The sequence below is a fragment of the Serinus canaria genome, chromosome 2, assembly GCF_022539315.1.
Source record: "Serinus canaria isolate serCan28SL12 chromosome 2, serCan2020, whole genome shotgun sequence".
Taxonomy (NCBI): domain Eukaryota; kingdom Metazoa; phylum Chordata; class Aves; order Passeriformes; family Fringillidae; genus Serinus; species Serinus canaria.
The window spans coordinates 60767560-61344275 of record NC_066315.1 but is presented as its reverse complement, the minus strand read 5'-3'; the positions used below and the strand labels follow the sequence as shown (position 1 = coordinate 61344275).

At 39.4% G+C, this 576716-nt stretch overlaps 3 protein-coding genes and 2 long non-coding RNA genes across 8 annotated transcripts; 3 read left to right on the top strand and 2 right to left on the bottom strand.

Annotated features, from left to right (window-relative positions):
* Window positions 1–59981: 59981 nt before the first annotated feature.
* On the bottom strand, window positions 59982–115835 carry MBOAT1 (membrane bound O-acyltransferase domain containing 1). Of its 2 annotated transcripts, XM_009093928.4 has the most exons (13): window positions 115671–115835; window positions 92887–93032; window positions 92295–92372; window positions 88899–88994; window positions 78839–78894; window positions 76590–76644; window positions 73719–73902; window positions 71886–72078; window positions 69134–69237; window positions 66313–66377; window positions 64838–64970; window positions 63564–63715; window positions 59982–61817 (listed from the first exon to the last, which is right to left on the bottom strand). In XM_009093928.4, the coding sequence occupies exons 1-13, from the start codon at window positions 115758–115760 to the stop codon at window positions 61685–61687; spliced, it is 1485 nt and encodes a 494-aa protein (XP_009092176.3). In that variant the 5' UTR covers window positions 115761–115835; the 3' UTR covers window positions 59982–61684. The 2 variants fall into 2 exon arrangements, with proteins under 2 accessions (XP_009092176.3, XP_050827245.1); XM_050971288.1 differs by lacking the exons at window positions 92887–93032; window positions 115671–115835 and adding an exon at window positions 94919–94936.
* A 368-nt stretch (window positions 115836–116203) lies between these two features.
* Window positions 116204–139561, bottom strand: LOC108962573 (uncharacterized). The gene is made up of 3 exons (XR_007776888.1): window positions 139416–139561; window positions 123267–123697; window positions 116204–117345 (listed from the first exon to the last, which is right to left on the bottom strand). It is a non-coding gene; the product is annotated as an uncharacterized LOC108962573 (long non-coding RNA).
* Window positions 139562–146481: 6920 nt separating this feature from the next.
* E2F3 (E2F transcription factor 3) lies at window positions 146482–188582 on the top strand. 2 transcript variants are annotated; one of them, XM_050970960.1, is made up of 7 exons: window positions 146482–147195; window positions 177084–177195; window positions 179606–179825; window positions 180369–180529; window positions 182985–183097; window positions 185421–185556; window positions 186270–188582. In XM_050970960.1, exons 1-7 carry the CDS (start codon window positions 146509–146511, stop codon window positions 186533–186535), a joined length of 1695 nt encoding a protein of 564 aa, XP_050826917.1. In that variant the 5' UTR covers window positions 146482–146508; the 3' UTR covers window positions 186536–188582. The 2 variants fall into 2 exon arrangements, with proteins under 2 accessions (XP_050826917.1, XP_050826916.1); XM_050970959.1 differs by having other exon boundaries at window positions 185418–185556.
* A 4271-nt stretch (window positions 188583–192853) lies between these two features.
* CDKAL1 (CDK5 regulatory subunit associated protein 1 like 1) lies at window positions 192854–570861 on the top strand. Of its 2 annotated transcripts, none has more exons than XM_009093895.4 (16): window positions 192854–192935; window positions 194634–194672; window positions 196284–196450; window positions 199306–199418; window positions 259705–259789; window positions 312411–312507; window positions 320322–320370; window positions 334356–334476; window positions 364183–364286; window positions 426181–426347; window positions 440890–441035; window positions 465716–465896; window positions 482715–482777; window positions 543091–543174; window positions 547614–547778; window positions 570165–570861. In XM_009093895.4, exons 3-16 carry the CDS (start codon window positions 196284–196286, stop codon window positions 570369–570371), a joined length of 1749 nt encoding a protein of 582 aa, XP_009092143.2. In that variant the 5' UTR covers window positions 192854–192935; window positions 194634–194672; the 3' UTR covers window positions 570372–570861. The 2 variants fall into 2 exon arrangements, with proteins under 2 accessions (XP_009092143.2, XP_030097547.1); XM_030241687.2 differs by having other exon boundaries at window positions 192882–192924.
* Window positions 394098–396180, top strand: LOC127059334 (uncharacterized). Its single transcript, XR_007777031.1, has 2 exons — window positions 394098–394244; window positions 394799–396180. It is a non-coding gene; the product is annotated as an uncharacterized LOC127059334 (long non-coding RNA).
* Window positions 570862–576716: the final 5855 nt, after the last annotated feature.

Here is a 576716-nt window from a genome sequence, read left to right as displayed (position 1 = left end):
TAGAAATTGTTATAAGCAAAATGAATGCCTAAGAAAATTAATGAGCATATTTAGTATTTAGTAATAAACTCTGTTTTCTCTGCCTGGGACAATGAAGGGAACACTGGGCATGACCTCATGAGTTATACCATTACAAAGACTTTAAAAATCATAAGCATTTCAGAGCTACATGTTGGAATATTTTTGTCTTAAATCCAGGCATTAATGCTTTCAAACCAGCCAACCCCATCACCTGAAATGCAAATCTTCATTGGTGCGGTTCTTTGTTTAGACAATGGCAGAGGTATGGCCTTTGCTAGAGTGATGTTTAGCATGCACTGGAGAAAGGTGTTAAGAAAAATCATGGTATTAAAAAATAAAAAGAATCATGGTATTAAAAAATAAAAAGAAAAATACCACCTGCTTGTTTAGTTTGAGATTTCATTTTTGTAGAAACTGTACCCATTTTGACCCTCATGAGTCAGTGACAGCACATACAGGCAAGGAGCAGGGGATGAATCCTGTGCTGGGTCCTGTCCTCTGTTCTCTTGCGGTCCTGACAGTGAGGGCAGCTCCTGGATCAACAAATAACCACTGAACTGTGACAGATTTTCTGAATTCAGTGATTAGAGAGTCTTCGAAGTCAAAAGGAGATCACAGCTTGGGTGAAAATGCTGGTGGAGGTCAGCTGTATTAAAAGTGATTATGTGTTAGTCCCTCACAGCTCTTGCTCAAAAACCAGGTAGTCAGCTTGAGGGATATTTTGACCTTTTCCACTTTCCATCTCTCTGTTTCTGGTAAAACAAACAGGATGACCTCTGCAGCACACACTTCTCAAGCAGGTATTAGACTGACACATATACTGAAAGCATGAGACCTCTCCTTTCATCTTTTCTGAAATGGTCAGGTTTGAGATTGTTACTGGAGAAAACCTTCCCTAGAGTGAACCTGAACTCGTCATCACTACTATATCTGATATTTAGAAAACACTCATTCAAACAGGGCAGACTAATAGGTACTTTGAGCTGCCTTTCAGCTGTCAATGAGTTTCACTACAGACATTTGGGTCCTGAAACAGGTACAGCACCTGCAAGATGGTTTTTGTTGCTTTGGTTTTATTTTTTACAAACAGGAAAGACAAGAAAATCAAATAAAACACTGCATTCATGAAAACAGTCCGTCACTGTTTCACCATAAATCAGCTCTTGCTGATTAGATCTTTAATGCAATGGATCAATGTCTCAGCTGACACAAAGGAACTTCACTGCCTTGCCTCACACAAGCTCAGGTTCTGGTGCAATGTCTTTGCCAACATCACAAGCACTCGCTGGATGTTTCCAGTGCACTCAGCAGCTAGCACCTGCTGGGCCACGCAGCAAAACAAACCCACTGGCACTCACTTCATTTCCGGAAAAATCAAGGCAGTAGGAAAGGAAACAAAAAAGCCATGTAGCCTGTATATAAATAAATAATATTAAGCCTTACTTTGTCTGTAATTAAAGAAAGGAATTCTCTACAAAGAATCCACACACAAATGACTTGATCATTCAGTATGCTTTCCTAGTTTACTCTGATCCTGTGCGTTGTCCCGTCCTTCCAACAAACAGCTCCATTGCCCACCAGGCTGGTGGCAGCAGGTGCACAAGCAGTTGCTCAGTCCCATATCGATGCTTTTGTCCCCTGGAAGGTGCCAACCCCATCCCAGGCTGGCATGGAGATAAAAGGCATAAGAGACTTCATGCACCAGGGTTTTCTGGGCTGAAATATGCAGGAGAACTCATATCCATGCGTGAAGATTGATGATGCACTTTGGACCCATCTTCACTTTTTCCACCTCCTCTTCCCTAGCTGTCATGTGGGAAAATGAACTGGAGAGCAGAGGGCAATTGCCCTTGAGCCTTAACAAATGCAAAACATAGAAAGAGTTGAAACTTGTGTCCCTTCCTTCTGCCTATACAGTTTAAACCCCTGCAACGAAGGGGCAGGGGTGGCATTCAGGTATTGGAACACAGGTAGAAGTCTGTTCTTCCTTCCTGGAAGATAAACAAAGTGAGAAGTAGCAACATATCACTGCCAATTTATGGCACTTGAAAGAAAAATCTAATCTGTGATTTACTTATTTAAGTGCAATTTCAGTTCACCTACAATGTCATGACCTTCTTGATGATAGTTATATATGGCATATGGCATAGATAGAACAAACCTCTTGCATATGTAGAAACGGGTTAAAAAATGAATGTTCTGTCCACCCTACTTTACTACTGCTGTGATTTAGTAAAAGACTAGTTGCTGTCAGATCCAGTAATTTGAGTCTCATCTTACAACGAAGTATATATGCTGATGAAAAGCTGCTTTAGCAGCGGAGAGACTGCTAATTGTTTGATTATACAGGTCTTCACATTAATGAAGCACTATTCCATGGATTTGGAGCATGGCGTGCAACCAAATTACCACCCCAGCACTCAAGCTGTGAAATCTGATTATTCATTAGCCAGTCAGTGAGTGGTACAAACATCTTTTCTTTTTTCAAACCGTCAAAGGAGAGCGACTGCTTTTTTTTTTTCCCCACTCTTCCCTCTAAGAATATATGGGCTTGGACTTTTGTCAATGATAGTAGCTTACTTAAGAATTTAAGGATAAACATGTTATGTAAAGGGGGCCTCATTTTTCTCCTGACTGTGCCATTCTCGCATAATTTATCCCTTATGTTTACTTAGTCCTGGCCTCCCCAGAGCCTGTCACTAACTGACAATTGTGGTGGATTTAATGAATTGAGAGTAGACTACACCCTCCTTAATTGACAGGAGCTACTAAAAGATAAGGAATCAAAGTGGGGAAAGCTCACAGTGTATCTGTCTCTACCAGGCAGACCTGACTGAAGATGGATGGCAGTAAAAGTAATTTTCAAACTTATTTTATCATCATTGTTTTATAAACTTGGATTTTTTTTTTAATGGGAAATTTCTCTCTCACATAAACAATGAGATGGAGAAAAAAATAATTGGATGGTATTAGCAAAAAGCGCTTCTCCGGCACTGACTGGGAAGGAACGGGAAGGGACAGGAGGCGGAAGGAAGAGCCGGCGGATAGGAAGGACAGGAAGGCCGGGAAGGAAGGACAGGACGACGGCGGGAAGTGAGGACGGCGCCGGAACCGGCCGTCAGGACAGGAAGGACGGAAGGCCGGAAGGAAGGAATGGCAACGGAAGGAAGGAGGACGGAACCGGGAGGAAGGGGCGGCGGAAGTAGGCCGGACGGAGGACGTACGCACAGGCCGGACTGGCCTGTCCTTCCTTCTTCCGTCCTTCCTTCCTTCATGTACCTTCTTCCTCATTCCTTCCTTCCTGCCTTCCTTCCTTCCTTCCTTCCTTCCTTCCTCTCCCTGCCCACAGCTAACCTAGCCTAACAGAGATTCCAGGTACAGCCAGCCTGTTTTGTACAGTGAATGCAGCTGGGTTCAGTTACAAAATGAGCGGTGTGGAAATCCTTCCTCACATGGTGGAGAAGTACTGACATCTCTAGCAAATGGGATTATCTGTAATGAGATTACATACAAAGAGATTAAGATGTGAACTGACACTCCTAGGAGATACAAAAGAGGCTCCTGAGACAACAGAGAAATGAGGTGTCAGAAGCAGAAGGTGGAATTGCTTCCTTGAGAAGGTTTTTCATGATAATGATAATGATCTTACCCGTATAATAGCGCCTTTCATCCAGAAAGATCCCCAAAGAGCTGTACAAATGCCGTACACTAGTTCTTTTCAGACCATCATGGAAATGCTTCCACCTCTGGTCGGAGTACAGCAGCTGTTTAACCACACTCAAGCTCACCTCACACAGCAGTGCTGGCCAGGAACTATTAAGATAAAGGCAGATCTCAGGGAAAATTCTGGACACCAAAATATAGCTGTATAAATCTCAAGTCTGAGTCATTTCACAAAACTATAGTTTGGATTTGAGTTTTCGTTTCTTTGCTTTTTTCCCCCTAGCTTTTCACTATTCATGCTCACATGTTTAAATAAGAATATTGAATTAGTTTTTAAAATGTTCATTAAAAATGCATCTGTTTTTTTCTCAAAAAATGTGCTGGAAAAATAAAAGACCAAAGCAAATAGGAAAGAACAAAGATGTTGAAATTTTGGTTGAAGCTCCAACCCTGTTTTAGGTTGCATCTGACTGTGCAGTGCATTGACTGGCCGTTGCCAGGCAGACGATAGACAGATGAGACCCGTGCATGCCTGCTGGTGGACACAGCTTTAAAAACAAGACATCTCAAATTTGAATGACAAGGCTGTGATGGCAGCCACCCAAACAAGTGCAAACTGAGGAGAGAACTCTTCCAAAAGTAACCTTTGAATCTGGGGTGCTTCAGTTTTCTTCTCACAGAATACTGTGGTGCCTACTGAGCCTTTTAACTTTTCTCTGTAAAGCTGCCTGGCAACAACTTCACATGAAAAGCCTCAGAACACAGGCAGTAGGTGTTGTCCAGAAGAAAAAAGTGATTAAAAAAACCCTTCTGTGCCTGCTCATAGCTCATCAGAAGAAATATCTGTGCTTCAGGCATGGCTTGAAGACATGAGTGCAGCATAGGCATTCCTCAGATAAAGCGCCTCTCTCTCTCTGAGTGCTAAATTACCATCCTTGTTCTTAGTAGATTTTATTAGTCTTCTTGTCATTCTTATAAATGGAGTTTAACAGGAAAACAAAATGTATTTAGACAATATGGTCTATATGGCTTTGCAGCTAAACAAGTCTCACTGACAGATTCTCTCAACTCTCTGGCAAAAGAGGATAATGAGAGGTTTTGCTTGCTCCTCCGCTCCCATGTTTGCTCTGCCAAGCAACCACCAGCATCAATGCCCAAAGGAAAACTTGCTCTCAGAGAAGGGGCTTAGTACTAACCCTGGGTATTACTTTCCTCTTTCCAGCCTTCAAGCCAAGAAGCCTTAAGTCAAGATTACTCCTTCATTGGTTGCCAGGTACCAGGGGAATTGCTAACTGCTCACTACAGACCTGTCTCTTCCCTGTGAAGGAGCTCTGGGTCCCAGCCCCTACCAACACCTGACAGCCCTGCCATGACTCCACAGCTCTGAAAAAACCCCTCTGTGGCCCAGTGTCCCTGTCTGCAGCATGGATAATGATGCTACTTATCCTGGTAGGGGTGGCTTTTATTTCTCTGTCAGTCACAGTGCACAAAAGAAAAATACGCATCTTTGTAGCATCCCTCAGGCATCACAGACTGTTAAAACCAATACAAATTACAACTATTTCACCCACTGCTGCTGCCACTGGTAAGCTACCACTAACCTCCTGAGAGCACTGTGTGAACAGGAGATCTCCTTTGCCCCTCCACATTTGAACCATATCCTCTCACCCTGGATGAAAAACCACAATTTGTTGATGCTAAAAATGCTGTCCTCATAAATTAAATCGTTCTGTCTTTTTAAACTTTTTTTTAAACTGAATTCTTTTTCAGGTACTAAGGTTAGTTTTCAAGAGACACTTGCCAGTACAAGCATGTAATTTTAGGCTTTAGGGTCTTTTTCCTCTACCTTTATAAGATTATATTGGCAAAACCCCTATGCTTGACTCAGTTGTCCTGAAATAAAGCTGCTTTGACTGATGTGGCTTGGTTCACATGAATGGCACATCCGGACTCCTGACATTGTTTTTTGCGACAGCCTCTAGCTACCCAAGGAAAGTTTTGCTCACCTAACCATCCTGACAAGGTCCACCCTAGCATCTGTAAAGGGCTAAAAAGTCTGTCCCTAAACTCCCCCATGGGACTTCTCCATTTGGGACTTCTCCAGGTGGAATCAGGTGGGGAAACCAGCCTCTTGCCTGGTTCAGTCTGGTGAGCATCCAAGGCGGGATACACAGCACAGCCTCTCACCCAGCTCAGGTGCACCATCGGCTGTCCCGCCCTGGCTCAGCACTGCTCCCACCCTGACCCAGCAAGGAGATATTCCTGTCAAAACCCATCATCCTGTCCCAGAGTGGACAGCAATCCATTACTCACTGAAGAGGGTCCTGCTTATCAATCTTGCTCTGCAGCATTCAATAATTTTGATCTCTGTCTGGGCTACCAACAAGCACTTCCAGTCCAAAGCAAGAAATGCAGCAGCTTTCATCACCCGCACAGAAGCTTTCATTTTAAAAATAATGCCTTTCAATGTCAGCTTGGCCAACAGCTGCTTCTAGAAGATTAGAGCTTTTCTCTGCCTTCTCTGGCAACCCAGATGGATTTGTTTGCCTAGTTTACATTGCACTGCATTGTTCAGCTATCTGTAAGCGTGATCAGTGCTGGCTTCCAATATTTCAAAGCCTGTGGCATCATCATCATCTAATACCAATTATGGGGGAAAAAAGCCTCTTCCAAGTAGCAGCTGTTGAGTTTGGGAGGGGTGATGGGGTACTCTTTGTTCTCTCACACTTAATCAGCAGGATGAGAGGTATTGGAGCTCACATGACACAGCACTTTTAGGACAAGAGACTACATCTGGTCTATTCCCAGGATTTTCCAGGGTACCTATCCCAACAGGATCTGCAGTGGCACTTCTACATCAGGATGATCATGGCTTCCAGGATCGTACAATATAGCAAAGCTAACTCTTCCTGACTGGCTTCATGTGCTTTTCATGTCAGGTTCACACCGTACTACACCACGTCCTGCTCAAAGGAAATGAACTGATGCACAATTGTTTGAGAAGGGAAAAATTACTTTGGAGGTTTCAGCAACCTTTTCATGCTTCTGTTTATCCCTCCAAGCTCTCTTACATGAGTAGCATGTGCTTAGATGTCTTCTGCCACACATGCAAGGAGGACAAACAAGCACAGACTGCCAGGTCCCCCCAGAATTTCTGTTTTTCTGCCTCCAGCTCAGCAGCTAAGTCAATATATTAAGAACCACCATCAGCAGTCTGGTTTTTTGGAGCTGCTGAGTGCCCACAAGTCCCAGAGATATCACGTACAGATGCTCCCTGCTCAGCTTCTTTCCCAAAAGTTTTCACAGCTTTATTATCTTGCTTCTTCCCCAGTCTGCATTAGCTTGTGGGCATTGACATGTGTACTTCACTGCAGAGAACACAGTCCAGTCACTCTGCAGACACAGACCAGGGCAGATCAAAATGCCTGCAACAATATGGATTTTCCTTGCCTTCAACTTATGTCACAGCAAAGATCTTCATGAGACATTTGGCAGAGATGTTGCTCAGTCAAGAAAACATTTCATAACTTGGGGACAATAAACAGCCCTATTACATATGCTGCTACTTCTTTGTTTTGTTTACAAGACATTTAACACAACAATATCTGCTTCTCTGCAATTCTTCATTTTTCTCATTATTTCCAGATATTAGAATCAATTCATTTCCACCTGCAAATCAACTGTTTTCATGCATATCCATGCAAGACACAATATATTTTGAATAGGCAAAGGCAAATTGTGAGGAAAACATTCAAGAATTGGAGAGACAGACCCAAAATAAGTGCAGCTCAAAAAATGAGACTGAAATTTTGGATAGGAATCAATGTTCAATCTGGGGTGTCATTTGCACCACCAGATGTCATGAAACTTGCTATTCCACATTCCTTATTCTGGAAAGTGCTACATCTGGCTCAGGAACACATCAAAAGCTATGTCTACACGGCGTTTTGCAGACAGACTCAAGCTTGATTTGACCCCACTCCAAACCAGCCAGGAAACATGTGGCTACACCAGTACAGTGTCAAACCTCAGAGAATCTGCCCAGATGAGAAAAAGTGTGTATGAAAACAGTCAGAGCTCAGAGCAAGTGTCAGCCTCTCAGGCTCAAATTTTCAGGAAACCTCCATGGGTTTTTTTATTTAACCTTCTCCATGTATATGGCTGGTAGCTACAGTAAAGAAATTTTCTTCTCATAAATCCATAATTTTCTCTAAAATTCTTTTCTACAATAACAAGAGGTGTTTTCATGGAAAGCTGTGAGAGCTTGACCAGCAGGCACCTGCTTCATGGGAGCTCGCTCAGCAAGACCCACAGATGAGAGCAATCCAGGACATACAACCTCAGCTCAAAAGAGTGGGAAAAATTAAGGCCTTTGAAACTCTTTGTCTGGTACTCTCAATTATTTGCTGAAGTCTTTCAGATGCTTTGGAAGCAGATGCTTTTTTTCAGGTGTTCAGGTAGTGTTTCAGGTTGGCTTCTGAAAAATTATCAACAAGTTACACATAAGAAGTTGGACTGTGGTGAACCAGAACAAATTTGGTGTGGCTGATCTATTCCTTATCATAGCTAAATTACTATTAGTTTTTAAAAAAATATGCTAAAACTCAGTCTCACTAGTTTAGTGAAAGACCAAAAAGTTATGATTTATGCAAGCTCAGTTACCACATAATATCATGCAGACTGCATCTATTTATCACCTATTTCATGTGTTTGCAAGCAGTTTGAGTTTTCCTTTTCCTCCCAGATACTGCATTTGGACAGAAGTCAAAAGTTTATTTAAAACATGAGAGAATCACTGTAGAAGCAGAGAAGTAAAGTGGTGCCATGTCCTCAGTTTTGTCATGCAGTGAAGCAGCTTCCAGGCCTAGAGCAGATGGGAAACCTTAGTTCAGGCTGTTTCATGGAGTCTGCTCAGGCTGCTGATGGGCTCCACCGCCCTGAGATCCTCCTGATTTCTGATGATCCTCCTGCAATACTCCCTTCATGGGAGAGATGAACTTCCTCCACTTCCATGAGTTTTCCAAATGCATTCCAGGCACTTTGTAAGTTGCTATGGAAGAAACTGTGACCCTGACCCAAAACCACTTTTTGTATGAATGCAAACCGTGGAACACCAACCAGATGGATGATGGTTGAAGGACTGCAGTGGATTCATTCTGGCTTTCCACAACAATGAAGCACAGCCCTTTTGGTCTCCATGTAGGGAAGTCAACAGTCTGATCTCCCCACCTGCGTTTAGGAGGGGACTTTTGCCTCACGAAATGAGCTTGGTGTGTGGGTTTGTTTATGCAGACTTGAGCATAACTTTTTTCCTCGGGTGAGAGCTCTTTGCCCAGACTCAGACAGTACAAATGCATGTGATTTACAATGAATTCAGTGGGAAGTCAGCATCTGGATCTGCAGAATTTCAAATTATTGCTTAATACTGAGAATGACGTGCCTCAGCTTTTGAAGTGTTTTGTGTGAGATACGCAAAGGAAATTTTCAGACTACTGAGTTATCATTGCTGAACTACAGCAGCTACTCTCTGTCCTAACATTTCACTGTAACGAGGTCATATTTAAGTTACCAGCAAGGAGGGTCTTGCAAGATCTCCTTAAATAAAAGAAAATCAAAAACAGCTCCAAATTTTGTCACTCCAGTGATGGATTTTGCAAGTTATCCATTCCTCCTCCAGCCCAACCAGCCCGAGACACTGGATAATATAACTTGCACTTTTCTCTGCCTCAAACTTGCTACCAGCCATCATTACACTTCTGGCAATATTTTATTGATCAAGCCTCTTGGAAATGTGACATTCCCAGATAAAATTTCAGTGTGACAGAGGTAGCACAAAGACTCTAGTCATGCCAAGACAGAGCAGTTTCGTTTCTTAGTTGTGGAGTCACCATTAACGTACTCCTGCCACCTCTCACAATTTTAAGGGTCCTAAAAAAACAATGGCAATGTGTTGCCATAGAGAAGGACTGTCCAGAGTTCTCTGGGTGACACTAAACAGTCCATGTCTTTATTACACTGGTGGGAGACTTCTCCTAAGGCAAATGAACAGTAATTGCTACCAGTACCAGCAAAATCTCAGCAAGCACTGAAGATTAAAAGAGACACAGGAGACATTTGAAGACGCAGATGGTACAGAAGGGGAATTTGACCATCCTTTACAGTAATTTTCTGGCATTTGTCTCCAAGATAGGGGGAGAAGGCATGCCAGCAGCTCAAAACTGTTGACTCAGGCCCAAGTGAGTGGCACAAAGGGAGATGCAATGCTTCCTGGCCCCGGGACCAGCAATAAAGTACTGAGCTTGGATTTACTGAACTTAAAGCATCTTAAAAGTGGTAGAGATTCCATGTTCTTTCAGGAACTCCCCTGGACAACCAGAAACTCTCTCATGCAGTGAAAGATCTCTTGAGGTAGGATGTCTAGGAAGAGGAAAGGGGCTTTTTACTTCTGCCTATGAGGAAAAAAATGGAAAGACCATTTGAAAGTCTCCTTTACTTGTCTCAGGCAAGTAAGGAGTGAGATCCTCTTGAACAGCTCTTAGCAGAAGACAGCAGGAGTCACACGATAACATATTACAGGTCCATCTGCTCCCCAGATAGTTATGTCAGTAGGTATTTATGGATCTAATTTCTCTCTTCAGCTCTTTTTCATCAGGATAAATGTTATGAACTTTAAGAGGTATGAAGTCGAGAGAATGGGGGCAAAATAAATATAGACGAATTTCAAGGTAAAAAAGTACACTCCATCCTCAATTCACTCTGCTTAAGTACTTCATGAAAATATGAACAGCTGGTGATTTTGCATATTGCATCATCTACACCATGGTAGGGAGGTAGAGAGATGTGGATAATAACAAGAGGCTTTGGGACTTAACTGAGAATTAACGTGACTTTGTGAATATAAGTCAGCTATCTTACTATAAGGGTAGATTTTTTACTAAAGTTTTCACTTTTTTTTATTTGACTTTTTGTCACAGTGCTGGTTATTATAATTTCGTTTTAAAGAGAAAGGCAAGTCATCTCTCCAACAGAAACAAGAACAATGCCTCTTAGTGGAGTTCCATGAATCCACTTCGATGTCACTTGAAAGACTCCCGAGGAGTCAAGCTGCTTGGCTTCTGTGAGACAGCCCAGGAGTCTCTCTCTGTCCAGCTCACGCAGCTAAGTTAAGCTCTTATTAAACTCAGTTGTTATTTTTCTAACAGATTCTTAATTACTGTTTTTTGAAGCAACAATCATCCCACGCTTCGCATTCGCTTTGTTTCTCCACCTCTTCGTGCGGTGCAAGCATGTGGGCAAAGCGTGGGAGGCTCCAAGAGCCCAAGCAATTGAAAATTGATGTGGGGCTTTAAAATAAAGGAATGATCCTTATTATAAGAGGGGAAAAACAAAGTAGCACACTGAGATAAACAAAGACGCACAGACAATGCAAGGAAAATAATATTAGCAGATGTTGAGCCAGCCGTTAATGATCTGTTTTATATTTAAATCTATCGCTTGAATGTTGGAGCCAGAACACCAAGGAGCGAGAAAGAAGCCTGGCAGCAGCCATGCACTTCACTTTTATTGCTCTGACTCCAGTCATTGATGTTGACTTTTTAAGTTATCGGAATGAATTTTTCGCATGCAAACGGAGTGCTGATGGAAAAGCAGTGCTGATGGCACAGGGAGAGAGAAGGGCTCTCCTCACAGACCAGTCGCAGCAAACCCCTGAGCACTGCAGCTCTTCTGAGGAACAGTGATCAGAGCTTGTAGGACCTGGACCAGACCCTTTGTGCAAGAACCATGCAAGAGGTCAAAGACATCAAGGAGCAGCTCCCTGGCTCTGTTTTGGCTTGGCAGGCAGACTGGCAGAGAGCACATCCCTGCTTTTGAGACCTGTACACCTCATGCTGGGTGGCAGGCATAAGAGCTGCCTTTTATACTAATTCCTCCCCACAAACCATACCTCAGTTTTCAGCAACAGATTACACCTGACATGTTTATTGCAAAGCAACATGATGGATAAAAACTGAAGGCAGAAAACCTCCCTCATGTATTGTTCTTTCAGGGTCAAACATTCAATTGCAAACCTGCAAGCAGCCACAAAAGAACTAAATGCCATACTATATCTCAAGATCAAACCTCAGCTAAATTAGACAGCACCAGAGAGGGCTGGATCTCATTTCACCCTGCTCTAACACAGATCCTCTCCTCCTGCACCCTTGTGAGGAGGAAACCAAGTGCTTGAGTCTGCACAGGGCTACAGTGCCCTTTGCTCAAGCTCTCCCCCAATGCAAGGGGACCTGAGAACCTGTCACATCCTGCAATATTGCACCAGATGTTTGGACTAGACACATCCAGTGGAGGCAGTCATCCTGGCTGCTCTTCCAGGACTGAGCTTGGTTTATTCCAGAGTTTCTTTCTTTGAGTTTCCTCTAGTCTTGCATGAGATGCCTTCTTTGTCCTCACTCACCTGCTTCTGGAGCAGCTCCTAACTACTGGACACATCCTCCTCTTCTTTATATTGATAATTTCATTTGCATTCCCTGACAAACACAGCACTTCTACCTTTCAGGGTATTCCTGCCTATGTTCAGTACTTTGGTAAAACCTCATAAATCAGCGCTCCTGAGGAGCAGACACTATCCAGACAATCTGTTAGTAACACAGCTGTCTGCTTGCTGTCAGCCTGACATAGACATGGAACTGAAAAAAATCAACCTAAATGGAAAGGGTGTTGCTCCGGCATTTTTCCCTGCACTTCTCAGTATCCAAAGGAAGAGTTCTGGTCTGCTCACAACTTTTGACCTAGCTGCACACTACCTGGATCAGACTGCTGCTGTCAACTATCTTCTGTGCCTTCAGGGGCAGAGATGTCCTCCCTAAATCATTTTAGGATCATTTAGATACTGATTCTCCATGAAATTATTGGATCTGTCAGGCTGTTTGGCTCTGTCATAAAAATGTCATTACAGACTATTATGTATACTAATATTTCACTCCATTATACCACCTAACTGAGAGTAGTGATACAGTTGCTTTTAGGTTATTTAAAAACAAAAACCTGATCAAATTCATTCTTGCCCTACTGATTTTGGATCAACACGTGTTTCAGTTAAGTCAATTTTACCCAAGACATGGTCTGGATGCAGAAGGATTTGGTGCAAGTTCCACATGTCCTACTCCACTGCCTGTCCAGATGAACCACCTTGGGCTTATGTGCAGTCCTGAACCAAACAAATTGGATTCAGCGTGAAGGCAGGCACTTTATAGTTGCTCACCTTGATACTACAGGTACTTTTAGCCATCTCATTGAAATCTTGTCTCTGAAAAGTACCAAGGTTGTCTTAAAAAACCATTAAAATCAGCCATTACATAGTTCCCATCCCCATTTAACTATGTATTGATGCCAGTAACAACCCTGATGTTGTTGGTCCAGAGTCTTCTTCAAGTTAAAAGTAATTTCAGTCACCTGGATGGAATAAGGATTCTCTTTCCATGCTGACCTTCTCCCACTTTACTGAAGGTCCCCCACTTTTTGGAAACAGGAAAAGCCTTAGCCAGCTTTAAAAACTCTTCTAGTTTGAATTACATAGAACTGCTAATTTTAAAGTATATAAGTTCTAATGGTTTTTAACATCCAGCAACACCACTTCTGACCTTACATGTGTACTCCAGCAGCACAGACAAAACAGACTCACAGCTCTTTGATTTCCCCTTTTCCATAGCCTACTAGATGCCTATGTTTGAAATTTATCCCAGTGAACAGTCATGTAAAGTCAAAGGAAACAGAAAACAGAACTGTGATTTGATCCTTGAAGTCTCCACACTTCAACAACACATTGCATTGCAATTCACTGTTGTGGATGCTCGTTCTTGGTCATGAACAATTGGGACATTACTACATCCATTATATATTAATAACAGAAGCATGTATCCTATTTTTCTTCCCTTTCTTTCCTCTCCTACCCTTTTTATGATAATTAACAAGGCAATAAACATGTAAAACTTAAAAACCACAGAAGTGGAAAACTGATAAAGGCCTCTGAAATGATACCAAGGAACAAAAAAGAATCAGTGAACCAGAAGAACATATAAAGTTATTGCCATTGAGCATTGCAGAGAGCAGAAAAATTGAAAGAATAATAAATAACGAGGTCAATTAAGTTTTCCAGCAAGAACTGGATCCAAGGTGAGCTCAGCTAACTTAAAAAACCTGCCATAGATACAAAGAGTGGTTTGGGTTTGAAGATAATCTAGTTGCAACCTCTTTGCCATGGGCAGGGGTGCCATCCACTAGACCTGGTTGTTTGAAGCTTCATCCAGTCTAGCCTTGAACACTTCCAGGGATGGGGCATCCACAACTTTGGGCAACCTGTTCCAGCATCTCAAAACCATCACAATAAAGAATTGTTCCCTAAAATCTTATCTAAACCCACCCTCTGTCAGTTTGAAGCCATTTCCCCTTGTTCTGCCACTGCATGCCCTTGTGAAAAGCTGCTCTCCCACTCTCCTGCAGGCCCTCCTTCCCTGCTGGAAGGTGCTGTAATGTCTTCCAGGAGCCTCCTCCTCTTCTCCAGGTAGAACAGCCCCAGCTCTCCCAGCCTGCCTTTGTGGGAGGTCCTCAGACCTCTTCTGGTCATCGCTGTGGTCCTCCTCTCTGGCTCCAGCAGGTCCATGTTCCTCTTATGCTGAGACCCCAGAGTGGGGTCTCAAGAGAGCAGAGTAGAGGGAGGGAATTGTCTCCCTCATCTTGCTGACCACACAGAATGAATTTGGCTTTCTGAGCTGCAGGTGTTTATTACTAGGTCATATCCAGCTTTTCATCCACAAATATGCCCAATTCCTCCTCCACAGGGCTGCTCTCTATCTGTTCATCCCTCAGCCTGTATTTGTGCTTGGGATTTCCCTAATCCAGATGTAGGACCTTGAACTTTGCTTTTTTGAACATCATGGAGCTCACACAGGCCCAGCTCTCAAGCCTGTCCCTCTGGATGGCATCACTTATTTCTGACTTGTCAACTAACCACACAACCTGTGTTAGCATGTAAGCAAAAAGAGAGGTTCCTTATGCTGGAATAACAGATGCCATTGAGGTTTTGGGAGAGGGGAAAGAGACACATTTTTTCAGGCACTCAGACATCCAAGAGTGTTAGCAGCTGTACCCAGCATGGAGAGGCAGCCTGTGCTCCCTCAGCAGCAAATGTTCCACCCAGCCTGGCTCACAAAGACCAGGTCCTTCCCCAGCCCACGTGCTTTGAACACTGCTCTGCAATTAGCAAAGCACAACGTGAAGTGGTGGAACAGCAGCATTACCCAGAGAGTGAGGGGGGAAATTCAGTCTATGCTATGAAAATGGAGACAGCCAAGGGAGTAGTGAGCTCTTGAGGAATTCTGCTGTGATGAGCATTAGCTTCATCTGTCTGATTAGCTACTGCCCTGCTACCTCATGCCCAGGTGTACATGTATTTGCACACACAGACATGTGGGTACACACAAGCCTCTGCATCCTGCCAGCTGAAAGTAGGAGCTTCTATACAAAGTGCATACACAGAGGTCTTAAGTTCAGTTTAATGAACCATCATGACTAAATTTGGCAACATTTCCTGTCTTGCTTCTTTTCTCTACCTCAGACTGTTTTGATCTATTTGTGAGAAATTTAGTTTTGGCAAGTGGAAGTCCTTTTTCACTGCCAGTGGTTAATCTGCTCTGTGACACATTCATCCAACCAGAGAAAATCCAATATTGACATTTGTACCTTGGGGGGAAAAGAGGTTAAACACTGGATGTAAAATAAACTGCTGGACTGTGCCAAGCCACTGTGTAATATCTATATCATGTATAGGCAAGTTTCTTGCCATTGGAATGCAGATGTAGCTCGATCACATCTGGATTGCACTATTATTCCATATAATTGGTCAAATGGATGCTGTTGGACAACATCTGGGAGTGTCTCTGATTGCTCAACTCAGTTGCTCCAGCCTTTTGGTACTCCACTGAGAACAGATGGTTCACATACTGCTAAACCTCTTTCTTGTTTCCACCTGCTAAATAGGATTAAAAGGCAGCTTAAAGTACAGTAAACACTCTCACAATATTAATTTTGTCTATAAGAAATTACTGTCTTGGCCACAAGAAGGTTTTGCAGTTCCTGGTAAGAAGGAGATGGTCTGTATGTTCACACGTGGGAAGGACTGACCCCAAGAGCCCCACTAAAACATTTTGTCAGTGTTAATCATTTTCACTACTGCTGTGTCTAAGAGTCAGCCAGAAAAAAAATCTTATTGTGCAAGGCAGGGTGCAAACACAGTGTGGTGAGACCCTGGCTTCAAAGAGTTCATAGCCCAAAGAAGTCCTCATTGCCCTCTTCCCACCTATTTTTGATTTGATTTCTAGAGTTGGGTTTAGAAGTCCTAAAATCTGCAACCTTTGCATACCTTGTGCAATGCCTTTATCTGAGAACAGCCTCACTGACTTCAGGAGACCTGTTTCTAAGATGTATGTGCTTTTGGTTTAGACACACATCTATATTCGGATGTGTATGTATAGTCTGCATTTCAGATTTTAACAGGCATAAATATTGGTCTAGAGAACATTTCCCAGAGGAAGATCAAAGCGTACAGTATTAAATTCTCCCTCTCCAAAACTAACTGTGTTTGATCTTGTGTTTGTAATGTAGGGTGCAGTGCTGCCAAAAATAAACAGGATTTCTCAAAGGTCATATGTTTTTCAAGAAAGGCAGCAAGATAATATTGCAATAATGATCAGAATTGGCCGAGATTTAAATCATGATTAAGTATTGCAAAGCATTTCTCTTAACTTTAAAACTTCAGAATGACCAACCTACTCTTTTTACACTTTGTCATTAAAAAGAATATGGTGGAAAGGCTGAAAGTAACCTGCCATTCAGATTTAACCAAGTTTAGACAGAAATCTGAGAGCCAAACAGGGATGGAAACAAATCACTGCTGCTGATTATTCTGACTCCTGATAAATAGAAACCAAGAGCTTTCATAATCAATTAACTTCTGAAATGCCTTATTTCCCTTATATCTAGAACTTCAACCCATTAATAGTGAGCCAAACCAAAGCAATGATGGCATCACACAGACTGCAAAGATCCATTGCTTGCCTAAAAAGTTCTTTGCATTTACTGAGCCCAGTGCTACTCACCCTGAACTTTGCATAAGACAAATTGAACAGAGCAATAAGTGGCATCCTGGCAACTAAGTTTTCCTGATGTAGTCATTTTGGTTGCAGAAATAACAGAGGAAAACAAGGTGAACAACAGAGACTGCTAAACTCAGATGTGCAACTAACAATTGGAAAAAAACCTTTTACATCTGTAAATTTGAATTCCACAACAAAGAGGATACCAGCCACACAGAGCTGTAGTAATGCAATATTCAGTGGGGTTTTGTCCAACCAACAATATAGGCATATGTTTAATGAGGAACATTGTGGCTAACAAAGCTGAGAGAAATCACTCAGAAGTAAGACCCAGAATCAGTGAGAGGAAGACCACTGTGCTTTATTTACCTAGACAACAAAAATTGTTTTGAGGAAGCATCATACAAGAAGCTGATTCATTAAAGGGTAACTACCATCTACTCAAAAGCATGATGTTTTCGTTCTCAATCGAAAAGCATTCTACTTGGTTACAAAAAAAAAAAAAAAGAAAAATTAAAAAAAAAATTTAAGACCGTTACAAAACCTTCACAATAGAAAGGTGTTTCAAGCTGATGATCAGCTTGCTGTAGCTCAAATAAAGACATCTGTAGCAACAGAAATGGAAAGGACCATGATTTGATCTGCAACACGTACAATGGTGTTAAGAATAATAATTAAAGAAAGAGTTCATATATGAAACCAGGTGAAATAAAGTGTATATAGGCAAAAATAGAGAGAAGCAGTGGATGAGTCTGGTACTGAGGACAAAATCACAAGTCCAGAACAAAGCAGTAAAAACATCACACTGGTTAAACATGGATGAGACTGGTAGGGTACTAAGATCCTGTCATGGCACTTAAAAACGATGAAAAGTTGTGTGCTTTGCTAGACATGGGATGTGAATCAGCAGGAGTGCTGTGCAGCAAGGATCACAGACCTAAGGTCTTGTCTTTGTGGATGTTTAGTAACCACACACATTTCTGAGGAACTACACAAGCAGCGGAACAGAGAGCACATCCCCAAAGCTGCCCCTTTGTTAGGTATAAAATTAAATCAGGCAGTCAAAATCACAGTGTAGGCTCAGTCACTACACCCTTACCTATTGGTAAGGCTACAGCTGAAGGAAAAATCCCCCTAAATCACCCTGGCACAAGTCAGCAATGTATCAGAGCTCTCTCCTCTTCACTTTATAGTCTCCTCATCACTTTATTGTCTCTGAAAGAGATATTTTTGTTTTCTTTTTATCTTGTTTTCTCTTGCTCATATTCACAGTCATGTACAGCTTTGTCAGGGAGGAATGTAAATACTTACACATATGTGTATGTTTAGCTTCGCTTCTACCAGAGATCAAGGATGTGGTTTCATCAGAAAGTTGTCCCAGTGCCATAGAGGGCCAAATAGCAAGGAAATGATATCTGATCCATCCTGTATTACCCTTTAATCTGGAGTGCATTCCATAGACAGAGAAGGTGCATTAACAACATTATCCGGGTGAATCTGTGCTCTTAGGTACCCAGCAGCTACTAAAACTTCAGTCTTTAGAAGAAAAAGGTTTAATATATAGATTATTAATATATTATAATAATAATATTATTATTATCCCAGAGCTCCTATTAAATCAGATGCTGACATGGTTTCCATCTACCTTTAAGGTTCCCCTTCATGTGCAGGGAGCATTTATTATCAGCATCAGCTTCGTAATCTTGGGATGGAGGCTCATCTGGCTCTGGTGTCTTCTTCATCTTCATTAACTCTAATTTCATTATCACCTGTCCTGGAATGACCCTGGGATCACTCACTACTTCTTTCTTTCTCCTCTGGGAAATGAATTTCTGGTTTTGTTCTCAGCTACTGAACTGCTTTTGTGAGCCCTGCAGCAAATAATTAATATTAGCAGTATCCCCTTCATCTCTCACCAATCTGGGTGCCCCACCCCATCCTAAAAGCACTGCTGGCTCCTTGACTCATCTCTCTCTTTCTGATATACATGCTTTATAAAGCCACTAGAATATTCTGCTTGGCTCAGTACTCTCATTTCATCCGTCGTGTGAGCTTTTCTCACTTTTTTTTTTAAATCCATTTATTAACCTTCCTATTCCTCACCTTCCCTTCTTGCATTTGATGTTCAGCAGCTCTCAGAAGTCTTTTGCATGACATAAGAGCCAATTTTTCCAGTTAATTACTCAACCCCCTTCTCATGCCTCTTCCCTCCCCCCCAAACAAAAGTGTTATGAAGGTGGGCTTGGGATGACAGGGCATTACTGGATCAGCCCGAAGAAGAAAAAGCCCGAGTTAAAAGTCTTTTCACAAAAGAGAGGTCTTGACTGAAAGTCTCAGAGGGCCCCCCTAACTGGAGGAAAAAGTTCTGTAAAAAGCAGGCACACCAGCTCCTCTCCCTGGCAGCAGCAGAGGACATTGTTATCTGATAAGGCAGCAGGGCAATAACATTTTATTTCTGTCCAGCACCTAATGAAAGGGGCTATTTGGCACAAAACAGAAACATAAAATCGGGGAAGAATGACAGAAACATATAGTGGGGGAGGAATGACAATCACCAGGAGAGGAGAGAGAGAAGGAAAGAACCTTTTCTTCAGCTCTGCCTCTTTGATGCACATCTGAGATAATAAATGGGGATTTTTATTATCTAGTTGCATTTTAATAGATTTTCACTCATAACTGCATTGGAGAGGCTGCTAACTTAAATTCATGTACGGCTTCACACTGCCCCTTCCCTGCTAGCAGCCGTAGGAGAACAAAGTCTCCGCCGTGGACTGCTGCTCCTGAGGAGCACACAGGCTCCCCTGAACAGAAACAAAGAGGAAGAGCAGGATCCTTTGCACAAACAAGGGGAAAATGGAGCAATTGTGCTGCACAACATGAGGCAGGAGTGGAAGTTCGGTGGCTGGCAGCAACCCGCAGCCACAGATCTTTGGAGAAATAAATCCTGGCACCAAGAATTTGGGAGAGTCCAATAGAAACGTGGAAGCGAAGGCAGAAAACTCTTTCCTCCCGGTTGTGTACATGTGTCCACACATCCAGCATATGTTAAGCCTTTAAATGAACATTTGGCCGTGAAACAGTAGCTATGGCAATAGGCAGGCACGGATCTATGTACTGTACGTACATATCTCGCAGAAAAGATCTCTCTTTCTGAACCGGACTGGCAGCTGCTTGAAATTTTCCCCTTCCCTTTCCCTAAGGTCTCAGGTGTGGGATTCATGAGCCAGTGTCTCAGCTAGAACAGGTGTCTATCGCTGTGTAAATAGCAATTAGGCCCAAATTTCAGACTTTTTTCAAATCCCTATCTGAGGAAAAGCCCAGGAATAAATAGTTGCTGTAACGGCCAGGGGTATTGTGTAGCATTATAGCCTCCAGCTGGGCTATTACATACTATAGACGGGTGAAGAATACAAGCACCTGACAGATGTGTTCTGTTAGCTTCATTAGAAAAGAAACAAAGAAACTCCTCAATTAATAGCAGTGGAGCCAAAGGGAAGGGGGGTGCGGGAGGGAGGAATCATAGCCTGTTATTTAAACAGAGTCAGGGAGCCTTTCACTGATGGCTTAATATGATTCATTAATAAAAACAGCTTTTTGAATGCCCAGTTTAAGTCAAAAGAAATCACTAGCGTGGGTTTTTTTGTTGATGGTGGGTATTTTTTCCCTGCAAAAGAAGGGCAAAATGACAAACTAGAGTTTCTGAATTCATTTTGTGTGAGACTGCTCCTTCTCAAAGCTGCCTTTCCCTGGGGTATTTATCCCTCAGGGTGGTGGCACAGTCATCATGAGTTGGCGGGGTCATAGCGAGACTTTGGATGAGAGAGATTTGTAGGGAATAATATGGAAACATTCCATGTAATATGGAAACATTCTGTGTCTCAACTAAGAAGGTTTAAGGATTTTAAGGTGTCAAAATGGAGCTCCTCATTGTGATGGGAGTCAGATGCATCTGGAAAGCCACACTTTTCTATTATGACAAGTTTTTCCTGTTTTGAGGGCCTGAATGAACAGCAAAGACATATAGAAATTAGTTCTCTGCACCACTTCTTTAAAAATTATAGACTCCAAGGCTCTATTTAATGCAGTTTTAGTTGTAACAAACTTATGTAAAAACTTTAGTGTACGGCAACTCCTTTTTATGCCCAGGTGCAGGACAGAGTAGAGATTTTGAAGGTAGCTACAGAAGTCAATTTCTTCCTCCTAGATGTAAGATGAAGCCACCACCACCTTTTTATATCTAACAAAACTCAAAGGTAACATAATTCTTACGCTGCAGTGCTTACTGCTCTCACTGGTGGTGGCTGCAAGCACTGTCTTCCTGGAACACACTGGAGAGAGAGAGGGAGGTCTTTCATACACCTGCAGTTTCGGGGGGCTCCCAACATGAAGCCATCTGTGCTGGAGGATTTTAAAAATTAAGGAATTGCCGCAGCACCTCTATGGGGCAGTGTAGAATAAACGGGAGGGAAAGGATAATTTGGCATCTGAGAGTACAGAAGGAGCCCTGTGATGGAGGTGGCCACTGTTTGCATCTTGACCTGCCAAATGAATGCAGGTCAAGAGAAGAGCTTGCAGGATTTACCAGGCTCCATCTGGGCAAGGGGATGGTAGTGGTGTGGCTCTCATGGAGCAGTGTGGATCCATGTGGTCCAGTTGTGGTGATGACAAAGCTGGTATGCTGAGTTAGAGGGTTGGTTTGATTAAATTTTTTACAGAAAGATTGAGGAGACCAACAACACCTATCCTCTCACCTTGTATTTCCCTGCAAGTGGTTTCCCATAGTGCATTAAATGATGTTTTGTCAAAGCCTGCCTCAAAATATACCAAATGATGGGTCTTTCATCACTTCCCAAGGGACAGTCATCCATGGCCAAATTGATCTAGCTGTCAAGAAGGATCCTTTTATATATTCAGCCTAATTTTTCCTATTCTTAATTTCATCCCATTACTCTTAGTTAAACCCACTCCTATTGTCCTAAATAATTCACCTCCCTCAGGAATTAACCCCCTCCATGTATTTGTAGGTTATTCTTTTGTCCCACTGTAGTCTTCACTTACTGAAGCTATCTATATTTAATTCTTTTAATCTCTCTTCATAAATTAGTCCCTCCAGCCAGTGAGGGGAAGGGCATATTTGAGACGTAGTTCAGTGGTGAGCTAGGATTCTCTGCTACAGTCGGGATATCTAGAGCATGGAAAATGCCTAGGGGAAGCCTAAACATTCATATTACTTTTTTTTCTTTCTTTTCCCCAAGTATTTGAATGACTGTAGACGAAGTGATATTTCTGAAGGAGGAAAATATTGCTAAAGATCTCTGTTTAATTCTCCCTTTTCTGTGCCACTGTTGTAAATGTCTGCTTTGTCCTCAGTTAATAACCTCCATCATCAGCTGGCCAGCTCTTGCTTACAAGCTTTGCCTTCCTTTACACCCTAGCCTATTTTTTTTTAAAGTGCATAAAAAGCAGGAAATCAGACAGTGTAAAAACAGGTTAAACTCTGTATGATAATAAACAAGTGCACTGCTGCTTCGGCATGCTGCAGGTTTTGCCATCAGGCTTGAAGAAGCTGTTTACTTGTGATAGTTGGTATACTTGTGAAAAAGTCATTGCTTTTCTAATGTACATAAATTCCTGATGAAAGAGATAGCAGCACTATCTTCTCACTCCACAGACAGAATCAGACAAGAGCAGTACTCTTGCCCTTCGCACCCAAAATTAATGGCTTGAAGGACTCAGACTTATGAGTTAGATATAAATTAATGACTGGTTTATTTGAATTGTTAGTTTCCTTCCTAAGGGTAGTTTGTATGATAGCAAAGTCTGCCTTTAGGAAAAACCTGTATAATTCTGTATGAGTTACATTTATTTCCTGAAAATCACTCTCTGTTTCAATCAAGCTCCACATCTGAAGAAAGTGAAGTGACTTTTACACCAGGAGATGAGGATAGCGTAGTCTTTGAACCGTGGTTTGGGGCTTTTTGGAAAAAGAGTGGTTGTTGTTATTACTTGTACTTTGTCACTTTTCCTGTGTAACCTGAACTCTCCTTTTCCAGCAAGTTGAATTTTATGTTAAAACATACATCCTGACACTATCTAAAGGTAACCATCAGTATTTGTTAAAGGGGCTATAAGATTATCTGACTTTTGTGTTGAAAAGGGATTTTCAGTTGCTTTAAATACATCCAAAGATTTGGAATGACTGGGCCTGTGCATTGAAATAATTTAAATATCTAAAAGAGAAATGCCGAATCCAGCACATGAACCAGTGCCCATAATTGGCTCTGATACTTCAGCAATTTATTTTTTTTTTCTACAGCTGACTTAATACCAAAAAATGAATTCAGTGCTTGCCAAAATGCCTATTGCAAAAAAAGTCAAACAATTCATATTTGGGTCATACAAACCTGAGAAACATTAGAGACCAATAAACGAGGTCTTTTGGAGGATATGAAAATAAACAGACCCCTATGTTAATGTGAAACAATTCAGTCTTTAAGCCTCTGGCTATTATTTTTTCTTTTTGCATTGTGGCAACACATAGGATCGCTTCGGGTTATAAATGCTGTACAAGCACAAAACCCAAAAAATCCTTAACTTTAGAGTTTTTACACTAAGGAAAGTAATTGGATCATGAGAGAGCTGGGGATGTGTGCACACATGTACAGGGAAAAGGGACATCAACCACATGCACAAAGTGCCCTGTGAGTGCCTTTTTTCCCTCAAGGATTCCTTCTCTTCCCCCACAAAGCCCATTTGTCTGCTCAGTGACCAGAGCAACATGGGTTAATGTGGCTGGCAGTAGCTGTTTCTAGAATCAGGAGATGTCCATGAAGAAGACTTCATCCAAAACTGTGAGACCTTCAGATCCTTCCCTCTGGAGTGTCAAGGTTGAGATCCTGACATGGTACCTCCACACATCAAACAGCTTTGTTCCAAAAGAAGAGAAAAGTGCATATTTGCTTCTCTTGCAATGTTTATGGGTCAACTTGAGTGCAAAATGTGAATATACACAAGCTGGAAACTCTATTTTAATATCTGGGTTTGTTATATTTTCTTCTTTCATCATCCTGCATTGCAAATTATTCTAGTTCTATTTCTCTGGTGTATTAAACTAGTGCATTGCTAAGTCTCAGCTCTCCATTCAGGTTCTGGCATCAAAGCCTTAGGCCAATTTTATTTCATTTGTATTTGCTGTCAGAGTAATGTCTTTATTCTAAAATGCCCTTCTCATATCAACTTCTCAGGTGGCTTGACAAAAGTAGAAAGTGTGAGGAAGGAAAAAACCCTCCCCCACGCTGCAGTCTGCTGCATTGCTTTTATGTTTTCACCCTCTCTGAGGGGGAAAATGTACAACACACATAGAGAAAATGGAGTTCAGGACGCCATTTAACAATGAAGGGGATATTTTTCTAATCCTAGCTACACACTTGACCTGTTCTATATTATTATATTTATATTTATATTTATATTTATATTTATATTTATATTTATATTTATATTTATGTCTGCATGTATGTGCGTGCATGTATTTAAAAAGCCCACACACAGAGTTTTAAAAAACAGTCAAGCTGCTGTTGCTCTGGGCTAATTTATTTTCAACTGCAAGTGGCACATTTACTCAATTACAAACAAAATTTTAGTAAAGCAGAGTGAAAATCTATCACATCCAATTATGATGACAATGCAGTTCCATGCAGCTGAGGGTTAGGCTGGGACCAGACGTGTTTTTCTTGAGGCCATCAAGGATTGTGCTGGAGCTTTTTTAATGCGTGGGTAGAAAAGTGATTTAAGCTGAATGACAGAAAGCCCAAATCATTTTGTCATATTAAAGACTGTCAAGGACCCACCTCAGGATGGAAGCGTTTTGTGTCAGATATAAAGACAGAATTAGGCAAGGTAAGGATGGCTATGAGCAGGATATTTTAAATGTCACAGGACAAGGGGAAGCATGAAAAAAGTTTATCTGCTGGTTTTGCACATTAGGCAGTTGCAGCACTTTAAAACTTTCATTCTGTTTAATATTCCCCGTTGTGTCCAGCAAAGGGCACATTGCATTTTAATAGGTTTTAGCTGTGAAAAACCAATGTGTCCTACCTATAAAATCACACACACCTAAATATACCAGACATTTTAAATTCCCTCGCATACACACACATCTGCCTGCAGCAATCCATGCGTTGGTGACACTGAGGACACCGAAATTTCTGGGTCATGTACTTTTGCAAAGATCTCAGTAAGCAGTGCCACCTCGCATCCCCTTCATGCTCTTTATTCAGAAATAAAGATTCTCACCCCTTTAAAAATAATAAAGATTTGGGTGGCACAAAGTACAGGCACTGCCCAAGCACAAACACATGTATACATGTTTTGAAGGCTACTCCCCATTAAGTGCTTTGGTTTTGGATAGTTTAATCTGTGTCCTTAATGGTTTAAGGCAGAACAATGGGTTTCTCAATTTAGGAGTGGGCATGTTAAAAGCAGGGATCGGATGAGACCTCTGTACCAAAGCAATGAGTTCCACCAGGGTATTTCAAATAAATCTAATCTACAGAAATCATGACTACAGTTTGGATCCCAAAAAATGTTGTGCCTTAGGAATGGAGTATTTCAGAAAGCAGTCAAACAGTTCCAGTAATTCAGCATCAGCAGTCAGGAAACAGAAACCTCAGTTCACTGCACTGCTAAGTGAATGCAGCTGATTGCCCCCTTGCAAGTGGTGACGATTCAAATTCCTCAAAAATTGTAACAGCTTCCAGTCATGTTTTACTTTGACAGCTCTGGGACGAACTTTTTCATTCATTCACTCTTTTCTCTGAAGCTTTATGTCAAAATTAAGGATGAGTAAATCCTGCTTCTTTCCCAGCTTTCTTTTGCTTTACCCCACAGTTCTGTTTTATTCTTTACTGGAAAAGCAAATGGAGGTAAAAGAAGAAATAAAACCAACAGAAAACAAAACATTAAAAGAGTTCTCAGTAAAAAAAAATGGAAAGATTCTATAGAAAAAGAGGACTTTTTTCATCCCATTTTAGCTGGGGAGGAGCAGAAACCTCTCTGCAGTCTACGAAGATACTGCTGCCTGAATATATTCATATTTTAGATACTATAGTGACAGATGCAAAAGAAGTGAGGGTTTTTTTACAGGAATCAGATGACAAAAATTATGGGATTGAATAAAATTTTCTTTCCTTGGGTATGCAGTTACAGAAATGTAGCATGCATTTATAATACTATCTCTTTACATATTATTCACACAATAATGTGTTTTGATTTGCTGCAAATTACAGAAGACTTTAAATACTAATTTTAAGAAACTTACCTTCACTGTCTCTATCACATACACAGATACACACATATTTTCTACACAGTAGCTCCTCTTTCTAGTGATCCTTATAGGAATATTTGCTCAGAACTCTGAATCCTGAGAGGATGCATTGAAGGGTCTCCTGTAGTTACTTTTAGCAGGGTCATACAGGGGTTGATAGCGACATTTTTATGTTTCTTCTCTGGCCTTTATGCTTCTCTGTGTGCTGTATTTAAGGCAATAAACCTAAAGTGAAATATAGAAACCACAAATTCATTTATGTCCATAGGAAAAAATACCCTATGGACATTTTTTCACACATACAATATAAGAGTCAGAAGCCATGACATTAAATTAATTCAGTATCACTATTTTCCTCATGTCAGGTCAAAGTTTGAGAAATGGTATCTGGATAATGGGATTTTATTTTTGTTATTTTTTGTTGTGACACACTCAGCCTGAAGTCAGTTTAACACAGAGGAAACTCCTCATCTCCCAGGCAAATACATACAAATTAAACATTCCCAGATCTGAGGTTATGAATGAAATCCAAGGTGTTTGGAAGTTAAATCAAATGTCCATATAAATCAAATGTCTACTGTAGAACTGTCTCTGCTAATGTTTACATTTTAGTCAAGACTACTTTTGACGTTTCTGTAAATAGCAAACAGCCACAGGAGCTATTTTCTCACCTACTTCAGGAGAAGGAAGAGTTTTGGAAGAAGCAAGTATTCATAATTTGGACACAGAATTTCACAAAGTTAGGGTTTTGGACAGGCAAAGCAACAACCAAGGGTTTTGGTTCTCCACAATGCCCAGACAAGATCTAAACGCTCCTGAGAAGCAGCTCATCCTCAGATGTGCACTGGTTGTGCACATCTGAATGCTCCTGTTAGAACCCAAAATAAAGACCTGCTCTGGGACTCAGTGGAGAAAAAGATACCAGAGGGAATTGTGAGTGATGGAGAAAGGAAACTGCTGTGAGGAAAGTGCCTAGAAAAGGGAAGGGGGTTGAAGAGACACTAGGCCACCATCGTGGGTTGAGGGAGAAAGGTGGAGCTGGTGCTGAAGGAAACACCTGGAAGTTCCCCAGCTAGGAGCTGGCTTGAGGCTAATGTGGTCCAGAAAATGACAGGAGTGGAAACAGAAGCAAGAGGTATAATTGATCTCAGGGGAGGGCTTAGGACAACCACAGCCCACCATGGAGCTTGTGCTAACACCATGGTCACCAGGATTCTGTTCTCTTGGAAAGCATGTGCCCTTCCACAATGGAGCCCTCCCCAGGGATGCAGCACAACCAGCGTGATCCTGTGCAGCTCCACCAAACAGCCTGGCCAGCACCACTCCTACAGGGGTCTCACAGCATGCAGCAGCCACTCGGGTTAAGAGAGGCAAAAGGCTCAGATGATGCTGGCTCTGCTTAGCCTGATCCTCCTATCAGGAAAAGGAGAGGCAGAACAAACACTGGTGAGTTTATCAGAAACAAGAGATGGTTTATTGAGAAAGCGTTCAACAATTACTTCTTTGAAAGAATTTGGAACATCGCCCCTTCAACAGTGCCGCTCACCATCCGCTCCAAAATTAGATTGGCAAATCCCTCCTGGCATTTTCCTACCAGGAAGACTTTCTACTCCATCCATTAACCCTGAGTCCCACGTACTCCATGCAAACTGACGACTGATCGTCAGTGGTATTGGCAGACCCACTCATCAGAGCTATTTGCACAACAGGAAACAGCCTCTCTCAGTTCATCATTATGTAATTCAGGGCCATGTTATTAGAGATATGAGGAAAATTTTGATAGGAAGAGAGATTGAAAAGAACAGGACTTCTAGTTTAGACAAGTAACAAAAATGGACTTTTTCATGTGACAGTAAAAAAAAAAATCTACTTTTGAGTTATCTGCTGTTTCTCATAATGAAAAACAAGAGATTATAAAATGAAAGGCATTCAACTGAAAACTGATAAAAGGGTTTATTTATTTCTATACTAAATGCAAGTAACTTCAGGATCTAAATGTCAACTGATACGACTGAAGGCAAAAAAAGAATTCAGTAGGATTAGAAATTTATCTGGATATTAAGAATATATATCATTACAAAAATAAACTTCCCAAGCTATGATTTTTTTTCTCCTGCAGTTAGTAAATATAACAAACAGCTTTTTTGAAAATTTTGAGGTATTTTGAGGTAGTCACCTGGAAGATTTAAAGGGACTCATGGAAAATCATTGAAAAATGAAATTGTACTGCACTTGCTGTCTCGTAATTCTACCTTACTGGCAATCTGAATCAAATAATTAGCTGATAAACAAAACAGGCTGGAAAACATATTTGTTGACATATACTGTAATATTCAAACTTCACTCTCACCGTTCATTAGCAGAATAACCACTTGGTGAAATAAAAAAAATCAAATCTACATACTTTAGAGTTTTCCATCATGCAAAGGTATTTCATTATTTTAAAATATATTTACCCCACTACATTCAGTATTAGGATTATGCACGCTTCTGACTTCAGGGCTACCTTATATTAGGATGTCCCAGCAGAATTTAACTTGTCTTTCTAATAAAATGCTTGGCTGGTGGGTCCTGCAGTTTTGCCTTTGTAAATATGTGCCAAATTCATCTTCCAGCCTTGAGCTGACTCCCCCCTAAACTCACGAGGTGAGCTCCTGCATGTCTAACTGATTTAAATTCAAAGTGAACAGCGTGTATCCTCTGCAATCTGCATCTTTCTTGCAGCTCATGCTTCCAAAACACAACAACTTCGGAGACGCAGTTTGAAAATGGAGGAAGCGATTGCAAAATAAATACTGCAGCTCATTTTACATGCCCAAGCCTGTGAAATACCTTCACTAATCTACCTCACACTTTCCATCTAACAGTTCTACCAGATTTGTCAAAAAGCAGATATGCAAATTTTAGGTAGAAGAGAGTTTCCTTCGGGAAGTTGAACATAAGGGGTAAATAAGGCTTGATTGTAAAAAGACATTAATTCAACTGCAACAGCTTCATAATTCAGAGTATTAGATTAATGCTTTATGAGCACATTATCTTCAAGTTAATGTAAATGCTGTAGCAAACTGAAATTCAGAGATAGAGACTGTTCACAGGTTTGGCTTGGACCCCATCCACAGAGGCTTTATTAATCAGCACAGAAAGTTTAGTCTAACCTTTGCCAGTCAGTTCAAGGTAGAGAAGCTTCCTGAAGGATGACATAAATGCCTTCCCTCCTCACAGACATCTAGCAGCTCCCTCTGCTCTAGCCATAGGGCTGGGTCAGACCTTCCCATGTCACCTCATCATTCCTGATGTGCTAGACCACTCAAGCCATGACCGAGGCATCGCCGCTGTGGGTGCAAGAGCAGGCCAAGCTGAAAAGGAGTCAGCATCTGTCACATGGGAAAAATCAAAGCCAAAGCTCTGTATCCCTGGTAAAGCCCTCAAAGCCTTGCAGGACACGCACACACACCACAGCACAACAGCAGAGACACTCTCAGGCTTTGCCCTCTGTTCCATCTATGACAGTCAGAGCTGACCACACTCCCATCCTGCATCCTTTTACTTTTCTTTAGTCCACCACACACAAGGAGAACAGCTGAATCAGGAGCAAGGAGAGAATTGCTTTTTAGCAGCATTACAAATGTTAACCTAAAGAAACCAGCAAGCAAAAACCCGGCAAGTCAGTAATAGTGATGAAGCCGCAGCACTTTATCATAATCCCATCTAGTGAGACAGGGAATTTTTGTCAATATGCTTCATGCTCAGAAAATGTACTGCTCAGCACTTTGACACTATACTAGCCAAACACATTTTATTTTATTTTATTTTTATTTTATTTTATTTTATTTTATTTTGGAAATGTTCTTTTATTTAAAAAGAACCATATGTTGGATCCAGACCAGTGTCCTCCCATAGAAACTTCCTGACTCATTCAGACAAGGACACATGGTGGTGCCCACATGAATACAGTGCACTGGGAGAAAGTACCAAGAATATGGGCAGAAGTCCTTGAGACAATTTTCAAGGACATTTACTTGACAGAATACTAAGAATCTTTTTAAAAGATTTTTCCACTGAAAGCCCTACAGATCTGGCAGATAAACATGTCTAGAGGTGAACAGTGGAGCCAAGTACGAGGCCTCCACAAGCAACCAGTATGAGCAGTCCCAAAGACAAATCCTTCTGTAGTAAGGAGTTATGAAATAACTTACCGACTTCAAAAATGTCTTCTGAAGCTGGACAGTGGGTGTGTGAGCTATGCCATGGAGTGCTAGGGTTTATGCCACTGGGCAGAGTGCAGCTCTCCTTCCTCTTCAGACATCCTCAGGGTCACACACCTCTGTGAGCACCTCTCAAGCCTCTGGTCTACTCTAGATTTCTTGCATTTGCCCTTCTGTCTCCAAGGTCATCTTTCCATATCTCTCACAGCTTCTCACAAACAACTTCCAGCCTTTCACTTTGCAGATTCTTTCATCTTGCTTATCCAGCTTTTTTAAAAATTTCTTTATTATTTGATGAACTGAAAAGTTTTTTAAGATAGACTAATTTCCTTCTATTGGCTGAAGAGCAATTTACACAGGGCATCTGTTTTTTAAGTTCCACAGAGTTGCAAGACACAGTACTTCCCTTTTTTTTTTTTTTTTTTTCGGATACTCCACTAGCTTCTCTGCTTTATTCCAATTATTTCCATGGATGTCCTTCACCTTTTTTCACTAATTATAATTGGGTTTGACCTATCAACCTACCTGACTTTATCAAGTTACTCCAAAGTTCCTCGCAGTCTTCAGGAGCTCTGAAACCTAAGGGGTTTTGTATTATCTCAAATATTCTTAGCTGATTAATGAAAACTTTAAGTAACAACTCACAAGAGAAGAGCACTAAGCAGCACATTCCCATGGAAGAAGATCCTACAAGGGTCAAAAGGCTACAAAACCTGGAGCCAGCCTCAAGTCAAGTTTAGCACTGGCAGAGGCAGGCTTACCACCCACTCTCAGTTTTATTCCAATAACATATAGGGAAGGGATGTGGTTCTATCAGTTACCAGTAACTCTAATGACATTATTTTGCTCTTAACCCTTACTGAACTTGAGAAGTTCTTTCACCCTCCAATGGTTCAAATGAAGGGAAAGGTTTTATTGTGCAGCTGTGCAGGGAGACACCAGGACGGCGTGGTTTGGACCAAAGGCTGTGAAAAGCTGAGAGTGTGGGATTTACTCTACCATGAAGCATCAGCAACTCTCGAGCAATCACCATCAGCCCTGAGAAACCACTCAGTCCCTCCTGAGAAGGCTGTGGGACTGCAAGGGTGAAGCCCTGGGGACGGAGCTGCTGCTGCTGGCCCACACTGGCAGCCCCCAGTGGGCTAACAGCATGCCACAGGAATACTTGTGTGAGACAGCCATAGCCTTTAGAATTGGATAAGAAAGAATAGAAGGGAAGTGGTGTAAAATGTCACATCCAGACAAGAGAACAAAAAAAAGGGGTTTTTTTTCCCCCTTACAGCAGGGAAAAAAGTACTCACAGGAGGTTCTTATCCTTTCCTCTATCATTTTTTTTTTTATCCTTCTCAGGTTTCCTTCATGCAGGGAAATAATTCTCTCTGTGTTGACACCTATGCAACCACAGACATGTCAGCTGACTGGGTGGAAAAGAAAAAAATATTTACCCCCAGAATTCTGAGATCTGCTGCATTGCCATTACTGCCGTGATTTATTGGGGCCTGTTACACATTTTACCTTACACTTCTCAGTCACCCAAATGATTTTCTCCCAACAAACGAAAAACGCCGGCGAGCTGCTCAAGTTTGAGGGAAAGAAAGCAAAGGGGAAATGAGAAAAGAGGTCTGTCTGACCATTCATTGTGTTTCCCCTGCAACATCTCCTTCAAAAACGGGAGTAATAAATACAATGAGGAGCAGCCCACTGCTGATGGATGCTGAGGGATGCTGGAGAGCGGCGGGGGGTACCTCGGGCATAGGAAGCACCTCCACATCCGTTCCTCGGCCCCAGGTCCGCAGTCCCGGCTCTTCCCCGGAGCCCCCGCCGGTGAGGGAGCGCAGCCGGAGGGGGCGGGGGGCGATGGCTGCAGAAATGCAGCCTCAGCAGGGAGACCAGGCTGTCAGCCTCCAGAGCACTTCCCTGCGAGGGAGCAGATAAGAGGGAAAAGGTGAATGGGAACACTTGTCACAGCAGATGGCGGCTTTGATTTGCAGAAGAAAGCGGGAGGGGGGGCGGAAAATCGGGGAGGGGCGGCCGTGCCTGCCCGCCCGGTCCCCGCCGCTCCCCCCGAGCCCCCGACCGGCCCGGGATGCCGCACCCACCCCCGGGATGCTGCACCCACCCCCGGGATGCCGCAACCACCCCCGGGATGCTGCGCCCACCCCCGGGATGTCTCAGCCACCCCCGGGATGCCGCACCCACCCCCGGGATGCCGCCCTGCCCCGAGCCCCCGGGACTTGCGGACCCTCCCCGCAGACCTCGTAAGACGAAGTGAGGGGTTCGGCCTTATACATTTTATCAACGCTATGCTAATTAGCTGGAAAGCCGCACATTGATTTTCTTGAAAGGATTCAAGGATCAAATAGCCATGAATAGAGCTGCAAAACCTAATCTACTAATGGATTTACTTAAGAGAAATATAAAGCTCAAATAAAAATATTATTATTTGGGAGCTACTTAACTAGCATGTATCTTTAAAATACTTTCACGGAATTTCTCTATTCCACTGAGGTGGAAAAAATACAGTCATATATTTTTAAATGTGTTTGGCCATAAGTCGAAAGAATGTCTGTCTCGGCTCTTTCTGTTCAGCTCTTCGCTCTCTCTTCGTCGTCTCTTATCTCTCTTCTACGGTCTCTTCTCTTCTCGGCGCTTCGCTGCTCTTCGAGATTTCGTCCTCTTGCTCTTCTCTTCTCTTCTCGTCGCGTTCTATCTCTCTTCTCGGCTCTCTCTTATCTGCTTCTCTTGAGACTCTTCTCTTCTCTTCTCGTCTCTTCTCTTCTCTCTCCTCTCCCTCTCCCTCTCCCTCAAGTCCCAAGTTCCCAGGGCTGGACTTCACAGAGGGTGCCAGGAGGCTGCACATCCATGCCAGGGGATTGAGGAACATGTGTCTCCCACTAGCACAGGCAGCACAGGGATGCTCCTCTCTCCCAGCAGCACATCTCCACCTGATGTAAGCCATCACCAAGCCCAAGATCCCTAGCCACAGGCAAGTTTCCCACTGTGGCATGTGCTGTATAAGCAGAACACAAGAAAAATGGTCTAAAATACAAAGAAATGAGGCTTAATGGGAGAAAGAAGATGTCAGACAAATGCAGACAGGAAGGAAATATGAAGGAATAACAGGAAAATAATAGTCAGCTGGGCAGGCAGTCACTCCAGCACACCCACAAGCAGTTGTTCAGTCTTTTACAGATACCATTAGGAAGGACAGTTTGAAGGCGGGTTGGACAGCAATAATAAGGCAAGTTTGGATTTGGCTGCAGGGGATGCATCTTGAGCTCAAAATGCAGCAGGAAAGGAAACAGAGAGACACTTGTTTTAAGCTTTAACAATACAACAGGGAAGAAAACACAGAGGCCCTTGTTTGAAAATTTAACAAATGGGTAATAGACACCAGAAAATTGCCTGACTGGAGGTGGAAGCAGATATTTCGTGAGTGCACAGGAGATGATGGTGAATCAGTGATGTTCTATCTGGGGAATCAGGCCTGGAAAACTAAGATATGTAACTGATTTCAATGCAGCATGGGAAAACAAGTAGGTGGGAAAGATCCCTCAAGACTGACTGGCATGGTCCACAAAATGAGGCATAGAAGGCTTGGGAAATCTGGATAGGTGGGTGGCCTGGTATACAGCATGCTCCCAGAGTTTCAGAAGGTCACAGAGCTTGAAAAGAAAACTTTAAAATCAAGGCTACCAAATTCATTATGCAGAAAATTACACTGACAAATCACATCAGTATTCTCCTAGGCATAAATGCAAACTAGCAAGCCTGAACCAAGGTGCAGTTTGTGCAACATAGTTGAAGCTGGACAAAACCAAACTGGTATTAAGTGAGCAGAAATCTCAAGTGTGAGTCTCCCCTGACATTGCATTATAAAAAGGAGTATACAAGCTGCCTTCTGGATCTCTCTGCAAGCCATTTTCTCTCAGTGTCTCAAGATGTGCACAGTTCACTAGTAAAAAAGATCATTATTTTAACTGTCAGCAACAGCCTCAGCTTGTGCTGCCATTCTGTCTCACACACCAGTAACAATCAAAGCCATCCAATTTGAAATTAGCTGCCAGTCCTCAGGATGTTGGGTGTGTCAGAACAAAATCAAGCAGGGCATCCCACACTGGGCTGGATATTCAGTGCTTCCTGAACACAAAGGACTATTGTCTCCATTTCAGTTAAGAAAATGAACAAATCTAACTTTACACCAAACCTTTCCCAACCAGGTGATATAATAAGATGGGTTTCTCTATTTCTGTTCATGACATACAATCATTTTCCAAAAACTGGAGTTTGCTCCCCCTGTTTGTCTGAGCTTCCACGTGTTCATTGTTTCATTGATGAAACTCCTTTTAGTGACGAGTGGCTTCCATCAGATTGCACAGCTGTCAAAACTCTGAGGTGCAGGGATTTTATTTATTCACTCTGGCAGCACAATTGCTCTCTGTCCCTCAAGAAGCAATACTGGCTGCACCATCACCCAGCTCCAGGACAATGCACTGGTCCAGGATGCCTCAGCAGGGAGAAGTCATTTTAAAAGAGTTACACCAGCCTAAAATCTAAGCAAGGCAGGGCAGACTGGATGCACTGGGTTCCTGATGATACAGTTGTCACCTTGGAATAAAATCCATCTGTTTGGCATCCCTTCCATACATCAGTCTCTCACAATACAGTGTACTTGAGTTCTCAGTACAATTCTTGGACAACAGTAAAGCTCCAACCTCAACTTCCCTCTTTGAGACACTATTTTCCTCCCAAAAACTCCTTTGGAAATGTGGCAGTCTTCCTCGCTCCTATAACTTTGGCTTAAAGTGAATCCTGGGTGTGATAGCCCCAGCAGGCCTCAAATAGGTTTTGTTCACTGCAGCAAGGAGACTACCACCTTTAAGACAAGGCAGACTCTAGACAGAGTATTCCCAAACAGGAAACTGCACAGTACTTATAGTCTGCACCCACTTAGTTTATGGTCAAGAGGATCTGCCATGTGTATTAAAAAAATACATGCATTTTGGTGTTATTAGAGGGTTATTTCATTGTTGTTTTTTTTTTTTTTCCAGATGGCTTGTGGTGCTCACAAAGGGACCATCACAGTGCTGGAAAACAATGCCAGGAAAATGCTCATGTTGTTCAGTAACTGTGACTCCTATTTCATGGGACTTCAGGTTTTGCAGACATTTGGCTTTCTCAGGCTCAATCTAAATCCAGGTTTTGGAAGACAAGAGCTGACTGCACATGAAATCAAAACGATAATGGTGGCAGGAAATAATTGGGGGAGATGGCAAAAGTGGTGCTCGCCATCTGGATGGAGGGAAGCCTTGCCCTTTGTTGCCCGGCTGGAGAAGGCCTCCTGGATTTCCAGATGCTTTTGAATGTTCCAGTGGCAGCAGGAGCTACGAGTGTTTATTTCCCCTTCTCCTATCTGCTTGGTGAGGAGATTTCAACCTCTTGTCCTGTTGGACTGTGTCGCCATTGTCTGTGCTTTTCTCATCTCCAGACTGGATCACTGCCATGTGGTCTGCTCAGCTCTACGTCTGAGGACCACTCAGAAACTTCAGCTAATTGCAGTATGCAGCTGCCTGCTTACATATCCACATTTCAGACACAAACCATAGAGCGCAGATGGCACACAGGCTGCGCCAATTTTCAGTTCATTTCCAGGTGCAATTCGGGCCTTGGTTTCTAAATCTCCTTGTGATTTGAACCTGCTCGTCCCACAGAAACTACATCTGGCCACAAACACTAGGTCCACCATGGAGATAAGTTGGTGCCTTTGAACTGGAAGTCCTTGGAACATTTGGAAATGGCTTTGGGTTTTTTTCTCAGCAGAAGAAGGCCCACACTCTTGAATTTGCTTTCTTGTGTGGCAGACCTTCAGGGCACATTGCAAAACTTGTCTCTTTTGTTAAGCTTTAGTTTAAAATATTGGGGTGGGCTGGGAAAGGGAGGTTTTGATGAGGACACTTTTACTTTCATTGTTGTCATGGCAGTATAATTCAGTAGAGAATATGAGGTTTGATTTGTTTTTATTTTAACTGCAGCTAACGAAATCTAAGATTGTGCAGAGCATAAATGAAATCAAATAAATAATTGCAATTCTTTCAGGCCAGGGCTGTTTACGGGAGATCCAGGAAAGACAAGAATGCTGTATTTCCAGAAAGGACTAAGTAGGTATGACCAAACAAAAGGGAACTAAACAGGCTACCTCCCTTAGTTCAAGCCATGGGCTGCCACTGATAAGTTCTTGCAAGGGGATTCTTGAGGTCTCATGTGTCCTTCAGCTCATATTGAGAGCTCACAGCAATATGGACTGTCATTGGTCTGGAGAGGAAAGGACAGAAACACTGAGAAGAAAACGAATGAAAGAAAATAGACAAGGAAAGGGAAAGAAAGAAAAGAGAGATGAGAGGGAGGGAGAGCAGGAAAGAGAGAGAGGAGGAAGGAGAGGGAGAGAAAGAAAGAAAAGAGGACGAGGAGAGAGAAAAGTGAGAGAAAGAGAAAGATAAAGAAAGAAAAGGAGAGGAGAGTGAGAGGAGAAGAGAAAGAAAACGAAAGAAAGAGAAAGAAGAGGGAAGGGAAAGGGAAGGGAAGGGAAGGGATAGGGAAAAAGGGAAGGGAAGAAGCGGAAGGGAAGGGACGGGGAGGGAAGGAAGGAGGGAAAAGGGAAGGGAAGGGAAGGGAAGGGACTGGAAGGGAAGGGACGGGAGGGCAGGAAGGGAAAAAGGGAAGGGAAGGGAAGGAAGGGAAGGGAGGGAAAGGGAAGGGAAGGGAAGGGAAGGGAAAGGGAAGGGCAGGGAAAAGGAAGGGCACGGAGGGAAGGAAGGGAGGGAATGGCAGGGAAGGGAGGGAAGGGGAAGGGAAGGGAGGGACGGGACGGGAAGGAAGGGGACAGGGAAGGGACAGGTCTTGAAGGGAAGGGCTAAGGGAAGGGAAGGGAAGGGAAAGGAAGGAGGGCAGGAAAAGGAAGGGAAGGGACGGGTGAAGCGGAAGGGAAGGGAAGGAAGGGAAGGAGGGAAGGGAAGGAAGGAAGGGACGGGAAGGGAAGGAAGGGGAAGGATCGGGAAGGGCCGGGAAGGGAAGGGAAGGGAAGGGAAGGGAAGGGAAGGGAAGGGAAGGATAACAAGCACCAACAAAGACCAGGGTGCAAAAACAGAACACATCAAAAGACATGCCAGAATCTCCTTTGTCAAAGAGCTATTTTCTCCTTTTCTTCAGATTTTAGTCCCCCCTTTGTGTAACCATCTCTGCCCTTTTTCTCAGGCTCTTTTCGGCTGGGTTCGAACATTGCAGTTTAGAACTAAGCAGTGACACTAAATAATTCTTACAGAGCAGAAATGAAAACTCCTAGAAAGAAGAGAGGCAGACTGCTGAAAGTCATACGCAGATGATAGAGCTGATTCTGTTGAAAGGCACTCATACATACATGTACACTGACACACGCAGGTAAATAGCTCACGATTTCTCAAAGCATTTCTTTGTGTAACTCCACAGTCTGGACATACCTCTAATCATTTTATGGACACTTGTGTCCTTTTTAGCTAGACATCTGTGTATATTTTTATTTTAATAAACCAGCTGTAATTCATGGTTGCTTTTGGGTGTGCAATGACAGTTGTAGTGTTTCGATTTCTGCAGCCATGTGAGCTGCAGAGCTTCTTGCTTAGAGCTTCCAGGACAAAACCATGGACAAAACACACTGCAGAAGTCACTCCAAGACCCAGGAAAGGAGAGAAACCCAGGGCCCCAAAGCATGTAACCAGGAAAGAGCAGGGTATGTCAGCTCTTTGGAGCTGTGCTTTCTTTACCTTAGAAAAGCTTTGTTGAGGGAGTCTCCGGTGGTGTAAAGAGGACTGGGAGCTGCCTCAAACAGGCAGCAGAAGGTTTGGTGTGTTTTCCTGTGATGAGGATTGGCATAGTTCTTGGAGAAACAGGTTTATACCATCTGCTTCTCCCTCTGGTTCAGGGGAGAGGCAAAGGATAAGAATGCCATGCACCACTCTTGGCAGTGTGACCTACAGGAGACCAATTTAAACTTCTGCCAGTAAAGCATTCATCCTGCTGGATCATCATGTCTTCTGTCATCATGTACAGGGCTATGTCTGTAATCACTCCCACAGAACAGGGTAAAGGTATCTGGGGGTTCACATTTGTATCTGGGGGTTCACATTTTGTGTTCCAGGCCTTTTCAGTTTTTGTGAGAGTTGAGAAACACTTTTTTTTTTTTTGGGCAGGGGTTGGTTGGGACTTGTTCTTTGATTTTCATGTTACCTCTCTTTAAATGAGGAAAATTTTTCAGTTGCACTAACTCCATTGCCAAATGTCACAAGTTAGTCACCAATAATCTCAACATCTTCAACAGGTTCTTCCTTAAAGCTAGCTTCAAAGCTGGTTTTCTCTTTGAACTCCAAGAAGAGAAGTCTGGGGTTTTTTAACTCTGTTTTCATATGTGCAGCTCTCCATCCTAGGGAACCAGTGTGATGTTCTCTAGCTCAAATTCACTCAATCATGAGTTCATGTCTTCCAAGTCCAGAACTCAATGGGATGAAAGGAAGAAAAAAGAAACTGCAAGCTGGATTTGTTACATGAAGAGCAGGAAACCAGCTTGACAATCAGAGCACATCTTGCCCATACAGGATTCTGTGAAAAATTCCACAGAGGTACCCACCAGCAGGACAAAGGCGGGAGGTTTTTCCTCCACTGAGGGATTGGCAACTGCACAAAACTGAGGACTGCAGCTGAGAAACAACACTTACCTGACAAAGTCATTTTGGGTGCTACCTGAATCACCCTCTTTAGCAAAGCAGAATTGGAGAGGCACTGCAGAAGGGAAGGCTGTTTTTGAAAATCCAGAAGTCCCACTGTGTGCCAAGAGACACTGTCAGGAGAGCAGGTTAGGGCAGGAGGCTTTCCTGGGGGGCAGAGGACACTGCTTGAGATGCAGGTAGCCTGGTGCAGCTAGACTTGCCAAAGCCATACTCCTGCACCAAAACCCTGACTGCCATCCCTGAGCCAGAGCAAGAATGGACTTCCCCCCCTGGAAATATTATAGCTTTGGCAGGAGAGGACCTTGTCTGGAGGTTGGTATGAGTCAATCGTGAGGGTCTTTTGTGTGTGTGCACGTCCATGTGTGTGTGCATTTACAGAGCGTGCTGTCAGGGACTGATTTTCAATGATGCAAGTCTCCTCGAACTGATAACACTCTAAATAACAGGTGAGTGACTCCTGGCAAGAAGGAGATTGTCTGACCTCATTGTTTGCCTTTTTTCCCCTCTCTTTGTTCTTCACAAATAAAGGTTTTTTAATAAACTGAAAGGTCCTCCGCTCCTGCCTGATGATAAAATGAAAGGAACCAGTGAGGTATGGTACAACGTGGCAGCAAAAAAAGAGAAGCTCATCAGAAAATAACAAAGGTGCAAGTTAAAGATAAGGCAGCTGTCAGAGATTAATCCTGCTGGCCTGATTGTTTTCTTTAATACCAAGGCCTGCAATAGCAAGCGATAAGTTTGCTGAGTAATTTGGTTTTTGGTGAGGAAATAAAATTCAGGTAGGCCTCATAATTGATTTCCTTTTCTTTAGTTTTCTAAACATTAAACAAAACAAAACAAAAAAACCCAACCTCTGCTTTGACTACACTTTCCTTTTTTCAAATTTGCTCCAAGACTGTGAGCTTTCCCCCAACCCAGGTGTGCAGGAAGACAAATGCAGGGAGGGCAAAGCACCCTTTCCTTCTCCAGCACTCTCCTGGGAATATTTTTGTTTCATCCTAGGGACTAACTGCATCTCTTGGACATGACAAATTCTACCCATTTTTAACTTCATTTTACTGTCTGAAAGAGGGCAAAATGTGAGGGGGTGGGAAAAGGAAATTCTTAAAGAAAGTAGGTGCTGCCTGTCACAAGTGGGTTACCTGGTACCTGGACATGGCACTGGTCACCATCTGCAGAGGGCGAAGGACAGTGTGGTACTCCTGGGGCTGGGGAAGAATCATTGCTGCCAAGCTGTGGAGGTTATCCCAGGGGGTCCTCTCTGGGGCTCAGCACAGCAGCACATGGGGCTGGCCCTGGACGTGGAAGGAGGAAGAGCAACCAGCAGGAGGGGTTATGTACCAAGTTGTGCTGGTGAAAATCCACTCCTCACCCAACCCTTCCTCCCTTAGGGGTGCACACAGCCAGAGATGTCAGGAGGCCAGGCACCCCACATGCAGCAGTCCTGGGAGGAAGCAAGAGAGAAGAGAAATTGAGGGAGGGAAATCTCTCCAAATCAGGAGGTTTGTCACAATGAGGCAGAGCCATTCTCAAGTGAGAAAATGACCCTGAGGGAGAGACAGCAGGAATGTGAGTGTGCATGTGGCTCTCTGTGTGTGCATGTGTGTGTGTGTGTGTGTGTGTCTTGGTGCATGTGTGTGTGAACAGGAGACAGTAGAGCCTTAGTTATTGTGACAAAATAAACAGCCCCCGGGATGCTCATCCAGCAGCTAATTTCTCATCTTATCTATTATGTGAATGAGATGGGAAAACAGTTTCCTGTTTTTCACAGATATCACTAACATGAAAGATACAGAATAAATTCCCTTGAAGGCCATGCAGCCAGATCCAGCCACAGACTCATTTGTTCCAATGAAATGAATAAATGCAGTTAGGGACTGCCCATTGATGGGAAAAAAAAGTCTGTAAAGCTTTCTGTAGAAGCAAACGTGCTGCCGCCACCTCCAAAACAAGCGGAGAGCTTGGCGCACACTTTTTCCTCGTCCATTGACAGCACACAAGCAGATGCAGGCTTTTGCAACTCACAAGCACACACAGTTAAACCTTACCATTTCCCTTGTTGGAAACAGGTATTTCTAGAGTTATAATGCAGCACCAGTGCTACTGGAAAAGGGAACTCACAATGAAGGACTTCTCTGCCCCTAGGGAGCTTTAAAGGGTCTTACACCAGGTGTAAGAGCAAGAAGTGGTGGGTGTGCTGAGCCACCAGCTCTCAGCACACCAAGTGTAGGGTGAGGATTTGGAAAGAGTCCCATGCTAGGGTCAAATATAGGGACCAGAACCGCTGGTAAAGCCAGGCTGTCATGAAAGAAGGCCATACATCTCTTTTAAAGCATAAACTCACAGAAAAACCCATGGGAACAACAAACAAACAAATTTCTGTGTGTGTCCACAGGCAGTCAGTGGCTGCAACTACAGCTACAGAGGCCTCTGACAGAATGGAAAGTGTCAAGTTAGCACTTTCCAGGCCAGTTCTGCCCATTTTGTGTTGATTTTCATCTCTTTACTTTTCCCAGCAGAGGGAGCACCGGACCAAAGTGCTGAGAGGCAGCCACCCATAGAAGGCCACTTCAAAAGTTTCCTTTGTCTTGCTTCTCCTTCCTCAAAGGCACAAGTGGGAGTAGGGGGCAATGGGAGGATCCAGCCTCCTTGCAGACTGGGCAGCTTCTCAAAGACCAGTCCCACCCCAGCCCCTGGCTGGAGGGAGAGCAGGGTTGGGCAGGAAGAATGGCTTTTGACCAGAGCAGGGTAGGATATGCACAGCTGCATTGCACCACGCACAGCTGCACTGCACCATGCACAGGTACCCCTCTGATCTCCACTCCCCGTGTCCTACATGCTTCCCTCCTTCTTAAATCTTAACTCTTGTCCCTTCTGCTCTTTTATTCCTGCCCTAGAGGCAGCAGGAGCTTTCTGCCCTCCCTCAGCCTCTTACCTTATGAACATCTCCTGATCCACTGCAGCTGGGGGAAAAGGGATATGTACCTGTCCACTGCAGTGAGACTGGGTTTGACCCACAGCCCAGGGGAGTACCAAGTGTGTCAGGCATCCCTGCCTGCTGCCTTTCCATTGCTAGCAGAGGATGAATCCAGATGATGAATCCAGATGATGCCCAGCATCAGAGACCAGATGAACAAGAGATGGGTAAATAGCTCACAGAAAGAGGAAAGTGGGAGAAAGAGAAGTGGGAAGTGGTGGAAGCAAAACCTGAAGAAGGTTAAAAGAAATGAGAAGAGACAAGTCTGTACTTTAGTACAGTAAAAAGAGATGCTCCAGTTACACTGCAGCAAGGCATTAGAGTAGGAGAAATGAAAATAAATTCAGCCTACAGTCCTAATGAAGTAAATTCCAGAGTGGGCTGAGACCTTAACTGATACAAATGAGGATCATTATCTTCACTCTGCCATCCTGCTCAGCACAGGGCAAGGAGTGCAGAGCCAGGAGGGGACAACCAGGGATGAGATGAAGCACAGCCCTGCCACCCTGCTGCTGTCTTGTGATGAGGAGCCTTGTGCAGGGGGCCAGCAGCAGCCCTCTCTGTGAACTGTGCAGGCCATCTGCAAGCCTCAGCCACCCTGTGGTTTAACCCCAGCTCTTGGTCCAGTCAGGAGCAGGGCTCCTGGATGCCAGGCTGGCAGTCTGGCAGGAGGAGTGCTGGGTCTCTGGAGGGATGGGCTGTGAGCAGCTTTGTGTTGTTCCCATGTGTGTCCTGACAGGACATTGGCAATATCAGCCACCTGTGGGAGTGGCTTTTTTGGTTTCAGCTGTCTTACTCTGCCTGGCAATGCCCACTCAGTGCTGGGGTCACTCCTGGCGCCCTGGGGACGGGGTTGAGCACTGTGAGATAAGAAACAGCAGGTACAAAACAAAGTGCTTTTCACTTGCCCTTGATTAGTGTTTGTCCCCAGGGTGAGTGAGGGGAGCACGGTTTTGATGCTTCCTGCTGCTACACAGAAAAAAAAAAAAAAAAAAAAAAAAAAAAAAAACACCACTAAAAATGCATGTAGTGGTGCAAAGCAGAGCAGCACATCTGCTCAGCAAAGCAGGTCTCTGGGAACAAACCTTCCCCCCATCCTGTTAGTGGGATGCAGACTCCTGGGTGCAGCCAGAGAGGTTTCAGCGCCTGCTGCGGCAGCGTGTGGCCCAGCCAGGCTCACCTGGGAGCCCACCTTTCCCACCAGCCATCCATCTCCTCCTGACAGCAGCACGTGGCCACTCTCCCACAGACCCGTGATTTATGTGGTGTGGAACTCACCACCATCAGAAATTAAAATGACCCCAAGATTTGCCACGTCCAACATTAAACCTAGAGCCTTGCTGCCCTATCTCCTAACCTTGTCTTCTTCTGATCTCTCCTTCAGGTCTTTCCTCTCCGAAGGAGCAATGAAAGTTACACAGAAATACAGCAGAATCTTTTTCTTGGTACTCTCCATCACCATATTTACATGTTAATATTTCATATAATATTTAATACTGACATCATAAATCCCTCTTGGCTTGGCTCGGTCAGGTATGACATATAAGTGACTTAGTTTCTTACCCCTAATGAAAAGAGCTGGAGTCCAGATAGGTCTGAGAAAATAAAGATACATTAAGATAAATTCACTGTAGCATTAAATCAAACTCTTAACAGGATGTTTCATTTAACATTTCTCTAAGAGCCAGGCAAAAGCCTCTCATCCAGACTCAATGGAAACATTTACCTTGTATAAATGTTTCTGCTGCAGGTGCAGGGTAGTGGCAACAGAATTTAAGAGTGAAATTCTAATGCAAAACTGAAGCCTTTGCCCAGTTTAATCTCTTTAGCAATGATCTTGATAAAAGTCTCATTAAAAAGATACTGGAATGAAATAAAAATGAGTTAGGTTCTTTCAATCCAGAACACGTTGGCATTTTGAGGTCAGATTTTTGAGTTTTGAAATGAGATTTGAGAATCTAATGTCAAAATGTTTTTAGGTGGTTTATTTTGGGGGTTGTACTATTTGTATTGCTTATCAGGATAGCTCTGCTAACTGACATCAAGGAACACCATAAAATTGTAATAATTAGCTTCCAAATTAAATAAATGACCAAGTGATCTACTTCTGAAACGCTACAAGGCAAATTTCCAAAAGTGAAATTTCAGAGAAAATATTTAAACAAACATATTTCTGGTTCAAACAGGGTAGAAATAACAGACCCAGTGAACTGAAAACTCAGTCTCAGCCATCTGTGGTGGAGGCTTGCATCTGAGCACTGCTCCCAAGCAGGCAGGCAGCGTGCTTGCTTCTCTAGGAGGATACAGGCTAGGACGCATTGGGGTGAGAGGTCCTCTGCCTGACTTCTCCCAGCTTGGCCTCTGGGGCTATAGGAGAGGAGGGAAGGGGGTGCAGGAAGATGGATAAGAGCTCTAGCAATCCACTAGTTAAAACAATCCTGTTTCAGTGTGCAGGACAGCAGCATGCACAGTGTGACTTTTTGCATGCTGGAAGACCAATCCAGATGCTCATTTTCACCACCATGTCACAGCAAATGAGTCATCTTCAATCTAAGCCAGACCTGGGGACAGAGGTTGGACCACAATTCACATAAGATTTTGTTTATCTGTATTTTTCTGAGGCTAGACCACGGAGGGTTGGAGCTGGGTGGCAGCTTTGGTTTTTTTACACATCGCCACTTTTGTGTAGGTGCAATGTGGTTTCCTCAGCTGCTTCACAATTGGATTAGCAACATTTAGACAAGCACAGTAAAACATAATCTCCAGCTACAACATCAGGCAAACTCATTTTGCCCTGAAAAACCTCTTTTCTTTGTTATGCTCCAGGGAGAAGCCATTCACAATCTTGTGGTGGAGGTGTATGATCCAAAGGGTTATGATAGAGGTGCCAAACCCTACATAAGCCAAGTACAGCTTGTGTCAGGTCCACAAGTGTCATGGGTGAGGTGGTATCCCTTCCTTTTCCAAAGCAGTGGCAGCTGATTTCCCTTTCAGCACACACACCTGCTCAGCACATGCTCCAGGGTAGGTTGTATCCAAATCATCCAAAACTACAGCTTTGAGAAGACCCTATTAGAGATACATCTTAGCCTCATCTAGGCAAGAGCTGTGTTATTCACCTCTTCCATCCCGCACTGGTTTCACCCAGTCTGGCTGCTGCGCCAGGAGCAGGCAAGAGGACGGCTGTGGCTTCCCTGGAGCTCTTTCCTAAGGAACTCCTTCCATCCCACAAGCCATCCCAAAATGAGTCTTGTCTGGCAGGTGCCCCTGGAGCAGCTTCAAAGGTGCCATGCCCTCAATTCCCCTCTCCTTCAGGGGAGCAGCTGGATCTATCCTGCCTGAAGGTCTCACTCTTGATACTGAATTTCACTGCTGAGGAATTTTTGGTGAACCAGGTGCCCAGACCAAAAAGGTCACAGGAACAAAGATACAGACATCCCAAATACGGTCCTCATCTCCTTGGATGCAATTTTGTTCATTTAAATACAATTTTCTTTTGTTTTAAAATCTGGAACAAAGATGATTTCAACACAAGGATACCTATATGTAGGTATACCTAACAGCACCAAAAAGAGAAGGAAAGATTGGCTTTGGGAATGACTGGCTAAAACCAGAAGGACCCAGCATTTCTATTTTATTTATTACAATCTGCATGATTTTAGGGGGGACATGGCAATTAACAAACATAAGAAGACCAGAACTCTGCCCTGAGGAGCTGGTTTAGCTTAAATTAGGCAGACCAAGCACAAACAAGTCTGGATAACAAGAACATCTAGAATTTAAATAGTAAATATTAAGGAAAAAAATCAACTAGTGCCTGAGGCCATAAGTCACCCTTTAATTGACAGCAGTTCAAAGGAAAGTTTCCCAGGGGTGAGCCATTTCATAACCACCTGCTGTGGGATTCTCCTCTATCTCCTCAAAGCACATGGCTCCAGCAACTCCTGGCCATAGGCTCGGAGCTCAGGGCTCACCTGAGCCATCTCTGCTGACATCTGACCTCTCCTCTCAGGTCTGACCATGCAGGATGTGGCTCCCCAAAAGATCTTGCCAAATGGGAGAGAAGGCTTGTGGAAAAATGCACCCAGCTGCAAAATACTGAAGAAGGGGTCAGGGTGGAAAAGCCTGAGCTGCTCATGTCTCAGGACCTGGACAAGGACACTGGAAATCTGGATTTCATCCCAGCCTTGACCTTGGACAAGTTCCCCTGTCTCCATTTGCCTGCTCCCACTCCCAAATGTCATCTGCCTTCATGGCACTGCTTATAAAACTCTTTGGGGCAGCAACTGGCTCTTGCTACACTCTTGTGCAACACTGCTCAAAACAGGGTCCCAGTCCTCCCTCAAGTCTGCTGGCATGGATCTAATGAAAAAAAATTAAAGTGAGGTAAAAAAAGGTGTAAACACTTCGAAATCTGGTAAAATATTCATAGATAGGCAACCGAAAGGAGTTCAAATGAACCTCAACTAAAGATCTAATTTCCAGTGTTGCTACTAATTATTACAAATTAAAAAAAACCCAAACCTGGCTTTGAATGACCAATGAATAATGGCCAGGACACATTTTTCACCCAGCAACAATGGAGAATTTCACATTGAATACATTTTAGTTGGAAAAAAAAAAGGACATTTTTCAGGATTTTCCCTCCTTTTGGCAAAAATTTGCCATCATTTTAACAAAATTAGCACTGAAGTTACTGCTGAGTGGTTTTGCTCTCTGAAAAAGAAAGACTGCTTTCAGTAAATGAAATATTTCAAGAGTTACCCTGCTAACAAATTTCACTAAAGGCTACTATGGCCTATTTCACAAGAAATTTTAAAAAAGTCTGTTCTGGTCCCTTCACAATGAAAATAACTTAAGAAGTTCAAAATTTGACGAAGCTGTTTTCCTGAATTGAGGCCTGCTCTATTTTTCACGCAGTGTTGACAAGAGCAAGATGAGAAAGAAATGCAGTTTCCATCATCTATTCAATCTCTGGCCCCTCCAACTATTAGCAAAAGCGCCTCTTTCACTGGTGTTTTCTTGTTAAATAGAAACTCTTCCCATAGAAACACAACTCAAAACCATCAGATCATTTCACAATTGACAGATGGTAACAGCCATCCATGCAGCCCTCAGCTGGTTTTAGCCAGAGAAGTGGAGGCAAGAACTGCTGTATCATGATCAAATCCTGCACACCTCATCCATCTTTTAGGATTTCCTCTCTGAAATAAAGGCACAAAAAAGCTGCAGTCATACAACTCACTGGTAAAGCCATCTTACACCCATTGCCTCATTGCTTTGCTCCTCCTTGAAATTAATTTTTAACTAGAAATTAATATATTTTTTTTTTAATAGGGATGTAGGATTCTTTCTTTCTTTCTTCTTTCCCTTAACTGAATTACCCAGCACACAGAAAAAGGTGAGCAGCAAGGTGAGAACAGTCAAAGGCTCAGTATGGTTTTGAAATCCAGATAAAGCTGTCCCTCACCACAGGAAAGATTCATCAGCATTGTTCTGTTGTTTTGTAAAAAGATTTCTTCCAGAGCAGGCAAGCCAGAAAAAAACCAAGGGGCATAGGGATGAACAAGGCTATGTGGGAACCCACCATTCATTGTCTGTGTGCAGTGTTACAGTTTCAGCCTGGCAAGCTATTACAGTCAGTAATAGTCCCGGAACAGCTCTTTGGAAGCAATTTGTGGCCTTGGTCGTACCTGAGACAGGTAACTTCAGCTAACACCATCTCTGCCAGGCTCAAAGCTGAGTCCAAGCATGCCAGGGGATGAATCAAATGGAAATCCTGCATGCAAGGTGTGAGGTGCTTCCAGAGGGGAGCAGGGCATGTGGGAAGGTGCCCCAGCTGCTGTGCTGGCTTCGTGTGCAGAGGGTTTTCCTTTCCTTCCTGGCACTCCCTGCCCGGCTGCTGCCACACTCACTGAATTCACAGGAGATGGAAAAGCAGTGCCCTACGGAGAGGTCAGCTGGCCATGAGCCCTCAGTGTCGTCCCTCACAGATGTTTGGCCTCCTCAGGAAAAGGAGAAAATTCCTTCCATACACTGATGTTTCTGAGCTTCTACTACAGCAACTCTCATGGAGCTGTGAGATTCAAAGAGGATTTGTTTGCAACACTAAGATAGATCATTATCTGGACAATTTTTTCTTGTGAGGTGTATTTTTTTCCCTGCATTACTGAAATGCCTGCACTGTATTCCTGCTCTTGCCTTAATCTTTGGGGCACGAACACGAAGTAAGCAAGGAAAAGCCTGTCATGATGTGGAAATAAAGGGCAAGAAGTGATAGGAAAAGGGAGAACAATTTTAAATTAAATTGAGAGAGATTTAGGTTAGATATCAGGAAAAAAATTATTTGCTCAGAGCATGGTGAGGTAGAGGAACAGGTGGATGCCCCATCCCTCAAAGTGCTCAAGGCCAGGCTGAATGGGGCTCCAATCAACCGGGTCTGGTGGAAGGTGTCCCTGTCCACAGCAGAGGGGTTGGAACGAGCTGATTTTTAAGGTCCCTTCCAACCCCACAAATTCTGTGATTCTTTGAAATAAAATATGAAAAACAACACATGCAAAAGGAAGGAAAAACCAAACAAAACACAACCCGAGGTTTTACAAAAGCCTGTGTAAATTGTCTTTGGGGCTGAAGGAGAAAGAAATGCCTTTGCCTCAGGTGAAGGAAAACTAAATCCATTTATGTGCAAGCTGCAGGATTCAAAATACACCAGCATTAGCGGCCGGCAATACTGAGAATACCTTCCCATCCCTAACCTGCTAGTGAGCTGAGGCTCTGACCGCTTTTAGGCACAGAAAGGAAACCTTCAGGATTTATTTTAAACACAGCGAAGAGCTGGACACTTCCATGTTTCCCTCCTGGAAAAAAGAAAAGAAAAAAAAAAAAAAGGAAAAAAAGAAAAAGAGGCAGAAAAGAAATGAGGAAGGATCCCAGGCTCTGCCCTCGTTTTCCTTCGGTTTCGCAGCCGCCCCCGTGCCGACAGCGCTGGGCTGGAATTCTTGGGGAGCGCTGCCCCCTGCCGGGCACTGCGGGCACTGCGGGCCCGCCCCGCCCCGCCCGCGGCCCGGCCCGGCCTGGGGCCCTGCCCGGAATGGGCACCCACAGCCCCTCTGGGCAGCTCTGCCCCTGCACCGCCGCTCTCGCAGGCAAGAATTTCTGCGTAACAGCTCATCTAGACCTGCTTCGCTCCTTTAAAGCCATTGTCCCATGTCCTGTCACTGCATGCTTTTGTAAAAAGTCCTCTTCCCAGCCTTGAAAGTCGCTCTCCAGCTTTCAAAATGGAGTCCGGAAGGGCCAACTTTCCATCGCTTCAGTCCTGTTCCCTTCCCCACAGTATCACGCCTGAACACCTAGCAGCACTTGGGTTTACTGACTTAATTTAATTACGGTCCGCTTCCTCAGAGCGACCCATGGATGGACACGTGGTCATTTCCCCAATTTCTACTGCGCTGCTGAGCCATTTTTTAGCCTAAATAGGTACAGAGAGCTTTGGTGCACCTGCCCTAGGGCAGCAGGCTGGGAGCCGTGGTAGCCCTGAAGCACAGCCCGCTGCTCGGGGCAGGCTGTGGGTGATGCCCTCCAGCACTGCCTGACGAGGTGGGCACAATCCTGCCACCAGCTGTGACAGCCCAGTCAGGCACGGAAGGCCTGGGCTAGGAGCACTAAAGCAAGAGCTCTGAAAAAAACCCGGTTTTCCTCTGAGTGTTTGTGTGTGTGTGTGTGTGTGTGTGTGTGTGTGCAATTTCCATAATAATTGTGTCTGTTGTCTGCAGACATGAATTCATTACAGCAGGAGGTAAGAGAACAGCCAGCCTCAATATACATTTCAAATTCTTTACTACAGCCTTGATTTATAAGGCTCAACCTGAAACACTGACTAGCTCGTTGCCTCTCAGTGAACTGAATTTAGCATGATAGCTGAGAGGACTGAAAAACAAATGAACAAATTTTGTTCTTGAAGCACTCCATCTCCTTATTTTTCATTTTTGAGAGTTGCTAGCTGTGTCCTGGGTATCCCCCTGCTTCCCCCACTCCACCCCCCTCCTTCCTTCTGTGCATGCTCCATCGGCACTTGCATTAATCCGGGCCCGAAAGTACTAAATTGATTCACAGGAACGAAGGCACCCAGGGGCAGAATATTCCAGGAACAAATGAATTAATCATCTCAGAGCCTCTGTGCTAACCCACATAAAAGCCCACTGCCCAGACTGGTGGTGCTGAGGGGCTCAGCCTGGCCCCTCAGCCGACCACACAGCACCCACAGCGAGCATCCCAACCACTGGACACACACGTGGAGGCTGCCAGGCACGAGCCCACGTGAGACAGCGCTCTTTGAAGATCTCCAGCATGGAGGAATTGGTCTAACAGGGAATCCTGCAGAAAGAGAGAGGTCTGCAGTCATTATGAATGGACCTTCACGGCAACAACAACAGGAAACAGAAAATAATGTTTTGCAATTAGGGCCCGCAGCTGCCGCAGCGCCAGCGCGCCGGCTATACACAGGTGCAGCTATTACAGCAATGAATAGCACACACTAAAGGTGCCATCCACACAGGCAATAATACCGGGGCTGAAAAGGTATTTCCATTTGCAGCCTGATGTCGGGAAGGAAAAAAGCACAATAAGTAGGCTGTCTCTCAGCCACCCAGGCCTCAGCCTTATCTGGAGCACCAGCTGGGCAGGTGGGCGCTGGCAGAGAGCTCCTTTCACCATCTGACTGGGGAAACCAGGTAATGTCTGAGTCGAGACCATGAGGCTTCAGCCAGTTGAAAAACTGGCAGGGTTTTTGCTTTCTTTGTTTTGAATAGAAAGGTTTTAGAAGTTTCTGCCCTTCCTATTATTTAAAACACTTTGAGAGTAGGGGAAAGGCATGAGTCTCTTTTCTAGTCCCTTTCACACAACACTCTGGCAGTGCCACTCCGTCGACTTCAGTGGTAGGGTCTCTTACTCGTGGGAACAAGAGACAACCAGACACAGAAAGAATGCTGTGGGACCCATTCCTTAATATTTTGCCCTTTCACCCCACCCCTGTCCCTCTGTCAGCCCCATGCAGCAGCAAGTGGGCTTGGAAAACCTGACTCCAGCCTCAGTTATGCTGCTTCTGTGACCTCCTGCCGGTGCAAATTGGCCTCATCTTGTTTGGCTCCATCATGATCTGTTGCAGCTCTCAACCACTCTCCAGTGGCATAGATCTGTGATCCCAGGGGCACAGGATAGTTGTTTCTTTACAGTCTGCTTTGACCCCTTAAATCTTAGAGATGGCTCTTAGAAAGGGAATCACAGACTTACCAACCCCTTGCAAGCAAACCAAACATTTTCCAGACTGTTTTACCACACACACTCCCTTTCTTTCATCAGAAAGGGGAGCTGTTTCAAAGACACTTTGCAAAGAGCTAAGAGAAGAGCAGAATAGGGTTATCCAGTGCAATCAGGCATCCTGCCCCAGGGTGAGGTTTTATTTTTCTGATCTGTAGGCCACTAAACATTTTTTTCATTGGTGGTGAAGATGTCTAAATCACAAAAGTAAGCATCAGGTTTGCCTTTTTCTCATGGAGGTCTTGGTCACAGGCATCCACAAGTCACAGATCCTGTTGCAACTCACACAGCTGTCGCAGGTACAAGGGTATCCTCATCCCCCCTCCCCACCTCTGCCAACTCTGAGCCTGTGCCAAAGTCTGTGTTGCCTCAGAGCCACATAGTTTAAAACTAATGTGAGAAAACAAGTCCACCATGAACTGCACCCTTTCAACTTGCACAGACACAAACCTAAGCTTTTATTAATTTTAATTTTTTTAACTTTCCGGAGGAAAATCAAATCACTTGTCACCTCAGCCTCCCTGCTACCCACCAGCTTCAGCTGGGCTTTTTTGGAATGAGCCAGTTGAGCATGGAGACCTGGGTGTGAGGCTCAGGACTGCCCTGCTGGGATTGCCTGACCCAGCACAGCATGGGACAGGGCTGTGACATCTGAGACATAGCTCTGTCCTCTGACCCAGGATTGAAGCTGAGGAGGGGTCTGGATGTTTTCCGACTGATAGTGCCAGGAACCCGCTGGATGCAGGCAGGGGAAACAGCTACCCCCGGCAGCAAGGCAAAAGCATCCTCCAGATTCCTGAACAGGTCCCAGTTCACCAAGGTAAGCAGAACCAAGTTCTTTTTATAGGCCTTAAAATTGAGGAAGGCAGGAAAATTAATTTGAAAACTTTGCAGGAAGCTGGCATAATGAAAACAAAAGTGGATTGATGCACTGGCTGGCATACCCTCACTCTGGGAAAGAGCTCAGGCAGCCACTTCCAGAAAAGCTGGAGCCTGCTGGAAGAGAGCACAAAACAGGAAACACTGCTCAAAGGAAGCTCACAGACAAAGTGGCAATGTGGAAGAAATTATAATCATTAATACAGCGCCTGAAGTGTGCAGGGGAGCCACAAAAGATTGAGAAAAAAGACCCAGAGATTTGATTTTCCACTGCCCTTCATCAGCAGCAGTCATTTTATACCAGCACAAAGCGGGAGTGCAATCTTCACAGCACAGAACAAGTGCACTTTCTGTTGCCTTCCTCTTTATTTTCCTGCTGCAAAGCTCCCAGGGAAAGGGGCAATCAACACCATTTGTCCCTGACCACTGGGGCTTGGAGCCTAAGCTAGGACAGAGACCATGAACAACAGACAAAGGGAGAGGGAAATCACTGAGAAGAGCTACCGCATTTATCTCTGGCTAGGATGGAAGAGGCAATGAGAATAAACTGGGGCCAACACCCACTGACAAGCTGCAGAAAAAGCAGAGTTACAGAAAAGAAAAACTTGTTCCTTCTCTTAATTTGATTGTGCTTCAGGGTTTTTCCATAATCAGTCTCTTCTAATATCAAAAGCAAACCAGATTAGAGCTTTAGATAATGACATTTTAAGCCTATAGTTCAGATTCAGTCACTTCTGTATATCCATCATAGCAAGTCAGCAGCAGTAAATTAATAAGGATTGAAAGACAGGCATACAAAGCAGGTATGTGATGTCACCAAGGCCCACCAGCTGCTTTTGGCCTTCGCACCAGCTTTCAGCAGTCCAACAGTCCACTCTCACATTTGGGGTTTGTCCTGTGAAGTGCCACCACACTTCAGGTGCTGTGGTTTCTCCAGAGTGAAGAGGGTTAAGATTTCTGTTCTTGGTTCCTGCTCTCTGAAAAGCTGTGGCTTGAATTAAGAGGTGTCTAGCTCTGGTTTACTGTAGATGGGAATATGTTTCTGCCAGGTCTGTCTTCAGGTCCTCAATGCAGATGAGCAGCAAATCAAACTGCTTGTGAGATTTTCACTACTAGTACATTGAGAAATTTAAACATATCTGGGTGGCATGTAGGTTTACAACAATGGGCAAAGGGGCATGTTAGGTATAACTTCCCCTGAGTAAATTAAAAACACATGTATTCACCAATTATATATTTGCTTCATCAAGTCCAGAGCAAAGGATATTTGCCTGACTTGTATCTCTGTGAAAGGGGAAGTATGTTCGGTCTCTCTACACTCTGGCTTTATAAGGCTTCATAAAGACATTCAGATGTATGTTAGTTTGTATATATGTTCTATGATAATGTTTTGACTAAGCTTCTAACAGAGGGGGAAAAAAATAAAGGGGTAATGTTCAAAGGAATAGGCCATTTTCCCCTAGACCAAAAGCAAGCAAACAAAACCAGAACAAACTTTGTGGCTAGATCCTTTATTTTGTTGTTTTTAAAACAGAGAAGGAATATTTCTTTATCTGGATATCCAGAATATTCTTCCAGCTCAGAAATATTTATCTCCTGACTTGCACTTTCTTGCAGCAGTCTCTGAATTCCTTTGAGCCATTAAAGGATTTTGTCCTCAAGTCATTCCCATTAGGGGAATATTCAATTTAGAAGCTTGCCTCCTGCTCAAGGTTTGCATGTGAAATTCACAGTTAACATCCCTCCTCACTGTGTTTCAGGTCAGTGCCCTAGCCACTGAAGAGAGAGAGATATTTAACAATTAAATAGTCCTCTAGGCTACATCTGTATGAGGTAGTCCAGGAGTGCCTCCCAGCCCAGAGCTCTACGTGCCCTGAGTGTTTTCACTCCGTGTTGGAATGGTATCCCCCTGCCTCTCCTTACACTCCCCATCCCATAGGAAGGAAAATTCTCTCCAAGCGTCAGGAAGGACACACAGTGCCCTCCCATCCTCAGGGCAGGCGATGAGGGTCTCTGGCCACAGAGCCAGCCCCACAGCTGAGCACTGCTGAAGAGCTGGGCACGAGCCTGGTGTCTAAATACCTTGTGTAAATCTGTCCATAGCTTCAGGCAGCCAAGAAGTGGAGCAACCTGAAAGGCAATAGGATGTAAGGATGTATTTTTGCCTGTTCAAAGACGACACAGTTCTGCTTGTAGAAAGCGAGATATTTTTCTATTCTCAGGCTTTTGATATTAAGAATTAGCTATCCACTTTCCAGAAAACAGGGAATTAGTCTTTCCAGACTACGTGTTTAACAGAGAAGAAATGAATCTTCATGAGCTCAAGACATATTCCCTCTTCTTCTCTTAGCCCCTCACCCCCTGCCTCATATCTCTTCTATGCAGTTTTTCAAATAGTTTAATAATATTCACAGGGACATTAGATTAATTGGATTTTAATTCCAAATGACTGTGAAAGCAGAGAAGTGAGTCACCAGTCCATGCTAATGAGAAGATCTATTAAGGACCCTTCTCTGATAGACACATAGAGTAGGGTTATAAATATTTCATATTCAATTAATTGAATTTTGCCCCCTGTTATATGATGCTGCCCTGGAATGTTAATCAACTGGGACCAGAGAGAGAGAGGGAGAGATGAAGAAAGAAGGGGGAAAAAAAATCTAAAAGAGAGTCTTTAAACAACATCAGAGCCATTCCCATCCTCAAATCCTCCCAGTTCGCACAGTGCCCTGCACATCAGAGCCGAGGCTTTCATACAGACTGCATCTGGTTACACACAGTGGATAAATTAATGTTAATTAATCAGACAGTCATTTTATGGAGAACTGTGCGCAAAAGGTTATTCGAGCCCTGCTGCAAATAGATTTATAGGTATAATTGCCATGTTGAATGACCCTCTGTACATGGGCTCATTAAACTGGCCATCAGTCAAGAAGTCTAATTGAGGAAGGCCCATATCGTGCTGCTGGGACCACGCGCTGGCTGCAAACAAACCCGCTCCGCAGAAGCCAGCTCTCTGAAAGCCACCAGTAATGCCATTTCTCATCCTCTGGGCACTCCTGCCACTGCCACTCCTGCCAGCTGAAACTCTGGGCAGGAAGGAGAGAGGAGAGCTCCCATGCACATCATTGTGGCTTTACATCATTTGCAGAACACACTGGGGGACTGGGCGCAGCGTGGAAATGGTCTTATTGACAGCTGCGCTTTCCAAATGCCTCTCTGGCCTTGGCAGCTGGGAACAGCTTGGATGCACAGGCTTCAAAGGCGCCAAGATCAGAAGGCAAATATAAAGACACTAAAGATTCTTGATGACATTTCATATTTCAAGAGCATGTCTTGATTTCATTGGAGTGGGAGGAACATGGGAGAGTCTAGGCCAGGAGCCGAAATGTCCAGGTACAGACACATATGCTGAAAGCAGAGCAGCTCATGGGGCTGCAGTCCTTCCCTCAGTGCCACCCAGGTCCTTCAGCTATGCTGTGGGAGACAGTCGTTCCCATGGGGGCTGTGTCCTGCCCTGTGGGTCCTGGGTCCAACATGGAGCCCTCCAAAACAGCAGACAAACCTTGCCACCATTCCTGGCAGCAGACACACGAAGCCATAGGCTGGCACTGTGAAAACTTGCCTTTTGCTCCTTCTTGTGGCATGAGCTGCCTACTCACAGTCAATTGTCACAACTCTCTGTGCCTCCAGTCCCCACCTATGCAATTATTTGTTAGAGTTATTTCACACACCCCAGGGCCCCTGCACCCTGATTTACATGCTGAGGGCTGCAGTTGCAAGAATTCTCTCTCACGCATGCTTTAAACCACACACGTGTTCCCAGAGTGGAGACAAGGAGGAAGTACATGGCACCCCCCACTATCCCAAAGTGTCCCAGGCAGCCACTCACCAGGCCAGCCAGGGAGGCCTCTGGGTGTCAGAAATGGACATTTTTTTTGTCTAAGCTGGTTCCCAAGACATCGCCAATGGAAAATGCACCCTCTGCTCCACTCTGGAAGGTGTCATTTAAGGGTACTTGGGGGAAAAAACCCCAAAACGCATCAGAGTAACAGACAGGTAAATCAATTGGAATGTGTTCACATTATCTCTTTCAATACTCATGTTACTCACTTCTTTTAAGGTTGTGCTTAGTAGTGTATCATCCTGATCAGATCTAAAATGGCCACAAAAAAACATCTTTCTCAAACACAAATTAAAAATTAAACCAGAAAAACTAAAGTGCACTAATACAGAAGCCATCAAGGCAAGAATAAGTCTGAACAAACAGGAAACCCATTTGTCTCAGAGCAGTGGCAATGTCACTGTCCGAAGATGTTTCTGATGAAGAGGGGTTCCCATCCCAGGACAAGGCAAGGGTTACATTGCATGTCTGGGCTGTGGCAGCATTTCTCTTCATCCTGTCCCACCATAACTGGTTTGGCCTCAATGTGTTCCACACTCTTTTCCAGGTATTGGTAGACACAGTATTTACCTGTACAGCATCTGACAGAAGGATCAAGAAAACTGACTGAGAGCATGGCATGCTCCTGGATCAGCTGCCTGCCATTGATGCCAGGGCTTCAGAGGCCAGCTGCACAGCCCCTCATCCGGGTGCACAGGGAGCCATGCAGCAGCAGAACAGCCTCCAGGCAAGCCTGGGGTCTCACTTTCAGAGCTGTTCTATGGACGGACAGTAAATTGGGTCCTAAGAGCACTGTCAGGGCACCTCTCAGAACTGATACTCCCTCATCCTGTGCGCCCCTTCTAAAGACCGTATTTGAGTTAGGAGAATGAAAGTATGCCACAAGTTCTTAAGGCATACAAACATTGTTTCTTTTATGACCAAAGCAGCATTTCCTCTTGTAATAATAGGGGTTTCCCCCCTAAGGTCTCCCGTTCTCCTGCGCAGCACACCTGTGCTACCACAGACTTTTGTGCTACAAACCCACCAGCTGCCTGGCACTTTGGGCGTCTGCGCTGCTGCCAAACCTTTCGCCTTTGCAGTGGCCCCCGCTCGGCACGGGAGGAGAATCTTCTCTCGAGTGCTCGCCCACAGAGGGCACCACTCGTAAACGTATGTGAGTAAACGCGCTGCCACTTCACGTCTCAGCAGCACAAACCCAAACCCTTCATGCATATCATTACTGTCATCTCCGGGAAGAAAGGGAGCAGCAGGCTGATGGCGCACAAAAGGAGGCGAGTTTAAAGCGCACACTGAGCATTCGCGCTCATGCTGAGATGTCAGGCAAGGCTTCCCATTCTGTATCGCTGCGGAACGCCTCCAGCCCCCGAGAGCTGAACTGCATCAGCTCAGTGACATCAGAAAGGAGAACGGTACCTCAAAGGATAGCTGATATTTCCATATGCAGCCATGCACGTCACTTAGTCTTGGGCAAGGATGAGGAGACACACATGCTCTTCCTCTGGCCACAGCAGGTGGACTATGGGGATTCTACCCTTATACATTAAAGACAAGTTTTTATTTATTCTGCAGCCAGTAGATAATTTTTCTGAAGTCCTCAGTCCAGGGACAAGAAAACAAAGGGTTTAAACATGAGTCACTAACCTCACTGATAGGAATTTTGCCCCTAAACTTCCTTGGCTGTTGGGATTTCAACTTGTATTTCCACAAAATCCAGATCAGGGCCTGCTTTTACATGTGTAGAGAAGTATATTTGCAGCTTTATGCAAACACCTACCAACAGAGTGAAAATGTACAGCTTTCTCACCCACCTACTTCATTTTAAGTGATACAAAAATCCCAGCTATGTGCAATGTATGCATACAAAACAGAGCAGCCAAACAGGGAGAAAAAAATATCTGCCCACCTTGTATCCCACTTTTGTGCTGCCTCTATTGCTTGGCAAGCTCCAAGTGGACATGCAGCAATGTACTGAGGATGGGGGACAGCTTACAGGACAGTAAAAATGTACACTGTGCGTTCAGTTCACTGAAAAAATTGCTGAGCACTTGCCTCTTTAAATATGAGACCCATAGTTAAGTTGAAATGAAGTTTCACTCTTTATTCAGTTTTCTCTTCCAAGTGCATCTCAAATTCTAGTTTAGAAAAATCAAAATATGGTGAAAAACAACAGCTAGAATATGCCTTCAATCCAAGGGGGTAATGGTGGTGGTGTCTTTTTGGTATTGTCATATTTAAAGTCAACCTTTTTCCATTCAGTACAATCTACCTTTCTCATTTCTGTGTGATAGTCCTGTATTTCTTTCTTACAAGCCATCAAGATTGTTGCTTTCTTCAGAATCTCTCTAGCTGCTCTTGAGTTTTTTGCAGCACTAAGAACCCAGAGAGGGATTAGGAACTAATAACATGTTGCTAATCACCACCATGTATTTTGATCACTGAAATACACTCTCAAATTACACAAGAATTAGAATTACCAGAATTCAAGTTCCTGACATCATCTTTTTCTAACCTGAATCTCTACTTTGGCTCTTTGAATTACATACTCCTGTGCAAAGTAGATGCACATTACTAGCATGAGTCTCCTCTAAAGAGTAGCATCTGTTTGCAGTCTTTCTATAAAACAAAATATCATCCCCCTGAGAAGAAGAAAAAGAGAGGAAGGTTCAACACAACAGATTGATCAAGGTAACCTCAAAGCTAACAGCCTTTTTTTTCAGAGGAATTTTTACAGCCATTTACATCCACTCTGTGTTAGCTTTGCAGGACTGCCACATTTGACTAGGTATGCTGCCTAGTCCATAGTAACATAGTACAGCAAAGATTTTACTTAATTTTCTTCTTTTCCAACCAGCTTTAAGACTAATTCAACCACCAAGTTTCCCTGCAAATGCCATGTTTCAAAAAGCCAGTTTCAGTTTTGGCTCATGACACATATCACGTTAAATCTGTATGACTGGTTCTCTTTGATTCCCAGGGCACCTGTTTTCAGGGAGAGTTTCAGGCTGAGAAGGCAACATGACAGGAGAGTAACAGTTTTCTCACTAGCCCAGACTAATTCACCACATAATAGGAGCTGAAACTACACATAAGTCAATGGCTTTACATATAAGCAAGTTTCACTTGGGGGAACACTAGAAGAGAAACCCCTCTGATCATATCTGGCCTCTCTTGAATGTACACAGCTCAGGAAGAACTGCAGAACAGGGCATGAGCAGTGCAGGCAGATATCAGGGCACAGACCCCCAAACACCTTTGAGAGCACTCTTTTTCCAAAGCAGGTGCTAAGGCCAACCTGCTGGGAACATTTACCTTCCTCACTTTTGCCAAAGCCCAGAGTTGGTGTGAATTTTGCTGGCTCTGGCAGAGCTCACACTGCTTCTTTTGTTTCTGGGAGGCAATTGCAGATTGGCTTCAGCCCACAGGATTCCAGGAGCAGCAACACCCAACTCCCCATCCCATTCTGGGGATGTGCCCTGGTTCCCTCCCACAGGATACAGGAATGGCAGAATCAGACCTCAAGGGCAACATTAGATGCCCAAGATGTAACTGAGGCTGGTGCCACAAAGAGAACACACACACCATGACAAAAAAAGACCAGCCAAGTTAAGGGCAAAGCTGCCATGAAAACAGACAGGGGTCACCTTATCTCCATTTCAACAGGAGCAGGATGGAAAGCTCAGCTGCTGTAAAATCCAGCAGACCTGAACATCTTCCCTCACAAGTGTGATTTCACCCACCCACTCACCCATTTTTCACATTAGATGTTAGTGATCAATAATGCCAGGCAGTGACACAAAGCAAATTGTTTATTCAGATCAATCTTTTAATCCCATCTTGCCCTTTAAAATAAATTAGCAAATAAAATCTTCCATGAACTATGCTCTAAATCATAATATGGTCACAGGACAAAAAATTCCCATCAATGAAAAAAAAATCACTTTTTTTGGAATTTTGTTGGTTTCACTGATTTGTTTCTTCTCAGAACACGAAGATTCTGCAAAACTTTAATCTGACTCAAAAATCAGAATGCAGTAAACAGCAGATTCTTTCCTCAATCACACATTAGTTAAATGTCAAAAAAGTAATACCAATACTTTAACAAGGGAACTGCTTCTACAAAATCCTGATAAAAAAATTCCTGGAAAACATTTTAAAAAATGCTTCAGTTGGTTTTGATGTGTGGTACCAGGCTGTTTTACTGGGTTAAGTGGATTTAAGAAAAAAAATAATAAAAAACCCTGACACAGCATTTTGCAGCAGGTTATCTTGGTGCACAACAAGCACTTAGGAATCAAGCCTCAAAACATCCCTGGCAGTCAAGGACTTTACAAGCAGAGGAACTTGCATCAACAGTTAAGTCAGATGTCAAGATCACACAAGGACTCGGTCTCAACTCTTGTGGTGATCACAATATTTTGTAGAGAATGATTTATTATGACAGTGATAATTGCTGTTCAGGTTTCCTATTAGTGTTATCTGCTGGAATGTAACCCCTCCTTAAGATGGGATGTTTTTGAGTAGAACAGTCAGATCCACTACAAAGCTTTTTCAGATTTAACCCATAACTGCAGGTTTTAAAACACTAACCCTGTATGGCTCCTCACGCATTTTGATACCAAAAAGGAAGTGTTGCATCACTAAGACTACAAAGTAAGGCTGATGTAGCAATGAGCACCGGCTGTGTCATTAGAGAAGCACAGCCCTACAGACCACAGGCTGTATATCCCTTCTTTTACTCTAGATTTCAGTTCCCCCTTCTGCCTTTTGTTTTTCTTTTACTTGGCTTGAAATTTTGGCTTAGCCAGTTATCACTGTTCCCAGATACCAAATCCCAAGGGACTTGTTTTGCCTTCATCACCAGCAGGTGTCACATTGAAGGATGTGAAGTACCTTTGCTGCCCAGCTCAGGCTGCAGTCCCTGCTCCGGGGTTTGCTGGGGAAAGCCCCACTCCCACTTCCCCCTGCTGGGGCACAAGTCAGTGCCAGCACCTTGAGCAACCCCATGCCTGTAGTTTTCTACTTGCACCATCTCTCTCCACAGCCAAAAGAGATGAAAAGTTTCCCCTGACAGCTGCCCACAGCGCCAGGCTATCAGGCACCCGGTCTAACTCTTTACTAGCTGCTTTCTGTACCTCTCTCTAACCACATGATTATTTGTTGATTAATAGTTGTGTATTTCTGTAAAAGAGAAAAAAATGCCTCTCTGTGAAAAAGTTTAAATATATAAAAACACTTCATAAAAATATTTATTATAAAAATGAAATGCCCCAGGAGCCTGTAAACGTTGCCTGTAAAATCTCCATTAACTGGAATAATTTGAATTACAGTCATTCAGGCTCTTCTCTGCCCTCTCCAGTGAGATTTTAAGATAGCCAAGAGAAATGCCACTTGTCTTGTACCTTGATCCTCCTGCAACCCGTTTTTCTTCTTATTTTTTTGTTTACAATACAACACTTTGATTTCCCATTGCTGGCAGTTTTCTTTGGAGGCATCATTTGTCTTTGTTTTTAATAGAGTTCGGCATGGCCTGATTCTGAGCCCTTCTTGCAGAGTGGGTTTGAGGTCTGACTGGTAACAGGAGCAACACCAGGATGCTTAGAATGTGCATGTGAAAATACACAGACCTGGGAACAAAAGCAGAAAGAATATTATATTTTTGTTGGGAATAACATGAATTCTGCAACCCCAATATGCAGAATTTACTGCTAAGGGATGAATGCAGAATGTATGAACCTGACCTAGAAAGCACAAAAATATACCCTTGAATTTCACACAGTCTCAGAATATGGTGTCTGCTGGCATGGATGAAAATGCTGCTGTGGATGATAATGGGGCAAGGTAACCATCAGCAAACCCTAGAATCCAAAGTCTGACAGCTCAGATAAACCCGTCTAATTCAACCCCAGACTTATTCAGCCCATCTCTCTTCTAACATTAGAATTTACAAGGCCAAGTTGTGAAGAAATATCATTCGTGGTTCAAAAAGAATTTTAAAAAGTGACAGAAATAAACTCAACCAAAGTGCTGAGAGCTGAAATAAATCAAAACACTCAGCTTTTAACTGGAGAAGGTCAGGTAATGGCGTTTACAGAACGCTTGCATTTTTGAAGGTAACTGCTCAGAGATATGTGCATTTGGTATGTTTCTAAACATCAAATATTTTTATTTCAAATTATTCAGTATACACAAGTTTGAAGAGAAATAAAAAATACTTAAACCAAATAGATGAGGTTCTGGCAACTTGGGGAAGATGATGATTGGGACCAGTATGGTCCAGCTGTTAAACATAGCAATGCACATTTCTGTGGTCTCATCTATGCTTCTTACCATAGTTCTTAATATCCTTGTAAGACACTTAAAAACAGTGCCTGTGGTGTGAAGTGCTCCAAAATTCATGCCCTAGTCCAAAACCAGAACATTTCCTAGCTTACGAGTCTCTAAATTCAAATGTTAACTATGTTCAAAGTTAACCAGGGCAAAAGTCAGCAGGGCAAAATTATTAAGAAATGAAGCTAAGAAAGATCTGGAAAATTCTTACTCCATCATAAGTTTTCTGTGTTGAAATCAAATGTTTCAAGAAACAGGAATAGAAAATGTTAAAATTCAGCCTCCTGCAACAAGACAGCAGCTATCTTGACTACCAGTTTTGTGTCTTTTATGTTGGTGGAGGGAATTGACTTTCTTCTGAACCAAAAGCTGTTACTCTATATTGACAGTAAAATGAAAGAAGAGTAAAGCCATGTAGTCCTGTTTCCCTTTTCTAATTATTTTCTCAATTTTTCTATTTCAACTTGGTTTTATTAGAGCACATTCAATGTGTTCTGCAACACCAGTTGCACCTTCTTATTTTAAGGAATCTTATTTTTAAGGAATCTCAAGTACTCCCTTTGTAAGAAGAGAAGCACACTTTCATAATGAAAAGCACATTGATTTCAAGGAGCAATGTTCTGCCAGGAGCCCTCCATATCTCCTGCTGATGCATCACACCTCCCCTTATACGCATTCAGCAGCTGGAAGCCTGGTCTTTGCTCAGCATCTCCTTGCTACTGCCAGCTCACATTATTCTTAACTTCTTCATCCTTGGCTACTGCTAATGGTTGAGGCCCAGCTGTTTTGGAAAGGGAAACCCAGTATATGAAATGTCATGTAAGGACACAGAATGAGAAGAGCAACCAAAGTGCTGTGCCTTGGCATTGTTATTATCTCATTACGTTACAAGAGTGCAAAAGTCAGCACTTATACTTTAGCAAGTATCCTGTCTGGGCTCCTTTCAAATTTGATGAAATGCTAACTGCCTTTCAGCGTGGTTTGGGTTATTTAACGAAAGTCTATGGCATCCTGGAGAGTAATGTCAAGGGAAGAGGACTTACTTGTAAAACTTGATGGTGGGCTCCACAGCCAGCATGACGAATGGTGCGACAGTGTAGCTCACAGCCAGCTGAGTGACCGCCCAGGTAACTACATCGTAGGCTATCTTAAGAGGCACTGACGAGAGGAAGTAATGTCTGAAGTTGTTCCTTATCTGCAGGTAAGCAGAAAATTATATAAACATTTCTTAGGCAAAGCCACACAGACACACAGCAGTGCATGACTCTGTTTACCATCAGCATTAGTATCACAGGAAGGTTTATTCACCAGTCACAAAGCACTGGGAGCAAGAATACAGATGTGTGGCATTTTCAAGATCTCACAGTCAACCAGTGGCAAACAGAGAAGTGGCCCCCAGTTTGCTCTGTCATAACCACAGGTGCAGACTCTCTCATTCTGGATGTCTGGTACAATATTTTTTGGGAGGGAAGCTGTTCCTCCCTCCTGACTTTCATTTCTTACTGGTTATCAACAGTAAATCAAAGTTACTTAAAATGAGCAAGTGCTTATACCTACAAGTGTGTGCCGTTCCCTAGAGATTTTAAGTTAGTTTCACATCTGTGAAATCCTCATAAATGAGAGGCAAAGCAACCTGCCCTAGGGATAGTGGTTAATACTGGTCACTAGTTTAATTCTCCTTTCAGATTAACCTGGTTCTTTATCCATAGTCATCTCCAAAAGACAACAGTTGTGCTTCCCAGCCCTGCACAAGTGTCTGGTTCAGCCTGAAAGATCAGCAGTGATAAATTTAACAATAGTGAGACATGAACCCTGTTCTGCCTTTGGTGACTCTACACAAAATAAGGCCCATAAACACAGAGACCATTTTACTGCATCAATTGTATCCACACAAATTGTTCAAGTTTGGGCTAATGCTCAACCCAAAGCAGCTTCTTGTGCAAGACTGGGCCCAGAGTTAATTACAAGCCAGCATACAGGCAACATGACCCAGCACAAGTCTGGAATCCCACATGACTTTGAATCCCAAGCTAATTTAACTGCATGGACATAGCTGGTGGCACCTCTAACTATACCTCCTCAAGCAACATTTCCTTTGACAGCCAGGGACAGCAGTGCATCATGTCCAGAATTGGTGCTGGTTATAACTGCTGGGTACTTTGCAATTAGCATCAATACACAAGAGTTTCAGTGAGCATCAAGCCTGCAAAGGCATGAAAGAGGGCTCACAGCAGAGACAAGCTGCTTGACCATGTGAGGGTGCAGCTGACAGCTGGATAGTGTCTAGCCTTAGAAGAGAACAATGAAAGGTACATACTGCTCTGGCTGCGAGTGTGATAAGGATTCCAGTGAGAAACGTAAAATAATATCCAGGATAGATACCATGCCACAGGGCCGACAGGATAAATGTTAAAGCCGTAGGGTACCAGGGAGCTCTGTCATAGCAGACACTGCAAAAATGAAAACAAAACAGAAGAGGTTGAACCGTGGCCACTGTGCTTGAAATCTTTCTGTTTCTAAGGTCTTACTCTGTGTTTTCTTAGCTGTCTTATCTTTGTTTAGTCACAGGCTAGGGCATGAGACACTCTCCCTTCATTTAAGTGGAGGTTTAGATGGAATGAGGAAGTATGCTTGTATGCAAATGAGTTCCCAAAGAGTGCCTATACAAATATTTCTGGTGCTCAAAGCATTTAAATCAATAATGGAATAAAGGGCAGGCAAGACTTTGTTCACCTTTACATCTCTATCTGGAATCATACATTAGCCTTCCAAACTCTGATGACAGATCAAGAACAAGTTGAAAGACAAAGAGATGTGACCCCACCCTTCACTCTAGTGAAGAGAGGTATTTTTAGGCACAGTTATCTGGCAGATGCTGGGAACAACAGGGAGTGCCGTAAACTATTGCAAAACAGGGGATTCCAGCTAACTTTAGCAGCAAAAATCTTACTCCCGAGATGAAAGGATAACAGTTCAAGAAAACAACACCCAGTCTATTTGGCTATCTGAATTTTAAATCAAATGCTGTGCTCCACAGAAATAAGTCAAGATAATGCATTTCTTACCAGGAACCATCTTAATAATGAAAAATAGTGGATATTGACTTTTAAGATGTATTGACTTTTAAGATTTAGTTACAATAACTACAATAAATCTGTGCCTGCATTTCTGACACTACATAGACTTTATGCTGAACTTTAATCACATCAGAAAGTGAAATGAGTAATGAGACACAGTCCAATCTAAAAAATTTGGACTTATGCTAGTATTTATAATATGTGCCTTAACAGTCACAGGTTAAAATTAGATCATCTCAGTGCTATAAGTATCTTCCCCATATCCTAAACAAGGACTGCCTGGCAAGCATCTTAGGGTAACTCCAAACCGGACTATGCTGGGGCTCTGAAGATTTTGACCTTATTTCTCACTGAATTTCTGGATCCCAGTAACACAGCAAGACTCACCTCAGTGTGGGAAACCTAACATAGCAAAGAAAAACAGTACAGGAAAGTTAATAGAGGGAAACAACAAAATGCTATTGCTTTCTATTATGGAAGTTTTGAACAGTTTGTTTATAACTTTGCTGCTCATATATAAAATAGGAGCATTTTACACTTGCAGCAATAAAACTTTACAGCACCAAATACCCTTGTATTGCACCAGCTATTACAGACACAGGAAACAAAGGAAGAATAAGAGGGTTTATATTTATGAGAGCTACCAAGCAGCGTTTTTCCAGGCCATGGAGAGCTTTTGGATCTCACAAACATGTAACTGTTTCATTACTCTTACCGTTTCAGCCAGGCAGCTGTCTGAATGTTCCAGTTTTCAATGTACATTTTAAAACTTGTTGCAGTCTGAGAAAGAAGTTCACATGAAATGTCAGTAATGAAGCCTGTAAAATACTACTTGCAATTTAAATTAGTGAGGAGGTACATGGAAAATATTAATTCTAGCAGCTAACTTTTATGATGACTGTGTCACAATCCATCATTAGACTAATATGACTTGGGAGGGACATTAACTAGGCTGATGGCTCACTGCTAACACTTGGAACTTGCTCTAAAATCTCACTTTGTCTCATATAATTAAATATAGTGTTTGGTTCCTTTTCAAATAATGGGCATTCTGAGAAGCTTTCTTGTTTTATATGCTTGGCCTTCCTTTCAGTTCATAAAAAGCTTTATTTCTGGAAGAGATATCTTTATGTAATCTGGACTTCCCTACGGTGGTACTAAACCAAAATGTTATTTAAAAAAAACCCCAAACATTTATTATTATTTTTATTATTATTATTACTATTTAGAGAAGGAAGGGGGAAGACTGAAAAACATGGGCAAAAAAATTCGGACTAAATTTAGAAGCCAATTCTCAGCCCACCTAAGCTTGAGAAACCAGAGTGGACTCCAGTATCCTGAGAGAGCCACCCATACCTCCTCCTCTGAGCTCCCCCAGCTTTGGGGGACTGCTGGACTCTGTTGTTCAGCATCAGTTCCCCTTCTGCTGATCAACTTCACCTCCCAACTCCACCTTGGTCCCTCGCCTGCTGGCAGAAGCCTCCAAGTACACCCTGGCCAAGTGGGGACGTGATTCAGTGACACCACAATATTATGCCATATCAGCTGAAGGCATGGGATGGAAAAAATGACTGAAAAAATGGATTAAGGGCAAAGGCTTCCAAGGGGAATGAGCAAATATCTTTCCACTTCCACACAGAATCCTTAAAGCTAGCATTTCATCCTCTGCATTTAAAGAGTTAAAACGATTAACAATTCCCAATGCAGCACTGCCACATTTTAATTGCATTACTGCACCATGAGAAGCCAAGAAAAACACAGTTTCTCTTCCAACTAATATTGTCACTCTCTTTTGGCCTCCTTTAAGTTCCCCTGTTACATTACCAAGAGAGGAAGTAGTTGCTGGCTGTCAAAACAAGCACGCTGCCAAGGCTTTCAAGTCCCCCACGTGGGCTTAGCCCCTGTCATGTTTTAAGGCCCACACAAGCCCTTCCACGTGCTTATCTTTTCTACAGATCAGATAGTCACATTTAGCACTCAAGTCCCCAGCTCTGAGGTAATTTTACACGTGCAGGTGGCTATACCTGCTGAATATATAGACTGTATCTGTATACCCTGTGCAATCATATTTCAACTGCCAGCATTGCTGTTGGCACATAAAGTCATGGTTCAGGGCTTAGCCAAAGCCATGGTCTCTGTAGCCTTTCTTTTTCTCATTGCAAACATGAAAAGGTCAGGCAACACCCTATTTTATGCTCTTGGAAACAATTTCTAATCTCTGTCACCCATATGACCCATAAAATAAGTAAGTTTTGAGAGGCCATCAGTTCAGTGGGTAGAGAAGAGCAAAGGCTCCTTCATTTGGCTTGACTGAAGAGTACTGGCTGCATTTTACTTTCCTCCTTCAAACAGAAGCTGCCTCAGCCCATCAAAGAATCATCTCCTGCCCCAAAAATGAATCAGATATAGATTCAAGATCTCAGAGTGGTATCTAGGGTGTTCCTGTCATCTAGAAGTGTAAAGCATTTCTGGGCTGTGTATCCTGTACTCATCAAGGACTACACTGAGGATTAATCATGGTTAAAAAAGAAAAAGAGAAAGAATGTTGAAAAACAGGGCATGTGAAATGAGACTTCCAATTTTGGCATCTTCAAGGAAGAATTACAGGAGTTATTTCATTTTTGAGAAGAGCTATTACAGCACATTCACTTAGTCACAGATTGTTCAGCAATAAAACAATCAACTTATTTTTAGCTGTGATTACTTTTAAAATCACAACTGGAGAATTACAGAGGGAGGCTTCTCCTATTTCTAAAATAGAAGCCTTTAGAAAGCAGTCACAGACACATAAATATTTCCAGATCTCACTGGCACTCACAAAATATTCTTCTCGGCAAACAAATTATGTGGGCCATCTTTTGCATTAGAGATACAAACATGAATAGTTTTCAAAAGGCTAATAGATCTTAAAAGTATGCAGCAGTCACAGGGAAGGAGTGAGAGATGTTTTGAGAACAGTGTGGCTCCCAGCATGGTGTTCTAGACCAGCACCCACCTAAGCTCCATGTGCCCCTCTCAGCTCCCACTCAGGTTTCTTGGTTTGTACCTGTTATTTCTCCTACCCTTACTTTTCTCCACATACCAGAGGCAGTTCAGCCCTTGCACGTGTCTGTGCCACTTGTGGCAGCCTCTTTCACTACCACCACTCATCTCAACTGGGCTACAAAAGTGAAAGATTGTTAGAAGCAAATAAACAGAACACATCACAGATGGTGAAGAATCATAGCTGCGAACAATTTACTGACCCACTGAGCTCAGCCTCAATCTACAGTAATTGACTGCTCATTTATTAAATATCTGATATCATTATTTTTAGCCCTCACAAAACTATTTAGAAATACAACCTGTTTAGAATACAGAGCAAGAGGAGGCCTGTGAGACAGATGCATTGTATCTGTCCAACAGATAAAATACAAAACCTCTTCGTGCTAAAGAGGAGCAGCCTGGTAGCATAGATTTCCTTTCAGTAAAGCCCTTACCCATTACCATGCTCATTTCTGTATAATTATGCCAATGCAGCCACTCCTGTATCTCACCTCAATGTTCCAGATATTCAAATTGGACAACAGGTCCCAGCGGAAAGTGCCTCTCTCATCAACTCCACTGAATCCATAACCAGCTGCATTGTTGACCGCATCTGCTGCAATGTCAAAGCAAAACAGGTCAAAATCAGACTGCTGGAAAGACATGTTTTCTTACAAGTCAGTATGGCACGAAACAAACATTCAAGACAGCTTTGTAGGATTTAGCAACCTCTATTTCTAGGAGAAGCTTCTTCTTTGCAAAAGGGCATTACTATAAGGCTACACAAGGGGAAAGAGTAGTTACTCCTTCTGCAGAAGAAATAATAAAATAACAATGAATATAAATTACTTTTCCTATTATTTGGCCTTTATTATTCATCTGAGACAGATATTACCATAAAATGAATGAACAATTTTCTCAAAAGGGCACCTGGATGTCACAGCATTTTCCAGAATTCAAAAAAACCTTAATATCTTAAAGGCATGCTTATTATTTCTATTAAGAGTTCCAACATGGCTATGTTAATTAAGACTGTCATTCAGAATTCTGCAGACAAAGCCTTTTGCTAATCCTGCTGCTGAGTGCCTCACTAAAGTGCCTCAACATCTCTATGAACCAAATATTGAGTAACTTCAGTTACACATGTAGCTACCTTACAGCAAGTAAAAGCCTGGATAACAGTAGGCATTACACACTGATGCACTCTTGTCAACCACCTCCCTTCTCAGAGTGCCTGGGAGTCACCTCATCAGTGGGTCTCAAGATTCTGATTTCAATGTGCCCCTGCTAGAAATAGCTACTTGGAGTACTAAGAAAACAGAAGGGAGAATTCATTATTGTCTCCAGATCACTAGTTGCAGCCAACACTGAGGATCATTGGAAGAGAGAGGGAAGCACAAATACAGGTTAGGCTTTTCCTTCCAGGTCATTTACAAAATACAAGCCTGGTTATTCTTTAAAAAGGTCGGCATTTCTTCCCCAGGATTTTACTTTGTAAATGCTGTCAGTATAGGCACAAGCTCATGGAGAAGCCCTAGTGCACAAAACTACGGAGGGAACCTAATTATAAGCAACAAGACTAACAATAAATAAATAAACAAGCAACCTTCTCCAACCTGATACTTACTTTTTTTGTTTTCCGCTTTTCTAAATGAGATCGATTTTACTGATGGAAAGAAAGCTCTCCATGTTTTTTATCTTCTCAGGAGATCCTGCCCAATCTCAGAGACTGGAGCTGCACATAACCATTGCCCCAGAGCAGTGGACTCCTGGATTTGCTCCTCCTTACTCCAAGGGTAGCAGGGACTAAATAATTAGTGTTTCTTGGCCAAAACCAAGAAACCAGGAATCATGGGATGAGCAATAATTACATAGCATCCCCCTTGGCCTTTTGCTTCCCAGGCTACTGTCTGTAGAGCATGGTGTGAAGCACAGAAAAGTCACAACTGTGCACCCTCAAGCTGCTCAGGAGCACGAATCTCCTCAAGCTCCGCAGAGCTTCGTTTCCCTGCAGACTGGAACAGCTTGGGCTGTGCACGGCTTTCACAGCTCCTTGCTTGGAGGCACTCGGACCCAAAGAGGTTTCAGTGACAGCTGAGAGTTAGGTTTGCAGCCAGGTTCCCAGAACTATCCCAGCGAGAAGCGGAATTTTCTTTCCATGGGTCTGGGCGGTGCAGCTCCCACACTACAGCGACAGCGTGGCTGTCCTGGCCTGAGGACAGGAAGCATTTACCAGCCCGTTTCAGCAGGGCTTTTGTAATGCCCTGGGCCATGCCACCGGGAGCAAAACTGGGAAAGGATATGAAAAGGATAAAGTGCCTGCTGTTCTGCTGCCTGGATTTGGGATGTGAATAGATGAGGCCTCACCCTCCACTATGCAATGCATACTTTTCTGCTAACTGCCTTATTTGTAAGACATTTCTAGGGCCTCTGCAGCCTGCTCTTGTCACAAATACAAATTCAGTTTATCTCTTTAATAATGGCCTTCCAGTTAACTATAGTGCCAGAAAAAATGGAGGCAACAATTTAATACTGGATCCCACAAAAGTAAGTTTGTGAGCAAGCCATTCTTTATCTCAAAGCCTTTCCCATCCCACACAAGCCAGTCCTGGCTGCCTTCCCTGAATCTGACAGCTTTATTCCCAGCAGTTTAATCACAGCCTTGCAATGAATCTCCCTGGCTATTTCAATCCCATCTCAGTGACACCCTGCTCAGTCTCAAGATATGTGCATTCCTTGCTGGACTTCCAGGATCTCCCTACACACAATGTCTTCTAATACCAGCAAAAAAATCCAGAAGATTTTCAGCCCGGCCTAAAGGATTTGACTCCTCACACATAGATGGTGAAACATGACTTGTAAAAGATGAAGGTAAAATGTAAAAAGATTTTTTTGACCACCAGTCTGACTGGCTCCTAAAAGAATTTTTTTCCCTCTTCAGTGAGCTCTCTTACTTCTCTCCCTTTTCCTTGCAGACATTTTGGTCATTCCCAACACTTCCTTTGCTCCCCACAGTTCTCCCATCTTTTCTATGGACTGCTCAAAGACAGGGTGTGTACAGGACCCCACAGTGCTTTAGAGGCAAGGCCTAGCATCAGCCCCCCAACAAGCACAGGGTCCACTGCCTAAAGGAACACATCTCCCACATGAACTACAGGTCTAAGGACAATTTTATTTCCCCCCTCATCCCAGGTTTCAGACCTCCTTCCCCCATTTAGGAACTTATTTGCTACACATAAAAATACATAATGTAGCCAGACTTACCCAACGTCCATGCAAAATAATACTTTGGTTTTGCTGCCTGTGTTACAACATACAGGTAACCAAGTCTTGACAGGAAGGGAGTTTTATCAAGAAATTCGTTATCAATAATGTATGCCATAGGAAAGTTCTTGGTAAGTGTCAAGAATAAAATGAGAGATACTAGTGTGATACACAGCTTGTACATCACTGCTCCCTAAAAAGCACAAACAATGAAACATTTATTAGAAACATTTTCTTTAGGGGAAGAACAAGGCAGTGCTCCTGACACACAGAAACAATGGGCTTCAAGAACCATTAAAGTTACCAGTGACAAAGTTGATACTAATTAATTTAGAAGACGTGACCAAGAGAAGGCCAGAGTCACAGCTCTGGTTTAATTTGGTTTACTGAACTACCAGTAGATAGGTAGGACAATCACAAGTCAAAATCAGTGATGAACTTCATGACAGACTCTACATCAGTGTGCGGAGATTCTAAATTGGGAAAGGAAACAAACCAAGCCCTACAGCGGAACGCAGAAATCTTCTCTAAATGTACTGTGCCCTCCTGGAACTAAAGACTGGGTTCCTCCTGGAAGCCAAAAGCACTGATATTCTGTGCAACAGTAGGTCTGACTACCTAGCTACCACCCAGAAGTCTTGCTAAAAATCATTTGTCCAAACAGAGTTGTGTTGTTACAGCTCACTTGTACCCACAATTCAGGGTATGTGCTCTGCCACAGGTTTTGTATTCCAGCTCCCTAGCTTCCTACACACCATTATTGACAATCATTGCAGTACTTCAAAGCTTGTTTGCAAATACACACCATGGGTAAACCCTTCTTGATCCAGGTATAATTAAAAAGTAATCTGGCACTTGGATACCATTTGAAAATTGACTCATGTTCTCAAAAGGCTAATAAAAAATGAAATATACTATTAAAACAACCATGTATTTTTTATCCTTTTGATTTTTGATCTATTTTTATATATTCTCCAAATTCTGGAACAAAGTAATGTGAAATTGGTTTTTATGCAGATTTTAATACTCTCTCCTGAGTATCCTCTATCCTATATTGCATTCTCCACAATAAAGGCCTTATTTAACCTCCGTTAGACTAATGCAAAACAGAAGTAACAACACTAGGGTCAGTAGAAAGACAACTGTGTGCAACAGGAATCATTATACAAAAGCACATGCTCAACTTCAGAGGATACATTCTGCACACAGTCACAAAACCTACACTTTCTGTGCCACCTTAAGAGAGAACATCGGAACCTCAAGCTACACTATCGTGCTTTACAAAAAGGCTATTTTCTAAGAATATTTTAAGTAATATTAACAAAACTATCAAACCAGATCAGTGTTAAAACTATGTGAAAAAAATCTTGAGTCATGTTAAAGTGTGTAAAGTGTACTCTTGCAAAGCACCTGGACAGGCTACAGTTTCTGATTAGCAGTGATTCATGTACTTCTAACATCTCCTGCACTGTGGGGGAGATGTGACTTTTTTTGTTTGTTTTTTTTTTTGACATTTCCTCTTCTGTCTGGAGCTGAACTGCAACTTGTCACAGTCAGAACCTGCATCCCATTCCCCTTGCTGCACAAAGGACACCCATTAACAGCTGACCCTTTTTGCATGCCAAAACCATTTAGCAAATTCACTAGCCCCTTCACCCCTGACCTTGTGATAAAAACAGCAGCCACTGACAGAAAAAAAAACAACTCACTGTAACCTTTACTAGCAAGATAACCCAAAACTGGTTTTTCTTCTTAGCTTTTAATTATGAGAATCATGTACAAAGTTGTACTTTCCTGCCCCCTGCAATCAATCTTTGTCATTTTAAAACTTACAGTTGGAGAAGGATCAGGAAGTCTGTCATAACCCTTCTGCTTCCAGTTCACTTCTAAGAGTTTCATGTGCACATGCCTCCCTTCAATGAAGGCGATATAGTCCTTGTAATTGCTGCAAGGCCCTGCTATGATGCTCATAAAATTGAGGAGATAACTTAAATACTCCAGTAAAGAAGGCCTTGACCTGTGAAAAATCAGCCACACACAACAGAACAAATTAAATTTAAAAAAAACAACAAAACAAGGTAAAACATATCAAAGGCTTTCACCGATGTTTTTTGTTGCACTGTCTGCCTCAGTCCTCACCCCTCTCCTACCCATTTCCACCCAGCTGAAAGCTCTCTAGATCTGTTCTGGGGAAGATAAAACACAGCCTGTCATAATCTGGTGATGTCTGGTAGATGGCAGTCAGAGCAAAGGTAACATCAAAGTGCTTAAACTGCAGGTGAACTAATGCTAGTGATTTGAAAAGTTGTAATCTTAGAAACTTTCTAGCTAAAAACAGTAATAAATTTGTCCATTTCGGACAGGTCAGCAGTACCAGGAGTGTGAAGCTGGTTATTGGTTTTGGACATCTGTCCAGCATGTCAGGGACCATACTGCCTTGTTATACACACCACAGGGCAGGGAGTCTCTAAAACCGGGCTCTCAGTCCTGGGAGGAGCTCTCACCCTCCCTTCAGTTCAGCCTTTTGAAAAATGGGAAGTGTCACATGAGACATACAGGAAGAGAATGAATAAGCACTCTCTCCTACTGTTCAAATAAAGGAAGTAATTGCTTGTATTGCATCATGAACAGGAAAAGGAACTAAGGGGGGAAAAATAACCAAATTAATTGAAAGATGGCTAAAGATGAAAGTCATATTATTTTTTTTCCATTTTGCAAGTGCATACCCCACCAGTTCCTTCTGGGGCTGTACATTTGATGTAAAATTAAGAAGATCCACTGCCTTTGCTACAGATCATTACAATGGGGAAAAAAAGATGCAAAGGCCTCTCAGCAGTAGTGTAATTTGTAAATTGTTGGGCTTGGGGTTTTTATGTGGCAGAAGATGCCAACACCCAAACTGTGGGCTGTGTTCTGCACTGCATTAGAGTGAGTGCTTTCCATAAATGTCCTAATTGTTACCATTCAAGTAAACATGGAGGCCTCAGATGAGAGCACAAACTTGGGCACAGTGCTTGAGGGCTCTCCTGCCCAAGACACAGATGGACACGCATAACCAAAACACACTTAAAATTCTTTAAGACTAAAACAAATTTCTAGCAGAAAAACTAAGCAACAGTTAAACATTTTCTGTTGCCTACTTCTATTCTGAAGTGGAATTAGTTTGAATAAACAGTTAGATTAGCAAGGATTTTCTGCATTCACCCTACTGGTTATTGTAGATGTTAGTGCCTGAATGGTATGTTCTCTGGTGAAAGCATTTCACAGAAGGTTGAAGCAAACAATTTGGGGTAAGAGTCATCTTTCTGTCCTGCAAAAACAGGTCCATGATGTGGGCTTCCTAGCTCTACAGTAAGATTAAAAATAAAGTCATTAGTTTCAACTTGGGTTCTGCACATGGTTGGGTGGGGAGACATGAGCAATGCACAAAGGAATGTACAGAGGATGAGTGAGAAACAAAAACAGACCAAGAACAGGAGGCAAGACAAAAGGCTGTATCACCAAAGGGGATTTAAAACTCTTCAGTTATAACTTGTCTGCCACTGACACTTAAGCTATTGGCATCTTCTTTTCTATTATGAACTCATCTACTGTACAAGAAAAAAAACCAAGCCTGTTTAGTGAGAATTTGACTAGCATTAAGGGCTAGGTGCAGTTAAAAATTATGCTGTGAGCTTTAAAAATACACACTATGGGGTCACAGCTACCTACAAGAGTTTTGCTTTTCAAGAAATGACTCCCTTACTTTCTGAAGTACATAGGCAGGTTTTCTGATGGCTGAATTGTCTACCTTGGAAATTAAGGAAATAATTTCCTTGACCATAACAAACATATCATGGAGAAAAATAGATATGGGTCTAAGAGTAATTCTGTAACACTAATTCTTCATTTAAAAAAACAAACAAAACCACAAAAAAGCCCAACAACAACAAAACACTCTCAAATTCAACTCCGTGTTGCATTTGTATTGAGAGAAAAACTAGGAAAAAAAGGTGCTCAAAGAAGTGCTCTCTCCATATGAAAAATTAGAAGTTACATAACACAGAGACCTAGGAGTATCAATATTATGGAAGGAGACCAAAAAAAATAAAATCCAGCATTCAAAAATTATGGCAAAGGAAAACAGCACTTGAACTGTCAGACTGAAACTAAAATGGATTTTTACTGTGCAGTGGATTGTTGACAGGGGAGGGGTAATTACTTGGAAAAATAGCACATCACAGATCAGATGAAGATAACAGCCAATAAGTCTGTATAGGATAGTCTTAGCCTGAATTTAAAAGAGTTAATACAGCAAATATACTCCACATGCCACAGAACAAGTATATTTAAGTATATTTATGAGACATTGCCAAGTACTTCAGTGCTTTACTGACCAGCATAGGTGATAAAGGCAGAGGTCCTGAACTGAAGAAAAAAAAAGAACATAAGGGAGAAGGTATGTTTGTTGTAAGGAGGGTAATGACAGCAGCATTAGAAAAACAAAACTTCTCAAGCAAATAGAAAAAGCATGTAGGACTTTTAGTATCTCATGGACTGGAAAGTAGCAGGAAACATTTCCATGGCTGAGCCACTATGTTGTCCCTGACACTGTAATGAAAAAAAAAAAAACAAACCCGAATAAAAGAACAAATAAAAACAACCTAAACAGTCAACTTCTTTGGCAGAACTTAGACACAAATCACCAGATAATTACATCCTTACTTTACAGCAAGCCGATTTTGCTCAGCAGTGAGTTCCTCAGCTTGTCGCCCTATTCCTGGAAAGAAAAGACACATTAGATCTTTCCAAAAGACAAACAGTAAAAACTATTCCCAAAGCCTTATGCTTGCACTCCACAAATAAATTTCTAAGGCCATAATTTCAAAGTTTTTTTGTCACAGGTGGTTTAATACATCTCAATCCCTCACTTCTATGTCAAGTTCTACTATACCTCTTCACCCAGTTCCTCACTTCATTCCCCCTTTCTCACCCTGGCTACACTGTCAGGAAGAGCAGCCATAGCATTCCCACACACACAATGGAAGTGGCAATGCCACCAACCGGCTGCGACCCCCAACAGCCTCCACAAACTGTCCTGGGCTAGAAAAACCTCTGTTGCCAGAAGCTGCTGGCTCATTTCAGCACAAGCCTCCCGCTGGCTCCTTGGTGAGAAATGGAGCATTTCACAGCAGGAGGAGTGGGCAGGGGAAGGCAAACAGGCACTCAGGGAACAGAAGCTCCACTGGTGTGAACGAGCAGCCGAGCTGCCTGCTGCTGGAGGAAGCCTAAACATCCACATCAGCAACAATCTGGAATTGTACAAGGTCCAGACTGGAAGGGTGACCTCCTGTTGAGTGCACAAGACCTTTGGGGCCAGAGGTAACGCACAGACTGAATGTCCCAGGAAAACGGTGGAAAAATCTTGTGTCACAACCAGTGGTAAACAAATACTGCTTGTAGCACACACCTCAAAACCTTCAGCCTAGAACTTTAGCTGCACATAATGCAGGGAATCCCACTGGCTTCAGCAGAACTACAGGGGATGAGTCAAAGCACTTGGTGTGGGGCATGTGCTCAGCTCTATGTGCACAGCCCCAGAAGATCAGGGGCTTGGCACCAATTGACACTACTGTTCTAAACATACTGGCCATAATTACCAATACAGACACAGCACCCACATCCTAAAACGACTGCTGATAAGCTGCTCATTTACATTCTCTCTCCACTGTTTCAGTTTGTAAATACTGGGAGGGCCTGAATTTCAGAGAAACAATTAGCACTTAATTACTTAAAGGACTGGGTATTTTGTTTGTCTGTTTCCATTTATGGACAGCTGTGTTAAATTTTTACAAATACAAATTTGCCACTGATGCTTGAACTGCAAGCTGCCTTCATTTGATCAACTGCTCCATATATGGCTGTTTGCAATGTAATGAGCCTTTTCCACCATCATTAATCTGTAGGAATTCTGGTCTGTTTAGAACATTTCTGCCTCTGCTGTTGTCTTTTTCCTTTCTGTCTGGTCGTTCACCTTCAACATCCTAGGTGTGTACCTTGATTGCACATTGCTGTGGAGCTGCAGCAATACCTCAGCTGACTCAACTTACAGAAGCAGATAAGCCTCAGCCAACAACATGGTCAATTAGCCAAGCTTCAGCTGTATCTATTATACCCAGATAAAAACATTAGATTCACTTGTGCAAACCTGGCTTGCAAACAATGTCAGACCCCCGTGTGCCATCACCTAAATCCTTGCTCACAACAACTCTATAGCAAGGCACTTATTCAGTCCTCCACAGCTTGTAAGGCAGTGGGCCTAAGACCATCAGAAATTTGCACTGCAACATCAGTAGGCACAAGCAATATTGCTACTGATGACAAGTGACATTTTTAGCCTTTGCACTGTAGTAGACACAGGCGTTTTACTGGGCAATAATAGTGCTCTTTGTCACAGCACAGCACAAGACTGAAGACAATGTTATTTTGCTTGCAACTGTGCTTCTCTCTGCACTGGGGAAAAGCTACTGAATTTTATCTCTCACAACTCATGGAGTGTATTGCCACTGTATTTATCAGTGCTAGCATATTTTTTGCCAAATTAACATTAATGACTGAGTGTATGTATCATCAGCTCTTGACTTCTGAGAATCGGTAACACTTTCAGAGAACTTAATTGAGATGCACTGTAGCATCTAAACAGGAGATACTGGTACTAGCTAATATTCAAACTGGGCCCCAAGGAACTAGAATACCCAAAGGGGAAAACAGTTGTCTCTGATATTGCCAAGACAGTTTGAGCCTAAAAACTTATCAAACCTTTAAGTTTCTCATTTTCCTTCCTAAAGCATTTTTCTTCTTCACTTGGAACAACTCACTGAACTGCATTCATTCACTCTATAAATCAACCATAGAATTCACTGGTATGTAAAGCCGGTCTTCAGGACATGGGAAGAAGAGATTCCTTTTCTTACCATCATGTAGCTGGCATGCAAGTGTTGTGATCTTCTGTGTAATTATCATCAGCGGACTATAACAAAGACAGAAACAACAGTTACATGTCTTGTAATACAAATTATTCCCAATTTTCTCACTGAATGTCTTTATGCCTTTAAAAGGCATAACTGTATTAGCAACAAGTGGAAAACATCCAATTAAAGCTGAAGGAGGCACTCAGGCATAAGACAATTGCCTGGGTTCAAAACAACCCCACAGTAACTTGCGCTGGAATTTTTAATTGCTAAGTGCACACAAAGCCTTATTTTATATCTCCCTATCGTGCAGCAGTGCAAATTGTACTTCAGAAGAAATCACACCACCAGGAAACACCAGCTTCTGCAGCCCACTGAGTTTCTTTTCAGGCAAAGACCAAATTGAAGCCCCATACAATGCAACACTAGAATACAGCAGTGCTGCTGTAACCCAACTCTGGCTCTTCTTACTGTTTGTTACTCTCCTATTGTCTGTCTCCTCCATGCCCTAAAAAATGTTGACTCTGCAGATACAGATGCTTATTTCCCCACATGAATAGCTCTATCAATTAGGACTGTGTGCAAATACCAGAATAGCTGTCAGCACAGCAGTTTCCCACTTGGTTATTGACCATGCCTCTGCGTTGTGAACAGCCTGTAGAAGATACACCATCCAACTGGGAGGGTATGGGCATGTGGGATCTGGAGCCCCTGGAAAAAAGAGCTGGTTGTACCTGAGCCAGGCTTGCAGCCACCCAGCAGCTCTGGTGCCAACTAAACATGCCACATAGAAATAGCCACTACTCCCAGTAGGGTCACTCATACTTCCCACAGCCAGCTTTACAGAGCTTCTTGGCACTGGAGGCAAATGTGAGCTGCTGCAGCTAAGGAATGGGGAAAAAGACTAAACTCAGCTTGGTGACATCAGGAGATGGTTCCCACAAGGATAAAGGACACAGCCAGGAGCATTTAGAGGAAGGTAAGAGGAAAGATGGGAGGAAAACCATGGGGACAGCTGACCAGTTCCTCCATCAACAGTGGCACCCTAAACACAAAACCTGGCGCTGGACATCTGCAGTCTGGAAGGACCCATAGCAGGCAAAGCAAGGGATGAGCACCCTCTCACACTGCTTCTCCCTATCTCTCTGCCATGGGAGACAGCAGCACAAGTGCCCAGATCTCTCACAACAACAGCCACAAGATGGGAATGGGTGATGAGGATACACCACTATTTTAAAAGCATTAGTTGTGATGAATGTATGTAAAACCAGACCCACAAAAGAGATCTGTCTTCACTGAGGATTAATACAATGGCCTGTTTCTCCATTTGAGAATAAATTAACAACATGAACCAGATGGAGGCTTCTGTTTGAACACAAATGATGTCTTCAACCTGGAAATGAAAACTTGAGTTTGTACACATTTATTTAACTATTTACACAGTTTGAGCAGTATATGGAACTTTTTTAAGAGACACAGATGATTGTGCTAAACATTACAGCTGTTCATTTTAACTATTGTAATATATTTTCTGGAACACAATTAAAGAAAAAAGTTGAGGGTGGGGTTTTTTTGTTTTTTTGGGTTTTTTTTACTTCCTCCACTGCATTTGTCTCACAGATTTCTCAAGGTAAAGAAAAAAAAGTGGAATTTACATTCAGTGATGTCTGTCTAAGACAACAGTCAAATACTTATTTCTACAGAGATTTTCAAGAGATTCTGGACCATCCTTAACTAAATCAACCTACTGGTTACAATCAAATGTAAACCCAATGGCTAAGATAAACTGTTTACAACCTGATTATCCCACTAATATAAATCAAACAGATTCTCAAGAAAATTCATGGGCTGAGCATGGTAAACACACAAATACTGGCAAAAGACATTCTTTCATTTTAAGTGGTCTTTTTTTTAACACTTAATATGGTTGATCTTTTCCAAGAGTCCACAAGTAATTCTGTGTAGGTAAATTGCATTTTCTACCCAAAACCAGAACATGCAATATCAGCCAATTACTTAATCAGAAACTGCTTTTATCATTTCAGAAGTACCACTTGAACTGCCAATTAAAAAAAGTTTACACAAAAAATTCAGAATAGGCTTAAATATACACAAAACTTGAATACAATTGTAACAGAGGGGTTGGTACAGCAGCTTTTCTTGGGTCACCTAGATCATTGATAGTACCCAAGGAATGGACAAATTCAACAATGACTTTTCACCTTCCAGTAATATTGTCAAACAGTCATTCTAAACTTTATTCCAATTAAGCTTTCAAGAAAAGTGATTTATAAGCTGTTTTTACCATTATCTTCAACATCCTGTTTCTCAAAGTAGATTTTCCCAGACAAAATTTAGCTTTGCTTTCAAAGATACATAAATCCTAATCCTTTAAGCATATGAAAAGGCAGATTTTATTTTTGATCCTTAAGAGAGACAGAGGCTGTCACTGAATCGAGCAGTTTTACTGAAATGAACACAAATTTTTATTTTGAAAGTGTTTGACCTTTTTAGCTTTATGGGGGAACATTAACACTTGTTTCAATGTGCTTCAATTTGTTGCATATGTTTCTTATGGCAAGGACTTCACGCCAATATTGAAGTGGGTAACTTTAAACCTCAGGCTCTGAGCCAAAACCGTTTGACTTCAAGTGTCTAAATTTAGACACTTGTCTTAGACAAGGCCCCCATGGTAAACCAGAGAGAACCAAAATGCAAACAATCCGAGGGCAGCAGGAGTAAAGCCTGCACTGAAGTCATACTACACATAAACACAGAGGAGAGAGCCTCTCCTCATCTATATTAGGAAGTCATTGCCTCATTGATGGCGCATTGTAAGCCAACAGAACAAGTCAGCCTTTCCTGCACTTTCATCAGAAAAGATGGACAGTGTTTCTCCCTGAAATCTCCCAGCTCCAGAGGAGACAAGGGATGACAAAAGTGACATGTCTGTCAGGGCGAGTGGGAAGGAGGTATCATTAGATACCTCCTGTTCTCCCTCCTGACATCATCATATTACGTGTCATACGTATTTTCCAGAGTGGCTGGAAAGATGCCCAGCAGAAAAGGACCTGGGGGGGTGCTGGTCAACAGCCAGCTGAACAAGAGCCAGTGAGTGCCCAGGTGGCCAAGAAGGCCAATGGCATCCTGGTCTGCATCAGGAATAGCATGGCCAGCAGGACCAGGGCAGTGATTGTCCCTCTGTACTCGGCACCGGTGAGACTGCAGCTGCAATCCTGTGTTCAGTTCAATTCAGAGGACACTGAGAGGCTGCAGCATGTCCAGAGAAGGGCAATGGAGCTGTGGAAGGGTCTGGAGCACAAGCCCAATGATGAGTGACTGAGGGAGCTGGGATTGTTTAGTCTGGAGAAAAGAGGCTGAGGAGGGACCTTATCATTCTTTACACCTGCCTGAGGGTGCAGCCAGGTGGGAGCTGGTCTCTTCTCTTGAGCTACACCAGGTGAGGTTTAGGTTGGACATCCAAGGAAATTTTTTTACAGAAATAGTGATTAGACATTGGAATGCACTGCCCAGGGAGGTGGTGGAATCACTGTCCCTGGAGGTGTTTAAGGAAGGACTGGATGTGGCACTCAGTGCCATGGTCTAGTTGACATGGTAATGTTTGGTCATAAGCTGGATTTGACAATCTCAGAGGACTTTTCCATAATTAATGATTCTGTGATCTCTTTTCTACCCTACTCAGGAATGTGGAAAACTACTGTAGAGTGGCAATGGGATGACACACACTAAATCTTTCACGAGATAGTGTCAGGTATCAGCCAACACTTCACACAGAGGGTAAGCAATGTTTCAGGTGAACAAGGAGCATCTTCCTCCCTCCTCTCCTCCTGCCCACCATTCCCCTCTGACTTGATCTCAGGGGGACCGTGTCTATGCTGCAGAGCACAACAAAATGATGACATTACTGGAACCCTCTCTTAAGGGCAGGGAAGGGGAAGGGAAGAACCATAAATTCCTAAACATGTGAGTTTTGATTATTAAAACTTTGAAATACCAGAGTATTGAATTGCCATTTCTATTCAGCCTCTCAGGCAAGCTGTAACTTTAAACAGCAATAAAACATAGAGTAAGTTAACAAATAACTACAGCACCATATTGCATATAGTCAACTGTTTCCAACATGGTACTATTTTAACCCTTAGACTCTACTGGAAAAAATCAATAGTGCTAAAAATAAGAAGGGAAGTTAACAAAATTATAAAACTCCCAATCCCTTTTCTTACTCCCAAACTTTGTGATGCACAGGATTTTGGAGGGGAGCAATTAGGTTGAATTCAAAAAGGAAATCTACCGACTGCACTTGCACGTACAGATGAAGCACAAGGACTTATCCCTAGGAAGGAAGCATTTGAAATAAAACACATTTAGAAGCCTAAACAGCTTGCAATCCATCACATTTGAACACCTACAGCTTGCTTTGCAGCCACATGCTGAGTGGTGATTCCACACCCTCTCCACCTGTCCTATTAAGCACTGCAGTTACAAACTACCACAGAAACACAGAATCTGATTTATGTGTGGTGTGATTTCCCCTCCCTTCCCATGTTTTATGTATTGGCTATGAGTTTAATCTCGGGTTGTAGCTGTGCAGTACCTCCTACACACAAACCATAGTGGCCAACTTTTCATTAAAAAAAAAAAAAATCAAGAAAGTGACCCAGGAACAATTTTATTTTTCAAGGCATCTAACATAAGGTAAAGACAGCTTTGGGGTTTTTGTTTACCTCACATTAGATGCCTTGAAAAATAACACAAGACTAAGATGCAACCATTTACAGAGAATGCTCAATAGAGGGGTTTACTCCTCTAAATAAACCTTCCAAATGAAAACATATCAGTGAATATAATTTTTAAATTCAGCTTGCCCCAAGGCAATAAATTTGCCAGAAGCACAGGCCAGTGGAAGTACAGATGTTTTGTTTGTAGACTGCTGTGGGGTTTCTCCCCGCATCACAGGCTGGCCTCTGCACGGAGCAAGTTTCGCTGCTTACGAGAGAAAACGTTTTCCAAGCACAGTCTGCTTGACCTTAGGTAATCCCGTGGAGAAGTCTGGCACACGCTTGCTAGAAATAGTTTCCACTGGCCTGATTTCACTAAGAGAGGAGGTGGAGTCAAAAGGCTCATAGCAGACAAGACTCCAAAACAGTGAACATGTATTTCAGGGTTACCTCTGCAGCGCTGAAGCCGTGACAAGAAGTTCACACAGTCACACCCTGCTGTGACAGTAACCATCGCTGACAAGGGGATGGCCAAGCTGGCAGTGAGCTCGTACTTTTGCTTTCAACAGTAAAAGGAAGAAGTACTGAAATACATCAGAGGGAAAACACTTCACTAAACAGACTTGCCACCTCCAAAGCAACTTAAACAATTTCCTTCATGTTGCCTTTGTGTGTGTCTGTGTGTGAAAACTCCCAAGCAGTATTTCCTAAGCCTTCATGGTAGAAGCATTTCACTTAAAAGAGTGTTTACTTCTGGAAAAGTGTCCAGGGATGCACTAGATGTGTGGAGCTCTCTAGTAGTGATTGCCTGCTTGAATTCTGCCTAGTTCCCACACAGCAGTTCTTGCAGAGCTCCTGTGAATCCAATGGTAACTGATCTCAGGGCTGTTTCTCATGGACAAGCACCCAGCCAGGCAGCAAAGCAGCAAGCAGGCATGGAAAACAGACTGACCCCCCCTTACTCACCCTGCACCTGCACTGCTGCACTGCCTCTGGGGACCAGCTGCACACCAAGGTTGCCCAGCACTGCAGGAACAGACACTGCAGCAATGTACTGCATGGCATACATTTAGAAGACAAGAAAATAAAAATAACCAACTGAACTTGCAGGACCAGACAACATTTCTGCTCTGTGTTTTCACATGGTAACATCTATCTTTGCTTTCATCAGCAAATGTATTTCCCTTGTGAAAAACAGCTGCTGTACTTTTATTCTTTCCTTTTGTGGTTGAAACTAGAAGCCACTCAGAGAGGAAAAAGCCAGCAACAAAGCACTAACTACCCAGCAAAAATTCACTGCCTGAAGTGACACTTGTTACTGAATCATCTGCTTCTATATGTGGCTTTTTGAGAGGGCTCTCTCAGTGATCATCCCTTTCTAGGGGGTTTGCTGAGGATTCTGCCTCTGCTCTGCATTTGGGATAGGGTGAACACAAAGGTGGTGTCTGGGAAGTGATGTCCACCAAAGCACTTGTGTAAGAGCTACAGATTTGACACGTGGGGAGGAAAACTGCTCAAGTCTCCCAGATACTCCAGCTATGGTCTCTCTAAGACCAATCTCTAGGACAAGATTGAAAACTGTGCCACTGTGTGTGGTGATCTTCAAAAACTGAGTTTCTCTTCTGTAAAGAATGGCAGCAATAATCACAGAATCATTAAGACTAGAAATGACCTTTAGGAACACTGAGTCCAACTGTTAAACCATGTCCCCAAGTGCCATAACTGCATCTTTTTTGAACACTTCCAGGGATGGTGACTCCACCACTTCCCTGAGCAGCCTGTTCCAATGCTTGGAAACACTTTCCATGAAGAAACTCTTCCTAAAATCCAATCCAAACCTCTCCTGGCATAACCTGAGGCCATTTCCTCTTGTCCTGTCTCTTGCTATATGGGAAAAGCGACTTACCCCAGCCTTGCTACAAGCTCTCTTCAAGCAGTTGAAAAGAGTGATAAGGTCCCTCCTGTTCTCCAGGCTAAACAACCCCAGATCTCTCAGCCACTACTCATATCTGAAAGAAACTCCCATATGCACAACCATTCTCCCACATTTCACTGCAATATTAGGAAATTTTGCTTAGACACTGCAAGAATTCAAAGAAAAAAAAACTATATGATATTGTTACAGTTTTTATAAAGTTGTATAGGCAGGCAACTTACCAGCATAATCCTCTTAGCATAAAGAAGAAGAAATAAGAGAGAAAGAGTTAGGATTTAGTTTTTCCAGGTACAATGTACAAATGTCATGGCAAACCAAGCAGAATAAAACATGCATGTGTCTCTCAAAAATTTGATTTGAATTAAGGGGGAAGCACAGGAATCAGTTACTGTACAATTAGTGTTCAAAAACAAATAGGATTTTTGAGGAAGTAGTAAAGAGAAAATTCCTAAATTACATCATCACTTATTTGAGAAATTATATAACTGAAAGAAATTTGATAAAATGCATACACTTTTTAAAAAGTAATTAAAATTGAAGTGCAGCAAGCTGGAAATTCTTTTCCTTAAAACCTGGCAGTATTAAATAAAAAAATAAAAAAAAAAACCCACAAGTTTTTCTTTAAGTACTATGCAATACATGAAAAACTTAAATCAAGAAATAGCTGCAAGCAGCTTGAATACAGTTTTGACAGTGGGATTCAGTGACCTTCCCTTTGCAGGAGTTAAGAATTAAGAAGTCACCAGCAGGTAAGGAGGCCCTTATTTCTCATTCTGTAACCTGGAAGTCATATGCCACAGCTTGGGCTTTCATTTTCCAGTTTGTTTAAGATATGACTCAAAAGTTACCTTGCTCTCTCCATCTACCCCTGCATTTTACAAGCTCTGTTCTCAAAATGGGAGGGCTCCAAACAAATAGCACAACCAACTATTAGTAAAAACACCCCAAAAATGTATTTGCAAGCACACTTCAAAAGGGTTATGCATGCAAGTTGTTCAGTGCACCAGGCAGGCCAAGAGAGGACATGAGGGATGCTGGCTTTCAGCACTGCCACTGGGAAACACTCAGTGATCTTCTGGCTCGTCACTTCAGGGACACTTCAGAACTGACTTTGGAAAGCTGATGGCAATAGAACTGGTTATGTGCCAATTTGATGTGGATTAAAACTTCCTCCTTGCAACCAGATATCACCAGACTCATGGGGTACTGAAACCTCAAATGCAAGCCAGCAGCTGACGGGGTTTTTTTTGCATCTTAAAGATTCCCCCAAGTCCAGTGTCTTGCCTTCTCAACTTATATCTCCAGCCACATTCACCCAAAACTGTGGGAGGCCAGAGGGAGATGGGCACAGCTCCATAGTTCTGTCTCACTCATTTCTGAAACCCTGAGGGAGAACTTAAATGCCATCCTCCCAGCCACACCCTGTCCTAATGATTCCCTATTGCCACATGCAACAGATGGGGAACAATCCAATATGGGAGAACGAGCAAGAGGAGGCTCAGTTGCTGCTCATACATGGTAAAACTGTGTCCAGGGAGTATATTTTGTCTCTCTGGGTCATCACATCTGTTCAGGTGTGTGCAAAAATCTTCAATGGACACACATTTACAGCTGAAGGAAACAAGTTTTAGGACAGATTTATGAGGGTGATGTGGGTTTCAACAATCTGGATTGCAAGTTTTTATTAATGCCACTATAGTATTTGTATTTGTTCTTAGCTTTTAAAATATACCATGAAGGTGCAGTTCATATCCATAGTACATTTTCCACTTGTTTACTACTTGACAGTTTTATTTTTGACTGAAGTTTAGGAATTGGTGTGTACCTTGAAGCATCAAGTCAAAATCAAATAACAGAGTAAGTTCAAGCATTATTTTTTCACTACCATTATTATCCTCAAGCTCATCATTAAAGAGGAGTAGTTACTTTTTCATCAAGGGAGCAGAGAACACTACATAATCCATAACAAACAACCACCATTCCTATTCTTTCACCCCCAGTCTCAGCTGGATCTTTATTAAATGTATTCAGAGAGAGAGAGCTGATATGCCTGACAGGGCATTTCTGAACACAGTATTCAGAAAATGATGATCTCTCACATTTCTCTCTCTGCCTGTTTCTTACACACACTGAGCAATAGCGTTCCAATCCCATTTATAGCCTTCTTGGTATGTCATGCTCTTTGAGGACATGCTTTTGTGTATCAAAAGAACTGCAGAAAAAACTACAGAACAAATTTCTTTAAAAATATAGGTTCCCATTACTGTAGCCTCCTTAATAAAAAAACCTCAGGATTTTGAGAGAAACTTCCCCTCCACCACCAGAAGTTTAATTAAATGCTGAAACCCACCACCTCAAAGAGAGAGACACATGCACAAAGACAGCAAAAACTTTCATTCTCCTACTCTGTGCCTGTAAGATGAAAGAGACTTGGAAGAGTCGGGTAAATCTTACTGTGCAAGTTTACAGAAATTTTTCATGGCATGTCACTAATTACTGTGCCTTCAGACATTCAATTAAACAAGTGGAATACAGATTAGCACGCTGGTTTCAAATCACACAAAAGCACACCTTCCTCCCACTAACAAAGCGCATAGGGTTGGTTAGCTGTCTCTATCTTTGCAAAGCACCCTCCACTGCTTCTCTGAGTGAAATCAGAGACTACAGTGTGCATGAAAACCATTTCACACATAGCACAGCATACAAAAAGTTGTGCTATTTAAGCAGCAGCCACAAGCTGGCCCCATGAGAGAACCAGTGCTGACAACCTGAGCTGATCTCTTGTTTCTCTGCCTGGGTTACTCACCCAGCTCCACCAGCATCTCACCCCTGCCCAAATCCTGCCCTCACATCCTGGAGAGCCTGGGCTCGGAAACACCTTCCCAGCTGGGGCTTCAAGGTAAATCAGAATGGGGGAAAGGAGACACAGAGCTGACAGCTGTGCCTAGGAAGCTGGAAGGAGAGCAGCCACCCTCCCTCTCAGGGCAGAGCACCAGAGAGCAGAGCACCAGCCAGGTAAATCACTCCTACAGCTCCAGGGAGAGACTGCCCAGCTTGTCCTCCCAGGCTGCTCTGCAGGGAAACCTAGCTAGCTAACTAAGCTCTACCTTCCCAAAAAAAGAGTAGAAACAATGAATCAGTGCAAAAACCATACAGTGCTTATTCCTTTAAAAAAAAAAACAAAACCAAAACCAACCAAACAAACAAAAATCAAACCAAAACAAACCAAACCACAACAAAACCCCAAAGATCCCAACAAAAGCCTCAGAAAAAGCTTAAGGGAAACAAAATTGCAGGTGCTCCAGAGATAACATAAAAATTATTCTTACAGCTTATTGAAATCAACTAACACTGATTGGCAAGGGAACCAGTTTGCAGACTCACTCACCCGGAAAAGTCTGTAGTGAGAATACCATAATGAAATATGTATATCCGGCTGATGTGGCACAAGGTGAGGTATCCCATAGCTACAACAAAGGAGTACCTAAAAACATAACACACAGAACACACAGTTACCAACACAAGTACCAGCAAGAACTAGAATCACTCAAATTGGGTTGGGCTTGTTTCAGTTTTTTCAGATCAGATTGTTAAAAAGTCTGGAGCTATGCTACAAGACCTGGAAGAAATTCTTCAAGGGGGCTGATGGTTTTGTGTACCCAGCTGAAACCTTACAGAGGTGTCTCCTCTTTCTGGGGGTAGGGAAAGATGGAAGAAGAAAAAGGATCAGTTCAAGTTGCAAAATTGAATTTTCAAAGCTCCCATCTTCACATATTATTTTGAAATTTCTGTCCAACTTAAGTATTTGAAACCAGACGATACTCAGTGGATAACTGAAGTTATCCACTGCATTTTTGTCTGTAAATGTTCTTTACTTACAACTCTTCCTCAGATCTAGCAAAGACTAAAATATTTCAAGCATAAGGTATTCTCTCTCTCGTGATTTTATGTAAAGGCAGAGGTTGGGACATAGCCCAACATTTTCAGCACTCCATGCTGAAGCACACCATCTTCCAGAAAATTCATAGAATCAGATCGATTGGAAAGGACCCAGAAGATCACTTCAGAAACATTCTTTAGGTAGGATGTGACAAATTCATTCTGTGTTTCGAGATGATTGCAAACTTCTGTTGGGCAGGGCACTAGCACGGTTCTATCTCAGCAGCTGAACAGTCTGAAGACTGGAAATATTGCAGTGTCTGCATGGGCTGATGCAGCCTTTCACACAAGTAACTCCTGCCTGTTTTTACATGAGCAAGGAAGAGGATTCTGGGGAGGAAAGAAGTGGATGGATGTTTGGAGACAGACTGACACTTGAAGCAAATTACACCATGCAATGGAGAGCTGGGACACCAGAATGAAAGGCTGGCACCACATGGACAGGCCAGGACCAAGTCTGCTGGTGTCCTCCATAGCTGAGGTTATTAATCTGTGATATCCATGCAGGGCAGAGGAGGCAAAGACCAACAGAGCACAGAAGGAGATGGCACATCCTGCGTGCCTGGTAGGGCTGAGCCTCGGGGGCTGGTCAGCACACAGTGCCAAGGAGGGTCCTCCCCAGAGCCACGAGGGCACCCACCACAGGGGAGAACTAAAGGTGAAATCAGACAAGAGGATCAGGCAGCAGACAACTGAAAAAGAGCCAGGCCTTTGTCAAATTATGGCTGGTTTTAAAAGAAATGAGTTTTTCCTCCCTGGGGGCTAATAAGCTGCAGTGTGAGCGACAGTGATGGATCACAAGGCAACCTGCAGGTCATGTGGCCCACAGCAAACAGCTGGATGAAAGGCAGACCGAAGGGACATGACAGATTCTTCAGGAGATTCAGAATAGAATTTATCGTATTTTATCTGGGTCAGGCATCCAGTCCTGCCTCAGCAAGGTCCTTGGGTTCCCCTCTCATCAAGGGAGAATGGCAAGCATCCATCCAAAGGCAAGTCAGACATGTAACAGCAAGAGACAGGATGAAGGATCTGAAATAAGCCCCCGTGCTGAGGTGTAAAGCACTTAGATTGAAACAGGGGCAAGCAGGGAGAGATACACTGAGCTCTGCTGCAGCTGGGAGCATTTCTGATGCTGGATTAATTTGTCCATTTATAGGCCTTGAAGGCTAGCAGCTTCACCAGAGAGCAAACTAGCAAAAAATAACCAGGGAAAAGAGAATGGAGGTTAAATTATGCAGTTGATTTAATTTGTTCTCTTCCACTGCGTTTTTCTGGGGGAACACAGAGCCAAGTCTTGAAGCCCCACTCTGAGGGATCTGTTTTCCTGTAGGAACAGGTCGAGACCTTAAAGTGGCCTTGTTCAAGCTCACTCTCAGCTGGTTTGAATACATTGTTACCTTGCCAAAATTAACAATGTGGATGCACTTGGAGTCACTCTGCTATGGCTACTAGAATACAGTAGAAAAACCCTAACCCAATCCTCCCTCAGCACTCCTGAGGTTTTTGAGCATCCATGTTGGATGGACATTTCACATTGACTCAAACCAAGACATGACAGTCTTGCAGCAGTGGGCAACATTAAATGAACTGGCTTGATTTGTGTTTCAGCATAAAGCTATTTTGTTATTAGCCACTGTGGCTAATTGGCTGAAGGGGAAGAGTGAGGGGGTTTCCCGTTGAAGCTGTGTCCTTTTCCTTATCCCCACCCCAACTTGCCTGGGAAGATGTAAATAACTAGTGGGTGATTCCTTTGTGGACTTGGTTCTTCTGATCTACAGCCGCTGTCTCCTGCATTTGCCTCAAGTGACAGGCAGGGACCATGACCAGGAAACCATAATACAAATTGGTAACACCTTTTTAGTTCGGTCTCTGGATGGCATTTCTTTAACAAACATTGTCCAATTACCCTTCTTTCTTATGACATTATTAATTATCTCTAGACTTTTGGGCTTTGCACTCTGTGAGAGGGTAGAAAAAATACCTCATGAATACCCTGTCTTGCTGGTGCAAAATGCTAGTAACTGCTGTAGACAGGATTGGTTTTTACAGCTCACATTTCTAAATAACATTTAAAAAATCATAAGTGGGGTTCCCATTGGGATATTAGAGAGGGGTCTCTTCAGGAAAAAAAGGAAGGTGAGAGGATTATCTGACCATCAGATTCTCAGACAGCCCTGGCCTTGAAGGCAAGTGAAGAAAGGGGTTTCCATTCCCCAGCCCAGATTTATGTGGACTCTGAGCCTTCAGCAGCAGCTACAGAGACAGCCAGGCAGGGCAGAGACAGAAAACACCTGTCACACACCCAAACCATAGGCTTCTGCTTTAAGCAATAACAGTTCTGATATTTTCTACTTTTTCACAAAGCCCAGTACCAAAAGCAAGACCTCATTTTGTGGATCACTAAGCTAAGCTGCCTCAGTGACCTTATTTGAACAACCTAACTCAAGAATAAGTGGAAAATACCTAAAGGCCAAACAGCAATAGGGAAAACACATTAAAAAGGATTATAAAATGCAATCTGGAAGAATACAAGACCAAGGAGAACATGACTTCATTATGTTTAAAAAAATCAAAGGTTTGTCCATAAATTATTATGCCTGCAAAAGTCAAATTCTGAGGCCAGCAATTTCATAGGAAAATGCAATACATCAACCCAAAAAACCCACAAATTGAGATTACAGCTGCTTCTGTAACTCCATGAACAAATCTCCTGCAAGTAACTGGGAAAGAAAAGAAGGGAAGGAAAGAAGAAAAGGTGGTTCTAAAAACTCCTCATGGTTCTCACTCAAAGCAGAGAAGTTATCAGAGGGGCAGCTGCTGCCCTGCAGCCACATCAGCTCACCTGTGGATGTTGGGAATACTCGCCATATTCATAATGCCATAGTTCATCATCACCAGGACAAAAAGATGAATGGAATACCTTGAAGACATCAAAGTGAGTATTTAGATAATTTATATTTTACCTGGAAGTGCTGGCAGTTCAGAGCAAGAGAATATTTTTCCATGCAAACGACATCAATGTGATGTCATATCAGGGTACCAGTAAACATGGATTACCACAGGACATCTTTATAGCCTGACTATCCAACACAGACTGATACTTATTTAAAAGATATTATCCATATGTTTAACTGAAAGAGCAGGCTGGCTCAAAGTGCACATTGAAGCTGGATACATCTTTTCCAGGAGAGGTATCTTCTCAAAAGACTTAACTTCCAGAACAAACATCACAAATTAAATTAAATACTTCACTTTAAAAATACTTTTATGAGTCACTTTACTTTGAGGGTTTGGAATGGTTATGTTGGTTAGGATATTTTTTTAAAGTAGCATTAAGAGCCTTCAGATTAAAATGATGTAATCCAAAAGAGCTGGTAGAAAGTTTAAAATTATTTTTTACCCAAGTCTTGTCTAAATGGTGACCAAATACTCACCACCCAAAGCAGAAGACAGCAAAGTATATTCCAAAGAGGGTGGCAAATGCGTGGCGAACAGCGGAGCTGGCATGGCTGGGACTCAAGTAAATACGAAACCAAAATGCAGCCAAAAGTGCAAACAGTTGACAGGCTACAAAATTGATCTGTAAAAGACAAGCAAAACAAAAAACTGGTTTGATTCTTGGAGGAGCAGGAGGAGGAGGGGGAGGATTCCCTCTGTTCTCAGGACAATTAAGAGCAGAGGTAAGAGAAGGGGAGGAAATCAGGGGCTAGGAATCTTTCCCTTCTCAGCATTCTCGCTTGTGAACTCATGTGGTAACCTTTCTCAGCCAGTGACAGAAGGGATCAAACAGGCACACAGCCTGAAGCAGGAGCAGATGAGGAAGGTCAGGCTCCAGCTACCCCAGGGTAGGGCTGGGATCTGGTGGTTCTCCCTCTCCTCTAAGGAAGGCTCTGCTCTTCTGCCAGGCTGGCCCAGGTGCAGGGCACATCATTCCCCTTCTCTGTGCTCCTGGCGAGAGGCAGGGGCCAGGAAGCAGTCTGGGTCTCTGAAATATTACCCCAGTACCTGACTCTGCCCCATCCCAACACAAAATCAATAATCCTGATGTGACACTGCTCACTAGCAGTGAGAACAGGGCAGCTGCCCAAGCTGAATTCCTCCACTCCACAGCATCTTCCACACAAACCTTCAGCTTCCCATTATTTGTGGTTTGAGTGCAAAGAAAACAACTTTGCTCTACCATCAAGCAGACACCTAAAGGAATATGCTTCTCAAATGTTCTTTGGCTCCTGCATGTGAACATCAGTCTGGCCTCTCTGCAAGGAGGTATTGATGGCAGTGGGAGCACAAGACATGCAGAGGGCAAACAGTGCAGGAATAGAGGCTGCTCTTGTCAGACACAAGGACAAGCAAAAGCTTCAGTGTCCTCCACAGCAAAACTGACATCACACTGCCTTCTTCAAGTCACCTTCTCTTCGAGAGCCTCAGCAAAAATCCCAGAAGTCAGAGGAAAGACAGACCAAAGAGTCAAAACAGAGCCAGGAGCTGTCTCTAACTGAGCAAATACACCACTGGGATACAACATCCTTAAGTCCAGCCTGGACCCTGGACAGCTGGAGGTAAATTCATTCATTCAGTCACATTGTCGCAGTCCTGGTTTTTTGTTTTTTTCTTTTTAATCTTTTGGATTTTTTTAAAATCACCCTGAGCTCTCCAGCAGCAAGTCATCCCAGACCAAGCAAAACTAAGCAGGCTGCAACATTTAAGCAATCACTTGGATTAGAGGATTATCCGAAGCTATCAGTCCAGGACAGGATAATACATCTCGCTCGGAAATGCTCTGACGTGCTGGCTGTCCAGGGCTGGTTGGATTCTGCCAGGCTTCTTGTAAAACACATTTACAATGTGTTTAACAAGATACTATAGCCCCAAAGTGCTTTTATTCTGGTGGACTATGTCCAACATGGTGTTGGCTGTTCATGAAAATGCTTCCATTAAAGGTTTGTTGGCTTCATTGGTGCAGTTGCTTTATTTCAGTGATGCAGGCAGTCATGCAATAGAATAATGCAATAATTTAAATATTTAGGTATGCTGAATTCTAGTTGTTTGGAGCAGAGACAATATCAATTTATTTCTTGCTCATGCAAGCAACCAGCATTTATAATAAACAGTATCACAGAATAATAACCAAAGCAAATAATTCTCATTTTTAGTGCAAGACCTATAGAACAAAAAGAACAAAAGAACAAATTTGCACCGGTCTCACAAAACCCAGATGCTGTAGTAGAAATCCTGAACTTGTCTGTCACCATAGAGTTACATTCAACATGCTAACACCTTGCTCCCAGCCTTCCACAGAAAGAGGTGCAGCAGAAACCGCTGAAGCCCCTGCAGGGCTGCTCTGATTGCATCCTTTCCAAGCAAGTGGAAGAGCCTTCAGTTTAAAAAGATGTAATCCAAAAGAGCTGATGGGAAGTTTAAAATTACTTTTACCCAAGTCTTGTCTAAATGGTGACTAAATACTACCACCCAAAGCAGAAGACAGCAAAGAGGGTAGAAACTGTCATGATTCTCCTTCAAAGGGAGAAGACTGATGGGTGCCAACTCATCAGTGACAATCAGTGACCCTTAATCCCCCCCATCCTGCTCCAGCTTAGGGCCACACTGGCACATCCAGTGCAGCTCCACTCTGTGGCATGCAGAACTTCTCTGATCTGGTGTAAAGAAGGAAAGTGCAAAGGCTCACAGCAACTGATGTGGTTGATTGTTTGAAAGACAATACCCCCCTCTGTGCAGCACCACTCACGGAAACTTTACACCAGGAAAAGCCATCCCGATAAGCAGGCATTTGTTTTTTTGCTTTCACCCGGCTCCTGCAAGCCCAGTTTGAGATGTTAAGGATGCTGGGATCTCAGAGGTTCACACACACAGCATAAGGAAAGTGCAAGATCCCAGAGCAGACACACTTGTAGCATTATTTAAACAGCTAAGGCAGGGAATGACCGTGGCAGCAGCAGCAAAAAAGTGGCAGAGACTTCATCACAAGCTAACATCCAGCAAAGGACAGCTCAGCAGCCTCATGTACATGTGAGGCTCATGCTTGCCCTGGCCTTTGAGCATGTGTTATCTCCACTGTCACACCTTCATTTTGTTTGCAAATGAACCAAGACAATTAACCAAGAGTCTGTTCTGTTTTTGCAAGGGTCAGTGCAAAGCCTCGTAGCAGGTCAAAAGGTCGCCCTTATGTTTCAATGAGTTTTTGGTTTCTAAGGGTTGTTCCTGCACAGCAGCCAAACATCACAGACCCAATGCACTCAGCAAGCAATAATCTGGCAATAGACCAGCCTTGCTCTGTTCTACACTGTGGAGACTCTCAGTTCAGTCAAAGAGAATTCTCCCAAGCTTCAGGCCTGGGAAACTTAGAGAGGAAGAATGAAAACAATTATTATCTCTCTTTGTGTTCAGGTTACTTATAGATATGTACCTTCAGAGTGTGCTATTCACCGTTCACCAATGCTACACAAGGGAATAGAGGGATGCAACAGCTTTTCATATAATCTCCTCTATTTATTTATTTCTATGTACCATTTTAAACACATGCAGTGTTCACATGCATGCACACAAAGGCTGACAGGTCAGCTGACAGTGACTTTACTGCATTCCATTTGACATTAGTTTTATTATTCGTTCTGCATACTTAAGGCATCCAAGTAAACAGATCCCTAAGAATTTATCAAATATTGTGCTGCATCACAAGTGAACTAAGTCACAATTTCCTTCCTTTCTCTTTCCAAAGAGAAAAGGATTCATACTACTCCCTTTTGGTTATTTCCACTGTTGCTAAAAACACTTTATAAACAGAAAATTCAGGGCTTCTGAACACTGATGAATGGTGTCCAGGCAAAAACAACACGGAAATAAAAATTATATGCCAATTAACCTTTTACAGCATTGCAAGTCATTTGACACGTGTTTTTAGCCAGCCACATCTCTTCGGTGTTGCCACCAAAATTTTGCACATCTGGTTTCAACATTACTAGCAGAAAGGAAACACCTTTGCTTTTTACAGTCACTTTCTTCCATGCTCTAGAGAGTAAGATGTAATAAAATTAGGAACCAGAGCACATGATACGCTGCCAAAAGAAGACAGTATCTTCCTTTCATTTTCCATGATTAAACACTGGAAGACAGAAAGGCAGCCTCATCACAGTATTCTGCAATGACATCTGGAAGACTTGTGTCTGAGTCACAGCCAGCTGGAGACAGCCTTGCAATACAGAAACAAGATATCCCACTTTTGGAGAGAGAGAAAATCTGGAACAGCTCCAGCACAACCGAGTCAATTGTTATTGTTGTCTGCTTAATTAATCCTTTAATTCTTTATTAGTCTCAACTTTAAAAGGCTTGATGGATCTGGAGCAGGTATGAACAATGAACGAAAAAAATAAACTGTAGTTCCTCCCTGTATTCTTTCAAATTCTGTAGTAGCAACAACTCAGCAGTGATGTTTAGATAGCAAATCTGAGTTTTACACAAAGTTAGCAATCAGGTCAAACCAACCCACCAAGCACCCATGATGTTGATGCAAGAACAGCCAAACATGGTGGTTTCAAGATCCCCCTATTGGATTATGCTGTGATCCAATCCCTCAAAGTACATAAAAGGTCAGTTCCATCTGTCTTGAGCCTTTGTATCTTCTCCCATTTTTAACAGGATGAAACTTGGCAAACATTGGACTGGTACTGTGTGAAGGGGAAGCACTAACTCCAAGGGATTTGGAACCACCTTTTCAGTCATCTCCATCAACAGGCAGGGCCTTGCACATAGCAAAGTCATCTCCTCAACTTCCCAACCATTCTCAGAGGAAACCCATACCATTTTTTGCTCAGTATTTTATTTGATCCAATTAACCATTTGCAAGTGGGCACTTCTAAGGGCAAATGCCAGTTGGCAAATCACAAAATAAAAGTTCCAAATATTAGGAGTTAAATAAGTACATCTAAAAATTTCACCTTTTGCAGAACAGGAGCCTGATGTCAATAACACTGAATAGGAGCAATTATCACTTTTAGTGCTGGGAGCAAACACTGAAAAATTACTGAAAAAAAATCCCACAAAAATCTTAACAGGAGAAAAGAGAAAGTGCCTTTCCTAGCTAGAAATTCTTGAGATGGGAAACAGAAAATATGAGAGGAGACAAAACCTGACTATACACCTTTAAACCAAATCATTACAAAGAGTCTTGGTCACTGATTCTTGTAGTTGAAGGTAGGCTACTGATAACCCACCTCAAGAAATTTCAGTTCTGCTCACCCCATAAGCCTTGCATCTGCAAATCTCCCTGTTTAGAAAAGTGGCAATACACAGTTGAGAGTTACTAGACCACAGTCTAAGAAGAGATAGTTAAGTACAAACACATAGCCTCTCATTTTAGTGCTTTTAACCTTTTCCTTACAGTTAAGCATCAGAAGGAAATATCCTGCATTCTGTTTTGACCACAAAAATACTTTCCTTTTCCTCTACTACATTTTTCCTCCCTTAGGCTTGCAGAAAATTTGATCTCACTTTCCAATAATCTAGGAGAAAGTAACAAATTGACCACACAGTTCTCTCCAAACTCCAAATGCCAATTAAGTCCATTACCCAAACCAGACCATCCCCTCTAAGCAAAACTCTTATTAATGCTGTTTCTCTGACAATCCCTACAAGCAGTCACCCTGCTAACTTGCCCCTCGCTGGATGACAGGGTGCTGATGTGTCCTCAAGAGCACAATCTGTGGATAAAAACCAGGCATGTTGCACAGTCTCAGAGAGAGGTACAAGTGTTTGAGCACATCGGGGCTGTCAGAATATTCCCAGCCAGCATCCAGGTCCACATCTACTTCAACACGTAGTAGATGATGCAGTCAGGTTATAGATATGGCAGAAGATATCTCTAATTTATTCCAGGCCTTGGATTTACCAGCAAAATGAGAGAATAAAGGTTTAAATCTGCATTTCATTTGCTGAACAAAATTATGCGAGCAAAGGCCTCTCATAGCAGTTCAGTATGAAGTTACATCTCATGGTCAAATACTCTGTTGCCATGTACTAATGAGCTGCTGAGCACTATTTCAGGAGATTGCTACAAGGTTTTAAATTAGTCTTTTTCCTCTATTCAGTCTTACCACAGACTACCAAACAATAGTCAGTATTTGGAAAAGCATAAAGAACCTTGCTAACAGAAACTTCTGCCAGCAATAGCAACTCAAGTCAAACCACTGTCTGTGGAGCACAACAGTGCTTGGGTAGTATTTTGGAAAGGGAATGCCATAATACAGCATTCCATTCTGCCAGAGATCAGCCCCATCTTCCAGGGTGATGCCTTTCTTCCAAAGAATAAAGCAAGAACTACAGAAATGCAGTAATTTGTTTTCCATGTTTAAAAGATTATTTTGCACATATAACCAAAGACACCTGGCAAACAACATGTTTAAGTTCACTTTGCAAGAGACATTTCTACTTTGATGTTGAAAAACAGACCTGCTGTTATTAGAGCATTTCATAACATCAAAAGTGTGATATTTAGAAGGGGCGTGTTAAGAATGAGAGATGGAATGGTCTTTAATCAGCTCTCAAAGATATCTGATACTTGCTGAAATTTCTCAAAATATTTTGATCTTCCAGACTATTTTTATGAACTATAAGGACAAATATCCTCTGCAGAGATCATTCAGCTCTACACAGGGAGGGGACAAGCACCTCCAAAAAGGAGGGCAATACCATAGAGACCATGTCAAGTTTCCCACTGCTAGAATTCTGACCTAGACTTCCATGAAGGAAAAGAATTTGTGTAGCATGGTCCATGCAGCTCCCCTTATTGCCCACAGTGGTATTGCTTCTCACAGAACTCAGTGCACTGAGAGCCAGCACAAAGAGGCCTTTATTTGTGAAGGAAGCAGAACTGACTGTCACTTGCAGGATGCTGTATAGCCAGGCACTGCAGACTGCAATCAGCATGGATCAAAGAGGAGAAAAATTAATTTACAGTGGGGAAATACTGATTCCACTGCTGACATGTCACATCTCCAGTACTATCCAGAAACAACTTATTTCTCTGGCTTTGTGTTGTAGGAGTCCTGTGGAAGATTTGGGGGGAGGGGGGGGGCAGAAGCAAAGGCTTGAAAATAGAATTTCTGTCATGGGAGAGACAGAGAGAGAAAAGTGCATATTCATGACTAACTTAAGATTATGGTCCTCTTCAGAAGCAGCACTAAGTTGTCATAGCCTTGGCAGTTTTTGTGCAGTTCCATGCAAAAAATGGACTTGGTGAAGTAGAATATACAAAACTGACAGTATTTTGGCTTGTTGTGCTGTTTTCCTGGGTGAATTCTGTTTCCCTACTTACAGGGTCAAATATCCTTCCATGATTTAGACTGTAAACTTGAAACAGATGTTCTTTTTGGATTACCTCTATGAAACCACTAGCAGAATAATCACTAGCAGGACACAAAATATGGTTATAGATTAAACCCTGAGTCATCAAAAATTTTAAAAGAAAACCATTTAAGTCAAAAGTAAGCTTGAGAAGTCAAATCTACATCATAATGCTAAGTCACACTCCCATACACTTTACCTTTGATAAATTTAATATGTGGACCTGACCCAAAACCAGCTTTAGCTCCCTGTCAACAGCTCTCACATTGAGCTGTAATGACTCTCTATGCTGAACAGATGTTTAAGCAATGATCATTCCTGTGCAGCAATGTTCTGCCACTACCTGTACCTCATTAATTACTGCTCTCTCAGCAAGGGATGCCAAATGATGAAATTCCCTTGTATCTAAGATAGTCACTACTAATTCCTACCTGTAATAGGAACAGCAGGAAAATCAAACAATCTGGAGCCTTAAGTCATTCTGGTGGTTCTTTTAAACCAGAATGCCTCTAGGTTATTAGAAGATCTGTCTTGCTTTTTCAGACTGCTCAGCAGTGAGGCAGCACACTAATTACAGTACCTGTAGGTCCAAAACTACTTTAAAAGAATAATTTTACATACTTCTGTGCAGGTGGAGTATTTCACAGTATTATGTGTCAGACATGTCTAAAAGCAGAACTACAGCTAGGAGGTAAGAGTATAGAGGGTATTTTAATAAGAAAAGGAAAAGAGGACTGAAGTGTTGTTATCCAAACAAGAAGTCTGGCACACCAAAAAAAAAAAAAAAAAAACCAAAAAAAAAACCACCAACAAAATTAGCAAGCAAAAAAACCCAATACCAGAACTACCTGCCTTGCTTCTTCACAAAAGAGTCACTTGGATGAAGTTCTTTTGATAGGAAAGATGGCATCTTGTACCATCTACCCTCTATCACCACAGGACTCCATCACTCCAGCTCTTCCGTCAGGTATGCTCAGAAGGCTCCATTCAAACATATGACAAGTTAGGAGAGAGGTGCTTAAGTGAAAACTAACAGAAACAAGGAAGACAACTACTTCAGGAGAGTAAGATACAACAAAGCAGACACCTGAGTCCCTGCAAAGCCTTCTCTGAAAGTCCCTAGAACTCTAAGAAGTTCCCAAGGAGAGAACACCACAGCACTGCTTCCCCCCTCTCTTTCTAAGCCACCTGCAGGGCTCAGCACCTAGCTGGAGCTTGGATCCTTGCCTTCCATAATCATTAAATACACCACTTCCCCACCTTCTTCTCACAAAGGAATTCTTGGGTAACAGATACTGACCCCAGCTAGTCTTTCCAGATGAGAGGAGTGCCCCAAATCCCAAGCAGGCATTTCCACACCACCTCTCAAGGGCACTGCTGAGCTCCCAATCCACAGCACTGTGTCCCTTCACCCACCACATGCAATGGATGGACACCACAGCACCGAAAAGGAAGCAGGACCAAGACAGGTCTCATTAGACATGATTCAGCTCGAGTTCACCAGCCTCAAGCACTGATCCTGAGAGTTCAACCCAGTTTCTACATCTGCATTCTTGAGTAAATAACTTCAAAGAAGCAGCACGAAGAACAGCATCCACACAGACCTGATTTATCTCCCACCACATTCAAATGTTTAGTTTTTAAAAACTTAGAACAAAACACAGCAAGCCAAGCACCTTTTCATTTTGTCTGTATAACTGATAGGTGCACAGCTGATTTATTCAAAACACAAAGAAGGAATACAGACAAATGTTTGTCTACCCAGCCACCCTTCTGTGACTTCAATGGAAATTATCTTCCCCAAATACCAACAGGCTTGCCTGAACACAGGGATGGCAGGATCCTTATAGCAGTGTTTGTAAAGTCCCAATTCAGAATCACACTTAACTTTCAGGCCAGATGAAAGCCTTGAGCCTGCACATATTCATCAATTTAAAAATAAAACAGTAGGCTTCAAGTGCAATCCATCAGTAGAATGGGAACTGGCACATCTAAAACAACTTGCCCCTTTCCTGCTGCTGCAATGTCTGTGCAATTCTATTTTCAGTTCCTTTGCTATGGAAAAATGTCAGTGGTCTTTAAAAAAACAAATCAATACAAACAGAGCAGTTTTGTTCTCATTATCCCAGTGATGTCCCAGTAAGTGCACACAACAGAAAGAAACAAATATCAGTAAGGGGGGAAAAGTGCCAACTTGACAGGTTATTTTATGCCAAAAGACAGTTGTTTTTTTTCCCCACTGTAGAGACTGTCAGCACTGTGCTAAATTTAAGCACATTATCCTTGGAATTAGTGGCTTGATCAAAGACTAAACTTTTCAGACATTGCAATGGCATTATGTAACCCTTTATCAGGCCCTTAAACACAGAAAATCTGGAACATCCTGTATTTAAATACCAAGTCATGTTCATAGGAACTTAAATCAAGGACACTGTAAAATTAGCATATTAGGATGTCCTTAAAAATTTATGCATGGACTTTGCTAGAGAAAAGGATAGATTTGATCTGTCCTTACACTCATCTCGATAGCAGAGCTTGTTCATCTAAATTTCTTTTCATTTCAATGAGGAAAAAAGGAAATTCTGTGTTGGAATCCATCAAATTCTGAAGCATAACTCTAGAACAGGTACTTGTACTGTAAAAGTACTTTAGATGAGTAAGTTTAGGTGCAGAAATGTACAGTGCAGACTTATAAACAGTGTTTATACTACGTACAATAACTTTACCAGAAGCAAAAAAGAAATCCCTGGATTGTGAAACTGGACTTCATTTAGTTGTAAGAAATGAAGTTTTCAAAAATTGCCCGTAGTTCGTAGTTTCTCACGTTTCAATTTTTGGTTTAACACTTAAAGACACCATAAAAAGGTTTCATATTCCAGAAGTTGGTATTCTACACTGATTCCAAGTGCCTGAAACAGAACCGGGATAAAACAAAATAAAACACAAACCTAAAACCTAATGAACAACAACAAAAAAAAAAAAAAAAAAAAAAAAAAAAAACCAAAGAAAACACAAAACACCTATGCCAGTAAGGAGAAAAGCAAGCTAGGATATCTACTGCTAGATATGTGTGGAAGAGTTTTAGGGTAACAATGCTCCCACACAATGGGTGTAGTCAAACACATTCAGTTTCCTGCTTCCCCAGGCAGGTGCTACAAACCTCACTTCTTCCTGTCCTCTTCCTTGCCTCAGCAGTTTTCTGTCTCAGAAATACTCAGGAGCAGCACTTGCAGAGGGAGTGAGGAACAAAGCAAAAGCTTCAGACAAGCATAGAAACATAACATTGGGGTACATCAACATGGAAAGGTGAAGATCTATGTTCCTGTCTTATGCTCCAACCTAGCAAAATAAGGGGACACCAGACCCTCTCCAGTAATGCAGTCAACAGAATTTGGTGAAAGAGGTACAGAAAGTATTCCCAGCTACCTTCCACAGGCAGAAGGGGACACACAAAACTTTTGGGAAGACAGCAGTAAGGGCCAGGGAAAATGGGCAGGGAATCTGCAGAGAATTTTTTTTTTCTTTAGAATTAATTTTCTGTCAGCTCAACCAGATGCACCTTAGAGAGGTTTTACACAAGGGGAAAAAAAAGGTGTGGCACAAGGGCAGGAAATATATGCACAACCACATTTTTTGGCAGTAAACCTTAGAATCATTTAATTGGGAAACTGAGTTTATATTTAGACAATTATATTTGCAAACATAAGAGATAGTAAAACTCACTCTTTTTGCTTCCAAAAACAATGAAAACTTTATATTTTCCAGCAGCTTGCAGAGTCACACATTTCCCCCAAGGCACTTGATTCTGCTGGCCAGCAGATTTTCTAGATAGGCTAAAAATGAAGAAAATAGCAATTTCCAAAGAGCTGGGTATGTGCTGCTTTTTTTTTATTCCTAATTCAAACACAATTATTTTCATTTGATTCCTTTGCTATTACAGTGACCATGTGGAATCTGCAAACCTCTGTTAACTGCCAGCTCCAGATATTCACTTTCACAACCACAAAATAGTGGTCCTTGCTTTTGTTCTACAGTTTAAAAGTAAAATTATTGCCCTGTGTTTTTCAATATATGACATGTTTATCTAACCTTCATTTCTGTGGGCTGCAGACCTATTTTTAATCCCTCCAGAACCATGGCAGGAAGAGAAGACACCAACAAAATGTGCACAGTGACAATATCCTGTTGTGGCTTTTTTTCTCTCCTTCCTCATTTCTGCTCAGAATTTGCATCATGCTTGTTCCAAGGTCATTTATTTTGGATTGTCCACCATGCAAAAAGACAAGAACATAACCCCAGCTGTTTAGTTATGCCTGTTACAAGCACCTTACATCTACAGCAAATATCTCTGAAAGCTGAACTTAGGAGCATGTCTAATTTTAGGCACTCAGCTTCAGACACTATTGAAAACAAGTAACTTGGAGATGACAAGTGCTCAGGACTTGGCACAAGTCAAACATCTCAACCAGCACTAAACTAACATATTTGGAAATCATCAGTACCTTTCAAAAAAGTCATGCTCTCAAGGAATTTGAGGGGTTGCCCCCTCAAATTAAACAAACAAATAACAAAAACTAAAAAAGCCCACATTTCCTAGTTTTCAAACTTAGCAACCAAATCAAAACAAAAACTAACAGAAAAACACACAGCATGAACAGGCGTCAGTTGGTGAATAAAGAAATGCAAACAAACAATCAAACAAAGAGATATTTGGCTTTTGCTATAAATTGATCTCATTTATATTTTATACTATATTTGAGAAAAAAATATTTTGTTTCCGTGCCTCATTAAAGCCTTCTTTGCACATTCCCCCACTGGAGCTCTGTAGTTCTATCTGCATGAAGTGCAGCAGAGCTTTGGTTTATAACACTGATATTTTCCAAAGATAACTGTGATATGAGGAGGGAAGAACTCACTCACCTTTGCTTAATCATGGTAGTTTTGTATTCTTGCCATGCTTATGAGTCAGCAATAGCAGAAACTTAACTTGCTTTACTTAGGCAACGGGAATAAGTCTCACTTTTTCTTCTTCAACAGTTAGGGAAAAAAGAGAAGAATGTCCTTATATTTTAAAATTATTGCAGTGATGCTCCTACTGTGCAGTGACAGGCAACTTATTATCCCAGAAGCAAAGTACGACAACAAAATTCCAAAAACTCCAAGTGAACTCTTCTCAAAGTACCATAAGAATTTGAACATAGCCAGGGAAAAGAAATTCAACAGTCCTTTAAGTTGCATAAACAATTATAATTTCCCTTTCAAGCAAGTGCTTTACACATAAAGCCTAAAAAAACATGCTTTGAAAGAACTAGGGCATTGCACGATCTGCCCAGCTGGCTTACAAAATGTATTTCCACCTCCCATCGCAAGGTTTTATACCACTAACATCTGGATAGCTCAGAGGCACTTTGAGAAAGCATTTCAGGTCTGATTTTTAGCAAACTTTGCTATCTCAAAATGAAATGGTGTTCTTCCCACTGTTGCTGTAGCACTGAGGTGTAGATTCAGATGTGGAGAGTGTTCCAGTTTCTCTGATGCTGGGCAGCACCCGGGCAATGAGCAGCACGGAGCTTATATGGGATGAGGGGGAGGAGATTCAGGAGCTGGCAGTGACCAACGACCCCTTTGGGTCCCCAAAGATCACCTGAAGCTTTTCCAGGCCACAAGCCTCTAGTTCTACCTGTCAGCAAATAAATGAGGCCACCGTCTCACAGACAGAAATTCTCCAAGCCATTGCAAAACCAGGATCCTAGACCCAGCAAACAGGCACGCTGGCCATTTCGGGTCTCCCAAACCTGGGCAGGTATGTCATCCTTGTTAGTGACTGTGCTCAAAAACTGAAGTGCCTCAGGAAAAGGAAAGAGAGAAGGCAGACACAGAATCTATTTTCTCCTGATAATCATTTAAACACTCACTCAACTCGATGTAGGCAAAAAAAAACAAACCAAGAAGCCTGAGACCCCTAGGCAACTGAGGTAATGGTGCACATAAAAATGCACGACTGCTAAACAGGTAGATAACAGACTACAGATCAGGATGTCAGAACCCTATCAAAGGAAGAAGGCAGACTTCACCAGACACCTGCTGGCATAACTTACTCAAAGAATATATGCAGATCACAAAACTATCAAATACAGCATTAAAGATATGCAGCATGAACTGAACAGAGGGGAAGTGCTCAGCATTTGGACAAAAATCTCCCAGCAATTAAAAATCAGAACAGAAAAGTAAGAGGATAACCCAACAGGGGAATACATTTCAAATCATATAAGGAGACAGTTACTTTTTATATAAACTAATAAACAGAAGGACAGCTGCAGCTGGGGCTGCCTGAAAGTGGGATGTGAGAGAAGTGACCTCTCCTGGGTGTTGGCTAATCTTCCCTGCAGAGATCTGGTGCTTCCTGCTCTATTATCACCATGTGAAGAAACTCCAGTAATAAATCCAGCATGAGTCAAGGTCTGGGAGAGGATGATGACTCTAGCAGAGCCACCCACCCGTCATGGAAGTAGCCATGCTTTGGAATGTCAGCAGGGATTTGGGATCCTAAAGGCATCAGCAACACCAGAGGCAGGGCTGACAGAAACCAGTGCCTGCAGAGGGAACAAGCTCTGAAAGGAGCCAGCAAAAGAACAGGTACCTCCAAAAGGTTTTTCTTTTAAACTATGCTTACCCTAGAAACTCATGTCTTTCATGTAAACATCCAAGTCCACTCTGGCTCTGGCCAAATTCTTGGCCTTTGCAGCCTCCTGTTGAAAGGGTTTCACAGCCAGGTCTGGACTACACACATGAAAAACACCCTGATTTTAATCACTGTTGAATCTGCAGCCTATCACATGTCTCTCTGAAGGTGAAGAAACACTGGGAGACAGAAGGGAATAAGTCCCTTCTTTGCTTGACCAGAAAGGTTGTGAGCTCCCCATCCCTGGAGGTGTTCAAGGCCACCTGGGGCTCTGAGTAACATGGCCCAGTGGAAGTTCCCTGGCATAAGAGTTGAAGCCAAATGATCTTTCAACACATTCTATTACTCTAAGGTATAGATCCATTTCTTTCATGCTGCTCACACTTTCACCATGATCCCTCTTAAAAGTGACATTTCTAAAGCAAACCTCTCTGTTCCTTCACTTTGCTTTAGCAGGTTTAAGAAAATAAGCTTATCCTGTATTTTTTTCTCTTTTATCTAGTTCCAGTTTTCATCCTGGTTAGTGGCAAAGAACAGCTACAGTCATCTTTTCATTGACAAAACTGACCACAATGGAACAGAAATATAGTTATGTCACTATGCCCTGAGCATTCTTTGTTCTAATCCTCATCTTATTTACTGATTAGCATCAGCAGAACACCTCTACAGCTTTCTTTTTCCAAACTGCTGAGCCCATTTTCCTCTCTGTGATGTTAGGTTTGCAAATTGGGAAATAACACCCCATCAGAGAAGTGGCAATAAAGGTAACACAAAATTAAAATTATATTCTGTGAACAAAAAACTAGTGTTTTCTCTCTCAAGAGTCTATCATATTCCACAGTGTCTCACAGCAATATGCCTACACTTCCAGCATTCTTGTACAAAGTAGGGAAAACCCACCCATACTCTGAGTGCAGTGTTATTGTTGCTGTGGCAACCACAGACCACAATTTTTTGCCTCTAGAGAATTAGCATGAACACAAACATACACACTGAGGCAAAGAAAACTGTGGGTCCTAACAGTGCCTACAACTCACTGTAGATGCCTAATGCTGCCATCAAAAACTGAATTCAATTTTTAAAAAATGAACTTTAACTTCTCAGTCCCTGTCTCCATTTGTCTACACTTTGTTTCCACCTTCCATACAGCATAGCTGGCAAAATATCCTGAGAAGCCCTGACACATGAGAAGTGTAAATGTCAGACTACTTAAACTCCACTTGTGACTGAACAGAGAAATCATGAAAGTCTCTCTAAAACAGATGAATTAGTGATCTATCAGCTGGAATTTGCTTGTATAAATACTTTGTGCAAACTCTTGGAGTCAGGATTTGAACCTGCCCTCTGTGTGTGCACATGAGCTGAAGTCACTGCTGTACTCTCTTTAACACTACCTTGCATGGCTAAAAGGAAAAAACTCTACTTTCACCATTTTATTATGTCTTTTAAGACAGATGTAAGAGGTAAAAATTAAAACTTTTCTACTCAGTGGTCCTTTAAAAATAAAAAGTTTTACTTAAAACCAATACATGAGCACGAAAACAAGCACAGGAGTTATTCAAGAAATATTGAAAGCAGGGGGTCCTCAACTGTTTTAGCTTTTGCCTTGACATTCTGTCTTCCCCATTCCTGCCCTATCTGCATACCAGGGCCAAATTGCACTTGAACAAGAAACCACAAATGAAGAAATTGCTGAAGTCCAATTAGAGCTTTGTCACAAGACCAGACCTTATGGAAGCAGCAAACACTCACCCAGTTCATGACAGTCAGCATTTGAAGTCTGTTTCTTGGTCTGAAATTGTCATTTAGTTTTTATAATATTCTGCATGTAATCCAAAGAAATTATTTAAAGGAATATTTTCTTGCCTCCCGTTTCCATCCCAGATGTTCCCAACCTGACACACTCACTGAACTTGAAGACCACAGAATAGAATCTCTCTCTGATCAAAAATTTAAAACTTGCTATTCCCTAGGGTTGCCAGGTTTTTGTCTGGGATTTAGCAGCCAGATACACTCAGGTCTATTTGCTTTTCACTTAAGTCATCTAGGTAGGCAGCTCACATGCTTTGAGACAGCTTCCCACCCCCTACACTGCAGGGTGTGACATGAGGGCACAGGCAAAACTCCCATTATCCAGCACAGGCAAAACTCCCATTATCCAGCCACTCTGTCACCAGGTAAACACCAAATCTTACAAGGACAAAGCAACCAGAAAGAGGGAAATGAAGAATTGGTCTCAAGTTCAGTATTTGTTTTGCCTCAGACCAGATAGAATGGCAACACTCATGCTACAGACTGATTGATTAATTTTATTAAAAGTTTTCAGAACAATGAGTGCCATTTCCTGTTGAAGAAAAAAATAGAAATAATTCCTGGCTGGAAAAGCTGTCAAGTTAATAAGCTGTCTAGTTAATACTTTGGATTTTGGTTTTAAAAATTGCCTTCTATTTGGGTATTTTACTCACAGTTAGGGGAATGATTGAGAACAATTTTTTTGGAAATTTGTAAATGATTCAACATATTTTATTCAAAAATATGTTTACAAGGGTTTTTCTCCTCACACTATTAAGATTGGTTTTTTAAAGCCTGGAATTTTCTTATCATGAGGGAAGCCAAAAACACAAGAGAAAAAATATTTCCACTCAACTCCATTAAGAATGCAACATACTGTAAGTAGAGCCCATCCAAAAAACTTCTAAAAAAACCATTTATGTCAGAACGTGTGCTTTTGGTTGTGCATCTGTGCTCACCTGTGATTTTGCAAAAGCTGTTTAAAATACTTTAAGCCAAGGGGAGAAAAAGGATGGGTGAAAATAAACATTCCCAATCAAGGTCATAAGAAGGGAGACTGATGCAATCTTGTTCTGGGAAAGGACCACCCAAAGGCTTTCCCTTGGCTGTTTCTCTCCAGGGGCCATTCTCTCTGCTGGCAGAGGCTGTCCTGGCTGAGCCCTGTGCAGGATGGGCTGGATTCCACCTATTCAGCAGTGACCAAACAAGCCTGACCAGCGCTTGGAAGGAAGGAATCACTAGATGAAGGTCAGAGAATTCCACCTTGTCCATCCCTGCACGTGCTGAGGTGGAGCAAAAATGGCTCTGAGAGCAAAGCAGCTGAGGGTGAGGTGCCTCATCCATGTGACTCGCTGTCTGCAGGGTCTCAGGTCAGAGGAGCTGGACTCGAGTGCTGTGTGCCCCTCAACAGCTGAGGCACTGCAGGTCCCTGGGGAGCACCCTCTGGCACCACAGTCTCAGAAAGGAGCCCTGTCCATGTTCTCCAGGGCCACTTTGTGTCCAAAGTGTGCCCAGTGGGGACAGTCAAGGGAGTCCTTCCCAAAGCACACTCCTGGTCCAAACTATATATTAACACAATATATCTCACCACTATTAGTGAACTAACTGTAGACATTTTTGCATCAGGCTGGCATCCAGGAGATGATGTTTGGTACCCTCAAGGTTATCTGTAACTACTAAGTAACAAAGAGAGGGATTTTTTTTTTTCACTCCTAAGTAAAATATGGCCCATTGACAGGTTTTAAAAATCATGTTACCTGTTCCTTGGTTTTGGACAAGTACAAAAGGTTGGATTCCTGCAGCAATGCCCTGCCCAGGGACTAGCAGTAGCACTTTGCAGTTTGGCAAGCCTGCCTCCAGCGCTGCCCGTCCTTGGGAACTGTAGCAGGAGCCAAGGAGCAGCCAGAGGATTAAACACCGTGCCAGGCTGGCAAATGCACAGCAAATCCCTAAGCATCAGGGGCTCCCCCGAAAACACAGAGCCAGCTCTGTGCTCACTGCCTAGACCCCTAGGCTGGAGCCCAAGAGTTCTCATCACTACTTTAGATTTTCTCAAAATTGCTGCAGAGCGCCGCTGGCGCGATTAATGCGCAGAGAAGGTTTCAGGGAGCTTTATGCAGCCCTTCAACGTTTATTTTTCCAGGTCTTGTTTAACACAGATGAGAAGGAAAGTGCTTAAAAGGGGGAAAATTGTAAGCAGCTGATTCCAGTTGCACTTTTGTCCCTTGCCAAATGAAAAAAACTTAATAGGACAGGCTTTGTTTTCAAGGCATGAGGGATGTGGAAATATTTACACTCGTAGTATCAAGACATCAGCCATAAGGTTCAAGACTGCAGTGCCAAACACAGTGAGAACATGTTGGAAAAGGCAGCACACTTTTCCAAAGCAGAGGAGAATGTGTATGGATTGCAGTTGTTAGTGATAGCTGACCTGAACAGAAAAAAAACTGCTTTGGATACGGCCTTAAACTTTGGAAGAAAGTATCACACCTCTGTCCCAGGAGGATACAGACTCCTGGACCTTGCACAAGTGACTGAAACAAGAGACTGGATTTACTGCAAATGCACTATGGACTGCCCTGTTCACAAGCACCTGTTTAACTGGGGACCCAAACGAGGGTCAGCAAGATTCTTCCTCTGCTCTTTACATCACGCCTTCTCCTTTGTGGCATTACAATAACAAGCTAATGGTTTCTTTCAAGGAAAACAGTTTTATAAACCTAACTATTCAAAAGTCAGAAAAGCTCAAAATTAAAGTTGGTTTTGGCAATGTAAGTAATATTTCTCTATAAATGTGTTGAATTCAAATTTCATTTCTTTCTTTTTGCTTCTCCAATAACCAAGATTTATATGGCTTTATTTTTATTTTTTTTTGCGGTCGAGTATGTTGGGCAGGGAGGGATTTAAAGTAACAAATACTGCTGCAATTCAAAATGGAAATGTAGAATTTTCAATTGCAAAATGATGACTCTAGGAAATTGCAATGCAGCATAGTTCATACCAACCATGACAGTTTTTTCCAGAGCTTCAGAGCAGCTTTTTTCAGTTAAAAACCTGATGCTAACCCCACTTAAATCTTTAATGAACTTCCATCTTCAGTTATCTCACTTTGGTCTGTGACAAATTACCTTTCTTTCCTCAGCATTACATTTTATAATGTATTGACAACCATTAAAGGATCCTCAAAGATCACGGACTAAAGTCTTTTAGGTTCCTGGAAAGTTAGTTTTTTATTTAAATTTACAGTGCCCAAAAACTGGATAAGAAAAGTCATGCAAAGAGGCTTGGGACTAACAGATCTTCTGACTGTTAAATCAGAAAGCAGAGAAGTAAAACTGATGTCAGACAGGGAAAAAAAAAAGGAAAAATGTTAAAAAAAAAGTTAACAAAACCATCCCCGATTTTTGTAAAAGTTAAAAAAGACACATATACTTTTTATTCTTTCTCCTTTTAAAACCAGTTCACCAGCATGCTTTGTGCAGAGAGTTTTTCAAACTTAAGGAATGCTGAAAAGACATTTTTCATACTCCAACTATCCCAAGATTCAGAGGCGTGTTCCAGAATCCCTCCACAGTCAGTTTTTTTTATTTAAACTGCTGCCAAAATATAAATATGCAAATGACCTGCCATGAAAGGATTAAAATGAAAATTTTTTATTCCCACCGGCAGACAAAGCCAAAATTAAGTTCAAGTGGACTTTTTTTTTTTCCCTCTTTGGGAGACGTGGCTGGCCTGAATAAGGAAAACACCAAAATTAAAAACCCTCTGATATAACCATGAGAAGATGCTCACAGAGTTTTTTTGAGGGAATTTCCTCTGAACTTATTTCCCTCAAAGTTAACAACCTTGGTACTGTCTGATAATAGGTCAGGGTAACAAGGCCTGGTAAAATGTAGGGTTGCTACTTCTAAAGCAATAGTAACCTGGCATATGAAGGGTACTACAAAATAACCTTGGGAAGTGAAACTTTTTAATCATTTGTCTTAACCCTCTGAGCCTGAATTACTTCTAGAGATGCCTAGAGCTTAGGAAGGCATGGTAAAACTACATATGAATAAACAGTGCCATTAAATTTTACTTTAAATATGGTTTGAAATAGTGTATTTATTTCTTCACTGTATTTTTACATGCACGAGATTTGTTCATATAAATCACACTATGAAAAGTTTAAAGTCTAACTTCCCATATCTCACTGATTTATGGTAGAGAACTATATCCTGAAATTTGTCGTTTTGGGCATGTACAACAAAAAAGTGCATACTTTTCCAAAAGCCATTGTATAAGCAAACTGGAGGGATGATATTCCAGCATCAATGTTTTGGGGAATACATGTTATGGAAATAAAAAATACCCCAAAATTCTTTTGCAAATGCTGCTGAAGTTATATCATTGACCTAGACAGGTATTTTTAGAACACAAGTCAGCTAAACTTCAAAGTCTGCTTTCCTGAGATATGAGAATTAATTGAACACAGAGAGTCTTTTCATCCTCTTTCGAGATCATTAATCTTGTTACCACATATAGCACTTCTTAAAAAATCATATTTCAGAGCTAAATTCAAAGATCAATCATCCATTGACGAGACATTCAAATACATGCTGAAACATCAGGATTGTTTTAGCATCTGAAGCAGAAAACACCTTTATGTCCTTGTGCAGTGCACTGTCTCCTAAACACAATGTGAGCAGTCTGCCAGGTCCACACTGCAGAGAGGAGCTCCATCCTCTGTGATTCTGGGCTGCTTTTAAAACCAAGTCACAGTTTTTTACTTAAGAAAACCACCAATGTGGAAAATGACATTTTCATAGTCATCCATACTGAGTGACACAACAGCTGCTCCTGAGATCACAAAACATTTTCCAAGTGCCATTACCATAGTTTTTCTGCCCCAGCCATGAAAGAATAACAATTACAACTTTCGTTTCTCAGACCTTCAATTCAACTTTTTTTCTGGTCTTTTACATAGAGTGAAATGTCCCTCATAGGATAGTTCTTATGGAAAACCATCTCTATGAAAGAAGGGACAAGTCCTCTGTTCATTTAACACAGAGTCACATATCACAGTGACCTGGAGGGTCTAAACTCCACCTTTACCTCTTGCTCTCCAGGCACGCCCTGGCATTTTTGAAGGTCCAGGGCCAGCCACGGGGACCTGCCAGCTGCATGGAGCAGAGGGAGATTGGGGCTGTCACCATCCAACAGGCTAAGCACAAGGATGCAGACACAGAGTGACAAACCAGAGACACCTCCCCTGCTGCAGCCTGGGCATTGAGCAGAAGGCACAGAGAGCATGTCAGCACTGCAGGAAGGGGCTCCTGTAAAACCAGTCCCTGCTCCACATGGGATTCAGATCTGGAAAAGCTGTCTTGCATATACAGAGCTCCATTCTGTGCAGAGGAACAAGTGACTGAACTTCTCCCCGCCTCAGCAATACACCCTCTCATTCTTATGAGGAAGGGAAGCAATCCACCTGGCAGAAGTCATGTAAAAAAGATTTTATTTTGCTTCTGAGGGCCTTAGCACTGCAGGTCAGGGTTGAGACTTGTGATTTGAAGGAACAGTGGCGGCACAGTGTTTCCACACATACCCCCAGTGTGGGTATATCCTGCTCCAGGACAGCAGAAGTCCCTGATGCTTGGCATGGAGCAGCATAGTGCAGCGGGGCAAGAGGAGCAGAGGAAGCTTTTAAAAAGTATTGATGGCATAATCTTACAGGGACAATAAAACAGGGGGATTTTCAGGTGAGGAAAGTTCTATTTCATTGCAGCTATGCTGCAGTCCTGTGATGAACCCCAGAAAAGGGGGGGTTCCTCCTGCCCATCACTGCCCTGTGCCACTTGAGGCAGCAGGTCATGGCAGGGACAGCAGCCACAACTGCACCCACACTCACAGAGCCCAGCTGAGCCCAGAGCACAAGGCCCCTGCTTTCCTGTGGGCTTGAGACACAAACCAGCAAACACAGAAGTGCCCAGCACCAGCACCCATGGGACCAGAGCCCAGGGACAAACACAGCCCATAACCAGATGCAGTGAAGCATCCTCAGGCCCACAAGAGCACGAGAAGAATCTTCCCCACAGACAACACCATCTTTGTACCACTCAGCTGAATGGAAGGGCAAGATTTTGAAAGCTTAGAAAGAAAAACTGCAGTCTGTCAAGACTTCATTGTTTGGGAACTGAGTCAGCCTAACTCTGTACATACACTGTGGCACCACGAACAAGCTAGAGCAGTAAATGTTTGCTACTCCTGGCTTCTTTGGTGCTCCTGTATTCATCAATCATGGCATGGAATACCTCGAAAAAGAAGCTATCACTATTCATGTGTCTTCTCCTAATCTAATGGCTCACAGATAATTACAGGCCTCTATTGTTTGACTGTTTTAGTATTGAGCAACATATCTTTCTTCTTGCATCGAAACCTGTTTTCTGTCAAAAAAAAAGGGAGAACTGGCATGATTAGATGAAGGAGTTTAATCTACAAAATGACATATTCCTTAGTCAGCTTTAAAAACAAACAGTAGTAAAAAATGACACATAGCACCACTCACTCTGCAAACAGAAGAAAGCAAATAAATCTCAATCTTCTGTTGATATTTTACCAAGCACACCTCTGCTGCCCTGGTTTCTTAGAGAACAGGTCAGCTTCCTAGCAGCTTGGTGGAGTCTTTTGCTGGTCAGCACAAACTTCCAGATTTAACTTCCTTGTCGCTGAAAGAATGCAGGAAGACAGCAGGTGCATGCAGGCTTGAGGGACAATAAAAGGCAGGGGGTAGGGGAGAGCAACGTTTTCCTGCCTGTTAGGGATAAAGTCAACTAGGAGACTATAAACAATTAGAAAACACCGCCACAGCCAAAAATCTTTGATGCTGTTAAGGATTTAATGCAAACTTGCCCTCCCAGAAGACCACTTGTGTGTCTGTGTGTTCTGCCTATCTCCATATATGCACTTCGCGATTCCATCAGGCACTTGGACTAGGCTGGAAGTGGCTTCTGAGCTTCCCTTCTACAGTCCCGTAGCCACGAAAGCAGTGTCTGAACGTAAGGATTCCCTACAGGGCACCCCGCATCTCTCCACGCGGTTCGCTGGAGTGGACCAACACCCGAGCTGCCTGAAGCATTCCAAACTCTGCCCCAGCCAGTCCAGCACCGTGACTGACAGCATCCAGCAGCATCCAGCAGCGACTTCTTGCGAGAGCAGGAGAAGCGCCAGGCATTGCCGGGAAAAACAAAACGCTTCCCCGGTGACAGCAGCCCGACCCCCGCCCAAACCCGCTCCTACCGCGGGCCCTCCGCGCTGCTGCCGAGGCCCTCGGGCAGCCACGGCATGATCCCTGCCCGGGGATCAGCGCTGAGGATGCCGCCGGGCCCCGCGGCATTCTCGCCTTCTCACCTGGTCCAGCGGGATGCCCAGCAGCGCGCTCAGCGGGTGCAGCAGGGTGGAGCCGGTGGTGCGGTGCGGGGCTCCGGGCGGCTCGGCCATGCCGCATCCCCCCTCCGGCCGCCGCACGGCCCCGCCGCCACCTGCGCGCACCTCCCGCCGCCGCCGCCGCCGCGCCCGCTCCGCGCCGCGCCCGCCCGGGGCCCTCCGCGGGGCGGGGCCGCCGCCGACGGCCGGGGCGGGGCGGGGCGGGCTCCGGGGCGGGGGGCGGGGAGCGGGGAGCCCTCGCCATCCCCGGGGCCGCATCTGCCGCCTGCCGCCGCCCGCGGGCGCGGTGCCCAGGCGCGGTGGCGCGGCGGGCTCGGCGCGGCAGGGTGCGCACGGACAGACGTGAGCGGAGTCCCCCGGCCCCAGGGTCTGCCTAAAGCACACGCTCCGGCAGAGCCCGCAGCTGCCCCCAAGTAGGGGAGAGCTGGGATGTCACAGCCAAAACAGCCCCCGGAAGAAGTATTTATTTACTTACTTATTTATTTATACAGAGACCTTTCGCAGGGGGGGAAAAATGGAAAATTAGTAATGAGCTTTAAGCGATGTGTTTGTCTCGCAAGTGAAATATGGCCATTAAAAAGGTACTTGTGTCAAACTCATCTTATCTGCAGGAGGAGTGTTCTTACGCCTGGCCCGGACAATGTGGTGTTGTGTTGCAAGGAGAGCTCGGTCAGCGCTGCGAGCTCTCTGCTCAGCTCGCAGCTGCTGGCATGCTGGGAACCTGGAATATCCCAAAGGGTCCTTGCGGGCTTGGTTACACGCTCTTCAATAGGCCGGTCGTTTTCTTTTCTTCAAGTAATTGCCAACTGTGGTCCTTGAAAGTGTAGCAGTGGCTTAGAATGGTATTGTGCCATGTTGAAATGCCCTGCTTATGCTGTGCTGGAAAACCCAGGCAAAGGCTGCTCGGCGGGGAAGGAGATTTACAGAAACAACATTCTCTTAGTATCATTTTAGGGGTGCCACTTTGAATGTATGTGAAAATATACACATGCATGCATGCACACACATACTTTAAGTGGAAAAAGTAAGAGGTTTGGAAGAACTGGATAGCCATGCATGAGAGTTCTTAACGTTTTCCATTTTAAGTTGCTCTTTCCAGTTTAAAATTCGCCAGCCTGAAACTCTCTGGATGGAACTTTCCATGGGCTGTGTCTGCCACAAGCAGGCTGCTTGTTGAGCCTTGGCTAAAAGCATTGATCTGCTTTTGGGAACAGAATAAAAGTGATTTACGACACACACAGCACAGATAATATCAAAGCTTTTTTTCACTGTGGAAATCTAGTACCTCTGGGAGGGTGACTTCAAGTTTAGACATGGTAGTGTTTTTTGAACCAAGGAAATGCCTTTCACTGTGTTTGTGAAACTGCCCAAGAGCCATCAGCTGCCAGAGTTCTGGGGGCAAAGCTACACACAATCCATGTGGATACTCAGGGCTCAGCACATAATATTTCTGAGGAGCATAAGCATTCTTCTCCCCTTCACATTTCCTCTGTGTGACTGGACTCCGCCTATTTCTGCCGCTAGAGGAGCAGGATGGGCTGTCACCCAGCTCCAGGCACAGGAACTGCGTGTCTCTCTGTACTGGTGCTCAGCCATCTGGGCTTTGTGCGGTGGTGAAAACAGCTGATCCGGAAAACAGCTGGAAGGAGGGAAAGACAGATGGAGAAAGTCAGGCACAAGAACACAAGAAGGAAGGAGATGGCAACTCTGAAGTGGTTAGCACAAGAAGCCCGGTGAAGGGAACTGAGCAGAACTGGCTACAGATACAAAGGAACAGAGCAATCCTTTTACCTGTAGCGAAGCCATCAGGACTTCCAAGATGGAAATTTCATCTGGACTATCATGTTTAATAGCCACTCGTAGGCCTATCTTACATTTCTAATATATTTTGAATTAACTTATCTTTTTGACCTCCACAGGATCCCGTGGGTTCTGCTGTTTAATTATGTGCTGCATGAAAAAGTACTTCCCCTGGTTTGCTTTAAAGCAGCTGCCTTGTAATTTCATTGAGGGCTGTCTTGTTCTTGTGCTCTGAGAAATAAACAAGTAATCATTGCTCAATCACCTCCCCCATGCTTCTCATAACTTCATATACCCCGAGTTGCCTCTTGTCCTCACTGAGGACTCTAGTTAATCTCTCATTACATGGAAGTTATTGGTATTTTTGTCCTTCCTTTCCACCCTTTTCTGTTTTCTTTGAAAGGAAGAGACTGAAGTTTTATGGCAATGAAATATGTTGCTCTTCATTCCTTTACCAAGAACCTCTCATATCATCCCCAGTGACTTCAAAGTCTATTTTCTCAGAGGTAGTAGGTAATTTACAGCCTAATGTGTATGTATAATCAAGATTTGTTTTTCCCTGCTTACATTTACCAATATTAAATATTAACACTATTTAAATTGCACCACTTACAACATTGTTAAATCCATTTCAGCTCAATAACAAAGCTCTGAATATATTGAATTACTTCATATCCTTGCTAACTTAGTCTTCTTATCTCCCTTTCCAAACACTTAGAGTGTTCAATGGGACAGATTTATTTGTATTAACTTCCAATTCAACATTTATTCTCATCCTTTATTTATTTTCTTTTGAACAGCTAGTAAACCCGGCGGAAGTGTTTCCTGTGATTCTGTGATTATTTAATGTTTTTGGGTGTGAAACCTTACCCCTTCTTGTATCTGGAAATACAAATACACTTTCTTGACAGGATCATTCTTGGTGTTTAGAGAACACTAATAGATTTGTGCTGTATAACTTCTGTACAGTGACTATAGTTTTCCCATTTTGCCATAGTTTTCTGTGTGCTTTCCATGCTTGAAAGACTCACAGCCATCAATAAGAGTACTTTAAAAGCTTAAACTAAATTCTGGTGCAGTCCAATATTATAATTTCCATTCATGGGAATATGAACTCCCTGTGAGTGTTGCTTAACTTTTAAAATGTTTCCCCTTCTGTTTCCTTGTAAGAAGGACAGGATATATTTCTTCAGAAAAGCAAATCAGACTGTTTGCAAATAGAGATATGACCATTTTATCATTCACCTTGTAACACTGACAACATAAATTTTATATCAGGTTCCTTTTTTTAGGGAAACCAGCTGTTAATGAGTAACAAATATTTCTGAATTAAAACCAGAAATTAAACAAGAAACATCCACAGGTGGTCTTGCTAATAGTTTTCCTGTCTGAATTTACGCTGTTCGATGGCTTAACCGAGTTTTACTTGATAAACACATTATTTTGTTAAGCTTATCGAATGCTATTAAACTTAGGTGCAGCTGTGAGCTTTTTAAGACTTTTTTTTTATTTTTTAAGAAATTTGCTATTAAAGAGAACTAGCATACAGATATTCCTGTCTTCTCTTTCATATCAAGGCCTGTTTTATAGTAAATCTATTTTTTGGTGACTAATTTTACAAATCTGGCAGTTTTGCAGCTCACAGAATTCTCCCATAACTAAAACTTGGAAAAATCCCAAAAAGATTCGGTAGTTTCCCTATTGCAACTGGGAAAGAAAATATGTTGACAATTTAGCTGATACAGAGTTACAAATGTAAGACTGTTGGTGCAGTTAAACTTGCTCAGGGAGTTTTTTAATGTCACAGCTCAGGTTAGGCCTGGGTTATTGGGATGTGTGTACTGTTCAGGCAATGCTCAGCAAAGGACAAGAATTTTGTCTGTTCACTGGTAGTTCCTGGCAAGATTACCAAGCTTCTTCCTGTCTCCCTGCAGAGATTCCTAATTTCAGCAAAGCATTAAAGCACAGGCTTAAATCCCATAGGACTGCAGTTTTCATTGAATTTTAACTAATGCTCTGATGCCTTGACATGTCAGAGCCAAAATAAAGTTAGCATGTGGAAAACAAGGAGTGAAAATGAGGAAAACATAATCTCCTCTCAGTCTCATATAAAGCACAGTGAAACAAACTTGTGTGAAGAATAGAACAGTATGAGTATTCTGATTATTTGAAAATATAGGGAGAGGATTATTGCTTGGGTATTTTAATTGATTACCCCAAATGTACATTAAAACAACAGTTAGATAATGAATGCAAATATCAAATGAAGTATCTCCAGGTAGGGTGTGTTTACTGAGTAGTTGCAATCAGAATGATTGAATGGGATGCACTCAAGGATGTTTTGTTCTGGGTGGCTGACAGCCTTCACTCTAAGTTGTGATTAAAAGAAGTGCTGTGGACATGGCAATAGACAGTGGAACCATCTGCTCTCTGTGGATTATTCTGTGTGTGCACCTTTGTATCCATCAATTTACAGACGTGTGTGAGTGCTGAAACTGCAGGCATTTGCTGTGTGCTCACACACACACTGCACACACAACTCGTGTGCACATTAATAGTTTAAACTTCATATAATGTTAGTAATGGGAAAATATTATTGGTTGTAGCTGAAATTTGATATAATTTCACAAGAAAATATACCTAAATCTAGTAATAACCTCATGAGAAGGGTGCTCTATCTTCTTATGCTATGTGGACACTGGTGCTTTGCTGAACCAAGCTCAGAATTCTTGAAGACTCATAGTAAACTGGAAATAGTGGCCTAAAATCAACTGGGAACTATGCAGGTAATAAGGAAGTGGAGAGGATTTGGAAAATTCAAGAAAGAAAGTACAAGTCTTTGCTGCCACACGTGATATCAAAACATTGAAAGGTCTTCAGTATTAACTACAGAGCAGGGAACATCTGACTTAAAGGGGGTTTTTTAAAGCAGTAGGCAGACTTCCAACAACCTCTGTGTTTACCAGGAATGCCTTTAAATATTCATATTTTTCTTGCTGTCACCTACACCTGTGATGATACTTAGCACTTACTTTTGCAATTTTATAAATGAATCCCTGCTTTTCCCTTGTCCTCGGTGGAACAAAATTGAATTAAAAATTAATGTTTTATCAGTTGAGAGCTTCCACTCTTTAATTCTAAAGAGGTTTCAAAAATCTCTTATTTGGAATAAACTAGGAGGGAACTAATTCTCTGTAAAACAATTCACAGTTCTGTATATCAAGAAGATATCATTTCATGATTATGCTTAATAGATTTTCAAAGGCACAAGTTTTATGCATACTATCTATACTGTGAACTGTCTGATTAGTGTCAATGAATTTCAGTGTAGAAACCACTGCCTTACAAAAGTCTTTAGGAGTAGTTTGACTGGACATTCACTTTTACAACCTGGACCCCAACTTTTGCACCAGCACTGATGTGCAGCAGGTGAAGAAAGGTTCCTAATTCAAGTTCCTTCCATAGAAGAATTTCTCAAGGCATTTATTTTCTCCATACTCCAAAATAAGTCATGAAAAAGTTTGTCTGAAGCTAAATTCCTCTCCTGAATCCCAAGTTATAGCCTTAACAGGAGAGGTTTCAAGGAAAGTGGTGCTGCTACCTTCCAGGCTTCCAGGTGTGCAAAAAAGCACCAGCCAGGTGTTTAAAGCACTTGTGTTACAGCCACCAGTGCTGTGCTCTGGAAGACAGAACTGATTCAGAACTTCCCACCTACCACCAAAATCTTGGTGAGGATGTCCTCCCTCTCAGCATCTCACTGCCAGCTCTACCCCAGGGAAAGAAAGCCTTTCCTCAGGAAAGGGACAGGGTGTGTGTGTTATCGATATGTACCTCTCTAGAAACATAAACTAAAAACACAAATATATATTTCTTTATAAATGTTCTGGGAAGAGATGAGGGAGCCAGGCTCTTCTCCAGAGTGCCCACTGAGAGCACCAGAGGCAACAGGCACAAATTATAGAACAGAGAGAAAGTATAACAGAGAGAGAGAACAGCCCCTTCTTTTATTTTAGTACACATCGGGTGCAGGAGCCCGGGCGTCCCAGAGGTTCAGCCAGGGACAGGAGGTCAGCACCTGCAACAACAGAGCCAGAAGGCACTGATAACCCTCCAGAGGCAGGAATAGGCATGCCTTGGTTCCCCTTTCTCTGGGAAACATGGTTGACAAGGAATCTTTTACAGCCCAGAAGAGAGAGCTAGTGCTGTCATTGGTGACAGGCTGTCTCCAGCACCTCATCCCCTTGGGAAGTGATGTCCTTAGGAATCCATGCACGTGCAGAGATGCACAGTGCCCCAGAGCCAAGGCACAGGACTCAATGGAGCCCCTGGGGAGCTGCCATGGAGCTCTTCCCAAACCCAGTGCAGCACCATCCAGGGGTGCTGTTGTCCTGGCTATCTCTTGCTAGCAAGCTGAACTGACTTAGAGCAGGGCTGAGAGCTGAGAAAAATGGGCAGCAGAGCTTGGTACTCAACTGGGCTCCTTCCTCTTCTGGACCTTTGTGCTTAGTTTCAGTCTCCTCTTTCTCCTTTTCCTTGCTGGATGCCATTCTCTCTCCTCTGCCCAGGGCTTACTTCTCCTCCTTTTCCTTGGCTTTTTGTTTTCTTGTGAGGAGCATACAAAGCTTTATACCCACAGAGGGATGAGATAGGAACAGGTAGGATCAACTGCAGTCAGCTCTTGATTTAACCAGAGCTGTCTCCCTTTACCTTCTTTCGTCTGACAGGCTCCCTAGTTCCCCTGCACATACCAGACAGCCTAACCCGGTCTCTGGGCTGGTTGGAGACAAAGTAATGGGTGCCTAAAGCAGAACTGTTGGAGCCTGCAGGTGACAAGGGACAGCCTGGAGCAGGAAGAGACTCTGTCCCACTTTTGTCTCCGCTCTGCATAGGAGATCCCTGTGGCTGGTTTGCATCAGACCTTTCTTCAAGGGCCTGCCTTGGGAACACAGTGTTCACTCACTGGGAGTGTGACCCTTGGCTCATTGGGGAGCTGCATGGGTTAGGGAGCCTGAAACCACTCTCCAGCCAAGAAGAGAGAGGATTTCTGCTGGGATTTCCTCTGCTCTCGTGAGACAGAGAGCCCTTCTGTGCCATATCACCTTCTGTGGTGGGAGACTGCTTTGGGAAGCTGTCTCTGGAGGGATTTTGCAGGTCTTGTGGCCAGAATGCTGAAAGAAGACCAGCAGCTGCCTCAGGAAGAGGTTGGCTGCTGGTGGCTTCTCAGCCACGCTGAGCAAGGTTCACCAGCAGCACAAGGTTCAACAAGTTGATCCCAGAGCTGGCCTGGGGCAGGAGGCAGCCAGCAGCTGTGCTGCACAGCTGTGCAGGTGCTCTCAGCCAGCTATCAGGGCTCCTGTGCTGGAGGAGGGAAGGAAGCCCAGCATTGCTTCCCAGCACTTGATGCCAGCCAAGCCCATGCTACGGAAGGCTTGCCATCCATGCATTTTCCCCCGATACACAAAGTCCACCCCAGAAAGTCCACCCCAGAAACACCAGCTTTTGAAGGAGGCAGTCCCTTGGCAGATCCCCTCCCAGTGCCTCCTTGTCTGGCAGGCTACAATCCCTACTTATGCTTTCAGTTCCTCCACCTGTGCCTGCTTGCTGCTCCTCTGCGTGGCTGCCATGCACTCCATGCAGAGCTCTGTTATGAGAAGCTCTGCCAGGAATGCTCTGCAGGAAATCCTTCAAGGGCTCCCAGTGAGCCTTTGGAGACTACAGGCCAGAAAGGAGCTCTTCCAGCATCAGGTCAGAAGGGCTCACCTTGAGGTCAGCTAGCAGCAGCGCAGATTGTCTTCTCCAGCATCCAGGATCTCCATCAGCACATGAAGGGCTATTCTGCTGGCAGCTCTATGGAAGATCCCCTCTCTCACAGGTCCTTCTTGCTTGCAGGATGCCCAGGAGCTGGATGGGCCAGGGCAGCATGCCATTCTCCTCACAGGGGGATGCTAGGGGCTGTCCAAAGAGCACCCTGCTGCAGCTGGAGCACATCTGGCCTGGGCCCCAGGCAGCAGCCACTGGGCTCCATCACAGAGGGCCAGCACAGCCCCTTCCTGCTGCTGCTGCTGATCCCTCCCGCTGCAAAGGAGCACTCACCCTTATCCAAAAGGAATGTTACCTGCTGAAGGAGTCTTCAGAGATCACAGGATAATGATCTTTAATATTTGCAAATAATAGTGAATTAGAATGGGAATCTGTTGATGCAAAAGGAAAGACAACAGAAGACAATGAATGGAGGCTTACACGCACTCTTAGCTTGTGATTCATCCTACCAACATGAGGCCTTCTGTGGCCAGGCTTGAGATGATGTTGCAGCCTAGTTTCTTGTCCTGCTGCTCAGAGGGTTGTCTTGACTTTAATAAAACCAATGGTCATAAAGCAGGCACATGTACATATAGAAGGATTCTCTTTTTTCCCTTTGCTAGTGAATTGAAAAGAAGGTGGTTTACATAGGATCTTTTTGTGAGCTCTACTGCTTTTCATTCCAGAACATTTTGAGATGTAGAAGCCTGTGTAACACAGCTTGAAACTAAAAACCTGGAAGGGTATTTTTTGATGTACAAAATGAAAAATTGTAAATATTGAAGTTTAATATGAATTCCTCATAGCTAATATGAAAAAAAAAAAGTTTGCATGAACCTTTGTTCATGCAAATACTTCAGGATCCAGTAACTATTGGACATGGCAGGAGATTTCAGTTCAACTACACTTAAAGAAATCAAGAGAAGGTTTTATAAAGAAAACAGAAGATGTCTAGGACTATTAAAATAACAATATTTGTATTTTTAAGGAAGGGTTTGCATGACAGTTGTGTAAAGGCAAATCATAGAGCATTAAGGTTTTTGATAATAAAATTCCTTTAAAACTCCCGTTTACTAGGAACCATTAGTGTATACAGAATAACTCTTCTTACCTATGTCAAATGAAAACTGAACATGAAAATAATTTACTAGAGAACCACTTTTCAGCTTCTTTAAATCATAATTCACTGGCAGCAGCAGGTTTTTATTTAACATCATCCCACTCTTCACAGTGCTGGTCCCTTAGATTTTGTTCTCTGCTACCATCTAGAGGAGAAACTGTCCAGTACAGAGACAAATAAATTTAACTTTTCCAGAAAGTTAGATAAATAGTTTATTTTTTTTTCTTCAGAAATCCTTTTTGCAGTAATTATAATAGGTGGGGGGAAATAGCTGTTGAGGCCAGTCAAGACTTAGAGTTAGCAGAAAAATATTTCAGGATTTTCAAAGCTGTGGGTGTAATACTACAGTTTTATAGAAGGAGAAAAGAAACTGGTATACTCAAACAAACCCTTTCAACTGTAGTTAAAAGTCTTATGGAAAAGATTCAATTACATTGCAGGAATCACTCAGTACTGGTGCACAGATTCAGACAGCCAAGATCTACAAAGTTTTTTGTCCACTAATGCTATCAGATAACAATGCTCAGCAACATCTATAGCCTGAATAAGATATCCAGTAATATTAGTGCTAACTGAACACTTTGTCCCTCAGTACATGGTTAAAGAGGTTTAATTGTCTGCATTATTTTTCTAGTTGTGGACAGTCACTTCTTTTCCAAATAACATCCAAAGGAAAAAAAGCATGGTTTGAAGCTGATTAATGTTATTTATGATTACCAATATATTAATTACAATAAATTCTGGGTTACCACGATTTTCTAACTTTTGTGCCTTTTTCTTCTTTAAATTGGTACTTCATTACCCTGCTTGAGTGAATACCTGTGGAGATCTGGTTAACACCTGCTCAACTAAAATCTCATCACCCTCTCACTGTCTCTTCTTGTGATTACTGAAACTTTTTTCCTCCAGGACTGGGAAATTGGACATTGTCCTATGAGAAAGCTACTGCAAAGTGTATTTTCCAAATTCACTCCTTAGAACATGTCAATCTTATTTTTGCATATTCTGTTTCACTCCTTCTCATGCCATCCTTCCTTTTCTAGGTTCCCATTGTCTATTCATCCACCCTAAGACAAGCATTAGCCCTTATGTTAGATTTTCAAATGAGCACTCTTGGCTTTTCTCCTAAACTTGCCATTTTACAATTAGGAGTTGACCCCAATAACCATGCAAGATTAAAATACTATCCTCTTTTTAATTACTTCTTAAAAGTTTTCTTTTTCTTATTGTTTCAAGGGGGAGGGAGGAATGCTTCTCTACTGAAAGCCTGTCAACAGAGACTTGTTATGCAGAGATCACAGCATATTCACTGATTAGTGCTGTCTTATTGTTTCCTTGGCCTTCTCTGCCAGCTGGTCTATATCCAGCTTTGAGTCCTGCCTCCTGCTTAGATCATTAGCCCCTTCAGCCAGAGCTGCCTGCTTTATTCTGAGCTTGTGTAACATCCAGCAAAACAGGGTCTTCCTCCATGAACGTGGCTGCTTGGCACTGTGATACCAAAGTAATAAACATATTCCTGCTGGGATTATCATTATGCATGTAATATTTATATGTGTGGGGAAAAAGTCTGGATTCAACACCCAGTAAACTCCTACCAGAAAGAACATGACCCAGTTAACAAAGAGATCTTTAGGTGTATTTCCATCACTGGCAAAAGCAGGACCCCTGCTGATCCATCTGTAAAACATTGATGATGATTGTTCTAAAGGCAGCCACTTCCTAGACCCTCCTGGATGGATCAGCCTTTTTTGCTGCCTCAAGCCAGGATAATCAAAGAAAAATTGTGGATACTTTTATGAAAGAGAAACTGAGATGCCCACATTCAAAGTCTCATGTCAATCACATCTGTGAGCAGATATCTTACAAAGTTATCATGGATGTTGGCACACCTTTTGGCTGTCTCATAAGTGTGAGGCTACTTCTATGTAAAAATGGAAGCACAGTTAAGGAGAAAAATTTAGATTAAATTGGCCACTGCCTGCTTTAGCAGTTGCTCACAGAGAGCACCATGCCTACAGTATCAAGGGAACAAATTCCAGGTTTCTTAGCAGTACAATAAAATAAAAAGTACATAGAAAACTGGGCCTCCAAGGGCCATGAGAATGGTGCAACAGAAAAGTACACAATGATCCTTCAAATGAGGGGCTAGATGTTTATGTATAACAAGACTGCATCTATTGGAAAGATGTTTGAGTATTTCCCTCTCTGCCTCAGTCCTACTATTTAGCTCCTCTTTCAGAAGTCACTCCCTTACCACTAGCAAGAAGCCTTTTACCTAAACTGGCAGAAGTGTGATGAGCTTGTCTTGGCTGAATGTTTTTCACTGCATATTTTACAGCTCATCTAAGAAATGGGTTGATTGGCAGTGGTGAACTCCTCTAGGTTAAGTCAAACATTACTGATTTTCAGTAACTGTTGTCTTGTTCAAGTGATAACTCTCCTAAATACTTCAAGGAATTTAAAATGTGTGAAATAAGTGAAGGAAATGGTTAATGTAGCTAAAAGCTTCACTCCCCACATATTGCTGGTAGAGAGTCACTGGCTATAAGGCCAGAAGTGACCCTGATGGTCATGAAGTCAAAACAAGCTTCATTTTAGAATGATTAATCTTTCCTTTTGTAGCTTTCTTTACACTAACTCAGCTTTGAACTTCATTTGGAAAATATGTACTATATGTAGAAATTAAGCACCAAAAATTATAGCCATAAGTTGCTTCCTTTACATTTGAAGAGAAGTTTTGGTGAATTTTTCAGGTTTTTTGCATGTTTTCCCTATGTCTGCACGAGTGGCAAACTGCTGAGTTTCACTGCAAAAAGCTTGTACTGTGGAAGTGGCCAAGGCTCCATGAACACCTGAAATCTCAGAAATTCATTCTGCACACATAGTAATGAAGCTTGTCTCCGAAAATTAAAAGTTTTAGGGGTTAAAGACTGGGGGAGGAAACCAACTCATGCAGTAAAATCAGCTTTTTGTAACAAGTATTTCTTGCTCAGACCAGAGCCTAACTTTGGACAGGCAGATTCTCTAGCTTTTAAAATTGCTAGGGATAGAAAAAGGTGTAGTCCTATTGAAATTGTTTTAATGGATAATTGCCCCGAGAGACAGACAGAGAGGTGAAAAATGAATACTTAGTGTAGAGGAAGGACTGATTCTCCTGTCAGGAACAGTAAAATAGAAGCTATAACTTTGTAATATTTGTAACCACAATCCTGAATATCTTTAAATCAGAAACCAACTCTGTTATTAACTCTTATTAAATAGGAAATTCCAAAACAAGAATGCCAACCTACAAATTAAAAATACCTTTCAGTTCCTTCCCAGTACCATTTTTTCACACAGACAGCATCAAGTGCTAATGGAAGGGTGCTGAAGTTGGTGATCTGTGTTGCTGGACAAGAGGACAGCTAGTCCTGGCAACCTTCTCTTTGGCAGGGTGCAGTCCCCTTGGCAGTGATAACTCTCAGGACCTTTTCCTGTGCTTTCCTTCAGCATAATTTCTGAGGAGCAATCAGACCTGCTCCAGAACCTCAGCTGAACACGTGCCTAACGGGGCTCTGCCGTTTCCAGCTGGTTCCATAGGAATACTTTCTTCCCTCTATCCCATTGTTAGAATCCTCGGTCCAGCATAGGCTTTCTTCACAGGAGGTCATTGCTGCTGTCACTACACGGGCTAAACAGCTTCTTCTGCAGTGGATGACCCAATTACTGTGGTAACAGATGGGCCAGTGTACAATGCCCTTGCCAGCTGACTGCTTGCAAACGTGTTCTTAAACAGATATCATCGTCATTCGCCACGCAGGAGCTGACAAGCTGCATCCTATGTGACAGGGTATGATATGGATCTGCTGTAGTGCCAGCCTCCTAGACACTTAATGAAAGGTTTCCTTTCCCATCCCATGCATAGGCAAGGCTGACAAGGAGGGGGATCATCATTACATAGTTATTGTACTCCTGTAGTTTCCATTGATAGCTGCAGCTTGCCTCAGTTATCCCTATAAGGAAGCATTTCTGATCTAACCTGAGTTTATCTTCTCCAGCTAGCCTGCAGATAGTGTCTTATAGATTGCTGCACAGCGACACTATGGGTAACATATTCCAGCTATGTGGGTTTTTCAAATGTCACTACTGATTTTAGGGGATTAGAGGGAGCTTCCTGACCTCTTGAAACCAAGCAGTGTAATGATTTTGGTTTAAATTCAATCCATAGGAGATTGCAGTTTACATCTGCCATGTAAACAGAGGGATGCAGCTATTTGCTTGTCTTGAAGAAGACAAAGAATGGTTTCAGCTGCGCTGTTCTACTGTGCCTATCAGTGGGAAGCATCTTCTCCATACCCATGCTGGGGGACCAAGGAAAGGAAGAGGCAGTGGGACAGTATCTGAAGCACAGCACTACTCAGGACATCTGTCTTGAGCTCCCATATCCACAGGCAAAGCCCTCTCCTCAGCCACCTTGGAGGAGCTCCCTCAGTGACTGTGCTGTCGTGGCCTGACTCTCCCCAAAGGCACTCTGACTCCTGAGATGTCCAGGAGAAAACAACAGAGAGTAACAGAGAACTAACACAGATGAAGGTATATTGACTCTGAGTAGTCCCTGATTCCTCTTTCCATTGGGTTTGCCAACTTTTCCATGTGTCCCTACACTGTAGTTTTGACTCTAGGGGAGGGAAGAAAAAGCAAAGTTGTTTGTCCTCTTTGCAAATCTTCCTCCCGCAAGATTTTTCTGGTCACAGGAGTGGCAGGACAGGTTGGTTGGTAAAAACATCCCAGAGTTTTACATTAGACTTCTGGAAGGTTAAAACTAGCCTGTGCTAGTGTTTACAGTATGGTAAATTATGACCTAATGTTGCAACTCCCATTCTAATTTGCCTCTGCCTAATTTAGCTCAGGCTGGGTGTGCAGATAATTAAGTGCTGACTGCTTGCTCAAACTGTTTCTTTGGTTTCTCACACATGATGGTACCATGAAATAGAAAAAAAACACATTACAAAGTCCAAATTTTGTTGTTTCAAGATCCCTGCAGATGTAGCATTCATCTTCACTTTTGGATGTAGCAAAGAGTGCAAAACACACAGGTAATTCTAATATTCCCAAGGGATGTAACAGAAAGAAAGCAAAATTAAAACCACTAAGTTATTAAAATGTTTTTGTAATGTCAAGATATTATGTCTTGCTAAGAATAATGAAACAAGCAATGGATCCAAAACCCACACAGCTCTGAAAATTGTGGTCCTTTCAGTAGGTGCTAACTCTCTGCTGTACAACTTCTGCAAATTGCAGTAGTTTTATTGGCAGGGATGTTCCCTGTAGATAAACAAACCATCCTGTGCCTCTGCAACTCATGTCTGAGGCTGAACCATGCCTCACTAAACAACTTTCTAGTTTCTGGCATCATTTTGGGGGTTCCTCAGGCTGAGAAGCCCGAGCCCAACAAAAACCCAGCTACTGCTTCATAGCTACAAGGAAAGACCAGAAATTATTTCCTAAGTCTGTGACTGCACCTGAAGATTGTTTTGCTTGCAGCTTATCCAGTGCAAATTTCTGTAAGTTAGAGACAGCCCCAGTTACTTAGGGCTGAGAAGTGAAACTGAACACCTTCTAGCACTTGAAGTTCTTGTTGGAATTCAAGACTGTGAACAGGAAAAGCTAGAAAATATAGTCTGGAAAGTGCTTATTACTCCAAGCAAACATTTCAAGGGCCTATTTAACAGCTAAAGTGTAAAGTCTCTTGTAAATAGTTAGTGCTGAATGTTGTATTTCATCATAGTCAGGGGTATAATAGTGGGAATTCTGGATGGGTAGCAGGCTTCTCAGCAAATTATAGTCCAGTGGGGCTAACAACACATGGAAACACATTAGCCATTTTTAAAAAGTTGTGCTAGTTGTTTATTTTGACTCTATAAACTATGTATATATCTTTGGCCTAGGGAAACTTGAGAACCTTGAACTTCATGGAGGGCTCTGCTCTGTGTTTGGCATATTAGAACATGCGAGGACAGAATTTTTAACCTCTACTTTACTCTGGATTTACAACCAGTCACAATCATCAACTGTTCCTTAGATTAAATCATGAGGGTTTTGCTTTCTAATACATTGCTTTTTAGAATTAGATACACTTTACAAAAGGCAAAAATTTCTCCACCATACTGCCTACCTTTTCAAACACTATTTTCATTGCCAGATTGCTCCATTTTGACATTTTCCCCTTATAGTTTGCAGTGAAACTGGCTCAGGACTTTCCCTTTCTAAAGCTTTTTTAATCTTAAGAAACCATCCATACCCACAGAAATCTGCCTCAAAAAATACAATGCTGAAGCTTGGATGCCATCACTGAGCATCTGATTTGTAGCAGCTGTTAAAATATATGCTGAATGAAGGTTGGGCTTAATGAACTTGGAGGTCTTTAACAAATTAATGATTCTACAATTATATCAAGACTGCTTTTTAAAGAAAAAAACCCCCACATGAATAAAAAAAAAAGACAGTACTCAAATGTTTAATGAATTGAAAAGGGATGAAGATACAGCAACCCAACGTAGAATGAAAATGAAATTTTTAAAAGTGAGAATAAAGATGTATAAATTGCTGTGGCAGGAAGATTTTTTTTTTTCCAGGGCCTTGTTAGTCTGACATTTTTATTATATTTGTGGGTACTAGTAAATGAAGAAATAAAAATGGTTTCAAGGCCACCTCCCATATGATCTGTAGAGCTTTGTTGGTCACAGTTACTTGAAGGGCCAGGCACTCATAGAGAGTGGTCTGAGTCATTCTGGACCTTTTCAGACAAGGTGCAGTACAGGCACAGCTTCACTGGGAGCAGAGGCTCTGCCTGCAGCATGGGAGGCTGCAGCCTGGGCAGTGGTGACTCTGAGAGGAGCTGCAGGAGACTGCAGCTGGACAAAGCCTCCAAGAGTGCAATGCTGAGGTTTGGCATGGCTTGGAAAATAATGCAGGGAGCAATGGTGGGAAGGAGAGAGAGTGGAGAATGAAGAGCACCAGAAATCTGCACAACTGCAGACCTTAGGGCAGCCCTCCAGTACCATGGAGGGGCCTGCAGGAGGGAGGGGACTTTTTACAAGGGTTAGGGCAGATATTAGTCAGAAATTCTTTACTGTAAGGATGGTGAGGCACTGGCAGAGGTTGCCCAGAGGAGCTGTGGATGTCCCATCCCTGGAAGTGTTCAAGGCCAGGTTGGATGGGGCTCTGAGCAACCTGGGCTAGTGGGAGGTGTCTCTGCCCATGGCAGGGGGGTTGAATCCAGATGAGCTTTAAAATCTCTCCCAATCCAAGACATTCTATGATTCTGTTGAAAACCTCATTAGCCATCATTATTTAAAAGGATGTTAAAAATGGGTATTGATATGGAAGAGGGCAGCAGGATTTATTACAGAGCTACAGAACCTGCCTTATGGACAGAGACCTGAAAAACAATCTGTTATAAAAATCATATTTGATTACAGTGTGTAAGTACATTCTGAAGAAAGAAATACTGAAAAGAAAACCAAAGTGACAATCAATGACTGGAAGTTAGAGCCATGTATACTTCAAAACAGTCTATAAGCCCAAATGATTTAGAGTAATAAGTTATCCAAAAAGTGGGGAATGTTTAATCTCTTTTGATATTAAAATATAATTTAAATTTCTTTCCAGAAACTGAAGCATAGTATTCTAATGAAATATGACTCATTGAATGAAATAGTGGGAGATATCAGTCAAAAGTAAGAATCCATAATATCCTCCAAAAAAGAATGGCTACATCAGGTGGTTTACTAGGAATGGTCCCAGGCCTGCAACAATTCCTGAACTATGCCCAGAACTGATCTGAGATAATGGTTAGTCAGGACCATAATCATGCCAGCAACTATTCTATATAATTTAAAAGTTAAAAAAAAAAAAATCAAGGTCCAGAAGAGTTCCCTGATGCTTTTTAATTTCTTAGTAATATATAAAGTGTCTGGACAGACACCCTCACTTGAGATTTTTTTACACCTATTCTTAGTTTATTTCTCTCTTTCTTGCAGAAAAAGGCACAAATTACACTCTTTTATTAATTCAGGCCTAAAATGCAACATCACATGATTCAGTAGCACACAAAAATTAGGTTCTTCCTCAGCAAAATTGTAAAAAATAGTCAAAACCCAGGGGAAAAAAATTACACAACAGCACAGTTTATGAGTACAGAACATTGAATTGGCACACCCACTCATCTCACCCTACCTTCTTCAGGCCCATCTCCAGCCAGATGGGGAAGGGAAAGATGGAAAAACACTTCCTTTCCCAACACCCTCCAACCCTTGTTTTCTAAATGCACCCTGCCCAGACAGTTAACATTGCACACCTGGTGCCAAAAGATCTCAAGATATGCATCATCCTAATGTAAATGGGTCCTGTTGAAACTAAAGATATCAACATTCTGAAAGAGCTGATTTTGGTTCCTTAGCCTGCACCCCATTCCATATCTCCTAACAGCAGGGATACTTCTGCTCTTCCTCTCCTTTACATCCCAATTGAAGCCACGAATGCTTGTATGTTGGCTTGATGTAACCAGTTAACTCTGTAGGAAGGGTCACTTCATTTTAACATTGTCCTCAGAGTGAGCAGGTGCAGTAACAGTTTTAACTTGGTATTACGTCAATGGGCCCAAGAAGATGCACTCAAACAGCCCTGGTTTAGACAAAGAGCCTCAACAGCAGGCAGAGGCAAGCTGTATTGCTCAGCATTCACACTATTAACATACTCTGCTGCCATTCCTGTGAAATCAGTATTCACAGAATTATTCACTGACCTCATACTTGTACTAGCACAGCCGATCCTGTTTAAGTCACAGTCATCCTAAATAGGCACCACCAAGGAAACCCAGTCCCTAAAAAAGCTCAGTTAGCATTTAGTTATTGAGTTTCTAAGTACTTTCTCAGTAGCAATCCTTGCTTCCTTAAGTACACAATAATTTAAAATTATATTCAGCTGGCAGTGGGTGGAAAGAGATTGTGAGAAACATCTGAGAAAACAAACAAAGAAAAACATACATATCCAAGTTATTTTGCATGGAGGTGTTTTGGTCAGTGAGCAGAGCTTTGTAAATTGGAAGGGAACAGACAGCTGTAAGTGAACTGAGGAAGTGTGTGTGGGTAAAGTTCTGACCAGTGCCTGTGAAAGAAAAACAAAGTCTACAATTAGTTATTGGGGACTTCATAATCAGGGGATTGTTGTCTCTCATAACGCTTCCATTTCAAGATCACATCCAACTTGACCTAGTCAGGCAATATTTCAGCTCCAGGGAGGAGGCTGACCTGCACAACCACCACACGTTCTGGCAGCCTTCTCTGCTTCCACAGCTCTCTGCTAAATTAATGCCAGCACCTTCTATCATCAGCATGTGAGCTTGTAAAGCACCTCAACACAATGCTTGGCTCATTGTGCAGCAGCATGGCACCTTTTCAGAGGCTTCTGGCAGTCCTCAGATCAAGGAAGCAATATGAGGACAGCACATTTTGTAAAGTTCCTCGGGCTTTTTGTGTGTTTCAGTAGTACTGTCCCATTGGGTAAACCAGGAGAGTGTAATTATCATGTTGCTTTTGCTGCCCTTTACCATAAAATGAGATTTCTTGTATCTCCAAGAGACTGAATCTTTACCCCTGGTGATTCCTGGAATGCAGAGAGACATTTAATACAACATTGATGAAGTGGTTGACTAGTTCATGAAGATCTCACTAATCTCAGTGCAACAGTCTCCAGAGTTTCCACGCTCCTAAGGTTTCCCATCTGTGTCACAAGCTTAGAAATGGCATTCTGCAAAATCAGAAGAATGTGAGATCTGAAGAAATCTGTTCCTTTCCCAACTGATTTGCTGCCATCTTTCCCAGAAAGACAAGATCTTCCCAGATGAGTCAGACATAAAAGTGAATTAAGACCAAAACAAGAACGCATTTATACCCCAGCACAGCTAACTTAACCTCCTGCATCACACAATTTTTTGAAACTGAAATGATAAATTATGGAAAACAGAACATAAGCCTCTATTTTCTACTCCGCTAAGTTCAGAGTTTAAATCTGAGACAGAAATTATCTTTGTTATCATTTAAAAGAAAAAAGGATACTTTACAAAAACCCTGAAAGAATAAAAGAGCTAGAATCAGAGAAGCATTTCCCATTTGTAAACATTCATAAATAATAATATGCTTTGCAACTACACGCTTCTTCCAACAGCTACTCTCTCTAATCTCAGAATATTGATGTCTGGCTAATGAGATACTCATGGACTTGAATCTCTTTGGGTTTTTTAAAGATGCATAGCAGGATTGATCATTTTGAGGATTGCATCCTAAAATCTTTATGCATGACCAGATTGTGCTGAAAAGTGGGGACACAAAGGGAGCAGAAAACCTGACAAGAGGTTTTCCCTGTGGGGAACAAATGCATCCCAAGAGACACTATTCCCTTCTAGAAGTAAAGGACAATTTGCATTAGTGTCTTATTGTTGTCTTAGCTAGCACGAGTTCTAACACCATTATAGTGCAGGGATTTCCTACCACCAGAGCTTCTTACCTCCTCTGTGTTTCTCTCAGGCAGCTCCTATAAGCCCTGACTGTTCCTGGTCCTTACAGCAGTCATCTGACTCCAGATCCCACCAATCCACTCTTTTATACCACTTGTTCTAATTGGCTACAGGTGTGGCTTATTAGGATCAGGCCTGTTTCTAATCATTAGTAATCGGTACAGCTGCAACTCATTGGGGGATGAGATTACCTTCTACACCACCTTCATTTACCCATACTGTAACCCCCTACAATTCCCCCTTTTTTCTTTTAGCCACAGAGTTGCAGCATTTCCAGAAGTACATATTCAAATAAACTAACATTATTTGTACATTTCATTTAGAACTAAGAGTTATCCAAGTGTTCAAACAGCGTGTTACAGCACAGATATTTATATTTCTAAATGTTAGTTCAGTTCTATAGCTTTTCCCAGTTCATAAAGCCCTTATCTTCAAGGTCTTTTACACTCATATTTAACAAACACCAACAGCTGTAACTGATACATTTTGCCAATAGTTTAGTATTCAAATCCTGTTCCCCCAAATCCACAGGGTTATATGGTCAAATTGTGTTCCCCCAAATCCACAGGTCAATATAGTTTAGCTCTGAAGCACATCAGGGTCACCATTTGTTGTCTCAGCTAGCACAAGTTCTAACATCATTATAGTGCAAGGATTTCATATCACCAGAGTGTCTTACCTCCTCGATGTTTCTTGCAGGCAGCTCCTCTTAGCCCTGACCTTTCCTGGTGCTTGCAGCGTCATCTGACTCTAGAGCCCACCAATCCACTCTTTTATACCACTTGTTCTAATTGGCTACAGGTGTGGCCTGTTAGGATCAGGCCTGCTTCTAATCTTTAGTAATTAGTAGCAGCTGGACCAATTTAGTAATTGGTCCAGCTGCAACTCATTGGGGGATGAGATTACCTTCTACAGCACCTTCATTTACCCATACTGCATCCCCCTACATCTTTTCTCACAAGTGTCCATTCTACGAGCTTTATCTTTTTATAAGACTTTGACAGCCACACCATTGCACCTCCACTTATGCATATGGAGTTCTCCAAAGAAAGGGAGTAAGATTTGTCCACCTCTGTGATATTACTCAAGAGTATTTCCCAGCTCACCATTATCAATCAACAACCTCAGCAGCCAAATATAATTTATTTATGATCCTTGTTTCTTGTAATGGTAACCATGGAGTGCAATGATAGCTGGTTGTAAAAAGATCATTTTTATTTTAAAAAGCCAAAGGCTGGTGAGATCAAAGCAAAGTCAAGTGCAATTAATTGGTAGCAACAAATGGCCTGGTTTGGTGGGAGGAGGTTCTGAGAAAAGCCAGCCTAAGTAAACAATAAGAAAAATAGGCAGACAGGGCCTTGCCAGGGAAAGGTGTGTATTAAAATTGAGAGTAAGAGACTGACCAACTGCTGCTCCTAGAGCTGATTCTTCCAGCTGCATCTGCAGCTGGTTCTTCCCTTGAGTTTGAGGGCAGATGGTATCACTCCTGTGAGCATTTTATGCAGAAGAGTCCTGGAGAGTGGGACAATGCAAGCTGGTCTCTATTATGTCAGCTTTTACTGCCAGGTCTGAGATAACTTGGTTTTGCAGCTGCACTCCAGCAAAGCAAACACAGCCCAGGGCCACAGCAAAACCGGAATGCATCAGCTCTGTTAAGATCCCTTCTGCAGAGAGCCGAGGCTGCTGGTAGTGCAGCGCTGAGCAGCTCGTCCAGCTGTGGCTCAGCCAAGAGGAACCTGTGCGGGGCGGCTGTGCAGGTGCAGCAGGAGCTCTCTGCTGAACCCTGCGGTGGCAGTGAGCTCTCCTTGGCTGCAGTTTTCTCTCTGGCCACCAGACTCCACTCTGCTGCCTGGGATGCAGGCAGCTGGGACAGGCACGGCTCCACTGAGCTCAGGGCGCCCAAAGTCCCACCTTGGAAAGCAGGAATGGTAGGCATGCTAAGCCCAGGGGAATGGGAAGTTGTGTGGGTCACCTGTTGTACAGAAATGGATGAGGAAAGTGGCAAGATAGCAAAAATTCAACTCATTGGCCTCATTGACTGAACTCCTGAGAGGTTCAGCTGATAAAAAGTCTGGAGTTTCATTAACTCTTTGAGCTGCTGTCATCTCAGCTCCCTTTTTTCCAGGCACCTGGACCATCCCTATCTCCATGTTGTTTCCATTCTCGTGTTGGTATGAGAAAAATTCTCTTCAGCTCTACAGTGAAACAGATCAGGAACTGATACAAGCTAAGACTAACCCAGCCCAAGCAAAAGCTGGCTCTAACTCAGATCAGTTCCCCAGCCGCAAGCAAAAGGGAGGGGTAGCACAGGAACAGGAACAATTGATAAGTGAAAGGCAGGACTGCCTCTGCTGTTGGCAGTGACAACTTCTGCCTGCTCAAGTTGTGCATATAACCACAGCCCCAGAGCAGAGGCTCTTGGGCTCTGTGCTCAAGCCTGAACTGTTGGAGCAATGTTGGATTGCTCTGCCTGTACCCCAGGCTCATATGTCCCCAGAAGGTGCCTAATTTGAACAGCTCTAGACAAAGCAAGAGGCCAGAAGTCAGAAACCAGGAATTCCCAAATGTCTTCATAAGCACCGTGGCACATTGACAGCAGGGAAGACAGGAGAGAGTCCCATAGGAGTAGTTCTGACTACGTGTGGAAACCTTGGGGTCTTGCTACCTTGGTTTCCACTGTAGGCTAAATAGAATGAGTTTCTGAAGCACATATGTGCTGAAATAATATTAAAGCATTATTTGAAAGTATTACTATTTGTTGTAAATACTTCTAATGCCTCCAAAGTGCATTTCTTGCAGCTACACTCCTGAGATGGTGAAGTCTGAAATTTTGGACAAGCTGCCAGGTATTGGAGAAGTGAGGCCACATTCCTGCAAAAGCCATATTGGCAAATCCATTCAAACCAAAGAAAAATACTAACTGATACTGTATACAGGCATATGAAAGAGGAAGATAATAACGAGCACAACTTTACTTACAGAAACCCACTGTGAGGTGAAAAGTGGATTTATTTCAGGAAGAAAATTAATAACACAGTAAAGAAAAGCCTTTTCACAAGGCACAGAAAAATCTGTGATCTCAAAGCAAACTTTACAAATATTCTGATGCAAAAAGTTTAAAAGCAAAAGAGAAGGAAGGATAGGATTTTCTTCTCCAAAAATGGTAATTTCTGCATCTATCAAACCATAGATAATATGAACTTTGAAAAAATCCAGAACAAAACTTGTAAGTTTGATAGCACAGTATGCCTCATGCAACTCTGCACCTTTCAAAGAGAAATGGTTGTTGGCTTTCTGGTTAATAAATAATAAATCTAGCCATTTTGCCAAAGCCTGTAAATAAAGAGTTCATTCCAAAAGTCAGCACATTATGAGAAACAGCCTCAGTGCCTGAACATTTTAGGCAACTACTCAAAAAAGTAAATACAGCATGCAATTTATCTGATCTGGACGAATGTGGAAAAGAGACTTAACAAACCTGGATTGAATTAAGGCATTCCACTAGTGTAACTTTCCTACAATAAGCCCACTTATAAGTTAGAGAAGGATAAAGGAGACCTTGTGTACACAGAGATGAAAGTCATCTAGTTACAGAAGAGACAGCGCCCCAGTAAAGTAGTTCTGCTCGTGTATCCTCTAATTGGAGGTAATTTTGAGCTGGATTGATGGAGGGGATATAAACTGAGTATTGTGGTGCCTGCCTTGTAGGCCCTGACTCTGGCAAGGAAACAGTCTCCCAGCCACTTGGCCATTGGTACTCTGCCTCATCCTCTGCCTGCAGCCTAGGCTCATGCCCATTCCAGGCTCCCACCACGCAGCCGTGTGCTTGGCCAACATTCCTGGCCTCCTAGTGAAGCCTATGAGTCTGAACCAAATGCTCAAGCTCTTCCCAACCTCTGAGTGGAGAGAAACAGGCACTCAAAGTTAAGAACTGGCCTTACATGCTCAAAAAAAAAAAAAAAAAAAAAAAAAAGCCCCACAAAATGAGCAGAAAGCTTCAGAGATGCTCTTACTGCAGTTCTTCACAGCAAGTTACTGACCAGAAATTGCAGTTTTTTCTGATTGTTTGCCCAGAACAAAAGGTATCAGAGGCCTGGGTCCAAATTTGTGTTCTGCTTACTTTGAACATGGGTTTGAACATGTGCACGGGCTGTGGGCAGCCCCCGAGGGAGTTGTTCCCCTGCCAGCCAGACCACTGTCAGAGCAAACCCTCAACAAATGATTCCAAGTAACTGAACCAAAAACCTGGATTGAAGTCTTGGTCTAGTGTGGAAAACTGAAGAAAAATCCAGAAGTTTGAAACAGATGCCTAATCAGAATGCCTGATACTGGATTTCCCCCAAAAAGTCACTAAACAACTTGTTCTTTAATGCAAAAACATTTAATACAAAAATACACAAAAATAAACAAATAATATATTGTCAATATTACATACCTGACCTCAAAAACTTTTGAAAACCAGTTGTTCTCATGAAGTTCAGAGCATGAGTGGTTCAGTGCCTGCATGAATAGCTGTCCCACAGACATCTACATACTCTGGAGGCCAAGGAGCCGAGGTGAAGCAATCCCCTCTGGGTGCAGAGTCTCTTTACAAACAGTTGATTATTGCAAGGAGATTGTTTGTTCTGTTGGGAGGCAAACGGTTCAGTTAGACAAAGGCTGACACAACTAAAAGATTGAAGGTCTGAGGACCAGACTTAAGAGGTTAGGTGGCTTGAGAGCAGCTTTACATTAAATTTCTTTGTGTTTAAAGTAACACTCGATCAAGAGGAACAAGGTTTCAATTGATTACTGTGTCAGGACATGGTGCAGGAGGCTACTGTGGACATTAACTCTTTATGCAGAGTTGGACTGAATTGACAAAAGGGATTGGAGCTGCACAGAGAGGAACAGACCCAATGTCTCTTCTCACTGCCAGTGAAAACCCTACGCTGGGCCATATTCTCAGAGGGCAAGAAATGTGAGGTGTGCAGTAATCTTGCAAAGGGAAAGGCAGAAAGTTGCAACAGAAGGAGCAGCAGTCTAGCAAGCAGCCAATCCCCTAATCCTGCAACACACAGACACTTAAAGTCACCTTGTGATAACTAGCCTGCATAAGGTCAAGTGTATGCTCTGTCTCTCCATGATAGGGGCACAGCACCCTTCCCTCTCATCAAGCAGATGGTCAGGCTTGACATTCCTCACTAAAACCCTCCCCAAAGCAGGACTGTGCTGACATACAGAATTTATAATGCATGCACGATTTTTGTTTTATTTTCATAAGCAACATTTGCTGCAAATCAAAGCTATATGTCCACCAACGTATGTAGGTAATGAAGTATAGAAAAGGAAGACATTGATAAGTTTATAGATGTATACAGGACTTTTTTAAACATAAATGCATGGCTACAAGCAAAGAATTGAAATTCTTTTGGCGTATCAACAGATTGTGAGAACCTTGCCTAGGGTTAAAAAAAAAATCATTAAACCTGAATAGGAAACTCATCTGAACCAGGCAATCATTTCTCACCATCCAGATCTTTTGATATTTAGGTTTAATGGATGCTACACAGGAATAATGAGAAGATGCTACCAAATGATGCTCTGTAACTTTATGTCCTTGCTCCAGTTAGGTTGTCACCTGCTTTCTCTGAAACCACTGAAATAGGAGAGATGTCTCATTAATAAAAAACATTGTATTACTGTACAAATAATTTTATGGCAAAGTGACATTTCAAGGTTGATGCCTTTTACAAATTAAGGGATAATAATCCTTTATTTTTTTTTTGAGAAACTGTTAGGTAAGTACATGCAGTAAATAGAGCACATGCTGCTTGTAACAGTCATTTCACATCTAAATTCTCAGATCACATTCTTAGAAGAATTTACAAACTAAGGAAGTCAATTTAGTTTTAGTTTCATTTATCCGTTTTTTAAAAATTTGGTCTATATAATATAATATATAATAATAATCCCTGTAAATTTTAGAAGGGCAGAAGTGATTCATGAAATTGCTCTGATTTTTATTTGTGTTTACTCTCAAAAGGCTCCCTAGAAGGGATGCCTGTATATTATTCTCTGGGAAGGTAGACATGCCTATACTTAAAGTTATCCAGCATTTCTTATTCTTGGACACAGGTTTTCAACCTTCTGTCACCTTCTAAAAGCTAAATAATTTGGTCTGAAATATCATACAGAAATCACTTGAGAATCAAGGCAAAGGAAAACAAGATGTCTTTAAAAAATCTAACAGGCTTTTCTTTAAGTAAAGCCTTGAAATCTGGTCAAGAATAAATCTAATACAACTTTTCTGATTTTTTTTTTTCTGAAAGTAAAACATACTGAACATCTCAACTCACAATTGTTTAGCAGAGATTCAGAAGATGTCATCCTAGGATGGCAATCATCAGTGGAGGGAGCAAAAAATAGCATCACAATCCAGACAGAAAGAGAACAGACTCTGCCTTTTCCATTTATCTGACTGGAAGAGTCCCATGGGAGATTGTCCTGGAGAGGAGACCAGAAGATCACTTGCTTTTCATGGATGACCTCCTCCACATTTAAGATGGTCCCACCCTAATGAGCCAGAAATCAAGCAAAGGCAACAAGAGGCTGGTATAGATGAACAAGGAGCTCCTGACAAAACTCAAAGGAAAAATGTAAGAGGTGGAAGCAGTGACAAGTGACCCAACAATAATATGGAATTGCTGCTCAGGCATTCATGGAGGGGCTTAGGAAAGTGAATGCCCTGGTGAAATTGAATCTGGAGAGGAATGTGGAATACAAGAAGAGATTTTCTAAGTCAACAGCAAAGGGAAGATATGGGGGAAAATGTGGGCCCACTGCTCAAAGGAGAAAGGGACTTGGTGGCAAAGGACAAGGAACAATCTGAGGTATAGAACGCCTTCCTTGCCTCGGTCTTTACTGGCAAGATTTGCCTTCAGATTCCTGAAGGAATCTCAGAATTACTCTATCTAGAGTAAATCCTCTTTTCTCTAGACCTCTCCTGAGACACCAGTGGAGAGGTCTAGAGAAAAGAGGATTTACTCTAGATAGAGGAGGACCAAGTTGGGGAACATCTAAACAAACCAAACATATACAGGTTCATGGGATCTGACAGAATACACCAACTAGTGCAGAGGGAGCTGGCCAATGTCACTGTGAGGCCACTGTTGATAATCTGTGAAAGGTCATGGAGACTGGGAGAGGATCCTGACAACAAGGAAAAAGTAATTATTAATTCTGTCCTTCAGAAGGGCAAGGAGTATTGGGAACTACAGGTCTGTCAGCCTCACCTCAGTCCCTAAAAAGAAGGTAATGGAACAAATTATCCCAGAAACCATTTCCAAAAACAGAAAGATGGTTTGGAGCAGTCAGTTTGGATTTATGAAGACAAGAACAGGCCTGACCAACATGATAGCCTTCTGCAGTAACAGTAGTTCAGTGGATGAGGATGAAGCACTGGATGATATTTATCCTTGCATCATTAAGGCTTTTGACAGAGTCTCCAGTAACACCCTCATGAAAAAATGGATGAAGCATTGGCTATGTTACGTGGGCAGTGAAGTGGAATGAAAACTGACTGAACTGTAAGGCCCAGAGGGTTCTCATCCAGAGCACAATGTCCAGCTGTGTCATTAGTGGTGTCTGGCACAGGTAATACTGGGGTTGACAGTGTTTAACATCTTCTTTAATGACCTCGATTATGGGATGTCACACTTTCAGTGACAGCAGGAAACACACATCCCACACATCCCATCAGTCTCAGTGTTTCCTGCAGATGTCCCTTTGCTGTCTGAGCACAATCTCATCCTTCCCTTCTCAACTCTTCCTTACACGCTTGTGAAATCAAGCTCCAAAATGTAGGAAATTAATTACTTAAAGGTTAATAATTAACAAACTGAGGGGGTTTGTACAATGTCAGTTCTACCCCTCACATGTATGCATAATGACGTGGTCTTTTATTATGTGGACATTTTTCCTGCACAGTTCTTCATTCAGTATGAAGGATGGGCAAGTCTCATGGAGTAAATACCTGTTGAGTATTTACTGCCCTCATAATTATTCCATATGCAGGGCTATACATTGATTTACTATCTATTCCTATTACAAGCTTTCTTAGAGAAAGTTTTCACTTAGGAATGTTTTGCAGTCTCCATTGTAACATTGTTCGGAATCTTCATGGGAGAAGTCTTCTTGGAATCCAGATCTCCAAGTCAGATTTAACAATTTTTAACATCTAGGCAAAGATTTTGTTATTGCTTCCGCTGCCTGCAACAAGTAAGAATCTCAAAGAAAGCAATTCTCATTACACATTATTTTCAGGATAAATGCAGCCTTTTCCCTAAATGACTGTAAATTCCTTATCATCACACAGATAAAGACCATATTTGCAAGGATAGCAGGATAGTACCATAGAACCTTACTCACAAGGAAAGATAAATCACAGCTGCACACCAGCCTTAATTACAGTATCTCCTAAGCCTTTGAGTTCTGCAGGGTACTTTCTCTGCAACAGATACCTGGATGATGACATCCCTTTAGGCAGTAATTTGTTTTTTATAGACCAACAGAAGTCCTTGGGCCTGCAATTAGCTTTCTTTATGTAGCTCTCTGTACACTTCTTATGTATGTTTTAATTTCCACTTTCTCTAGGTTCCTTCCACTAGCTCCGGCAAGTGAATTGCACCTCTAAGAGGTCCCACTGCAAACTGAAATATCTGGCACAGAACTGTGTTTCAAGAAAAGAACAACACATCTCTTTTCCCACAGTATTTTCTGCAGATTTCAGTTTATGTACAGCAAAGTTGCTGTTCAGATGAACCCCATGCTTTTTATTCAGAGCTTTTCCACCTGCCACCCCACAGTGACAGCACAACTCCACTTCCAGAAGACAGGAACATAGGACCCTCTCATTCAGATGATATGGGGCCTGTCTCCTGGCCATCTCATTTGGCTGTTGTACAGCTCTGAGACTAGCTTTTAACATCTGTTTACAGACATAAATCTGCGGTGAGGATTTATTTTCTATTCTTTTGTAAAAATAGATGCTGTTTTTCTGGGTTTATTGCAGTTCAGTTAAAGTGTCCTTCTGAGAGTAACAGTGTTTTCCTTGCTTCCTGAAAACTTCTAACCTTTCTTATGCATTAAGCCAGACCCTGTCCTTCAAAAAGAAAAACAACATACAAAGAAGCAAGATAGGATTTAACTGTTAATAGTTTAGCTTTAGTTTATTTCAACTACTTGACTTACACCGTTGACAGAGTAATGAACTCCTAGAAACTCAGATGATGAAAGAACCAATACATGAAAGTGAATTCTGGAGTGTACCATGCATTAGCCCATGCACTGTCTGTTTTACTCTCTCAATTTAACTGTGCTTTGTTTCTGCTCCTGGGATCCTGGCTAGTCTACTACATCTACATGGCTCTTTTTATACTCTTGTTTTTGCTGTTTCTCTTTAAAGGTCTGCTCTAAAGACTCTCTGATTTTGCCATGCTCATTCTGCTGTGGTTTTTTTTTTTTTATTTATTGCTTTCTTTCCTTCTGCTGTAATATCATGGCCCACATTTCTTCTCTTCATCTTGCAGGATCCTTGAAACCAATGTAGTGCTACCATTTCCATACATATAAAAAAATGTGCACAGAGTTGGATATTGCTGGCTGAACCCTTAAGAGCAGTCCACAGTAGCAGAACTGATCATTTGGGTGAAATTTTAAAGACTGCTAAAGTTCTGCAGAAGAACATGAAATTTTCCAGGCAGCCTGGGCTAGAAGGACCATAATGAAGATTTTGAAAGGCTGAGCACAAATGCAGACTTGCTAAAAGAAGTTGAAAATACTTGCTAAAATAAGTCTTTCTCATCTATTAAAAAGACTCAGTGGTAAGCTACTGAGGGATTTCCTTACCACAAAATTCATTGATCCCCAATTGTCTAGATTAAATTTTATATTTCCTAAAAGGTTTGTTACCCTCTCCACAGAGGAAGAGCAATCTTCTGTCACCTTTTGTGCATCAGGTCACCACTGTCATGTTCTCTTGCCCTGCTTCTGCCTGTGACAAAACAAAAGCCAATCTGCAAATGTTTCTTCTTCTATAAAGAAGGACACATTTTTCTGACTGGGTTTTCTTGCCTATTTTTCTATGGATTCTCTCCATGTGGTATCTTTCCTAAGGTGCAGTGCCCAAAATTGCATCCAGTCAGCTAATCAAGGCTTTTTCAGCGCCAAACAGAGCAGAATTTATTCCTTTGATGGAAAACATGCCCAGAATGGAAGATGCCCTTATTTAATATGCAACAAAATTGCACCTTAGCCAATATTTCCATCTACTCCGATTGACCTGGGGTCACATCAGGAGAACCTTTAGGCAGGGCTGAGGATTTGATAGAGCAACTCACTTGGTCACTGCTAGAGACAGAAACATGGAAGGCTCCCAAGGAAAAGGGTCCTTATCTGCCTGACTCAGCAGTGGCAGCCTGGGCACGCTGGCTGCTGGGAGCAGTGGTTGAGGGAAAGGTGTGTCTGGAAATAAAACATGAGAAAATGGGGCATGGCTGGTGGGTGCTGTGCAGGGTGGGGCATTTAATAAGTTAAGGGGGCGTGTTGGCGAAGCAGCTTAAATTCAGGGGGTAGGGCGGTGTTCGGCCGAGTGTTGGACCCAATTATCTTGGAGGTCTTTTCCATTCCTGAACCATTCTATGATCCTAAGGGGGCATTTAGTAAGTGAAGGGAACTGGGAAGAGCTAGTGGGCATACTTCCACTGTTTCACCTCTTGGAGGTAATACAGACCATACAGGAAGGGGGTATTTTGCTAATCTCTTACTTTTTGGGGAGAAAAAATAAGTTAAGTGCCTCGGGTGAGCTGATTTGAAAATCTGTGGATGCAGGCGCACGAAGAAAGCGGAAAAGTCGGTCCCCAGCTACGGTGATGACATCCCGCGCAGGGACGCTTTTAAAAGGCTCCCTAGGAACTTCCCCACTGGCACAGGCCGGTGCCGCTCGGACCAAACCGGGACGAGAACTCAGGTGATCCCTTCCGAGCCGCAGAGCTGCCGGGCGGGAACCGGCACCTCCCGGCGGCTCCGGAGCGGGGGCAGTGGCAGGGAGCGCGCCCACCGGGCGGGCAGGCGAGAGCCTTCCGAGGGCTGCGGAGCGGCGCTCGCCGCACGCCCCCCGCGCTGAGGGGAGTCCAGCGGTGTCGGTGTCGGTGTGGGTGTCGGTGTGGGTGTCGGTGTGGGTGTCGGTGTGGCTGTGGGTTACGGTGTCGGGGCGGGCCCGGGGCGGTGCCCGGGGCGGGCCGGGCGCTCCGTGCGGGAGCAGCTGTCACTGTCAGCGAGCCGGCGAACCGGGATCCCGGCCGCGCGCAGGGGGAATCCCCCAGCCTCGCCCCCGCAGCCAATCACCGCGCCGAATGCAAATCGCGGCCGCGCCCGGACCAATGGAAAGCCGGAGGGGCGGGGAGGCGGCCCCCCCGTTGGACGGCGCGGAGGTCGGCGGGGGCCAATGAGGCGGTGAGGCGGGCGGGGCGCGCCCCGGGGGCGGGGACATGCAAATTTGGTTTGAAAAGAGGGCGGGAAATCCGAGTTTCGCGGGAGGCCCTTGGCGCGTAACCCGTCTCCTTTCCCTTCATTCATTGTCAGCAGCCGCCGCTTCCTGGAGCCATTTTCCAGCCGGCCCCACACAGCGGGAGCGGCCCCGCTCCATCCGCCGCATCTGCCCGCCCCGCCGCCTCCGTCCCCCCCCGGCGCCCCGCATCCTGCAGCCGGGGCCCCCCCGGCACCCGCAGCCCCCAGTATTTTGCGCGGGGCCTCGGCATCGAGGAGGAAAGGAGCTGGGAAGGCCGGGGGGGGAGGAGGGACGGGGGGGAGGAGGAGACGCGGCTGCGGGGACAGACCCGGAGGGAAGGATGAGAAGGGGACTCCAGCCTTCGGCCCCGGCAGCAGCGCCGCCGCCCGCGCCGTCCACGGACTCCAGAGCAGCCCCCGCCGGCTTCCCGGCCCGCTTTGCCGCCGGCACCTTCATCCAGATCCGCAGCACCGGCGCCGTGGCGGGGGCGCCCTGTGTTGTCTCCTCCTCCTCCGCCGCCGCCGCTTCCCAGGCTCCCGGTGCCTTTGCCCCGGCGGCGGATGGGGGCCAGCCCGCTGGCAGCTCGCTGTACTGCACCCCCCACGGACCCGCCGGCAGGACGGCGCTGCTGCAGCCCGCTCTCGCCGGAGGCGGAGGCCGCCCCCCGGTAATTTTGTGTTTTCCCCCCGTCCCCGAGGGGAGGGTGAAGGGGACGGGGGGGGATCCCGCCGCCGGCCGGACCCGGGGGGCGGGCGGGGTGCGGGGGGAGGGCAGGAAAGGCGGAGGCAGCGCTTTGTTGCAATAAACTTTCCTGCCTCCTTCCCAACCCCCGCTGCCGGGTCTTATTGAAAAGGAGAGGGGAAAAAAAAGGAAAAAAAAAAAAAGGGGGGGGGGGGAAATAATAATCCCCCGCCACGTCCCGCCGCACGGGTGCAAAGAGCGAGCAGCCGGCAGCGGGGAAGGGCCCCGGGGCGGGGGGCCGGGCCGGGCCGTGCCCCGCCGGTGTCTCCGCTTCACCCCCGGAGCCGCCGGTGACGTCTGGCACACGTGCGCGGAGGCCGCGGCTGTGACTGGGAGCCGGGGCGGGCGGGGAGGGGGACGCCGCTTCCTCCTCCTCCTCCTCCTCCTCCTCCTCCCTCTGGCCTGGGACAGCCCGACCGCCGGCCGGCTGCCCCCGGCCCCCGCCGCTCTCCGAAATGCCCCTGCAGCAGGTCAGTGACTCGTGGGGCGGCGGCGAGCACCAACCTTCCTCTCCCCCCGCTTTAGAATTTATACCCTCTCCTTAAAATTTACGCCCCCCCCCCCTTTCAAAAAAAAAAAAAAAAAAAAAAAAAAAAGAAATTCCGCCTCCCCCACTCGTGGGGTTTTCTTTGTCCTCGCCGATTTCGGGTGCGCGCTTGGCCCTCGTGGGCTCCGCCGAGTTGGAGAGCGGGGGAGGGCGCGGGGCATCCCCGCCGCGCGGGGGTCGTGGGCGGCGGGAGGGGCTCACCTGCCCCCCCCGGGCTCCGCGACCCCCGCCCGCCGCCGTGGGATTGCTCAACTCCTTCCCACCTCTCGCCCCGGTGCGCCCCTGCCAGGGCAAAAGGGGGTTTAGCACCCCTTCCCCCCCGCCCCCTTTTCCCTGCATCTAGTCGGTGATGGTCCAGGTATGGGATGGTGCTGTAATCCTGAAATACTTCTGGAAGAGCTTTGGGGGCAGCTGGGAGGCCCGTGAGGATGGCATGAGCTGCCTCTCGTGTGGGTTTCTGCAGGTGTTGGTTGCTGATCTAGTGGTGGAAGTTTCAAGGCTCATCAAATCCCATCCAAAGCTTTTTAAAAAATAATTGTTATTATTTTTTTTACTTTTAAAATAAGCATCTTTGCTGTAGCTGTAAAAGAGAATTGATTGGTTTTTTATGCTCTTGGTCTTTAGCATATCCTAATAGCACTCAGTGTCAAGCAGGCTACTTCAGGCCACTTTGTAAATATTTGGCTGTCCTATGTGAAGGTTGATTCCTAGAAGGTGGTGGTAAGTGAATGCAAAGAGGAACATATGTTACATGATGATTCTGGGAAAAAAAAAATTATACAGGCATTTTTAGCTTTGTGGGAGGGATGTTGATGTCATAGGAACTCCTAAATTTTCTTATTAATGGGTCCTGTAAGACCTTCATGTATGATTTGAGTAGTGCCTTTTGTTTTTTGGGGTTTTTTTGGATGCTGCTCACCTCTCTAATGGGAGGAATCCCTGGCCTTAAAAACCTGGGAAGGCTTGTTTCCACCTTAGAGGTTTGGAATTGGGAGAAGTGATTTTGGCCTCTGCCTGCAAAGAAGTCCCCACACAAGTGATGAGTTTGTTATATACCCTCAGCCTCCATATTAACTTTAGGAAGAGATGTGGGATGGAGGAGGAAGAGAGTGGTCAGGCCAGCAGTATCTACAGCTGCTGGCTGGCACCCTCCAAGGGTGATAAACCATCCATGGCACACACCAGGAAAGGGGCCGTGCATCCTGCTCTGCCCTGAGAGCCGTGCTCATGCAAGTGTCCTTCTTGGAGCTGTGCTGGTTTGCCACAGACCCATCTTTTGGGAAGACAGGCTGAAGCACTCTAGTGCCCTGCCTTGACTTTCTGCACCCCAAACTGCTTGGCAGGGACACTATCCTGCCCTTTCTGGTCTTTCCTTGAAAGTCATGGAGGATTCTCTGGGACTGGGAGGTGAGGATGTTCTGCCCTTTGTTCCTAGCAGAGTATTTTTGACAAAACTAGTATTAGGGACTGGTGAAAGGAATGAGAAAACTCTGGGTAGCTGAGGCAGTGAGCTTAGGCAGGTAGCACCAATATAAATTTAGCTCTTGACTATTGAGTTGCAAGTAGTGGATGGAGTCCGAGACCCCCAGCTGAAAACAAGGCCCTGCTATGCAAAAGATTGTCGAGGTAAGTCTAAAATTTGGCCAGCACACCTGCACTGGTTAGGATTATGAAAATCATCTTGCCTTGCAGATGTAACTGCACTGGCAACCCACCCATCACTTCCAAATATAAACTATGGTATGACTGAAAAAGAGTCAGTACAGCAGTATAGTTTAGGCTGTGCAGGGAGGTGTTCAACTACACGAGCAAATGGAAAAGGTTCTTTGGCCCAAATAAGCTGCTTCCTCTTGGGAATTTGGTAGTTATTTTATTTTATCTGTGCTTGTGTATATGTAACACTACTGGAAAGGCCTTGAAAAGTGGCCTAGTCCATAACAAGAGGCCTCTCCAGCCCCACGCTGAGGAGAATTGGCACACTGTGCCGTGTCCAGGCGAGTGTCTCCATAGTGTCCAAAGCTGGTTCCTTGCTCTGTGGCAGCTCCTGTGGCTGAGGGTTGCTAACTGGGCCCTGGTGCCCTGGAGAGCCCTGGCTCTGGGAAGCTGTGACCCAGCCTGCCTGCCCTTTCAGCTTGATTTGCAGGATTCCTGGGGAGTTAATAGAAAGTGTTACCAGGTGGATCTGAACCCCTGCTATGGCTTAAACACCAGCAGTAATGAAGAATTTAACCCTTGCAAAACAGCCATCAGTTTGCACCCGTTGGGAGAGCCTGAGCCTCTGGAGACAGGGTCAGTGCTGTGGCAAGGGGCCAGTGGTCCTGCATCCTCCCATGCTCTCCTGCACCCTGCTGGGGGCTGGTGCCTTTTCCCTTCTGGAATCTCAGGCTTCCCATGATGGAAAATCAACCCTCACCTAAATAAATGTTTTCTGCTGGGCAAACAGGTTGAACCAGCTAATAGCAGGTCTGGGAAGTGCCAGGGACCATCAAGAGAAAGTAGTGGCCAGGGATGTGGCATAGTTGTGACACCATGCTGTTTTAGTGTCAGTGAGTTTTTGAATTGACCTGGATCCTCATGAGAATGCAGGAAAAATTAATGGATGAGGTACCCCAAAAGCATTCTCACTGGTGTTGCCTTCTCACTTGGTTGGTGTGAGAAAGTCACTACCATTTGCACTACCCTGTATTCAGAAATGGGCTTGCTATAAAAGCAAGCTGCTCAAAATGTTTCTAATTCAAATAGTAGAGAATTTCTTACTGTCTTTGGGTTATAAAGATAAGCCTTTAAGAAGAGGGCCATTTTCTTAGCCATGAGAAAATGCTTAAATGGAGACACCACCCACATGTTAAGTCCTTTTTAAAAGGGGCTAAATCCTCTTAACAACAATATCTTTAGAGAACTCCTGTGGCCTTTAGATGACATGAGCTGTGGAGAGGCTAGTTCGGCATACTTCAGAAGGGGGCAGGAGGATTTACATTTCCAAGCTGAATACTTAGTACCTCTCTCATTTTTCTGGTGGTTTAGAAAGTACCTCTTCCTTCCTCCCCTCTTCTCAGCAAGATGCAGCTGGAAGGGGAAAAAAATGGGATAATGTACAGTCTTTCTCCTAGGTGTTATGTAAAGGAGCAAGCCAAATAAGACATAAATAGTGAACAAGGATTTAGGGTATGGAAAGAGAATATGTAAGTCACATAAAGAAGCAGGCAGTTAACTTAGTAGCTTTTCTTTATTTTGCAGCCATGAAAAGGTTTGTATGTGTTTTCATATTCAGACCTGTTTTCTTTGCCTGATATTTTGTGTTAGTAGAAATGAATGTTAGTATGAGTCTGGGACCTTTGCTTTTTGACTTTAAGGGATTTTCTTAGGTTCAAGTCCCTCTCCTCCAGCAACACACTGTTTCTGAGCCCCAGGAGGTACAATATGGTCCTTTGGGTGCAGCTGTCTGAGGCAGGTTCAAAGAAGTACAGATCATGATTGCCCTAACCATGCTGACAACCATCTTGTGAAGAAAAGTGGGCATCCTACTAAAACCCTACAGGAAGAGGCTGTAGCTTGCTGATGGCTTTGCTATCCTCATGCAGAGTCCAGCTGTGCTGGTGTGGCTCCATCTGCACCAGAGCTCCTGAGTATGGTAGCCCCACCATGATAAGGGCTTTTGGCAGGGCTCTCTGGACAGCTGAGCTGCTCCAAGGCTTTACTGTTGCTGGAAGGAATAGGCTTGCTTGTCCCTCACTATCTCCTCTGTATCATCTCCTTTGCTCTGCTGTAGCCAGACAGGGTTCTTCCCCTGCTGCTGTGCCTGGGGAGCATCTGGCTGTGCTGACAGCTTGGGTCTTTTTCAGTTTTAACAAGGTAGAAGAGCTGGGTCTGAGCATTAGGTCTGGCAGGCATCTTGGGCCTGAGATGGGGTGAGTGAGAAGGAAGGGGACAGGAACTTGCCCATGCAATGGTGCAGAGGTGTTATATTGTCCCAGCAAGCCTCCATTTTATCATGTTGGTCTTACTGTTCTTTCTGTGAGTGTATTTTTCTTGCACTGCCAGTCTGCTTACCAAAATCTGGGTAGGGGGTCACTTTATGTCCTGTTTATTCTTCTGTAGAGGATGCTCCACCTGGTTGAGCAAATACAGGCATTTTGTTTCCCCTCGTTTTATTCCAGGTGTGTTGGTGCTGTTCTGTGAATTTTTACTGTGTTCTTATCTGTGAGTATGTGCAAGCATTTACAAGGAGAATAATCTTTGAATTCAGGAACAGCTGTATATTTTGCAAGATGAAGGGTTTCCCCACTCCTTCTCTGATTATGACTGTGGCAAGTGTTTCAGGAAAGAACACAGGGAAGGAGGCTTGCACAGGAAAGTCCTTCATGCCTTAAGAGAGCACTTTCTTGGTCAGGGCTTACAGTGGGTTTTATAGCTTCCAGTGGCTGGTGATTTTTGTGATCCCTGTTTAAATCTAGCTGTATTTCTGGTTCTGACCTTAGGTAGCAACACATTCTAGCCATGATTTAGCTATTTTGCATGAAAGGAACAAACTATTTTCTTTGTTTCTTGTCTTGCTTTTTGGTTTTGTTGTTTTGTTTTCTTTTTCAGTTTGAACTTGCTGTCTATATTGTTCTTGGATGATCCTAGATATTGTGGTAGGGAAAAATGATTTTCTGATATGTTTCTCTGCACTGTTTATGATAAATTATCTTATGTCCTCAGATGTCTTCTCCATTCTGAAGAGTGTCAGGCAATTCATTTCTCCTGAAATGAAAGCCTTTAATATGAAGCTAAAGGTGTCCTTTTGTAAAGGAACCACATGGGTGTGAAAACAAGTGTGTCTTCTGTAATTGTGAGTTTTTACTTGTGAAACTTATGTGGACTGGCAGCTTTGAAAGGTGTTTGGAGCACAAGGTAAAGTCACTTTGCAGAGACCCTTTGAGACCCAGCTAGTTTCATGATGTCTTAACCTGGCCCTGGGAAGGGGAGTGGGAGGTGTGAGACACAGGGAATGAGTAGGCATGGCTGCTGTGGGAATAGCTCATGAGATGCAAAAAGGAAAGTGAAGTAGCACCACTCCTCTTTGGAGCCCATTCCTGTGCAGGCCAGTAGGCCAGGTGTGGTTGTGGGAGGGAAATTCAGCCCATCCCTCCTGTCCAGAGCACCAAGAATGACATGGGTGAAATGAAGACAGGAGCTTTTCTTGGTGGCTACAAGTATGGTACCTCTCAGGCTTCACTTCTGAAGGTGTCTGCTTGGCTGATGGCCATGGCTCTGGTGGCAGGGTTGGTCCTGCTGCTGGTGTGCAGGGGTGGGAAGGTGACTCAGGTTTCGGCCCTGGCTTGTGGGGGAACTGCCTGCTAAGGATGAGTTGGAGACTCTTGACTTCAATTCCAGTGGGTTTCTTGCACCAGTGGTGGTAATGAAGATCCAGCCCAGCCCAGTGTGGGGCTTCAGCAGATGGAAAGCTCTTAGAGTAACTAAATCTCCAGGTTTTAGAGTCTCTGCAAATAATCCCATTTGCAGCTGGCAGCCCTGAGTGTGTATGTATGGAGATAACTCTCATCCTTACAAATGACTAAGTTGGACTTCAGGCTTTTGTTTTGGCTGACAGAGTTAATCACTTCCTGCATTATTTTTCAAGACCAGGGTTGTGCACAAAACAGTAATTCTGGGGAGAAGAAGCCCCCATCACGTTCCATGGGAGAAGTGATGTGCATTGGGAGGGAGGCTGTCCATGCCTCTAAGATGGGGCTGCTGCAGAGCTGGAGGTGCTGCTGGTGATTCTGTTTCAATTTCAGTTCTGTTTGAAGATGGGCTTGGCAAAATTGCCCAATATATCACATCTTTAAAAAGAAACTATTTAACTTCTGTTTTCCTCAAGTAAGTTGGTCCAAAACCACACTTGGAAGTGTGCTGTGCCTGGCATGGGTGTCTCTTGAAGTACTATGCTGTCTGCTTGGATGCTGCTGCTATTTGCTGGATCTAGTGGCATTCATGGAATTGTTAATGCCTTGTGAGCTCAACATAGCCTGTGGTAAATATTTGCATCTGCAAGCCCTGAAAAGGGAGAAGGCTGGAGCTTGACTAGGTGTTGATTAAGCCAGGGCTTAATGAAAATGGCCTCTGTTGTGTGGTTAGAGAGTACTCCTTCATGGGTTTTAGCATCCCTTTTATACATACATGAATGCATAGCAAATGTGCTGGTAGCTGTTTGCAAACTGAGCTTGCCTAAGGTTAATAGCGTGTGTCATGAGGCTCCTGTCCCACTTTATGAACGTGGGCAGTTGTTGACCTGACCTGTGACAGTGTGAAAACTAACATGCTAACTGGCACTGCTGCTCATGCATGCCCTGCAGCTCTCAGGTGTTTTGTGTCCAAGCTCTTTGGCCTCGGACTAAGCTAGGAAGGCAAAGTGGAGCATTAAAGATCACCTTCTCAGGATCAGCTGGCATCTCTTCTGTGAGTGTGCTGAGTTATGTGGGCAAATACAGCTTTTTTTTTATTCCTGGCTCTAAAAGTAAAACCAGTATTCCATTTCATTGCTTTCCTTGAGTAGGAGACTTAATTTGATCACTTCCAGCTACTTTCAAGATTCTTCCAACTTGTATGTGGCTGCATTTAGACCCAGAAGCGTCCACTCTGTAAGGCTGGTGGCTATTCAGGTGCCTCACTTCAAGGGTCTAGAACCTGATTTTTCAGAAAATGTGGGGTGTTTCCTGTGATGCACACTTAGAGAATTGCAGATGTTGAGTCCTTGGTATCTGGAGCGTTATATGGACAAATCACTGTTACAAGCAGAGGCTGCTATTATTTTGGCTTTCATTTATTTATTTTTACAATGAAATTTTACGATCCTGTCACATAGACCTTGCGAGCCGCTAGATGTTTTGCAAAAATCTGTGAAAACTTTTAGAAGCCATGTAAAGAACTATTTTTGGTAAAAATAAGTAGTATTGGGCATCTGGACAGCAAGAGATGTTTGCTTAGCCTTCGCTGCTTCAGCTCCAGCATTCCTGCCCTGAGTTGTGGTATGTCTGCTGGTTATGTATGCATAGATTCTAAAAGTAATTTTCATTAATGAACTTCTTGAAAGACATTCTCGTCTTAACCATGCTATTCTGGTTTGGGTTTTTTTGCTTGTTGTACAGCTGTTGGTTCAAAGGTTGTTGCATATTGCATAACTTAGTGCTAGAAGAGGGGGGCGGGTGAAGGAACTCATTGGCAAACTTCCTTCCTTGTTAATTAAGGTGACATTAAAGGTCTCTGGTTTAGGACTCAATGGTGCACACCATGCACTGCAAGAGTCTAATTCTTATATGTCATGTCAGGCTCATTGGTCCACTCTACTAGTTCTCTCTGAATATAACTTTGTCTTAATTTTGGTTCTACCCGTTAGTTATAAAATCATACTAAAATTAGAGTGCAGTAACAGATACTTTTTTTTTTTGCAAGGCACTGAATATGCACTGTAGGATTTTATAATTTTTACACATTTTAAAGTACAGATGTAATTTTAGAGTGAAATACTTCTCCATGGGATGAGTGTACTATGCTGTCTAAAAACTTAGCTTTCAAGTTTGCCTTTAAAATGTTTTTCGGAAACAAATTGACATGCAGACTTGTTTGCATCCCTCCTTCCTAGACCTTCAATTTAGGAGGTGTCATCTGGCAAATTTTAGATCTGGAAGTAAAAACCTTATCTCTTGGCCCAGCAATTATATTGGTGCAGTCCACTGAGTTTGACAATAGGCTTCTGACTTTTCGGGCTCTACCCGAGCGTAAGCAGATAAGTATGTAAAAAGTACAAAATGGTGCACAGAGAAGGTTTGATCTTGTACCATAGGTGGAAAAGTGGTTTGTGTGTGTCAGGTTGTCTACCGTAGCCTAGGCTGGGTATTAGGAGAATGGTCTTCACCCAGAGGGTGTTTGGGCACTGGAACAGGCTCCCCAGGGCAGTGGTCACAGCTCCAAGCCTGGCAGAGTTCAAGAAGCCTTTGGACAGTGCTGTCAGGCACATGGTGTGATTACCAGGGCTGTCCTCTGCAGGGCCAGGAGTTGGGCTCCGTGATCCTATGGGTCTGTTCCAGCTCGGGTTATTCTATGGCTATTAACGGGTAATGGTTTTAAACTAAAAGAATGTGGATTTAGACTGGATAGAAGATGGTTTTTACAGCAGGGCTAATGAAACGTAGGAACACATTGCTCAGACAGGTGATAGGTACTCATTCCTGGAAACATTCAAGGCTGGGTTAGATGGGGCTCTGAGCAACCTGATCCAGTTAGATGTCAGTGCTCATTGCAGGGGGGTTGGACTAGATGACCTTTAAAGATCTCTTTCAACCCAGGCTATTCCATGATTCTATAGGAAAATGCATGCTCTAAGGAGCAGATCTGAAGGGTTAGCTGCATTCTCTGAGTGCTTCTGTAATGGAAACTGGGCTTTCCTTCACCTTCTGCTTGGGTGTTTTTTAACATCTGCTGTTCTTTAAAGTCATTTTCCTACCAGGGACACTAGAAATGGAATTATATGGAATTATAATGTCTTGAACCATGCTAGTAACCTAATAGTGCCTTCAGTACTTGTTTTCTTGTGCTGTTAATTCTGGAATTAAATGGCAATTACCATGTATATATGCTGGTGCTATTTTGCCTTGCCAGCGTTGTGTTTTTAGACAGCGTTGGTCCCACACATTGACAGTCAGTTTTTTGTCCCCATACAGTAAGCTAGTTCACACTTTGTCTCATGTCTTCGCATAGCGGGAATTGATGTTGGTTACAGCTCTCACAGAAGCCTTTTGTGTGGTGATATCTGAAAGCTGTCTTGTTGGAGCTTTTATCAAGGCTTTTGCAATGAGGCCATTATCTCCGCTCGTGGAAAAAACATAGATATTCGCAGAAATTTTTATAGCAATGCTTGGTAAGTGTCATGCTGGGACAGAGTGACAATGCTGGAGCAGGACAGAAATAATACCCGAGGTGGCAGCCATGCTGTGGCGGGGTGTTATCTGTCCTTGCAGACTTGGGGACAGGGTGGGAAGGGAACCCCACACGGGGCAGACGGAGGGAGGTGATCAGGGCTATCGCAGGCACAAATAATCCTGGCCGACGGCTCAGCAGAATAAAGTTTCACTTTTCATGGTAAGAGTTTTATTGAGTGGCTCTAAGTAACCCAGCTCTGAATTGCTGTATAATGCTTCTGCGCCTCTTCTGTACTGTGTTTTTTTGGGTGGGTTGGTTTTTGGTTTTTTTTTTTTTTTTTTTTGCTTTCAGCTGCGTGGTATCTGTGACCAAAAAGTGTCTCTGGGGAGTTATGTAAAGCTGCAAGTTGGGTGAGAGGAAGCTGAAACTTCACAACCCGGCTGTAGTACCCTTAAGCACAGAATTCTTTCAGCCAGTAAAAAAGACAACTTACTACTTGAGGTGGGTGCAGGGAGGGCTTTAAAAATTATAATAGCATTTTCACTGGCTTCTTTGTCTCAACTGTGGGTATTTCACTGCGTTTATTCTTTCTTTCCCTCAGGAATTATGGGTTAGAAAAAGCTTTTTTTTTTTTTTTTTGTAAAATACAGTGTCCTCAAAGCATAAGCAAGTTGCTCATTTTCTTTCTCTGATTCTTAATTGTAAGAGCTGCCTTGATGATTTTTTTCCCACCTCAAATTAGCAGTTTATTTATAACATGCTAATGTTCTGCATGCCTGTTGGTATTACTGTTCTGTCGTGCTGAGCTGAGAATTGTTCTCTCAAAAACTGACACTGCAAAGATGACATAAAAGAACATGAGAAATTGCCTATGATAGAGAAACATTCAGGTGGCTTTTGGTATGACTTTGATTCGCGCTTTCTATAAAATCATTTACATTTCCTTCCTGATTTCTGTTGCTAGTCACATTCGTGTTGCTTGGTTTTATTTTTGCTTACCAAAAATAAAGAAAAATGCGGACCGTTGGCTTTTGGCATCCTCGTTACCCTTTCGTTCCTACTGGCAAACTTCTCTGTGATCGTCTTCCACGCAGTGTCACCAGCTGCCTTCTTGGATTGCAGGCAGGGGAATGAGGAACTTTAGGAGGTGTTTCCCCCTTCCTGCAGGGTGCCTGTGGAAAGCCTCTTCCAGATCTAGGGGTTAGCAGCATCACTCCTGTTGGTCCTCCACTTCAGCTGCTCTGCAGAAAGACAGGGGATCATACAAAGCCCACACCGTGCAATGTGGGGTGTCTTGTGCATGGAAAAGCAAAGAGCAAAATAAAACCACATCCCATGAGTTTCTGTACTTGGAGCCATGTGTTTTGTAGGTGTTTACAAGAGAGATGGCAAAGAAAGATGCAAGATCATTTGGCAGCCTCCAGCGTTGTTATGACCTGTTCATCTGTAAAGATGCTCTTCATGTTGCTGCTGGTCTTGGTGCACTGAAGTCCTTCCCTATTGTGTTGGTGGCTTTGTGTTTGCTGAATATGTGGGAAGTGAATGCAACAGTGGTGAACAGGTTGTGTGCAGTTGGCTAGATATTAAACTTAGGTACAGCCTTCTGTGGGCAGAATTAAGTTAGTAGTTACAAAGGAATTTCTTTGGTGGTGTTTGTATTTAGGGGGACAGAAACCCCTTTTGCTGTGAAAGGGAATGTGTTGGGAATTCCAGAGACTGGCATATTTAATTTAGAGGAGAAAAAAAAAAAAGAGGAGGCAAATCCCCCTTATTCAGAGCCATATGTTCAAGATACTATGCTTAGTGTGATTTATTTGCTTCAGAATTAGGGAAGAGGGTTGCTAGGAAAAGTAAGAGGCATTCACTTCCTTCACCCAAAAGATTTTTATAAGGGTGATTACAATCTACCTCCTTTCTCCTTCTTTTCTAGTCCTGGAGAATAATCAATTTAGCGATAAGTCAGAGCAAGCAAAAATGTGATTGTTCTCCTCTGCAATGCAGAGACTAAGATGGACTCTTTTCTCTAAGGCCAAAATCAGGTCTTTGTTTTGAAGTGAATCAAGAGTTACCATTATGTTTTCAGTAAGAGATGATCAGAATTTCAGTCCTTTTCTTTCCCCTTTAAGATTTGTGCAGTTTTGGGGCTTTTTTGGCTACCCTTTCACTCTTTTGATAGCCTCAATGCCAGTTTGAAACCGCTTCCTTACTTCCTTCAACGTGGGGAAGAGCCCCAATTGTACTGGACAGGGATTATATCTGTTCAAAGTACTTCATTTCCAGTGGAGAAATGTGGCTTTCCTAGCTGTTTAAAAAGCTCAGTTGCCTCAGGATGTGGAAAGCAGGTCCCAAACTCTGTTCAGCCAGCAGCAGAGAAGGGGGGAATTGCCTTCAGACCTTGCAAGGAGAAATCTTGAGGCATCTGTGAGGTGCTATAGTATATCTAGCTAAAAGTATCAGATACTTGAGCTTGCCTTATAATTTGTTGGATGGCAATACCTTGTTGAAATGGAAAAAGCCAGCAGATTTGGAACTTTGTGTAATGCTGCAATGGTGTAAGAGGGGTGGCATTAAGATCCTAGTAAATGTACTTGCTCACCAGCTTTCCCACTGAAAGTGCAAGTGTGGCATGCCTAGAAGATTAGGAATTGCCTGCCTGCCTTTGATGGTCCTGGAAGGTTTGCTTTCATCCTGAAAAGCTGATGTCAGATTCTTTGTCCAGATTTAGCCCAGTCTCTTTGGTTAGTGTTGATCAAATCATGCAAATGTACTGTTCCTTCTGCTGCAGAGTGATGCTCAACACCTTCTACAAGTACTTCACCTCTCCCTGAGAGATGATGCTTTTTGTCCTCATTGTTGCTCTGCCTCATCTTTGAGTGCCTCTCCATGACTGCGTGGGCATGAGCCCAGCATGGAGCAGGTGCAGTGATCTTCCCAGCCAGAACCTTGAATTAGAATTATTGTCTCAATGGGAAGGTGCATTTTAACTGGCTACATGCATCTCCTGTAGCATGATGAAATTGCATCGGTATTTTCACTAAGCGTTTTTTATCCAAAATATCAATTTCAACAAAGTGTTTTTTTAAGTTCACTATTAAGGTCTTTATACTTAGAAGACAGGCCAGCAAGGTGGTTTAGGTAAAGAACCCTTTAGAATGACAGTATGGAATTTTTTCACCCAAACAAAGGAAGGTGGCGGTTTGAGCACGTGCCAGTTTGCCTTTCCAGAGCTGTGATACAGCTGAACCACAGTGGAAATCTGGAACCATAACAACACTGCTTATAGGAAGTTTGACTCCCTGCATTTAACCACAAATGTGGTCAATGTTAGGAGAAGCAATAGCAGAGGGGAAGAAAGGTGGTAGCATTTGATTAGCTTTTTTCTCCTTGTTTTCTGTAGTGAGGGAAGAGCGATAATATTACTAACTGATGGTTCCAGTTTCCTTGTTACACTTTGAGGATCCTCTTTTAGGGTAGATATGATAAGACTTGCTTTCAGCATTTTAAATAGTCATGTGCTGTTGAGCAGTTGTGCTGCTTGTTGGGTGTTTCTGAAGACGGTAACATGGAGAAGAGGATTAAATGCCGTGTCAAGATCCTTCAGGTGGTCAGTAGCTTCACGCAGGGATTGAAATGCAAAGTGATTCAGTCATGATGGGTTTCTGCAGGAGATTATTGAAGGATTGAGGTCTTCCTATTGGTCCTCACCATTGTGCCCTAGACCAACATGCTGTTTTCATTCAGTTCAGCAGCACGAGAACGGTTGTCTGTCTTGGGCACTAAAATATCCTGCTGTTTCCTATCTGCACGTTCTTGGAAATGAAATGTAATCCTCTCATAGGCAGAGTAGCCTTAATTGCCTCAGGGGATAGGAAGGAAAGGATGATTTGGGAACCAGGTCTGTTCTACTTGAAGAAGTTCTTCCCCTGACAGAGGGGATTTCCTGGAGCCATGCTGGGAGACCCGTTGGGGATGTGGTTTCAGAGTCAACTTGCAGCCACGACCCAAATTGGTGCCATGACACAAATAGGGTCACGCTGCCCTCCCTCCCTCCCTGCTTTGGCGCCTGCCCTCGTACCTCTCTGTGTTTATCAGCCCGGGGACTGCTCCAGCTGAAAGCTAACACTGGCTGAGTGATTAGTTTTCAGCACAGGGAGCTCCCTGGCCCAGCTGGCTACGGGGTTAGGGTGGAGGTGGCCGGCAGAGGCTGCCCCCGGCCGTGCCCTCTCCCTGCACATGGGACACTTGCTTGGAGTGGCAGCAGACCAAGAGCCTCGCTGAGTGTGTGACCTCAGCACCTCCTAGAAGCCAGTGGAGTTGTGCAGAACGAAACCCTAGCAGATGGCAAAGAAATAGGCAGCTTTTGTGCCTCTGCTCTCTGCTTGGGTTACCAAGGGCGTGCAGCTGCCACAGCCTGGCCAGCAGTGCCCAAGGGCTGGAGGCAGCTTGCACGCTCTCCCCATCTCCAGCTTTGAAGGGCTTGGGGGCAGTATAGTGGGTTTGTGAGCACGTGGAGGAGTAACTATGGCTGAAAATATCCTCAGTTCATGGAGGAAAGCCATATTTGCTTAAACTGGGAATCTGCTCAGAGCTGTTTGCACCCTGCCTCATACGCTTGTCTTCCAGTCCCTGACCAAGGCTCCCAGGCTACGTATAATTTAATTACAGTCTGATGGCTGGCACTGAAGTAGGTGAAGATGAAAATGTAATTTGTGCCTAGAAGTTATGTATGTAGTGAGCTTGCAGTACTGGAGGCCTTCTTGGCAATTGCTGCTATCGGGGTATACCTCCAGAGGAAAGACTGGCTGTGCTGCTCTGGGAGGTACAGTCTGACAGCTACAGCTCTAAACAGGGCTTTAGTATGACTGATTGTTGATAGGTGAAAGTAAAGGAGTTGTGGTCTTCAATGAAAGATCACAGAATGCTTGGAGATAGCAACTGGGATGGCTTTTACAGTCAACAGCTGCAGCTAAGGGTCTTGTTTAGCTTACGAAGGTGGAAAGGCTGATGGGTGGTAATGAATACCAGTCACATGCAAAGTTGGCCAAAGAAGGCTGAGTTTTGTGACTGCACTCATAGTAAAGTCTCCTTTCTGCCCCTTGAATGGCAAGGTGGAGCCAGCCTGCGTGGAGTGAGAGCATCCAGGGCCCTGCTTATTCCATGCCGTGGCAGAATTCTGCCTTTGTGACCAGAATATACTGCTGAATTTCAGCTTTGGCTGGAAAGAAGGTGTATCATTGTTATTGTAATCCTCCACTACAAACTCAGCTAGTGCGGAACTACCTCTGGAGACAGCCTGGAACTCACCGGGCTGTGAAATAAGAGTTTCTCTTTAATCTGTTGTCTGTTTTCAAACATAACTATTTTGTTATTGATTACTTGTGAAAAAGGTCTGATGTGTTTATCTCTCAATCCTTACACATGCTGCCCACTGCCAGTAGCCTCAGTTCTCCCCTGAGCAGCTGCCAAAATTTCCATCTTTCTCCCGATTTCTTTAGCACCATTGTGCATTGAGACGCTTGCAGGATAGCAGTATGCGAAAGCTGTGTAGCATTCCTGTTTATCTTGGAAGTCAGTGTTTTACACAAGGAGCGCTGTAACTCTGCCATATTTACTTTCTTGCATTTAATTCAATAAAATGTATTTACCTGAAGTGGACACGAAATTTCCAGTTTGCGGTGGCTGCAGAACTCGTGCCAAGTCAGGACAGAGTGCGTGAGGGCTCCTTGCCAGTGCAAAGCGTGGGAGGAAATTCGGGAGTAAGACGACTCTTGCTGCTATCATCAGCAGGCGCCTGTTGAAAGGGTAGGAGTTATGGATGTCAAGGAAAGACAACAAGTTTTTGTGTTTTCTTGAATTTTAGACTCCCAAGACAAACCGATGACTGGCAAAGCAGGTTTCGTCCAAGACTGTCTTTGCTTTAGCTTGGATAAGAACTTGCAGTCCCAGATAGTGAGATGTAGGCAAGTTTTCTGGGGTAATCTTAGCTTTACAGTTTGATTATAGTTTGGAATTAGGGTTGGGAAAACAATTAGTGTAGAAGATGAGTTTCTATGGGAATCTATCATGCTGAAGGATTTTTAGCAATCTAGCAAGCCTACAGGCTGGTGGGAGCTTCCCACGGCTGCCTTAAGTTACCTTTTCTCCTGCTTCTAAGAGAACAAGGCTGTCCTCCTTCCTATCTGTATATTGTTGAGAGAGGGCATCGTCCACAGGCTATTTTTATTCCTATTCCTTTCCATAATTATATGTATCTGTCTGGATGGAAAGCTCTCGTGTACTTTTGAAGGGCTTATTTGATCTAAATTTAAGGATGTCTCATGTCCAGTTGTGAAACTTGCTATTTTAGTTCACTCTACCTACAGCTTTTACTAAAACAAGAGGAAAAGGATGAAGAGGAGAGACTGAAAAGGGTGTGTGAGAGGAGGGAAAGATGACTCATAAGTGGGACTGCATTTGAAAATGAAAAGGATCAAGGTGTCCTGATCATAAGAGAGAAAGTTATGGCTTTTGTGAAGAAGGCACAATTAAACCATATGGTCATTTATCTTCTGAGCACATTAAGGTATGTTTGGGGAGGAATCCATGGGCCTGAGCTGAGTAGATACATTTCTTCTCTCTTCAAAGTTATTTAAAGAAAGGAATTTTTAGTGCAGCCTTTAATAGGTGATATTTTAGTGCTAGATTCCACTGGAAGACTTCCCCAGGCTTCTGGAAAATCCCATTTAGCTGTCCATTGCCTACGGGATAGTTCTAATAGCTGCATGGTTATACAGCAGGACAGGTAGCAGAAAGGGAAAGAGTGGGAAGGCCACAGTACAAGAAACCAAATGGACTTTGTCAGAACTTTGGCCTACAATCAATGGAAATTAAAGCTCATGAATAGATGCACAAATTTCTGCTTTCAATCCAGGTGTTGTCTCTTTTATCCCTCTGCTAATGTTCTGCTCTTCCAGCCAGCACCCGTAAAACTTCCAGAATACTTGGGATGGTCAATAGTCTTGAAATAGGGTCAATAGTCTTTCTGTAGGGTTTAAGCAGTGTGCAGTTATGAGGATGAAGTTCTTCTGTATACAGCGCTGCAAAGAGTGCCTGTGGTGTTTCCAAAAGTGTTTACCAGCAGTATCCCACAGCCAGCTCTTCCTAGCTTCACCCTTCTTCTCCTGCCAAAAGTAGAGGTTAACAAAGTTACAGCTGTCCAGCATGTGAATGAGGCTGATAGAAAATACATTTAATTTTGTAAAGCATTTGGATTAACAAAAGTAACTGTCAATGTGAAAATGGTTTTAAAAATCAGCTAAGTGGCAGGAAAAGGGTCCTTTTGATTGATTCCAGTGAGTATTTTCCCTAATCCCAATACTATGGAGTGCTTTCATCCTTGTCACAGAAGTAAACAAAAAAACTGTTACTGATAGTAATGGCCAGCAGAATGGGAGATGATAATGGAGCTCTCACAACTTGCTCTGTAGGCACATTCAGACACACTGTGTCTTCAGTGTGGCGAAAGGCAAAGTGGTATGCCAGAGCACAGGGAATGCAAGCCTTGCCTTATGAAAGGGGGCCTGTATCCTGGAAAGCAGCACTTCTGGGAAGTCTGTAGTGGACAAGCATCTGCACACCAGCTTCCAGCACAGTGCTGAGAGGCAGTGGCACTGAGGCTTGCATCCTGGCATGTACAAAAAAATGAACAGGAGTGGGAATACTTTTGCCTCAGTCAAAAGTTTTGGTGTGACTGGTACCTAAAATGACATAATGTGATTCAGTGCTAGTATTTGTAAGGGAAAGATCTTGAAATTAGAAGGTGATGTTAAACAGGGCAGCATGAATTATTTGAGGGCTGAAGAAAATGCTCTTCAGTGCAACTTAAGCAATGTTTTGCTTATGAAATTAATATTAAGGACTGACTTGACTGGTAGGAGATGCAGAATAGGGGGTGGTAGTTGATACAGCTGATGGTTGCACTGCTGTCCAGAGGGACTTCGACAGGCTTGAGGAAGAGGCTGACAGGAATCTCGTGAAGTTCAGCAAAAGGAAGGGCAAAGTCCTGCCTCTGCTGAAGAATAATTCCAGGTACCAGCTTGGGCTGGGACAAACCTGCTGTAAAGCAGCTCTGCAGAGTGAGAAGATCCTTTCCTTCTGTTCAACCCTGGTGAGACACAGCTGACATGCTGGGTCCAGTTCTGGGCTCCCCATTATGAGAGGGCACGGACATAGTGCAGCAGGTCCAGTGAGGGGCTGTGAAGGTGGTTAAAGCCTCAGAGCATCTCATATAGAATAAGGGGCTGAAAGAGCTGGGACTGTTGAGCCTGGAGATGTTTAAACACATGATGGGCGAGAGCGAAGAAAATGGAGCCAGGAACATGGACTCAGTGGTGGCCAGTGACAGATAAAAGGCAGTGGGCAAAAATTGTAATGAAGGAAGTCCATTTAAATAGAAGATTATACAGCAGAGGTGTGTTGGAACAGCTCCCTTAGGTTGTGGGGTTGCATTCTCTGGCCGTATTAAAAACCCAGCTGAATACAGCCCTGAGCATCCTGTTCTAGTTGCCTTCTCTTTGAGCAGTGGCAGGTGGACTAGATGATCTCCAGAGGTGCTTTCCCACCTCAGCCACTCCCTGGAATGATTCTGGTGTTAAAGGACTTCTTAAGTTGTTGAACTTGAGCACTTGGATAATTTAATATTGAAAGCTTGAACAATGCAAACTCAAAGTGGAAATTGGATTTTTTTTGAAGTGAGGGGAAAATAATGAGTTTATGCCTTCCAGTTTTGACACAATGACTGTTTTGCTGTAATTTCTCTGTAGAGTTATGCTCTGTAATTTCAACTCTGAACAGCCTTGAGGTTAGCAAATCCTTCTACTTGCTTTTTGGTAGGAGCAACTGTGTTTATGGTACTTCCTGACAGGTGCTTGTTCATTTCATTTTCATAACAAAGACTCTAAAATTGCATTCTTATTCCTGGCTACAATAGCACAGCAACTAGGGTCTGTGATATGTAGGAGGGGATATTAGAAAGTCAGATTCTTTTCTTTCATCAAAGTGTAGATTAGAGAGAAAAATGCAAATTCACTTCATTTTAAAATTTGAGACTTCAGAGTGCTACTAGTTTTTCTGCAGAAGTCATCTCAAGGTGTTTAGGAAATATATTGTAAAGAAGACAAAGTAGAAGGGACAGATTTTGTCTGGTGTAGGTCAGTTTTCACAGAGGTTAAAGTCCTTGTTTGACTGTGAAGATTTTCTGCTTCACTAAAGCCAAAAGGGGTAGCTCTTTGAAAATATCCTATATAATCTGAGAAAAACCAGCAACTTGAATGTCTTTTCCCCTAGAAAACCTGTGCCTCCCTGGAAAACCATCTGTTTTGGTTGTTGTCTTGTAAATTAGGCTGTCACATCAGCTGTTTTAGATTGTCCTGTGCATGACAGAATTTTCCTAAATGTGCAAAAGAAAATTAACCAACACTCATTTATTTCACCTAAGGTCTTCTGCCATCTTGTCTTCTTTTTATCCCCTCTCTGTCAATGGGAATAAGTAAAGCTTCCTATTAGAAATCAGTTTGTTGTCATTTTGCCAGCGCGCTCAGGTTGTTCTGCTCCATGCTGTGGCTGATGGATTGATAAAATACTGCCAAGGTAGAATGTGCATCACAGTGAAAGCTCAGTGGATTAGTTATTCTTTGTGACATTACACAGCATTTAATGTATCAGGAACTTGGCTCTCTCTGTGCCATTTCAGCCACATAAACTGTTGCCAAACTGACCTGTGCAATAAAAGCAAATGCAGCAGCTGCCTACCTTGATGTGGGGAGGGAGGAAGTCATCAGTTTCTAGAGTTTAGCAACCCAGGCTAGGTGAAAACCAAGTTTAGGTTGTAGTCAAAGAGATGTGCTGTGAAGAGAAACCTTCTGATGGCAGTACCAGCTCCAGATCTAGGGTGGAGGAGGCTGTTGGCCATAACTGGGGTCTTTAGGGCTCAGCTATCTGTGATTTTTGCCCTTGCTCTCTTCCTATAATCTTTTATCTGTTTCTGTGACTTTCTGCTAATCTGGAGCCTCCTTTCTGACTGCATTTGGGAATAGCTGCTTTTGGATATGTAAACCGTGTTTTCCTGTTTCTTGGGCACTTGTTATTTATTTTTGTTACTCTGAGGTTTGGTATGTGGAAGAGGTTATTGTGTTAACTTCATCAAGGTTCTGTAAGGATTTTTTTTTTTTTTTTTTTGTATATAATGCTGGTAATTTAATTTTTGAAACAATACTTAATTAACTTGCGAATGATAAATCGATCTCTGGTGCATGGTCAGCATTATGGTTACTTGTAGGTGCAAGGATAACTTATCAGGGTTCATCTGTTTGAACAATGCTGAGACTCCCTTCAAGTGAACTAACGCTCCCAATTTACATGATGGACAAAACTATCCTGTGTTATGGTAAATGCTTAGGACCCCACGTTATTTCTCATTGTCTGATTCTGTAAATGCAAATCATTGCATGTCGCCTGGGTCTTCTAAATGCTTTTTGTCAACTTTCACAGTGACCTTTGGAAACTAGATAATATTTTTATCGCCCTAAATGGATTCAAAGTCCATTTATTACTTTTGGGGAATCCTGCTGTATGCTTTTATACTTGGGTGGAACTGGGTTAAGAAAGTACTTGAGAATAAAAGGTTTTTCTACTCAAGATCTGACTTCTCATTGCTAATTACATTAATCTAAAAAGTAGATAGATGTAAGAGACATCGTACCTCAGGCAGTGAATTAAAAATATGGAGTCAGGATTGGTGTTGACCTTTTTTAAGGATGGATTCACCTGCTTTGGTGATGTGAATACCCAGCCATTTCCCTCATGTGCACCTGAGCTTTTAAAACTTGTTACCTTTTAGTTTGCAGCTCTCTGTAGTTTCTTAAGTGTTTACATATGTATCTTTAGCATCATTGATTTTTGAAAGAATGTACAAGTTTGTTGGTTCCCTGTGAATCAGTGAACTCAGTGAGTCAAGTGATGCAGTCCCATGGCACTGGTGTGATATAACTTGGTATGGGTGTTTTGTGTGGAATACAGAAAGGTTTGGGGTGCCAGGGTGGGACTTTGCGAACCGCAGACACGTGTAGACATGTAAACTTGCTCTCCAGAAATTTCATTTGTGAAATTCCACAGTTGTCTGTCCTCTCTTGTAGGTATCCTGTATCCAAGGAAAACAAAGCTCAAGATGCTGTGGCTTAAGCAGGCAGTTTAGTGAGCGAACTTTGTAAAGCAAGTCCCATCTTGCACCATTACAGAGCACCTACACTGCAATAGCACTGGTGTGGCTTTGTTAAGTGCTCTTCTTTCTCCTCACTTTTCCCTTTGTATGGATGCAATCTTATTCATTACATCCTCCTGGAGAGGTTTATCGCTATGTTCTGTATGTTTTCTAAGTGAGGACTAGCACTTCTCCTAATTCCTATTTCAATATATGTGCTTGGAATGCTGCTATTAGTTTTTAGCCTGTTTATCTAATGCTCTATGACATTTACTGGAATTTCCTACCAGGAAGTTCATCCTATTATGTTCTCCAGCTCTCGGTGTCCTTCCTCCCCCAATCTCAGGGCTTGTTTGTTCAATAGACAATTTTGCAGACAACTGACAGGGTTCAAAATTTTTCTTTTCTAGGTAGCTGTGCAAATTTCCACACATAACGTGGAAGTTTCACTCAGTGAAACAAATGCAATTGCAATCTTATTTTAAAGTTAATGACATTTAAAATAATCCTTAGATACAAAAGAAAAAATGTCTCTAGGATGTATTTTGAGACTGATTTGCTTTGCAATGGTTTTTCTTTAGGATCAACCGTAAAATAATAGGAAAGATTTCTTTCCCTTGGTCCTGTTCAACTTTAGCCTTGCTATTCGGGAGGCTGAAAGTCTCCTGAGGAGCTGAAACACTGCAAGCAGCTTTGAAGTCACACTGAGATGTTGTGCTCTATCATACACCATGTGAATTGAACTATCACTTCCTTATTTGGCTTACTTTGATCTCAATGGGTAGCATAAAAAGTGGGCTCATGTTGGTGGGACTGTTACTTATAAATGCAATACAAAGAAGTTAGAGCAAGAAGTCTCTTACATGGCTGGTCTGCTGTCACATCCTGTCCCCTTTGAGTTTGTGTCCCATCGTGTTGGCGCCCCCCCCCACCCCCAGCTGCTGGCCATGAGTTTGCAAGTTCAGCATCAGGCCTGTTCTGTGACAATCTTGTTTTCTTCAAAGGATGTGCATGGTGAGAAATCACTGATGTGAACCACAACTGAAAATCCCCGAGCTCTGCCCTGGAGGCAGCAGCCTTGCTGAGGTGGCGTCTTTGGGAATGGGGTGGGCAAATGGGCTGGGAGCTTTGACACCAGTTTGCAGGATGGTGTTAGAGCCTGCTAGTGACAGGTTCAGCCTTACCATCAAGGCTCAGGCCATGCTTCCCAGGGAATGGGTGGGGATCCTGCTGAATCAAACCCACCAAAAATCTGTGGCCAGGATTCCACCCCCCAGATGCTGGTTAGTCTGGCTGCGCTCCTGCATGTGAGCATTGGGTGTTTGTCATTACATTTTCTGGAAGTTTTGTCTCCACAGCTTCCACTTTAACCAGGCAGGTGCAGCTCAGCCCCTGGCAGCTGTTGGCATCAGGGGCTGGCATGGAGGTGTTTCAGGACTTCCCTGAGACACAGGCACTCCTCACCTTGGGCAGTTTAGCAGTTGAGATGAAAACTGGGTGCAGTTTCCTGAAAACAACTTTTCATATTTCAACATGAAGTGGTAACTGGATCTTTCAACCTTAGTACAATGCAAAGCCATTGCTTCCAGTAAGAAGTAATTGTTTCGTATTTGGTGGAAAAATTGCACTAAGAAAGATCTCAGATGATTCATTTCCTATGCAGCATAGGTGTAATTCTCTTGGTTTGAGGCCAGAAACGTGGCTTATGCTTTGGTTTATGTCTTGCACAACCGTTGTAATGTCCTTCCTCTTTTAGTGCAAAGAAATTATGAAGTACTGCAGCAGAGTAGGAAAACAAGATAAGCTGCACGTTTTGCCACTGGCTGCTATGCTGAATGCAAGTCTGGTGGGGTGTGGGGCTGATCCCATGGCATTCCAGTAGACCTATGAGCCTAAAATGGAGTGATGTCAAACAGGGCTGTGTACCTTGGTGTCAGAATTATGTTAGCGTTGGTGACTATGAGATAATCTGACCAGAGGGCAGGCCAGGTCACATGGGATATCAGGATGAAAATCAAAGGTAATTAGTACATTAAGATTATAATCCTGCTTCAGGAAAAATGACCTGCTGTGCAGGTGTAGGGAGGAACCACCATTTTTCATTGCTACGTTCCAGTACTTTCTTGATTTGGTTCTGGCCATTGTGTTTCATTTAAAAGCAGTTGAAAATGTTCTGAGCAGCCAGGCTGGAGATGAGAGTGTGAAGTGCCTCATCGGGGTGGCACCGATGCGCAGCGCCGCTAGCACGGGAGCGCTGAGCGTGCCTGAAAGCTGATGTATTCCTTCCCGTGGGTGTTCAAGTGGCTTTGTGGGATGTTCTGCAGCAACAACTGGGAGGCACTCATGGCACTTGCATTGCTTCTTCCTGCACATTTATCCTGAGAGGGGAAAGCCGCTCAGTTCCTCTGGCTTGGGTCCCACTTTTAGACAAGAATTCGCCGCTGAAAGTTGGCCACCCACATTTTAACTTTTTGGAGCTAAATAAAAGTTGTGTGGTTTCATCTATAAGTGCTTACAGTTCATGGTTTCCTTGACTCTTGGGTACTTCTGAGGGAATCATGAAAATGGGAAATTGATAGAAATAGGATGGTTTAATTAGGCCTTGAAAGAAACTTCACCAGCCCTCAGTGTCAAGCACCTAATGGGGGAGGGCTGCATGTGATCAGAATGTCACTTCATTTGGTAATTGTGATGTGCTTCTTATTGAATTATAAACCAAATTAAGACATATAAAAGGGATTTTCTTTTAATAGTCATGTACATTAAAAACAAAAGAATTGAATGTAGCTGAATTAATAATTTCAATATAAGATCTAGAGAAGAATTTCCCTCAGTCAAAACTATAATAAGTTGGAAAAGGTGATAACTTAGGAAACAGAAATTGCTATAATTGAAAGTACTTTTTGGTCCTTTTTTATATACAATTGCTGTTTTTTAAGACAATTTTGGGCTTTTTTTGTTGGATTGGAAGGATCAGGATGATTTCTGTAAACTGTTTTCATTTGCTTTTAAAAGATTCTTTAAATTTTACTTTAAATACAAGCTGCTTATTTTGATGAATAAGTAGCTATTATTTCAGATCCCTGAAATTATTTATTTCTGCTTTGTGTTGATTTTACAATGTATTCAGTTTTCAAGGCACTATTTCTATATATCTTTTTGTGTTCTTCAGTCTTATGAGTGGCTATGAGTAAACCAGATTTTTGAAGTAATGTTTTCATTAAAAGTGCCATTCCTGGTCTTGTTCCTCTTGTTCCTCTGTACAGGACTGCCTGCTTTCCATAGGGAAATGATACTTTAGGAAGATTTGAGAGGACTTACAGAACTTTCCTTTTAAGGACATGCTTTGTTGTCTTTTATGTGCAAATAGTATAATTCCCAGTTATTTCTTATTTTTTCTTATTCTTTCCTGAAACCTCTTAAATGTTTTAGACTGTCAGAGTTAACTACTGAAACTGGAGGTAGTATGGTACAAATTACTGCTATCTGTGTAGACCACTGGGCTAAATATTTCTTCATGGAAGATGGGAATCCCTCTCCCTTCCAGGGGTTTGAACTGCAAATTTATTTCTGTTGTGAAATGAGGCAGCAGGAGTTGTCAGTAGGAGTTTGAGGGCAGGAACTCTGAAGCTTCTCTTGCATCTTTTTGCTGACCTTGGGTGTTTCTTTGCTTGTGAGCTGACCAGCAGAGCTGAGCCCCTTCCTGACTGAGAGCTCCTCTGCTTTCCTCTCTGTGCCTCTCCCTATTTTCCAGTCTTCCCAAATGTTTGCTGTGCCCTCAGCTGGGTGCAGCCCTCTGGCAGACACTCACAGCTCTTCACATACCTGGGTTTGTTCATTTGAGTGTGTTCTGAATGCTCAGCCTGTATCCCTTCATTCAGTGGAGATGTTTCCTTAGTGTATGAATATTTCTCTGCATTCACCCCAAGGTGTCTTTTTTCCTTTGCTTCCTCTCCTGTATTCCTTCCTTATCAAACTCCAGTTTAATTTACCCTTTCATGTAATATATTTGCTTTCTTCTCTGCAGCTCCTGACCTCTGGAACAGCTTTCTAGAGTTCATGCCTCCAGAACCTCAGGTTTTAAATTGTATTTTTAAGTGACTGCTTAATTTAGAAAACGTGGAAGAAAGCCTGTGCAAAGTGTGTGGGGATTGGTAGAGAACCTATGCTTGGCTTCCTTTCTGCAGTCAAAACTTATCTGTGCTCACTGGAAAGGCTTGCATCCCCTCCCCAGTAATATCAGCCTTGTGGTAAAATACAGAAAAGCTGCCATTTTATCTGCCCCTAGCAATTGTAATATCTTCTAGAGACTACCCCAGGCTTAGTCATCCTCCCTTGCTTAACTTGCCCATCTTACTCCTAGCTCTGAGACACCCACAGCTGAGGCCTGAGACACATTTCTCTGCCTTGCTGCTTAATTCCCTGTAGGCTATCACTTAATACAAACAATTTATTCCTTACTGTGCTTGGTTGTTTCCAATCTTACCTGTTTTTCCACCCCAGTTGACCATAAAGTAGAGTTTCTTTTCAGCTCCTCATCCCATTGTTTTTTGGAATAAGTTTTTATCTTCTGTCCCCATCTCAGCAGGCTTTGTCCCAGGTTATTTTTGTTCTCATTCTGAGATCAACTTTTGTCCTTTTGTATTTAAATCAGACTGCTGCTCCTCAAATACACCTTGAATGCCTGCTAGGGGAGCAGGGGATGTTGATAGGTCTCAGCACCTCCAAGAAGATGGAATGTGCAGAGCCTGGGAGGCCCAAGAGCTGTGGGGGAAGTTTGAAGTGGAATTTGGGGCTTCACGTTTGTAATGAAAATGTACTGACTGCACTTTTCCAAATGGCTTTGAATTTAGGGTTTTGGGGTAGTAGAATATGCCCAACTCAGATCATTCCAGCAAGATTTATGTGCTTGCTGAAGCCTAATGGATGCAGCAATATTTCAGACAAAAGATTTTCAGAAGGTGGCACAGGTAATGTAATTTTTTTAGGTCTGTCTCTTGCAAACAGTGCAATTGACTTGCATCCAGTAATAAATCTGAGAGACACATCCAGCAGGACAAATTCTCGTGTGCATATTTTGGCAAAGTTATTTTCCATGATTTTATCTCTGGACAGAATTAAAAAGTGTTTTACTGCTTCTTCCCTCAAACTTAAAAATATAATTCTCAGAGTAAATAAGGCTTTGGGTGGATATGATGCAGTCCTCAAAAACTGATGTCTGCCCTACCTGGGCACTGCTCTGCTATCTTGACAAAACCAAAACCCTGTGCTGGCTCTTACCTGATGCTTACTTAGCCCTTACTTATCTGTTACAGGGTAACACTCTAACATTTCTTCTTTATATGTTAGTGCTGCCAGTTTCTTTCCCCAAGAGCTGAAGCTGATTGCTGTGTGACATGACAGTGAAGCTGTCAGTCTGATGCTCCAAGGGGCATGGGTGGGTGTCACACTGCTCCTCAGCAGCTCTCACTGCAGGCTCATCACCCACCCAGCAGAAAGATCATTTCTGTTTTGGAGTAGGACTAAGTTACTGCTGGTAGGAACCTCTTGAACCAACTTTCTGTGAGGGCTGATGAGGACAGGAGAGCAGGGATGGAGGGAGGATGCAGAAGAGGTGGTGTCAGCGACCTGATAGTCCCAGGTAGCCATGAAGTCAAACCAGCCCACTAAAGGGAATGGGCTAGAATTTCCCATTTGCGCCTTTTGCACCCCTTTTGTCAATTAATTAATACTACACTTGCTCCTTTTCTTCTCTTCTATAAGCATAACCAGGCTCCAACCTCCTCTTGAAAGTTAATCCATGAGACTGAGTACTGTAAAGTGAATTGCATGAGGTCCTGTGTACTTGAAAATACTTAGCTTATCCTGGGAGTTTTTAAACTATTTTCCTCTAGAGACAAGTGTTCATAGGAAAGACATTCTTGTGGGTTTGCCTCTGATGTGGATTGTGGTAGCTATCTAGGTTTCTTTTTAAAAAAAGAAAAAAAAAGGGGGATTGAAGCTAAAAGTGCAAACCTACATAGGACTCAAGGTGCCACCAGATTTTAGTGGTCTGCACTGAACAATGGGTCTGTAGTTGTATCTATATCAGGGATTGCTCATAGTATTGGAAGAGAAACTTGAGTTAAAGCAGTTGATGCCACAATTTTTACATCTGGACCAAGGGGTTGGGTAGGTATCTGGTTTAGCTTAATGGGATGCTGCTTTCCTGTTACTTTTTTGTGTCTTGCTGGAATGTATCAGTTTGTGGCTTACCTGTCTCATAGTTCCATGTATTTTGTGTCCTTTCACTGTCTCCCTAAAGAATCTGGCTTCCCATTTCTTGCACTCAGGTTTCATGTCACTGAGAAATTTTTAGTGCCTTTGCTTCCTATCTGTCCTTGTCATTTGGGATGATTTGTGCTGGTGTCCTTTGGCTTGTTACTTCTTAGCAAGTCCCTCTTACCGTGTCAGATGGTTGTGCGTGCTATGAGTGATCAAGTAATGCAATAAGGACAAATCATACTAATTTGTGAAAATAGTGCCAATAATGAATACAGTGCTGTAGCAAAAATAAGTGACACAAATCAAGATGTTTTTTTAAGAGGCTCACTGATTCTGCTGATCACAGATCTTGAGATTTCTGAAGAGAAGCCAGATATCGGAAGGCACTATGAATAATTTTGAAGATGGGAGAGAAACTGTGAGTCACCAAGGATCTCTAGTGCAAACAAAACAGCACTAGGAAATCTTTAGTTTGTAACTCATGAAAGACGAAATTGAGAGGATACACCACTTCAGTCCTGCATCTTATCAGTTATAAAGTTTGTAAAACAGGAAGGGGAAGTGAGGACTTGCTGAGTGACGTCTAACATCTGGCCTGAAATGAAACATTCCTCAGGGTTTCCTAAAATTGCTTGTCAGCAATCAGGATCTTTTAAACTCCACTGAAATATTTTGCTCTCTCAGGTTTCCTGTATGCTTTGTACCCTAAAAATCAGCTGTCTTGTAGAGCTCTCTCTGTCATGTAGTATTTTTTTCACAAGCCTTACAATGTCTGTAGGTGCACTGAGCCTGACAAGAGTGTGGTGTTTGTGCCAGCCCCAGCACATGCAGGCAGGCTTTTGCTGCTCTGTGCAACCAAAGGATGCTGTCTGCGTTCTCTCAGATTATTTGAAGTTCACGGGAAAAACTTATATAAGTCTTTAACCACAAAAGCAGAGGCAAAATACTGTTGTTTGTGTCTTGCAGACAAGTTGAGACAAAAAGTTTTGATGTATAATCCAAGCCTAAGTTTCTCTTCTGATGGAGAGAGCTGCAAATCTCTGGATTTTACGTTTTAAGCGTTGCCCCTCCTTCTCACACCTGGTTTTGAGATTCTCTTTTATCTTTAATTGTATCCCTTTGGCCTAGTCTTCCCACGCCTTGAATTGTTCCCTTTTCACCCCTCCTTCCTTTGCTCTTTTCCACCCTTTCTCAGGGTAGAAAAACACTTGCATAAAAAAGTGTGAAATGTATTTCTCTGTGGAATAGCTGTAATCTTAATTTAATCCAATTACGTTGGCTAAACATATTAGCTGGATGCTTTTGTTAACACTTGACCTTTTAGAAATCTGTGTCCTTGGATTACAGAGCTGAGCAGAGCAGAGGTGTTTCTTGCTATTGGAAGCTGCTACCAGTGATCTGCTGGGAGTGTTGGTTAGAAGGATGCAGATGCAGTTTTGCCCTGTTGCCAGTGAATTTTATGCCCCTTCACACAAGATGTGGAGAAGAGTGCCTTGAGTGCTCTGCACGTGCTGTTACACCATGGGCTTGTATGAGTTTCATGTGCTTTAACTTGCCTTTTAATAAGTCTGAGGTTTGCAAGCAGAGTCCAACAGAAAGATGTTATATAGCTATCCATAAATAAATGCATATGAATTACTTTATTCAGAGCCTTCTGTTGGTCACAGATGTAAAGTAAAGTGCATAAGACAAATCCACAATACAGAAATAACTGTCTGCAACTCCATAGAAAAATACATTGTTTTGTCTTGGAGCATTGAGGAGCATTACATTATCCAGCCCTGTGGGGTGAATCTTAAAAACAAGCAAATAGTGTACTCTGAATTACTCTACCTAACTGAATAAACAACATTCTGCAGAAACAGTTGTTTGTCTAAACTTGATTAGGCATAAAACTTCTTTTTCCTGTGTCTTCCAGGTAATGTGCTTTCTATTGTTGGGATAACGAGTATCCCCAGATTTAATTTCAGTAACCTGAGTGGCAGGGAAGGGTATAGAATTGTTTCCAAAGATAGTATATTGTGTTTCTGTCTAGGAACAGAATTCATATTGGTGGTGGTTTTCATTGCAGTTTGTCTGTGTGCTGCAAAGTTTAATGGTTTCATTCACTATTTTCATTATTCAAGATGTGTTTCCATTGAGCTGAATGCAACATTTAGCTGATTTTCAGGCATTGTCTAATACTGCTTTTGCTCCACCTTACTTTAATTTAGGCAGCACATATGCTAGTTAATGTGAAATAAGTGTAGTGGTTGTGCTTTCAATGAGGACAAGTTTTTGAGAGGCAGAGAAAACTTGTCCAATGCTGCTCTTGGAGTCATGTCATGTAGGAAGTTCATTGGTCCCCTCAAAGTCATCCTCTCAGATAGTGAAGGGAAAAATATAACTTGCACTAGCACTACTTTTGCAGAAACTTAGATGGATATAATGAGTTTTTCAAAGGAAATGCAGCTTTGTGGATTCATACATGTGGGTGCTTGAGAAGCTGTCTTTGTTTTTCTTAAATGAAATGTTCTTAGCTCAAGTGAGGGCTGAAGTCTTTCATACCTATTCAAGAAAGTCCAGACTAGACTGAAATACACCATGAAATGGTCACTCAGCTTTTCAAATCTAAAAAAATTGCTGAATTTTCAAATAAAAACCTCATGAACCTAGCTTTTGAGTGATATGTTTAAGTCTGCCTTAAGATTCCAGTAAATATTTGGATTCCATTCTGTGATGCATATGGGCTATGAACCTGTACTGATACCTTGGTGTGAAAAGTTCACCACTCTCTGCCTTTCCTGTAGTCCCAACACTGTGTTTGATAAAGTGAAATATACTTCTTAACAATCCATTAATTTTTTTTTTTTTTTTTTTTAAACAGGCAAAACGAAGGCTGGAGCTGGGAGAAAGTGGCCACCAGTATCTTGCAGAAGGACTAAAGACTCCAAAGGGGAAAGGAAGAGCTGCAACAAGAAGTCCAGATAGTCCAAAAAGTAAGGGAGCTGGTAACATGCTGTCATCAGTCTGCATTACCTAGCTTAGGGTGTGTTTATTGCTGTCCTCACCTAGGTGTGGATGCAACAAACTCAACCCCCAGCTGGGCAGTGGTCAGCAGGTTTGCAGGATGCAGGGGTGTCTGCAGAGGCTCCTGGCTGCCAGATGTGTCCCTCTGCCTGCTGGGCAGCCTGCATTCTCTCTGCCCAGGGCCTGCCCTTCAGCCAAGGACACTATGCTGGGATGCTTGGAGAGGTGGATGCTGAGGAATGAAGGTGGCGTGATGGGATGGATTGCACAGTTATTAGGCAAGGCTCATCAGGCCAGCCTCCTCCTTGGCTGCAGGAGTTACAGCAGCTGGCTATCAGGCCTTCATTCCCTGGGTAGGGATTTGCAAAGATTGCTAGCTGTGCCTCAGCAGCACTGCATGAAAAATGCTCTTTGTGGCATCCGAGCTGCCTTCTGTCCCTGCAGTGGGACTCTGGATACTGCCTCTGCCTGGTTGCTCTAATTACTAATTTTTGCACATCTGCATTGCCTTGGGCAGTGGGCTTCTTGCAGCAGAAGTGGGGGCTGTAGCCCTGCTGTCCTGTTTGGGGGGTTTCAGCAGGAGAGTTAGGCTGGCAGGGGGAGCCAGATGGGGCAAGGAGAGGACTGGGGCTGCAGTGGTAGTGATGTCAGAGCAAGAGAGGCCAAGGGGTCTTTCTCACCAGTCTACTGCTTTGTATTGAGGCAGATAGGAAAAAGGAAATTGAAGATAGAAACTTAGAGCATAGGAGTTAAACAACCACAGTTGATTTAACTAAGCTAAATTTCATTGAGCTATATGAAGCTTATTTTAAATTGAAGTGGATTCTTGTAGAAATTCAGTTCTGCTTGGTGCACAGGAGGCTGCTGCAGCATTGATAAACCTGTACAAAGAATTTGGTGTGGGATGAGGAGCACAAGCCATTTTAGGTGGGACTCCAGTCACTTCTTGCCATTATCACTTTGATCCTCTTACCCTTTTCTAAGCCCCAAACAAAACCCAGACAAACCAACCACCCTTGCTCTAAATCCACAAGGTCACGTAAGTGACGTGAATGAGATTGAGATGAGATGCTGGGAAGAAATTCTTTCCTCACAGGGTGGTGAGGCACTGGAACAGGTTGCCCAGAGAAGCTGTGGATGCCTCATTCCTGGAAGAGTTTCAAGGCCAGGTTGGATGGGGCTCTGAGCAATCTGGTCTAGTGGGAGGTGTCCCTATCCATGGCAGGGAGGGTGGAACTGGATGATCTCTAAGTTCCACTTCCAACCCAAGCCTTTCTATGAATATTCTTCCATTTCCTTGAGCAGACAAGCCCTGAGTCTACCCAAAGAAATACAGCTAGCTGGTTTTCTTTGCAAGGATGCAACATCTTGGTTTTCAATGAAAAGGCATTGTATTCTTCAAAATATTTCAGGGTAATCTAAAGGTTCACTCTTTGGTGGGATTTTCAGTTTTGACTGACTTCTGCAGTTTAATGTATGACATGACCCTTGAAAACATGAAAAAGACTACCAAAATCAGCCCAAGTTCCACCCTGCATAATACTGGAAGCAAAGTAAGGGTTTGAGATGTACCAGCCCAGCAGACTTGTAGTAATGGCTGGCTCATTTCCCTTGACAAAAAGGCCTTGAACATTTAGAATTAGGCATCATTCTGATCCAAGTATTTAAACTCTTAAAAGCCCATCTGTGAAGTGTATAGATGCTGCATTTGTGCATGGAAACCATGAATTGGTCCAAGCCATTTGCTGACTTCTAATTTAGAAGATATGGATACTCTGTCCCAGTTTGAGCATTGCTTGGTTATGAAGCAATGATGATTATAAATTGTTATTTTATACCAATCTCCTCTAATTCACTTGAGTTTTCTCAAGCTGTGGAGTCTGACACTGATGGAATCTGTCATTGTGTTCACCCACTGAAGTACTAGCTAAGTCCTGCTTAATTGCATATGAAGCACTTATCTCACACGAGGGGAAAATCAAACCCTGATGAAAGCTGGCTATCAGACTGATGAAGGAGAGTCACAGGGGATTTTTTGGTTTTGCTGCCAGGATAACTAGATACTAAAAATACTATTATGAATGCACATAGTAAAAGCCTAAGCAGAATATTTCCATATGTATCTATCAGACTACTGGAAATATTTGCATTTTAAAAAACATATATATTTGCTCATGTACCTGTGACTTTTGGAAAAGTACATCTTGAAATACAAATACGTAGTGGTAAGTTGTGTCTTAATGTGAGGTATGAGAGATTTCTTCAGTAAAAATAAAAGAAGTGACTGTAATATATGTAATTTCATTTTTGGTTGCTGCTTTCGGAACGAAAATGAGAAAAAAAACCTGATTTAACTTTCTTTTTCCTTTTCCTTCCAAGCTCCAAAATCTCCTTCAGAGAAGACTCGGTATGATACATCCCTTGGCCTTCTTACAAAGAAGTTCATTCAGTTGCTGAGCCAATCTCCTGATGGGGTCCTAGATTTGAACAGAGCAGCAGAGGTCCTCAAGGTGCAGAAAAGGAGGATTTACGATATCACCAATGTACTGGAAGGCATCCATCTCATTAAGAAAAAATCCAAAAACAACATTCAGTGGATGTAAGTATTCATTATCCTTTCCCATCCCTGCTGGCTGATTTCACTATCACAGGGCCGCAGTGTTTTTCTTTTCCTGCCTTTCGTTCTAACACTTTGCTCCAAGCAATTATCCAAAATGCCTTCCAACAGGATGAAGTCCTATTTTTCTGTTAAGAAAAGTTTATAAAAAGCATTTGTCAGGGAAATTAGAAACCAGCATTTTGTTTGAACACTGGATTAATGAATTTGCTTCTGCATGTGGAGTAAGTTTTAGGTATGTGTCTCTATCTATTGCCTTCCTTGGGTTTTTTTAAGCTGTGGGTAGAAACAAGATTTTGGAAGTATTTGGAAATATTCAACTCTTGCATCTTGGTGGGAGTTCCAAAATGTGTTGTTGTGATAAAAAGATGCTTTTTCTGGAAAGCACAGTTCATGTTGACTCGCTAGGGATGGGTTTAGGGGGAAAGGATGAAGAACTTGATCTGCAGTGTAAAACCCTGTGTCTCCCCTTTACCATGGTGTAGGGTCAGATTTTACAGGAATCTTCCTTCTGTGTGTCTGCAGGGGCTGCAGTCTGTCCGAGGACGGTGGGATGCTGGCACAGCGCCAGGGCCTCACCAAGGAGGTGACGGAACTGACTCAGGAAGAGAAGAAACTGGATGAGCTAATCCAAAGCTGCACCCTGGACCTCAAGCTGCTAACAGAGGACTCAGAGAATCAGAGATATCCTTTTTCCCAAAGCCTCAAAGGTGCTCAGCCTCCTTGCTGTGCCCTGTAATGCTAGGAGACTTCCTCTGTGTGATGTCATTGAAAGAAAGCAGCAGGAGCTTCTAGAATTTGAAGAGGTTTTAATGTGGTTTGATATAAAAGCTGCTTAAGCAGCTTGAACCTGTAATGCTTCTGGAGTGTGAAAAGGAAAGCAAGAAAAGGTATACATGAAGGAGACTGTTAACATTTGTGTTCACATACAGTAGAGCCAAGAACCTTTACTGATTAATAAGTGAAGATATCCAATAGCCCTGTGTTTTTTCAAGCCTAGAGCAAAAGTTTTCTGTGTTTAGAAATTATAAAGGCATGAAAAGAAAGTCTGATAAGGTAACAGACTTGTTTAGTCATTACTTTTTTTTTTTTTTTTATTTCACTTTAAACTTTAAATATAAATTAGAGGCACATAGAGGAAAATAAAGTCGGGATTTGGTTTAGTCTGAAACTTTGTTGCAAGTTTCAGATTCCTCTGTTTAGAGAATCTATAATAAAATATAGATAAAACTTCTTTGAGCTCTCAAAATACCTTAGGCTGAATTATTTAATGTAATAGCAATACTAAATTGCATAAGGTTCATATGACTTATTTTGGCTGTTAATGCTCTTTGTAATTAACCAGTTCTCATTTTTCCTTGGATTTCTCACCTATTAGCAACACAAGAAAGCATTTTATCAAATGCTGATATGAAAACTTATTACTATATATAAAAAGTAACAATAGCATAATATATAATAAGTATATTATATATAATAAGTAATAATAGCAGCTAATAAAGTGGATTTATTCTCTGTTCTGAAGGACAGGAAGTAACTATGGGAGTACCAGTAAAAAGTACTTGAACTATGTGAACATTGACTTTGGACTGGATTTCACAGACATTTTGATGTAACCAAAGATCACCAAGGGGAATGGGGAGTAGGATCAGTACTGCCTTTTGCAAACCTGACTTAACAAGTGGTAAAAGCCTTGATAAAAGCCATTTGGGTGAAAGATGATGACCTGTCACTTTGCCTCTTGACTTGTGTGATCCAAGATAGATGCAGTATGTATTGGAGCTTGGGCAGTCTGTCTTGCTGTACTGTTCAGTAACCTAAAGAGCTAGAGCTGTATGCATGTGATCATGGCCATTTCCCAATTCTTTTCACAGCCAAAAGCACTTTAACATCTCAGGTACATGGATCAGTATGTGAGGCTTCCCCATGTAGTAACCCCCAAAACACTGTCATTTTGACAAATACTTGTTGAATAGCAAAATATTCATATTTATTCTGTGCTTATGCAGAAATTGACATTCTGCACTCTAGAGGTTTAAAGCAGCTGCTTAAACAGGCTTTAAAAAGATTGTATGTAATGTAAATTGATATATAAATATATGAATGTTGCATACATATTTATTTACATACCATTTATAGGAATATTATTTATATAATATATAGTATACAATAATATAGTACATATAATATTATGGTATATATAATAGATAAAATATATAACAGTGTGTTATATATTTTTTATATTTTATATATTTATATAATATTATAAAGTATAATATTTATATAATTTTGTATAGGTTCTATACATTATATATTTACGTTTGCAAAGCCCCTCAAATGTAAACTGAAATTAGGATTTTTGTCAGCCCGGAGAAGAGAAGACTCCAGAGAGACCCTGGAGCACCTTCCAGTACCTAAAGGGGGCCTGTAGAGGAGCTGGAGATGGAGTTTTTAATAAGGACAAGTTGTGAAATGGCTTTAAACTGAGCAAAGGTGGGTTTAGATGAAATGTTAGACAGAAATTCTTGACTGTGAGGGTGGTGAGACACTGGCACAGGTTGCCCAGAGTAGCTGTGGATGCTCCATCCCTGGAATTGCTCCAGGCCAGGTTGGATGGGGGTCTGGGCAACCTGGTCTAGTGAAAGGTGTCTCTGCCCATGTCAGAGGAGTTGGAACTAAATGATCTTATAAGATCCTTTCCAGCCCAAACCATTCTATGATTTGATGATGCTGTGTATGCACTTCTATAGCATGCATCTGTAAATTCCTGTGCACTTTTTCAGTGGTTTTCAGCTCTCTGCATGTTGATAGCAAGTGAATAAAAACTTTTGCTTCATGGAGCCTGTGAGTATTTTCAGGTTGCTGAACCTTAGCTTCTGTAGTTTCCCCCATGTAGAGGAGGAGAGGAGCACTCAGCACAGAGAATCCCTTTTGTTCCCTGAGTGGTGGCCCCAGCTGTGACATCAAAGGGAAGTTCTCACAGGGCTTCCTGGCAATCACAGTGCAGAGAACAGAAAACCTTGGGCTAAGTGCTCTGTTCAAATTTGAGAAAATGGAAAAATAATTGAAAGACTTCTGCCTTTTCTAATAGTCTGAGTGTATTGTAACCTGGGTTGGAAAATTCCTTAACAGTGATTACATTAGCTTATGTGACATATCAAGATATTAGAAAAATTAGTGGCCTTAAAGACCAAACTGTTATAGTTGTGAAAGCTCCTCCAGAAACAAGACTTGAAGTGCCTGACCCAGTGGAGGTAAGGAGAATCTGTAATTTCCTGCCAGGTTATATATAATTTTTTCTACAGATGCAGCATCTCTTAAATCTTACTGTGATATGTGCCCAGGTAAGCAGTCCTGTATTCTTACAAATTTTAGGAATGTTTCTGTAGAAAAAGAAACTTGAAACATCAGCTCACACAGAACTATCATTATTTGTTCCTTTTCACTCACTTTCAGATTTCTTCAGAGTAATCCGCACTATTTACAGATATTTTCTTTTGCTATGCTTTATGTAAAGAGAAACTTTCTTGACAATTGAAATTTCCTTGGTTTGTAACAATGTGAGGTCTTTCACAAGAAATTCAGCTTTCTTATTTTAGTTAAAAAGTTAATGGATAACTCAATGCCTTAAGCATCTTGACAACACATATAACTGATATCCTAATTTATTGAAACATGTTTTCACGCAGGAATTTATTTTCTGAAGTATTACAGGTATTGTAGAAATTTGTGTTTTACTCCTAGAACACATTCTTGCCCTTCCTTCTTCCATCATCATCATCATCATCTTTGCTTCATTGGCACTCACTTAATTCTCACTTGGGAAGACAGACCCAAGTATGTTGGGCAAATGGGAGTAACTGGCAGGAATGGCTTGGTTAGAGATTCAAAAAATGTATCTAATTTCTTCACTCAAGGAGCAGCTAGAGTTAGCAGCTAACCCCACAAACACTGCTGATGTTTTGTTCATAGCTGTGCAATAATCTTTCATCCCTACAACAGGCCAAGTGAGCTCAGCCATACCTGCTGCCCTGTGGGCAGGATCAGACTCTGGATTCCCTGTCACTTTTTTTCCCTAAGATTATTCTGCACTTGCTTAGACCCATTTTGGTTTCCATCCTTCTTTTTTTCTTTTCTTTGCCTTTGTCCTTACTTTCCCCTTTGAACCTTGCAAGTTCTGGCAGGAAGAATAAATCATTTTGCCGCAATGAGAAAGGGGTATCTTTTATCAGTATTCATAAATACATACCAGTATTGTTGTTTGCTTTCCTGTTTCTTTCCCCTGGGCATTATGCTTTGATTTTTAATTCAGTGAAATCAGGAAGGCAGAGAGAGATGCACATGATCATTAAAATTAGTGCTTAAACTTCCCTTATCCTCTATACCCACCTTATTTAATTTTCAGCTTCAGGCAGTAAGGTCCTATTTCTTTCTGTCACATGCTATTACATTTCAGTGTTCTTTTTTTTTTTTTTTTTTTACATACCTCTGTCACTCAATAGTATCTTCCTTCCTTCTTCAACTCCTGCACTTTACATCTCCTTTTTTTCCAGTTATCTGTAGCATTGCCCTAAGTACTCTTAACTGTTTTCTCTTCCCTGGCCAACCCCCATTCAGTTGCTGTTCTCTGTATTTGTAAACGCTGTCTGTTATGTTACATAACTGTCAGAACCCAAATAATAAGAGGAACATTTTGTCAAAGGGCACAAAAGGAAATATTTTAAACAAGTCTGCAAAGAGGTACCTAATGCCCCTATTTATGCTTTTTAGAAAACTATTGATGCAATACAGCAGCAGCAGGTTTATTTAAAGCACAGTAATTTATGATTTTCCATCATAACACAAAGAGCAGCTTTGCAGGTTTTCTGTGCCTGGGTCATGTTGGTTTATTGCATCAGTGTGTGAAAGTTAAGAAAAATGTAACTTCTTGCAACAAATTAGCAGTTCCTGTTCAGAACCACCATCAAAATCACCGCCTTGAGGGGGAAGAAGAACTTACATAAGCAGTTCGGGTGAAGGAAATGGCATCTGGTTTGGAGGTTTTTTTGTTATTTGGAAATGTTGCCTGATAAATAGGTGAACTTACATACAGGTATCTGAGTTCAGTTGAGTAGGTGCTGATGGCCCTTGGGAAAGTGGGAAAGATGTTTTGGCATCTTTTTGAAGCAGAAACATTCATACGAATACGTCCAATATTATTGTTATGAGTGATAATAAAACCTGTGGCTTGCATCCCACAGTTCCATTCCATCAGAATGCTCCAGGCTATTGTGGTTATAAGAAAATGTTTGGAGTTTAATCCTTTATGCCTCCCTTATGATATGACACACAAAAATGGTGGGATTTTGAGATGTGTGCACTACAGTGGAAAAGGTTTTTATGTTCTAGTCAGCAAGATACATCAGCCAAACCTTTCACATCTTGGGAAAAAAAAAAAGCTTGGTGTTCTTTTTGGGTTCTTTTGATTAGCAAAACTGTACTCAAACACTCACAACGCAGTAAGAATTTACTCAGTATCATCAATATTCTGTTGTGTTCATTGGTGTAACACCATTCTGATGTTTGTTTTGTTAGCAGAGTGCATTGATACATTTATCTAGTACTCAAGGACCTATTGAAGTTTATCTGTGCCCAGAGGAAAATGATGCCCTCAGTCCAATGAAAACCTATAGTCAGGACCACAATGGAAATATTTCCAAAACCATTTCCAAAGGTAAAATTATTTCTTTGCAATACTAATGGCCTTTCTTCAAGCTCACATTAAAGGTTTCAGTTTGAACTTTGGGTTTCCAGCTTTTTTTGTTTGGCTTTATTTTTCTAAGAAGTGGAAAGCTAAGGTATGAATTTTTTCACTATGTGTTTCTGGTTGACATAGTCAGAAATAAGTTTTCATTTGCATCATTTGTTTAAAGTAAGTTTCCTATTTGCATATTGGATGTAACCAAAGTGTACATAATACTGAATACAGTTTTGTTCCTTTGAAGTTTTCAAATAAGAAAGTAGCAGTAAAGATCCACCTCAACACCAGAGGCAGAAATCTTTGTGTATGGGTATATGTGAAGCTACATTGCTTCACTGATGACATCTGGTACCTAGAAAATTCTCAGTTTTGACTATGATCTCCATTGAAAAATGGGCGTCTCACTATGATTTATTTCCCCCTGTAGATGTTTAAATCTTGTTAGATAATGTTTTAATAGAACATTCAGAGATGATAGCAACATGAGAAGCAACATCATTTTTGAGAAGCCCTTTGTAACACATCAAAAACAAGCTAGAAATTATATGGAGGCCTTTTTTTTATTGTTGAAATTATGCTTTATGAAAGGCCCTTAATGCAGTGGTTACTTTGTTTGATCTGTGTCTGATATTTCTACTGATACTAAATGTGGCAACCTCTATTTTTTTATCTCCCTCCTGTCACAGAAGTGGCTTCTGCTAACTCAGGACAAGGTGACTGCTCAGTAAATATGGCAACAATCTCTCCATTGGCTTCTCCAGCCAACCTTCTACAGCAGACCGAGGACCAAATTCCCTCAAACTTTGAAGGACCATTTGTGAATTTGCTGCCTCCTCTGCTTCAGGAAGATTATTTGCTGAGCCTTGGGGATGAAGAAGGCATCAGTGACCTCTTTGATGCTTATGATTTAGAGAAACTTCCTTCCCTGATGGATGAATTTATATACAGCTGATTGTCTTAAGTGCTGTCCGTATCTAAACCATGTTTTTAGTGGAATCAAAAAACCTGCCGTCACTCAGAGTTGTCCTCTACTTACCATAAAATAGCATTATAAAATAAACTAGGCTCCTGAACAGTGCTGAGATTTGAATTGAATTCTCCCTGTAACACCACAAGAAACAATGGAAGGCTTTTACAGCAGAGCCTTCTCCTTGACCCCGAGCTCCAGAGCCTTGCGAGTCAGCAGGTGCAAGCAGGTGACCGTAGATGTTTTGTCTCCACACTCCCCCAGTCTCTGCTTCCCGTGACAAGTGGGCTTACGGAGAAGGGCTTCATGAACTGGTTTAGTCCTAAGTAACAATTTTGTAATAGTATTTCAGGTCGTGCCTTCTGCAGAGAATGCATGTCTCTTGAGTGTCACAACATGGATTGTACACGCAGTGAACGTAAATATGAAGTAATGCAAAAGAGTGGAATGGGATTCTTGAGCTACTTGTGGGAATGTTTAAATTGCTGTCATAATGCTCATTTTGAGCTATGTAGATGTCTCATTATGAGGTCAAATACTTATGTCCTTAAAAGCTTTTAATGAAAAGAAAATACACTGTAAATGTAGTGTATATTGCAGATATTGAAAAGTATAAAGTTCTGCCACTTCTCGTAGTAATCGCAGATTTTTAAAAATGCTTGTGTGTGTGCGTGTGCGCGCGTGTGAAAGTAGTTTTTGTTGGTTGTTTTTTTTAAACTAGAACGAAGATGCACAGTTCAATTTTACTGCCCCCAGTGTGCATTAGAACTGGTACAAGAATTTTTGTGGTACTAAGTGGGGCTTCATGTTAAGTGCCTACTAGAGATGCACTGTGGGTTTTTCCCTCTATGGAAAACACTTATGCCAAGCTTTGTTTGTTCGATATATCATATTTATCTCAGTGGGTTAGCTTCCTCTGCTTACAGCTTTTTATAATTCTCTTCGCCAGCAAAATGGAACTAATTTTTTTCCAAAGTACATAACTGTAAGTACCACATCAACTGAATTGCATTTATTTTTTGAAGATCTTTGCTAGTATAGTATAGTACCAATATTTATTTTTTGAACGTCAGAGGAATTCTAAGAAGTCTTAAATAATTTTTTTTTTCTTGAGTGTAAAATATTTTGCCATGTTCTGGGCTAAATTAATGTAATGTTGATTAGATGATGCCCATATAATCTTTTTGTTTGCATTACTGTTGTGCTTATCTGACATACTCAGAAAATTAGTACTATTTGTACTGTAGTAGAATATTATGTATGCAGGTTTTCTGGTACCATTGAGTTGCTGCTATGAAAGCTCACACACGAAAAGCCAAGAAGTCACAGTACTAATAAGGAAACTGTATGACTGTGTGGGTTTTGGAATATAACAAATGTATAAAGAGCAACACATAAAGAACTGTTAAACAGTGTTAAGTGTGTGTTTATATGTACAAATGTTTGCATAGATCATTCAGCAGTTGTATTTAATTTGATATATGTTCTCGACTCACACTTTAGTTATCTAGCAGTTTTGTACAATAGAATTAATTTGTAAACACTGCCAGAATATTTTCTAGCTGGTTTGTAATTTTTTAAGAGTTTTTTTAGATGTGGATCTGTAAATAAAATTGTAGTATTTAAAGTTTTTGTCTTGTGGAAGAGGAAAGTAAAAGTTGTGTGAGCATGAAGATTTGCGAGACAAAGGGGCACTTTTGCGAGGGAAGAGAAAATGAAGACTAACGCAGGCCATCTTTTTTTTTGTACAAATTAAACACTTGTCCCAGTGTGTGTGGGCAAAATACTAATCTAATTTAGCTTTGCATTGTATGCTAGTTTAAAAAAAAACAAAAACAAAACAAACCTCTGTAAAATACTGTAAAAAAAATGAAAAAACCAACAAAAAAAGCTTTTATGGTGAGTTTTGTAAATAGATTTACTAAAGGGTGACATGTTCTCTAGCTGTGATCTTACCACTTCAAATGGATGTAATTTGAATAAATTTTGTATGGTAATGAATCAATAAAAATGGAATTTTTTAAAGACTTTAGATTTGTATACAGCTATTTAAATTTTTCTTACTCTTGGTGCTGGTCATACTGTTTCTTGAAACCTGTTACTGTTTTCATTATTAGTGCAAACACTCATTTGACAGATAGTTTCAATCCCATGCTTTTTTATGATGCTAACAAGTTCAGTAGGTTTTTTAAAGCCAGACTGAAACAAGAATAAAAGACACAGCAGGTGCTCCAGAGGTTGGCATTCTACAAATTATTTTTATTTATTCCCTCTCCTCTCATATGAATTATGAACAGACTTCTTGCAAACTTGATAGAAATGGTGTTATTGTAGGATTAAATAACATGAAAGCACTTGTTGAGGATCTGCTTAACCTGTCTACTGATAATTCTCCAGAAGTTTCCTAATAGTAGCTTTGAAAAGAAGTGTTCTTGAGTCACTTCCAACAGTCCCTTGCACCAGACCCGTATTTACCAACTTGTACTTCTTTTCTAGTATTGGTGCTGCACCTTTTAGATACACAGCCATCTACCAACTACAAAAAAAGGGGAAAAATAAAGGATAATAAAATCACAGCAATATGGTTGGTTGCTTAAATGTTGTACCTCTGAGCAAGTCATTTGTGTCTTGTCAACTTCCTGCACACTAGAGGAAGGCTATTACTTTCTCTCTGCACCTGTACATATTCAAACATCTGCACACAGCACTACTGCAGGAAAATTACAAGGAAAATTACAAAGGTCCTCTCTATATTTTTAATAAATAATAAAGGAGGGCCAGAAGTCTGTTCTCTGATCTCCTTTCGAAGCAGAGGTGGCAGTCAATAACTGCTGTACCTCCCTGGCCTGTTCTGTTTCTCTGTTCTCCAGTTGCCATAAGCACTTTTTCATTTGCCCCTAGAATCTGCTACTGATTACTAATTTTCATGTCATTTTCCCCTCTCTTTCCTTCTGCTTTCTGTATCTGCTTTGCAAACTTGGGATGTGCTGAGATGCAGGATAAAAAAAATCAGCCAGTTCAAATACTTATTCCTGCTCCTCCAGGCTAGCACAGTGTACCTCAACGTTATTCAGTGTACAAGTATTAGTTCCAGGGAGGTTTTACTGGGGCCTGTATGTGCTGCATTCCTTGGCTGCCAGCAGATGGAAAAGGTTTTGGAAAAATCTGTCAACATAGCCTGGATGATAGGCAACTATTTATTCCTTTACACACAGGAAAGGAGTTAAAAAAAAAAAAAAAAAAAAAAAAAAAAAGAGGTTCATGCTCATGTACAGCAAGGACTCATCCACCTACAAATGACAAGAAACAGTAACTATATTCCTTTATTCCTTTTGACTTCTACCTGAAAGAATAAATTGCACCTTGGTCTTGATGCAGACATGAACATTTCTGTTGTAGAAAGAATGCAAGATATGTGAGGTACTTTCTGTAGCATGAAAGAGCTATATGTTTAAAAGCACCAAATTTAGGATATGTCCTTTTTTTCCCCCTGTTTAATTATGCACAATGCCATTAGTGTTCCTGCAGCCAACATTTCTCAACACTGAGTGAACCATGAGTCTGAATAGCAAAGTCAGTGGAGTGATCCTAACCAAAGCATAAACAAGCAGAATTTATCTCTTCATTCTGCTTTTCATGCTGAAGTAAGATCTGCCTGGATATTACTCTACAGCTAAGCAATGATCAGAAGAAGGCTTGCTTGGCCTTTATTAAGTCTGGGAGTTTCTTTACCCACTATTTTCTTTCTAAAACTTGACAGGAAGAAAGTATCATATACAACAGAAAAAAATGGACTGTTACCAGTTCTGAGTGGTGCTGAATGTTGCTCACAAATGACCAACCAGATTCTCCTGAATTTCAAGGGCAGAGGAAAAAAAGATCTAATTTCTTGTGTCTCTTTTAGGACTCATTTTTTTTCTGCATACCTTTCCACCCATTTCCACCCAGAACTGATAGTTATCAGATAATTGCCATATAAAAATTTAGCCCTCACCTCCCTGGCCATTTTCCTTCCCTAAGGATGTTTTTTTGAGATGCTCTAAACCCACTAAGGATGTACTTTTTACTAACCAGGACCAGGACTAAGTGAGATTTGGATTTAATTTTCCTAGCAGTTTTTGTATTTTTCCAACCACCTACTCCTGGCAAAACCTGACTTCAGGAGGTAACCCAGCCCGAGGCTGGTGTCTTTGAATCTACCAGCCCTGAGGAGTAGGAAGTAAGGTCTGCAGGCAACTTGGAAAGGATGAATTCTAAAGCTCTTCTTTGGACACTCAAGGAATTGGAGCATGTATGTTCCACTATCTCCAGCCCAGAGAAGGCCAGCACTGGAAGTTGTACTCCCAGCCACTGTCACATAAAAAGCACTTTTCCCAGGTAGATATGGATAAACTTCCTTCTTGTAGTCAGGAGGTAGTAGGGAATTATCTGCTCCCTTCTCTCCCTGCTGTGCTACCTGCTGTCTGTTTAGGTTACTAGCAATGTGCTACAAAGCAGTTTAGGTTTGTGAGCTTCCATGGCACTGGCAGAGTGCCTTCCAGTTTGTGGCTACATCCTAGGGCTCACCAGGACTGTGCTGGCACAAGGGCTGCTTGCTGCTCTGAATTCTTGGCAGCAGGACAAGGTAAAGGCTCTGCTGGCTCATGCTGGAGCTGATCAGTGTGGCCTATTTATGGCACTAGGTATGGGACTCATGGGTTATTCCTGCCTGGGAGCTGCTCTTGGGGATCACTGCCTCCCCTTAATGAGCAGTGCTTGTCAGTGCTGGCCCTTTGGAGAGTTTTTGGTTATGTCTTGCAGGCTGTGCTTTGCTCTTTTGGTCAGCTGTAAGCCAGCACTGGTGTGTGCCCAGCTGGGTTTTTAACCAGAGCAGCAACACTTGGCTGGTGGGGACAGCTGTGAGGGAGGGCAGTGCAGTGCTCCCAGCAGAGAAAAGATGAATTCAAGGACTGTGAAATACTTTCATGCATGTGAAATACTTTGAACTGGGAAACTGAAAAGAAAAAAAGCAAAAGATTCGCTATCCTCATGAGGCAGCAGTTAAAATGCTGCTTGGGGATACAGATACCATGGCTACTGACCTGGGAGGGATTTCTTATTCCATAGGAGGAGGTCTGAAATAGATCAGCGTGGCTGCCTATTTTAAAATATTTCCCTCCATTCTCTCCTGGCTAAAAATGCCACAGAAGTAACAAATTACACATCAGACAGTGTCTCACTGAGAACACCATTGGAAAGTACTTGTGTGCCTAAACAAAGACCAAATAGGAAGGCAAATAGATCTTCAACTGTAACAATGATTCTATCATGAGACCAGGGTGACATTAATGGTGCTCAGTCCTGCTCAGAATGATTTGTTTTTAAAGATTGATTTAAGTGAAGTGCTCATTTCTTTCTGTCTCAGTTCTCTTCTTTAAATCTCACCTGTTCCTTTGTCCACATTTTCTCTTTTTTCCTTATCTTTTTTCTCTTTCTGTGAGCATTGTCAGATAAGCATTATATAAAGTAAGCACGAGTTTGTAAGAAAAAGGAGAGGGAGATGATTTTCATAATTACAAGTTGCCACATTTAACCTGTGAGTCTACCAACAGACCTATTGTGGAATACACCCAGGGCTTTCATTCACTTTCCCTCCAATTCCAGGGGAAATACAATCTGCTTTTTTCAGAATAAACTCATTCCAAAGGCTCCTTCTAAAGAGAGAAACCTAAGGTTTGAAATGCAGCTCCAGGAAATGGTGACTTTTACATTCCAAAGCTGACTACCTCAAAATAGAATATACCAAAGACACAATATAAAAAATCGTTTTAGGTTAGCCGTGTATAATAAAGCCAAAGCAATAACAATATGTTCACTCTCGACAGCACTTAGATCAGCAGGGACACTGCACATTTAATCTGCTCAGAGCTTTACCTTCAGCCACCCTCAAGCACACTGGTGTTTTACTAAAACATCAACCAGAAAAGTTTGGAGGAAAACACTCTCAGAAACTTCAGCCATCTGACACTAAATATTTTGGTATAGTTTATAGTATTCAGCAAAGTTGCCACTAACATTGTATTTTGAGGAAATTAACAATGAAAAATAAAAATAAGAATAAAGAAAGCGCGTTGTGGCCAGAAGAGGATTGAATAGCTCATCACCCCTTTGGATCAGATACATCAGCATCTCAGGCGCTTTAACTGGATAGCTATTGTTGGAATTGCGATTTTCCAATTGAAACGAAAGTGACTCTCCAAGGCTCCGGGAGCCCGCGCTCTCACCGGAGAAACGACGGCGCCGCGCGTTCCGCACTGTTGTGGCCTCCGCCGGCCGCCGTCCTGGCGCCGCCGCGCGCGCGAGGCCTCGGGGCGGGGCGCGATGGCGGAGCCCGGGTGAGACGCGGGTGAGTGTCGGGGTCGGGGTAGGCCCGGCCCTGGCCTCTTTCCCTTCCCTCCACTCCCTTCCTTTCCCGTCTCGTCCTTCCCTCCCCTGCCTGGCTGTGACGGTCTGGCCGAGTTCCCCTTCTCCTGCCCGCGCGATGCTCCCGTCCGCTGTGCGGCCCTCCGGGGCTGCGCATTAAATTCGGGAGGAGGAGACGAACGTCCTGGCGGGAATCTGCGGAGGGGTCGGTGGCTGGGATGCAGCTCGGGGATGGGGTACCCTCAGCGGGCTGGGGGCTGGCTAGGGGAGCCGAGCCCAGCCGGGCTCCGGGATGTGCGTGATCCAGGCGGCGGCCGGGCTGCCCCTCACCCCTGGGCCGCTCTTGTGTGTGTGTTTATTTGTATATATTGTTCGCATATTTACGTGTATGAGGAGAGACTGCAGAACTGGGTCTGTTTAGTTTGGAGAACAGAATACTGAGAGGGCATCTCATTAATGCGTATGAATATCTCAGAGGCGGTGCCAGACTCTTCAGGTGCTCAGTGACAGGACGAGGAGCAGTGGCCATCAACTAAAACGCAGGGAGTTTCACTTCAGCAGGAAGAAGAACTTTACATTGAGGGTGGCCGAGCACTGGAACAGGCTGCCCAGAGGGGTTGTGGCGTCTCCCTCTCTTGACACGTTCAAAACCCACGTGGGCACATTCCCTTGTAACCTCTCCGGGTGGCCCTGCCGTGGCAGGGCTGGATGGTCTTTGGAGGTCTCTTCCGACGCCAACAATTCCATCGTTCTGTGATGTGTACATATATATAGACACACACACATATACGTATGCTTTAAACTCGGTCTCTGTGTATTAGCCGTTTTCTTCTGCTCTGTGTGAGGCCGGGGATAGAATCCCGGGGCTTTAGCGGAGACACCTGTTGGTAAATAGCTGAAAAGAGCAGTCCTCTTCCACCTGCATGGAAGTTCTCCGTTGGTGTCTGCGAGGAGATTGAGCAGGGGTGACCAAACCACACTGGCACAAGGGAAGTTTTGGTTGTGACAAGATGTTAAAACAACTCTAGTTTTTTTAATTGCTCTCTAATGTTTTTTTAAAGAAAAACATAGAGTTCTGTAGGTGCAGCTGGGCTGTATGAGAAGAATACATTAACTTCTATTTTTGTTACTCTTCTCATTTCAGTCCATCTACCAGAATAGCTGCAGGAATTCATCTTTATTTTTGTTTTTTCGTTGTGAAGGAGATCTCATGCATGCATATGGAACTAGTGCAGATATCAAGTAATCTGTTTTAAAATAACTTCCGCTGTGTTTTAAATTAAAAAAAAATTGTGAATGACTTGAACTAGAATTTGCTGCTAATCTTTCTCCCTTCTTTCATTCAAAATTTTAAACTGATTGAAGACAGAATCTGGAGGAAGTCTGAAATAACTTAAATACATCTGACTTTGACAAAAAAAAAGACTATAGAAGAAGGATAAAAAGAACAGTGCTACTGCTCAGCAGACAGGGAAAATGTGGGAACTCTTCCACCTTGCCAGCCAGCGTGTGTACCTGGTCCACATGAGGTCCAACTCATGAGCGAGGAATGTATTTCTGCAAAGGGAGGATGAGTGCTTGTTGAACAATAACATGAATTCATGGCTTTCTGTCTGCTAGTTCTGCTTTCTCATGCCATATCTTTTTTCCTTTTCCCCTTCCTTATCCCCCCACCCCGCAGGTTTACTGTCCAAGAGGATTTATACCTTACTTAAAAAAGGTAGGAATTTTAGTTTGGCTGTATTCTTTCTTTCATGGGTCACTGAAATAAGCTAAGCTTATTTGTTTTTCCAGCTGCTCCATTATATTGGATATTTTTCTGTAAGAGAGAAAAAGTGGCAAATCAAAACTTTTTATTCCCTTCCTGATATTGATTTGATAACTTTACTTATTTGTACATATTTTCAGTGGTATAAGTTAGACATAAGAGATGTCACCTTTCCCTCATATTCTTTATTGCTAGACTTTTCACAAGTGTATATTTTGTTCACCTTTTGCTGCATTATTGTATAGATCCTGTTTTTTTTTTATTTAGAAGAATGCTAATTGCTTAGTAGCTTGGGCAGATACATCCTCTTTGTGACATCATTCTGTTCCTTTTTTAGTTAAATGCAGATGTGTGATGGTTCAGCTTGCATGAAGTTTTATTTTGAAGTATATTTTGCAGGATTGACTGAAGTACACATACTGGGATAATGCACTGTTTAACTTCTGTGTTTAACTTCTTATGTTCTTCAATAATTCATTTTCAGCATCTGGAAGTGTTTTCATGCCAGTAGCAAATCTTCATTTACTGAAGTATAAGTTTAAAGACATTGTAGCCTTGTTTTTTTGTTCTTCATTGTCTGTTAGGAAAGTGTTGTATTTTCCATGTAAACTGTGAAATACCATTGTATGATTTCCTTAGTGGGCTGTTGGTTTATGTAAAACACACGAATTTCCAATGGTACTTGAGACTTTATTCTAATTAGCAGTTACAGCACAGTGTGGTGTGTAATTAATGCAGTAACTTTTTTATAGGCTTTTCTAGCAAATGGCTTTTTTTGATTCTTGAAAACTGATCTGGATTTTCACATCTGCTGGGAGATACATATGCATATATATTTAGTTTCTCGTGGAAAATATAATTAGATATTAGCAATTTTTTATATATTATTCTAGCCAGATTATAGTATATATATTTTTTATTAGTTAGGTATAGTTGTTTAACATTCTGTACCTGAAAACAGAAATTTTTATTTTACTGTCCCAGTGAATGAACTAATTCAGATGAAAGGCATGTGTGATCAGGAATTCTAGGAATAGTTTGGTTTGTTTCAAAAAGACTGTGAAAGTGTACTTGGTTAGTGTCCACACACAGATAAGAGAGCCAGAATGGCCTCTGGAGCAGTCACTTGGGTTCTGTATCTTTTGTCCTTTTTCTGTGATGTGAGTGGAAGTACATCCATTATATGACATGATCTCACTATTTTATTATGACGCTGACACGATTAAAATTACCTGTATCTTGAATATGTTGTGTCAAAGGAGGTGAAGGGGTTTTGAGTTAGGAGATGACAAGGAATAGATGATTTATAAATAAGTCCTTAAGAATCTGTATGGTTTGTGACTTTCTCCCTGCCTGTGTTTGAGGTATCGGGGGAAGGGAGCATTCAGGAAATGTCTCTCCTTGTTTTTATGTACTCAGTATCCCTCATGTGTGTGATACATTGCACATATGCTTAGAGATACATCTGACTTTTCCTTATGAGAAATGTGCAGTAGATACAAGGCCTTGGTTTTGTATTCAAATGCTTTCCTAATGCCAATCTTCTTCCAACACTTCTTGAAGATGCCTGCTGCCTGTGAGTCAGTGCTTGAGGATATTGAAGACATTGTGTCAGCAGAAGATTTGAAGCCTCACGATCGGCAGTTTGTGAGAAGGAATGTTTTTCCCAAAGTGCGAAAACGCAACTCCCAGAAGAACGTTCAGACAGATGATGAGCCCCCAAGTGACAGGTAAAGTCTTACACTGACCCTGAGTTGGTGCTTTTCTTGTGTCTCATATGCACTTGTCAGATTTTAAAAATAAGGTGAAGTTTGTGTTATATCTTAATGTAAAATCTGTAAGATAAAAATGAGTAAAATAGTCCATATAGAATGTAGAGAGAATAAATAATAAATGCTAAGGAAGCTCCTTTTCCTAGTCACATTTTCTGTAGAAATCAGTTATTGCTGAGATGTTGATGAATGGAATAATTAGACTGGAAAAAATGGTTTCTGTTACGCGTTTATGTGTAAAGGATTTCTGAAAAATTGTCTGTTTAATCTTAATTACCTAAATATAACCTGAGCTCTTCAAAATGCACTTCTGGAGTAGCCTTTTGACTTCTGAAATGAGTAGTAGGAACAAAATCCTGAGAGGTACAAAAGGGTTGGGGTTGGAAGGTCATCTTTTCCAAACCCACTGCTTGAGAATGGCCACAAAAAACCGGTTGGCAGGACTCTGACTAGGTAGCTTTTGAGTATCTCCAGGAGATGGAGATTCTGCAGTCTCCCTGAGTAACCTGTGCCAGTTCTTGGTCATTCTTAGAGTGAAAAAGGTGTTTCCTGATGCTAAGAGGGAACCTCCCATATTTCAGTTTGTGCCTGTTGGTCCTGTAACTGGGCACCACTGAAAAAAATCCTGGCTGTGCTTTCTTTGCACTCTCCCTTCAGGTATTTATAAACTTTGATGAGATGATCCTGAGCCTTCTCCAGGCAGAGCAGTCCCAGCACTCTGAGCTGTTTCTGTTACGAGGCGTGTTCCAGTCCCTTCAAGATCTTTATGGCCCTTTGTTGGACGTCCCTGTCTCTATTGTGGGTGTGTCCTGTCAGGGCCCAGGGACTTGTGTATGCTCAGCGTGCTGAAGTGTGTATTCTCTGACCCAGTCTCCTTTCATGAAGGGTACATCAGCCTTGCTTCAGTTTTTAAACCCGTTTTCTGCATCCTGGGATTTGCAAAGGCTGTGCTTCTTGTGTGTACATCCTGCAAGTGACATGGCAAAATTTCTTTTGAACTTGCTGTTTTATTTCAGTGGAAATAGTATGCAGTAAGCAGGAAATGCATCTTTGTGTTTTTCCTACTTGTGATTTCCATAAGAACAGAATCAACTTTCTGCTGCAGTGGAATTGATTAGAGTATAGGTCAGCTCAGTTATTGATTTTAGTTTCTACTGCAGGTCTGAGATCTGGGTTTTTTCTTTTTTGTTTTCTTTTTTCAAACATTAGTTTCAAGTTGATGGATAAAATTTCCCTAGATTATAAAAATGAAAATAAATTGTGTATGGAAATTTAATTTCCTGTGTAGAAATAAAATTCTGGGTTTTCACTGGTGTTCAAAAGAGATTTTATAAGCATAACTATGCATTTTTATCTGCATGCATAAAAGTGTGTTGGCCCCAGTCTGCCAGGAATGTATGGACAGCTGAGGTGATGCTCTGCAGATACTTCACACAAGTAGTTCATGCCCCAAAGCATTCAGGTACTATATATTCTCTATCAGGCTGTGTTTTAGTGTTTTGTACCCAGGAAAGCACATTGAACATGCGTTGTTTAGACAGCAGGAAGTCTAAATACCCTGTGTTTGCAGTTAATGATCATTAATGTTCCATCAACAAATTTCTATTTTTAGCTAGGGGAAGTGTCTGTTAAAAAGAAGCGTGGAGGGGGAGGGGGAGAAAAAAAAAGCTGTAGGCAGGGCGCAGTATTGTGTTCCAGGATGTGTGGTGTTCTTGTACTGGCATCTTTAGCTCATTGGCAGTTATCCCAGGAATTTCAATGAGAGCTTCTTACAGAAGTTTTTGTTGGTTTTTGGAGCCTTGTATGTGCTAGCTCCACACTGCCTGTCTGCCATGCTGCTTCTGTAGCCCGGAAAGGTTGGGATGGGGGCTTTCCGCTGTTTGTGTGGCTGGTGGCCATCAAGTTAATTTATAGAGCTGGCTTGTGTGGAGGGAACTGCAGTCAATGCATGCTGTAATATCAAAAGGTTGCAGTTTGTTTGCTGGTGACCTAATTTCAGTGCTGTCACTTGAAGGTAACTTGTTACATGATATGATAATTTTGGGAACTTTGGGGAATTTAACATTGGTATTTTTTTCTGTGTTTATGTGTTTTGTTGGGGTTTTAATGTACTGATTCTGTTGTTATCCTACAGCTCCTGCACCTTCTCCATGCTGAAACTATTTTCTATCTCTTTTCTTGCTAGTTGTGGTGGATTGACTCTACCACAAGGGAGAGAACTGGAAGAGTAAAAGTGAGAAACCTTGTGGGTTGAGATGAAGACAGATAAAGTGAAGGAAGGAAGGAGCAGGGAAAAACCCCAAGTGATGCAAAAGCAGCCATTCGCCACCTCCCACAAGCAGACTGGTACCCAACCAGTCTCAGAACAGTGGTTATTTTGGAAAGACCAAAGGCACAGCTTTTATTGCTGAACATGATGTCATCTGGAATGAATTATCCTGTTGGTCAGCTATTCTGCTCATGTTCCTCCCAACCTGTTGTCCATCTGCAGCCTGCTTGTGGCGGGATGGAGCACAGTGAGAAACAAGCAAGCACTTTTCAATGACAGCTGAAACACCGGTGTGTTAACACTATTCCAGTCACAAACACAAAACACAGCCCTATAGTGGTTTTGTTACTCTACCCCAGCAAGGCCTAATACCCATTGCAATAAAATCACATAATTACTGTTTTTCCTCAGCTGTTTTGCAGTAGTTACTGTTTGCATTGCTTATTTTATGTTTGAAGAATTACAGTTCAGTCAGTTCAGTGGGCTTAATGGGGAAGCTTGTTCATCATTTAACTTGCATTTCTCATTCATTTTTACTTAACAGCATTATTCCTGGTGTTCAGAAAATCTGGATTCGTACATGGGGATGTTCTCACAATAATTCAGATGGTGAATACATGGCTGGACAGCTGGCCGCATATGGATACAAAATTACAGGTAACAGTATGAGTGAGCCCTGTAATTCAGTTTTTCTGGGATGAATGTTCAGAGCTGTCAAGCTGTCATCAAATGTTTTCAGTCTTAATTATGCTTTTAAAAATCCCCTTCTGATCCCTTTCTGATCTGAAGGTGAGGAGGTAAAGTGTTTTCCTGGCATTAAGCAGAATGAGTGCTTTCAGAATGGTTAGATTTTTCTTGACAGGGCAGACATCGGATGGATGCAATTCAATGCCTTTTTTGGACATTTTACTTGCTAAACTGAATTGAAAAGTTTTCATAAGAGTGGATGGGAAATATATTAGTTCTTGGTTTTTAATTGTAAATGGTGAAACCCAAGGGAAGGAGGGAGAGAGGCAGTGTTTTTACTTGGTGATGTGTGTGTTTGCATTGGAGCGGAGGTGGTCTACTCCAGGTAAATGTTCTTTTCTTTCAGGAGGGATGATCAGTGTGATAGAGGTGGGATGATACAGGATTGTACCTCCTAGGTTCCAAAGAGCTGAGAATGCTATTTCTCTTTCCCTTACAAGTATTTTAAAATGTCCCCATCATCTTGTCCTGCCTTCCCAAGCCTAAAAATACTCCCAAACTTGTGGTTATGCTGACCACATTTCATTTCCTTAATGCAAAATATGCTGACAAAAGAATTAAAAAGTTGGATTAATACCATGTTTCAATATACAAGTATTATCTGAATATTTTTGTATAGCTTTTGACTAGTCAAAATAGAAACTTAAATTTTATTAATTAATTCAAGTTCAGGTGTGTCTTGCACCTAAACTTGTATACTGAAAGACTTTCAAGTTGTCTGTTCTGACATTTTTCTAAAAACAATCCTGATTTCACAGAATAATTTCCTGATTTTCACATTAACGTGTTATGATACCATTAAACAGTTGCATCTCATTTTCCTTCATTGCTGCTGATCTTTCTTATGCAGAAATAAGACACTAAATTATTCATGTGCTGAACTACTTTAGGGAACCCAAGTGATTATTAAATTAGTAGTACAACACTGGAGTAGGTATGCTCTTTCCACAGACAAGTGGAGTACTGGTCCAAACCCCCTTATTTGTGGCAGCTGTTTGTATAAGATTGCAAATATGTTCTCATTATGGCTTTCTTAAATTTAATTCTTCTTTACCTTTGTTGTTCCCATGCATATTATTCCAGAAGCTGCTTTTGGATTGTGAAGATTCAGATGACTGTTCTGTGCTTTTGGAATTTTACTAGGAGAGATGTAGGGAAGATAGGGAATGCAGTGAAGGAAGGAACTATGTTAAATTTTTGATACCTTATCTTTTTAGAAAATTAACTGTTTATAACATTAGAATAGAAATAAGTCTACATCTAGAATCTGAAACTGAGACTTAAAAACCTAATAAAAGTTGCAGTTGCTGGGAGAGGGGTCCCAGAGTAATTTTGGTAGTTGTAAATGAAATTGATCACTAGTTTCTAGTCATTATTAAATCTAAGTCTTAATTTAGTTTATGTTAATGTACGTACATATATTAAATGGAACAAACAAAAAAGCCTCAATGCTAGATGATAGGCAGAAATTACGCAGTGCAGTTTCTTCTTTTTGAAATTAAGTAATTCTTGTCAGTCTGTTCTTAAGAAGACACGTTTGGCTTTTTTTTTATTTAGTCATCTGGGAAGTTCAGATAGGCTGTCAAATAGGGATTTAATCTTTTTGTCCAGTGCAGTGAAGCAGCTCCTCAGTAACCGTTGCTTAAATGATCCAAAAGTCAAACTTTTCTTGAAATTACACTTAACATTGTTTATGGTATGCAAAAAATAAGAAGGAAGTGTTTTGTAAGAGCTATTTTGTAAATCAATCCCTGTGTTGCTAGAATTTGTTAGTTTTATGTACCACTGTTATAATCTTGGGGAAAAGATAGAAATACTCACTAAGATGAAAGATTGGCTGTTGTCACAGTGTTTTGGACACCTATTACTTGAACGTGTTTGGTGGATTAACCTATTTCTTACATGTTCTAAGCCTTTGAGACAACACTTCTTGGAAAGATGCTGGAATAAAGTTCTGGCTTTAGAAAATAAGATGTGAGCTTTACTTGCGGTTTTTGCTCCGTTATGAAGGAGTCAAACACTGTTTCTAGTGTCTTCTGTTTAATTGCAAGATTGGAAAAAAATATAGAAGGAAGAAAAGCAGCATCAGACAGACTCCTGTTGCTAACTGGAAGTTGTAACAATGCAACCTGCCTTACAGGTTAACTTATCTGAAACTGAACATGGATATAATGTCCTCCTTGCTTTTCATGTGTTTCAAAAATGCTCCTTCTGTACAAGCACCCTTTGTTGCTTCCAGGAGTGTCTATATCCAAAGGTGAAAACTGAAGGCTGTACTTATCACAGCAAAGATTACCTCTGTCTGGGGAGAGACCGGAGTGTGAATCAGCAATATACAGATACTGCAATAACAGCAATGGTGATTAAAAGTCAGGGACTGCATCAGCTTAAAAATAGGCAAAGGGAAACCAGCAGAAGAGCTGAATCTATTTTTGTATCTGCTTTTACAGTGTGAAGGTGGGCAGCATTCTGAACAAATCTTGCATACCATCCTATGGGAACACAAAGCTCCTTTATAAGCCTGAGCCACACAGAAATGTGTGGCCCAGCTGCTGTCAATGTAGGGCTGTACCGTGGGTAGTTGTTCGTATTCTGAAAACGGTGTAGCTGATGGTGGCTTTACTGGTTCTAAAACTGGTTTTGGTTTCTTGGCAGCATGACTTGCTGTATAGTTTAGACATGCCTGCAGACCTGCTGGAGTGCTCCCTGTGAGATACGCCCTGGAGGAAGAAACTCTCATGGTACAGACTGCCTGTAATGCCTGCTGTGAAAAACAGGAAGTGGGCGAGTTGGGAGCTTTCAAATATTGTGAGCAAGATTTTTGTTTGGAAGGGACTTAAGTATGTTTGCCATATAGCTCTCTTTCTCTCTGAAAAATGGAACTGCACATTTGTAGTCAGACATGGAATGCTTTGACTTCCTAAGGGGGTAGTTCTATTCACATATGTTGACGTGTATATTTCTGGTTCTGTGGAATTAATGGATTTTGGCCCAGCTTTGAATGCATTTTGGTGGACCAAGACATTAAGTATGCTTGTTATTTTATACAGGTTGCTTCTGGCTCAGGGCAGTTCAGGTCCAAAGCATTCCCTCCTTAGCCATTGTAAAACATGCTGGGGGTAAGAAAGGCATTGCTAGTAACGTAGAAACATCAGAAAAATGAGCACTAACTTTTTCTTTGATGGAAACAAAGCAAAAAACTGCTGTTAAACATTCAGTGAGGGTAAACCAGTCACAGTTTATCTGCACTACATTTTCATGGATTTTAGAAATAAATGCTAGCACAGAACATACTTCTCTAGCATGGGATTCTACAAACTGGAATTGTTTCTGCTAAATCAGTGCGCTTACCTTTGATGTAGCACTTAGAAACTGGGTTATGTTACAGACCTTTAGCTTTATTTGTGCAGTTTTAGAGTAATCTGAAATTAGTTCAGGCATCCTATTCACTGTCGCAGAGATTTCTTCTGTAAGTGTTGGATGCAGTGTTGCTGGCTGTGTAGAGTTCACTCCATTATTGTGTTTAGTTGACAGGACTTGTATCAGTGAGACTTGCCAGTTCTTACTGTTTATAGTCCAAGTTACATGTCTTATACCTCTGTAACTCCCTGTGCAGAGAATTTATGTATTTCTCTAAAGGAAATATCAAATAATATTTTGAAATCCTGTTAAAGAAATTATGTGGGGTTTTTTGCCTCTTCTACTTGTTAATTTTCTAAACACTTGTCAGTTTTGCTTACCAGTGGATATAACTGAGGTATCATTAAGATTCTCCATCTGCTTAAACAACACATTTGAGTAGAAGAAAGAAGGAAGAGGACAAGGAAGAAAGAATGATCTCCTTAAGACCTCATGTTAAAAGAAGACAGGTGTAAAAGGAAAGAGTCTGCTGTTGAAAAGCAGCAATCTAAAATGGACTTCAGTATTTATGGCATCGTCTCGTGTTCATTGTGTTGCATAAGCCATGCTTTCGTAGACTTTGGCCATCCTCATACAGATGCAGCAAAGCGTGCTGCAGCATGAATTTTATTCATCCAAGAGTAAAATAAAGAAAATTACTAAGACTGTACAGGTATTGATTCCTGGGTTATGAGTCACTTCAGTATCTGGTCCTTTGTTTCAAGTGTTGTCTTAAAAGTACTTTTGTACTACACAATAAAATTTTAATACTAGATTTTGATTTATTTTATTGCTTTAAAGTAGAGATCTCTTTAATAAGTTACTGTATTATTAAAATAAGCTCTCTGCAGCCTGCATAATGGTTGATGAAGTATTTTGACTAAGATCTCTGCTGGTTTCCAGTGTATACTCTTAGTTGCTCGGAATCAGCAGTTGGTCTTTCCATTTTTTGCTCTCCACCCTGCTGATAATGCTCATCTGTTCCTTCATAAGTATCATGTAAAATTGTAGTGACTACTGTGTAATTTTTGGGGTGAGCCATTCTCATTGTGAGGTATTTTTAGTATTCTTTATTAAGCTAAAAGACAAATCTTTATTAGCTGCTCATGAAGTGCCTTATTAGTCAGAGAATTCAAGGTTAGTCTTTGTGTTTGGATTTGTACTTTTCAAATGGTGGTGAGTGCAGTTCCAATTTAGAAAGAAAAGATAATTTGCAATCCTTCTTGAGGGGCAGGGTATGCACAGTGTGTACTTAAATACGCAAAATACCCCACACTACTTTTCTGTTGATAAGTGTTTCTGTTTTCTCTACAACACTGCAGTCATGAAACTGTCTCTGAAGCAGCTGAGTAATGGAGAGAAGTGAACAGAGATGTAAAATCTGGTGCTTTGTACCCTCACTGAAGAATTCTCCCATTGTTTATAACTTGTAGAGTCACAGCCCTTTATGACTTTTGTGTTGCTTGATAACCTTACAGGTTTACCTGTTCTGCCACAGATTTTCTTTCAGATTCAAGCTGACTCCTATTTCTGGATGTAAAAGCTTTTAGATTTTGATACTGAGCGAGGCAGTAAAGTAGCATTTCTGTACCTATTGTCTTGAGATAATTGCTTTACAGTTCCAGTGATGCACATTCCTGCTGTTAGAAGATCAGAGTTGCTGCTTGCCATGAGTTTGTTTTGTGTGCTGATTCTTGGTGCTCAGGCTTGAAAAGTGTGCTCTGACATGCAGTTAGTATGGGAATACTTGGGATGTGAGTATGAAGGTTTTCTTCCTTTTAAAATCTGAAACTTTTATGGTGAGATGGTTAGGAGGATGAGGAGAGAGGGTGAAATGGGATGTAGTGGGGAAGAAAACAGGTGAGGCTCATGGACGTAGCAGATGGAGTTGAACAACTGTAGACGATCAAGATTTCCCAGTTCTTCGGAAGGAATAGATATTCCCAGAGCATCCAGAGTGTCCTATAAGCCAGTGAGAGGGACAGTGAGTCAGGATATTGTTGGGATGGTTCCTTGCAGTACAGAGTTCATACAGTATCATGCTGTGACGCATCTGCAGCACTGCATGTTCCCTAAGTCTCTGTAAACTAACGTATAATTGTGGTTTTGGCAGCTGTGTATTACTGCTCCAGTGTTCCCTGTAAAACTTCCTAACCCATGTGTGGCTAGACTTCTGTTACTTATCACTTCTGGCTTGTAGCACAGTGCAAGATATATGACCTCTTTGCGGTGGGGTTTTCCTACCTCGGCTTCCTCAGGACCAACTTCTTATTCCCGTTGGGCAACGTTCTGTTAAGTGGGGAGTCCAGCTTTGAGGATGTTGTCTCCGTTACAGGATAGAACTCTGAGTTCTCAAACTGGGTAATGTGTCCCCTGTTTGTGGGGGAACTAGATAAGAACTAGAGTCTGTTTTCTTCTCATAATGGCATCGCTGCCATTAGTGCTTGATGTGACAAGTGTGTACTGTCTTTATCCTCTTTAAAATTGTGTATTCATCTGTGAGTGGCTTGTTTGTTTGTGTGTTTTTGTTTGTCTTTTTTTATTTCAGTGTTTTTATTTCACAATAAAAGGCAGGCAGCTGAAAGTTGGGAGCATGCTGAAGAACCTAATAAATCCTATGTGCACATTATCTTCAGAGACACTTGTAGAGAGCTCAGATAGGCAAATTTAAGCATGCACGACATGTTTTGGGTTACTTCTAGTGACAAGGCATTGGCTTCGTGCTCTGGTGGTTGTGCAATGGAGTTCTGGCAATACTGAATTTAATGTTATCCAGAAGAATGAATTTAAAAAAGATTGAACCATGAAAGGTAAATTTCAACTTCTGATAACATCAATCCTTCTATGTGGAACATGTCCCTGTAGTAGATAGTTAAGCAATTAGCAAATGAAGCATAAGTAGCAATGATGAAGTGAGTTCAGGATAAACACCCAAATGACGAGGAACTTTATAGGGTGTTCTACAGAGACATTAGTTTAACACGTCTCACTGTTCTTCATGCTTAAGGAAAATTTGTAGTAGATTTATGAAAGCTAATGGGAGAACAGACCATTTTTTAGTAACCTGAAGAGATTTCTTTGACCATGTATTCTCAGAGGTAGGAGCAGGATTTTATTTTGATCAGGAACATTTGTAGGAGCATTTGAAAAAGATGTGCTTGTTAACCCTGGAGGACTGGGGAATAATGGTGGAGGGTTAATGTTCACTGCAAGTTCTTGCTTCAGTTTGACTACAGTTCATTTGCTAGAAAGGATGAAGTTTAGCTGCCAATGAGGACAGAGTTCTCTGAATTTGCCATGGCTGCAGTTTTGGATTAACATGCTTTTAATATATTTTGGGAATGGTTTTTTGTCAGTTGCAATGTGGATACCTCCGTATTAGAATTGCTGTAAGTTACTCCGGGGGGCAAGGCAAGCCTGGCTGAGTTGCTTTTTAGCTTGTTAGTTTTAAGAATGTTGAATGTAGCACAACTCGAACTGTTGTTCTGTGTCTCCAAATAGGGAACGTTAATCTGTGTTGTTCTCCCTGTCTTAGGCCTGAGGGCATACTAGGAGAAAAGACTGCTGTGTGATCATGGAGGCTGACTGGGGACAGTAGAAATGCACTAAAGCAGATAATAGACACAAATTGGTTTTGGTGCTTTTCCTCGATGGTAGCAAATAAAGAAAGACGGGGGAATAAAAAAGAGAGAGAGAAAGAAAAGGACTTTCAGACTGGGTGTAATTTTTTTTCCTTCTTCATGGCCGGTTTTGGTTATGTTCATGTAAGCCTGGTAGGTGATTCCATGGCTCTCAGGTGTTAAAACAGGTCCTGTCGCTGAGTAAACAAGTAATGAAATGTAGCAATTTTTTCTCTTGATTCCCATCCCATCCCATCCCTGGAGTGTGTCTGCTGCTGTCTTAGCTCATCTGTGCTTTTAATTTATGCCTTTTTTTCTTCAATAAGTGATACAGCTCTCTGTCTCCCCAGGCCCGCTTGGCCATATGAGTGAGTTTGGACACTGGAAACCCTTCTGGTTTCTTTCTAAAAGAATGTTTATACAGTGGTCAGGCACACACACACAATTGGGATAAGGTAATGTATGAAATAGTAGAGGCTTTTTTCAGCTAGAGAAGGTTTGAGAGGTGGGGCTGGGCCGGAGCCTTGGCGGGTGGTGCGGCGCCGGGAGCAGCCGAGAGGGGGCAGCAGCACCCCAGGAGTGCCGCCCTGCGCCGGCCGGCTGCGCTCCGGAGCTGGCGCGTCCTGCCCCGCTCGGAACTGCCGGATGGATGGAGGCACCTGGAGCCCTAGGCACCTGGGAAATACAGTCATGTGCATTGCAATAAACCTGCTTGGGTTTTCTTTACTTGCTGCCGTTTTGGTCTTATGCCGGTGTAGTTGGCAACTTTGCTGTTGATTGTGAAGGTCTGTTTTGTACTTCTGTTTTGTCTCGAGAGTTACCACGTTCTAGTTTCAGTTAATGTTTTGTGTTGGACTCAATTTCCCTTCTAGAGAGTCTGTGCTAAGGAGGTGAGATTCATAAGGTGTAATTGCCTAAATGCACCTTTTTGAAGAACTATTCTGTTAGGAAGCGCTTTCTGCTTTATGTTTGCTGGTCTGGGTAGGCTGGGTTACTTTTATCTTTGAAGCGTTACTTGAAAGCTTGCTTATAACGATCAACATACTGTTTTCTTTGAGGAATGATTAAAAAATTGTTTGATTTTAATAACCTTATGTACTCTGTCTCACTGTGTGTGTTTTGCCAAGGCACTAAAAACCATAAGGACACTGAACAAGCACTACTTGTTGAAATGCATAAATAAAACTGTGAGTATAAAGGCAGATGATTTTCAGGTCAGACATCAGTATTTAATTGTTTGGGTACCTAACACCTTGTTAGGGCTAGCATTTGGTAACTGTTATCACTACTGTGGTGCTATCCTAAGTTTCCAAAGCTAGCTTTTTTATTTGTTCAGGAAAATTCTAAACAGTTTACAGGATGTGATTTAATGTGTTTTTTTGAGGGAAAATGCTCCCTGCTGTGAATTAATGTCTAAGTTGACTGTGGGTAAGACCTAGCTGTGTACTTAGCTTGTGTATTTCGTGTCCTTAACTTAAGGTTTGTGGAAGTACTTTTTTTTTTTTTAATTCATTCATGTTGACTGCATATAATTTTCTTGAGCTTATCTTCAGGAACCTCTGAGTTGTATAATTTTCTTTTGCCATATTTAAATATTTTAAATTTTAGAAAACTAAATCTTTTATTGTGAATGATGTTTGAAATAGTGGAGACAAACAAGTTGTCTGTACCAAGGACAGTCTGTCCCTGGTACCTCTGGGGGCAGTTGAACTGTGCCCCTGGAGGCCCTAAAGTCAGCAGGGAAGGGGCTCTGTGATAGTGCAATGACGTTGTGCTACCATCTGAAGCAAAGCTGGAGCAGACTCCCATGTGTCCTGTATCCTCCTTGTGGTATTCATGGAATAACCATTCAGTCCTGCTCTTTTCTGGTATTGCTGTATTCCAAAGCCTGATTTGAAAACAAGTAAGTTATGCACAGGCTCATAATGTTTCAGAGAAAATGAGTAATTATTTGGTCTCGGCAATACTGGAGAGCCCTCTCACCCTGAGAGAAGTGGTAAGGCTGCTCTGCATCTCAGGATGTGCAGAGAAATGCCTTTATTGCATCATAAAACTGTGTGTTAGAATATTTTATGTTGTCATAACCTATTTCTGCTGTTCATGTGAGACTTCAGCCTCGTCCTGTCCAGTTTTTGTGATTTTTGTGCTATTTTCAACCACTTGGAGAAAGTGGGATAGCTGTTTTGGCCAAACAGCATGCATGGGGACCTTAAGCTGACTGAGCTGGTGCAGTCTTTCCAACACTCATGCTTAGCCAGGACATGATGGGCCTACAGAAATGAACATCTATCAATCTTGAATTTGCTGCTGTGAATCCTGTAGCTTTTGTGTGCCACCAGTTGGAGTTAGCAGATTAAGTGCTGGGCTGAGGACCAGGCTATTTAAGCAGAAGATACTAGCTTTTGTCTCATCTCAAATCCCTGGCTTTGGAATTTGCTTACAGAAAGAAGCTAAGCAGGAACTTTGTCTTGGATAACTGTAAATAGACTTTGAGTTAATTGTGCCAAAACTGAATTGCTGTTGATTGGTACAAGACACTGGTGTATAGAGAAGTGATTGTTTTGGCTTGCGATTTAATAGAAGACAGAAAACTTGAACTGCAGATATTATTAGGCATTTTGGACCCTCAGCTTTTGTTGGCTGGGTTTTAAGGGTAAAAGTGTGCTTGTTTGTAATTGATTCCCTAACTGATAGTTGACTTTTGAGATTGTGTTGTTTGTTCATAGGTCACCACTTTTCTGCTTGTCTTTATCATGCTTTGAAAAATTCACTTCCCAATGGAAATGTTAATTTTCCTTTGTGAATGTAAACATGTAGACCATCAGATGATGGTAAATTTGAGCATGCAGTAGTTATTTAAATAGAAGCTTGAGTCTCATAATTTGTAGTGATGGAAGGAGAATATCAAGTGAATATGGTTTGGAAGTCTTACTAGAAAACAAAAAAAATTAACAAGTTCAGTTGTATGGCAGTCACCTTTATATATTCCTGATGGTTCCAGATGTTCTTTGTAACACTAGAGTAGAATAAGAAAAGCACTACCAGAATTTTCTTTACAGGAGAAAAATCTGAATGTTAAATGTTTTTCATAAAACCCCAAACTTCAGGAAAGTAATGAGAGGAAGGAATTTCCTTCACAAACTCTTTTTGCCCTGATACTTGTGTCTTTTTGTTAAAAATGGCTTGGTGGAAAACTTGCATTTTCAGAATTGTCTTTGAGTCTGTTCATGATTTTCCAAATAAAAACAGAGCAGAGCAAGAAAAAGAGTGTCTTCTGTAGATGACTGCCAGTTCTTTTACAGGTGCAGCTTTTCAGTGTTGTCAGTGGTTCCTCTCTTCACTGAGGCCGAATTACATTTTAATGGAGGGGGCTGTGAACTTTGCCTCTGCTCTTCGGTGGCTTGAGAAGGAATTCACATAGTTTTGATCAGCACCTCAGTCTGATGCTGCTCACCTGGTGCAGGAAGAGGGGTTTAGTTCTGGGGTGTAGACTGATGCAGAGGAGGACTGGGAGAGGAATTTTAAGTGGAACTGTTTCCCCTCACCACCTGCAGGGTGTAATTTTGAGTTCATGGCTGACAGAGCCTGCCCTTAGACTGCTGCATTCTATTGAAGATCATAGGCCAAAAGGCACCTGGCATGGTGAGCTCTCCTTCCCAGGGCTGGGCCATTCAGCAGCTTTTGTTTTAGCTGGGTGTTGTAAACCTGCAGTGATGGAGAATTCATAATCCCTTTTGGATGCTTGACTGCCTTTCTGGTTGAAAAGTGTCTCTGGGTGTGTGGCCTATACCTTTTAGCACAGTTAAACCTTTAGCTGCCTGTATGTTCTTTAGTAGGCATGGAGAACATCTGATTCTTTTCTTCTGCATTGCAACCTTTCGCATATTTGAATGCTGTTATGCCTTCTCTCTAAAGGCATCTTGTGTTTAGGCTAACTAGACCTAATTCCTAAAAGCTTCTCTCATAGGTCGTCTTCTCTAGAACTCTGACCTCTCTTGTTCCATTCCTCTGGACATTATCCAGTTTATTTATTTGCATCAATCTTCAAGTACATTAGTATGTTTATCTAGCATGTACAATTTTGATAAATGTGGAGGAGGGAGGTTTTTTGTTGCCTTATTCAAAATACAGTTTGTGAAACCTTCCAGTTAAGTCCCAGGACTGCTGAAACCTCGATCAAGCTCTGTTATAGAATAACTCTGTCATAATTGAATTAATGATTTTTTATATAAGATGAGAAATACTTAATACACTTCCATAGAAAAATACTTACAGGAAATAGTTTTTGAATGAAACTGTTGAAGAGGGGAAGTTGATGTCTTGGTGCTAGCTTGTCCACTATCCTATTCAGAATGGCTTGCTTCTCTGCTTCGGTTTTTAAATGTGTCTGAAGTGAATGCTGCTAATTTACAGAGATTCACAGTGGTTTGTTTTTTTTTGTTTTTTTAAGAATTTGCTTTCATAGCTCATTTAGGGCCACCACTGTTGTTCATAAGAACTGTTCTTAGTAATACTAACTCTGAATTGTTAAGTGAAGGATTGTCATCACACTTCTGCTATTTGCTTTTACTTTTTCCTCACTGTGGTTTCAAAAATACTCTGTCACCTTTTGGTGGGTTTTTTGGGCCATTTTAGTGTAAAATCATATTAGTTGCTTGGTTTGATTCAGTGCAAATCCTTGTAAGTGTCTATGCATATGCATTGGGACATTGAGAAAGAAAGAAGGCAGAGCATTACCTGGAGTGGGCAAGAGATGGCTGACAAGAGATGGCTTGTCTTTCATTTAGCACTAAGACTTCCTTGTGCTGAGTTAAATTATGTGCTTGTGAAACTAGAGCTTTAGACTTGGAACGCTTTGTTTTAGTGTTTTGTGCTGTGATAGATTTCTGTGAGCATTTTGTGCAACTTGATCTGGTAAAGAATCCATCTTGATGCCATTCTTTGGGGCCTTAAAAGATCCTCCCCCCACCCAGCACGTTAGAAACCCTGAATTTATTGGCATGTGTAACTGGAGATGTTTCAACAGTTTTAGTCATGACAAGGAGAGAAATCTTGGCCACTTAAAATAAAGTGAAGGTAACATGTTGGAGAAACATTAGATCAGGCTCTGATGTCAGACTTGCAATAAGAACTGCGCAGGACTGCATTACAGCAAGAGTTTTACTAATGCTTACTTAGCTTTTCCAGATGGTTTTTAGAAATATTTTTGCAGAAGTAATAAGCTATCAAAGATGTTTTTAACACCTTCTCCCTTTTGTGAGGCCAGTCTGGTCAATGGGAAGAGAATTGCAGTGGTTGGTGTAGATTCGGTCTATAAAGCTTCAGCTTTAGGTTTGTTTATAGCAATTCTACGGGTCACTTCCCTGGATTCTTTGAATTTCTTTAAATGGGTGAGGATTTTACAAACTTCTATTTGTAGAAGTGTCAAACTCGGTGCCACAGTAACTGCCGTACTGTGAGTCACTGCTAGATGGCGCTGTGGGACCGCGCTGGCACCAAACTAGGTGCTGAAATCTCTTCTGGAGAACCGCTTAAATTAACATTTAGGTTAAAAATGCCATTTTGTTGAATTTTATTTTCAATTTAGCCACTTAATTGATCCCACTACAAATGATCTCCTGGCTCAGGGCCTTGCTTTGCATTGCTTGAAAGGACTCAAAGTTCAGAGGAAACCTTAGCGAGTGAGGTAAAATTTTCATTCGTTTCCCACAGAAATTATTAATAATGCAGGAACATTGCATACATTAGGCTTGTGTAAATATCCTAGAAGATTATTCCAAAAAAATGAGATCCACTGTCATTTCCAATATGGTCGCAAAGGAAATGAAGCAGTGATTAGTGTAAAAGTCTTTTGAGATTAGAGGGATTTGTATGATTTTTATTAATTGATCATCATCCATGTATGTTCATGCTATTTTATTAACTCTCTATTTCTTTTTTTTTTTTTAGCTGGGAAAGTTTAAAATCGTTTAAACTTTTTTTCTGTCATAAAATTGGACTTTTGGTTTCAGAGTGTGCTATAGAATTGTAAGCAAGTAGTTGTTCATTCACGGAAAAGATCATATCCAAATAAAGCTTTCTGGGTGTGGTACTAAGTCTCTTGCAACGTGATGCAGCCAGGGTTTTGTGTGTCCAATCAGGATGGCGTGAGGTTTTTTCATAATGATCAGCGTTAGCAAGAGGTTTTCACTGTGCGGGAGGTACAATGTGCTAAGCAGTCCGTTTCCTTTACTGTCATGCTTAAAAACAGTTTAGAAATTTTGGCAAGGCAGATTTTCATGGGTCTCAGGTACGTACACCAGGAAAGTTTGCATCTCTTAAAGATGTGGATACTTCCAGCAAAAGAAGAAAGTTTGCTTCAGCTGCAGCTTGTTATATGTATCATTAAAAAAACCCCAACCAAACTCCAAAGGGTCTGTGAAGTGCAAAAGTGGCATTTATGTTACCAGACTGCATGTTTTCTGTGTGCATGTATGAATTTCTTTTCCCATTGTAAAGTGTGTTTTACTTGTCTTTTTTGGGAAGGGGGGAACAGATAAAGTTGGTGAATGCTTCTAACAGTTGTTTCTTACAGTAATGATTACATTGATTTATTTGCTAGAGTATATTCTTCATTTACATCCTGAGATCTTGCTGGTGGCTGTCTTGGATCTCACCTCTACTGGTGTAGCAGTGATTATTTGCATTGTGTGTATACAACATTTCTAGCTTGACTCACCTTCGTGGCACTAATTGAAATCAGTTGATAAATTCGTACTTGAAGTTCCAGCTGGCATAACACTTAGGTTGAAAAAAAAAAAAAAAACCAAGAAAAATATTAGCAGAACAACTTCTCCTATAGGAAGATTCTAAGGAAATATTGAGCAGCAAAAAGTATTTTGCTTTTCTTTAGCAGCAAAAGCTTTGTTAGAACAATTTTTTTCACTTTTTTTGGGGAGGATAGATTCTTTGTATGGAAGAAGTGGACTTAGGAATACTGTACACCACAATGAAATGAAAAGTAGTCTCAAGCCATATATAACTCAAGACATTGAAGTCATAGTGATCTTGATTTGCAGTATGTGGTTGGATGGCAAAAGTTAGATGTTTGTATCTTTAAACCATGGGACACCAAAGATCTGTTGTCTTAGACGAAAGTTTCCTCAGTTTAGAAAACAATTCATAACTCCAGGAAATACATCCATAGCTGCTAATCCCTGATGATGATGCAGTGCTTCTGAGGTAGTTCAGACTAAAATGTGGAAGAATTAGTTTAACATAATTCTCTTTCTTATTTTGCAGGTTTTCACAGCTTTTGGTTTGAAGCAGTAAGGCAGCTTCTAGGATGAATTAATAACATGTAGTTGATTCAAGTTGAGATCTTTCCTCCTGTATCTCAGTTAATTTGGTTCTGCAGGAAAATGATTTTATAAGGAAAATAATGTTTTTGTATTAACTGATTTATAGGTTCTTACTTCTCGGCGAGAGCCACCTGTTGAAGGACTGTTACTTATTTTTCTTTCTAGAGGTCCGTGCCCAAATTGTGATTCAAGAAGGTAATTGAAGGGGTCTGCATTTTTCAAACTTACTGTTGGTGGACACACAAAAAAGAAAAATTAATGCAAACTGTGAACATTTTTCTAAATTTTGGTATATATACAAAGGAAAAAAAATTGAAAATCCCTCTGGACTAGGGTTGGATTTGTTGTTTTTGTGAGACCTGGGACACAGAAATGCCTGCTAATCAGCCTCTTGCCCTTGCAAAACCTTGTTTTAAGCTTCCATAGCTGTATTTTTTTCATTTTCATTAATACAGTCCAGCTTTTTGTAAAAGCAATTCTACTCCCCTTAACTTCAGGTACCAGGAACTAAATCAAGAATAACTTTAATATGTGGAAAGTTTGGAACCGGTTAATGTCTTGCTAACATCAAGGAGTGTTTGACTTGCGAAACAAACTGTGTGGTACTTGATACTGAGTTGTACTCAGTTACTTTAGACACATTCCAGGATTGAAAACACATGTGCCATCTATGTTGCAAACAATATCCTCAAGAAACAGATTCCTAAAATGAAGGATTTAAAGCCTGATGAATGAGGTGGATTTAAGACATGTTAAAAATAGAACTACTTGTATGACTTTCTGTATGCTAAAACATGTATTTTTTTAACCTCTACAGAGTCTACTGATTTTTAGCATTGATTTCTGTTGCATTGTTTCACAAATGCTTTAATAGTTACACCTTGAAAATAGAGTAGTGTCTTCAAAAATGTCAGTTTGGAATAAACAATCAAAAGGCTTCTTTGTGAAAAGCCCCCAAGCAAAAAACTGTTGAAATGGGACTTTCTGTCATTGTTTAAATGTACGTTTTAGCTGCTGCATTAAAGTGATGATAAACAAAAGACTATCTTGGGAATGCTCAAATATCTATCAAAATAAGTGCTCAAAAATCGTTTTACCATACATCTCATAATTAACTTTCTAAGTTAGGTCTGGTTAGCTAAGTGAAAATATACTTGCTTACCTGAAGCACCCCCTGGAGGTAAGGAATTTGAGTGTTGGCTTTTTTACCTTCCTTATATGGGGAGTTCTGGTCCTAACTAAGGCAGGACACTTAAGAGAGATGCATAGCTTGAAATGGTATGAATACCTAGTTTTTAATACAGTAAGATCAAGTATTTTGTTTTACCAAATCTTCTCTTAAATTGCATAAATCCTTTCAATGTTTAGTCAACCATACAGCTCTACAGAGTTCTTGTGTGTAGAGGTAAGCATGTGAAGTGTGTTAATAAGTTACCATGAAAGTAATGTGGTCAGGCTGACAATACGATTTGAAGTTCAGTTCAACTTTCAAGTTTTTTATTTCTTGTTAGTTGATATTTTATTATTTGTGTGGGCTCAAGGTTTTGTGTTTTAAGTTCAGAGCTTCTACAGCTTACTTTGTTAGCCGTGAATAAGTTGATAAAAACAATCCTTGTTCCAGTTCTGCTTTGGCAAGTGTAATTTCTATGCCTTTCTGATGTGCCTCGTGTGATAATTTTATTTGTGGATTCATACATCAGCATTAAAGCAGAGAAGCAGGTACACAGTTCCTTGACACATCCTGTAAACAGCTGCAGATCTAACTGTGCATCTGACAATGGACAATATCTCCTTATTCGACTGTCTTGCCACCTGCTCTTAAAATGCTGTTTCTGTCTGAAAAGAAACAGATTCAGTCCAGTTCTGTATATATACCCTGTGTTTATACACTGAGCAGTATCCTGTAAGCTAAAAGAAGCAAAACAGAAGGTGGAGGAACCACTTGCTGCAATGACACTAGTCTAACATTCTGTGGATGGATCTGTGAACATGTTTGTCTGGTAAACCAGCACAGTGTTTTGCTGAATTCTATCCATGTTGTCAAAACTCACACATGATTTCTTTTTGTGTCTGTGAAAAGAATTAAGACTATTAAAATTTTTTCCGTAATATGATGTGTTAAATATTCTTAGTATGTCCTTGTATGTAAGGGGTTACATGGTGTTTTTGTTTTGTAAATAAATAGTCAAACTGAAATGTGCTGTTTTGTAACCAAAGTTCAATGCAACATTAGTAATTAACTATTGTATATAGATTTTCTTTCTGTTTGGCAATGGATGTTTCTCACTAGGAACCAAAATAATTTTAAATAGAAGGGTATGATAAGATTCTGTTTACTAGGAGAAAGAAGCAGGTCAAATATACTTTTATATGTTTTTAGCTTTGCACTAGACAAATTAACATTCTAAGTATCTGGGCTGGTTGGGTTAAAAGGAAGTATAATGGCTAGTTCCACACATGAGAAAAACAAGATACTGTACACAGGGAAGGAAAATGCTCCTTTATTTCTGCTTACACTTGCAAAGACCCATTTCTCTGAGTGCTGAGAACTTCACAGGCATCTAATGATGAACTGTTGTAGAAGAAGCTTAAGCTTGTGTCACTGTTGTTTATAATATTTGAATTTATAGATCTGAAGTGACACCTGTTATCCAGGTGCCATTCAATATTGTTTGACTGGCACATGCAGTTCAAACTTGAATCACTTCCACATGGGAGTGTCATTAAATACAGTAAATCGTGTGGGATACAACATTATTTAAATTTGTCCTTGGCCTCTTTTTTTGCCTCAGTTTGATCTTATTGCCAGTTAATAGATGGAGGTGTAAGGGTGTATGCTATGGTTGATTTTCAAGAGAGAAGGGATTAGGCCACACTTTAAGTCTCACTTTGTGGGACATCAGTATGAGTGCAGGGAAACAAGTAGTTTCTGAAAGAAAGAGAGAATACTTTCGGAATTGTCATCATCTTGATGCTCCCTGTGGAAGGTTTAGTCCTTCTATGGGAATGGTAATTAAAGAGTCTGGTTTTGCTGTCAGTAATAGACTTTATCCTTAGTTGCTTTCAAATCTGAAGAAGAAAAATGACCTATTTGTCTTTTGAGTTAGAAGACCAATATCACTCTTTTCCTGGAAGGTATTTAATGCAATTATCAATTACACTTGAGGAACAAACTTTGGTTTACATGTTCCATTTCAGGCTTTTTGGGTATCTCCCTATCTAGTTCATTTGCTGTGGTTGCCATAAAATTCTAAGTACTTGCATTCAGCTGGTGGTCATACCGTCACCTCATTCAGCAGCAGAAGTGAGGAATGAGGACTGTGGGGGTTGTGTGGAGCTAGTGCTCTCAATTGTTTAGATGAAGCACTGCAACTGAAGAATTTGGTGCGTTGTCAAATGGCAGGATATTTTTTTTTTTGGCCTTCAGTATAATATACATTGATTACAAACCAAAAACCCTACCCTGAAAGTGTAATGTAAAAATGTTAAGTTAGAAAAAAACAAACAGATATTTACCCTCTAACTGTTACTAAATTTTTTTTACCAGGCTGAGATTGCCTTGACTTTGTTTACACTGTTCTCAGATGTATCACTTATGAAAGGCAATAATTTTATTAAGTGATTGACCAGAGACAAATATCTAATAGGGAATTAGCTTTGTTTATCACGTTTTCATTGCTTTGATATCTAAATGTGAGATTATTTTGAAGAACTGTTTTGGTACCTTTCTTAATATCTTAAATGGGTGCTGAAATCTTTAGTGGGCTGCCTTGAAAAATCTGTTGGTAGGTTGAAAAAGTAGAAATGGTTCAGAAAGGTGGTTTGTGAGGGGTGGTTTATCAAGGGGCCATTGATATATTTTGAGGGAAGGTGCTCTAAGTCTTTCAGCTGCAGTGATGTTTCTGTATGGGAGCTATTCAGAGTAGATAGCCCATTGTGAACTTTTTAATATAGATTTTAATTAGAGTGCTGTTCCTACCACCTGCTGAAGTAGAGTTGGAATGTCTGCTGACCTGAAATGAATGCACGTGTTCAGTATTAATACTGCATGTCTGGATCCAGACAGCAATCTTTCATTTTGACATGCACATAGTCAAAGTAAATTAATGTTTAAAATCTGAATACTTGAAGTTCAGCCAGAGTGCATTCATAATTATCTTCAGGCAAGTTTTAATGGAAATGCCTATGCTATTTTTATTCTTTATTTACAGTATGTACAGGTAAAATTGGTGATATTGCTGTATAAGTTAATTATGGTAACTTGTTTTTTTCCTATTTGTGAAAGTGTTTATTAGCAGATTTTAAAACATTTCAATGACAGCATTGAGGTTCTGCATGGCTCAGTGTGCGCTGTGTGGTTTTTGTCATGTATCTTGAAAAATTGATCCCATTTGTTTTCTAGTTGTGTATATACATACAATTAGTCTTAGAAATTGTGGTTTTGTTTCAGGAAGGTCTAAATTGTTGCAGATTTTGTGGTCAGACAGCAAACTTCTATCTTAGAAGAAACATTCTCCAGTAAACAGCACTGTGGCCTTTCAGAGATTTGATTATGACCACAGCATTCCCTTCCTTAGCATGTGTATTCTTAAACCTCCCAGAAGAAGGTAAATAGTCTAAATGTTGCCATTCATTCTATCCCTGATCACCCTACAGCAAAATTATTTTAACTCATATATTTAAAAGAGAGCTGCAGCTCTGACAACACAAACGTTGTGACGCTAATTTTTGATTGTAAGTCAAGCAAAGTTCAAGCACTTGAGTACTTCTCAGTAAGCACAAAACTTTACAATGTTGCAAAACTGAAGTTCATGCCTGTGTCTGCAGAAATGACAATTATTGGCAGGAAAGCTGATCAATGTACTGCTGCATCAATTGCTTTTTACAGTAACATGACAGCAGGAAGTCTTCCCAGTAGTTCTTTTCTTTTCATTTGTTAAAAAATAATAAAGAACCCTGATGATTAGGTCATGTTCAAAGACTTGAAGACTGAAAGGCCTATTGGTACATTATCTATTTTACTTCTGTTGAGACTATAATGAACATAGGTCCAAAGCTGTTACCTGTGGAGTGTTCAGCTCTAAATAGTTCAGAGAAACAGTGTTTTAAAATCTGAAGCCTATAAACAACAGAAATTTGTGAAAATAAAGTCAAACAAAATAGACCATTCCATCCCCCCAAAACACCCCAATTTATTTTGAATTATTAACAAATATAAAAATGTTTGTGTTAGTGTAGCTGTATCTGCACATGGATTATTGTGTTTGAATCTGAAAGAGGAGTTATCCTATACTGGCCTTTGCTGGTAAATGTCATCTCCTTAGATTCACGGGAGAAATGTAAAGACTGATAACTGTAATAAGTGAGCTCTGAATGGGAAGTTTTGCTACAGGCCAATGAAGAATCTTTCTTCATCTTTTGAACTCATGATTGATGACTGCTAGCTGAACAAAGAATGAGCAATCAGATTTTTTGTTCTTAATTTTTTCTTCATTAAATGACTTTCTTGCTTGAATTCAAGTTTTACTGTCTAATTTAAATCTCTTGAGTGTGGGGATTTATTAGTTAAATTTTATATTCCAGTATTTTATGTATCCTATTTATAATGTTTATGGGTTCACCTGATGCCTTGCTTCCAGAAAAATTCATTTGTGATGAATCCTAAAGCATTCTTTCTTGTTTCCTAGTTGACTGTGAATCTGTTTTTAAGCAAAAAGAGATTCCTCACTTCTTGTCTTACTGGCCTCTAGAAAGAAATAAATACTGTTTTATGTCCTTGATTTTACAGCAGGAGATGCATATGTGTGGTTGCAGGGCCACGTGGTTTTGGGTAATGTTGGTTTCACTGTATTATTCTTTGAAATACTAATTCTTTAGCTGTGTAATTTTTTGATCTTCAGGTGAAAAGTAACTGCATTTCTAATCTGCTGACTCTCTTAGTTGTCAGGAATTTTTCTTAAATTCTTGCTTTTTTATCCCCCTGTGTTATTTGTGTGAGTAGAAAAAGCCAGCAAAACCCAGCCAGGCATCAGGCTGTTGGTACATATACTTCCATTATGCTGTCTCATGTTCTTATATCTGTCTCCACATCTTAACTTATTATACAGTCTTCTTCTATGGGATTCTGTTCTAACAAAATACAAGGTACCAGAATAAACTACTGAAAATATCTATCAAGGAAAGAGAACACTTTCAAGCAGATATCAAAAGTAATAATTCTCAAGGTTTTAACTTGTCATTTCAATAATTAGGTAATTTAAGTCTTCATTTTAATATGACATAAACCAGCAAAAATTACTTTTTCTAAACCACTTTTTGGCCTACTTCTTCGCTGGTCTCCCAATCCCTGGTGTAAAACAAACATTGGATTTCAACAGAAATTTTTCTTCTGTATTACCTACCACTTTATGAAGAGAGAAGCATGTAAAGTGTGAAATGTTATAAGGAGTGCTTTATGACTCTTACTCTTAAGTTCAATACAGCTGTTGAATTTATGCAGATTGAATTTATGCAGGTTTTCCTTCTTGTTCCTCTTAAACATCAGATAGTGATCATTGCAAATATGTAACTAATAATGTCTGCCTACAAAGTAGTGTAATAATAACTCGGGGTTCTCTTCAGCAAATGTTACTGTGTCTTTTGCTATGGTCTGACAGGCATGACCTACATTTAAGAAAGCCCTCTGGGTCTGTCTGGTTCATTACTGTCTACTTGCAGATGCTTCTTCATAGATGGTTAGTTGAGATGCTCTTGCAGACCTCTAGGTTTTTTTTGCAATGTTTTGCTGCAGTGGTTTTGCAAATTTATATTCTCCAGTAGTAAGAGCCTGGCTTGTTTAATAGAATTTATGTGGAGCTTAGTTTTAAGCATCTTTCTATCTTTCTAATAGCAATATTGAGAGCATTTTCATTTTTGTGTCACTGTGCTTCATGTTGTTCTGGGTTGTTAGATAAAAGTAGATACAAATGAAATATCCCGTCTCTGTTCTAAATTTTGCTTGAGAGCCTGTTTTCAGTAGACTATTGGCAATGGGTGTACACATCATTTCAAGGCATTTCCAGTGGATTTTAATAGTAAAGGAAACTGCCTCGTATTTTCTCTTTTACTAATAGTTAAGGCTGCTTGTTGAAACTGGCATAACTTTTAAAGTTATGTAGTAATGGTTTTTAAATTCATCAATACTGCTTGTGTTTGAAATGCTAATCCAGCAGACTGTATGGTTTGTACAATTATTAATACTCTTTGTCTGTGTTGCTTAGTAGTTAAGAGGTTAAACAGTTCATGGGGGGTGGTGGGGAGAACAAAAGCAGTTTGCATTTTGTCAATTTTCAACTTCAGATATCAGTAAATCATTGCAGCAGCCTTCCTTATCAGTTGTTTGCACAAAAAAATAAGTGGAATGGGGGAGTAGAGAAAACCTGTTAGAGTTGTGTCTGAGGGGACCATCTGCTGTGGTTCCCAGTGTTGGCAGTGTGATAAGGGATAAGCTGTGTAAACAGAGGTACCACAAAAAAAGGCAGGCCCAGTTCAGGGAGGCATATGTATGATTTGGATTTGGGTTGATAAGAGCCTTAGAAAGTCAGGGATCTTAGAGTAAAAGTCTGTTAAGCAGAGGAGTGATGTATTTAATCTAAAACTCCAGATGTAGCTTATTAGTATGAGTTTGCCTTTGGACTTACTTCTGTAGCTTTCTTCTGATTTATTGGGACTTCTACAAACAGAAAATATGGATGAGTTGCATGGTTAATCCAAATATTAGTACAAAATGCTGACAATTCTGTGTTTTGGAAATGTTCACTAGCGGTTTGTATTAGTGCTTAATCAGCAGAGATAGATAAAGATTTGAAGAATGACCAGCAGTGTTAATAAATGTTTGATTTTTGGAGAGGAAAGAGCCAGGTGGCAGAATAAGCATGCCCATATGAACAGTCAGAGGATAAGCTGATTGGTGACTACTCACCTGGCCACAGGTGTCTCTCGTGTATCTCAGTTTGATGTCTGGATCTTAGACTTTGGAAAGATGTGAAATAGAAAGAGACTGCCTCTGGAAGTAGGGAGGGGATTTCCTGAGCCTCTCTTTAGTCGCACAGTGGTTGCTCATTACAGCAGGGTGGGTTGCAGGTAGCTGCCAGTCCACCTGCAGTGTGGACAGTGCTGCATGGATCAAAGAGCCTTAGCTCTGTTTGGACTAAGTCAGGCATCTGTTACTAAGGCCTCTCTAAGTAGCTAGTTCCAGTTTAAATTTCTGTATTGGGGTCACTCATGTGTCTGGTTTTATGGTGACTGAAATACTGGAAAAGGGGGAGTGGTTTTGCATTAAAAATGAAGTTAAACTTTCCACCTGTCAGTTTCTGTCTACTTAGCACAGTGTTTAGGGGAAACACATGCACAATTTGGAATTTTGTTTTTGTTAATATGAGGCTTTTGCTACTAAGATTCCTTCATCCATGTGTAAGACTTGGTAGGAATGAACTCTTTGGGAAAACCACAGATAGAATAATGTTCTGAGGGAAAGAGAATATGATGAGCTGCTTACCACTTGTCCAGGACTGTCTCCCTTTCCATCACACAAACTCTCCTCTCCAGTAGCTACATTGAGAAGGTAATGATTTCTTTCAGTCGGTGATGATGTGTGAAAACTGAAAAGGTGCCAATACCTTTGCCTTGCTAACTGCTGGAATGGGATCTGCCGCATTTGGGGAGACTTAGCTTGGGTGGATGTTGGCCAGCAGGTATGTGGTATTACTCCTTTGGGGTGGAGTAGCTGCTGTGAACTATTACCCTCCATGGGGAGCTGAAGCCTGGAATTTGAGGTGCAGAGGTTTGAAACAGGCTGGAACCTGGAATCTGTCTCAAATCTTTATAAGAAACAAGGAAATTTTCAAATCTAAGAGAATTTTGAGCAGGGCTGACCTGCAGGTCCATTTACTTTCTGGTGACTGTATAAGTTCTGAAGATTTCTCTTGCCTATTACTGAGCCAGTAACAGCATAAATGTATTTTCCTAACTTTGGAATCTGGCAGCAGGTTTATAATAGCCCTGTTTAAAATACATCTGCTGCTTTCTCTGATGAAGGCTCCCAGACCTTTCTCTGCAGGACTTGACTGATGTCCCTGCTGCCCGTGCAAGTAAATGAAGCCTGTCTGTTCTGAGATTTGTATCCGTGGTGATGGGATAAAAGGCAATGTGCATGAACTGAAATACAAGAAATTCCATTTAAACATCAAAAAAGGCTTTTTTTTTTTAATAGTGATTTTGATCAAATCCTGTAACATGTCTCTTGAGGTGTAGAGTCTCCATCCACAAAGAGGTTTTAAAGTCTAACTGACCACAGCCCTGAGCAACCTGCTCCAGTTGCTGCTGTGGCTGAGGATGGAAGTTGGACTGGAGCATCTCCATAGGTCCCTTTCTACCTCAGCTGCTCTGTGATTCTATGAAATACTGTAAGCTTCAGAAGCGTCTAGATAAGGAGGAAGATGTTGGAGAGGGGAAAAGACTTTTTTTCCCCTCTTTATATGAAGTCTTCTGAGTTGAGGGTCCTTGGTGTTTATATTTTCAGTCTGTGGGTCTGCACTTGGATTACTAGGATACCATGATGTGTCTTTATCCTTCTTGCAGAGGAGGGAGGCTGGTTTTCTTGCACTTGTGGGAAGTGAGGGAAGACAGAGAAGAATTTAACATAATTTTCCTTTAACTCATGGAAAGTGTTTTCTAACTCATCTTCAGGTAGTTTTTATGAAGTTGAATTCTGTACTAACCTAGGTGCTACTGTCTTTGTCACTTTTTAAATGAAACTGCCCAGGTCTCAGCAAGGAGAAATGTGATTCTGCTACCATTTCCTTTGATCAAACTATGATCAAAACTTTGGAGTTGATGTACTGTTTGGAAGAGAAGCTTCATTTTTTTTCCCCTCTCAGTTGAGGCTCAGTTATTGATTATGTGTGAAATACTATTGAGGGATGAGAAAGAACAAAGTGAGCATAAAGTACTTCTTAAAAATAAATTTTCAAGGCAGAATGCAGCACTTTGTCTTTATTAAACCAATTGATGTTTCTTTTATACTCTTTTCAGTTTGTGAAGGTTTTCTTCTTTACCTGACAGCCTTTTACCTTCATGCTTTGAAGACCTTCACCTTTTATTGCTAGGGCTTAGTTATACTATCATTGTTCCTTATCTTGGTAGACTATTATTCTTCTTAGAGTTTCATATGTAAGGCTCTCCACAGAGAACTTTGACTGAAATTAATGGGACACTTGGTAGAAGTTGCTGATTTTTCTCGGATCTTGCAAGAAGAAGATATTAAGAGCTTGTCTTTTGTTGTAGGAAATAGCTCACTGCTGGTGTATCCCTGTAGAAAGAGTAAAGTTTTATCAGAGGCAGAAAATGTGACCCAGAGAATGGGTACCTGTTTATCATCTGAACAAGATAAATTATATGGGTATATTTCTACATGTTTCTCAAAATGCTGATTTAGTGTATTTTCTTGTCAGCAGACATCTGGTATGCTACAAATAACCTACTCTCCTTAGGATATTAAAAAAAATCCAAGTGCTTTAAATTATTGAGAGTCTGCTTAACTACATGTACATAATTATGAATTAATTGGTGGTTTAATTAATGACACTTTAATAATTCTTTTACAATTAGATTGAGTGATAGAAAGCAATTGCAAGCAGAACTATCTGTGAAGTTATTTTGCACATTGTTCCTGTGTCATCTGCAGCATATGTTTATTAATAATTTCTTTTGCTATAATTTCATCTTGGCTTACTGCAAACTCTGTGCATTATGAAACAAAAGATTGTGTTTCATATAACCAGGAGAACAATACTTCAAACCTGTCCTTAGTTCTGGTCTGCTTCATTAAAAAGACTACCAGAGGAGAACATTGTGGGTCAGATGCAAGGTTTTATCTTTCTTTATTATGATCTGCTATGGACTTTTAAGTTCTTGTAGTGGTTTTGAAAGTCTGTCTTACCTGCAACAGCTTGTTTCTTTGTAAACACATCTGTCCTAATTATCTTGTATTCTTTTCATGTTTTGAAGCCAAATATTGGAAGCTATGTAGCCAAAACCTGCACTCAAGCTCCTGTCCGCTTTTTCTCACTTGAAAGTTAACAGGCATTATTTAATGTGCTGGAGACCTTTAAATAGTTTCAACATTGAGTTCAGCTTTCTGTTTGCTCTTTTCCAGTTTCTGCAGTTGTTCTGAGATTTGCTGCTTCAACTAATAAAACTAATTAGAACTTGAAGAGTGTGGTTTTTGCTTTTACAACAGCGTAATTTATTTTCCATTGAAAGTAATTGCCAAGTGAGTGGAGTCTGTCAACCTGCTGTATACCTGCAATATTCTGACAATGTAAGCTGTCTAAAAGATGAATTGTGCGTGGGGAAAGACCACATGTCCTTCCCTGGCTTGTGCAGTGGAGAAGGTGGACTAATAGAAGGGAATGCAGACTGATGGAGAAGTAATATTTTGGATAGCTTTTTTTTTCATATTCTTTTCTCTTTCAAGTAATCTTTTATTTGTGCTGACTTTAAAAATCAGTGTATGAAAGCTATCACAAAAACGTAATTCATTGGTTTCTTCAGTAAGACTAAAGAAGCCTTTATAGATGGAAAAAATTTTAAAGAAGTAATCATTATCAAAATGAAAAGTTCTTTTGTCTTGAGTTGCCATCAGTTTGAGAATTGGTTTAGGTTGCTCCATTACTGTATGCTGACATAAGTAGTGTATTGAGAGCTTTGGTAAGAGAAGCAACAAAGATGATCAAATAATGAAAACGTGCAGTCAGACACCTTCCTTCACTGCTGTTCCAAATTGTGGCCACCTGATTCCGGCTGCTGGAGGCTGGGAAGCAGGAGGTGATGGACAGACAGGCCTCTCTGTTGTGGTGGCACATCTCGGTGTCCTGTGCAAATGGGCAGGGGGTGTGGGCTGCTGGCAGGGGTGTTCAGGCAGGCACTGCCACCTGCCCAGTGCTGGGGCTGGGCATCAGCTGTGGGGTGTTGCTCCCAGCTGCTGCTGCACTTCACTGCTCTGCATCCTTACAGGCCACCCACTTGTGTGTCAGACCCTGGGAAGCTAGGAAGGATTACTTATTTTTGCGCACTGGTCCTGTATCTTCAGCCTTCTTGGAACTCAGAGAAAATATCTTGCAATTGTATTTTTGTTCTAGAATATAGGTCTCTGCTTTTGTGTTCTCTAAGGCAGATAGATCAACAGGCACATAAGGTCTCATGGCCTTCATAAAAACTCATGGAAGCAGTTCTGTTGTTTGTTTTAAGGTGCAAAGCAGCTTTTACCATTTGTTTGTATTTAACTTGGGAATTATAGAAGAGCTGTGGAACATGTTGCAGGTAATCTGCAAAACATTTATCTTTGTATATGTGTGTTTTTTGGTGCATCTTAATTAAGTAGCAGTATGGATAACACAATTAATCCTTTATCCACAGTCTACCACTGTGGGCAGTTCCCTAAAATAAAATTTAGCAATGTTTGACTGGAAATTTTATTTTATGTATACAAGAAAAATTCCTTCTGCAGGATCAGGAAGGTGAGTTTGGTTGCTGCTGTTCAGAGTTGAAAATAGGGGGCAGCTCTGTACTGGGGGTCAGTTTGTTGGCAGACTGTTTAGGGGGGGATGTCTGGGGGGAAAGAGAGCTACCACCATGTAGGAGGAGAGGCAGGCAGACCCTGTAGGTGGGCATGTATCTCAATTACAGAACAGGAGGAAGCAGTGGGAATGGGAGTGGCTGTCTTTAGGGAATGGGGAGAGTAGGACCTGATACCTGGTTTGTGTAGCTCAGAGTGTCCCAGTGCTCAGCCTCACCAGCTCTTGCACCAGCACAGTTCTGCCAGAGTACAAGAACCTTAGACTGTGAGCTGCATGATGCCAAAAGCTGTAGCTTTGATACTGCTGTTTTAGAATGTACCAGTTCTGAAAAAGTGTGGCATAACTGATTTGTTCACATTTTGAATGATACAGGATTTTAACAGCAGTGACAGCATTGTGGTCTGGTTCCTTCATTTCATGCCATATGTCACACTTGTAATTTAATTCTGAAAAGTGCTTGCATAATGATTTAAAAGTGCTTTAAGTACTTGACAGTACATCATCAGTGGGGGAGAAGTCAGTTTGATTCTGTGTGAATTCCCTTCTAGTCCTTTTGACTAGATTATTCAGCACCTTGTTTTAAAGACAGATGACATGCAAGTGTCTTTTGAAAGTCAATTGTATAACTTGAAATTAGAAAGTAGTGCAGAAGTGTTAATGATAGCACCAGACAGAATATTGTGATGCACGACACAGCATGACAGACTTGAGCCTCCCACGCGCTCACCTTGCCACGGGGCCTTTGAGGTGTCACAGCTCCATGGTTTAATACCCACCAGACATCCAGCTCAGCCTCTGCTGAGCTCCTGAGGCCCACACATTTAAAGCTGAATGAGTTTTTGGGTATTGACTTGGACTGTTCTAAGCTCACCAGCCTTGCTGGCAAGGCAGAGGTGGTAACAGCTGTAATTAAATGTGGTCATCTTTTCATTGACTCCCTGAATGCTGAATAAAGGGCAGGAAAACCCCCGATATTTTAGTAATCTAATGAGTGTTTTTCTTTCAATCAGAAAGTTGTAGATTGCAGAGAGCTAAGCTTGCAGGGACCAATTCAACATTTCTTTGAAAACCAAGGTATAGACACATCTTGCACACTTTTATTTCTTGCTCTTGAAGACATCTGCTTCAGTTTTTTTCTTTTGTAGAGTATGAGCTCAGATTTAAAATAAACAAAAACCTACCCAAACCTGCTGTTAGTGGAATCTGTGCTGATAGGTTGGGATTTCAGATCTGCCTAGAACTGGTAGGTTTTTTGAGAGCTGAGCACTGGTTAAGTGAGGAAACTTCAGTTTTAGAACAGTTACTTGTATATTTATGTAGAATATATGACAAGTGTCTTCAGAAATGGCACATTTTTTATCATTTATGCACCAAACCTTCGATTATGCCACAGGATTTGCTTCTTTCCAGTTAATGAGTTAGGCAGCTTAGTGGGGAGTCTATCTTTAGGAGTGCCATGCAAAGAATTAAATGTATTTTTTATAAATGTATAATGAATTAACTTCCTTATTGGAAAAATGTGATTGCTTAAATGACAAAGCAGCATGGGGGCAATTTGCTGTTTTGGAGAGTTTATTTTTAGCGCATGTTGTCTGAAATTTGTTTTTTGAATAGCTAAATAATGAATGGCTCTAAAATCAGATGATGATTGTTGTTATGAAAATTCCATTCTCATAGTTTCCAGTTCTGAAAGCATTTACCATTTATTTTGTTTGAGTTTTGAACACATTTTCTAGCATTTAATCAAATAAATCTTAATAAATTAATGAAAATCTGCTTGCTAATGGACTAATGGTTTTGGTTTTTATGTGAAGTAAAGGGACAGAGGCTTTCATTGCTAAGTAGGTAATAGTCTCAGAAATTTTGAACAATAGCTGTTGACAGTTGGAATTTTACTGTGAGTTGCTCTCTGTCCAGAGATTGGCACAAAACAGTTTTATATTTCTATATTATATCATCGAAAGTCTAAAATAATATTTTGTGTATCTTCAAAAAAATCACTTTTTTTTTTTGTTTTAAAGAGATGCTCTTTGTTTGCTATTATTCACCAATTCTTTTGTTATTGGACAGAGCTGTTATTTTAAATCTGCAGGATTTCTCCTGAAAGTTCTCCTAAGCGCAACTGAGTTTTACTTGATTTGTTTTCTTTTGGATTGATAAGCCCTGAGGTAACAGAGTAAAATATGTCTTCTCTTCATAGTTAAGGCATCCAAATAAAAAGTATTAACAACAAGAGGCTAGTTGGCCCCCCTGCCTGCCATCTGTGATGGCCAGCTGCTGGATTGCACTGCGTTGTGTTGGAGGAAAGGCACACGCCGGAGCGGCTGTGAGATGAAAAGCTGGCATTGGGAACGCTGCTCCCCAGGAACTGGCAGCCTGCCCTGGGCTACTTCTGTGGGGCAGGTATCTCTTAATCCCCCACACTGGCTTGGGCTACCTCTGTGGCACAGACATCCCTTAATCCCTCCCACTGCGTGCTCTCAGTTACAGACATGGTGTTTGCATTGAGCAGCAGAGAGGGAGGGGGTAGGCTCCCCCCCCAGAGAGGGGGCTGTAGGGAAGCAGCACTTCCCACTTGTATTCCCTTGGCTCTATGTTCAGAAGCAGGTAAGTGGCTGGCACTCTGCATGTGTAAAGGCTTTCCTGAGTGTGTTGGCCTGTGCAGACCAGCTTGGTTTCTCCCTTCTTTGGGCAAAGTGGCCTTCAGGACTGTCCACCTGAGCTGCTGCCTTGCCCAAACAGTGTGGTGGTGTTCGCAGGAGTCCCAGGACAAGGGAAGAGATGAGAATCTTGACTCCATGTTTCAGAAGGCTGATTTATTATTTTATGATATATATTATATTAAAAGAAAATGATATATTATAATTATACTAAAATAATAGAAGAAAGGATTTCATCAGAAGGCTAGCAAGGAATGATAATAAAATCTTGTGTGGCTCACAGCCTTGACACAGGTGGCTGTCATTGGTCATCAAGTAAAAACAATTTCACATGCTGGGTAAACAGTTCTTCAGATCACATTCCAAAGCAGGAAAACATGGAGAAGCTGAAGCTTCTCAGCTTCTCAGGAGACAAGATCCTGGCAAAAGGGTTTTTCATAAAATATCTCTGCGACACAAGCAGAGCCTCTCTGTCCCTGCCGGAGCACTGAAATACTTGTCCACCAAACGTGGCTTAGATGTCATTACTTCCCAGGGTGTGGAGGAAAAAGGAAGAAAGAGAGGGGAAAAATAATAAATAATCTCATGTGATCCATTGGCTTCTGTGAACACTGAGATTTCCTGCAGAGATTCAGGAAGGAATAGTTGTGTGCAGTAATGTTATTAAATTTATCCTAGATAAATTCTCAGGAGATGGAAGTTCTAGTTTTGGTTTGTGTTGTTTTTTTTTTTTTTTTTTTTTTTTTTTGAAACTACTCTTTGTCTAAATGGATAATTTCTCTAATTTATTTAGACAGAAGTTGCATATGCAACACGTTAGGGCTTGCTTCGAAGAAACTTTCGGGGAGGCAGAGAAAGTTGTTGGTGAGACACAGAGGGAAGAGAGACAGGAGGAGCAAGCTGAAGCTTGAAGATAAAGAGTCTGAAAATGCTTGGTTTTGTGTTGAAAGTGTCTGATTTAAAAGATGGTGAAAAAACAAGAGCAAAACTGTCTTGAAAGTTGGGGGTTATTTTTCCTACTAGTGTCAAAAGGAGCAGGATTGCTAAAGCTAACAAGCTACTTTTTTCTTCTCTTTAAAAGGATAATGGAAAAAAATCAGGTCTGTGATTTGTATCAGGTACGGTGATTTGTATGTAGTCATTTTAATTTACAGTTTGCACTTTGTTTTTCTCTATTACAGCACGTGGCTCACTCTTGGTGAGAAATGACCAATTCTTTTGTGTTGCTTTTGTGGTTCCATGAATGCTTTTTTCCTTGATTTAAAGTGGTGCCTATGATTAAAGTGGTATGAGCAGCTTTTTCTGAGTTACTGGACAGACACAGCTAATTAAAGGAGCTGTGAAAGTGAGGTTTGATGCAGAGAATGATCAGTGAGAAAATGCTCAAAACTGAGAGTTTCAGCTCATACTAGGTGAGAAACATTGGAAGGGATATGACTTGTTACGCTACTGTGTTGCTACTGTTGTGACAGGCAGCTAAGCTAAAACCACAAAAAGCTAAATTTTAAAATACAATGCTTTTGTATGTGCTTTAAGCTTAGCTCCTGAAATTCATTACTGGAAGTATCTTCAGGGCCAAACACTGAGGAATGAATTCATACCGCATATATTAGGTGAGGTGTCATTACCTATGGGCCTAGAAGCAGCTTCTTTCATAACTCACTTGCTCTTACGTTTTTGACACCTTGTGAAAGAGCCTGAGTGCCCTTCTGCCAGAGTGTCAGACAAAGAGAGACTGGCCAGCATGTCAGCAGTGAGGAGATTGCTAAGCAAAAAGCACTTATTCTGTACTACTGTTATTTTGTATCAGCTAACTGTCCAAAGAGTGTGTGGAAGAAGTTGTAAGGATTATTTGTTATTCAGATAATATTCTTGTAATTTGTGCAGCTTTCAGTGCAGAGAACAAAAATGTGCCTATTTTATGAAATCACTGGGTATTAACAAACAGCTGTAATATTAAGTAAGTGTGAAAGTTCTTAGGAAAATTTATTTTCCTTATGAAGAGTTAGTACTTCTTGCACAGTGTCAGAAGGATTTTTTTCAACTTTCATAAATGTAGCTGGCATTTGCCTGTCAGGAAGATGTTAAAGCTCTTCATAATATTTAACATTTACAACCTGTACACAAACCTTTGTTTCATAATGTACTGCTTTTTCTGTCTTCATGCATCACATGAGTGTTGGACTAAACTTCTTGGCTTTTGTATTCCTAAAACATGTTACTGTGTGTGCCATAGAGATGTATATTGCCACTGCCTGATCCCAAAGCCTGCCAGAGAAAGGGATTTACATCTCTCTCATGGTATCCTTTGTGTCTGTGCCTATACCTCCTTGAATGAAAATATTACAGAATGCAATTTAAAGTACTGTTCTAAGTGCAGTCTCCGTTTGCTATGGAAGTGATTTCAAAATGACATGTAGTCTAGTGTAGAGCAATGGGATGGTGCTATCTAACACAAAACCCCTCATGTTGTGTAGGGTTTCTAAATGTTTTATAGGGAAGTTCTTAACTGTGAGCCAAAAGCTTAAGGAGTAAAATACAGTGATGCCACCTGAGCATATTTTTCTCCTAGAACTGCTCAGGTGAAGGGACGAGGAAGTGGAGGCTTTTCCATGCATGCTACTGAGGTTTCGAGTCCTTTGGTTTCCATCCAAAATACAGATTTACATAAATGACAAAAGAAAAGTTAACCATTAATTAGTTGGTATAAAGAAAAATACTTAGTGATTATTCTTAACATGTGAAAATGTGAAGTTTTAGAATCTGCAGAAGTCTGTCTTGGAGTTGCACAACTTCTTCAGGACAGATAAATAGCAGCTTTTATTTCAAACCTTACAGTCCAGTGCACTTTTGCAAGGCTGATATTAGCCTGAGCACTGAAACTTTCTTAAGTATAGAAAGAAGTGTATTTTGTGGTTAGGAAATAAGGATTTTGGTAGAAGTTATAAACTTAAAGACTGGAATTCAGAGCAGGTTATTATTTTATGACATGAGTTTGAAGTTAAAGTTGTGCTTCTTGACTACAGTAAAATAGAAAGCAAGTAGCTTTACATAACTATGCTTAACCTTGAAGCCTTGCTGTCTTACTTTTCAAACCAAGCTGATATTCAAAGCTGCTTCAAAGCAGCAAAGTCATCCTAAAGATAACGTTTAATCTTTGCAAGTGTTGAAGTAGTGACATGTTTTGTGGCTAGTGTTGTTGAAAGACTGTAATGGTTAAGAATTTGCTACTATTCATGTGTTGGCATAAACTTCAGCATGTTACTTTATGTTACTTTGTCAGAAGCTACTGTTAATGATTAAAATTGTTTAAAGAAAAACAGATTTCATTTTTAGCATTTTTCATTCTGACTGAAATGTTCCTTTGTGTCAACTGTTGCAATTTGGTTGGAAGAAAAAGGCAGGCTTTCAGCAGAGGAGGGAAATATCGGTTCTTCTTCAATTAAGTGTTAATTTAAGTTTTTAATGTGTTTTGGGCTATTTTTCAGCTTTAACAAGCTGCTAGTCCAAATGACTAGAACATTAAGATTGAGATGAGAGATAGTGAGCTTCATAGTTTTGGTTAGGAATGATGCAGAAAAATTATATTTTTCCTCCAGAATAATAGGAACTTGAAACATTTTCATTGACATTTAATGAGAATTTCTTAAACATTTAATATTGTTTCATAAATAAAAAGGGAAAAAAGTTGTATTTGAAAACCATTAAAAGTATAGTTTGTAACACTGTAAAGATCTTTTCCACCTTTTTTGTGAATTGATATTTAATGAAATTTTAAGTGTTTAACTTCCTGTGTTTTTTCAAATGGAAGATAGGTTTTCTGTTGAACTTTAGTATTGATGTGTTTGAAATGTGTTACCACTGATTTTGAAAATCAAATAATTTGAAACCTAAATAATTAATTTTTTTTTTTACGTAGAGGGGAAATTAAACTTACAATGTTATGAGGTAAACAATTTGCTGGTACACACTTGATCAAAATTAATTTGAGTGGCTTATCCTGCCAGCCCATTGACAAGGTGGTTCTTGTGCTGGGAGCTGGCGACACAGCAGTGGGAGCTGAATGCAGAAATGTGCCTGCTGATTTTCCTGCAGCAAACATTCAAAACACTGCCTTGAACTGTAATGGCTCACTGGGGATCGTGTCCATGCTGCCTGTTGATGTACAGCTTTCCTGCCAATCATCTACTTTATATATAAGCTCTTCTTTGTAAATAGCATTGGGGGTGAGATGGCACCTTCAGTAAATCAGTTATCATGGGAGAGGGTGTGTAGTAAGTTTGAAAAGTTTCAAGTGCGGGTTTGAGATTGCCTTTTGACGTTAAGTTACAACAGATGTTGGATTTATTCCAAATCCTTAATAAGAGATGCGGGTTATAGTTTCCACTTGGCAAGTTACCAGCCTAAAGAAAAAGGCTTCTATTCATGCTGTTATAATGGAAACTATTCTCTTTACCTTAGTCTTCCACAAATGCAGCTCATTTAGTGGATAAAAATATCTCCTCATATTCATTGATTTCAGCCTCCTGGTTATTCAGAGCTAGGCTGGTTTGTTGCTGTTTCAGAGGTCTTGGGCAATACAGGCAGATCTGTACAATAGTGAGAAAACCTCCTTTGAGGTTTGACTGATACCTTCTTGAAAGTAAAAGGAGTTGAAGAGAAGTCTGGCAGTGGGCTTAGTGAGTCATTTGTCCTTCAGGGAGGAGGACTGGCCTAATCTTGTGGCATGACCTGCTGTACTTGGCCAGCAGGAATGGCTCTTGTGCCGGTGCTCGGCTTCTGGGCTGCTCACTTTGTGCAAGGAGGCCAGGTTACTGCAATGGTAAGGAGAGCAAGACATACTGTTCAGTTTAGCAAAAAAAGAATTATGGACAAAAATATTTTTTAATTCTGTATGTCTGTTTTTCAGAGGAAGGCCCTTTGAGGGCTTGATTCATCACCTCTTGAAGCTTGCTTGATGCATCACCTAAGTGCATTGCAGTGTTCGTAGAGATGCAGATCTGTTGCTATGATGTGAATAGCTGGCAGAGATGTAGATGTTCTTCAAAATTGCTTTGCTTTATACGTCTCATGCCTGTTCCCCAGTCAAAAAAGCATTCAGATACAGCCTTCTAACAATAGCACTTAAGCAAAATTCAGTGAAGACTGGCACAGAAAGCAGGAGAGTTTTGAGCCACTAGTTACAGGACAGATAAATAGCAGCTTTTATTTCAAACCTTGTGGTCCAGTGCACTTTTGCAGGGCTGATGTTAGCCTGAGCACTGAAACTTCACAGTGCTATAGCTCACCCTGGCTTTCATGATCTTTACAGCAGTAACTAAAAGAAGGACATAATTTTAAGAACAATGATACACTTGCAGCCCACATTATCACTGTGTCATATTGCCTGCATAGCACATTGTGGCAAAACAAAAGTCACCAACGGCAGGCATGTAATGGAAGAAGCCAAATGTGAAGGGAATTTGAAATGTGTAAGAAACACTTAATAGAAAAGGCATGACTTCAGTATTAATCTATAAAAACTGGTCTAAATGATTCATATGCAAACTGTTTTGATTTTGAAGTTTTCATCACTTCACGCATTTTAAGCTTTATTCAGTCTGTTTGCTTTGTTCTATTAGATGTTAAACGTGTATTTGCTGTCTGACTTTTTAATAAGACTGGTAGCCAATTGCATTATTCCTCTAAAGTAGAGGATGAAAATGGGAACAGCAAGTCTATGGAAAAAATAGTAAAATACAAGTCTGTAATTGTAATTCAAAATTCCTATTTTCTTTTATTGAAAGCTAGGTAATAGAAGTCCATAATTTCTAAAGTCAACCACTTTCTAAGTCTTATGGTAATTATTTCTGGTTTTGTTAGACTATATTACTGTGTGTTGAGGTTCATGAAACACTTCTGCTTCAGTATCATTCCAGACTTCTTTTTCAGTATTTGCTGAAGAAATCTCAGTTACAATTTTGTAATTGCCTAAAACAGAAACATTTTTTTCATATTTGTTAACATATGGGGACTCTGATGCTACTGCCTGATAAAAAACCCCTATAAATAGACATAATTTACCTAAAAAAATAATGGCATTTGAGAAAAGTAGTCATTATGATATCTCAGTAAATGTGCAGTGCTCTCTGAAGTCTCTTAATTTGAAGTTTGCATGGCATTTTAGGAATATTTTTATTCTTGCACTGTTTTGTACTGATCTATTTCTTACTGCCCTGTGTAGTCAAGTTGCATTGCTTAAGAGGAGTTTAGGAGGTGGCACTACATGTGCTTCATTTGGAGAAAAACCTCTCTCAATCCAGCATTAGTGTGTCCTCATGGAGGAAGCATCCTTTCTGAATGTTTCAGTTAGACCCAGCCTGTGTGCAAACTTGTGTTCATGTGCAAACAGTCTGTGTGTTATATAAATATGATCTCCTTTATTGTTTGATGTTTCTCAAAGTGGTTTATTTTGGAATTTGCCTAATCACTTGACTTGGTAGTTTGTGTTATCAGGAGTGCCAATGTTATGGTTATGAAAAATACTACAATGTGCACAAAACACAGAAAGGTAGTGTGACAGCCAGTGTTCCCAGGTTAAAATCTTTCATAGGTATTTGCATGCATTTTGAATATTGAATATTCCCAGGTTAAAAACTTTTGCAGGTATTTGCATGGATTTTGCATAGTGAAGCATTCATGTGCTTATTAGCCCCACACTATATTTGCAGTTCAGAAATTTGCATATGATTTGCTTTCTGTTGAGTGAAATAAGCTTTACACAGAATTCAGGGCATTAACTCTTTTTATGCATGACCTATTACTGGGTGGAAGGCACTTGAAATAAAATCTGCTTAGCATTTTGTAACAAACACAAGATTTAAAAGGGCAACATGAGTATGAAGTGTTTCTATCAGTAATACCTTTCAGGAGCACATGCGTGTGCTGGGTGGCACATTTCAAAATTTAATTGTATTTGTACCTTACCAAGGACTCAAATTTGAAGCTTGTTCTTAAACAAAGATGCAGAAAAATAGATGTAGGTGATAGATTGTGTTGTTTGTGTGTTTGAGTTTTGTTGTAGTTTTCTTTTTTTCCCTCCCTGGGTTCTTCCATTCATTTGTTGCAGAAGCACTGATTCATTGCCACGTTCATGACTGATAGCGTGAGCTGTCGATTTGTTGTGTTCTTGACAGTAAATTGCCATTTGTGTTCAGAATATTTCCTAGTTAATTTTGGCTTCCTTTTGAAGCATAATCAATATTCATTGTTCTTTCAGATCTACAGGCTTGAATTGATATTACTCAAATCTTTGAAAACTTACTAAAATCCTACACTTTTTCAAAGACTGGTGGAAAATAATTGCAGTTGAAGCCTGACTGTCAAGTCACTAACAAATTTTACCGTGTGGTTTTCTGTAGTTCCACAACATGTGTATAAAAATCCTACCTCTGCATGTTAAAATAATCCAGCTGCTTGCATGTGGCTAGTTCTTTTTGAGCTTGATTTGCTTTGAGTAAATTCTAAATTGTGGTAAGTTTATTACTTTGGTAATATACTTGTATGCTTCCTAAACAGTAACTAATTTGCCTATGAGCATAGTAATATAGGGCAGTAAACTTTTAGAAACATTTTCATAGTTTCCAGTGCCCATACCAGCATCTTCATGGCGTTGGAAAGTGATTTCCCCTGCTCTGGTTGCACATCTCTTGCTGTGGGCAGCAATGCTAGTGTGAACAGCTGTTGTTGTGTTCCCCTGCCTGCCCAGCTGGGCCAGTGCAGATGTGCTGCATCCCACAGGTCACTACCAACAGAGGCAGTCCTTTGGCCTGGTGCATGTTTTCTTTTTAATCCCAGGACAAATATCTGGCTAATCTTTACAGTGGTGTCATTCCTGTGAAAAGGTGGTATGAGAAAGAGGAAAGCTGCTACTTGAGGGAAGCTTTGTAAAGCTGTGCCCCAAGTCTGTTCAGTGTGTAAATAAAATGTAAATTGTGTGTGTGTGCCAGAACTGGCCTGTGAGTAGGAGAGAGGACCAAAGAATTTCCGTAAAGAATGAAGTGATTGGTTTTACACAATGATTTACTGCTGTTGCTGATAGCTGCATGTTTCTTTAGCTTTACACACTGCACTAGGCAGAACAATAAGCTCTGTTTGAAAGCCTGAGCTTTGCCTGTGGTTTGCATATTTTGTCTTTGAATACTTACTTGGAGTTCATACGACTAAGTTCAAAGAAAGTAACTTTTCTTTTTCACATGCTCTTGCTGATCTTGAAATATTAATTTATTTTCCCTATTTAAGTGATTAACAGGAAAAAATAAGTTTTTCATTACATTGGCTGATGTCAACACTGTAGGAACATCAGAAATTCAAAGTAGATCTGATTATGCAGGAGAAAGTATATTATGTAGTCTATTGGTGTACCTTGAAGGGGAAATGTGTTTTGAAACTTATTACAAAACAGATAAATATGCATTTTCTCCAAGAGATGTTCTTTAACTTCTGTATCTGAAAGTCATTGGTAATTATTCCAGAAATAATTTTCATATCTGTACTAAAAATACTTTTTTTTAACTACTGAGATTTGAGAATGGCTTTTGTATAGATTGATAGTCTTTTCTGGTGATCAGGTAGCAGTGTTTCTGGGCACATGAACACGGTATGTGCAAAAGATGTTATTAAAAAGGAGGTTTAAAAATGGTTCATTATCTTGATTGTACTAAAAATAATAGCAGCAGTGAATGATAAAGCTGACCAAAAATCATCAGAGCCTTATTTTGTTCTGTTTCTGCTGATTTCCTCAACTGACCCCTTTTACTACTGTGATCAGGCTGCTTGGCTTGTCATTCTGTGAGCATGGGAGAAATGTCACAACCAAAAGTGCTGGATTCTAGGCACTTCATTGAATTATTTGTGTCATTTGTGCCAGCTACATTTACACAGTATATTTAAATGGAGACATATAGAATGGTGTTACAGAAGGCAAAAATTGGTAACAGTAGGATTAGGATTAGCACAAAACTTTGTCTTTTATAGGGAGGGAATTTTTTGGGATAGACCTTGGTTTAAATTCCTTCTCCTCAGATGCCTAAGCACTTTGTGTTTAAAGCCTCTGGATATCACACCTGTAGTGTTTTGGGAGCTGATTTGTGCTTCCTTACATGTGCTGTCATCTTGGTGTTTTTGAACTCATTCTCCAGTGGTGCAAAGTGTCAACAGAAGGTCATGGATAAAAACCCTGTTGCAGTCTGCCTCGTGTTCTTTCTTGTCTGAATACTGTCCTACAAATTAAAAATCATTATCTGACTTTTTAGAAGGTGTTACTGCTTGCTTTTATCCTCTGCACTGTGTAAAATTTTAAATCTTCTCGAAGAGAAGCTGAGCAGGGTTTTTAAGTTTATCACCACGTGGACTAAACCTGTATTGTGCATTTTAGCTCTACAGCTCATCTCTCTTGGAGAGTGAGAAAGATAAAAACAATCATCTCCCATTACCTGCTGAATGTGGCTTTGTGAGCATTGCAAGCACCTTGGTCCACTTAAGAATATCTGATTTTTGCTGGGGACTCTGGTGCCAGAGGTGGGACAACTTACCTTGCATTTTGTTTAGCTAGTGGCTAGTTTCTTTTAAAACACTGGGCTGCCTGGGATCTGTTTTACAAGCAACTTGGATATCCAGACTGTAGGAAGAGAGTACCAGTAGCCTGGAAAGCTGTCTCAGTAGAAGTTACCTCATTCAGTCAGAGCTCTGTAATTTAGCTTACTTTTTCTGTGGTGTTTAGCATCTGCTTCTTGAGACTAAGTAGCAGTTCCATTTTTCATTATAGGTGTATGATTGCAACTGCATTTTAATTATTGCTATAACTTTCAAGGCTTTTTTTTACACTGTAGATATATAATTAAAAGAATTGTGTAGGTAATGAACCTGATTTGAAAATGTGTAGCTTCTAAAGTGGATTCTCCTTCCTCCCCAGCACTGATGAGGGCACACCTGGAGCGCTGTGTCCAGTTCTGGGCTCCCCAACAGAGAGACATGGACATAATGGAGACAGTCCATTATGTCTCCTTCTCAATGGAGGACCATGAAGACAATTAAGGAACTGAAGCATCTCTCCTATGAGGGGAAGCTGAGAGGGCTGGGATTATTCATTATGGCAAAGAGAAGGCTCAGAGGAATCTCATCAATGTGTATTAAATACCTTAAGGAAGTGTGCAATGAGACTGGAGCCAGGCTCTCTTCAGTGACACCCAGTGACAGGCCAGGGGCCAGTGGGCACACAGTGACACAGCAGGTTCCTTCTGAGCACCAGGAGCCACTTCTTTTACTGTGAAGGTGCACAGTTTGTCCAGGGTGATGGTGGAATCTCCATGCCTGCAGATATTTAGAACCATCTGGACCTGGTCCTGGGCAGTTGGCTGTGGGTGGTCCTTCTGGATCAAAGGATTTGGACCAGATGACTTCCAGAGGTCCTTTTCATACCCAACTTTCTGTTGATTTTTAGCTATGGAGAAACTCTTGTGCTGTGTCTTCCATGCATTGCTTTCTTTGTATAGAATTCAGATTGGAGGATGAGTTTTTGCTGCATCAAGGTAACAACCTTAACCCTGCCAAAGTATTGTGTGTATTTGTATACTTTTCCCACCAAAAAAAAAAAAACAAACCAAAAAATCAACAAAACCAAACAGTCAGCAGAGAGGATCTTAACTACCTACTATATGTTTTGATGTATTTTTAGTGTGATAAGCCTATCCTGGTTTTTTTTGTAAGGGTCTAAAGCAGGAATGCACTATGTGTGTATTATTAGTATTGGAAAGAAAGAAAGAAAACTGATGAATATTTATCTGGTGAAAGGAAACTTGAATTTTAGTATTCAATATAGTTTTGGTCCAAATCAAATTTTTTCATTTACTGTAGAGTTGGTGTGCATTTACATGACACAAGATCAGTATATGTGACTTAGAAATCTTTCCACTTAAACCCAAGAATACATTCATTGTCTTGTGTCCATCAGCTCTTGAGTTTGTTGGGGGTAGAATGGGATTGTTTTAGGATTCAAGAATCCATTTATGTTGTCAGAAGCAATATCCTGTTGAATTGTAATGTGTTTCTCAGCTTGACTTGTGACATAATATTCCATGATGTGTTATCAACTGATGTAATGTCAGATCTTTGGAAGGCAGGAGACAGATTATCTGGAGCAAATACCAGCCTCTTCTTGACATTTGGTTCACTAATTATCAGAACTACATACTCAAAGCTCAGCAACATTCTACGATCTCATAATACTAATTTCGTATGATAGAAAAGCCATAGGAGAATAGGAATATGGTTTCAACATTGTGTATGAGAGAATTTGCTGTTTTCATGTAATAGTAGCTAAACACTGGTTTTAATCTAATCATATTTTGTAAATTTTTAAAGGCCACTGTATCTTTCTGGGATGCTGTATGATTTGGTGAGTCCAGGCTGGACTACATCTTTTGTGAGGAGTCTTGGTGGCTGTTGCTGTTTTTATTTTCATTCCAAGGTGGTTAATTACCTTTGAAAGTGCTAACACAAGATTTGGAACATACACCCCAGAAAAGATTATAATCTGTACAACATTTATGGGTAAGGCTGATTCTATTTTATTGCATAAGAATTGAAGAAGCAGATGTGCTTTTGCATACACAGCCATAAGGTCTGAAATAAAACCAGCTGACTTCAAAGGTAAATAAAGGTTGAGAATGACTGCTTAGTCACATATCCCTGAAAAAAAAAGGGCAGCGGAATTAATGGTGGGGCCAACAATAAGTGATGATAAAAGGGTTCTCTTTGGGGGGAGAAGACAGCTTAGCTTATTTCTCATAAATGCTGTATGAAGTTCTCCTGTGGAGAGGCACAGAGGGTTGCTTTTCTGTGGGATGTGTGGTAGCTGATGAATTCCAAAGCTGATGAATTGTCTCACTTGGGTGATTGCAAGGTGTAGCACTGTAGCAGTTTTGGCTTTTGTTAGGTAGGCATTGCTGGTCAGTGCCTCTCTGATAAATGTCTGCAAATACTGCTGGGTGCTGGGTAGTTCAGGATGCTGATTAAAGTTGTAGGCATTATGGGATGAGTCTTCTAGTCCTTTGGGTTGCTAAGAGTCCTCAGTTCCTAAAAATTGGTCAGAAACCTGCTTTCTTCCTGAGGGAAGTAATTCATACTATGCCATTGCTTTATGAAATCTGCCCCCTAGTAAGGTGGTACTTACATTTCTGAAACTCATATGCTTTTTATTTGTTTGTGTTAATCCAATTTCCTGAGAAGTCTGGTAGGCAAAAAAATCAGTTTCCCATTTGCCTATAGACCTTACTATACCCTGAATGGCACAACCATTTTGCAAATAAACATTTATTTATCGTTCAGGTCAAATTCACTGCCATAATTAAAATTTAATTCTACCAGTATAATTCACTGTATAATTATAAATTCTACCAGTTCCAATTTTTCATCATTGCTTCTTAACCACAGTGAGAATACATTTCTTGCAAGACTTCTCTAGTTGCCCATATACTTGTAGTGTAGCTTTGCAAAGTATTTCTGGTAATGCTTTGTGTTGTGAGGCTGAGGTCACTGAACTTGACATGGCATGTTTGGATACACTTTGAACAAAACCAGTGTATTGAAAACGAAGATGCATGTGTATTCTGACTTTATTTAGTGCATCAGAAAATAATACAAAATGCACTGAAGAGAATAGTCTGGCTAATGACTGTCTCTTGTGGTAATAAATGTGTAAAAATAAAGGATTTGAGGGTCACATAGAATTTTTCTTTCAAATGCAATGGCAGTTTCTTTGAAGGGATTAAAAAAACCAAGCAACCTTGTTGTATTCTATTGTATTCTACCTCTAGGCTGACATGTGTTGATAATTTGTACATATATTCGGATTTTTTTTATATGTGTGGGCAACAAATATAATTACCAGCTAGGATTACTTCTGCTAGTAATATTCCTTTAATATTTTCATGCATGGTAAAAAAGACACTGGATGTACAATTAGCAAAGAAGGATACAAAAGCAACTTGAAGACTTCATTACCATATTATTTGCAGTGTATTATTAAAATGAAGTAAAAAACATCTATGAATAACGACTTGTTAAAGGAATAATGCCCACTTTTTCAGACGTACTGGCGTTTAATCTACACATGCTTGAAACAGATGTAATAAGTTTTGCTCTTTGAGGCAGTCATTCCTAATAGTGTATATCAAATTTGATCTTGTAGTACAATGGAGATCCCTTAAATACCTATGATGAAACTGAAATCTTCCTGTGAAATCAAGGGTGGAATATATAGAACATCTGCATTTGACAGAGATTTTACAAGTTTGTTTTCTAGTAAATACTCAATTCTTCATACTTCTCAGAATACTTCTGTGTGCCAGTGGAATGGGAATGTTAGGTGTGGCTTTTCCTTGCTTTTGAAAATGGTTTTAAGCAATTAAAGTCTACCACTTAAATATTTATTTCACTAACCATTTGTTTCAAATAAGTGGGTCAGTAAACATACCTGTTTATATATACTACTGGCACTTTTTCCAGTCGTTAATTTTGTATGAGTTTTGTTGTGGATATGTTGAAAAAATGTACCCTTCTGTGATTTTACTGTGTGCTTCTTAAACACTGTCTTACCCTGAGTCTGCTTCCTTCCTAATCTCAAAGGCCTTGTGAAAATTCAGAAGCTGTTGGTGTCATCTTTCATGTATTTGTGATGCACAGTTTTTGCCCCTACTTAATTTAAGTCTTCAGCCTGAGCTTAATGATGACTGATCTGTGTGTGCTTTAACCTCTTTGTGTGTGCCTTAACCTTTTGGGTAGTTTAAGCCTTGCAAGAATTTCTTGAAGTTACACCCTGCTTGAAAGAATAGAGATCTTCATTAAACATCCTCAGCTAGGACTTCACCAAATCAGAAAGTGTAAGAAAAGTGAAGCAGCTGTTTCTTTTATGACACCTAAGTGAGGCGTTACCTTTAATATTAACTTTTATTTTTAAGGAAAAAAATTAACTATGTATTGATCCTGTAAAAAGATAGTGGGAAACAGAAAGATGAGAAGTCATTCAAAGTTCTGAAAAGGGGCTAATAATCTATTTGTCGTAAGTGCTGAATATTGCTTTTGAAAGTAAATGTAATGCTGGATCTCGAGTAACCTCAGCAAAAAATGAGGTATTAGAAGCTTCAAAAATTTAAGTTTTTTTTTTTTTTACCAGTGTTCAAAAAATAGTTTCTTCAATCCATCTGCTGTAGATCGATCTTGTCTCTACCTAATAACACTGGCTTAGTTGTGAATAATTAATGTCCTTTTGTGCAGGATATTTTTGAGGAAATTACACCTGTTATCTTGAGTGTTTGCTTTGATCTGAGGATGTAATTGTGTTTTGTGTGTAAGAGTTCACATTTATTGGGGAGTTTGGACTATGTGTACAGTTTAAAATCAAATACAGCAATTGTAATAATTATTTTGATGATCCCGTACCAATTGTCAATTTAAGGATTATACAGAATGGGACAAAAATACATTACTCAGCATCAGGAATAGCAGGCTGTTCAGGGCTTCTGGATTTGAGTGTAGCTGGTGGTTTTACCTGCTGCCTGGGGGTATGGGCAGGGCAGGGTGCAGTGGGCTGGAGAGTCCAGGAGGACTGAAGTCACCTCTGTGGGGCAGTCTGAGGGCTACTCAGACCCAGAAAGGTTTGGGGCTTATCTCAGGGCTCTTGTGGAGCTTGGACAAAAGTTGACAAAGTCTGCTGATGTTCTTGGAGCTGAAAGTTGATTTTTATAATGAGAGATGATGGGAGTCCTGGCATGGATGGGTAGCTGGGGGTGTGGGCACTGAAAACACCTGGGTTACAGGTGGGGGGCCTGATAAAAGAGCTTCAGGTGTGGCAAGTGCAAGGAGCTCTGCAATGAAGTGCATGCTTTGTTGGTTTAACAACTTGGAAGTACTGGCAAAATGTATTGGTTCAAAGCCCTTGCAACATTGTGTTTTAAGTGCCAGATGATTAATGGAAAATACACTGTGTGTGCTTGCAGGACCCAGTGATGATTAATAGCTCCTAAAAGCTTGTAACAAATAAAGCCTGTAAACAAATAAAGGATGAGGAGAAGGCTGAGGTGCTTAAAGCTTTCTTTGCATAGTCTTTAACAGTCAGACCAGTTAATCTCAGTGTGCCCAGCCTCATGAGAGAGAAAATAGGGACAGAGAGCAGAATGAAGCTCCCATAATCCAAGGGGAAATGGTCAGTGACCTGCTGTGCCATGTGGATGTCAGTCTGTTGGGTTGGGTGGGATCCATCTGAGGGTACTGAAGGAGCTGTCAGAGGCACTCACCTTCTCTGACCAAGTGACCCCTTTAGAGGGTGAGGGAAAGGCTGTGGGTGTTGTCTTTCTAGGCTGCAGTAAAGCCTTGGATACTGTCTCCCATAGCATTCTCCTGCAGAAGCTGGCTGCTCATGCTTTAGATGAATGTTTGCTGGATTAGAAGCTCTCTGCCCAGAGAGTTGGTAACAAAGGGAGTTTGATCCTGCTGGTGGCCGGTCACAAGCGCTGTTCCCCAGGGCTGGGTTGAAGCCAGTCCTGATAAATCTCTTTATTAATGATTGGAGCAAGAGGATCAAGTGCATCCTCAGTCAGTTTGAGGACCAAGCTGTGTGGGAGTGTCAATCTGCTGGAGGGTAGGAAGGCTCTGGTGAGGCATCTGGACAGGCTGGATCGATGGGCTGGGGCAAGCTGTTGAACCCAATTTCAGCCACAGGCAGCGCTACATGCTGGGGGCTGGAAAGCTGCCCAGGAAAAGAGGACCTGGGGGTGCTGGTCAACAGTAGCTAAACATGAGCCAGCTGTGCCCAGGTGGCCAAAAGGCCAATGGCACTCTGGCCTGTGTCAGCAATAGTGTGGCCAGCAGGAGCAGGACAGTGGTTGTCCCTCTGTACTCGGCGCTGGTGAGGCTGTGCTTCAAGTTCTTTATCCAGGTTTGGGCTCCTCACCACAAAGAAGAGGGCCTGGAGCTTGTCCAGAGGAGGGCAACAAAGCTGGGGAAGGTTCTGGAGCACAAGTCTGATGAGGAGCAGCTGAGGATCTGGGGGTGTTTAGCCTGGAGAAAGGGAGGATCAGAAGGGACCTTGTCACTCTCTATGACTGCCTGAAAGGAGGCTGTAGCCAGGTGGGGGTTGGTCTCTTCTTCCAGGCAAGTAGTGACTGGACAAGACAAAATGGTCTCAAGTTTTACCAGGGGAGGATTAGATTAGGTATTAGGAAAAGTTTCTTCACAGAAAGGGCTGTCAAGCACCAGACCAGGCAGCCCAGGGAAGTGATTGAGTCACCATCCCTGGAGGCATTTAAAAGGCTCATAGGTGTGGCACTAAATGACATGGTTTAGTGATGGACTTGGCAGTACTAAGACCTCGAAGATCTTAGAGGTCTTTTCCAACCTGAATGACTCTATTAAAATGCTGTAATGTTTGTTTTCTGAATATCTTATTGTAAGTTTGAGTACAGCTATTTTATTTTTTCCTTTTTTAAAATCCAGACTTGGTGGAAACAACAATCAAGTTTACTTTTCTTTTTATTTATTTCCTTTATTTGGTGATAAAATGTCTGTCATTTTTAAGAAGCAAATTGGCAGATTGTATCCAGGATGTAACAAATACTTTGCTTTCAAATGTGAAAAAATACAGTTGGAAATTGTCCTGGATTGGTAATGCTCTTAGTGGTTTTATTCCTGATTTTTTTCTGTCAGTCTATATACTGCCTTTGTTCCCTCTCCATTACAGTTGCCTCTTCACCACTACCATTACATGTATAAACCCTCTCTCCCTGTCATGGCTGTTTGGTTTGTGAAATAAATTATTAAAAATGACTGTAAAGATCTTTTGATGGCAGACTGTGGTTAACAATATCAAGCTACTCTGAGATCACTTCTTTTTATGTGGGTTTTAGTCAATTGTCCATACACTGCATGTAGCTCATTCTGGCCCCTGTGATTCCTCATCCAGGAGAGGAGAAATGTTCTCCTAACTTGTTCTCTGGATCTGCTGGAAAGCATCACAGTGTTTCCTGGAGTCAGATGGAATGTGACAGTAACTGTAAAAGATTTTCACATGACAGAATTCTTATGAATCTGATTTAAATCCAACTAAAGGATGTTGTAGTCTCTTCTCTGGCATTTGGAAGACTTTTAATTTTTATTTACATCAAGACCACACATTTTGTTCTCTGCACTTAACCTTTGAAAGAATGTAATACCTTTTTTCTTCCACAGTTACAAGTAGGTGCTGTAAAGTACTTGTTACTTTATGGTGATAATTTATTTTTGGGAGGGCCATTGGAGCAGTAGGCTGGGTGCTGTATATTCTTATGTACTAAACATTAAAGTAACTTATCTTTATAGAGCTTAAGTATATGGAGCTTAAATTCAATCTAAATTGCAGCTTTGCAGGCTAAATACCTGTGTTGACAGAATTTTAAAGGGATGCTAGCAGAGACAGAGCTGGTGAAACTGAGGAAGAGGACAGCATGAAAATGTGAACCAACATGGTTGTCTCAGGGTATCTTTATTTTCCTGGTTTTAGGACAGTAGTAAATACTTTTATCTGAGTTCAATTTTAGTATTTTAGTTGGAAGACCTTAGAGTGGGATCTTTAGTAAAGGGTTAGGCACTTTGTGGCAGCTAACTTCTGTACTTTTTAAAGGTTGAATGTGTGGATCTGAAATGGAGATGAGGTGATTTCAAAGACAGGAAGCCATCTGCTCTGCCTGCACTCTGGGAGACCTCGATGATTCCATGTTGTCTTTTGCTGGAACTCTGCTGTGTGAGCCATACTGTGTTCACAGCCTGGATTACCAGCTGTATTTCAACTTAGATCCTGCCCAGCTGTGCTGATGACCCTAAAGCTGAATTAATACTTGTGTTCCTCTATCTTGCTGGATGCATCCAGACAGGGTGGCACTCAGAGATGACTTTTAAAAAACTTTCCTTACCTAAAGGGGTCTGTTAATGTACTTAGAGGTTGTACTGTTTTTCAGGGTCATGGTTTCAGGGCCAGTTGAAATAAATAAAGATGAATTACAAACCAATGCCCTTGGTTGCAAATCAATAACTTTATGGGCTGAAGGTAGGTAGTCTAGGCTTTCCATGTAGTCATGGGCCTCCTGGTATCCTCTGTCTGCCACCCTTCCCCTTGTATCTAGCAACTTCTTAATAATTGCTGTTGGATTTTTCTCTTCTAAAATGTTTGAAATACTAAAGGTGAGGTACAACAGATAATGAATCTCTTTTCCTACTGAAAGTGACCATAACCCTTTAGCCAGGGGAGTTTACAACCATGAGCATTTTTACTTCTGCAAAGTGTATATTAAATAAAAATATAGTTTGCTTTGTTTTTCGACCTTTTTTTAAGATTTACCACTAGAGTTCACCAAAAACTTTCTAAAAAATTAATGTCAGTATCAGACACTTGGGCAGATAATGTGCCAGAGTGGGATGGGTTATGTGACTTGTAGGAACTTGATGTGCTATTTTTAAAAATTCATCTTTGAAAGCAAGGAAAAGGTAAAGTCATAAGATATAAATATGCAAAGAAAGGATAGTGATCATGGGAGACACCAGATTAAACTCCTGTCACTGGCAAATGAAAAAGCGAAGTTTGTATAAGAATCCCTCTCACATCAGAAAATATAAATTAAATTGTGGATAACTACAGGCCTTGAAGTCTTAAAAGTAAGGAAGTGAAGTATCTTCAATTTTCAGAAAGGAGAAAGGTCAAAATGGCTTTTTCAATACCTTGAGCTGTGTAATGAAATGGTTTTGTGTTGTTGTTCTTTACCTTGCCTTCAAAGTAGGAAAGACAAAGGTAAATCCAGCCAAAGGAAGATATTCCCAGTGTGGAGCTTGGGGTAGGAAGAAGATAACAACCCAAAAAAATTTGACTCCTTCTGACCTATGGAGCTCTTCCACCAAATCTTCTGCCTTTTCCTTGAAGGAAATTGAGAACTGCTAGACAGCACTTTTAAAGGGCAGCTCTGCCTGCTGTAATACACCAACATCACTCCTTGTGACAGTCCTTGAAATCCTGAGATGTGGCTGCCAAATAAGATGAGAAAATGGATCCTCACCCACCTTCTCTTGTTTGTCAAAATGTTCTTTTTATTTTTGGGAGCTGCTGTTACACCAAATAATACATGTCCCAAATGAATGTTCGAACTGGTTTGTGCTTGATGAAACTGAACCACTCTGAGGCCATAAAGCTACATTTTTCTATGCAAAACTGGCATGTTTTAACTTCAGCACTTGTAAGTGCTGCTGAAAGTTTCAAAATAGGCTTGTCTTACTGCATGCAATACTGTACTGGAAGAATATTTTCTGGTGCTTTTTTTGTGCAAGTGATGGTAATTTAACAAAACTGCCTCTAACAAGGGTATCAAACCTGCACTCAGGATTGACAGGAGACACAGTAGAGAAATAATGTGTGAGGCTGTAATGGGTATCTCAGTGTTGGTACAGAACTATTCAGCCTCTTTAAGGCATGGCTCTGTGGCAGCTGCATGGGCTGGTGTGTCTGCTCTGCATGAGTCAGGGCATGGAGGAGGAGCAGGAGGGGCTGGGATACACCTTTGCACACCTGCCTATGCTGTCTTTGCTTTTCTTTCCCAGCTCATCTTTACTCTGCCCTGAACAGGCTTAGAAGCAGATCTGCTACTTTGTCCTAAATGCTTCCAGATGAAGATTTTTCCAAACTTGGTGGGATTTTGTGAAGATGCTTGTGCTGCTGATTACTGTGCTGCATTTACTGGTTGTGTGTGTAGAGAGTGAACTTTAATTTCTGCTGTGCTTAGTCTGGAGCTTTCACAAGCACTAAATTTTGCTGATAGTCTGAACTGGGGATGATGGTTGGGAATTAACCACAGCAGAGGCTTATCTGGCTGCTGGGTAGGGTACCTTAAGCCCATATCTCCTGCTTTTCAGAAAACTGATAAAGTAGAAAATAGATGAGGTGTGAAGGTAGTTCTGAAAAAGTCAATAAATAGCCGGAAGCTACAATTTAATAAGTGTTTAGACATATCTGGCTCAAATAGCTTATAATTTTAACTCTTTTAAAAGTGATAGCTAAAACCTAAATCCATATTCCCTGTGGCATTAGGTATCAGGAGAAATAAGTGGAAGCAAGGCATTTGAAATCAATAAATGGCTTCTAGGTACAACTTAATGCAGACAGAACTTGGAGAAAAAAGATTGTGAAACAGATACAGGAATAAAATTTAGGTTTCTTTTGCAGACTATAGCAAGGTTCTAATCCTGGCTGTTGTGAAAATGAATGGAGATTAGAAAGTTGTGGAAATGTGGAAGTTCACTGCCATGGGCTTACTTGTACAGAATTAGATGTACTGAAAAAGTAAGAAATCTGTGGAGTAAAGCTGCTCTATTTATGCCTTAAATAATAAATGAAATAATGTTAATTACCCAAGATCCATTTTATATTATAATAGAAATGAAGCAAAGATTTTTTTTCCCATTTGTCCGGAGATTGTGTTATGCTTGAGAATCTTCTTCTCTGCTTTGAGTGTCATGTTGCTGGATTTAGTTGTGGCTTACAGGGCCTAGAAGTGCAAGAGGCTCCTCTGGGTAGGTAATTCAAGTGATGCAACTGCATTTTATGAAGGCCCTTGGTTTCTCTTTTCTGATTCTTAGGCCAGCAGGTTGTATTTGTGTGTATGATGGGGCTGAATAACCATCAATTTATATTTTCTTTGTTCTGTCCGATAGACGTGGTAAGGAAGAGCCATTAACATTCCATTAGCTCTGTAGATAAAAACATTTATATACATGAGATTTGTCATAGTGCTACACCTCAAGGAGATTAAAATTATATTTCTGGGGCAGGTTCCAGTCAATCCTTCTTGATTCTGAACTCCTTATTGCTGTTTACAGCAAATTCATATGGAATCATATGATGCATAGTGGAAAACACAGAATTTTCATTTACCCATGTCTTTGCTATCATCATATGAAATACCTGCGTATGCTTGACTGCAGTAGTTTTTACCTTAAGCATCACAGTATGTGATATTTTCAAATCAATAGTTTAGATGACATTTCTGAATGGCAGTTTGTGTCTTGCCCATATCAAAATCAGCAGTTTCACTTAAATTTCAGTCATTTTTTAGAAACTCTGATCTGCAAAACAACTGAATCCTTTTTAATCATTTTTACCAGGTAAGGCTAATTCTGAGACTACAGATAAAGCAAGCGTAGATTTCTGAAGTGTCGTATCAAAATGAGAATGCACTTGTTTTTCAGTGAGCCCTATGAAATCTGGAGATTCTTTTGGAGCTCACCCATCAGCTGTCATCCTTCTAAGGCCATAGTTAGACTTCAATAGATGTTCTGAGACAGCTGGTAACACATCTGCAAGAGCTATGTTTGAGCACACATGGGGAATTAGAGCTATTAAATCTGTTTGTGTTAGTTTTTTTGAGGGGGAGGAGAGATTTTAAATTTTTTTTTTACCTTGTCCCAGAGAAAGGAGTCAATTTGTTCTGCTGTTTAGTGTTTTCTGCTCATTTGCTGTGCAACCCAAGTTACTGAAAAGTTGGGTTTTGCGATTGCCTTTAAACTTGTCAAAACTTTCTATCACCTATCTGGCCTCTAAAGGATGTAGACTGAAATAGTTTGTGCCAATGAATCTAGGCAATGGCTTTGTGTTCAGGGACAGGCCTGAAGGCAGGGACAGCTTGGCTAGGATCTTGGCTTGTTTGCATAGACATCCTGTGTGGCTCGATCAAGTTATGGAAATTCTGAAACTACTTGTCTGCATTTATAAGATGAAAAGGAATTGGTGTAGGGAAGGGTGCATATTTAATATGTGGCTGTTGAAGGTAAATCAGTTAATATTTGCAGGGTGCTTTGAAACTTCAGTGGCACGGTGTTGTGCAAGATGTTTTGTTCATGGTTGGCTTTGGATTTTGAGTGACTAAGACAGAAGCCATCAGTCTGCATTTGCTCATTTGAATAACTCGTGTTTTGCGTATGAAGCTGTATGTAGGGACAGAAAAGCACTGAGTCGTACTGTGCCTGCTATTTCTGGAATATCAAGCAGGCTTAAGACTCAGAGGAGGAGGAGTTTCTGGGATTTTTCCAGATTCTGTCAACAAAACAAATTCTATCCGCATTAATCATCAGAATGAGTTGGAGTTATTTGTGTGTTGTTGTAGCGTAGCCTGGCTGAAACAGGCTACTTGACCTTGCTCCTAATGTAATGGGACTTTTCCCAAGACACTGATAAATCACTCATCACTACTTTGCATATTGAAATTATTCACACTGATCATTAAGTCTTCAGTGAAGTGAAGAGAGCAGTTGACTCTTGGAATGCCTCGAAAATGTGCCAGTGCTCAAGAGCAGGGTGAAATGCCCACGTTAGAGCACCATGCTATGGCACCTGCCTCTGCTGCTGCCCAGGGTAATTTGGGTTCCCTAACATCAGGTGTTACTGTGCTGAACTGCCATTGGCAAGGCTTAGGCTTTCTGCCAACACACCTCTTAGCTAGCAGTGAGATTTATCTTCTCTTGTCTTAAGGTCTTGTTTTGTTCAAAAAATAGTTGCATGATCCACTTTTCTCAAAGTAGTGAAGTCTTTATTTTGAAGGAATGAGCTAAAAATGCAGCCCAAATTTTCCACCTTTGGTATATAATACCATGTGCAGAGTGTGCTTTGACTATTTTATATCAAAAAAGAGCTGTGAGAAAAGAGTAGCCCATTATTCCCATGTTGGAATAAGCTTCCTTTAGAATGTGGCCATGGTCATATATTTGTAAGAGGAGTGCCTTTCCTTTAAAGTGTCTTTCTGGGAGCTGTTTGACAAGACAAGTGTGGAATGTAGACTAAAATGCAGATTATGGCACAGGAAACGAAACTGTACCCAGAGTTGAACTGAAGTATACAATTTTTTTCCCTGATCAACAAAGACAGCAAGCAGGTGAGATGTGGAAATGATCAGTCCCTTTCTTGATTGGAACAAGTATGAGTCGTTCAGTGGCTATGGGCTTGGGAAAGTTCTCATTCATATAGAGCAATTATTGAAATGTCTTACAAGCACTGCAGTTTTAGAGTGTTGAAGTTCCAAAAGGAAACCTGCTGCTTTTCAAAAGAAACATTTCTAGGTTTAGCATTTTTAAACATAAATAATTTTGCAACTTCAAGTTACCCTCATGGAAAATCTAGTGAATTAGAGTAAAATGAACAAAAATACCAAAGTAATTTGTCAATTCATGTTGTCTGTGCTGTGTGCAGAGGCAGAAAAATCAGCAGGACATTGCAGAAGGAGTGAAAATACAAGTTCTAACCTAATTGGATTTTTTTACATTGCTAAAAGGTAAACCTTTTTAGTAGGTTTAACTCTCCTGCTCTTTACTTTGTGGAGCTTAGGTGTTGCTAAGGGTGGATGGGCTGAAGCCTCCCTAGGCAGCTCTGTGTGTCTGGGTGCTGCAGTGCAGACCCTGGGCTGCAGCAAGCTGTGTAGCTGGGGTATCCTGCTGGTCTGACAAGCCTGCAGTGTAGGCACAAGTAACAAGTGTAGAAAGTGGGAGAAAAAGGTGATTTACAAAGATCACCTCAGACACAGACTGCAGCCTTTGCTGTGTCTAGAGCAGAGATGAAAAGTACTTAGAGAACACATTACTCATTTCAAAATCCCGATATAAATTTGGATTACTCTTGTAAGTGCTACTGATGGTTGCAGAGTGGAAGTGGGAAGTAAAGTTTATCATCATCAATATTTTGAAGCTAAATTTATTCTTTCATGTACTTTTTCTTCTGTGTTGTCTAATATTCAGTACCCCCATGCCAGGCCTGAAGTATTCTTTTAATGGACATGCTCTGAAATACAGATTCTTTTGTCTGCACTATTTATAAATATATTAATGTTAGTTCAGGTGTTCGTCTGTTGTAATTTTTCAAGTTCCAGTTTCATGTTCTCAGTGATCTCACAGTCACCCTTTAGTTTTAGTGATGGTGGCAGAAGCCATAAGCTGTTCTGCTGGCCTTGATAAACTTCAGCAAACTAAATATATTTTGAAGGAATTTGTTTTTGGGAAGGAGTGGTAAGGCAAAATTCCAGGTCATGAACAGATGGAATGGACATCAACTGATAGCTTAGTAGTTTGTCCCAGTAACTGTGTGATAACCCCCAAACAGCTGAAAAGAGAGAGGTGTATGTGCTTCTTTTTTCAAAATGGGTTTTTAAAGGTGACTGGAAATAAACCAGTACTTTTTAGAGAACTTTCAGTCCGGAAAGTAGGCATGATTACATAAAATTGAATTATTTGCCTTTTGTACTCAGGGAGAGGCAATGATTTAACATGTCATATTTTGAATCCAGTAGTGTATTACTGGATTTTAACTGGCTGGATCTTGTGTGTAAATGTGCTCAGTTCCTACTTATTTGATGTGTTCAGTGGGCAAGTCCCTGAGCACCTCTGTTTTTGTGCTGGACAGTGAGAAATATCCTTTGATAGCAGGCACAGCGTCCTGATCTGGAAGGCTTTATAAAATCTGCTTATAGTCCAGCAGTAGGTGCTGTTGAGGTGTCTGCCTGCTCAAGAAAATTTACTAAAAATACTCAATTTCTTAAAAAAATTAAGTAATATTGTAAGTTAATTTTACAATGTTAGCTCAGTAATGAAAATGTTAATGGAGAATAAAAATGGCAAATTTGCATATTTGTAGTTTAAATCAGGGCAAGAGGCATGATGGGAGAATTATTTTTTTTCATGAAGGCTTGTCTGCATTACCTGATTGATAAGCAGCCTGGCTTTCCTTTTGGAACTTTAAATAACATATGCAGGGCGAACCAAATAGTTGTGTTCTCATTAATTGTGAATGAAGTAATTTGTTATGTCCAGAGTATCTCAGAAGTTTAATGAGAAAACAGAAGTCATGTTGCAATCAAGCTGATCCTTTTATATTTTACATCCTGATAGTGTTGATAAGGCATGAGTGGGATTGTTTTGAAAGACATTTGCAATCTGCAAAGTTGGTATTTTCGGCATGCCTTTGAGTGTTTTGTATCATTGGCAAATGCACGGTACGTCTTCAGAGGTGGGAACTGATAATGTGTCCCTGAGATTCCAAACAAGTACCATCTGGAAACTTATGATAACTTGTGGTTTTGATTTGGAGTTGCTGTCAGGGGTGCAGACACACGGGAAGAGCTTGTTTGCTCAGAATCTTTTCTGTAGGACAAGTTACATGAAAGTTGATAGTTAACTCTATCTGATACCATATTGAGAACTAGCAAATGGTAGCCAAGTATTTTGTGTGCCGAGGAAAGGCACGCAGATAAAACGCCAAACTCTTTCTTGTTACTCTCAACCTTATTGAGCTTTTTTCTTCTTCCAAGCAAAGCCTGTTGTCTGCAAACAACTAACTAAACTCCCTGTCCCCAGAGGAAGATGTACCTTCCTCCTGCACTGATGATTCACAGCATTTCTGAGCTAGAATTTATGAGGAGATCCTTTCCCAATACTTGTTGAGGTCTCTCAATGCCTGGTGGTCCAAGAAATCATTAAATTAACCAGCACCTAATTTCAGTAACCTAATTTGAGTGACAGTGGGTTTCTGTGTCACAGGGATGTCGAAAGAAAAGAATTAGTTTGGCAACTTTGTTCCAGTCAGGATGCTCCATGACTTCTGTAACTGACTGTGAGGTGTCCTCATGCTTAGATATTTGTGTCTTTTGGGGGCAGATGATTCCCATGGAGTACAGTTGCAGGCACACATTCCAGATACCTTGGATGTTACTGGATCTACTACATTTCATGCTACTCCAGAGCATGAAAGGGCAACCAGGGTATCAAGGGAGGGAGCAGAGCTGGTTTGGAAGGAAGAACACACAGGACAAAGTGTTTAATGGGGAGGCCCATAAATGGGAACAGAGGCTAGAAAACAGCACGTGGAAACAGAGAAACTGGAGGTATATTTGTTGTGTAAGAGAGTTAGAAGAAAATGAGAAAAGGTGAGAAGGAAGACTCACAGGTTGACTAGGAACAGGATAAGGACAGCTGGAGGAAAAGGCCCTGGAAGAGCCTTCAGTGATTACAGAGAAAGATCTGCTTTCAGATTGAATTTCTCAGATTGATGTACAGTATTTAAAAGTATGTCATAATAGTTGTCATGTTTTTTTAGCAAACTAGGCAGAGCAAATCTGGTAGTGGTTTCAGTGCAGAGAGAGGAGTGATGTGCTGAAGAAAGTAAAGGAAGGCTGTTCTTTCAGGGCTTCACTAGCTGTGTTTCTTCTAATTTTTTGCTTTGTGAGTGTTTTGATTTTCAAGGAGATGTGGTTTGGGGGGGCTTGGAAGAAAACAAAGTTTTGGAAAAAATTGAAGGAAGAAAGACTAAAAAGTTAAGAGACCAGACAAACCCAAGTCATTTGTTTATTTTCAGCTGATAGCATTACTACAGTCTTAAGAAATTCTGCTGATTTATGATTTCTGAAATGATAACAAAACTGACACTGCTAGTTAGAAAAGAATTGTAAATATTATTTTCCTCTGTAGGTATACTGATGTTACAGACTCTTACCATTTTATCATCTTTGTATTGCATAATGTAGCCAATTCATGTTTTCCAGAGTTTCCCAATTAACTTAAGTGCTCAGAAGTTTCCATGACCTTTAGGTTCCTTTGTACTCTATGTTGTTTTTCAGAGAGTATGATAGACTTTGTGGTTTACTTCCAGTGTAGCCTTTTTTTATGGAAAAGATGTCACAATGCAAGAAGACCATGGTTTTCAGTTGTGTTTTTGAGCATTTAATACAAAGCTGATTTGACATATCTTCTTTTATTTCTTTCTAAAAATGTCTTATCAGAGAGGAAACTGTTTTAGTAGCTCATAAAAATAAATATAATAGGCAGCAAAATATCATAATGGAAAAAGTATCACTAGGCTGAATATATGGCAAAAAGAAGTTGAAGATCCCCACAGAGAAGATTGTTGCAGGTATATGCACCTCTGTCATATTCACTGCTGGAACTGATGTTCACTGTACTTATGGTTCTTGCTTCAGTTTTGCCTGTCAGTCTCTATGACTTGCTGGAAAACCTTCTGTCAAGTTGAGGTTGTCCTGTTCCGTCAGATCTGTGTGAGCTCCCAAACACAGGCCCCTGTTCTTCACTGAAATGTTGGAGGTTTCCCAAAAACCTCACCTATGGAGTTGGAGAATGTGGCAGGTGGAGAGCTTCCAAGGAAGGGCACATGGTTGCCCCACTGGGTGCATTCATGTGGTGCTTCCCATCCAGACCTAAACTCTTCACCTGTTTGCCTGGAGTATAAACAGGGAATTCTCAGGGCTGTCTGCCCCTGCCCCTCTAGGCATGTATTTAGAAGCCTGAGCTCATTTGTCAGAGCTGTTTGACTCTTTATTTGAGGACAGTGATGAACAGCAGCACCTACTCATGTCAAAACACCTATAGGTGTATATATATGCAAAAAAAAATATATATACACACATATACACATGCATAAAGCTATGTATATATATAGGTAGCCAGTTGCTCAAGTCTCCATGCCCTGAATAAAGGATTATTACCCTGGTGTTGCTTAATATTTAGTAATTATGAAGCCAGAAGATGTTGTTTGTACATGCCAAGCCCAGTCTGCTCTTTTGGTCCATGTTTGTTTCCACACATCCATCAAAGCCTTGCAAAGCAAAATGTGACCGCTGACAAGTTATTCCCACAATGTTGCGAATGTTCAGATCTTCCTGCAACCTGATACAAAAAGGCCCCATTGGCAATTTTTTTTCTTTTTAACTGAAATTTTACTGAAAAAATGCAGTAGACTGTGGTGAATTTACACCAGTGCATGCAATTATTTTAAGTATGAATACAGTAAAGTACTAAGAAAATTCAGCTATCATTTTGAAGAGTTGCAATATGGGCATGTTATAAATGAATCTATCTCATAAGTGTGTGTCTATATGTTTATATATATGCATAATCAAAACTTGTATGTACATATATTCATATGAGAGATCATGAGAATTAATTAGAAAAAAAAGATTTGAAAATAAAGGCAGAAATAGAACAACTAAGTATGATAAAACACTACTGTTGCTGTAAGAGGAAGACAAACTTCAGCTGCACTTTTATGTTCCTTAAATGATTTTTAGATGTGTACATGAATGAGACTCCTTTTCCCAAAACTGCTCAGGAGATTTTCTTCTGTAAAAGCCTTTGCTTTTTATGTTCTGTTCTGCAGAGGCTGAAACCTGTTAGGGAATGAATTTATGTGTATTTAGGAGACTTTTTTATATGTGTAATGTATATAAAGTGTTGCAGTTGTCCCTCAGTCAAGGAGTCAATATATTAATAGCCTGGAAACCAACTGCTGCATTAAATTAGTCCCATTGGCTTAGCATGTAAGGAATTTCTAAACTTAAATGTGTTACTTTTCCCAAGGCTGTTTGGAAGAGAAGGTTTGATTTTGGCTTTAGGGGTGAAGCATTGCCATGGTGTTTTCTCTTCCTGTACACCTGGAAACCATGGCACAAGGAGGGACTGAGACCAAGCCCAGAACTGGTGTTCTCTGTCTCAAGGCATCTCTCTGAATAAAGGCATCTCTTGAAAATGGTTGTGCTTTGCAGTGGTGAAGGAGTGCTACTGCAACTGTTGTTAGTTAAATGTAATGTCTCACTCACATGTTGGCCTCTTGCTATTTAGTGTGTGTGTGTGTGTGTGTCCCACCCCTAATTCTCAGGTGGGTGCGTTATGGGTGTGGAGCTGAATTTATAAATATTTTATGCTGCTGAAAAGAATAAGAAATACAAGGGTTTGGCTGTGTGACTGGAAAACTACTTTTTAAATGTGTTTGTTTTCATACTTGGTACATCTGACTAGGCCAAGAGATTGTTCTTTTTCTGACATTGAAATTGTTTCTTTGCTTGTTTGTACATAATTCCTAATCAATTTTTTTAACCTCTGATTATATTTCTAATAGTAAATGGGTCTGTTCATTAGTCTAAAAATGTAGTTTTCATGTTGAGAGGTTCTTTGTCTTGTTCCATTTTTATTTTGACTTCTGTATAGGCTGAAAAACTGAGTGCTCTTTCCAACCTGACAGGGTCAGATGTTTGTTTTGTTTAAAGTAGCTAAAGGTCTGGATGTTGTTTAGGTGACTGCTTTGTGGTCTTTCCCTGTTGTGAAAGGAAGCTGTGTTTTAGCCAAATTAAAAGTGTAGTATTGGTCAACAATGTTTAGAAGCCCCCCAAATTTTTTCTCTTATTTAGCATTAGTTGTGTTTTATGTATTTTTTTCAAATATTTTCAACCTGCTTCATAGGTTAAGTGACTGATAATTAATTGTAAATGATGATTTCTATGAAGAAAACGTCATGAGGCAGAAAGCTTTTTCAATTTTAGCCTTTTGTCATAAGTGTGTGTGCATGGAGAGAAGGATATTCATGCCTGCATGGATACATTCCTGATGGCTGCATGTATAAATGGCAGGCTTTCTCCTGCTTTAGCAGGATGTCAGTTCAAGTAAGGCATCCTAAAAATTATGTTTTACCTGTATTCATTGCTCACTGGCTTATGTTGTTTAAAGATACATCAGTCAATACTTCACTGCTCCATGTACTGAATAGTAGCAAGTGACATGAATTTTCCTACCCAAACTGATACAAGCTATTCTGATGAATGCTAAAGCACTAAATTATTTGAGATAGATTATCTTTATTCTTTTGTTCAAGATAAAAAGCTCTAACTTCACAAGGATAAGGACTGTGCTAGTAATTTTGTACTATAGGCCATGTTTTACAGGATTACAGTTTATATATGTGCTTCTGCAGATAATTCTGGGATTCAGTTCTGGTAATGAATTTAGATATCAATAGGCTCTGAACATACAGAAAGGTTTGGATCCTGAAAAAAAATAGTATTCTTATCTAAATGGAAACAGATATTATTTGCTTGAATATCTTTTGTCTGAAAATTGCTGAGCTATAATTATACTATAACTAAGATATAACCAAAACTAGAAAAATGTCTGTTTCTTTCCAAACTAGCTACATTGACTTTTCTCTTTGGCAGAAGTTTACATCTTATGAATTGTGATTTGTTTCTTTTGTAGTATTAATTCACAGTGGAGCTGAAGCAGGGATTTTGTTTTCTTAGTGAAACCTGCTTTTGTTGACCATTTAATTTTGCCTTTGTCTAGGCAAGACTTTTCTGGGAGTTGTGACCATTCTTTTTAACTTTGTTTTCCATGATGTGCAACCTAGTGGCATCTCAGCTGGTAAATGAGATAACAATTCATTCCCCATTGGCAAAGGAATTAAAAAGAAATTACAATGGAAATGCTCATGTGCTTCTTTTTATTCTAAAACACAAAAAAAAAGAAAAACAAAAAACCCCTTCCAAGAATGTAATTGACTATAAAGTAATCTTGCAAATAGCCAACTTACGATTAATGGCTGAGTTTGGGGTTTTTTTAAAATATTATGTAAGTTAGGAGTTGACAAGTTAAATAATTCTTGACACAGTGTTTTTTTTCTTTCTGTTTTGTAGACAACGCTGCTGAAGCAGATTTATGGTTGCTGAACAGTTGTACAGTAAAAAATCCTGCTGAGGACCACTTCAGAAACTCAATCAAGTAAGCAGTTTCCTTACAAAGATTTTTAACTATCATTGCATGTCTTAAAGCTCTGTGTTTTCAATCTAGAAGTAATTTTGTGTTTTAGAGCAATAAATGTGCTGAGTTTGTGTTACAGTGGCGAATTCTCTAGAATGGATTTGTAAGGTAGAGTGGATTTGTAAAAAATAGCAATAACTTGCAAGTGATTATCACTCCACATATTTAGGATAACTGTTGACCCATTGAGATAGGGAGTTTTGTATCACTTTTCAAGACAATGTTGTAATAGTCTTCTGAAGAGTTGACTGTGCTCTTGGTTTTGTTTTTTGCTTTTTAATATATGAAATGTTAGGTTGTTTCATTTTTCATCTACTTGAATATGGCCTAACTGGGACCTGCTTTTCAGTGGTGTGCAGCAATGGCCATAAATTAAATGACAAGAAGTACCTTGGCTATAAATAAAATGACAAGAAGTACCTTAATGAAAGAAAGAAGTTCTTTATGTTGAGGGTGGCAGAGCACTGGAACAGGCTGCCCAAGGGGGTCAGGGAGTTTCCCTCTCTGGGGACATTGCAAACCCACCTGGACATGTCCCTGTGTCACCTGCTCTGGGTTACCCTGCCTTGGCAGGGGGTTGGACAAGGGTATGCTCCAGAAGCCCTTTCCAACCCTACCAATTCTGTGATTCTTTGGAAAGGGTATCTGGTATATACTTAAACCCAGCTGCTTCACTGTACATTTTCTTGAAAGATTAGCTGATTAGCTTCTAATAGAAGTCTTGTGAAGGATATTTTATTCCTCAGTACCATTCCATTGATGTCAAGCAAAATGACATGATAGTGATTTTGCCTCCAATTTCTGCAGAAGCTTAGTTATGATGAGAGTAACTAGAAAACCTGTACACATACAGCTGTCTCTGCCCTGTACAAAGAAATACTGTGGTATGTGTCTTGTAGATTTTACCTTTAGTAAACAAGTTTGGCTATTTGTGCAGCCATTTGTTTAGTGTGGTGCTCTAGGGATGGACTGGCTGTTGAAATCCATTTTGGTTAGAAACACATAGTTCTTGGGAGTGGAAAGAGGAGAGAGAAGCTGGATATAAGCTACCTGCTTGCAGTGCTGGAGTTACTAACAGGATCTCAAGGTTGTAACCTGGAACAGAAACCACTTGCCTGTTGTAGGTGGCACAGCAGAAATTTCCTTCACCTCTGAGAGTGCTTTGCTTTCTGGCTGCTGGTGTTGCACTTGGTGACCAGAACAGCTTGGGCCTTTTCTTCTCGGGTGCCAAAAAAAAAAAAAAGAAAGGCAAACTATTCCCAGAATACTTCCAGCAGTTAGTGTGTGTTGGCCAACAGAACTGATGACAAGATACTTTCCAGCTCAGTTGTGGCCATCCTTCTATTTTACTAATCCTGTGCCAGAAATGATGTGGTATGGTGTGTGTCCCAGCCAGGAGAATAGAGTTGGTTAAGAAAGAGGGCCTAACTGAAAGCAAATGACCAAAAATATTTCTTTGAAGAACATGTTTCTGTTGCTGCTCTCTTCATGAACCTGATGTTACTTGTAGCCTGGATTTGTTCTTTTTTATCCTTGCATCTCCCCATACTTGTTCTTTTCCTGTAGCATTCATGCTCTAATCTCAGATCCTGGCAGTTCCCAGCCATGGAGAATGACATCTTCTGTAGTTACTTCTGATTTTTCGTAGGGTGCTTTAAACACAAGGGAAGCACATCATCTCTCTAAAGAACACAACTTCTCCCAAATAGTTCTTGATTTGTTACAGCAAAAATGCAATGCATGAAGTTTGGGTGATAGAAAATGAACTGCCATTATTATATCCTGTCACAGCAGCTTGTTGGTAACTATGGAAATCTTTGTTTTTCTCAATTCAGTAACAAAATAAACATGTAGTGTGCGTGTGTGTTGTCAAAGCAAACATGATTGGAACAGAAGAATTAATACCCAGCCCTGTAAAATTCTTCTTTAAAAAAAAAAAACAGTCTGAAAGTGTTACATTCTATTTTGCATGTTATTGAGAAAAGTATTTATTCCCTTCTTGCCTCAACAGTTCCTACATTGCTTGCATATATGACTTTTAAATGCACTGATTCAAACCAGTGGTAGTGTGTTCCCACTGGTGGTTAAAGAATAGGTGTGAAAAGCTGATCCCTTACTAATAACATGGGCCAAAGAATGTACCAGAACCCAAGTCCTGTAGGTACAACCTTTTTTGTCTGATTTTCTTCTAAAAAAGGAACAAAACCACTCCCAGACACTCTGAACCTTTGCAGATGTGTATTCAGCTGATACAGCATGAGTGACAGTATAATCTTTATGTTTTGGTTTTTTTTTTTTAGCTCTTAGGAATAGTCTCCTGTTCTTCAGTATCAATAAAGTTCAACTTGCTGAACCAGAGTAATGATATGGAGGACAAAGAGTTGTTTAAAAACATTAGCTTATGGATGGGAATTGAGAGAGTTTCCTGGGCAGGTTTTATTCTCAGTTGGTTAATCTTAAAATAAGATTAAAGTGTTAGGCAATAGCAGTAAAGAATTCCCACTATAATTAAGTGGATGGAGTTTAAAAAAAAAATTATTAAGGCTTGTGTTTTGATTAGTGATGGATCTACCTTTTGTGCTTTAGTAGGGTATTTGCTGGGCATTCCAGGAAATTAGCAGTTTTTGGATAGTTCAGTTTTTTGAAGTTGACTTTATTTTGCCCTAAATGAAATAATACTTAAAAATTAATCTATTTATTTAAAAGTCAGTCACATTCTTTTTTTGCTGATAATGTTTCAGTATGATATCTTTGTTTTGGACTTGGTCATCTGTCAGTGTGACCAACTTGGATGAGTTACCTGTATATGTATATATGTGTTTTATAAACACACATTTAAATAACAAAATAATAACATATTATAAATATGTAACATGTAACATATTATAAATAAGTGTAAATAACAAAAAATAAGTAAAGTGTCATTAAATTTCTTCCAGAGAGATGCCACTCTTTATTTTTTTGGGGTGATGTTGGTTAGTTTTTTTGTGGTTCATTTATGTGCTTCTGCTTATTGTGTTTGTGGTTTTTTGGTTGGTTGGTTTTTTTTCCATTTGCAGAATGTTATCAGGTAACATTTTCTGCTATCATTTATTTTAGTCAAAAGTAGTTTTCTTAAAACTAAGCTGTTGGTAATAGCAAGAATAAACATTCAGGAAGTAAGTTACTAACCTTAACTTGCATAAACCGCAGTAAATCTGGTAAGACTGCTGAAGAGAATTAAGCCCAAGAGTGTGTGCTAGAGGAGCTTGCTTCCTTTAAAATAAAGTTATTTTGCTCTTCAGTTTCATGCTCCATTAATTTCTATGTGCTCTGATACTCTTTTCTTGACTGTTACGTCCTAGATACGTAACCCAGTTTTCCTGATGCCCTCTGAAGATTGAGAAACTCTTGAGTGTTTCTAGCTAGCTGTATTTTCCTTTGCTTAGTCCTTTCCTAAGTGCTGGTATAAGTTACTCATGTGTTTGGGGACTTTGCCTTTTCCTTAAGGAGTTCTCCTGCTGGTTGAAGTATTATGGAGAGGAATTTGGTGGCTCGCTTATCAAAGCAGCCAGACTGATATTGTCTGGGAGGAAAGATGTGGTTATACTCTTGAGGAGTCCATGGCTTGTCTCATGGTATAGAATAAGCCTGACCACTCTAAATAATCATCTTTGTTGCTATATACAATGAACATGTAGCATTAACACACATTCTCTGATACATTTGTTGCTGCATTCACTTTAAGGCACACTCCAGTGTGTGTTCAACCCTTTTCTTTCTGATAGCTCTGGTAGCTATGAGTTGTGACAGAGATGCGAGGGCTTTTAGCACTGAAGTAGCACCATGTGGCTTCCAGTTCTGTCCTTGCTACAGTTTTCACCAATTCATGAATAAACACTGTGTGGGGGATCTCACTTTCATGCTAGAAGGAGCATCAAAACCAATAGAATTTGTGAAATTGTGTGTTTAAGAGGACTGTGATTGTAGACGTTGCAAGTTGTTTAAAGCTCTCAGTAGATTAAATTGAAGAGTAAAAGGCATGACTGCCTTTGGATGCTACAGGATTTCTGTTAACCAAATGCAACTGTGTAGATGTTAAGTACAGAAGGAGGTTATTTAAGAAATACAAAAGCTTGTTCAGAGACAAGAACTATTTTCTGCTGCTTGAAATCTTTGCAAATGAAAATAACCCTGGAAGAAGGTTTTTTGCTGTTTTGTTTTCTTTTTTCCCCCAACATTTATGAATGTAATTTATATGATACATTTTGAAAGTGAGCAAAATGAAAAATTGCATACTGTGCAGGGTTATCACTTTCTTTAACACAGCATTAATCCTTTTGCTGTTCCTAACACATTTCCAGTGTAGAAGTAGACTGTGATTTAGAGTTGTTTATGCTGTTCATGCAATACAATCTAAGCTGTGATGTACTTCCAGGAGAGGAAACATAAGTATTTCAAAGTTCTTTATTTTATACATCCTGTCAGCATGAGAAGATCACTTCCCCCAGGTGGAAGTTTCTGAGCTGAGTGTCATAGCCTGGCTGTTTGTTGCATTTTACAGAAATAGTGCGTTGCCATGACTTTGGGTGTTTGTGTTGGAATACTGAAGGTACCAGGGCAGTACTGAGAATTGTAGGTAGGGGTGCTGCTGTTCCCCACTTGTATTGAAGAAATCTGAGGAAGGCCTGGATTCTCCGAAGTAAAAAATCCTGCAAAACAAACTTCATTGGGTGAGAAGGAAGTTGGACACTTGATTTCTTTTTCCCAACAGTAAGACGATTGCCAATAATACTCCTTGCACAGACTCTATAAACTAGTCTAGATCACGTTGGTGAAAACCTTGCCTTATGCCAGGATGAAAGGCTCACACACCTACAGATTGGCAAAGTGCTTGTATTCCAGATTTATGCCATATTCACAGTGAGAGGAACTCCTTTCCCAGCCAGTGGGAGTTACTTGGTTTTGAGTGGAGGCTGTAAATCAATTAGCTAGAATTTAAAATCACATTTCTTTTCTAAGAACAACCTGAGGAGCTTAGGTGACTGCTGAAGTTGCTTCATAAAAACCTTGATTGGAATAGATTAAGGCACAACATTTTTATGTTTACAGATGTAAGAAATCTCTTAAGATCTCAGCAATCACACACCATTAACCAAAATTAAGTTTAAAATTAGTTTTGGACCTCATTCTCTTTTGTAAAGAAATATTTTTTTTTTTTTTAGGAAGTGCTCTAATCATTGATGTAATGTGTACAAATTATTTAGTTGAAAACACTGAATATTTCTCTTTTGTTCACCAGATTTTTTTTTTTTTGGTTTTTTTTTGAGCTTCTGGGCTCTTGTGGGGAAAATTTCAAGATAGGTTTTCTACTTTAGCATTTGAGAGTGTTTTCTTGTACAGCTGTGCCCATCCATAATTCAAAACAATGATTGTTTAAAATGTTCATTGTACTAGTTAACATTTCTCAGCTTAAGTAATACCAGTTTCACATTGATATATTTGGTCAAGCTTTACCAAGGAGCATAGCTGAGTCCAAATGCTACAGAAGGATTTTATAGGCTTAGAACAAAAATGTTGTTAAACTGAAGTCTTTATTTAAAACCTTACCAATCCAGTAAGTTTTTTTTTTCTTCTTTTTACACTTACTGAATATTGTCAGCCATGCTTTTAGTGTCTTAAGGTGATGGAAGACATAGCTGTTGGTGAAGAATTCTGTGATTTAAATGATGTTTGTTAGTGGAAGATTTTTAGCTGCATTTGAGTGTGTTCTTTTTCTTGCACTCATGTCTGCTGTAAAAAAAAAATGTTAAAAGCTGGTTGACATGATGCTATAAAATACAGAGAAAGCACACTGTATAGAACGGAGTGCTTTCCATTGCATTCTATTTAGAAGATAAAAGGATTATGAACTGCTTGTGAATGTATGTGTTACATGGCCACATTTTACAGAGATTTGCAAGAGCCTGGGTTATAAACTTGTGTGCACTTTAGTTTAATATTTTAAAAGGCTTTTAAAAAAAGTACAGAACCTGTTACAATCAACTTCTAAATGTGATTCTAGAAATCTTTTCTATTCTGATAGGAAAACATTTGGGACTGCTTTAAGTACAACATGATATTGATGCTTTGAGATGTTACTGCAGTGCTGATTAAGCCTCAGATGCTTCAGTGGGCTAATTAGCTTTAGATACTCTTTATGTCTTGAGCCAAATCACTGGGGACAACTGTATTTTGATTGCAATTTTATAAAAGAAAATATGGCCAGGACATGAGAGGCCAACTCTATTTCCTGATTTCATGTATCTGTATTTCAACTTTTTGAGTTCCAGGTCCCCAGCTATATAGGCTCCAGGAGCACTGGTGCTTCACAGGCAGTGTTTACAGACATTGAAAATCAGTTAAGTTCATTGCTAAACATACAAGATACACTTTCCTTTGCAAACAAATGCAATCAACCATTACACTTCAGTGATATGGGTAAACAAGGAAGACTTCTGATTTGAAAAGTATAGCTCTCCTGATGGTTCATGGGCTAATGCTTTCACCTCTCTCCTTGTCAACCAAAAATGGGACACAGTATCATTCTAGAGTATCATAGAAGAACTGTAGAATATCCAGAGCTGGAATGGACCCATCAGGATCATCGAGTCCTGGCCCTGCGCAGGACTCACCAAGAGTCATACCATGTGCCTGAGAGCTTTGTCCAAATGTTTCTTGAACTCTGCCAGGCTTGGTGCTGTGACCACTTCCCTGGGGAGCCTGTTCTAGTACCCAACCACCCTCTAAGTGAAGAACCTTTTACTAATATCCATGTCTAGTTAAAAACCAGAACAGTTCTTCCCCCTCCTCTCAGACTTGGTCCAAATGTATAATTTTAGGAAATCTCTCCAGACAGAGTAAATGAAATGAGCAAAAGGAAGAATTGGGCTTTCCTGGTGTTTCTCATGCTGTTCTGCCATATGCTTGCCTTGGGGATGGGGTGTTCTCTTGGGCTCTTAGTGCTGGTGACCCCCTCTTTACCCAGACCAGAGACAGACACAGCAGAAACTGTCAGGCACTGTTTTGGGTCAGTAGTTTAAGGTTTGTTTTGTTGCTTAATCAAGGGCTTTTAAAGATGAAGCTTTTTGAGGCATTGGAGACATCTGAGCAAAACTATGCTTGGTTTCCTATTATAGGCATGTACATTTAAAACCATGTTGAAATCTATTTGAAATGTCTTGCCTCTTTTAATGGGATGGGGACAATGATTTCTCATGACCGAGTTCCTTCCTTGATTTAAGTCACACTTCAGATTAGCACCTTAACCTTTAGTCAGTCCTTGCTGGATTGGAGGATTTTCTGTTCACGGTTCAAAACTAGGCTACTAAATAAGCACTTTAAAAGTCTCGTTTGTGTTGTGATGTGCAAAAGAATAAAATCCACCACTGTGTGTGTGAATTTGAGGAATGTGAATGGAATCAGAATGTTAACAGTTTGTAAGTCAGCATGCCTTCAGGTGGAAAATGCCCCTGTGGAGTTTGCCAAAGCAAAGAGCTGGTGACAACTCCTGAGGAGCTTGTGATTCAAACAGTGGTGAGATAGCGGGCAACTGCTGGAAACAGCAGCAGTCTGAGACATTGTAGCATGTTTTTTTATTACCTGAAACAGTAGGCTGTGTATATTTTCTTGTCCATGGAACAATATTTATGACTTATCCAAGCAGACTGTGCCCAGTAGTGGACTACTGAAGCTGAACTTTGTGTTGCAATTAATTTGGGGATCTGCAGTTGGAATCCTTGCTGCTTCTGCCATGTGACATTCACCTCCCATCTGTTGGGGAATTTCTTGTTTCTTTCTCTTATTGAGAGGTAACCAAATTACTTGCTCCAGCACTAAAAAGTGCAGGAGATACTAAGAGATTTTAGATTTGCCTCAAATAAGCAATAGCATTACTGAGACAGGTTGTAGTATTAATTGATGTCCACTGGAATAACATGGGACAGGATGAGGACAGAGCTCTGCCTGGGTTGGTTTGCCTGCATAGAGAATGTACAGTCATAAGAGGTGACAAAGAATGGAGTGTTTTATTGGCTTTGTTTGTTTTCCTTTTTCCCCTTGGTCTTTTGAGCTTTTAACTAGTAGACCAGAATATATGAAATACAGTAGAATGATGCAAGGGTGATTCAGCAACGCAAATTGTTAGCTGAATTGTTAGCAATTCAAATTGTTTTGAATGGGTTATATGAGCTTTACAGAATTAGTGTTTCGCATATTATGTGTCCCCCTATCTTAACAGGTGTTTTGTTTTACCATTTCAGATAGATGAATTAAGCAGAAAAGGTTAATGATCTGAGTGCTGGAAGCAGGTGGTTGGTAGCTTTGACTATTTATCTAATTAGCTGCACGTTGGCTGTTGTCCTAGCAGGCCTGACTTTTCCTAGGGAGGGAGCATAGGAAAACATGCAGAAACTTGCTGTAGCAGGACTAATGCAAAAATCAGCATGATCTAAACTTGTCCTTACTGACAAGTATGATTTTATTTGTTTTGGATTCAAAAGATTATCTACGAATGCTTTATGGGTGTTTGTCCTAAAACAGCATGCTTGCTTGTTCAGGTAAGCTTGACAGTCAAAAGCATTTTCTCTCATACTTCTGAAAGCATTTTTCTCGTGGTTGGTAGATGCTAACCCAAAAGAGAAAAAATAATGTTGGTGATTTTTTTTGTTTGTCTGTATTCAACAAAGCTTTTGTTTTTTACACCGAGTTCCATTGTAATTCCTGTGTCTGTTAAGGTTTTACTGTGGCATATTTGGTCCAGGCAATTTGGGATACTATCAGTGCAGCACAGCAGTTCACATTTGGCATTGTGCACCTCAACTGCTGACTTGACCCTTCGTGCACCACTCTTGGGAGAGACATGAGCATAGACAATTGTTCCTCTTGAATTGAATGTTTTATCCAATTTTTTTTCTTTACTTTTAAAGTTTTCTTTTTAGCTTTCAATGAAAAAAAAGGCAGAAACACAGGCTAACACCAAGACACAGTTGACCACAGAATTGTTTCATTCCAAGTATGTGCTTGAATTTGAAACTTTCCGAAGAGATAATGTCTGGTAACTACTTTTAACAGGATAAATAGTCAACTTATTTCATGTATTGGTTTTACAACTCCAAGCACAATGGAAACTGATATTTGTTAGTGGCTCCAGCTACCAACATAACACAAATACTCACCAAGAAATTTTATATGTGTTTACTCCAAGTAGGAAAAAACCTATTGTTTTTCTTGGGTCTATTATATTTTATTAGTATAACCTCAAGGGAAATGCAGTAGTGTGGAGGCAGAGGCTCTTTTTTTACAAAAGTACAGTGTTAAATAAAATTGTTTAAAATACAGTAAAACTCATTGTAGAAGCAATCTGTGATTACCTCAATCCAATTGGGTAGCGTGGATTTTTTTTTTCCCTAAATACTTAATATGTCTCCAGGTTTTATTTTGTCTCTCCCTGTGCTTTTTTAATGTAGCCCATTTCCATAACAGATGTCCAGTTTGTATGCTTTTCCTTGTACCAGTCATTAAATAGGAACATTTACTTTGTGGAGCTGTCAAATTGATACCTGCAACTCCAAAAAATGAAGATGAGTGAAAAGTGTTATTTAGACACAGAAAACATGTAATGATAGATATATCCTAAATACAATGAAGAATTTTCTTTCACATTCTTTCAGAAAGGAAGACCATGTTTAATTAGAATCCTGAATCTAGATTGTACAACTTCTTATACAAGGAAAGCTGCAGGAAATGGGATTTTTGCTTCAGATTTCTCTTAGCTTTAAATACTGCCTTTTTAATAAATAATATCTGAAGTTGAAATTATTCTTTCAGGTATTTATTTTTTTCATATTAGTAAAATATTGGTTTTGTTGCTATTAGTAGGAGCTCTCTTGTTTAGCTAGTGTTGAACACATTTCCTAGCTTGGTTATATGAACTCTGCTGGACTGAACCAGCAAAAAGATTTAAGCTATTCAAAGGAAAAGACCAAAAATAGAAGAATTTTTGAAATGGATGAACTTTTACATAAGATATGGAAGCTATGGTTCTTTTTTTTAATACAAATGAAATTTATTTGGCCCCTTTTGGTCCTATAGCTTGTAATTGCATTTATAACCTGTGAATGTGACTGTTTATGTATACATGGATGTAACATGTATATACTCAAGCATTATAGAAAACAGGTCAAATGTGGTTTTGCACAGGCTTTGTTTTGACCTTCCCTCAGCAGAGTTGCTTCTAAATTAGTCCTGAACTAATATAAATTCAATGTATGGTAAACTTGGAGCTTCAGAATGTGGTAACTTTGTAGGATTCACTATCACAGAATCACAGAATGGTCTGGGTTGGAAGGGACCTTTAAAGTTCACCTTGTCCAACCTCCTGCAATGAACAGAAACATCTTAAATGTTTTAGATCAGATACCTGTCCAGCCTGGCCTTGAGTGTTTCCATGGATGGATCATCCATCACCTCTCTAGACAACCTCTTTAGTTTAAAACCATTACCCTGTGTCCTATTGCAACAGGTCCTATTACAGAGTCTGTTCCCATCTTTCCTATAAGCCCTCATTAAGTATTGAAAGTGCTCCTTGGAGCCTTCTTCTCTCCAGGCTGAACAGCCCCAACTCTCTCAGCCTTTCCTCATAGGAGAGGGGCTCCAGACCTCTGGTCATCTTTGTTGCCTTCTCTGAACTCACCCCAACGGGTCCATGTCCTTTCTGTGCTGGGGACCCCAGAGCTGGATGCAGCTCTGCAGGTGGGGTCTGAGCAGAGCAGAGGGGCAGAGTCCCCTCCCTCACCCTGCTGGCCACACTGCTTTGGATGCAGCCCAGGATACAATTGGCTCTCTGGGCTGCAAGAACACATTGATGGCTGAAATTCAGTATTTCATCCCACAGCACCCCCAAATCCCTCTTGGCTTCCTCTCATGAGGCAAGGGATTATTTGCTTCACATTTGAAATACACTGGTTTTCAGTGTTAATGGCATAATGCAGTGTTAAAATATCTCTTGAGCAACATGTTTTTTAAGTCAACAGTTCACAGTTTTTACATCAAGCAGTGCATGCTCTTGGTTTTGTGGTTTCCATTTGTATTTCACAAAAGACACCAGTTAAGCATGCTTGTTGCAAAATTTTTAAGTTAAGCTATTGTGAAATGCTGCTTAACATATTACAATTATTGCAGGAAGGACATTTAATGAGAATAAGCCAGGTATTGCGCACTCTGTTGTTCTGATTCTTTACTGATGCTGTGGTTGAGATGCAGTGAGCTGATCTTGAATTTCTTGTGACTATTGCTCAGAAACCACATGCTAAGATGACATTGTCATATTCTAAGAAAATGGTCAGGGAGTATGTTTGGATTGAGGAGAATGGACTGTAACTGACTTCCTCTAATGTCCTGAATGATGCTGCTTACATAACGAGGTCTCCAGCTGGGAGTCACTGCTTGCTGCAATATTTCCATGTGAAGAGAACACAGAGTTGCCCCATTTCTTTCTCTTTCCTCTGCTCCCTGCTGGAGCTATTGTGGTGATGCAGCTGCTACCAGCTTCACCCCTTGCCAAAGATGTGGCTTTGCTTTGTGGCCTCATGGACAGATGGCAGGTAGCTGGATGGAGAGAGGGAGCAGCTTTATTTTTTGTCTTCTCAAAATACGCTTCAAGTAACTTAGTGATGGTGATGTTACATCTTCCTTTCCTACCTTTGTCTTTCCTGACAGGGACATGCAACTGTTTGCAGCCTTGGTGCTCTTTTGTTAATCTTTACCTATTATGAGGTTTGAAATAGAGTTAGAAAATCATGACATCACTGTTTGAGTTGTTTTGGTTTGGTTTTTTTTTTTTTTTTTTTTTTTTTTACTTTTCCAGTGCTGATTTGTAATGCTTTTTTTTTCTCGGTTTCTAATTTTGATATGTTTGTAATAGGAAGAGGTAAACTATTTAAATAAGAATAATTTTTCTTACTTTGACTTGAATGATAATGAGATGCAGTACGTTGCAGTATGTTTTACCAGGGTTACCTTTTTCCCAGCATTGAGATCTAAAGTTGTGTAATTAGAGGTTTTGTTACTGACCCACAGTAAGTTTGGACTGTGGTATTGTTTTTCCTTTGGTTAGCTTAATTTTTTTTTAAAGGACACTTCTCTGTAGCTGTGATATGGACACACTGAACCATTACCCCAAGCATCATTTATTCAGCTGCGCAGGGATTCAGTTTGCATTTCTGAGGAAAAATATATATTGCTATGTGAATGCATGCAAGAGGTGAGCATGGCTAGTAGCTATTACAGGCTGATTTGTTAGAGTTGAGCATGTGTTTCTTGGTGTTTGCTTTTAAGAGACAGAGAAGACTCTGAATTGGAACCTGAAATCCAAGTTGGTTCTTTGCAGAACCTTTTATTAGATAACTGATTTCACTTTATCTTTGACTAATACATTGGATCCCACATAGGAGTTAATGGCACAGTGCTGTAATAACAGAGCAACAAAACCTGATGAAAGATCTGGGAAAAGTGATTATATTTTGGAATAGCTGCATACTCACAAGTAGGGCTGTTTTCCAGGATATCCCTGCAGGTGGGGGTGGGGGGGGAAGATATATTATTAGCTGGGGTTGGTGAATTTGAGTTACACCAGCAGCAAAAATTATTCTGCTTGTATTTATAAATCTCAGTTAACTATCCAAGAACTCTGAGACAGGTATGGAAATAAAGCAGCCATCTTCAGTTAGAACAGCTCTCCATGCCCACAGATGAGCAGCTCTGCTTCTGGACCTCTCTTGCTGAGCTGTTCTACAAGGCCATTGCTCTCTGTCATCCTGTATAACCTGTCCTTAAGATGGAAAGGAGAGCTGAGAACATAGGTAGTTCAAAGGCAGCTGTGCCTTAGTCAATACCTTAGCATTGTTTCTGGTACTTCGTCTCCTAGGAATCCCAAGGCTTTACAAGATGAACCCAGGTATTAGGAAGGCTTCTGTTAAATCTGGATTGTAAGGAGTTGGTATCATAGATGGAGAGCAAGAAAATGCTCAAAAATAGCATAGGACCATTGCTTTCTCTACTGTGTTGAAACAAACTGCTTTAATTAAATTCCTGAAACTGTTTAAATATTTCTTTCAAATTAACTTAAGCAAAAAATGTTTGTTTATAGTTTTTGATATCTGATATAGTTTTGTTGAATTATTTTGTATAGGGATATCAGCATCCATGCAGTTTGAGAAGGTAACTAAGTACAAGTGGAACATATAAGTATGGATCAGTGATTCCCAAGGTCTCTTGTCTGTTTTCCTTATCAGAGTTGGTTGTGTTCTGAGCAGTCCTCCACTGCCAAGCAATGACTAACACAAATAGTCCCTCTTCACTGCTGTAGGTTATCCAACTTCCTTGTTGCTATTGTGTGCAAAAAATAATAGTTCCTCATGTAATTTAAGTAGACTTTATGTGTTGCTTTACTCTCTCAGCACATAAGCACATCTGATCTGTGCATTCATAACGTTGGCAGTTGTGGGGTGGAGAACCCAAAAAAAATCTTGAACCCAAACCAGCCAGGACCAACAAACCCAAGCAACAAACAAACCACGCCCTTAGAATGAATTGGGAATGGCCTGGGTTGGAAGGGACCTTCAAGATCATCTAGTTCCAATCTCCAAGTTCTTCTCTACTTGTAATACTGTAATTAGAATAAACACTGCTACATGAAGCACTGCAGGCTTGTGTATTACTTAAACATGTTTTTATATGTAATATATAAAAAAAAAGTTTGTGTGTTTATATATATCTCAATAAAGGTTCCTGGTAATGTCCTAGCTTTATATCACCTAAGGATATACATCTCTTTGAGAGCAAAATTTTACTTTTTTAAATCAAAAGTGCTATCATTGGGAAAGATTACATTCTTAAGCAGAGTGGTTGTGTCTGGCTTCCACTTCCTTATGGATGTAGAGCAGTCTTTATTCTGTGGAAGTTATGTGACTTAGGAGTTAGTACTGAAGAGACCTAGGACCTTCCCACTGCTCTTTCCAGACTTACCTGGTGGCCTTGCAAGAGGAGATACTGGGGTGATAAGAGCCACAGCAGTAGGAAACATGGGTAGCTGTGTCTGCAGTTACAATTAGCACTTTGTTATGGCAATTTCCAGGGAAGTCATGTGTGAAATGTAAATTGCAGGTCAAATTCATACTCAAAATATTTTCCCATAAACAGATGCATGATTTTTTGTTGTTAGGGGTTACTGCCTTGGGAGTCATTATGAAATTTGCATCCTTGTTTAACTCTCAGTTGAAAACATATTCAGAATATGGAGGGGAAGGAATACTGATAAGGTGTGTACAAAGTCCACTAGGAAGTACTACAGCTATGCCCTGATGTTGAATTGAAGTTGTTACTCTGTGTTGATCTAATGTTTGATGTTAATACTTGGAAACTGCATATGAAACTTCCTGGCACTGAGCTGTTCCATCCTGTTTGCTCACTTATGCAAAGGAATCCCAGATAGCTTACAGATGTTCCCTGGTAAAGACTAGAAGCAAGACACTGAAAAATCACATAAAGTGATCTCAGGGTAAATTGCTGATGTACTTAACAACTCCATTTCTGATCTCAAGGTAGAATTTCCTCAAAAGATGAAGACTTTACAAACCTTCTGTTCCTTAACTCCTAAGTTCCCATGACTGTTAGTAATTCAGAAACATGGGCAAAATTAGACTTAAACTGTCCTGTCAAATTAAAAGCAGAAAATTTTTGTTGGTGGAAGGTGAAGCAGGCACCCTGGTTTATCTGTGTTTATCTCATGCTAAGGTGATGGATGTCAGGTGATTCCAGGATTTATGTGAAAAATGTCAGGTCTCCATTGTCTGTGATGCTCATTACTGACACTGAATTATTTTTTGTCAATGGCAACCATGAAACGTGTTTTAACAGAAATACTAAGGAGATTGTGATAGTTTCTCCTATGGTACCAATTATTTAGGAAAGTATTAGATTTTCTTAGAAATCTCATGTTGTTTGCTCTGTCTTGTTAGTAATTGCACAATTTTCTTAATTTTTTTGTGTATGGTGGACTTAGAGAAGGATGGCTTTTGCTTTACATGGAATATGGTAAATCTGTAAACTTCTGTGCATTCTTTGAGGGTAAGTTTCTTCAAACATGATGGATGTCAGAATAATAACTGGTTTTTACTTTTGATGTATTGGTAAAAGATCTTTTTTTTGTGTGTGTGACCACAAATGCTTCTAGTTGGGAGTAGGTGATTTTCCTTGTAACTCTTCCCATAAAATGCATTGAGACAGGTTTTTACTGGATCTCTAATATGTAATTTATCTAGTATCTAAATATCTAACAGTTTTAGAAAATCAAGCGTGGACAAACATTTTAATGAAAGTGTTTCTTTTCTCTTTGTATTTCATGTCTTCTGTTACATCATAGTGGAGCTATGCTAACATAAAACTCAGCATGTAAAAATACAGAAAAACAAGGGAGTAAATTTGAAATAGGAATGTGAAAGGCTGCTTTGTTATACACAGATTGACTTAGGGGGAGAGAAAAAACCCAAACCAAAATAATTGTTTTACTCTTGAAGTGTTTTACTGTGGCACCACCCTTTTGCCTGGAGTCTGTTGAGCTGAAAACTACCCTGCCCCTGGCTCAACAAAAACATTTCTGATGGTTTAAGACCTGTTACTGCACCTACATCAGACTTAGCAGAGGAAAAATCTGTAGTCAATTTTCTTCCATTCTTTCAAGCAGTTCTTTAGGCTTCCATAAAACACAATGAAGGGAATGAAAGTGTGTAAAGTGAAGGACTGAGGTCACTCTGTAGGTGTTATAACTAGAAATCAGTTTCATAGTTTCAGACCCAAAGCTTTGGTCAGTAGCTATCTCTGCAGCCTTCAGTCTGCATTGGTGACAATTCCCTTTTCTCCTGGCTGCAGATGTACACCTGTAAGGTGTATTACTCATTTTCCAGAATCAAGCAGGCAGAAATGAGGATCAGTATGAAGAACAGCTATGCAGCATTGTTGTTGTACCCCGTGACAATTCTTACTTGGTGATTGCTTGCTGGTGTTTGCTGAAGGTTGCTTCCAGTTTCAGTGCTGTGATGCAACTTCCGTGGCACATTCTCAGGTGCTATTTACTGGTCTCTAATTCTTTTTAAAACTTGAAAACTCCTGCAGAGGGCATGATTTTAATGTTCTTATGTTTTTTTCCTTACTTTCCGTCCCTCTAATATGCAAGTGCTTTACACAAATGGTTTAATTTATTTTCACACTATTCTCTGTGGTCAGAGCTTCATGGTATTCCTTGTTTCTTAGTGTGTGGAAACTTAGCAAGTGGGAATAGGGTCAAATGTATCCCCAGGCTTAGTCATTTGATATGTGACTCCCACAGGTTTCATGCTTCTGAGCCTTAAGCTGTGGCTGTGACTTTCCATGCCTGGTGCCTCTTAGTGAAAGCTGCTTGGGCAAGTCAGGCTCCACCTAGGTAGTGTGTTCTAAAAGGAGTATAGGTACAATTTGCAGGTGTAAATGAATTCTGGAGCAGGAGCACCCTTCAAAACTGGGTTGTGATTGGTTTCTGGTTTTGTTGTTGTTTGGTTGTTGTTTTTGGGGGGTAGGGGTTTTTTTGAGGATAATCAGGGTTCTTTACTAGGACACCATGTTTTCTCCTTCTGCACACCAGTAAATCATGTTTTCCATGACTGTCAGAAAGACCATAGAAAGTACAGTTGCCCTTATTACACAAAGAGTGGAAATTGATCTTATCCACCATGGGGTGAGATGAGAGTCCTGGGGAAATGTATGAGCCTGTGTAAATAATTGTGTTACTAGTGCACCAGGAGGAAGTATGAATGTATGGGAGCAGCCTCACTTCTGACACTTGAGCATTTTCAGTCTTTGACTTTGCAACCTGAATAGTGTGTTTTGCCCACAATTTTGTGTGTGCATTGTTTCCTAAGTCAGAAAAAAACCCCAACAGCAATTTGTTACATAATGCTGCGCTCCATGCATCCCTGGAATGTCTTTTTCAGGCTGCCAAGTTGGTCAGTGTTCCCCCCAGCAGCACTGCCTGGTTCACCTCTGTCCTGAATTTGTGCTGTGCAGTTCAGCTGTTGCTTGAACAGATCTGAGTCCCTGAAAGCAGAGGCAGCAGAGGCTCACTGCTTGCTGCCTGGGTGGTTGGGATGCAGCCTGCTGAATCCTGGAGCTGTGTTTGGAGGGAAGGCTGTCCTACCTGGCTGTGCTCAGTGCAGTCAGCCTCTACTGGGTCTTCAGTCTTACTCTTGAGAGAGAGCTGTGATTTCACAGTTCTGAGAGTTGGGATTTTATGCTGGAGTTTCCAGAACTAATTAGATACTTTAGGAATTACAGTCTACTGGAGGGGAGGGGTTTTGAGCTGAATTGACCAATTGGTAGAATACTGTTTGTAGAAAACAGCAGCTGAATAGTACTTGATTTGAGTTTGGTAATCCTAAAATGATTTTAAAATGACCACTAATAGAATAATTATATTTTTACAAGGAAGAAGGCCAAGAGGTGCAGAGATGTCAGAGCCTCTCTGGCCTCTCCTGCTTTGCATCCACACCCCAGTGACCTGTGAACCCAAAGGTTTGACAGGTGGTGGAGGGAGATAGGGGGGGTTGTATGTGTTCTTGCAGATGGAGGTGTAGTTAACAGGTACACTTTGTTTACCAAATGGTAATGGTTTCTTGAGGAAATAACTCCGTGCCTTCTGGGGCAGTTTCATAACTGAGTGGAATAGTTAAAGCTCTACAAATGGCATTTTAAAATGGTGTTTCATTATAACTAATGAGTAGGCTGGCCAACTGATATTGCTCAGGAACAGCTATAGCCACAGTGGCTTGAAGTGTGTCTGTAAAGCTAGTTTTTTTGGTCCTTGAAGATTTTAAAATGGTTAAAGAAAGTGCAATGGATTCTGGGTGTTCCTTGAACTTTGAAAACAGTCACATTATTTTTAAGGATGAAATTGAGAAACACCCCCAGTCATTCATCACTGCCACTTAGCAAATGGAGAGGATAGTAATGGCTTAGCTTTAATCAGAAAAATAACTACTACTTGATACACTTACCCCAGGAGTTGTAAGGACAACATTTAATATGTTTTGGGCTTTTTCTGCTTCAGTTGCATGTCGGTGTGGAAGGCTCACTGAGCTTGAACAATGAAAGAAAAATCTGTCTCACCTTTCACAAGTTAAAGTTTAAACAGTGGGGGCTAACTATCTACAGAGCAGGTGAAACAAAGGCTTTTTTTTTTAGCTTTGCACCTGTCAAATGCTGGAAATAATTGCTGTTCTGAAGCAAAAAACCCTAAACATAATAAGCTGTACAGCAGCTGCCAGGCCCAGAGTGTGGGTACACGCAGGTACCTGGGCTAAGGGGGTTGAGGAAGCAGAGCTTTTGGTGCACGTAGTTGAGATGTGTTTTGTTGTGTGGAAACCATGGGATACAGGTGTGGTGTTTGCACAGGGGAGAAGAGCCTGAGTAGTCAGGAAGGGAGTTTGCACTCAGGTGGGAGGCAGGGAAAGCCTGGCAGTAACTTGAGTTGAATATGGCTCAAAGCATTTTTCCAACTGTCTTGTAACAGGCAGGAAGCCTCTCCCCTTGTGGACCCTCCCTTGTTGTGTCTTCAGGTCAGAGGTGTAGCCACTCTCCACTCTTGTGAGTCACCTTAGGAAAGGTTTTCTCCACTCCCATGTAACAGGAATGGGAGAATTACCCCCTAACACTTCTTTGTAGGCTTCAATTGCTACCCTTGCTTTGCTGAAATTAATGAGCCATGTGGCTCTTCTATTACTAGAAATCCATTATTGAGCACTTCAAAATCTGGAGGGGATAAAAAAGGTGCAGATACTGGAATTTGAATGCTGCTCATGGTTTAAATGAGCCCTAATTGATGAGGGTTTTAAAGATAGAAAGGTGGGGTTTTTTGTGGTTTCCAGACTTTTATTTGTCAGTTGGAATAACCATTAGTACCTAGAGAAAATGTAAAACTTAAAATGGTGGGACTGGTAATAATTTACAGGTGATGGAATGAAAGTTGAATTACCTCCAGGATTCCTTAGTTAAGGCATGTGTTTGCAGCAGCTTTAGCTTTATCCTAATTCATTTTGATATTAAGCTTGTTGTGTAACTAATTTCCTTGGTAAGGAGGTAATTGGAGGATGCTTGTACTTTTCATTGTTTAAGGAAACAAAAAAGGGAAATTGTCTGATAAATCTTTTGTACTTGCTTATACTAAACAAGGCAGTAGTAGCCTGCATTGAAGTTTAGCATGGAAATAAACTGTCAGTCCCCCTTCCTCCACAGGGCTTGTTCTCTTTCTTTCCTTCCTATGTAAAATTACAGTACTTTAGTAAGCAATGAAACATGATTTATTTATGTAGTCTGAGAACACCTGGATCCCTAAAGCAAAATGGCCCAATAAATATTGGCTTTCCATGTCGAGTTTCTTGCTGTATCTTGTAAAGCTTGACTTCTAGGATGGACAAGAAAAAGGAAACTGGGTTTCAACTTTTGTGTTAGGAGGTGAGAAAAAGGGCAGCTGTGCTCTCTAAAGGGTTTTTAGCTGTAACTGACCCAACTATAGGTTATTTGGGAACAAGACTGTGATAATACAAGTATTCTGACAAGTATGCCTGGCTGTAGCTTTGTTTGGTAGGTGTCTTGGAGCATCTTCCATGGAGTAGATGAAACTAGTGTGAGTTTTAGGAATGGGGACACTGAGAGAACTATGTGAGATCATAAGAAAGAAAACTGTATTATGTACTAATTATGTACTTAATTGCATTTTGTATAATCAGCATCTAACAAATGTTAATGAAATTAATCTGCTATGTGAGGAAGGAAAGAATAATCAGTTTTGTTTGAAGAGAATGAAGGCATTAGAAGAACTGACAAGGTTCTCAGAGGACATTGGTAGCAGAGGTAGAAACCAAACTGGTTTAATAGAGTCCCATGCAATTCCAATAACATCAAGGTTTTTCTGCTCTTGTGTATGCCAGAGCTTACAGCCAAATCCAGTCATGTTTTTAAGACTGAATTGTATTGTTTATTCTCATTTTAAAAGAAAAACAGAAACATGAGAAATTTGTCTCTGCTAACCTATATTGAAGGATCTTGAATTTGATTCATGCTAACAAAAAGCCAGTGTCTTTTTACCACAGGTAAAAGGCCTGCTTGCCTAGTGTTTGTTTTTGTGATAATCTTGTTAAACTGGGAGCTGAAGAGATACAGAAAGCTCTGTGTACACTTAGAGAGGAGCACAGAAGCTTGTGCTCCTGCTGTTCTGTGCAGCCACAGGTCTCTGTGGCTGCTGGCACTTATATCCTCTGTTTCTTCTTGCTGTTTTAAGTCAGATTGTTGTCTTTTCTGTACATGTAGGATGGGGAGGCTGTGTTTCAATATGTTCATGAAATTCAAGGATGCTGCAGTGCTGCTCTGAATTGCTGCTGTTGCTCACTGCCTCAGTGCAATGAAGTGAGATGTAAAGCCCCATCCCTCCTAATCTCACCATTCTTGGGTGACTTACAATTGTTGTGTTAAAGAACTCAAAGGTGGGCCAAAATTGTGCCCCTTTTCCAAAGCTTTAGTATTTCTGTGCCAAGTTTATCTGGGCCTGGGACCATACTTTCACTAGATATGGGTGAGGCTTTTTTCTCTCCTCATTCCTTGTCTTTGGACTGTGTGGCCTGTGTGCACCATTCTTGTGTTGTGGTAGTAATAGGCAGCCTTGCCTGTATACTGGAAATTTCAGTGCACCAACTCACAATTTTTGGTTATACAGATAAAAAATAGCAGTTGGTTATTAATTTTGAATGTATGACATTGAGCACTTCATGTTTGGCTGTTTCCTACTTGTTTTACACACAGAGGATTTACCATAACAGTCAATTGGTCCTAATGTTTCATACCTTTAACAGTGTAGGACCTTCCAACTCTGTGTGCTTAAACAAAGATGTATCATGTACTGTAAAGTGTATTCTGTTTGCTCATTTTTTATTTAATAGTGACAGCCTGGGCACTCTAAGTGATTCTTTGCAGGGGCATGGCAATAATGCATGTATCACTGGGGCTTCTTGGGTATTCATCTCACTCAGTGCTCTTTTCATTGATGTGGATGATGGGATGAAGCTCACCCTTACCAGGTGTGTGGATGACACCAAAGGGAGGAGAGTGTTTGGTGGTACAGCAGCCTGTGGTTGGGTGGGACCTCAGGAAGCAGGAGGAATGGGCAAACAGAACCTCCTGAGGTTCAGAGAAGATACGTGTGCCTTGATTAGAACAGCTTCTACATAACAGTGTGGGCTGGGAGCAGCTTCATCTATGGGTTGTGTTTGTGGTTGATTTGGCTTTTTGGGGGTGGGTGGTTTGTGTGTGTCTGTTTTGGTTTTGTTTGGTTTAGGTTTTTAAAGAAAAGTAAACTTGTGGACGCTAGGCTGACTCAGCTCTGTGCCCTTGTAATGCTAAAGGCCAAGGTCTTGGCTGCCTCAGCAAGAATGTAGCCAGCAAACTGGTGAAAAGGATTTCTCTTGTTTACCACTTGGGAGAATGGGGCTGGAAAACTGCCCAGCACAGGACTTCTGAAGATAAAATGGGTATCACTCACCTGGAGATAAGATATCATTGCTGTTTTCAACTGCCTGATTCATAGCTACAGAGAAAGTAGAACCTGAATTTTCTCAGAGGAGCACAGGGATAGGACTGGAAGCAGTGCTCTTAGCAGCAAGACCTTGGTATAGTAATGGGAACAATGGGAGTAATGATTTTATTGTAATTCTGGCTGGTTACAAAGAAAAAATGTTCATGGCAAGAGGGAATAAAGTAGAAGGAACAGGTTTTCTGGAGAGGCCTTTGGGAGTCTCCATCCTGAGACCAGAGAATGGGACCATGTCTATCAGGCAGTTCATCCTGTTTGATGGGCACACAGCTTCAGGAGAGACACACATGGAGTTGTTGATCTGTCACATCAGATCTGCTCAAAGCTCAGCCAGACAATTTTGGGTTTCATTATTGAACTCTGGAATTAGCCCAGTTTTAAGCAGGTGTTGAAACTAGATGGGAAGTTAAAGGGGACTCTAGAGGTCCCATCTAACCATAGTTTTCCTATGGTCCTCCACACCTCTCTTGTTGATGAAAGTTTTCAAAGACACCTTTCTATATCATTGTATAAACCTGTCTTATGCAAGGCACATGGAACAGAACCTTGGTTTTTGAGGCCTGGAAACTGGGCCAGTTTAGCTCTGGAGTGTGTGTATGTGTATGTCATTTCAAGTGACTTTTTTGTTTTGTTTTGTTTTGGAAAGAGCTTAGTTGACTGGGGGTGGGGGTGTTTTCTTTTGGCATCTTCAGAAAACAACATTAGTGTCAAAGAGCAGAGCCAAAAAGAGCTGCACAACAATATTCTTACAAATAAAAGTTCTCTCAGTGACAAACTAGTTGTTTGCTTACACAGCTAGTCTGGAACACTGCTGTTCCCTTGTTTTTGTTCAAAAGTCCAGCTATTTGTAAATACAGTCTTTATAATTTTCCTAAGAAAAGAGGGTAGCAAGATAGGGGCATATACACTTTCAGATGGCCTCATTATTGAGTAAGGGCAGAGTACCATGCCTGTAATGCTGGCTAGGAGTCACAGTGGAAAAATGTAGAAGAGTAAACAAGATAATTGTTAACTGTTTACAGGCATTGTCTTCCTAAAAGTACAGTTTCTAAAATGAAATGGCTTAATCCTTAAAGCAGGAATTTCAGAGAATAATTTTTCAATTTATTGATTTAGCATATTTGCACCTTGAATGTGTAGTTCTTGCCGTCTGGATTTTGGGAAGAGGTAGTGATAGGTCCAGAGGAGGGCAGTTGGGCTAGGTGACAAGTTGGACATTGCAGGTCCCTTCCAACTGAACTATTCTAAAATACTCAATACATCTTTAACTTTTTATAAGCTTGTTTCTGCTTCTGTGCCTCGTGAATTTGTTTCCTGAAATGTTAGCAGAAATGAATCCTCATAGTCCATGAAGTTGGTGCATTTTATGATAGCTATTTGCTTCTCTGAGTCAAGGATTGTGGCATCCTCTTTTTTGTCTCAAGGGAAGCTCCTGTGTGCCTGGAAAATAGTCAGCTATTGATCTTGGATCCTTTATTATGCATTGATGGCTGAGTAGGGACTCAGACTCAAGAACAGCTTAAATTTTTCTCTGTTCATTTGCCTTTTTTGTTGCTTAAAAATATGGCTCAAACAGAAAAAAGCTGGAGTGTATTTGTGTATCCAGCCCACAAGGACAGGTGGCTGATCTGATCTGACATGCATTTAATGATTTAAAAATCCTGTGAGTCTTGACCTGTGGCTCAAGACTAAAAGCTGGTCTCCCACCTCCATTTCCTTGTAAGCACCATCAGCCTGCAGCTGTGCCCCAGGCCCACTTTGGAGTGAGCAGATATTTAATTAGCTACAGTATGCCTCTCTGAGAGGTGCAGGGATGCAAGTCACTTGACAAGAGTAGAGAGCATGTAAGAGAGGCTCTTGTTTTTTTCTGTCTGGACTAATACTGTTCAAGGTATGACCATATTTCTCACTTTTCTCCCCTCCATGTCTTTGCACATGACAATGCTTTGGTATAGAGTCCCTGGGCCTTGTACCACTTACTAAAATATAGCTGCAGTGTACAGTTAAAAGTGACTCTAAAGTATCAAAGAAGGATATTGGCATGCACCTCAAACTACAGTCTAGACGAGCAGTTTTAAGCCCTGTGTCTTGTAGGCAAGTGTCCTCCTTCTTTTTGTGGAACTAGTGCCTGTCTGGCCCAACAGCTGCAGGTGATAAAAGGCAACGCTGGGCTGAAGCTGCACAGGTGTGCAAACACAATGTTTGCTCACTCCGTTTGCTGCAATCTGAATCCTTCACTACTCCAAGTATTTGTTTTCCTTGGAAAACTACATTGTTTTCCATTGTACTGTAGCGTGTATAACACCACATTAAATACCATATAATAGGTGGCCTTGCTGGTCACTTGGAACAAAAGGGTTGATTATTTTTGGCCAAGGAGACTATCTAGCTAAGGAACTGCAAAACCACCCCACCTCAATAAAGACTGAAAAAGCTTACATGGAATAAGCACTAATGCATATGCAGTTTCCACTGGAATTTTGTCCTGCTTTCAGTACTTTGACTAGTGGCCATGGGGAAGAATGACTCTTGCTGTGGCTTAAGAAGTGCAAGAATTGCATCATTGGCCTGCTGCAGCTAAGGTTTGATAAATGCTGTGTACTATCCCTGGCCAGTGTGGAAATACATTGCAGCTGAGTGCTAGTGTGGGCTTCACAGGGGTGGAACTTCTCTGGTTTTTGTCAGGTTTGTGAAAGCAGTGAAGTTGGGATGAGGTAGTTATTACTGGAAGGTGTGAACATATGAGTGTTTCCTCCCTCCTACCATCTCAGCATTCATTATGAGGGTGGGCCCTAAAAATTCAGGAAGGCAATGTGCCCTCAAGGCATCTTCCTTTCATTGGCGTTAAGTCCTCCTTGCTTTACCCAGACTGGGGGTTGTGGAGGTTAGACTAGGACTTCTGTAGGGTGCATAGTTAGGGCTGCAGAAATATGATCATTTAGTTCCCACATTCCTATTGCAACCCTAGTTTCACAGATATTTTATACAATTTCTCCTGTTTGCCAGGAAGTTACTGGATAAGCTGGATGTACTCGTGCAATGTGGAGATATTTATTTCTTGACAAGAAGAAACAAGTGGGTATTTTCTGGGCTTGGGTTTTTTCTTGAAGAAAGAGGAGTGGTATTTGAATTGAATGGTCTTATTTGGACTTGGCTTGTGTATCAGTGTCTTAACGTAACAAACATTTTGTAATGTTCCATTTTATTATACTGGAGTGTTAAAAATACTTTTGCATGGGCCTGGATACCAGAACTGGGGTCTGAATTTCTTGTTTTAATAACAGTTGAAACATCAATAAATATTTTATCTTGAACCAGTGAGGAATTGAAGAAGATAATCTGGTTTAGTAGGCTGATTCATTATTCCAACAGTATTTATGTATTATACACTTCTGTTTATTAAATATCAAGTAGATTATGCAACTGTTCTTAATTCTTCTTCTGAGCTGATGCCTCCTCGACTGAAAAAGGGTAACTACTGCAGTAAGCAGAATGGAATTTAATAGTATTGCAAGAGGAAAGCCACAGACTGAAGACATCAAAACTAATACAAAATTTGAGTAGCAATGTTCTTTTTCACAAGACAAAATTACGTAGTTCTATGTAATTTTAGTGCCTCTGTAGGTAACATAAGTTTTGTTCAGTCTCAGCTTACTAAATTTATTTTAGGAAAAGAAGGACCAACAAATCCTTAATGAGTTTTTAGGGGTTTAAAAAGTCTTTAGGCTTCTGCCTCTGATTTTCTATCCTTTAGCCCTTTCTCCTAGGCTATAAGCTTTTTAGTTCATCCTTTTCACTTCTGCAAGTGGTGATGTCCTTTATATAAAAATAAATAAGTAAATAAATAAATGCAGTCAAGAAAACAAAATCCCAGAGCAGACAGTACTGGGCGTTGAGATTATTTTAGGCATATCTTACTTCTGTCACATCAGTTTAGCAATGTTATATCACTAAAAATATTACAAGCATACTATTAACCTTTGCCAAATAAATGCAAATGGTATTTCAGATTTCGAGATAATGCCAGCATGAGGCTGGCAGATGTTTTTCCCATGTCCCTGTCTGGGAAATCCTGGAGGGAGAAGGGGGCATGTGAAGTGCAGTAGTGCCTAGAGGGGTATCTTCTGTGCTGTCCCCATCCTCTCTGAATGACTAGTGAGGGAGTATTACAGCATGCATTTCAGGTACAAACCTATTGGAATTAAATTACCAGTGAGAAATGAATTGAATTAGTGGGGTATTAAGTGCTGCTTTTTATGGTCTGTTCTCTCCTTCTGTTTATTCAGACTGGCATAGTTGTAATGACAGAATGTTTTTCTTCACTTCAGGTGAATGAAGTAACCTTCCTTTACTGTGCGCAGCAAAGTGTGGAAGGCAGTAAATTCCTTTCCTATTTAAGTTTGAAAGTAGCTGCTTGCAGTTTCTTTGGGCACGGGCAGATAAGACAATGAGCAAGTAAAAACTATTGAGAATTAATACATTTTAACCTGAGAGTCACAGGCTGCACTTCGTGGCTTTTCTCTAGGACCAGTGTTGCCCAAGTTTCTTGTCTGAGATGGCAAACGCTGGGTTTTCTCCCTGTGCCCAGTGTCACCTGAGCAGCAGGCAGGGAGCAGCAGGGAGGCTCCCGCATTCCTGGCTGGTTCCAGGGGGGCCCTGGTGCAGGTGAGCAGCTGCTTGAGCTCCTCGGCTGAGTCGCTGCTGTTACATAAAGGAGTAACTGAAAGATGGGCTGGCCAGCAATAGTCCCGTGTCCGTTTGTCATAAAATGTTTGAGCCATCTGTTGCTCGAAAAACTACCCCAGTCTACCACCTGGTGCTTCACTGAGCCTGGGGATTTAGCCCAGATAAGCACTGGTTTACTTAATAAATACTGAAAGGGGAAAAAAAAGTGGAGAATGGAGGGGGGAAAAATGCCATAGTTGTTCTGTGTTTTATTGAGTGCTGAATGAGACCATTTGGATCATTGTCTCCTGCCACGGTTCGTGTGTCACTAAAACCCATTTTCTTTTAATTTTAAAAATTGAGGATGAAGAATAACATTAAACAGATACAACACTACACAGGGATTGATATAAAGTTCTGAGCAGCATGTGATTTAATTTGGAGTTGTGGATGGCCACCTGCTGTACTTCTGTTCTTGTGGCAATCTGGCAAGTGGCTGCACTATTTTGGTGCTTTTATTTGTTGGGTATGTTAGGATTCATCCAGGAGAGCTGCAGACTGACTGGGCCGGCACAGCCTGGGAGAGTGCTTGGCCAATGGCTCCTTGAATACAAACAGAACCCCAGACTGCTAAGGTTTCTTTCAGTGATCACAAAATGCATCACTGTGTTTCTGTCACATTCAGGTGAATTATAACTTCATCATAGGTTACCTTGTTTCCTTTTGCTAATCATTAAAATAAAAAGGACTGCACTACTCTCAGGTTACAGAATTCCCAGTGCTGTCACAACACCTGCTGCTTATGCCCTCATGGAACCAGGGAGATTCCAGTTTACCAGGGAGGTGCTGGAGTAGTTGGCCTCTTTTGGGAGTGGGCTCAGCTCAAAGCAAGACACAGCTTTTGACATGAGGCTTGTTGTTTTTTTATTAGTCAAGGCATTTTTTGTTTCTTTGGTTTAGTTGGTTGGTTTTTTTTTTCAGCTTGAGTATTTATGATGTTCATATGATCCTTCAGAGAAAGCACATAACACTGTTCACCATTAAATCATTTGGATAAAAACCCCCAGCCTAGATTTGGCAGCTGTGGTCTGCTCATGTAGCCCCCAGCTCCCTCTCATTTGATTCTTTTACAGGGATGTTTTGGTGCTCAAAGTAATGTGGGAAATGAACGTGGGAATTATTTAAACACTAATAGCTGTGTATTTTTTATATCATTACATTCTGGTGACTTTTTGAGTTTAGATACCAACTAGGAAGCCATAGGGCTAGAAACACCTGTTTCTAGTTTGCTGTTTGTAATTTTTCATTTGTAATTTGCTGAAAACTTTACCGTAAAGCACCACATGTAAATTAGGAGGTTTTTAGTGTGTTACATTTAAATTTATATAAGAATGGAGAAAATATTTACTGTAAAATAAGCTCTCAGGGAAAAGCATAGACACTTGAAATATTTTCAATGCAATAAATAACACAATTGGTTTTGTTTTTAAATAAATTAGAAGTATTTTGTAGCCTGTACTTAGATCCTGACAATTTTAAATGAGTTGTCTTTGTGTATTTGTTTCTTTAGGCTACAGAAAAATGTGATTTTTGATTATGAAGGCTAATATTCTTTTTGTAGGAAGTGGAGTCAGAAACAGTGAGGAAGACAGTACAACACATACTCCTGTTGCTATTTGAAAACTTTTTTGCACTTGCCTGTTGTGATTTTTAAAGGAGCATAATTTGCAGATGTCTGTAATTTTAATATCAGCACAAAGCTAGTGTAGTGTGCTTTTTGTTGCAGTTTGTTTGGGGTGTTTTTTTTCTTGTTTTGGGGATTTGGTTTGGTTTTTTGTGGGTTTTCTTGTTGTTTTTTCAAAGTTCTTGCTTACAGAGACCCAAATTAGATGCTTACAAAAAAACAAATTAAACAATCATGTGTTGAGTAACTATCACAAATGCATTCCTGTGTCAGCTTGCTAACTGACAAATGCTGGCCTCTTGTATTCTTGTTTCCAACATTATTTGACACATCCTGGAAGCTGCTTAACTTGAGTCAGTTCTGTCTGCACCAAACTGGTAGGCATTTAAATAGCTTTCATCTCTCATGTGGATATGGATTATATAAACAAACAATGTTTTAGGCTTGGATGGGATGTCAAGGCATTTCATAAATTGCCTTGTTTAGAAGTTAGAAGTTTAAAAGTATCACATTTGTTAGTTAGATCAGATCTTCTCCCTTTCCTGTGTTCCTGATTTTGTCCCTTTCCCATGTTCCCACTTTGAACCCCACTTCCCAGCTTTGGGAAGCTTCATGCTGGCAGTGTTACAGCTGTTTCTCTGGTAGAAATACTGTACCTGGAATCCTAACAGCTTATCAGCTGCTAACTCTGTCACTCTGTAGGGCCATTTTTTGGAGCATGAGGTGATGTAGCCTGTGGTACCTCAGCTTGTTTCAAATGGATTTAACTGGCAAACTGGAAGCAGTCAGCTGCAGCAAAATCCTGCTTGAATTATCCTCAAAACAATTCATCATATGTGGAGTGTATTGCTGGTATGGCTGGGGGGCTGCTTCCAGTGCCTGCTGTAGCCCCTTCAAAGCCACATCACCTTGCTTTTTCTAGCCAGTCAGATAGCATGGCCTCTGCAGCCTCTGTGCATTGAAGGACAAGGAGTTTCACAACAGATTGTTGTGGAAATAAATACCAGCTGAACTTCCTTTCTCATAGCCTGAACACGTCAGGTCTCCTTCAAGAGAAAACTGAGAAAATGTTCAAACAAGAGAAAATTTTGTGTGGTAGTAGCTTTGTTTTGTTTTTATAAACCATGAGTATGGTTGGTTACAGTAGAAGCATAGTAGGGGTAAGATACTGACATCTTCAGATGTGGGCAGCTAACATTTCAGTTGGCAGGAAAATTGATAATTTTCTTAAATTACTTAAATTTGAATATCCTAAATTATCTTAAATTGCTTGTTGAAAAAGAACCCTGTGTACCATCCAGTATTTTGTTAGAGAAATCTGTCCAAATGCACTTGAAGTACATTGGGGGGGATGTGAAAAATGGTGCTTTACCTTCACTACAAGTACTTGGTAACACAAAACTTGCTAACAATTTGATAACAAAAAAGCCCATACCATGGTTCTCTAATGCTGAACTGTATCTCTAGTTTAAAAATGTCATGCTGATTGTTTTGAGGGAAAATAAACAATATTGAAGTCACTTCCTTTTGAGTGATATTCACATCTTGGAAATGCTTGTGTGCAGTTAAATCCAGAGTCTTCACTGGAGAAATGTATGTAGGAAGCCTGGATGCTTGATATGTGCTTATTGTCTCAGGACAATTTGCCATTGAGAGCCCATTGTCAATTTATCTAAAATTCATGGAAGGGCACCGAAAATGTGACTGGGCTCAGCTAAACTGTTTTGGTGTGTAAACATTGTGAATAAGCTCCATGGAGTTGTTGCCAAGCATGGACTTGGGAAGGAGTGTGTGCCTGTGTGTTTGGGTGCATCCCTGAGTGATTTCTTGGGTGGCTGTGAATTCTTCATCTCAGACCCTATGGGTTGAGCCTGAAGTCCGGCCTCGGGGTTACAAGTTAACCAGCTGGCTGGAGCCAGACAACTAGCGACTCCTCATTTGGCCTCTTATGCATCTTTTGGTAATTTTTCTGGAAAAGAGAATGACCCTGACACTCTTGTTTCCTAAAAGGTTTCTTTGAGTTAACCTTGTAAAGTTCAATCAGTCACGTGAGGTAGGTGAGCCGGAGTGCCAGTTATTCAAACCCAAACTCACTCTCTCATGAGCACAAAGGGTTTTGTCTGTCCCTCTCGCCGTATCAGGAATGGCACATTGAAGGAGATAGGTTTACTCATCACTCTGAACGTGTGCCAGTCGTCTTTCTGAGATGGAGGCTTTGTGCAACACTTGGGCAGTGAAAGTCTGAGTGTGGTTCATTCTGTGTTAGGCAGTTTTTTGGCTCCGCTGGCTCCGATGTTGTAATGCACTTAAAGGGAAAGCTTTGTCCACTGAAGTGGAAAAAGTAGCAGCCAGTCTGTCTCTTGTTTCGCACCAACCGAGGCTGGCTTCAGTTTGACAACAGGATGATGGTCTGGATTTTGGAAAATGGTTTTGGTTTTACTGCTTGAGTGACTTTGAACAAGTCACTCTTTACTTTTCAGGGTTGTAAATTTGTGATGAAGAAAGGATATCCACCTTATGGATATGAGGCTAGAAAAATGGTTCTTGCATAAAGAAAGGATTTATGATCCTCAGATGAAAGCTGATACATAAAATGCAAAGCAACACCATTCTGAGCTGTTGGTTTGGGTTTTTTTTTAAAGACTAAGATTATTCCAGTATGCAGTGGGATAGTCAGCTCTAGCATATCATGACATGCTGAAATATCTGTCTGCTATGTATGTTTACCAAGCAAGCTTCCCTGTATTCATAGTGATGTTCAAGTGGAGCCTTTTGGTAGGGGTCTTAGTGAGCCAGAGGGCTACTAGGTTATTCCTAGACATTATAACTTTTTAAGGGATGTTTGAAGAGGTGCTTATTCCTTTATAACAGGGAATGTATTAACTCTTACTGTGATGCAGTTAACTCTTTTGCAAACAGTGAAATTCATGAAACTTAACAGCCTGCTGTAGGTATTTGAGAAGATAATTACAGTCTTTTGCTTGGGAACAGAGCAAATTGTCTTCAGAAGGTGGGTTTTACAGGCACTGATTTGATTATATTTCCACTTGCCTCTGGCATGGTTTCTAGCAGATTTATCTTTTTTTATTATCATGCCAGAAAACAGCCTTTGAAATATGCAATTTTATGTAAGCTTAGCAGTTTCCCCATCTGTCCCACTGTTCAAATTTGAATTTTTAAACTTCCAGAATAAAAAGTTCATAGCTTCCATTAGTATGGCTGTATTCTCTAATGCTGAACTATCAAACGGGGCAGAGAAAGTGAGGATATTGGTATCAGAATTAGCTATGTGTATTCTCTGTGTGTGGGTAGAACTGGTGAAAATTGCAGCTCCCAGAAGGGAGCCCACAACAAAGATGGAGTGAGACTACTTGCAAGAACATGTAGTGACAGGACAAGGGGAAAGATGGCTTCAAACAGAGTAGGTTTGGATTACACATTGAGAAGCAATTCTTGGATGTGAGGGAGTTGAAGCACTCTGAACAGGTTGCCCAGAGGAGCTGTGGATGCCCCATCCCTGGCAGTGTTCCAGGCCTGGTTGGATGGGGCTCTGAGCAACCTGAGCTAAGGGAAAATGTCCCTGCCCATGGCAGGGGGGGTTGGGATCATTAAGATCACTTCCAACCCAAACCATTCTGTGCTTCTATGATTTACATTGCAAACAATTTTATTAATTTTTAATTGTTATGAGTACTGTGCTTTTTTTCCTCACTAGGACTTCTAGCTAGAGCTTCAGACAAACTTAAAGATAAGAAGAACAGCTCCTTTTTCAACTGATTTCGAGGTTTTGGCTTGGCTGTTTCTGCTTTGTGTAAATGTAAATGCAAATGCATCCAGAAATGACCCATCCCTGCATGGCTGGACATGGAAACTGACCACTGATCTGTTGGTCACCCTCCCATTGTGCAAGCCAGAATTGCGTTTGGTCAAGAAATGCATTCCTTCCTGTTCCACCTCTGTCCTCTCTTCATCTCATCTGTGTTGCTTGGTGGATCTTACTGTAATAACTCATTCAGCTGACCACTGGGAAGGAAAGACAAAGACCATGCTTTATAGAAGTAATCTGAAAGATCTCTTCTTCTGTCACCTGCCTTCTCTTTAATGAAGAGAAGTCAGGTGACAGAAGAAGAAGTCAGTTTGTGTTTATTTCTACAGTTTGTGGGCTTCTCTTTTAAGCCCACAAACTGTAGAAATACAGTTCTCTTGAGGCCAGATTTTCAAATCTGTAAGACCAAATTTAGGCACTAAAAATTCCCCTTTAGGCACAGGTTTTTACTGTGATGATGGTGAATAATTATGCCCTGATTTTTTTTTTCCCATGGATTTGTTTTCAAGCAACACAAATAATGAACATGATCCATTTGAAAGTGGTCACTGGGTAGAATACTCAGCAGCTGGTCCTGCTGGGAATTTTGGTTTTGCAAATACACTGGCGGTATGTTGACTTAATACAACAGTGATCCTAGATTCTCTTGTGTTGAATTGCTTACCTACAACATACTATAATTGGAAATTTTGCCCATTTCTGAGTAGAAATGAAGAGAAGGTAGAAGGTAAATGTATGACAGAGAAATATTGCCAAATAGAGAAAAATGCTGCGTTTCTATGTTAACAACAAAGAAAAATTTGCCTGCTGATGAGGTCTAAAGGAAATTATTCTGGCCATCCTTTTGTGAATTTTGACAACTTACTCTTCTCCTTTCAGTAGTCTTCCTCATTGGCCATCTGTTCACATCTTCTTCTTGTTTGTGTTTCACTCTGAGTCTCATGGTTTTCTGGGACAGGAGTGGCAAGATGTAGCCCAGGCAGAGAAAGTCAAAGAGCTGGAGTGAAGGAAAGTAAGCAGTGAGGTGGGATAACTGGGCTTTTAGGCAGTGTGCTCTCTGGGAATGAATTGCAGGAATGAAGTAAGCACTGCTCTTGTTTGCCTTATTGAACATGCAGCATTAGAATAGGAGTATCTCGACAGTACTGGACAGCCCCTTTATTCAGGAGTTACAGGAGAAATGCATTTTGAGAAATTCATAACCCTCACAGTGTGTTTATGCTTTGGGATAAATATATAGTAATTTAATTTTTCTGTAAAATATTCTTTACAATTACTGCAGGGCATAATGTTCTTCTAGCAGCACTGCTTTTATGTACCAAACAAAATTTTTATAAAATGTTAGTGCCTTATTAGATACATGAAAAGTCATACTTCATTGACTTTAGTTTGTGAGAATTGTCCCTTATCACACATTCTGTTCTTTTTCTTACTTTATGTGTAACTTGATAGGATACTGTCTTTTGTTTGAAATTTCTTGCAGTACTAAGCCAGTGACAAGTAACTGCTGACAGATACAGACCAGATAATCACTCAGTGAAAACACAAACATCCTGAAGGAAAATGTTTTAAATCAAGCTGAGTCTGAAATAACATGGATGGGGACTTAAAAGTTCTTGTCGATGATGATTGCAGTTCTGCATACCACAGTCTTAAGAAAATGTGAAGTCTTTTGTACTGGTTTCACTGTGAAATGTAGAGCACTTGTTATTCTGAGTCTCGCATTCTGAGAACTCTGTCCACTTTGGGGGGGCTCAGTTAAGTGCAGCTGTTACACAGCAGCCTGAATGAATGCAGATACAGAGGCTGGTTTGGTTGAAGAGGATGGCTGCCCTGCTCTCCAGGAAATTGGGTTACATTACTTGTGGCATTTTTCCCTTATTTTACACATTGCTAAATGTCACAGTGGTAGTAAATCAACAACAATCCATTACTTACCTATAGTGTTTTAATATGTCTGTAGGTGAATTTGTGCACAACTGTTGAAATATATTTTATTTCAGATGAAGACTTGTGATATTTCTGCATTTTTTTTGGTGGGGGGCTGGGGGTGTTTTTTTTTTTTTTTTTTAACAGTGCTTTAAGAACTGCTTGTTCTGGACTTTGGCATTAGGCTAAAAGCTTATCACGGTGCTCTGTAAAGGTGGAAAACATCTCCAAGCTCTTTTGGGAAAGCATTTAGGAACTCAGGCTGTACAGCATTGTTATTGAGTTGCCTTGAGTCATTCTAGATTGTCAGCCTGGAGGGAATGGATGCCAGTAGCACTTGTGAAACTTGAAGGCAGGATGACAGATCTCATTAGGCATGGGTAAATCACGAAACATTTCCTGTAATATACTTAATCCCTCATATCTTGCCTTCTTGGCCATCCTTCTTTGCATCCCTGCTGCTCTATCCATCCCTGTATCACCTGCTCTTTGTACCTGGCACACTGACAGCAGGGGGGAGGTTGATGAGCCTTCTAGCTATGTCAAGCAATTCACAAGTGAGAGTGAAATGGGGAGCTTCCAGCAAAAGTATCTGAACTTATCTTCAAAGTGTTCTTTGGAAATGCTCATGCAATCTCTTCTGTTGGTAATGGGAAACATAGAGGGAAGACGACCCAGAGTGATTGATTTTAAATGCTCATGACTTTTTAAATATGGAGTTTTGAGGAAAAATGGTTGAATGCAAGGTTGCCTCTGAGTTTAAGCTTTCATTTAATCTAGTAGACTCTTACATTTTACTCAGTAGTTACCTCATCTTTATTGAAATCAGCATAACAAATAACCTTGAATAGAAATGGGATGCTTGAGATGGTCTTTCTCCCAACTGCCAGCACATGTTTCTGTGTGCTGAAATGATGTGTTTTGTATTCTGTCAGTAATCCTTGCTTGATTTAGAGCAGTAACTTACTGGGATGGAAGTTTGAGGTTTCTTTCCCCCACCCATCCTTGTAAAAGTGGATGAAAAGTTGCAAGAGTTGGAATGGAGATCAGGTGTGTTAACAGAGAATGCTGTTGACTTAGGTTATAGGATTCACCACAGAGACTTCAGGTCATTCTTCTTTCACTGTCCCTTCAGCCCCTTCAGTCTTTGTACAGATGTGGGCCACCATAAGAAGTGGATAATAACTAACCAGATTGATATGAGGGGATTTTAGAATTTAAAAGAACACTTGAAGATTTAAGTGAAAGACATTGTGTATTACCTAGACACGTTGTAGTACCATTGGAAAAGGAGTATTTTAATGGTCCTAGTGTTTGTCCACTCTTCCATGTCTTTTAGGATGTTGAGGTTATAAAATACACTGTTGCAGAAGGTGCTGGGTAGCTGTGCTACCAGATAGTTTTTGTGCAGAGTTACGAAGCTCTTCATTTGTATTGCTGGCTTACTGAGGCTTTTTTGTTTGTCAGTTCCAAGACCCTACTTTTTAATGGGAAGGAGCTCATGTGAGAAGCAACAGAAGTCAAATAAAGTAGGTGCCCTTAGTTAGTGCAAGAGGAATTCAAGGTCTCTTACATTTGTCTAACAAACTTAAGATAATAAATCTTTAACAACATACTAAACATGCAAATACAAACTGACATGACCTCTTATTTTGTTTTACCAGTTGAGGTTGATCTCAGAATTTTTCCCCTGAGGCTAGCTCTTGTGTCCAGTGTTGTTGAGAGGCTGTCTGAGAGATGGTGGTTTTGTTTTCATGTAAGATTTCACAAATTACTCTTCTGCTCCACATTGTAGCTTTACTCTTGGTTTATCTTTAATCTGATAAAAGGGTTCCTAACTCACTGTGAGTTTCAAATGTAAACACTGCCAGGTCTGAGCTGGAAAGCCACATTCCAGAAGCTGTCCACCCCTGCAGCCAAGGTATGGGGTTGCCCCCCCCATCTTGCTAGCCAAACTTGTTAACAGATGCACCTTGCTGTGAGACAAGGAATTCTGACCTGAGTTAGGTGAACCTCATCAGTCAGAGACCACAGATGGCTTCACCTTTGAGAAAGACCTCAGTTCTAAACCAAATTGACATAAAATAGTTTCTACAAGAGTACAATCCTAATGCATCCCAGGTCTTAGGAAAAAAAAAAAAGAAGACAAATGTTGAGCTTTTCCATTCAGAATAATAAAAATACTGATTGCTTGTTATTTACAAGAACTTTCTGGCAGACCAGAAATTCTTAATTCAGCTTCTGCATTTGTCTTATGGTATTACTCAAGTACTTGGCATACTATATATTTTTTAGAATTGGATAATAATGGTTATGTGAAGAAGTTACTTTCCCCCCTCACTTTTTCACTGTTTACACTTGCAAAAGTCTGTGTGCACCTAATAAATACTGCAAAAGGAAAATTTCTTTTATCTGGTATGTTTTGTACAAGGAAGATGCAGAGACTCCATCTACAAGGGCATTCTTACAAGACAAGAGGGAATGGGTTCAAACTGAGCATGGGTTTGGATTAGATATTAGGAAGAAATTCTTCTGTGAGGGTGGTGAGGCACTGGAACAAGTTGCGAAGAAAAGCTGTGGATGCCCCATCCCTGGAAGTGTTCAAGGCCAGGTTGGATGGGGCTCTGAGCAACCTGGTCTTGTGAAAGGTGTCTCTGCACATGACAGGAGGGTTGGAACTAGGTTATCTTCAAGGTTCCTTCCATCCCAAACCATTCCATAACTAAAATTTTGTTTATGCCAAGAATTGTTCTTTAGTGCGGTAATACCTTCATGTTTCACTACAATTTTCAGAGCTCAGTTTAATTCTTATTTAGTGAGCAATACTTGTGAGTGAATGTCAGTTGTTTTGGTACTTGGGAGCTTTTGTTTTGCTAATCATGTCTTCTGATGGCATAGTTCAAGATAAGATGTTGACCCTTCATAACCATGGTTCAAAATCATCTCATATCTGCCAAGAGTCTTCATCCTATTCAGCACTTCTTATTTTATAGTAAATACTGCTTTGCTAGAAATAAGGCCAAATTTTCCAGAGGCTGTCATGTGCAAGAGCTGGATTTCTGTGTTTTGTGTCACCTGGCTTTGTAGCTTTTACTTCTTCTGGTTGAGAAAAGTTCACTCTATCCAAAATCCTTGTGACAGTAATGGTGTCTGAGATCCTGCATCAATAACCACAGGCTTCTGAGAGGAATAGAATGAGCTTAAAATGTTTAGACAGTTGATGGTTGGTAATTGCCCTCCTTTAGGAGAGGTTGTTGATTATGTAGAATATGGAGTAATAAATGTGTTAACCATTCAAGTATGTTAAATTATTAATCAGAACTGGTTTGGGATAACAGATGTAACAAAAACACGAACTTTTTCTATTAGGGCTTACTTACCCATGATAATTTCAAGTGTTGTGTGGTTTTTGTTACAGCAGGTAATTAGAAACCTCACTGCTCTGCTGCTTCCCTTTGCTGCAGGTGGTGCTTAAAAATACTTGATACTATACAGAGGTCCTTGTGTTTCCTCTCAAAACATGTACTGTCTCTGGAATGTTTTCTAAACAGCATTTCTTGGATGTGTATTGGAAGAGGTTGGGAGGATTTAGCCAGTCACCTTCTCAGGCACACAATTTTTAAGAAAAAAATCAGATTTTTCTTGAAAGCAAATGATTGTTATATAGTGAGAAAACAGCTACTTAACTATCAGTTTATAATTTCATTAGTTTTGTTATTTACCAAGAGTACTTTTTCTTTTTTTTAACCTTGGACAAAGAATAGTTTCCTCAGCTTCCTAAAGAGAGAGGTTTTCTTCTGTCCCCATGTAAAATCATGTTCTGTGATGATGTTATGAGAATTTCTGAAATTCATACTATAAACCCATACAGCATTACTTTGAGGTTGTTATTTTACTGAATTTCCTCCTAAGACCTTCACTGATTTTACCCTGTTATCACAGCTAACCAGGTGATTTTCAGTAAAACTGGGAAGCTCTCCTTCCCTCCTGCTACCACTTGTGAGAGTCCTTGTCAATATTAACTTCTCCATCACCCTTCCAGGAAGCCTGTTTGTAAGCAAAGATGTGTCTTGCTCCCCCAGGCTGATTAGCTTTTACTGGGAATGCAAACAAACTGGTTTTGCTATTTTTATACACAACAGATGGGCAACTTCTGCTGGAGTGAGGTTTGCTTGACAAATAGAAGTTCAGTGTTACAAGGTGCCTTCCAACACAACTATTTGTCCTTTTGACCTGTTTGGACTGTTCATCTGGTTTCTGAACTGAACAGTGTTTTTCAGAAACCTTAAACCATCACATTTAATTATGTCTATGTTTTTACCCTAAACATTTTTCTACCTAGTAGAAGGTGCTAGCTATTTTTGAACTTTGTCGGGTGAAGATGAAATCATAAATGGATTTCAAACTGATAAATTGGGAAGGATTAGGGACTTTATGAAGCTGATTATCTTCAGTGGGGATTATCTCAGTGAGTAATGTGTTTGTCATTTGGAAAGAAATAAAAAAGCCAGTAAAATTGTCAGAGATGAAAAATTTAGACTACATTGAGATTTATGTGAGAACAGTTCCTTAGCTAGTCCACAATTCTGTAATCAAGAAGAGTGAGGAATGTGGAATAAAGGTCTAATTGGGGGATGTTAAGGCAGCTTTTTTCTAGATACCCACAGCAAAGTGGAAAAAAATTACAAGATGAAGGGTAGAAAACATAGAATTTTGTCAAAGAGACACTAATGTTATTAAGGAAATATATATGGTGGAGAGATGTTGGAATAAGTGAAAGGCTATGTGCCTTAGAACTAAGAAGAGAGAGCCTACCAATTCTGAAGTGGTGTTAAAGGATATGTATTTGTTGTAGATCTTTAGTATTTTCTGTACAAATTTATACAAAGCATGTAAGTGTTACCTTTTTAAAATGCCATTGTCTGTGGTGATAATTGATGGATGTTAAATTGAACAAGTGTCACAATGCTGAGAAAGTCCCATTAGACCAGGGCAATGCTAATATTCCAATAATACTAAAGGAACCAATAACAACAGAGAGCAAGATGCTCCAGATTGCTGATGTACTCGTAAGCTCTCTTTGTCCTAGAGAGATCTGTAAGCTAAGCAAAAGATAGGAGAGCACTGTGTCTAGTCCATAGAGAAAACCAATGCTGATAACCATGGAAAAAGCATCCAGTGTTGCTTGGGCTTGCACAGGACTGCCAGTCTGGTATTTGTGCTCTTTCTGGGATATTGGCTGATGATCATGTGGCAGGTGGAGGGCTGCATTTATAGAAGGAAGGGTGTGTACAGCTGAGGAGTCTGAGAAGAACAGGAGAGAAAAGACAGGTCTTCCAACAGCTCCCAGGCACTTTCTGTGGTACAAATAGGAGTTAAAGTGTGTGTTTTATGGATTGAATAAATTCTGGAAGAGGATAGGTGGATAGGCACTGACTGTAGACCACAGCCTCAGCGGTAGTTTCTCTCAATTAGCATTTGGTGACTTCTTTTTGTAGTAACAGTCAACAAATACTGTTTTCAGGAAAACATTGGCAGCTTGAACTGTTCCTTTATATTTATGCATCCATTTTATTATATCCAGTTTTGCAAAAAGAAAAAGCATAATAAAAATAAAAATATTTTGTATTGTATTGGGCAGGATTAAATGAAGTAAATGTGTTGCAGATTCTCTAATACCAGGATGTGGAATACCAAGAGTGAGAGTGGTTGGTAACATATTCATTAAAGTTGAAAATATGGAGAGAATCATTGTCCATTCTGAAGTCAAGTGAACGTATTTTAGAATACAGAATATGAAATTAAGGCTTGTTAAAATTTATAACTTTTGAGAGTTATGTGCAAACTCTCAAATTATTCATGTACTTGGAGAGCTTGAGCAGTCCTGTTGAACGTTGTAACTCATTGTGAACACCACATGTACTCCAGTTTTGTGCTTTAAAATTGATAAAGTGAATGTATCAATATTTAAAAATATTTATCTGTGTTTTCTCCTGGGTTACTTTTTAAAGCAGAAGTTTTTAGGGGCATAGTTTGGCAGAAGTTCACTGCAGCAAATAATTCTTAATGTCTGTCTTTGTGTTTTCTAATTTAGTCTCTGTTATTGACAATGTGATTTTCTGATAATTATGACATTTCAAACTGGATGGATGCAGAGTTTATCCATCTCAATGTTATTTTAAATACAATTATTTCCACAGAGAAGGATGACTATAGTCATACAGTGTCTCTTTCAGCTAACCTTGCTTTACTTGTAGGGTCTTGTCTGGGTCTGCCTAATTCCCATCAGAGGGAAGACACTCTTGCATGGAACATCTGATAGCTTTTTCAGCAAGTGGCAAATACTGGCAGAAATAAATTGATATGCATTGTGAATGGAGGCGGAAAGTAAGAGCAATTTTTGGCACGCTCATGGGAGTAGGGAGGGAGAATGTAGCTGTAACAACATTTTAAGGAGAGTGCATGGGGAATGAAGGCTCTCAAGTCTTCTGAAGGTCATCAGGGTGGATCTGGCCTTCACTTGACCCATGATCAGGGCACAAAACAGGGTAAAAGCTTTAATTTGAGGAAAAGAACAAAACAAAAGACAAGTGAGCAGTTCAGCACTGTTTAGCTCTATATAAAGGGTATTATGAAAACCAGGTTAGGAGCCTAAGATATTTCTCCTTGCTGTTTTATACTGTTAAATCTAAGAAACCTTAAAAAAATGAGGTTGAGCTGCTGTTATAGTAGCAATGTAGAACTTACCTTTTTACTTCTGTAATGCTGTAGCGTATTTTGAAGTACAAATGTGTGTAAGCTCGTGTGTCCTGTCCCTTACTGAAGAATTAAGCTGCCTTCTGCTGGTACAGGTAGGCCTGTATCTTACACATAGGGCATTTTGTATCATCATAAGTAAGGTCAACACACACTTTGCTCCCCTGAGTTCTAGGGAAACCTGGAGTGTGTTGTCTGATGCAAGAGATGTGAAAAGTTGATGAATGGGGCACAGATTTTGAAAGGTGTTTCAGGGAGTGCAGTGCTCATTTTCCTAATCTGAGTTTTATTCAAAAGAAAAGCTCTGCCTTCCTCTGGCACCTGTTTTAAAGTTAAACTTCTGCTTGCTCACAGGCGAAGATCTTCCTGTGTGCAGACTGTTCAGAAAAAAAAGGCTCAATTGCCTATTTAATCTTTGTATAGAGGCTATGGTTGAAAAAAAATCATGATGTTTATTAATGAAGTAGTATTTGAAAGAAAAAATATTATACGTTTAGTGCAGTCAGAGTCTAAAAGAAGTACTTGAGTTGCTAGAAAAATTTGGAAGAAAGACATCTTTTAGAGCAAATTTCAAAGGCATAAGCTGTGCAGTTAGTGCTTCTCCCACTCTCTCAAATTCTGCAATGCTTGGGAGCCATAGAACAGAATTTCTTTGAAATTGCTGGTGGGAGCAGAGGGGTTTCTTTTCTGGAGTTTCATAACAGGATGACAATTTCCAGTGAGATTCAGTGGAATTTTGAGTTAAATGAGCTTGATGCAGAGCCTTGCATTATTTAGTAGAATTTCCTGGTGTGAGGTGTCTTGAAGTCTGCAGAGATGCATGTCGTATAAAAAATAGAAATGAATTAAAAATATGAAGTGGTTGCATAGGAAATGCTCTTTAAGCAATTCATATTTCTTAGAGGTATTTAAAGGTTGATATCATCATTGTTATGAACTGTTTATATGTTACAGAGAAACTTGAATGTTACAACTTTGGGGTGAATTTACTGTGTGTTGGAGGTCCAGGGAAGGATCTTTAATGAGAAGGGCCTTTTTCATTAGAGTTTTAATGCAAACACAGATTAATTGAACAAGGAAAGTCTGGGACCCCCACAAACATGCAGCTGGAGTCTGTCTCCATTTCCTGGACTCACCTCTGGGTGATCACACTTCAGGAACAAGACTGAGAAAAAGGTTAGAGGTGGTTACAGAAGCTTTATCTCTAAAGCACCCAGCTAATTTTGCCTAGGACTTGCAAAGTAACCTTTAAAAATGATTCATTACTCTTCTGATCGATTATTATCTCTAAAGAAATCAATAACATATCACACCGAGGCCTTTGTTCTGATCTTCCTGATCACTGGGCTGGGTGACAAAGCTGTGAAATCCTGGTGAAGTGTTACATGTGGTTTACTGTGCCCAGAGAGTTACTGCTGCTGGTTATATACTACATACATACTGCTGGGCAGTGTTGGAGTCTGCTTATTCTTCAAATTTAGAATATTCCATCTAAGTGCAGGTGAAGGAGCACTGTAAATATGCTCTGAATCTGATAGAATTAGATTTTATGGAAAATTTGGAAGGGAAAAAAGGAAATAGAGCTTTAGGAGTGAAGTAGCTGTTGTCACATGCAAATATTTATGTTCACTCACACACAGAGAATGATCCTGATCATGCTGATTTGGAAGGGACTCATAAGGATCATCAAATCCAACTCCCAGCCCTGCACAGCGCCATCCCCAAGAATCACACCATGTGCCCAAGAATATTGTCCAAATCCTCCTTGAGCTCTCTCTGGCTTGGTGCTGTATTCAATCCACATTGGATTGCTGTCTGCTAGAAATTAAAAGTTTTGTCGCTAGAATCCTTTAAATTGTTCTGACTTTTCAGATGTGCATGTAATCTAAAAATTATATGAACCCATGTATTTATTATTACCCCAAAAAAATGCCTGGCAGTGTGTTAATCTTCTAGAAGATCATCTAATGTGAAAACTACTAGAATTATATTTTGGTTATTTTAGGAAATATTCTTGGGCAAGCTAATAAGCTTAGAGAAATTTCCCCTTCAGCTTTGACAAGTTAGAATTTTTAGCTCTCTAAATAATACATTTTGAACTAGATTTAGATGTCTAAACTGGCAATTTCTCAGAGCTGCTTCTAGGTCTTGTCTTTTTTTCTTCTTCCTCTCAGCAACCACCCAGGAAATGTTTTTCCAACCACAGACATCAAAAATCCTAAACCAGAAAGGAAGGAAGCGTGCTGCATAAATTGTAAGCAAGGAGCAGATGTAGCTCCTCTGATCAGTCCCACCTCACAGTGGGAGTGCACTAAAGCCATCTTATGCTGCTTGATGCACTTTTGGGCTTCCACCTTTCTAGCAGCATCTTCTCCCCTTCCCCTGCTTAAGCATCAGTGACATCAGCTGAGTGGAGGATTTTTTCCAGCACTACAAGCAGAAGTGAAGTGCAGCTGTCATTCAAGTCACCCTTGATACTGTAGTTAAAAATGCCGTTTTTTCCAGAAGCGAGATTACACTTTTGAATCTATATATATAATAAAAGAGAGAAATAAAATTGTAATTTCTCTTCCATTTGTATTGTAGTGTGTGGTGCAAAGCCCTCCTAAAGAATAAAGTCAAAGCAGTGTAGGAGTTTGTTACTTTCAGGGATTGAGATGAATTTTTGTGAGCACAGAAACCACTAAGATGTTCTAGCAATGCAAAATCCATACAAATAAATTGTATGTCAAAATGTAGTCCATGGAGGATTGTTTGGATCTTTACCTTTTTTTTCAGGTGTGGTGTGAAACAATGAGAAATTAAAGATATCAGTGAAGAGTTAGTTGACACCTCTTGATAATTTACTCAGATAAGGCTGGTGGCTAAGTGGCCTGTTGAGAAGAATGTGGGATGTATGGTGATGGGGATGTATAGGGAAGACCCAGAAACATGAGTCAGCTCTCATGAGTCATTCTCAGTTGTAAATAAGTAAAACATGAACAGATATTGAGAGGAGGCATTTATTGCTCTTTATTTGGTGGGGCTTCACCTGGATTGCTGTGTCTTGAGTGTAGCAGGGGCAGTTGAGGGATATAAGGAAACTGGAGCCAAGTCCTTTGGAGAGCTGCTAAAATGATCAGGCATGTAGAGGCTAGTGGATAATTTCTGTTGCTGCTCAGGTTCTATGATCAGTTCTGATCTATTTTGAATAGGAAGAACTTGCTGGGCTTTACTGGAAGAATATAAAGCAAACAAAAAACCTAAAGGTTAATAAAATGTGATACAGTGAAATCTGGACAGAATGAAGGTTCCAGTGTTGAGGAATGACATATCTTTTTTTTTTTTTTTTCCCTCCTTAATCTTCTGCTCTGTTCTTTGTTGCTTTTCCCCCCCTGTTTTAACACACTGTGTTATAGTCCTCTTCTATTTCATAATTCCTCACAAAAACTAGCCACAGTGGGGCTGCTTGTATAGCAGTTCCATAAGGGAAAAAGAACATGCAGCTTACTGTTCTGAAAAATTACTTCATTGAATTTTATTTCCTTTTCTTTGTTGGATAACTTCTGACAGTCTTCTGTGCACATAAGATGAAAACTATATTTAGTGGCTCTCAAGAAGTTATTTTTGTTTCTTTCATGTAGTAGCTGTAGCCACCTGATTTTGAGCAAAAAAAAAAAAAAAAAAGCCTGGATGTTTAGAATTTTGGCTGCCTTTCAGGTCTGTGGTTTTCTTCCTCAGCTGCCCTGGAGGAGTCCAAGAAAAAATGAGTTGGCTGTTAGTTCCTTTGTTATGTTCGATTTTTTTATCAGAATGTTCCATGTCAGACATGCCATATAATTGTGCAGGGGTTTTGTTCTGATGACTTGGTAAAACACTGTTGGTATCATGTGCTGCCCTGTGTGTTTAGTCCATAGAAATTCTGCGTTCTTTATCTGGATTTTCACCATTCTTACCCTGTGGAAAAAGATTCCTGGTGCATTATACTTAGCAAAAAAAACTGGAGAGAAGTACTAATAACTGCTTCTAGAACAAATCCTTTTAAAATTGTGTAGGTAGCTTGTTAGTGAGAAGCATGCTATACTTCTGGGGGGCAGGGGAGAATGGAGTATTTAATTTTCATTCAACACAAATTTCATTTTTTAGTCATTGTATCAACAGGGTTTTCTATTACAACCATTGGCCATGCATACATATAACTTGAAGCCTGCCTGTACTTTGAACCTGAGAGGCAGTGTAGTATTTCACACATTAATTACATTCATTATTCTGTGCCCTAAACTGCACTCCTTTTTTAAAAAAAAAGAGATTAATAGAGATAAGAGGGGGGTAAGACTGGGAAGGTGAAGTAGAATAAATTGTCAGTTAACTAAATATAAAGGAGAGATATGCTATAAATACTATGATAGAATATTCTCATTCCTGCAGGAATATATGTTGAAAGAACAGAGGAATAGCATAAGAGCTGTGTGGTTGATATAAAAGTTCACTGTTATGATTTTGACTTCCAATTTTTTAATCTGTCAGAAGTTTAGTGTCACTTTGCAAGTGAATTTATATGAGATTTCCTTTCACTGTTTTTGAGGCAAGTGTACCTTTTGACAGTCTGTCTAGATATGCAAAAATAAATTCGGAACAGGATTAAGTTTTCCAATTTGAAGGGGGAGCATGGTGTCTTGCTTTTTTGACATAGTAGAAGGAAGTGAAAATGCTTGCTCTTAAGGAAAGTAGTGTCAGAAGGCAAAGAGAAAAGACAAAATTGCTGCTGGAGCTTTGGAGCTGTTTCTGCTTCTGAGAGCTCTCTCACCATTGTCGCTTGTTAGATTCTTCTGAAGAAAGGCTTGCATGAAACTGGAGATTTAGAAAGACAGTGAAGTATTTTTACAACCTTACTACATCTTGCCATCTCTGTGCTAAAGGACATAGAGATTCAAGGATGTTCAGAAACTGCAAATTTTTTTAAAGGGCAATTCCAGTTTCTGCCACCTGCATCAGCTCCCTGGTGGTTTGGCTTCTAGCAGCCTCTGCTTTTCAAGACTGAGTGGGCAGAACTTCAGGGTATCTGGTGCTCTGTGCCCCAGAGAAGTTGAGGATGCTCGTGCTGCCAGCAGAGGGATAAAGAAGAGCACTGAAAGGAGGGAGGAGGAAAAGGAGCTGAGGAGCATAGTAGTGTCTCCTACCCACAATGTCCTTGAAACCACAACTCATAAAGCCCAGATTTGTAGAGCAGCAAAGGCAAATACTCGATTTTTTTATCTGAAGAATGGTGGGAGCCTAAACACTTGCAAAATACTGCAGAAAGAAATTTTCTCTCAACATTCTAGCAAGTACCTTCTGCAAAGCATGGATGTCACCTGTGTTAGGCAGGGAAGGTTTGTCAGTGCTCAACAAGTCCTGGCAGACTGTGCTGTTCACTTGACAAGAGCTGGGGGAGGTTTGAACCAGTGAGTGGGTGTCTTGGCACCCCCTGAGCAGATTGCCAGGTCCCAGTCTGCTCAACAGTCTTGGGAGGACAAATTCTATTTCTAGTATTTTCTGTTACATGACAAGGTCCCTCAGTCTTCTCAATAAACAGAAAAAAGAAAAAAAACACCAAACCAACAACTTTGTAATTAAAAGGAAAAACAAATTAAAATTTAAAATATATATGCTTTTTAGCCAACAAGTAAAAATCTGTCTGCCAGCAGCCAAGATGAAATTTTTTAAGGAGCAGATTGTCATTAATTACACTTTCCTTTTAAGAACAGTTGTAAGGCTGGTAACTTCTAATTATGGGTTTTGCAGATTTGCTTTAAAGCTATGGTATATTGAGTTTTAAAAATCTGTTTTCTTAATCATCTGCAGGGACAGGCACTGGCATGTAACCATTTTTGCCTAGCCTGACCAAAAGACATCCTGGAAGTTTCTCACTCATGTTGATCAATTCAGCTCTGCTTGGGTCTACAAAAATTACTAGCCAGGGCCAAGGTGAGATTGAGGATTTGTTCCTTCATCCCATCCTCTTCCTGAAAACATTCTGGTCTGATTTTTCAGTTTGTTAATTTCTTTGAACTATTAATTTGAAAGCCTTTGTGGGAAGAAAAGACCACCATTACCACTACCATGCTATGTTTGTGTGAGTAATGATTGCCCAGGAATAGCTGTTGCATCTTTAATTGCTGCCTGTAAAGTTCCATTTACAGAAAATTTGGGTGAAACTCAGGCACCAGTTTGACTGTGTCTAGAGTTTCAATTCAGATTGCCTCTTGCAGACAAAGCAGCAGTCTCTTCACTTGCATGCCAGGTAGTTGGGTAAAAACAAGTTTCCATTGAATTCAGAAACTTGGGGAGTAATTTGGTATTAGCATGTGAGTCTTGGGGTTATTCTCAGAGCTGACATTTCACCTGCTATAAAAAACTCTCTTAAGGAAGGATATTTTTATGCTTCTATTTATTAATTTTTGCTCGGAGCATGTCTTTACAGCCTCAGTTTGGAGTTGGATGGAACAAGCATTTTTATCTTTTTGAAGCATTTTCAGAGAAGACATGACAAGGAGGAGGGCATGGAACTTTGCTGCTTTGCTAGAGACTAGTCCTCCAAGAGCAGTTCAGTAAACTCCAATAATCAGCACAGGCATCCTCAAGTGAACTTGGCATCTTCTCATGCCTCACAGATAAACTACAGTGATTTTGGGGGGCTGTGGAAGTGCACAAGGAAGCTGACATGCCTGAGCAGACTCTTGAGTGCTTCTGCTCTGATTAATAATGTTGACAAACTTTCATCAGGTTTTCCGCAATCCTTTGTCTATGGGGCTGACTGTAACTTTGAAAGCAGAACATTTATGAGTTTCTAGCATCCTTTTTGCTTCTTACTCACTCCCTCTGCTCAGCATATTGTGACCTCAGAGGTTTCATAAGACTTGTTAAGCTCATCAGAGATAAAACAAGGGGTTCCCCTGTCTTTCTCTTTTTGTTTCCTTCCCAACACCTTTTATTTTCCCTCAGTTTTGGTTCTGCTGCATCCTTTCTCCCATGAGCTAACTTAAGGAACAAAATGGTTAAAACCCCCCAGTCTTGGCTCAATAAATTTCTCCTGTATCAGTGAGTTAAATGGGGCTGTGGAAGGGCCCAGTGAGCTGCAGAGCTTGGAGCAGAGGAGGAGTGATAGCAGATGGCCAGAAGTGAGAAAGAGGGGGCGTTGAAGTTGGAGAAAGGTAAGAGCAACAACAGCAGACAGAGAGGATGGGAAGTGAGCTTTTGGGTACTAATGTGACATCACATTTGCTCAAAGCCTGTAAAGCCACAGTTCAACTTCCCATTTGTAATTTTTCATACAGAAGATGGCTGTGTGATTTTATGGATTTTCAGGAGTGCATTCCAAATGCTGTACAGGCACCATCTTTTCATTCCATGGATGTTGTGCTCTTTTTAAGACTTGTGGCTTTCTGCTGATTAATTCAGCAGATGAGAGAGTTGGTTGATCTTTCACATATTTGCATCTTCAGCCAAATAGCATTTCTTTTTCCCCAGAGATATCACAACACCATTTCTACAGCCTGGGAAGTAGTATCTCCTGAATTTTACTTTTTATAACCATTGGCAGCCTGATCTCATCCTATACCCAGCTAATACTGTATTTAGCTAGAGCTGCTGTAGCAGAACTTTTTCATGTATACTGACATTTCTTTGGGCACTTCTAGACACAAAGCTCCCCTTTGTTTATGGCTTCACACCTTTCTAAAATACCAGATAAGGACTGTTGTGGATTTTGTGTAATAGGAGGCCACGAGAATGGTGTGAATAGACTACAATGATGCATTGCACAATTTAAGTATACACATCTTGCAGGGAAGTTGCCAGGTTTGTGCAGGTACAACAATGAGGAGGTGAGTGCTGCATTTGGTGGGAATAGCTCATGGATGGTCAGTTGTCATCTTCCTAGTAGGATTCAGGTTGAAATAATTACCTTTTCATTTCAGATAGCAAAGTTACTTCCCGTTGTACATCAGCTTTAGAAATAGTTCTTATTTTAATGAGCATTTCCCAAGTGCTATCCATACAAAGCTGAAGAAGCTCACTGTAAAGCACTTTCCCCGTTAATTTCTCATGTTTGTTTAACAATTCTGTACTTGGTTCTTCTCTTGTAGTCTATTCTCTTTGACTGTTACTTAGTCCTGCTGCAGGCGACCTGCTCTTTGTTTATACACTTCTTCATTATTTAGTTCCACCAACAATGGGTTTGGGAAGAAAAAAATGTGGGGTTTGCAGGCAAAATACTTGGTTTCACATATCTGGTACTAGAGCAGCACTTTACAAATTGCATGTTTCATGCTGACAAGTCTGTAGTTTATCAGCTTTCATCCCTGTAGACCAGAGTGCTCTTTATTTCAGAGGCCTGTTATGCCTTCCTGTGCAGCTGGGATCCCTTGGTGGGGTGTAGTGGTGGCTCCCTGAAAGCTGTGGGTTACTTAAGAGTTCACAGCTTACAGAAATCCAGTGGGCAGCTCTGCTGATGGAGAGGGAAATGAGCAGGCAAGCAGTGGTGGTCTGGCTCCTCTTGTCTCTAGCAAAGAGCAAGTTTGCATTTATGTTCAATGTCACAGATGGTTTTCTGTTGAACTTGGCCCATCTTCTCTGCTTTCACTTTTTTATTGCCTGCCTTAGATTTGAACCTCAGGGAAATGCCCCTAGCTTTTTTCTTTTGGTGGTTCCTCCCGAGGATCTGTGTGAGTCATGAAAAAGTGGAACAGCTTCCTGCACTGGCTGCCATGGTATCCAGCAGTGTTTCTATACACACATTGCTGATGTAGCAAATGCTTATGGGGAGCCTTTTTGGAGGGTGGGAGATGTTTCTTTGTCTTTATCTTTGTTGTATTACTGACTAAATTTTCTTGGAGTTTAATAAATAAAAATTACCATGCAACCAACTACATAGAATAGTGAGAAAAATATTCCGGTTTTAAAGGTTCCTAACATAAATACAAGTGCTCATGAGCAAGGCAGAAATTCTCCAGTTACATTCTTAAATTTGCTTTTTAAAGGCAGAATGCATGAAACATTTTTCATTATCTCTGCAATGGAGTATAAATCTTGTGATCTTGTATGAGTCCTCTTTATGCAGCACTTCATGCCCTTGTTGTTTCCCACTTGTTTTTTGTTTCCCACCCATTACTTAGGAAGTAGCTTGAATAATTCCTTTCTTAAAAAAAAAAAAAATGCTCCAATTAAATTTCTATTCAGATGTATATCTTGCAAGTAGCTTTTAGAAATGAGTATTTCTAGAAGATGTTTCATGAGTCAATTAAATTGAAAGTTCAAGGTAAAGTTCATGTAACTTAAAAATAAAAAGGGTTCTAAAAGAGAAGATGTATTTATTCATGCCACCTACTAGATTCCATGAGGTATTATTCTCCTCACTATTCGTGTTTTTGAAGACTAAGGGCTCTTCTAATACATTTCTCATGCTAACTAGATTTCTGAAGGATAATTTTTGCAGGCTTTTGTTAATGTGAGTAGGGCTCATTAAACAATATTAAAAGGAGGTGACAATATAGCACTGGAATGCATATTTTGAGAAGTGGTTTCTTGAAAACGAGGCAAAAACAAAATCATAATTTCCTTACAATGTCTTTTCATTTATAGTGGGTTTTATGTATTGTGTGGTATATTATGAAGGTAATGAAAATTTGCTATGATTTGAAAATTTAGTTCTGGCATTTCTACTTAATTGCATTTTAAAGAAAAAAAATCTCAGTGTACAAAATTCTTTACTCTGTAGAGACCTGTACAACTTTTAAAAAGTTAAGTGAAGGCAATGCTTATTATGAAGAATGTTCATTTTAACTTTTTCCCCCCTAGCTCTAGTTATAGTCCCAGAAGATACAGCAAAATGTTAAAGCTGTGAAATAACATTAAAATGCCATTTAATGTGTCAAGGGAAACTTTGTTTATTTTTTTTTTCCTCAGATAAAACGACAGGAATAAAAGCTTTTTCTTCTGTGGTGCTCACAGGTTTTCAAGTAGATGGAGCAGGCTGTTGCTTGCAGCAGATTATACCAGATGCCAAGTTGCCTAGGGATGTGTGCTTTGTTTGCTGGAGACAGGGCTTATTGTCTTGCCTCCAGGCATTAGGTTGAGTCTGTTAGACTCTATAAGTAGTGATTTTTATCCTTTGAGTTAGTGGAGTGTCACATGGTGCTACGTGACATTTTTAGGTAAAGCGTGAAGTATGATTTTTAGTTTCTTATTTTTTCTTGGATATATAGTAGGTAACCTCCACTGAAGTTTTGTAAAATCCTTAAATGCTTACAACTGAAAGAAAAGAGGGATTACAGGTTTTGGAGACATGTTTCTATGTTCTGTGCCAAAGAAATATACTCAATTAGCTTCTTATCATAGTTCTTTACCCACAGAAATATTATCAAGGAAGAGATGAAAAGATGTGCATTTATATTATACACTCAGTGTGCAAGTAGTGGTCCAACAAGGTTCTGTATGATGAATGTCTGAATATTTCCTGAAAGTCCCACTGAAACAAAATCAAGTATCTTATAGATATTTGCTGCATTTATATTGGATATGAAGTAACAGTCATAACCCATTTACTTGTTATTACTCACTTGTGTTTGTTTCTTTCCATTAAAATACCTCATTTTAGTGCAGCAGCCAACACAATGTATTTAGCAAAATGGCCTGTGATCTCCTTTATTATTGCAATCTGTGTGTTTGAGCTGTAAATTGTAAACAGATTTGTCCATATAACAAGTGTGGAGTGAAAATTCTGAGCAGGGAAAACTCTCCGTGGGACACTCTGGGTTGGTTTGGGGTTTTTTTTTGTTAAAATTGCCTTTGCTGGGGATAGACAGATACTCATTTAGTGTTCATATGCTTGCTGAACATCACTTCCTTTAGTGCATTCATCTTGCAGACAGCTCAAGCAAGCTGAAGAGTATAAAATTGTCTATGTACCTGTGTATTGTGGATATTTTTTCTGAAAATTGTTGTGATGTGTCTTAGCCTATTCCAACATAACAGTAAACACTTCATGAATTCATACATTGCTGGAGAAAAGATCCAGGTTCCAGTTTGACAGAAGCCTTGATACAACATGCAACCATGAAAGATTGTTCTTGGAGCAGCCAATATGTTAGACCTGGCAAATCTCCTAATATTATTCAGCACTTTCCTTCTTTTGTGTTTTGCACGTTGTTAATGCAGTTGTTGTGTTGGTTAATTTGGTAATGGATGATGTTCAATTTGAATGGACATTGGCAGGTTTTGCATCTTACTGTTTTGTGTGTAGCCAATAGTTCTGTGCAGGCCTTCCATCAGTTTTGAGACAGTGCTGCCTTGATACTCACTGTTGAATTCAAAGTGAGTAAAAATGTTACTAATGACATGAATGGTGTTGACCGTTTCATCTTAGTGTTTTGATTTCCTGCCTGCTGCTAAGGTGGCATTAAAGCTAAGGAATTATGTAAGGTAATATCCAGACAAATGTTTCTCTGCCAGAGGCAAGTACCTAGAGCTTGAAAGTGCTCAATATGCTTAAATACTTAAATATTTTAAAGTAACTGCAAATTTCAAAGTAAATAAATGTTTTAAGTAGACGTCAGAAGACTGATGTAACTGGTCAGTTCTGACTGGTGCTACATAAATGTCTGTTCTCCTCTAGGGGTTCCTACCTGCATCCTGTCCTCTGTCCCTTGTATTCTGTGTAACTTCTTGAATGTCAATTACTCTGTCCCATCTTTCTTGGCCAGTTGCTCTTCTATCATTTTGGCAAATAGAGTGAACTTGATTAGAGCTTTCAAGGTTGTGTTTTTGTACAACATATGCAATGGTCATGGTCTCTGTACGTACTCCCCAAACTGAACCAGGTGTGCTCTAGCTTCACATGGGCTTCTTTTGGTGTGTTGGTTTGTTTGATTTCTGAGGCCCAGACATGCTCAAGTTGCTTCTGATTTGGTGAGATCTTCCTTGTGATTGCTTTCTGTTGTCCCATGCATAATGTGATAGTGTTGAAGTTGAAAATGATAATTTAAAAGATATTGACACACTGTTTGTCTTTCTTTAGGAAAGCCCAAGAAGGGAAGAAGAAAGTTGTTCTAGCAGGCTGCGTACCACAAGCTCAGCCTCGCCAGGAGTACCTGAAAGGCTTAAGTATTATAGGGGTATGTATCTCTAAAAATCAAAGGTTTTCATTAATGTAGGTCAGTGTCAATATCTAGACTCTATTACCTTTCTCTGGGAAAAGGCAACAGAGAAGCTTCCTGCCATGCACCCCTCTCCTGTTCATCTTTTTGCATTATACAACATTTAAACCTTCCTTCAGTCAGGGGTTATTTGATTTGGCTGTGGCATGAGGGGAGAGAGAAAATGATGCTGTTGTTGGAACTGACTTCCAGTGCCCTTTGAAGCCTGAAAATTTCCAGGCTTCATCCAGGATGAAGGTATCAGTTAGCATATTCTGAAGAATATCACAGTTTATTTGCTCCAAGAAAAGCCTTAAGACCTTGATAAAATCAGTGGAAGAAGCATAGGGGACTAGAGCATATGAATTATACAGACACAGTTGAGGGTTTAGTGGTTGGTTTTTTTACTTCATACTATTAAGCAGAATGGAAAATAGCAATTATGATTTTGTTTAAATTTGAGGCAGTCTGAAGATAAATCCAGTGGTGACTGATTTGTTAAACAGTTACCAAGCTTTACCTTGAAAATGAACCCACAGAGCTTTGACTTAAGTAATAAAGTGTTTTCAGTATTCTGTGGGATGTGGTGCTACTGTATCATTGAATCACCTTTGGAAAAGAAAAAAGTAAAATGGTGAATGGATTTCCTCTTTGCTCAGAGGCCACAAAGTTATTGATCCATGATTGGTTATTACAGCCAGTATAATAATGCTACACATATGTAGACAGAGGGGACAAAAATAAGCAAATCATTATCCTTTGACCAAGATTGTAATTCGATGTTTCAGTTTTGATGAATTTACCCTATTAAAATTGGAAAGTTTGATTTTTTTATTTTCTCCTCATTTCACCCCTCTTTTAAAATTTTATTTAGGTAACATGTAATTTCTGAAAATTTACCTCTTCTCATCGTCTTCATTTGAGTGCCTAGAACCACTGTTTCATGAAAAATATTAGTATTTTTTACAGAAAGATTTCTGTTAGGAGATGAATTAGGTGTTAATACAGTTTTCCCAAGTACTTTGAAACTAGGCCTGAAAATACTGAAATGTAGTCTTTGCAATAAGGACACTGTCCTCTAGCTGTCATTGCTGTGGTAAAATTTACTGTGCTTTAAATAAGAGATCCCTCCGGTCAGAAAGGTCTCAGCCTTGAGGAAAAACTATTAACAAAAACAAAGCTAAGAGTGTATTATTGCCTATGTTTTCAGTTTGTACATTTAAGATTTTCTTCCCATTTTATAAAGAATGTGTGTGAGAGGGTGACTGTAATTCAAGGACAAGACTTGTTATCTCACTATTGCAAAATATTTTTGAAAGGCAGTTTTTGCAGAATTGGGAAATAGAAAATGTTCTGTTGGCAATAGGATATTGATTCTACTTTAAAATTTTAAGCATTAAGGGTACAGTTTTGAAAATCTTTAATACCAGGTTTATTTTGTCTTCAACTTAGCTGAGAGACACAGTTGATTTATTGTTGCTTATGTAAGTTGTGAATTTTGCTCCCACTCCCCCTTTTTTTCTCTCTCTTTTGATATTTATTTTAAAGACCATGTTGTCTGAGAACATGTTTATTTACCAGCAATTAGAACTCCCTCAGGGTGGCTTTCTAAGGCAGTGTGTCAGAGGCTCTTCTGCTCCTCTTGTTAGGATGGAGGAGGAAGTTGTGTTGTCACTACCAGAGAAATTCCAGTAAACCAGAGTTTGTTTTGATCTCTATTTGAGAAATACAGGACTGAACCTCCACTGTTCTTTATTTATTGCCTGATTTGGGCACAAGGAAAGGGAGGGCAACTTCATATCCTTCTTACCATTTGTGATGTTACTGTGCTTCTGTGTTTCTTTAAAATAATTGCTACTTTATACACAGAATGTGGGTTGTGCCATAGGCTGTGTGTAAGGCAAACCATAGAGTCACATGAAAAAGTGAAGGAGCTTTTGTAGAACAGGAGAATTCTAGGCAGTAATAAACCTGCCAAGGGTGTAAAGTACCTGGAGCACATAATGATGCATTACAGATGTTCACAGCCAGTTCCTCTCTGGTGGTTTCCAAAGCTTACTCCTCTGTGTTTGTGGTGTACTCACTTCTAACTCAAGTGCTTATGCAGTGCACTAAGAGACATCAGCTCTCCTATGTAGTTATCCCTCACTTTGCATTTTTAGTTGCTGAGAAGTAACTAAAAAAAAGTTACACCTAAAGTACACATCCTAAGTACACCTAAGTTACACATCATCAAGTAGGATGTGTAACTGTGCAGATTGTTTTGAGGGGGTCATAGGGGAAGGAAAAGGAGAGACAAGGGGGAATGAAAGATTTAGCTGACAAGTTATGTTTTGGGACCCATTAATGGATGTAGGCAATGGTAATGTTTCCTCACTTCCTGAGCTGCATACAAGAACATGCAAAACCCTGGTTCCTAGTGATAGTTGAGCCATTGGAATGGGATATTTTATTTCATTGACATTTTCCGGAGTTTTAAGGTGCTTGATCTCCAAATGATGTTATGTGTTGGAACCCCTGGTCAGGTTGCTGGGAGTTTATAGGTCTTAAGAGGCTTCACAAAGCCCATGTATCCATGCTTCAAAATCATCAAACTTGCTGTGCAGACTGAAAGCACAGGGCCTAATCCACAGATTTATTCCATTAAAAGCATACAATAGCCCCACAGGTCAGTGAATCCTGAATCCAATTCTCCTTCCTTCTCTATCTTTCCCAGTGGAACATCTGGCATCAAAGACCTATCACTTTCTGCCATACACCCATTGCTCAAGGGAAGTCTCTCACGCCTATTCCTTCATCTGAACAAACACACACAACCAGTCCAGTGTTACTACTCTGGAAGGCTGTAATTCCCCCTTTGCTGCTGCCCTCTGAGTCAGAAGGTGCATGGTAGGGCACTGGAGGCTCTTTGGCCAAGGAGAAATACATAGGCATGAAAAGCCCTCTGCCAAGGCTCCTTGCATTCTCCTGACCTCCAACTAACCCTTTCCCCTGCCTATTCTACGTATAAGGCAAGCTTTAAGTAATTTTCTTTTCATATCCAGTTTGAAACTCTGGAATGTGATCAGTGGGAGTGCTGAACACTCCCAGCAGCAGCATGTAACACTAGGAGCACTGCTATAAAAGACATGATGCAGCATAAAAAGTGCTAAGTGCATCACAAAAAGCAGGCACTTTGTTTCTCAAGCTATACATTTGTAATTGGTATAAACTTTTAAGTGTAATGGATCTTATTCTTTCATTTGTAAAATGCTCCAGTGAGCAGAGCTTTAGCAGTGCCATTGTGAAAGGAAATCACTGGAATCTTCCCAAGATGTCAAGTGTCCGTACATCCCTACTGCTTTGGCCTCATAAATGAGGAAGATGTGCTGTATGGTATTTCTGTGGTTCAGTTCATACAAGTTCTGATGATGTTTGCAAACCAGAGATAGTGATACTTGCCTACCTTGCAGCGTTTATAAGGCCAGACTGCATTCAAGATTGGGAGTCTGTCTGCTGCCCTTAAAACAGAGCCTATTTGCAGGAATGCAAATATCCAATATGTACTTCATGAAAGCCAAATTTGATGGAATTTTATTCTGAATTAGCAGAATTTCTTGGAAAGCATGCTGAAAACCTGGGAACAGGTGGGCATGCTTCTTCTCTAACTTATGGCTAAAAATGACTTCATACAAATCTCAGCTGGTCAGCTTTGGCTTTTGAATTCCCAGGCTGATATTCAGATAGGATACTTGAACCTGGAAAGCCAGAAGAGTGTCACTTAAGCACCTGAAAATTGGAAGTGCAGATAGAAAATGTTCATTTCTACAGCAGTTATGTAGTATCCTATAAATCAAAGGGTGTAGCAATCAATTTAGATAAGAATTGTCCTTTGGCTGTGTCAGTGTTTAGCAATTAAAATCAGTTGTTTATGTGCATCTCTGGGTAGTCCCCTTCCCTTTAAAGTTTGTGTAGATCCTCCTCTCAGGATACATTCCTAACCTAGAGAAATGCCCATTACCATGGTCAGTATTGTCAGCAAAGATTTTAAACACAGATGTTATCCCTCTGAAGCCAGGGTGGCTATAGTCACATGCCTTTTGAAGTTATATATTAAGCCCTAGATTTATCTTGCCTAAGTGCTGTAATTTGAGAGTCTGTTTTGCTCATCTCTCTTTATGGTCAATGAAGATCATTATCTCTAAAATAATTTAGATTTTTAGAAGACCTGAGGTGCCTTTTGAAGCCATATATTTCCCTTTTACTGGCTTTAGAGAGGGGATAGGCTGAGTAGTCTTTTAACATCCAGCATTTGGCAGAGATCCCTAAACAAGGTGAGATGAAACAGAGATTTGGTGAACTGGAGTTAAAATCTTCAGGATTATAAATAGCATGTTTTAATTACCTAAGATAGACTATTTTATCAATGTAGTGACCACTTTGTTTCTTAGCTATGTCAAGGAGAATCAATGCATAGGGTTTTTTCAAGATGAGAAAAAAAGATTGTTTTACTTCAAGTAGCTCTGTATAGATATTATGCTCACTCCTAGGGTGTTCACATTGGATCTTAGGAAAAATTTCTTTATGTGAGGGGTGGTCATGCATTGGACCAGACTAGTCAGGGAAATGGCTGAGTCACAATCCTTGGAGGTATTTAAAAGTTGTGTAGATGTGGTGCTCAGGGATATGGTTTAGTGGGAGGTTGGCAGTGCTGGGTTGTTATGAATATAAATGATTGCTGAGCTGCACTTATGCCTAGCTCTGATCCCACCAGGAAGGGTCAAAGATTTTTCCTGGCCTTTGTTTCAACTCAGCCTTTGTGCTTTGATAAAAACTCTCTTTATCCTTGCTTTTTCACCAGACAGTTCCCTGCTTTGGCTACTCTTCCATGGATTCATGAGCCTTGCCTGTGCTCTCAGCCCACATCAATCTCAGCCCAGATTTCTGCACCAGCCCTGATTTGTAGTGGTTGAGTGTTTTGTTTCTGTTTTTTCTTTTTGCATAGTTCTCCTCAGCTGTCAACTCTGTTCTGTCTGTAGCTCTTGTTCTGTTCACCTCCTAATGGAGAACCATTTGAAGTGGACATTAAGTCAGAAATGAACTTAACTGTGCTGGAACCAAGGTCCTGCAAGATCTGTGCAACCAAGTGGGGTGCACTAACCACACCCAGTAGTGGTGTCCTGCTGTCAGTCCTGGGGTTTGGTTTTTTGAGACACTCTGCAAAGAAATGTTGAGGAATGGTGTTGCTTCCCTTCGTGCACCACCAGGATGTCTCTCTGCTTCACGGATGCCTGATGGAGAGAGACATTATTGGAGCTCTCCTCTGAAGGTTTACACATTTCTTTGATACTAGTCCAGAGCAGAATTATCCATAAGGTTAGTGAGATGTGAGGAAAAGCATCCAGTAGACCTTTATGTAGTCAAGGAAATGTCATTACTATGACTTTGTAATTTTTTCTCCTTTTTCATTCCCCCCCGTTTTTTTTTATTCCCAAATAAGAAATTTCTAAACCTTTTTCTCTTTTCACTTCATGTTCACTTCACATTTTCTAGGATACTTTTATCTTCATAAATGCAGACTGGAAGCATTCCACATTTTCTTCTTGAGCACTTGAGGCTTTAGCCAAATAATTTCCAATAATTTAAAATGAAAAATATTTAATGTGGGAAATAACATGTAAGGCAGAACAAACATCCATTTCTAGGTGAAGATCTCATTATCTCTCAGACCTATAATTTTAATTACTTAGACGAGCCATCTTCTTGACAGACATATTGAGAATAATTGAATTTATCCAATAAAATGAAGATGCAATATAATGGTTGGTGGGTTTTTTCCATCTTTATTCAACAGGGGATTTGGAGCAATGCAAAAATTCCTCAGATGTACAATGCAGAAAGTAATTGGTAGCTCAGGTTATGAACCACCCAGATTTCTCATATTTTAAATGATTAAAATGGTTATGAACTTAAACAATCTAGTACTGAGACATATAGCAATAATATTTTAGGTAATATAGACTTTGCTCCCTGTCTGTAGTGTAGTTTTAAGTGTGCACACTTCTATTTTCAAATAGAATTTTCTATTTATTTTTTAAACATTTAGTAGAAAGTATGTATGTTAAATATTGAGTCATAATTTTTAAAACTATATCCAAAATGGATGTGTACACAAGGATGTAAATATGCATATGTTCCATATGACTGCTAATCAGCTTTCTTTATAAGTTGATTGTTAGATTTGTATGTCTGTAATGTAAATGCTTGTGATTCAGAAAATTATTTAAATACATTTATTTTTCAAAAAAGTTATTAAACTGGAGATATTAGGAATTCTATAACTTAATTTCTAGAATTCATAACTAATGTACTGTATTAAAAAATCTGAAATGGGGGACATCCCTATTTTAAAATCTGTATTTCAAAAGGTATAAAAGAAAAAGAAAAATACTTTTACGTGGACTTGATCCAACACTCAGACAAGGAAAAGAATTGACTCCCACTGACTTCAGTGGGAATTTAAAATCAGACTCTAACTATAGGTGAGCTTTTTTCCAACTTTTACTAGACAGATTGGAAAAATGAATGTGAAGTAGACAAGATTGTGCAGTCTTGTATTTACAGGAAATGACAAGCTCATGGTTTAGGGCAGAGAGAGACATAATGGCTTTGATACAGGGGACCCAAGTTCCAGGCTCCTTGTTGCAGACCAGGTTCTTCTTTTGAAGAATCTGCAACTTGTGCTTTTCTGCTTGTTTTGGAAACAAGCTGGAAAACAAACTCCAAGGAAAAGACTGCTAAATTCATACTAAATCTAGTTAATGAAATGTACAGCTTAGAGAAGCAGTGTTTAAAAAGGAATATTGTGGAAAAATTGCAAACAAATTTAAGTGTGACAAGATGGCTTTCCTGCATTGTATGTAAATATCTGTAGTAGAATTACACAGAATAGGTGGTTTGGATGAAAGCTCTGGAAAGAACCTCAGCTTCAAGAATTCCTGAGTGTTTAATTTTGCAGTGTTAATGTTGATTCCTTTTAGCTTATATGCCCAAATCTCCACAGTGTGTTGGCCACTGACTTAATTTAAAGACTCATATATCCATTAAGAAATAATTGAACTATTTATATAATTATTGGTGAATTTTGGCAACTATAACACTAAAACATAAATTTGTTTTCTTTATTGCAGACATCATATAAAGGTAATTAGAGATTATTCTGTGTTGTGAAAAGCATGAGGGCTTTTCTCTCCGTTTCCAAACACAGCCTGCATCAAGTTCAGGAGAATGTCTTGTTCTTTTAAATTTCACAACAGTATTTTTAATTTCTTCCTATGTTCCAGTGTCTTCCCCCTCCAGTCTCTCATTAATTTTCTCTCCTATATTCTGCCCTGACAATATCCTCAGCTTTTTGTTGTGGTCTCCACCATCTACTATTTTGCTGTGGAGACTGAAGTGAGGGAACACTTTGGCTTTTTGAGCCACCCAGGTGCTGAGTGCCTGATTCACTGTTGTCTGCCACAAACCATGAACAGCACTTACTGAACTCTTTTCTAGCAATTTGGTCATTTTTGCCAAACTTATGGGAGATTGCCATTTTTGAGGACAAAGTTGGGTTTAAATTGGGTGGTAAATTTTAAAGTCACTCTTGGCAGATTGACCAAGATCTACAGAAAGTAAAACCTGGCTAAAGACACAGCCCAAAATTCATTACTCCCCCTTAATCTAGAAGAAGACACTCTTGAAAGACTATTTAATATGAAAGTATGTCCAGTTGTTGACTACTTAGGTATTTACCTTCTGACTTTTTTTAGGTTCAGCAGATAGATCGTGTAGTAGAAGTTGTGGAGGAAACTATTAAAGGTAAGCATCACACTTGAACTAATTGCAGCTAGTTGGAAAGTGTAAGCATTACCAGCAGTCCTGCTGGTGTGTTCTTTTTCACCCTAACTCTTGCTTTGTGCTCTAGTTGAATGTTTGGGCAGTGCTATACTTTGTCATGTATGCTTTGTATAAGTGATAATTTCAGAGATGTTTTCTGTCAGGAGCTCCGTGGGCTGTTGGTTTCATAGGTAAATGATCAAGAGGAGACATTAAGAAATCATTTCATCAATGTAGGTTGATGTAGAGTATTGTATAAAGCTCCTGCACTGTCTTAATTGAGTGTGACACTTCCACTTTCTTTTGTTTAGTTCTCTGGTATTTTCTTCTTTTCCGATGTTTTGGCTTACCTCCCTGAGCTCTTCTCAGCAGGGCAGATAAATTATCTTCTGGTTTCATGTTCTTTTATAACTCTGTTCCTTGTTCCCTCTGGCTTTGTTCATGTGTGTACTCTTAGTACTTTGCAGCAAAGGAGAGAAAAAGCCCAGTATTGTTTCTGCAGTCTGACCAGTAAACATTTGCTGTTAAATAAATATATTTGTCTGGGTCTTTCTGGGTTACCTAAGTTTGTCTCCATTACTTATCAGACCATAAAAATTACTGTTCCCTGAAGCTTTAAATTACAAGTTTTAGTTTAATTGGCTGTACTTTCAATATAAACAAGTGTCTAGTCAACAAGACATTGTCAGTAACTTTAATGCTGGAATACGATTTTTTTTAAACTACAGCATGAAAGTTTAAAGCAGTGCAAATTCTTAAAAGGAAAAAAAAGCTTCTATCACAAAATTGTGTAGTGTGGTGTAAGGCTTTAGAGCTTGTGGTTTGAAGGTCTTAAGATGTCATGTTGCTCTGAATGCTTTCAGGAATGAAACTTGTACTTTTATATACTCTCAACCAAAATTTTTCCCATATTATCGTTAACTTATGGCATCTATTTTTGGGGGGGTAGAACCTACTTTTCCATACAAACAAAGAAGAAATATATTCAGTACATATTTTTTATTTAATAAACCAAACTGTTTTCCCAGAAACATCATGCTGTTCATGACAATATGTTGGAAATGATGATGCCTCATGATTTTTACAACAGTATTTTAGATCCCTATCTGCTTTTCCCCAAATTTTATTAGTTCTTAAGGGATGATAACCTGGGTCAGCATGCCCTCCCTTTACAAAAATGGGGTTTGTAATATTTATCCTGACTCTAGATATTACTGCTTTTTTGATAACATAATTACTCAGGTTATGGTGACTGAATGTTAAAGAGTACAAATAATCTACTAGCAGCTGTTAAAATAATGATTTTCACTAAATGGATTTTTAGATTGCATTTTAAACATTGATATAATGCTGGAAAATAATGTTCATAGGAGTGCTGGTGAACATTTAAACTTTAAAAGTGTGAATTTTTGGAAAGATTTTTGTTCCTTTCTAGCTTACTAAAAGTGATTTGAATTAGAAGGAGAAAGTGAGCTGCTGAATTCCATACATAGTGCCAATTCCATCAGGGATTTCCTGAAAGGTAATGGAACACAGGATTTCTGGAGTTCTGTTGGAAGAAAATGAATGAAAACCAGGTCTCTGTTTTGAGAGAGACATTGACATACTGGAGAGAGTCAGAGATGGTTAAGAGGCTGAGACTGGATCATTTCTCCTCATAGGAGAGCCTGGGAAGGCTCAGGGAGGGGGAATCACATCAAAGTATATAAATACCTGAAGAGAGGGTCCAGAGGGAAGTGAGAAAGACTTTTTTCAGTTGTGCCCACAGACAGGATCAAAGGCAATGGGCACAAAAAAGCTCAGGAGGTTCTGTCTAAACACCATTTTTACTGTGAGAAGGACCAAGCCCTGGCTCAGGTTACTGAGGGAGGTGGGTGGTAGAGACTCCATCCCTGGCTGTATGCAAATACTGTGGACCTGGCTCTCAGTGGCTCTCCTTGGGTGAGAGGGTTGGACAAAGTTGTCTCCAGAGGTCCTGTCCAACTGTAACCCATCTGTGGCAATAAAATTGCAATTGGATGGAGCATCAAGTTGGCAGAGATCATAGCATAGCATAATGGCTTACTTTGGTAAAAGCCAGCCATAAAAATAAGAGCTTTTACTTATATTTATTTATTTTACTTCAATAAACTGCATTATTTTATGTATTTTGAAATCATCTACTAATGGAGAAGAATGTGAAGCTCTTTTTGTGTTTTATGAAGAATCTGTGAACTGCCATTATCCAAGTGACGTAAAATACTGTAGATAACAGGACTGTTGATTAGAATATTTTGTTATATAAAATAGATACATGGTAGAAGATTAAATTAGTGTTAGATCAGATGAAATGTAACCCTTTGTTTTCATCAGGCTACATCGTGGGCAACATTTTCTAAAGCTGCTAATGCTTTCAGGAGATTGAGGTGGTGTGGGACAGGAGATTAAATATTCTGAATTCAGAGCCAGCTTACACCTGTGACTTTTAAGCTGTGTGTTTCTGATAGCTGTATGACACAATTTGTTTCACCTTTTTTTTTTTTTTTTTTTTTTACAAAGCTAAAGGTTGCATGGGTGATATACTCTTGTAGTGTGGTTATGTACATAGTGAAAGCTTCAAAAGTACTATATACTGAGTGTTTAAAAAAAATTTGACTGAATAAGTGGAACTTCATAGTGTCTCTGCTCTGTAGAACAGCTCTGTAGACTGGTCAGCCTGAGTTGTCTGGATTTTCTGTCCAAATGCCAAGGTGGAAACAGGTTACCCTGATGCTAGTTTTAAGTCTAAAAGTCTGGCTTTCCCTGGCTTCCCATAGTTTTTTCTTGGATGCTTGAATTTTGATGTACACAGTTTACAAAAAGGGAAAGTTTGCAGAAAGATTTTTTTCCTTATCTCTTTTTTTTTTTTCCTAATAGTCATCCTTTCAGTTTTTCATGAAAATGGCTTCCCTGTTGGATTTGGTTGAAAGTTTGCTGCACTCCCAAGGAAAATTGATTTCTTGGAATTATTTAGAACTCTTTGTATGAAATATGAAAGGTTTTTTTCTAGCTTTATTTCTCAGTCTTAAGGGCACTGTCAGGAAGACCTTTTCAGAGCAATTCCATTCTGCTGGGTCAAGAGATGGTAGTTTCAAGAAATATATCTTTGTGGTGGTCTTTACCACATATGTCTGAAGTCAGTGTAATTGTTAGTTCCCAACTCTCCATCAAGATAATTCTGATAAACGCTTTTTATGTGACTTTATCTTTTTATCCTGCTTCATCAGAAAATGGAGAAGAAGGATGTGCACATTTGTTGTTGCACTGACAGCTAAAAGAGAGAGAGAGAGAGACTTTTAAGATGCTTAGTGATTTCTCATTTTTATGCTATCCTAACTTTTATCACAAGTGGTGAATTGAATCTTTGAAATTTCCTAATTAGCAGGTAAATTAGAGGTAAATTGTCACTTCCAGAAGCAATCTTCAATAGCAGTGCAGTACTTGTATGCAGGTCATGTCTAATTAATATTTATACTGTGTCCCAAGATATATCTTAACTAGAGGCATCTTCACATACTTTTCATATGATATGGTAATTTATAATCTGAAACCTTTATGCTGCCTGTGAGGAACTAGACAAAATAATTCATTGACAGTCTCAGAACTGAGTTTCTCAAAGTGAGAGCCACAATTCTGTAGCCAGTGTGTCTTTCATTCTTCCTGATAAAGCAGAATGGTTTTGTCATGGAGGGTTCTGATTTAACAGTTCAGTAAACCTTGCTTCATCTGCACGTTCCCCAGATTTTAAATCTGGATTACAGCAATTTTTACATTAGGGCAATATACCCACTCATGTGCTTTTCCAGTAAGGTGTTTTGATGACATAGAATGTTAGGAAAATATTGCTGAGGAGTTGTGGTGCCTGTGAGCTAGGTGAAAACAGGCCTATAATTGGTGTGTGTTGCATCACTTAGTAAAATTTCTGTATAGCATATAAAAATTATTTGGGATGACCAGTTTCTATGGTGTGCTCCAATAAGCTGAAGATTTGTCTTTGGAACTGCAGAATGTCTTTATGGTGACTGCTCAAGTCAGCTTTTTATGAATCACTCTAAAATCTGTCTTTAAAAAAAGCCTGTGTGTATATACAAGCTTGGCTATAAACAGTTTACAGTAGGCAAGAAAATACATTTCTTCTGTATTTTAAAGGAGAAATGTTAACTGCTTAATGGAGAAATTCTTCTTTTCTGGCTTTGAATTTAGGTCTTCAGAGATTTAGGTCTTTCCCCCTTCCTTTCTAGACATGCTCTCAAATCTCATGTTTTTAAGGGTTTGTGGGGGTGGGAGGCATGGGACCAGAGTATTTGTGTACAGTCTGCTTTTAGCTTAGGCCTTAGGGAGATGAGGGACATAGGTTGAATTGAGTTTAGTCCATATTGTGTCTGCCTAATGCTTTCACAAAACATAGTTTTACAATGGGTCATTAGACCTGATTATAAAAAACAACTGAAGGAAATTACTTCAGGGTTGAGCCCTTTATATTTAACATAACCTTTCTCAGTTTCAGTCACGTTGACCTGTCTGGTGAAGTTGTCTATCCATTCCCAGTTTAAACATTGACCTTTATTTGCTCAACTGTTTAATTGTCTTCATGTGGTTAGCAGGATTCATGATAGTTGCAGTGTCTGTCTGTATGAAAAAGAGATAAACAGTACCTAGATTATATGTAGGCTAAAGTGTAGAATTTTTACTGGATTGTCCACCTGACAGTGAGTGTGTATGTGTGTGTGCATGTATTTATATATGAATGCCAGAATGTTAAACAGTGTTTGTATGTGCTGCTTGATTTCACAATAATCTGCTGGTAACAGTAGATAAAATAGTCTCTTTTCAATGACTGTGGGAAGAGTAGCCTTGACTTAAGAAGTTGATGACAGGCCAAATTGAAGAATAAAAATTGGAAGAGTCGGGAGTTCCTATTTGAGGAAAAGTATCATTTGGCTCTCAGTCAGGAAAGTGACTGTGTGTGCCAAAATGCAGCTTAAGGAGGGTCAGAGGGAGGGTAGTGGCCTCATCAAGTCTCTGTTTCTATCCCCTTTGAAAGGACATAGAAAGGAGGGGTGAAGGGGGCAGTTTTGGGTGGGTTGTTTTATTTATTTCACTGTGTGGTGGGTTGACTTTGTCTGGCTGCCAGACCCTCACCCAGCTGCTTTCTTGTTCCCACTCCTCATGAGGGCAGTGGAGAAAATAAGAAGGGATAACTCTTGGGTCATGATAAGGACAGGAAGATCACTTACCAGTTACCATCATGAGGAAAACAGACTCGACTTGGGGGAAATTAATTTAATTTACTGCCAATTAAAAATAGAATAGAGTGGTGAGAAACTATAACTACCTTCCCCCACCCCTCTTCTTCCCATGCTCATGCTTCACTCTCTCATCCCAGACTCCTCCATCGCCTGAGTGGGCGCAGGGAGATGGGGAGTGCAGGCTGTGCTCAGCCCAGTACAGCCCCTCTCTGCTGATTCTCCTTCCCCACACTCCTCCTGCTCCAGCCTGGGGCATTCCTGCGGGCTCTGGGGATCCTGTTCCAGCACGGCTCCTCCGCAGGGGGTGCAGTCCTTCAGGAGCAGGCTGCTCCGGTGGGGGTCTCCGCAGGCTCCGTGCGCTCCCTGCCAGGAGCCCTGCTGCCGCTCCGCCGCGGGCTGCGGGGAATGATCGGCTTCGCTCGGCTCTTCTCCAGCGGCTCCAGGGGAATCCAGTGGAGCCCCGCAGCACCTCCTCCTTCTCCTCTTTCTCCTCCTCCTCTTCTCTCCTTGCTGCTCACAGGGCTTTCCCTCACGCTTCTCTCCTGGCTGCCCAGGCAGTGTTTGTCCCTTTCTTACACCTGTGACAGCCGTGGAGCTCCGCGGTGCGCTGTGGCAGGGCTTTCGGAGCTGGAGCCGCCTGGGTCTGGCCCTTGGCAGCCCCGGCCTCTCCTGGCAGCGGCCCCGGGAGAGTACCATGTCCCTAATGCGATTTCTCGGAGGTAGAATTGCCTTGTAAACTGAGACTGTGGAAAAGTAAGGGCACTAACTGGAAAAACTGTGTTTGAGGCAGGTTGGATAAGACTTAAGCAACCTGGTCTAGTGGGAGATGTGCCCATGGGGTTGGGACCAGATGGTCTTTAAGGTCCTTTCCAATCCCTTAACTGAGAATTCTATGATTCTATGAACTCATGCCAGGGACTGTGTTTAAAAGACTTAAGAAAGCTGGATGGGGATTGAAATAATGTTTTCAGTGGGAATACCCAGAGCTACAGTGAGTCAGTAACTTCGGGCCATGACTGTGATTAAAGCACTCACCCATCACTCATTTGTTTGTATCAATCACTGAGGTCAATGGCATAATGTGGTACGTGTCACCTGCCTCTGTTTTGTGTGCCCTGGATTGGAAATTTTGGAGATACAACCATTTAAACAAAATTATAATTTTTTTGTTGTCGTCAAAGCATTATGGGTAGAAAGAGTGTCATTACTCAAACAAGTAGCTTTTCCCCCTCATTCTGTTATTTAAGAACTACTTTGATGACAACGCTTTGGCTTATAAAAGACCTGGCTGGAAGGTGTCCCACTATATGGTCTCTAAAGGTTTTTTCATGTGGCCAGAGGCTTCAGTGAGAACACCAGGTTGTGTTTTGATTGCCCCTTTCTGACTGCTCACTAAAAGTGTGATGTACTGAAGGGTACTGATGAGTTCCAAACAGTAATACCATGATCTGTGCCACTATCAGTTCAGAGAGTTCAGCTTTGTAGACTGTAAATTAAATAAAAATGTAGAGCATGATGAGGAATATACAGTAATCATGGAGAAACTGTTTCTCCAAAGGCAGATTTTAATTGCTTTTGTAAAACATCAATAGTGATGTGACTCAACATTAAAATCATCCCTGCTGGGGCAAGAAATTTCTGTTACTATCAACTAGTTTTTGCTCTTACAAGAAAGTTTATTGCTGTTTTTGCTGTGTGTGTTCAAATGCTTTTGGGCATGCAGGGACTATTAGGTATGTGAGATGATGCAGTTCTTTAGATAGGTTTAGTAATTATTTTTCTCAGTGTAGTTATTTCAGTGATTTAATTTATAAATCTGATAGAACTGACTGTCCTTATTATGACTGTCACTGTTATGACTTTATTTTGTAAATAGTTCACAGAAATGGAATAGGAGATAAATAGTGCCACAGAAGAAGAAAACAAGCAATTGGGGGAAATGGACTGAAAATCTCAGTAGCACAACTGTGATTGTTCATTGTTAAATGAGCCTGTGATTGGCACGGAAAAGGTGCCTTTTCTTCCAAACCCATATGTGCTCTTTTCTACACTTTGAGTGAATCTTACATCATCCCTGTTTTTCTGTCCTATTCACATTAGTTAGAGTCACCTGAATTTAGCTCTGTTAGAGACTCCTCAGGACTGGTAAATGTAAAGAGTACCTCATGGTTTTGGATACAGGGGAAGTTCAGCTCAGCCTTTCACTCTAAGGCTAAATTTGTTCAGTTCTTCTTGCACACCCCAAAACATTAAGCAAGTTACTTGTGCTGCTGCAGCTGACTGACAATCCTGCTTTCAGCACTTCCCTTCCTCATAATGCAGCCTGTTTTATCTGATTCAAAATGTCTTTTCCCTTGGAAGTTTCTCTCCAGGATCTCCTGAGGTTTTGAGCAGAATCTTTGATCCTAATCAAATGCATTTCTTCACAGAGAGGTGAGGACAGAGGGTCAGGGGAACTCTTCCTGTAGTCGATTCTTAGTATTGTCCTGAGCTGTGGAATTGTGGCTGGCATTTTAAGCTCACAGGAGATCTAACATTCAGGCACTTTTTCAGAAAGACAATAACATTGCATGATCTCAGAATAAGTAGGATGAAGCCAGTGAATCCTGAAAAAAAAAAAAAAAAGCCGTAGTGCCTTAATAGGGCATTTCACGTGCTTTTTCTGTGATAGAGAAAAATACTATGGATGTGTCAAAAATGTTCCTGAATATAAGTATTCAGGAACATTTTTGACACATCCATAGTATTAATTTAACTTGGTGAAATTTTTACATGGACAGTAATGCCTTGTTAATAGTTATCTCTCTTTTGTGTATGACTTCTTGTACAGTACAATTTTAGTGCTTACAGATATTGTTATGATTGAGTCATACACTGGAGACATGCCAAGAATAAAGAGGTATTGCATGTTTAATGGAGAGAAAGTAGTGTATTAATTTTGGCAATATGGGACACCTGTGGACCTTTTCTACTGAATATCTTGTTTTTGAAATTACATTAAGTGAATTTTAAAAAGCTCCTGTCTTCACCAGTGTGACACTCACATTCCAGAGTCTTCCAAAGCAGTATTATTGTTGGATGCTAATTCCAAGTGCAACACTTAGTAGATCTCTGTATTTCAAGCTAGTTACAAATGTGCTGTATGCTTCACGGTAATTCCTGCACATTTCTATGAAGCTTTTTGATTTTTTATAGGGTGGAAAGCAATCTTTTTATGAAAGAGATTTGAATGCAGAGACTGGATCAAACATTGCATTGGCTATCAGCATCCTAATGGGTCTGGGTGCCTGGCCCAAGGCATGGGGCAGTGAAACACAAGGAAAGATCAGAAACTCTGACATCATTAGTTTGAGTTAATCCCTGTTCCTGCCTACACCAGATGAAGGAGTTTGACTATTACAGATTCACTGCTGTAGAAGAGGAATAATTTTTATTAGTTGCTTGGTCAGGAGCAGGACATTTACCTCTCAGTTAGGTTTGGCTTTTCTTTGCTCCCTGAATTTACTTGGGACAGGAAATGCCACTGATGACATTCAGGGATGCCAGTGTGCTGCTGGCCAGCTGGGGTTGGTTTGGATGGGAGCATCCAAACATCAGAGTCCTAAACCAATTAGTGTCCTTGTTTTTGCACTTGTGTGTGTCTGACAGCATGTGATTGCTCTGGGGAGCTTGGGAATTCCTTTGAAATCAGTCATGTCTGCTGTGGGACAGCATGTTTGTGCTGCAGGGCAGGGAGAAAAGATGGGAGAGGAGCATCAAGCCCTTGCTTGATGCTTCTTTCAGTCTTTATCACTGCTTTTGGTTCTTCTTTACACTCCTTCCTTTAATTTTTCTTTGAATAAATGTATTACTTTGTTTTCCCTTCATACACTTTTACCTTCCTTTCCTTAGCTACACTGCTCCTATGTGCTTTTTTTTCCAGTGCTAACCTTGAGGAAAGGAAACTCTCTATTCATTAAGAGTCAAACAGTGGTGGAAGGAAACATGTGCAAAACTACACGAAATAGTGCTTAATCCTGTTCCTTAAAGATGCTGGAGAAAATCAGGTTGGTGAGAGACATCTGAGAAGTGCAGAACAGTGCGTTGGCAGCCATGCTCTAAGGAAAAAAGTGTCTTTCAGGAAATGGTGAATAACCTCTAAGCACAGTGATGTAACTGGGAAAGGGAAAGAGTGTGTAACAGAACAAGCAGAAAACAATAGAAAATGTTGCTGCCAAGGCTGGGGTTTCCTGCATCTTTGAGGATTTTCTGTAGAATCGTGGTTTTGAGCTGCTTGAGATATCTGCACTGAACTTGGAAGCTAAGAAATCTGTGTCTGGGTGGGAGTTGTGTTTCAGAGTCACACTGTATAGCTCCAGTGGGGTGTGCAGGGAGGGACCCTCAGTGGCTGCCCTCTTCCTTCTTTCAAGCAGATATAGTTTCCCAGCAGTTCTTGAGGAGTGTAAGCCTATGGACAGAGCGAAGGTGACCATTTTTTAAAACATAATATAGATCTACTAGTATCTGATATGACACTGATAGCCAGGTAAAGTTTGCTAAAGTTTACTAAGCCAGGCTACTTCCCCCTGATTTATACTTGTAATAAGCTAGGAAGGTACCAGTCCCACTTGAATCTGTTTGCTCTAATATCATTAGCATGCTTCTGTGGTTCTAGGTCACAGGGATATGATGGTAACCTGAGCTTCACAGGACATTTAATGCTATAATCTTATGACAAAGAAATTCCATTACCTGTTCCCTTCATATATTTGTATTTCAAGATTGGGCCTTCTCCTTCAATCCTGAAGCACATACATTTATAATTAGAGGTATATGTACATGCCATTAAAACTGTGCTACTTCTTTGTCTCCCTTTTAACAAGTGAAAATAAATACCTTGAAAATATTTTCCTTTTTGCATACTGAATGATCAAACTAGACACATTTAAATGCCTTCTTTTAGACTAACACTAGGATTTAATATCCTGATTAATTCATTCCAACCTTGTTCTTCTTGCAGATAGTGCCAAGTAGTGTGAATTGCATCTACTGACTTCTATGTAAAGATGAGTTTAATATTAAACAGTTCTGAAAACTAGAGAGCTCTGATTCATTTCAAGTTGTTCCTAGCTTGATTTCACTTGCATTTGCTGTGAGTGATTCTGTTCTGCAAATGTCCTTGCTGGACTTGGTTAGTACTTCTGTTATTCATAATCTGTATTAATTATCTACTAATTAGTGAAAAACTGCTCTGACACATGACCTAAACTACTAATTAACATTTTCAGGTTTTGTTTTGTTTTTTCTTAATGGAATTTTATCTGCTGATGGACTGTGTGGAAGAAGAAAAGTTATTTTTATAGCAGAAGCATTTAATAGGCCTAGATCGTTTAGGCTTTCCTATCTAACCCGACGAGATCTGTTTGTCTTTAAGAAGTGTTTCAAAGCTTGCATTGTAGAGTGAGCCCTCAAAAAAGGAGTGGTGTTTGTTTGATATCTGAGATGGAGCACTCATCATTATGGTAATAGACTTGTGATTAACTCAGTTTTCAAAAATGTTGTACAAAACTTAAAAAAAAAAAAAAAAAAGGAAAGAAAACAAACATGAAAAGAAAGACTCCTTTTAAGTTTGGGACACCTGCTTTGCTTGGGTAAGTTATGCAACCTGTAAAGTCAGAGAGAAGGTAACTTAATCAGATAAAATGCTTTAGAAGTAAAGCTTAATTGCAGTGTTTTGTCCCATTCTAAGCTTTGAAAGGAGGTCATGAATGAGATTTAAAATTACTTTTTCTGTTAAACTTGATGTTGGTCTGGGCCTAATAGTGCTGGTTAGGCAATCTAAAAATAAAAAGGTTATTTAGCCTTTTCCTAGTTGAAGTTGAAAATACTTATTTTTAAGTTTTCTTGAAATAAGTATGAGGAAAAAAAGATTTACAGCATGTGAAAAAGTATGATTCAGTGTTTATCAAGTTATGTTTTATTAATAGTAACAATTCTGTAAACAGATGTTTTAGTGCTTACTTAAAATGCAACAAAATAGTCCTTGTATGGAGTAGGGGAAAAAGGATTTAAGGTCACAAATACTGTAACTGAGGGGGTTTTCTTCTTAGGAAAAATAATTAAGTGTGCATGCCACACAAGTCACAGTAGTTGGATGTGCATGTGCTGCTTGCCTTCTGTAAGCATTAAATTCTCTGGTAAAAATCATCTCCCACTAGAGGCATTTTTTCAGCCTCTGGTGTCGGGACTGAAAAGTACAGGGATATTTTTATTCTTGGGTACCCCACAGGTCTTACAAGCCTCATATTAATTCAAACTTCTGTGTCATTCGGGAGGAATATGGGAAGTGTATTTTATGTGAGAATAAGATGCTGCATTTGATTGCCAGGCCATAGGTTTCCTGAGCTCAGGCTCAGGGTTGGGGTGGGTGCTAACATTGATGTGGGAGATGGTCACAGAGTTGGGGTTTCTTTCCTGAATAAAGGAAGTCTCTGATGATAGAAGCAGCTCAGTCTCATTCTCCCTATAAATTATATTCTGTCTGTAGAATGGCCTCATCTTGTGGGGTGTTTTTGGGGGTGGTTGCCTGTTTGAGGACTGCTCTCAGTATGAGAGAGGGAGAGCATGAGCTAAATTCCTGTTAGAGAGCAGTAACTCACATGGCTTCTCCTTGTGAGGGTCTGTGTTCTGAGGAGATGAGGCCTCCCCAATTCTGCATGCTGAGATATTACTTGGGGAGGGGGGCAGGTTGGTTTTGTGGTTTGTTGTTTTCATCTTGTTTTTAAACTTAAGAATGGTGGTTTGACCCCAATTCTAAGTGTGTTAATTTTAAATTTTGGGTAACCTGTTAAACCTGATTGTTTTAAGACTGCAGTGAATCGTTCCACTGCATTTTCAGCCATAGATCCAAATACACCTTTAATATGGCAATCTAGCTGAATATTTAAAAAATGGATAAACTGGTTTATTCCAAATAAACCACAGTATTAAGAAATAGAAAAGGAATGTTTTCTGTTTCTGGTTTAAGGCACTTGCTTTTCTTAAACAAATAAATAAAATGGTGCCACGCTTGCAGCTCTTCAATGGAGCATTAGATTAGAAAATAACTGATGCTATTGTGAGACAAGGATATTGCTGTTATTATCAGGAAAAGGTAGAAGTGAGTAATTTAGCAAATGCTAGTAGCACAAACACCATATTACTAAATTCACCACAGGCTATAATGAAATTTTTGTCAAATGCAACTGCAGAAGTTGTGCCTTTTGTTTCCTGTCAACATGATGATGTCTTCTATCAGTATTAACCATTATGTCTCCTGTTGGTATTAACCTTTATGCTATCAGGTCAGTCCTGCTCTTCTGTTCATTAGATCACATTTTTGATTTAGACTTTTTATGTACTTTTAAAAAACTTAAGATCTTATTCTAGAAGTAGTTGGCTTTTTTCCAGGCTGTTGTTGTCCTATCAAGGAAATAAATTCAGAGCATGAATGCCACATTATTCAAAAATTAATTTATGACTCCTCTAAACAGGCAGTGAAGAAAGGCTTTGACTGATGAAGGAATTAATTTAAATTCTTATTAAAGTAAATAGCTATTGGTAACATAAGTTAGGAGCTTTGATGTAACACAGTATTTAATTGATTTGAAGTGGTCATAGGCTTTCTGTGCTGGATGTAGCTCAGCTTGTACTTTATAGTTTCATGAATTCCTCTCACCCCCCGCTCCTATTTCAGAGTTAGTTTTTCTTTCCTGAAATATTTGGTGGATTGGAGCTGTAGGGTTTACTAACAGGGAGTTTTCCAAGTGGAACAAGTTGCTTTCTTTTCCTGCCAGTTTGAGTTGTTGTCTTCACACTCTGTTCAGGCATCTACCATTAGCTTTCACTTGCTGTCTCTCCCCTGCCTGTTCTAGGCTTTGTGGAGTAAATGATACAAGTCTTACACTTATAACTTGGGAACACTTTAGACTACCTTGTGCAATAATACACACAAGTGTTTTGATTCTTCACTGTTAGTTCTTGCTTCAAAATATCAGTGAACCCTGTCATTTGTGTTTTTTAAATATAGGACTTGTCATGGCACTACTGATGTTGCAGGCAGTTGGTGAAATTGTTTGTATTTTACTCCCTGAATATTAATGGATTCAGGAAAGTAGTTGTGAGGCAGTTTTCTGACCTGCAGTCGTCCTGGTGTGGGAGGAATATGTGCAAATCTTGGTAGTTAGCTTAGCCATGGACATGTGAGGATATGCTTCACAGCACTTCCAGACTTACTCAGTAAGGTAACCTTGAAATGGGTTGGTTCTCCATATAATAAGCTAAAAAAGTATTTAGTTGTTTATTGCCTCCTAATTTAGGTTTGAATTAAATTTTTCATGAAGAATCATCTGATCCTGCCATGCAGCTCATTTAAATATTATTGCTATGTTGCTATTTGCTAGAGAATCTGAAAATGAGACTGCTTAGATAATTTTAATCAAATAAAACAGAAAATGTAAGTGTGAAGAGATAATTGGATGAAATAATTTGCTCATTTTAAGATGATTTATTTTACCTGTCAGTGTCTCTCTATAAATGCTCCAGATGGTAGAAATATATTATTACACCTCATTCTCATTTTCAGTCTTTGAAATATAAACACTACTTCTGAAGAAGAGCAAATCAAAACAACTATGATGAGACTTCTTTGTAATGACTGAATTTTTTTTGTTTAATTTGAAGGTCATTCTGTGAGACTGCTGGGTCAGAAAAAGGATAATGGAAAACGTTTGGGGGGAGCACGACTGGATTTGCCAAAGATTAGGAAGAATCCACTGATAGAAATAATTTCCATCAATACAGGGTAAGAATCTTCCAAATTTACAAAACATTCAATACTGCAAAAGAATTCCTTTTATCTCTTTCTGCAGGTCTAGTGTACTACTCCTAAGCTACAGAGAAGAAGGCAGGATGACCACTTTAAAATAGTTTAAGGTGGTAAATTATATTCATTTTGGAAAATAAATCCCTGCTTATTTGGTTATAAAAAGAATAGAGCATTTGTAGGGTTTTTTTCTCTCTGTGATTTTTTGATTTCTAAGATGGTAGTTCCAGAATACTTTTAGTAACTCATTATGATCTGTAAACATCATTAAAATCTGTCTGATGTGATTATCTGCCCAGATTTATTAATGGCTAAATTAGATATAGTTACTTTTGTCTTGCTCCTCTAACCTGTTTGTAAAGAGTCATCATGTATATATTTCATTCTTATATTCATTTGAACAAGCTACTCTGTCCTGTCAATCAACTCTGGATGCCCATTTCCTCACAAGACTGCAAGCATTTTCTGTTCTGTACTCCTGCTTTGAGGAATTCTATTTTAATCTTCCTTCCCTTGTTGTTTTCGAAGGCATTTATCAATGCCAATTGGTATCCTTCCATTTTATCAATTCATTAAAAAAAAAAAAAGAAACAAAGCAGCAACAACAAAAATCACACAAGTCCTCTTCTGATTTTCTTGTCTTCTCCAACTTATGTAGTAATTTCCCTGGTGGTTGAATTTAAAATGCATTGCTCTGGGCATCCCAGGTAGGTGTGAACTTATTGCCTAGAATGAAAAAAAAAGTGGTGTATCTCAGGTTTGAGTTTGGATTAGCACATTCATAAACATTTCATAGAGGAGTTCTGATACTATCTTCTTTCTTACTTGTTTTTTAGTAATGTGGCCTCCATAATTGCTGTGAAACCTAGTGTGCTGCTTAGGTCAGAATATCAGTTCAAGGTTTAGTGTGGTTACTTTTTCTTCCTCTGACTTCTGGTAAATATATGGGTGACATTTTGTCGTATTTGCCGAATTATAATACCTTCTTAAATTGCATTTTTGTTCACAGATTGGTTTTGAAGTCTGGATATAAGCTCTTCAGTGTAGTTACTTCAAGTGTTCTAAATTCTTAACCTTATTTTCTTTCCAGTGAACATCTTGTTTTTGCCCATCAAAATCCTCTTCATGATTAAAACCATTTTTTTTACATTTGCTGTGTTTGACTTTCAGATGGTGAAAATTTTCCTTTTCCATAATATTTATCACAGAATGATGTTATAATATCTTTCTGGTTGTAAATGTTGTCAAGGTTGTAAGCTAACTGAGCCATGGGTCTTGTTCCTGTCTTTTGATGTATAGTAATGAATTTAGGATAGGAAAATTAGAAATACTAATATTTCAAATATCAGATTATTACTGGTTTAATTACAGAGGTTAATACAAGGCTACTGTAGGGTATGTACACTTAGCATTAGGTGACTGGTGAGGGTAGCAACCATTTGAAACTTTTTTTAATATATTTTGAATAGATGTATTTTTTTACTGTTTGAAAAAAACAATTCCTTCCCAAATTGATCAAACTGCAGACTGTTCACATCTCCTAAGAAGTTACTCTCAGAAACCCTTTCCTTTAGAACCTGATAGTTTACAAAAAAAAAAAAAATTACATTTCATAGTTGTTCTTTCTGTTCTCAGGTCAATTAAATATATACTTACTACCATAAGACAATAGAAAAAAATACTGGAAGGCACAAAAAGCATAACTGTTTCATTGAGAAGAAAGTCAAATATGACTTGATAAAGCAAAAGCATTCTTAAAGCCTCAAACAAACAAGTTAGTTGTGTGAGACCCCTAAATTAACTACTATCTCAATCTATGTTATAATGCCTGCTTTCCTCTCCTGAAATACAGATGTTTGGGTTTTCCTGTCTTTCTCTTCCCCTTTCCCAGCCTTCCCAGCTGTGTATCGTAGGTGACTTTTTTGCGTGTTGGTTTGGGTTTGAACAACAAAGCATAGCTTTAAAAGGCAGCAGTTTCTGAAAATGTAAAAATGTAGTCAATGAAGAACAAGACAGACTGTATGAGTCACTGTGATTTCACTGTGCTAATTTTATCAGCTTTGCCTTAGTAGTCTGGTTATGTCAATTTTAGTACCAACACCGCATTGGACCTGAGTTTTCTCTGTGCAGAGACTTGAGGAAACTTTGAAGACTGTTTTTTGGTACAGTGATCTTTATTAAGGGGTGACTTTGGATCAGATTAGGTGGTCTTAAAATAGTAAAAAAATGCTTTGTTACATAGAGTGGTTTCCTCTTTGGAAATATTTTTGTCTGATACTGTTAAATGGTAGCACTTGGGAGCAGCATGAGCAGGGCTTTTCTGTGAAGGAGGCCAAGAAGGGATGTGAAGGTGCCACCAGCACAGGCAGTGCCCACTCCAGCAGGACCCATGGTGCCATGGGGCCTGAGCAGTGTGACAGAACTGGGCACTGGTGGTAGGAGCCATGAGCAGTTCCAGACATGGAAAATTCCATAAACACAGAATATGTATGCTGTGTTGGAAGGGACCCACAAGGATCATAGAATCCAAGTCTTCACCCTGCACAGGACAGCCCTAAGAGTCAGACCATGTGCTTGGGTGATGAAATGATCACCCACAGCCTGGGTCTGAAGAGTACAAATAACACAGGTCTGAGGAGATGAGTGCAGGACTGGAGGCAGGCATGGCACTGAAGCTCAATCCAGGTCTGAGAACAGAAGCCTGAGCTTCACAGGGGCTCCTGGTGCAGAATGGGCTGTGGAGGCAGCAGCTGAGGCTGGGCAGGTCAGCGAGGGCCTGGGGGTGCCCACAGGGCTGTGACAGGTGGTGCTGAATTACCATTTCCAGCTGGGGTTTTAATGAAACCTTGGCCTCTTCTGTAATTCTGTGGGGGAAGAAAAGGCTTATTGGAGCGTGTATATTCCCTCCTCCCCAAAGCACTGGAGTCTTCAGTGGCTCACATTAACCCCTTTCCTTCTCCAGTAAGATGAATTCCTTTATGTACATGGACATCTGCCAGCTGAAGCTATTCTTCTGAGGGTTTTGAGGGACCACTTAATTTTTGGGAGTCTCCAGAAATGCTGATTGTTCAGCATCTCTCATCTGTGTCTTTGTTTCTTAACTCAAGATGATGTCAAATTTGGTAATTTTTGACATGAGATTTCTTTTATTGATTCCTTCTTTTCTCAGAAATGGAGGGGAAAAAAAATTCCTGTCCCAAAGATTTCTGTCCTTGCATAGCAGCTGTGAACTTTTTCTGTACTGTTCCAAGCACAAATGCATGCCTACCATATGCACATGTCCCTCTGTGTTTGTATTACCCAGACTGCTGCTGTCCATGAGTGTCCTCAGCTGTTTGCATAAAGCATATCTGTCCCATCAAGGGACAGACATATTGTCCACTACCCTGTGCAGTCTGTAATAATTATAATTAAAAAAACAAAACAAAACAAAAACATCCACTAGGTATGGAGTATCTGTGAAGATCAGGTATTCCTCTGTCAGTCCTGAGCCACCTCAGAGGTTTTACACAGTGGAATGTTGGTCGCTAAAAAGGTGTTGCTTTGTTGCTTTGCCTTTACAGGGACCTGTGTCTTTTTCAGTGTTTGGCACTTTTTTTATTTAGTTCTTTTTTTTTAAGTAATGGACACTTTTTTCCTACTGTTAATTTTGATTGTCCTGAGGGTTGTTGTTTTCTTATTGAGAAATCCAACCTATTTGTTTAATTTACCATGACAGTTGGTGGTTTCTGTCAACAGACTGTGACTCTAGAGAAAAGCTCCCATCCCAGGAGTGACATGTTTCAGAGTTTCCAAGTATGTTTGCAGAGACTAATGGTGAGTTACTGGAATGGAGGTACAGGAGATTTACCAGACTTCTGACAGGCAAAGATATGTTGGTGACTCTTCATTTTTCCATCTGCAGATATGTAAGAAGTCCTTAACATCCCAGTATCCCATGCAAGCTGTAGATTGGCCTCTGTAGTTTTTCTAAGAAATAAGTGACCTTCTCTTCCTGTATGGTTTGCTTTTTCTGTTATTGTTTAGAAAACACTCTGCAGTATTTTTCAAATAGATTTTTTTTTCCTATAAAATAGGCACTCAAAAACCAGGGAGTGTCACAGTGCCCAAATAGCTGTCTTAATCTCTTAGTATATCCTGCAACGATATAAGAAGATCTGAACCTAGAAACAGAGTTTTGTTCCTCTACTCCAAAATAATTCTCTGCTCTGAATTAAGGCATTTGGTTAAGTCTTTTCCACTTTTATTTATGTCATAAGCATGTATTGTACAGGTCATCATCTTACTGGAACAAGCCAGGTAACAGTAGTAGAAAAGCATGTTAAATGCTGCTTGGAGAAAAGGCATAAATTTTTAAACTAATCTGCTAATGTGATTATTCTGTTACTTTGAAGTAAGAAGGAGAAATGTTCTCAAATTCATTTTGTATTACAGCTTCATTTAGGTCTAAGGAAAAATCTTTTTCTCCTTGTGGTCTCATCTTCATTAGTGCCAGTGTCATAACCCATGTAGCCACCTAGACAGCTCTCTTTAATGGGATCGAGACTTGGCTTTCCACATATTAAGTAATTCTGTATCTGCTTTGTAGATTGGACTATTACTCATGTATCTTTGTTGTTGGTATTACTTGAACTTCCTTATTAACACTTGCATGTATTCAAATATGACTTTATTTGGGCTTTTCCTGACTGCCCTGGGAAGCATGAGAAGAGTGTAATACCACCTGAAAATGAGCCCACACTAGAATTTACTGATGGGTAGGTTTGCACATAGGTCTGTTGAAGTGCTTTTTGTATTCTTTTTGAAGTTTCTACCTCTCCTAATGGAACAGGCAAGTAACTACACTGCTCATATGACTGGCTAGAGAAGAATGAAAATCTACTGAACAGGGAATTCAGAACCAAAAGGAGCATAATAATGTACATGCATGTATTAGACTAGATTATTCCTGCAGTGCTGGAGCATCTTAGAGAAGACCAACATGTTACTTTATCTCAGAAAGATTTTCAGATCTGCTTTTGTGTCTTAAATGCTAATTACAGCATAACACTTCAAGCTTAGTACTCTGTGTTGGTGAACTGCAGCCTTTTTGTTCATGGCACAGCCCTTGCTAGCAAAGTTTATGTTGACAGTGAGCATACATAGTATTGCTTAGAAGCTTGATGCATCCTGCTAGTTTTGTATGGATGTTTTAAATCGTGTTATCCAGTGGTGGTCGTTCAAAGTGTTTCTGAGTTGCCAAAGGATCTGAGTCTAGCAGAATAAAATAAAAAAGAAATTAGTTTTACAAACAGAACTCAGTTTGTTTTATCAATCGAGTTGTAGGCACACAGTTTGTGGTAATTGGGAGTGGGACTGCAGCCGAGCCTCATCCTCGATGGGCTATTGCTGTGAAAAGCGGGTGAACAGGATAGAAGGCAATGAGCCATGGAGTGCCCAGGTGCACTGACCAGTCACAAAGGGGTACAGAGGGCACACAGTGCAATGCAAGAACATGAGGGATGTAAAAGGTTGGGCTAAAGAACAAGGAGGGCAGATGCTCGAAGCCTTCTGATGTGGTATGGTGAGACTCTGTGTATTGTGGTAGTCTGCATTGTGGCATGTGCTGTGATAGATGCTGCAACATCAGGTGACCAAAAATTCAGGATTAAAAAGAAGCTAAAGAGTTACTATTGTCAGTCCTGATTTTTCCAAAGCAGGAATATTTCCCTGGTTATGTATTGTGAAATCTTAAAATTCTGTTTCTTCATCATTTTGTGTTGTAAGCAGATTTTTCAGTTTTATAAATTGGGGAGTATAAGAATTTAATTTTCTCTAAGAGGTGTGTTTTAATTTATATGAGATCACTCTCTATTTTTTTAAGGTGGTTATCTGAAATATTTGATTCATTTAACTTTTGTCACATTTAAACTTCACAGCATTAGTTTGTTTTCTCCTTGAAGAAAAGGTAAAATAATGCTGGTAAGAGGTCTGGAAAGGTTTTGGCGGTATGCATAGATTTATTTTGCTACAGGTAGTCTTCATTGAATCAACACCTATTTCAGGCTGCTTTTGGTATTAAAAAGAGACCATATTCCATCTCTTTGCTGCAGTTGGGTGAGATGTCTGAAGAATAAGAAATACCAAGCAGGCCTCCCCAGCCAGCAGTGTGTAAGGAGGGCAGTGGCAGAATGTCAGCAGAGAGATCAAAAAGAGAAGCAGAGTGCTCTGTTTTCCTGCTCTGATACAGGGAAAAATTTTGGTTGCCAGTACACTAACAGATGTGTAGAGTCCTGTTAGAACAGTGTTTATTCCTTTGCCAGCATAAGATACTCCACTGAGAGATACTGAAGTTCTTGGGAACACTTCTGGAGGCTTCTGTGGGTTTTTGTCTAATTATCTAGTTATCTAATATAGGTATAAATCTAATTATACCTGAATATGGTCTAGCCAATCTAAAGAGTGATTTAAAATTAATATTTAGCAAAGTAGTACAGAGATCTACTAGCATCCACTAGATTTTTTTGTATTGCTGTTTATTAAACAAAAAGAGGCCTTAACAACTGTGACTGTCAAGTCCCTGAGCTCTTGCAGTGACCTGTGTGGCCTGGCCAGATTTTTGCCTAGTTGAACTGTCTGAGCTAGATTTCTACCTTTTTGTGGTATTCAGCAAACAATCACTCACAGCTGTGAGTCCACCTTTGAAAATGCTTTGTTTTTTCACACCACCTCCGATTTCTTTGTAACAGGGATGAATTTTCTGGAGTCACCATCTTAAAACCATATTAAAATATCTTTGATTTCCGAGATAAGGATGTTGTGCCTTAAGTGTGACAGCATGTGTAGCCAGTGTCTTTCTGTGCTGATATTCGTGGGATATTTCACTAATAATCTCATCAGTTCAGCAGAACAGCCATTTCTTTGGCTTTCTGTGTTTACTCTTGTGAACTGAAATCTATTCCTTGGTAAAAACTTATCTCTAGATAAAAATATACAAAGAGATGGAAAGTGAAAATCTTTCTAGTATGTGAAAAATTGGATCACCTACTGTTTGACAGTGAATTTCTTTTTGGCAAATGCTTGGATATTTTTTGTCTATCCAGCTATGATACAATGTTTTCAAATTGCCCTCCAAATATTGCTGTCCCCAATTTGAATGAATAGTGAGTCTGAATTACAAATCTGCTCATATTTTGGAAAAACCTTTGACTGAGTAGTTACAAGGATGAATTCCACACCTTCAATTTACCTGATTTAGTTTGTTTGTTAACAAACTAATAACACACATTATTCCATATTTTCAGTGTTTTACTTTTGAAGGTACTCATGTAAGTGACGATGAAGTCAAAAGAAGATTTTGATTTTGAGAATACAAGATGAAAACATGTTTTGATTTGCATTCATTATTATGCTTGGAGAAGTAAAATAGTATTTCTTTGGATTACAATAATACAGTTAGTGTATAATTACATATTACATGCACACATATTGTATTTACTTCTAGTTGAGTTCAAGGTAAATGCTTAGAGTGAACTCCCCAGGAACTATGAAGCTGTGTATAATTACTTTGGCCCTACCTTACCTTATAATATTTAAATAAGCACTTTTAGTAACTATTTAGCTCAAACACTGATGACATGCTAGAGCCTATCGTGTCAGTTACCCTCAGAAACAGGGAAGGTAGAAAGTCTAGAAGGTAGTGTATGTGTTTTTGAAAGGAAACCTCTGCATCAGGCTTTTTTGTTTATATTGCAGTTGGTATTTGCATGTTCATATATTTAGATTTTGGCTATACTATCTATCAAGTACGTATTTCAAATGTGCATGTAGCAGGTATTAATCTGTTCCGGTTTGGTACAATTCACAGAACAATTTACAGAATGAAAATTATGGGTGACATAGTTGTGTGTATCTAGGCATTTTAATTTTAGTCATAAAATCTGGAAAGCTAGTAGTCCAAAACTTGCAGAAACCACATTGCTGTAACTGAGGGGAAAGGAAAATCAGTTGTTTACAACAGAAAATCCTAGCAATCTACTTTTTTGCCTAAGGTCTCTTTCCACTGCAGCTTACTGTAACTCACATCTAAGGTCATTATTTCTTAATTAGATATTTAAATACCTTTTTGATGACACTTTCTGAAAGATTTCTCTCTTTTTCATCTATTAGTAATTTCTTACAATTATTACAATTGCATTTGTATAATGACTATGAAATTATATGTAATAGTCTGTTTAAAAAAGTGCTACAAAATCTCTGGGTGCTTCATGGTAGCAATTTCACTGAAATCTTGGGAAAATTGTATTGTTTATAATAAAGAGGTGATCTATCAGTGTGGCTTGCATTCTGATCTTACCAGCTGGTTGTGCTTGTAGTCATTTCTGTTCTGTGTGTCTGTCCTGCTTCTGTGTCCCCATTGGTGAGATGTCCCTGCCCACTTTGCTTCCTCATGCAGAAAAGTGGAGTGTTTTACAAGGTAGTTTCCTTCAGCAGCTTATGCAGGCAGGTCATTTAAGAAAGCAGGAAGGAAAGTAAGTGGATTGCACCAGGGAAGGACCTCCTGAGTAGCTTGATTTCTGTCTCCTGCAGCTCATTTTGTGGTACGGGTTTGTACCTCCTTCAGCACCAGTACCTCTATCTGCTGGTGAAGCTTGCAGGGGTTAATTGCTCATGGAAATCAACAGGTGAGGGCAGGAGGAGGAGGAGGAGGAGGAGACCCTTTCTCTCTCTTGGTGGAGGTAGTTGTAGTGTTCATCCCACAGAAGTATCAGGCCTGGCCACCTTCATGGGACTCTCTGGAGTTTAGTATGATAAATCCCCTTCTGCTACTGGGAAGGTGGAAGGGGTTGATAGCTTCAGTTCCTCCTCCTGTTGCCCATGGCATTTCTGTTGTTTGTGTTGAGGTGTTTTATACAAAATTGCTTTGGTGAATAGTAAATACAATGTAGGTGTTTTGCAGATCGCTGTAGAGTAAATGTCTGCCCCCATGCTAATCTTGAAAGGAAGATGATCCCTCACAAAAAGGAAGATGTTTATACACAAAAAGTTTATTTCATACCTGTATTAAATATATAATAAAGATAAAAATTTTTCACCAAGTATTTGCCTGTAAGAAACAATTTTTTCTCCTATGCTTTTAGGCTGTTGTTTCTCAGCTTTGTACATACCTTCATGATTTCTGCCACCATTACTCTCTTTACAATGCTACTTTTTCTCATTTTTACAGTCTTCACTGCTTGAACTCACTTCTTTTAATTTCAGTTCTATCCCTGGGATTTCAGGTACGGAACTTGCGAAACCCCTTAGCTATAGGATCTGAATTTCTCTGATGTCATGCTGTCTTTTTCAATGGCAAAGTAATCCTGAACTGGGCTTCTTTACTTTCCCTCTATGGATTAGAGCATGATACTCTGCCAAGAGTAATTTTGAGAGGGGGAGGAAAAAAAAGTGTTCAAAAAGTGTTCAAAAAATATTCAAAAGTCTTTAAAGGACTTCTCTCATTTGTACATCAAATACCTAGAGTCATGACATAATTTGTGGTATGACTCAATTTCTCAGGTTGTATTTTTCATTGCTGTTGTTTAATGGTGTTAGAATGGCTCTAGGAGAAGCATGTGTTCAATGAACAGCATGCATCTTGTCCTTTCCAAGAAATGCTTGGCCAGTCCCTCATAAAATTTGCTGGCATATGACACCTAAGAATTATTCCTGTAAACAGGTGTTTCTTTGGCTTTCTTCTGCTATTCAGAATGACATACTCTGGCAATTTCGTACTAGATTTTAATATTGCCTGTAATGGAACAAATGTATTTGATGTCCCTGTAGTTATGATGATGGATTTTGTGCCTGTTGCTTCAATAGTGCTATTTGATGATGTCAAAGTAGACTGACATCTAAATCTCCCTTGTCCACTTGGCTCTTCTTGTAAGTCATATGCAGTTTTCATGCTGTGAGGTTTTTCAGTGGAATCAGAAGGTATATGTTGGTAAAGTTCTTTGCCATAGGCAAAAATCATTATGACATTGTTTGTACACATTGAGCACTACTGGCCTGGAAATCTTTCTGTTCGGTGTTTTGTGTTCATGCTATTTTATGAACTCTCAGTTTTTGAAAAGTGCTGTTGAGTACATGTAATACAGCTATTTTTTCTGGGTCATGAAAACTTCCTCTTTCAAGTCTACTGAATTACTTCTGCATTGAGTTAGAAGAAAATAGTTTGTTTTGATTGTTTCCATTTTTGCACATTTGCTTCCTCTGGGTTATTTCCTTCCAGCCTCACAAATTTGAACTTTTTCTGCATAGTGCCACCATGAGTTTAAAATTTGCAGCAGACCTTCTCCTTATATATTTTGATATAATTCCTTTTGCTCTGGTACATCTCATCTTGAGAAAATTTTCTATTTCACAGTTCATTTACAAGACTTAGTAAGACTCATAAAACTTGCCAGGAATCACTGTGCAATTCTCTAAACTCTAGTATACCACACAACTTGTAAGTCAGTGAGAAAAACAGCGGTCATCACATGCTCCAACTGCGTCATCTCGTTAAAACTTTGGGCAGCTCCAGGCATTTTTGTGCTTCTCTGTCACTAGGTGGCTTCCCACACTGCGCAGTTTTGTGACTCTCTTAACCCAAAAGGAAGGAAGATCACCAGAATTTTAACACCATCCCCAGTTTCCAAGTTAAATTTTGTGGGGGAAAGGCTGAGAGTAGGGAGGGGGACCCAAGCTCGATTTTGCTTTGTATAACTATGATATGCAGTTTGCTGCACTATCAGTGCAGTCCTTTCAGTGCCACATTCCTGATTATTTTGAGGGCTGATTCAGAAGGTGAGACAGCTTTAACATCCTCTAACCTTATTGCAGGTTAGCACAGAGCATTGTAAGGCGACTTCCTGCCTGCCTCTTTGGCAAATGCTTACTTGCAGAAGTGGGTTTGGATCGCACAACAAGCTGCATTTTGTAGTCTGTCTGAGAAGAGATTGTTCTGAAGTTGTTTGCAGTTTCATAGAGCCGTAATTCTGACATCACTTTACTGTCTGAGGTTGGAGATAAATTCCTCCCTGTTGAGCAGAGCATTCATCTGTGTCCCTTCTCTTAATGCCCATATTCGTATTTCCTTAGGGAAATCTGGACAAAGTACTGAGAACCACTTTATTCATTTCTCAGATTACAGTAAAGACTGAGAAATAAGCTCCTATGTTAAACTTACAATTGATATTGTCTTGTCTTTAGTCCCAACTTTTCACATAAAAAAACCCCCAAACTAGAAAAACAAGACAAGCACTAGAGAATCCATTGTTTTTCAAAAATACTGTCTTGCTGAATGTTAGTATGAGAACTGCCTGGGCTTTCATGTACTCATGGTTCTGAGTGGTTTAGTGGTCTGTTTTTAAAAGTGTTGTACAACCTAAGTGTTTAAAGCTCTGTGCTCATGCATTTGCCTTTCCTGCTTATCAGCAGAAGCAGGTAACTTTTAGTTGCCTAATAATAAAGCCAACCTCTTTTGCTGGCATCAGTATGGCATCTTAAATGTCACCAAAAATGAAAACATCTTGTCAAAGTGTCTGACTGAAGTGTCTCTTGAGCCCTTTCAGGTCAAGGTTGAATTGTTTTTGGAGACCTGAAAGGGAAATCTGTTAAGGGAGGTGTAAAAATAAGAATCAGGTTCAGGAAATGTCTTGAATTTGTTCTTCGACTTGATCTAGAGAGAAATTTAATGGAAAAAGTTTTCCATGAACAAGATTTATGAGCTTTAAAAAAAAGAAAAAAAATTTGCATTACCTATCAAGTACACAAAAGGATGTGTTTACGATAATCTCATTGACATGTATGAATTTGTAAGACTTGAAAAATCAGGGAGGAATAGGGCATTTAAATGGTGATTATCAGTATGGAACATAAGAGCAAAATCACTGAAGGAAAGGTACTTTAAAAAAAAATCCAAGCAAATAATAAATGAAAAGTTGAGTATTGAGATTGTGCTTGGAAGATAATAGGTGGCATAAAATCCAATGTAACATGTTCCAAGATTATTAATATTATATCAAATGTTTTGCGTGGGATGGTATCTTTATATGACTTATTTATATGGAAAAGAAAAATAACACCCTTTAATTCTGATATTTATGCTAAAGTTCAGGTAAGCTGTGAATTTTTAGATTACATGACTCTTATTTTTTAGATAATTTACATTATCTCTCTTATTTCTTTATCTGTTAATTTTATTGAAGAGTCTCAAAATTTGTGTATTATTGTTCTTGACTTTCATTCTTGAAAAAGATCAAATTCCTGATTGCAAAAACAAGTTACACTGAATTGAGTAATAGTTTTATTTGTGCTTCAGATACTAAAAAATTTAAGATGCTTAGTGCACATTTCTGGGTTCCTTCTCCTTTTGCTTTTACTGCAAGATGCGTGTTAGGAGACTTAGTGTTTACACCAAGGATAAATAAGTTTAAAAGAGGCACTTGAAGGGTCCCCTATCTCCAGTTGTGCAATTTAGGCAATAAATGGTAAATTTTCGTGGATGCACTAATTTTTTTTTCCAACAGGCAGTCTTAACAAAAAACTGTTGAAATATTTGCTTTAAATTTTCTTTTGACTAATTGTTTTAAGTTTTTTTTTCTACTGTACCAAGATGAATCATATCTAATCACACGTGTTTTTTCACTAACCATCTACTAGTACAAATGAGATTTGATTTCCTGAGTTTGAGGTCCCCTCTGGATCATCTCTTTCTGGGCAGGTTGCTGCTTTAGAAGCTCAGGGTACTCAGCAGATCATGAAAAATGCAGAGATGTTTCTGGACTGCTTTGCTGCAGAGCTCTGTGCAACAGTACTGTGCTAATTCAGGGGGACTCATGATGTCTGGCCCCACAAAAGGTAATTTCTTTCTCTGTCAACTGGATACTAATTATGGGAGGTAAAAACCCAAACCACATCTGTTTTGGGTTTTTACCTAGAAGATGTTCGGGCTTTTTTTCAAGTAGAGGAATACAAATGCAGAAGTGAAGATTTGAGAAGTGCCTGGAGTTGGTTCTACCCCAACTATTAATAGCTGTGTTTGGGATTGACTGAACTGAATAATTCCCTGACTAGAGAAGATCTTTCACACGCTCCTCCTCTCTTGACAGAGATCACCCATTAGTTCCCTTGTTCAAGCTGTCATCCTTGTTTTCCTTAAGACCAGATTCAATTGAGAGGAGAAAAAAAAAGGTGGTAAAATGAGATCTTAGATCCATGTTTAGACTATAGTAGAAGGTAATTGTATAACTGCTTTCAACATGCTAGTTCTGCTGAGGAGTGTGGAGTGAGGCTTGCACAAGTGTTCTGTATTTTCTTCTGCTCTGACCAAGATGTACAGGAGGCTTCACTCAGGTGCTCCCCAACTACTGTGTCTAGAAAATTAGGATCAGATGTTTCTCTCTATCCCTATGAAGTGTATTGGTAGCTGAAGCTCCCCAAAGCAAAAGTTTACATCGGTATGTCAGGTGTCGAAGGAGCTCCTGCCTTGTGTTTGCATAAACTATCTTTCCAGACATGAAGGGTCTATATGGAATGAGCCTAAATTTGACAGTTATAGTTAGCAGTGTAGCATTAAGTCATGTATCTCATCATGTGAAGGAGACAGCTCTTTAGACCTCTGTTTAATCTGTTCTTTTTTCCTTTGTCTTATTTACATCTTCAGGGACTCATCTTGTCCTCTATAGTAAGAATGTGAATTCAGAAAAAAATAGTCCTGGCATGATGAAAGTGGAACTTTGTGTGTGATTCTCGTTAATGGCCTTTCTTGCAGACACAACTGCAAGTCTGAAAGCTGGTGCTTTCCTGTTTGCATATCATTCCCAAGGAGTCAAGAAACCAGAGTGCCTCTTGGTGGGATTGTGTCAGTGTTACTTAAAACAGGCTTTATCCTTACAAATGGAGTTTAGTTGTCTGGCTTTTTTGAAGCAGTGAGAAAATTTCTCTGATGTTGCCATATTTGGTTTTGACTTCAGGATAAAGAACAGTTGCTCTTGGAGGGGTGGTGGTAAATGAAAATTCATTTTTAAATTTTTTTTACCTATTTTGATGATTATTTGTAATGATGAATTCATCTTTTTAGAATTACTGTTGGTTGCCCATTTTTAGGGGGATTCTTAGTCAACATCAGGAGTGACTGGGGACTCCTAAGTCTTTACTCTGTGTCTTGAATGCACTAGATGAAAGTAAAGAAAGAAGCCTAAAAGAATGTGTTGTGCTGCTAGGAATGTGGTTAACAGCTTTGCTTCTGAAACTTGATTTCACCACTGACAACATCATATATATTTAGGTAAAACACAAAACTAACTGTGAGGTTAGGCCTAAAATATGAAACTCAGTGCCATACATATCCTTACCTTCAGTTTAAAATGGGCAAGCCACATTTTTAAGGCTGTTCTTAGTAATCTCCTGGGACAGAACAAGAGGTAGGGGGCACAAACTGAAATATAAGAAATTTTGTTTAAACATAAGGAAAAGCTTCTTTTACAGTGGAGGTGATTGAGCTCTGGCAGAGGTTGCCCAGAGGTTGTGGAGTGTCCATCCTTAGGGATAATCTAAAGCTGTCTGAACCTGCTCTGGTTGCTGCTGTTTTGAGCAGTGAGGGCTTGCACCAGATGATCTCCAGAGGTCCCTTCTCACCTCAACCACTCTGTGAATCTGGGATATTTTAAATAAATATAAACAGCAACAGAAAAACTCATGAGGCTTTAGATACAAACACTATGTATAGTAATGAGCTTGCTTAATGCTGGTGGAGACCCTTACTCCAGAGGTAAATTTTGTGGTTTTGCACTTTAGAGAGTAATACCCTAAAGTAAGGGTTTCTTGTCCCATGCAGAATGCATCCTCATTTCCTGACTTAAAAGAATTTCCTGTGCAATCCTGTAGGCCTGGTCAGCCTCAGGAAAGAGGAACTTTTATTTCCAAATTCCTTGCCTGCTAGGCAGAATGAAATATTCCCACTGGAAATATACACCCCAAGCTTCTGTCTCTGTAACTTAACATGTTGAATTTCATCAGCTTGATTTACAACAAGACCTCAATGCTTTTTAAAGAAAAAATATATTTTCTGAATTTGTCCTTCAAATATGTTTTTTTATTTATCTATGTAGAATTTTGGTTTTAGGGTCTATTTTCAACACACTGGATGAGATGTAAGGTTCTAGCTTTTTTTTTTTTTAGGAGTTTTGTTGATGTCTGTGTGGACTTTTTGAAAAGGAGCTATTAAAGCAAAGGTCAAGTACAAAATTGTCACTCATCACATGCTTATCTAGCTTATTTTTAAACTAATACACAAGTGTCTAAGTATCACATGCTCTTTCTTGCATTGCAGACTGGTGCCAGTCCTGGTGTCTTTTTTGTTTTTAAGAGATAAATGTCTAGTGGTTTTTGTTTGCAGTGACTATGGTCTGTGAGTCATGTATGTCATATAATGTTGCTTTGTTTCTGAAGTTTAATCGTTTTGCAGAAGGTAGATGGAGTCTCCACATTTTAACTTTGTTATTAGGCTGAAAACTGCAGCTGGGGAATGTTTACTGAAGGGTTTGTTTAGTCAGTCACATTCCTCTTTTCTAACAGATTGGTTTAGATCATTTGTTAAAGAGCTTAAAGGAGAACTTCTTTTATTATTGGTGCAGACAGGATGGGATTTTTTCCTGCAAGTTAGGGTTTTTAGCTGATTTTCTAAAATTTATTTTTCCTTTACAAAACTATCTTATCAGTTACTTTTTATTGTTTGAAGTATGGGTAAAATAGTGTAATGATTTATAACTGGTCAAATACAAATTGAAACTTTTGTCTTTTGCTTTAGGTTTATTGTAATTCAGTAAAATAAAATGTAAAAACTTTTGAGATACTGTTTTTAACTTACCATTTAGGACTAGTCTAAAGGACAGTTTTGTGCAATAGAGAGAAAATATTAGTGGAAGTTAAACTATTTATGGAAGTATCAACATCTTTAGGAAAGCTCAGCTTGGATGTTCACCAAGCACACTATAACCATGTAAATAACCTTTGATCCTGACTAAAGAGTTAGAAGTGATGTCTTCTGTAGGCTTGGCCATTTTCCTTGAACAGGGGGAGTGTGATAATGTTGTGCTTGTTGGCTTGTGTCTGCACTTGGTAGGTTTGCAGGGTGTCTTCTTATATCTGCAGCTGGTCTCAGAAGTGTTCTTTAGACATGTTAAAATCCTAATCCAGCTTTTTTTGTTTTGGTGGGAACAGGGAATGTTCCACTCCATGTTTAGAGATATGTGTATGTGAAAGCACCAAACAAGCTTGTACAAGCTTGTTTGTTGTAGGTTCCTTTCTCCTGTAATAAAAGAGTTTCACTAACACTAACTCAGTATACAACCTCTGCAACTGTGCTGCAAGTCAGGCTGCTGCAGACACTTTTTAAGCTGCTAGTATGTAATACAGTCATTCTTTGTGGTTAGAACAGCTGCTGAACTTACTGCAGAGACTGTAACAGGAATTTTCCTCCTTAAGCTTAAACTAGGCCCTGATTGTTCATTCCAGCAGCTTATGTATTTTTGAGTGTTGTTTCCTTGAGTGTAGTGTTAAAGTCAAATACAGGAGTGAAGCCATACCTCTTAATAAAACAAAAGTCAATTAAACAAAACAGAGAGTTAAATCACAGAATGGTTTGGGTTGGAAGGACCTTAAGGATCGCCTCGATCCAACCCCCTGCCATCCTCAGGGACACCTTCCCCTAGACCAGGTTGCTCAAAGACCCATCCAACCTGGCCTTGAACACTTCAGGGTGTGGAGCATCCAGAACTTCCCTGTTCCTGTGCACCACCACCCTCACAGTGAAGAATTTCAACCTCATATCTAATTTATGACCTACTTTCTTTCAGTTTGATTTATGTATATTCTTTTAAATGGCACTTACTGCTAGTTAGTTCTCAAAGGTAATATTGCTCTTCCTATATCCACTTAAAACTCTGGTCTCTGCTGTTGTCCTCTTCTCTCTTTAAGAGTTTAGGATTTATGATGTCTTATGTACATGTGGAATATTTTATGAATCTTGTTGAATATTGTATGCTCAATTATTTTCTTATGCAAACAATATGTGGGGAAAAGTAAAGTTCTCTTTTAAAGTAAAATTCTGAGAGTAATACATAAATACTCAGTAAATAAAATGGCTTTTTTAATTTTAGTCTAGAGGAGCTGAATGGCTTTATTTTCCAAAGGAATGAATGTTCCTTTGTGAAACAAATCTTAGAGACCTGTCTCCATCAAGTCTTGTGAGACTGGAAAGTTTGATTCTATAGTTTGCATAAACTGCCTTAGACATGAGCACACACAACAGCTTACTGCACATCTGCTCACTGGGGGCTTTTCTTTTTTGTTTATACAGTTTACAATCAATTTAATACAATCAGGTCCATTCTCCAACCCCCATTCTTTTCTTTTACATGTGGTAAAGGTGTGTTTGCAGAAGAGAGTTTAGGATTTTAGGATGAATTCAAGTTGAATGTATTTAAATATGTTTTGCAGAATTTTGGATGAATTCAGAAGTTAAAATACGGCCAAATGTAACTCACAACAAAACCAATAAATTTAACCTTTTGTTTTTGGTAAGACTTATTTACATTTTGGGTTGACATGAACGTTACAAAAGGATATGGAGAGGCACAAATATGCTCCTCCATTCAGGGAACTGAATTATGGGCACACATCTGCTCACACTCATACGTGTGGACAGAAACCTAAACCTGGAGCAGCAGAAGTCATTGGTCTCTAGGAAGGAAGAGTGTTCTTGTTAGGTTCCAGGGTCTCAAAGAGATGAGATCAGCTGTGGTGCAGCTTGTTCCACTACTTGGTGGCTGTCATGCTACAATACTGCCTTCGGTCTGATGGTATTTTCCTGTTTTACAACTTGTGTCCATTTTTTCTAATCCTGAGACCTTGAACCTCCAACAACAGCCTGGCTGTGCCTTCACTGTATGCTCCCATCATCCCTTTGTAGACAGCAGTAAGAGCTCCTCATTGCAGCAAGGAACAAGCCAGTTTTCTTCATGAGGTTCCTGTTAGCCTCGTTTCTCCAGGCTATTGATGTCCCTCTGAATAGCATGCCTTCCAGTGAAGTAATCCCTCCAGCTCCACTTTTAGATTTGCTGCAGATATATTACATCCCTTCACCTCTATTGCTAATAAAGTTGGGAGATTGGAGTGTCCCCAGCATCAGTTAGTCCCTGAAGAACACATCACCAGTTAGACTTCGCACTGCTCACCACATTCCAACAGTCCAGCCCATTTTTAACCCACTCTGCTGAACACCTATTCAATCCATATCACAGAAGTTTGACTTCACAGATTCTAGAGGAGCCTTGCAAGTTAAAAGTAATAAAAAAAATCATGTCTCACGACAACCCCAGTCTTCCCCATCCCACGGGATTAGTCACCACCTCTTTGTAGAAGGCAAGGTCAGTTCATGTCTTTCGACAATTCAGCCTCTTGAGGAAAATGTCTCTTTTAACCCATGTCTAGAAAAGCACATAAGCATCTTGTAGTGATGTCATCAACCATATTTGTGAAAGCATTCTTGCTTTCTGGTTTGTGTTCTGTGGGAATCCATCGGCTTGTTGGCTCTGTTCAGCAGCCCATATGCAATCCTGCAAAACTCTCCAAAAGGCTGGGTCTTTTAAAGGACTTGGTTGAAACTGAAAAAATAGTTCAAGTCAGCCATTGCAAAGATAACGTTGTAGCCAGATGGAGATGTGGAAATATGAGAAAAAGCTGCCATTTGAGTATTGACTAAGGTCTGTAAACAACTGAATTGCTGAGCTGCTTTGTGTTTTGTCTGTCCATTCCTTTTTATTTTTAAGTTTTGCTTTGGATGACTAGGGCTGCCTCTTGTCTATTTTCCAGCCTGTAATGTCTAGAAGGCTGTTTAGACCCTGAATCCCCAAGAGGTTCTGTGGCCTGTTTTAGTGCTCTGATTTATGCATTAAGTGCTTTAGTAATGGTCTTTCTGATTTTCTTTTAAATGACTGACTGTAACTATCTGAGTTGCAATGGAAGTGACAAGGCAAAAACAAAAAAAAAGTCATATTAGACTCTGAAGCTCGTTGTCCATCTTAGTGCTTTACCAAAAAAAAAAAAAAAAAAAAGCTAGCAAATTATGGTTTCTGTTAGAGCTGGCAGCAATTGAACTGGAAAAGTTTCAGGCTCACTACAGACTTGAGTAGTGAAAGAGGAAATCAAAGCATACAAACACTGGCCAACTGGCTAGGAAGAATGTCAGACCATTCCAGTCACTGGGACATGAGGACACTGCAGGAGAGTTACAAGCCTACAGGTCACCAAATGCAAGACAAGATGAAGAAGTTAAGAAAATGGCAGGGAAAAAAAGCACCAGAAAGTAGAATAAAAGATCTGAGGAATTATTAGAATGGGAGAATTCTAGAGAAGTAAAGCAGATGGAGAAGTTGATGATCATTAGTAATGAAAAATTACAGTTTTCCTGTTTTTCTGTACTGTCACTAGTTTTAAATTCTGCAAAACATACTTAAATACAGTCAAAGAATAACATTAGAAAATAATGAAAATAAAATAATTCATAACTGTTTAAGTAACTAAATTATGTTCATGGTCTGACTGACTCAGCTCTGTAACTGTGCAAAAAGGGTTTAATTTGCTTCTAAAAATCCCTTTGGAGACTCTTAAAGCAAACATAAGGACCCTGGTTTAAATTTCTGTTTTTAAATGAAATCAGTCCATGCATCTTCTAAGAAAATCTGTTTAAAGCAGTCCATTAAATTGCTTGGGAAATCTGCGATTTAGGATTGGGCAGTTCGTGTTGAAATGTGTGGTCTTCTTTCATTTTCCATTAACAAAGCAATACATAGGGAGGGATGTGTATTTGAAGCATGTATGTATCTGCTGCTGCACAGAGGCTTTCATTTCCCAGCAGGACTCACAATTTTATTGCAGGACAGAAATGGCATTTAGGAGCAACAGCATAGTATTCATTGCTTAGATCCTTGTCCACATTGGAGTTTCTAACAGTCCTACTGCTACCACAACCAGTAGGACATTTTGAGGCAGAAAGCTTTGTGTGCATGCAGTCATTGGGAAGGGGTTCTTTCCAGTGGTGCTCGAAAGATGGGCTGGAAATAAGTCCCCATGGAGTGATGTCTATAGAGCAGGTATTTGTTTACTGCAGTGCTGGTGGTGAGGGGGATATCTCCTCCTAACTACTACACCATTATCATGTAGGCTTCAGAACTCGTTTACATTGCATGCTCTCATGGTTATTAGTTCTTTTGCACTGCACTTGCATCTCCCTAGTTCGGGGGTTGTCAGGAGTCTTTGATGAAGGCTTCCAAGGTCTTCTTAGCATCTGAACTTTTCAACTTTGTCTTTGGAGCATACACATACACTTTTATGGTGTTCCTTGGTCTGTCTGGTCTTAACTGGTCTAAATTCTTAATTTTGTGTCTAATTGGCTTTGCACATGCCAATTTTTCATTAGTACTATACTTATCTCTCTCTCTCTAAAGTTATCCACCTGGTGAGGTTGTTTTTTTTTTTTTTTTTTTTTGTCTATTCAGCATTAAGCAACTAGTAAACTGTATACTAGCCACTATATTTTATAAAAATTTATTTATATCAGGTTATATAGGTATAAAAGACTATGATTTCAGGTTATATTGATTTCAGGTTATATTGATATCAGGTTATATAGATTCATAAAAGATCATGATATCTTATAACTCAAGCTGTATAAGCACCTTTTAACTTTGACTTATAATTGGTGAGTTTGTTTTTATTATGCAGTTATTTCCATTATTTTACCCAGACAATTCAGATCCAGTTTCCCACAGACATTTTACAAATGCTTTTTTGGAAATTGGTCTGATGGCAATCTCAGATAAAGTCTAAATTAAGCCTGGTAGTTTTAGTGCTGATGAAATGTAACTTTTTTTTCCCCCCAGGATGTTTTGACCAGTACAAAAACAATACCTTTTATCCCAAGAATCTGTGTGGTACCTGCCGTATGTTACAGAATTAACTGCAGCCTAATGTTTCCTGTGAGATTTCACCACTCTAAAAGGGTCTGTCCCAAAAGCCATTCAGGAAGTAAAAACAATAGCTCTTGTCACAGGCAGTGGTCTACTTTTCAACCATGTTTTCGGTGGGGTTGATTCAGAAGCTGCTAATGTGAAGATGCATGGTAAATGAAGTGGATTGATTATAGAAGGACACTTGACTCCCTTTAGCCTTCTTCTAGTCATAGAGATCTGCTGAAATGCTTCATTCCTGAAACAGAACTTTAAATGCGCTCATTATACACACCCACGCCCATAAAATTCACAATTTTAATTGAAATAGTAGTATTCCATTAAAACCTTTGAAAGCTTGATTTTTAAAAGCTTTTGAAATTGTTCATTACTAAGCCAATAATATTTTGCAGCACATTCTGTGTAAGTTTTGCTAAGTCATCTGCCCCCTAGTAGAGTATTTTAAATACAATTATACTATTTGTTGCTTTAAATACTCTAAGGCAGTTGTCAAGTCACAGCCCTCTGCAGCTTTATAAATTAAAGCAAGTCTCCAAGAATCCTGTCCTCAGAGGTCATTTTCCAGCCACTGCTGTTCATTAGGAGGGATCTGAGAATAACAGTTGCTCATGCATGGTGATAAGATGATGTGGGGCTGTTCTGCTGCTGTGTCTCTGGATTAGCTGTGAGCAGATTTCTAAGAAAGTATCTTTTTTATCTGAGATTTTTCTGCCATAGCTCTTCATTTCTACCCCCTTCATTACTACTGTTTGACTGAGAGCAGGAATCATCATCTTCTAAATATTATTGCTGTTTATGAAGTGCTGAAAGAATTGATGACTTGTAGTTACAATGCCGTGGCATTTTTTGCTCCGTGCAACCACAGAACCTCATTTATCTACCTGTGCTGTTTTAGCTGAGTTGCTTTCTTGATATTAATGCCTGTCTTGATCTGCCCCCAAAGCTGATTTCTACATAGCCACGCAGCCATTTGGAAATACTTCTAAAATAAATTATGTCTCTGTTAATCATAGGGCTTTAGTTTGAATTGTATAGAAATAAAGCATTTTAGTTTCCAGTAAGCATCAAGCACTGCACTGTTTTGGGTCAGGATGGGGAGCACAGATGTGTGCACCTTAGCAGTGGGACATTTTATCTTGTATTATCAATTTAGAATGCCTTAATACATTAATTCAGTTGCAAAACTGTGTGGCCAGAGTAACTAATCAAGAAGTTCATTAGCCAAACACTGAAAAGTGCCACTGATACACTTGATTTTAAATCATTGACCTTGAAGTGAGCAAGGTAAATGTAGATGATATAACTACACAGCTGTGACCTTTGAATCACCTGCACTTGACTGTAGGAATTCAGTTTCAGAAAATGCAAATATTTAAAGTACGAAATTGAATCATATTATGGGTTATCAAACCAATGGAGCTGCCTTCTCTCCAAATTCCTTTTGATTAGTAACTAGTGAGACATTACCAAATAAAACACTGGCTTCCAAGATCTTTAGAAGAACAAAATTTAATGCATTTCCTTGCCATTTTGCTGAGCATGGCGTGAGTAGCAGAATTAAAAAACAGCATCTCAGGGTGGCATCCTACTTTCAGAAAAATGTGTGCAGTCCCATGTTTTGTATAGTATTGCTTGAAGGGTCATACTGTTTTCTGCTAAAAGTCTTTTGAGAGACTTTTCAGGCTGGCATTGCACTTTCAGAGAACTTTAATCCCAGCATATCTCTAAAATACTTGGCTACAAAGATAAGTTCAGACAAGTCCTGTTCTTATCACATGGAAAATGTTGTAACCTCAAGTGCATGTGTGTACCTGTGGCTGGTGTCCAAGCTCAGTCTGAACCAAGCTAGAATACCAGAAACAGTATTTCTGTAATAATGTGGTTTGCTGCTTAGACTAATTAGCCCTTAAAAGAAATTGCTTGCCACTGTTTCAAAAGTATTTTAAATCCTGAATATTTTTAAAGTGAGAACAACCGCCCGTACCCTAGATACTTGTCAGGAAGTTATACTCCCTGGCATTGTCGGTTGAAGAGCTTTATTGTAAAATGTGCAAACTTCAAGCAAAAGAGCAGTTTCCTGAAAACAAGTCTGGCAGATTGGGCATGCCCTTTTTTTTTTTTTTTTTTTTTTTCCCCTAATCCATTACAGTTATGCTTGAGGGAATTTAGATATTTTGGAAGTAAAATTAGACTTCACATAGAGGTAGAATGCAAAGAAGTATTACTGACATTTAATTCTACAAATATATTATGATATTTAACTATAAGTATAGCATCAGTGTTAGGTTTTCAAAACTTGGTATTCTAAGCAGAAAAACATTTGTAGAATTCTACTAGCTTTTGATGAATAATTTGTGATTAGTATCCATCTTCACCTGCTGGCAGTAGGTATTTTGTGTATTTTGCTCAGTCAAGCTTACAAAGAGAGTTTTCTCTGTATTTGCACTACAGAATGTTTTTGTCAAAAGTACGTTTGATAGAAACTGTAAAAGTATCTTTTAAAAACATGAATCTCTTCTCTAACTTATATTTTGAAGCAAGCAAATGATGTTCCCCTTCCAGGAAAACCATAGTTTTAATACAAAATATTTTTGGCCTGGAGCTCTTGGGACCACCTGAGGAAGTCTGGTGGTAGGTGCAGAGAAATGGTGTGGGAGACCGTGATGAGCAATCTTTTCACGTTTGTACTGATGTAATGTGCCAGGGGTATCAGTGGCACTGCAATACTGGCAGAATTTTTTTTCAACAGGGCAAACTTCCTAAAAATTTGAATATGTATAGTTAGTCAGATCTCATAAGGGCAAATGTTAGTGTTTAGTCTGAATTGGGATTAATGATTTTAGGCAAATTGCCGGTTTGGTAGACCACCTCGGGAGCAAGCAGGAGTTTACCAGATTATTCCAGCTATTGAGGGAACACTTCCCCAAGACTAATCACCTGCAAAGTAGCAGAGAATCTTCTATCATATTTTTTTAATATAGATAGATAGATATAGATATATATATATCTAGCTCATTGCAGCATTCAGCTCTCCCATCTTGCTCACAGACGTGTGGTCTTGATCAGTCACTTTCAATTTGAGTGACACATGCACCAATGGCTCTTCACACGCTGTAATTGAGCTGTTTTCTGATCCTTGGTTGAAAGATATTTTATATTTTTCATATCTGAGGGTGGAATCTTGTCTTCACTAAACTTGGTGGCATAAATCCCATTAAGAGGACCCAACATTTTTTTCCTCTTGTCTGCACTCTCATGCATGTCTGCTGCTGAAATCCACTGATTAGTCCCACTGAAGGAAAGTCTTTATTTGTCTGCTGTGTCATAAGCATTCTTACTCATAATTAGTTCCATCTGTAAGGGGGAGCCTTTCATGTTAACTGTGTGTTTTATGAGGAATATTACTGTTTTGAAAATGAAGAGTTGGGTTGGTATAATGCACAACATAAGCACATACTAGCTAAACATTGTAAAGACCACTGTTACCTATGCCTACAAGAAAATTTTAGGCACTTTACCAAAATGTTGATGCTCAGTTTGGTAACATGTTTGAAAAGTGTTTTAATTAGCCACATGGCAGTAATTTATCTCTGGATAATATTTTATCTTGATGTGAATACTTCTGTGTATTGGGCACATAGCTGATTAAAGGTTAATAATTCAAAGCAAAAGGTTAATAATTCAAAGTACCTTAATCAGTTTAGTATGTTGGAAAACCAGGACTCAGTGTTTTTTGTTCTGGAATCACTCTAAAATTTAGCCAAAACATATTGGCAATTACAAACATAGTGATCATTAATTATTTTCTACAAATGTCTGTGATTTTTGTGCAAAAAAAAAAAAAAAACTTTGACCTGCATTAATGCAAACTAACACTTGCAAACCATCTATAAATGCTTCAAGAAGGCTCCCAGTTTAACACAAAGCAGATACTCTTTTGCAAATACTGGCTTCTTGGCTGTGTAGTCCTATGTATGTGAGCTACAGCTGTGGTAAAGGCTGGTTTTTAAGGAGAGGTTGGTTTTAGGTGATCCACTTGGTGGTGGATGCCACTTAGTGAGAGGCAGTGCTCAGATTCTCAGAGTTGCCAAAAGCCTTTTTCCACTTGATTATCTGTGGTCTGAGTATGTGGCAGCATGGACACATGAGTAATTTGTTATGCTGGAAACTTGGAGAGGAGGCTGGCTTAATAGGGAAGAAGCCACTACAGATCCTTGATTATACTTATGGTTTGGTTTAAATTTCTATTTTCAAGAATTGGTAATTCTCATATCTGTGAAAAGTGGTTAGTTCAGCATTTTTACAAGTACTTTAAATCTGCATCCTTTTGTTGGTCGGCTATAGCCCAAAATAATATTTCCTTTTCCAAGTTGTTATTAACAAATATAGTGCAAACAGGATATAGAAGTTTTGTCTGCATTAGTTTGCTTTCTAAGACTGATCCTTTTGTATGTTACATCTAAGACTGTCTCTTTCTGGTTTTGTTTTATCATGTCTGTAAGTACCAAAAAATGAAAAACTAAATTATTTAGACATGTCCAATACTTCTATTTTTATAGTAGGAGTAAGTTAATTACCACAGCAAAACTTGAAGAAAGGCTGCCTCCAAGTTGCATCTTTCAGCTCCTACCCCAGAATAAATCAACAAACCCTCTGAAGTTGTACTTCAAGACCATAGTAATAAATGTCTTGGATGCAATACCGCATACTACAGTGAATATTTGGAAAATATAATATTGTGAAAATATTGGCAAATATAATAATAATACTGTGAAAATTTGGAAAATATCTTCCTCTTCTTTATTTGTGCTTCTTTCTCCACATTTCCATGCTCTCTTAGTGACAGAGTTTACTGAAGTACCATAGAAGAGCTGCTGTTAGTGCATTTTTTAGAAAGTGCAGTCTTGCAGGACAAGAGCATTGATTGAAGATGTGAGAATTATGCTCCAGGTTTGGAGATTAATAATTTCAATATTTGGCACTGTTGCATAGTACTTAACACTTCTAGTGTTTACTATTTTTGCTCTAAAGCTTTCCAAATACTCCTACCCTTATATTGTGCAAAATAATAGTAAGGAATGTATATGATTTATGCATAAGTTATAAGGAGAGGAGAGAAAGAGGTGACGTGGTGTATTTTATAGATGCACCATACATGACAAGGGAACAGAAAAATTCTATGTATATAGTATAAATTATCCTTTTTACTGTACCTCAACACCAGTTTAGATTTTAGATCTATTACAGGGGAGTAGATTTAGAAGTTTTTTAAAATAATTTACTAATATTACAATTTTTATCAATGTTAGGATGAATTGACACACCTGAAGGTCTACAAAAAGCATTGTTTTCATTCAAGGTTACAGTTCAAGAGAACAACAAATTTGTGATAAAGTTCTTGATGGAACTCTTAAGGCAGAATTTGCAAATTTAAGGAAATGATAAAAGTTGTTGTTACATTTTCTTGAGTGGTTGTTGGTTTTTTTTTTGTTGAGTTTTTGTTTGTTTGTTTGTTTTTTGTTTCTGTTTGTTTTCCCAAATCTGAGATTAAATTTTAGCCCAACAAATTTACTTTATCCCAAGAGAAAAAAATCTTGGTGCATCCTTTGTTACTGATGGCTGACAGAATTCTCTTCATGAGTGAAAAAGCCAGTGTTAAAGTCACCCACTGTTCAAGGAGCAAGATTCTTGTAGTAAAATCTCTTCTTGACCTGGGAAATTTGACAAGATAGCTGGTAATTTTATTTTCCTGGAGAAAACAAAGGTTAGTATAGTACAAAGGTTACTACACCTTTTGTGTTTTGGTTCCAAAAGGACAGACATATTTGTTCTGAAAGTGATTTTATGTTTCCTTGACTGATCTGTAATGCTTTTTCTCTGCGTAGCTCTGTGGAGAAAAGCTGGTTTAGCTGAATGGATGATGTGGAGGGAGAGGAGTGAGATAGTGATATGTTTGGGATAGGAGCATGCTTAGAAATGAAGTGTTGGGTTGAATGGAGAGATGTGCTTTAAAAACAAACTAACAAAAAAGAAAATCAAGAAAAGAAATGAAAAGAGGGACACATGCTTTGCGTAAGGGGAGCATGGAGAGGAAGAAATACCCATGGGCTTTGAGGGAAAGCCATTCATGGCAAACTTTAGATGACAGTGACCTAGAAGTAAAACATTTTCATTTGCTACGTAGGTTACACTGACAAAGTATAAACCAATTATCTGCTTACACTTTCTTGATTTCAAGTGCTACCTTTTACACATGCTTCAGATCCTGTGCAACAAAAGGCTTTTGATTTGCAGAAGAAAGGTGAGATACATCTGATGAATAAGTTGTCTTTGGGTGGCTTATTTGGAACAGGTTGTAAAGATTCGGATTTAGGGATTTTTTCTATTTTTAATAGCCTGTTGGATATTTTACTGGCAACCTTTTCAATATATTTTTAGTTAATAGAACAGTCTGATTGCTGCTGTTAAGCAGTATATTTTAGTTTTCTGATCTGAAGTGAATGCTAAAATCTGATGTTTTAGTCTGGTAGGCAAATAACATACATATCCAAAGAGAATCACAAACTACCTAAATGTTCTCCTAGAACTTAGGATTCTGTTGAATGGACAAGTTCTTGGGGCTGAGGGGATGGACAGTGTCAGGAGGGCAGCTGAACAAATGTTCTGGGCAGTGTCCTGCCCTTCCTGAGCCCCTGCTTATGCAAAAGCAGCAGAACTAGCATGTGAGTGGAGTCTTTGTGAAGAACAACCTTTGGAGTTTGCAAAGCACCAATCGCCTAGTCATGGAGATGCCAGACATCCTAATAGAAGACAACAAATATCCAAGTAGTAAACACAATCTTGGAGCTGGTGACTTCATCAAAACACAGCCTGTGCTATCTTCTGGTACCTAAATGTTTTCTTGTCCTGTTTAATATCTCTATTGATGAGGGGATCAAGTGCATCCTCAGTAAGTCTGCAGATGACACTGAAGTTGGGCTGGGGTGTGGATCTGCTGGAGGGTAGGAAGGGTCTGCAGAGGGAGCTGAACAGGCTGGGCTCATGGGTCAAGGCCAATTGTAAAAATTTCAAAAGGCCAAATGCTGGGTCTTGCACTTGGATTGCAACAGCCCCTTGCAATGCTACAGGCTGGGGGAAGAGTGAACAGTGGAAAAGCACCTGGGGACGCTGGTTCACAGTGGCTGAACATGAGCCAGCAGAGTCCAGGTGGCCAAGAGGGCCAGTGCACCCTGGCCTGTATCAGCAATAGCATGGCCAGCAGGAGCAGGGCAGGGATTGTTCTCTGCCCTTGGCACTGGTGAGGCCACACCTTGGATCCTGTGTTCAGCTGTGGGCCTCTCACTGCAAGGAGGAGATGGAGGGGCTGGAGTGTGTCCAGAGAAGAGGAACAGAGCTGGGGAAGGGTCAGGAGCACAGGTCTGATGAGGAGCAGCTGAGGGAGCTCGGGTGTTTAGCCTGGAGAAAAGGAGGCTCAGGGGAGACCTTGTCACCCTCTAGAGATGCCTGAAAGGAGGCTGTAGCCAAGTGGGGGTCAGTGACAGGGCAAGAGGGACTGGCCTCAAGCTGTGCCAGGGGAGGTTGAAGATGGACATCAGGAAGAACATCTTCACTGAAAGTATGGCCAGTCATTGAAACAGGTTGCCCTGGGAAGTGGTAGAGTCACCATTCTTGGAAGTGTTCAAGAGATGAATGGAGCACCTAGTACAGTGGTTTATTTGATGCAGTGGTGATCGGTCAAATGTTGGACTTGAAGATCTTGGAGGTCTCTTCCAGCCTTAAAGATTATATGATTTTATGAAGCTGTGGCCTTTTTGTTGTGAAAATGGACAGGATTTATGGTATTCTAGTAGGCATGAACAATAGAAATGTTTAAAATTAGTTTTTTGGGGTCTGTGAGGTTTCTAGGGCTTACCTCTAAAAACTTAGAGCAATATCAGCTCTAAAAAGGGGAGAAGGGAAAAAAAGCACAACAGACTTGTGATGAGAGGTAGTTTTTTTTTTTGTTCTGGTCTTTCCATCCATGTACATTGAATAAATCTGCCTTTAGTATATTTTCAGGTAAATTAAAAGCAATCACATTTCTTTGTTTTCTTGTAGGAGTTTTCATTAGTTTTGCTGTCTTTTTTGCCAAACCCTTTCTTTAGTTGGTGATTCTGTCTTCATTACGTTGTTTGTTCTATTTATACAAACCAAAGGAAAGTTCAAAAAAAAAAATTGAAATGTCTTTTCAAGTACACACACTTCAAAAAAAAAATCTACTTTCAACCTTTCAGGACTTTTTTCATTTAATTTCTTGTTCAGATTGGATTTTTTTATGTAATAGCAGGATCGGAAACCTGCAGATTGACCTTTAGTAATAAAAAATTATTAACCTGATCAGACCTTTCTAAAAACATTTAAATTTGTACTCTTAGTTTTGTATGTGGTTCCCACTGGTTGTTTTACAAACTTTCATATAGATGTGAAAGATACTTTAAGAAGTTAGGACAGCAAAACAGTTTTCAAACTATTCCATTGATTTAAAAATGGAATACTACTATTTTCTGGTCATAGATATAAAAACTCATTTTTCCAGAGGTACTTAGTAAATACAGCTGTGCCTATAAAGGCTTTCCTGGCTAGAAACTGAGTATTTTCATTTTCTGAACAGGTGTCTCAATGCATGTACCTACTGTAAAACTAAGCATGCCAGAGGAGATCTAGCAAGTTATCCTATTGAAGAACTGGTGGACAGAGCCAAGCAGTCTTTTCAAGGTAAGGAATTTTATCTCTACAATAAAAGTCAGCCACTGAAGCATATCTGGGCTTACCTTCACACAAAATGATTGGGTGCAGTATGACTGTGTTGTTATTAGTTGTCATAGCTGTGGTGTCTTTGTGGTAGAAAGCCATGCTTTTTTTATAGTGTACACCACTATTTGCAAAATGCACTATTTTAAGGAGTATTTTATTTTGATTGTGTATTGTTCAAGTGTAGTTCTCTGCGTAGATCTTTTGGAGGTGATGTGGAAATGGTAAAATTTGTTCATTTTACTTTATCTCTAATTTCTTAAAGAAGGTGATGGAAACCTTTTTCCATTCAGCTCTGAAAATTTAATGAGCCTCCCAAGGATTCTTAAATCCTATTCAGCAATACATTGCTTTTGCTGGTAGTTGATTTAGTGGAGACATTCTGGGGTGTTTCTGAGACTCATACAAATCTTATCAGCTTTTAACTTTAGTAGGATATTTGTAGTGTCACATGGATTCAATCAAGTTCTAAGTTTTTCCTGCTGTACACTATCTGGGGCCAGTATCTGCCTAAAGTTCTTGTATGTATGTTAGTTATGATGGCTTTATTGTATCTTATTATTTTTTCTTTACATCTGAGTTTTACTTGTGTTTCAAAAATACAGGCTTCCAAATTATGCCAGTATTCATTGTGAAGGCACAGGTGGTGTTTGTTCTTTTGTGTGCCATTTTGAAGGACTGAAATGTACATTAAAAACACTCAGGTAATTCTGGTGTAGCAGCTCCTTCCATCTTGTATGGAATACTTTGAATCAAAAGGAGTAAATGCAGCATTTAATGTCAAGTCCTCTGTGGATGCACAGACAGTACATCCTCTGGGCTTCACTTCTGGCTCTGAGACTTGCATATGTTCTGGTAAGAAGTCTCCAATGATTGAAAGTGTTTTTGAATCTATCCTTATTTAGGGATCCATAATGAACCTTACTTAGGCCAGTGATAAACCTTCATCTATTCCTGTCCGTGATATGTAAGGAAGACCCTTTTTCCTAACCAAAGCCCATGTTCACAAATTCTGAGTTCTACATTATGCACACACAAGGTTCTTGCTTAGGGTTGCAAAAGCCCTTTTCTTTCAATTCTGTTGCAAGCCAAGAACCTTTCTTCTGTGAAGCTCATCTGTGATTTCCAGTAATTTTTTTCTCATTGCTTGGGTTTGTAGAATTAGTGCTCTCATTGTTGTGAGTTGGATTGGCTGCTGGATTGTCTGACAAGAATCCTGTCATGTCAAATTTCTTGGTTTAGTAGGATAAGTTTCTAAAACCTGTATGCATATTGTGAAATAATCAATAACTGAAATAGAGGATACATAAATATACTTGTTATTTTGGTGGAGAAGCAGCTCAGGAAACATTTTTCAGAAAGCTAGGAGTTTTCAGTAATATAAGACAGATGATTTTGAAATTGGCCAGTAGTTACTGAGCAGGAGAGAAGCTGCCATTTATAAGTAGCATAAGTGTTACTCAGCACTGTATAGCTGTTCTAACGAAACTTTGGACTGTTCTTCAAGGAAGCATGACAAAGATAAGATGGGTAATAAGTCAGGATTATGACTTTGTTTAATTTAACTATCTAAATTTTATTTAGATTTATGGCATGTATGGAAAGAAAAAAACCCCAGACTTGTCTCTCCTGTTATAATTGTACTTATATACCATAAATTCCACATTGTATTAGCATAAAGATGTATTTACTTGGCATTACAAGAAAGAAAACTCAAGTTTTGTTTGTCTTTGCAGACAATGAATGCGAAATTTTGGAAAGTATTTTGAACTTAAGTATTGTACATTTGGATTGAAAAATGAGTAATTCAGTTCATGTGTTGTACTGTGGCCTTTATTATAAATATTGACTCTTTCAAAAGAGTATGATTTCTAATGGAAAAAGTTGCCCTTAAGCTATTGTTTTGAAATTTCTTGAAGAAATGCTATGACGTTCCTCACAGCAGGCATCTCCAGGGAGTTCTTTTCTTGTTTGGCCTTACACTACTACCTCTGTTAGAGGCCATAAGGAAAGAAGCAAGTATTTATTCAGTTGTAAAATGGCTTTGCCTCCAGCTTTCACATACTTAGAAATGGATGAAATAGTCAGATCCTTAGTTTGCAGTGCATGGAGAATTTATTACTGCCAGCTTGCTGCAGCTGTGGGCTGCAGAATCTTCATCAATCCAGTGAAAGACTTTAGCAATTCAAAGACATTATTCAATTTTTTGCTGAGTTATTGAGCCACAATCTCTTCAACAATCACTTCTGTTTTCACAGAAGATGTATTGCTGAAGCCCTAGTTAAAAACAGAGAGGTACAGATGTGCCATGAAAAGTTTTTCCACTTCGAAAACTGATTGAAAAGAGATTGCTGAAATTGCCATGATTGAACAAATATTAGCCTGTTTCTTGTACTTTTTCAGCCTCTGAAATAAGCTGTTTTTCTTTTTTGTGCTTTGAATTCAAGATATTAAAATAATATAACGTGCACAAAAGCTGTTGTGGATTTCTAGCACATGCTGCATACTTTCATAATGCCTTGGATAAGAGTTTGGTACTAAGGTGTACTGAAATTGAGGGGGTCTTGCATACTTTTGCATTGTCTATATTTCCTCTCTGACCTTCATAATAGTTTTGAAGTTACAAGTCACATGAATTTGAATATTTCACAAAATTTCATTAAGAAAATAATCTATCTCAAGTTAAAAGTAGTTTGTTGAGTTGTTTTTTTTTTTTTTTCTGTGAATGTCAACTGTTAGTAAGTAGCAGTTTAATTCTTTTACATGAGCAGCCATGTCAAGTCAGAATATATAGCAGAGTTCTGTAAGGAAGGCTAGTAAAAGAAAAAGTATTGTGAAATACAGTAAAGTGGTCTTTGAGTGGAGAACAAATGTCTACTGTTAGGTTGTTTATGCAGAGTTCTTCTGCAGCGGATTGTACAGCGCTTTCTTTGTGTCATCAATTTATTAGTAAGTTTTTTTCAAAATGTGCTGTGTCATGTTCAGTGCTGTATTTTAGGGGATTGCATTTACAGTTATGAGAGGGCTCTTTCTTTCCTGGGCAAAGCAACTTTATGTATAACAATGTGGTTTTGCTTAGTATATAAAGTGGAAGGCTGGGGGAGCTGCCATTAGTGAACAGTATTCCAAGGAGACACAAAAGTTAAACAAGCCTGAACTTTGAATATTGTGTGGAGTGATGTCCTGGGATGGCTTTGGCTAAATTGCAGGACTCAAAATTGATTTATTTTTTCCTTAAGTGGGTCTTTCATTATTATAAAAACCCTACATATTGTGAGAGGCTTTCTGGGCAAAGACAATACTTTATATTGCAAGCAATTTTGGCTCATTCAGCAAACTAAATTAAAAATATAAATATTTTTATGGAATAGCTGTTAGCTGTTATTCATTCTAGTTTGGAATAAAAATCTTTTGTATGTACCACTACAAAAACTATACTTCTTAAGCATTGCATGTCTGTTGCAGATGGCAGGGAATATGCTGCTGTTAATTATATACTTTATAATTAACTACTACATTAGCTTACTTTATGGTAGCAGTCAGGGTGCTCAGATGAAAGTCAATCTTGTCAGGAAACACTGTTCCTCAAACTATATGGAACGATTGGATGGATAATTGTCGTGGCAAAATATCACTTATTTTTATTCCATTATTAGCATGATGGTTCACTGGCATGCATGGTGTTGAGTTCTGAATAGCACTTCTGTTAGGAAATCTTGGACAACGTGCAGCATTACAAAGCAGGGAGTACCAAAACTAAGATTCTGTGTCTTGAGTTTCATTAATAGTCTTTAGCAATTATCCCTAATCTGGTACACCTTGGAGTGTTGAGAGTTTAAAAGACATTAGTGTTAAATATTTTTCTCTCTATGAATTTGCCATAAGCAGGTATTTATGGGTGATGATAAGGATTAATTTTATATAATGTGATTGGTTTCCAGAGCTTTTCAGATGACTGTGAGCTTTGCTGAGGATCTCTGGTTTTAGCAGTTTTGATGAGGTACTGTCAAGACACTCTGCTTTATTCCTAGTAGCTGTTTTGCCCCTGCACGACTACCAGTAAATTCTCTGTATGATTTCAGGGCATCTGACAGTCATGGAAGGACAAGTATGAAGTACTGGCAATGTTTTAGCTTCCCATTGGTTAGCAGAAGCAGTACCAAGCCAGGATGCTTGGGCCACCCTCTTGGTAGTGAGTTTTGTCTCTGAACACTCTGATGGAGAATGGGTGTCCAGTTACCCAGCTGGAACCTGGGCTGTGCACTCAGGGTCTTTCCAGGGCAGAAACTAACACTGTAGAGAGAGCACTTGTGTCTGCAGATCTGACCTAGAGAGAGAGAGGAGGGAGGAGAATGGTGACTGTTTATCTACAACAAATCTTTTCTGTCAGCATTTTTACTGACTTCCAGGGAATGTAGACTTTATTCTAACATTGCTCCTAAAGTATAATTTGAAACTGTGTTCCAGGGAGCTTGGGCTGCTGTATTTAAGACACTTGGATAAAAAAACTGTCTTTGTTTTGCTGTGCTTTTTGGGTATGGCTATAGAGCTCTAGGGTTTTTTTTTCATTGTTGTTCTAAGGTTTATTAAAGTTTTCTGTATCATTTTTTGTGTCTTGTGAATGTTTCTAGCTTTTCTACTGCTGACTTTCGTAATGCACAGAATACTTAGGCCAAGATAAATATTTTTGTACCAGCCTGTCATTTCATAGTTAGATGGGATAGCATTATTAATTAGTTTTCGTGGTCCACATGTACTTCTTATTTTTTTAAAGTGATAATCCATCAGTAGTGAGTAGAAGCAGCATCTCCAAGTATGTGAGAACTACTGTGTAACATATGCAAACACATATAACCCATGTCACATAGCAAAGAGATACTTTAACGGATAAAAATATCTTTTCAGTAGTAAATTGCAATATTGGAGATATTTTCCAGCTACTTTTGAGTGAGCAAATTAGTTTAGTGAACTTTCTTCTTGGCTCTGAAGGAAATTCCCTGTTGTCTTCTTAGTACATTTTTTTACACAGTCATGTTGACCACTGTGTTACTGTTATTTCTGTTGTCTTCTGATGTCCTGTTGCATAAAGGATTCCTTTGCGTTATTTTAAATTTTACTTCAGAAATGTAGTGGCAGTTACATTAAATAATTGGTGTCTAGGTTTTTTCCTCATTGCTCTCTCCAGCTTTTTGAGAAAGAAAGGGAGAGAGAACAGTGCTGATCCCTTTTCTGTGGCATCCAGTGACAGGACACAAGGGAATGGCTCAAAGCTGCGTCCCTCAGGGGAGGTTTGGACTTCACATGAGGAAATATTTCTTTACCACAAGGGCACTCAGGCCCTGGAACTGGGTTCCTGCAGTGGTGGTCAATGCCCCGAGCTGGGCAGTGTTGAAGAGGCATTTGGACAACACCCTTATTAACATGCTTTAAATAAATTCCTCCATTCGTTTTATTATGACAGTTAAGTACTGTGAAAATTTATCTTTGTGGATTTTATGCTAATCTTTTATTTTATTAAAAATGGTTGAATTTAAAAATATAATTTTCCTCTGCATGTTTTTCCTTTGTTTTGCATGTTTTTACTTGGCCTTTTCCAGTTATCACTGAAGCCTCCTTCTGAGATGGCCAGATGTGAGCTGACTTTGAGCCAAAAGCCATGTAGCCATTCTTGTGCATTTGTGGTGTGGTGTGTGTGCAGTCAGTCCACTGCTGTCAGAATGCTTCAAACCTATTGCACATGCTGGGTGATAGACTCATGCAGAATAAATTCGGCGTTTTCAAGATCTGTTGCCAAAGGCTGATCACTCTGCAGTGCACTTGCAGTATGTTTGATGTTGTCATCAAAATATTAAACATACTGATCATCTCTGTGCCCTCTGGCCACAAAGGATTCTGGGATTCACAACATGCCACTGTTTTTCACAGAAACACTAAGAATCAGCAGAAGGCTCAGATTTAGTTTAATTTGTTGTTAATATTTTCATTAAGGGTGTAGAACATGGCATCTTCTAATTTCATGGTTGCCAAGTACTTTCAGTAATACAGTCTTGCTTCCATTTCCTTATAACTCTGTCAAACTTTAATTGATACTTCAAGTTCAAATCATTAAATTATTTGCAAAAATCACATTTGGGAAAACATGTTATTCCTGACAAGTTTAGAAACTAGAAAACTTACTAAAAAGTTATGGAGCTCTTTGTGCCTTAGCATGGCAGATCAGATACTTTGCTCCAGGTCACTTTTTTTTCTTTACATTAAATTTTGTTCTTGGTTCAAATGGGTTTTGTGGAGACTCACTTGATTTTGCCTGTTAGATTTTGTAGGCATGCTCCAGTACCTCAGTTTGGTTTTATGCATTATGTTTTTTCCCATTGCTGCCAAGTCTACTGTGATACTAGGCATCAGAAATGAGGAAGGGAAACCTCTTTCTCTTTTGCTCCATGTGTCAGTGCCTTCTTCCACAGTCCATACAGGATTTAGTTCTGTCAAACAGCCTTGTGGAGCAATAGTGCCATAAGAGTTAATTTGCCAAAAAATCATGCCCATGCCTCAATTAAGACACCAAAATTTATCACAATAGCTTTTGCAAGTATGCAGCATAACATGCAGAGCTGTAATTGGGCTGTTCACTTTAAAGGAAAACCACTTTGTCACTCATTGCTATTTGTATAACTGGGATTTTATTGTGTGAGTATTGTGTACCTGATTAAAAAAAATGTGGCCCCAAAGAGCCTGTAATGTAGCAGTGTAAACAACTGAAGTAGAGTAACACATGACTGCATTCAGGATAATAGGGGGTTGGTCATTGTACTTGCTACCATGGCATTGTCTCAGGTCTTCTATGGGATGACAGAGGAAAGTTTGTGGTTTACTGAAGACTGGAAGGAAGGTAATGCAGTAACAAGGAGTGGTCATTCATTTAATGAGGAGCTGTCACCCTAGAATTTGCAAAAAATCATGTTTCCATTAAGATTTTCATCAGGAGTCAAAGTCTCCATGAGGTACCTTGGGTTTCTGAAAGTAATAGTTTCTCCTCTGTGGGGATTATTAGAAGCTTGAATAGCTTTACATAGATTCTTTGGATGCCTTCAAATGTTTATCATATCATGGTTATCTGTTTCAAAACATAAAGCATATTAATGCTGTAAAGTGAAATAAAAGGCAATTTTTTAAAAACATGGACAATTGCTACTTTAGGATGCTGTTTTTTCTCTAAGTGTTGCCAGAGGTACATAGGTATTGTCCAGAAGCTGACTTGCCAGAGAAATTGAAACTGTTGCCAAAATGTCTGATAGCATGACCAGATGACCTTTTTGTTTCTATCAAACCTATTCTAGTAATGCTCCTTTTTATATAGTCTGTTGACTGTGCATGGGTTGTTGTAGCTTCCAGTGTTGGAAATAAGGTTTATAAATTGAATACAGGAATGCTTACTTTGCATGCCTGACTAAGAATCCTAGAGACAGTAAGACTCCACTAATCTCTTAGCTTTGGCATTTTCAAGAACCAGAAAAGTCTGTCTAACAAAGGTTGTATTTTTTTCTTCAGCAGAAAGAAAACTCCAATTTTTGGTCACATTTGCTCTACATAATTCAGTCTTCTCATTCCTTTCTATTTTCCTATGCAAATATTTACATTTGTGCTATTAAAATCCTTGAATGACAGTCAGCCTGTTTAATTTTGTAATGTTATAAAAAAAGGGGCATTTTATTTTTTTCTGAAATAAAAGTGCAATAGAAAAGAGCCAAAGCAGAGATGTATACAATTCAAATTACTACTTGATCTTCAGCTTTAGGTTATAGTTTCAGCAGTGCTTTCAGCAACCACTGCAGGTAGAAGGACCATTTCTTGGCCATCACTTCCCCTGCCTTTCGTCCTCCATCCATCCCTCCTGTTGCCCCTTTTTTTTCCCTTTTTTTCATCCTTTCCTCAGACCACCTGCTTTTTGGCTGGGAGAGTGTTCCTTCTGTGAATCAGGCTGGGGGATTGACCTGGGGTAAAACTGAATGTGTTTTCAGAAACCTCACAGTGTAACACTAGTAACTGATACAAGATGAATCTTCCCAGATGCTAAAATTGTGGAAGTACCACAATTCTGCAGTGTCCTAATGACCTTTGGAGCAAAGGACTGGAGAGATGTCTGGGAAACCAGATGTAGTAATCTGCCCATGCTTCTCTCTCTCGTCACAGAGCTACTCTTTCCTAGGCCAGTTTAGCTGGCTTTTGGGGTGAGAAATGGTCCTACAAAATGTCATGTAATATTGGACACTCTGGGGTGTCTTCTCTCATCTTCCAAGGGCAGGAGAAACCTGTTCCAGCTTAACTGGGGCGGGGGAAAAGAGAGGGTTTAAATGCTCTCTAGTCTTCATGCTTTTTAACAGAATGTCTGGCTCATTGTGGCGTCTTCAAAAGAGCTCATCAATCTGATGTTTGCTTGAAATTAATTTTTCTCTTTTTTTTTGAAAATTTGTTTATATTATACAAGAGTAGTGTATGTTATATTCTTTCCATGCTTATTTAATGGAGCAGCAGTAGAAAAAAAGCTGGGTAGCATTACTTGCTTGTTAATTTTATTTATAAATTTATTTTTGCTAAGTTTGCATTATTTGAAATGGAGTGTAAACCACAGGATTCAGTAATGTCAAAGCCACTAGTTAACTCTTTGGTTATATGTATATTTAGTCTTGAATTGAAAAAGAGTTGGAATTAAAGCATGATATATCTTTTACATAAATGTGATTTTCAGAGGGTAAAGGTTTTTATCTTTAAATTTGCTTGAAAGTGGAAGTTTGGTTTTATGTGGCTTCTTAACCATAGAGGAACTGGAATTTTTTCACTCCATGTAAATAATTTTTCAGGTATAGAAACTTGTATTTCTTTGATAATACAGATTTTACTTATGTATTTACTGCTGGTTTTGTTAAACCTGGATTAGAAATACTTCCAAAACATTTTAAGAGTATTTTTGGGGTCAGCTTTGCATATTATGCTGCAATCAGCTGCCTGAAGCTTTCTATCGCTCCTGTGAAAATATCATGAGCAATTTCTACTGTCAAACAGATCTGGTAACTAGAATCCAAATAAATAATTTAACAAATCTGATGCACTGTGTTGCACCATGCACCAACCAAGTTGAGGTCATCCTTAATGTCACATTAATGTCACACATCCAAAGGTAATTTATCAGAATGCAGCAATGATTCCTTTTATCATCTGGTAAGTAGTCTGCTGCTGGACAGCTTGGCCTTGTATAGGAACAAGCCTTAGCTGTTCTGTGCCACTGAAACCTCCTGCTCACAAGATGACTCAAGATCTTCTGCTAACTTCATTTTTTTTTTGCTATGAGGGTTTGAAGGAGAGATTTTTTGAGGAATTGGGGTTGTGACAGAGCTAGGATCTCTCAGCATAAACTTTGCCCACCTCCTTTCTGTGCTTTTGTTCATGGGCTAAATGAGTCATGCATGCCCCACTACCCCTTCTACTGCAAGGTGACCAATGTGCCAACTGCTTCTTAAAATGAACAGCAGGGCTGGATATCTCAAGCCATACCAAGTTCCAAGGCATTAGGTGAAGCTAGCAAAGGCCAGGTTCAGAACAAATTGTAGTGAAATTCTTAATCTCATAGTGTGGTTAAAGCTGAGAAACCCCCTAGCATGGGACATAGTGGAAATTTGAGCATTTGAAATAGGACAGAGGCATGGAAGAAGAGTCCGTTTTTTAAAAATAATAACAAATCTTATGTCAAGTGTTGCAATTTTGGGAGTACTCAGCAAATCATTTATGCATTTATACTCTCTGCCAAGCATCCTGTGGGAGAAGTCTCTAGGCTAAGCTGACTAATGGTCTTACTTATGTCTATTCTTAAGCTGTATTTCAGCAAGTCACTCATTTCCCCCAGTGTACTTTATTTAAAGTCTGCCTTATGCTTTTAGTATTGCTCTCAATCACTTTTTATAATGAGGTGGAGGTTGGGTTTTGTGGTGATCCTCTTGACATGTTGTGCAATACCACTGTGACTCAAGGCCATGCCATCTCTGTATCTAGTGCTAATATAAGACTGTAACTTTTGAGATTAATTTAATAAGAAACTAAGAGCTGTTTTGATCTGAGATAATTTTCTTTCAAAGACCTTTAAAAGTGTTATGTGTTAAATGATAAAGGTGCAGTTTACAGAAGCAAGAGACTGCAACATCAAGCAACTCAACTCACAGCATATCTCAAGTGTAAAGTGTAAGTTATAAAAAGAAATTGTCTAATCTTTCATGCTGTAGTCAGTGAAGTCATAGTGAGAGTAAAACTCTGGGTGGTGATGAGCGCAGATGCCACAGGGAGAGACTGTTGAGAGACTACTAAATGTAACTTATAAAAAATAAATTTGTAGGCTTGGGCCCAGAGATTAGATGGATCTCTCTCATGGTTAACTATTGTCCCTTTTTTTTTTAACCTTCCCTCGAGTACCTCCTGCTATGTTAAGGCAAAAGTCAATATGTGCAAAAATATTTTGATGCCAGCTTTAGACATAATGCTACAGTGATTGTGATTGTTCATGAAATAACAGGACAGGACTAAGTAGAAGAAAACATTAATTGCATGCTGCCCTGTCATCATTCATACCATGTAATACAAAGACCAGTTGAGCGGTGCTTCTTTTAAACAAAATGTATTTTGCAGCTTTAACAGCCTTCTGTAGGCTGTTGTATTGGATTGGATTGGATTGGATGCATTAGGGGCTTTTTTCATGAAACAAGACATGGCTGCAGTTTTTCTTACCTTAAAACCCTCTCACACATGTCTGCATTCAAACATTTGATGTTCTTATTATTATATGCTACAGAAGTGACAATTTAGGTGTGTTTTGTACTGGTACATTTTAGGGAGCTCTTTGGCCTCTCTAGTCTAAATCCAAAGAAAATAGACCTTAAAATGCACTTAAGATGCACTTTGTACAATTTGGTGAGCTCAGATATTAGGGAGATGGCTTTTATGCACAGTTTGGTTGTATGTAGAAGTAGATTAGGAGCAATCATGATGAATGACACAATTTTTTTTTTTTTTTGCAATATCACTCCATGAAAATAAAAGCTATGATTTGTACAGATGTGTGGGACTCCTGATGTGAACACCAGGGTGTCTTGATGGCTTTAATAGATGCCTTTTTAATGCTGTGTACGTTGTGCAAAAGTACTGAAATCTGAAATTCAAATATTGCATGTAAGCTAGGTGTAAGAGCTGTCAGTGAAAATACTTGAGAACCTCTAGGAAGGCACCTGTGAGAACAAGTTGTTTCTGGATAAGTTGCTTCTGCTTTAATTTAGGATAACTGTATTTGTGACCTGTTCATGGTTTGTTTTCATATATGGGCCCATGCCCTAAAGAAAAATAAGGAAAAAAATAAAACTCTTGTTCCTGGTTTATTTGTAAACCAGGTCAGATACCCTTGATTAGCTCTCAGCTGGAGCATAATTTAAATCCTGACAGATTGAACCTAAACAGCAGGCTTTTTTCAGATCAGCCAGAAGATGGGGGGGGGGGGGGGAGAAAAGAAAAGCTATTTTCAGTTCACAAGCAGTACAACAGTGCCGAATAAATCTGCAACTGTTAATGAATAGCTATTTCAAATATTTACAGGAGGCTAAAGAAAAGAAGATTGGCATCCAAGGCAGCTGTGCCCAGGGAGAGCTATTAAAAATAAATGTGATAAATGATGTTCAAGTGGTCATAGAGCTGTCAAATATCAGAGGTACTCAAAGTGGAAAGTGTTTATACTCTATGGCCATGCTGCTAGGCATTCTGGACAGGGATAAATTTTTCCAAAATTTTTGCAAAATAGACTTAGCAGATCAAAAGGGGAGAGAGGATCTAATGCAAAACTTTTCAGAATCTTTAACTTTTTGCTGCATTAAAATACACAAGGGCTTATTTGCTGTGTAGATGAGAAATTAAATTCTTGTATACATTTAATTATTTCCACAAGAACCCATTTCTTTAGTCTTGAGTTGTAATATAAAAATGCCATGAGAGTTTATGCATGTAACAAAATCCATTACTTATTTTTATGACTCTTTCAGTCTTCTGTATTAGTGGATGGTAATGATTAGGGTCTGTGAGTGTTGCACTGATTTTGGGCACAACTTGAAAAATTACATATTAAAATAGAAAAATACAGAAAACTGTGAACTTCATGTGCTTTTCTATACCGAGACTTATTCTCAGGTAGTCTAGAAGGTATTGTTATATCAATTTTTAGTTCTGAGTTTAATGTATGTCAGTTGGCTGGAAACTTTTTAGCAGAGATGTTTTATTTTTTACTTCACTGTGAAAATAGTTTATCAAAAGCTGTCAGGCTGGTGACAAAAACTTGATGCCTTATATGCTGGGGATATACCAAGTGCAAAGGACATGGAAAGCATGTCTTTACTTACAGGATGCTCTAGTACAAATCACATTCTTTGTGTATGGATATTGGTTTCTTTCCTCTTGACATTTATTTTTCCCTGTTCAAAAATGAATTAAAAAAAGTGATGGTAAAATTTGATCCCAGCTTGCCTTAGAAGTAAGTTCTGGTCCTGTGTTTTAGGAGTAAGCAAATATGGAGTACATGTAACTCGTGTTTTTGTAGTGGAGCACTGCAGCAGGCCCATGTGTTACAGTGACAGGGATTGCTGATTGCACGTGCATAAACGTCTGTCCTTTAGAGCCAGAATTCCCTGTGGAATGAATATTGGCTCACCTGTCTGAACCCATTGTGGAGAACAGGCTAAATGGTGTCAGTTTTATATTTGGTGTCTTGAGCTTTGGAAGAGTTTCTTAGATTAGGAGTCTGCTGTTGTCACAATGAAGACGAAGAAGAAATTTGAAAGTATCTCATTCCATAACCTGAGGACATCTTCAGTGTTATAAATATGGCTTCACAGTTTCCTCAAAAAATAAGTTTCAGCAAAATCTGCCAGATCTACTTCTTATCAAATTGTGGTAAGCAACACAGTGATGGTGGAAAAAATGGGACCTACCTGAGCCTGAATGTTTTCTTCTTTTTTCAGGTTTTATCTTTCCATGCAATAGCAGATGTAATATACCACTGTAATGTACCCCTGCATAACAGCAGAGTTTCCTAAAACAATCAAAGGAGACAGCAAACTCTGGATCAGTTTCCTTCATATGGAGGCATTGTAGGTCACTGGGCATCGATTTGAAAGCTAACAGTGTTAGATATTGAAATGATTGTGGCTGTCATAGCCCAACTTCCTTTCAGTCACCTGTAGTTTAGCATGCCTGATTGCCTGATCTCCTACATGGATCTCCTGCTAGTTAAACTGCCTTTATTGTTTCAGGACTATAATGCTGTGCTGTGTGGGGTGCAACCCCTGAGTCACTTTAGGACACTAATGTGTAAATATCTCAAATGAAGTTTTGTGGTTGTACCATGTAAACCAGACCTCAGAAATCTGTGAGACATTTTTTGTAAATTTTAAAGGAGAAATCTCAGTTGATTTTGTCATCTTTGAAAAGTCTGTGTGGTTTGAGTAAGCAGTTCTCATCTACCTAAATAATACTGGCCTGCTAGGAGCAAGAAGTGGCATTTCAGAGTAGAACAAGGTGTTGTCCCTTAACTAGATTTTTTGAAGGTTTGCTTTGCAGTTAGCTCATCAGAATCTAGACTTTAACCTTCTGTATGCGGTAAAACCTCAAAAATTTCCAAATTACTTAAGGGAAGAAATAGGTAATGGTTAAAGAAATGAAGCTGTTTGAAGGCTTTGATAGACATGTATATCAAAATAAAAATTGTTGTATCTAGATGAAACGTATATGATTTTTAATCTGTGTGAATACTCTGGAGGGCAGGAAAATCCAGTTTATCCAGCTGCCTTCCCCCCCCCAATTCCTTTTTGGCTGCACAGTAGGAATCCTACTCATTATAGAGTAGGCCTTTTCATTGCCTTTGGATAAACAGTAAGCTGACATACTTTTTGAACAAGAGTTGAACATTAGTAGTAGGACTTCTAAAAAAAATTTAATTTTTAACCTGTGGAGTCTTACTGAAAGAAAGTGACAAATACTCATAGCAGTCATTTAACAGAGGTCTATCTTATGCAAGTAGTAGGTAATACTCTTCAAATAGTAAGGCTTACCTTTATGTATTTAAACTAAAAGTTGTGTGGGCTGCATTATTGATACAAGCTAATGTTTTATTAGTGTGTGATTCTCCTTCAGCTGTGCTCAGTATTGTTATTTAAACACAGATGACATGAACAGAATTTTGTTAGAACACATTTTGTCATAGCAAAGCTTAATAAATAGGGCTTCTAATTGGAGAACATGAAACAGGAAGGGTTAATGAAGAGCTCAAGGAAGTTCAGTTTCATTTCCAGAAGCCAAAGACATTTTTGCTCAGAAACTCTGGGGTTTTTAAAAGCCTTGTGGTTAATCCATGAAGGTATATTTCACAGATTTCACTGGAAATACGTGTGCTTGCAAACTGCTTCAATAATTCCTGACAGTAAATGTAGATGCAAATATCAAGTGCATTCAAACACTGGAAGGGTGTAGAAGACTTATCTTTTATCCTTTAGTACTTTCCAGTTTCTGCAAATAGAATGGATTATTCTGTCTTCCATACAAGAAGCTTTTTATCATTCTTGGGTGTAGAAAGGAGAGAGATTCAAATGGCATGTCTGGACAAAATTTACAGCATCATGGGAGTGATTTCTTTGGACACGTTTTCTGCAGCTCCCCCACCATACCCCCCACTGAAAACAGCAGACATTATCTAGGATAGTGTGTCACATCTGCCACGGGCAGATCCAGCTAAGCTGACTTCAGTAAAACTACCCAGAGCACTTGTCTAAAAGTAATTAATGTTGCCCTGCATTAGATTTTCTGCTGTGAAGAACACACTCTATTATTTTTACCATTCCATTTCTTTTTCCTTCTTTGTGAATATGCTAGTAGCTGCATCTGGCCATATTTTTCCCAGGCTGCAGCAATGAGACAGAACAGTAGTATTGCAGAAAACCCTTAGTGTCCTGAGCAGAGGCAGAGAAGGAAATAAAACTAGCGTTAATTTATTTGTTGCTGTCCTTTACAAAATCTGAAGAGTGGTAGCTGGATGGCCTTGAAGATGCAGGGAGGTGAAAATTCATCTATTCAATTTCCACTCTTAGGTGGAAAGTTTTTTGCAAACACAGGGATAGAAATTTTCTTGGAGGTTCAATCAGATACCATGAGAGTTTGAATAAGGAAGGGAATTTTCTTTTTAATGCTTTGTTAGAGCACAATATGAAGCTCTTTTCTGAAGAAGGAGAAATGAAACATCTTCTATTAAGTATGTTTGGTCCTTTAAGTATTCCAAGCAGTAAAGGTGTCATAAAACAAATAGCATTTATAAATTTCTAGTCCACTGTGGCAAAATATCTCTTCACAGCAAATAATAAATTGAAACTTCTCTAAGGATATTAAAGTCCTTTTCATGCTTGGTTATCATAAACAATATCTTTCCCTGTAACTTAATTTTTAAAGTACCTAAGTCGGTATTACCATGTTAAGAAGTGGATAATTTTAAAGGTTAAAGCAATTTTATTTAGATATAAGTAAGTTAGAGCTGTGAAGATTTTTTTTTCCCAGTTCCATCGCCACTGCAAATCTTGCTTTATAAAGCACTTATAAAGCATTCTTACATGTATTTTAATGCATTTTAAAAATATTTAATTATTTTAATTTGCATATTGGGCTTGCATAGTCTCCTTAAGTTAATTGTTTCATTTCTTCAGCTGTTCCTAAATAGCCATTGTGCTGATCAAGCACTTACTTCAGTATGTCCTTGATAAAATTAATGAAAGCATCTGCAGAAGCAGCGACAGCAGCTGCAGTGCCTTATGGAAGCCAACTTCTGCTTAACATTCTGATAAAATAAATAGTTTTGTACTTGTGCTGGAAGCTAATGCTGGCTGGCTTATTTACAGCATAAAAAAAGTTGCACCTGCCACAGCTAGACCAAGCACTGAGGCTTGCTGATTACATGTTCTTGTTAGTGTCATTGTTATTGGTAAAATGGGAGTGATGTCATCCTTATCAAACCCTACTGGCACCCTACAGAGTGACAAATAATTTGCCCACTGCTGTTTATCAGCGTGGGCCTTGTTTTAGAAGTGACGAGAGTGCTGAATTTTCACAGTTGAATGCTGTACAACCGCAGAGGTGTATGAAAATGAAATGGATTGATACTTGTAATCAGTGTGCATAGTGATGGTTAAGGTGTAATGAAACATAAGTGCACATTTAGGGTAATTATATGTCTACCAGGTGGGGCCCCGGGGCTTTGCCTGTATAGAAGCCGCTTGAGGTGGCAGATACGCAGGAAGAAGTACTGCAGCACCATCTGCTTTTTTCTCATTTCCTCATTAATTCTTCTGTCCCCCAAGCCTGGACTGCACAGACTTAAGCAGCCCTTGTTCTGTTCAGTATCACATCTCCTTCTAGTTGGGTATAGCCCCAAACACTGGAGTGGATGTGATGCAAAACAGCAGCTCTTGTGAGTGGAATGGATTAATACACCCTTCTGGAGCTCGCTGAGACATGCGTTGCATTCTTCTTAAACCTCCTCTCAAAATGGCTTGTAGGAAAATGTGCTCTTGTTATATTTTAAGGCAGTATCTCATACTCAAAGGCTTTGTGCATATATGGGTTGGGGATATGCGGATATCATTTAGATCTGTCTATGTCTTAAATGGATGATGAAAAATACTAAAAATTCCTTCAGACAGGCATTTGTATTTTCTGTTCATTGGAATGGGAATCTGTAAGCCTCACATTACTTACATTTATATTAAGTAAGTAATGGGAATAAATGGTTGTTAGTTGAAAACACTACAAGTGTCTTTTGCTCCTTGGAATCACTTTACAGACTAAGAAATGAGAACTGCCATCCATTTATGGTAATTACTAGGGGAAATGGGGATGTGTATTTCCAAATTTAAAAAGGGAAAAGGAGCTTGATGCCTCCAAAGACACCATTCACACAAGAACAGCAAATGTTCCAAATGTGGTAGATCTAACACACGTGCGGTTTGGATGCAGTCTCATGTAGAGAAGGTTTAATATATCTCAGATGCCCTGCATTCATCTGCACTTGGTAACTGAGCTGTGCTTGTGCATTTACTTGCCTGAGAGTGTGCAGTGTTTTCAAAGCAGTTACTGGATTGAGGGCCATAGTCTGATTGTATTACTGTGAAATGTTTTGTACTTGATAGAGCTTTTCTATTTTAATGCATCTTTTATACATCTTTGACATTTTGACCGATCTCGCTTTCCCCTTGCTGAATATGGGTCATTATATAGTTTTACACTGTTTGTTCCCTAATAAAAAAAAAGAACATTGCTGAATCTGACTTTTAAAAAATTTTAATAGTCTGCCCTAGGGTCAGGCTCATAGTTGATGTAACTGCAGGGAAGTCAGTGGAGTAATACCTTGGATGAGTTTCACCCAGCTTTTTACTGGAGCCTGACAGTATTTAAAAAAATAAAAAGAAAATTATCTGTCTAGGTATGAAAACAATTTTGTATGTCTGAGGTAGCTCCTGGTAGCTGTTTACCTAAAGTAACCAAACAAACCCAGATTTTGGAAGGTAATGCTGATTTATACAAGCTAATGCTGATTTACGAGTTAAATACAAAAAATGGAAAGTCACAACTTAAACTTGATTACTTTAGTGAGAGAAACTGTGGAAATTTTAAATGTAGGTATGTGTACAAGTAGAATGATAATCTATGCTGCACATACAGAGAACATAAAACTTTAATCACTGTAAACTTTGAATTAAAAAAAGTGTTTATGGATGGCAGAGATATTCAAATTTATCAGCTTGACAAAAGCCAGTCAGTTCTGAACATTATTAAGCCCTTTATTTCACTTCTGTTAAACCCCTGCAGAATGAAAGCATGAGCGATCCATTTTTTAGAATTAACTTGGTGGCAGTCCTTTATCAGAGGAATGCATCAACATCTCATGGCCTGGTGGATAAATTACCTCTGCAGCCTGTGACCTGAGAGATTGTACAACTCTTGGATGTGCTTCTCTTAGTATACTTAAAATAGTTCTTTTGATTAGAGTACTGGAGTATTGTGTTTATCCCATTGATCTTACTGAGGTAGAACATTTTGTAACACTCAAGGGAAACAAGGAAGGCTCAGGGGTTTTTATGTTCTGCTACCACATATATTATTTTTTCTCTCTCTTTAGGGTATGGGGTCCAAGATGATTCTTTTGAACCTCTCGTTCTCCAACAGCAACCACAAGACAGATACCATCTTTGCATGAATTAGCTTTTTAAAATGGTTATTGGTGTTGGTGTCCACCTTCATGCTTGCAGAAACTCTGGGACTCCATTTACCCCCTTACTTGTCTCCATTGTTATGCTGGTGGTGATCGTAGCTTCAGAGACCGAGAACAATGTTGGCTTTTTAACTGCTCCCATAAGCTACCCTTAGAATTTAATTTTAGTGCCTGATGTGGACTTCGTGGTGTTCAGTTAGCTTTTCCTCCTTCTTTCTGCCTTGTTTCATACCTGCCGAGAAAGGCATAAGTGCATTCTGTTTGGGAACTTAAACCAAGAAGTAGTTTGATTTGGGAGCTGGGGGTGAGATTTTATTTTTTAATCAGCATTTGAAATATAAAAGGTTTTGATTTGTATTGTTTTGGGGGTTGAGTGTTTGTTTCTGGGTTTCTTAAGAAAGGTTTTCCAGTGAAGTGCTTAATGCTGGGCAAGAAATATTTAAAGTGTTCCTGTTCTAAATGATGGTAAGTTCAGTTTTGCATGGAGAGGGGGAGAAATAGCAGCCTGGTTTTTTTCAGACAAGACCTTCATTTGCAAGATTTTAGTATACATATTGTTTGTCTTTTAAATGCAGTTTGTACCTCAATCCTGTCTGTCATTCTTCCCTAGACAGACATCTCTCTCTTGTGAAAAAGAGCTTATTTTGTCCTTGCAGGCACAACCCTCTGGAACTGTTTCTCTTGGCCTTGGTTTCTGATATGAGGTGGCAACTGTCAGTAGCAGTGGCATTTCCAAGTTAAATGGAAGCAGCAGCTCTTGAACTCCAGGGATCTCTCTTCTCCTCCTCTATCCTCCAGAGTATACATGCTGTGTTTTTAAAGATCAAGATGAAGCCTTTAAGTCTATAGCAGCTGATGAAAGAGCCAACAAAAACAAGCAAACAAACAAACCAAATCAAAGCATAGCTTCAAAACATAGTTGATTCTGGCAAACATCTAGATTAGACTATAGTGGCTTTCACTCATATTATTTGTATTCTCAGGACAAAAATAGCTGTTACATTGAAAACTTTCAGCTTAAGAAACTTCTATACAGCAAGAGAAAGGAGATTTATTCTTGCCTAGAATCTGTAGGGTCAAATATCTATTTGCAGCTTCTCTGTGTGACTAACAGCTCAATTGTTATAAATACTTGGTGCCATTAATGGAAAACTTGCAATAGATTTATTTATATTTGTTTGACAATGTATTTAAAATTTTCTGTCTTCAGTAGAGTAATTATATGAGTAGTGCAGATAAAGCTCATGAAATGATCTGGCCACAAGAAGTGGAACCATTTCTGTCTACTAATGCAGAGAAAAAAGAACTGCAGAGGGGATGTTACATGTGAAACACAGGGTCCTCTTGCTTTTGAGTTGGACATGAAACCCTGATGAGCTGCTGGGGTATGCTGTTCTTTAAGCCTGCTCTGAGCAGCAGCAAAAGGTGAGAGAAGTTACAATGCCAAGTAGTGGGAGGAAAGGTATGTGTGGGAACAAGAAGGGGATGGACAATACTACAGGCATCACAAAGATTATGCTGAGTTTCTCCAGCCCTTGAGCAATGCCTAAACTTGTACTCACTGGTTTTATTCTGGAATTCTGTACTGAGATGTTTGATATTTTGGCAAGAAGGAAGGGTGGATGTTATTTATGCCTTCCTGGTTTTATGGATCTTGGCAATATGAAAAGTGCTTAGTTCACAATAAAACACACAATAAACTCCTTTAATTATGAATTACTGGTTTTATATTGAATTGCATTTGCTGGATATATTTCTGTAATGGAACAAGTAAAAGCTCTGTGCCTGAATAGATACAAAATGTGATTCTGTCTTCTTATACTTCTTTTGAATAAGCATTTTCAAATTCTTCTGTTGGTTTTCTGTTTTCCTGATAACCTTAACTTGACACCTGTCATGATGTCAAAACTGACTCCTGCACTTTAGAGTAACAGTTAATTTTTAAAAATTATACTAGCAATCAATTTTAATAATAGATTTTAATTCATAACTCTCAAATTATAATATTTAAAGGTGTGTGGGACTCTTAGCATGCCAAAATTGCTTGTGTGTTAGATGAAATTAATTTAATTCTGAACATGTTCCATATGAATGTAATGTAATTAGTTTAGATGGATTAGTTAGTATATGAAGTATGGAGAATGAGCAATTTTGAACCAGAAGAGGGCAGCAATGATATAAAAAAATAATTTTGGCTCAATTACCTTTCTTTTTCTTTTTTGCCAGTAAGTCACATGTATGTGCTCTGCTAATTTCTTGGACAGACTGTAAGATTAAAGCAGCTTGAAAAAAAGTCTGTTAATACCACTGCAGTGGTTATTATTTCAGTTTTATTTCTTTGAACAGCTTCATCCTGCCAAAAGGTATTAACTTGCAGAATACATGTAGAGGACCTGCTGACTTCTTTTCTCTAAGAGATATTTCTAATATGAAATTTTAAATTATGATGTTTCTGTGGTGATTTCTGATTTTACTGTGTTGGTCCTTAGACGATTTAGAATAAAATCTTTCATTTTTTACTCATCACAACCATATTCATTTTAGGGAATTAAATGTCAAGCTGCATACCTTTTGATCTGTATGTTGTAAGCAGTAAGCTATGCTGGCCAAATATGTATGTGGTACTTCCACAACTTTTCTGTAATCAGAATGTGACTGTATTGCAGAAATGTATCAGAGTATATAAAACAGTATTAGGTGCCTGTGTGTAGAGTGGGGCTTGAATATGAGATAGATCCTAGGTAGGCAGGACTAAAGTTTACTTGATTCTTTCTGATGATGCATTGGTTGTAGGAAAAAAATGTTGTCTTCTTTTTGGAGTGTGACCTAAGGGGAGAGGAATAGTTTCAATTTCCATACATACAGGAAAGTAGGTCTGTTGGGGAAGCTGATGTCCTACATATTCTTATTATAGAGCAGAGCTATTCCTCAGCACTCCAAAGTGCTGATACAGTTTTGTGACTGAGGGTGAAGAGGAGATAGACTAACAAGTCTGCATTACTTATTTTGGTGCTGAGAGAACATCTAAAGAATAACTGGAGCTATTTTTGTGACATTAGCAATGTGTGTGTACTAAGGGTTATGGAAATGCGCATCTTGTGTACAATTAATTGATTGTGTGGAAATGTAGGGTTTGAACCTTCTTTTTTCCCAGTGCTCCAGTGTTGATCTAGATGGGAAAGAAATAGCAAAAAACTCTTCAAGGGTCCACACTGTGGTCTGTGAGAATAAACTCAAATGTTCACATGCTACAAAAGAACTGGAATACACAGAGAGTGTTGCTTCACTGTCTGGGGAAAAATTAGCATTTCATTTGTATTAGCTGCTTCTGTTCTGGTTTTAGAAGCTGACTCATTGTCTGAACACACTAGAGGGCTTCTCCTAATATGTTAATTTTAAAACTAGTCTAGGTGGTGATTAGTATCCTTAATAGTTTCCTGAATCTGATCACACTGCATGCTAACATGCCATCATTAAAAGGCGCCGTGCATCCAGGTTGCTATTGGGTTTGCCCACTGGAAACAGAAATACAGACTTATTCCTTCATTGTTTTTTGTACATGTAATTATCTAAGCTGCTTCCTGGCTAGACTGTCTTAGTCCTGTGTCAATCTTGACTAAGACATGACTAAGAGGAAATGTAGAAATCAAGAAATCTTTGAAGATGTTACAATGACAGCATTGTTTAAGTATCCTGACCTGTGTTACTTGTCACAATCATGCTTGTGATTACTTCTGGGGAATTTCTGGTTCCAGATTTCTTATGCAGACAAGGCTGTAGAAGGCAGAAATAGGTGCTAGTATGACACAAAAACTCCTCCCAGTGGGCAGTCCCCCCCTCCCCCCAGGTACATGCTAAAGATGAAATAATTTGATATTAACCATAATGTATGTACAGTAAGACAAACTGGGCACTAACACAAGGAACTATTGAGCGGCTAGAAGTCTTATGTATTACTACATGCCAAAGGCATGAATTCTTTTAAAATGACCTATCCATAAGTATGTCTTGCAGCTTTTTAATTAAATCCTGCAAAATTGCTGCCAGTCTTAAATGTTTCTACTGTTCTCTGAATCTTGCTCTTCCACTTTAAGTAGTGGTTTGTTTGTTTTTTTTTATTTTCAGCACAGAGATGCAAGTTGGATTTTTTGACATGAAATGAATTTGTAAAGGGAAGATAATGTTGGTAGACTTCATCTGATGCTGTGGATTTCAGTCCTAAAGTTGCATTTGACTTTAGTGTGTAATTGAGCTTGTTTTGGCTTGATGTGCATAAGTCTGTATCTTGCAGAGCTCTTCAAGCATTTTGTCAAACTGACAGAAAATGGCACAAGAAAACAGGATTTCAAACACAGTGAAAGTTATTTACCATGGTTTCATTTTTTTAAATGACATTGTTTGTTCCAAGAGAATTGCTTCATGGCTTCTCTAAGTATGCTATGCACTTAGATTACCTACCCAAGATGTGTAGGAATTAAGAACTAAAGCCCAGTCTTCATTGACTATAAAGGGAAATAATCATCTTATTTAGACACCCGAATGAGATACTTGAAATCAATGTAAATCCATCTGTCTTCCCCAAAGTATTCAGAAAATTCCCTTGCAGAATTTATAGATGAAAATAAACATGACACTACCTTCATAACATCTTGCCAAACTTCAAATAACACCTGAGGTGATGTCATGTTTTCCTATGTGGAAGCTGGGAGAATTTTACTTCCTAGAATCATTGCAGGGTTGAGGCTGAAGGCACCTCTAGATATTCTCTGCTCCCAACCTCCTGCTCAGGCAGGGACAGATTTTTGAAGGTCTTTCTTATGAAGGGATCCTTTCATTGTCATCTGGTTTAATCTAAGGGATGTCATAGCTCTTTACCTGCAGTGCAGGCTGCAAAGCATGTCAGCTTGTTCAGTCAGAAGAGGTACCTGGTAAGATGTACCTCCCCACACTCCTGGCCAGTTTACTACTGGGATGTATAAATTACAGATCATTTAGTATTATAAAGTGAGAGGAGTTTCTTTATACTGTATTATGATATACTGTTAAGGAAAGAACATATGTTAGTACCATGTAAATGCATAAAAATAAACCAAATTTACATAATCTGATTTTTGGAAACTTCCTTCTTCTATTTGGATTACTGATTGCAATAATTCAGGTTTAATTGCAAGATTATTTTTGTATTTCTTTTCAAGTATTGTATTTCTTGTTTTCATGGTTTCCGTACAAAATATTGCTAGACACTTGGAGCATCTTTTCCTGTTTTCACTGCAGTAATGGATAAATTTCAGTTTATAATTTAAAGTACTCTGTGACAAATATATTCTGGTTCTATCAGCTGCTTTTGGTTTCTTAGCCATTCAGAATTGTTCATGTAGTTGTTGGAACCATGCTGCAACTAATATATATAAGTGCTGAATCTTATATTAAATGCTTCAAAAAGTTGGCTTGCTGATTTTGTATTATTCTTGATTACACTGTTTGGACTAAGGTATGTACTTGAACAAGGTAAAATGCATGTCTTTAACACCATGATGTAAAAGCTATCTCTCCTTGGGATCCTAATGGTTTTATATAAAGTTTGACTCTTCTAATAGTAAAAGCCTTTCCATGTGCTTCAGCGAGGTTTATTTACTTTTTAGTGTTCTTGTGCTTCCACGTGTTTTTTCTTTTAATAGCAGCTAGAGCTTTTTTTTTTTTTTTTTGGTCTCTCTGGATGTATCAGTTATGGAATTATGTACTTGTGTAACTTGTGTTATTTGTGCTAGGGACTAGTTGAAATGGTGCATTTTATAATTAATATATCTGGGAATTTGGTCAAATGCACTGCAGCATGGGCTGGATTTACCATCTCTCTTTACCAGTTTGAACAAATGTTTTTCAGACAATGTGTGCTGCTCAGCCTCTGGGTAGAAGCAGTTACTGCTCCCTCTTCTTTGTAGAACTCACAGTGTTAAGGGTGAAGCCTGACTTTTTTGTTTTAAAACCATCAGCTTTTCCCTCTGGTGATGGAAGTGAGAGATACTAGATCAAAGGAGTTTGGGTTCTCTTTCTTAATCTGGAGATACTTGCTGTGTGATTCCCCTGTAGACAAACATAGGGCTTTGTTCAGTTACCTGCCCAGGAAAAAAACCCATGGACTTTGAGGCAAACAAAATTGATCAGAGCTGTATGTGAAATAATTTTAGTTTATTAAATGACATTCATGGAAACAACATCCCATGGAGCTGTATAAAAGTAGCACCTGTGGCCATCATGTCTGGTTTGGACTTTTGTTGTTGGTTTTGGTCTTTTTCTTTTCCCCTCTCCTTTCTATGTTGCCTTAGTCCTGCACCTTTGTAGCGTTTAGGCCTGGTCATTAATTTCTCAGCTTTGACACGTCCTCCACATTTCTGGTTTACCTGTGAAAGAGGAAGACAATCTTTCAGCTCTGTTGAGTGAGGACTCTTGACTGTGGCTGGCTGGAGAATGCTTTTGTTGGCTGTAACATACCATTGGCAGTAATACTTCGTGTAGCAAGAACTGCATGTGACAGTGCATTAGAGGGGCACCAAAATGAGCACAACACAGCGGTGATTAAACAGCTGGCTTGGAACGAGGAGTGGTGACATCTCCAGCCCTCTGTCTGTTGCACCTAAATTATTATTATTTTTACTGGAGAACTTATTCCAAAAACTGTGCTCGCTGTGCAATTTGGGCATAGTAAAGCGAAAAACCTTCTGTGGTTTTCAAGATCGAGCCAAAGGAAACGTTTGAGCACCAGCAGCTGGCTTTTCCTCCCCACAGCCGGAGTGAGGATTCTCTGAGTGCGTTTTGGAGGAGGCACTGAGAGGGCGGCCGTGGGCTGGTGGTAGATCCTTCGTGTGCTGATGCCTGGTACGGAGCAGCCTCCTTCAGCTGGGGGTCCCGGGCTGTTCCCGGGTGAGCCAAGGGCAGGGTGCTGGGCCCCGCTCCCCGCAGCTGCTGCCGGGAGGTGCCGGTGGCCCGGGCAGGGCTGGGGGCGGCAGGTGCTGCCGGCTCTGTGCCCCCTTTGTCCCGCACCTGCCGCACGCCAGGTGAGTATGAACAGCTGTCGGATGTAAACCGGGATTAGCCGGTAGGTGGGCCTGGCCCCGACCCAAATAGCCGCTTTTCTTTGCCCCACCCGCCCCCTCTGTGCGCAGCTTGGTTTTATTGGGTGTTTGGAGCTACAGTTCACAGAGCAGGCAGGCCGGGGGGGACAAGGGGGCTGGCAGTGCCCGCTTGGGCCGGGAATGTTCCCTGCGAGGCACGCGACAGGGCTGGGAGCTGGAGCCCGCGTGCCTTGCGGGGTTGCCGGGCACTGTGCTCGCCCACAGGGAGCTGCAAGTTGCACCACCGCCTTGGAGTTTTCAGATAAGCAGCCAGCCAGTTGTTTGACTTAGAAAACATTAACTTCTTTGTGTGGCTTGTGGCAGTGTAGCAATAGGTGGAAGGGGAAAGAGAATAGAATAGAAAGCAATACTGCTTTATTGTTTCTATAAAGGACTGCGATTGCTTTGTTATCAGTTCTGAATGAGGAAAAGAGACTTTCTTGCTGTTACCCTTCCCTTATGAAACAGAAGTACATTAATGATAAACGGTTACAGTGGAAAAATATATCACTGCAGAATGTGTACTAAGCATAGGAAATAACACTGTAGGTCAGTACCATGGCATAGTAAATGTTTACTTTTAAAAGGCATCCACTTTTTACAACTTCTTTCTTAATGCATAGTTGTGTAAAAAGTGTTTGTGTATCAATAGTGCTGTTTAGGGAAGAGTCAAATGTAGGCAGCCAGTAAACCACAGGAGACTTCGTTATGCTCCAGTTTAATGAACTTTATAATTTTAATTTCTTCGTCATTGGGACTTTGTAGGTTTTTCCACATCATTCATATGTTAAAGGAGCTATAGCTGTAATTAAATATTGTGAGAATGAATTCAGGTCAAAACAAACTGTGTCTTTCTTGAGCTTCCATCTGAGAGCACTGCAAGCAGAAAATTTTAAAGTTGGGGGCAGTGAATGGCCTAGATGATTAAAGCTATCTGGTGTGTTTGTCACTGTCTCCTTCAGAATATGAATAACATATGAGCAAGACTATTCTCATTCTGGGTAGGGCAAATGCTAGTGGCAGATAGATGCAAGAACACAGAACAGTAATCTGGAAAACTAGTTATCAGCAGTTATCCTGAATGTTGAAACAGAAGTTCTTGAAATAATAATATGGACCTATTAATATGCTGGCACTGCTGAAATATGGTTGAAATTTACTGAAAATTTGATTTAGTAGCCCAGTTTCTATTTAATAGCTCAACAGGTTGGAAAAGAGTGCTGTAGTTACTCTCAAAATTGATAGTGTCATTTGTAGGCCTATTAGAAATAGATCTGAAAAATCAGTACAGAGGAAGAATGGTTTAGGACATTGGTGGAATTCAAATAGATAAAAGAAACAGCTGTTCTTACATTGAATTTTACTCTAGGGGACAGTCATGGTGGAGAGAGTCCCTAGAGGACTTTTTGGGAAAAAACCCCTAAAAAACAAAACCCAAAAAATCAAAAACCAGAAAGGGAGGAATAAGGAAGTTAAACTTTAATCTAAGTAAAAAAGGAAGGAGGAACTGGTTCAGCTTAAATTTGATTTTTATTAGCATAAAGGTAGGTGCATGTCTTGATAGAGTGTACTATCTGAGAGAATAAAAAAGAGGGAGTTTTTAATGCCAAGAAGCTACATATATGCAGGCACAGAAAAAGCTTAATTTTCAAAGTGTAAAATAATAAGGAGATTCTAAGGCAGTTAAAAATTGCTACTTAGGAAAGTTATTAGACATTTTTAAAAAGCAAAACAGAGCCAAAGCCAATGATTGGCTATTCAAAAGAACCATCAGAATGGCAGCTGCAGACTGATGTTTCTCCCTATTCATACTGAAGTATGAATTCAGTATAACATGAGGCAGACACTTGCTGGCCCAATCATACCCTTCTCCCTTTACCTGCAAGGGCCACCTGGAAAGAGACAGGATAGTTCAGTCTCCTGACCTGTTCACTTCTTAGTGCATTGACTGGAACTACTGGCCAAGTGCTAGACCGTTTAATCATAAATCAACACTTTTGAGATGCCCTTTAGATGCCTTTAACACTAATTGAGGCTTTGGTCACAGGTTCTAAGTGCCTTATTTAGAAGTCCTCGAGTTCTGGTATTCAGAAGAAAGTGTAGCTTTATTAAAAGGCAGTAGTCATGTATAGTGCTGTCCTGCACCCTCTTGGTCTATTTCTGTGTAAAAGAAAAGTGCACTGATAAGTGTAGCTAGGGAGAAAATAATTTATGTTTTTGTTTCAGAGTTTCTGCCTAAGGGATATCTGTTTTACTCAACAAAGTTGAATGATCCAGTTTTTGTGGGGTTTACATTTGCAAGGAAAGACCTTAATTTTCCTGACACTTATTTATGAAGAAATGCACTTTGGCTCTGTGGGTTTATTTGTTCCTCAAAATGAATTGAACCAAAATATTTTCTAACAGTGGATGTTTCACATATCCAGAGTATAGAAACAAGCAGTTGTCTGGCAATATAAGGTAGCAGAAACATTTAAAGTGAAGGTAATGGCATTTTATAACACCTCCTTCCGTGAATCTTGTTGGTATTAAAGTTTGAAAATTAAAATTCATTTTAGGCAACTCCCTGTACCATGTAAATTGAGAGGGTTTATTGTGACCAGGCTCGTGACTTGTTCATAATTTCTTGTGATTTGTTGTGTCCTGTTGCTTTAAAAGAACTGTACATTGAAATGTAGAAATGTAATATATTCAAGCACTTGCAGGTGCAATAAATACATGAGATGCCAAAAGCAAGTAACTTGTATATTTGAGAGGAAGACAGTTGCTTTCAAATACAGTAGTAAGACTGATTATGGTGCCATGTGCTTACTTGAATTGTTTCTTTTCAAGCATCTGCTCCCTTACTGAAAATGTATTTTTGAACACCTGCAGAGCACAACCATTTCCCACTTCCTTCCCACATAATGGAGTTGTATTTGCTAATGGTTCAGAATCCAGCACACCCCCAGGGAGAAGGGGAAGGCACGTTTTGTTTTTTATCACAGTGAGCTCTGCTGTGTCAAGGAGCCCACTGTGATAATCTCCCTGTGCAAATGCTGAAACTCATTGCGAGGTGTTTGTTAGGGGTAGCTGCAGGGCTTAGCATCTAAAACAATCCATTTGGAGGTGCAAATTTATTTTATCCAAATTTAAAATTTATTAGAGCTACCCAAGGATCATGCACACTGTCTATCATAAACCATACGGAATTGTTTGAATGTATGCTGGAGTATCCATATGTCCTAAAACCTGAAGAAGTAAGTAAGCTCTGTGGTAGAAAGCGTAGCTGACTCTGTGGTTGAATTTTGTAACTACTGGAAGATACATGGGAAAGCAACTCTTTTCCTATTTGTCTTAGACATCAGACATATAGATAGGTTTTACTGCTCACAGAGTAGTATGGGTAGCTGGTGTAGGTCATGTGGCAGAAAATTTACTTGTTTTGTTTGTAGCATGCTGGCATTTAAATTTTTGGTGGTTCAGGGTGCTACAGAGCTATTAGCATATTTTTGTCATGGTTTGTTGCTTTTTTGTTTTGTTTTTCTTGTTTGCTATCCTTGAACCCTAAATTTAAGAATGTGGTTTCACTGGAAGTTGTTTGGGCTTGTTTTCTGCTGGTCTTGACAGGCTATCCAGTCATTATGTCCTCAGGTTGTCATATGACAAGGTGTTTATTAATACTGTTTACTGGCAAATAATGGTTCTGAGCAAGAGAATATAGAAGCAAGTGTTTAGGACTTATGTTGATCATCACTTTAGTATCACAGGGTAGGGTTTGTAATGGCTAATAGTTTTTCTGTGTACTATTTTGAATCTCCAGAGACAGTCTGTCCTTACCTGCCTTTTAGTTTTAAAGGTTTAATTGTCTCCTTTGGACTGATGTTACAAGTCCATGTCTGGCCCACGCTCGCATGGTTAAAAACAAACAAAAAACCTTACATATCTTTAGCTGCACCAAAACCCCAAAACCTGTCCATGCAAACATACAAATGTAATTTTAATAGAAACAGCAATAAAAAGCTTCAGTACAAACCACTCAGTTCAGCACGATCTTCTTAGGAGTAGTGTCTGATTCTAATGTAGTTATTAGAGTAAATCATAATTGTATCATTGTTACCTTGAAATATTTAATTGTAGCTAACATAAGACCTAATAAGAAAAGCACAGTATATGTACTATATAGCTCTTTCCATTTTTTCCAGGATTTTAAGCTTCATAAAATTCCTATTAGGTTTTAATATTAAACGTATTGATTTAATATTTCTGTTTCTATAGGAAGGTGTTTTCACATCTATAACTGAGGTGTCCATCTACATATTGCTATCTTTGTGTTGGTTCTTCATAGATATATTGGCTTTGCATGTGTGAGAAGTGCTGGAACTTCACTGTACCATAGGCAGATACAGAATTCAGACTGTCCTGTTGCAGATGAACCTAAACTGAATTAACTTGAGTCTGCCTTGGACTGACTTCTCACAGATGAAAATTACAGCTTATGAGGTAACTGATATTTATCTGAGTCCTGGCAGAACGCATAGACTTTTAACTGCATGTACATTTATACTGCATAGACAGATGAGTTTCTTTGGGTTTTGTTTTTGTTGTTTTTCTGCATCAGTGTCATTTCTGTAGGAGGTATATATTGATAATTTGTAAACTCTTAGAACTGAAAATACTGTAGCATTTAGTACTGCCAGTGTTCCCTCCAGGTTCAAAGTAATAAAGTCTTGTTTTTTGGGAAGTAACTAGTATTTTGGTAAGAACATAGGGAACTTGTAACATTGTGTCTGTTGCTATTTTATGGTAATAAACTGCTCAAACTGTTCTCTGTGACTGCTTATTGCAGGATTGTTTTTTTCATGTGCTACAGATTCTCCTTAGTAGGCCAGAATTTCATAAGCCCACCTGTTTCTTTCCATTTTCCTGTGCAGTTTTCTAGGATCTTTGGAGCTGTACATAATGCATGGTAGTTGTACTGCTGTCCAGCTTGTTGTTATTGCACTTTAAATTTGCAATTTTCACAAGCATTTTTCATTCTAATTTTTCCTTTTCAGGCAAATTTTCTGAGTAGCAAAAGGAGGGATTCTGCTGGGGTCCTGTGACAATTCACTGACCTGAATGAGGATTCTTTGGCTCAGGAGTACATCTGCCCCTTCTGAGTTCTACAGGGGTTTTTTTTAAGTGAGAAGAATTTAATCAAGAGCTTATGAGATTGTGCTGCTGGCTGCAGAGCTCACTGAGTAATTTTGTGGGCTTTTCCTTCGAGCATAAAGGACATACTAAATTTTTTCTGTATTTTTTTTCTTCTCTGTACTTTTCTGTTTTCATCTATGTAAAATGTCTTATGTGGAGGTGATAATTATTTTCCCAATTAGAATTGAAAATACTTGAAGGATAAGTATAAAGGGCTTCTTCACACAGATCTGCTGAGCTGTTAGATTTTCTGAAACAAGTTTTTCTATAGTCCTTCCACTTTTGCATTTGTAAACTGTATCAGACTTCAGTCTCATTCAGTAACAACTTTCTTTAATGCTAGATACTGCCATGATACTTTTAATATGGTTTCTGCCACTTATGTTGGTAATAACTCCTTTAATCAGTTGGGCTGTTGAACAGTATAAGCTCTTGGTATGTTGGGTCAGTAGTTTCAAAACAATCCTGGTGAGGCCAGTGTATGGATGGTGTAGGGGATTCCTTTTTCTCTGCTGAACCTGAACATTTGCCCTCCGCCTTGTGGGCCTGTGTTTCCTCTGTCAGAATGGAAGGGGGGAAATCAATAAAACGGGACGGTCTTGTCCATATTCACCCCTGAGCTTTAAGCAGTTTGTATCCTAGTTTGGATAGGCAAGGAAAAAAATCTGTCATTGGATTTGTAAGTATGCCAATATTATTCGTTACCTTTCAGGTCTCCGTTATTTACTTACACCATTTATGCACCTTCAGTGAAATCAGCCAAGCTGTGTGTCTAGTAACAAGCAAATATTTAAGTGTGTGACCTGTAAAGGTGTTTAGATTGCTATTTATGTGCAATTGCTTTTTAATTTCATTGTAGATTACGTGATTGAATACATTTATAGATCAGTTATTACACAGGAATGACAGGCTTTTTTAGTAGTCACACAATAAAATTCTTTTCCATATAGAAGAAAAATATTTATGCTAAGATTAATTCTTGTCAAAATATGGTTTCAAAATGTTTTTAATACCAGTATATTGGAACTTCAATGACCATATATTTCAAATAGTGACATTTTATTTAATATTGAGTCATTAACCATTTCCCGGTTTACTTAACTTGGATTTTTATTTGCCAAAGGTTGAAACAGGAAAGAAACTTTTGATAAAAATGCTTCATTTGCCTTTTTATATAAAAAGAAATATTTATGGATATCTGCCTGAATTCCAGTATTAGGAAAATAAACTTTTGTAAATTCAAGGGTTAATTTCATTTCTCAATTTGTTTTTCAGGGAAGGAAAGTGTCTTACAAGGTGCTGTAAATACTTGACAGGCAATGGTAGAGCTACCAGATTTTGAAAAGTGGCTTCTGCATTAACTCAGTTTTTACTCTCCCAGTCTATTACCCATTTACTTCAATGCCTTCAATATGATACAGATATAGTAACAATAATTGGATTTCCCAACATTCATAGGCTTACATGCTGAGGTTTGGTCTCCCAGTTCACTGTCGGCGTACAAAGATTCAGAACCAGTTTTTTTAGACTTGACTTCTTAATCTGAATTCTGCTGATCACCTAATTTGTGTAAAAAGCTTCAGGGAAAGCCTTGTCTTTTGTTAGGATTTGCTTATCATTGCCAGGCCCTGTGCATCTGACTTGTATTTCTGATCAGTTGTTTTTAAAGGTCAGTTGTGCCTTCCAGAAGTGGGTGCTGATATTCCAGGTGTCTCCTCAACAGCAGTCTCTCTTCAGAAGACTATGGCTGGTTTCTTATTAAAATGTAGCAGTTGTATTCTCATGCTGCAAAGAAATTGCTGTTTTAAGCTGAAAAGCAGAATATAAAAACTTTCAGGAAAAGTCTGTTTTCTTTGTATAGCATATAGACTTATTTAAATTTTATATAGAGAGAGTGTGTGTGTGTGTGTTGTGGTTTTTTTTCTGAGTGAAATGGTCACTTAATCCCAGAAGATTTTTCCCGGGAAGTGATTAATTACTGAAGGCAAACTTGTACAATAGAAGCTATTTTGAAATCTTAATTATAGTGTTGATTATATTCAATTTACAGGCTTCTGGACATGACAAAATGAAGTCTGTAGGTTTTTTAGACACTGAAAATTAGATGTATAATTAGTCTGTTAGTGTCATTATTAAGACATTATTTCCTTTTTCTTATTGATCAATGATAAAAGCAGAAATTTCCTCTTTCAAATGAAATTATGATTTTAATATTTGATCCAGCATTTTTAATGTTAATTTGTCATTTGGTGTCACTGGAAAGAAATGATTTTCATTGGAGATTATTGTCTGGATTGGACTGGAAAGTGTGGCTTTGTGCTTTATTATTTTTATAGGGTGGAGAAGTTTTCCTGGTCTGTTTCTGAAAGAGGAAAAAAGAAAAAGATCAAAGAGAAATGCTCTGACATTTTTCCTGAGAAAAACCCAGCCTACCGTTTGATAGGCTTTATGTTTTTCTCTTGCTTGATGATTGATGTTTCTCTGGTACACTGACGTGCGTCTCAAGAGCATAAAAGTGAGGGGAGGATGGTGCTAACATTAGACAACATTTGAAAAGACTTTGTGTGATCATTTCGATTTTGTTTTATTTTTCTGTCCATTGTTTATCATATTTTTCTGAAGCCAGGAAAGCTCTTGTGTTCCACTTGGTGAATGTTTTTCTGGAATGTTTCTCATTGAGTTAAAACAATTTGTGTAGTTAGTTACTCATCTATCACTCTAAAGGTTTTCTTTTTTACTACAGCAGTGGTTCCTGCTCTCTATTTCCATGTTTTCCTGAAGAATCATTTTTTCTTAAGGGACTCTTCAGTGTAAGAAACTATTTGTACTGTTAGGAACAGTACATTATTTTAATATAACCAAGTTAAGGAAAATGAGATGTTGGGTAAAAGTTTCAGAACCATCTGTAATGACTTAACAACTTAAACCATTAGTAGTTAAAAAGTGGTAAGTAGTCAAAGGCCTATCAAAATGTTACCCTGTGTCCTTGGAAGCTTTGACTTAATTCTTTTTAAATTCAAAAAGCGTCAGATATTGTTGGAAATAATCTCCATATAAAAATACTGGTGAAAAAAGCAACTTCTACAAGGACAAAGCCCCAAAACAGATAAAGAAACATAAAATGTAGCAAATTTGGTAGTTACAAGCGCTCTTTGCTGATGTTATTTTTGGTAGGAGCAGGTTTTCAGTTCTCATTGAGAATTACATTTTGCATTTCTCCTCCTGTGCATGTGCCTTTCTATTCTGTCAGCAAACAGGTTGACATCCTTTAGAAATCTGAGAGCTGGTGTTGGCTCATTGGCATCTCTTCTTTGAACTGTGTCAGTAAAACCTTCACATTCTGTTGTCGATCCACAGCGTGGGAGCACTGGCAATTCAGGTTTGTAAATCCCAGTGATGCAAATTCATCAGCAGGCAGCTGTAGTAATGCTGATGTGCGTAAGGAAATACTTCAGAGAGCATCAATGTCTGCAGTATGGACTGTCTGCTTTTATAATCCTGCTAGCTCCCTCTCAGAAAACTGATTGGTTTTCATGGGTATGGCTAAAGGAATGGCCAGAGAAACAGCAAAGAGCTTGGCAGGGACAGTGGGGGAAGGAAAGTTGAGTGAGACAGCTTCAGTTTTATTGTGTTAGTTTAGCTCGAGTGAAAGGAGAAGGAGATGAAAATAGTTGAAACTTAAAGCTCTGTTTTGCTTTAGAGCAAGACAAGAAGAATCTCCTTACTACAATTGCTTTTAAATAGAAAGAAAAGGAAACCACCAGAGGGAGATGCAGGGCAAAAGTAAGGTCACTTCTCCAAGTGAGTAGTAAATTGAAAAGAAGAATTAAAAAGGGTGGGGGAGGGGACACTGTTTGCCCAGAACTAGTTTGAAATGTTTCAGGGAGAAACTAACAAGTTTTTCATTGGCAACTTATATTAATACAGTATCTTACTATTTTTCTGAAGTTAGTTTGTTTCAATTGCTTTAATTGTGATTTTTGCCAAGTCTCTTGGGAAATTTATATTAATAGCATCACTTTTTTTTATGAAATAAATAATTTTAGGTACTAAGTATTGTGAATATATAGGCCTGTTGAGGATCTCTATTGTTCTACAAATCAGATAAAATACTTCTGTCCTGGATATTGACCTGGTGGGAAAAGATTTATTATGATTCACAAGTCAGCAAAATTTCACACACACTTGATATTATTCAAGCAAGAATAGTTTTCAGAATATATGTTTTTCCAGTTCCTCTGACATAAATATTCTCAACAGTTTGGATGTTGAGAATACCAACAAATGCCTTTGCCTTTAGTATTCATTGTATTGGACTCTCTTAGTCTTCAGCACCACTTTTAATTTTCATCAATATTCATGTTTTCACAAAAATAAGCATTTATTTAAGATTTGTTGACTTTTTTTGAGTTCTTGGCTTCTTGGAAGACAGCTGCATCATCTTCAGCTTAGCACTACCCAGCCTGGTGTTCTCTGTCCCCTGATTCAGCACTGATTCCGCTTTTTCTAATTTCTTTTAAATGGGAGAATTGACACTTTACATGATGTTTGTAAATTCCTTGGACTGGCAGAATCATGTAATGGTCTAGTCACGGTATCTGCTCAATTATGTCTCTGTGTCACTTTGACAGAAATAGTGTCCAGCTAGTTTATTCTAATTTGGCATAAAAGTAACTGCAACTTAGCACTTAAGCACTGCTTTTTTCTGTAAGTTGCTGTCTACAGGCACTGCTTATTTAAAACAGCAATTACTGAGCACTCCTCCTTTAAGTGGCCTGTGCTGCCAGCCGTGAGGGTGCCAAAATTTGTGCCTCCGCTGTCAGTCTTCATCTCCCTCAAGGCAAAGACTTCTACTAGCAGAAGAAGAAACCTAGTTTTCAGATTGTACATTTGGGAGCTTTGTTTGGAGTTTCTGATAGTTTTTTCAAGTGATACAATGGCTTAATTCTCCAAAATTATGTTTTTACATTTCACTTGCAAGGAAGGAAAAGCTAATAAGCATTTTGGGAATTTAACATTATAAAAAACCCCATAGTTTGATTGCTCCTGGCACTTAGAGTTATGAACTGTTTGACAAATATCTCAAAAAGGAAGTAAGATATAAGTGATATTCGTTGACATTAAAAACTTGTGTGTTTTTTGACTGTCAGTGCATTGGTAGTTGTAGCTAGATTCTAACTTAATACAGCTTACAGGAAATCCATTCCAAAGGAAAATAGCTAAATGCTTTTGTTGGACCAAATCATTAGGTTTAAATGAGAGAGAAGCAAGGCTCTTCTTCCAAAAAGAGGACATAAAGCAGAAAAAAAAGGTTTACAAGGTAATGAAATAAGGAGTTGTATCTGTTGTAAAATTAATGAGTTTTCTGGATTTTCTTGTCAGCAATGCAAATTAAGCCACTGCTATCTAATGTTGTAATCTCTTCTTGAAAGCGGTAATTTCCTAGTTCATGGACTTCTTGAAATATTTTGAATTAATTGTAGTGAAGATGATAAAGAGCAGTTGCCCTTATAAGTAGGAGCATCTCTATAGATCTTAATTTTTATGATCTGCTTGATGGGTCTGAACAACTGGAGAAGATTTTTACTCTCTGGGGTCAACAGTAAATTCAGATTTAGTGCTCTGAGCACTCGGAAACACCAGATTCATGACCTCTGTTATTCTGTGACTTTTGCATTCCTCTTACTCTGCCTCCTCTAAGATTTTCTGCATGGTCAGGGTTACTCATTTTTATTTCCCTTCTTCCAAAGATTTCTGTCTTTCCCTCCCTCCCTCTCTTCCTCCCTTTTCTGTTTTTTTTTTTTTTTTTTTTTTTTTTTTTTTTTTTGACCAGCAACCCATCAAGATATGCTTGTGAGTAAAACTGGGAAAACCAGACGTTTCACATCATTTCCTATTGCCCTGTATTTTATTAGAATCTAATGCTGCTTCAGGCTGAACTGAAGCTTGTTAAGGGATTTGAAGTGCTATCTTGATTATCATCTTGGGTCCTGTCACACATTCTTCTGTCTCCCAGAAACTGCTCTCTGTTAAAGATACGTGTCGTCACACATATGTGTTCGTGCTTGTATGTTGTGTATAGCAATGGCTGGTAAGAGAATCAGGAAAAGTTTTCAATGGATGCATAATAGGATTTTTTGGTTTGGTATTGTGTCCTTGAATGAAGAATGATTAGAAACCTTATTTAGTGGATGTTCCACCTAGATTCCAAGACTGTGGTTTGCATAAGGTACAGAAAATATATTTGGTATGATAATCTCAGTAAATGAGCTTTTTTAAGATGTAGTGTATCCAGAGAGAAAGAGAGTAAGGGACAGCAAATGTTTGTAAATTTTTGTGATTTTTTTTTTTTTTTTGAAAAATAAATGTACTGAGATCTAGAATGATAAAAAGTATTAATTATATCATTAATTGCAGTTCAGAGGATTTTGATAGTGGCAGTTGGATTGGGAAGGCTTGACTTGGGCAATGGGTAGGTATAAATTTGATCTGTAATTTCTCTTTAAAATAAAATTTGGTTAAAGAGTTTTGAGTTCTAAAAATGTGGAAAGGAGCCTCTTCTGATACTGTACGTAGGCAGGAATAATAGAAAAATACATCTGATAGAACAATTTTTTTGCCTAAAATTCATGTGCTTTAAAATGAATTTGATTTATTTCAAAAGGTATAAAAGGTTACTATAAAAATTAAGACTGTAGCTACAGTGGTTTACTACTGTATGTATGTTTCTGTTGGTGCTTTCACAGAATTATGGGGTCCTGGCTTTGAGAAATCTGCAAAACAACTAATGTATATACATGTCATATAAACACATTTATATGTGTGTGTATACACAGAAGTAATGTTAGGATTGGTTTCTTCAATGAATCCCTCTCACACACAAATAATGCTAGGGTTGGTTTCTCCACTGAATTCCTGTATTTGTATCTTGTTTGCGTCTTCATATGGAGTTAAGCCTTATCTAGATATACATTTCCAGGCAGGATTAAGCATTGTTTTCATACTTGTCCTGGATTGTTTTGTGGTTTTTTTTTTTTTTTTTTTTTTCCTATCAAGGGCATGATATTTTCTAAAAAAGAACTGTTTTTCTTACAGAAACAATACTCACTTCTTATTTACTGATAAAGCAACACTCCAGGTTGGAGTAGAAAAGTAGGTTCTGATGCTGTGTACCAGAGATGTATTTCAAAATATTTAAGAGGTGTAATTTTGCGTTGCAAACATGCAAATATACTTAGTATTTATACTTTTATGTATAGATGTTTCAGCTGTTATAAGGAGTGAATGTGGTAGGGTAAAAATAAATTTGTATCTTTTCCTGTATATATATGTGTATATGTATCTGTATGTAAATATCAAATGCAGGCATGCAGAGCAGGCAGCATACATTGCTAAGCTCCTTGTGAATGTTTAAATTTGGGAATTTTGTAAATTACATACAACTGCTTTTCCAGAAAGTGCAAATGTGTGAAAAAATTGCCAGGATGTGCTTTGTTGACAGATTTGCTAATGCAGTTGTCTCAGTGATTTGGTTGAGGCTGTATGTCAGGCAGCCTGCAAAGCATTTGCTGTGGGTTTAGTGTCATCTGATGTCTAGTGTTTTTCAAAACTGGGTCGTTTAATTATTCACCCTTTTAAGCCCCAACTTAAAATCTTGGACAGAGCTTTGTCTTCTCAGCTTTGTCATTGTAGGGCTTTGAAGAGGGTGGGGAAGGAAGGCTTTTGCTGCCTTGCAAAGAAGCGATGCAGGAAAAAAAAAAAAAAGAAATATTCTGTATATGTCTTCTCTCCAGCTGACAGGCAAGTGTCTGTTTTGTGCCCATGCACACATGAGATTAGGGACATGCTCTGCATTAAGGCTGTTGTACAAGGCTTGCTATATCTTTAATAAGAGTGTCATGAAATTTGTCTTCACGTTCCTTTCTGATTCATTTAACTGAAGAGCAGAAGGAGAGTGTGTGGCTCTGCCTATGGTTTCTCTACCATTGTTTACTGTGTATTATATTGTGTAATCCGTCAGCCAATTTTAATTTCACAAGCTACTCATTGTGTTTAAACAGTGCATTTCTTATATTAAATATTTATGGAAGTCTTTGGGAAGAATACATTAAAATGGCAGATGGAGGTCGTTTCAAGCATTCTCTTGATTGAAGGCTGGGGACCCCTGTGAATTTGAAGTCTGCTTTCAAGGAAAGTTCACAATGTCTGATTATAACCCAAGCAGGCAAGAATTCCACCAATTCCCTGCACTGTGATTTCAAAAAGCAATGGCTGCCTATAATCTTCATGCTTCAGCACCTTTCGTTTTGAAATCATTTGCAAGTGCACTGAAGAATGGTGAACAAAAGCATTTACAGTTGTATTGCTTATTAATAATTCAACAGACCTGCAACTTTTGCACATTAAGATTACTTTACTCATTGATTTTTAACTACTAAAGCTACGAGGAAAATCTGGCTTTTGATGACAGGACTGAGATGTGCATTTTCAGACTCTCGCTGATAACTGGGCACTTTTGTGGGCCAGGTGTGAAAGGAGCCCAGCAGAGGGGATGATGTTATGTCAGGCAGGTGAGCTGTCCCACGTCCTCAAAGGCTGCAGCTGAGGTTTGCTACTGCTCAGCCTCAGCCAGCTGCCCTTGCTGCTTCTCCAAAAGATGCCATGAGCATCCCTGCTGATGTGCAAGGACTGATTTTGCTTTTTTTCTTGCTAGAAGCTTTACTCCAACACCTTTTTCTTTGCCCTAGTGGAAATATTTTCAATATCTATATGCATGAGAAAATACATCTGAGTGGGTGTGTTTTTTAGAAATAAAAAGATAGTATAACAGTTGCAGCCTTTTATACACGCTTGAACTAATAGGACCAAAGGCATGTCCTGGAATTGCCCTTTTTTGATAACTGTACATTTAAAAAGTTTTTTTAAATTATAGAGAAACATTTAGGACAGCAGGCAGTAAGATAGCAACTCATGGACAATTTTTAACATTTTTATTCTTCATTAATTTGTAAGCAAATGCAAATGTGATATGAAATTGATGGTGTCTCAAAGGTGAAAGCGATTACAGAACTGCTGGCGTAGAGAGACAGAAAAGGTTCACTAGGATATATTAATCATATTTTAAAAAATTTTAAAAACCCACAGCAACCCCAAAACAAAACCAGCCCTCATTAGAGAAGGCATAATTTTTATCAAGCTTCAGGATACTAGCCATTTAGCAAAATTTCTTTGAGAAAAATATAATAACTAATGTGTCAGCAGCTAGAGGAACCTACCTTTTTTGCTCTTGGTATTTGCTAGAATAGCTCCAGTGTTTTCTCAATGTAAATTATATTAACTTTTGTTATTTGTACTTTTTGACATTTGCCACTTAAACCATATTTATGCTTTTGCTAATCATAAGTTCTGAAAAGTTCAGTTGTGAAAAAAAACCATTTTTTCAATGCACATTACCTTATAGAAATGTATGCAATGTGTAGTAGTTATTTATTTCATATTGGGAATATTCTGCCCATCAATTTGACTGAAAGACAAAGTTCTTGCTGCAAAGAGTCTCTTTTCAGAGCAAACAGCAGGTAAACATAGCAGGAGTCACTACACCCAAAATGCAGGGAAATGAATTGACCCTTCTGGGTTTTGTGTAGACAAAGACATTCTTATTAATTCTGCAACTACAAATTTGGTTTCATTTTTTGTAATTATTCTCTGTCCATGTGAATCATTGTGGCAGCTGTGTACTCTGTGCAGTTTGGGTGACTTAATCATATCTCTTGACCTTAACAAATACTGACACCAAGGAGGCTGTGCTGATGATGGAGGATGTTACCAATAACAGGGCAGTTTTGGAGTCAGTTTTATACCCTCTGAAGTTCTTACATCTAAAGATTTGATTCAAATTTAGAAATTTCATACATTTCTCTGGGAAGTTGTGTGTCTATCACGTTTACAATTTTGCTTGCTAACCATTTTTTCATTTATGTGAGTATAATGTATTTTTGTTGTTGTTTCTGTTTTTACTTAAGAACTTTGTGGTTTTTCTTTGAATTTCTTTTCAATGATACCTTGGATGTTTTCAAGCTTCCTGAACACATGGATAATAAAGTAAGGTCTGAATTCACATGTAAGAAAATAATTTCCATAGAAAATTGAGGGAGAAATTTCTTATGCATGAAATTTAAACTGTAATTCTAGCATTGTTTGGCCATGTTGCTGTAATATATTCACTGTAAAAACTAGAAGCTGTGTAAATAAGTGAGTGGCAGTTGCCCCAGGCAGAAATTTTTACTGATTCAATGAGATAAAAGTAATTAAGAAACATGTAGACTGATGGGTAATTAAATCCATGGGAAGCGTTTTGTAACTAATTACTACGTTCTAATCACAGATTGCTTTCTATTTGTCAAGGTAAGTGTATATAATTACACAGTTCCCATTTTCTTTCATCTAAAATCATCTCAGTTGGATGAGTATCTTTTAAGCAAGCCCAGACCTCTTAGTTTTTGGCAGTTCTTTTTCCTTGGAATAAAACAAAGATGTGGTCATCTTATTGCCTGGATCCAGGTGGCACAGTGTCTGTGCTTAGCAGTGATGCTCTCTGCCATGCTTGCATCACATCGTGCTCTGTGACACATCATTCTCCTTGCTCCTGGTTGTTCCTACTCTGTTTAGATGCCTAATGACATCCTGGTACTCATCACTAGACTGAATTGAAACTCCAGCATTTAGGCAGCTGAATTTTGTGCCTTTGTCTCAGCTTTTCAAGTGAAGATATTTTAATACTTGAAATAAAAAGGTTTCCTTCTGTTAAGAAGAGCGATACCGTTATGATAAAGCATTGTAAGTAAGTGCTTAGGCAGAGCTGAACTGCCTATTTTTCTAATGTGACATTTGAGTTTCACTTTTAGATGGTTTATTTTTTTAGCCTGACAAGGTGTTTGAGGAAAATATAACTCCATATATCTATACTTGATTTTGTCTTAGAAAATGGGATTCCCCAGTATATGGGATTCCCCAGTCTGACCAAAGCCCACATTTCCCTTGAATTGCAAAGCCTGGAATAGAGAGGATATGAAAATTCTATCAAACTTTGGAATTGTTGTTCAGTGCACTGTCTTTTATTATAAAATCATGGATTCATCTATAGTCAGTGTAACTTGCCATTTTCTCCTGCCTTGTTCACACCCTGACAGGTGACTGAAGTAGGTATCATGAAGAAGTGTTGCTCTGTTGTGTCAGGGAACTGCCAAGAATACTCAGTAAGCTTGTTCTGCTATTCTCCAGTGGTGCTCAGTAGGATGCTTTGGGAACAGTGAAAAAAGTGAGGCAGCTCGAGGTGAGGCTCAGCTTAAGCCTTGCATGGCCCCCAGCTTCATGGGCCCTCCCATGTCAGAGATTGCAGTCTGAAAATCATCTTTAATAGCCTCTTCTTCATAAATTTTCTTACAGACTTACAGTTCCAGTCTCTGCAGCAGCCCATAGCAGTGAGTTTCATACTTTCTGTTTGCAATATCAATTTTTTCTACCTAAAGCTTTTGCCCAAGACACTTATTGGTTCTATAAATCTATGGAATCTCAAATACTGAAAATAGGTGCATTGTCATTTTCCTGATGACCTTGGCAAGCTCAAGGTTCTATACATCTTTGTTGTATTCTCCTTCACCTCTGTCATTCTCAAACTGAATTGTGGATTTTCTTGTGTCTGCTTTATTACAGTTTTCTTTGTGATAACTTTTATGAAGAAATGCCATGATAGAATTCAGAATTTTGAAATACCAAGGGTGTGTGAAAAGGCATAGCATTAGCTTTCCCTTAGTTTTGTATTCTCTTGTTATTCAGTGTTAACATTCTGCCAAGTTTTTTTTGGTTGGTGTTAATTAGTTAGATAATGCTTTCACAAAATTATCTAGAGAAAAAGTTATCATCCTTATTCAGGCTGTACTACATAATGTTGAGCCCTTCTTTTTCAGGATTTCATTTTTTCTTCTTTTTTTGTGGATTTCATTTTTTCTTCTTTTTTTTATCTGCACAGGCTTTCATTGGTTGTGTTGTTATTATTATTACCTCTTAGTTCATTATCATCTCTGCAAGTTGTTACAACTAATTTAGTTTTGACTTCCTGTGCATAATTTTGTCATCACAAATCTTTCTTGTGTTCCTCTTTCACAATTTTTCAAATTTCTTGTCTCTTGAACACACCAACCCACATACAAATGTGGTAATTTCTGTCTATTGTAAAAGCTGGCAACTTATTCCTAAAGTTGCTTCCTATCTGTAGCAAGGCAATCCACAAGAGGCATCAGTCCTTCTATCCCATGAGATATTACCTTCTCAGCAAGTTATTGGTGGAAGACATTTGAGAGCTCTTTGGAAATCCATATACACTGTTTTGTCTATATGTTAACTGAATTATGGAAAAAGTATAATAAACATATGAATTCACATAAGCATAAGGATTAACATTGACATAAATACACATTGCCCTTAATGTGACAGAGAGTTCTATTAAGAATTTAGATAGAATGGTACCAGAATAAAATGTAAAACTCACCTTCATATAACATGCAATTCAGAGCTTAAAGGTATTTAATCTCCTATGCTTTAAATTCTTCATAGTATTTTTAATACTTAATTTTAAATACTTAGTTTAAATACTTAATCATGCATTCTTTATGCAGAATGATTTTGCAGCATATCAATTTTTAAAACGAACCACTGAAACTTGGTTGGGCTTGCACTCTTGCATCAGAAGTGGAGAAGGTAAATATCACTCATGTCCTTTTGTATAGTGCAAGTCTGATTTGATTTGCACTATCCTAGGCTTGAACTTGGAATTGTAGCTACTACAGCACTTTTTCTAGATCCACTTTATCAAATTTGTATGTGTAATGAAAACCACTTTGCAGCACCTGTGACAGCTGAAATTTTGGAGCCTGTAAGTTCTACAGGCTCCAAAATTTGTAAGTAGCTACTTCTGTAGCAGCTGAAAAGCTACTGAGCCGATCTTGAGAAATGAGAAGTTGATTTAAGGAGAAAGAAGCCTTAAAATGAGTAGACAAAAGGTGAAGTTTTACTTTCAAAGCTAACAGAAGCTCGATGTGAGCTCCCAGAGACAGCTTCCCCCACTATCAGCCCTTTCTACTGCCTCCTATACTGCCCTCTCCACTGGGATGACACACTGAATGGCTGCTCTGTGAACATCTGGAGAGCTGGATTGCAATAGCCTTATGAGGATGCAGACAGATTAGGTTTAGTCATTGTTAGTCCATTAATTTCTTTATCCTTCTCGCTGCAGGATGGAAGAGAAGAGAAATAGGTGGTTGGAGAAAAGTTGTGACTATTTAAGATGCCATGCCATTCTTCTTTGCTTTGTTTTTGTCATCTTTTACCCCTGGATACATCTTCTCATTCTTTCTAAGCAGCAGTTTCCATTGGTCAGTATCAGGACTGTCCACTGTCAAATGCTCTTCCTTCCAACTACTTTTTCTGGTTACATTGCTTCCATTACTGAGGGGCTAAATAGGAGGCCATGCAAGAGAGCTGTTTCTCAGCAGAAAACTTAGCAATTAAGAAAAGCTGAGTTTGTCTCCTCAGCTTCTTACTGTTTGATTTTGTGCAAAGATGAGTCAGGGACATAAACCTGCAGCACATAGGAGTGCAAGACCACTGTAGATCCAATAGATATCTTTTTAATATTCTTGTAGGATGAGACCCTTAGAAGAAAAACAAAGGCTTGGAAGAAGCAGAACAGATTTGATTGTCAGGTTTTGTCTGCAAAGAAGTCCTCATGTTTGATGAAGAAATGTCTGCTGAGGCTTTCCTTTAGGCTGCAGCAGTGCTGAAACTGATGTGTCATAATTTCTGTCTGCAGAAGTGGCTTAGAAGGGAGAAGTGAAGGAAATATCAACTCCTGAAATAACTGCTCCAAACAGACTCGACTTCTGAGAGCTATCATTTGTATGCTTTTCACTTCCAGCATCCAAACTGGTGATACAAAAGTGTGATTTTGAGAAAAGATGCAATGGGTTGATGTTTATACAGTACCTGGCACTGGTTAGAGCCATGTGAATTCCTACCATATTAGAACTAATTATGGTAAGAAGAAAACTTACCTACTAACTTTTTAGAAGAGAAAGAGAAATGAGATAAAGGGCAGTCTTTCAAAAACCACTTTATTTTCTTATTCCTAACATGCATTATTTATTTGAAATAATAAAATCACATCTCCATTGGGTGCCATAGCCATGAAGTATTTTCAGTTTAAAAGAGAGCTAGTTAAGTGCTCTTTGTAGGATAAGATGAATGCTATTTATTTACTGAGGTCATTCAGGCATCAAAAATAATGCTAACATTACAGAGTGTGATATGATGCTTCTTAAAGAACCATTTTAAAAGAAATTAAATATAACCAGATACAGGCACAGCTGCAGCACAAGCAGACAATCTAGCTTGAAATAAGCCACCTTGTTTTTTGTTTTTTTTTTTTCTTCCTAGTACTTTAACTTCAGCCCATAATTTTATTTTCAAGGTTCTCTAGTAGATTTGTTTTTCTTTAAATAAGTGTCTGGGATAGCTGCTGCAAGCCAGGTCACTTGGACGTGTCCAAGCAAAAACAGTAATGCAGGATGTATGCTCTGGTTCGTATTATTCCTTTAAATTAGCTCTTTGTTTAGAACTTCATAGAAGCAGCAAATTGGTGATATATAAGCCATCAAAAACCTTTCAGGTTTCTAGTCTCCTCTAAATTGGATTGTATTCAAGTTAATCTGAGATGAAATACATTATTGCCTTTACATGGAGTCGTTCAGTCCCTCTCGTTTCATAAATCTGTGGACAAGATATTAATTCAGTAGCTGCAGCTATAGTGAGGTTGTTTATATTTTCTCTCACTGACTTAAACAATGCTAATTTTCTCATCCTGACTCCTATGAGCTTATGGAGAAATAATAGTGTTTTAATTTATGTTGTGGAATTTGAACATACTTTTAAAGTAATAACATTGGGACGCTTCGAATTAAAAACTAGGTAGTGGCCCTGAAGATCAGGTGCTTAAGTAAACTACCTTTTTTCCTATGGAATAGAGAGGCAGATACTGCTAATTTGAGATGAACTCCACAGAATATCAGTAGAATTCCTTTAGTGTAGAAGTAACTTCAGCCATTCTTTCAGTGTATGTATTCCCTGGATAGGTGAATTCAATCCTTATAAGCCATGTAAATTTACCCTTCTGTAATAAGGCTTTGGAAACTTTGTGCTTTGTTTTATTTTTACAATGCTGGTGTGTTGAATTGTGAATGCACTTGTGGTTTTTTAGAATATATCTTTATAAGGAAACACAACTTTAGAACAAAAGCATGTGCCCTTTTGTTTCTCTTTGCAGTTCAAGGTGGGCTAAATAACAAGATGCTTGTGTTAGCTCTTTTTCTGGCAGATGTTTAGGTGGTCCTGTATCTTCCTATTAAATAATTGGAACTGCAAAAAATTCTTTACTGGCAGTCTGCACCTTGGCTAATTGGTGCTGAGGATGTCACTAGTCAGATCCAAGGACTTCCTGCTGCTGGTTTCCCAAGTTACAAATCAGAATTAGCTGCTGACAGCCAGCCAAATAACTTCAGCAAATACTTAGGACAATGAGCACTGAAAGGCACCAAGTCTGTGAAGTAAGTCAGTGGTTTATAGACACTGAAGCATTCCTGAGGATCTCTTAAGCTGAGCCACATGGTGCTCAGCTAGGAAGTTGATTGATGGTTTTACAAAGAAAAAAAATGTTTATGAAAGAATGCTTTTCTTACAGATTATCCTGCATTAATATATATCTGATGTGCCTGGCAATGTTTCAGCAATTGGATGTTTGCCAAGGCTTGACACTTCTGCAAGACACAATGGAGTTTGTCTAGCAGCACAGAGCTTTTTGTTTTATGATCCTGTTTTTAATGAGGCAGACACTTTCATAAGTATTATCCTCCTCTAAATCAGTAACACTTGTACATTGTCATCCTTACATGTTAAATTGTTTATCCGGGCTAAAGTGGAGTCCATTTTTGCAAATTTTTGCTTCTTATCCAGAATTTCTGTCTTACTATATCATTGTGTTTCAATGGTTGGATTAAACAAAAAAGATAGCAGAAGGTCTCGTGTGAAGCTGAAGAAGAACTATGAACCACATACAAAATGTTCTAGCGAGGTTCACTATTCATGTATCCCAAAAATACGCTCAGAGATGTTTAAATTCCTTTGTAAAGACCTGTGCTTAAGGATATCAATGGGAGCTAGGAGACTGAAAGTATTTGTAGTATTTGTCTGTAATAATTTCACAGAACTAGACAAAAGTTTGGTATTAAATGTCTTTATTTGACTTATTTACAAGTGAATTTCTTTTTTTTGCTGTTAAATATTTGTATTTTGTGTGCTGTTTTATAGAGGGCAAGAAGGCATTAATGTGAAGAGGGGAGAATTATTAAATCCTTCTTCTCAATGTGGGAAGGCAGCAGAACTTGGTAGTTCTGAAACTTCAGGACAGAAATTGGTCAGGCTGTGGTTCCCTTATGTTAAATTTATAATTAATGCCTGTAACAAATAAATTATTTTACTTTGAAATATGACTTGCGTCTATCCTCCCTAACATCACTAGTGAATGATTTTTTTAAGCCAAAATGTCTTCGTGTGATTCAAAATGATTGAAAAGATACGTGTGCTTTCTTTTATGAGAGAAGCCTTTAACAAACCATCATTGAGGCTGAATTATTTCTCATTACTAGCAGAGAGTGGTTCATTTAAATTGCATTTAAGGTCATCGACAGGGCAGGTTGAAGGGGAGGAAAAAGAGGAGATATGCATTGTGGTTAAATGTGTTGGAACAGACCTGCAAAATAAAATAGAGACTGTCAGATAGTCTCAATATTTGTTCTGTCATGCATAGAAACATACACACAGAGAATATGCATAAAAACTATTGCTCCAGTGGCTTGCATTCAAGCATATGGTTTGATGAATTGCTTGGAGTCCTGGTGATAAGGAATATTAACAACCTGAAGAAGGTAAATCATTTAACTGCCCCATACTATTGATTACTGTCACATGCTATTCTTTAGGTTTAACTAGAAGTAAACTAAAGTATTTGCACAAGTAATTACAATTACAAGTTGCAAATTCTCATGAATCTGTACTTTTATTTATGCAATGCTTGGGATATTTTTTGAAGACCAGCTTTTTTGTGATGTGATACAGCCTGCCTTCTAAAGTTTGGTGCCCTGTGATGATGATAGACTTCTCCACCAGTATGAACCCCCCTTTTTTTTCCATGTGTGATATTCCAGGCTGGTGGCGATACCCAAATAAACGGAGAGGCAGTCCTGCCTGCTTTCCCTTGAAGTGGGACACATGCTTGGGGAATGCTTCTCTGGCTGTTGTTCATTAAACTTGTGGAAACTTACTGTTGTTGAGAATTCTATTTTTCTGCCCAATTTCATAGAAATTGGTCAATGAATTCAGAAGTCACTGGAAATAGAATGATACGTGCAAAACATGATTCTGGAAGCCTTGCTTTCTTAGATATCCTGATTAAAGCTATATTAAATACAAGCTTAAGAAATGAGTCCACGTTGGAGACTTGAGTAGGGAGAATCGCTTAACGGTATTGGCATTTACTAACTCAGTTCACAGTAAAAACAAAAGAGAAGTTGTTATTAAAAAAATAGAAGAATGTTGTCCATTCTTCTTTATTCCTAAAACCCACTCTGATTGATTTAAACCAATATTTCATAAGTAAGAGTGGCATCAACACTCCTGTTTGAATAGTAACACTAAACCTAAACAAATGAGGGATAACTTCATAATAATCCCAAGATGACTGAATATTTTGTTCAGCTGGAGGAAAGGAATGCATTTCTTTTGAACGTTTTCTTTTAAGAGGTTTTAGTTTATTTTTCTCTGCCAATCTGTAGTTAAGACTCTGGTGTTATTGAATACAGCCAGTTTTGCTCATTTCTCCAATTTGTATTTGTGTTCATGTGTTCACACTCAGTCTTCAAAGGCTTCTTTCCCATGTCTGAGTCTGAAACACTATCTGAGCTGAGATACTACACGTGTGTCTAGAGCTTCTCTGTAGGTTTCAGGGAAGTGTTTTCATCCTGTGCATCACTTTAGGGTTTATGCTTATATGTTTCACTGTATTCTGTGATCTGTATTTAGGATTTATGGCATCCTTTTATTTTTTGTTTTAGGTAAGTGGTTGAAAAATGTAATTGCTCTCATTATTTTTAGATGGAGACAGGAGAGAGGAAATAGAAGGAATCTTTCTGAAAATATGGTAAACTCACAAAGCCACTTTATTCCCATTTATTAAGCAATTGTTTCTGTTCATACAAAAACAGCTAAAGGTATATAACACAATGTACGTTGCAGCCACGTTGTTGTTAGTGTTGCATAGGGACAAAAAGATGTCTTATGCTACAAATTAGGAGTTACTATAAGCTCTTTATTAGATTATTTGGATATTCCAGCACATAACCCAAGGCTAAAGTTCATGTTCTTAAAAAGAAATTATTGGCAATCAAGATATGCTATTTAAGAAATGACATTTTTCCCATTTCTGAAACTGACTAAAACCAGACCTTTCATTAGGTTTCTTCTTTTTTCTGGCATTGCTAAAGCTTATGGCATACGTAGAAGTGACAAATGGTGTATGAACATGCGGCAAGTTTCTTCCATCACAGGACAGAGTATTTTATAGTAACACATTTTAATTTTTTGGTTGTACTTTGGTTTGGATATTTGATGACTTTGGAGGGTATTGTCTGTATTTTATTTCTTTATGCAACTTAGTAATATGCATTTTGCATTTTTAGTAAAACTGCTCCACAAAATATCCCATCTATCATTACTGGAAAACATAAACATATGCAAAAAAGTGCTCCTTTATCTGTTGGATCATATTTCTTTCAGAAAAAATGAGAAACATTTTGGAATGGCATTTGTGTTTGATTTGTGACTCCTCTAGAAAGTTTGGGCTGGAATTATTTTCAAGGCTCATAGGGTTCTGAAAGAAAATTATTCTTTAAGTTCCTCTAAAAATAATGTAGTTGTGGAATTCTGAAGCTTGATTGCAGTCCAATGATTACATGGATTACTCATCAATATGCTGTAGTAATGTTGCTCTAAGTGTTGAAAGGCTGAATATTTTGCATTTTAATACAACTTCTTACACATATCCATACTAACTGGCAGAACTGGTGCTGCCTGGAAGAGTTTTTCTTCAACCTAATTTTCCCCTGCCCATAGAAACTTCTGGTATGCAGTGGCCAAGGGCAAGAGCACCATCCCAGACAAACTGCAGCACTTGCCCTATAACCCCTGGGGCGTTCTGCATGTTCCTCTCCCAGGGATGTATCCCTGTAGCCATGTGAGCACCTCAGCCAGGCTTTGGAACCTGGCCTTTGCTCCCAGCTCCTCCCCTTTCTAAATCAAATACACATTCATTTCTAACAGTTCATGCAGCTGAACAGCAGTTTTAAGATTTGCAAAGTTTGATACCTTTATAATTTTTCTCCTCAAGTTTCATTGCTGGGTTATGTCTTTTAGAGCTGAATGTAGGCTCTAAAGGTGTTAGAAACAAGTCTGAGGAACACATTTCAGAAGATTTTCCATGAAGACAAAGGTAAACTTGTGTAACACTTGTAGACTTGTGTTACCAAGTTTTTAATGAAAAAGTGTTTAACAAATGGATGTTCTTAGATTATTTCAATAATATTTTTAAGGGTTTTTTTCCTAGTGTCATCTGTTTGGTGGGGTTTTCTAATAGATGGAATAATAAACCTTTTCTGAGTGACTAGGATCTTGTTTGAATTCTTTAAAAGACTAAGTAATTTCTCTCTCAATATTTTTTGTTAAAGATTCATGGACAGAAGCTCATCTCTCTTTATTTAGATTTAATTCATGTTCCTATGTTGACATATAATAAGTTCATCAAAAGGTAAATTATTGTTTAGATTGAGTCCTTTATGAGCGTTAATCTGTTTGAGAAAAATACATTAATATCCTTCAAAGCCCTTGAATGATTTCTATTTGACCTCTCTGTGGACATCTCCAACACATTTTAATTGCATTCGACTGATGACATATTTTGGTGGTCTATCATTGAATATTTAAAATAAATTTAGTTTAAGGTGGCTACACACAAAAAAGGCTTTGAATGCTCTGTGGGAATTCAGTGAATATAATTAAAGAATTTCATGATTTAGAACTGGGGAAGGTGTATTACTAGTGCAATGCAAGCATTCTCCTTTTTAGGTTAAACTGACTCATTTAAAGTTGCAGAGACAAAACCCCTCATTTGAGAAAATATTTTAAGTAACAGTGAACATTTAAAGAGACATTTGACGGAAATCAGGGGATTATGATGTTATTTCTGTCTGTAGACTTCTTAATTTGTAAGGCCTATTTTCCTGGCATTTATTTTTTTCATTTAAAAAAGAGAACAAACAAAAACCAAAACAACAACCCCAGAAAACCAGAAAAGGACACACGCACCAGGTGCAGCAAGCTTGGCTTACCTGTAGATACAGGCTGTAATGAGTGGAAGGTATTATCTATGCTGTCAAGAGAAGGTAACTTTAGATAAGGATTATCTACCCCAGAAATGGTATTTACCCCTCTGTATTGCTGGCTTATGGAACTGGAATCCCCTAAGTACATTCCATGTTCAACTCACCACCTTGCCCTTGAATATGCTGACCCTTTTCCCTGTTTTCTTGTCTTGAATACATCAGTTTGACAGATTCTTGAGCTATTTTCACTCTTCATACAAAGAATGCTTGTAATTAAAATCAGTCTTTTCCCTAGGATTCAGTATTTCCACATAAAATTACTGTGTTATATTGAGGAATGGATGAAAAACAAAGTAAAACAAGAGCCTGTCTTTATTAAAGTATTTCTGTATTCTGTAGTGCCGTTCGAGGTTTACAGTATTATGTCTTGGCTCATAACTTAGTGTGAAACAAAGCATTTAACACCTTTTTATTTGTCCCTTATGAGAACACTCTATTCTGAATTCTAGGGTTCTTTGTAATTAGAACATGAAAGGTTTTAAAAGATGTCTCGCCTAATCCTGGTATATGTCACAGAACAATGATTATTTGTTCATTTTTGTTAGTTTTTCAGTCAAAGAAAGACACAAGCTATCTCTTTCCTTTGATTACATTTTTGAAATGTTGACATTTTACCGTAAGTCAACTTATTTCAACTAATTTTCAGCTAGTTTTTAAAATATCATCTGTAAATACCCAAAATGTGTTTTCTTTCTCCTCTTGCTGTTTCTATTTAAAAAAGTAAAAGTCAAAAAAAAAAAGGAATTAAATAAAACTATAGGATTCGCTCTTGAAAACGCAAGAAATTTGAGCAGGAGAATGTTATGTGAAGGATGAAGTTCCATGTCAAATACTTCCAACACACCCTGGCAGCTTGTGTGCAGGCTCCTGTTGTAGAAGTTTCAAGTCATTCTCCTTCTGTAGAAGTTTATATGATGATAAACTCAGATTCAGAGATTTATTTAGCTTGGCTACAAACATTTTTAATGACTGAAACTTGGTATGCCATTCTACTTCCCAAGAATTAATCAGTTTCCATGAAAACATGTTGTTTAAATTAATCCAAACTCATTAGCACTACAGAGATGGATACTCAGTAAAAAGCTTCCATTAATTAGCACTGCATCCTGTAATATGCCTACAGCTCGTGACCATTTCCTTGAATTTGTGCAGTGTGTGACCCTTTGCATCTGATATTCATCTACAGCAGAACCATAGCCCATGTTTGGGGTTTAAAACAGCGAGCGTATGTTATAATGAGTGGCACGTTACTCTCTTTTTCCCAATGAATTCCAAAGTCATAAACAAGATTTCTCATATACCTCATTTTGAATTCAGAGCTCAATGCAGGTTTTCAATTTGTGTTTTGACAATAGGCACAGCAATAATAGGTTTTGTTTCTTCAGTTTTTAAGTTTATAGAAATTTTGCACTTCATCTTTCAGTAACTGAGGAGTATTTTGTGCAGGGTGCTGGACTGACCCTTCTGGTGGAGGGTCAAATATTCTCTGCCTGCTTGTAGTACCAGGACAGCATAAACATATCAATATTTCACAAAGTGTATTTGTGAGGCATAGAGAGCAATAATTCCATGCTTCAGGAACCTGTTTTTCTATATGCTGTGTACAGGGGTGCAGAACAATTCTAAACTCAAGCCTTGTCTGTGTTTCCTGAAATTGCTTTCCTTTGTGTTTAAGTCTCTTCTGGCAAATCTCTTCCCTATAGTCACACAGTCCTTTATGCTTTATTTTCTTCCTGTAGGTACCACTGCTTATCATTGAGCCTGCTCCTTGAATAATGTTATTGGTTCAGCAAGGAAATAATTAACATCAGGCAATTATGTCCCTGATCATTAATACACAAGACTTTTACTCTGTTAACTCAGGCAGTAGATGTCCACTGTCTCTGAAAACCAAAGGAATTCTTGTAGGATGTCTGTATTTGGAATGGCAAATTTTAGTTTTGTTTCTTTTCAGCTGGGAAGTATAATGATTAAGTGGATTTTTTTTTTTTTTCATTCTTTCATTTATGCAAGAGCTAACCTTCAAAACAGGCCATTGTGTACATAACACACATGCCTGGAAATAGGAGGGTCACAGGCAGGTGACCAATAGAAAAAGCACTGACCTCTCTCTTAAAGAATGATTTCCTCAGCCTGAAAAATAGGACCAACTCATGAAATTCAACTATGCACTTTTCCCTCCATTAAAAAAAAAAAATCTTTTCCTCCCCTTTCTCTTCAAACTGGCTACAAACCCCAATTTATCATCATGATGTATGGTATCATTAATCCTCCTTGAAAGCAAGATGCATAATGCTGCAGTGTTGGCACTGAGCAAACTTCAGCAGCCTGACTGTCTTCACGCCCCTTTGAGTCTCCCTTGTTCTAGGAGAATGGAACTGGACTCATAATAAGATTAGCTATCATGCTGTTTGCAGCAGCAAGTGACCTATTATCCTGTTCCCTTTCCTTCCCCTCCTTCCTCTCCCCTCTGCTCTCGCACTGCAGCTACAAAACGAGCGAGACAGGGCTGCTGGTTTATGCTCTAGCAGTGAGCTGTTAGGAACAGAGGGCCCTATAGGGGTAGAATGACCTCTTTTGTAAGCAAGGACAAGAGTTTGCTTTGTGGGAGAGAAAAACCTTTTATGCTTTCTTTGGTATTTAATGATTAGTTGGCTCTATCTGCTGCATGCTTTTTATCGGGAACTCTCAAACTTTTTTTTTATTAATGCCATGGGAAGGAGGAATAATTTAAGTGTTACTTTTAGTTCTGTAACAAGTTTTCTTATACCTTGTTTCAAAAAACTCATCCTATAAAAATACTTTACTTATCAATATAGTAGGAGAAGTGAGTATAGTAAACTAAGAGGCAAATTGTAGAACTGCTAATCCCTACAATAGTCACAGGTAGTGAACTTCCTTTGTAAGTGCCTTGATGGCAAAGCATTTTTTGTAGAAGGAGCAGTTCTGGTTTTGAGACTTTTATGTGATAGATTTAGATAAATAAGCAAATTCAGTCAACCCATATTCTAAATGGTTTCATCAGTCTCATTTCTCAGATGCATGACTTTGGAAAAGTAAAATTTGGAATAAATGTATTTACAGCTTCCACTTTGTTAACCACAGAAGATAAAATGGAAAGCTTCTATAAGTCATGCAGTTATCAGGTTCTTCTATCAGACTTCACATCTAAATAGAAAGCAGATGGTAGAAGATCATTACCTAAAACTTACTTTGGTGTTACTAAGGAGTAGATGGGTAGTTTCAGTGTGCAGTTCTTGTAAAATCTCCAAAGTAAGTGAAAGGTGGTAGTAGAAGTATGTACATATGTTGTGGCATTGGAGAGGATGGGGAGGGTTTTTAATTTGCGCAAAACCACAGTGTTTTGTTATTCTAACTTAAAAGTAATTGGAAAAAGTTACTGTTCCTAATGCTTATTGTTTTGGGGTTTTTTCTCCCCCATGCTTCAGTTCTGATTAGATTTTGTAAATTACATAAAATAACACTAAAAATACGAATGCACTTTGAGGGGAAAATGTATAAAACATACATTTTAAAAAGATTATTAGCACATTTTTTTGAAGCAGAACCCAGCTGTTTCCTGAACTAATTTGTATTGTGCTTGATAAGGTATTTCTTCAGCTCTTTTCCATCAAAGGTCATTTAAGCTCTGATTGCAACTTAGTATGTGAGAGAGAGAGACAGTACATTTTACTTTTTGAAAATACAACTTAATCTAACCAAAATCCAAAATATGTTTCATAGTTTTGAAAAGCAATAGCTGGAAGAGTTAAGTGGAGGCCAAGGTGCAATTAATTTTTCTATTTTTCAGTTTGTGAATACAGCCCAAACTTTTTTGCATTAGTTTGCAGGATCAGGAATTTGTTGTAATATCTATGTCATGTCTGTAGAAAAGGATCCTTTAAATCAAGTTCCTGTTATGGCTTCAGTGGGTCTGAGAATTTCATACCATGGATATATACTAATGTATAGCATTTTTATATAAATACATGAGAACTTTAATAATTTGTTAGAGTAAACATTTACTGAAGTATGTTGGCAAGGAGAAAGAAAAAATGTCTTTAATTTCATTACTAAGTGTGGTAGACAACACAGCCAAACAGAATCTTCCAAAGCAATACTGTTCAGTGTTCTACTTTTAAAATAACATGTAATTCCTACATTAGTGGAATGATTTCAGTCAGTATAACTTGGTCTCTATGCCACTTCATATTAGTTTCCAAACATTTGTTCTCAAAAATATGTAGACCATAAAAGTTACTGTGTTCATTTCCTAAGCACTCTAATATATGTGTCATCCTGTGGGTAGTAGAAACCACAACTGCTTTAAAGGCTTGTACTGAGCTTGGCACTTGCAAAACACAGCTCTAGTTTTTGTACCTGCAGACTGACATGCAGAAGTAATAGAAATAATCCTGCTGTGAGAGGCATCCAAGTGTGCCGAGAGTGCTGGCTGAAGTCATTATGAGGCTGTTCTCTCTCATCCTTCAAAGGACATGACAACCAGGGGAGATTCCTGATCTGGAAGAGGGGGGAATGTCACACTGCCCTCCAGAAAGAGCCAAAACAGGAGGACTAGGGAACTACAGAGCAGTTGAACCTTACCCTGGAAGGGGCAGACACTCCTAGAAGCCACAGCCTGGCACGGGAAGGGCAAGAGGGCACTTGGGAACACTTGGCATAGGATTACCAACAGCAAGCCATGTGATGGGCCTGAGTTACTTTTCAGATGGGATTTTTGGCTTTGTGGAGGATAGAAAAGCAGTGGAGTTGAGGTGTTTTGGGGTTAGTTGGTTTTGGGTTTTTTTGGGGGGGTAGGATGTTGGGTTTTTTTTTTTTTGTTTTGGGGTGAAGTTTGGATTTTTTGTTTTCTTTTGGGGTTTTCTGTTTTGTTTAGGGGTAGTTTGGATTTGTTTACCTTTATTTTGTCTATAATTTCAGCATTGTACTTAATAGTCTTAGAGTAGTGAAGTATAGACTGAAATACTGGATGGTGAGAAGGTAAAGGAATTCATTGGACTGTCAGATTCCCAAAGTGGCAGTCCGTATTATAAGGTCTAGATGGCACGTACTAAGGGTATTTTGCAGCCAATATTTCATGTCTTTTGTAACAAGGTGGAATCTGGGAGATGATACTCAAATTAGGAGAGTACTTGACTGGCTGGAGGGTACAGCTGATATTGCAAGAGACCTCAGCTGCCTGGAGAAATGGACTTAGTGTAACTTCATGAAGTTTAACAAATGCAGGTAAAATGTCCCAAATCTAGGATGAAATGCTACACTATGGATGCTACCAAATACTGTACTAAGGATGTGGAGAGCTGACTGTCTGGGAAGCAGCTTTGCAGCTTTTGGAGTTCCTCTGGGAAAGCTGGTGCACATGAGTCAGCAGTGGAACCCCTCTGCAATTGCCAGCTGTGCCCCAGCTGCTGTTGGAGAGTGCAGCCTCTGGCCCCAGGGAGCAACTGGTGCCTTGGATTTGGCAATTGTGAGACATCACAGAGAGAGTGCTCTGTCCGCTTTTGGGTGCTTCAGAACAAGGCTGACATACTGCAGCATTTCAGCACAGGGACAGTGCAATGATCAGGAGGATGGAGCACATAATAGACAAGAAATGGTTTTGTGAAAAGGAAGCTAAGAGGAGTTATTGCTGTTTACAATGGCCTAATGGGACAGTAGAGGAAAGACGGAGCCAGACTGTCTTGAAGTCAGACAGGTCTTGAAGAGGTAGGATGATAGTTAACAAGTTGGAACACAGCAAATTGCAATTAGGTGAAAATAAAAATTTTTCACTCTTAGGCTGATCAAATATTGAAACAGATAACCCACAGTGGCTGTGGTATTGCTGTCCTTGGAAATACTCGGAACACAACTGCAATTGTAGTAAGTCACACGTCATGATGTGGCCCACATTCATGATGTTGTTCAGATCTTGTTCTCCTGTTTGTGGCAAGCATTAAGAAAATAGGAGGGTACAACCATCTTCATGTCCTTAAGACTGTCCAGAAGGGTAAAATAATAGGTCTTTTAAAAAGAGGAAATACTTTTGAGCATTAATAAAGATCCTCTAGAAATTCAGGCTGTGAGACAGTTTGTACACAGCGCGTCTTGAGCAGAACTGCAGCACTGCATCTATCTTTATGGTATGGTGCTGAACCGTAAGCTGACCTGTGCTCCACAAAATACAGAAAAAGCATTGATCCTTTAGGTCATAGCCTGACAGCTTGCCTCTTTCAGCAGCCATGAACCTAGACCTGTCTTTTTTCTTCAATCTACTCGCATCATCTGCTTGCCAGAATGCAAGAATCCTGCATTCTCAAATTATGACAGTTTGGCATGAGTTACCATCTGAATAACTAGGGTTTGTATAGGACTGTGTCCAGCTCCATTCTTTCTGTCTTCCAGAAGCCCTGTGTATATACAGATGAAATAAGAGTAAGGGTTTCTTGGTGAACTGGAAATGAATCCTTTCAAATCCCCCTTAGCATCAGTGAGTTGTTCCCAGTTTGATTTTCTCTTTCAGGGAAGTCCCTGCAATGGGATGCTTCAGTGCTGATCCATGTGGTTGAACTGTCTTAAGAGGACACCTGGATGATGGTGAATCAATGCTTGCAGAGTACTTCAGAATTACAGGAGGAAACTGATTCCTCCAAATCTCCGTTTCTGTTTAAATTTGCACTATATCCAGATTGGTACAGTGATCTGCTATTTGCATAGTTCTTCACAATTTCCCAGTTAAGGCACTGATTCAGCAAAGTAATCTAGCATAATACACTGCATCAGGTATGTAAGTGGTTCCTGTAAAATCCATGCTGAATAAATTAGAAGAAACTCGAATAATTGAAGAGAAAATAAAGTAGGCTAAGCTAATTCTGAACAATGAATTTGGTGTTTTCTAAGCCTTCATCTTTGGCCATGATTTTTTTGTTTTTAAATATTTCTAAGATTGTGGTCAGGAATGGTCAGATTGGCTGTGCTCAGATTGACTGTCCTCAAGTCTGCAAGACACAAACGTTTATGTAAGGCCTCCCCTTGGCAGATGGTCTTTCAGATTTCTGTGGTGCACTGGGAGAGGTATTTCTGTGGTCTGTGCAGCGCTGCAGGCTGCCATAAGAATTCATTGTTGGAGAAGGAATCACAAGGAGGTCAGGCAGTTATTGATAAGCATATGTGGGCTACTGAGAAGGTCAGAGTCAGGGGCCTCCCACTGAAGCAGCCTGCAGAGAATTGTGCTGTTGGAAAAGCCACTCTGGTTCACATTAAAAAATCTGTCAGGAAAGAGAAGAACAAGGAAGGAAGGAGAAGAAAAATCAGGAGGATTTGGGGATTGAATTTGATTTGTACAGTCAGTTATCAAATATGAGAATTTCACTGGCATTGGTGTGTCCAGTATTTTAACATCTTCAGATCTTTTTGTAGATTAAAATAAATTCATTTTTCTGATGGAGTAAACTTCTCTTCAGTTTAAAGGATGTTTGGTACTGCCAAAAACAGTAGTTACAATAGTGACATTAAGATAAAGCAAAATAAAAATGCTAGAAGTTTTTTATTAAAGAAATTAATAATTTCAAGTGGTCTCTAAACCAGGAATGCACATATTTTATAAAGTGATAGATGTAGGATTTTTTATCTCCTTTATGATAAGGATTGCTTACCCCACAGAAATTAAATTAAAACCTGCATCAGATAATCTGCAATGAGTATTCTTTATATTGAGACATGTGAGAAGGAATAGGCTCAGAACTTTCTTCTTTTGCTTGGAACCTATTCTTTTTCCAACATTTTTAATTCTCAGTAATCTCCAGTTACAGCAGATCAGAGGCCAACTGTTAAGGTTTCACTTTTGTGCTGGATAGTGATGGCAGAGTGAGAAATAAACCACGAGCTGTGACCAAAGGCAGACTTGTAATTACTTGGATATAGCGATAATTGGCCTTAATACTGTAACAAATGCTCTGAGTTTGCACATCTGAAGCCTCCCATTTGGATCAATTTTCTTGTTTACAAAATCAGCTTGCCTTTATTAGCACCAAAATTGCCCAGTAACAGAGTGGTGAATGATCGAATGAGGTTCACTGCGAGAGAAAGGAAAAATATTATGGACGTGATTAGACAGTGGATTTAAACAGGTTCCTGTGGAGGGCTGGAGTTTGGAGGGGAACTGGGTGGAGTGAGAATGGGAGGTGTTGACTGACTACATCAGTACTGTTTGAGAGGTCTATTGTTTTCTCTTCTTACCTGGTGTAAGTTTAGGCTCCTACACTGGGGATGCAAAGGACTGAAAAAACTGGCCTAAAATCAGTCCACACAAAACCTCTTTCACACAGTTATGTACAAAGTTGATTTATCCTAATGATCTTACTTGTAAATATTTACCACTCACGGTAGCTTTCAAAATTTGAAGATCCATTTTGTCACCCTGAAAGTGGGACATGAACTTTTCCCTAAAATACAGGTGTTCTTCCCCCTCCCTGCTCCCCCCCACCCCTGGTAACCAGACTACATCCTTGGATCTCTCAGCATGCATTATTCCCATTGCTTGTTGTTCAACACCCTGATCGGAGAGCAGATGAGACAGTTATTCCTGCTGTTGCTGATTTACTATTACAGCTGCTTCCTCTTCTTGTGATTTAATTTGAAGTTTCAGCCCACCAGGGGGCTAATGGTCCCCACCTATGCAGCTTTGAAAGCTTGCTGTTGTTTTCCACCGGAATGTTATTTCCATTCCTAGCCAGTGATTTATTTTTTTTTCCCTCAGTGTTCATCTGGTAACTGTGAGGCAGTATTCCATTAGCCATTTTCATGAAAAAAAAAGAAAAAGGAAATCCAATCCAAACCCCATGCAACTCTTTAGATTGAAAGCTTGCAAATGAGAATTACTCTGTTACACTAGCAACTCATCCAATCAATAAGTTTTGTAGTGTTCTTATGGCTGTTGGAGACTCATATAAAGAAACCCACACTAAACAAAATAGGATGTTATCAATCATTTAGATTCCTTACATTTCTCTTCTTTCTTTAACATACAGCATATAAAATTCAATTCTTTTTTCATGTGTTCCAGGAAAATGTAGGGCAAGCAGCAAATCCAAGAGTATGTTTCGTGATGGGTACTGCCTGTGGTGGGATGAATTCCAAAAGCATTAGCAAGTGCACTGAAATCCTCAGTGTAATTGTGTCCTGCAGGCAGATTCTGCACAAGGAGCTCAGTTTGAGTGTGACTACAAACTTGTGACTGCAAATGGTCGACCAAAGAGCACTTAGTACTTCAGGAATGCTTTACACTAGACTTCTCTCAAAATATAAATTGTACATCTCCCTCACTAACCTACTTGAAGCAGAACTTCAGAAGTTTTCTGGTTAACCTTCAATTTTTAAGCATTTTTCATTCTAAGTTACCTTGAAAATGTTTCTGTGCCAACAGGATTAACTTTGATGCTCAGCATGGCTTGCTCTCTGCCATTATTGTTGCAGTGTGAATTTAAGACTAGCAGTCTTGGATTTACATTTTGTAAAACATTTGGTTTTCTAGGTTTATAGCTTTTTATGTGATTAAAGTCAGTGTATGTGCTTAAGTTTTCCTCATTTGAGTATAAATTTGTAACATAAACATTTACATTTTCCAACACATTCTCTGCTGGCCCAAAGTGTGCTTTGATGAATTATGCACCTTCTAGTGTTTGATAATTTCCTTTACCAGTTCATGATTGGTTTTAGAAGTTTAGCTCTTCACTGAGTTAATGGTATCTTATCTTGCTGTGAATCACAGGTGTTTTCTTCACAGACACCCTGTTTTTGATGGCTTATTTCTGGCTTTGGTAAGGAAAGGTAGAGGGATTATATTGCAAAAAAGGATGAAAGCTGGGCAGGCTGGCAGAAGTGGCTGCATGAAACCTCAATGCTGTCAACTATTGTTAAAGAGTGGTACAATCTTCCTCTCTTTGGATAGGAGAATATTATTACCAAATATCAGTGTTCAAGGTTGCTATTTACAATAAAAATCAAATGCCCTACTTCCTAAGGCTCTGGTTGATGGAAAATGAAGCACTGCCTGCCAGGAAACAGGTTTTCCTGTATTATCACTCAGTTGTGCAGTGGTCACTAACCTTTTCAATACAACTTTAATATTGCATTGCTAATTGTATAATTTAAAGAATACAAGATTTTAATAGTTACTTCAGGAGGAATGTCAACCACAGTGCTTTACAGCTGGTTTTGCTCATTGGAAGCTTACCAGTCAATAAGCTAACTACTGTAATAACCATTAGTGCAAACTCTGCTTGGTGATGTCTCTTGCGGTGTTTAATGAATTAGACTCAAAAAATAAAACAGAGTATTAAACTTGTCTGACTTGCTGTAGAGGCAGCACAGAATTAGTCATTGGCTGTGAATGTTAATCACTCCACAGCAATGATAATTTACAGCATTGTTGTAGCACTCTTGTGCTCATAAAATGAACTTAATAACCCACTGCTACCCATGGGATAAGCCTTCCTTCTCCTTCCCTCCCCTTTGCAATTGAATACCCAGTCTGGCTGCATAATAGCCATGTGAAATACTGCATTTAAAAGAGTGAGCAGCTGTATGATAAAATAAACAGCTCTAAAACAGATTTGTTAATTATCTCTTTCTTTTATTCACAGAGGGTGTTTGTGAGATATGGCTGACCAGTGAAGACACAGGGGCTTATGGCAGAGACATTGGCACAGACCTCCCCACGCTTCTGTGGAAGCTGGTTGAAGTTATTCCTGAGGGAGCTATGCTGAGGCTTGGCATGACAAACCCTCCCTATATTTTAGAGCATCTGGAGGTAAGGAAGAAAAGAAATCATTTATATGCCAACATGGACATTCATTGAGTGAGTCAGCATGGAACCTTGTGTGAAGTGTCTTTAATTTTAAGCCGTAGCTTAAAAACATAATGGACTTAAAATACATTTACAACATTAGACTAACAGTGTAAAGCCATTTGCCTGACACAGCAAGTTATTGAGATAATAAGATCCTCAAGTAGTTTTGGAATTATAATATTAGTGAGATCTCTGACATGTAGGATTTTATTGTAGTGATGTTCATTTGTGTGTATGTCGAGTGTTTCCAAGAGCTAAAGGAAATGTCATTTGCAAGTGATGGACTATGGGATTGAATTTTTCTTCCTGCTGCGCCTCAGACAAATATTTCCAGAAACACTATATGGTGGTTTTTCTCAGTGATGCTTTCATTATCCTATTTTTAGTGTGTTTAGAACTTCCATGATAAGAAATAGAAATGTAAGTGTATATCTGTGTTTAAAATAATGTAACAAAGCAGTTCAATGAAATTAGAAATATGGAACAGTGTGAATTTGAAAGAGTAGCTTATTCATGCAGAGGAGGAAGTGAGTTTTTTCTGAAAGGTAGGTTGGTTTTGATGGATTCTGTCACCAAATGAATTTATTGAAATTCCTAGAAACTGTCCACAGAATGAACATAAATGTAAAGAGGAGGAAAAAGGAGGGAAGGATGTAGTTGAAAGTAAATTTTGTAACTGTGTGCATGTTTAATACCCAGACAAGTAGCTGGTATCCATGCTGCTTTCCCAACATTAATAGTTGCACTTGTGTTTTCTTAAGATGTCAAGGACAGTATTTTCTCATCAGAGTGTTATAACTGCACCTTTGCCAATTGTTGAAGCATGTGGGCCAGAGGAATCTCATCTTGGTAGGAATAGGCAGGTTTTCACTTCACCAGCTAAAGAATTTGACCTGCAGAAAATTGCAAGGAATTTGCTAGGTTATTATTTAATTCTTTGGTTTAGCATATGCTTCACTAAGAGAGGCTTTTAACTCAGCACTCTGAATAGGAGCCTTTAGGAAGGGATGTGGTAGTGTTTCTGAGAATTTGCATTGTGTCTGGGACTCCCATATCTGCCACAAGCTTTTCTTCTTTTCTTTTTGTATTTTAACATTTTTCAGCATCTTGTACAAAAGCAAATCAAGCTTTTAGCAATTTTCACAGTTAGTTCCTTTACTTTCATTTTTAATTCACTTTATTTCAAGTGTTTTGGCATAGACTGCTGCTTTTGTCACTGCTGGTCATTGTGTGAGTGCTTTCAAAGCTTAAAAAAAATAAAAAAATCAGTTGCTGTAAATAACAAACTGCTCTGCTGAGATAAGGGGTACTCTTGATATAGTCCAAGAAAAGTGGAAAGAATGTTGCTTTCCTTCAATCATAGTAAGTGTGAGCATGTCACAAATCTGTAAATTTATATCTAGTCTTCCTGTTTCTAAATTTTCCAGAAGGTGCTGTAGGTAGGACTTTTTTTTTGTACCTGACTCATATTTAGGAAAAGTACTCTTATCTCTTTGAAAATGCTTCTTTCAGTGTCATGGCAAAAGCAGAGGAATTCATGGAAGCCTATTAAAAATGTGTGTCTTGAATGTTGCTTTGCAAAACATGTGTTTGTGTGCAGCAGCCTTTTTGTGCAGTAGCAACATCTGCTGTTGCTTGTCCTCTTCAGTGTTCCATACAGTTTCCAATTTGTATGATTTTTCTAAGGATTATTCAATCACTTTTCTGTGTTTCACATGTGACCAAGAATTTCTGATCTTGAAATTTTGTGACATAATTTTGCTGATTTGTCAAACTAAATTAGCAACAAATTTTTGGTTTTTTGCTTTCTGTATTTGTATTTAACCTCCTTTTCCAAGCTTACCAGACTTTTCTCTGAAGGATCACTGGGAATGTAAGCAGTCTCCTGTATACATTTTCACCAAACAAAAGAAACTTTTTATTGGCAACATGCTTTTAACTTCCCAGTTGAGGAAAGGGTAAAACTGTAATTTGTTTAAAAAAACAAAATTAGGTGAGAAGCTGATTAATCCTCATTGTCAGTTGATTAGGATAAAATCCAGATGTAGATCTGGTATCTCTTAAGATATGAAGATGTGTTATTTGTTGCAAACATCTTTCATTAATTGTTTTAAAAGGTGCTGCATTTTAATAATTGATTTTTTTTTTAGAAGTCATCTTTCTAATTATGATGTTGTTTGGCTTTCTGTGAAAAAAATTTGCCTGGGAAAATCTATAAATCTGGTGTCACTTTTTGTATGCAATACAAAGGACAAAGTCATTCCAATCATGTATCTTTTTTAAAAACCAGACATTTTTGGCATAAGATTTGCACATGTACACATGCAATTGCTCTGCAGGGTTTTGTTTCACTTTTGAAATTATATGTGGCATAGAGCAACAGTAGTCCTCTAAATGTAGAAACTAATTTTGAGATCTGGACAGAGCTTTCCTAGAGACTCAGCCTAAAAGGAAAAACTTTGATTCATTCACTTTTCTTCCATATTTATTGGAGCTTACCTGCAGGTGAGAGTGTTTCATCTGCCTCAGCAACTGGGAATCAGTTTCACAGTCTCCATTAAGAAGTGGTAGCCAACAGCTCCGCTGTTCCACTGATGGAGGCCAGCACAAGAAGAGGAAGAAGACAACTTCCCTTAGGTCAGGAGTGTTGGGATTAGAGCAGAGCAGGGGGCAAAGAAAAGCTGTGGACAGTTGTAATGGGCATTAAGGTTCTTATGCTGGAAGGCTTGGTAGATTTGGGGATCTGGGCCAGTGGCCATTCAAATTCAAGTTTGTTTCAGGTAGGGAGTCAGTTGAAGTTTTCATATGATTTAAAATAGCATAACCAGTGCCTTCAGGTACTGCTGTCAGATAAATTCCTTTCTGTACTTGAACATGTTTGTCATTTCAGAGGATACTGTTAATCTCATGGAAATCCTTACTATGCTTGTGTTTGTTGCTACGTCTGACATTTTAATACTTCAGTTTTTTACTCAGTAAATATGGTGGTACTAGTGCATTGTGTAGCATGAATAGTCTTGGGATGAGAAGCAGACACGTGGTTTCAAATTATAAATTCTGCATTCACTTGGGCCTTCTTGTCTAAAAAGAAAGATGTATTTGGAACCACTCAATGTTTTATAGTCATGCAAAATATTAGATGCTTTTTGGCATGGATACTAACCTATGTCATTACAAAAAGCTTTATCATAATTATTCAGGGTATAATCTAAAGAACTTGATTTTTTATCTGCTGTTTTCTTTAGCCACAGATGATGTCTGTGCTTACATTAATGCATAATATGAAGTATTAAGAGGAGATGAGGAAAACTCAGAATTTGGTAGTGAAGCCATTATATCTAAATTTATCTGCATTTTGAACTCTTTTCTTCAAAATAAATGTAATTCTCAATCAAACTTTCCCACTACCCGTGATCCAAAGCTGTTTCAAAGACATACGATTTGAATCCTTCTGTTTCCACCCATGTGGATGGAGTACATTCACAGTGAACCTGGAGTATAGCTACTGCTCTGATTTCCTTGGAAGCTAATTTAGTTTGTCCACTATGAAGTTCTCCCCAGACTGAACCAACCAATGGCTGTGAAGGGAGCATGGGGAACTACATTTTAAAATTTCACTGCTGCTTTCAGTGGGCATGTCAAAGTGAACACAGCAAATCCTGGCAGGACTTCTCCAGCTTGAGGTTTGCTGTTATGACAGAGAGGATTATTTGGGGTGTTCAAAGAAACTGAAGGACCACAGACTCAAGCTCTTGGTTGTGTCACTAAGACTGAGAAAGAAGTTGGAGTTTGGTTTGCCTGCAGGAGACACCCTCAGTTTTCCTCTCAGATAAAACCTGGCCAAGCACTGGAGATAGTATTACATTTTCCAAAGTGCTCTCACAGTCTTAGCAGTCTGTTTGAATGGATACAGTATGAAGCATAGAGCTTGCTTATCTCAAGGTTGGTTCTCAAACTGAGATTTTGAGACATACCCTTGCCCGGTGTCTGTCCTATCTTAAAATGTTAATGCAACATGACATTGAGGAAAACTTTGGATTTTTTCTGCGTGGAAGAAAATTTTATTAAACAGACATGGACTATGGCCAGGGAAAAATAATTTGCCCCAGATTTTTTTTTTGTTTTATATAATGTGAAGGGGAAGATTAGTGTTAGGATCCATTATATAGTCCTAGAAAAACCTGCAAGGAGTGTGTGTGCCTGTGGTTACGCTGTGTGTTCTTGCCCATATGTCTTTGTACAGAGCTACTGCTCTAGTTACACACACTGCCAAATGTCAAAGATTTTATCACCCCATGGTATCAACATGTAGTAAAAGTACATAAGGAATACACCCTGCTTTAGAGGTAACCTCCAGACATGTTTTCCCCAGTCATATTATGAAGCTACTTGCTAGGGCTCTGGTGAGACAGTGTTTAACATCCACTTCCAGTGACTGATGGAAAGGGAGGGTTGGGAAAAATCCATTAAAGCAATGGTAGTAGATAAACGATGAATGGAAATTAGTCTGAAAAGTAAAAAGTAAGGTGAAATGTGTAGCAGCTTGAAATTAATGTTCATGGCATAGTGTTAGATACTGATTTTGCCTTGACTATATTTCGCTTTTCCTTGGGTTGAAACTTAATTTGCTTTTTAAATATCCAGGGCTCTGTCCAAATCACAAGGGACTCTAGATCATCCAGACTGTAAAAGGGCAGGGACTCACATCTCAGCCTTAGCTTGCCTCTTTTGTGGATTTAACATAATCCCAGAATTGTCTGGGATTTTAGTATGGCACTTTCTGTGAGTGATGGGATGCTTCCAGATCTGTATAAAGGAGGCAGTTCACACCTGCCATTCCCGTAAGTGCTTAATTTCACATGACTAGATGAGTAGTCGTCTTTGTCACCTGTCAAAATGAGTCTGTCTCAAACCATACTATATGCCATCTGTGGGCTGTATCTCCGTTATTAATTCAGGACATTTGAGTGATACACCAGCCATTGAGATGGAGTCTGCATGGCAGCAGAGCCTTTAAATGCAGAAGGTGTGCCAAGTGTACCACGAGTCGCAGTAGTATTTCTTTGCTCTTTTGCTTTGATTTTTCGTGTCAGCTCGGTGTTTGTATTTCTTAACCTCATTGAAGCTGATACCCTACAGATGGCTCCCTCAAACGTGCCCTGACACAGCACATAGGAAATTGTTACAGTATTACAGTAAAATTACTAATTCACTTTTCTTTTTTCTCTGTTGTCCTTTTTTTCCTCTGAGTGCACCAAGTGTTTTTGAGCGTTGTGCATAAGATCAAGTTTTGAATAACCTCAAGTGTAAGCTGATTTGAAATGCATTTTAAAAGGGAATAATATGCACACATTCCTCAATGGCAAAAAAAAAGGGCAGCATAATTTCAAGAATTAAAAGGACTTTAGGGCATGTATTTGCTTTGTTTCTAGTATTATTTTTTGTCATTTTCGTAGACTGCTGCTTTTGGAAGTGCCAATTAAAATCTGTTGATTTGACCAGAAAAAATGAAAACTGCAGCATACATTTAAATAAATGAATAGTTAAGCCCATGACTTCTTATTACTGTGAGTTTTGTAGTGTTTTGTACTCGGTGGACCATGCAACTTTTTCTTGCTGTAATTACAAAGTTGTCTCTATGCAAACTGTGTCTGTCTTGCTAGCAGTATAATTGAAAGGAACCTCAGATACTAAAGGAAGGTGGATGGGGCAATTGCCTCTGTCCTCCCGAAAAAAATAAAAGGTGAAGTATGAAGGGATGTTTACTGTTTCCTTTGATGTTAAATGCTTGTTTGTCCTATGGAAACTGCATGTGCATCTTTGCTAACTCTCTGTATTCCTGCATTTTATTTTTTAGTACTAACATAGTCTGTCTCTTCTGCACTTCCTCTCAAATCATTCTTTGTCTTTGGGGTTTTCAAATACAGCACATTTCCTTTAAATTACTTCTTAAGACATAGTGTCATGGGAACGTAGCTCACCCCAGAGTCAATGTACTTTTTTATATTATGGAGTTGGGAAATGGATGAATCTCTGCTGTGCTTTGGGACACATTTTGTCATGCCATTTTCTCTAATCTAGAATTCTAACATCGCATACACAGCAGATCCTAACGTCTGTAAATGCTTGGTGACATGTTCGTTTCCAGCTGGTAGAATATGATTTGGCTTAATAAATGTCAAAATAAGAACCCATTTTACTCTTCCTGAAGGTTTTATGCTGTATGTGTGAATATTGGGTTCTCTCAAAAACCTTAGCAAATTGGGAACTTTGGACAATAAATGTTTCCTTCCAGATGACATGGAAGGGAATATTTGTGCTGTTCAGAATGGAGCTCACGTTCTTTATAACACTAGTAGAAAAAATGCTTTGAGATACATAAAAAACTGGCTTTATTTATGCAAAATTCAGTTTTCTATCACAACGGAATATTTTATGCATGCATTCTAGTGCTCTTCTATATTTAATAATCTGTGAATAAAAACTGGTATTGCAAAAAGGGGTTAACATTAAGTAGCATGCTGCTTGACCAGTTAAATCTGTGCATATTAGTTGTACCTTAATTATGATTTGCTCATATGAACATTGCTCTTGCTTGTTAGACTGCCTGAGAATGAAGAGTATTTAAATGCAGACAGATCCACACTCAATCTTGTGCTGAGTGTCAGGCTGTCAATTACTTACAATACTGTCTCATCCCAGCAGTCCTTTGGAGCTGGAGCTTCTGGTGAATTACTAGCAGAAAATAAAAATCACCAGTAATTGAGCAATATGTTAAAAGAATGGGAAATGCATATATGGGATAGTGCATTTGTGCTAAATAAAAGTAGGATTTTTTATCAGTTGCCATGCACTTCAAGGCATTGAGGTAGAAGCTATTGTCAAACGTAGAGCTTGCATGACAAAGTGTGCCATCTTCTTTTAATATTTCTGCATTCATTGTTAAACAAATAGCATCTCACTTTCCTAGTTATTTATATTATAATAAGTAAAGTTCTACCAACTACTCTCTGTACTTTTTCAAAAGCTTCTATTTAGTTTAGATGCATAAACCCTTTTGTTTTCTTTGATAGATGAGCTGTCACATTCCCTGTGCTTTGCAGCATCATCTACATAATCTTCAGTAAGACTGCTTGCTTCGTTAGGCTTTGGCATTTGTTAAAAAAAAAAGGTTGATTTTTTTGGGGTGAAGATTTTCTTTAAAAATGAGAAAAATAAAATATATTGTGTTCTAGAAATTTCAATAAAACTGCGCAGTAATATTTGCTTTGTGTTGTTGTACTACTGTTAATTAAGGAAAAGATGTAAAATCTCTTCTCATTCTTGGATTCAATTGGTTTAGCTCTGTTAAATGGCAAGGGTTACTGAAAAATGTAAATTCTGTGATATAAATCTCGTTGTTATGGTTTCCAATATTTTTATTTTGTTTTACTATGAAATTTAGATCAGTTCACAAAAGAAAGTGATAGTATTTGCCTAAAGGTTTAAGTTTTAATGAAAACCTTCCACTGTTTTCCTTCCACTGGAACCTGCTAAAGCAGTTGCTATTTTAGATATTGTACTTGCTTGTTTGAAATGAAGGAAAACAATAGAGAGGCTCCCTGGCACTGCCCTGTCTTGGCGCAGATGAACTCTGGAGGGGTGTGCAATTCATTCTATGTCTTCCTTCTGAGCAGAAACCATCAATTCTTTTCCATCCTATGGGACTCTCATTTTTGAGCTGGAGAACAAATTCCTAGTGTGGATGAAACTAGCAATTCATTTTACTCATTCAGCTTTCTGAAGACAAAAAGGTAGTGTGACAATCCTACTTGCCTATTGTGTGTGCCTCTCTATGCTTTAATTAATTTTCAAGGTTTTATTAGCATAAAGTATGATTGAGACAGAGAGTTATTTAAAGTAGCAGTGTGCTGTTGCAATACATCACCTTTTTAGGGACCTTCCCAATAGGTGTTTCTAATACATATTGAAAAAAGGAGTATTAATTTACTTCTGGAAAAAAATATTTCATTTGAAGAGTGCTTAATGATGAGAAATTAGGGAGAAAATTTTTTTAAAAGTGTATTTTCTTGCATGTCAGAATTAATAATTTCAGAAGTAATTAGTATTAGCTCTTTGGTTGGCTGGTTTGAAGTCATTAAACCATCGCTCTAACCATTAATGAAATGTACACTTCACCTTAATATAAATCAATTTTTGGACAAACAGCACTCTGAAGCTCCACAAAGGTTCTTTAGGATTGTGACGATGGCTGCAGCAGCAACATTAACAGTTCTCATCTTTGAAAGCACTGAACCATTTTCCTGCATGGTGCACAGAAATTAGTGAGGTATAATGCTGAAGGTGTCACTGAATCAGCTCTGTTTTGGTGAGGTGGAGACTCAGATGAGCTTGGGCTCATGGCTCATCACAGCCTGAGTAATAAGCAATCCACCCAATGGAGATGATGGTGCTTAACATTTTACCCAGTGTAAAGTCAGTCTGCTTTAATATTGGAGGCAAATTGTGATAGGGAAGCCAGCTTACTTATTGTGATAGAATTTCATGAATGAAGGTTTAAGGTGTCTGTGCTGAGAGTTACTGGTTTTGTCAGAAAGTGTGAATAAATGATACTGTACAAGAAATTTCTTTTTATTCTTGAATATAACATGTATACTTAGAACCATATCCACCTGTTAACAAAATAGGAGAATTCTTGATATTTTTGTATTTACAAAAATAGGTACCTAGGTTTAGAAAATTAGGTACCAGGCGAATTTGGTGCTGTGTGTTTCCTTTGTGCACTGACTCATAGGAAGAGATGTGAAAAATTTCAGCTGAAGCTTTGGACTGTGAAATGCAGTTATTTTATTGTGATATTATCTGAATTTCACTTCTTTTGCAGGAACTTGAGTTAGCTTGTGCTCTTGTTTAATAAAGGAAGATGCGGCAAGCTCTTCAAGGCACATTAGGTGGTTTTGGTATGGCATGGTTTGCCATGTTTTTTTTAAGAGATTAGGCTTAATACATATTGAGCTGTGAGGGAGGAGAAAGTTGCTTAGCTAGCCATGGTCTGTCTGTTTTCTGAGGCTGGAAGGAGTAGAGAGATCCCACACCTAGGAGAACAGCTGGGAGCAGCTAGGGCTGAGCACATGACTCTCACGGCTCGGTTTCCTATCAGCAAATCACAGCTTGCAGTCTGGTTTATATCCACTTCCTAGGGTGGCCTGAGCTAATACCAGTTTTCTGTTTGGTAATGTAGAAGGCATTTTTCCCATATGGCAAAACAGATTTTTGCCCTCCATCTGGCAACCCAAAGATTTGATTTTAAGGTTCAAATTACATTGGCTAGAATTGCATGGGCTTTTAACTGCTCCAGTGTGACCTGCCTTTATCCTAATGACAGGATAAAGGATAAAGACCTGAGCATGTCATGTCATGTTACATGGGGTAGGGTTGCCTCTAAGCTTGACTATCTGTGGCTTCAGCACATCTCCCCCAGTTCATACAGATGAGGGAGAGGCACTGCCTTCTGACCAGTGTCCTCAGGGACATCCCACATGTTCTTAGTTTTTTAAAGCCCCATTGCTCACAGGGGTGGGAAGTGGGGGGAGAGTTCCCTCTTCATTCGTTTTAACAGAACTGCTGTGGGTTTTCCAGACTGGGTCATAACTGTGTCATCATTCCCGTGCCTCCATCACAAGATCACATCTGTTCCTGAGCTGCACTGCAGCAGAGGAATTTATAAAATGGGCCACAGCCACTTGATTTTCATCCAGACTGTGCTGGTGGTAGCACCGCTCAGCTTCTGAAAGACAACAGTCAGCAGACACCCCTCGTGACATATCCCAAACTAACATCTGCCACAAAGGGATGAAGTTTTGAGGGAGTGCCATTTTGTCATGTTTCCATATGGACGAGGATTTCTTTGGGCTTCACTGCTGGCAGAGGACGAAATCCTTTTGCTAGCAAGCAAGCTATTCACATTACCATGACTCAAACACAAGACAGAATTCAAATATCTGGATTCTTGCCTGCTTTAGGTAAGGGGAAAGAATTGCTGTCTGAACAGCTTGCTGGTACTGACATAAAGATGCACAGATATTGATGTTTATTGTCTCTGCAATTTTCTATAGTTGCACATGGTGTCATTGCAAACAGGAGGTGTGATTTTCTGGTTAGATGGTTAAATTTGTGTATTGTAATTGCTAGGATAAAATACTGACTGGATAGAAATCTTCCTGGTAATGTGCTTTGTGTTCTAATGTACTCCAGCTGCTAAGGACTGGAAAAATATATTTCATATGTGATCAGTATCCTTAAAGGATGCTTCACATACATGGTTATTTTCCAAATGTAGTTGACACCTATTTTTGTAGAGGCAGGTTAAAACAAATTGTGCTACTTTTTGACCTTTTAGTTCCTACATGATAATTCATTTTTGTGTAGTGCATCCCTTCATTCATAGACACATGATCAGATTCCAGGGAATAGCGAGAAAAGGCAATCAGCCGTTTCAGTCATGATGAAAGACAGAAAGTTTCTTTCACAGTGATATAGTTTCAAAATGTTGTTCATTTATTGTTTCCAGATGGAAATAAAATTCTAGATTGTTTTTTTTCTAACTGAAATATGTATTTATACTTAGTAATTCAGAGCACTTCAGAAAAAAATAAATGTATATAATTATAAAAAAACAACGGAAAATAGATGTTAAGCTTAGAATGTTGAGACATGGTGAAGTAAAAATACGCATTAGCCCATGAGGTCCTTCAAATACTCTTTGGGATATTAACTAATAGTTTTATTCGGTGATGAAATCTGATATTCTCTGTGCAATCTGTAGTATGGGAAAATCTGTCAGCATTGACTAAGTATGACTATTAAGTGCAGAGTAGTTGTAATTTAATCAAACCTATGTGGCAAAGGATTTAGTGTTATTTTAGTGGTAGGGAGGATGAAAGATAAGTCTTACGTTAAAGCTACAGGTCAGAATGTGATATTTTTATCTGAACAGTGCAAAATTTGGCGGAAGATTGATTTATCCAGATTTCTGATGCAATCAAGCAAAGCTTTTGTTTATTCATTATTCTGTTTCCTTCTGAATGGCTCACTCAGAGTTTCTGGTTATAAAAGGTAAATTTGAGACCACCAGCAGTACTTAGAAGTGAATGACAATGGAACAGTGGGTCATCAGGTGTTTCTGTCTTGTGTTTGGTTTGTGTTAATAATTTCTGTTGTGCTAAATTCACAAAGTTAATCATTACAATCCTCAAGTACCTGCTGGGAAATCAGTTTATCAGTAGGATCTTTGATTCAAAGCACACGCAGTGCATTTGGTGTAGCTTTATATGCAGAAAGCAAGTAGAGAAAGGAGTTCACAGTATAAAGAGCTGTTTGCAACCTCCTCATCTCTAGAAGGAGCTTTGAGTGTCCAGAAGATCCCTGAAACCCATGACCACAGCAGCTAGGCTGTGTTAGTGTTCCCAGACAGACCATGTGTGTATTGCATGTGAATTTCTGATACACGTGGCAAGCAATTTACTTTCTAAAAAACGCCAGTTCTTTTAATATGGAATATCTTTCTGAACCAAAATGGTGCAGTGGAATAGTCAATAATGTTTTTGAGCTTACAGCTGTAGCTTTTACTGTGTGCAGGGATCTGTAGGGATAGTTGAAATGTTCAGTTAATTAATGCCAGGTATTTTGCATCTCACTGGTACAGAACCAAGGGTAATTACTTTAAATTACAACAGTTGTGTTCTTAATCTTGAAAGTTATCAACAACAGTGATCATGAAAACATATGTTTTCTTTCTTTTACATGGGGGATAAATAGAGGAAGAAATAATTCTGATTAGTCTTGTTTAACACTGGCTGGTGGTCAACACTGGTTTAGTTCCTCTTACAGGAAGTGCAGTCAAAAGCTCCCTCTTGGCCACCTCCCCCTGGAAGAGATCAACTGTGAGACCAGCAGGATTCTGCATGTTCCTGTCAGACCAGCAGCTGGTTGCTTTGGGGTTGGGTTGGGTGCTTTGTTTTCTTTTTTTGAATCCTCTGAGTAGGAAAGCTCTATTGAGATTTTAGAATTTGGTTTTCATTCTTCATACTTCACCATAACATTTTCGTTGTTAAAGGTGAATATGAGAAATAAAACCAACATTTTCATATAACTACAGAATTTCCACATTTGTGACTTTAAAAATCAAAACTTCGTGGTAAAACAAGGTAGGGTTTTTAAAAATCTAATATTTCTATCACAAACAAACAGACCCAGTGAATCTGTTTGGTTTTTGTTCTGTCAGATGATTCTCACCCTTACAAAAGCTGGAATAAAATAACACTTCCATATCTAGGAATTCTAATACATGATTTATTCCTCTCAAAAAGAATTCACAAACTGATCTCATATTAAAGAGTGTTATTCAGAAGATGCAAAATTCGAGAGGAATGGCAAAGAAAATTTTTTCCTATGTCATAGGGCAAGTTATTTTTAAGAACTAGGCAGATTTAGAAGCATGTTATGAAACATGACTTTCATTGATTCCTTGTATCATAAATCTGTTTTTGAAAACTGAATAAAGTACTTGGAACCAAGAGATAAGCAGAATAATAGGCTTGTGGTCCATAGCTTAATTTTCAGCTCAAATTTTGTATTTTAGAAACATATTTAGTTACTGATAAATAGAAAAGTCAAAGATGACTATGAGGGTGCTTCATATAAATTGCATTTGCAATATTTTCTAAAGCTTAAAAAAAGAAGGTTTCCCAGTTTTAGGTACTTGTTCTGTACAATTTCATTTTTGAAAATATATTGTAGCTGAATATCTACAATTACTAAGAGCACGGATAAGTACAGTTCCATTTGAATTGGACACGAAATCTCTGTGGATGCATGGTGGCCTTTTCTTCACTCTTTTTTCGTGACACCAGCTACCTCCAGCTTCCACTGAGAGCCAGGTTCACTGCACACAGCCTTTCTGGGTATCAAATTGTGTGCAATTCTGTGTATCAAATTGAGTTTACATACCTGAGATGGAGAAGCTGTTGCCTTGAATAATGTAACCACTTCTCTGAGACATTTATGTAATAGGATCTTAGACAGAAACTTTCAAAACTGCTTCCAGAAGGGATTTGATAGAGTTTCGGGTTTTGTACACATCTGTTTGTCAGATGAAAAGTGAGTATTGAGAGAGCAATTTTTCTTCTTGTTCTAAAAATCAGTGCTTTTAAAACCTGAGTTCCTGCAAATGAAAAGGCATGAGGATATCTGCCTTCTCTTTGAACAATCTAGGGCAGGCTTTTAGAAATACAGAGAGAAAATCTAGATGCGTGACTGATATTGCTGATTAATGGTCTGGAAGAATTTGTAAATAGTTGCAGCTTAAAAAGTAAATATGGCAGCAGTCTGTGTTGTCAGTCAGAGTCTCTGTGCCATCAGAGAAAACAGGAGAAATGGCCTTAGTGAGCCTGACTGGAGCACACACAATGCACTGGTAGAGGAGCAGTGCTCAGTCCCAGGCCTCTTCCTGTATGCCCACAGCTCAGGGAGAAAGGGAAAGCCACGTGTGAAGACTTGGTTGTTCATGGAATATGGTTCTTTGTCCAAGTTCACTTATTTGTTGCAGGACAAAGATTAACGAGCAGTATGGTACCATATTGCACACAGTCTCCATGCTGGTTGGTTTCAACTTTAAAAAATACTTAAACTTTGTTGCTTGACTATAGGTCCTTAATTGGTTAAATAATGCAAATGAGAGAAACTGGACCACCTTATTCTATTCTCTGTCTCACATTCCTTTCCCTTGCCAAGCCTTTGTTGGGAGGTTGGTTTGGCTTTCATTAGGAGGTTTGGTTTTGCATTTTGCTCTTACCTTTCCTTTTTTTTTCCCCTGACTTTTTGCTTTTGTACAAAATGTATCACATCCTGTGTCTCCTTCCAAGCTGTCACTCCAGTTTTAAGCTGCCCCCTGGTTAATTCTATTCATATTGTAGCCAAGCACTTTTAATTTCAGTCCTTTTCTCTGAAGTAACACAGGCAACATTTCAGACCAGTATTGGAACGTGTTTGCAAGTGATGAGGTTTTCCTTAATTAGCAACTGGCTGACTTTAGGGATGCTCCAATTACAGACATTCTCATTTTGGTATCTGAGAAGTTACTTCATTCCAACAAGAAAGCAACTTACCCTTGCCATCTTCTGAAAACAGCCACTGTCTGAAATCACCATTTTTCATAATACTTTGTCTCTAAAATTTTCTTTTGATTGTGTAATCAATACTACAAAGGGAATGTGATCCCTATCTCAAAGGAAATTCGATTTCATCGCTTTCTTCGTATTTTCTCCTAAAAAAATTGCTTTCAGATATTTTCACTAGTCCCTACTGTTTCAAACTGGGCTTGGGCAATTTAGTATTGTTTGGGGTTTAGAAGTATTACTGCTGATACTTACCCCATATATTAATCTGAATTTTCTGTATTATTTTCATAATGCTTTACAGCTTTTTTTCTTTTTATAACTCTTAGGAAATGGCCAAGATTCTCAATCATCCAAGGGTGTATGCTTTTCTGCACATACCAGTCCAGTCAGCCTCTGACAGTGTGCTCATGGACATGAAAAGAGAATACTGTGTGGCAGACTTCAAACAAGTAGTGGATTTCCTTAAAGAAAAGTAAGTCTACTAATAATTGAGAAAATGACAGTGTTGGGTTTGTTGCAATGTCAAGAACATGTGGCTGAAAACACAATTGTTTGCAACTTCATAATTAAGGTATGAAAAAAATGAGGTCCTTTAAGCTTTCAAAGTCTTTGAGTTTTCTGTAAGCCCCTTGATGTGGTTGGCCCCTATGCTCAAGCTTTTATAAGCATCTTAAATCTCTGCATGACATGCTTTTAATTTGTCAATAAATTCCTAATCTTTTTCAAAAAATGCATTCTTATATGATTTTTTTATACATAAACTACTATATATAGATTGCTTGCAGTTGGAGTTACTGAAGTCGTCTTTAATGTGACTTTTGAGCATTGCACACTTTGTGTACAGGAGCTAATCTAGCTCCAGCAATTGTAAATGGCTTGGTTTTGTGTTTGTTTGTTCTAATAAGTATTTTATGTCCTATATTTTATGTAAATTTACGTCAATATAGTAACACTCTAATCTTGCTTAGGGGACTGATGAGTTCTAGATTAATTTCAAAATTATTTCCCTTAACAACAGAGCTAATTGTGAGAAATGAAAGAATGTATCGTTAATGTATTTGCTTATGCTGACACCAAGATGAAAGTTGCATCCACCTGCAAAGCTTTTGTAACTGCAAGTAATAATTTCATAGTCAAGGAAGTATTATCTTAGCTTTTAAAAAGTTAATAGTGACATATTTTGATGGATATTTCTGCACTGATTGTCAAATGTGCGCATGTGTCTGGAGAATAATTTCTGACACCTTGTTTGGCTACTTTCTCTCTTTCTGCTTCCTTTATTTGTGTGTTTATTCAATGACTTAAGGCAGTGACGTTGTTCCTTTGACTCCTACCTTGCATTAAAATACTAATACATCAAACCAATCAAACTTTCATAATCAGTTTTTTGTGATAATTGAAAAAATGAGAAGTCTGGCTATGTAAAACATGTCATCTGATAGCTGTGTGGGAATTATAATATGTAAGAAAGAAAGCCAACTGTGACACAATAGAATTTGTTTTGCAAGCTGAATGTGTAATTTATAGGACATTCCTATGCATCTAGAACAACTGATGGAAATGGGGCTGCTTTTCTTCATACAGGTTGATTTGCATTAATTTTCCACCACAAACAATGCCCATGAATTCTTGGCACTAAATTTCATGTGACTATGGATCAGTGTTAGTTTTTAATTAACAGATGTATTGTATTCCCACGTATCTTAAGTGGAGCTCTGTCAGTTTATATCTTAGTTGACTTGAAGTTGATTCATTATTCTCTTCAGTAGTTTTAGCATTGGAAGCTATTATCATAACAGCAGCTGGATTTTCGATAACCCAGTATAGCTGGCACATGTTGGGGCATATGGGGATTTATTAAATCATTCAGCTCTTGCACACAGCAAAGAGTGAATTACTTAATACCCAAATTTAAAACAGCTGGTCACTGAGCATACAGTAATGTATGTCGTACGTCTTTTTCCAGGGCTTTTTTGTAGTGAACTTAACAAGGAAGAAAACTGGTTTGATGTCTTGATTTTAAAGAATAATAAAGGGGTTTTTTTTCCTGCTTATTAAGAAAATACCAAATTATCTAGTAGTTCCTGTTAGAAAAGAGTTTTCAGATATTAAGATGGAAAAATCTTTGTACCATATGGCAGCAGGATAAAGAAGCCATGCAAGGCAGAGAAAATGTTTTGGATATTTGAACATGTGCTCATCTGTAAAATGCAAGGTTTTTTCTTTGCCCTTAAGAGCACAGAGTCTTCGTTTGTAGACTTTACTCTTGTGACAGCAGCCAGCTATAACATTCTCATGTAGATACTCCCATAAAGATCTCAGCACAAAATTTACCAGAACTTAACATGGCTGCAGACAAGTCCAGAGCCTAGAGCCAGAATAGCTAAAAATAAATATGTGTTTAAACTACTTTAATAGCCAAAAGGGATTATTTCTATCTCCCATTTATCAAAAAGGTAAAATAAGCCAAAGGTAGAAGCCCCTATATCTCCTTTCTCTCTTGCTGGGGCTATAAAATCATCTTGAAGCTTCCTACACAAAATGTACAAGGACTTATCAGTAGATTCCAAATGTTACCTTTGTCTCTAGAATATGATATCTGCTCTAATAATAAGTTCACTGGAGGTTTTATTAAAGCAATAATTATATAAGCTCACCCACTAAAGAAGTAAAGCCACACATCGAGGAATGTTAATGGTTATCAGTTAAGTGTTTAATACCTTGCATTCAAACATCTAAGCACATAAAATTTAGTCCAGCAAGTAAGAATGAAAGGAAAAAGAAACAGCCACATCATAATTTTTGTTTTGGAACCCCAAAGATATACCAGAACACCTTATAGAGAAGTTAGAGTTCTCCAAGAGTACTCCAGACAGAGTACTCTCTATATTAAAACTCACTTTTTAAAAATAATGGAGCGTTCTTGACACTCTGTGTCTGTGAAGTTAGAAATGCCACATTTTTCCTCTTTTTGAGGACTCTCTGCTGGCATGAGCAATAGAAATGAACTTTAAAAATTAGTATTGATGTTCTAGTGCTGGCTTTTGATATGCAACTCTTTGTATTTCAGAGCCATTCTCCCCAGCCATGTGACAACATTTTTGGTTTACTATGAAGATCAATAGCAAAATGCATATAATATAAAGCAAGAAAGGCAAATCCATTAGACCATTAGGTGAAAAACTGAAATACAGAAGGCTTCTTTTATGCTTTTTTTTTTAGAAATTCCTTCTATCATATTTTGCACTTTTTTGCACTGAAATTTCAGTAAGTTTGACTATCCAGGAAAATACCTTTGGGCAGTTGATATGCCGATCTTCATCTATCTGGAAATCTAATATGTAGATAGAAATATAGAGATATATTTCCTGAGAATTTATTTTTAAACTGTTCTAGAGAGCAACAGCATAAAGTGAGGATGTACTGATTAATGTAGAGGGTGTGTACAGTCTGTAGGAATTAAGTAAGGACTAGTGTCCTGGTCTATGGTCTCTGGGGACTAATAAAGTAGTCTGCAGGCACTATTCACAAGACTGATTCCTGTATGAGTTTGAAAATGAATACAGGACTTCTAGAAATTGCTGCTAAGTGAATTTAATCCAGAGACAAATTTAGTCTTTTATCAGAAAGTCTTCTTTTTGGTGTCATTATATCAAAATGTGAGTTGTTTTTCAAGTGATCTCAACTTTCAAGATTCAGCATAGATTATATTTCTGAAAGGTGATGTTTGTAGTTGCAAAAAGAGCAAGACAGCTTTAATTATCTTGAAGTTCTGAAACTTAATCCCCTGAAATTTACTTTTGATGATAAAAGCAAACAATTGGAATGTATTTGAGTTAAAGAAACCTGAGATCTGAATGTCATATTTTGTAATTGCTTGAATAATCAGCAGTGTGAATATATACCCATTAAAAAGTCCTTAGACTGGTAATGTGTTTTCCAAATTTACTTTTGTTGCCCAGACTATATTCTCTCACGTTTTTTGAGAGAAGTGATTCCGATGTTCATCAAAATTTATATTTATGTCTCCTATCTATTACTGCTGCTTGATAAGAGACTTTTAAACCCAAAATCTAGACAAATAGAAAAGTAGGGAAATTTAGAGCTAGACTGAAAAACTATACCTTTCAGTTTTGGAAAATAGCATAATTCTGAGGAAAAGCTGAGTTTGCCTCCCAGTTTGTTTTTGTTTGTGTCCTGAGATAGGAGCATAACGTTAATTGTGGGTGGCTGCTGCTGTTCATTTGAGACTGTCTTGTAACTCAGGCTGGAAACATCTGAGCTTTCCAATATCATCAGAAGGCCAGCAAATTTGGTCTGCCAGCAGAGAAGCCACAGCTCTGTCAGGCAGAAAGTTCTGGGGTTTCTTTTCACTGGTTCTCCCTTTTCCATTAAAATCAGACCTACTCAAAAGCCTCTCTGAGCCTCCATTACTTTTTTCTGTAATCAAGCCTTGATTTTTCAGCATAGGTAGATACATAATTACTGTGGTTGGAAGAAGGCAGCAAAGGACCTAAACTAGTAAATGTGTGCAGTGGAAAATAAATCACAAACTTGGAAGGAAATTATTCACTCAAGTTGAAACTGAAGACCTAATTGCCTAGTATTACAGACAACAGCCTGATGTCCCAGGAAACTAGAGATATTGTCCAAATTGAGAGAAGGTGTTCCACAGTCCTTTTGGGACAGCTGGCTTCAGCAAGGCTTCCTTCTTCCCTGACATTTACTGAAAGGAGAATCGGAGAGCCATGAAAAGAGTAATTTTAAAATAACCATTGACTGTTTTTACATACCTTTTTCTACTCACTTTCAAAATGCAGGTAATTATAAAGTAGACTTTATCAACTCCCTCACTCTTTTGCAATGTGAATGCATTTCATTTTCTTTCTCAAAATGCAGTTCTGTTTCTCAAAGAGAGACGTTGTTGAGCTCATTTTGCAGACATGCAAATCGTGTCCCTAACAAACCTTGACAAGGCTTTCAGATTTGGGCTTTTTTTAATGGGTTTTAGCACATCTGTTCTGTCAGTCTGACTACTGCAAATGCAAATGTCATCTGTTTAAAATCCTTATTACCTTCTCTGCTAAGAAATTGCTGAGTGTATTTGGTACTTATCTGTAATTTTATACCTCAGTCTCTAGACTCTTCTCTCTACTCTGTCTTTTGTCTGCTCTTGGAGTCTGAACTAATCACTTTACTAAACGTGTCTTTTTTTTTTTTTTTTCTCTTATGTTTTAAATTAATTGAGTGCCTTTAAAAGGTATTGAATTAGCACCAAAAGCTAGAGCGTGGGTGTTTTCTATCACATAGTACAGAGGTATATTCACGTCTGTGTCTAGACTTGACCCTAGTGCTTCAAGGTATAGCTTTTGATGGACAAACTCCTTTTTATCACAGGATTAATTGTCTTTAATTGTCTTGAAATTTAAATTTGGACTTTGGTAGGTTTATAACCCTTCCTGCCCTGCATTTGATTGACAAGGTCTTGGAAAGAGGTGCAAGTAGGCAAGAGGTTTCAATGGTGCTGAGCACTTCCAGGTCCATTAATTTCATTAGGATATTTTGAACATCAGCATTCATCAACCTACATTTCAAAAGTATGTTTTTCTTTAGAACTGACTGTGGAGAGACAAGCATTAGGTATTTCAGGATAGCTTTTTTTTTTTACTAATTAATTGTAACATGACTTCAACCTAGCTAAATGTTGTTTTAGGAAGGCAGTCTTTACATTCTGGCCTGTACAGAACTTTGTCTTTTTCTCAGCTAATGCTACTGCACCCTTACTTTTTAGCAAGGAGATATACTTTTCCTGGAGAGGGAATGGAAGGCAGGAAGGCAATATCTGCAGCTTCCTAATCTTTGTCTTCACTGTTCTACAGATTGTAATTCAGGTTTTGGTTAGTTCATGGAGAGACCTCTTTACTGCCATGATTTACAGGATTAGATCTTTTGCCACTTTATAAATTACTAGTCACTGTTTAGTAGCCATAGTCTTTCATGCCAGATGCATCAGGGATATTGGAGTTTTCTGGGCTGTCAACTCTCAGTTATCCTGTTGTTTGTGCATCTTGTCAGTTCATGTGTGAGGATGGACACATAAAAATATGGAAGTCCCACGTGAATCACATGATGTGATGTTAACATAACATAATTCCAAATTTACTGACTACTTTGAAGAATAGTTGATGTTAAATGTAACTTCAATCTGTTTATTTTGGGGGAAGATACTGTATAGGAAACTATGATTTCAAAATTTCTATGCTCTGTAAGTTTTTATATGAAGTCTCTTTGGATTCTGGATCACTTTAGGTCTGCATACTGACCTGTTGAAGCAGAATGTGCGTGCTTATGGGTACTCCCATTTTACAGCATTGTCTTCTAAATAACACACATATTTTTATGGAGATAAGAGACCCATTATGAGAGGGTTAGTTTGGGTTTTTTTTTCTCTTGGTTCTTAGGTTACTATTCAACTCCCTTAGTAAGAACTAGAGGGTGAAGCCTGGGAAATAAAGTGCCCAGGATGAGCAAAGCTTGCTGAGTGCAGACTAAGGGGGTACACAGGGCATTTGCCATTCAAATCCTTTGAGGTCACAACACTGTGGTGCTCTGCTTTGGCCAAAACTTGGAAGAATCATTTTTTAGTTGGTTGTCAGAAAGAGAAGATATGTGCCCTGTTGAAATGTAAAAGCAATTTCATCTGATTAGTGTACTTCCCTTACAATCTGGCTTACTCTTTTTGCTAAATACAAGTAGTGAAGCTGCTTAGAGTGATACTCTCTGTATGCAGTTATGATTAGGCTCTCCTTTTTCTGGGCAGCCTCATCTGCAGTTTTCTTCTGTAAAATCCTAATGTGGGAGTATTGTTAGATGATAGAGTAGAAATTAGTAAAGTACATCCAATTCAGTTTCTTTAGCGTAGCAAGATGGTATCTTTTTTCCTTTTTTCTTTTCCCCCTGAAGGCATGTGAATGTGTTCTTTGGAAGTAATGATATAAAATCTGTAATAAGGATATAAGGAAGGAATGCAGTAGTGGAAATAAGTTTTCAACCATTTAATATTTATGAGTTTAAATTCTTGTTTGTACTTATCGGGATACTAAATTTCTCTAGTGTTTTAAGGAAAAATAACTCAAATCACTTTGGTTTTTTCCTGAATACTTATTTTTGTTGTGTTTCACTTTCTTGAAACAGAACCTGGGAGGGTAGTCTAATTTTTTTAAACAATAACTTTACTTAATATCAATTTGCTTTATAGCAGATAGACTAGGCATGTAATTCTCAGTTTTAATTTGCTCCTGAGCTTTTAAGCATATCCAAACATATATTAAGATGTATAAGTATTTGTGATAGCAAACTCAGTAGTAATTTGATAGTACAGATATAAATACAAGATATGTGTACACCTTGTAGTGCTCAGATGTGCATCAGAAAATTCTGATGATGGCATTAAATTTTCATATTTTATATGTTTCAGAGAAGTATTTGTTCATTTCAGTGCATATTTTTTTCACATTTTTGCCATAGTACCAAGTAATGAATTCATTTTGTAAGCCATGTTATTCTGATCACATAGGACAATGTGGCACAAAGGAGTTTTGGGTGAAGGTGGTAGCTGGCCAGCTGATAAGTGCTGATTGAATCTACATTTGTTGAACTTTTAGGGAAAATAAGTTGAAAAGAATGAAGAAATGAAAAAGGCAATATTTCTATAGCTGTTTGGTACCTTTAGTGGTTATTTTTTAAACACTAAGTGCTTAAATGAAGAAAACTAGGAAACAGAAATATACAAAGCCTTTTAAACCTCTTTAAAAGTGTAACTATCAAATTAAAACTGTTGCATTCAAGAAGCGTGATAATTCTGCTACCCAGAGGTTTTGTCTGTGTATTTATTTGGGGACAGTGGTACAGATTACTTTAGCTAAGCTCAAATTTGTGTTCATGTGCATCTTGTGTTGGTCTATATATTGTATTCAGGAGTTGATGATTCACCTCCTTTTTAGTGAGAATGAAATTTATAGTTGTAAACTTAATATTACATGGCAAAATAATCACAGACCTAAAATCTTGATAGGTTTGTGCATAAGACAAATATCTGACTGTAACAGATCAAAGTTTATTTTCCATAGCTGAACCATTTATCTCATGAACTTATAATTATTTTTGTCTTTCTATTTTGCTCCTCATCATTATGTAAAGCTGTCATTTTGTTTAGTAGGAGTAATTGACAAAGTACAGCTGTTAAATTTCTTCATAACAGGAGGACTGTATTACAAGTATGGTTATATGTAAACGCACAAGAGGCAACGTAAATTTTTCTCAATCCACCTATTGGAAAATTGTAATTCAGATTCTAGTTCAAGCTGGAAAATGTTAGTATGTCCAAACACCTTTCCCATAGGAGAAGAAAAAGCTAGAGTGACTGATTGTAAGCCATTTTGTCTTGAGTCTGGAGAAAATATTTGTTACCAAAACCCATAGGCCATAGAAGTGAATTATCTTATGGTTTGCTGGGTCATATGCCTCCCAGGTTGGCCTCTGGAGGAGCCATGGCCCTCAGCAGGAGGGGCAACTCTGAGACCAGAACACAGCTCCATACAGAGCTCTTGCAGTCAGCTCTGGGTAATACCTTTTGGACATCTCAAACCCCAACAAATGTCAATCAGTCTTCTAAAAGAAGCTTTATATTACAGGAAAATACTGATCTCTCTGAACTGTTTATCTCCCTTGAAGGATTGTTGTTGAGACAAACTTCAACATAAGCCTCCAACGTACTACAGAAGTGGTACAGACTTCTGAAAAATGTTTTGTGTGATCGATCATAGAGCTGCTGCTGAATTTGTGTGTGTGTGTGTGTCTGTGTCCCACAGTTGGTGTTTAGCCACTGTGCTTGGTGAAGGGAAATCTACTGTCCCAGACCCTGCAGAGTGAGGGAGGCAGACAGACAGACTGTAGAGTTCAGGTTTGAACAACAGACTGGCACAATTTTTCCACTGCAGTGACACAACACTCCTGACTTCAGGTTTGGGGAGTACCTGACTCACATACTCAACCCTAGAAATGGCTAAGGCAGCCAGCTGGACTCCCAGCTCTGACCAGGGAAGTATTTTTCCATGTAGAATACTCTACCCCTGCAGGCTCCCTCACTACCACAACCTTGCCACACAAACCAGTACCCCTTTCAGTGGGAAAAAGAATTCCTTATTGCCATTTATCATAACATAGTGAAGAGATCAGTTAGTGCTTTGCCAGAGTATTTCAGAGTGATGCACAAAAAAAAAGTTCTAGTTGTCTGGTTTTTGTCTTCAAAAATGTTAAAATTTATATAAAAGATCAGATGTGATTTTTTTTTTAATTTACAGTCCTGCTTTATGTCTTAAATATCATATGTAGTTAATGGCAGTAAGTCATAACATGCTTTTCTGCTGCTGGTTACCTTAGATCATACAGTTTTATTTTCTACAGAATGCAGATTTGTGAGGTATTTTGAGAGTTTTCATCACTACAAGAATAGAAGAAGCTGAAGTCTGTCTCTTAATGTATGTTTTCACAAAATACAGCTTTTGCTTGACAGCATTTAAGTGAAGTACAGTAATTATGACATTAAGTGATGAGATAATATTTCTGTGTTTTCATTAATAATGCAAATAAACATATTTTTTTCTTAAGGCAAATGTTCAAATAATTCCTAGGAACAAAAAATTGTTTTGTTGATTGAACTCAATGTGCATTGAAACAGTGATTATGTTTGTACAATGACAGTGGCTGGGGAATTTTAATTCTCCTTTTGTAATATAGCATCTTGATGGGATATGTTCCCATCCCCTGCCTAGAGTTTGCACGGAAATTAATTGGTCCTTCCATTAGACTTCTGGAGCATCCAGAAGTTAACTTTGAGCATTCTCCTTTTACTTTTTAACTCTGTCACAAAAGTCTGTTTCACATCCAGTTTACATAATCTTTTAATACTCGTGATGAATTCTTGGTATTAATTTGTCCTTTCTTTTTAAACTTCTATCCTGAGATTTTTCCTCTGATGTGCTGGGTTTTTTTCCCCTTGAAACAAGAATGTATTTAATGACCTTGTATAAATGTGACTTTTCCTATTTGCCTGAATTTTTTTTTTTAATTTTGTGATGGACTTCCTTCATAAGTAAATAAAACGCCTTTACTTTATGTGGGGGAAAACACATTGCATCTAAATACCTATCTTTCTGATAAGTGAGCCCTGAGCAAGAAACTCACAATAGCATCTTCCAAGTATTTACTTCCTAAATTTAGTGTGCTGTTTTGTCAAGGAAATCACTGACAGTGCAGGCTCTCAGTTACTCCAGTAGCACCTGCATTGCCTCCACAGAAAGCCAGGCTTGAGGGCTTGGTGAGGCACAGCCTCAAGGCGTATCTTCTCCTTGTGCAGCTTTCTGCCAAGTTCTGAAACCTGTAGCAGGCCCAAAGAAGTATTTTTGCTGTGGGAAATGGTGCCTTTGCAAGTTTGATAGATGCTCATAGCTCAGGGTTATGCTGAGATGCCATTGTTGCACCTTGTAGGCTGACACAGTTAATGCAAATTGACCTTTATCACCAAAACAAGTTTGTTCTGGAATTATTAGCTGTGATTCTGGAGCACAGGATTTTAGAGTCTTGCATCTTTCCATTAACTTTTGCACACATACAAGGGATTTTAGGCCTTGCATTATCTTTTGGGAGTTCACTGCCATCCTTGTCTGTGAAGGTAACGTGTGTTTTAACTGGAAGGAAAAAAAGAGAGATTTGAGCTCTCACCACTGATTCTCCTTTTGTTCTGTTTTCCACAAAGGCAAGGTAGCCCATATAGTATTTCTGAAGTCCTTCTCCAAGGTGACATCCAACACTGAGCTATTTTAGGAAAGGCAATGTGCCTTGCTTTTCTCGTTAAACCTCCTGCTTTCATTTACAGATACTTATTTTGTATCCTTCCTGCATTTCACCTTTGTATGTTAGGGAAGAGCCCTAAAGAGCAATCCCTGAAGATCTTGTATCTGGTGATGAAGAGTTCAGGCAGGTTAACAGATACCTCAGGCTCTCACAGTAGATGAGAGGAATGTTCCAAAGTCATGAATAGGGTTCATCTGCTGCTTCTTTAATAGCTCCTTCAGTTAAACCTCACACAACTGCACTCTGCACCATACCTTTGTATTTTTTATATGTGAAGTGGACATTTGAAACCACTTACATATTTGCTAAGTGCTACTGTGCCTAGCAAAAAGCTGCATTTGCCATAGCTCTCCTTCAGTCTTGGTTCATTTAGAGACACAATGTGCCTGTCTTCAGATTTTCCATACTCTTAGATTATTTGCAGTTGACTGCAGGAGTCCCTCTGAGGAAGAGGGGTTATTTACTTGCCCATAAGAGATTTTACTTTGAGATGTGCTGCCTGCACATTTACCCCTTCCATTTAGCTGTGTTCCTTGGTTAGGTCTAATCAGTGGGCTCTGAGATTTGGGCCCCTCCTACACGAACTGCTGGCTGACAGATGTGGGCCTGAAGGAGGTTTCTTTAGATACTGCTGGCATAAAACACATCATAGTTCAGTGCTTGCTTACACCACCGTGTGATTACATGTAGAATAGTGATGACTATTCTTCTCTGGTCTGTAGGTAGGAAACTGGCCTTTGCCTTCTCCTTAGAATATTTCTTCTCTTATATTTTTTGTTAACGGCAAGCCAGATGCCAAAGAAAATTTTTTATTGCTACTGTTTTCAGGGTTCTTTTCCCTAAAGAGAGAAATACTAACATTTAAACCAATTAGGCTGAAAAATGTTCTGGAGGAAAAATACAAGAAAATGAGAACTGTAAAATCTAATGAATATTTCCAAATGTTTTTTTCCTGGTAAGGTAAAATCCTATAAAAACTTTTAGAGAGATGCTTAACTAGTATGTCTTCTACTCAGCTGATAAGAAAACCCAACCTACTGAAATTCTTGGAACTTCAATGCTGGCACTGAAACAGAAGGAAAGGAGGTGTTGTGAATTATAAAGACTTGCAATAGATCACAGAGGATGAAATATTTTTCATTAATGGACTCAAAGGTTAAATCAATGAATAATTTCTGAAGTTATTTCATGTTTTTCTACCTACTTCAAACATGTCTGAAATTTCCACCCACATGGAATAAGCATTTTCAGAATGTTGTTACATAGATGGTAGTTTTGTATCAGTTGCTCAATATTCTCTCCATAATAAATGAGTTTAAATTGTTTGAGATACAGCCTGTGTCATCCTTAATGATCCTAATTTGCCACTTCCTTCAGACTTCCTTTTATACTGTGCCTTCTGTTTTTCTCAAGTTTGAAAAGCCAGTATCTGTGTTAGGCCCAACATGTTATACCCTGACACTGGATTTCAGCTTGGGAATTCAGTTTTTGCACCAGCCTTGTGGATCTTGCTGCCTAAGAATTCTTCATATTTTGTGCTGGTATTGCAGAGCCAAAAGGGCACTGTTGTGCCTGGCAGGCATTTGACAGGTTTTCCAGGTTCTTTATCTGATGCCCCAAGGCTGTTGTGGAGCATTGTGTGATTTGATAAAATTGGTTTCAGTGATGCAGTCTGAATACACACACTGCTGTTTCCACTGAATTGATTCAATTCCATTTTTATATTCTACTCCCTCTGTGTTGTACTTTGAGTATTTTATAAAATTATTCATTACATTTAAGTGAGCTTTAGCAGAAGGAGTTCATGGTAATGATTACATTCAAACTTGTGTTCAGCTTGCAAAATTGAGTAGTTATAACCACCTTATTTCATTCATTTGAGACACTTTTTCAGTTCTCTCTGTATTGATTTGATTTAATTCTGCAGTTTTAGCCTGCTCCAGAAATTTGTTGGGTTTTGGGGAGGTCTCTTCCCCTGCAAATTGTAATTTGATTCTCTGATTAGAATGTTGGGAACCTCAGTAAAAGCTTTTTTTTTTTTTTTTTCATCCCTTCAGTCTTGCTATCAAGATCTCTCTCTTTGTTTTTATACTCATCTCTTTAATGACAAAGGTTTTCATTTTTTTTTCCTTTATCAGAACTATTAGATTTAATATTCCCATCTGAGGACATCACTGATGTCCTTTCATAGTGATGCTTTTGAAGGCTTTCAGTTCTCTTCCATCTCCTTCTTAAGTATTGCTTTTTAAAATTTTACCAACTCTTTGGGGACTGATGCTCGTTCCTGAGCAGCTGTCTTGCTCCATCTTGATTCTTATTTAGTTTTCAATGGTAAGTGTCCCTCCTAACTTACTGACTGTGGGATCTTTACAGACTCTCTTTGTGTTCTAGGACTTCATGTGTTAGGCCTTTCTGTCTTACCATGTCAAGAAAGAAAAAAATCTGCTTCCCTTAATCTTTCGATATTACTCCTGTGCTTTGAATCACATTGCTAGAACCAATTGGTGCTGATCCTCTTACCTAATTACATATATTCACATGTGAGAAAGAAGTTACTCATCTCAGTTACATCTTTATTCATCTTCTGATATTAAATTTTCCAAAACCTTATTCCCTAAATACAATTTTCATACATTACCTGTCCAATGTTAATGGCTCAATGATGCCAAAGAGCTTTAGTTGCCATAATTGGTATGCTGTCATATCTTTGAATTCTTCATTAAACATACTTTTAATTTTGTCTTTGATGATTCTTCAGTGATAACAGCATATTTTAGTTTTGTGCTAATTCTCCTTTAACTTTCAGTCAATGTCAGGTCAAATCAGGTAACTGCTCACAACATCGAGTTGCCTTGATTATTTCTCCATGGTATGGGTTTGTTAACTTTGAGAGCTTCATTTTCTGGCTATTTTACTTCTTTACAATGTAGAAACACAGTGTCTGCTCCTCAGCATAACAGAGGACATCTGACATATGGAAGCTCAAAATATTTCAGGTGACCACCTTCCAGCCTTTTGTTTGAATAGTTGGGGTTTCATTATCTTTTCTAAAGTTCTGGATTTTGTTTGGACTTCATTAATAGCTTTGCCATTATTACTTACTAATACCTCTTCTCATATTGACATGCAGTATTCCTTTTATGCTTTTCTGAATTTTTTTTTTAAACTTCCCACTTAGTAACCATACTCTTAGGCAGCAAAGTGAATGGATTGATTGAATGGATTAAGGTTTGTGTCCGTGTACAGCCTGTAGAGTCCACAAAAAAAGGCACCTGAACATCTACACATTTGGCAGTCCTTTATTCTATTTAAAGCTTTTGACTGTGACAATATACATTAATAATGATATGGTAAGCTATCCTAATTGTCAGTATTAAGGTATCTGCAACTTGGTGACACACTGAAAGTGAAGTAGTTCACTGAACTGAACAGAGAGAAATGGATAAGAGCTTCCCTGAGGCAACAGTGTCCATTGATTTAGTATTGTTTTAACTTTGTCACTGGCAAGCTAACAGTCTACAGTTAAAATACCATCTTTTCTTCTCCTGATTTTGCCTCTGATGTCCCCTATGTGTTGCTTGGTGTACATATATGAATCTGAATGTCCTTCAAAACTTTGGAAGGAATGCATGCATTAATTACTTCAGTTGACCCCAATATTCTAAACTGATTCTGTCTATTACAAAGAAATGTTCTTAAATTACTGGCAATTCTAGACAAAGGAAGCTGCTACCAAAATGTTACAAACATGAAGTGTGTAAGAACCTGGCTGGTTGAGGCCATTCTTCTGGGAGGTTAACTAGGTACTGTTAGAGAACTGTTCAGGAACTGTTAACTGAGGTTAACTAGGAACTATTTTAGAGCTGATTTCCTGGTGATTTTGCTTTTTCTGCATAGTGTCCTCAAGCAACATAGCAGACTAAGCCCATTTCGCCACTCCACAAGAGAAGCCATAATATTTAGCTTTAAATTGTATCTTATTAACTTATACATAAAATACTATTTTATTTTTATGGACCAATCCTGTATAATATTTTGTATTCTGAACTCACCTGCTGTTTGGGTATACCTGAGAACAAAACAGATCCTTCTCATAGCCATTCTGCTACCTTCCAGTTAGCCAAGTGAATTGTTCTTGCTCATGAAGATGGATGTTATTTCTGGTGTGATTTCTTTAAATTCATATTGTTATCAGAGAATGTCATGAATGGGATGAGACAGTGATCTACAGATGGTGTTTCACTCCAGTGATGCCCATTACCTTAACAGTCATGCCCAGTTCTTTCTGATTATTGTTTCAATTATATTTTTAAATGAATGAAGGAACAATTCTTTATACATGCCCTTTGAAATATTTACTTCATAATTTCTCTAAATTTATTCTTGCAAAGTAAATTCTCTGTTTCCCAGTGATCCCAGTTATATTGGATTATGCTGATTGAAGTATGATTATATTGAAATATAATTAACTTTATCTTATCACACTTTAATTAGTAAAGCACACTGGATTTCTTTGAAGTTAAACTCATGGGTTTTGGCTTAATAAGGAAATAGCATTGCTTGTGAGTCTCAAGTGTTACTTCTGAAAATATAATTCTGAAGCTATATAGGTGATATGTTCTGAGTACATTCCAATCATCATGTCACACTTTGGTCTGAAGTGTTAAGACCATATAGTCACACTTGCCAGTGGATCATGAAATAAAAATGAAAAACTTTGAAGTTACATGATGGCAGCTTTCAATCTTTGTAGAGTAGGGAGGATGTTACTGGAATTTTGAACCAAATATTACTTACTCTGAAAAATTTATCATTATTCAAATTTGGTTTTTTGTGCTGCTGATAGGAGTAGTAGTTCCCTGAAACCCTTTTCCTGTATATACATTGCTTTCTAAAGGGAAAAAAAAAAGTTTTAGAGAGGTTAAAGTAAAGAGTTTTGACCTACCAGATACTTGATACTTGAGAGATGCTGGCTCTGAAAAATTCACATTTAAGAATGTATAGGAATGTACATGAAAAACTGTCTGGTGTAAAACTGCAGCATTGTTTATTTAGAGTACATGAACTGTCATTTAAATGCCTCTAGCTAATATTCAGGAAAACTGCTTATGGCTGCTAAAGCCTTGCCCCAGACAACCTGTCTGCTGCTCTGTTTAAACAGTGACTCTCAGGTTTAATTATAACAACACATTCTGCAAGTACTGTGTTGATAAGGATGTAGCAAATAAGCTGCTGTGTTTTGGGTGATCAGCTGGTGTGGTAAAAGTTCTGTTTCATTAGGTACTTTGAACATGGAATGAAGGTTGCATTAAATTTAGTGCACATCATGCCTATGTTTTTAACTGCTGTTTCCTTCAGTGTTGATCCTTTCCATGTTGATGTTTGCATCTGGAGAACTTTTTGTGAGATGATTTCTCACAAAGTCTTAAGACAGAAAAAAGATCCTGTCAATTTGTTTGTATAGGTTGTGATGTGAAAGAACTGTGTCTCTTTTAAATCTATCAGCTGTTTGGGGGGAACTCTTTCAAACTGTGTGTGTTTTTTTCCAAATCTTTGTTTTAATGTATGTCTTGCCATTATCTGCTCTTTTCCTGTCCTGCAAAAGTTATTAATGTAAAGGATCTTGAACCAACACCTTGGAATAAAACATCTGTCCTGTTGGCAATTTTATTTCCTCATTTTTTAAATCTTGATTGGTTCTTGGTTTTGCTTCAGACAGAAATCTTACATTCTCTGTTGCAACTTGCAAGTAGTAGTAACTACTTGCAACTACTTGCAACTTGTCATACTACTACTCCTCCTTTGAAATCTTCAGTTCCCCTTTACCACCATATTGCTGACTTTGTTCTGTCTTTGAAATGTGGTGGCCTTTTTGTTTTCACTTCTAGTTTATTTATTTTCTAAAACTTATTTCTCTTTTGTCCCTTACCTTGTGTAATGTCCATTATTTTTTTCTGTCTGCTTACTAGAAAACAAATTAACCCAAACCTGAAAGAAAACTATTAAAAGCAGAACATTTATCTAAATTCTATAACAATTTTAAGAGATTTTTATTTTGTTCTGCTTGTATTGTTACATGCTGTCAGTGCCCCTCTTAAAAAGAATAGGTTACAATGAGCAATGTTACTATAAAGACTAACAGAGATTACCTGAGGTGTGGCAGATCATCACACGAAGGAAATTAAGGACTCTTCAGTCTGGAAAATGCTAATTGAGAGGGACTAGAACAGAGGTCAGTAAAATCGTGAAGAGCACCGAGAAGGTGAATGGAGTTGTTACTGGTCTCTCCCAGCATAACAATTAGGGGACATCAAATGGAATTAGCACATGGAAGGCTCACTGGAGATTTTTTTGTTTCAAATGGTTTTGCTATGGTGGGGGTTTAGATTCAAGGAGAGACTTGTTGACAAGTTAATAGAAAAGAAATCCATCAGAAGCTGTTGGTTACAGAAATATCTTTCTGACAAAACCCAGTCGCAAGGGCGAAGGGATTCTGGGGGGCTCAACATTTGAAATGTTTCCCTGGGCTACTTCTGATGCCCATTGCTAGGAGTAGATTGCTGGTTTAGATGGACCTCTGGACCAGTATGTCTTATCTTCAAGATCCCTGAAACATTGCAGGACTGTAGATTATAGACTGGTGGAAAGACATATTCAGAATTTTTTTTTCCTTTTTTTTTTTAATTAGCATTTGTTAATGGAGCCCTGCTTGCAATTTTTTAATTTGGTTTCATCATGCCAAAGAGGCATGCTAATCATTTTGTTTTATATGCCTGATTTCTGTGTCAGAGTGAAGAGCTGAGTGACTGTCACTGAAACAGATGTGGATGGGTCCTCAGAGCCCAAGACATTTAGTATTGGTGATAAGCATTGTGTCAGACTGAGGAAAAGTATATCATATTCTCTGCTACTCATGGCTGAGATCCTATTATTTCTGGCCATGCCTGACAGCTCTAATGTTAAAATGTGAAGGGTCATAGAAAATTAGTGTAATTTCAATGGCTGCTTTAGAGCAGCAAACATTAAGTCAGTTCCCAAGAACAGTTCCCTGGTGCAACCCTTAATCAATTCAAACTTTATTTTTAGGGATGACCTTTAGTAATGCGAGCCTTGATCCATTGAGATGCTGTTCACTTTTGATGCATCTCCAAATCCCTTTTTTATGCATTTTAAATCAACACATGCTTATTCTGAATTTATGTGTGTGGATAGACGGAGAGATGTAATTTGAACACATCTGTTCAAATATGCATTTCAGATCAACTTGGTGCCGGTTCTCATAATACGGCTGAGTTTTTGACGGGTATTATATCCCTAAAGTACACAGCAGATGGTATTTATTAGAGATTGAATGGAAATGAAGTTTAAGGATGTTGAGCTTTTTGTCTTAAGTCGCTCATTTTTTAATCATAAAACAATAATGATCTGAAGTTATAAATCTGTAATGAAGTTCTATAAAATGTTTATTGTTTTTGGGGAGAGTAGAACACCTTATAGTTGAATTAAGTTGGTCCAAGCCTTAACTGTTTGGTTTTTGATTTGGGTTTTTTGGGGTTGTTTTTGTTTCAAGGAAAATTGATAATGAGAAGTATCATAATGCTTCTCCTAAACCATTTGGGCTGCATCTAGTAGGAACTCTGGCAACCTTCACGATAATTGTTTGAAGAGAGTAAAACCATGTGTACTCTTTCATCCTCAGGCAGTCAGCCATGCTAATTATGAGATATACTTTTTATCTAGGTCACTATTCCCTGGTAACAAGGACAGCCCAGTCCCTACTCGCACAGAGTCCTCCACACCTATATCTTCTCAAGCTGAGTTCTGGAAATCAGGTCTGCTTGCTGCCTCCAGGTGTCATTCAGCCCAGTTTCTGAAAGAGCTCTTCTGGCAGCAGGAGGTGGGTTGGGAAAAGAAGTCATTAAAAAATACCTGTTCTCACTCTCAGTTAAACTCTGAGAACTTGTTGGGTTGTGCTTCTTGATCACAGATACAATTCTACAGCCTGTTTAAGGTGACAAAACCACAAACTACTCCAAATTCAAGCCCAACATATTAAGCTGCACTTGTAAATCTGTTGGATGCTGCTGCAGATCACAAAGCTCAGGTGTAATGTGTTCCCTATGGAATCACCAGCAGGAGCATCCTTGAGTGCTGTGTAAGGTGTGGAATGCAAAAAGCAGGATACATCCTCTGACTCTGTAGCTGTAAGGCTGGACTTACTGTGTAGTTTCTGCTACCTGTGAAATTTGAAGTGTTTTAACTATGAAGCACCTCCAAATGAACTGGTAGGATTGAATGGCCATGCCAGCTATTCTCCCAGGTGTATTCTTCCTTCATGAAAATTTGCAAGAATACTCTGAAAAAGTTTTCTCTGTGGTCCTGTCTGGTTTTCATTTGTCTCTTTTATTGTTTTTTAATCAAAACAAGCATATAAACAATATGGCATTACAATTTTTTTTTTTTTGGTTTGTTGTATCTTGGGCATCAGTTTCAGAGGGATATGATCCAAGCTGTGAAAATAGGTTTTAAAAAAAGTATTAAAATTGTGCTTTTTACACACATAAACAAAATAGACTTACTTAAACATCTGATAATATTTGTTGTCTTAATAGCTGAGTTAAAAGTGAGTTGGCTTATAAATGAAGCCACTAATTACTTTTACATACAGTATCAACCCAGTTACCTTTTTTGCTTTAATTCAGCCAAACTGAGGTGAAGCAGAACTGATTTGTGAGACAACCTGGAATTGTCTTACGCAGTAATAGAGAACATATTGAAGTATTTGAAATAAGATAATTTCTTACATTCTATATAATTCCTATATAAATTCTCTTAAATATTAATGTTCTTAGCTAGCTGCATTGTAATAAGGTGTCTTACCAAAGTATAGTTTATATCTGGCCATAAGGCTCAGTATGTTATCATTTAAGAGACTTTACACAGAAGTGTTTATGACATGCCTGTTGTCATTAAACCAAGGTACTTTCCAGTTTTACTCCATGTGTAAATCAGTTCAGCAGCTGATATGAGTATTCAAAAGAACTTGTTTTTCTGACACAGAGGTTCTGAACTCACACATCCTGGACTACTTTTAAGCACATATGGAAAAGATTACTAAGAAAAATATTTTCAGTGGATATCCATTTATTAGATGCCTGTTCATCCATTGTGTAATTTAGGGTAAATCATAAACGGGAAAGGATGGAGAAATTCATAAATTATGTTCAGGCTTAGTCCCCAACTCCAGGCACTTAACTTAGGAGTATATTGTCTTGTGCTGCATTTGTAGGAGGGGGAGAGAGAGAGAGAGAGAGAGAGAGATGTTGGAGTATTTCAGAACAGAAACAGGCTGAATTATTTTCTCAAAGTGTGGGGATTTTTCCATGGCTTAATCCTCAGGTTAATCTCCATATAGCCAAGAGAGAAGCAGCGTGAAGTTTCCTGTTGTTCCTAGACGGTGCTTCCAGCTGAGCAGTCTGTTTCTCTTGTGCTAGCTGCAGTTGGTGTGACTCCTCAGTGAGCCATTTAAGTTGAAGTCAGAAATCCCATGAGACTAGGCCTGATGGAGAAAAGAGAAAGAGGGGGTGAAAAGGGCTTCTGGAAGACTGTGTGTGGTCACTGGGAAGATGCAAACACATCCTTCAGCTCCACCATAAAATGGCACATTGAGATTCCTGTTAGGCTCTGTAAATACGCTTGGAAGACCATCTCAGATACCTTCAAATTATTTCATTCATTAACCCTGTTTCGTGTTCTCTGTATAGGCTTATACTGCAGAAGCATTCTAAAATATAAAATAATGTATGATGCTGAAATAACACTTCAGAGTAGACTGGTTTTATTTTCATAAAAATTCAGGGTTTTTTCCTAACATTTTTTTCAATGCAAATTTCTAATTTATGAATCAAGAAGTTGCTATGTCATCAAACTTTTTGGTTTTACTTTAATTACACAGAGAGTATAGATAGATTACACAGAGAGTTCTCATAGCCTTCTGTAAGACCACATAGTGTTTTCTTTTTATTCATATTGCTATTTGTTCTAATCCATTATTTTTCATGCAAAATCCAGTATTTTGTTAAACTGTAACAGGTGGAGGTAGCTGGTCTTGCTTACAAGCAAGTTGATCGCTTTAAGTAATTTCTGGATTTAGGTGTTAATTGCTGAAATGGAAGTGGGAAGAATATGTGATCATGCAAAAGAATTTCAAGTGGTCATGTGAGTAGCTGAAGGTGATAATTTTAGCTGATTTACATAATTTCTTCCCAGAATGTGGATTTGGTTTGTAATGGTTATTGCTAAAGGAAATGTTTTCTGTAGCTAAAACCACATGAAATGGTGCATGTAACAAGTGAATCCTGGACATTTTCACAATTTCGCTGCTGCTTTTCTTAGAAATATTGCTCTTTGAAAATGGGGGTGGGATGGGGTGGGGTCAGTGGTCTTACTGTTTTGTTTTTGTCAGCTTTTATTATTTTTATCTTCTTTCTAAGTCACTTGTCCATGACTTGACTTCTAGGCATCAGTCAATTCCTTGGGTCTGATTTTTTTCTTTGACCCCAGAGGCTGACTTGGTTCCTCTTTAGGCAGGGGGTAAGATGTTGCTTTTCTTCTGTATTCTTTCGAACATCTCTTGTTCCTCCTTTCTGTGGGGTTTGGATACCTGTGCTGTCAGCACTTGTTCATGGGTGTGTTGGCCCTTATAGCATCACACTAAAACAGATGTGTCTTCACTGTAAGGTGAAGTAGTTGCTTCTTTTTTGGGTATTTTTTGCATTGCTGGTCTAGTTCAGAATGGCAAAACATCAGTCTGCTTGAGTAGAGGGAAGGGATTTATATATGTAGAGGGACATAGCGGACAAAATAAGTATTAGGGCTGTTTTATCTTATACCTGGCATTAATTATTCCTCTAATTCATTTTGTTCTGAAATTCCACAGTTTTATTGTAAAACATCCCAATTGAGAGTCAACATGTTGTAGAGCTTCTATCCTACATCCTAAAAACCATTTGTGGAAACTGAATAGTTAGTTAGGCTAACTGTAAATGAGTTTATGTAATAAATGTTACAGGGGATGTTCAGCAGTGTTTTCTTTGTTTGCTTCAGAATAGATAAGCAGCATTTGGTGTAAAATAATAATAGTATTGGCTGATGCACAAGAACTTGTTTTATGTGATTTTGGATCATATTTCATAGAGGGAGCAATTCTTAAAAATCATCTGAATCAAAGTAATAAAGAGTTTTGTGCTGTTTTCTTTCAGGCTGTCAGAGAAAAGGTCACTTTAATTTTCAAGTGTGTATGTGCTTTATATTTTCCATAATGATATCTTTTCCCCCTCTTTTTTCATTAAGAAATTGTGTTTCACATGTGGAACTAATTGTACATATTTTTGTTCATCACTGCTTTGAAAAGTCTTTAAGAGCTTGATTTTTGTCATTTTGGACTTTGAGTGAAATCTCATGCTTTTCTCCCCTTTTTAAACTGCTTGTTAAACAATATAATCAGCAGTGATATAAAAATGCACTATGCAATGTCATATTTTAGGCAGTTACACTGGATTGAACTGTAATTAATTGCTGTTGCTGAAGACACCATGGTCCTTATTCTCTTTTTGTATCCAGGCTTTTCTTTGTGTGTAATAATTCCATCCAGGAAGAAATCTAATTACTAAGATAATTAACACCTTATCAGCAAATGGAGTTCAGACATTTGTAGAGTTTATGAATTTTTAAAATATGTAATTTCCTTTTAACTGAATGACAACTGGTGTTATGGAGAAAAAGAGCATATTTTATTGTATCTAGCTTGATTGGACCTTATAATTCATGTTGCTATAGAAACAACCAGGCCTTTATAAAGGATGGTATTACTACTACCATTGGTAATAAATGCTTTGACTGTTGCCAATAGTGTCATTAAAATGGATAAAATAACTTCATTATAATGGTTTTGTCAAATGTAATGAATGTTCTGTTCATGTTCTGAGAAATGGCAGCTGATGTTAGGTGGCATTGGTTTATAAAGCAATGTACTCTTTCTTCCATGAGCTTACTACTGCTGCACAAGATATTTGTGGTATGAACAAAATCATGTTGCAGGATGTGGTGCTGCTCTCTTCACTCAGTCCTTAAAGATAAGGAGTTTTATTGTTACATGATATCAAGCAGAAGTTCATATCTTGATGTTTGACAGTCTTGGGAAAGCAGCAGTGACTGAGGGTGCTGAGCCATCAGCTCTGGGGATTTCTGCTCTTCTGCACAACATCCAGATTGTGCTTCCCACTTAGGACTGTTGGACCAACTCCTTTAAAATGTTCAGTTTTATAGTGGTTTTCATTTGTTGCTCAAATGCCATCTTTTAGCCTCAGCTCAGATGATGGAGTCTGAATTTGTGAATTCAAAAAGGAATTGATAGAATTTGGTTTCTTTGCTGGGGATTTTTCATAAAGAAAAGGTGAAAGAAGATTCTAATAATAGATGATAAATTCCTGTGCTGCTACCTATATGTCCAGACATGTGCTAAAAGGAGGGCAAGGCATTAATATTAGCTCATTGCCAATACTTGCAGAAAAAAAAAAAAAAATTAAGTCTGGGGGAAAAAAAAAAATCACAAAATATATTTACTACCAAGTACAATTTGTCTGAAGGGTGGTGTGGTAGATATAGGCTATGGTCTAATATTGCACCTAATAAAATTAATAAGAACAGTATTCTCTGCTTCCCTTTTTGGGGTCTTTTGCCAGCAGGTTTTCCTTTTTCAGTATAACTCATTGTTTCAGGAAGTTTTCTTTCAGTCTCTTCACTCACTATAATCACAGTATTTTTTTTTTCCTGTGGTAATGTAGTGTCTAATAAGAAATTATAGTTTTCTTTGGCTATTTGAATGCTTTATAAATGTAATTTGGATTACATGCACTGCCATTCACAGTTCTGCCTTGTGAGGGGAAGAGAAACCTTCCAGCCATTTCTTCAGGTTAGAGACAATCTTGGAGACCCCTTCTTAACCTCAAGTGTGAAATTTGCTTGTGACAATTGTCTTTATGCTATTCACCCCTAAAACAATCTCTTTCAGCTGTTCCCTTGCCTGTGGCCTATATAAGAGCTGTAGTATTATTTAGATTGGAAGGGACCTCTGGAAGACATCTCATCTACTCCCCCTCCTTGAAGCAGGGCCAGTTCCAAGTTAGATACCACCAATATTTGTATAGAATTTTTACTTTTCTCCAATATTTTCTGCAGTTTATCATTGTTACTGGCAGTGTGGGGTGAAGTCTGCATTGTGGAAGCAGTCTCATCTGTGTCAAGTGGGAGCACTGAGCACTATGTGTTTCTGCCTCTCTCCAGAGGATGCTTATCATTATTCCCACTGTACACAAAGCTCAGTCTGGGTGCAGGCCTTGACTCCAGTATCTACTGGTGAAAGTGTTCATGGCATGTTCCCACCATGTCCAAGATGGTGGCAGTGGCACAATTTCAGCTGAAGCCCCCTAACTTCACCCTCCTCTGTGCATCTTTCTGTGTCTGTGGGCTGTCTCTGTCAGCTCTGCTGCCTTAACCTGATGTGTATGAGGGATCTGCATGTTCAGTCCAAGGGGAACAGTTAGGAAATGTTGACCTTGCTTAAATAACAAGAGAACTCACTGCCTGTGCATTTGTGAACTTAAGTGTTTTGTTTTCCTTTTAAAGCAAAGCATAGCCTGATGTTTTAGAATACTGAATTAAAAATTACCTTTTGACTAAAGATGTATTTTTGGCTTCTAAGCCAATTTTGTTCAATTTGCTCCGTGATAATGACATGCCAGTCCCCTCTTTCAGATACCCTGTTCTACTTTGTTAGCAGCCTTATAAAACATTAAATAGTTGACATTTTCTAGTGACTGAGTCTCAAAAGGTTTTCATTTTATGGATTAAGCAATCAGAATTCAAGAAATAACAAGGTGTGCTGATTACCTCTAATTTTGATTGAAGGAAGAGTTGATCCAGATGTTTTCACTCTTCTGTCACAATCCTAATCCAGTATTTGCTGCGGTATCTTCTATTACTGTGCTCTCTGCTGAGCACCAGATGCATTTCTCATTACCAAGCAATGGTGTTAAAATATTTTTTTCCCCCAAGATCCTTCTAGGTCTCAATTTCTGTAGATAAAGTTGAAGGTTTATAAGTCTATGTACCTAGCTTTTAAGGGAGCAGCACTTCTACATGTCCTCAGTTAAGTGTTTCTTTCTACTTCCTTTACAGAGTGCCTGGAATAACAATTGCTACAGACATAATTTGTGGATTTCCAGGAGAGACAGATGAAGATTTTCAAGAAACTATGAAACTTGTAGAAGTGTACAGGTTTCCAAGCTTGTTTATTAATCAATTCTACCCACGTCCAGGAACCCCAGCTGCAAAAATGCCTCAAGTTCCAGCTGCAGTGGTAAGATGCAATTTCAGATGGCTTTAATACATAAAGTATGTACACAAAAATGTACATTTTCTGCAGAACAGTGCCACATTAGGGTGAAGGATTTTTTCAGTCCAGTAAGGGAAATGATGCTAGACCACTGGCTAGGCTAGACCACTGAATGTGTTTTCATATATAAATGGCTGTTCAGATTGTGAGGAAGGGTAATACAGTGGTTATACTCAAGATCTTGTCTGCTTTCTATCAAGTTTGGGATGAATGACTACCAAGAGTAGTAGCTCATTGGTTACACATAGAAATTTATTTCCATTTTAAGACTTCTGTGACTCCAGCATTCTCAAAACTTATTGTGAATAATTTAACTTCCTTGAGCCGGCCGGACGTACTGCCGTACGGAAGGACGGCAGGTAAGGCCTGTACTTCGGAGGCGACGTAAGGCCGGTCCGGAATGCCGTCGGCATGTCCGGCCTGACGTCAAGGCTTCACGTCGCGTCCTTCCATTCCTTCCTTCCTTCGCTCCTTCCTTCCTTCCTTCACTTCCTTCCTTCCTTCCGTCCTTCCTTCCTTCCTTCCTTCCTTCCTTCCTTCCTTCCTTCCTTCCTTCATTCCTTCCTTCCTTCCTTCCCTTCCTTCCTTCCTTCCCTCCCTCCTTCCTTCCTTCCTTCCCTCTTCCTTCCGCCACTTCCTTCCTTCCGCCACTTCCTTCCGCCACTTCCTTCCTTCCGCCACTTCCTTCCTTCCTTCCTTCCTTCCACCACTTCCTTCCGCCACTTCCTTCCTTCCTTCCGCCACTTCCTCCTTCCGCCACTTCCTTCCGCCACTTCCTTCCGCCACTTCCTTCCGCCACTTCCTTCCGCCACTCCTTCCTTCCGCCACTTCCTTCCTTCCTTCCGCCACTTCCTTCCTTCCTTCCGCCACTTCCTTCCTTCCGCCACTTCCTTCCTTCCGCCACTTCCTTCCTTCCGCCACTTCCTTCCGCCACTTCCTTCCGCCACTTCCTTCTGCCACTTCTTCTTCCGCCACTTCCTCCTTCCTTCCGCCACTTCCTTCCTTCCTTCCGCCACTTCCTTCCTTCCGCCACTTCCTTCCTTCCGCCACTTTCTTCCTGCCTTCCTTCCTTCCTGCCTTCCTGCCTTCCTTCCTTCCTGCCTTCCTTCCTTCCTGCCTTCCTGCCTGCCTGCCTGCCTTCCTTCCTGCCTGCCTTCCTTTCTGCCTTCCTTTCTGCCTTCCTTCCTGCCTGCCTGCCTGCCTGCCTTCCTGCCTGCCTTCCTGCCTGCCTTCCTCCCTCCCCCCGTCTCTTCTAACAGTCTTATCTCAGGTTCCAAACTGTTTTTATAAAGAAGGTACATGGCTATTGATTGTGTTTTGCTAGATATAAATAGCTATTTATAAGCAATAATGATAGCAATCATATCAGAAGGCATGGTTTGATTTATTTCAAAAAAATTGAATTTGGTTTTTTTTTGTAACTGAATCTCAAAACAGAAAAGTATACAAGATTGATGCCTGTAGTAATTCAGCTCATTACTGTATCATTTTTGTGGGCATAAATAACATTTATATTTCCTTTCAGTGTAAGAATGAAAGTCAGCCAGCAATGTAAATCAATTTAAATGAAAAACCTATTTCTTTCAATTTATGTATCCTGGTACACCAACACAAAGTCAAAACAATATATTGGAACTTGTATTCCTTTGCTTATGTGTCTGAAAGCTAAACAAAGTATCTCTGTTTACTTTCAGTATATACCATGAATTCCATAGGATGTGTCAGCTGCTGGAGACATAAAATAAGATTATATCTGACTTCTTCAGTTTGCTGTTTAGTGCAGTGCAGCTTGAGCAATTTATTCATTTATTATAGACTATCTCATAATGGGAAATTGTAAGTTTTCAAATATAAATGCCTGCTGTTGAAGTAGTCTCCTTAGTGTAACCAACTCACATGGTTGCATTATTTCTCTTAGTCTTGAATGCTTTTTAGATCTTTTGATACATGAAAAGAGGTTCAGAAATGTAAGTTTTTGGAAGGTAGGAAGTTTAAAAATCAAAACATTAGTTTGTGTTTCAGGTTTGTATTCCTGTGCACAAGTTCTTAAGCATGCCCTTTTCACAGGAGGTGCAGAGAGCTTAAGTTAATTTACTCACTTCTGTTTAACTGGGTACTTATGGGAAGACAATCTGGGAAGAGATAAATTATTAAAAGAACATTAGCTGTTCTGTAGTTAGAAGTATTACTTGGAAAATGGTAATTGTCAATTTAACCCAGTTTTACATTCTTTCTTCTTATTTGTAGCACTAGTACTTATTGCTTTCAGTGAAATAGGCCCCGTCTTCTTTGAAGGTTCTCTAATCCAGGGCTGATGAAAATCTGTAATTAATAGATTTTGTTTCTCTTTTTTCTTTTTTTTTCCTCCCTGTAGTCCTTCAAAAATCCTGTGTTATGAGATCCTTTGTTCTTTTATCTCTTAGTAGAAATGGAGAGCAACTAGTCAAACAGAGCAGGAAGAGCTTGTGCTAATCTCCTATGTTTTATATTCACTTTACTTCTAGACAGCAGCTGATGGTCTTTCCTGCATTACCAGAAACGGGCAGGCATTTTATTTGTTATTCCTTGCTTGGAGTAACTTACGTTTCTCTGCTAGGAAGAGGAAGTAGCACACAACCATCCACCCTATGCACTCTGACCCTTTCATCTTTTAATGAAATATTATTCATGTTAATGAATGCATTTTATTGCATTTGCATTGGGTAAGAAATAGCACATGCACTGCCATACAGCTGCAGTATGCACACTTGCAGTGTGCAAGTGCCTCAGTGTGCATTGGATCACCAGTCTGCACTTGGGAGCTTGGTGCTTCCACGAGGTGTTCATAACAGTATCCACTGCAGTGGATCTGTTGGTAGCATTTCTTTATGGGAAAAGAATTTTGTCTGTACAGATGTTTTTTAAACATCTGTTTAAAAACAGATGTTGAATCAGTGAGCAAGTTATTTATTCTTCTTTTCTTTGTTACATTTTTCTCAAGGCTGACTATATATGCTATGTTATTCCAGTTTTTCTATACTTCTGCAATGGACAAATCCATTGCTAGTTGCAAACTGCTCCACTTTAGTGAGCTCTTCTTCAGCAACTCTGACTCAAAATGGCTTTGGTGATTCTGCCCAAGTATCACATCTGCAATAATAACATACTGGTCATGTCAGTTCCTTTTAGATTAGCTTTTTTTGGAAGACTTTACCACTTCTAGAGGCGATCTGTAAAGTATGAAGCATAGTAATATTTAGTACTTTTTTATTTTTAGTGGATGGTTTTGATGATGATCCTAAATATAATTGTCTTTTGGGAGAAAATCCTCATTTGAGATTATCTGAATAGAAGAAACAATCAGTAGGTCAACATGGAATCATCCCTTCACATAGATAATTTATCACTGAAAGCCTTACAGGCACCAATATTTTGCTAAAAGGGCAGATGACACTAATCCAGATGGACATTTCTGCCACCATAAATTCAGAAAAGACAGCTAAGGCTGCAGGCCTTTCTTATTTCTCCTGGAGAAAAAATGTCCATGGAAAATCAGACATCTGTCTGAATGGTCTCGTCATTTAATAGCCATCAATTAGATTATGCTTACCACAAATACTCTTTCCAGTTTAGAGAAAAGTCAAAACAAGCCTAGGCATGATTTTATTTTTTTTAAGAAGCAATTACGGTAATGATGAGTCATGTGCATGCAAAATGAGCCAAGATGTTGTCCAGAACTTAAATGCTACCCAATTTTTTTTTTCTTTCCTTTGCCCCCATTTTATCCACCTTCTGCTAAATGCTCTTGTTTCAGAGATGAGTCTGCATGCTCCTTATGTCCAGTGGGTTGAAAATTCTCACTCTGAAATGTGTTAATGATGAAATGCTACTTTGTGTATCATTACTGCTGCTATTATTGTTATTATGTATCTGAATTTCTCAATTTCCTTGCTGTGTTTGCTTGTAAAAGTGGTACTGCCGATAAATGCATAACTCAAATTACAGATCCTAGTTAGACCAGTAATAAGCAATGCAAGAGAACATGACTCAGATGTGTCTGGTAGGGAACTCATATTTAGCTGCATTGCAAAGGATCAGAATAATTCTAAATGTGAAAGTAACTTTTTTTCTCTAAAATCAAGAGCATGCAATGCCTTATATTTTTGATAACTTCTCTGGTCTTTATTTTTTAAGGCAGCTATTACTCATGTGGGGACTTGCAAGATTCTTTTGTCTGTCCTTATGATTTGGTCCCTCACAATTTCTGAAACATTAGGGGAGATTATCATCTCAGGATCAACTTGACTTCTGTCCCTTGGAAAATAACTGAGAAAATAGTAATTTTGAAAATAAGGATCTTAGCAAGGTACAATTAGGTTCATCTCGACTGAGAATAGGAGATGGCAGCTGTTTTGAGAGCAGTAATGTGACTGCAGCTTCATGATTACACTGCTATCAACTGCAGTGTGGATTCTAATATTTCTCTATATATTTTCAATAGTGTAAAAAATTCAGTTTCAATTATATATTCACTTTCTCTTTCCTTCTTTCTTTCTTTCTTTATATCACCAGATAATTACATTGCTTCGAGCTAGAAAATTTTGTTAGTCAACTATTGAACATTTCCTTTGATTCCTCTGAAGTGTCTTATTAATTTTTTCTTTCTGTATAAGTTGTATTAAGCACTGTGCTTACTATACTGAGGTGAATAACCAATTTATAAACTTCATAACTGTCCTGGTTTTGGCTGGAATAGAGTTAATTTTCTTCCTAGTATGGTGCTGTGTTTTGGATTTAATATGAGAATCATGTTGATACCACTACATGATATTTCTACTTGCTGTTAAGTAGTGTTTATAGCAAGTCAAAGACTTCTCAGCTCCTCATGCCCAGCAAGAAGGTGGGAGTGGCACAAGAATCTGGGAGGCTGCACAGCTGGGACAGTTGCCCCAAGCTGGCCAAAGGAGTATTGCATACCATGTGGCATCATGCTGAGCATACAGAGCTGGCCAGAGGCAGCTGCTGCAGCTGCTCAGTCACCCTGAAGAGTTAGAAAACTAACACACTGTTAGTACACTCACCATTATGAGAAGAAACAAATATCAGTGATCAGACCTCACATCCCACTCCACTTTATCAAACCATCACTTAGATCTGTTCTCATATCTCTCAATTACAGGAGCAGTACATAATGGACTAAGAGATTTTTTCCATAAGGATGGCATAATACAGTATACACCTCACTGCTGTCTGCCAGACAAGTTGTATTTGATCATCTCTGTGGGAGCAGAAATTTTGTGGCCTTTATTCTATAATGACTACTTATTTTTCTATTTTTCTTAGACTGCTTTACTTTTACTTCCCTCTAAGATATCTCCAAGAAGTTTCATGACACCCTTTCATAACTGAGTGGCTGCAGATGCACCCTATCTCCCTTTGATTAGAATTCTGCAAGGCACTAGAAATAGGCATTCTTGAGTGCCAGTAGATACAGTGTGATGTTTACCTCATTTGCTGGATGGATGGATATAGGTTTTGTAGTTCTGAATCTCTGCACACAAACAGCTGAATCTCCTGTGTAAACGCATGTGCTCTTACCTGTTCAAAAGACATGATTTTCCAAATGTTGCCAAACTGTCCCAGCCTAACTGAAAAATAACCCCTCACTCCTGTGTCAGGCACACTCCTGTGTTAGCTGTCCTCTGCTTCAGCATTTTTAACTTCAGGTATCTGGACAGCAAATGGAATAGCATTGCCTGTGCAAGGGGGCACCTTTAGCCATGTCCAGAGCTCTAAAGGAAAGGAGCAGAAGTGGACCTTGTAGGTGTCCCATCAAAGAAAAGGCTGGTAAGCTACCTGCTAAGCAGACAGTGAGGAAATATGACAGTTGAGGACCACTCTTGCCTTTGAGCATATGTTTCAGACTTTAGTGGGTAGTGATGGGGCACAAGGTGCTTGGGGAGGCCAGGGTTGAAGATAAAGCAAGGAAAGAATTCATCTGCTGGATGAATTCTAAATATGGATTTAGAAATAACTTGGTAGGGTTTTATGTGATACATGACAGAATCAATGGCACTATTAAGCACTTGAAGGTTGAGAGAGTGCAGCTTTGGGTGGACTTGATTAGTTAATACAATTTAAATGCCCAGACAGGAAGGTACCATCTCCTTTCTAATTCTTACAGACATAGCAGAATCAGTGATACTTTTTGCATCAGATTAATGGTGGCCAATCCAAAGATCATGCAATGGTATTATGTAGGGATATTCTTCCAAAGCTAAAGAGGAATGCTGGGGAGATCACAAGGTGGTAGAAAAGAAAAGAAAAGTAAGTAGAAAAAGAAACAATGCCACTTATTCAGCAGTACTGTTTCTCCAGTGTATTGTCACTATGAGCTCCCCTGTTGAGTGCTGTGACTAACTGGCATTACATGCCCCAGGAATTGGATGCAGCTGTGATAACTGCTCCTGGTGTATCAAAGGTTCTTGGCCCCTGACACACATCTACCCTCCCCAGCACATGCAGCAATGCATGGTGTAACATGCAGAATGTTCTTCGTGTGTAAGAGAAGCCAAGATTAATGTGTGAGTTTGACTGCTGAACCTCTGTACTACGATTTGGTTTTCAGCACTGCACTTATACTTGCTGTTTGCTATTCTGCTAGAGTAAAAACCTGAGTGAGTATTTTCATGACAACTTTGGAACCAGGGAGTTAAAAATGTGGAGGCTGGAGGAAAATGTGGAGCATGAAGAAAAAAAAAATATATAATTCTTCATACTTTTCACTGAACAGTTGTAGTATTCAAAGCTAACTTTTTCCATCAAGTTGCTTTCTAGTAGTTTTATTTACATCCATGATCCTTTATGATTGGTATGAGAATGACATGCGAGGTACTGCAGAAAGCCCTACAAACCATTGATAGCTATGAATTCTCTCATCTACAAACCCAGTTGTTCTTTGATGGGTTTTATTTTGATTGGTGTGTCTGTTGGTCAGTGCCATATCAATATTGATTCTTTTTGTTACCTTCTAAATGCTTAGAAATAGTTTTGGACTATTTCCTCCCTGTTTTTTTTTTTTTTTCCCAGTAACTCTATAAAGTTGTTGACCTATGAAAGCCTGGTTCTTCCTTTCCTCTGTTTAGAAGATGGCCAAAACATTTGACTGGTTTTATGCTGAATTTTTAAATCTACCCCAGTGCTCACCATTCAGCATGTAGCCAGAACTTCAGGATTTTGCAGTGAATTCAAAGGAGCATAGTTACCTGAGAATAGGGGTTTTGTGGTTAGACAAAACTACTAAACAGAATTTTATAAGTGTTTAAAGCCACTTTATTTTAGAGCTAGAATCAGCTCAAGCTCAAACCACCTTCAGTTATTTGACCAGGCACTGAAATGAAAATCTGTTTTTGTTGTTGTGGGAGACAGTCGACCTTTAAAATAGGTCAAAGCGTTTTTGAGAGCTATAAATGATCTGCCTATGGAGCTGCTGAAAATTCAGTTCATAGCTGAATCTGGGGAATGAGTTAAATTGCATGGTAAGAGCTGGACAGTGCAGAGTCAGACCCCTGAGAAAGGATGAAAGTATTTTTACTCTAGCCTGGAGCTGTGGCTCTTTAATCTTACACTGGTGTAGAATAGAAGGCTTGTGCTTTCAAGGAGCACAACTATGTTGCTTGAGAAAACAAGTCAAAATTCAAATTGGATTGAAAATGCACATAGGAAACCAACTTAGTTGGTGTTCTACTTTTTTAAGTTTTGGTGTTTTGTGGTTTTTTGTTGTTTTTTTTTTTCTTTTACAGCAGAAACTGGTTGGAATGAAAATTACCAGCAGCTTCCAGATAAACTTTTTACATATCCAAGTTGAAATTTAGAGCATCTCAAAGTAAAGCACAACTATGAGTTCAGTCTAGGCCATATTGTTAAGAAAAATAATTGGAAAATAAAATATGGAGAAATACATAAGGAGGAAGAGGGGGAGTTCTTCCTAAATTTCATTGTCAGGCCAGAAATAGTTACAGAATTTGCAAGAATAATGAAACTGCTTTTAACATCATGTGACTTTGGGGACTGATGCTTGCAGCCATGTGCAGAACATATGGTGTATAAAAAATTAGTTTTGGAAAGTGCAGTCCTCCAAGATTTGTAGTGGCCATGAGCATTCATTACCCATCCTCCTTCCCCTGTGAGTCTGTCTGAAAACCTTGATGGAAGTGTGAGATTTTTAGTTGCAAGGAAGCTGAAATAGCATCAGGAGTTTTGAACACTGAGCTGGATAGAAGGAAAGGAAGATACTCTCAGAGATAAGGTAGAATAGCCTTTGATTTTATTCGAGAAAACAGTTTTATCTCCAATCTACTCTTTATTTTTCTGTCCTGTTCATTATGTTGCCTCATAATGAAGTGGAAGAACCATGGAAGAAATCTTAACTGTGCCTTTTTGTAATTTTTGTAATTTTTGTTTGAATTACATTTAGGTAACTTATGTAAAACTGAAACAAAATGCTATTTTTCAATTTGGAATTTTAATTGACTTTGTAATCCAGACTGCTCAGAACTAAAAACAGTGGCAGCAGCTGTAGTGATTAGTAACAACTTATTCCCTGAAACTGGATATAGGCATCAGAACAGAAAATTTTCAAAATTCCAGACATCTTCAAATGAGAATGTGGTTTCGGTGTAATTTTTGTAACTTAACACAGACAGCAAATTAATTGGTATCATGGAGGCAACTAAGCTTGTCCATCATTTGCAATAATGTAACATTTAAATGGCCCTTACAACGTGCTTTGGAATGAAAGGACACTGCAGTATCCTGAGGTGGGTTCTTGGTGACCCTTTCTTGAACTTCATCTTGTCTTTGATAATCCAAGTGCACTCCCTCAAAGCCATCACAGTTGATCAGGTCAGTGAGTGCTCTGGAAATTTTATCTTCCACTGTTTTCATTGCTGTACCTGCACCTCTGGTCATTGGGCTAAAAATCTTGGAACCTGGAATTCCTGAAAACCTGGAAATAGAGTGGAGGACTGAATAATAGATGAAGATAAAACAGTGAGAGCAGTTGTTATGTGCCTAGTGAATTCATGTGTTGTAGGTGGTCTCTGTCACACAGCAAGCACCTGAGCACTGCTCCTCACAGTTTGTACCACACTGTACCCTCTTCAGCACTTCTCTTTCTGTTCTGCTTGGAAGACTGGAAAGCTTGGTGCTTTCAAGGCTGTTTGTGTGTGGTACATCACACAGATAACCTCACCAGATCATAAAAAGGAGACAGACAGGTCTATCCTGGGCTTATGTATGTCCTGGGCTTAACAGATCTGTAGATACAGATACATAGATATTTTAAAATTACATTTCATTACTTAGATGTAGTTTGCAGTTCATTTTGGTTTATATTGTTGTGTAACTGGCTGCAATAACTGTGCATATTCAAGAACAGTCTATCCCTTGTGACCAATCACTTTATTTCTGATTTAGTGTCAATCTGATTTGCAATATGGCTGATACCCCAGGCCAAGATTCAGCTAGATATTTTTTTCTACAAATTATTTTGACCTAAGCAGTCTTCCTAATCAGTTATAGTGGCATCCTTAGTAAATACCCACCTCATATAGACTGTGAAATTTGTACATGAATTTCAGATATAAAAATCTATCAGAAGTCAGACAGAACATTTTACAAACTATACCAAATTTGTGGACCCTCAAAATGAACGAGTGCTGAAGGCTTTTTCTGAAATAAATAGTTGCTTTGTAAAAGTCTTCTGAATAAATTTTGCATAATTTATAGAATCATGGAATTGTAGAATATCCTGAGTTGGAAGGTTGTTGAGTCCAACTTCTGGCTCTGTGCAGGGCATCACAAGGATCACACCCAGTGCCTGCAAGTGCCTGCATTGTCCAAATGCATCTTGAACTTCGTCAGGCTTGGTGCTGTGACCACTTCCCTGGGGAGCCTGTTCCAGTGCCCAAACACTTTCTGGGTGAAGAACCTTTTCCTGATACCCAACCTAAATCTCTCCTGACTCAGTGTCATTTCCTCAAGTCCTGTCGCTGGTCACCACAGAGAGAGATCAGTGCCTGCCCCTCCTCTTCCCTCACAAGGAAATTGTTGACTGCAGTGAGGGCTCCCTCAATCTCCTCTTCTCCAGGCTGAACAGACCAAGTGCCCTCAGCTGCTCCTCACAGGGCTTCTTCTCAAGTCCCTTCACCATCCTCATGGCCCTCCTTTGGACACTCTCTAACAGTTTAATGTCCTTTTCACATTGTGGCACCAGAACTGCCCCCAGCACTGGAGGTGAGGCCGCCCCAGCCCAGAGCAGAGCAGGACAATCCCCTCCCTTGCCCAGCTGGCCATGCTGTGCCTGATGTCCCCCAGGACAGGGGTGGCCCTCCTGGCTGCCAGGGCACTGCTGGCTCAGATTCACCTTCCATCAACCAGAACCTCCTCATCCCTTTCCACATTGCTGCTCTCCAACATCTCATTCTTCAGTCCATACATCCAGGTGTGCCCCATCCCAGGCACAGAATTCAGCACTTTGCCCTTCTTAAATTTCACATGATTGGTGATTGCCTATCTCTCTAATAAAAAGTGACAGGAATAGCAAACTTTAATCATAAGATAAATTAAAATGTCTGAAATTTACCAGAAGGAATAAAATTCAGCAACATTTGTGAAATATATGGGTTTGAAGTGTCTGTATTACATAGCTAATATATGGGAGGTAAGAAGGAGGAAATTGCCATGAACATGATTTAATTGAAAATGTATCCTTCAACAAATTATTTTCAGATAGGTTGACAGATGTTCTTATGAAGATCCTAGCTGTTTTTTGAAAATGTCTGTAATTTTCCATAAATCAGAATCTCTGTATTAAATGCAAAATAGGCTAAACCATAATAATTTGTGTTGCTATAATCCTGAAGATAGTATTCCTTTAACATTTGCAATAATTTTATAGTATTAATGATCAGTAAAGCTGTGTGAAAGTTTTATATATTTTGCTCTTGTAGACAATAAATACATTGCACGGAGTCATAGAACCATGCTGTATTTTTTTTAAAGAATCATTGTGTGTAAAAAAAGGTATACAAAATAGGAATTATGAATTATCTACAGTTCTGTTGTTAATTGGAGCTGGGGAAAAATGTCCACTATTCTGTAACATTGAGGTGAGCTGGTGAATAACACACTATACACTAAATGATATTTCCTATGCATGGATCAAAAATTATTAGAAAGTTATTTCTTAAGGCAAGCTGAATATATGTGGGGGTCAGTATCTGAAGTAGAATTGTGAGTCTTTTTTAACTTGGAGGTCAACAAAACTAGCTACTCCCCGAATTATCTTCTATGCTTTATTATAGATGGGGTCAGAAAGACAGGAATAATGTCAGTAGGGGTGAGTTAGTGATGGGAAGCAGAGAACTTGTCAGGCCTGTATTGTCACTTCTGTTCTTTCAGAGCTTACAGGGCATGGATGCAAGTGCAGAAAGAACACCAGGTATGATTTTATCAAGAAATCTGGCTGGGGCACAATGTGTTTTTCAGGATCATTTCTAAGAGGGTGATGCATTGAATAACAGAGGTCAAAGAGAATGGTTCAGTGGTTTCTGATCACTTTTTTAAAAGCTGTTTTGCAGACCAAAAAGCAATCTGCAGACTTTGATAACACGGTGGTTCCAGTGGCTTGTCTCATATCTCTGTTGTGGTTATAGGTACACAGATTTAATACTTCATGGATTGAATCTCCAAGCAAGGCTTTTAAATGTACCTTGGTTGGAGTAGTTGCTATCTCCCTCTCTGGTGTTTTGCCAAGTAATTCAGTGGAGATTAAAGTTTTCCCGGGGGTTGTCTTTGGGTAAGGTGCTACCTGCTTCATTCTGATTTATAAGAGTTCTGAGTTTGGAACTACCCCAGGCCTTTGTAGTTTTGAGATCACAGATGTGACAGAAGGGAAAAGAAAGACACAGCTTTTTTACTGATCAGAAAATGGATGTTACTGAAGTCAGAGAATGCCATAACACAAAACGTGTTAGAAAGTGCTGTTTCAGAAAAGAAAGATCCAATCTCATGGTATTGTGAGTGTCTGTTTTTCTGGAGCCTCTGTGCTTTCAGTTATACTGGGGAGGTAAACTGTGAAAACACTTGAAAAGCTGCTTAATTTTTCTCCCAAAGTGTATCAAAATTGTAGTGAAATTTTTCCCTGATTCATTAAGTTTAATATGACTTTAAATGAAGTAATTCAGTAGACGCTACAGAAGAAGGTAAAGTGTTTTTCCAGACTTGCTGAAAGAAAAACTGAATATTGCTATTGGTTGTTAGCATGCTCAAGGATAGGGCTGGGATGCTTTAAAAACCTTAAATTAAATAAGATTCCTGTGGTAAAATAAAATTGTTTTTTTAATTCTGATCAGCAGTATGTAAAAGAGAAATGGGGGAGAGGATTGGTAAGTGAGGGAACAGAACTGAAAAAAAGACATTAATCTGATTGCCTTGACACATGTTATTATTCACTTTACTCATGGAGGAGAGTATTTGAACAGAAACAGATACATGTTCTTGTTACTGAAGGTAGCCCTGTTATCAGAATAATTTTAAATTATGTGAGCAAGAAAACAAAGGCAAGAAAAGTTTGCTGGTAATATATTGATGCTGAGACTTTGAGTGAAACTGCTGGAATCTGCAGATCTGTCACACTATTAGGTGGGAATTAATAAGAACTTTGAAGGTGAAAATAGGCTTTAAAAAACTGAAAGTTGAGTCTAAAGGAAAGCAGTACTACCTTCATATTGGGAGTAATTTTGTCCCTTTTATTCTGAGGTGAAAATCTGAGAATATTCCATTTAAGTAGCTTCTAAGTAATCTATAAAATAAATACCTCGGTGATATTGTAGTTCTCCTTCACAATAAACATTGCAGACCTATGACACCATGCTTGAAAAGAAAACAAACAAGTTTTGGGCTACATTAAAATCATCTGAAAGACAGGTAATTATCACCTGAATATGAAAAGAGGATCACGAGATAAGTGCAATATACATGTGTGAGCTTACAATGTTTATCATTTCTTATAACTATTCCATTTGTAAAATTATTTTTCTAAAGTATATTCTGATTATAAAAATTTATTATTAGGATACCCCTACTTTTACACTACTTTTGCACCATTATTTGAAAAAAAAATTCTGAGATAGTCAGCACAAAATTCTATGCTGGTTTACTTGTGCAGAAAATACTTTAAATAGTTTTAGATTTCTTCTGTACTGTACAGAGTTTGTTGGGGTTTTTTGTTGATTGATTTATTTTTTTGCATTCTGTTGTTCTTTAAGTGATATTTCATCACTTCTACATTATTCTACAAAAGTAGAATAATAATCCACAGTATAGTCCATGTAAGGCATTAGAAAAAGTTTTATTATTGCTAAAAAGCAGTGCAGAAAAAAAAGAGTAAAAACACCAAGGTCACTAACTCACCTTTCTTGGTAGATAGTCCCAGGCTGTTGTCAAAGGAACCTTTATTGTTACTTTACCTTAAACGTATAATATGCACATTGGATGACCAGTATCCCTTTAATAAATTCCAGTAATCAAAAATTTGAGGCCCAGCAAAATGAGAGAGGGAAAGGGAATAAACAGAGCAAAGTGTGGGTTACTTGCATTGCATATCTGTTTACAGGATGGGGGAAATAATGAAATTGTGCTAATGTGTTATTTCCTCTCTACTAACATTGTCTGTGTGTTCTGTCCTAAGAAATGTCATTAGTTGATGTTGCTTTCTGGTTCTTATTTTTATAAATATCTTGGGCACTACCTGTCTTTTCAGAAGTTAATTAATTAGGTGCCTTTTAGTAACAGGCTTGAAATAACTCACTTAGAAAAAAATACTGATTTATTTAAGGAAAACCTTCCATCCTGGCATACTTATGTGTACAAGCATATATGGTTTTACAGTATTTAATTCAGTCCTGCAGCAGCATTTTAATTCATTCTTCATAAGATGTTCACATACTTTTCCTGATAAATAAATGACTCCTTTTAATCTCCTATATAATGTGGGTTTTTTACAACTTTTTAAAGCAGACGACTGAAAATTTGTTTTACAGTCATATGCATGTATTTTTTAAGTGGCTCACATCAGTATAGGATCTGAATTTCTGTCTTTACCTATCTGCTCTCCCTGAACTTGTTTCTTTAAGTGCTGCAAACTAAGGACTGTCTATCACTGTATGGCAAGTCTGAGAGGAGTACAGGAATAAGCTATGAGTCTGATGTTGCTATCAGACACCTGGAAGATCTTTTCATGCTAATTTGGAAAGAAAATATAATTTTTTTCAGAAATAATTAGAATATATCCTCTGTAGGTCTGTGAACATGTTTGAAAGCAACAGTGCTGCTGCACATGGAGCAATATGATAAGATAGAACAGTTGCCTAATTCAGAGGGGGTTTTTGAGTGCCTTTTATGATGGGATTTTGGCAACATTATTGGTACAGAACAAAGGGCTGGAGAATCAGAATATTGAAGAAAAAGAGGGGGAAATAGAAGTTTTTATATTAGTCAAAGGGTACTTTACAGGGATGTTGGACTAAGCTGAGGGAACATAAATAGGGGTATGAAGCAATGTTAAGGGAAGAAATTCTGAGTAGATGTGTGTAAATAGGTAGTTTACATACTGAAAAAGTCCTCTGAAGGTGATGAAGGAGAAGGAGCTTTTGGTCTCCTTATTTTCCACTGTAGCCTCTAGACATGGAGAGGCCTGCTTTACTTACTGTTCTGTACTGCACAGAGGTGAGCTGTGAACCATGCTGCTTCTTTATTTCAAAAACTTATTATTCATACTATGTGACTCATGCCAGCTGTAGGAGTTGAAGGGATTACCATTGGAGCAGCATGAATTCCTTGTCCTGTGTGTGTGTTTTGAAATACAACATAGTTTTGGGTTTTAGAGATCTGAGTTAAAGTACACTTTTTGTTGCAGAAAGACAGTAGTTATCACTAAGCAACCTTAATTCTGTGCTTGTGACATTTTTTATTTCTATATATTCAGATTCCATATAAAGCAGTTAAATGCTGTTTAGATTTAGATTCAGCTAAGCCTTTGGGGCACCCTGGGAATTTTAGGGCATTTCTTCATCTGCATCTTGAGAAGTTTCATTGCAGGTTTTTCTCTCTTAGGAATTTCCAGCATTTCCCCAGTTAGTTTGGTTTTTTACAAAAAAATAAAACTTTTGTGGAAAGGTAGGAAAAAACCCATAATTTTTTATAACAAAAAGTTGAAGACTGTGTCAGTGTGTTGTATAAGGGAAGCCATCTTCTCTCTCTGTCTAGCTGAATATGTAACCAGCATTTTGGTGAGAGTCTGAGGGTGAAAGATGGGTGGTTTTCCATCATGTCATTTAACTGGGTGTTATTAAAGTAATTGCAGTCAAAATGAATTCAAGAGAAATAGTCTTCAGTAACAATGAGCAAGACTTGGACTTTTTCTGGATTTTGTAGGGTTTTCATCATGGAAAGATGAGTGGCGTTTCCATAACCCAAACTCAAGTGCTTTTGTCTTCTTCTTGCATGATGCTACATTAAATTACGTTTTTTCAAGCAATCTTTTTAGTAATCATTTTCATATCTCTTTTTAATTTTTTATCACATTTCTCCAAATTATTTTTTAAGTATTTTAAGTACTTTGACTGTCAACAGCTGTGCTACCAGAAAAGAACCATTGTAAGTTGCTGAAAGTTTCAGTGAAAATAAAAACTATGTAAAGAAAGAAAATACATAGTTCATGTTGCATGATCAAAAGTTACTGAATTGCCCTATAGTTTTCAGAAGTTAAATTCTGCAGTCATGCAGCTGTCTATTTAGTTCCCACCATGGTGGAAGCATAAACAGATCTTTCCAGCTTACCTGAAAAACTACTTTCACAGAAACAATGGCTGAATACAACACTGGTGCAGACTACAAGCAAGGAGTTCTTGCAGTTGTCTCTTCTTTACACATTTTCCAACATGCAATGCTTTGCCTTCCCTAGCTATGGGATAAGTAAACACCAATTTTGACATAATAAAACTTTGAACTGATTTGTGACTCATCCCTGTATTAAAGACAAAGGGTGTTTTTCTCCTCTTCCTGCACACCCTCCATAGGATACAGCTGAGAAATTCTCTTTAGCATCAGCTGAAATTACTGAAAGCTCTTTGGCTAAATTCAGTAGGAGTTGGATCAAGCAGGTTTTGTCTTTGAACTGTGCTCTGAACAGAAGAATTTTTTTTCTTTGCCTTGGCATTAAATGAGATATCACCTATTAATTTTCCACAATCAAAGCAGTGAGAGTATGAGCATCAAAAGAAATCAACAAATAATAAATGATTTTTCTTCAAACTAACTTCCTTTACACCTGATCTTCTATAAAGCAATACTGCATGTACATGCTACAATAGTAGACAAGTCTTTACAAGATTGTAGCCTGATCTCTCAGTTTTGTTATCTGTATTCTAAAATGCTATTTACGATATATTGTGCAAAAATTAAACCTAATCTGAATTGTTTACACATTCCACTGAGGTTCCACAGATTAATGTTTATTATTTAGTAAGGATATTTTCCTAAATATATTTGTTAATATATATGTTAATTATTTCCTGTAATATTTAATATCCTTAATCTGCATACACAGCTCTTCATAACTGCAGTTTCATTAACAAAGTGGGGAGAGAATGTGTTTGTACCTGCATACAATTTTTTAATCAGTAGCTTTTCTTCCTTTAACTTTTCTAATATGGCTTTTTTATTAATAATCTTTTACAGAAGAAACAGAGGACAAAGGATCTGTCCCAGCTGTTTCATTCATACAATCCATATGATCATAAGGTAAGAAAAAAATACACTATCTGAGTTTATTGTTAAGAAAAATTCGAAACATTTGTGGTAACTATATTTCTTGTTTAATGCAAAATTGAGGAGAAATTATGAAAGTGAAAGCATTGAGCATGTTACTTAAATTCTGCTGTCACATAAATGTTTCTTTGTTTCTTTAAGCCAAGCTTGAAAAGCTGCATTTTCTGATTTGTGAAACCAATGACTTGCATTAACCTCACAGACGTATAATTTATAGACTGGCACTAAATCCTGCAAAGTGACCACATGGGGTATTGGATTCCCCTCTTTTTTTTCCTCTGTGTTTAAGAACTGTGTTACCCTGGAGTATGTTGCTTAGCCTGTGGTGTCAATTAGGCCCTGAGATACATGATACTAATGAATTATCTATTGATCACAAAGGCATCATTCCAAGAGGCTGCTGTGTGAACAGCCTGGTGGTGGTCTGGGTGAAGAAGTAGGAACACACATCATTATAACTTGTTTGTAACATCTGGGGAAAAAAAGAAGGTCTTTTCTCATTGCAATGTGAAATAAATAAAAAAAAATAAAGTTGTTACAAGAAGATTTTGGAGAACAAGAGACAGATCACAGTATTTCTGTGCTATAGCTATGTTGTGGGGTTCTTCTAGACGTTGTGCAGAGCACAAGTGTGAGTGATTTTGCAAGTGTCCATTAAAACAAAGAAATATTTGAGACAGTTCTGTTGTTGTTGTTGTTTAGACATTGCAAAGGAAAGTTCTGAACTCTTCTTTTCCTGGCCATGTAGCAAATACATTGGAAAAACCATCTAGGTTTTATATTTGGGGGAAGAAGGTGGCAGAAGTATGTATGTGCATCTATCTCTTTGTAGGAACACGTGCACATGTATGCAATATATGTGTAACTACACATATGTCAGTGAGAACCACAGAACCACATTCATTTACACAGTGTGTAAATGAATGGATTAAATTTATCAGGCAGGTTGGTGCTGGGAGAGTTCTGTAGTTACTGGCCACTTGAAAATTTAGTTTAAAAATACGTTGGAAAACAGCACTTCTATTCCATAGCTTTAATAATTGTACCAAATTTCAAGTTAAATTCATCTCTGCTTAGTACTTCTTTTATAAATAGTCTCACATTATTTTGGAAGATTGGTGAAACTGATATTAATGGCCTGTAAAAATGGCCTTAATGTGGAGAAACATGAAGAATAAAGAAAACTAGTGTGATAAGATTTTGAATGGGATTGTTGCTCCTTTGAATTGAAGCATTTTAAGTTAAATGTAAGTCAATTAAGATCTAATAAGGAGATGCAACTGGTGAAAAAGAAACTTTGATATTCCTCTCCATGTCTTCATTTTCCTGTACAAAACACTTTTTATTCATAGTACAAGGAAATTCCATTATTCTTTTATTAGCACTTTTAATGGAACTTGGCCATTTATAACTCCTGCTGTCTTCCTGCTCATATCCTTTGTGGCATTATATCAAAGTATTCTCAAATGATTTTGGCTGCAGTTGTGAGGACTTCTGCACTCTTTACAAATTAGTCATCACACAATGTGCAATGGAATATAAATGCTTAAATATATTTGCTTTTGATCTTTGTTTTAGGACCTTTAATATATTATTAAAAGTAGTATAATTGTTTGATGGGTCATTTTTGTACCCCACTCTTTTGTTGCTTCCAAGCATATTCTGTATATATATCTGAGAGTACAAGTGCAGGGGAAAGGACAAGTGAAAGTTTATGTATTAAAGTTATGGCCTTTCCATTTGACAGTGAAGGTTTTCCTTCTCCCGACTACTCCCTATTTGTAGGCTGCAGCAAGTTGACTGCAGATTTCTTGCTCTGTGCTTTTAATTTCCACCTCAGCTTCCAATTTCACAAGTGTTGCAGTCTTGGGGGAGGGATTTTAACTTTTGTATTAAATCTAATGTTAGTTAGGAATACAGTTATTTCCAGTGGAGGTGTGTTTGCTCCAGTTATGTTTTGTTTGATTAACATGGCCAGAGGATTTGAGGGCAGGGCAGGGGCACATGTTGGTTGCTAATTTGTAGATTATTTTCAGGAAGTGTAAAAAGATTTCACAATGACTTTGTGAAAGAGTTGGTGATGCAGGATCATGGCATGAGTGATTGGATCTAGTGGCTTCCAGACCTATTTCTTTGTTGATTAAATGATTTTTCTCTGAGAATTTTAAAATAGATAGAAGAAAAACTTAAGGGTAAGTTGGTGTTTAGTAGTAGTAGTTAAAACAGATGTGAAAATCTCATTAACTACAGTGGCTGAAACAGGACTTGCTACAAAGATTCGACAGTACTTCATCTTTTTAGGATGGGATATCTCATAGTAAGGAGAAAAATTAATCAGAAAATCAGAAAGTGTTCTTTCTTCCATGCTCGCATTTCATGCACTAAACCAGAAAGTGATGTTTTGATGAAGTAGCTCCACTAACCTTACTAACCTTGTTACTATTTATACATGGTCTGGAGGCCAATAGCTCTTAGAAGCAGTGACTGTTCCCCTGAAAATGTTCCCTCAATATATATTTGCCAATCCAGTGTAACTTAGAGCATCCTGAAAGACATTTAAATGCTCGTGGTTCTTCATTCCCAGATGAAAACCCAGTGCTTTTGTAGAGGTGGAAGCAAGGATTTACTTTCCCTTCCACTTTCAGGTGCTGAGTTTTATCTTATATGCAATGAGGCCTTAATTCAGCAGCAGAGGAGGCAGATTTTTCAAATTCCTCCTGCAGAAGGAATGGAAAAGCAGGAGATACTCTGCTGGTATCAGGGGAGAATTAGCTGAGCTCCAATAATCTTTAATTCCTAAACAAGTATAAATTACCGTCTAGTTGCCCTTCTCATTGTTCAGAGGAAACCATTCAACAGCAAATCTCAAAAATTGTCCATTATATACTTCTCCTATCCAGGCAGATTTGATCCTGCTCTCTCTAACCTGGTGTTACTGAAATGCTGTACAGAGCCTCTGACTACAGAACCTGTGGGTCTTTCAGATACTGTGTTACAGACGAAGCTCATTTTAGCATCATTCTTGAATGCCTACCAAATATATTGAATTTTTCATGTCAATTCAAATATATTGAATTTTTCACATACAAAGAACTGCCTTTTCTCAGTTTTTTCTTTTGTTGTTCTTAAAATAAGTATCTTCTAAAATTCATTCTTTTCAGAACTAAATAATTACTCAGGAAATGCTGAGCAATATCTTATTCCAGGTGGGTGATAGCCATTTATTCAAACTTCTTTCAGTTAGCCTGTGTAAAAATACATAGCACTGTTTGTAGATGAAGCCATTCCTTGTTCTGAAATACTTGCTTTTTCATGTTTATGTAGAGTAAAAAATATGTATGGTCTGGCTTTCTTGAGAGTCAAGTTCTGATTGCTGTGTAATTTTTCTCTAGTTAGCCATAGAACAGCACTTCCAGTTTTATATACAGTTAATCTTTTTCTAGGACCATCAGAAAAAAATTATAAAGTTGACATCCTCATAAAGCTGTATCAACAACAGCTTTAGTGTTTTAAAATGTAAAAGTAGATAATTGAGATGCTATATTCTGGCCAGTTTCCTGCAAGCTCATTTAATGAAAGATTATGTTTGCACACAAGTAATTTCTGCTGAATGTTTTTTGTGTGTACACTGTGAGGTTTCATTTTTCACACAGTAAGAATTTTATTCTGTCTGAAGTCGATGTTTAGCTCAGAAATAATGGAATTGGAGGTCTCTGAAATGACCTTTGCTCTTTATAATTTGTGAGCCAGGTTTTTTTAAAGCTGGTAAAGCAGTTGTTTTAATAGCTTACCTGGTCAAAACAACAGGTTTTTTAAGCTCAATAGGAGTTTGAGGATCCAGTGTGCATCTAATGGCCAAATTCAGAAGTGCAGAGCCCTAGTTCCTTTTCTTCTTTTTGTCAGATGAGTTTAAGTATTCAGTCTAGCCCTGGAGTTGTTGTTTAAAACTATAATTCTCAATTTTTGCTCTGCAGAAGAACGTTTTTACATATTGTAAGCACAGTATATCAGAACTACAACATATTTTGCTGCTTTGCTTTCTTGGGAGGATACCTGGGGATACTTTAGGGCATGTCCATCCACGCCTCTGGCAGCACGGGGCTGTTACAATGAGAAATCCCCTGAGAGTTGTGCTTAAAACTCAGCTCCCTCTTTGCTTCTGCCCTTTGCAGCCTGAATCTCTTGCTGTACAACAGGGCATGATATATGAAAAAATAAGGTCATGTCTTATAGCTTTAGAGATTTACTTTAGCATATACTGCGTCCAGCCTAGTAAGAAATATAGTCAACACTTATGTGATTTGGAGAGTTTTTTGAGAGATTTTCTCCCAAACTGAAGGTGTGCTCAGGATTAAAAAAATTAGTTGCTATTTCAAAATGTGCTGTAATTGATGCAATTCTGCTAAAATAATTGTATGATCTTTAAACTTCATGCTTCTAATGTTCTTTATTAATGTGTTCTGGAAATGCTAAAACACTCAAAAGAGCAAAATCCCCTATCCCCTAGACAATGCCTGTGTGTTTGGCAAGTTATATGGACCATTGTATTGAGATCCACAATTAAGTTACAAAAAATATTTTCTTGTTTGGGTTTTTTTGTTTGTTTGTTTTGTTTTGGTTTGTTTTTTTTGTCAGCTCTTGGCCTCATAAGCAATTTTGTAGAGCAGGGAGTTATGTCCTGTTGTCTTTGATAAGGGTAGAGATGTCCATAACTCACTCAAAGAACATTATTAACAAGATTATAACAAGGTATGCTTAAGGTACTAATGGCTGCTGCCATTTAGAGACCTATGATGTTTTCAAACAATTATTTCAATAGTACACATACCCTATGCTTAATGGAAAATAAATAATCTAGTGTCAGTTTCCTTAAAGTGAGGTTTCTTCTGCTGAATTCTTCAGCTCTCCTGGACATTTTATGTCAGAAATTTTTGAAAATTAACATTGAAAGAGGCTGTAAGTAATGAGGGGGTGAAACTATTTTCACAGTGAAGCAGGCAGGGACCACTATGAAACAGGTGAGATGTCTTTTGGCACTGCCTTAGGAGGCATTTCTGTATGCTCCAAGTGATTTTCGTTGACAATAACACAGCATATTAATCATAGCAATGCCCAAGGCTGTGGCATTGTTTAGGAATTATCATGGGCACCTGTGTGAAACATAAAATATTGGAAAGCAAGTGTAAAGTGCCAGGTGAAGGGTGAGGGTTTGGAGTCAGCTGGCTGCTGATTAAAAAAACCGGTTAAGTCCTGTATTCCTTCCTCCTCTGTGCCGTTCTGGTGGCCTCTGGGAACAATAGGCTGTGGCAGGGGAATGGGGGGTGTGGTGGTGGCACTGAGAACCAGCAAAACTGTCTTCACCAAGACGAGGACTCTTCAGCTCAACAGCAGAAACAGGGGGAGATGGGAAGTCAATCACTTAAGTTGGGACCAGTTTTCCTACTGATAAGCTGCTTTGTTTCATTTTTCTCCCATGTACCAGGACTCCTTCACAAATTAGCCAATTTGAACAAAAGAAGAAATTCTGATAGCTAGTGAATGAAACCACTCTAACTAAAATGCTTGATGTTGGCTAACTTTCTAATGGCAGACATCACCACACTACTCTTGTTAATTAGGTCCTAAAACTATCTTTCTGAAGATGTGTCTGCACTGTGGGACAATGTGTTTCATAAGGGGACATTTAAATTGACATGATGGACACCTGTAGAGTTGGAAGTGTTGCTGTGAGAGTAGCTGATGTAGGACTAAAATGTAGTTGCAACACTAAACATGTGGCAGGTGAGATTAACATACTTCCATGTTCATAATTCCAGATCTCTCAGACTTTGACATCTTATGTGTTTGCTGCTGTCATCTTGAAAAGCTACTGGCATTAGGAAGTGGTATGTTTTACATGTGAAGCATGGCAGGTAGCATGTAAACCAAATTTGGATGATTTTGGAGGCTGGAAATGGGAAATTACAGAACTGCTGAAAACCACAAGCGATTTTTATTGTTTTTCATAAGGGCAGTAATATTTCTCAGTTATTAACTGTGTTTTGTAAGGTGCATGGTGGAAGTACTGTGAATGTGTAGGTTTTACTTTTGAGCCAGAAAAAAAGAAAGCAGGTTTGTGGTACTCTGTCAGCCTTCAGATTTTTTTGGTAATTACTTGGGTATATGATGCTAGAAAATAACAAAAATCCTTTTAACCTGCTTTTCATTTATTCCAGGAACAGCATTGTACTAAATTGTAAGGCAACTGTGAGGTTGCAATGCCTGTGATATAAGCCATGATCTGAATTTTCTAAAGGAGGTGCTCTGAATTGTTGTTTTGTAAGATGAAAAGGTTTTTTAGGTTATTGCTGAAAAGGGCCAGAGCCTTTTGCTATCTCCTGCCTTGGAATAGATTTTGGGTTTAATTTAAAATCTCAGATGTCAGATATGACCGCTTTTTATGGAAATACTCTTATTGTAACCTACATCCATTCTTCTCTGTTCTCTTCTCTCATGTTCAGAGCTGCTGTTTGGAGGAGGTTACATAAAGCTGTTTTGTGCTCTTGATATGATGTGAGGCTTCAAAGAAGACTACTGAAAGAGAAAAGCAATTTCTATTTGGAAATTGCATGTGGCCATGCAGTGGCCTCGTGCTAATGGCCCACTTGAACATTACTTGATGATAGTGAAGAAAATCTAATTGCCTCAAAAGCTCCTGCTTATTCTTGACTTAACTCTAAGCCACACTGAAGTTTGTGCCATCTGTAACACAGAGCAAGCTAATACAGAGATAGTTTAGAAAGGGCTGTTCATACACCAGGAATTGTTTCAGGGTTTGTAGAGAATAGGCAAAGAAACAAGGCAAGCACTCCGTTGTATGTGCTGTTAGAAAAATACATATTTGCTGTCTCAATTCTGTAGCTGAAGTGTTGTGATTAAAGAATTGCAGTCTTATTTGAAGTGCATATTGCATCCAGAAAATTGAGAAACAAAGAATCCAATTCCTCAATTTGTTGCTCTAAAACCAATGCTTTCTTGGTTGGTTTTGTTTTAGACAAAATACAGACAAGTATATATATTATTAGTAGATATGATTAAAATTGTGGTTAAATCCATATTTAATGCTAGTAACTTTTGTTGTAGTTGGATGTTTAAAGCATCTAACCTTGTCTGATGCTAACTGAATGTTTTGGGATTGTTATCTCTATTCCAGAACAGAGGCTTTTCCTGTTTAAGGATAGAAAGGTGTTTTTTTCTGTCTTGTTTAAGTGGCCTTTCAAAAAAGTGTTTAACAATAATCTGTTAAATCATGTTTGCATCTATACACAGAGGTGTACCTGGGCTATGTGTTGATGTATGTGCTTAGGTGTTGAACAAGGTTTCACAGGTACCAGTGTATTACTGATGTACCTTCATTAGTGATCCTGAGAACAGTTTTAATAAATGAACTCATGAAATCCACATATATCCCTCACCTCATGTAAAACCATGTATACACTGTTCCAGTTAAACAGTTATGAAAATAGTGGTTATTTACTTCACAGTTTTTTCCTTTGTGCAGCTTGCAGATGCTACCTGGTATAGTAGATTGCCTGAAATAAGGATATTCTACTCCAAAAAAATACTGAAACATAAAATGAGACAAGTTTTACAGTGACATTAAAGACATGCCATATCAACTTAAGGGAAACAAGTTCTTTGATGCACATTAATCCGCTTGATATTTTCTGGAGAAAGACATTACCTTTTGCTCCATGTCTTGTATCATTTATGTACCTTGTCCATCATTGATTGATCTGATGCTGAGACGAAAAATATAAAACAGAAAAGTTTTTGGGTTTTTCAAATTAGTTGCTAGAAAATCTTGGCATTACAAAAAATAAACAGGCTTGTCCCTGCTACAGTTTTTTAAAGCTCCCCTCAATCTTGTGTTAGCATCAAAATCACATCAAAATGTGATAGAGTGCTGGGCATTTCAAAATGTGATGGGCATTTCAAGTTCATGTATCTTTCCTTCTCTATTCCTTAAGACCACATTTGACCTCTACCTCTCTGGCTTTGCAGTTTGTAGTGGATTGGCTTTCCTAGTTGTCTCCCATCTTTTCCCATTTCCAACCGCTTCCGCTTTCTTTATTCTATTGTCTTTTCTCCCCTCCAAAAATAAAAGAGTTTTTTCTTTATGTACCTTCTTTCTTTCATTTTCCTTCTATCTAAGTGTTCTTTCTTTAATATCTTCTTCAGGTACTAACATTGCATTCTCGCTCTATTTTGTTCACCTGCCCTTCTGTTTTTCTTGATTATTTTCCTCTTTATGGAGCCACTTAGCTGTACTTTGCCATGGCATTAAAGTGGCTGTGGGAAAGGAAGGCATCAGTGCATCAAGTGTAGCAGTGCATGAGCACAGTGCTGTGGAAACCCATCCACAGAGGGGGTGGTACAGCTCCCCATTATTCAAACTTTGCTATTGATATAAGTATTCATATGACCAAGATCTTGGACTCACCTGCTTTTATCTAAGCACTTACCAAGAGACAGAAGTTTTGGGAACTTCACTAGTAGATTTGATAACTGTCTTTATGTTTTGATCCCCATCTTCTCACTGGAAAACTGTGTACTGTAATTAATTTGACATACTGTTTAAAATTTTAGTTGTTAATCAAGTAGGCATCAATACTTTTATTACTAGAATATTTTGAGTAGTCGTCTGGTACCCCAAATCTTGGGTAAGATTTTTACTTTCTTCCCTGGAGTGAGGATATTCCATTTAATTTTCTTCTTCCTTATTCCAGTTTAAAATTGTGTTTTATTGACCCTTTGACATAAAGTTGTGAAGGAGATGTGGATTTTTTGGCTTTTTGTCTGATAATAAGGTATAATCTTCTGCACAGACTTGCGTATATGCACATACACATATGCATGAAACCCCATAATTAACAAAACCTTTGATTTGAGATTAATTCCAAGTATCATCCAGAAACAATCTGGTATATTTTGCATAAATCATACAAGAACAGGATCACATTTTTCCCCATTTGGAATAAATCAGCGTTGGCTACTTATTCCATCTTCTGCTGTCATTTAAACTCCTGGAACTAGAGACGGTCCATTAGTTTTTATTTTGTTATAATTTCCTCTCTGCACTATATTTTACTTAAAAGCATGAAGAGAGGTTAGTTATATAGTTGAAAAGAGAAGTCTCAGTAAAGTGGCCATGTAAAACAATAGATATAATTTGGGCATTAGATTGCTCTACACAGGAAACTAATTCTCCTGCTGTCTCTCCATGTGGTGCAGTTTGGCCACTGTCAGTGTGAGCTGAAGAGCTCAGCTTTGAAGGGCAGCTGGAGGAGAAGTCTCAGCATCTGCCAGCAAACCACATGGATTTTCCCTGCATAATCTAGGTGATTGTCCTAGCTGTGTGTGAAATTCAGGGTTCTCTCAAACATGCTGTCAGTGGTTTTGCACTCAGTGTGCCTGTGTTGGAGGGAAACTCTTATGATCTATGGGGACAGAGATGTATTTAGATGTAATTAGACAAGCATCCTTGTGGCTTCTTGTGCTCTTTCTTCATACACACTGTATACATGTTTACAGCAAAATTGGCAACATTAAGTTAAATATCCCAGACTCTGAGTCAGTAGACTTTGAGTTCAGCCTGCAGTGTGAACTTGCCATTGAGGTTTGGGTTCCAGTTCAAGGTGAAAGAAGCATCTTAAATACACAATTCAATTTCAGCTTTACTTGAGCTTTAGTGCATCAGAAAGAAGGAGTGGTGGTGTCAATAGGAAGAGAGGTACAAACCTGGATCTTATTATAAGTGTACCTTAACAAAGCCTTTTTCATTCTTTTAATACAACATCTTAATTTCCTTATAGACTTTTTTCTTCTGGTATTTTAAGAACATAGGAGACTTTTCATCCAAAAAACTGTACGCATCCAAAGAGGGATAAAAGCAACTATATATTCCTCCATGCATTTTTTGAGGGACAGGCTCCAGTATGAGAGGCTTGTATAGTGCCGTCTTCTCTAGAATTTTCTTTCAAGTTCAAATTTGTATGAGATTCCAGCATCCAAAAAAACATCTTTCCAAGACACTGCACATTCTTTTTGTGATTATAGAAACTGCCTCTCTTTGATTTGCATTATGTGAAGTGTAAAGTGGTTGTATAAGGGGCTAATGATGAATTTAAGGTTTGGTATCTCATGATCATCAGAATAAAAATGAGGGGGTGGAGTGGTTATATCTCCTTAAAGGAACAAAGTCATTACAGTTTCTTCTTGATATATGTGGAATTTTGTAATACTACAAAAGCAAGTAAGAAGTTCATCTTGAAAGATGACATTTAGTTTATATAAATGCTCCTCTAGGTCATGTTTAATTTTTCTTCCACCTTTTTCTCATGCAGTCATGACAGTCATACCTAGTCTCCAAGCTTTATAGAAAAAGAGATGGATATGCAGGTAGTTTATGCAGGTTTTTAAAATAGAATTTGAGATTTTTTTTTTTTTTTTACAAACTGTATTTGTATAAAATTTGATATATTCTCTTACATAACACACATGAGAGAAGTGTTGTGATGAAACACTTCATGCTGCAAATACAAGCAGTCATGCTAACAACTCCTTTATTTCATACTGCCTTGCTAGTGCCAGGTAAAAACACCTATATGTTATTACTGCTGCTCATTTGTGTTTCTCCTTTAATATTGATAGCATCATTTATGAAGTTTGTGTATGGTATGGTGGATTATGCTTCTTCATGCCTTTTATTTTTGCTGATTTTTTTAAGTACTAGGCCTGCTTGGTAAAAAATCTTACAAGAGGAAAGCCGTCACTGTTTCCCATTGCAAACCCAACCTTGTTTTCTGTATAACATTTGCAGGAAATGTGTAATAGAAAGCTAAAAAAGTGAACCATTTGTAAGTCCTGTGTGGGAACAGATATTAAATACCAATTCACGTGTCAGACAGACAGTGGCAGCTGCTTTGTTTATGTATGGCACAATCCCATATTAAATCAAATGGCAAGTGCACAGTTTGACAGGTACTGTCATCAGTGCAAACATTAAACTCATTAAAGGCATCGCTTTTAATTTTTTATTTAAAGTACATATATTTGGCTTGCAGAGCCTTTCCCAGTCAGAGTCTACAGCAGCAAATACTAATTCTACAATTTTTTTTTTGCCTAACAAAGCCTGCTGTGTTTGTGGTTGTTCCTCAGGGGCAGTGCCATGATGTTTGTGGCACAGCACATCGTGCGTTAGGATCTGTGACCAGAAATTCCATTTGAGAGCACATCGCTCGGGATAGCACACAGTGGTCTTTTCATTTTGATTGATGGCTCTGGTTTTGCACCATCTGGCTTCTGATAGGCTGCATTAATCATATTCTGAATGATGAAAATTTCGACAGGATTTTTTTAATGATGTATGTTGAAAAGTGCATGACTGTATGTGTTTGTGTATTTAATTCCTATAAGTTCCAGTCATACAAAAGAGTGCAACAAGCCTCTCATGCAGATTGAGTTACATAGGTCTCTAAATAAATCTCTATTTATGAATGCCCATATTTTGATTTTACTCTTAGTTTTAATTGTATTTCATTTTACTTTCTATCATCTGTTTATAGTCACTGAGTCACTGCCTTAAGGTGGTTTGTTTTTTTTTGCTATTATGTTGGATTAAGAACAATGGACTTGTCTAAAGTGTCAGAGTTGCATCTCAGATGTTTTAAGTAAGTCTTACAATTTTTTTCTGCTACTTTTCTGATACACTGCAGTTCCTTGTTTCTTTATAAACATAGCATGAGCTCCAAGAATCACATAATATTCTCAGTTGGAAGGGACCCTCAAGGACCATAGAGTTCAACTCTTAAGTGAACGGCCTGTATGGGGGATTGAACCTGCACTTTTGGTGTTATTAGCACCATGCTCTGGAACAGAATATCATCAGGTTTTAAATTCTGTAGGTGGAGAACATCTTAAAATGCTTATATTTAAATTTACACTCTAAGGAAAAAAATAGTAACCTGAATTATAGATGCAATATGTCAAAGGCGGTAATTGGCCATATTTGTAAACTTCTGAGAGAGTTTAACAATAGCATTTTTAGGGTATTGTGTTGGTGGATTAGCAAAATTAAATCTCCCAATATGGAACTAAACAGCCAACATGCAGTTCTTCAGTGTTCCAGATTTTAGTCGGTTTTCTAATTTACAAGTAAAGCAATTATCTGTGCACTTTCTCATTAGGTTGCTTTCATTCTGTCATAGTTTACAATTTAACTTAAAGGGGAGATTTGGCCTGTGTTATATTATCTATGACACTGAAGAAATGAACTAGTTGTTAGCTTTCAGAATCGGCTTCATCTTCACCCTTTAAAGTTTCAAAGACCACAGGATGAGAACCTGCCCTGAATTGTTTGCACCTAGGATCTAACACTCCATGAAATGGTGGATGGACAGCAGTGTTTTATACTCTTAATAAGAAATCAAATGAGTGCAGTTGCTCTGTCCCTAAATCCAACATTTGCTAGTCCCACTGGGGGGTTTTTCTGAGGTGTACCTCTCTTCCCCTCCAGTTAAATGCTGTGTAAGTATTGCAGCCCCCAATTTTTCATTCACAGCTATGAATTGAATTATTGTGGGGGGTTTTGTTTCATGTTTTAATGTTTTAGTCCCATTTTCTCTCATTGTTCCCCTTGTAATGTTATTCACAGAGCTTGCAGGTACTCTGGTATCTTATCTATACACACACACACACTTTTTTATTTGCTTTCCATGAGAAAATAATATCTTCAGGTATGAAAGAATTCCATATATAATTTAGCAGGAAGGTGGAGCAACATTCATCCATAGCACCAACTAAAGCAAAATTTCCCATTCTAATTTTATTTCTGCCAGGCTTGATGATGTGTCTCTGTAGAGCAGACAAGGTTTCTTTTGAGATATCTGGCATGAATTCTCTTAATTTAAAACTGTTCTTAGGGTTCAAGCTAACAGCATGTTAGAATGTTGTTTGATATGCTATAGTAAGAAACAGTTTTTGAGGAAGATTTTAGAAAATTCAATCACTGTATTTAAAAAAGATATAAAGCTTTCTAAGGTCTAGCACTATGCAGATGCTGAGAGCACCCTGTCTCACATTTGCTCATTTCCATTTTTCTTCAAAACTCTACTTTTTCTGTTGTCTCCCTCTAACGCGTTCATGTATTCATGTACATTTATTTTAAAAACAAGTCAGGCAGTTTTTTACAGTCTCACAGCTTTTTAGAATACACATATGGGGTTGAGAGAACCATAATTCACCATTAATCTGTGTTAAATTAAGTATGGATGCTGAAAATTAGGATAAAGAAAACCTGCTTAATCATTATTACAAAAGCATCATCTTCATTCCCTTGACAAGGTGTATGTTAAAAAGTCTTCATGGCCACACTTCTGACCAAACTGTGCCCAGTGTTGTTACAGTTCTTTAATAAATCAGCAAGTGATCTTGAGAAATTTTGCTGTGGCCTCCCAGATACAGAACTCCCACCTTATTTTGCCTGAATCATTGTAATTAATATTCACCTCAGAGACATTATGGAAGTAAAAAGTTAAAATCTTGCCAACAGGCATAGTCAGGATCTTCTCCTGAGCTGTTCATAAAAGCCTGGATCCTCAAGCTCAGAAGAGGCCTTCACTATGTATACAGCTCCCTGGTGTTCTCATTACCCATCTTCCAGCTTGGAATAGCAGCATCCCTGTACAAACACAGCACACATACACAGAGCACATCACCATGCACACACAGCACAGCAGCACACCATACTTGTGGAAGCTGGAGCCACCCAACACACTCTTGATAGCAAAGGTCTGCAAAAGGACAATTACTCATAGCAGCATTCTGAAAAGGTTCCTCTGAGCTTTTTTAGATATGGGCAAGATATTCTGTGTTACACAATATGAGATGTTCTGCATTATACTTCGAAACAGGGAGGGAAGAGTAAAATAAATATGGCAATGTCTTCCTGAGAATGGAAAAAAACATTGCTATTGTCATTGAAACACTGGGGTGTAGTGTCAAAGATCAGGGCCTGCAGGATGGTTGATAGAAATCCCTAACAAGTGAAACATTTTTATGGTAGATCTCCTTTCATCTCCTTCCAAGTTTGTATATGCCACCTTAGGAAAGCAGCACACAACAACTTGTCATACAGATTAGTGGTGTTTTCAGCTTTCAGTAAGCAGCTCAATATGCAGAAACATTGTATTACCATATTTTCTGAAATGCAAGGCCTGCCTTTTCAGCTGAACAGCTCCAGTCAATCTTATCTTCGTCCATGCAGGTTTAATGAATTAGCTTCCTGAAGTCAGTGCAGTCAATTAATTCTGTAGGAATAGGCCATATGATCCTGTAGTGATGCTGCCTGTGCTCTTATGGCCACTGTGCTTTTTGTTTCAATAGGGAGGATGGAGGAATTTGAATTTTGGTTATTTTTTTCGGTTGAATTTTTGTTATGTTTCTTTCTTAGTTTTATTGTCACTCCCTGTGTTGAAAGAAATGTAAGGAGTAAGTAAATACTCTAAAATCTGTTAAGTTTTACCTGCTTCTATATGTATACTCCATTCTCTATAAAGCTTTCCAGTAACAAATCAGCAAATGGGATGACTTTTAGTGAACTCCTTTCCAGGAGTATTTAATATACTATATCTGGTTTTGCTCTTGCTCTGCTTATTAGCAATTTTGTATCAGACGCTAATTTAAATTTATTTTAGGATGTTTGGATTTGGCAAACAGATACCATTGGTACTTATTTTTAAATTTTCTGTATTTTTGTATTTAAAGATCTACAGCATTTTAATGAATTTGATATAATAATCTGGGAAAGTATACATGCAAAATTTTATAATTTATTACAAAGGATTCTCTTTTCCTTGAAACGTCAGGCTTTTGGTGCTTTTTAACCAACTCCTTTATAAATACTGTCTTTGAGTACTTCCTTTTCTTGGGATGTGCATAGTTTTAAGGAGGGGGAAGCTCTGTATGGATTAGATCCTGAGGGTGTGTAGCATAGGAGAAATGGTTGGCAACTGTGCACTCTGTGCAAGCTCAGTGTGTCTGGTAAGAAATTGGGTCTGTACGTCAAAACACTTTGGGGAAGTATGGAAAGTGGAACTACTTACTGTAAAACCTTTGTAATGCCTCACATCTAAATCAAAGTAATGCAGTTATTCATATTGAAATAGGATAATGTAATTGCCAAGAAAGCTATTTTGTCTTTAGTGGTAGATAATATGCCATGTCTCACATAGATATGCGTCATTTCTGTGGAGAATGCTCTCCAAACTATCTTTAGAAAGAGCTCTGCTGGGCCTTGGTTTTGTATTCTTTTTTCCCTTTACCTGATTCTGAGAACATAATTTCACAAAAAGAAAAACACAGAGCCAATGAGAGGACAAAGTTAATTGACAGTATCTTTTGTGTATTGTTGTGGCAGTTGGGTTTTTTCAGGAACAGTCTCCTCTTTCACAGTCTTTTAAAACCCCAGTTCCACAGATATACTTGAAATGAGGTATCAGCATATTTTATTCTGGAAGGTAAGATAGCTTTTGATTCTAAGCTAAAGCCTATAAATCATCCAGAATCAAAAATTGCTAGCAGCTTATTTGTGTGGGGCAAAAGGAATTTGCATCTCATAGGAAAAATAACAGGCATGTGAGGATGTATGAGTGTATGGAGAAAAATTGGCTGACATGTATTTATGTGTCTAAGTCAAATACCAGTCCAAAGTTATTGTTCTGCTGTATTTCCTCAGCAGTGAACAACAAAGTGACAACTGCTGTAGTACTCAGGCACCATCTGTCTTGTGAACTCTGCCATTCTGTTCTTGCCTGAATATGATAAATTTTACCTTATTTTCCCAAGAAAATAAAAATAGTATTTAATCTACAGTTCAAAAGCTGGATCAATTCCAAGTGAGGCCTTGTTAGGAGTGATATCCCTTTTCTCTGGGGGTGTAAATTTGGGCTTACACCTAACTGTGTGTATATAAATATTGCAGATTTATTGCTGCTTTTGCTGTGCTAAGCCACAAATGCAAGTCTGTATACAAACACGCTATATAACAACAGATCTTTTTAACAATCACAATAATTTGTATCCACAATCAAGTAATTACTTTACTCCAGAAGACTTTAAAGGTATTCTAATGGTCAGGGTAGGGGGAGGGATTAAGGTGGATTTCTGTTTGATTTTGTATTTTAAACTCTTAGCTGGTGATATGTTGTGAGCAGTGTGTTTTAGGTAATTTTTTAATTTTAATTTCAGCATGGTGAGATTTGAAATTGCTGGATAATTTTTCAAATGCAGCCTTCCCATTTTCTTCCATATAAACGAGATTGATATAGGGAGGATGGTTTTTTTTTCCAGAATTCTTAGTGAAATAATGTTTATGTGACTGTCTTCTGCTTTTTCCACTATCAAACATTTTCATCATCTTTAGTTGTGTTAAGGTGTAACTGTACTTGTGATCTCAGCCTGTGAATTATTATTCTGCACCACTTGCACAGTTAAATTGGACAGCAGCAGAAGTACCTGAAAGCCAGCTGGCTCCATGCACAGCTTTGTCCTACAAGGGGCCTAATGAATAGGCACTTAAAAATTGTAACCAAAGATCTGCACATGTCTCTGCAGAAACTTGAAGCACCTGCTTCATTTTTTAATTTAAGTGTTTTTATAAAGTCTGCATAATCATAATCTTTCAGAGATACAGGATCTCCAGCATTAATTAAAAATTATGCTGTGCCTTGAGAAAAGGTGACCTCATGTAAAAGACTAAATTATTTTCAAACACTCTGTTTTAAGAAAGTGATATCCACACTGCAAGCATTTGCAGTGAGCACGCATAATGAGAGCGGTGTGTGAAGCCATGAATCCCAATTGCTTGGATTTATGGACCAAATGACAGCAAACTATATCTTAAAAATGGAACACAAGCTATCTTATGAAATTAGAAATTGCAGCATAATTATCTACATGACTTATATCAGTTACTTAGAATTTTTTTTCTGGAAATTTTGTGAGTATATTTTCATCCTGAAAATGTCTGTTTGGTATCATTGTTTTTCTTACACAAGTGAAAGAAATCCTTTATTTTTTTTTTGTAAATATAAAAATATTGTAAGAATTTAATACAGGAAATGGTGAGGGAGCAGATTGTTTTGAAGGATAAGATGTCTTCCCAGATGTGATTTTCTTGCTCTGCATGCTGTACACTAGGTGAATCTACAATAGGTGCTGTTCTCAGTGGTGCAGGGAGGGTGAGAGAGATGTGGAGATGGTGCAGGGCTCTTTCTGGATATCCATAAGAAGGTCTGACAGTGATTAGCTGGGAAAAATAGTTATTTTTATAAAATGGAATTAAAAGAGGGATAGACATAATGAGTAAATCTTTTGACCCTTCAGATGATGAGAGCCCCACAGTCATGCACTGTGGGGCAGAGCTCAGCTGTTTTTTCACAGCATGCTGCACACGTCCTGACCATGGAGAAGTTTCCCTCTGGGGTCCAGAAAAAATTGCTCCTTGAATACAATTGGATCTCCTGTTCTAAAAAACCACAGAAGGGTATTGCTTTCTTTTACTTTAAAGTTTTTCCTTTAAAGTATTCTGCAGAGTAGAACTTGTGCCTATGTATGTTATATGCTCTCTCTGCTCTCACTGAAATATTCCAGGTACAGGAAACCTAGAAAAAAGTTCTAATGATGAAAGGAATAATGTTGCAAATGCAGTCAGTTAAACATTTAAATAAAAAAAAATTATTCAATGGCCCCTCTCCTCAAAAAGTGATGGGAATGAGGAAATGCCCTTATAAATGGTGTGCCTCATATAAACACTGTTTATGAATACCAAGGTGAAAGTGCCTTCAGATATACCTCAGGAGACTTATATATGAGAAAAACAGCAAGTGAAGAAACAAATGCATAAGGAAAGAAAAAACATTTCTACCAGACTCACTGTCTGCTTCACTTGGAGGAAAGACATAAATTTTGTTTACCATATAACAGTGAAAAATGTGTGATGAATGTAGCAACTGTAAAACCTTCATTGTTCCCTCAGCTAAAACAAACAGAATGTGTAATTAGTTGGCTGCTTCTGCCTAATCCTAAATCCCAAGAAGGTTTGAATCATCGTCTACCTGTTTTTTACAGTCATATTTGAGTTGTTTCAAATCATTTCCATGTTTACATGCACCAAACCTCTCAAGGCAGAAGAGAAGAGTTAACACTGCCCTGGCATGCTGCTCTTAGATAGCTAAAGGGGAGCTTCCTGCTTGTATTTCATTGACTTTAAGCCATACCAGTGATTTTCAAATGTTTATAGTATTTTTTTCACAGCCTTCAACTTTGTACATTTGGTTTTATAGATGAATCTCAGTACTAATTTTATTTTGTGGGGTTTTTTTATATTTATTCTTGCTTGATGAGGCAATTAATCTATTTAAATTTGTATCTTCTGAAGTAAAATTCGCTTCCAGTTAGCTGTAGTACACAAGGTTAAAATGTTCTGGTTTTATATTTGCAAGGTCAAATTAAAGATAAAGCTGTTTTGTGGATGCACAGTAAATTATTGATTTTATTTCTACATCAGAATGAGAGAAATTTTGGGTTAGAATTAATATAAATTAAAATCTTGCTTTATCTGGAAAGACTCTTGAATGAGATAGTACATTTACAGATATTGCATGGGGTCTTTGTCTTTTGAGATACAACTTCATGAAAGTCTGTTTTCCTCTTCTGTACCTTTTTGTCCAAGTTTAACTGTTGTATGTTTTAATGAGTAGCTGGACATCTGCTGCCTCAGAAAAGCCCAAGGTAGTTCACTGGCCTTTCATAAACCTCATGCAGAGAATATTAGAACTCATTGTTTTCCCAAACGCAGTGTCATGGAAGAGGAAGTTCATTGAGTCATCTATCAAATGTCAAATATGCAGGTCAAAGCAATAGTTCTCAGTTTGGTCACAGATGTCTGAAAACCTCAGCTAAATGCCACTGTGGAGTTATAGATCACTGTAGAAAATGCATGCAGTAGTCCCACAATTTTCCTTCATTTCTACAGGAAGAGAATCTTGGATGCAGAATGGGGGAAAGTCAGTCAAAGCCAGGGAAGTTCATGTTTGTAGCACTGGTGTTAAATTAGCTTCATCCTGGTCCTGACCATGTGCCTTGTGCCATTTTGAAAGACTCTCTGGGTAAAGATGACTTCAGAGTTTGTAGAGACAGTCTGTATGCAGAGAAATGTCTTTTATTAGACAAATTGCTACTGTTAAAAAAATTCTCAGGCTGTTGGAAGCTTTTCTGTTGCTCCCAACTATATCAGCTGGTATTAATTTATTTTTTAAAAGATAGTTCACCCTATGAAGTTTGCTGGTTTTGTATCCTCATATCATTAATGCTATACCACCACTATTTTAAAATCAACAAAAGGATAGGTTATTTCCACCCTTTTTTCCCCCCCTAACTTTATTTTCTGAGTCATCTTGGATTTCCTGAACTATCTTATAACTTAAGATGGCAGAACTGAATTTTCAGGGAACAGGGAGTGTTCTCTGATTCCTATATTGCTACCTCCTTATGAAGTACCAAATTGCAACAAACACAATCAACTTTAGAATGTTTTGTAGCTTTATTTCTTCTTTCAATTGCTTTTTTTTGTAGTAGTGCAAGGCAGAACTACTGCACTTGTGCCTGGCAAGGTGGAAGAGAGGCAGTACGGAACTTGTGCAAGGCTGAGGTTGGGCAGTGGGTCAGGCAGTTCAGAAGGTGGCATAACCAGAGGGAAACATTTAGAAGCAGGAGGAAACAGAAGCATTAACCAATGGAAGCATGTTAATTTGGTATTTTCTCAAAGGGATATTTGGATTATGTTTATTTGATTAGTACTGTGATTTATAGATGTTACTGGCACTTTTTTCCTGACTGGAAGCGAGACTATCTCTTGTCATGCACAGCATCTCCTATAATCAAGTACAATTAAGCTGGGCTCAGATTTGCATATTTGAAGTTGTATGAGCTTATTCAAGCCAACAAAAAGAGGTCTGTCTTGCTAGGCTAGACCATTATTTGAGCTAATCTGCCTGCTTGTGTACAGTAATGTTTTGCATACGGCTCTAAGAGATATGTGCAGCTGGGTGGCATAGTTCTGAATTATTGGAATGATTCATGGCACTGGTTTCCTTGCAGTCACCTTTTTCCTTTTTTAACAAATGAATACAGCCTCAACTCAGTAGAAATCCAGGCTTTCTTTGCAGTGCAGCAGAAGTATTGTTTGTTCTTTATAGCAAAGATCAAAGGATTTTTTCTTTTGTAAATAGCTGCAGGAACCACAGATCATAATTCATTGAAATTGCTTCCCCCCTTTTTAATCTTAGAACTATACTGTTGTGGAGTATTTATTGTTTTACTATGGAATCTAGATGTCACTGGCTGCAGTAATGTTGATTCAGTATGGCCTTTTGTATATGTTTTTTCTGAGCTACAAATGGTTGCATTTAATTAAAACACACACATTAGACCAGATGCTCCTTTAAATGGAAAAAACCTCATCATATGGGCAAGGAAGCCTCCCCATGTTTCTGTGCAGGGCACTTTCCTCCCAGGAAAATGCTTGGAACTGGAAGGGGTGGTATAAATACACAGGTGGTATTCTAAAACCTGAGAGGTACTAAAAATGCTTCCTTTGGTTTTAGCAGCCTCCTTCCAGACTTCTGTAAAAATGTCTGCATCCCCCATGGAGTGGGGGTCTGTCTGTGCCAAGGAAGAATCCCAGCATTGTTGTGCTGAGAGCAGCCTTGTCATGGCGTCTGTTGAAGTGATAGATGCAGGTAGTTGGACTATAATGTAAATAATCCTTATTTGTCATTCCTGGATGCCTCCTGCAGCCGGACATTTCTCTCCCCTTCACCATGCACATACAACACATGTTCTGTAGATCCTTGTGGGCCTTCTAATTTCTCTGTTGCAGGTAAGGAAGGAAAAAATTAAGTTTTCCTTAGGATAAATTTCTTGCTTTGAATTCAGTTTCCAAGTAATCTCTTGTCAACTCCTCTCATATTTTATTTCTCATCTAAGCTCTTTATCTTCTGCCTTTTTGTGCTAAACCAGACATTTCTTCTGTCCAAACTCCCCCTATTTTATTTGCAGAACTTATGCTTAAGGAAGGACTAAGAGAAATGCTTTTCCTCCCGCAGGTTATTCCCATGCTTTAGTGCCAATAATACCCTCCTACACTCCCGTTTTATGTGGAATTATCGTGTTGGCATTGGGTCAAGGAAGAAAGAAACTTTCAAATGGGGGGTGGGTGGTAGCGGATGCAGTTTTTAAATAGTCTTCCCCCAGTTTGGAATAGGGACTAGCATGTGCATTGGAGGAAATGTACCAGTCTAAAAAACAGGTCTGTTATTTAAATCATATTGAAAAATATGGAAACAGCTTGGCTTGATTTATCTTTTCTCTTTCTTTGGAGTGGAAACCACATGTTTTATCTTAGGTGTGTTCTCTTACACTTGCCAACTTCTGAAACTGTAAAGGTGAATGTTTAGGGTGATTATTTAGGACAATCAGTGCTTTACTTGGGTTTCAAAAGAGGCTTTTTAGCAATTCACATGCTAAATGTTTAAAAGGGGTTGGAGGAGGGACCTGTCCTTGAATATATATTACATGCTTTCCCCCTTGTTTCCACAAATAATACACAGAAGTGTGATAATCCTAACATAGCTCAATCTTTTGGTGGCCTGCACTCCTTGCAGGAGAGCAGTGAGTGAGAATCCCACAAGTCTGTCTGCTGGAGGCTTCCCTTACGATTCCCATCTCTTTCATCCACCTCACCTTGAAAACTTCCTCTTACCCTGCTGGAGTAGAGGATAAGAGAGAAGAAGAAGAAAGAAGTGAGGCAATGGAAACAAAATCCTCTACCAGAAGTTTGCTTTCAAAAATGTACTGCTGGGCTTCAAGGAGCCTGCAACCTCACTTGTGTCTCTCCAGCATCGGTCTCTCTAAAAAGACTTGAGTGAATTTGTTGCCATCCTACTTTACTTCCTGTATTAACAGTCTGTTGCTGTCTGAATCCATCTAAAAAAAAAAAGGGGGATTGCTTTTTTTTCCATCCAGTTCTTGCAACGCCCAAGAACGAAGCAAATTCTTCAGCTGTTCTTCCCTGTTGACTTGGTCAGGGCTTTTTCTACTAACAGTGAAACAATGAGGTGAATTGTGTAGAACTGTTGGGACTTCAGTCCAGGTGTCTCTAGGGCATTGTGTGTTTGTTTAAAATGATAGCAGTAATACCCTACCTAGTGGGATTTTGAATGAAGATGGTTATTGATGGTGTGGTGGTGAGATAGTATTAATGTCCTTCCAGTCATGCTTCTTACAAGTTATATTGGCTTAGAGTTCAGACAGCCATTGGTTACTCAGTGCTGTTCTGCTGCCCAAGATGATTTGAACCATGAAAGCTGAGTCAGACTTACATGTTCTTTATCTTAAGGTCTTGCCCTGACTACAAAAAGTTATCATCCAAAGGTCTGAACTCAGTTCTTCCATGTTGTTTGTCAGTAGATGTCAGCATGCAGAACACTACAGTGGTAGATACATCAAGTGCAAGGGACTGAAGCAATCATATAATAAAAATTTTTTTTATGAATGAAAAGGATTGAATTGGTAAGAAAGCTGGTGCTGGAAGAGTCAAAGTCAGGCTTCCACACTGCAGTTAGATTCTGGAAAAGTGAATTTCTTAAAATAGTCACATCTCATTTTTATCATATATTTTCAGGTATTATTTTGATAGTCAGCAGTACTGAACTGCTGAAAACAAGCCAAGAAACTATTGAAGCTCTTCTTTTGTAACCTTTGGGCAAATGCTGTATAACTCTTATGCCTGGCACAGCTGCATTTGCAGATTCATTAAATAATTTTTTTCTGAGGTAAAGAATGCTATTGGTTTTTTTACTTGCAACATCAACAGGGGCAGTTGTTTAATAGGTGAAATTTGCAAGTCAGGATAACATGCCTTTTTACCATTGTTGTCTTTTGATTGTTATTTTTGTTGTCTGTGTAATATGGGGCTGACAGTACAGACAGCAGGAACTCTCAATTAGCCTTGAGGTCAAGCATCTAGATTAAAAATCTTGACACATTCCTGTATTGTTTCACCCCAATTTTAAAAGGGTGCTCCTTTCTCATCTGTGTTTAGTGCCTCATTTCTTCTAGGGGACATGTAAAGATAATTTTATTTTACAGCACTATCAAATTTGGTTCATGATGCCCCTAGAAGACTTCTTTCTTTGGGGTGAAAAGTATGATTTTGTTAAGCTGTGTGCTTGGAAGTTAATTTTGTTGCTGAATTAAACCAGTGAGAACTAGCCTTTCTACTCCTGTACGAAGTCACCCCAGGGCACTGATGGACAAAGCTTCATTCTGAGCAGATGTTAAAATGGTTGAGGTGGCTAATGGACATCTGAAGGCCTGTGTTGTGTTTACTAAATACATGTAAAATATTTTCTCACATCTCCATTCTGGTATGTCTCAGTAAGTTTGAGTCTCCTGAGGTAGGCTTCTGCATCTAAGATTCTGCTTGCCCACCTGTTGGGTAAAGTAACTTTGGGCTTTGTTTAGGACGTCCATACCTTTTTTTTCCCCATTAGCAGCATCCTCATAGCATTAGTGGCAATATGATTCTCTGTTTGTGATAGTGTATTTTCATTGGTTTTCGCAAACCTAGAGCATAACAACACTGTGTGGGTTTGGGTTGTTTGTGTTTTTTTTAAGATCTGAGAAATTATGACCTCTTTCTTTAGAAAATATCGATTCTTTTAACCTGGATACTAAAGTTTAAACAGGGCATTTCAGCTGCTAGTTGAGTGAATTAATTGTGGGGTGAATGAAGACTACAGAGCAGATTACTGTTGTGGTTTGTCTGCCCTTTGAAAAAGAAGTGTTTCTGGAATGCATCAGAAAGCAGCAGGTATCTGTGAACATCTGTTCAGCTTTGTAGCCCTCTCTAGTCCATTATTGCCATATTCACACTTGGAGAAAGTGCAGCACAGAACTTGAAGTGACTTTCTGAAGGGAAAAGCACTAAGGGAATTGCTCTGACACATGAGGGATTTTCTTGGACAGAACCCTCCATATTCCAACAGGAATCCAACAGGATTCCAGCAGGATTTAAAGGAACTACACTGAGGGGATGAGTCCTTGTTTTCTATGTAGAAATGTGTTCTAATCATATTTTCCAGAGGGGTTTTTCCCATTATTCTAATTCTTTGCAATGTAGTGTTAATGATTGAAATACTACATGATTTACCCATGTGTGCTCTCTCACTTGTTGGCACCTTTTTGATGGGTTTTTTGTTTGTTGTTTGGTTTTTTGTTAAGGGTAAAAAGAATTAATCTACTCTCAGGAAATACCTGAATAACCAGTGTTCCAAAATACTTATTTTACGGGAGTTACAGGAGGAATCTAAGATGTTATATATGGGATTCAGTTGATATGATTCAAAATCTAGAAGGATCAGAACATTGCTAGTACTGTTATTTTCATAAAACGATTCTCATATTTTTAAGAAAATCTGTTCAATTAATTTATTCTTCTTGTGTAAGGTCATCTAGACAGGTCTGTTAAATTTAATAGCTGTTTCATGATTAAGGGAGAGTAGGAAGTTCTTAATTGAGGAACAGATAAAAAGCAAACTAATTAACTCCAAATGCATTTCTTTAGCAGTATCCAAACAGCCATTTTCAAGATGAACTTGGGTTACTCATCTTTTGAGCTTTTAATCATATTTTTAGATTGCATTTTTACACCATCTCTACTACAAAAATGACTGTAATTTCTGTCACAGTTGGAAGCATCAGTTAATAAATGTTTTTGATTTTGATCTAGGGAGGTGTTTGAATTGAGGGGGAAAATATTCTTAAACTAATTAGGTTAATTTGCAGCAGACTGAGAGAGAGTGCATTGGAAATGGTTTACTCCTATTTCCACCTGGTTTTCTTCCAACTATGAGCTTGTTCTTTTTTTTTTTTTTAATTTAAATACTGTCCAAAATAAAGCCCTTGCCCTAGCCCTCTGATCTTCTGTAAGTTGCCTCATGTATTGGGAAACCACTGGTAGTGCATCCATGCTCTCTCACTCTATTTGTAAAATGCTTAGCCATAGAATCACAGAATGATTTGGCTTTCTGGGCTGCAAGTGCACATTGCTGGATCATGTTGAGCTTCTCATGCAGCAGCACCCCAAATCCTTCTCAGCAGAGCTGCTCTTGATATCTTCATCCCCAACTTTGCTGATACCAGGGGCTGTGCCAGCTCAGGTGCATTGCACCTGATTTTCTTAAAACCTATGAGAGTCTCATGGGCCCACTTCTCAGGTTTGTCCAGGTTCCAGTGGTTTTTATAGTAGATCCAGGATTTGTAGAAAAAAGGGAAAAGAGAGAGAAAAAAAAGTCTTCATAAGTTGTTTGTAATGGTAAATTTTAATCCCAGGGCTTGTTTTTAAGTTGCTGGTGAAAGGACTCTTTCATGTAACAGTAATTATATGGATATTTTGGAAGGTTATCAGATATACCCATTATATTCTTAATGTATATGTGTATTTGCTTGAATGACAAACTGCTCTGTACTTTATAGTTGAAGCAATAGAGTTTGGTTGATGAAGAAAAACTGGCCAAGGTCTTCTGCCAAAGCCTATTTTTTCTGTTCATAAATAAAATAATTTGGTGACCTTTATGCAACTCAGCTACTGTGAGGCTGCTGAATTACGTTTCACAATGATAATTTTAGTCATATGTGTTTCTCAGAAGAGTATTTCTCTTTTCTTTTTTAATCCTGCAGAACATTTAAGTGTCATCTTAAACCTATCTGAAACAGTGTACAAAGCCCACTGTAAGGATTCCTGATAAGAGTCAGACCTTAAGGAAAAAAATTTTTCATGTTTGGGTCTCCTTTGTACTGCATGCAGAGAGACTTGACTCTTAAATACTTCTGTTCACATGGCTGCTAAGTGATGCCTCGTGCGTCCTTGGTAGTCCATAGGCACCACTTGGAAATGTTGAATTAATCTGAAAATAAAGGAGGAGAATTCTAACATCTGTAACATCTGTAACATGTATTTTAAGTGTTTTTGTTTATTCATCCTTTCTGCTCTGTGGTGAAGACAAGCCTTTTAAGAAGCAGTTAAGCATGTAAAGATCCTTGGGAGTAAGTTCAGGGTCTGTGTTTTAGTGTTCCTAAAACTTTAGTTGAGGAGGATGTTGGGATTTGATGAATGAAGGATGCATACTCAGATCTATCTTCTGTAACAGCTCTTCATTTTTAAGATTACTTCTTGGTTCTTAGAGTAACTGTGTAGGGTGACTGTTTTCTTTAGCTGGCAAGGTGAGCTCCCTGGCTCTGTCTGAAGAAGCAGCTGGCTCTCGGAATGCAGTGTCTCTTGTGACTACATCTACAGCCTCACAGGATCATAGTTACCAAATTTCCATGTACTGAGTTTACCATTAAAGTTGTTTTGCTTCGATGGCAGTGGCATATTTTGTTGCCTCGGCCATAAGCCTGCTTTTTATGGCCTGTTTCCTCTTATTCTGCAGTAAAATTGTGTCATGTCAGAGCACTGAGGTGGAATTTGGAGTATTTGCCAATGATTTTCCAGGATGGCCAGCATGGCTGCTGTGCTGCAGAAGAGTCTACTGGCTTAACAGCATTGGTTTTAATTGCAGAAACGTGAGAGGTGTTAATTAATGCAGTGTTAATGGCGAGAAATCAAGCCTGCAAAAAAAGACATTACAGAAGTATAGATTTTCCTGCCATAAAAAGGAGACTATATTGTCTATATTCTAATACTGTACAAGATGCAAATCACATAAGCAAGAATTTAGAAAAATTTGAAGTTAAAAACAACTGTGTTAATTTTTCCAGTAATATGTGTGTGTATATACCCTGGGAACATCAGAGCTTAATAGAGAAAAGTGACCATAGGAATATTTTTGCAGATTTATATTCTGGACAAAATAGGATCATAATTCCAGTTGTGTCTCTGAAGCTTGTCAGTGTTCTCAAATGATGATTTCCATTCTTTTCAGTCTTTATTTTTTGTTTCACTTGTGTACGTTATGGAAGTGAATCTCAGTTGTGTGAGGTTAGTTGAAAAAAATCGTCCACACATTGAGGTTCTTTTATATTCATTAACATGCTCAATTTTAAAACAAACCAGCAAGCCAAAATCTGTACCATGCCAGTTGGTGTAAAACGATGACTCTGTGAGGGGGCAGAGAGGTAACTTTTGGTTCCTTACTCACTTCCCAGTAGGTGCACAGTTCCCCCAACCTACTTAAAGGTGAGCATGTTTCTCTAATGAAAAAATGAAGTAGGTTATACTGGCCAGTTAGTGCTTTCAGGAATTATTCATGAATCTTGCAAGTTCTCAGAGTGTCTTTATGTGTCATCAGATTTATGTCTTTTGGAGAGATAATGTTTTAGGGGCCCTATTCAACAGTAAATCTGCAAGTTTGGAATAAGTATGATGAGTTAAATCTTTTCAGGAATATCACAGATATTAAATAGGGACATAATTCATAAGCTTACAGATTAGTAACAGCAGTTACAAAGTTGTTAACTCCACTATTCTGAAGATTAAAAAAAAAAAAAAAGACAAACCAAACCCAGCACTTTAAAACTCTGCTGTCGACAGCAGAAATTTCTATTGAAGGAATGCACTGACATTTGTTAGTGTCACATACTCCATCCATCATAGTACTAAAAAAAAGAGCTGTATCCCCATACCCACACATCTCGGCTATTGATTTGTCATTGACACAATGAGCACAGTGATGTCTTGTCACCTTTACTCCCCTCCATTTTGTGTATGGCTATTTTAAAAATTATTTTTTAAATAGTATTGAATGCCTTGCAAGTATGGGATTAAGGGAAAAATTTCTAAATTTTCCTGGTGATGGCTTTCTGTTTGTTTGGTTTAGAGTGTTTTTTTTTTCCAGGCATGTTTCAGGCCAGTGCTTCCGTCGTTTAAAGAGTGAGCATGTGACTGACAGGATACTATTTGGGAAGTGATGTGCAGTCTCAGAGTAATATGACATTTTATGAGCAGCTTGACTGTTTTCATTACCTGGATTTATACTTTTATTTCTGTGCACTAAGGAATAAGTGAGCAAGGCAGCTGTGGGAAATAGAAAAGCTGTCAGGGTGAAGTTGATAGGACAGCCTTGAAATCATGCCATTGTGTCTAATAGGACATTATGGCTGTTATCTTTAATCCTTTAAATATAAAAACCTGATCAAGCAGTTTGATCATCAGACTGGTATTAGGGGGCTGCAACTTTGAAAACTTTGTGTGGTTTCAGTGAGAAGGTAAATGGTGATATAAATTAAATTAAACACATGCATAAGCAATTAAAACATAGTAAGTAGTTCATGGTGATTTATTTTACTGTTAATGGGGAAAAACACACTACTGCATTAACATAGCATTAAAGTGCTAGGACAAGAAAAGCTGCTTGTTGAAGAAATACAATGTTTGAGACACCAAGTGCTTGTTTGGTGGGTTTTTTAAATTAGAAATTACTATAACATCGCTGTAAGTTGCAATGCTTTATCACCAGCAAGTATCTTCTGAGGAGTAAGAACTAAATTTAAAATAAGTATTATTATTTCAGTTGCAGCAAGGCTGATCAGTGGTCGAAGGATGTCCTTATTAACAGAGTATAAAAATCTCCTTCAGTGCTTTGAAAACCATGGTAACATTTTTGATTAAAGGATGCATAAAGCAATGTTTTAGTGGAATATTAATGGAAGTTAAAAGGAAGGACTTGTGCTTACCAAAAAGCAACATTTTCTGTACTTTTAATTTCAAACAAAACAAACAAAACCAGCTAAAATACACTATTCTGTGGTGGAAGTGAACATTATTTGTTTACAATTTATGGAGAAAGGCATCTTATGAAGAAAGTTTCTATCTCTCTATGCTATTGTGGCAGAAAAACAGGTGCAGAAAAGAGTTTAAGCAGGCAAAAAGTTTTTTTTGCATAATGGTGCTGACAGTAGATCTGCCTCTAGCAGGTAACTATGGTAGGAAATTTTTGGTAGGAAATTTTTGTTTGCTTTGCTATGCTTAACTCTCCCATCTTATCATACAGCTGTACCAGGTGCTTATAGTACAGAAATTGGGTGAATACTCCCTCTGAGTGAAAGTGAAATAAAATTAAATTTTAATTGCTCATGAGCTGTTTTTATCACGGGGTTACAGCCATTACAGATTTATTCAGAGACATCAAAGAGCAGTGCAAACCTCTGAGCAAGATATGTCTTCAATTCTCATTTAGGTCTATTGTGGAACACTTCAGGTGCCAGCATAGCTAATGTCTCACTGGATGTGGGAAAAAAAGCATCATGATCCTAGGAAAAATTATTTATGTAAAGCTGGCAGGTTAATCAAAGAAGAGCAGCAAGTTATTACAAAAACAGTTACAAATTACAAAACAAGCAATTACAATAACTAGCAACCAATCTAGTGAAAAAGAAATGGTTAAAGTAAGGGTCTTACCAGCATCTGTATGATATTGATGGGGTCATAGCTGAGCAAGCATCTATGTGTGATGTGATGACATTTCTCTGCTCAGACCTTTGTATATCACAAAAAAATTTTGAATGTGGTGTCTGATCGTTTTAAGGGATTTCTTGTGCTTTGGAGGACAGAGCTTTGTTATTTCAGTCAGCATTGGAAGGGAAAAGGAAGAACATATTGAAGTACTGATACCTAATTAGCAGATAAACATCTCACCTCTGTAGGTTCCTGTAGAGGAAAGACCTGATTGATAGCAGTTATTAACACCTTCATGACTTGAAGATGAGTGCTTGGAGGAAAGCTTGTGTTTTTCCGTGATGTGTCATTTGGTCCACTTTCACCCAGATTGTGCCTTGTTTACATCTTCTGGTAGAGCAACTCCCACACTTAGCTCTGTTCATTGCTTCAGTATTTTTTTTCATGATGGTTCCCTAGAAGAGAAGAATCAAAACAATGGTTTTTGGGAGAAGGAAGAAAACAGATAATGTTTTTGGAGTGGCAGAGCTTTAAGCAGAGAATGGATGCAAAGGTAAAAGCAGATTACACGTGATTTCTAGTAAGAAAGAATAATAGAAATAATATTCTTAGATGGAAGTCTGAAATTGTACAAGGAGAGCTTGTACAAAAAATGCCAAATGCAAGGAATTTTTCTTATGTACAATGAATTTGGCCAAGAAAAACATACCTTTTCTCTTTTGCTTTCCCAGTACATCTATACAGACATCATATATAAACAGAAACATACATTTCTTACTGAAACTATGTTCCATGTGTCGTCATGCATTAAATTACTTGCTCAGAAACACTCAGGTTGCACAACTTTGTGGCTGCTTCTTATTAAAACTTGTTTCTTCAGGGCTGGTCAATGTTTTAATCTAACAAGCGCATGGGCGTTGTAAAGGTTCCAAATGCCAGACTCTTTATGAAAGTAGTATACAAGCCTAGGCAAAGTAATAAATGGCTGTCTCTATTTCACAGCTTCATTTCCTCTACCACTCCTGGGTGAAGAATCACATTACTGGACTCAGAGTTTCTTCCCCTATGTATTCATTGTTCTTCCTGTCATGGAGTATGTCCTTATCTTGTCCAATTTTTACCTGTTGATTTTATCTCTGTTTGATCTCATCCTACAGATATACCTTTGCCAAGAAAGTATGACCCATTCTTCCTCTTCCTTGCATAAACTTCATTTGTTTCTTTTAGTTCACGTGCGTTCTTTCTGAGTCTTTTGAGTGCCTTGAGGTAGAAGATCCAGCTGTAGCACGTAGGCTTTTTTCTCCTTTTAAGTGTAGTCCAATACCCCAGAATTCTTCCTTTTCAGGCAAGCTTGGCTGGCCAGTTTTTCCAACTTCCCACTGTTTCACCAAGCTTCCACTTGATTGAGTAGCCTTTGAGATTTAGTGAATCTCCATTTTATGAGAGACGTGTAAAAAATGCCCTGACACCACATGCCTGACTGGTGTTCACTGGTGCAGCAAGTTCAGTGCCTCTACTGGGTTTTGTACATTGTACAAGGTCTGATTTCCTGAATCAGCAAGACCAAGTTCATGGCTGTCTGACAACTTTTTCTCCTACTCCCTTGTACATTTGAATTACATTCACATGATCTCATGTTATCATGTGTGCTGCAAAGCATGCACAGTACTCACTGAACAATTAATTATTTCCATTAAGCTTTTATCATCCTCCTTCTGCATGTGGCCTCCTACCTATTTCTAATTGGCATCAGCCATCTCTGCATTCACAAGTTTTTCACAAGAACTTGTGAAGTACTGAAAAAGCACTGCTCTAACATCAGGGATCTGAAGTACAGGGAAATGATAACCAAACCTTGCAGCAGTGCCTTAGCTAACTGCCTCAGAGCAGAAACCTCTTTTATAGGTGTCTAAAGCCTGATTTTTGAAGAATTTATTTGCATATGTATGAAGTAATATTTTATAAATTAAAGAGGATGTAAAGTTAAATCAAAAATGAGTTCTTTAAAAGTAAGTTCATAAATGGTATTTATTTTCTTACAAAAATAAAAGCGAGTCACGAGGGCATTTGACAGGGAATCAATCATTCAGAAGGAAGAAAACATTTGACTGCTGAATTGGCAGAAAATGAGATGGTGTTTTTATTCATCTGTGAAACTTCAGTGATATCTAAATAAGGTCTTTAATACTTAGCAAATAAAAATATTACTAGCACTCAGCACCATTTATCTCTGCTGCTGTTTTGACCTAGGAAAGAAAAAATCCTAAATGACTCTGTCATTCTAATTCAACCCTGAAGTAGTATTCATAGTGTGTTAAGTAACTTATGAGTATTTGATTTTGGCTTCCTAGTACAATTAAGCAGTTTTTAGGTAACCAGGCAGTCTCTGAGAGCCATGTGTCGTATGAAGTGGTGAAAGTAACATATCCTTCAATCTGTTTATATCCAGCTGTTCTTTGTATTAAAAAAAAAAAAATTAAAAAAATTTAAAAGTTGAAGAAGCTATTTAAGAATATTTGTCACTTAAGAAAGCTCTAAAATATTTCTCAATTCCTAAGTTTTAATATCCTATATAAATTTGGAAGGCTGGCATTGGACTACTCAAGTAAAATATTAGGTCTCTGAGGGGGGTGCTGTAGCCATGTTTCTTATCTCTTTATCTATTTTATCTATATATCTATATACTGCCTGTATTATGCATGAAGGTTTTTGTTTATTTTTCAACTATTTATAAGAAGTATAGGGAAAACATTAAAAAAAATTAAATGGTTGACCATTTTGCAGAATCACACTAAAACTTTATTTGCAAGCAGTTACTGAAAGGGAAATGTGGGAATGTATATGTTCCATATAGAAAGCAGACCCTGTTCTTCTCCTTCAGTGATAAGTAGGAAGGGACATAGCCTTAGCTAGAATATTAATCTTATGAGTAATTTCTCCATCCCTGGAAATTTGGAGCTAAGGTGATGAAAGAAACATCGCTGGAAAATTATTCTTCTTGTGTTGACAACACCTCAAGATGTTCCTGACAAATGAAGTGTAAAATTTATTTTCAAATACCATTTTTCTCAGAGTGCTCTGAAATCTTTTATTTCCCTTAGGATACTGGCTTTGACCTTAGAGCAAGTGCTGAAATTTGAAAATTCTGGCAAGCTTCTTCGGCAAAGAGTGAATAACAAGGGGGTCTTTCTTCAGGGAGAACTGGGACTAGGAGTTGTGGGTTATTAGTAATTATAAATAAATGCTGAAAAACATATTGCCAATAATTTATTATATTGTCCTGTCAATTAAGTTTAACGTTTATTGCCAAATATTTAATAATCAGAAAGGTAGGAGTCGTGTATTCAAGATGCAGTTGTGAATTTTGCTTTTACCAATTCCCAACTTTCTAAATGCAGGCAAGAGTTTAGCTAGTATGGCTCTAATGAAAGCCAGTATACTAATGACAGTGTTCTGCAGACAGAGCTGTTTCTTGTGACTGTACTGCTGGGTGTTTATAATGTGGAAGGGAGTTTTAAATTGTCATTTACCTGGTCCTGCAAAAGGAATTTGTGTTCCAAGTCTGGCCACTTAGGCAACAGCTGGTGTCAGTTGTATTTTGCTGAATTCATTAAAGTGACTGTGGTTTGTCTCCTTTTTTGTCTTGCTTTATGACAATATAAGTTTAAACATTTTATATGCTTCTTTAGAGGATATGTGTGATAACTTTGCATTATTTTAATTTTCTCTTAGAATATATGAAGAGTCTTTGAGATTAAATGCACACTTTGGTATAAGCAGCATTATTAAAATCAGTACATTAAATGAGAAGGAAATTGTCTTTAACTTTCTATATCACAAGAGAACATTCAAACATCACTAAACATTCTAGATATCAAGTGCACTGCACAAAGGCCAGTCCAAATATTCAATAGATGATCCTTGTCTATTGGGTATTTATTTGCAGGAGCGTATACAATCCCATTAAACTTGCAAAAAAAAAAAAAAAAATCCTTTTTTCAGCTCTAAAATTACCCGTGGTGCTCATTATTTTTTCAAGTGTGATGTAAATCTGGGCCTCACAATTCTTCTGTCATTTGGATTGCAGAGAGACAGTTTCCGTGCATGTTTACCCACAGCTCCCCTGCATGTGGAATATCATTAAATAACTGCTTAGAAAGGATGGACTGGACCCAACAGGCGTGGGTTAACAACTTGTTATTTATGGAAAGTACTCCAGCAGCGTGGTTCTCTTGCGAGTCTGCCTATGTGCCAATAATAGGGGCCAATTTCCAGAGAAACATAATGCTGCTCATATATTCTTTCGTGAGCACAGAGATGCTGAACTGCCACAATGATGTATGCAACTGGGGCTTTACACAGATTTAAAAACATATGCAGCAGTTAGAAAGCTACTTTTGTAAATCTGATTGCTGGAGGATGGGGGATGAAAAGATGTTTTTGTGCAGGCTTGCTGGTTTTTACTGGGCTTTAATTTTTTTTTTGTTTTGCAGTGGCAATGCAACAATGGTAAAATAAAATTACTAAACATTGATTAGAAACATTGATTGTTTCAGTCTGCAGAGTATATGACCTGCACACGAATCCTCTTAAAAGCTGATTGCTGGAAAAAAGGCTTTAAAAAAAATAAAAGAGAGCATGTGGATTATTTCTTCTGCATTCACAGAAGGGTTCCTTTTTCTTGGTTTCACACAACCACACTCTATTCAGTGGAGTAATTGAGGTCCCCTTATCTCACATCCCAAGCTAAGTTCAGCGTCTGGAAAAGCTTAAGAACTCAATGCATCAAATTATCCTGCTCAAACTGTTGTTTATTGCAGGCCATTTTGTCCTGTCATCTCCATGACAGAACGTCAAAGCTTTTCTTTCTGTTGCCTTCAGCTCCCAGCATCTGCAGTGCTCCGATATGCTACTCCTGCATCACGTGGGAGCTGGGGGGGACCATCAAACAGGCGACATCCAGGCAGCAGAGCCAGGGAGCTGCAGGCCTGGGGAGCCTCTGGGGCTGCCTGGCAGCAGTGCCTTCCCTTCTCAGGCACTCACACACTGACTGGGTATCTCAAACCTTCTGACTTCTCACGTGATGGGTTGCTCTTGCCCGTCTGTTCTCGTTCACTAAAATGTTCCGAAGTGTAATGGCATGAAACTTTATGGCATTGCTAGGTGTGGGCCATTATTATTTCCTCTCTCTCCACAGGTTTACACAGTGGTTTCCCCTGGATGATAAAAACTTTTTTGCACATGTGCACAAAGCTACAAAGAACGTTGGCAAATGTGTGTGAGATGTGGAGGTGGGGAATCTAGTCACAGGATTCTCAGTTCTATAGTGTTCAGTTTTAGTCTATTGCCTATTCTACCTGTTTTCTTTTTCCTGGTGATATTAATTGTAGTGTCCCTGCTGTCATACAGTCCTACTTCAAGCTGGGACTCTGTTACCTCGTTTTGAGGGGTCTCAGGATGAGGGAAGAGACAAGAAAGTTGACTCCATGTATCAGAAGGCTTGATTTATTATTATATGATATATAAGATATAAAAACTATACTAAAAGAATAAAGAGAAGGATTTCACTACAAGGCTATGCTAAGAATAGAATAGGAATCTGAAAACAAATGTCTTCTCCCAGACCGAGACCGGCTGGACAGGTGAACTGTGATAGGCTCTTAATTGCAAACAGCATGAGGAGGCCAATCACAGATTTCCCCCGTTGCATTCCACAGCAGCAGATAAGAATTGTTTACAGTTTGTTCCTGAGGCTTCTCAGCTCTCAGGAGAGGAAAAAATCCTAAGTAAAGGATTTTTCATAAAACATGTCGGTGACAGACTCGGCAGTGGGAATCCAGTGCTGCAGTTTTCTACTGTTGTAGCTTTATAATGTGATGAACAACACTTTGGGTATATGCCTTGAAAAAAATTTTTTTTGTAATTTACATTTGTACAGAATTTGTCTGTGTGCACATGCCCAGTTTTAACAGTATAATCCTTAAGGTCTTCTACTATAAAAATGTCCTGAAACAAAAAGACATAAATACATTCAAGCATCTTCTAAGATCATAAGTTGTCACTAAACCATCTTCTTCAGACATTTTGACTCATTCAGACTCCAGCTTCTCTTCCTTCCACTGACCCTTTAGGAAGCTTGCATCCTGAATTCTGGTTCTTCAAAGCACTGCTGTGCCTCAGTAAATGTTAAACTGCTCTGCATCCCCCCATCACCGCCATGTCTGTGGTTTTTTTATGTGAAATACTGTGATATGTTGAGTCTCACATAGTCCATAACAGGTGACTTCTTGTAGTGAATGGATCTTGCCCACTCCCAGCTCCTTGATGTGGAGGAATCTTAGAGAGATGGCACATCAGTTGTGCCAGCCCTGCCCAGAAGTAGCCTAAACACAGGAATGTTATCAGCACCTTTCTAGCTGCCAATGAAAAGCACAGCACTGTGAGGGCTGCTGATTGAAAATGAACTCCAGCTCAGCCAGACCTAATGCACTTCTCTAGATTTCAACGACTTGTGGCTTCAGGGATTTATCAAGATATTCTTGGGTTCCACAAATGGGAACAGAATGGCTGAATTTGAAATTTCAAAATATAGAGCTCAGAATATTACAATCACGTTGTAATATTATTCGACCAGTGTTTTGTGATTTTTGTCATAAATTTTTTGTTTTAAAATTTTTTCTAAAAATAACTAAGAGCTGAATGAGTTTGTTCTTCAGCATAGATTGATTTATAAATGTGTAGTGTTCATCTTACTAATGTTGATAAAGGGAGTCTTCCTAAGAGTCATATCTGTAACACGCCCTGCTGTATGGTAGTTATCTGCTTAATATAGGAAAGTAACATTTTATTTGGAATGAAGAATCAAAAGAAGTACCTTGAAATTTGTCTGACAGTATACAGTGTGACTGTAGAGTTTGATTTGCAAAGATATTGAGCTTATGTGTTCAGGAAATCAAAAAAAAGTTTATGTTTTAATTTGCCTCTTCATTTGCTGCATGATGAAGTTGGACTTCAAGTTGGAGATCCAAGTTCAGAGTTTAACATCAGAGGTTCTCTTATCACAGTCTGACTGGATATTCCATTGGTATAGCAGTTTCAGAGCTGCCAAAGATTTGTTTCCTTTTGTTTGCTATATGGACAATTTAGACATCATCAGTTCGGGAAGTGCATTATAGAAAATAATTCAACAAATGTAATGTTTTGTTTATTCATTCTAGCACTCTGTATCCTTAAATAAATGGAGGTGAGAACACTGAGGAAGAGTGAATTTCACAGTTAAATAGTGTATCACTCTAAAAAGTAGCTAAGTAAATTTGACATGTACTAATAATTCCTTTTTTCTACATTCATTAAAATTAAACTTTGCGCTCTTATACTGAAAGTGAAAATTTTAAGAGTACCAAATAACACCAGAAAAAAATAAGTACAGGTGGTAACTTTTGATATTCAGAATTATCTGATAGTCTGATTGAGGATTTCATTGTTTGTGTTTGAGTAGAGAATCCAGAGCTCTAAATTGTTTGCTGTCAAGGTAAGACTTGCTTTTGCTGCTTTTTATCTATTAAGGATCCTTAGTAAGGAAGCCCATTGAAAAATTTAGTCAAAACATAGCTTGCTAGCAGCACACAAGATAAACCAACAATAAACCAAGCAGAGATAATCAGTATAATTCATGAGATATCATGTAAAGAATACCAGGACCTGGTGTCCCACAGTATATGCTCTATTTCTTTAACTGAAAAAGTTAAATTTTTACCTAAATCCACTTTATCACTGATTGTTGCCTGATCCGTGAGCAGCACAGCCAACACATCAGGCTCTGTGTTTATGAATGATGGGTGTTTTTGCAGATGTTCAATTTCCTGGCTCTAACTTATTAGTTGTGTTTGTTGCATGGAGGAGAAATATCTGGGGGATGAGAAGTCCACTAATGTGTGTGTACAGGCTTTTTGTAAAAACCCCCTGGGCTGGAAGAAGGAACTTGTGTTTCACACACACTGTTGAGTCTGATGTAGCAGCTCCATTCCTGTGTTAAGGTGGCTGAATTTGCACAGCATGCACGAGGGGGAGAAGGACCCTGAGTAAAGCTCACACAAAAATCCTGATGCTGTTTTTCTTTCTTGCAGCTTTTGATCCTTAAAGGATAATGTGCTTTTACCACCTTTTTGCTTGTTTTCTTAGGGTGGTTTTTGTTTTTTTTTTTCTATCACTGGAGATTGCATTTGGTATGTGAATTATGTTGGAGAGAGATTGGTCTTACAGGACTATATGATAAATAAATGGTGATGATGGAAGAATTGCACATTCAGGGTGGGATTTAAGGTGCATGTCTGTGTGTGCATTTGTGTGTGTGTATATATATATGGCGGAGCAAAGTGGTACACACACACACATGTCAGTACAGAGAAAAGAAAATAAAAATATTTTGCATTTTTAAAAATGGCTGTTTATAAATTTGGCATTTGAAAAATACATATCTGACCTTGCTTTCTATGTATCTTAATTAGGTTGTGTAATATATCACCTAGGACCTCAGTAAATCTATAAGAACTGCATTTGTTGTCATCATACAGCAAAAGGTGGAGGGAGAAAATTTCTGAACTTTGGGGTTGAAGGAAAGTCTTTTCATTTAAAAACCAAAACAAGTATGAAATACCTTCTTTGCTAGTTGAACACACAAATGCAGATGTCTACCCTGACGACAAAGCATCCAATAGGAAAAATGGGAGTTTGCAGAGACAGATTTATGATTTTTTTTTTCTTGAAATAATTTTCTTGGGGTCTTGCTTCACTCCTTATTTCATCAGACTTCTTCAGATCCTGGCCAGTCCTGCTTTTTGGTTAGGTAAGTTGCAATCAAAACAGGTAGTAGGTGTTTCCTATAGGGTGATGAAGGGCAACCTAATGATTATTGTTAAAACTCCGTGGTATATTGAACACTGCTGAAAGGTAGCATGATAAATAACATCTGGCTGACAAGAAAAACCCCAAAATATTGTGTGTGGTTTATGCCAGTATGTCATTTTCCACATACTGAGTGGTAGTTTGGAAAGGGAAAAGAGCAATTCACATATATATGTAAAATCTAAATCTAATCCAGGATATCACATTCTTCTGCACAGCCACATGCTCTGTATGTTTACTGTTAGTAGTGAGCAATTTCCATCAATATTATCTCTGAGGAATCTTGTTGCCTTGCAAACTCTAGCAAATTAATTTCTTGTGAGGATGCCTGTACAGCTTTGTTGAAAGTATCTATTTGTTTTAATTGAAAATACCTACTCCAGCAGTGTGAATATGCTTGGCATGGTTCTCTAATAAACAACTTCTCTTCATTTCACTTGCTGTATTTCTGAAATCTGATCCTGAGGAGGTACATACATTCTTCACAGATCTTAATTCTTTGGGAGAATGACAGGGGTTCATCAAACTTTGATCTCCAAGGTTTCAAGCAGTTTGAAACCAGCTGCTGCTGAGTTCTATTAAAGGCAGAGAGGTTGGATCAATCCAACAAAATCCATGTTGACTTGAAAGAGAGGTTATCAGCTCTGCTTAGATTTAAGGTTAAAGATTGGGGTGAACTGTGAACATAAACTGACAGGGACATGTCTTGTTTAGACACAAATTGAACTGAAATGCAAGGGTATGAATAAAGAAATATAAAAGATTTCTTTTGGGTTCATTGCTGAGGCTAAATGATCTTTGCTTTCAGATAGACTCCCTGAAGTTATATGTTGGTTTGATCACTCAGAAATGTAATTAAGACAGAAATCAAGCACTACTAAGATTTGGGGATATTTTTATTACCATGTCGCTTTCTACTTCAAAGTGGGATTCTTTTCCAGTGCCTTCAAAGTAAGTGGATTTTTTAGTACAATTTACATAGTCTAAAAATATTTCTAGTCACTGTAGTTTGAGATTAAATAGTCTAAAAGGACTATTTTAAAAGGCAGAAAATAACTTCATTGTTTATCTCTAGAAAGGCTTGTTGGGGCACAGGTTTTGGGTAGTGAGACACAGAAACTGTTCAATATTTCAGAATGGCAAGCTGTACAGAGCAAGTGTCACATTCACTACAGAGCAAGTGTCCTTGTATGCAAAGATTGCCTGTGCTTAGCACACCTATGGTGTCAAAAGCCTGGGAAGCTGTTTCTGGGCTTTCTTAAATTTTAGATATTTATTCTCAGCTTAGTCACAGCCTCTCCATCTGTAAAATGACATGAATGGCAACGTAGTATTGGTGCTAGAGCTAATACTTTTTTAGATATTTGAATTGCAAGCCAGGCCCAAGTTCCAAAATGTTCCTTTATTTATTTGTCATCTGGGCTAGAGGACAATTTGTGAGTGCCGAGTTGGCAAGAGTAAACACAGGCAATTGTAGCTCAAGTAGCTTTCCAAGAGTAGCTGCAGTTTTTGCCAGCTAAAGATTACTGTTAGTTACTCCCTAAAGTATACAGATATATATCTTGGGGATACAGCTGGGCTGTCAGCTGGGACAGAGGATTTGTGCCGAAGGTGACGCTTGCAAATACCTCCAGTAAGGGTTCAGTGAATCCAAACTGAATTCTAGCTGCTAGACAGCTTAAACTTCTTGTTGTCTGAGAGCTGGCTGATGCCAGAGAGGAAAATAATATTAGACTGGATCTTCACTTTGCCCCCAAAATCTAGAAAGTTGGCTTTTGCAGCTGCCAATGAGCAAATTAGCATTAGAAATACCAGAATATGTACTTCCTTCATTACTTCTCATTATGATCTGAGCAGCTGAATGAATATATGATCTAAAAGTTGGAGTAGTTTGGTAGATTGACATCTTATAAAGCTCCTGTCATCCAACAGTAGGTTCATAACACATCAGAGAATATGAACCAGTACTGCCTGAAAAACTGCATGTGTAATGCAAACCCAGAGCTGGCCTCATTTGTGATGGGCTCTGTGAAGGATGCAGTTAAAAGAGAAGCACTGGTGTTACAGGGTCAGTCAGTAAGCATGAGAACATGCTGACTTCCCATCTCATTGCTGCTTTATCCTTGCCAAAGTTCTTCCTACATTTAAGGTGAAAAAGGTATCACTTGTTATTTTTACATAATTAGCATAGGGGTGGTTTTGACAGTTCCCACTCCACATAAGTTGTGAACTTGATCAAGGGAGGTCAAAATGTGTGGGGTTAAGCATCCATTTCTCACCTAAGTGGATTTCTGAGAAATGTACTCAGTTTATTTGATTCTTTTTATAATAAACTCTTGCAGTCAAGGGGGTAAAAATTAGTGCTAGGTAAAACAGTCTTGGCCAGTTTTCTTACAGACAGAATTCTGAGGTCTTTTCCTGATCACTTGTACTTAAGTGGTGCTACAGAGATGAGATAACAAACTGCAAAATTCACTCCACTATTACACAAACTGAAATGGGGGTGAAACAATTGCATCTAGGATTCCTTAATTGTGGAAAGGTTACTTTGATTAAAAAAAAAAGAAGAAGACAAGCAAACTACTAATACAAGTGATAGTATTAGTGTGTGTATATATATATATATAAAATACTAATGGTAGACAGGCTTCAGCTACTGAGCAACATCTGAAGTTGATGGGACAGAGGAGAGGAGGAGAGAAAATAAAAATATTTTCCTTTAAAATATGACAATCCAATTTCAAGGTAAAACTCTGTATTCTTTCTGAAGGGCATTGATGGAGCCTGACATTCAAAGGCAATATATATTGCAGCAGGAACACACTTCAAAGGATAACCAAAGCAGTAGAAATTTTAAGAAAAATTTCAAATGCATGCTCAGAAATATTTACTTTTTAAAATGTCATTCATATTCAAACTAAACAAGACTAAGAAAAGCTACATATTGAAAAGAATTCTCTTTATGTGATGAATAATAAAGGTTCATGTGGCACAGGTCTTTTTTCCTAATATTTTGATTGGTGTGGTTTTAACTGACCCATGCGCTGAGGTTCCTGTCAATGATTTTATCTGACCATATCTTCCAGAGGTGCTGCACAGCCTCATTTCTTCTTGTTACTATTTTCTCCCTGTCTTTGTCAGCCTGGTGATCTCACCTCTTTACTTGCCAGCTCCAGATTTCCAGTGTCAATTTTTTTTTCTCAGAATTCCCAAATCTTTCTGTAATTTAACTTCTGGAGGGGAAAGCTTTAGCTCAGGTCCAGTGACCACAAAACAGAATATTGCTCACATCTGATTTGCCATTTGTCTGTGCATTTTTCTCTCTTCAATTATGGTAAAACCAGCCTTAGAAAATAGGGATTTCTAGTTTAGTGTAGGTTTAATTTAGTAAAACTTCCAAAAACAAAGGCAGGGGGATGAGATAGTACTTAGAGTTTTCAGAGTAAAGAAATACAACTCTTTATTTCCAAGGCCCTGAAGGAATTCTTAGGCTCAATGGCTTAGTGCCACACTCATGATATAAATATGTGTATTTATTCTAATATAATGTAGAACTGTGTTATTTTCCACTGCTGTGTCATTTTACAAATTCATGTCCAGTGTTCTGTCCTCCCAACAATCTTTTTCAGCTTTGTTGCTTTCCAAGTTTCCCAGAGAGCATCTGTGTTTCAGATTATGTATTTTCAAATAGATCAGTTGACATTTTCAGAATGAGAATCTTGTTTTTCTATACATAGTTCAATTTGTTTTCTCTTACCAGTGTTTCCATATCTTCTCCATTTTAATCTCCTTTATGGATTTCAAATGTCAGATGGATCTCTACTCTCTTTTCCAGATCGTGTATGAATATATTAAATAAAGATGGATGTGTAACTGATAGCTGAAGTTTTCCATCTGATGCTTCCAACAAATTGAGATATTGCAGTTTGTCTCTTAGAAACAATTCCCATTTCATTACCAGGATGTGACAATTTTTTTGTCCCAAATATATATATGCAAAATCTTATTCAAGGGTAATTTATGCTATACTGTATAAAGTGCTTCACCAATGAGTATTTGTTGTACTTATGACTCTTCTCTTGTCCCCTAAATTTTGACAGATGTTTAAAAAAAGCAAACACAAAACAACAACAAATAAATCCACCATTCTCCTCCTTCTCACATCCCAGTTTTTAATCAAAAGAAAACAATTGCCTGTTAAGCTTTCTTTTTTCAAATGGTCATTTTTGTAAGGCATGAGTTCTGACAGTCTGAATTGCACCAGGACTAGCTGGTCAGTGTTATCTCTTAAGTAGCTGCTCACTGTGATCAACACCCATCTGAAGGTCCACCAAGGGATAGACAATCCCTCAAGGACTGCTGAACTGGGTTTGCAGTGACCTTTGGGTCTTTTTCAGCTAAGCACTCCATGATTGTGAAGGGATATTTACACGTGGTAATTTTTCTTAGTTTTAAAAATTCTTGCTGAGGAGGCATTAAAGACATCACCTGGGCATTGAGATCCTAAGGAAATATTCATCTGTTTTTTGATCCCAGTACTTCAGAGGCAACATCTATTAAAAGCAGGCAATGGACACAATACTTAAAAGTGAATTTATTTCTCTGTTCTTTAGACAGAGGAGAACTTGCAAACAAATGTCTTCTAAATTCCTTCTTGTCACTGTCACTTTCTAGTAGAAGACTTTATTCAAAATTTTTTTCCCCCCAGCAGTTAATATCCTCTTTGTGCAGTGCAGGTTGGCCAAGGAAAGTGCATTTATGTTGCATTATCTGTGGAGATTGTAATCTCTCTATAGGCTCAGTGGTCTCGTGACTTTGGAGCACATGCTTCAGGAAGACTGCCTGTTCTAATACTGGCCTGTTCTTGTGTGCAGCTGTGCAGGGTGTCTGAGACAGGATGTATCCTGTTTTCAATTGTATGAATTTCGTTTACCTAGGACCTTTCTAAGCACTGCTACAAGGGTATAAATAGCAAACATCAGATTGAAGCAAATTCAGTGAGGGATTCCTTATTGTCAGTCTCTCCAGGCAAATCCAGAGATAATTCCTGAGTTCTGAACTGAGCCCTTGGCCAATGACTCATTTTTGTTCGATTACTCTGAAGAGTCAAATTTACAACCCAAATGAGTACACCTACAGATATTATTATCTTTCAAAATCTGTGGCAGGCTTGCTGACTACAGCTTAAGTCTCTTCAGAGCGAATAGTTATGCATAATCTTTTTAAATTACCAAAATTATTAATTACTTTGAAAGATTTCTTCTAGCAAAAAGTAGATAGCTTCTATGCCATATGACTGTACTTGCAATAATCAGCTCCCACAGGTCAATTAAATGCTTCAGGCTTTAGTCAGCAAGCAGACACCCATCACTGCTGCATGTACTTAGATGGAATGGAAGTTATTGCTTAATTACTCCATTTAAGACTGGATGGAAAAGGGGTCATTACGGGTTTAAAGCTTTACTTTCGATTTATATGGCTTAGAATTATACTTACAAAGACAAGAGCTTTTCTCTTTGCATAAATTAATTTAAAATCATAGACTTTTGAGTGCTCTTCAGAAAGTAAAAGGGATTCTGATTAATTTTAGTTCTGCAATTGCAGGACTTCATAATGAACTAAATGTAGACTGAAATCATGAGGAAGTTGAAGAGATTTTCTAAAATAAGTGTGAAAATGTCAGATGGATCTGCTGTGCATGTGCTTCTTTTATATGATGCAACCAAATGTTTAGGTTTCCAGCCCATATAGTGAACTCTATGCAGTGCCTCCCTCAGCCTTCTGTGGCATGTGTTCACAGGGTGAAACCCATTACTCTTAAAGCTTAAAGTTGTCAGTGGGATTCTAGGAAAGCAGGGAAATATGTGGTATTACATTTTGTAAAGAAGCAGTCTGTCTACTTTCAAGAGTTACATTTTTGTGTCTGATTTATAGCATTGCATCCATATGTACGGCTTATGTGCAGCTCTGGTACATTTGTACTGAGGAATCCCTACATTATTCAAATAATTTAATAATTGTATCCAATGTCCTTCTGTTTTTAAATGGATTCCTTTTGATTAAACTGATGAGTATTTTTTACATAATCCAAATATCAGGTGTGCAGTGCAAAGTATTGATAGACGCAACAGTCTTCCTACTCTAATTTTAGTATTTCCTAGTGAGAATTTTGTCCTCACTATCCATTTTCCCTTGTGAACCATACATCTTTCTGACAATTATGGTCTTTAAAGAAAATAATTCTCAGAAAGGCTGCATCAGTCTGGTATAAAATTAACATTTATTTAAATTATGGGGTTTTGTTGTGCATTCACTGAAATTCTCTTTGGAATACATTGAAGTTCTGAATAGAGTTCACCTCTCTATCTGTTTTTCTTTTCAAGTTGTTTGTTTAAACTGATCATTTATTTTTAACTGACTCAAGCAAATACACAAGAAATAGAAATCAGTTTCAAACCATGGGTGCAGTGGAAACAAGTAGGTGCTGCTTTGATCTTGATTCAGACTGGTTTTGTAAAAACATTGACTGTTGTTATTTGAGGTATCTTAACCTAAATTACAAAAATGTTATTCAAACTTAGGTGGCTAATGTAAAATCAGTTTTACTATGTGGTCTGGTATTCCAGTAACACACACGAACAATAACAAAGTATTTTCAGAATTTAATGTGAGAATGGTGACTTCCAACCTGAGTGTTCAGCTGGAGCAGTCAGAAATGCAAAACACTGTCCCTTGTAATCAGGACCCGTTGAAGGCCACATAGTGTCACCCTGCCAGCTACATAGTTCAGGTCTCCAGATTGCTCTCTAGAATGGCTTTGTTTGTCTGTAATTTACTGTGCTGCTTTTGGATATAAAATTGCACTGTCCTAATGAGCTGCAGCAGCTTTCAGAGTGCTTGGTCCAAGTGCAGTTTGTGTAAAGAGCAACCTCTGGAAGAATGGGGACTAAATCAACTAAATGGAAGTTTACAAAGATCAGAGACTTGTTTTCTTTAAAAATATAATGCCATGGGATTAAAACCAGAAAGTACCTTGTATTCAACAAAAATAAAAGGGTTATCTGTTAAGGGCAAAACACAACAATAAAAATAGACAGCTCCATGATATGACTCAACTTGATTTGCTTAAATCAGACCACCCAACCACAGTGTTCTCCTGGAATAGTATCTTGTGTACAAAGCATACATACTTACTGTTAACCTCTCAGTGACTTTAGATAACATTTCTGGACACATGCATGGTATATTGTAACCCAGTTGCCAATATGAACACCTCAAGATATTTTCTCGAATAATATTGTGGTGGCCACCCAGTGAGCAGCCAGCTCTTATCTGTAAAGCCAGTTTGAAGACTAATGGCAGCTCTGTGGTAGATATTAGCTGACACCTTTAAACTAAATCTTTTGCTTCACTGATCATCAGTCTCTGTGTTAAACAAGCCAAAAAACAAGCAGATAAAGGAGAGATTTGAGATTACTGTAAAAACTGCAATGATAAAAGGATTTGCCAGTTCAGAGTCATTTGCCATTTGCTGAGGATTCAATGTAACCACAAACTGGTGTTTGCTTTACCATCATTTCTCTTTATTTTCAGCCAATGTCCTGTGCACCATTCCATGCATAGCAGAATAATAATTTTCTTTCTAATGCCCAAGGCAGCTGGTGTGTCTTGAGTAAGAAGATTATATTTGCAATGGCAAGACAAGTATCTAAACACATTAAATTAATCTCCCAGTCCTCCTATAATTGAAGAACCTGGTTGTTGAAATTTTGCTGTCTCCTGGAGAATTTCAAAACCGTGGCAGGACTGGAGTCAGATTTTGATGGCCTCACTGTTATATGGTTATCCTTCATGCAAGTCACAGTGTAACAGAGGGCTCAGGTGGCAGGGACAGGAAAAAATCCTTGTTACTCTGTCTGCCAATCACATTTGTACTGGCTTCCTCCTAAGAGGAGACTGCAGCATTTCATACTGAAACAGAAATTATATTTTAAAACATTTACTTAGTTGTTTTCTTCCCACTTTACCAATTGAATGTATTATTACCTCGACAGGCAAAAGCATTGTATAGATATAAGCCCTCCTGACAGATATTCATAAATAATTAGATCTCTGTGCTTCTGAACTATTTTGCCATTTTTTTCTTTTCTATTCTTCAGCCCATTTTTAAGCAAAGTAGAATATTATAAAAATGAAGGCAGTGGTGACTGGTGTATTTTAAGTCTATATGTAGGAATAGAAAGGCTACCAATGCCCTGGACTTAGTTTCCTTTTCCAGTCTAAAACCTCAACAAGGTATTTATTTAGATGTTCCTTCTGGATGGTGAATTTCTTACTCTGTGGATACCAGAGAACAAACAAAGAAAGTTTATGAAACAAGAAGCCCAAGGACAACCATGTCATTTTTTTTTTCTAACATGCCTGAGGATTAGACTGTATTTTGTCAATTATTTTTTCTATGCAGTTTTTTAATAGAATTACTAAATGTTGAAGTGCTGAAATGCTGCAGAACTGTTAAACAATTTAAAGTGAAAATAAATAGCAGTTTCCCACACTTGCCTGACTTCCTTATCTTTGGATTTTCTATTCATGCCTACCATGAGATTTAATAGTTTCCTGAAAGATCCGTGCTCTAGGAAAAGTAGGTGTTCCCTTTACATTGTATGCCATATTTTTTACCTTGCTGCTAAAATTATAGGATGAATTTATATAAAACCAAAACAGTTAAAATGGAGCAAGAACAGGTATATGCTAAAATAAAAACACATCCACATAAGACCTATACTCTGAATAATGTAAAAATTAACAAAATAACAAATACCCAAACACAAGCAGGAAGGCTATAAAATGGAAAAGCACTCTCCTTGAATAACAGCTTGCCCCTGTTTTACAGATGGGAAAACTGGGGCGCGTAGAGAGCTTAATTGATTTCCCTAGTGTCACCCTATAAATCATTGATGTGACAAGGCCTAAAGCTGATTCTTTCTGAGAGCTGTGCAGCAAACTCTTTGCCTGACTCTCTTCAATAAACAGATTCTGAAAGCATGTTCTCTTCCATGCAATAATTTATACTTGATGCATGCGAAGCCTGAAGTATGAGCAGATAATGCTATTTGATCTGTGTTTTGCAAAAAGCCCTTCCAGATACTCTGTTCTACTTGATCTGCTTCCTTCATAAACAGATTTTCAGTTGTCTACTTCTTTCCTCATTCAATCTCTTTTCTCTTTGTGTAAATGAAATGGCATATCCTCTCTCACAGGTTCTGCATTTATTTCATGCTCTCTTGAGTTTGGATCATATAACTCATCTCAACCTCTCTGAGAGGCTAACCTCCTCTTCACTGAAGCTGGGTCATGAATAATTTCCTAGAAAGTGAGGCATTACCTCTTCTTCAACCCTGGAGCAGAGGGAATATCAGCTGTGTGCAATTATAACCAATAAAGGTAAACCTGTGAGTTAGGCCCTTTCTTAGCAATGGACTCTATACGAGAGAAAAATTATTGCCTGACTTACCAAGACCCCTCATCTTCCTTGCCTCTGTATGAAGACCTTGTTTCCTTTTAATCAATCCCATTTGTTAATGTCATTCATAAATGCTGGGCTTCACCAGCATCAGGCTTCTGTTGCATGAGGATTGCTGGGTGCTAGCAGTCATGAGCCTTTCTATTTCCTGCCTTGCCATCTGGCCTTCATAAAAAGAAATAACCTGGGACAAACCTAGAATGAATTCTTGTTTTAGGAGCCTCCTTCTTTTGCCTTTAGAAGGACCATCAGGTCACTTGTGGCACACACGCTGGCTTATCTCACTGCATTGCAGCTTAAAGAAATTTATTTGGCAAAATGTTTGGCAAATTTATTGCATCATCAGAATTTTTATGACAGAAGTTGAAAGATGTATTTTCAAAGTGTTTCAAATACAAATGTGACCAGTTATCTCATACTACCTGAAGAAATTCTGTCCTTGATTATACAGAACAAATGAAAGGGAAAATATTTCCTTTATCAAAAGCATTCTTCAGAGTTTAACAGTATTCCTTAAAAAATATAGCAAAAGCTCTGTTCTCTCTACTGGCTTTCGAACATGATGGAATAGCAAAATCCACTATGTAAAATGGCAGGGGTTTTTTGGGAGACATATCTGTAAGTTGTTTTAATTTATGATCTTGAAAACTAAAAAGCAATATAAGGGCATGCCCAACTTCACATTAAAAATGAAGCTGCTGATATCCTCAGTTAAAATGTAGATTTGAACGTAGAATGGAGTTTTCTCTTTGTTTGGACAAAAAATGCCCTTTCATTCTGCAAAACCAATGCAATGCCTCTGAGTTCTGTTGCCACCAATTTTCCAGCAGTTTCCACCAGTTTTCAATCACCAATCCCCATCTTTACTGGAATCCCTGTCAAGTTTCTAGAGCTTGAGAAACCTGTGTGACCCTGAGGTGTTTGTATAGTCTTTGACATATTAGCTAGGAAAAATAGTAGGATGAAAGTGCAAATATGTGGAGAGTCACTTGGATGCAGGAGATACTGGCTAAAGATGTTATGCTAGCTAGAACTGATCAAAGTGATCAGTTTATGTGAAGTTATGTCATTTTTTAGTGTGGTGAATTGTGCTGCCATTTTTACCATATTCTTTCGGAGAAAGGAACAATACTAACTTTTAAATTTTTTTTAAACCAGGAGCCTTCTTATTTTTGGACAGTTAGCTTCATTCTCATTTCTTTCTCATTATAGTATGCTATAATAATACTCCAGACACCATGCTGGCACTCTTGACAATATTTTTTTGGTTGTGCAATATGAGACTTCCGTCAGCACAGACCTCTTCACCAGTATAGTTGGGGAACTCAGCTACAGTTGCCAGGCAACTTTGTCTTCATAATTTCAAGAAACAATGTAAAATGTAGATATCATTCCTATCTCTTGTCTTACATACCTGTTTTATGTGATCACATCATGGAAAGTAGCTTTATACTCTTCTTGCTGTTTCTCACATAGAAGTAAGATACAGATGTTGCGCTGATTCTGATGCAGAAGTCATTTTGGAGAATTCAATAGCTGGCTGTTAAAGTATAAGAGGGACTAAAAAGATCTAGGCCTGGCTCATTTTGTTTAAAAATCTCAGTTGTTTAAAAGAAAATTTCAAGTCAATTACTGGCCTTTTGCCTTTGGAATCTGTCAGCTTATGGTGTAAGCTGGTGTACACCAGCTTTACTGGTGTACAATAGAGGGAGAGGTGTAAGAGGTGAAAGGGGAGAAGATCTTAAAAGTGGAAAGCAGTAAGCTTAATTTTTTTCATGGAGCTGTCTATTTTCCTTCTCCATGTTGGAGCATCTTGACATGGAGGAGATAGAAACAATGGTTTGTATTTCTTCTTGCATGCATGAGACAGCTTCACAGAGACCCTTCAGGAGCAGATCAAATTTCAGGGAAAATAAAAAGAATAATTGTCTTAGGCCAGGCATGGTAGAAAAGCCTAATAAAAAAACTATTGGGCAAATCAGTAAGATGTAGGCAGGAGGGAAGAAGCCAGGAGCAATCTTGCTGCTCTTGAGTTCTTAGTCTACACTTCTTCTGAGAAGTGGGAGCATTGTTCAGTCTTACTCAGTTTTTTCATTCCAGTCAAATATGGGTAAAATAATACTCTGCAAGGTGGAAACACAGAAGAAGAAAAAGGACAGGATAGGACAATAAAATGCTTCATGCTACTGTCCTTCTGATATGATCCGATATTGAGCGAAGGCAACAGCAAAAACAAATGTGGGAACTTTTCTCACAAGTATTTCTGCATCATTCTGATACCTTCATAAGTTAGGCTTTGAGAACATTAGAATATAGCATTTACAGCAATTGTGGGAATACAACAGTGATTTCTGCCTAGTGTGTCACATTCATTAGTACATTTCTTTTAATGAATGGTGATTTGTTTCCTGTGCCTCTCATTTTCTGTTGCATTTTGACTGTTATTAATGGGAGATTACTTACAAAAGGGAAGGAGCATAAATAGAAATTCAAAATATTTTTTTCCTTGGAGAATTGTTATGTTTACATGGCACATTTCTATTTGTATTTGCAGGCTTTTTTCACAGAGGCATAAGAAGATCCTCTATTCTTGAGGCCCTGTTTCACAGCTGTCAACCTCCTTTGTGGATGGTCTGCAAAAATCATAAGGATAGGCAGGGCCACTCCTCCTTTGAGTTCTCAAGACTGCTGAACAATCTGTAAATCTCCCTCTGAGTCCCCATTTTCATGTACACTTAAACCACCCCTCTTGTCATACCCACACAGAGGGTTAAAAATATGACCAAAAATATGTGTCACACAATTGCTGATCATTCTTCTTCCTAGTTCTCTCCTGTTAGCAAAGACTTTATACCATAAGAAATTTCAGGCCTGTCTAGGTATTGTATTGTTTAGTGTGTATGTCCAAACCATTCTATTTATTCTATTCTAAACCATTGTGGCTTAGTTGATAAAATAGCCAGTACACTTGGTGTGGATTTGGAAACCTTCTGGGTGAGAACACAATAGTCTGATTAGTGATGTGATATGCACAGAGCTACAGACAGAATATTTGACATCAGCTGTAATGTTTTCTCATTAAAAAAGTTTATAATGTGATCATAATACCTGGGTTTGGAAATTCTAGAGTATTTCTTGTTGACATATCTCAATAATTGATTTTCCTTGCAATTAAATTGTACAGCTGGTTCCTCTTTCTGTTGTATTAAAATCCAGATACAGCAAAGGGCGATGCTGCTTAATTTGAAGGGTTGTAGAAACTCGTGGTGTTTTCCAATTTCTAAGTACTTCTTACTGTCTGAGCTATATAAGGGCTTTTTTAAAGAGAAGATGGCACACAGTGGAGTAGATGTTTAAGAGAATTTACTAAGGAGTCAAGGATTTAATCTGAAGTATTTCTTCTGGTATATTGCAAAAGGTGATGAGTGTACACAACAGCACCCAGATGAGGTTCCTGTGTTAACTTTAGGCATAGCCTTGCAAACTGAGTAAGTTATGGAGAAGTCATTAGAAAGATATTTAGTCCATAGTAGTAATTTCTTTCTTCTTTTTTTAGAACAGAAGTGATTTATCTTACAATTTTCTTGGACTGATTTATTTTCATTTCCTTGAATGGATAATAAAGAATTGGCCAGAATTGTCATTCTAGTTTGCTAATGAGGAGTTGTTTCTTTTGTTTACCTTTTTTAGATGTAAATAATTGGCATACAGTTTAAAAATAGTAAAATGCATCCCATCTAGCTCGAGAGTAGTTGCTATTAAATTCTAAATAATGTAAAGTCACACTGCATTTATCATTATTTAATGACTCATTCACTTTGGTCCCTCTGTGAGCCCTTGATGTTATTTGTCATTCAGCATTATGCCGCTAGAAGTGTCAGCAGTTCTAGGGTCTTACCTTGCCTCAGACTGAAGAAACCCCCTGAAGTGTGTAATTTTTGATCATATAGTGTCTACCTTCAAAACAAAAGAAAATAATATCATTATCCTGTCCTCATTAACATTAGCAGGTTCTGATGATGTTCAGAATTCTTTTTTAGATGCTCGTGTTTCGTGTAGGCAGGAAGAATTTTTATATTCTTTTGAAAAGAAGGCTGATACATATTTATGCCCTTTTTAACTCTCAGTGCCACCATTTTGTGTTCTAAGTTAATTAACTCACAGTGATTTTTTTAGGTGTTTTGTATGTTTTTAAATGTATTAAGAGAGCTTTTAGTAGATTTTGGGGGAGAGTTGGGTTTGGCTTTGCATACAGGGTCATTTTGAACCTTTGTTTTTTTCTGTTTTATCCCATCTGCTCTCCCTTTCTTCTCAGATGAGATGAACAGAGAACATCGGCCTCAGTTGTAGGATGAGCAGAAAAATTGTAATGATATTTTGGAGAGAAGTCAGACCTTTTTTTGCAATCTTTTTGGTATGTTTGATTAACAAATATCAGGCTACACTTTTAGTGTATTTGACCAAAAAATATCGGATGAATTCTAGGAGCACCCAATCTTACTGAAGAGATCGTAGCATCATGTCAGGGGAGACAAAACTGAGTGTTGATTTGTATCACTGCTGTGTTCACTTTGTCATCTGTGTTCTCAAATCCAGTATTTTCATCTGTTCCTAAATCTTTCCTGCTTTGTTTTGTCTGTGAGGAAGCGACCTGTGGTTCGGCTGCGATTTACTGAAGTGGTGCTTACGTTGGGGCCTTTTATTATTCCTGGCAATTATTATTCCTTATTATTCCTGGCAATTCTCTTCCACAGCTGCTGGTGCTGAACACAGCCCTGCATCACTCTGTGCTACATCAGCACCCTCCTGACAGAGCCACTGCTGAGCACTTCTATTTCCGTAGTGTGGACAAGACTTCAGTCTGAGTAAACAGTTTGGTATTGTGAGTTCTTAAAGCAATTCCTGGAGAAGTTATTTGATAGGGTATTTACCAAGCTGATTTATAAATTCTCATATAACTGATACTTGCCTGGGCTTATGCAGCTGTTAAGAGAGATCACCGAAACAGGAATTGCACATTGTTGCCTTAGCAACTACCACTTCATATTGTGCTTAAATCACTTGGAAATACACAGTATGTCTTAAGGAACTGCTTCCAGCAAAAACACCCAATCTAAATAATACTAAATAATTTCACAGAAGAAGCATAAGAATTGCCTTTCCTAACAAAGACCATCATTCTTTTAAGCTTGGTTGCCTCATTTCACTACAGGCTTAGCTTGGTATTAGAAAAAAGCACAATAAAATTTAAAGAACCCATATATTTGTTTACTCATGCCACCATAATCCATCTGATTGCCAAATTGGCTGGAAATTGAAAATGAAAAGATTCTCCTAAAGGCCATCTTCCATTCTCTAAAATCAGCGTTGACAGTATGCTTTCCCATACTTTTATTTTTAATGTCAAGTTTTTTTAAGGGTAGACTCATTGTCTATTTTTTTTGTTTATTTGTGAAATGTTAGGGGTATGTAAGGAAGACCTTAAACGTATATTACCTTCTGAGATGTTTGTTGTTCGTATTTTGAGATGTTTGTTGTTCGTATTTTGAGATGATATTTTTATTTAGAATTTTTCTGTAGATATTTGCAACAGTTTTATCCAGTTTGTTAGATCATTTGAAAAAGAGAAGAAGGGAGAGGCTTTTGCCAGTATTACATTAAGGGAGTTGCTTGAGTGCTTATGCTACCTGATAATCTAAAATACCAGTTTTACACTGAGTATTTTATATTGCTGAAGCACTTTCCCCAGCTCTGTGGTCACTCCTGTGTGTAACAGAATTGGATTTTGCACTTGTGGAAACAGTGAGAGAGCTCAACAAAACGGCGTCTTAGCAACGGTGTGCCAGATCCAGAAAGAAGCCAGTTTCTGACACCTCATCCTTTTTCTCTTAAGCTGAGGTTTACAACAGAAAGATCCAACAAGAGAGACTGCTTTCAGGGGCAATATGTACCTCCCATTTCAGAAAACTTATTTTCCTTTTGAAATATTGTACACAGTCAATGAAATTTGGAAATGTAATATGACAGAGTTGCCAACATTCTACTTCTATTACCCCTTTTCTAGGCAATGAAAAGGAGAGACAAGCAAAATGCAAGCTTACAGAATTTAAAAGGAATCAGATATTTTGAGGACCAGTTGTCATTTTTAGGTCACCGCTCACATCTCTGAATATAATTTTCATCTAAGCTGCATGGCAGGGTTTGTATGTGCTGGGAGAAGCTACATTTTCCCAGCAGGAGACCAAATCAAAATGAAGCAGTCAGATGCAGGTGCACAGTAATAGAAAGGATCTATTTACCCTGAAGCGTGAGCAGTGGGCCAAGAAAGCAGAAGCAGTCTACTTCTATCTCTCACCTCCTTCTCTCCCTACCTTTTCCCTCCCCCACAACTGTGCCAACAAATTCATAAGGGGACCAAAGAGAAGGTGTTCGCTTGCTGTTAATGAGCTGCAGCGCCTGCTGCCGAAGGTCTAAAGCACTTTTTTGTTATGCTGATTTTGTGCTATTAGAGCTGGCTGTCTTTTAATTTATACCTAATCCTTCCTTCCAGCTTGCACTGCCTCAAGCCAGCCTGGAAAATGGTTGAAAGAGTTTTTTTCTGTGGGCATCTGTTGCCTGTGTCCATTCTGAATTTTGAATGATGCTGTGGAAGGAAGTGTGGCTGAAGCAAGTGTGCCTAAAACAAAATTTTAAAAAGCCCTTTTCCTAGGTATTATTTTATAAGTTATACCTTTTTATGCAATCTTTAAAATTCTGCAGCTTTGTTTAAAGAAGGGCAGTTCAGTAATGATGATTTAACAAAGGCAGCTGTATTGGTTGACGGTGAAATGAGACACCTTGCTGAGCATTGTCTGCTTTTCACTTGGGTTTCCAGAGTTCATTAGTTAAGAGCTGAATACTTTCCTGTATGTGAAGACAAGCACCCAATGCTGTTTCCAAGGCTGAAAAAAACCTGAGTAATATAAGTACAGGAAAAACACTGAGAATTTTGCTTTTGTTGCAGATTAGTGGCATTGTAGGACTGAGACAGCATTGTCTAGGTTTGGGAGGAAGAAGTAGGGATACATGAAATCCGTGAATTCAGCTGCTTACTCTGCAGCACTGAAGTGCTCAGGTTCTATGTTTCTGTGCCCAGGTAAAAAGGGCCAGACATATGCTGTAAAGATTAATCTGCCTGATTATTGTATGATGCAAAAGATATGGAACTCTAAATATTTATGTCACTCTGTTGCTGTAGTTTTGTGCAGGGTTATGCACTGAACATAACATAATAAAAAAGAGGCATGTACCCATCTGGAATCAGACAGCTGTTGTAATGTGAGCCTTAGTGAAGTGGCAGCTGTCTGTGCTGTGTGCTAGGAAAGTATATTTTTCCCAGCATAAAAATTGTCATGCTCAGGAGCTGAACTATTTTCATGTTACTGCTTTCCAATAGCCACATTTAAATCCCAAACAACTTTGTATAAAAGCTCTGAGACAAGTCCATGCTTTGTCCCCAAGATTACCTTCAGGAAGGGAGAGATGTATAGATCCTAAATTTTGGTGGAGCAGTGCTGGATAGCAGAACAAAGCAGTGCAAAGGACATTTTGAAAAGAGATGTATTCTGGTATCATCAAAACAGGACCATGTCAAAGTTTCTAGAAACTTTGTCGCTTTTACAGGGAGGTAGAGGCACACTTTGACTTCTTTGTCAGGTGGAGAGCACCCCAACAATATGTAAACAGAAGACCTAGAGAATGCTTGATTATAATTTTCAAGAAATTTGGCTCCTATTTACAGATGGATTCACATGATTTTTTAAAAATAGGTCCAGCAGTTCATTTCTGCTTTATAGTGAAGAATACATAGTCTGCATAATTACTAAAATTTATTCAAAATAATTAGACTGCAAGTGGAAAATCGGGAGAGAAGTAAACCAAAACCGATGTAGAAGAAACTCTATCTTCATTGCTTTTGCTTGAACTTTGTTATACGTAATAAAGGTCAAATATGTTTAGTAGAAATATTCTGTACATCAGAATAATCTGCTAAAACATGCACACATAAATTGTGATGGTGTGTATTTTTTGTTGCTTGCTTTGTGACATACTTAAATAACAAATACAGGAAAGCAGATTTTTATGTGGCTTCCAAGCCTTGTAGTGAGCATGTTCCATGATGATTTGGGTCAGAATCCAAGCCAGCCTTCAAGAGAAATGGAGACATGCTTACCAATTCCACTATGAATTGAACCTAGTCTGAAGAAGGGTTTGGCCACTGTCTCTAAATCAGTGGAGTTGCTACATGGGCAGTGTTCTTTCTTCTATGGGAAAAGTATAGAAGTACAGTGGTTGTTAATTTATATATTTTTAGCCAATCAGCGGCTCTTAAAAAAACAAAGCTGATAAAATACAGGTAAAAGAACAATAAGGAAACGTTGAAAAAGATCATGTGCCCTGTGCTCTGGCTGTAGTAAGTAACAAATCCAAACTGTGCCATCATAGTCTTCATTGATGGAAAAAAAATAAATTAGGGGTTATACATTACCTGAGTGTAATCACAGCAGGCACCACTGCTGATGTTACGTAGCAATATTCTATCAAAGCATGTAAAAAGGGACAGTCCTTGGCACTTAAACTGTTGCAGAGTTTAAAAATCAGTCTTGTGTTTTATGTGATTCAGTCAGTTTTGGTTTAAGAGAGGAACTTAATTTGACTGCAGCCAAGAAAGATTTTGGACATTTCTTGCTGTTCATTCATTCTATAAAATCAGCCAGCTGAAAAACCTGCTTTTCATGGTTTCCGGTAAAGGAAAAACTGAGTTAAAGAATTATCATGTCAGAATTTCCTGTCGGATAAATGAAAATGAAATAAAAGTTCCTAAATGATTTGATTATTAACTCTGAGATTTACAAACTTCCTGGTAACTGTTGCAGTGCAGGAAGTGATCAGACCAGCAGTGATTGTTGCATGATTTTTGGTGAAAGCAAACTGCTATTGAGGAGATTATGTGACCAGTCCACTTTGGCATGGGGGAGGTTGCTGGGCAAGGTTTTTTTGCTGTCATTCATAAATATTTTCCTAATGTCATCCATAAAGTAAAAAATAATACTTCTGTAGGAAACATTTCCAAATTGAGATGCCAGGGCTGAGTTGCCTCAGTTCCAGATGCTTTGGCAGAATTGTAGTTCCCTGAGAGCTGGAACTCATGTGTACCTATGGAAGCAGATGAAAGAATAGGAATAAAAATAAGATACTGAACTACTTCTGCTGCTACATGCCTGAAAAAAAAAATCATCAAAGTTATTATAATTATGACTGTTATTAGATATCATGTCTGGTTTCTGCATATTTAAATTCTGAGAGAGGTGAAACTTAGGCACTTAGAGATCCCAGGGGAATAATTGCAGAAATGATGACATATTCCACTTTTTGAACAAATTTCAATACCAAAGCTGCGTTCTGCGTACTTACATTTCTTCTTAATTATACTTGGATGCAGGATAGATAGTAATTTTCTGTCTTACAAATGCATGTAGCCAATTACTCTTGTAGATCATGAATACGCAATGGCCTAACTCATTAAATGGAATTTTCCTTCTCTGTTGTTATGGCAAAGGAGTCTGCAAATAGCTGAGTATTGTATCTCTCTGGGAGCTCAGCCTTGGCCAAGGCTACAGATCCATAACTTCAGCAAGTGGACCATTACTGGGTTTACTTTTCATTCCTTACAGTGCACCATGCTAGTCTTGTGTGTGTGTCTGTCTGTCTGTCTGCATGCATGTACTGTAAATTGGTGTAGGCTGTGTCGCTCCTCTGAGCTTCTGATCTTCAATTTTAAATGCCACCATTCTGATCCTATGTGATGAATTTAGTCTTCCTGATTTCTTCCCATTCCCAAGAAATTCTGAGCCCAGAATCTCTCCCTCTGAGACATGCAGACCTGACCTCTTTTGGCTCCTGGAAGCAAAGCTGAGAAAAACTGGCAACATGTCTCTGAAGAAACCACAGCTTATATCAAATGATCTAACACAGGTGTTCTTTTCTTCTTCCCTCTGATTTTTTAAAATTTTTTTTTCTGCATAATATGCTTACTGTTCTATCATCTCAGAGTATGAAGATAACACATGTAGCCTAGTCTGCCTCCCAGGCAGGGTTCATAGCCACGATGAAGGCAGACTGATATGACCAGAGAGAGCCAGGGAACCACAAGACAACTGAGAAATGACTTACAGACCCAATATTTCTCTGAGCCAGTTTTGCTAAGTTTCGGTGTCAGTAAATAGTAAACAGGATGTGAGGACATGACTTGGTGATTGGCCTTTGTGCTTTTCAGTGGTAGCACGTTTGCCCAAGGGTGAATGTTGCTTATCTAACATTATGTCCTCCTCTTTTTCATAATATTGCAGGACATCTGAGGCTTGAGCACTTCCGTTCTACAGCAGATGTTGAGCTGTGATTTTTAAAAGCTGTGGTCTCAAATATTATGGAAGTAACAAAACCTCTCAGTTTAGGGGAAATGTTTTCTGTAATCTTATTACTGGAGTAGTTATCTCGAGTGCCTTATTGACATGTTTTGCAAAACTCCTCTGGGGATTTAAATTTAATGACTGTTTTCTTGAAAACAATAATAAAAAAACCACCATGCTGTTGGTTACACTGGGTTTTTACTAAAATTTGAGTATTTTTTATCCATTGTAATTTGTAGTTGCAGACTTCCCAGAGAATTGAAATTCTAAACAAGTCTTAAACACTTCTTTAAAGTATGCAAAAATATACATATTTTCTACTATTAGGATTCTGTCACTGGGTCTGGAATTTGGGGATTTGGCCCCTTCTACTGTGTATCCCACTACTTGTGGTTCTGGGGAGTGAAGTCTATCTGCCTTTCGGGAAATGAGCTGGGGGCTTGCTGTTTCCCTTACTTTCCAGGGTTTACTTTGGGAATGTTCCAGACAAATGCACAAGGAAGGGAAGGCAAGAGTTATTCCGTGAAATCTTTCTTTTCAGCAAGTGAGAATTATATGCATATCTCATGTGTATACATGTGTGTACATATATATATATACTGTACTGCAGATGTGACATTGCTGTTCCTATTTCTTAAATTTCTATTTTCTACAATTAACTGTAAAAGAAAATCCTAATCTTATTTTTTACTGCTTGTACCTTAAAGAATCAAGACATTATTATCCTCTCTGAAATCTTGCAGAGTTCACATGGAACTTATGATGGAGATCTTAAAACTTGTGTGTAACAGCTGCCTCTAGGTTGTGGTGGGAATCTTTCAGGGAGAGGGGAGGGGAATGTAACTTTGCTCATGGATATTAAAACTGTGAAGTAAAATGTGAAACCTTCTTGAGTCTCAGAATAGTAATAAAAGCAGTGAGTAAATTTAACTTGCTAGACAGTTGTAATTTGCAGAATGCATTTGTCAAATAGTTTGGAAATAATCTAGAGCACGTTTAGATGGAAAAAGTAGAGATGGGCTTAGACTAAAAGTGTGAGCTAAATGTCTTTCCAGGTTGGCAGAAATTAAACTATACACTTCATCATAAACTTAGTAATGGACAAGACCAGAGGGAGATTTTGAACTTTGGGGAAAGTCGGATTTTGTCCCATATCTGGTCCCTAAATGCAACTGATTTGTCTTTGAGTCTTCAATTTAATTTTAAAATTGGTGCTTCTTTGAACAGTGTAAGTGCATTTGAAAGTTGAGAAGTATGATTGAAACACAGATCTTTCCAGACCAGTGTTTATTTTGCCTTTAGTGTGTTGGGTCTGTGAGTTGTTAAAAACTCTTCTTCTTGAGTCTTTGTAATATGCAGTGTTGGCTCCACTGCCATGGAAATCAGTGTGATCTCATGAGTACAGAGAAATGAGATCACCAAGAGGGAATAAGGAGATGCCCCAACATTGTAAATTACAAGTGTGACTTTTATACAAAAGACATCCTTTTGGTGATTGATCACAGATTTTTTTCATTAGGTGGATGAAAAGGTAATGGACTTAGTTCACATCTGACATTTTTATTTTCTATCATGTTAATAAATAAAAATCAGTTAATATTTCTGAAGTGGATTATCATGTTAGGCTCTCATGCTTTTTTTGTTACAGCCCTTCAGTTCTATCCCTTGATTCTTTTAACCCTGTCAGTTTTAGACTCTTGTAAGTAAGGTTTTCTCTATTCCACTTTCTTGCTGATACAGAGTTTCCTCAGAGAATTTGATCATTTCTGCTAAGGGCATTTGTTTGTAGCTGAAGTTCTCAGTTTAATTCATTGGTTTTGCTTTCTAAGTCATCTCTCATCTTCTATTTTCCAGGTTGGTGAGAGGCAGAGAGTTCTGGTGACAGAAGAATCCTTTGACTCCAATTACTACGTTGCTCACAATCCTTTCTATGAGCAGGTACAGTTAAATAAACCAAATAACATATTTTTCTTTTCTCTTTGCTTTCTGATAATCTCAGCAACACAGTGTGTTGGGATAAAAAAAAAATAGAGTACAGAAATAAGCATTTTCCAGGAAACATGTGACCATTAAGACTTTTTAATGATATATTTTGTTTTATTATTACGTTGTAAATATAACTTACCTGAAATTATGTTAAGAAATATACAGTGGATGTTTGAGTGTACAGCATGGTTTAAGAAGCTGTTAATTATTGCAGTAATTTTCATTTCAATGTCCCCAAAGTGGGGATTTCTGAATAGTTGAGTCATGACAATTTGCATACATCTTTCTGAAAAGTGTTTCAGGCAATGCAATTTGAAAAAAAAAAATCCTAACAATAGAAGGGTCAGAAGCTTTTTTAGATAAACACTTCAACATGATTTATTGTGTTTCATGGAATCATGCAATGGTTTAGGCTGGAAGGGGCCATGCTGGCCACCCCTCTTTGGATGCAGCACAGGATACAATTGGCTTTCTGGTCTGCAAGTGCACATTTCTGGCTCATGTCCAGCCTCTCGTCCACCAGCACCCCCAAGTCCTTTTTGGCAGCAAAGTTCTCACTCTCCGTGAGTTCTTTTCCCAGTCTGTACTTCTGTCTGGGATTGCCCCAACCTGGCTGCAGCTCCTTGCACTTGGACTTGTTGGACCTCATTTTTCTTTTGTGTGTTCACTTCTCAGGCTTGTGTGGGTCCCCCTGAATTGAATACGTTCCTTCTAGTTTTTGTCATTTCCTTTTGTGTACTCCAGTAGACAAATTTTTGCCACACAAAAACATTATCTTTGAGCTAGGTAGGACGTACACAGATCAATTTCACAAAATTGTTATTTCTGCTCAAAAGCTGATGACTTGCTTAAGACCAATAAAATTGGCTTCCCTGAATCATCATGATTTTATTCTCCATTTTCTTGGACTAAACTGTCTACAATTTACTTTTGCTATCATTAGATTTATTCTTTTTTCTGAACCTGGGGAGATTATAGTTGATGGCTGTGCTTTCTTCTGGTTTTGGGTTATGTTACAGAATTTATTTTTTTTTCCCTTAGTAGAAAGTGTCATTGCTATTTTTAAATACCTGTTTCTTTAAGATATATGGGTCACTAATTTTTTTCCTCACTTTCTCCCTTTTTTTTTTTTTGTTACATATCCAACTTCTGTCTAAGTCTAAAGTATTGATGCTCCTTGATTTTGTATCTTTTCAGTCAGAGTTGAGGAACATGGTCTTCCACATAGAAATTAAAAAGAAATTTCCTGGGACTTTTTTGTTCAATGCTTGTTTTATGGGAGCTTAACTAATTCAATGAAAAACAATATGTGCAGGAAGCAATGTGTTGATTTTTTTGTGTTTGTACAGCACCTAATGCAGCTCATGATTGGGACTGGTAAAGAATCCACGAGATACAAATAGTCACATAGGGACTAATTTTAAATTCTATTAGGGAAGAAGTGCTTTCCATTAAAGAAATGCAAATCTTTTCCCTAAAATGTCATGTGTGGCATGTTTCATAAGGATGGTTTACTCCTGCTCACCCAGGTAAGCACAAGAATCTATGCTAGTAACTAAGATTAATAGCAGTAAATTGAAAACCACGCTGAAGTCCAAATATCATACTATATGTTATTAAAGCTGAAGCTCAGAATCCTGGTGTAGTGTTCTGTTAACTCAAATAGTTATCAAATGTATTCTGTCTTCACTGAGCTCAGAGGTACTAAAAGAATTTGCCATTAAACCCACATCAATGCAGCTGCACAGACAGACTTAGTGGTAGAGCTGCATCTGACATTTGTGAAGGCTTAGGTGATACAGTTTACATTGAACAGAGTAGTCTGAAGTGACCAAAGAGTGCTCTGCCAGATCCACAGCCAAGGTGAGTTTCTGCTGGCTTAACTTAATGGTATTATTTTCTTAGAAATACCATTGAGGGCTTTTTCTTAACAAATTCTTCAAAAAAATCTGAGTCAAGCCTGGATGCTTGGTTGTTTGTGCTATCTCCCAGTTATTTTCATTTAACCTGTTTCTTTTCCTGAAGTTTGGTTTATATTTAGTTGCTTCCCCTTTTCATGAGGAAATGGAAGATTTGCAGAGGTCATGAGTCCAGTGTATACTCAGCTACCTAGTTTCCCTTTGATTTAAATTTGCCCAGGGTGAGTTACTTGGGGAAGAACTGTGTTCAGTCACATTCTAAGACTCTCTGAGCATTAGGATGCTGACTTTGTGTTTGCTGAGTCTCAGCTTACCTGTCTCTGAAAGGCAAAGATTTCTGCTTTTCTTGGAAGATGCTTAGGAAGCTCAGCAGGATCCCAGGATCTCAAAGTACTTGCAGTCATGGAACACCTTGAGCCTTCAGGGAAGAAGGGAAACCACTGGTGGTGATTTCCTTCAAATGGGACAATCAACAGTTGTGATAGGTGAAAATGGAGAGCCAGTGTTTGGCAAAAAAATGGTCTGCAAATGTGGGTGGCACAGATTTTTTTTTTCTCTGAAAGTCCTCTGTGCATGTAGTCCTAAAAATTAAGCCATTTTAAGGCATTTCAATTTCACCATCAAAGAATCAAGATAAAAAGATCTTTTCCTTTGAAAAGCTCTCCTCAGCCCTGGTGAGTCCACACCTTGGGTGCTGTGTCCAGTTCTGGGCTCCTCAGTTCAAGACATACACAGGACTACTGGAATGGGTCCAGTGGAGGACAACAAAGATGATCAAGGGACTGGAGCAACACTCTCATGAGGAAAGGCTGAGGAAGCTGGGACTGTTCAGCCTCAAGAAGAGGCAACTGATAGGGGACCTCATCAATGTCCCTAAGCATCTGAAGGGAGGGTGTCAGGATATTTCCAGGTATTCCTCGGTGGTGCCAAGCTGTAGGACAAGAGGCAATGGGCAGAAACTGATGCTCGGGAAATTCCCCCTGAACATGAGTATCGAATTTGCAGGCAACCCTGATGAGGGGAGAGAGAATGATGATGCATCTGACTCCATCTTATCAGAAGGCTAATTAATTATTCTATTATACTAAATTATTCTATACTATATTACATCTAAACTGAATCTGCCAAGCACTCAACTCTGCACACAACTGCACAGAACTGCACAGAATTCTCATAACTATCAGCCGACTGTCCCGACACACACACTCTCTTGGCCCTGATAGGCCAAGGAAACCAAACACCATTACTTTGGATAAACAGTCTCCATATTGCATTCTACTTTTGCACAAACAGAGGCACAGCAAAGAAGACAAGAACTGTGTTTTCTTTCTCTGATGTTCAGAGAATGTGAAACGCAGAAATATTCTTGGGAATATTTCTTGTGCTTTGCTTTTCTCTGTGAAGAGAAATGTGGGGCTACACATGAGGAAGAGCTTCTTTACTGTGTGGGTCACCATGCACTGGGACAGATTGCTCAGAGAGGGTGTGGAGTCTCCCTCACTGGAGAAGTTCCACAACTGCCTGGGTGCAATCCTGTGCCATGTGCTCTACAATGACCCTGCTTGGACTGGGAGATTGGATCACATGACCCCTCTGAGGTCCCTTCCAACTTGATCCATCCTGGGATTCTGTGTGTGGATAAGCTTCAAGTAAATGTTATTAAATAAGTCCCCATGATTCAATTTTTCATTGTAAACAGTGTAAAAAACGTAATTTCATCAGGAAATTATTCCACTTTTCTTTTTCAACTGCTTACCTATTTGAGAGCCATTTTGAGCCTATTTATTCTTGTATTCCAAAAAATGCTGTGCCTGTATTTTGGACTCTTTCTTTTTTTAAATGCATGGCCTAAGAACATCTGTTTTGTGCTTTTATGTGAAGTGGGACTGTCTGATATCACGGTTGTGCAAATTCAGGAAAGAGTGGCATTAGTTGCTGACCCAAGAAACAGTCATCTATTTTTACAGGCATTCAGTGTCAATCATGCATCTCAGCTGCAAAGGATCTACACAATCAAAATAAAGGCTTGTGCAAAGAGAAAAGGGTATACTTTCTGTCCTGAAGCCTTTACAGACTCAGAATATTTTTCTTTTTTAAGTGTCATGGGACAGAGATGAAAATGGGAAGCTTTACAGCAGTTTGTTGGAATTCTGTAGTACAAATGTCTTTGGGAACTGTTTGGGTCTGGATTCAAAAGCTGCAATTCAGGCCCAACTTTCTCATCAATCAAAAAACATGACTTTAGGAATTGGTTGGAGTTGAAAAGAGCTGAGCTATCACTGCAAAGCTCTTGTAGAATGCAGGCTGGAGATCTTTCTGGTCAAATGTGCCAGGGGCTGTAGTGTACGCTGGTTACTAAAATGTTCTAGGATTTTCTCCGAGGTTTATCAAAAATCTGTTTTCTGAATGGATACAAGAGACTCTAATGTTCCTTGCAGTATTTAGTAACTATGTCTTTATTTTATTTGAAAGGTTCTTGTGCCAAAGGATCCTCTGTTAATGGGTAAGATGGTAGAAGTGAATATTTATGAAGCTGGGAAACATTTTATGAAGGGGCAGCCAGTATCAGATGCCAGAGTTCATACTGCATCCATCAGCAGACCGTTAGCAAAAGGAGAAGTTTCTGGTTTAACAGAGGTGAGTAAAAGACATTTTCTGCTTTACTACACTGGCAAATCAACAGCTGTTCAAGCAAAATGATGCCATGCTATCTATCTGTTATCATTTTATAGTTCCCATTTATATATGCATGAATTTTTAATCTTTTCTGACAGATTGAAATCTGAATTCAAAATATATTTTTGCTGATGCTCGTAGCTTTACTTTGCTGACTATAAGGGAATAATACAATTGTTTCTTGTTTCTAGATGCAAGATGGGTAAAGAACATACTAGAATTGAAAAGATTAAACACCAGTAATTATATAATTCAATATATTTCAGTTTAGTGGAAGGATGAATCAGTTTATTTTTTTTTTACAAAGCTGTTTTAAAAAAATATGTATTGATTACATATCTGTTAAAACAGGTCTAAACACTATTCAGAGATTCAAAATTAATTGAGGGGTAGAGGTGCAGAATATATTTACAATATATTTTGGAAAAAGGTCAACATCTGATTTAGTCATGTAAAAAAGAATGAAACTCTTTTAAAAAGAGATCTGATTCTTATTTTACAGCTCAGTAGATATGGCTGTTAGCCAAGTATTCTCATACATTTCATGGAGCTCTAGTTGTAAAAACTGATGGAGTGTGAAATGAAAATGTGTATCACATTTCTAAGCATCATTTGATGTCCTTTCTCCAGCACTGTTGTTAGGATCTCCAACAAATATGTAGCACATGGGAGAAGGATAATTGGCAGTTTATCAGCCACCTTACTGCTTTTACAGTAAATTGCTGATAAGTATTAAAGTATATACACGTCCTTGTTTATGTTCTAAGCAGTCACATTTAAAATATATCATCAAGGCATACCTGAGGTGACCAGTGTTAAGCTAAGCCCCTTGAATAAGGCTGGCTGTGGAAACATGGAGCAGCAATAATGTACTCCCTGTAATGCACCTACTGTAATGTGTTCAGCAGATCATGACACTTAGGCACAAACACATTACTAAGCTCTCCATTAGTATTGTCTGTGTGTATGTGTATATTGGCCTGATAAGGGTCTGTAAGAGATAAAAAACAGCCAAAACCTTCAAATTGTCTGGTTGGACTATGTGGCTATTTAGGCACAGCTGATTTTTTCATCAGAATGTTTTTTTTAAAAATAATCTGCTGGAACAGAACCAAGACTGTCATTAAACTGCGTATGTGCTGCCAGAAGCTTGTAGATGGGGACAAGCGAGCAGACTCTTGACTGAATTTTTTAATGTTAAAATGAGAGGTGAAAACATTAAAATCAAGGATACTGATAATTTCCATAGGGACTCATTGAGATATGTACCTGGAACAAGTACCTGGAATCCCCCCATAAATGGTTGCATCAAGCAAATGATAAGGCAAATTGCTTTTCATGACATTTGTGGTTACCAGTGCTCCTTCAAGGGAGTATTTTATATATGATTGGGCCACTGTAAATGTTGGGAACTTTTGTGTAATGGAAACAAATAGAATCTCAGTATTTCGGTAAATGGAACAGCTTTGGTACATAGAGGGTGCAGCTGAAAGCTTTTAATCACACTTGGCCAATGTATAATATATAGAACATTAACTGAAATTCTCAGTGGGAAGTTCATACATATAAATAGAAACTCAGGAACTTTGTTTAGGTTTTCAGGAAAAAAAAAGTCAGTTTGCCACAAAAGTTACCTTGGATTTCTGGCTGGCTGCAAGATGCAATTTGGGGTTCTCTGTTTGGTTGGAGTGCTGGGAAACACTTCCTGCTGCATGTGCTCAAGACACGTAGTTCCAGTCAAAGATGCTTTGAGGAAGATAAAAGGGCTCATGTGAGAGTCATGTGAGCCTTTTGTAGCTTGTTACGTGCACGGATGGCAGGTTGGGGAAAGATGAAGGAGGCAACTCAGAGCTGATGAATTCAGATTTCCCAAAAGTAGCAAAATATCTTGGATCTTTAACAAGGTTCCAAGTGTCTCCACTAGGTTTCCTGCAGCTTGCAAAACTAAAATCTTGGATAAATTTTCCACTGTGCACACATATGAGCGAGAATTAAGGTCTGCTCATTATTAATAGTGTTTTCATTAACTTACATAGGACACAGTAAAAGGTGTTTCAAAATCCATCACAGCTGTACTTCTCTCTAATGAGGAATGCTCACAGAAAGAGTGAAAGCTTTTGAAACTGTATTTTTTAAGGAAATTAATCAATTGAGAGCATCAGCATGTGAGGATGTCAAAGCAAGTCATAAATTCATCCTAGGCAAGAAGAAACTTGTAGAGATACTGCGAGAAAAAGTGCCTCCAAAGAATCAAAGCTTATCTGCAGTTGTGTGCTCTCTTTCTCATCTGATACATTACCCTCAATAATTTTTTTCTGACAAATTCTGAGTGAGGTCCACAAGCAACATGTGTGTCTTAAGGAACAGTTGTAGACCTTTTTTTAAACTTTTTGTCTGCATGACTCTGGCAGCAAACTGGTCCACAGAAATAAAAGAAGTAGGTCGCCAACTGGAGTCAACAGATTTGACTGATAAAAAGAGAATGCAAAATGCAAAAACACAAAGGACAATTTAGAGTGTCCATAAACTATTCACATATTGTGGCAAATAAGGAGCAAAATACATATAGAATTAATTCAGAGTATTTCTAGCATTTCATGCTTTTTCAGTGTCTGAAGAACACAGCTAATACATATGTCCATTAATGTACTAATGATGTAGAATGCCTTACAGTTATACTCTTTAAGGAAAAACTAGAACCAAGTGGATGGTGGAAGGTCTAGACATTCAATAATGTTAGGCTCTGTGGCAGAATTTGGGATGGGAAGGACAGAAGATCCTTGGAGTCAGCAGCTGGGGTTAAAAAGCTGTCAAAGCAATCAGACTTAGTAATCGTTGTGGACATACTAAGTAGTAAAATGCACAAGTATTTGCCAGGATTTTTTTTTAAACTTCAGCATGAATTTTCTTATAAAAGCCACTCAAAAAGGAGTGATGTCTCCAAGGGCACAATTTGACAGGATGGCTGTTTGGGAGGTCAAACACATACAGAAATTTTGGTTGACAGATCTACTGTAGACTTACTTGGGTTTAAAATGGACTGTTGCTGATTCAGTGAGAGAACCATGTTTAGAAAACATACATTGTAGAGGATATATAGGTGAAAGTTGAAGTCAATAAAACATGAACACATGTAAAGGCAGTTTTGAATTTGGTTCTAGTAAATCTAAGATAGATGTATGTGAACTGGACATTAAAAAGTAGTGACAGTAACCTTTAAATGAACATTTAGACAAAACAAACCTGTCACGAGTTACTAACTGCAATTACAAATATCAGTGAATAAGTATTTCAAAGCTCTGATCAAGATTTAGTTCTGTTAAGTTTCACAAGAACAAAAAGAAGATGTAAATGCTCTGTAGATGCTACATCCTTTCATTGAGGTAGGCTTGAAGCTGACAAAGCATTAAGAATGCACTTCAGCATTTTGAGATTCAGAAAGCAAATTAGAATGTTTTCTATGTTCTTAAGCACTCTGGTAAACTTGCCTTTTAGGATTTGGAGATAGGTTTGCATGCACATAGTGTTGAGTATATTATCTTTGGATAACATTTTTGAAAAGTCAGCAGTGTGTGTCAACAGTCTAAATGTAATCTAATTTAGAAAAAAAACAATTTTAACATTTGTATTAGTTTTTTTTGGCCATATTTAGGGATCTTGACTGTTTCTCAGCAGCATAAAGTAAAGTACCTAATAAATGTATCCTGTTTACAGACAAATGTTTGCCCAAAACTAATCATTGAAAAAAAGTAATAATCTGCGAGAATATGATCTCTTGTTACAACCAGAAATAGAGTATATTATGCTTCTGTACTCCAAAAATAATTCTGGTTGTTTACATATGTTCTGTGGCTAGAGGAAAAAAATACTGCAAGATGAGAAATATCTGAAGAAAAGACCAAAGGGCTGAGGGATAAAAATAAAAGGCTGGCTACCTGCCAGAGTTGCAATGCATTGCCAGAATCAAAGCCCCATAAGTCTGAGGGCCTTTGGTAGGAAGTTTTAATCAGATGGAAAATTAAGGCAAGAGGAAAAAAATAATTTTAACAGGCTGTTTAATCCCCAGTCATGATTATTTTATGTTCATAGTTCACGTTTCTATAATGCCTCTATGACTGACTTTCTTTTCAAACAAATACAGTCACATCTTTCAGTTTTCAGTTTTCCATTGGTTTCTGTGATTATATTCTCCATGTCTAACACTTCCTCTGTAAATGGCATTTGCTGGGAGCCACCATTTCTAGTGTCTCCTTTTGTGAGTCTGGGATCTTGGTGCACATCTCTGTGGTTCCTAGGCCTTGGAAATACCCACAGTTGGCCTGTTAAGCTAATAGCTATTCAAGTCATTGCGCTCTTTGGAGGAAATGAGCAGTGAGCCACTGATTTTCAGTTAGCCCCCAATTATTTTGGTCATTCTGCTTTTTTCTCTTTTCTCTCCTGTCCTCCCCAGATTTTAGCTGCAGTAGGTTATTGTGGCATTGTGCTTCTGGATACTAATGAAGAAGATTTATGTTACTGGTCTTACAGTTGGCCACAAATATTTTCTAGTTCCATGAGCAAAAACATCACCCAGCCTTTTTTATGATGTTAAGAAACAGGAAAGATGCATATATCAAACACTTCTTTATAGCCTGCCAGCAAGAAAATTCAACAAAGCATAGCTTAAAGGAAACTCTCTGATCTCAGGTAGAAAGGGTGCTTCACTTGCAGGCAAAATAAAATGGAGAAGGGGGAAGAAAATATCTTCTGCTGGAACAGAAATGAAAGAAGTCATGTCAGAAGTAAGATCTCTCTATTGGAAACTTCCTTCAAGGACTTGGAAGGAAGTGTGGAAGATGTGTGTTAATTAATAAGCATAGTTTTTACATGTGCTGGAGTTTCAAAGTGGTGGAAAATTTGGTTCCTGAACAGGAACTAGAGATTAGAGATTTAGGGCAAAAAGAGAATGAAGAAGCAAATCTTAGATCCAAAAAATGGCACAGAGGTCTGAGTAGAGGAATCTTTCTTCAAATTTCAGAAACTGTAGAAAGTAGAAAGAGAAATGCTAATGAAAGATCGGAATTTCCAAAGAAAGATAAACTAATATAGAATATAGAACCTTTTACCTCTCTCAGAGAATTACTTTGCAATGGGATCTTTGAATCACAAAGTCCAAGAAAGGGCAATATGAGAAATGTAGGGAAATTTCTATTAAACAGAAATGCTGACAAAAAAAGGAATATTTTCTATGTAAAATCATTTTCAAGTAATTCTTTATGAAAATACGATGCACTACTTGGTGCTCTTGCCTTCTTAGGAACATCCCTTTGTTAGCTCAGTTGAACTCTCTCCCACTTTCTGATACCTTTTTTGTGACAATGAGCTGAGTGGTGCAGTTGTTGCACTTGAAGGATGGAATGCCAAGCTCAAGGACTGGGCCCATGGGAATCTCATGATGTTTAACAAGGCCAAGTGCAAGGTGCTGCAGGGCAATCCCTGGTATGAACACAGGCTGAGGAATGAACAGATGGAGAGCAACCCTGCCAAGAAGGACTTGGGATTGCTGGTGGGTGAGAGGCTGGACATGACCAGGTAGTGTGCACTTGCAGCCCAGAAGGCCAACCTCATCCTGGGCTCCATCAAAAGCAGAGTGGCCAGCAGGGAGAGGGAGGGGATTCTTTCCCTCTCTTCTGGTGAGACCCCACCTGCAGTGCTGCATCCAGCTCTGGGGTCCCTGACACAGGAAGGACATGGACCTGTTGGAGAAAGTGCAGAGGAAGCCACCAAGATGATCAGAGGGATGGTGCACCTCTCCTATGAAGAAGGACTGGGAGAATTGGGTTTGTTTAGCCTGGAAAGGAGGACACTTTGTGGCCTTTCAGTATCTGAAAGGAGTCTGCAACAAAGATGGAGAGGGACTTTTTACATGAGCAGGTAGTGACAGGGCAAGGAGGAACGTATTCCAACTGAAAGAGAGTAGATTACATATTCAGAAAAAATTCTGTACTGTGAGGAAATGAGGCACTGGCACAGAGAATCTGTGGATGTCCCAGCTCTAGAGGTGTTCAAGGTCAGGTCGGATGGAGCTTTGAACAGCCTGGTTTAGTGGAAGGTATCCCTGCCCATGGCAGGGGAATTGGAAAGATGATCTTTAAGGTCCCTTCCAACACAAATCATTTTGTGGTTCAATGATTCTGTGAAAGAACTGATTGTAAGGCTAGGTGTACAAGTACTTAGTGCTTTTGCATGTATTAATCTGTTTTATTTAATGTGTTCCTTGTACTCCCTGCTGGTTGTAAATAGAGGTCATAAAATCCTTCTTAATTAATCTTTTTTTCTTATATTTTCTTCAATTCTTTCATGAAGGTTACTATAGAATTAGTGTAATAAGAGCTATATTTCCTTTTGAAGAGCAGACCTCAATGCCACCTATGGATGTTTTATAAAAGGACCTTTGAAAGTCTTGGTTTTTTCCTGAAATTTGTCATGTTCTCTTTCTTAGACACTGATTTTCATGATCTACACATCATTTGCATGCTGTGTTGGCTTTGTTCATTTGGGGCATTGAGTTGACTTGAATTTTTCTTCTGCTTGGAAGACCATTACTTGGCTTAAAATTTGAAACTTGCAGTCAAGTCTTTCGTATGGGCAGAGTAAATTTTTCTTGCTGGGTTTAGGTAGGCACTGGCTTGAATCCCATGCAGTGATTGGGGAATTTTAATCAATGCTGATCTTTAGGAACATATTTAGCCAATGTCTGTGACAAACACTTGAGATGTAAGTCAGCCACCTTGTGTCATTGGTATGGGCTAGGTGACTTCTTTGTTTCCAGCCTTATCTGCTGTAATTCAATGAACATTTTAATTTAGCCATTTGATGACTCCCAAACTGGAACAGAAGGTAGTGAAAGTGTGTTGATCCAACATATTTCTCTGCCCTGCTTAAAGGGCTAAAATACACAGAGGTGATTTAAAGCAGCAAGCCCAAGAGCCACTATAAGACCTTCACCAAGTAGTTTTGTCCTGGTGTCTTTAATTTAATGGGCATGTTTTCTTTCTGCCCCTCCCTCTGGCAGGGCTGAATTTCAACTACTGTGATCAAAGCTCAGCTGAAACAACACATATTACGTAGACCCTTTTCAAACAAATGCTCACCACAGTCTGTTTCAGGTGAAAAAACCTGAACTTTATTTATGTACTTTTCATTTCCTCAACAGAAAGTGTTATTTTGCTGAATATCAGTGTTTAATCACTTAAAATACATAATTATGTTAATCCTTTGCAGTTCATGCAATAAATGGAAATAGTCATGGCTGGGAGGATTCAACTCTAAGTCATTTTCTGGAGAATAAGCAAAGGTTAAACAGAAATGTTCTACCCCTTGTGCCTCCTGAAGTAAAGCTCTAAGTGCTAAAATTGTTCTGCCATTTTTGTGTATTATTTCTAGTGCTCAACCTGCTGATGCTGCACTGCAAGATCAGTGGGTAGGTTCTGCTCTCTATTGGCATAGGGAAATGTGCAGCCATGATAATTTTAACTACTTGACACTCCCTGTAATATTTAGGAGAGCCTTTTAAAATAGTTTTTCTTTTCCATCAGATCTCTAACAAACAGAGTCTTTGGGAAAAATTAAATAGCATTTGGTTTTGTTAATCCTTTATTATTTAATATACCAATGTTCAGTAAGTTTTAATTGGCTTTCAGGAGAAAAGTATAGCAGCCACAACTTTTCCCAGTTTTTATGTTGTTTTGGAAGTCATCTACATCCAGTCCACAAAAATCATCATAGGTCTGAATTTTGTACTTCTCCAGCAAAGATGGGTGGAGGATATTCAGCCCATGTGTACATTTTATCTCTGTTTGCAGTACTTAGTAATCCATTTTCTTTTTATTAGTACTCCTTAGATCACCAAAAAGCACATTTAGGCAGTATTTCTCTCTCCATTCCTTCCCTATCTCTCCTTTCCCTGTGAGAATACAGAGTCAGAGGTATCAGATATTTATGTTTTGAGTGGTTGTTATTTCTATCTGTTCCTCCTTTATTGAAGCTGTAATTAAAATAGTCTTTCTACATCAATACTTGAAAGGGACAGCACAAAAAAAGGCACATGTAGCTCACGATACAGCTTTCCCCATCACCAAATGAAAGGTCAGTAGGAGGTTTGAATTTACACATACTAAGTTCTGGAATGTTGAACATCCGCCTCTTAGAAATGTATTTGTTGCCAAAAGCATTGAAGTGAGATGATTCATTACCTTTGAGATTGTTTTGAAGGGCAATAAAAATTACGGTCATGACATTAAGATATTTTTTAACTAAAAAATTGTTTTAAAACTGTAGCTCATTTCAAAAAAATTACCAAACCATGTTAAAGGTAAACTGCCATGTTCTATATCATTTAATATTATTATATGTTCAAAGTCTTTATTAGATTCTGAGTAGATAAATGGGTTTCTAATAGTCTAATAATCATCCTTTGTGTTCTTGCTTATTCCCTTTTTGATAAAGAGAATTGCTAAGTTACACATAAATTTTGCAAGTTATTTTTTCTTTTATTCTGACAAATCTATTGAAAAGGCATTGAACTGCTCTGCAATATTAGGATTAATTGTGAGTTATAGTAGGATATCCAGATACATTTTTAATCATAATCTTCCTGTCAGACTTTTATAATACTTGGACATAGTGATTTATGTTTGTGCTTTTAATATACTTATAAGAGATTTATTAGAGATTGGAGATGTTTGTTTTTAATTTTGTGGTGTCAATGGTAATAAGTTAAGGAGAAAGCTTAAGAAAAAGAGGAAAAGGCTTTTCAGTAAGAGAAATAAACAAATTTTGTTTGGTTTTGACACTATTAAGTTCTATTTGGGGAAGATGTCTTTGAATAAAAATTCAAAGGCACTTTTGCAGGGGCTGTGTCTTAGACTGAAATGAAATTGCAGTTGAGTAACAAGTTCTATTTGATGGCTACATTGGGGAAGAGGTATCTTAAAATATTCAGATACCATCCTTCAGTGAATTGGAGGTGAACTTCACAGCCTTAAGTTTAGTCCACCAAGGATATGCTCCTAGCTACCCTAGAATATCCAAAGAACTTCCTGTGACTGTTGAACATGTTAAAATGATTGTGTGCTCAAAAACAGTCCACAGAATGTTATAGCATCCAAGCAAGCTTAGAAACTGCTGCATATTCAAAGGTCACATACAGTAACTTTGTGTTTGTGCAGGCTGTATTCCATGTCAAGTTTAACATTCCCTCCAGATCTTTTATCATGCCCTTAGCTATTAAAGTGTGTTGTTGCAGTTTTACTGGGCTAAACAACAATGGAAATAAACCCTTGCCCTCCTACTACAATCTCTCCCACTAAGATATTTTTTAAAGGGGTCTTCTCAAACTACAGGGGTAATAATCACTGTAAAAATTGCATTCTCTCTTTAAGGAACTTGGCTCAAGGCCTATGAGTTTTCACAGGACCTGACTCCTATACTGAGCTTTAGGATCAGTTCTTATTTTTAGCAAGTTCCAAAGTTAGCTGTTCCTGTGGGCTTTATCAAAGACCATTAAGTAAAGATACACAAAAATTACTGGTTATTTAAGTACTTTGTTAAAGACAGCTTTACTTGTGATTAGTGCACAGTACACCAATCTTTGATAACCTTTCTCTGACTACTTCCCATTGTGTATTTAAATTACTTGTAGAGTTCCCCCACCTACAATTTATTATTTCAGGCCTTGGAACCCTTCTTAAAAATGCAAAAAGATTTTCTACTGATTTATTATAATGTCAGCCATTCTAGCCAGAAATTGCAAATGGATCTGTTGTAGTGGTCTAATCCAGCAGTGGGATGAAGAAATTCTGGACTGGAAGATCTAGTGAGGTTAGCATGAAAGGTTACAGTGGTGGTGTGGTAGGGTTAGTGTAGATATCCCATATATGTTCCCACTAAGGTAAGATTGGTGCTACATCTGTTTGCAGGGTCCTTTGGGTGTTAAGCCTTTCTTCTTCATCACAACATATTCCAAAGCTTGGTCATCATTTTCACAGGGAGTTGACTCAAAGCAGATTCACAGGTTGGCATCAGAAATAGTTCGTGTTTTAAGGTTCCAAAAGAGTCAGAGGGCGTCAACCACAGCTTTTCTGTGCTTGAAACTCAAGCCCATGGGATGCTAAAATTGCAGCATATTTACTTTCATTTCTTTTCCTCAAGTCAGGACCACAACTCAGATTTGGTGTAATAATAAAATCATGACCTACGACATATTTCTTCCATTCTAGATATTATAAAAAACTGGAATTATGACGAGGAAAATATATGTCCTGCAGTGGTGCTTCAGCTTTTAATCACTAAGGTAACAACCACTGTCATGAAGTAATTTTTAATTAGGATACAGTGCTATAAAATCAAATCCAAAGTTATTCTACACATTCATTAATGCCACCATGGTATGAAAGAAATAATATGGATTTTTCTCATTCTTTGTTGTGGAAAAGGGCTAACAAATCATTTATAAATTAAAAGGATACATGTAAAAAATGTTTATAAATATTTTTCTAGAAGAAATGTACATTTTTAGTTGTTCTTGGTGATGGCAATCACACAGAATAATTAAGGAGTCGAATGCAGACCATTTTCAATGTAGATAGCTCATCAGCCCATAAGAAAACACTTAATCCCAATTTTCTGGCACAACTTAGCTCAGCAAATGAGTGTTGATTTTACTGTGCTATCAGTTTTTATTTTTCCTTTTTACCTGGTCTTTCCAGTAGAAAGACTGTTTTGTGAGACTTGGCCTGTAATGAAGCCCCCTCCACACGTGTGTGAGCATGTTGTCCTTTATTCCAGGGCAGAAATGGCCAGCCTCTGGCATGGGACAACCTAAAGAGTTGACCTGGCTCATTTGGTGTTATCCAATACCCTCTTTTCCAGGGGCTGCCAGCTCAGTGTCATCTATGTGGGAGCACATGTGACATGTGGAGCAGGAGAGCTCGTAGCTATTAATTACATGACACATTTCTCTCTGGCCAGGAGATTGGCGAGACGTGGCAGTCTAGGCTCTTGGTAGACCCACGTGACCTCTCAAAAAGGTTTGACCACCCAAGTACTACAACCTGAGATGGATGTGTGATTGATAAATTGTGAAAGGAATGAAACCTGACTGGCTTAGAGAGCCAGATGTCAAATGCAAAACAAAAGAAAAGGCCCCATGGAAATTACTGTTATTTTTCTTTAGTCTCAGTATAATCAGGGGGTCCTTGACGCAGTATTATGTGAGAAAATTATTCACTAAATGTCTTGGCTTTCAAATTGATAGATTCTTCTTCATACCTATATATATATATATATATATATATATATCTGTACTGTGGCAGAATTTGAACAAATGCTCCATTTTGGATTGGAGTGGCTTGGAAATGTTTGTGAAAGTACTTTTGATGGAACAAAAATGTCTAGGCAGTACACTAAAGCTCTTTTTGTCAAAAAAAAAAAAAATCACATAGCTACAAAAACTACCTATGCATAGTATCAACCAGATGGATTTCTGGTCCTGAGGAAAGGGTCCTGTTATCAGGACTAGGGGATTTTTTTTTAACTCTTATCCTTGTTTTGACATGACTTCACATGTGATTGTAAAGTCATTTCAGTCAGTGTGACTGTGATTTATCTTATCCGTATGGAAACTATTTTGCAATTCTCACATACAAAATCTTTGATAAGTGCAGATAACATAATTATCATACAAAAAGGACAGCTGTGAATATCCATTTCTGACACAGATAGTTTTTTCAAAATACAAGAACTTTAATTTGGTGAAATGATGGAAGTAGTGCTGAGAATGACAGGAATTCTTTTCCTTTTTCACCTCATGTGTCTCTTGTCCAAAGAAATGTTAGTTCATTATTTTTTTCCGTGAGGAGTGCTTAAGATTCTGTAGCATAATCAGATTTTGTCACAGAACCACAGGGAAAAGCCAGATGTGCAGCTCTTAAGAGCTGGAAAGCAATGAATTATGCTTGGGGGAGTATCTTGTGTGATAAAAGAAAACTGTTGTAGCGCTGTTAAGCTTTAGTATGGAGACATGAAACGTCTTAAAATCCAAACCCATCAATTTGTTAAAGACTACATTAAGCCCCACAGTTGTCATCCTGTGGGCTTGTATTTCTCACCCCTGTAGACACCTGGTATATGTTTGCCACTTTCAGGTCATCCTCTGTTTTATTTGTGTTTATCTCATATTTTTGTGACTTCTTCTCCTGATTTGTGTAAGTACTGCATACGATTTTGGATTTTCAGAAGTACAGGTTGGTCAGCAGCATAGTGGCATAAAATAGATTATTGAGGCTGTGCTGGCCTTTCCCTCAGCAGAAGCAGTGATTTAGACTTGGGTGAGGGTATTTTTTACCAGCCCTTGGTGTTCTCCCACTGTTGAAGTGAGTAAGTTCAGAAGTTCCTAGGGCAGGCAGAGACATTGGAATGATGTGGAGGACACCCCTTGTCCAGCAGTCAATTGCTGTCAATACTTGTATTCACCTAAGGACAAAAGCAACAGCAAAACATGAGAGAAAGCTGTATTAAAATATTATGGGCTGTATTCTCACAGACCAGTAGCCTTTTCTAAACAGGGGAAAGTTTCTGTGTAATTGCCAGCTGTGTTTCAGTCTGATGCTTATGCAATATTTTCACACGTGTCCATGTGCAAATCTTTTGCGCACAGAGTTGATACTATTCCTTTAGTATCAGAATCTTTTAGGTTGGAAAAGACCTTGCACATCATCAAGTCCAGTCACTAACCCAGCCCTGCCAAGCTCACCACTAAACCATGGCCCCGTGTGCCACATCCATGCATCTTCCAAATACCTGCTGGGACAGTGACTCAGCCACTTGCCTGGGCAGCCTGTTCCAATGCTTGACAACCTTTTGGGTAAAAACATTTTTCCTAGTGTCCAATTTTATAAGCTACTGTTAGATATTTTTCCTCTTCATTGTTTGTCATGTAATATTAAATGCCTTTTAAACCTCTTTCAAGGGAGGTACTTATTTCTTTCTAACCTTTCCTGTGACCCCCATAACTACATTTCTGAGTGCTTAAGAAACAGTTATAAGTTTATGTTTACATTATCCTCCTGAAATGTAGTGGATAATGTAAACATAAACTTTTGTCTTCCCATTTCACTGATAAAGATGAAGGAGATGTTTAAAGTGTCTGCTAGAAGGTTAGTCTGGAGAAAAATCTGATGGTGGCCAGTTAAAGATGCTTGGAAATGGATAGTTAAAATTATTAAAATTTTGTAGCAGGAATTCAAGCAAGATGCAATGTTGACTTTTCAGCATTTAAGACAACTCCAGGGGACTATATATCAGAGAAAAAGAGGAAATTAGTATCTTTTACTTCATGGTCAATTCCAGAAGAACTAAATTTCTCCTCATGAGCTAATCCTCAGAATTATCAGATAGAGCCTGATGGAGCACACTGTGTAACACCCATGTGGGATAAGACTGAGGTCCAGTGGGTACAAATGGTCAGTATTGGAGCACGACAGGGTGCAAGTCCCTGCTCAGGCACTGCAATCCTGTACAAGTGCAGAGGTTTGGTCAGACCACCCTCTGAATGATACGAGGTCTCTCCTGAGGGTAGATATTTGTTCCAGCCTGCAGATTGGATACTTAAGGCTCTTTGATGTCTTAGACAGAGTGCCAAGGTGCTATCATGATTATCTAGCATAAAATACACTGCAAGCCAAGAAAGGTTTTTCTCATGTAATCTTTCTTGTGGGGAAGGGCTGAGGAATCATTTGTGGTGACTGGGGATAGAGAGATTGTGTTAGAGCAGTTAGGCTTGCTAATCACAGAAAGTAACCATTGTTTGGTGTTTCCATGAGAGAGCCCTCCATTAACTGCAGCTGAACTTGACTGAGTGTGAAATTAAAAAGGAGACACAGATTTCCAGACACTCCCTCAGGTGCTCAAAAGTATGCTAACTGGCACTGTGGGAGACCTCCTGAAACAGTAAGGATGCTTAAAGGAAAGGGGCCACAGACAATGTGAAAGCAAAACCTTTGTATTATCACTGAACCCACAAAGTTGGTCAAGATCAGTCACACTGTATTAACTGTTAAATTTTAGGCTTACATGAAATGCTTCTTTCTGCCAAGGTCTGGTTCCAGCTGTGCTTGGTGAGCATCTGCACTCTCAGGAACTGGAGGTGTTCAATCCTAGGCAGAAAAGTCTGTGAAAATAAATGTAAGAGAAATTGTCAGGAGACTTCATATTAAGGCATTGCCTAGCTTTAAGAAATTTTTTTTTAAAACTTCAACTCGACAGGCTTAAAAGATTTTACAGGCTATGTTGGCTTCTGCTGGCAGCTGGAATTTGAATTGTAGAGACCTGATTGCTGACTTGCATTGTGGCACTGGAGACACTTCAATCTTCTTTATTTTTTTCTCTCCCTGTAAAATGAGGGAGGCATATAGTTCCTACAGATACCTACTGGAATGAAATTTGAAACCCTTGAACCAAGTATCTTTGCAAAGTATTTAAAATGCTGGTTTTAAACCATGTTTATTACCCACGACATTGAAGTGTAAGAAGGGCTGTATCCTTTGTCTCTGAGGTTGTTGTATTATATAAGTCTCGGTGGAACATTCCATTTTAATGCTTGGTTCTGTAGGAAGAAATGAAAACACCATAAATTCAGGATTATGACATATTCTAGGATTAGGGGGGAGGCTTTAGCCAGGAATATGTACATATATCAGTTTATTCTACTTTGCTGTATGTGAAAGATCTTTGAAATCTCTCCTGATTTTGAGAGACAATGTCCCTTGAGTAAAACCAGTATTACTCATTTCACTGTTGATATGTGAATATCATTCAGTTGTATTGGTGGTTCTTGTGACATGAATACATTTTCAGATCTAGCTATTCATTTTACTGGGGTACTCTTTCTGATGGAAACCTTTTGTGTCTTTGCCTGTAGCTACCATTGACCTCCACATAATTGTCACTGTTGTTTCAAGATTTAAAAGGGAAGCAAAGAGGGGATGGTCTCTGAAAGCTTGAGCTGTAAAAAAAGCATATCATATTTCATTTCATTTCATATTCTCTCTTGTAGAGCAGACTTTGAACATTCATATATTGTATTTCTTTCATCATCCGACAAAATAAACTGGGAAAATTGTTGTATTATAAACACAACTTTAAAATTCTTATTTTAAAAAATCCCACCCCCCCAAAAAAAAATCGTAGTGGTCCTTTGAAGAAGGAGCAAGCTGGAATCCTATGGAATGGTATCTAATAAGACAGGCTGTGGTATGCACACTGCAAAATGATATCTAGTTAATGTACATCCTGTAATTCACTGTAATGTATTTTCAAAGCCATGAAGCCTGTGCTAGTGATCTCTAGGAAACAGATTTGTCTGATAGCCAGCTAATTACCAGATAAGTGCCCAGAGCAAGTACCTGCCATCTCCTTCATAAAACTGTCCTATGCACAGGGAGATAAACAGTGACAGAACCCCATCCTGAATTTGTCCACATTGGGCTGCTATGTTCATTCTTCATTTCAAGTCATTGCTTGGGTGACTTGTGATTTTTGAAATGCAAACTTTTTCTATTTAGAAGATCTCTCAGTTCTTGTTGTGGTTGCAGGTGCTGGCTGGAATGTCCTTTGATTCTGTCATATTGATTGACACCCCACACACATCATTACAAAAAAAAAATAAAGCTCAGAACCCAGGCATCACACTGTTTTTCAGAGATGTTGTGTCTGACCTTGAATGACAGGTTATTTTGACAGTGCATTGTTTGTTTAGTGGAACTGTACTGAGTCACTAAGTTTAATAGCAGCACAAAATAAATATATGTAAAAAGAGAGTCAAGTCCTGGCTGGAAGCATTTATAGGTAAATATGAAGAAACAGGGTAAAACAAGTGGGTATAATGAAAACCAGCACAAGACTGTGTTTTAAACATTTTGGAGGTGGTTTTTGGCTTGTGTTTTCTCTGGTTGTTTCTGTTGTTTTTGTTTCTTTTGTTAGTTGTTTTATTCCTGCTCAAAGGTTACATCACAAAGGAAGTTATTTAATAAGCCCCAGTTGCTCAGCCTTCTGTCTAGCATCTAAGTGCTTTTTGAATTTTGAGGGCTGATTGAGGGAATGATCTGAAAGACTGGGGGAGGAAAAAGAAGTAGGTAGGCAAAGGCCTACCCTTAGGTAAGAACATGGAAGAGAGCGGGGAGATGTCTGCCAAGAAAAACACCAATGCAGCCATACAGTAATGTGGGAATTTACAGAGAGAAAATTAATTCATTTTATACTCTTAAATAGGAATATTAAAATTTGAATTTAATGTTAATGTAGGAGGAGGAAGTTCCAGATGTGTTTCTGTCTGACATGACGTTACAAATTTGTGTTCTAGTGGCATCTCTGCCTTCGTTTATTTGAGAGGCTGTATGGTCAGATGATGCAAGAGAGAAATGAGGAGAAGTAGGAGGAAAAGAGAATGGATAGGAGGAGTTATTGTAGTAGTAATCAAGGTAAAAGCTGAGTAGTGAGCAAAGTGTTTTTTTCCATGCTGATCAAAGGACCCAGACAGATCATGCAGGTGTTGCTGGAAAGAACACAGACTTTGCTGACTTGCTGTGCAGGTCAGGGAAGGCCCTAGTTAAAGATTGTCTCCATAAAGGATGGCAGCTGGAAGGAACTGTCAGATTTAATGCAGATGAGCTTGAGGTCAGTCAGTCTCTACAGCCTCCCATTACTGCCTGTATAGTTGTATTTGACCATGATCCAGTCTCTAGGAGTATTGGTGACCTGCTTGGACTGGGTCATTTGCAGTGATCTTGCTGTAAATGAGGAGCTGGGAACTGTAAGGAGTTCAGATGGAGTTGGTCAGGGGCTGGAGCAGCTGGGCTGTGAGGAGAGGCTGAGGCTGAGGCTTGCTCAGGGCTGGAGCAGGGGTGGCTTCAGGGGACCCCAGAAGTGGCCTCCCAGTGCCTGCACAGGGAGGGGTTCCTGGACAAGACCGAGCCAAGTGCCTCCCATTGGCCCATGGGGAGGGATGAGACACTGGACCCAGGCTGGAATGAGAGATTCAGATGGATATAAGGGGAAGCATTTTCCCATGAATGGGCTCCAGCAGGGGAACAAAGGCACAGAGAGGTTGTGGTGTCCATCACTGGATGTTTTCAAAGCCCAAAAAGAAGAAATAATATGAAATTCCTTTGCAAAAGCACCTGGGTGCTTTATTATTTTTTTCCTCAAGGTTTCTCACTTTTTAAAATGGGTAAGTAAACTCTGTATGTATTGGGAATCAGCGAATTCCTAGGAATGGTGTACAGCTGATAACATCTGACACAAGCATGCTTGTAGACAGCATTTTCTTTAACAGCATCATACTGGGCATTCATTGGAATACATGATGGCAGGGATGCTTCTTATAGGAATTACCACGTTAATTCCATTAGGAAAAAATTATTTTCTCTGCCATTTATTTTGTAATTTAAGATCAGCATTCCACATTTGCAGAAGGCTGATAGAATTTTTAAAGTAATAAATCAAAGGAGTTCTCTTAATACCTACAGAACTAAATGTGTCTTCAAGACCTATTCAATGAAACTCAATTTACATATTTTTGGATGTGTAATCTAGGTGACCTTCAGTAACTGTTTGTTTTTTTAAATCTGAAAAATGCCTTTAAAGAGTAATAGCCCAGAGTTTCAAATAGTGCAGCAGGAGATGTAATGCATATTTTAACATGTTTTCTTTAAATTTGTCACACAGACTTGCTGTGCATGATTACGTAAAAGTCCGTGTTTTTAAAGCCAGTAGTGCAAGTGTGTGATGTACTTGGTTGGGCTAAAAAATTCAGAAGTCTAATTTATCTTGAGATATGCTCAGTCAAGAAGTTTTTCACAGCAGTTAGCTAACACTTCAAGCTCTAACAGTGCCCCTGAGCCATAAAAGAAATTTGCATGTAAGAAATGTTTTGAATCTATTAAAACCTCAGCTCAGAGCTAAAGAGTTTCTCTTATGTCTTTGTTGACTAACATGAAGTGAGATCTTATAAAAAGCTAGGCTGTGATCGACAGATGCCAAATCTCAGGTTTTGATGTGATTGTATATTTCTTTCATGCCCAGTGGTTTGCTCTGGGACTGGAGTTTCAGAAAGACAGCAATCAATGGGTCTGTGCAAGAGTACACAAAATATATTACTCCTGGCAGTCGTCAAGGCAGAATTATTCAAAAAATAATCTGAAATGCATTTGATCATACGCTGCAAGTTTTAATAATTTATATTATACCTTATTAGCAAAGTCTTGTGTTTACTTTGGGACTGCCAAAACAAGATGAAAGGCTGCCTCCGTGGAAATACAAGATGCTTAGCTCAAAGTCTCTGTCTGCATTTCAGTTTGGTAATTTCCCTTCCTTCCCTCATTTTGATTAATAGTATATCATTTTAAATCTTGGAGTACCTTTTCCTTCACTGTGGTCCTATTTAGTGAGAGCAGTGCTTAACAAGTCTACCAAAGAGTTTGTGGCCTATCAAGACTGAAACTAGTACAAACACATATTTTTGAAACTTCTTTACCTTAGGGCTTCCTCCCAGCACTTTTTTGTTAAAAGAGGCTTTGAATTTTGTTCTGAATTCCACTGAAATGAATCATTATGGTAATCTTCCTAACTCTTGCAGCTACAAAAGTGTGATATCTGAGCTCAGCTTAAGGAACTGTTGCACTCTGACTAGTGATTGCACGTGGTAAATATCACAGCTGTATCAGATCAGAATATTACAGAAATTACTTAAAAATTTCCTTGGAAAGCTAATGCACTGTGAATATTATATCTAGACACAGAGACACAAATGAGGACTGTTCAAAATTAATTACTAAGTGAGAGCATAGTGAGTGGACAGTGTAAATGCTAATTCAAAAAATTAATTTTTTACCTCCACCGAGGTTTTTTACACCAAATGTGCATAGAGTCATATATACAGTGTTTTTCACTAACACAGCTGTTTATAGGATACTTGTGTGCCTGGAAGAACTGCTTCTATTCTTGACAGGCCCACCACTCTTGTCCAGGCTGTGGCAAGGGCCACTCAGCCCTTACTCAGGAGGGAGAGGGTGCAGTGACACCATCCCTTTAGCAGAGCTCCTCCTCCCCCTGGGGAACTTGTGCCATGTGTCACTGAGCAGCACAACAGACTCTGAGCAAGAGGCATCCACCTGCAGGTGTCTCTGAGTGATTATCCTCGGCTTAAAACCTCTGTATGAATCTCAGGATGGGGACAAAAATACTGTTATTTTCTACAGGAGTCTTTCAGTCGCAGGGAGTCAGATGTACCTTTTTTTTTTTTTTTTGTACAGATGCACATTCTGTGATGATAATGAGGGAAAATTTAATGGAAGCCTGTGGTATTACTCATGTGTCAGGCAGAATTTTGGGCCAAACTAGAGAAGAGTGCTTAGAAAATATGTATCAGATGAATACACTCTTTACTTTCCTTGGAAGGAAATATTTGGCAGGATCACCTGAAGAGGTGTACATTATCAAACAGAAACACAGCATGTTTAAGTGGTAAGCTGTGATGTCTTTAGGAAAAGGGTCACTTCAATTTGCAAATTGAGATATTTTTGTCTTTCTACCAAAAAAAAAAAAAAAAAAAAAAAAACCACAAAAAAAAGGCCTAAAAATGGGTTTACTGTATCAGTATGATCATCTCATTTATTGGAAATATGATGAAGTAAGAAAAAACCGGATTTCACAGCTGTACAGGCTGACTTAGATGAAATGCTACTGGGACAACTCACCAGCAGAGTTCACCACCACTGGAACTTTGTAAACCTTGCCAAAATCTCTTGTGCCATTCTGTCCTACCAGCAGTATGCAGCACTATCTAATGCATATGCAGTGCATGTTGCAGTAGAGGTGTAAGAAAACAGTATGGTAACCAAGAAAAGCAGTATAGGCATGATCAAAATTATAGCAGTGAAATGAGAGTCTTTAGTTTTATGTTGGAAGACAGAAAAACTGTATAACATGAATGAAATGCCAGTGAAACCACTACTGTAAACTGTGTTACAGAAACATGACTGAATGCATGAAACACTGATGTGCTTAACTGTTAGTGAATGAGAAAACTTAAAAGAAGTCTCTCAAAACATTTTACAACTCAAAATTCATGTTTGGGCATTTTGCTGGCTGTCCCTAGTCTTCCTGAGACATGTAGATAGGAACTGAAGCACTGAGGAGAAGCTCCAACATTATTTATGAGGTACTGGCCCTTTTTATCTCTTTGCCAAGGGACAGCATCTAGTCTTGTAAATGACTATGATTTTATCATGCAGTGTAGAAATATTTAATTAGGAGTCAATAGGCTGATTGTAGACAGCCAAATTTTAAGTCATGATTCAGTGAAAAATATCAGAAGAAATAAGACTTTAGTTATACTGATATTTTTACATCCTTATCCATCCTTTAAATCACTTTAGCCTTAAGTGTTAATGTATCAACAAAACATGTAAAAACAGATCATTACCATAAATTAAGCACCTTACATTAGAGATTTGTGAGACCTGCAAAGAAAAGAAATGCTTTATAAATGTCTAGAAAGAATAAATTGCAAAAGAATTTTGATTCATTTGTAAAAAATCCTTACTACTGTGCATTTTCCAGTTTAATCTTCAGGCAAAGCTTAACCAGCTTTGATTTGGGAAGACAGAATAGCTGTGGCCAAGTGCTAAAATTTCAGACACTTTAGAAATTGATTGTAATTAATAACAACAGTTTTTGATTAAGGGAGCATGTTCTGCACAATATAGACGGAAGTTCTGGAGTGGTGCTGTTACTGTGCCTCACACTGGGGAGAATTACACCCCAGTGTGTTTGCCTGTTTCCTTTCCTCTGTTTAACCAGTTGACATTCTTCTAGGTGCTTTTGTATGAGAAGTCATCCTCATTTCATAGTTCACTTGATCAGTAACCCTTTGCCTGTGTGAATTGGGATCTAAGTCAGCAATAACTCAGTTGTTAGAACAGCACTTACTCCAGGCTGTCATTTGCCCCTTTGATGCTTACTCACCTAACCAGTAGTAATTGTTATTTTCCTTCTACAATTACTATAATGGAGCTGATTGCTGAAATGGAAAACAGGAGGCAGTTACAGAAGGTTTGAATTGTGCTGTCACACTTTCGTGGGCAGGCACCTTTCTTGGAGCTTTGATATTCCTTTGAGTTTGCCCAGAAATATGTTTGGTAAAAGACAGAGCAGGCATCTGGTCTGTATTTTCATGTGGCCCTGTTTCAGCTTCTTGGAAATACAAGATTATCCATATAGGTACTTCCTGGGTTCCTGCTTTATTTTATACAAAATGTGAAAGAGTAAAAAATAAAATAGTTTAATCAAAAACCTTTTTTTAACTGGAAAATTTCAAACCAATTAAAAATCCAACTGAACTCAATAGACTTCCCAAGAGATTATTCAAATAGAGGGGGGAAAACAGCAATGATCAACAGAAATATTGCATCTTATGATGTAAGCATTGTTACACCTTTGTTTAATTCCACCTTTACCACTTACACCTCTTGCAAATGTTGTCAGAGTTTCACTGAATGTTTTTCCTTTTGAGTATCTGCAATACTGAACTGAAGAAGGAGAAAAGAGAGAAAAGAACCTTTTATTCTTTTCACTTGGATTTTCTGCTGAAATGGTGATGCAACATCTGTAACTTGTGCTGCAGTTAAAAGACATCATATTCTTGGGGATCTTGGTGCTTGCAGTCAGGTTGGAAATGGTAATGGCAGGCACAGCAGGGAACTGGGATTCGATATGCTGAATGAGAAGGTGAGTGTTTTAGCACAGCTGCCTCCTGAGGGTCAGGGGAAAGGAAAAGCCCTTTGGGAGGATTTTCAAGCACCACTGAGCTGGCACACCAGGAGTCAGTGATTGACTTTAGAAGATCCCTGCTGTGCAAAGGATTGAGTGCTGAGGTCCCCTTTATCACTGGTTAGACATTTCTTTTGGAGAAGCTAAAAATCAGAAAGAAGTGAGATAGCAGCGAAACGAATTAAAAAATAACCATCAAACAGCTGTCTCTGATGGCAGTGAGGTCTGGAGATTTGTTACTGTTGCTAACAGCTGCGTTGACTTGGCAGTTGATTTCATTAGAAATACTGATTTTGTATGGCATGTATAAGATTGCTGTACGAAAACCTGATGACCTGGTGATGATGCAGTGCAGGTTGAATTGTTGGTCTTGAAAAGGACATTCATTTGAACCTCAGTCCAAAGAGGAGAGTGTATTTGGTATGTACAATCAGAAAGACAGAACTCAATTTCAATCCTAATGTGTGCATTTCTTCACAGGAGTTCCGACGTTCAGCCCAGAACGGCACAAAGTGGAAAGCACAGCCTTCTGCTGAGATCCCAGTGAAAACACAGCTCAGCTCCTGGATGGCTTTGCAGCTGCCATGGCAACAAGAGGGAGGTGGACTGAAGATCCTGTCTGTCAGCCTGGCTCTACTGGCAGTTCTTGTTATGTTTTACTATGGAGGAATGAAAACAGAACTGTGAACTGAATGGGGCTTTTATTAAAACAATGAAACTGCTGTTCAAAATCTTCAAAGGAAACACTTTTACCAACAAATCTTTTTTTATTTTAGAAAAAAAAAGCTAATAGAAATTGGGCAATAATTTGTACTCACTCTATGCCTTTCCTGTCATTCAAAGGAGAGAATGTCAGTAAGCTGTGGGAAGGCCTATCTTGCCAAAACCTGAGATCCTTGGTTGGTAGAACAGGTTGTTACATCTTTCCTTTTCTTTTTTTCCTAAAATGATGAAATGTTTGCATTACATGCTTTTTTCATATTTGCTGTATCAGGTAAAATCGCATTAAGTTTATAAGGAATCTTTCTATTGAGTGATATTGGTCATCTTTTATCAGTAGATTATTTAAAGCTTACCTAAAGATTTTGCTTGATGCAGTGTGATCGTTTGGTATCTGTCTTTTTCCATTAGAATGAGCACTGCAAGACCATTAAAGTTTGTTATTTGTTGCTATTTATTTTGCTGTCATGTCTGAAAGAATTTTTGCCTGCTGTCTGGCATCTCTCAACTTCACAATGCGTTATTAGGCTTTTTTAATACAAGAATAATTTTTTTTTTTCCATAAAAATAGTTCTAAAGGTGTTGGGGTTTTATAATTCAATGGGAAGATGTAGTTCTGGTGATAGAGTTCTGTTAAAAGATGGATTTAATACAATCTGTAGATTTTATACAATCTTTAGAGAACTGCCTGGGAATCTCCTAGCTTTGCATTGGCTCAGTAAAACAATTATTACTCTCTTAGAGGTTGCATTTTACACAATGAAAATTTCTAATTACTTAATTCAAGCCATTTTGTCATGACAGGATCTCCACACATCCTGTGAGTGTGCTGGTGAATCAGAGACTGGACTGTGTGCCCACTTCTTCCAGCACCTGACCTCATCATATTGTTGGTTTGTTCATGCCTTGTCACCTTTCTGAATCTTCATCCAAACTTCCACTTGCAGAGACTGTTTAAAATCATAACACAGACACTGTTGAGGGGTTTTTTAGTGTTTGTGTCACATCCAGGTGGAGCTGAGCTGTCTTACATGGCTGTTGTGGTTTAACCCCCACAGGCAGCTGAGATGCTTGCTCACCCCCCTGCAGTGGGGTGGGAACAAGAATCAGAAGGGTGAAAGTGATAAAACTTAGGGGTTGAGGTAAAGACACTTAGGTGAAGCAAAAGGTGCACATGCAAGCAAGGCAAACCAAGGAAATAAATCATTCATTACTTTGACAGGCAGGTGCTCAGACATTCCCAGAAATGCAGAAGAGGCCTTGACTCTGTGAGCCCTCCTCAGCAGCAGAAAATCCAAAACATAGCCCCATACCAGTTGCAGTGAAGAAAATTAACTATATCCCAGCCAAAACCAGTACATTGTCTCTACAGTGCAGAGGAATAATCCCCTAGTAAGAGTGCTTGTACTTTATAAATTGGGGGTTTGAAATAATTACAGACAATTAACCAGGAAGCTCCACCATGATGCTTTCAGCACAGCCTGTAAATTATAACAACAGATGTTCCTGTCTTTAGGAAATCAGGTGTGTGATCAATCAAAAATTAAATTTTTTATAGCAACCACTGAAGGTCATAAGCCAAGACTCAAAATCCACAAGTTTTAAAAGAAAAAAAAAAAAAAAAAAAAAAACAACCAAAAACATGCCCTTAATTTTCTTGTGTTTGTTGGCATGCTTTTTTTGTCAGGCTTTTCTGTACAACAAGGAATACATAACAATCAGTAAGTTATCTTTTTAACAAATCTGAAAAATTCTCAGAAAAAAACCCACCAACATGACTCAGGGAGTTGAAATTTCCAAGCAAGTACCACAGATTGCAAGATTCTCAGGAAAACTGTGGATTGGCAAAATCATTATATCCGAGCCAAATTTCTGTGTGTGATGGGAATAATCTATGCAGATATGTTGTGTGCCTCTAGCATTATCTCTGTCAGCCACTCTAGCTTATCTAATCGTGGCAATTACAGACTCATTGCATCAGCTATTACAGAGATTTACCAAGCTTGTGATTTAGATTCTGTGCATCGTTGACTTTAATGGGACCAGCTTATTTTCTTAGAAATAGTGCAATATACTGAAAGAGGCCAAAGAAGACTTTGTAAATGACATTGCCTGCAGTGTATTCTTAAACTGAGCTTTAATCTTGTCACCTTCCTGAATCTTCATCCAAACTTCCACTTGCAGAGACTGTTTAAAACCATAAAGTAGGAAGTGTTGTTTATCACGTGTTTTGTTGCCTTCCTTTAGATTTTGAGAGAGGTTTTTGACACTTTGTGTTGTAGAGCAGCATTGTGTTTGTCATTGTGTTCTGGTTATGTACAAATAAAGCTTCCAAAGTCACTGAGCTGAGCAAAACAGTTCTGGTCAAACAGCTCACCTGGACCAAGCCTGGACTGCCTGGGGCTAGTGAGCAGCTTGGGAAACCTCAGTGAGTGTGGAGTGAGCTGTACAAGTACATCCTCCTCATGAACGAGTTGACCTGAACATCTGATCTGTGATTTTTGATCCTGTTTGGCTCCCTGAATCCCCTAAGTACCCTGCCAGGCAGCATTTTTAATTTTTACATCAACATTATGTTTGAGACCTATTTCCAAGTATTCCCTCTTTGCAAGCCATCAGGGTGGGTGAGAAATCTGCTGCACTCCAGCTTAACAAGGTCATTGCAGGAAAAGTTACCTCATAGTCAATTGATCCCATTTTCACACATGCTGAACACTCTCATCACTAGAGAATGTGTCTGCTAATAAGCAATCTACGTTCAGTGACCTTTTGTCTGAGAAAAAAAGGAATATAATTTCCATTTGATACCAGGAAAGCCTCAACTATTTCAGTGTTTGTGGTAGCTCTGTGTTCTCTTTGGCTGTTTGCAATGAGGAATCTTTGCAAACCACAGAACCCTGAGCAGCAAAGACATCTTAAATCTGTTGTGAACAGCACAAATGTGTACACACATTTTATTTTCTACTCAAGCATTGTATGCTGGAGGACTTTTTCATTTAGTCTTTTCATTGTAGCTTTCTAGAAATACTTGTTTAGGAAAAGAGTATGATATAGAAGAAGTGTTTTATGTAAAGCTTCTTCTATAAAGCAAGAGAAAGAAGAAAAGGTGCTTTTTGAGGAGACTCACTTCTGTTACATCATTCCTTGCACATCTCTGAACATCTGACAGCTACTGTTAATCTAGTTTCACTTCCCAGTTCAACTTCCCATATGGAAAGCTGGAGTGATTTTTGAATAACAGCAAATAATATCAGAAGTGGCAGCAAGTGGCAACTCTGACACTGAGCTTAGCTGTGGCCATTACCCAGAATCCTCCTGCTCTTCTTGAGAAGCAATTACAATTTCACAGGTTGGAATTAAAATTCCCTGCAGTATGCAGGAGAGTAACTGAAACTGTCAAAGTGATTTCAAGCTGCTAATCTCTCCCTGCTCCAAGAGTGAAAATAGAGCCCCTCTTACCCAGGCACAGATCTGACAACTTAAAAACTCCAGCCTTCCACTTCACTTAAATACATATGGAGAGTGGCTTGATCTGCTCACAGAGGATATCTGTAAAGATGTTATGTCTATGAACATTTGTGTGTTATTAACAAGTCTATCTTTTTTAACTTTTAAGACGTGTAACTTCAGGGACTTAGACTAAAGAAGTCTTTTGCAAGAGCTCTGACAGTTTGGAGGAACGAGTAGGCATGTGCCTGTTTGTGTGAGGCTTATTAAAATCTTTATTTATGTCTTCTCAAACATGTATTTTTTGCTAGAAAAATTGCTTGCAACTTTCCCAGATTTTATTTTCACAGTTTTATATCCCACATTATATTTTGTGTATGCTGTGGTTGATTGTATAGATAGAAACAGAGAGCATTTAGAAACTAAAAAACAGAGGGGAAAAATGAGGGGCTGTAAAACTAGGGTGCAAAATGAAAAATATTTTTGCAAAAACTGCAAAGCCTGTTTGGTCTAGGAGACATGGACCACAGAGTTAGGAATTGGCTGCAAAATACCATTGGACTTGTTCACAGGCAGGGTTCATCCACTAGATAATTAAAATCAGAGTCATTGCTGGAAAGTGTTTGTGCAAATATCATTAAATGTCTTTTAGTTCCATATTTGATTTATGCATGCTCTTAACATTCAAGTGAATGCTTTTTTCCTTTAAATGAAAGTTCTTCAATTGATAGAAGGAAGATGAATTATGAATAGTCTATTTTCATTTTAAAGAAGCCCAATACCATAAAAAAAATCATGTCACTGCAACTGCTGGTATCCCAGAGTCCCCATTTGGGAAGCTGTGGTTATGGATCTGGATCATTAATGCTGTCCAGTCATGTTCCATAAATGGAGAAAGAGTAATATTTGAGTATCCTTTCAACAATATTTTGTTGGAAAATATTTAGCAATTATAGCCATTCTTCTTAAAAAGTGGTCTTAACATGATGTTTTATAGAGGACAATCTGCCCTGCATGGATTGCTTAATGCTGGTTGTAGGTAATGGGGTGAATTTCCATGTTGGTGACCAGAGTGTGATGCAGATTTGTGTCTACAACTTGCATGCTTTAAATGCCCCATCTGTCTTTGAGTGTGAAAACAGGATAGTTGTGCTTAAGTGAGCATAAAATATTGTGTCTACTCTCTTCCTGGGTGGTGTTTGTGGTGAGTGATGTACAAATGTTAGTTGCCAGTGGCTTACAGATTACAGGAGAAGCTTGGAGATGATAAAACACACCAAAAAAGGGCCATGATTGTTTGGCACATAGTAAGAGTTGCAGATCTGAGAGGAATTAATGTGATGAAATCATGACATGATGGGAAATTTGACTTCTCAAGGTTAGGATATCTTACAGTATAATCTGAAAAATAAAATGTTAATGGTGCTAGGAAGGCTTTGCTGCACAGACACCCTTCCCAACTGCTCATAACTTGGGTTCCTGTGCTGTGTTGGAGCAGTCTGTTCCACCACACTGATACCACAGCCAGAGAAGTGCCCACCTGGCCCCTGGCTGTGAGCTGGGCACACGCAGTGTCCTGGAGGAGGGCATCCCAACTCTGTCCCCTCTCACCCTGCTTGTCAGTGGGTGTACTGCTTGTCAATACATTTCTTGCTGCTTGGTAGGGGAGATGGGTAAACTGTGGCCAGCTAAGAAACTTGCTCAGTCCAGTGGCATGCAGTAAATAATGCCCACTCTTTAGTGGTTGAAAGCTTCAGCTTTTTGTTCAGGTTTCAAGTACCTCCATCCCACTGAGAGCCTGCATTCTCTCTTACCCTTTCTCCCAGCTGTCTCAGCTTAGCTATCAGCTCCTCGTTTTGTTTTGTGGAAGATGACATGTCTTCTTCAGAAGATAAGTGTTAGTCTGAGTAAGGTGGCTTCTTCCCTGAAAACAAGAATGCTGCTTCTCCAGTGGAGCTCATTTGCCAGAGGTATCAGTGCTTGGAACCCATTGTGTTGCAGTGTCTGTTCTTCAGCTGTGTGGTGTCTGTCTGCCAGAGCCTTTTGGTTATGTCAGAAACTCCCATTTGCTAATAAGCAGGATTAAAAGGCCTCTTCTGCTGTGCTGTGTTAGTTTTGAACTTGCAAACCCCAGAAATGCTGTAATTCAGAGCGAGAGATAAAACACATCATTGATGTTGGCTGAACATATTAAATTTGATATCCACTAGTGGCTTTATGAGCTATAAAGGCCAATATCTAGAAATCACCAACTACAAGAAGTCTATACAGGAGATTACAAAGGGCTGTGTGTGACATGGCCTGCAGAGTGCAGGAGGAAACAAGAGAGCACGCTACCAAGTCAGCTGTGCAGATAACTAGTGGCAGAGAGAAAGATGTTCACACTCAAGGGACAGCTTAATCTCCAAGTATTATGGTAATATTAAGGAAATTTAGAAAAGACAGATAGCAGCTTGGACATGCTGCAGCAGCATTATTTTGCTTCTGTCCTGCTTGGATTTAGTAGGGGAAAAGGGCAGTCTGAATAACATTCTCCAGCAGAAGGATAAAACAGAGCCTAACAGCAGATAGCAGCTCTGGATCTGTGAGAAGGAAATTATGTAGAACAAATATGCACTTCCATATCTCCTCCCTGTGCTGCTCTGAAGGGACACCTTGTTTTGATTTGGTTTTATTTGGCATTTTTTTTCCAGAAACACGTATTCAGGTTCCAAACCTTTTTTATTTTATCTGACTGAAATAATACTGAAAAAAAAAAATCACTTGTGCTTCAGGTTTTAAGATCAGACTTGTTTGCATTCTTTTGCATGTCCTGTGAGCCTGCATCAACCAGCATCTTACTTGTAGAAGGGATAGGATTCATTT

Bases quoted from the DNA above. Each gene is read 5' to 3' on its own strand.
- MBOAT1 (XM_009093928.4), bottom strand. From the start codon at position 115,760: ATGGCCGAGCCGCCCGGAGCCCCGCACCGCACCACCGGCTCCACCCTG. The intron at 93,033-115,670 runs GTGAGAAGGCGA...TGTCTTTTACAG, and splicing joins TGGGCATCCCGCTGGACCAG to ATCAATTTTGTAGCCTGTCA. The intron at 72,079-73,718 runs GTAAGTTTTAAA...TGTGCTTTTTAG, and splicing joins TTCCTGATCCTTCTCCAACT to GGAGCAGTGATGTACAAGCT.
- E2F3 (XM_050970959.1), top strand. From the start codon at position 146,509: ATGCAAATTTGGTTTGAAAAGAGGGCGGGAAATCCGAGTTTCGCGGGA. The intron at 177,196-179,605 runs GTAAGGGAGCTG...TTTCCTTCCAAG, and splicing joins AAGTCCAGATAGTCCAAAAA to CTCCAAAATCTCCTTCAGAG. The intron at 180,530-182,984 runs ATCCTTTTTCCC...CAGTGATTACAT, and splicing joins GGACTCAGAGAATCAGAGAT to TAGCTTATGTGACATATCAA.
- CDKAL1 (XM_009093895.4), top strand. From the start codon at position 196,284: ATGCCTGCTGCCTGTGAGTCAGTGCTTGAGGATATTGAAGACATTGTG. The intron at 334,477-364,182 runs GTAAGAATCTTC...TTTTCTGAACAG, and splicing joins ATAATTTCCATCAATACAGG to GTGTCTCAATGCATGTACCT. The intron at 547,779-570,164 runs GTGAGTAAAAGA...ATTTCTTCACAG, and splicing joins AAGTTTCTGGTTTAACAGAG to GAGTTCCGACGTTCAGCCCA.